Here is a 576,716-nt window from a genome sequence, read left to right on the forward strand (position 1 = left end):
CTCTGAGCGCCCTGGGCTTTTTTTGTGTCCTTTATCCTCTCATAAACGGACTCCAATAAAAGAATTGAAGCCTACCTTGAATGGAATGGGTCACATCTCAATTGAAATAACCTAACCAAAATGTCCCACCCACAATAGGTCTGCACCCAAAGGAATGGATTAAAATAACATGACCTTTTCTGGGGGCAAATAACAGCTTCGAACCAGCACATTCCACCCTCTGAACCCCCAAAACCATGTTCTTTCCATATGCAAAATACATTCGTTCCATCACAATTTAACAAAAGCTTTAATCATTTCAGAAGCAAAATTAAGTACAAAGTCTCATCAAAATCAATTTCAGGCATGGTCTATCGTAAGGATAAACTCTCTTCTGGCTGTGAAACTGTGACACTTAGAACAAGTTATCTGCTTCCAATATACAAAGGAGGGACAGTCATAAGATAAATGTTTCCATTTCTATAGGGAGAAACTGGAAGGAAAACGGGTCAAAGGTCCCAAACCATTCTGAAAACCTGGAGGGCAAACTTCATTGGATTTCCAGGTCTGAAAGTCATCTACAGAATGATGTTTTGTCCTTGGGGCTTGGTAGAGTGGCAGCCCCACCCTTCCAAAGGCTTTATGCAGGGGCCCTGCTCTCTCCAAACACCGGGGTGAGGGATCCAATATCTCCAAGCATTGGGGAGATGGCAAAGTTCTTGGCTCCACACTTTTCAAGCATCACCATGGCAGCCGGACTCTTTGCCATCTCCAGGGCACAAAGTCAAACCCCTCAGAACACTGGAGTAGTGGCCAGACTTTCCCCAATTTCCAGGGAATGTGCTCCACCTTCTCTGAAGCCTGGGGCAGCAGCACTCTTCCTGAACAACAGGCAGGAAGGCCCACCCTCTGCAAACTCTGGGGCAAACTCACCCTCTCCACATACACAGATGGGTCCGCTCTCCTGGACCAAGGCATCTCTGCTCCAGACCTCAGCTTCCATGGTTTTGCCTTTGAAGTCATTTTTCCTTCAATCTGTCCCTTTTAGTCCAGACTGATAGTGGTTCTGTTTATACAGATCCCACAACAAACTTGTCAGGTTTCAATGCAGCACACAGGGGTCCCAACTTCAGATAACAGGACTTTCCACACATCCTTTCTGGATAACTCCATCTCCAATCCTGACTCACACTGCAATGGTTCAGTTATATCCTCACATGGGGCCCTTATTCTCTGGGGACTCACTTTCCAGAAACAAAATTTTTCAAACCATCAATTTCTGGTTTCTTTGTATCCAAGAGTTCAGTTCTCAGCTTATCCCTTTCCTCTCACATATTACTATAAGCTGCAAGTAGAAGCCAGGCCATACTTTCCACATTTAATTTGGAAATTTCTTCAGCTAAGTATCCAAACTCGTCACTTTCAAATTCTGCCTTCCATGTGACACCAGGACTCCATTTTGCCAAGCTCTCTGCCACTTTAAAGCAAAGATTGCCTTTCTTCCAGTTTGCAACAACACATTCATCATTTCTTTGTAAGGCCTCCTTGGAAGTACCTTTAGTGTCCATATTTCTGCCAACAGTCTCTTCGGAGCAATCTAGGCCTTTTCTATCAAGCATCTAATAATTCTTCCAGAATCTTTCCCGTATCTACTTCTAAAGCCATTCCAGCATTTCTGGTATTTGTAAATCACAGCACCCCACTTCTCAGTACCAAAATCTGTTCGGTTTGCTAAAGCTGCCAAAATGCAATATACCAGAAATAGGTTGGCTTTTTCAAGGGGGGTTATTAGCTTACAAATTTAGAGTTCTAAGGCCATGAAAATGTCCAAATTAAGGCATCAACAGGATGATACCTTCTCTGAAGAAAGGCTGCCGGCATCTGGGACACCTCTATCACATGGGAAGGCAGATGGCCAGCATTTGCCATGCCATACTGACTCTCCCTTCAAACTCTCTCTCCAAATCCATTACCTTTTTCATCTTTACAGCCTGTTTCAGTTTGCTAAAGCTGCCAAAATGCAATATACCAGAAACAGACTGGCTTTTAACAATGGGGATTTATTAGCTTACAAGCTACAATTTTAAGGCCATGAAAATGTCCAAATTAAGGCATCAACTGGAGAATAACTTCTCTGAAGAAAGGCTGCTGGCATATGGCAGACCTCTGTCACATAGGAAGGCACATGGCCGGCATCTGCTGGTCCTTCTCTCCCAGGTTTCCTTGCTTTCAGCTTCTGGCTTCAGTGGCTCTCTCAGCAACACTGGGGGCTTTTTCTCCAACTGTGCTTCCTTGGTTTCATCTCTCTTATCCTCTCATAAAGGACTCCAGTAAAAGGATTACGACCCACCTTGAATGGGCTGGGTCACATCTCAATTGAAATCACCTAACCAAAAGTTCCCACTCACAAAAGGTCTACACCCACAGGAATGGATTAAAAGAACAAGGCCTTTTCTAGGGTTCCTAACATTTCAAACTGGCACACAAACAAACCACAAACAGGATAAATTCAAAGAGAATCATGCCCAGATACACAGTAAGCAAACTGTCCAATGCCAAGGACAAAAAGAGTTCTGAAAACTGTGACAGAAAAGCAATGAATTAAGTACAAGGAAATCCCAATAAGGTCATATGCCAATTTTTCATCAGAAACCACGGAAGCAAGAATGCAGTGAGACAAAATACTTAAAGTGCTGAAAGAAAATTGCCATGTGGCAATGGTGGTGGGAAAACTGGATTTCCATATGTAAAAGAATGAAGGCAGACCCCTACCTCACACCATATAAAAAGTCAACTCAAAATGGACCAACAACCTAAATAGAAGAACCAGGACTATAAAACTCCTAGATCAAAACAAGGAAGCATCTTGAGGACCTTGTGTTAGACAGTTGTTCTAAGACTACATCAAAAGCCACAAGCAACAAGAAAAATTAGATAAAGGAGATCTTACCCTAATGAAAAACTTCTGTGCATGAAAGGGCTTTATCATGAAAGTAAAAAGACATCCTAAAGAATAGAAGAAACTATTTGGAAACCACATATCCAATAAGGGTTTACTATCCAGAATTTATAAAGAAATCCTACAACTCAACAATAAAAGGGCAAAAAGCCCAATTAAAAAACAGGCAGAAGACTGGAACAGACATTTCTCTAAAGAAGATATACAAATGGCCAATAAGCACATGAAAAGATGTTAAACATCACTGATCATCAGGAAAATGCAAATCAAACAATAACACCTCATACCCAGTGGGATGGCAATTAAAGAAAACAAGCAGCGTTGGCAAGGATGCCAAGAAATTGGAACCCTTCTACATTAATGTTAGAATTGAAAGCAGGGACTCAACCAGATATTTGTACAGCAGTGTTCATAGTAGCATTATTCACAATAGCCAAAAGGTAGAAGCAATGGATAATAAACTGTGCTATATACTATTCAGCTGTAAAAAGGAATGAAGTTGTGATACATGCTACACCATGGATGAAACTTGAAAACAGCTGGTTGAGTGAAATAAGCCAGACACAAAAGGACAAATATTTTGATTTTCCTTATATGAAATACCCAGAGGCAGATAGTAGATTACAGGTTATTGGTGGTCAGGCAGTGAGGGAAATAGGGAGTTATTGCTTAAGAGATGCAGGTATGAAAAAGTTTGGGTAATGGATATTAGTAACAGTAGCACAATATTATGAATGTGATTTTTATACCAGTGAGTTGTACACTTGAAAATGGCTAAAATAGGAAAATTTGAGTGTTATATATATAGATCTGTATGTATACATATTATCTACAATAAAAAAAAAAATTTTTTTAAATCACCATATCAGAAAATCCTTCCCTGAGCACATTCTCCACATCCTTACCCTCCCCTCTCTTTCTTCAGTGCAATGAATTACTTTACAAATCCATTTGTTTCAGTGGTCTATCTCCCTGGTGAAAATGTGAGCTCCACTCGGGCAGAGATCTTTATTTTGCTCACTGAGTTTCCAGGGTCCAGGATACTTCCTGGCACACAGAAGGCGCTGCTGCAGAAGCAGCCTCCCCTGGGGCTTTTCAGCTGCCTCCCCCATTGTGATTGGGCCCAGAAGGTTCTGACCTCCCTGAAGGGCCCCTATCCCACCCTAACTCTCTGAACACTCGCATGGCTTTTGTTGCTATCAGTTTGTCAGATTCCAAGTTGTCCTCCCGGCCTGAGCTCCAAACCCATGTCTGTCCCCAACTGCCCCACTTGATCTGGATGTCCCACAGCCCAGCGGTCCCCAGGTCCTGTCCAAGATACCTCTCTGCTCTCTCAATCCACACAGTTCCCCTCAGCAGAGGACAAGGGCCTCACCTTTCATCCTAAATCTACCTCCTACCTCAGCCCCCAGCAGCCCTTATCCATCCTTCATTTTGTAGCTAAAGTCATCTTCCTAAAACATATATGACCAAGTCAAGCCCCTGCCCACAGCCCCCCTGCCATGCTGGTAGCTCCAGCGCTGTGATACAGCCACCCGCACCCACACTGCTGCCAGCAGCCCAGGTCCGGGGAGGCTCCCCGGCTCTCACTGTGAGCCCATCACCGAGCCCGGTCTTGCTTCAGACACTTGCCTGCCTGTCATCACCTTTGCCGTATCCTCATACTGACCTCAATACTATTATCTACCAAAAAGGACTAACTTGTTTAATGTAGCCTTCTCCTGAGCAATATCTGTGAAATCGTTTGATGTGCTAATTGCATTTTGTCTAATATACATGAAAATAACATCTTAATACTGTTCATTCATGTATCACCTAAATCATCCCTCCTACCACATTGGGAAACACTAGGCCACACCCGTCCCTTGCTCCAACGTCTCAGCGAGGATGTCACTCTTTACCTCTGCTTCAGATTCAGTCCTGTCTACCCTGCCTGCACTGCCCCGTGGTCCTTCAGGAAGCCGTGCTGGGCTTGCTCAGCCCCATCATCCAGCAGAGGGCCCGGTGCATGCTGGGTAATACTTGTTGAACCATGCAAACCCCTATTGATTTAAGCCAATCTATCAAAAAATATTGGAAGCAGGAAGCAAGCAGCTGTGGAGGCACCAGAGGCCTGGAGAGTCTACGAACAAGGCAGTCCTGAAATTCTCATTCTGCCTCCTCAGAGACTATGATCTAAAGCAGCCCAGCCTGGGCTGAGCAGAAGAGGAGATGACTCGCTGGGTCTGGGCCTGGCCTGCAGGCTCTTATGGGCACGCACTCCTGCCTTTTGCCAGTCCACCAAAAGAACTGCCTTCCTTGTGCATCCTGAAGCTTCTCACTTCTCAGGCAGGACAGACTGACCCCTGCTCTGAGCAGGCTCGGGGACATGCCTCTCAGGGTGGGGGAGAGCACAGTCCCAGCTCCCTCCACTCTCAGGCGTATCAGCAGCCTGGTGCCCAGACCTGCACACCGGGACTCAGAGCTGGCAGCGCCCCCCTTCCCTCCAGCCCTTGCTGGCAGTGCCGCACCTCCTTGAGGATGCTTGGCCCTTGTCCCTGCTAGGCCCTGCAGTGTCTCCCCATGGCTCAGACAGACTCTTCAAAGGTTCCAACTCACCTCTCCAGCCAGAATACTCACTGTCCATCCAAGCTGGGTCACCTACCCACCGAAGGAAAAGAAAACAAGCTGCCATGTGCTGGGCACTCCCAGAGCCCATTCAAGACCCCATTGCATTTTCACAACCAACTGGTGAGGTGTTGCTGCTGTTACCGCCACTACCTGGCAACTGAGGAAACTGACCCAGCCACAACTAGCCAGTGGCCCAGCCCTACCAGTCCGCTTCCAGATCCACTCCCTCAAAGCCCCCTGGTTCTGGCTACTCTTTTGGGCACCATGGAACAGAGCAGGGGCTGGCTGAGGCTGCAGGGTGGCCTGCGGGCCTTGCTCCCTCTACTTCCTCCCAAGGAGGCTCCCTCGAGGAGGAGTAGTCGGCCGGGGACGCCCTCATGCTCTCACCCACCACACCTGCCCCATCCCTGGGTCTGCAACTCGGGACTTGGCTTTCTGTTAGGACGGAGGAACTGTCTAGGCCCCTGGCTAAGGCCACCCTCCTGGCCCACTCAAGGACTTTGCCTTCCAATATTCCCCTCTATTTGCTGCCCCATCAAATACTCCCTCCTGCAGGATCTTTCTCATCAGTATACAAAACATATTTTATATCCCCAGTATTCAAACAACAAAAACAGACAGACAATCCAAAAAACCTCCAGTGAGTCCCTTTCTCCCGTCCCTTCCACAGCACTCCTCAGATGGGCTTTCAAACTCAGTGTCTCCACTTCCCCCAGCTCACACCATCACGTCCCAGGCCTCCCTTGACCCTCTCAGCAGCGCATGATGCCGGTGGCCAATCCCCATCACATCCCTAGATTTCCATGGTTCCCTACCGTTGCTGCTCCTCATCTCCTTTGCTGGCTTTTCCCCTTCTTGACCTGATGTTCAGGGTTCAGCCCTTGCCCCTCTGCTCTTCTCTGTCTACGCCCACCCTGTCAGCCTCGAGGCCAGTGACTCCCAAGCAATAGCATGATGGTAAAAATTAAATAACTGGCTCTCTCGGGTGGGGACAGGGGTGAGGAGGGTGTGTGTGTGTGTACACACATTTGCTTATTATAAAGTTTACTGCTATAAAGGAATGTAGCACACAATTTACAAACAGTAATAATACTGTATTCTTTACTACGCTCTTAACTATCAATTCCACACAGTCAATTGATTCTCACAGAAGGGCTTCACTGATTTTTGCTGAACTCTTGAACCCATAGCCAACCTACAGTTGCAATTGTCAAACAAGTGTAGTTCTGACATGAATGTTGGTTGATATTTTTGTTTACCTTCTGGAGTAAGATTAAAATGAAACAACAAAAACATGTTGGAATTTCACTTGTTTGCTGAATCAGATAATGTTTGTTGAATACTGTAAGACAATTTCTTCAGTCATATGTGCTAGTCACAATATAGCTGCTATAGACATAACATGCTTTCAAGTTTAATCAGAATTATTAACATCTTCTCCATCACTTTAAATCTAGATAATCAACAAAACAATATGTAAAGCCTTGATTTGTAGTATTTCCCAATTTCCATGGTGTAAATATTCCCACCACATCAGATTTCAAGCTACCAACTTGCTGTTCTGGAATGTGTAGTTGGGAGGCAAAGAGCAGGAGCACACCATTGTCACATTTCCACCATCTAGATACAATAGATGTAAATAACCTTAAGAGCATGGATAATAGTAAAATGTGGTAAATTAACTGGAAAGAGATGAGTTTTGAGTATTTATTACCTTTTTAAAATTTTAGTTTTAAATTTACATACAGCAAAATTCACTCTTCTTGGTGTGCAATTCTAAGAGTTTCCACAAATGCGTAGACTCGTGTGACCACAATCAAGTTACAGAACAGTTCTTCCCCCCCTCCAAAGACTCCCTTGAGCTGCCCCATAGGGGTCAATCCATTCCTACCCTTAACTCCCGGTAACTCTCTTTCCCTGTAGTTTTGTCCTTTTTCCAGAATGTCATATAAATGGAATCACACAACATGTAGCCTTTTGAGTCTGGCTTCTTTCATTCAACATAACACATCTGAGATGCATGTATGTTGTTTTGTGTATCAATAGTTCACTCCTTTTTTATTGCCGAGTTATAGTCCATTGTATGGACATACCATAGTTTGTTTATCCACTCACCACATGAGGGACATTTGAGTTGTTTCTAGTTTTTGGAAATTACACATAAAGTGATATAAGTATTTCTGTATGGGTTTTTGAGCAAGCATAGGTTTTCATTTCTCTGGGGTAAATACCTAGAAGCATGACTGCTGTGTTGCAATGGTAAGTATATGTTTAACTTGACAAGAAATTATCAAACTATTTTCCATAGTGACTATATCATTCTGCATTCCCACCAACAATACATGAGAGTTCCAGTTGGCCTGTCTCACCAGAAGATGGAATTCAGGTGTTTGTTTTGTTTTGTTTTGTTTTTATTTTTGCCATTCTAATGGATGTGTAGTAGTAGCTTACTGTGGTTTTAACTAATGATGTTGAGCATCTTCTCATGTATTCATCTGCCATCTGTGTATCTTTTTTGGTGAAGTGTCTTTTCAAATCTTTATTGGGTGGTTTTCCTACTGTTGAGTTTCGAGAATTCTTTATAAATTCTGAATCCCAGTCCTTTGTCAGATTTGTAATTTGCAAATATTTTCTGCCTGTTTCTTGTCTTTTCATTCTCTTAATGTCTTTCATGGAGCAAAAATTTTAAATTTTGATTTAGTTCAATTTATCAAATTTTTATTTTATGGATTGTGCTCTTGGTATGGCATCTAAGAACTCTGCCGAACCAAGGCCACAAAAATTTCTCTATTTTCTTCTAAAAATTTTATAATTTTACATTTTACATTTAGGTCTATGATCAATTTTAAGTTAAATGTTGTATAAGACATGAAGTAAAGATCAAGGTTTTGTTTTTGTTTTTTTTTAAATATGGATGTCCAATTGTTGCAGCACCATTTACTGAAGACTATCCTTTCTCCTTTAAATTCCCATCAGTTCACTATGTGGTCTCTTTCTGAACTCTCTATTGTAACTCACAGATCTACATGCCTGTCCTTTCCTCAGTGCCATCTTTTTTTGAGTACTATACCTTTACAGCAAGTCTTAAAATCAGGTAGTGAGTTCTCCAATTTTGTTCCTCTTTTTTAAAAATTGTTTGAGCTATTCTAGTTCCATTATCAATAAATTTTAGAATTGGATTCTCAATATACAACCATTCCTGCTGAGATTTTGATAGGGATTGCATGGAATCAATGTACAGATCAATTTTGGGGGGGGGCTGACATCTGAACAATATTGAGTTTTCTGATCCATGAATTCAGTGTATCTCTCCATTTACTGAGGTCTTGATTTCTTTTATCAATGTTTTTTAGTTTTCAGCATACAAATCCTGTACATATTTTGTTAAATTTACATGTATTTCATTTTTCAATGCTATTGTAAATGGTATTGTTTTTTAAATTTTAATTTCCAATTGTTTATTGCTAGTATATAGAAATACAATTGAGTTTTGTACATTGAGTGTATCTCATTTATCACTTCTGGGGACTTCTTTGTAGCTTCCACATGATTTTCTACATTGATAATCACATGATTTGTGAATAGAGGTAGTTTTTATTTCCTCATTTCCAATTTGTATGCCTTTGTATTTCATTTTCTTGTCTTATTGAACTGCCTAGGACTTCCATTAAAGTGTTGAATTATTCCCAATCTTAGGAAGAAAGAATTCACCATGAAGTTTGATGCTAGTTGTAGGTTTCTATGAGGCTGCCTTTTATCAGGTTAAGGACGTACCCCTCTGTTCTAGTTTGCTAATGCTGTGGAATGCAAAACACCAGAGATGGATCAGCTTTTATAAAAGGGGGTTTATTTGGTTACACAGTTACAGTCTTAAGGCCATAAACTGTCCAAGGTAACACATCAGCAATTGGGTACCTTCACTGGAGGATGGCCAATGGTGTCTGGAAAACCTCTGTTAGCTGGGAAGGCATGTGGCTGGCGTCTGCTCCAAAGTTCTGGTTTCAAAATGGCTTTCTCCCAGGATGTTCCTCTCTAGGCTGCAGCTCCTCAAAAATGTCACTCTTAGTTGCACTTGGGATATTTGTCCTCTCTCAGCTTCTGCGGAGCAAGAGTCTGCTTCCTACGGCTGTCATCAAACTGCAGTTCCTCTCTCAGCTTCTGGGCATTCTTCAGTGTCCTTCTTAGCTGTAGCTCCTCTTCAAAATGTCACTCACAGCTGCACTGAGTTCCATCTGTTTGCCAGCTCATTTATATGGCTCCACTGATGAAGGCCCACCCTGAATGGGTGGGGCCACGCCTCCATGGAAATATATCATCAGAGTTATCACCTACAGTTGGGTGGGGCACATTTCCATGCAAACAACCTAATCCAAATGTTCCAACTTAATCCCCACTAATATGTCTGCCCCACAAGATTGCATCAAAGATAATAGCATTTGGCAGACATAATACTTTCAAACTGGCACACCCTCTATTCCTAATTTGCTGGGGGTTTTTATCATGAATGGGTGTTGGATTTTGTCAAATACTTTTTCTGCACTATTGAAATAATCAGCTTTTTTCCTTCTTCTTTAGTCTCTTAATATGGTTAATTGTGTTGATCACTTTTCAAATGTTGAACTAGCTTTGCATTAGCAGGATCAACCCCATTTGGTCATGATGTATCATCCTTTAATATACTGCTATATTCAATTTGCTAATATTTTGATCAGGATTTTTACATTGAGGATTTTGGTAGGGACTTCAAGAAAACCTAAAGTCCTTACCACAGCCTCCAAGATTTTCCCTCCCCATTACCTCCCTGACCTCATTGCTTATGAGGGATTATTGGTCTGTAGGTTTTTTACCTTGTACTGGATTTATCTGGTTTTGGTATAAGATTAATTCTGGCCTCATGAAATGAGTATGGAAGGTACTCTTCTATTTTCTGCAAGAGATTGTGTAGAATTATTATTAATTGGTTGGACTTGCTAGTGAAACCATTTGGGTCTGGAGTTTTCTTTGTAAGATTTTTAACTATGAGTTCAATTTCTTTAATAGATACAGAATTATACAGGTTTTTTAAATTTCTTCTTGAGTTTTGGTAGTTTGTTATTGTGATAGGCAGAATAATGTGGCCCCTGCCCCCCCCCCCCAAGATGTCCACTTTCCTAATCCCTGGAACCTGTGGATATGTTAAGTTACAGGGCAAAGGGGCATTGAGGTTACAGATAGAGTTAAGGTTACTAATTGGTTGATTTTTAAATAGGGAGAGTATCCTGGATTACCCAGGTGGGCCCAGGGTAATCACAAGGGTCCTTAAAAAATGGAAGATGGAGGCAGAAGAGGCGTTAGAATGATGCGGTATGAGGAGGCTGACTCAATTTGTATTTTCCAGAAGATGGAGGAAGCAGGCCATGAACCAAGTAGTGTGGGCAGTTTCTAGAGGTTGGAAAAGGCAAGGAAATGGATTTTACCCAGAGCCTACAGAAAGGATCATGGCCTTAACTTTTGCCCCATGAGACCTGTGTCAGACTTCTGACTTACTGTTAGACAAATCTGTGTTGTTTTAAGGCACTAGGTTTGTAATAATTAATTAAAGCAGCAATAGAAAACTAATCTTTTTTTTTTTCCAAGGAATTTGTCCATTATTTCTTTTAAGCTGTCAAATGTATGGGCATAGTGTTGTCTGTAGCATTCTCGTATTATCCTTTCAATGCGTGTTGGGTCTGTAGTGATATTCCTCTTTCATTACTAATATTGGTAATTTCTTTTTTTAAAAGAACCAACTTTTAATTCCACAGATTTTTTCTTTAGTTTTTCTGCTTTCAATTTTATTGGTTTCTGCTCTTAGCTTTATTATTTCCTTTTTCCTCGTCTTTCTTTGGGTTTAATTTGCTCTCCTTTTACTAGTTTTAAAAAAATCACCTTTGTGTTTTAAATATGCTACAGTTGTAACTTTATATAATTTAATTTTTAATAATGGCTGTATTTAACAACCAGCTTGCGATGTTTTGTAAGACTCACAAGCTGGTATGCTTTGACTCTGTACACATTGCTCCCAAGTCTCTCTTTTCAGATGTGACCCCTTCTCTAGGCTCCCCACTCTATCTCCAGCTGCCTCAACATCCCCATTTGAATATCCAGTTAATATCTCAATATAAACACATCCAAAACCAATGTCCACCAAAGCCCCAGTCTTTTATCCCCACTCTTCCCTCTATCTGCCTCACTTTTGTAAATGGCACCGCCACACACCAATTTGCTCAAGACCCAAAGTGAGACTTCATCTTGATTCTTCTTTCCTCATTCCTCACATCCAATCAGTCAGCAAATCCTCTCAGCTCTATCTTTAAAACATCTGGAGTCTGACCACATACAATCAGTCAGCAAATCCTCTCAGCTCTATCTTCAAAACAGCTGGAGTCTGACCACTTTTCAACACCTCCTCCATGGCCACCCTAGTTCAAGCCATGTTGACTCTCACCTGGATTCTGCAATAGGCTCCTTGCTTTTTCCATTCTGTCCGTGTAGTCTATTCTCAACACAGTAACAAGAGTGATCCTGTGAAATCAAAGTCACATCAGGTCTCTCCTCTGCTCAAAACCTTCCAGAGAATACTCTGGTTTCTCTTCAGGTTGTATAAATCTTTCACCTTTTACTCAAGATTTCCATGGAGAGAAACAATTCTGAGTTTATACCCAATTTCTTAAAGCCGTGAGTCTGTAGGGCTAATAAGAAAGTATAAAGACAGATTGTTTAAAAAAAAAAAAAACCTCTCTCCAGAGGCTCCCATCTCAAAGAAAAATCTACAGTCCTCACCCCAGCCTCCAAGACTTCCCTCCCCATGACTTCCCCAGCATCACTGCTCACTCTTCTCCCTCAAAGTGACCCTGCTCCGGGCTTTCATTGCTTTTCTTGATACACCCAAGTCATGTTCCTGCCTGAGGTCCTTTGCCTGTGCTATTCCCTTGGCCTACAAAGCACTTCCCAGGTACAAGCAGGGCTCACTGCCGCACTCCTGCACAATGCTCCTCCTCAGAGCAGCCTTCTCTGATCACTCAGTCTAAAATAGCATCCCCTGACACTCTTTATGCCCTTACAGTGGCAACCTAGGACCACTAGCCCACTCCCTATCCCTGCTGTCCTCTCACATGGAGGGCCAGGGCCAGCCCAGTCGAGAAGCAGGGAACCCACAATTAGCTGTGGCACTCACAGCTCTTGTCTTAGTCCCCTCCATAAGACTGAGAGCCCAGTAGCTCCACCATATGACAGAGGTTGAAGTAAGAGGAAAGCATCTTCTAGACCCTGGCAGGACAAGATGTCATCACCCCAAGTTCTGGTTACTAAGATCCTCCTACCCCCCCATGAACTTTCTCTGCCAAACTTCAAGCCTGGGTCATGCCCCTTGGCCACAGCTCAGAAGATGGTGCCCAAAGAGAAGGAAAAGACAGGGTTCCTTCCAACCCTGGAGACAACAGTCAATGATGAACTGGGCAGTGGAAACAGAACCCATACCCAGTAAATCTGGGCTGGAGTCCTGGGTCATCCCTGTCTCCTAGGAAGATCTGTCTCAGGGCCCAGGACCAGGAAGTCAGAGGTCCAGGAGAAAACTCAATGAGACGAGTGAGAAAAGAGTCTGTAGACCAGATGTTGGCCTGGGGTCTGAGCACAACTTCACCTTCCCCAATGCATATGGAGTGGGGAAGAAAGCACAGTCTCACCTGGCCCGTGGGCTCACATCCAAACATTGGTCCAGTCTCCACACTAGTGACCCCCAGCCCCACACACAAACACTCTCCTTGGCTCCCAGGGCCTTCCCTAGAGCTTGTGGCCAAAGGTCAAAGTTTTCCATCTGCTTTGACCATATGCAACACATGTGGGGGCAGAGGCGACAATGAGACCTCAGTTAGGGCTCTGCTGGTGTCTCTCCTCCCATGGGGAGGGACTCTTACCACACCCTAGATTGGACCTCAGTGGTCATAGAGACCTAAAGGTCCCTGGGTATTCTCAGCCCCAGCCTCATCCTGATACTGCCCCAAAGTCCTCACTTGGCCTCCATCCGCAGCTCCCTCACATGCTTACCTGCCCTTTCTCAAGGACTGCACCTGCTCCCACAATCTCAGTGTTCACCTCTGCAAGGACAAGGCCCAGACCAGACTTGTCCCCAAGCCCAACCTCAAGCCTCCTCTCTCCCAGTGTGTGCCCAGAGCAGACCCACACCCCCAAGCCGCACCTTCCCCCTTTTTCCAATCCATCTGCAGGGTCTACTGACACTATCTCAAAAGTCTCTTGACCTTGGCCTTAGCCAGGCCCTGGCACCTCCTTCCTGAACCCCATCCTGCTCTGCTGTGGCCACAGCTGCTCTGACATCTCTCCCTGGGCCCAACAGATCTAGGATCCCACCCCACTAGTTGTCAAATTAAACTTCCCTCTTCTCAGCTGTACACTCAAGGTCTTCCACATCATGGTCAAAATCCAGCTCTGCTATCCACAAGCTGTGTGACCTCAGGCAGCCCTTTAGCCTCTCTGAGCCTTTATTTCCTCACCTGTAACTCAGGCTATTGAGTTAAAAATAAAGACAATGAGGCAGGAGGTACCACAAACTTCTCTGGTCCCTACTGTGTCCTAGCTTTTGAGGCTTCCTAACCTGGAGAAACAGTTACTTCAAAGTGTTAGCCTGAGAGTCTTGCTTCCCTCCTCCCTCCAGGGAGGGGCTTTGTGCAGGCAACAGGTATTCTCCAAAAGCCTCCTGGGTGTTGGGGCATGAGGTGGGCAGGAGAGAGGCTGAAGCTAAGAAGAAGGTGACTGTGCTAAGGGACTGGAGGGAAGAAGGCCACCTGCTTCCCCCATGTTTCTCTGGGCCTCAGCTTCTCAGCTCAGTGAAGCTGGAATTTCTATATCCTCAGCCAGAGCTGGGGAGAGGAGGGGCCTCCCCCAGCACTGACCTTCCCGACTTTACCTCCTGATAGCTGGGAGAGGCTGCCTGAGCCAGCAGGAGCGAGCCTCTGGTACGCTGGGAAAGGCTGAAAAACAAACGCACCAGAATCCAAATCAGGAAAGAGCAGAGCTGGGGTTGCCGTGGCAACCTGCAGCAGGCCCCCAGCCTGGTGCTCAGCCTCTCCGGGGTGGGGGCCAAGACGTGCCAAGCTTGGCTACCCCCATCTCCACCTCCGGAGCTTCCTCCTCCAGCCTGGCCTAGCTCCAGCACCAGCACGGGGCAGGGGCAAGGGCACAGAGAAGCACCTCTGCCAGTCTGGTGGGCCGGGCAGGCCTGAGTCTGCCAAGCCCCCCAGGGCTTGCTTCGGCAAGATCATTCCTCTCCCAGGGTGAGGCCCCCACCCAAAGGCCTCCAGGGTCTGGCAAACTGCCCATCCCCAGCTCCAGTCACTCCCATGGCTGAGCCAGTCCGCTGCCTGGGCTGATGCAGCAGCCCTTGTGTGGAGGTGCCCTCAAGCTTCTGCCAGTGCCAGCAGCCTCAAAGCTGTTACCTGGGCACAGGGTGGAGGGAGGCAGTGAGATGATCTCCCCAACCTTCCCTCACGGCCAGGTGAGGAAGGAACCAGCATGGTGCCAGATGCAGGGATAGAGCTTTATGTACTGCCCTTTGACAGATAAGGAAACAGGCTCCAAGAAGTTACGTGACTTCCCAAGGTCATACAGCTACTGGGTGAAGAAGAGGGAGGCCTGAGCCAGGCATTTCCAACTGCTGAGCCCAGACCCTTCCCATGGGGCCTGTTACTGGGTGCTCTAGCTGGACATCCAGAGTGTCACCGGGGCCCTGAGGGTCTCATCATCGAATGGCTCACCCAACTACCCCCAGGCAGCTCCCCCCTGCTCTGCCCCAGAGTCCCCCAACCTCAGTGCAGTGCCCAGTCTGCACTGACTAAGAGACAGGCACACAACAGGCAGAAAGAAAAGGACCTTTATGTCTCCATTTAATGGCCAAGCCAGCTCTTCCCAGAGGACCCCCATGCCCTAGGAGGGCAGTCTTCTCTCCTGCCTGGTGGCCCCTGTAGAGTCCCACCCAAGCTGATGCCCCTCAGCCTCACTAGCAGCACCCCAGTGCAGTCTGGTGTCAGTGGGGCAGCCTCATCTCAGCTCCTGCAGCAAGCTGTTGATGGAGCCCAGCAGCTCCTGGAAGTAGCCCTCGTCCTCGCCATCTTGGAGCTCCAGGGCAGCCAGTGCCTGGTACTCAGCCTGCAGGCTGGCCAGTGTCCTGCCGAGCTGGGAATTCTGACGGTAGTGGTCCCTGCAGGTGACCAGGAAGGCATCCAGCGTCTGCAGCACCTTCTCACGGGCATTGTGCTCGGGCAGGGCAAGGAGGTTGGCTGTGATCTCACACCAGCCCTGTTCCCGTAGACCTGGCAGGAGGTGCACCTGGCGATACTGCTGCAGCTTCTCAGGGGATGTATCATGAGTCAGCACAGCCTCTTCCTCAGCAAACATCTGCCATCCGCACAGTGGGCACCGGGGTGGGGGTGGGGGGAGAACACAGAGAGAGTGGTCAACTCACCAATGTCAGCTCTGCCCTGAAGATATGAAGGCGTGTGCTGACCCACAAGTCCCCACCCACTCCTTCTGTCCCCTTGACCCTCAAAGGATCTACATGGGAGAAGGCCAACTGGGTTCATGGCTCCACACATGCTCGCCCACATCCACATGTTAATCCATCCATCCACTCATTGAAAACAACTGAGCACAGTGCCCGAAGATGGAGAAACCAAGATGAAGACATGGTTTCTGCCCTCTAGATGCTCAGGGTCTAGCAGAACCAAAAAAATTAACTGAGTAATTCTTAAATAGCGTGGTAAATTTAATCTGTGTAGTGTGGGGACAGACAGTCTGGGTCCAATTCCTGCTTTACCACAGACTAGCTGAGTGACCTTGGGCTGGTCACTTAACCTCCCTAAGAGCCAAAGTCAACATTTCTTAACTGAAGATAATAGAACCCCTCCAGGTCTGTTGGGAGGACTTGAAGAAATAATCAATATGCATCCAGTGCCCAGCATATAGTGCACACCCAACAAACATCACCAAAAGAATAAATATCATTATATCATATATCAACAAATGTTGGCTATATCATCATCAATGTCATCATCATTGTCATTATCACAGTCATTGTGACTATTACAAACACACTCCCTCAGAGGAGGGAGTGACTGCTGCTGTCAGGGGGAAGGGGTTGGAGGGAGAGTATTATTTCCTCAAGTCTTGAGGGGTAAATGGGGAGGTGTCCAAATGGACAAGGGTGGAGGGCCAGGGCCATACACAAGGAGTATTGCAATGATGGGCCTGGGCCGCCTCCTGTTTGAGGAACGGCAGGTTGTTCTGGTTGGTGGAGCAGGGTGCCTGAGGGCCAGGCCGGGGCCAGAATGCAAAAAGCCCTGGGTGCCCCTCCAAGGAGGGTGCTCTTTGTGCCGAGGGCCTGGGATGTTGAGGAAGGTTCAGGCAGGGGAGTCACTTGCTCGGCCTGTATCTGTACAGGGCAGAAAACCAGCTCCAAACAGCACACTATGGTAGGAACCAATTCTTCCAGGCTGCCACAGGCAGGAAAGGAAATACCTAAAACCTGACAAGTAACCAGTTTCTTTTAAATGTCACAGAGGCTATGCAGAGGTTAAGCATGGGAGGTGCCCCGTATCAGCTGTACTAAATGTACCTGTGGGAAGAAAGGAAGAAGGAATCACTGCCCTAACCGCAGGAGAGAAGGACCTGCAGAGGACCAGGAAGGCAAGAGGGAAGCCCAGGCGATCAGGGCTCACAGTGGACAACCTAATAAAGCCTCCTGGCCACAGGAAGTGGGGCTCAGGGCTGATTGCAACTGGCAGATGAAGCAGGAGAGGGGTAGGGTTCCACATCCTGGGACAAGAAAGACTGAGAGGGACCCTGTGGTCCCTTCCCTTCCTTACCTCTAAGTTCTGCCAGCTCCACCCCAAGCATCCTGATCCTTCCAGCTCTGCCTTTGTACCACACGTCCCTCCCTCGCTGGACAACTTTAGCCTATGGCCTCCCGCTCCCGCCCTGCCTCCCCGTCCTCCATGACTTAGCACTTCTGATGATGATTAAATCCCTTCCACGGGACTTCAAGGTTCACTGGGATCTGGCCACATGCCCCCAACACCAAACACTCTGCACCTGTCATGTTTACTCTCCCCCAGGGCCTTGGCACATACAGTTCCCACTTCCAGGGGCACCCCCACCCCACCCTCATCCACAGTTAACTCCTGCCCTGCAGGTCTCAGGGACATGGGACCCACTTTCCCTGACACCCAGAAGAGGTCAGGGTCCTCATCACAGGCCTGGCCTACATGCTCGGGGTGAGAGTCTGATCAGTGCCTGTGGGACAGCGCCAGGAAGGCAGGGGCCACCAACTACTTACCCAGCACCGAGCACAGCATCTGTCAGGGCAGACGCCCAGGGAATGCCTGTGGGAGGCCTGCCAGCAGGTGGGGTCTCCCAGGTGGCCCTCCAGCTCTGCAGAGCCACAAGGCGAGCAGGTACTCACACTCACAGCACAGCAGCCGACCTCTGCAGGGCCCACAGACTGTGGGGCGCAGTCTCTCAGTGGAAGCCTTGCTATAGGCCAAGGGCTTAGCAGACCACGGAAAGGGCAAACCAGGGACCCCAGCAACCTAAGAGGTGAGTCCACACTCTCCACGTGGAATTCTTCAGTTCAGCTGCCATCTCCCCACACCAACCATGCCCTTATGTGTGTGCTGCCCCAGAAGGCACCCCAACCTGCTTCTACCCGCAAACAGCTCTGGACTCGCCCCAGTGCAGCTCATTCTTTGTTCTTTCTTAGGAAAACCACAAGAATCGAGAAGCCCCAGCTGCCTTGGCCTTAGAATACAACCTAATGTCTGCCCTTAGCCTCTGGCTGAAACTCGTCCACTGTCCCCTCCCTGAATCAGGGTGGCCATCTCTGTACTACCATGGAGAGACACCAGCCCCCCTGTCATGACAGCCCCCAAAGGCTCTAGCAGTGGGCTCCTGAGGCAGCTGACGGGCAGCCTTGCTGAGACTGGTGGTGGTGGCACTTAGCAGTGGACCAAGGCCATCGTGCCTGTGACGCCAGGGCCAGGAACAGCAAACCCAAGATGCCAGGGGAAAGAGATGAGTTTCTCCTGGGAAATGCCAAGCCAATGTACATGTCCTTCTCCAGGCTCACTGGCCCACCCCCAGGATGTCAACTGTGCTCAGGCTGTATTAATTGGATCTGAGCACCACATGGCTGCCTGCTGTTCTGAGAAAGTGGGTTTCTGCAGCTTGGATTTGGGGGGTGGGGGCAGACTGAAAGACAAGACAGGCTGAGAGACAGAGAAAAGAGAAGGGCAGAGAGGAAAAGAGGAAGAGAAAGAAAGGGAGTGACTGACAGAGACAACCCTGACCCTCTGCTCCAGGACGGACAGGCATGGGGGAGGGGTGCGCAGAGCAGGCGGGAGGGCCCCTCCGCTCCCCACTTCAGCAGCAGTTGCAGCACTGCCCAGCCCTGCTCTGCCAATCACAGCTTGCTGTTCTGTGGAGCGTGTGGCCCCAGAGAGGCAACCGAGAGAGCCCTGCCAAAGCTCTCTGCAGCAGCTGAATTAAGAATCCAGGCCTGGCCAGTTTTACTCTTTCCTCCTTAATTAAGACACTTCTCAGGCTTACAAAGACCAAAGTGGGCTGGGCGCCAAGTCTCCTGCCAGGCGTCAAGCAACTGAAGGCCCTGGGGTTCGAAGGGCAGCCGTCCTGAGCCTCTGCCTAGAGCTAAAGCTCCCAGGAGGCACCTCCAGGTTCTAGAATCATACCACTCAGCACCCTTCCAGCCTGGGTCTCTTGGGCTCCTGGATGCTACAATGGCCTAAAGCCCTTAAGTGGCTGCCAGGCTCAGCTGATCCATCTCACCTGCTCCTCACCAGCCCACACTATGCTTCAGTCAAATGGCCTTTCACTTCCACGAAAGGTCTGACCCTGGTTATTTCTGGCCTTCAATCATGCTGCCCCCTTTGCCTGAACACTGCCTTGCCCAATCCCCCACCCCCCGTCTGTCCTCTTCTCCTGACCGGCCATCAGGTTTCAGCTTAGCAGTCACTTCTCACAGGACATCTTGGGTTAAGGGCCCCAAGGAGGACTCCCACAGCACCCATCTGCCCAGCCCAGGACCGGCCCATCTGCTCAGGAACACTCAGTTCTGAAGGATGGCTGGCTGGCTGGCTGGCTGGCTGGCTGGATGGATGGATGGACAGACAGACAAGAAAAGATTTGGGAAGGGGCCAGGGTCAAATGGCCAGAAGCAAACACAAAGCAAAGCGAGGGAGAGGAGGGCAGGCCTGGGCACTCACCTTCTCAGTGACCAGGTCATAGAGCAGGGTGACCACACGCACAGCCAGCACCTCCATGCCCTTCTTCTGCACCAGGCTCCTCAGGACCTGCAGCCCCCCCAGCTTCAGGAACTGCTGCTGGGCATAGGGGAAGTGCCGAAGCAGGGAGCAGAGTGCAAACAGGACCTGGGGAGGCAGAGAATGAGTGACCCCAAGTCCCTGGACCCCTGCCCCCATGCTGCCATGTGGCCTTAGTTGAGTCTGCCTTCTCCCCCCACAGCACCTAGCAGAGGACCACTCAGGCCCCATGGGGCCATGCACAGCTTTGGAAAGGGATCTTTTCCTTTTCATGCTCCACAGGCTTGCTGGGAGCTGGGCAGGAGGAAGTGGAGAGAAACATACCTTCTTCTTCACGGTGAGAGGCTGCTCTGTGGCCAGGATGACCAGCAGCTTCTGCAGGGCTCCCCCCTCAATGGCCTCCACCTGGACCTTTGGGTTACTGGAGGAGGAAGCACAGGAAAGTGTGATCCTGCATCTGCTCACCGACTTGGGGGCACTCGACTCTGGCCAGCCTGGGTTCCAGGCACTTAGTGAGCTGACACCATACCAGCCATCTCTGGGCGAACAACAAAGGGCAGGAGGGCAGGTTCCTACCGCAGAAAAGCTAGAACGTAGCTGGGAAAACAAAGAAACAAAGACTAATTGATGTGGACCCAGCCAGGTGCCACAGCCTATGGAATGGATGACAGGGCCGAGGGCCCCAGGCCAGAATCCCGACCTCCTGCAGCCAATGCACTGGGGCTGATCCGAGGAGGTGAGTCAGCTCTACCACTCTAAGATCCTTCCAGGACCAAAGGTCCCCTTCAGTGACCCTCCTGTGCGACGACACCTTCCCCAACACTCCCCAAGCTGGTGTCGGTGTCAGAGGCTCACTCTTCCAGGATTGCAGGCACATCATACCCTGGGGGGCCGTTCCTCCACCCCCAGGACCCCTCCCGGATCTAGCACACAGACAGTACTCAGTAAACACTTGTGGAAGGAGGGCAGGAAGAAAGAGCAAGGTCCAGGGGCCCTCTGAACATCCGAGTAGACCCTACAACAGGACCAACCCATCGGTCTCCCACTGGACTATCCACTCCATGAGAGTGGCTTCTGTGATGCTCCCTGTCCTTGTATTCTCAGAGCCTGGCACAGAGCTGGCTTTGTCATAGGGCCTTGGACAATAGAGGGTGAATAGATAAATACATGTACACAATCACAAAAGTTCCAACAAACAGGCAACAATGAAACACTCAAAACCCAGAGCTGTCTCTTGAAGTCCTTCCCCATTCCAGGTTGGAGAAACAGTGACGCAATTAAAACAAACATTTCAGGCCCTGCCCTTGAAATGACAGGAGACCTGGAGGGTGAGACCTGCATTAGGACAGGGTGTCAGGCAGGGGACATGGCTGGGAACCCAAGCAGGAGGCCCCTTTTGCTGGCTTCTTGCTTCCTAAGATCGTATAAGCAATCAATTAAGGAGCAAGGTTATGCACAGGGACCTGGGGGACCTCGGCAAGTTCCCTTCCTGCCCCCTACTGCCCACTAAAGAGGCCCCAGAGAAGGTAGGCCTGCAAAAGCCTGCACCCAGAGGTTGGGGAGGGGCCAGGTGAGGGGTGGGGTGGGGGGGAGGCACAGAATTCAGTGACTACCACACCCACCCAGACAGCCCCAAGGCACCCAGGTCTCCACCGGCTCTGGCTTCATTTCCAGAGCATGACCACAAACTCCCCAGAAACAAAAACAAAAACAAAAACAAAAAAACACCTGTTCTTCCTGACCCCTGACCTTGGCAGGACGCCCTCACAGCACCCTGGAGAGCAAGGCCGGGGGTGGGGAACAAAGACAAATCAGAGGGAATGGGCTCCTGGTGAGAAACCCAGGAAAAGGGGAGGCAACCAGAGAGATGGCCACTGCGCTGCTGTCTGCAGCAGAGGAGAGGATCTGGCACAGACCAGGCGCTCCATAAATGACCAGATGGAAGGGTTAGGGAGCCTGCGGCAGTCCCACAAGATGACCCACCCATTCTATCCCTACCAGGGACTAGCTTCCAGGTTCAGAGCAGGCTCATCCCTCTAAGCCCATTTTCCTGCTGCAAGATGGGAGGCTCTTTCGTCCCTCTGCATCCTCTCTGCCAGGAAGTTAGTACAGGGTGGGGCCTGTCCCACTGCGACCCCATCCTGTGCCTCAGGAGCAGCCTGGAGATAGGCCAGGGCCCCTGGGGAAGGACGCTGATAGCTCCTTTCCAGACAGAGACAGGCAAGTGCCAATGCAGGGGGCCTGAAAGCCCAGCCTCTCCCCTGCCACCCCATCCCACCAAGATGAGGAAAGCAGCTGTTTCATCAAAGTGGGAACTAATTAGGCTGTCTTTGCCACCATGTGCCTGCAGAACACTCACCCAAGACAGGCAGGGTCTAGGAAAAGAAGACAAACACGTTGGGAAATTCACACAAGCATCAAGGGCTGCCTCTCAAAGAAGGTGGGCAGCGAGGCCCAATGTCACATCAGCCTCGGGGAGCACCACTGAGGAACCCAACACTCAAGGGCCTGACAAGTTGCAGAGAGAAGGCCTCCAGGGACAGCACACAAAGCTCCACTTGTGTCTACAGAGCTGCTGAGAACAGGATCTAGAGAGGAGAAAATCACCCAGTCAACCCTGGAACACAAGATCAGAGCACAGGAATGGAGGATGTGTCCAAGGAGACACCTGTCCTGAGCATGCTGGGCCCAGGGCCTTACCTTCAGGCCTCCTGGGGCACTTCCTGGGGCAGTAGCCCTGTCACCAACCCAGAGGTGGGGGGAGCAGAGACAACATGCAGAAGACCTAGACTCTGCTCACTGAGGTCTGCCCTTGTAGAAGGGGAGAGAAAACGCAAACTCCTGAGGGAAGCAAGGCACAAGCAACAAGAAAGGAACAAACAGGGACAGAAGAGGATGGTATGCACTAGGTAGGCAAATCCCTGGGACTCTCCAGAAGAAGAATGAGTCAATGAGGAGTAAAGAAACGATGCCCAAAGCTTTCTAGAGATGTGGTGAGTGGCTTCCTGATATTTCTTGCCCATGGGAGCCCCAGTAAAGGGTTAGAGAGGGCTACCTGCCCAGGCAGCTGCTCAGGGAAGCCCCACAAGGCAGGGCAGATCCTTGGGGAAGCTCAGAGCCTGATCTCTGCCAGTCAACACTGAACAAGATGTGATCCATACGTGTGCAACCAACCACACCGCAAGATTCTAATTACAGGTTTCAGAGTGAACGGATGAATGAATGGCTACATAACTACAGGCCAGACCAGGTGGCTTTGAACCTAATGTTAGTGGGGGTTCAAAGAAAGAAGAGGAAAGTCTGGGCTGGAAGAACCAGGACGGCTGGGTGAGAGGGGGAGACAGCAGGAAATCTGGAGGGCAGGCAAGGATAGCCTGGGAGGGGCAAGAAGGAAGGGCAGGCATGAGCACATGCAGAGGGGAAAGGAGACCACTTGGCAGGAGACTGCCCTGGGGAGTCGTGGAGATGAGGCCGAGAGGCACAGCTCTTGGCTAGACACCAGGACAGGTCAGGAGGCCAGACTGGGCACAGTGCAAGGAGATCTGCTGGTTGGGACTGAAAAGGGGCAATGCAGGACCAGACCCTGTCCCTAAGCTGACAGGCTGCTCCTTATTCTTCCTCATTCTACACCCAGGCAAAGTGGGGAGTGGAAACAAGAGCCCCGAAGGCACAAAGATACCAGAGAGGGCCCAGTAGCAGGACCATGCCTCAGAACAGCAACTCTGGGGCAAGAGATGAGCTGGGGACACTCTGAGCTAGGCAGAGCCCCCTACCCAGGTCAGCCTAGCATCCCTTCTTCCCTACCTCCCAATATTGACACCCCTTTCCTCTCTTCCTTTGAGAAATGACACCTTCTCCCACTCCTTGGGGTGCTGATGGGGCTGATCCCAATCCCCTGGCTACAGGGGAGGGCACAAAGCTGGCCCATCAGAGCCCGCCATCACCATGGCCACAGTGAATGACCCAGGGCTAGCCCTTTCCATTGTCTACACTGGAAGCAGGACACAGAGAAGTTGCCTTCTCCAGAAGGCAGGATGGTGTAAGCCAGGAGCTAGCTACAACCATGCCAACAACAACAGATCCCACCCCTACTCCCCCAGGCACTCTCCCACCCCACCCTCAGGTAGGGAAGCCCATTGAGAATAGGAGAAAACAAAGCTCACAGAGAGACAGAGAGACAGGCTGATGCCCTTTTTTAAGTTGCTGGAGTCACTTTTTCAAGGCAATAGATCCACTTTTTCACCTGCAGAAGAGAGTACTGAAGAATCTGGATGTATAGAGCAGGACCACGGCCAAACATGGGCCTGTGGCAGAGCACGGCCTTGGCAGCCCTGGGCTTGCACCCAATCTGCCCCGTCTCAGCGCTGGCTTAAAGGAGGGTGCCCAACCCAGGGCTCTCATGGCCTCAGGGCTCCTCAGACACGTTGCTCTTATAAAAACACCCTTCTGCACTCTGGCCTTTTAGTGCTGCCGAGCAGGATCTGCAGAAACATGGAAGGGGAAGGGTGGGGAAAGCCGGGACTGGGCAAACGCTGAGGAACCAGGCATTTCCTGAGGTCTGCTGGGCACCCTGCAGGGCAGACACCAACCTGCTCTGAGAAACAAGACCCGCACTGTGCAGGCAGCTCAGCCGTGGGTTCTGGATGCTCATCCCTGTGTGCTTTGGGGCAAATGACCAAAACAGCTCAGAGGGAGGCCAGGACGGAGGCTGCCTGGTGTGAAGCCTGAGAACAATGGTTGGTGACCTTGGACAAGTCCCTTCACAGCAGTCCCCCGATCTGTGAGGCAGGGCTAAAAATACCTGGTGATAAGGATAGAATGCTAATGAATGCCAAAATGCTGGCTAATGGGTTATGGCTGAAAGATTATAATTATAGTGGGTTTGCTACACAAAGAGGCCAGACCACATCCTTCAGAACACAAGTTTATTCGGCCAGCTGTCTCGAGCACACACATGCTGGCCCCGTGCCTTCCTGACCGACTCTAGACCAGGGCTGCTGCCCACACCTGGAGGGGCCAGTCGTGCTGGCTGGTAGGTGGGGGTCCTGACAGTTGGGGACTCGAGCGGGTTGAAAGGGCTGGGGACTGGTCTGCCTCTCAGTGACCTCAGGGGGGCTGGTGTGCTCAAAGTCAACAGAAGGATATTACGGACATAGCTCGTCTCCGAGGTAATAGATGAGGATAAACCTTGTTCAGAGCTGAGCCGGCTGGACTGAATAAATACCATTAGCACTTGGATTACTGGGATATTCACAATCAGCAGGCAAGTCAGCTGTCTGGGTGGAGAGGGATGGCAGCAGCTGCTATTCTGTAAATGTTGTGGGCTGGGGGAGAGACTGCAGAAATGGAAGTGATTGCATTTGCAGAAACCAAACAGTTTGGGTCAGGGTGACAGCAATGTGGGCAATCTGCCAAGATTAGAGGGCAGAATTTAGCTGAGGCTGAGCAAGTGTCTGGGGTGGGGATGGGGGTGTGGGGGGTGGCTAGGGCTTAGTGGTACAGCTGATCTCAGGGTGAGCAGCCAAGCCTGACCAGGGACCCCACGAGAATGCTGCCCACTACAGACCCAGGAGCTGCCCTTTTCCATTCCTGGCACCCAAGAATGGCTACATAAGTTGTGGGACCAGTGCAAAATGAAAATGTGGGGCACCTTGTTCAAAAATTATTATGAATTTCAAGACAGCAAGAGCAGAGCATTAGACAAAGCATGGGGCTCTTCTGAGTGTGGCTTGCCCGGCCACGAGGCCAGCCCTGCTGGCGCCAAGGGTGTGTGCAAAGCATGTGGGTGTGCACAGAGACCCTGCTCAGGGGTGAATGAGAAAACAAGGGCTGAAAAGGGAATTTGAATTGGTGGAAAAGGAGATAAACTGGAAAAGGCAGACGACAGAGATAGAAAATAAGGATTAGGTTGACCAGTTAGATGCCCAGTCCAGAACAGGACTGAGGCCTGTTCACGGGACAATCAAGACTCTCGCATGAGTCCTCACAATATTTCTAAGTATAGGGCAATTTCTTTTATCATTCTCTTAATAACAGAAAACGGAGAAAACTGTGCCATCATTCTTACAAAATGCCCTGAGAAGATGCTGTGCAGATGGGGGAGAGGTCTTAGGGACATCTGGGGTCAGCTGCATCTCCACAGTCCTGTCGGAAGAAGCCGTACATGCTCACGCCACCTTGCCCAGAGAGAGATTCCTTCCGTAATGGCCCCTCCTCGTCTGTGCCCTGGTGAGTGGCCTTTCTCACGAGTGATCCTAAAATAGGTAGATTCACTAGGGATCAACATTAGCCTGCCATCTAAGGATTAATGGGGTTAGACAATCAACCAATCACTGGAAATATGGACAATTACCAACTTGACTAAATATGAAATAGGTTAACCAGAAAATAAATGCTACATGCAACTCACCCACATGAAAGTGAAGTTCCCAAGAGAAATAAAACAACCAGCCTGTACCACGGCCGCAAACCGTATGCCTGTAGTGGGAACAGCACTGGGCCCCTCAGAAATTCCATCTGGACACTGGGGAGAGGTGGGGGTCTCACCTGACCTACTCACGTACAATCCCCAAGTAGAAGCCAATCAAATCAGCAAGTGTGGGAAGCCCACTGCAGTAGTTTGGCTCTGTTACGTACCCCAGAAAAAGCCATGTTCTTTTATCCATTCCTGTGGGTGGGACCTTTTGGTTAGGTTATTTCAATTGAGATGTGACCCAGCTCATTCAACGTAGATCTTAATCTTCTTACTGGAGTCCTTTATGAGGATGAAAGATAGAAAAAGCCCGGAAAGATTAGGGAGAAAAGCCTTGGAGAAGCTAAGAGAGGACCCACAGGGCACAGAGAGGAAGCCACTGGAAACAGAAGCTGAAAGCAATGAAACCTGGGAGCGAAGGAAATAGCAGACACCAGCCATGTGCCTTCCCATGTGACAGAGGTGTCTCAGATGCTGGCAGCCTTTTTTCAGAGTCCAGGTATCATCCTGTTAATTCCTTGATTTAGACATTTTCATGGCCTCAGAACTATAAAACTGTAAGTTAATACATTCCCATTGCAAAATCCAGCCCATTTCTGGTATAGTGCAATCCAGGAAATTTAGCAAACCGTAACAGCCATAATTCACCGCGATGACAACGCTCACAAGCAGGTCTCTGGGACCACTTTCAGCCACATGTGGTGATAATCCGTCTACTTCTGGGGAGAGAAGGGGAGGTCTCAGAGGGAGAGACAGCAAAGAATTTTCCTAACGGACATCTGGTGGCTGTCAAACATAGATAGGTCTGTATCACAATCATCTAGGTCACTTATTTAAAAAAAAGAATCATTTTAGATTGAGAACTTAAACTACAGAAAAGTAATTAGATAGAAAGATAACTTATAGAAAAGTTGCAAGAATACTAAAAGAACTCCCATGTGATTCACCAATTGTTAACATTTTATCACCTTTGCCTTTTCATTTTCTCTCTCTATATATACACATACGTATTTTCTGAAACAAGAGTAAGTTACTAATGTGATGCTCCTTTACCATGTATCAGTGTATATTTCCTAAGAACATAACCAGAGTACAACTATCAAAATCAGGAAATTAACACTGACACAATTATCTATAGATAATCTAATCAGATTTTGCCAATTGTCCTATATCTTTTTCAGAAACATAATTTTGGCCCAACATGCGTGGAATTTTGGGTGCACCTAGCAGCGTGTACCTTGAGTCTCCTTTATAATCTGGAACTCTTCCTTTCTTCACCTGTCTCTGTCTTTCATGACACTGCCATTTTTGAAGAGCACAGGTCAATTATATTGTAGAATGCCCCTCAGTTTGGATTTGTCTGATGTTTCCTCATGAAAAGACTAAGGTTATTTATTTTGGCAGGAGTAATGCAAAAGTGGTGTTGTGACCCTCTCATCACATCATTTCTGGAGGTACATGATATTGCTTAGTACCATGACTGTCATATTCATTTGGATTACCTGGTAATGGTGTTTTTTGCCAGATTTCCCCACTGTAAAGACACGATTATCTGTCCCTTTGAAATTAATAAACATTTTGTGAAGGGATACTCTGAAACTATGAAGTCAGTCTATTCCTCATCAAACTTTCACCAACTATTCTTGCTTAAATTATTACTACGATCTTTGTCAAAACATGATGATTTTCTAACACCATCAATGCTTCCATATTTATTTGTTGGCAGTCTACGTGAAAAGAGATTTTTCCTTCTTCCTTGAATTCATTCATTCATTCACTCATATCAGTATGGATTCATGGATTTTTGCTGAATCTATGGCTCACAATCCATCTCCAGCATTATTTATTTTGATGCTCAAATTATCCCTGATTAACTGTCAGAGCCTTTTCATGCTGGCTCCTGTGTCTTTGTGATGTTTCCATCATTCTTTGAGTACTTCCTTACTTGCTGGCACGAGATGTTCTAGTACAAGATCTTGTACCTTTCCTGCCCCAGCCTTGGAATCAGCCATTTTTCCAAGGAGCACAGGGAACACTTTTTAAAATAGTAATTCTAAGTCCAAGTCTACATGTACAGAATCAGAATGACAGTGGATAGGACTCAAAAATCTAATTTTTTCATAAATTCCCACATGATTCTTATCAGTAGTCCTGGAACTCTTCTCAGGATGAGCATTTGGGATATCTGGACCCAATGCCCAACATTTTATCCAGTATAACATCCCTGACCATTGGCTGCCAAATACTTGAAAACTAGAGCAGTAAGGAGCTGTCAAACAAGGCAGTCTTGCGCTAATTTTAAACTACTCCAACTGTCAGAAAAAATCTTCTGATACCATGAAATATACCCATTGGTCCCTAGTCTACCCTTTCAAAGTAGAAAGGATCAGCCTGCTCCTGCTGTGAGAGGTCAGCTCTTCCGAAGCTTAGGAGCAGCCACATAGGCCACCCCCCCCACAGCTCTCCTCTCACAATCTGGCATCATGGGATCCTGCACTTATTCACATGACTCTTACAAGCTTTAACTTTCCTGACAACTGTCTATGGGCCACAGATCCATGTACTTATGAATCCCTGCAGAGGTGGTACCCAACCTATCCCCAGACCTCCAGCCAGGACACCACCATCAGAGTCCATTAGGTCCCGCCTACTCTGTCCAGAGCCACTCTGCTCTAAATGCCTGTACCAGTTTGGATGTATTATGTCCCCCAAAATGCCATGTTCTTTAAAGCAATCCTGTGGGGCAGATGTATTAGTGTTGATTAAGTTGGAACCCTTTGATTGTTTCCATGGAGATGTGACCCACCCAACTGTGAGTGACACCTTTGATTAGGGTGTGACCTGTTAATTAGATTGTTTCCATGGAGGTGTGGCCCCACCCATTCAGCGTGGGTCTTTATTATTAGTTTACTGGAGTCCTATAAGCTCAGACAGAAGAAGCTCAGTGCTGCACCTGAGAGAGACATTTGGAGATGGCTGCTGAAAGCAGACATTTGCTTGCCGAGAGTTTTCTCAGGAGAAGCTAAAAGAGATGAAGCACAGAGTTTACCCCAGGATATGCTAAGACAGGACCTCCAGGTGCTTAGAGAGAACAATCCTGGGAGAAAGAATCAAGAATGCACAGGAGCTGAGAGAGGAGCTGGAACATGTCCTGGGATCAGCAGATGCCAGCCCATGTCCCTTCTCAGCTAAAAGAAGTTTTCTGGAGGCCATCAGTCATCCTTCAGCTAAGGTAATCTACTGTTGATGCCTTACCTTGGAGACTTTATGGCCTTAAGACAATAACTTTTTAACCAAACAAACCCCCTTTATAAAAGCCAATCCATTTCTGGTATTTTGAATTTCGGCAGCAGTAGCAAACCAGAACAATGTCTCAGGTCACTTTTCCTTTTTTTTAATTCAGTTTTATTGAAATATATTCACATACCATACAATCATCCATGGTATACAATCAACTGTTCACAGTACGATCATATAGTTATGCATTCATCACCACAATCTATTTCTGAACATTTTCCTTACATCAGAAAGAATCAGAATAAGAATAAAAAATAAAAGTAAAAAAAGAACACCCAAACCATCCCCCCCATCCCACCCTATTTGTCATTTAGTTTTTATTCCCACTTTTCTACCCATTCATCCACACACTAGACAAAGAGAGTGTGATCAGCAAGGCCTTCACAATCACACTGTCACCCCTTGTAATCTACATTATTATACAATCATCTTTAGGAGTCCAGACTACTGGGTTGGAGTTTGGTAGTTTCAGGTATTTACTTCTAGCTATTCCTATACATTAAAACCTAGAAAATGTTATCTACATAGTGCATAACAATGTCCACCAGAGTGACCTCTCGACTTCACTTGAAATCGCTCAGCCATGGAAAGTATTTCGTCTCATTTCACATCCCCCGTTTGGTCAAGAAGATATTCTCAATCCCACGATGCCAGGTCCAGATTCATCCCGGGAGTCATATCCTGTGTTGCCAGCGAGATTTACAGCCCTGGGAGTCGGGTCCCACATAGGGGGAGGGCAGTGAGTTCACCTGCTGAGGTGGCTCAGTTAGACAGAGAGAGGGCCACATCTGAGCAACAAAGAGGTACTCAGGGGGAGACTTGTAGGCACAATTACATGCAAGTTTAGCCTCTCCTTTGCAGTAACGAGCCCCACAAGGGCAAGTCTCATGACAGAGGGCTCGGCACATCAAACCGCCAGTCCCAGTGTTTGTGACAATGTCAACACCAGTCCAGGTGAGGAAGTCCACTTCTGCACCTTCCCCCAGCTCCTCGGGGTGGGGGGTGGGGGGTGGTGGTGGCTGTAAATACATTTTTTATTCTCTGCCCAAATTACTTTGGGACGTGTCACAATTTCACTCTAACCTATACCAACCCACCATATCTCACTTCCTATTCAAAGCTCCATGCAATCGTGGTGTTTGAACAAATCAGGTCACTTTTAGCCTTTTGGAAGTAGCATCACAGAACTGACTCACACTGGGCCTGCTGAAGTCAACTCCGTGGAAACTGTTCACATGCTCCTTTGATGAACCACAAGTTCTACAACATGGCCCTGAACCCTAGTATAGGACTTAACATAAAAATGTCAGCTTGAATCCTGGGCCCTTCATCCTAGCTTGTCAATATTCTTTTGGATTCTTATTCTGTCATGTATCTAACATGTTGGTTATCCCTTCTGGATCTGTGTCATCTGTCCCCCATGTCTTCAGATAAGAACTAGAATGGAGGTTGGACAGGACAGAGTCTCACATGGAGCCTTTTGGCACATCATGATGGCGAGGGCTCTATTAACACTAAAACGTCAAAAATGAGGGAGAGTTTAAAATATTCACAGATAAACAGAAACTGAGGGAGTTCATCAACAAAAGACCTTCCCTGCAAGAATTACTAAAGGGAGTTCTGCAGGTGGAAAGGAAAAGACAGGAAACAGGCTTTGAGTAGAGTGAAGAAATGAACATCTTCAGTAAGGGCAACCAAAAGGGTAAATGCAAAACCCAATAGCACTGTATCCTCAATATACAAATCTACTCTTTAATTCCCATAAGAGTTGGAATATAGTTGAATAAGAAAAAAAGGCATATTTCCTGATAATGGACATGCAAAACAAAAAGAGTTAAAGTGGGACAAAAATAATATAAAGAGGGGAAACAGGGTTTTGGGAGCAAAGAACATGTATGTTATTAAAGCTAAGTCAGTATCCTTTCAACTTAGTAGGTTAAGATGTAGGTTGTGTAATATAAACCCCAGGATAACCACAAAGAAAGTATTTTTAAAATATTCAGAAACAGAAATGAGAAAGGGATCAGATACATCAGAAAAGATCAACCATACATAAAAGGAGACTGCAATAAAGACAGAGATTAAAAAAAAAAAAAGATATGACATATAAAAACCAAAGGACAAAATGGCTGAAGAAATTACTGCCTTTATAGTAATAACACTGAATGTTAATGGATTAAACTCTCCAATCAAAAGATACAGATTGACAGAATGGATTAAAGAAGCATGACTTTAAAAACATTTAAAAAAAAACAATATGTTGTTTACAAGAGATTCACCTTAAACCAAAAGACACAGATAGGCTGAAAGTGAAGGATAGTAAAAGATATTCCTTGCAAATAGTAGCCCAAAAAGAGCTGAGATCGCCATACTAATATAGGACAACACAGACTTCAAGTCAAAAGCTGTTTTAAGAGAAAAGAATGACACTAAATAATAGGGACAAACCACCAAGAAGAAATAACAATCATAAAGATTTATGCATCTAACCACAATGCCCCAAAACATATGAGGCAAACACTGGCAAAACTGAGGAGAGAAACAACCTCTACAAATAATAGTTGGAGACTTCAATATACCACTCTTAACAACAGTCAGAACATCAAGACAGAAGATCAATAAGGGAACAGAGAACTTAAATAATATGATATGTGAACTGAACCTAACAGATATACATGAAACATAGCACCCAAAACAGAAGGATATACATTCTTCTCCAGGACAGACCACATGTTGGGTCGCAAAACAAGTTTCAATAAATTTAAAAAGACTGAAATTATACAAAGTATCTTCTCTGACCACAATGTAATGAAGCTGGAAATAATAAAAGGCAGAGAACTGGAAAATACACAAATACATGGAAGTTAAATAACATACTCCTTAAAAATCAGTGGGTAAAGAAGAATTGCAAGGGCAATCAGTAAATATCTTGAAACAAAGGAACGTAAGAACACAACATATCAAAACTTACGGGAGGCAGTGAAGGCAGTGCTAAGAGGGAAATGTATAGCCCTAGACATTTACATTAAAAAAGAAGAAAGAGCTAAAATCAAAGACCAAATTGCACACCTGGAGGAACTGGAAAAAGAACAGTAAACTAAACCCAGGCAAGAAGAAGGAAAGAAATAACAAAGATCAGAGCAGAAATAAATGAAACTGAGAATAAAAAAAAACAAAAAACAAAACACAAAAGCATTAGCAAAAGCTGGTTCTTCAAAAAGATCAATAAAATTGACAATCCATTAGCTAGACTAACAAAGAAAAAAAGAGAATACACAAATAAATAAAATCAGAAATGAGAAGGGGAACATTACTACTGGCCCCACAGAAATGAAAAGAAGCATAAGAGGATACTATGAACAACTGTATGCCAACAAATTAGATTAACAGATGAAATGGGCAAATTCCTAGAAACACACAAACAACCCACACCGACTCTAGAAGAAACAGAAGATCTCAACAGACCAATTACAAGTAAAGAGATTTAATCAGTCATCAAAAATCTCTCAACAAACAAAAGCCCAGGACCAGGTGGCTTCACAGGTGAATCTACCAATCATTCTAAGAAGAATTAGTACCAATCCTGCTCAAACTCTCCCCCAAAACAGAAGACAACGGAGCACTACCTAATTCATTCTATGAGGCCAACATCACCCTAATACCAAAGCCAGATAATGACTCTATACGAAACAAAAATCACAGACCAATTTCTCTTACGAATATAGAGGCAAAAGTCCTCACCAAAATACTTGCAAACTGAATCCAACAGTACATTAAAAGGATTATACACCATGATCAAGTGTGTTTTTAACCCAGGTATGCAAGGGTGGCTCAACATAAAAAAATTAACTAATGTAATATGCCACATTAACAAAATGAAGCAGAAAAAAACACATGATCATCTCAATTCATGCAGAAAAGACATTTGACAAAATACAGCATCCTTAATTGGAAAACAACAACAACAACAACAACAACAAAAACCTTAGGACACTAAGAATAGACAGAAATTTCCTCAGATTTGTTCAGTAGGATAAGGGCATATATAAAAAACTCACAGCTAACATAATAACTCAACACTGAAAAACTGAAAGCTTTCCCTCTAAGGTATGGAACAAGACAAGAATGACCACTATCAATCACCACTGTTACTCAACATTGTACTGGAAGTTCTAGCCAGAGCAGTTTGGCAAGAAAAAAATGTAAGGCATCCAAATTGAAAAGGAGGAAGTAAAACTTTCACTATTTTCAGATGACATGATCCTATATATAGAAAGTACCGAAAAATCTACAATAAAGCTTACTAGGGCTCATAAATTCAGCAAAGTGCCACGGTACATGATCAACATGCAAAACTCCGTAGTGTTTCTACACACAAGTAATGAGAAACCTGAGGAGGAAATCAAGAAAAAAATTCCACTTACAATTGCAACTAAAATAATCAAACATCTAGGAATAAATTTAACCAAGGATGTAAAGGATTTGTACACAGAAAACTACAAAACATTGCTAAAATAAATCAAAGGAGACCTAAATAAATCAAAGGACATTCTGTGTTCATGGATCGGAAGACTAAATATAATTAAGATGTCAATTCCACCTTAAATGATTTACAGATTCAACACAATCCCAATCCAAATTCCAACAGCCTACTTTGCAGAAATGGAAAAGTAGATTATCAAATTCATTTGGAAGGTTAAAGGTCCCCGAATAGCCAAAAATATCTTGAAAAAGAAGAATAAAGTTGGAAGACTCATACTTCCTGACTTTAAGGCATATTACAAAGCTACAGTGGTCAAAACAGCTTGGCACTGGCACAAGGATAGATATATTGACCAATGGAATAGAACTGAGAGTTCAGAAACAGACCCTCACACCTATGGCCAATTGATTTTTTTTTTTAATTCAGTTTTATCGAGATGTATTCACATACCATACAAACATCCATAATGTACAATCAACTGTTCATAGTACCATCATACAGCTGTGCATTCATCACCCCAATCCATTTTTGGATTTTTTTGTTTTTGTTTTTCATTTTTTATAATTTATCAAAAAATCAAAAACAAAACAATTCAAACAAAAGAATAAGAAAAATAAATAACCTAAAATAACTACATTGCTCCCAACATGTTCCTACCACACCCCAAGAAAATTAACAAATCAAAGTCATTGCTGAGCACTCCCATTTCATTAAGATTATTCTCAATATCTTATCTGTTCTTATTAGATTATTGTTCCCCCTTCACTAGTTGCTATCTATCTCTAGGTCCCCTACATTCTACAATATAAAATATTTTACATTTTTTCGAGTTCACATTAGTGGTAACATACAATATCTGTCTTTTTATGCCTGGCTTATTTCACTCAGCATTATGTCTTCAAGGTTCATTCATGCTGTCATATGTTTCATGACCTCATTCCTTCTCACTGCTGCGTAGTATTCCATCGTGTGTATGTACTGCATTTTGTTTATCCACTCATCTGCTGAAGGACATTTGGATTGTTTCCATCTCTTGGCAATTGTGAATGCCACTATGAAAACTGGTGTGCAAATATCTGTTCGTATCACTGCTTTCATATGTTCTGAGTATATACCAAGAAGTGAAATTGCTGGATCGAAGGGTAATTCTAGTTTTCTGAGGAACCGCCAGACTGTCCTCCAGAGAGGCTGTACCATTATACAGTCCCGCAACAATGAATAAGAGTTCCAATTTCTCCACATCCTTTCTAGCATTTGGAGTTTCCTGTTTGTTTAATGGCAGCCATTCTAATTGGTGTGAGATGATATCTCATTGTAATCTTAATTTGCATCTCCCTAATAGCTAGTGAAGATGACACTTTTTTGTGTGTTTTTTAGCCATTTGTATTTCTTCTTCAGAGAAATGTCTTTTCATATCTTTTGCCCATTTTATAATTGGGCTGTTTGTACTGTCATTGAGTTGTAGGATTTCTTTATATACCCAAGATATCAGTCTTTCAGCAGATACATGGTTTCCAAATATTTTTTCCCATTGAGTTGGCTGCCTCTTCACCTTTTTGACAAATTCCTTTGAGGTGCAGAAGCTTTTAATTTTGAGGAATTCCCTTTTTTCTATTTTTTCTTTTGTTGCAGTCATGATTTTTTTTAAATGCAATTTTATTGAGATATATTCACACAGCATACAATCCTTCAAAGTATATAATCAGTTGTTCACAGTATCATCATATAGTTGTGCACTCATCACCACAATCAATCTTTGAATATTTTCATTACTCCAAAAGATAGAAGTTAAAATAAAAAAGAACATCCAAAACATTCCATTGCCCTCCTCCCCCCATTGTTAATTTACTTTATTTTTAATTAAATTCAGTTTTATTGAGAAATATTCACATACCATACAATCATCTATGGTGCACAATTAACTGTTCACAGTACGATCATATAGTTATGCCTTCATCACCCCAATCTATTTTTGACCACTTTCCTTACATCAGAAAGAATCAGAATAAGAATAAGAAATAAAAGTAAAAAAGAACACCCAAATCATCCCCCGCAGCCCACCCTATTTTTCATTTAGTTTTTGTCCCCATTTTTCTACTCATCCATGCATACACTGGATAAAGGGAGTGCAATCCACAAGGGTTTCACAATCACTCTGTCACCCCTTGTAATCTATGTTGTTATACAATAGTCTTCAAGAATCAAGGCTACTGGGTTGGAGTTTGGTAGTTTCAGGTATTCACTTCTAGCTATTCCTATACATTAAAACCTAAAAGGTGCTATCTATATGGTACGTAAGAATGTTCATCCAAGTTACCTCTTGACTCCATTTGAAATCTCTCAGCCCACCGAAGCTTTATGTCGTTTCATTTCGCATCCCCATTTTGGTCAAGGAGATGTTCTCAATCCCACTATGCCGGGTTCAGACTCATCCCAGGGAGTCATATCCTGCGTTGCCAGGGAGATTTACACCCCTGAGAGTCAGGCACCAAGTAGGGGGGAGGGCAGTGAGATCACCTGCCAAGGTTGGCCAATTGATTTTTGACAAAACTGCCAAATCCACTCAACTGGCAAGCAACAGTAATACTCTCTTCAACAAATGGTGCTGGGAGAACTGGATCTCCATTTGCAAAAGAATGAAAGAGGACTCCTATTCATACCATGTACAAAAATTAAGTAAAACTGATCAAAGACTTAAATATAAGAGGCAGGACTATAAAACTCCTAGAAGAAAATGTAGGGAAGCATCTTTAGGATCTTGTGTTAGGCAATGGTTTCTTAGACTTTATACCCAAAGCAGAATCAATGAAAGAAAAATAGATAAATGGGACCTCAACAAAATTAAAAACTTTTGGGCATCAAAGCAATTTATTGTGAAAGTGAAAAGACAACTTACTCAATGGGAGAGCAAATATTTAGAAACCACATATCTGATATGGGTTTGATATCCAGAATATATAAAGAAATCCAACAATTTTTTTTCTAGAGTAATGAAAATGTTCTAAATTTGATCTTGGGGATGTATGCACAACTATGTTATGATACCATAAGCCAGTGATTGTATACTTCATAGACTGTATCTATGGTGTGTGAATATATATCAATAACATTGCATTAAAAAAAAAAAAACAGAAAATAAGTGTTGGAGAAGATGCAGAGAAATAGGAACACTCATTCACTGCTGGTGGCAATATAAAATGGTGCAGACGCTGTGGAAGATAGTTTGGTGGTTCCTCTGAAAGTTAAGTATATACCCCAAAGAATTGAAAGCTGGGACTCGAACAGATATTTGCCCATCGATGTTCATAGTGGTATTATTCACAGTTGCCAAAAGATGGAAGCAACCCAAGAGTCCTTCAACCGATGAATGCATAAATATAATGTGGTATATACATACAACGGAATAACACCGAGCCATACAAAGTAACGAAGCCCTGATACATGCGAAAACATGGATGAGCCTTGAAGACATCATGTTCAGTGAAATAAGCCAGACACAAAAGGACAAATATTTTATGATTTGTTTGTAAACCTACCACTTCTCTAATTAAAAATTAAAAAAATAAAAAAAGATAAATCAAGAAAAAAACATTGGAAAGAAGGAAAGGAGGGAGCAAGAGAAAGAAGGAAGAAGGGAAGGAAAAATTAAGCTAGTCTGGCAAGACCTGCTCTGACGGAAACTATGCTAGCTCCGAGTGATCACCTCTTCTCTTCAGAAATGCTCACAAATTACAGATTTCAAAAACTTGCCCTATGGGTATGTGGACAGTTGGTGATGCGCTGTGGATGGTTGTATGGTGTATGGATGTATCTCAATGGAAATGAATTTTTTTTTAAATTTCCCTGTCATTTTGAAACCAAAACAGTTACCCATTCTGTCTACTGTCCCTTTCTTAACCCCACAATGCCACAGTGTCATGATAATGTCTGTAAATTTTCATCTGACATTTGATTCTGCAGACGCTAATTTAGAGAAGCCAGTTGCTCTTTTACTCCTTCCTCACACTCTTGGGCTCAAATTCCTCTTACCTATATTTGTTTCAATCTTTCAAGCAGGAAAGCCATTCTCCTTGAAAGAGAAGGCAGAGGCAAAATAGAAATAGAAGAGAGAGGGGAGATACCCTTTTCATCATCAGCTACATTGAATCTTCTGACTGAAGCTGGTGGCCCAAAGCCTATCCTGCCTGTCCTCCCACTCTGACCACTAACTGCTTCTCTTCTGTTCTTGGTTATAGACCCTCTTTCATCTCTTAGTTAAAATCACAACTCTTAACTGCTCCCCATGCTGCTATGTCAGTCTCTTTAGACAACTGCTTTCTCATGCCTTGCAGCAATCACTGCTGACTCTATTAAACATATTTCAATTCTCAGACTATAAACCATCCTTTCTTTAAAAATTCCCACCCAGAGGTCATAGCTACTTTTTCAAGGCCTTCTGAAATCTGCTATCCCAGCAACTCAGAGTCAGAGTTTCACATTCCCACTTCTCCAAACACGGTCACTTTCTGTTGCAGTTACCAACACGTTCACTTCACCAAACAAACCCTTCTCTCAGTGAGTCCCTTCTTTAGGGCCTCTTTAACCTTCTGGGAGAGGAAACTGCCAGAAAAGTGATTTGGAATTAAAGTCAGTCAAGAATTTATCCGATTCTTGTTTGCTGCGGAAAGAGATTTCTAGCCGCTCAGATACATAAAGACCCATATAGTGCCAGACCTGCTTGCTTTTGCGCCAGTTTTATAATCTCAGAAAGGCTCTTCCACAATGAGAGTAAACAGATGACTTCTTTTTTTTTTTTTTTTTTTGGTAGGCCAATGATCTGGACTTTTTTTTTCACCAAAAATCTCAAATTTAGTAAGAAAACTAGTGAGTAACAGCTGTCCTGGGGTCAAAAAGTCCTAATTCCAGTGCTTTCATGCTATGTGACTGGGATAAGTTACTAAACCTCTTTGGACCTGAGTTTATTAATCTGTAACATGGGGATAAATAATAATATTTTTCTCATGGGATTATTGTAGGGATGAAATGCAATAATACAATAAAGAGATTAGCATGGTTCCTGGCAAATATCAAGCATTCAAACAATAGTTGTTTTATTATAGTATATTATACTATTTAACAAAAAATTATCATTTTTTCTTTTCTGTTAAAAAAGGCAGAATGCCTGGGTTTTCAGGCTCTTCAGAAGGTAGCTTCTTCCTCTCCACCACCAGAGCTTCTAGCCCACACAGCCAGAATAGGGCCCAGAGAGAGGAACAGTCCAACCTCTGTACAAGAGTGGGGGGCATGGCTCTACAGGCTGTCCAGTTGTAGAGCTCAGAAGTGAGGGTGAGTTGACAGCAGTCCTCAGGCTGCCCCACAACACAGAAGAAAGCGCGTCCTCATCCCCTCAGTCACAGCCAATAGAACCAAGCAAGGCCCACTCTCAGCAACCTGGTGGAACTTGTTTTACCAAAGGCCTTCGCTACAGATTCTCTTACAACTTTCTGTCCTGTGGTGGGGGACAAAGAAAAACCAACCACCTTCCACTGAGTAGCTCTAAATTCTCATTCTCAGCTCTCGGACTGGATAGACAAAGACAAAACAGAAAGAATTCATGGGGGAGAAATGTAATTAACAAGCTAGTGAGAGATTAGGAGGCAGGATCAAAGGAGCTAATTAGAACTGGCTAAAGGGAGATCACAGGGTGGGGACCATGGAAGAGAGAGGGCTAACGAGAAATTATCTGTGGCCTACAATTATTCAAAGAATGTTCTCTGAGTAATTGTCTCAGGCAGTCTGAGGGAGGCAAGGTAGAAGTAACAAGGTTAAGCAGAAGGAAATTTAGGCTAAAACTTATGGGAGATTTTTCTCACAGCAAGATTTATCAGGTTTATCAGAGAACACAGAGAGAGTGTTATTTTGGGTCACCCATACCAGGTGGTGGTATAACTAACCCATAGGTGCTGGTGGCTAGGAGAGAGCAGAGTAGGCCAGATCCTGCAGGGTAACAGAGGCTCCACGTAAATCGCCCAGCCAATCCAAGCAACACACCTTCTAACAGGAAATTGGCAGCCCAGGAAGGAGCTATCTCACACAGATCTTGCCTTCACGAGTTCTGAGGTATATGCTGGGAAATCAGTCATCTTCTCCCTCCCACCTTCTCACCCCCCTCATTCACAGCCACTGGAATCAAGCAGGGCCCATTTGGCTTTTTTTTTTTCTAATTTATTGAGATTGTTCACATACCAGACAATTATCCAAAGATCCAAAGTGTACAATCAATTGCTCCTGACCATCATACAATTGTGCATCCATCACCACAATTAATTTTTTTTTCAATTTTTAGAACATTTTCATTGTTCCAGAAAAGAAATAAAGACAAAAAAAGGAAACTCAAATCCTCCCATACCCCTAACCCCCCCCCCACTCCATTGCTGACTCATAGTATTGGTATAGAACATTTGTTACTGTTGATGACAGAACGTTAAAATACTACTAACGTTAAAATACTAACTGTACTAACTGTAGTATACAGTTTGCATTAGGCATATTTTTTCCCTATATGCCCCTCTACTTTTATTTTCTATTTATAGAGTCATACATTTGTTTTGATTCATGAAAAATATTTCTAATATTTGTACAGTTAATCATGGACATTGTCCACCACAGGGTTCACTGTTTTATACATTCTCATCTTTTAACCTCCAACTTTCCCTCTGGTGACATACATGACTCTGAGCTTCCCCTTTCCACCACATTCATGCACCATTCAGCACTGTTAGTTATTCTTACAACATGCTACTGTCACCTCTGTCCACTTCCAAACACTTAAGTTCAACCTAGTTGAACATTCTGCTTATAGTAAGAAACCACTCCCATGCTTTAGCCTCGTTATATATCCTGGTAACTTATATTTCATGTCTATGAGTTTACGTATTATAATTAGTTCCTATCAGTGAGACCCTGCAATATTTGTCCTTACGTGTCTGACTTACTTCACTCAATATAGTGTCCTCAAGGTTTCTTCATCAACCCATTTTTTTAAGACAGTTTTGTTCACACACCATACATTCCATCCTAAGTAAACAATTGATGGTTCCCTGCATAGTCACATATTATGTATTCACCATCACCACTATCTATATAAGGACATCTCCATTTCTTCCACAAAGCAGGAGGAAGAGTCAAAGAAGGTAGAGAGACAAAAGAAAAAGAAAAAAGAAAGAAAAAAACAAGCAACAACAAAACAAAACAAAACAAAACAAAAGAAAAAACCCCAAACGTGACAGCTAGGAAGCACCAGAAGGATAGACAGCACTAAACTAAAGTACAATAAAGAGTCAGGTAACATCACCAATGCCAAGAGTCCCATACCCCTCCCCCTCTTATATGCATTTAGCTTTGGTATATTGCCTTTGTTACATTAAAGGAAGCATAATACAATGTTTCTGTTAATTATAGCCTCTAGTTTGCACTGATTGTATTTTTTCTCCCAATACCTCCCTATTTTTAACACCTTGAAAGGTTGGCATTCATTTGTTCTCCCTCATGAAAAAACATATTTGTACCTTTTATCACAATTGTTGAGTACTTTAGGTTTCACTGAGTTATACAGTCCCTGTCTTTATCTTTCCTCTTTCCTTCTGGTGTCCCACATGCTCCTAACCTTCCAGAGATAGCACCTGGACCTCTGGGCTCCCCCTCCTGAGACAGAGAAGTCCCCTGGCTCTTTAAGGTGAGCTGTCACTAAAAGCCTTTGTCTGCTCATTGGGGATTTGCAGCTTGCATTGAGCAGTCCACGTTTGCCAATTAAAACCCCAGCTGGAGCTGGACTAAGGTATATTCATTTGTTCAGAGAGAGCTGCTCTCCATCACAGTGAGGCTTTGCTGTTCGACCTGCTGTGGGAGAAGGGGGTTCCCAGCTTGGATCTATAGTTTCTACTCATAGATTCCACTCTGCAATCTCAGGTATTTCTCCTAGTTCAGGTTGATGTACGATGTGTGGACAGTCACGGTCGTCCTCCAGCAGTTATTTCAGATCATTTACTAGTTGTTCCTGGTTGTTTATTAGCTGATCTGAGGGGACTAACTAACTTCCACTCTTGTCTATGCCGCCATCCTCTTCCTCCTCCCTATTCTGCTTATGCCATGCAACTGTCAAAATGTTTTTGAGTGAGCCATTTCTCAATAGCCAAAGAAAAGGCAATGATTGTGGGATGGTCTATAGCTGAAAATGACAACACTGAAATGCTTCGTTTGCAGGATTTGGAAGTCATATAGACTACAGATCTCTCTGCGTGTAACATACATAACAAGTCCCCAAAATATCCTTTGTTTGCTGAGGTTTTGCTCAGATATTTCAGGTTTCTGACAGTTTAAATATGGTGAACAATATGGTGAACCATTCAAATATTTTGCATTAATGATATTTGGAAAGATCTTAATGTACAGTTAGTTCTAGTTCTAAGAGGCATGTGTGGCACAGAGGCAGTGTGGTTTCCATGGGAGCAGATCAACATGGCCTTCTAGGACAGCTCCATTTCCTGTGGATAGGCTCACGACTCCAGCTAGCTCAGGGTTCCTGCCCCCAGCCACTAGCGTTACAGAGGAGAAAACTAGGTGAAACGGCTCTGCTGACTTCCCAGCCCAGCTCAGCGTTTGCTCAGACAGGATTTTCTTCCAGGTTAAGATGGAGATAGTGCTTCCCTTGATGCAGGGATAAAACCCGGAGGTCTGACCTTGCCCATGGCCCTTTGGCCTGACTCACCAAATGCTGGAATGGGGCCTAAAATGAAAGCAAAGTCCTCTCATTCTGTAGGGATCTTTAAAAACCGGAGAAAAAAACCAATTACTTACAGCTTCTGGAGACTGAATGATGGATGGTTTCGTTGGTGAACATGCTATTTGTCTGAGGCTCTTTGTCTAGTCAGCTGGTTGACAAATACCGATGGGGCCCAAAGTACATGGGTCCTGAGCTAAGCATCTTGGAGCCAGAGCAAAGAATGAAAATAGTTCCTGCCCCTATCAAACAAAATTAACAGCCAAAAGAGGTATGCAGAGAGGTTCTCTAAAAGACAAGCCGCTGTGTGAGAGGAGTGAGTTAAATATTAGGTGTATGTGGAAGCTGCAGGGCTTGACCAGGAAGGCTTCCTGAAAGAATGACATCAGCAAGATCAAATGTCATTACAATGGGAGGAGAAAGGCTAAAATTCTCTAAATATTACCCAATCAAAGTCAGATAAAAATCCACATTTTGTTTTTCAATGAAAATGTGAAGAATCACCTTTGAAAGACCCTTTTTAACTTTTTCTGATTAATCATTAAAAGGCCTTCTGCTAGAATCAATCTAATGCCAAAGAAAAAGTTACATTCATAAAATAGTTAACATCAAAATGTAAATGGTTTGTTTAAGATTCAGCAATTTGCTGAATCAAACACAAAATCTCTATGGCTTGAACAGCAAGGGGAACAAAAGGCTTGACAATTTAGTGCTCGTTAAAGCCTGTCTGGCTGAATTTTCGACTGCAACTTAAAAGAAAAACATTAAAACAGTTCAAGTGTGAACTGACATATGCACAACAGTTCCCAGCTGCCTGCAAATGGGGCAAGGACACAGCCTGGAATGCAGCCTGCTCCCGCCATGCTGAGGGTTGGCCTGAGTTGAGAAGCCAACACAGACCCATGTCTAGGGAATCTGGGCAGGGCCTGAGGTAAGCAGAACCTGGGTGTAAAAGCCCTGGGAAGCTGAGCCCAGGGGATCCCCAAAGGTTGAAGGCAGACTTCAGCACTGTGGAGAGAGCTCATCTTTCCATCTGGGAAAGGAGTAAGGGCTGGAGGATAGTCAAATGCTAGACAGGAGCTCATTCCTGCCAGCAGGAATGTGGGGAAGCTTCTTTCACCCCTTCCCCTTTTCTGGCCTTGCTTGCCAGACACTTCTGGAAAGCCACAGTGGAACTCCTGCCCCAATGAATCTGAATACAGGTCTGATGGCCCCCACAGCCCTTATGTCTGGTCTTAGAAATAGTCCTTTGCAGCAGGTTATGGGGTGCTGAGCAGAACCTTTGTCACAATTCTCTTGTCTATTAAAGTGCTTAAAACTTCACCATTGGTGATTTAACTCTTTGATAATCTGTTGGGAGTTCCAGCCATGCAAAAGTAAGATCTAAGTTGGGACACTTTTTGTCCAAACTGGGACACTTTTAAAAGTGAAAGGCATACTATTAATTACTGCACTGGGACAAGAGGCATGAATGGAACATATGGTCACCCTCTGTATAAGGATTTATGTTAGGTTCCGTAGAAAACACAAAGGTGAATAAAGCATTTTAATAGTCCCCCAGACCCTGAGCACTGAGCTGAGGGGCAGGGGATCCTGGGAAGGGGCAGGGTAGGCATCCATGTGAAGAAGAGGCACCCCAGAGGGAAACACCATGATCGAGTCCCAGGAGACAGCCAAGTAGTGGTAAAGAACGTGGGCTCTGCTGGACCCAGCACTGTGAGATCAAGAGGATCTTCTTGACCATAAAGGGGAAGAGGGATGAACCAAAATAAGGTTCCAGTGGCTGAGAGATTTCAAATGGAGCCAAGAGGTCACTCCAGAGGGTATTCTTATGCACTATATAGATATCCCTTTTTAGTTTTTAGTGTGTTGGAATGGCTAGAGGGAAATACCTGAAGCTGTCAAAACTGCAACCCAGTGACCTTGATTCTTGAAGACGACTGTATAACTTTGTAGCTTGCACGGTGTGATTGTGTGACTGTGAAAACCTTGTGGCTTAGAAGATGCCAGCATAGAGAGAAATGGAAGCTAGTTAGTCCCCCCAGAACAACTAATAAACAACCAGGAACAACTAGTAAATAATCCAGAATAACTGCAGGGGGAAAATGTGACTGTCCACTCATCATACACCAATCTGAATGGGGAGGAATGCCTGAGATCACACCATAAAATCTGTAAGTAAAAACTGCAGACCCAAGCCGAGAGCCCCCTCCCCCACGACAAACTGCAAAGCCTCCCTATGCTAGAGCGCAGCACTCTCCAAGCAAGCAAATATAGCTTAGCTGAGCTCCAAATGGGGTTTTAATTAACAAACATGTACTGCTCAATACAAGCTACAAATCCCCAACAAGCAGACAGAAGCTTTTGGTGACGACTGACCTTGGAGAGCCGGAGGACCTCTCTGGGAGGGTGGGAGAGCCCAGAGGACCGGGTGCTGTTTCTGGCTGATGGGTTAAACTGAGGGTGGCCACAAACTGGCCCTGAAGGGGGGATTTCTGTCCCTTTTTCGGCTCAGTGGAAAAAGCCTCAGTCATTTTCAGTTCCCAGTGCTCTGACCCAGACAAGGGTGGAGATAGCACAGTCAGAGAGACTATTCAAATGCATGACCTCTCCCTAGGGGGTGTATCTTCCCTAAGAGGAAAGTACTGGTGCCAAGTTCTACTATCCGCCTTCCATTCAGAACCAGACCCCAGAGCCTGGGGGAAAACAGCCACGAGCCACACCTCCTTATACCAGTCTGGAGCTACAGGCTGACAGGTGCCACCTGCTGGGCAGAAAAGCACAGTGACTTGAGGACTCACAGGGTGTATCAATCTTCTAAGACACCCTAAGGGAAAATGGATATTGTTGCCTCCTTCTAGACCTGACCCCATTCTGGTCTGGGAAAATGTGAGTGGGGTAGCACATTGTGAGAATAACTAACAGTGCTGATTGGTGTGTGAAAGCTCAGAGTCACGTATGTCACCAGAAGGAATGATGGAGGTTAAAAGATGGGAATGTATAGAACAGTGAATCTTGTGGTGGACAATGTCTGTGATTAACTGTACAAATATTAGAAATCTCTCTCATGAACTAGAAAAAAGTATGACACTATAACTAGAATAATAGAGGAGCATATAGGAAAAAATATACCTATTGCAAACTATATACTACAGTTAGTAGTATTTTAACATTCTTTTATCAACAGTAACAAATGTATTGTACTAATACTATGAATCAATAACGGAAGGGGGGTGGTTAGGGGTATGGGAGGATTTGAGTTTCCTTTTTTTGTCTTTATTTCTTTTTTGGAGTAATGAAAATGTTCTAAAAATTGAAAAAAAATTGTGGTGATGGATGCACAACTGTATGATGGTACCATGGGTAATTGATCATACACTTTGGATCTTTGGATAATTGTATGGTATGTGAACAATCTCAATTAAAAAAAATGCTGGGGGAAAAAAAAAACTTTCCAAAAGGTTTTATTCTTTTAGCATGACTCAAGGGCACATGAAAAACAAAACAAAACAAAACAAAACAAAAAAACCTTGTGGCTCATACTCCCCTTATCCAGTGTATGGACAGATGAGTGGGAAAATGGGGACAAAAAAATTAGATGAAGAAAAAGGTGGGATGGAAGGGGTGGAAAGATTTAGATGTTCTTTTTCGCTTTTATTTTTATTTTGTAGTAAGTAAAAGGTTCAAAAATTGATTCTGGTGATGAACACACAACCGTATGATGGTGCTGTGAATAACTGTATACTATGGATGACTGTAAGGTGTGTGAATATATCTCAATTAAACTGTATTAAAAAAAGTAAATGAACAATGGGGGGAGGAGGGGAATGGGATGTTTTGGATTTTCTTTTTTAATTTCTGCTTTATTTTTTGGAGTAATGAAAATGTTCAAAGTTTGATTGTAGTGATGAAAGCACAACTATATGACGATACTATGAACAACTGTACACTTTGAAGGATTGTATGTTATGTGATTGTATCTCAATAAAATTGCATTAAAAAAAAAAAAAAAAACAGGGAAAAAAAAAAAGAACATGGACTCTGGAGCCAGACAGGTCTGAGTCTGAATCCCAGACTGCTTTTTTGCGTAATCTGGAGAAAGTTCAATGATCTGTCTTTGCCCAAGCTACCTTGTCTGCAAAATAAAGGCTATCTCGTAATGTTGTTGTAAGGATTAAATAAGTTATCACATACAACAGTGCCTGGCACACAGTCAGTATTCAATAAATTCTATATTACTAGCATTATCAGGACTGGCCTAGAACTCAAAATCCCAGTTACTTCTACAAAGGCCCCTGAGTCAGTAGGTAGAGAGAAAAACATCAATAGGGCCAACTTAGTCTCTCATTCTTCCAAACTAACTCCTGAGGGCCAATCCAGGGCTGAGCCACAGAAGAGTCTGGATGGCAGCAGCTCCCAAGGGAGTAGACCAGACAACCCTGGGAACTTACTCTCCTGGAGGCTCCCTGCTGGTCTTAGACTTCACAGTCTGATCCAGACTATAAGTGACAGCTCCATCTTGAATTCCTAGAGACATCTATCTGGCTTTCTCTGCTCCACTTCCTGCACTGCTCTGGGTGGACCAAAGACAGAAGCATTTTGCTAAAGTGACTGAGCCCCATCCTGCTGGGCCCCAGATCATGCTGTCTGGTGAGAGGTGGTCATTTTTCTGGGCCTCTTTGACACAGAAATGCAAAAATAAGGCCAGCCCCTCCTGGAAGCTAAGAGTACGGTCTTGGAATTGCCACCACTCAAGAGCTCATAAATGCTTTGCAAATATTAATTCATGCACTCCTCAGGACATTCCGAGAAGGAACATACAATTATTAACTCCATTTTACTAATCAAGAAACTGAGTCACGGACAGCTAAACAATTCGGCCAAAAGTAACCAAACCAGTAAGTGGCAAGTCATGAAAGCTCTACAATGGGAGTTCGAGGACCTTGGACTCCAGACAGGGCAACATCACAAATTCTAGCTAAGATGGCCAGGAAGGAGCCCTTATCTGAACTTTACTATCTATTATTTGTCAAGAAAGCTGTGCTACTGAATCAATGGATCTGCTATGAGGATCAAATAAGATAGGTAAAGTGAAACCGCCATGAAGATATTAAACATTAAGGTGTCACTACCAGAACCTCTGTCACAGAGTTTTGGTGAGCTGGGAGCGTTCTTGGACCTAGTATGGAGAAGAAGGAACCTGGTCCCTTCTATTCTCTCCTCCTCAGAGCCCTGGACACTTTGGTCAAGATGAAGGAGGAATTACACTAGAGCAGCTGTTTTCAGAGTGTGGTCCCCGGAGTAGCACCACCAGCAGCACCCAGGAGTTAGTTAGAAATACAAATTGTTGAGCTCTCACCCAGACTTGCTGAATCAGAAACTCATGTGTGTGCATGCACATGTGTGCGTGCCGGGGGTGGGGGATGGGGGGTGGGGGGGGTGGAGGGATGCTGGTGATCTATATTTTAACAAACCTTCCAGGTGCTTCTGATGCATGTTAAAACAGGAGAACCACTGGCCTGGAATATCCTTGGACAGATAACAAACGGGGCTCTCTCTCGCCCTGGCCTGGAAAGCCCTGCTCCAGGGGCCTGAGTCAGAGTCCAGCTTTTGCAAGAAGACCCAGGCCCTGAGGGCCACTGCCCAAAAGATGAAACGCTCACAATGAAACCCAGAGCCACATGGCTACACTGATCAAAATACAATAAAGAAGAAAGTGAAAAATCTGAAAAAAAGGAAAATGCAGCTTAAGTGGGGGACAAAATACAACAATCTTCTGTGGGAGATCAGAAGCATAAAAGGGACGTTAGATGTTCAAAGAACCAAATGTCAAAACGACATAAAAATACAAGAATAAAGACAAAGTGTGGACATCAATGCCACAAGAGCCTCAGTCTAATGATGGCAATAGCAGGGAACAGCAGCTCACCCCCCCGCCCCAAGATTAAAATCCACTTCCCCCACCCCCAGCATGACAAGCTATATAAATAGAGTCTTGAGAAAAAAATACCAGCAATTAGTCACTGAATCCTGCTTGTTGGAATGAGAGGAAACTTGTGGAAAGTCACCAGTCACTATGGTGGGGGAAAGCTCGGCTAAGAAGGCTGTGCAGACTGAGAGGGTGGGAGCAAGCTCATTAAGGGAGAAGGCCTGTGGGTGTTCCTGGGAGTCTTTGATGACTGCCAAGTCTTAACCTAGAAGGGAAAACAGAGGGCCTGGCCACAGGGTTATACTGAGCCCTGGCCTGGGCCCACATCCAAGGCAGTGTAGGAGGAAGGGGAGGAGGGGAGGAGGGGAGGCTGAGCTAGCCCATTGTAGCAGACACTGCCCCAGGCTGTGGACACCTTAGGGAGTGAGGAAACAGAACACAGAGTCTCTGACCAAAATGTCTCCACCACACAAAGCCTACTGGCTGCACACGGGTCCTCCCTGGGCCTCTCAGGTATGCATGTGTTGGAAGATGTCACAGCAGCAGCCTCAGTGCTTCCAATCAGGAATCAGAGCCAAAGGTTACAATAAGGGAGAACCTCCCACTCCCCCACCCTACACCACCCCTGGAATTTCTCATATGTGCTGTGCTCTCTACCACCTCAGCCCTCCCTACCCACCCTTGCTCTTCATTAGTTCCCCCTCCTCCCAGCCTCACTCTAAACATCACTTCCTTAGACAAACATTTGTTGACTACCTGGCCAGCATAGGGGCCCTGCCATGCCCCTCTGGGGCCCTCTTTCTCTTTAGTACTCTCAATAGACTTGGTCAAAGTCTGTTTCCCCTGCTAAACCATAAACTCCTTCAAGGACATGGATAGGGCCTTGTAATTTCACTCTCCAGATGGTCTAGCCCAGTGCCCAGCACCTGGTAGGCACTCAATTAACAGGAGCTGCCTGAAGAGACAAGGCTGGCTCCAAGCCCCTTTCCTAGCTCAGCTCACCCTTCCCTGCTGGGATGGACTTCCTCTGTCTATGGCTAGCTATGTGGGTGGGTTGCACACACGTCCCCTCTACCCATCTAAGCAACTCACCCACTCCAATGCCCTGAATTTTGCTTTCTCTTCCCCTCTCCCTCTAGTTTGATTCCTTTGTTCAACTCTCTCTTGTGTCTCTATTCTCACCACCCCCTGCCTCCTTGAGAGAAGGGATACAGCCTAGGTGTTCAATGACCCCATGGGGTACTCTTTCTGGGACTAGCTGCATTTGCCCACAAAGACAGTTGCCACAGGGCCTAACCCATAATAAGCGCTCAATAAACGTCTGGTGAAGGAAAAAAAAAAAAGACAAGTATCAGATGCATAAAACCAAATAATTAATTTCCAATAGTATTTAGAATTTTAGGAAGCAGCAGAAAAAAGAGACTTGGGGATCAAGGACCTACATGTGGTCCCTGACATCACTTCCACCAGGTAACTCCTGCTTCTACCAGTGTCTAAGATCAGCCCTGACTCACTTGTAAGGTAGGGCATCAACTTCCTAGCTGTGGCGGGGCAGATCCATAGACATGTCCACAGGGGGCCACTGTCATTTCCTTTCAACTCACCTTACCTGGCTGTCCTTCTTGAAAAAGCTCTCACGCTGATGGCCAGGAACCCTAGGCCAAAACTTCGGTTTTCTTTCCTGGCACTCCAATAAGAACGCAACTTTCCAGGCTCATGTCAGGTTGGCACCACATCAGGGATGGCTTCTTGGCCATTCTCCTCTTCCTACAATACTCCAGGCTCCAACAACCTCTGCTCCATCTCAGAGCCACCTGCAGGGCCCTGGTGACCCTGACTGACTGGTGCTGGGGATCCTGGAGGAGGTGGCACACAGCCATGCAGAAAAGCAAGAACACTGAAGAGGGCAAGGTCAAGCTGACAAATATCATACAATGAGAAAGAATTATATGAACTGCAGTGGCATAATGTAGCATAACAGATGGATAATTAGATTTATTCCAAGAGCTGTAAAAGTAAGTAATTAAATACAAATATGGAACAATGAATCTGCCAAAGAGAGACACCTAACAGCCTCACGAGGGCCCTGCAGCTGGCACAAGCAGCCTGGGAAAGAAGCAGTGGGCAAGGAACCTCTAACACTACCCTGATGTTTTCGGAACAATAAATTCAATGCCAGTCCAAGCCGGGCACCAGGGGACAGCCTGATTCCAGAGGGGGATAATCAGACCTGTGGCTGCAACAGTGTTGAGCCATGGGGGGAAGGACGCCTGCCTGAATCTGGAAGACAGCAGCCTGAGGTACACGGATAAACTCTCCACCACTGGCATGTTTGGCAAGGCCCCTGCAAAGTGAGACTGACAGACTGTATTTATCTCTGTGCAAGAAAGCATCTACTGACACCAGCAGAGGCAGGCTGGGGGATCCAAGCTCACCTCCACTCTCCTCCCAAAGGTGGTGGCAGATGGTGAGGCAGATGGTGAGGGTACAGGTACTCACATAGGAGGTGAGCACCCAATGTGTATGAAACACAAAGTTAGGCACAAACTTTCACGAAGGAAGCAGCTTCCCTGGACATGACATTAGCTATCTGGTAGCTTATCAGAGCTAACAGATCAGCTGGGAGCTGTTTTGTATTAGGGTTCTGGTTTTAAGTGATCAAAACTGAATTCAAACTCTTTAAAGAAAGTCTGTTAGGTCCCTAAAGGAAGTCGGTTAGGTCCCGTCATGAAGAAGCATGAGAAAGGTAAAAGCACAGCTGGGTCCAGAGGTTCATGCAATATCAGGCTTTGCTTCCCTATCCGGGTGAGGCTGCTTTCTCCAGGGAGGGAGGGGTCTGATGACCGCTGGCAGCCTCCCTGAACACAGCAACCCAGCAAGCCCAACCTATAAAGAGATTCTTACTCCCAGTTGGTATACAATTCCAGGGAGGGACTCCAGCTGGTCCTGCGTGGGCCACACTATGAGTGGCTTTCTAGTCATATGATCAACCCCAATCAGGAAGGTAACAGGCAAGACATAAAGGCTAATAGTATCACTTGAAAAAAAGGTACTAGTGCAGAAATTCACCAAGGAAAGGAAGTATTGTTTTCAAAAAGAAGATAGAAGAAAGTGTTGGGAGACCAAAAACAACACAAAACAAAAGCCTTCACAATTCACTAAATTGTTTTACCACCTCAAGCCAAGTTATTGAATGATAATTGGCTGTTTGGGGCTAGATTGAGAGGCCACGTATCTGATGGTCTGGCTGGGGCTCTGCTTGCCGAGATCTAGTTTGATCTTACTAACTTTAAATGCCCCAAAGGTCCTGCTGCTTGTCACTTTAACAGCAGCCCAACCTTTCAGACCTGTTGCCAAGGCCCAATTACGGCTGGACACCAAGCAACGCCATACTTAGGAAGCCAATACCGTATGAAGCCCAGGGAGGAGCGCCCAGGCAGCCAAACCTCTAGAGACTCTCAGTGATGCCCAGCAGCTGCATCACTAGGATTCAGTTCCTGAGCATGGCACATTTTTAAGTGATTCCAGCAACTTCACCACTGATCCGGGGCCTGGCCTAAGCAGTGGTGCTGGCCAACAGGTGGTTCCAAGTTCTTTCTGCCAACATTACCTGCCCACTGAGGCCTTTCCTAAAAATGCAGGAAAATGAAGCTCTCCTCCCATGTGGTGCAGCTAAATGCTCTGGCTATGCCTGGTACTCCAGAGCCATGTTTGAAGGTCTGGTTCAGTGCAGCCATGCTGAGCCCAGATGTAAGAACATGGAGCCAGGCTGAAAAGCAGCTTGCTCATGGATCGGCCCTCTGGCCCAGAGCTCTTTGAGCTGGCTCTGCTCCTGCTCCACACACACCACAGTTTATTGCTACTGTCAAGCTCCAGAGACAAGAAAGCTCTCACCTCATGCTTTTTCCTGCCCTTAGTGAGCACAAGCCAGAACCAATCAACAGCCAAAACCTAGAATGAACCTCAGATAACGGTGAACCCCAAACTGAGCTCAAACATTTTCTTGAGCCACAAACTAAATGAAAGTAGTGTTTGTGTGTGTGTATGTGTTTTTAAAGTCAATTTTATTGAGATATATTCACATACCATAAAATCATCCAAAGGGTACCATCAGTTGTTCACAGCATCATCATACTTACGCATTCATCACAATTTTTTGAACATTTTCATTACTCCAAGAAATAAAAAATAAAAATAAAAGTAAAAAAGAACACCCAAAACATCTCATACTCCCCCCCACCCATTAGTCATTTACTTTTTGTCCCCCTTTTTTCTACTCATCTGTTCATATACTAGAGAAAGGGCCACAAGGTTTTCACAATCACAAACGATCATCCTGTATAAGCTCTACAGTTACCATCTTCAAGAATCAAGGATATTGGATTGCCCTTCAGCAGTTTCAGGTATTTCCTTCTAGCTATTCTAATACACTAAAAACTAAAAAAGATATCTAAATAATGCATAAGAATAACCTTCAGAACGACCTCTCAACTCCATTTGAAATCTCCCAGCCACTGAAACGTTATTTTCTTTCATTTCTCTTCCCCCTTTTGGTCAAAAAGGCTTTCTCAATCCCATGATGCTGGATCCAGGCTCATCCCTGGGAATCATGTCTCATGTTGCCAGGGAGGTTTATACCCCTGGGAGTCATGTCTCACATATGGGGAAGGGCAGTGAGTTTACCTGCAGTGTTGGCTTAGAGAGAGAGGCCACATCTGAGTAATAAAAGAGGTTCTCTGGGGGTGATTTTTAGGCACAATTATAAGTAGGCTTAGCCTCTCCTTTGCAGTAACAAGCTTCATAAGGGCAAGCCCCAAGGTTGAGGGATTGGCCTACTACAATGGTAGTCCCCAGTGCTTGTGAGAATATCATTAATTTCCCAGCGTTAATATTTCCAATTTTTCTCTAGTCCCTCAAGGGTGCTTGGCAAATACTTTTTAATCTCTGCCCAAATTACTCTGCGATTTATCAGGGTTTCATGCTAACCTGTACAAACTGACCAAATCTCACCCCCTATTCAAGGTTCCATGTAATTATGGTGTTAGAGTAAACTGACCACACAAGTTACATTATATAGCATGCTACAGAAAATATAGATTTTCCACCAAATAAACATCTCTTCCTTTGGTCTCACACAGAAGTCGAAGTTTTAAAACACAGTCAATATCATTCTTTTCCCTTTAGTCTGGTTTATCTTAGTCCTAACCAAGTCCATTTTGTTCATATCTCTAATTAACGTCTGATCTCTTTTTCAGCTTCTTTAGCATTTGTTGTATGGGGTAATGCTGACATTCATAGCTACTGAACTCTGGCTCTGAGTCTCAGGTGTCACGCAGATACCCAAAGTTCCAGGGACTGACCAGGTTATACACAAACAGCTCATCATCTCAGAATTTAGAGATAACCATTACAACTCATGAACAGAGGTGACTGCTGTAAGGGCTTACAATCCAGGAACCTTTACCATAAGCCTTCCCGATAACCTGTGCTCTCAGATTCAATTCTCAGAGTTTGCACATTATAGTTAGTACATATTAGTGAGGCGTTAAAATGTTTGCCTTTTCGATTCTGGCTTATTTCACTCAACATACTGTCCTCAAGGTCCAGTCACCTTGTGTGTGTGTTTTAAAAACCCAAAGAATCAGTTAAATAGCAACCCAACCTTTTCTCCTCTTCCAAACTATTGAACTTGTCCTAAATTGCATACATCAAATAGTATCTGAGTCAAGAGTTTAATCCTTCTCCTCAGAGACAAAGAGGACCATGCTGATAACTTCAGAGTAATCTTCAGCCCAGCAAACCCAGGAAAGATGGTTCCTGGCTTCTCAGGGAAGGAGAGAGAAGGGTAATAAGAGCAGACGGGATGATGGCAACCTCAGAGCCTGTTGACTCAGGGATAGAGAAGTGCTTGGGAAGCCCCAAGAAAGGAGAATATGACCCTGGGATGGGCCTAGGGTGACGGTATTCATGAGGAACAACCTGATCAGCCACCTGGCTAAAGGAATCTGGGGAAAGCTCAAGCCAATTAAAGGGTGTGGTAAGGTTAAAGGGGCCCAGAGAGTGGTGACCAGAGTTGTAACACAGAGTACAAAGGGCTGAGGTCAGAAAATCCAACAACAACTTCTCTGTATTAACTTCATTATTTTTGTTTCTTTTAATTAGAAAATAATAAAAGTTTATGGTAAAAAAATTCAAAGCAGCACAGAAGGGCGCAAAATGTAACAGAAAGTCCCTCTTCTTCATAACCCCATTCTTCATATCCTCAGAAGTAAGAATTGGTGTATGTGTGTGGATATGCATGTACATAATATATTTTATAGTATAAGATATATATATGAATCTCTGCCTACTTATTTTTTTATCTGAATAGATCATTTCAACACATGTGATTTTCAATGTAGAGGCCCTACTGAACACAAAGGAGAATCAGATCTGGGCAGTCCCCTGAAGACAAATAGAGCAGAAATTTACAAGGAGAAGGAGGGATGGTCAATCATATTTTAAAAACCTCCACAAAGGTCTAACAATCCAGGATCAAATTCAGATCCAAAAAGCTCCTTACAGGGGCATGGCCCTTGGCTCTGAGAGGTCCTCTCAAGCTGCTCAGGGGAGAGGGAAGGCAGACTTTGTAAACTGTCTCTCCCTGGTCCTCCTGTTCTGCAGCTGGCAGCTTTGCCTTTCCCCACTTGTCAAGTTCAGAAGCCCTCGTCATTTACCTTTGTGCCTGTCACCGCCTCTGTCTCCCCAACCCCCTAGGACCTGGCTCTTCAGCCTCCATGTTCCTCTGAAGCATCACCACTGGCAGGGCTGAACAACTGAGAACAACAGGAAATGACCTTGCAGCCTTCACATTCTAATGCCAGCTCACAATTACTCGTACTGTTGAACAATTGAAAGAGGAGAATAATCCATTCAGCTGATTTGGGAAGGAAGCCAGGCACACAGATTATCTCAAAGTGAATTATTCACACTAGAGATAACTGAGAGTTGCCCAAACTTCTATTTGTAGTTCTGTCATCGTGTGGAAGAAAATCCAAGATGGAAAGTAAGAATACTAGAAGAGGGAAGGAGACCTCACTCCCAGACCCAGATTCCCTTTGGGTTACTTGGCAAGTCACTGCCTCTCGTTCAGTTCCTTTGGAGCCAACGAGCATAACGATGATGGTGATGATGATGATGATGATGGTGGTGGTGGTGGTGATGATGATGATGATGGTGGTGGTGGTGATGGTGATGGTGGTGATGGTGGTGATGGTGGTGATGGTGGTGATGATGGTGGTGATTGTACCAGTTTGTATATATTATGTCTCCCAGAAAAAGCCATGTTCTTTGACGCAATCTTGTGGGGGCAGATGTATTAGTGCTGATTAAGTTGGAGCATCTGGATTAGGTTGTTCCATGGAGATGTGCCCCATCCAACTGTGGGTGATAACTCTGGATAATTTCCATTCAGCATGGGCCTTGATTAGTTTACTACAACACTATATAAGCTCAGACAGAAGGAGTGAGCTTGCTACAGCCAAGAGGGACACTTGGAAGAATGTACAGGAGCTGAGAGAGGAGCTGCAGATGAGAGACAGTTTGAAGATGGCCACTGAAAGCAGACTTTTGCTCTGGAGAAATTAAGAAACGAAAAACACCCCAAGAACAACTAGGAGTGACATTTTTGAGGAACTACAGCCTAGAGAGGAACACCCTGGGAGAAGGCCGTTTTGAAAGCTGAACTCCGGAGCAGATGCCAGCCACATGCCTTCCCAGCTAACAGAGGTTTTCCGATGAAGGTTCCCGATTGTTGATGATTTACCTTGGGCACTTTATGGCCTTAAGACTGTAACTGTGTAACCAAATAAACTCCCTTTATAAAAGCCAATCCATTTCTGGTGTTTTGTGAAAGGTAGCATTAGCAAACTGGAACAAAGATTATGATGACGACGACATTGACAATAATATCATTAGTGGCAGCTCTCATTACATTTCCTTACCATTTGCTGTGCTTTCTGCTAGGAGCTTTGTATATACTATCCAAATATTAACTTGTTTAATCCTCACAATGAGTGTGTTAAACACTATTGTCCTCTCCATTTCTTAGTTGAGGAAGCTGAGGCTTAGGGAGACTTAGGGAGGTTAAGTAACTTGACCAAGGATGCACAATGGTAAGTGGCAGAGTCAGAAGTCAAGCTGTCTGTCTGTCCACAGCCCAGACTCTTCCTCAAGAAGCTCTCTGCCACTCAATTCTTACTTTTTCCGCTTTGGAAGGAAGGGTCTTCCTTATAGAACAGATGAAACTGTGAGCAATAAAAACAGCCCCTTTTCTAGGATAATATCATCCATATGCATCTTGAAATGACTGGATTTCAAGGTTCCAAAAATGAACCCCTCCACTGAACAGTCAGCAAGAAGCCTGTAGGAAGAGGTCGGTCAGTTGGCAAGTCCACTATACGAAATCCAGAATGTGGATGCATAGGCCATTGGCTGACTTCCAAGAGAGTACATCTTCTATCACTCACTTCATCTATCATCATGACCAAGACTCAAAAAAAGAAATCACTGTCCTCCCACTGACATGCCAACCTTTCAGCCCATGGGCAGTTATTGAGCTGTGCAGCTCATCATGTGTGGTAGAAATATGGGGGAGGCTCTGCAAGCCACTATGAGCACTGGTCCCCTCCCACAGTGCCTAGGACAGAGGTCATGGATACTAGGTATGTAGCCAGTCTCCAAAATGCCCCCAATGATCTTCATCATCTGGTATTTATGCCTTTGCATAGCTCCCTCCCACACTGAATCATGGCTGGCCTGTGATGGTGTTGCCTTCTGAGACTAGGTCATAAAAGGTAAGTTTCTGCCTTGCCCTGTTACATCATTCACTCTAAAGGAAGTTAACCACCATGTCATGGGGATACTTGAGCAGCCCTATGGAAAGGCCCATGTGGAGAGGAACAGAGGCCTGTCACCAACAACCAGCACCAATTGCCAGTCACGTGAGCTGAAACCAAATCTTCTCGCCCCAATCCCAGCAAGCATCTTGACTGCAACCTCATGAAAGATTTGAAGCCAGAACCACCTAGACAAGCCACATTCAAATTTCTGACCAACAGAAGGTGTGAGCAATAATAAATGATTACTGCTGTTTTAACCCACTAAATTTAGGGATAAGTTGTTACGCAGCAATAGATAGCCAACAAAATTGAAAAGGAAGGAAAGGAGAGAGATGTTTCACAGCATTCTGTTTATAGCAAGTGACACATCAGTGGAAGAACTGGGTCTGCTGGCAGGCCACAGGCCCCCAAAAGCCCCGACTAATCAGTCAATGACCCTCCTGACTCGCCAGTCAAAAAACTCTTGCAGAAAATGCACTGCCCATGCTTCTGCCTCCAGTCAGGATGATGATAACCACAATAATATAAGTTACCATTACTGAGTACTTACTGGGGGCCTGGCTTGATACTCTTCATACATTATTTCTCCACAATCAGTGAGGTAGCACATAGTAAGCACTCAATAAATATTTTTGCATAACTGAATTCTACCATAGGCAGTTCTTCTTGCAACTGATTATATCCTTTTAATTATTTCAAATTTCTACATTACATATTACTTTAATGTTTGAAAAGCTTACACTGAGCATGTATTACTCTCATAGTCAGAGGAAACAATACATACGAAAATTTAAAATAATATTTGCAGAGCAAGCAAAGCTCTAATGACTAGTGCCATCCAATGCCTTTCCCAAAGCACACCACGGTCCTGAGCTAACTCTATGAGAAAACATTTGGGTGAACAAAAGATAATAATAGCAGTTAACAATCTACAGGCACTCTCCTAAATGCTTTACATTATTAACACATTTAATCCTCCACAACAACCAGCCATAGGTAGGTGCTGTTATCACCCCCCCTTTACAGATGAGGAAAGTACTTGAGAGATTAAACAACTTGTCCAAGGTTACACAGCAAATGAGTGACAGAGTCAGGATTCAAATCCAGGCAGTCTGGCCCCTGCTTTATGTTTAATTCACAGTATCACCCAGCCTCTCAAGAGCCACCTGGAGCCAGAAAAGCTCATTTCAAACCTGCACTAGGTTGTGAGACTTTTACACAGCACCCTGTGCTCCTACCCTGCAGATTGGCTTCAATCTCAGGGAAAGGAGGCGGGCACACTGCTGGATGGTGGGAGGAGGCGGGCACACTGCTGGATGGTGGGAGAAGCAGGATCTCCCTACTCAAGCTAGGACCAGGGTACCATGGCCAGAGCCCTGGCATCAGAAAGCCAGTTAGATACCTCAGTCCTGAGCGTGGATCGTCACAAGCTCAAGACAGAAGCAGCCACATCCATGGAGAAACACGGAAGCTTCCTTACTCCATTTCCTCATCTGGAGAACAGTAATCTTCCTTGATATGAAGGGCTATCATGGCCATTAGGTTTAACACCCAGAATCCTGAGTGGTAGGGATGAATTACACTAGAGCCAAGAAGAACTTTCTAACAAGAAAGCTGTCAGATGACAGCTTCATGACATTCATCATGAAGTTCCCTTCCATAAAGCAACCAGGGGGATCACTTTAAAAATGTAAACTGGATGTTGTACTCCCCTGATTAAAAGCTACCAGTGACTTCTCATTGCCCTTTAAATAAAATCCAAGTCTATCATACCTTGCCCTCCAAGCCCTTTTAGGCACACTGCCAACTTTCCCAGCCTTGCCTCTTCTTTGTCTCCTACTAACTCACCCCATTCTGGCACAATGGACTCCTGGCTGCTCTGCCAAATGGCCACGCTTGTCCCTGCCTCAGGTTCCTTGCACTGGCTATTCTCTCTGCCAGGAAAACTCTTACCCTAATTTGTGCATGGTGACTCCATTTGACAGTTGCACAAGGCCAGAATGACAACTCCTCAGAAAGCCTTCTCTAACTACCCCATTAAAGTACCACTACATAATACAATTTTGATTTTTTTTTTGAATAGCATCTATTGCTGGCTATCTTTTAAAAACAATTTTATTAGGATATAATTCACACACCATACAATTCACCCATTTAAAATGTACAATTCTGTATCTTTTAGTACATTCACAGAGTTGTGCAACCATGACCATAATGAATCCTAGAACATTTTCATCATTCTGTCCGAAAAGCACACACCTCTTACCTGTCCCACCCTACCCCCCAACACCCCTCCACCTCTGCACCAACCCAGGCAACTATGAATCTACTTTCTGTCTCTCTAGATTCTGGAAATTTCATATAAATGGAATCATACAATATGTGGTCCTTTGTGACAGGGTACTTTTACTTGGCATAAAGTTTTAAGGTTCATCCACATTGCAGCATGTATCAATCCTTTATTCTTTATTGATGAATAATATTTCATTGCATGTATATACCACATTTCATTCGTCCATTCATCGGATGACAGACATGTGGGTTGTATCCACCTTTGGTTATTATGAATAATGCTGCTATGAACATTTGTGTGCAAGTTTTCTTGTGGACAAATGTTTTCATTCCTCTTGGGTATATACCTATGTGCTAGTTTGGAGCTTTTATGTACCCCACAAAAGGCCATGTTCTTGTAATCCATTCTTGTAAGGGCAGACCTATTGAGGACTTAATTTGGACATTTTTACAGCCTTAGAATTGTAATATGTAACTGATTAAGTCCTCATTGTTAAAAGCCAACCCACTTCTGGTATATTGCATTCTGGCAGCTTTAGTAAACTGAAACAACCTACAAGTGGAATTTCTGGCTCAAATGGTAACTTTACATTTAACCATTTGACGAACTACCAGATTGTTTTCCAAAGTGGAGGTACCATTTTACAATCACAGTCCAATTTCTCCACATCCTTGCCAACACTTGTTATTATCTGTTTCTTTAAAAAGTCAGCCAGTAATAAAATGTTATGAAAACAATAAAAGGCCATCTTAGTGGGGGTGTGAAGTGGTATCTAATTGTGCTTTTAGTTTGCATTTCCCTGATATCAAATGACTGGCCATCTTTTCATGTGCTCATTTGCCATTTGCAAATTTTCTTTGGAGAACTGTCTAGCAGATCATTTGCCCATTTTTAAATTGAGTAACTTGTGTTTTATTATTAAGTTATAAAAGCTCTTTATATTCTATATACAAGTCCCTTATCAGATATATGATATGCAAATATTTTCTTCCATTCTGCAGACTATCTTTTTACTTTCTTGATGGTATCCTTTGAAGCACAAAAATTTTCCATTTTAATGAGGCACTGATTTTTAAAATTAGTTTATTGTCTATCTTCCCTGACTAAAAGGAAAGCTATGTAAGAAGAGAGGCCTGTCTTGTTCACCATTGTATCCCCTGTCTAGCAAAGTGCCTGACACTTAGTAGACACTCATTTTTTGATTCAATGAACTTTTAAGGCCAGAAGAGCTGTGTCTTAGGCTGGGCTATGAGAGAGGGCTTCCCTGCCAGGAGGTGGCATGAACAAGATGCCATCTGGAATCATTCTGGCCTAGAGAATTTATTAAGAGGGAGGGACTGTGATCATCCATGTAGTCTAGGGAAGAGCACATCAAGGGGTGATTAGATGCAAAGTGCCTGAGAAGTGGACATTATCATCAATAATAAATTCCCTCATTTAAATGCTTAGGCCATTATCCTGTCTTTTCAGCCACCCTGGAGAGCAAAACACAGAACAAGGGCTCAGGGATGGGGACACCCCAGGCAGAGGGCCCCAGTTACAAGGAGGACATCCTCAGCTCAGAGCAACATCCCTGAGGCAAGCTCCAGGCTTCTCTAATTTTTGAAACTGCTAAGACTCATGTGCCAGTGTAGCTGACAAGCAGAGGTTTTACTGGGAAAACAAGAGATGAAAGCTGGCTCCCCATTCCCCTCACCTAGCCTTCACCAAGAACAAAAAAAAAATCTTAAGAGCTGAATGTCCAAGCCGGGGTGCCTTATCAAACCTGCTCAAGGATCCTAGACTTGACTGCTGACAGGAGGCATTTCACCAGCCAGGCAAAGAGGTTGGACCAATGGTATGAGGGCTCAAGTTTGGCTGAATTCTGAAAGAGGTAGACAGTTTGGACAACCGATCTCCACAAGTTCCAAAGCAGGGAGGAGGAGGAATCTTGCAAACAAGGGGTCTGGAATAGAAGTGTGAGAACTCACCAGTTTCAGGATCCAAGAAGGGGGTTTAAAGACAAGGGCCCCTGACTTTCCATTCCCTGCCTTCCACTAGGTCACCTTCTATGATAGAAAAGGAAGGAGGGGCAGAGTGAATTTGAGAGACACACACACACAGGCACACACACATACACATACATATATGGAGTTGCCTCTGGAAAGGCAAATAAATATTCACGAACAGTTCAATGTGTGAAAAGTAAGGACACAGGATGACAAATGGTGCCAATTAGAAAGAAAGGGTGGTATCTATTTTTAAAGTGGCTGAATAAACGACAAAGGATTGCTTGCTTAAAATAGTGTGCTTGACCCTCTCCCCAAAGGCAGGGACCCTCTCCTGTGCTTGGTGACAACAGACAAACTCTCTCCCCAGGGTGGTGGGCCCAATACTGCCCTGATAGCCTCACATGTACATTAGAGGCTCACCCTTGGTACCTGTCTCTTGTAATAAGATGATTCTTTTGAGAAGTATTCTGGGCCCAGGACCACAAGCTGAGATGAGCCTTGCTCAGACAGTACCCATGTTCTCTCAGTGATCCCCAAAAATGCCCTCAATGAGGAAGGGGCAAGTGAATGGAAGACCCCACTGAAGAATTCAACCTCAGAGGCACCAGAACCCAATGTATCAAAAACGGAGGGAAGCAGCCCATACTACCATCCCCAGGAAACAATCACAGGAGTGTTTGATGGCAATCATTTCACAGGATTGATAAGCAATAGAAATCAATACCCTGGGATTTTTCTCCTGGGGTTGGGGCTGACCTATAGCACATGGAAATAAAGACAAGAAATAGAGGCTGATAATCATTCACGGGCAGACCAGATTACATATGGGCCAGTGGTCAGCTGGGGCTGTGGTTCCCATCTTGTCCCAAACACCCAGACTCTCTCCCAAGTCACTGCCGAGGGAAAGGAGCTCCCTTGCCTCTGGGGATTCTTCCTCAGAGCACGCATTGCCTCTCAGCATGGCACAGTGCTTAAGAGCTGCTGGTCCAGTCACGCTCCCCGGGTTCCCACCTCGGCTCCAATCACAGCCTAGCTGTGTGACCCTGGGCAAGTATTTGACCCTCCTAAGCCTCACTTTCCTCCTGGGAAATAATAATTGCACTCACTTGGCCAGATTCAATGAGAAAATGTATGTAAACCTACCAGCTCAGCACCTGGCATATTGTAGGTACTCTATGGTTATTTCTAAACATTCTTCATGTCTTGGTCTAGACTCAACATTTTGAGGGTGATAACTATGTCAACTTAGCACAAAGTTGAAATTCAGTAAACATTTGTCAAATGGTGAGCTGGCCCCTGATTCTGCTTGCCACAGGCAACAAGCATGGCCACCAAATACACCTGCATGGTTCACAGGCCCCATCTGTGCTCGCTGCACTGTGGTTAACCCTCACAGCCACCAGGGAGGTGTGCAGGGTGTGCAATGTCTGCCCCTCCTTCATTAGGAAAAGGTGAGAAGAATTGGAAGGCAAGCAGGCGTGGGCAGTATTTGCAGCTCCTCAGAGCAATGCCCTATCGATTTCCAAGTGTCACGATTAATAACAACAACTGGCAGAGACACAACATTTTTCTTCCAAGACAATCAGAGCATTTTATAGGGACAATCTCATCTATCTCTCCATGGCCCAAGAGGTATGGGAGAATATTCCCCACCTGCAAGGAAGGGCAGCAAGAGGCCAAGAGATTTGACTGAGGTCAATGTGGGACCTCTGGGTCCTTCTGAATTGCTGCATGGCACTGACATCTCTGATTTCTGTAGGGCTTCTCCAGTATGGTTCTTTGGGAATATTTAATAGACAGTCATCTCTTAACAACAAACCCATTGGGAATGGGGGTGGAGGTGGGGGCTGGCATCAAAAGTGTCTTTCTGGGTGGGGGACGTCCTTAGTCTACCGCTACCTGGCCTGGTTCTCCCCGCTCCACTTCCTGCTTGTCATCAAGGGTCACATTTGCCTAATAGTCCAGAGGCTGGGTTGCCACAAAGTGGGGAGCGGGGCAAGGACGGATCCTTCTCACACCATGACATATACAGGAAATGCATGGTTAAGTAGATTCCTGTCCCACCACCACCCTCTCTACCCTAATGGGTCTCCCACACTCCAGTCCTCCCCAACAGAGCTTGCCTATCCACTAGTCACAACAGAGAATCCTCAAGAGGAGAAGAGACAGGGAGGCCTGGCAGAAACGGTGAATGTGAGTAATACTGATATCCAATCAGGCAGGGATGGCTTCTGTGAGATGTAAGACTAGTTGGCATCACTCCACCTAGAGACCAGAGACAGATTCTAACCACCCCCGGACAAGAGCTTCCTCCTCTGGAAACAGCTCATCCAGCTGTCTCCCAGATATATACTATGCCCACAGCTCTGGGCATTGGAGAGAGAGATGGGATGGGCAGAGGCCAAAATAAAAGCTTCCCACCATACTGGGCTACATCAGGGGATTAGCTAAGGTGGCTAAAATGCTCCCTGGCCCAGAGGATGAGTTCCACAAGCACAGCTGCCTTTTAACCAACCAAGCCCTGGAGAACAGAAGGCTGAGAAAGACACTGCCAAGTTCCTCCTCCAGCTTATATAGCTAGCAAGGCTAAACATCTAGTCTGTCCTCTTGTCATTGAATAGAGCAGCTGCATTTCTAGGACTCCAGGAGAAACAGCACTTTAGCTGGATGGGAGCTAAGATCCACGCTCAAGCACAGAAGACAAATGAGTTCCTCAGACCCTGGATAACAAGGACGACTTAGTCCCAAGCAAGAATGATATTGCCCAGCCAGCTCCTCCCTCTCCCATGCAAGTTCAAAGCCTTTCAGCGCCAGGGGATCAGGCATCGCCCAAGCAGGACCGCCACCCTGGACCCCATCCCCACATGTCCACGCAAAAGCAGGAATGAAAATCTACCCTTGGGGGCCTGAGCTGGGTGTGGGCAAAGGGTCCATCTGAGGCTAAGGTGGAAAGGGAGGAGATGCCTCTGAGCAGAACAAAGGCTGCATCAGACACAGGGGGATTAGTGCTTCTCGGGCTTTATTTTTTACAAAGGAAACACCAACAGAACAGGCAAATTAGACTCCTTTGTGCCCAACACAATGGCAGTGGAAGCTACAACCAGAGCAGCCGGCAGGGCCAAGGCAACGGCAGGACAGGCAGCAGGGAAATGGTGAGAAGAGAAGCAAGGCCAGTTCTATCTCTCCAGTGGCCTGAGGTTGTGTCTGAGCCTTGGTTTCTCCATTCCTGATGTGGAGCCAAAAAGCCTTACCTCCATCCCTTGGGGATACTGCCTTTTAGGTATATTTAATTTGGAGAATGCCAAAGTTGAGAAATGTCATCAAGAGAGGATTTTTTTTTTTTTTTTTTTAACACTCTGTCGTACTTGTTTCCATCTAGGGGTGAATGAGATCCCTTATGATTCCCTCTGACCTGTCTGGTTAGCAATTCAACAGGAAAACACCTCCCACGGCAAAATGAAAGTAGACTTCAAGCCGTTTTCCTTCTGGCTGACTCCCATGTAAATGAGCTATCTGCAGACTGACTCATAAGAGTTCAACATGGGAAAATGAAAAGAAAAAAAGAAAAAAAGCATAGTTCAAAGGTAAGGGTGAGGTTTGCCTACAGATGGGGTTTCCATGGGCCTTTCATCCTAAAACTACATACAGCATGCTGCCAGGGACCTGACATGGGCAACAGCACCTGGAAGACAGAGCAGGAAGGAAAGGGACAGTGTCACACTTCTCAAGCCAGAAAGAACCCCAGATATCTAGCCCTCTTGTTTCTATAAGGAGGGATCTAAAACTCTACACAAGTAAACTGATTACTCAAAGTCAAACAGTTAGCTGGCTATAGACCTGGGATTGTGACCCATGTGTCCAGACTCCTGAGTTCAGGACTAGATCAGTCACGTTCGGGATCAGGGCTGCATGGACCACGTCCCGCCCCATGACCATGGTCAGAGCTGGTGGGTGGGCAGGGAGGGACTTGGGATTCCTCCCGAAGCTTAGCCCAGATGTCTAGACTTTCAACAAGGGCAAATCTTGAGCTCTCTGGCTCCAAACATGATGTTCTCTACCAAAAGCCACCCTGGCAAGGCACCAGGGCACCCACCATCCTAATGGACTTGGTGGTGAACATGGCTTCAGCCCCCACAGTACCAGGCCTTCTCCCTCCCTACTACCTGGATTGCAGGACCTCCATGGGCAGCAGCTACCTGAGGTGACCGTTTGATCTAAACATTAAAAAAACACATCCGTCTATTCACTATGGAGAAGAGGCAGTCATTTCAAACCTATACATTATGCATCCCTGCTAGAAAGAAAAAAGAGCAAAATTAAATTAAAATCTCTCTGTTAGACTTCTGTCTGAAAAGTCAGAAAAGCACTCAAGCACTCTGGAGTTGGAGCTGTCACTAGTTACCAACCCCAAGCAGCTCTGGGTGCAACCCCTTCCCTGCTCTTCCCCTCCTGCTGGACAGCTCCAGATGTGCCTCTGAGTTTCACTGATTCACTCTAATGATAACGTACCCTTACAACAAATCACGGACTCTGATTGATTTAGGAGGCAACTTGCACAAATACCTGTAATCTAGTTCTAATCTTGTTTGTTTCCATTCCAATTACCCTGCATCAATGGTTTAAAAATGGGAACTGTCTGGTGTGTACATCTAATCCATTTTAATAGAAGATAAATCTGGGTTATTGTGACCCTTTCTTCTCCCAGGCTTGGGAGAGCACCAGCCATATCAAGGCGCTGACTGGGCCAAATCAGCTCTAACTCTATTCAACTCTTCAAGGATTCAAGCCAATTCCATTCTGGGCTCCATCTGTCTTGCCTCCTTCGGGGACTAATAATCACTCACTGTGTGTTTTTACACACTAGTTGAACTGAAATTATGACTGATCTCATCATGGAGCGCTTAAGAAGAAAATGCATTTCATAGAGAAAAATTTCAGAACTATTCTAATGTTCAGTTTGGATAAAGATACTATTACATAAACAAAAGAACATTTAAAAAAAAAAAAACCTCAGAATTCTTGAGATTGTAAAATAATCCTGCCACAGGAATCCTAAGAAGAGAGTAGCTCCTCAAGAGAACCAGAAACTCCCAATGCTGAATCACCCAACAGATAGACTCAACTTGTCCTTGGGCATCAGCAATGAAAAGGTTCATTTCAAAAAATGTGAGAAAAAATTTGAGACAATTTGATATTAGATAAATGATTTTTTTTAAAAATCTAAGTAGTCATTGTTGAACTAGTGGACTTGACTTAAAAATTCAACTTCTTTTTATTTTGAATTACCTATCTGTATAAGGAGGAAGTCAACAGGCACCATAGCCTTTTCAGTGTTCAGGACCTCTGGAGACGGTAAGCTGATCCTGAGGATACTAAGCCCTCACACACCCCTCTACAGGGCAGGACATGTGGCTTCTGTCTTCTGTAAATAACCTTAACGTCCAAGAAGCATTAAAGTTGCTGCCCTGGAAAGCATTCCCCCCAACCCATCAGCATTCCTAACTTGTCAGCAGGTTTCAGGCGGGAAAATGCAAATAGCCAAGCTTTTAATTTTTATTTTTCTCAGTTGCAAAGACAAAGCATATGGGCCTCTCCAGAGAGTCCAAAGCTCCTAGGGGCCATGGTACACCTACCATAGCCCCCCACCCCCCACACCTGGTTGTTAAAACATGGTCCAAACTCAGTAGAGGAGAGACACTGCAGCCAAGGAGACCCAGTGTGAGGCTTCTTTATTGCCTCAACCAGTTTTAAGTTAAAATTGCAAATTACACAGAACTTGCCATAGAACTAATGACATATTCATTCCATACTTAACATGAAAGATGCTTTATGAGTCATGCTGGCTCTAAAAAGCCATCAGTAATCATTTCTTAGGCACAACAATCAAACACCTCCTTCATTTAAACAATAAATTTTGCCTAGTAATAAGTCTAATTAATTGGAGCACTCTATTATTTTTAAACATGGGTCAGTGCACGTGTTTTCCCAAAAGCTTCTACCTGAGTCATTCTACATTCATTTAAAAACAAAAGCCACCTTATCAAAATTTATAGATAAAAAAAAAAAAAACAAAAGCCACCTCCTAAGAAGCACTTTATGTACTGATAAAGAACGATATCCAAGATATCTTGTTAAATGAAAAAAGCAAATTGTAGAACCATGTATATATATAGTAAACTACCTCTTATGTAAGAACACAAAACAACACTGTATTTGCTATAACTATCTACAGAAGAAACTAGAAGGGAAATTGGGCAGCACAGGGACAGGGTAGGAGAAAGTGTTTTCACCATGACCTTTTGTGCCCTTTGAACTTTGGACCATGTGAATATATTACCAAATCAAAATTGAAGACATAAAATTTAAATAGGTCCCCTCACAGATATTAATATGGACATTTACCAAAATACTACAGTGAAGTCTAACAATGTTCTATGGGGAACACAAGAGTCTTACATGTATCTTAGCCATACAGTTTTAGTGAATCTCCAGGTACAGACTTCCAGACTGTCAGGCCAAGACGTGGGGACCCAAAGGTCACTATGCATACCTGAAGACAGGCGGTAGCAGCAAAGGAGGGAGGAGAAAATGAAGGCAGGAGGGAAAGGTGGGAAGGTGGGAAGGAGGGAAGGAGGGAAGGAAGGAGGGAGGGAGGGAAGGTCGGTCTGGGAATGAAGACTGGACTCCTTTGTATAAGACATACTTTGCCCCATGAGGCACCATCTGGCTTAACAAGCCCCCAACAGTTTCTCATCTGCAAGAAGGGAAACTGTCACTCATTAAGGTAAAGTTAACAGTGAGTTACAAAGCTGATGAGGGGGGCTTTGTCTAAATCTTGAAGGCAACATCATTTCAGATCCCTGGGCAGGAAATATCACCTGAAGGCCACATTTTTGCCTGAAAAATCAGATTCTTGGCTAATCTCATCCTGGCTGCCAGCTGGCTGTACAGTCTTGAACAATTTCAACAGAGGCAATGAGTGAGATTCGAGGCCCCTCCATTCAGCCACTGATCACTGTCTGCAGCTCCTTGGCCAGGGCATCTCTGAGCAGGGATATCATGTGAAATGCCACCGAATGGTATGCATCAGGGCTTGCCTGTTCTGTCCTCACTTCCTGGTTAAGAACTGCCCATAAAGTTTATTGCTGTACTCACTTTCTGTTTGACTGTTGCATCTCTTTGAATCTTAGTACCAATCCCAACGTGGCACCCCAAGAAAATGAAGGTTAAAGAAAGACACTTGAATGGAATGAAGGTACCTGAGTGACCACTGTTAAGGAAAGCCCCTCCAGGATGTCCCACCTGCCCCCAAAACTCCCAGTCTAATGCCAAACAGAGACCCTAGGGGCAGCCTTCAACCTCAACTCCTTGCTGTGAGAACCTAACTGACAGGTAACCCCCACAAAAAAGGAACTTGGGGAGGACTCTAGGCATTGAACAAGTGGCTTGGATTTTATTTTTCACACACCTTCCAATTGGCTTTTTTCAGTTCCCTTTATTCTTTCCATTTTCTGGGTGCTATGCAAAGGGAAGTTTCCATGACAGGAGATTCTACAGCCTAATCTACCTTGCGCTTGCCAGTCAGAGAGAGTAGGAAGGCCTCTGAGACATTCTACTTCTAACATTGGCCAGATGCTCTGGATAGAGGCTGGGCACCTGGGCAGCTATAATCCTTTCCCATTAGCCTGGCTGAAGTGGTAGTGGGATGACGCAACTGATTAAACATAGTATAAAGGCTGAAGAAAATGGGATAGAAATACATTAGCTTTAAACCTCAAGGTTGTATGCACAAGTGAAATGCAGTGCGGGCTGGGAGGCAGCCTGGGAAGCAAGTCTTAGAGATTTCCCTGAAACAAAAGGATTACCGGTCGCCCAATACAAGGAAATCCTTCTGTTCCACAGCCACATGGCAGCCTCTTTTACTCAGTGCTATTCATTAAATGCTTGGCACCATTCTGAGCTAATGGGATGCAGCCAACTTTCTAAAAAAGCCCGGAGACTCCCCGCCAGGTCTTCGACCCAGGCAACATAGAGCTGCAAAGTATGGCTGTCGTCATCGGGGACAGAGTCAATCATTTCCTGCCTTCTTTCAATAACTGCCCTCTCCTCCCTTTTATGGATTCTCCTCTTTAAATAATGGATTACTGTTACCAGCATGAGAGAGACTGGGAGAGAAAACTTCTAACAGATCAGAATTCAATAAACAAAACATTCCAATGTGCCTGACAGGAGGGAGAAAAGAAAGGAGGTAAGATGGGAGAAGGTTCCCCATCTATGAGCATGTGATTTAAATCTCATAGAGAAACCACTTAGAAAGGGTTTGCTTGTTCAGGAAAATGAATTAGAACAACAGAGTTTGGAAACATGGTTGCCCCAGATTGACCAGGCCTATTTCTGGAAAGGTTGGACAGAGATGTTTTCAGGGTTCACTGGCAATGGGCAAAAGTTAACAGGCATGAGATTCCCCATGACACATAATCCAGTCAGTGCCCACTGGACACCCTTTACACGTATAAGAGGACCCTGGAAGAAAAGGAAGGTACAGAACAGCTTTTATCAAGCTGATTCATACACAAGTACAGATGGCCAATAAAGAGAGGAAAAGATATTTACCTTGACAAATAAATGAAAGTAAAAAATCATGGAATATAATTCTTCACATTTCTGATTGGCAAGGATAAAACTCGTTTGGAAAAAAGTCAGTGGTGGTTGAAGGTACAGGAACAGAGCACCTCTATTACTGATATCAGGGTAAAGTGGTAGGAGAGGTTGGCAGTATGATTCAAAATGAAAATGTGACTACGTAACATTTAATACACAACATAACATACTAATACACAACGTACTAATACACTATGTAACATACTAATACATAAAACATGAATGAATCTCAGAAACACAACATGATCCCATTTATATGAGATCTAGAATAGGCAAAACTAATCTATAGTAGGAAAAAAATCCAAAAAGTGGTTGCCTCTTGGCGCATGGGAGCAGGAATCAACTGTGAAGGGGTATGAGGGAAATTTCTGAGGTAATGGTTATGTTCTTGATAGAGGTTTGGGTTACATAGGAGTGTGCAACTGTCAACACCCAGTAAATGCAAAATTAAGATTTGTGAATTTCACTGTACGTAAATTATATACCTAAAGAAAAAAAAACTATAAACAAATATGCAATTCTAATTAATGATTTGCTGCTCAAGTATCTAGGGTGAAGTTTACTGATAGCTACAATTTACTCTGAAATGCATCCAAAAAAAAAAAATAAGATGGACTGATGGATTGGTATTTGATAAAGCAGGTATAGTAAAATATCTCTGGTACAATCTAGGTGATGGTTATATGAGTAACCAGTGTCAAATTCTTTCACATTGCTATATGTTGAAAATTTTTCCTAACAAACTGTTGGAAAAATGTAAAGTGTACATATCCTTTAATAAAGTAATTCTACTTCCAGAAACTTATACTAAGGAGATAATCACCCAAGCAGGAAAAAATGTATGCAAAAGATATAAGAATAAGTGTTTGTAATAAGGAAAAAATTGCAGTGACCTAATATTTACCAATAGGGAAATGACAAAGTATGGTGCAGACAGCCAAGAGGACCGTTATGTAACATTAATAATGAAAATGGCAATCTATATTGATATATGAAGACATTACTGACATTGCTAGGTGAGTAGTTGTTTATGAACAACAGGTATAGTATGTAAAATTTTGCACACATGTGGTATGTATGCAGAAAGAAATATCTAGGAAGATGTTTATTATCTAAATTAACTTGTACCTATTGCCAAGTGATGGGATTAATTTTCACTTTATTCACTGTGCTTTTCTATATCATTTAAATGTTTTACAATGAGCAAGGATATTCTCCACAAAACTAATAAAACTTTAAAAAATAAAACAGAGAGAGGGAGAAACTGAGGCCTGGTAGGAAGGAAGAAGAAAGGAGAAACGAAACAGTAAAGCCCATGCTAGCTACCTATCTACCAGATTTGGTAGTTTTCTCTTTGCTCAAAGAGATGAATTATTCTCTTTCCAATAACCTCAGCCCATGAACAGGCACTTTAATGAGAATCTTGGCAGACCCGAAGTACCTACAAGTTTGGGGAACTTCGTGGATTCTTCCTTAAATCCAGATGTCTAACAGGGTGCACATGGAGCCAGGAGAGAAATCACAGGCAAGGGAGACACGGTGGCAACTACTGTCTAGTTCTGACAAAGGTGCACACCAGAGCCTAGTTCCCATGCCAAGCAACTGGCTAAAAACACCAAGGGTAAAACTTTTTTCCCTCTTCTCACCAAGTACCAAGACTGGTACTTTGTAGCTAATCTGGTTTTTCTCTGGCTGTTTTTATGATCCTATCTAGGGATTCAAGGGGTTTCCTGAATCAGAATTTATGTCTTTCATCAATTCTGGAAAAGTTTCAGCCAAACCTCTGTAAATATAGTCTATTACACATTCTCTTTGTTTTAGCCATCTGGAACTCTCATTAAAATCTTAGACCCTCTCATTCTATCCTTCCATGTCTCAATCTCTTTTTTGTTTTTCATTTTTTCCATTTCTGTCTCTCTGTTGCACTCTGGATAATTTCTTCAATTCTACAGCCCACATTGCTAAATTACTCTTTAACTGTGCCTGATCAGCTGTTTACCTTGTTTACTGAATTTCGAACTGTAATTATTATATTTTCCATTTATGGAAGTTCTATTTGAGCTTTTAAAAATCTGTCTGGTCATTGTAATTTTGATAGTCTATTGTTCTTTGCTCATACTTTTGATAAAATCTTTTATCTCTTTAAACATACTAAATTAATTACTTTATATTCTGCACCCTCAGAATTTTACTGCCTCTAGTTTTTGCAGGTCTAATTATCATGTTTCTGCTGACTTTCATTCACAGTACCTTATTTCTTTGTGTGTTTTGTGATGTTTGTCTGTGAGCTCATGATCAATGGAATTTTTTTGGGGGGGGTGGGGTTTGAGGCATGGCTCTAAGATGTGTTCCTTCAAGAAGGATTTGTATACACTTCTGCTAGCAACCTGAAAACACCACCAACTGGAACTGTATTTTAAAACCAATTCATTGCAGAGGTGTTGGACTTCCTCACCTAGATTGTTGTTGCTGTTCTCACAAACATTGGGGACTGACAACATGGGGGACTGACAGCTTGATGTGCTGAGCCCTCTGTCTTGGGGCTGGCCCCTATGAAGCTTGTTGCTGCAAGGAGAGGCTAAACCTGCTTATAGTTGTGCCTAAGAGTCTCCCCGAGTGCCTCTCTGTTGCTTAGATGTGGCCCTCTCTCTCTAACTAAGCTACCTTGGCAGGTGATCATGCTGCCCTCCCCTCTACGTGGGACCCGACTCCCAGGGGTGTAAATCTCCCTGGCAACGCAGGACATGACTCCCAGGGTTGAATCTGGACCCGGCATTACGGGATTGAGAACATCTTCTTGACGAAAAGTGGGATGCAAAATGAAATGAAATAAAGCTTCGGTGGCTGAGAGATTTCAAATGGAGTAGAGAGGTCACTCTGGTGGACATTCTTACGCACCATATAGATAACACTTTTTAGATTTTAATATATTGGAATAGCTAGAAGTAAATACCTGAAACTACCAAACTCCAACACAGTAGCCTTGACTCTTGAAGACGACTGTATAACATGTAGCTTACAAGGGGTGACAGTGTGATTGTGAAAATCCTGTGAATCGCACTCCCTTTATCCAGTGTATGGATGGATGAGTAGAAAAATGGGGACAACACCTAAATGAAAAATAGGGTGGGATGGGAACATGATCTGGGTGTTCTTTTTTTCTTTTTCTTTTTTATTCTGATTCTGATTCTTTCTGGTGTGAGGAAAATGTTCAAAAAAATAGTGGGGTGATGAATGCACAACTATAAGATGGTACTGTGAACAGTTGATTGTACACCATGGATGACTGTATGGTATGTGAATATTTCTCAATAAAACTGAATTTAAAAAAAAAAACAACTCATTATGGACATTTCAGCTAAATATACAAGAATAATATAATATAATATAATAATCCTCTATGGACAAGTAAGAATAATATAACATAAATATACAAGTAAGAATAATATAATATAATGTAATAATCCCCCATGGACCCTTCACCCAGCTTCAAAATGTATGAAGTCATGGCCAATCTTATTTCATCTTTTTACTCACCTCCTCACATGGCCTCCTCCAGATAATTAAAAAGCAAAAATTTTTATTAATAAAAATTTAAAACATAATAATCCTATTGTCACCCTAAAATTTTTAATAAGAACTCTCCAATATTATCAAATACTTAATATGTACTTACGTGTTTAAAATTCCCTATTATCTCATATTTGTGTGTGTATATACATATACATATATATAGATTGCTGTTTTGATCAGAATTCAAATACATTGTAACTGGTAGCTATTTATCTTAAAGATTTTTTAATGTAGGGGTTTCATTCCTTCTATTTTTTCTTGTAACTTATTTGTTGCAAAACTCAAGTAGTTTGTCCTACAGTTTCCTACAGTTTGGATTTCACTGATGGCTTGTCTACTACATTGTCTAACTTATTTCCTATCTCCAATATTTTCTTCTAATTGCCAATCATATCTAGAAGCTTGATCACATTTATATTTGATTTTTCTATCAAGACTACTTCATGGTTGATGGTGTGTTATGTACCTCTATCAGGAGGAATGTCAGAGTCAGATTCTCTGGGAAGCAGCAGGCTTAACGGGAAGTGCTCTTGGGAACAGTATCTGTGAAGGATGTAGAAAGCAGGATCAGGCAGTTGCAACAGAGGTCTCAACTGATCCCACAGGGAGCTCTGGAGCTGAGATAGTTCTTCAGAGTTGTCTCCCTTGAGGCAAGAGTGGAAGCCCTCTGAACTGCTGCACTGCATTACAGTATACAGGCTGCCCCAAGGAATGGGGCATAACCTTGGGCAAGGCAGCCTTCTTCTGGATTAACTGGAGGAACTTAGCCATGAATCTTGAGTAACCAGACCTGGAGAAATAAATACCTTGGTCCTAAATGATATCTGGATGTGCACCACATCATCCACTACAGGCACATAATGTTTTGTTGCCTTTCTTTTTTTAATCTTAGAAGCCACTGGTGATCAATGTCTAGATTCACAAACTCATTAGGGAAATGGTTATATTCTAATAATTTCACTCTTTTTAGAAGGAATATATCAATAAACATAAGCTTTTTTTTTTTTTTTTTTTTTTTTTTTTTTTTTTTTTTGCTTTTAAAAAACTAAACTTTTTTATTTTGAAAATATTTAAAAATAGCACAGACGTTACAAAAATATTATACTGACCTCCCCCAGTAATGAATAACTTAGATTTATTCATTAGTAATATTTTGTCACATTTTCTTTATCTCTCTCCATATATGTAAAATTATATAAAATAAAGATACACATTTTTGTTATTTTGAATCACTTGAGAGTAAGTTGCAGAGACCCCTAAATACTTCAGTGTGTATCTCCTGAGTAAGGATGTTCTCTTACATAATCACAAGTGCAATGATCAAATTCAATAAATTTATCAAGGCATTATTAATATCTAATATGCAGCCCATATTCAAATTTTGATGATTTTCCTATTTTGTCCTTAAAGGCTACAAAAGCTTCTTCTCTCCCCTCCCGTCAGTGCCCAATCCAGGATCCTGTCTAGATCACATATTGCATTTAATTGTCATGTCTCCTTAGTCTCCTTTAATCTGGAATAGTTTCTTGGCCTTTCTTTTGTATACAAGACAGAGGTATACCCTCGATTTGGGTTTTTCTGATTGTTCTCTCATAATCTGATTCAGGTTATGCATCTTTGGCAGGAATAGATATAAATGATATCTTTTCTTTTCTTGATACCACAATAGGTAATTAATGGGTAATCTGCGGGGAAATACTTTGAGGCTGTGTAATTATCATGTTCCCCAAACACTTTCACCCAATAGTTTTAGGATTCATTGATGACCCTTGCCTGAATCTGTTATTACTATGACAGTTGCAAAATGGTGATTTAAAACAAAATCTCTATCATTTTGCTTACATTTTTACTTGGCATCTTATTGTAAAATAAAAAGAAAGCTTTCCCTTCCCACCCCATTTATTTGTTCGTTCACTTTTTAGTATCAGTATGAACTCATGGATTCTTTTTTTTATACCATACATTATAATCCATTATTATAATTTTTTAATTATTATTATTTTGAAGCTCATACTGTCCCAGGTTTGGCCAGACTTACTTCTGTGTCAATTTTTTTTTTTTTTTTTTTTAAATCATCATTTTATTGAGATATATTCACATACCACGCAGTCATACAAAACAAATTGTACTTTCGATTGTTTACAGTACCATTACATAGTTGTACATTCATCACCTAAATCAATCCCTGACACCTTCATTAGCACACACACAAAAATAACAAGAATAATAATTAGAGTGAAAAAGAGCAATTGAAGTAAAAAAGAACACTGGGTACCTTTGTCTGTTTGTTTCCTTCCCCTACTTTTCTACACATCCATCCATAAACTAGACAAAGTGGTGTTTGGTCCTTATGGCTTTCCCAATCCCATTGTCACCCCTCATAAGCTACATTTTTATACAACTGTCTTCGAGATTCATGGGTTCTGGGTTGTAGTTTGATAGTTTCAGGTATCCACCACCAGCTACCCCAATTCTTTAGAACCTAAAAAGGGTTGTCTAAAGTGTGCATAAGAGTGCCCACCAGAGTGACCTCTCGGCTCCTTTTGGAATCTCTCTGCCACTGAAGCTTATTTCATTTCCTTTCACATCCCCCTTTTGGTCAAGAAGATGTTCTCCGTCCCACGGTGCCAGGTCTACATTCCTCCCTGGGAGTCATATTCCACGTTGCCAGGGAGATTCACTTCCCTGGGTGTCTGATCCCACGTAGGGGGGAGGGCAGTGATTTCACCTTTCAAGTTGGCTTAGCCAGAGAGAGAGGGCCACATCTGAGCAACAAAGAGGCATTCAGGAGGAGACTCTTAGGCACAAATACCGGGAGGCCTAGCCTCTCCTTTGCAGCAACCGTCTTCCCAAGGGTAAAACTTATGGTAGAGGGCTCAACCCATCAAACCACCAGTCCCCTATGTCTGTGGTCATGTTAGCAACCATGGAGGTGGGGTAGGCGAATACCCCTGCATTCTCCACAGGCTCCTCAAGGGGGCACTACATCTTTTTTTTTTTTTTTTCCCCTTGTTTGTCTTTTTTTTTTTTTTTTTTTTTTTAAATTTCCATTATATTTTAAAATAACATGTATGAGAAAAAAAGTTAAAAATAAAACAAACATACAATAAAAGAGCATTTCAAAGAGACCATAGCAAGGGAGTAAGAAAAAGACAACTAACCTAAGATAACTGCTTAACTTCCAACATGTTCCTACTTTACCCCAAGAAAGTTACATAATATAGCAACATTTCAGTGAACTTGTTCCTACTACAACCATCAGAAATTAACAGACCATAGTCATTTCTGGGCATCCCCAGAACGTTAAATAGCTTATCTGTTCTTCCTGGATTATTGTTCCCCCTTCCTTAATTGCTCTCTACTGCTAGTTCCCCTACATTCTACATTATAAACCATTTGTTTTACATTTTTCAAAGTTCACATTAGTGGTAGCATATAATATTTCTCTTTTTGTGCCTGGCTTATTTCGCTCAGCATTATGTCTTCAAGGTTCATCCATGTTGTCATATGTTTCACCAGATCGTTCCTTCTTACTGCCGCGTAGTATTCCATCGTGTGTATATACCACATTTTATTTATCCACTCATCTGTTGAAGGACATTTGGGTTGTTTCCATCTCTTGGCAATTGTGAATAATGCTGCTATGAACATTGGCGTGCAGATATCTGTTCGTGTCACTGCTTTCCGATCTTCCGGGTATATACCGAGGAGTGCAATCGCTGGATTGAATGGTAGCTCTATATCTAGTTTTCTAAGGAACTGCCAGACTGACTTCCAGAGTGGCTGAACCATTATACAGTCCCACCAACAATGAATAAGAGTTCCAATTTCTCCACATCCCCTCCAGCATTTGTAGTTTCCTGTTTGTTTAATGGCAGCCATTCTAACCGGTGTTAGATGGTATCTCATTGTGGTCTTAATTTGCATCTCTCTAATAGCTAGTGAAGCTGAACATTTTTTCATGTGTTTCTTGGTCATTTGTATTTCCTCTTCAGAGAACTGTCTTTTCATATCTTTTGCCCATTTTATAATTGGGCTGTCTGTACTATTGTCATTGAGTTGTAGGATTTCTTTGTATATGCAAGATATCAGTCTTTTGTCAGATACATGGTTTCCAAAAATTTTTTCCCATTGAGTTGGCTGCCTCTTTACCTTTTTGAGAAATTCCTTTGAGGTGCAGAAACTTCTAAGCTTGAGGAGTTCCCATTTATCTATTTTCTCTTTTGTTGCTTGTGCTTTGGGTGTAAAGTCTAGGAAGTGGCCGCCTAATACAAGGTCTTGAAGATGTTTTCCTACATTATCTTCTAGGAGTTTTATGGTACTTTCTTTTATATTGAGATCTTTGGTCCATTTTGAGTTAATTTTTGTGTAGGGGGTGAGGTAGGGGTCCTCTTTCATTCTTTTGGATATGGATATCCAACTCTCCCAGCCCCATTTGTTGAAAAGACCATTATGGCTCAGTTCGGTGACTTTGGGGGCCTTATCAAAGATCAGTCGGCCATAGATCTGAGGGTCTATCTCTGAATTCTCAATTCGATTCCATTGATCTATATGTCTATCTTTGTGCCAGTACCATGCTGTCTTGGCAACTGTGGCTTTATAATAAGCTTCAAAGTCAGGGAGTGTAAGTCCTCCCACTTCGTTTTTCTTTTTTAGAGTGTCTTTAGCAATTCGAGGCATCTTCCCTTTCCAAATAAATTTGATAACTAGCTTTTCCAAGTCTGCAAAGTAGGTTGTTGGAATTTTGATTGGGATTGCATTGAATCTGTAGATGAGTTTGGGTAGAATTGACATCTTAATGACATTTAGCCTTCCTATCCATGAACATGGAATATTTTTCCATCTTTTAAGGTCCCCTTCTATTTCTTTTAGTAGAGTTATGTAGTTTTCTTTGTATAGGTCTTTTACATCTTTGGTTAAGTTGATTCCTAGGTACTTGATTTTTTTAGTTGCTATTGAAAATGGTATCTTTTTCTTGAGTGTCTCTTCAGTTTGTTCATTTCTAGCATATAGAAACATTACTGACTTATGTGCATTAATCTTGTATCCCGCTACTTTGCTAAATTTGTTTATTAGCTCTAGTAGGTGTATCGTTGATTTCTCAGGGTTTTCTAGATATAAGATCATATCATCTGCAAACAATGACAGTTTTACTTCTTCTTTTCCAATTTGGATGCCTTTTATTTCTTTGTCTTGCCGGATTGCCCTGGCTAGCACTTCCAGCACAATGTTGAATAACAGTGGTGACAGCGGGCATCCTTGTCTTGTTCCTGATCTTAGAGGGAAGGCTTTCAGTCTCTCACCATTGAGTACTATGCTGGCTGTGGGTTTTTCATATATGCTCTTTATCATGTTGAGGAAGTTTCCTTCAATTCCTACCTTTTGAAGTGTTTTTATCAAAAAGGGATGTTGGATTTTGTCAAATGCTTTTTCAGCATCTATTGAGATGATCAATTGATTTTTCCCTTTTGAGTTTTTAATGTGTTGTAATACATTGATTGTTTTTCTGATGTTGAACCATCCTTGCATGCCTGGAATGAACCCCACTTGGTCATGGTGTATGATTTTTTTAATGTGTCTTTGGATTCGATTTGCAGGTATTTTGTTGAGGATTTTTGCATCTATATTCATTAGGGAGATTGGCCGGTAGTTTTCCTTTTTTGTAGCATCTTTGCCTGGTTTTGGTATTAGATTGATGTTAGCTTCATAAAATGAGTTAGGTAGTGTTCCATTTTTTTCAATGTTTTGAAAGAGTTTGAGTAAGATTGGTGTCAGTTCTTTCTGGAAAGTTTGGTAGAATTCCCCTGTGAAGCCATCTGGCCCTGGGCATTTATTTGTGGGAAGATTTTTGATGACTGATTGGATCTCTTTGCTTGTGATGGGTTGGTTGAGGTCTTCTATTTCTTCTCTGGTCAGTCTAGGTTGTTCATATGTTTCCAGGAAATTGTCCATTTCTTCTACATTATCCAGTTTGTTGCCATACAGTTGTTCATAATATCCTCTTATAATTTTTTTAATTTCTTCAGGATCTGCAGTTATGTCACCTTTTTCATTCATTATTTTGTTTATATGGGTCTTCTCTCTTTTTGATTTTGTCAGTCTAGCTAGGGGCTTGTCAATCTTGTTGATCTTCTCAAAGAACCAACTTTTGGTGATATTTATCCTTTCTATTGTTTTTTTGTTCTCTATGTCATTTATTTCTGCTTTAATCCTTGTTATTTCTTTTCTTCTACTTGGTTTAGGATTGGTTTGCTGTTCATTTTCTAGCTTCTTCAGTTGATCCATTAGTTCTTTGATTTTGGCTCTTTCTTCCTTTTTAATATATGCGTTTAGTGCTATAAATTTCCCCCTTAGCACTGCTTTTGCTGCATCCCATAGGTTTTGGTATGTTGTGTTCTCATTTTCATTCGTCTCTATATATTTAGCAATTTCTCTTGCTATTTCTTCTTTAAAACCCACTGATTGTTTAGGAGTGTGTTGTTTAACCTCCAGGTATTTGTGAATTTTCTAAGTCTCTGGTGGTTATTGACTTCTAATTGTATTCCATTGTGGTCAGAGAATGTGCTTTGAATGATTTCAATCTTTTTAAATTTATTGAGGCTTGTTTTATGTCCCAGCATATGATCTATTCTGGAGAAAGTTCCATGAGCACTAGAAAAGTATGTGTATCCTGGTGATTTGGGATGTAATGTCCTGTAGATGTCTGTTAAATCTAATTCATTTATCAGATTGTTTAGGTTTTCAATTTCCTTATTGGTCTTCTGTCTGGTTGATCTATCTATAGGAGAGAGTGATGTGTTGAAGTCTCCCACAATTATTGTGGAAACATCAATTGCTTCCTTTAGTTTTGCCAATGTTTCTCTCATGTATTTTGTGGCACCTTGATTGGGTGCATAGACATTTACGATTGTTATTTCTTCTTGCTGAATTGCCCCTTTTATTAGTATGTAGTGGCCTTCTTTGTCTCTCAAAACATCCCTGCATTTGAAGTCTATTTTATCTGAGATTAATATTGCTACACCTGCTTTCTTTTGGCTGTAGCTTGCATGAAATATTTTTTTCCATCCTTTCACTTTCAATTTCTTTGTGTCCCTGTGTCTAAGATGAGTCTCTTGTATGCAACATATTGATGGTTCATTTTTTTTGATCCATTCTGCGAATCTATATCTTTTAATTGGGGAGTTTAATCCATTTACATTCAACGTTAAAACCGTGAAGGCATTTCTTGAATCGGCCATCTTATCCTTTGGATTATGTTTGCCATATTTTTCCCTCTCTCTATTAATATCCTTTATTGTACCCATACCGAATCTCTTTAGTACTGAACCTTTCTCCAAGTCTCTCTGTCCTGTCTTTGTTTCTCTGTCTGTAGGGCTCCCTTTAGTATCTCCAGTAGGGCAGGTCTCTTGTTAGCAAATTCTCTCAGCATTTCTTTGTCTGTGAAAAATTTAAGCTCTCCCTCAAATTTGAAGGAGAGCTTTGCTGGATAAAGTATTCTTGGCTGGAAATTCCTCTCTCTCAGAATTTTAAATATATCGTGCCATTGCCTTCTCGCCTCCATGGTGGCTGCTGAGTAGTCACTACTTAGTCTTATGCTGTTTCCTTTGTATGTGGTGAATTGCTTTTCTCTTGCTGCTTTCAGAACTTGCTCCTTCTCTTCTATGTTTGACAGTGTGATCAGTATATGTCTCGGAGTGGGTTTCTTTGGATTTATTCTATTTGGAGTTCGCTGAGCATTTATGATTTGTGTATTTATGTTGTTTAGAAGATTTGGGAAGTTTTCCCCAACAATTTCTTTGAATACTCTTCCTAGACCTTTACCCTTTTCTTCCCCTTCTGGGACACCAATGAGTCTTATATTCGGACGCTTCATATTATCTATCATATCCCTGAGGTCCATTTCGAGTTTTTCAATTTTTTTCCCCATTCTTTCTTTTATGCTTTCATTTTCCATTCTGTCATCTTCCAGGTCACTGATTCGTTGTTCAACTTCCTCTAGTCTTGTACTATGAGTGTCCAGAATCTTTTTAATTTGGTCAACAGTTTCTTTAATTTCCATAAGATCATCCATTTTTTTATTTAGTCTTGCAATGTCTTCTTTATGCTCTTCTAGGGTCTTCTTGATTTCCTTCATATCCCGTACTAGGGTCTCATTGTTCATCTTTAGTTCTTTGAGTAGCTGCTCTAGGTGTGTCTCTTCTGGTCTTTTGATTTGGGTGCTTGGGCTTGGGTTATCCATATCGTCTGGTTTTTTCATATGCTTTATAATTTTCTGTTGTTTTTGGCCTCGTGGCATTTGCTGTCCTTGATAGGGTTCTTTTAGGGTTTGTAGACCAGTTGAAGTCCTTATCTCTAATTTATCAGATCTACAGCTTCGTGGAGTACACTTTCTCTAACTAACCAGCAGGTGGCGTCCACGAGCCACCTGTTCTCCACAAGCCAGATCTCCCCTGCTTAGCCTTTTTGGTGAGTGGGGGAGTGAGTCTTGTGGGGCCCAATTGGTGTCCCAAGCTTGCGTGTGTAGTTGGTGTTGCCTGCCCTGTATGTGGGGCGTGTTTCTGGGCAGTCGGGGAGGGGGGGTGGCCCTAACAATCAAATCTCCCTGATGATCCTAGAGTTTTAAAGCTCCTGCAATAGTCTAATCCTTCAGTTCAGTCCTGCCACAGTTTGTCTCTGCCACTGACCCACAAGTCTTTGGTATTGGCGTATGGCTCCTGAGACTTGCAAGTGGGCCCCTCTTCCAGGCTGTGCACCCCGGGTCCTCTGTTGAGGGATGACTGTGCTATGTCACAGGTGAGTGCCGTCCCCCCAGGGCAGTTCTGGGCTGCTGGGCTGTGTTGGGAGGCTCCCAGTCTGCTCAAATGATGGCTGAATGGGGCTCTGTTAATTCACACTGCTCCCCCTTCCCAGCTCTGGGACATTCAGCTGAGGTTGCAGGGAAGGCTAATGTCCACGCCCAGTTTTGTGGTGTGTGCCTGTTATTTGAAGCACTTCCGTCACACTGGGTTGTCTGGGGCAGCTCTGGGCTATGGGGCTGGCGATGGGCAGGAGTGTTTCCTGTCCACCAGGATGGTGGCTGTGAGCGGACACCCCCCTTTTCTTGGGAAGTTGTGTTGTTTAGTGAATTTTCTCAGCCACTGGATTATTGCCTTTTGTCTCAGAGCTCTCTTATTTCTGCTCTTGACTTGACGTGCCCAAATTTCAATTCTTTGAAGCTTTCTGTATTGAGCTTCTTAGAGTAATTGTTTTAGAAAAAGCAAAAAGGATTTAAAAAAAAAAAAAAAAAAAACGGCCCTCCTCAGAGATCTAATGGGTTATTGAAATGCTAATAGACAAAGCAACCAGGGCCATTAAGGAAAGGTGCCCTGGGCGGAGAGATCAGCCTTGCTTCGGGATTTGCATATGCGCCTCAAGGCCTGATCTCCGCCCTTCCCCTTTCTGTGTTCACCAGAACTCCAAAAATCCTCTGCTTTTACTTTGGAGCTTCTCGTGTTGTTTTCCTTCTATGCCCGTCTCCTCTCTGCTGGGCTGGCTGCTCTCAGAGTCTCTGGTGTCTGGCCTCAGTCTATCTATGGTTGGAGTTTGAATCAGTAGAATGAGTTTCCGATGAGAGCAGCCACTGCAATTCTCCCTTCTCCTTCCTGGAGCTGACAGCCCCTCCTCCCCCGGGACTGAGCCTGGCAGGGAGGGGCGCGGGTCCCCTGGCCGCAAAAACTTACAGATTTCGGTGATCTCAGCAGTTCCACGTTTTCATGAGTGTTGTATGAAGTATGCCCAAAGACAGATTGCTCTGTGGTGTCCAGTCCACGCAGTTCCTGGCTTTTTACCTACTTTCCTGGAGGAGTAACTAAAACATACAGCTCACCAGTCTGCCATCTTGCCCCGCCTCTGCCAATGTATTTTATAGTTAGAATCCTAGATAAGGGAATACTATTTCAAAGGTTAAATATGTAGCTATTTTTGCCAAATTTCCTTCCATAAGGGCTGTACCATTTTATAGTTCTATCAACAATGTTTAACAGCCTGTTTTCCCACAGGCTGACCAACAGAATATGCTGTCAACTTTTGGAATTCTGCCAATCTGATAGGTGAGAAATAGTATCTCAGTGTAGTTTTAATTGGTCTTTCTCATCTTATGAGGGCAGTTGACCATCTTTTCATATAGTTAAGCCATGTGCAATTCTTTCCTTCTGTGAGCCATTTTTCTACAAGGCTGTAACAGTGTTTAGTCTCTATTTTTAGGTGTTCTTTCTTTATGTTAGGAATATCAATGTTCTGTAATATAAGTTGTAATTTTTTTCCAGTTTACTATTTGTTGAGACCATTTTAAACTAAATTCTCAGCTTGAACATTTTCAGGCCACAAAAGGAGTATGATTTCTAGCCCATATGCACTTGAGGGCTTGCTTAGGTGAAGAATGTTCTGGGAAATCTCTCCCTTCAATTAAAAGCCAAGTTTTCTTACTATCTCCTTTTGAGGGGCAGAATTTCATCTTTCTAATTCCCTCCTTCACAAGCCCTAGACTTTGCCTCCTGTACCCCAACTTATGAGGCCTGCTGATATCAAAAGCTCTTGGCCACTAGAGAATGGCAAATGTCCCCAGGGTAGCTGTCAGTTTCAGTATTCTGTATCTCTTAGGATTTGTGCTTTCCATTGTATTTGGCTTCAGGATTTCCCTCACATTCTTGCAGGGCCACCACCTAAAGAATATGGTATTATTAACCCCTCCTGGAGTTACGCAAAGCAGTGGTGTGCTAGTTTCTTGCCAGCAAAATTGAGTATTTAAGGAAAGTTTAAATATATAATCCAGCCTCTTCAGATATTCTGAACCAAGAGGGTGTCTTTGGAAATGTAAACCAAAATATGCTAGAATCAAAGGTCTCTCTGCTCTGTCTTTAAGTTGTTACCTATTGTTTAAATTTTAAAACCACAAAAACCATACATACTCACTGGAAGAAAAATCAAACAAAATAGAAGTATAGAAAATAAAAAGCTTCCTTGCTCTTACCGGCTTCCTTCCTCCCAAAGAGTTTTGATGATTTCAACTGCTGTGTTAGACCATTCAGTTTGTACTGTGAAATGTGCAAAGCAGTTCTATGAAATCTATTCTCTATAAAGTGCTGTGTTTACCACAGACTTGGACGCCAATTTTCACTCTCAAGAAGTTTCCAATTTTGTTAGGGACACAAAGGAAGGAACTGAAGTACAACAGAGACGTAGGTGTAATAAAGAGTCAGTTTAGGAGTCCAGATAACAAATGTTAATAAAGTTAAAGATAAAGGAAACAACTCTGTGGGCTGGAGTTACGCAAGAAAGAAATAAGAAGGAGGTAGTCAACAGAGAGAAAAATCCACAGACAACCACACAGGGGATGTGGAGGAAGCAAGTGCATGTCACAGAGATAGATTCAAAAGAAATGCTGAAGGAACAAGTTCATTAAGCAAAGTGGTGCCTTCCTCCACAGACGAAGTCTTGGTTCCTGCAGTACTCAGGGTGGCTGGTCATGCCTAGAGCTCATTTTCTATTTGTCATTAATTGTCATTTGAAAAAAGTAATCAGACTTTGAATGCAGCTTAAGAGTTGTGGCTATCCAAGTGCCTGGGCCAGACTTGGTTAATATGCTTATCAATTTATCAGATGGAAAATGGTTTGAAAATCTCCTCTGTCACTAGGGGAGAATAGAAAAATCAGCTAATTGCATCAGGAGGTCACAACTAGTCCTAGGGGTAACATTTGAACTTGTATTCAAATGCTGGTATCTCCAATGTCTGACCTCATCCTAATCTCTAATCTATTTTCTGGGCCATCATGGGGCTACAAACTCATGTCCATCACCTCAGATTTTAAAGGGTCAAGGTGCAGTATCTGAATCATCCACTATTACATCATTAATAATAAAGAAAGCACTCTCTAATCAGCCTCCACATGCTATCAGAAAAACATTTCATTTCCTAGCGATCAGTTTATCCCTCGTTTCTTCATTTATTTATTCAATAATTATTTCCTGAACATCTACTCACTACGGGTTCTGTGTTATATACCAGGGAGACAGCAAGATTAACAGAGAGAAAGGATCCTGTCCTCCTAGCATTATAAGGGGATATCAACAGTAAACAAGTAATAAAATAAATATATAATCACAAATTGAGATGAATGCTTTGAAGAAAGGGGAACGTAAAAGGAATTTAAAAGATCCCAGAGAGATTTTGGAGATTTTATCTACACGGATGTGTTTACAGTTACAAGTAACAGAATAATGACTAACACTGGCCTAAAGAAAACAAAATCATTTCATTATCTCTCACAACAAGAATTCTGGAAGTAGACTGTTCCAGAATCATTACAATGGCTAAACTACATCATAAAGTGCCCAGAATCCTTGTGTCTTTCCCCTCTATTATGCTTGCCAGTTGGTTGGCTTTTTGTACTTGGGCTTCTCACCACACTGGTTCAAGACAGGGGCTACAGCTCCGTGACAACAGCAAGCAAGGCAGGAAGAAATGAGCAGGGTATCACTGCAATCTCTCTTCTTAAAAGGGAGCAAAATAATTCCCAGAAGCCCTCTCAGCAAGCATCCCTATGTCTCATTGGTCACAACTGGGTCACAAGCCCATTTCTAAACCAATCTCTAGCCACGGAGAATGGGATTATCATGCTTGGTTTACACTAATCATGACTCATTTCCTAGAACTCTCCCTGAACATTTTGGTGCCCTCAAACTATCAAGGTTCATTAAAGTAGAGAATAAACGGGGAATGGTTGTTTAGTAGACAGCAACAGTAGGGTAAGAAATCAACAAGACTCTTTCACCAACTGAATGAGAAACTGAAGGGAGAAAGAAGGCTTAAATATCACACAAAATTTCAAGTTTATGTGACTAAAACAGTCATAATGCCAAAACAGATAAAAATAGAATGTGGAGAGTGGGGACCTAGTTTGCTAGACAGACAAAAATCAGTTCCTTTTTCTTCTTCTTGAGTTTGAGGTACAATTGGAAAGTCTGGTAGAAATGGACCTCAAGAGAAAGGCTGGGCATCTGGATGGCAGACTGGTGAGCTGTAAGTTTTAGTTACTCCTCCAGGAAAGTAGGTAAAAAGCCAGGAACTGCGTGGACTGGACACCACAGAGCAATCTGACTTTGGGCATACCTCATACAACACTCATGAAAATGTCGAACTGCTGAGATCAGCGAAATCTGTAAGTTTCTGCGGCCAGGGGACCCGCGCCCCTCCCTGCCACGCTCAGTCCCGTGGGAGGAGGGGCTGCCAGCTCCGGGAAGGAGAAGGGAGAACTGCAGTGGTAGCCCTTCTCAGAAACTCATTCTACTGATTCATACTCCAACCATAGATAGACTGAGACCAGACACCAGAGAATCTGAGAACTGCCAGCCCAGCAGAGAGGAGACAGGCATAGAAAAAAAAAATAACGCGAAAAACTCCAAAATAAAAGCAGAGGATTTTTGGAGTTCTGGTGAACACAGAAAGGGGAAGGGCGGAGCTCAGGCCTTGAGGCGCATATGCAAATCCCGAAGAAAAGCTGATCTCTCTGCCCTGTGGACCTTTCCTTAATGGCCCTGGTTGCTTTGTCTATTAGCATTTCAATAACCCATTAGATCTCTGAGGAAGGCCCTGTTTTTTTTTTTTTGTTTTTTTTTTTTTAATCCTTTTTTCTTTTTCTAAAACAATTACTCTAAGAAGCCCAATACAGAAAGCTTCAAAGAATTGCAATTTGGGCACATCAAGTCAAGAGCAGAACTAAGAGAGCTCTGAGACAAAAGGCAATAATCCAGTGGCTGAGAAAATTCACTAAACACCACAACTTCCCAAGAAAAGGGGGGTGTCTGCTCACAGCCACCATCCTGGTGGACAGGAAACACTCCTGCCCATCGCCAGCCCCATAGCCCAGAGCTGCCCCAGACAACCCAGTGTGACGGAAGGGCTTCAAATAACAGGCACACACCACAAAACTGGGCGTGGACATTAGCCTTCCCTGCAACCTCAGCTGATTGTCCCAGAGCTGGGAAGGTGGAGCAGTATGAATTAACAAAGCCCCATTCAGCCATCATTTGAGCAGACTGGGAGCCTCCCTACACAGCCCAGAAGCCCAGAACTGCCCTGGGGGGACGGCACTCACCTGTGACATAGCACAGTCATCCCTCAACAGAGGACCCGGGGTGCACAGCCTGGAAGAGGGGCCCACTTGCAAGTCTCAGGAGCCATACGCCAATAGCAAAGACTTGTGGGTCAGTGGCAGAGACAAACTGTGGCAGGACTGAACTGAAGGATTAGACTATTGCAGCAGCTTTAAAACTCTAGGATCATCAGGGAGATTTGATTGTTAGGGCCACCCCCCCTCCCCGACTGCCCAGAAACACGCCCCACATACAGGGCAGGCAACACCAACTACACACGCAAGCTTGGTACACCAATTGAGCCCCACAAGACTCACTCCCCCACTCACCAAAAAGGCTAAGCAGGGGAGAACTGGCTTGTGGAGAACAGGTGGATCATGGACGCCACCTGCTGGTTAGTTAGAGAAAGTACTCCACGAAGCTGTAGATCTGATAAATTAGAGATAAGGACTTCAATAGGTCTACAAACCCTAAAAGAACCCTATCAAGTTCAGCAAATGCCACGAGGCCAAAAACAACAGAAAATTATAAAGCATATGAAAAAACCAGACGATATGGATAACCCAAGCCCAAGCACCCAAATCAAAAGACCAGAAGAGACACAGCACCTAGAGCAGCTATTCAAAGAACTAAAGATGAACAATGAGACCATAGTACGGGATATGAAGGAAATCAAGAAGACTCTAGAAGAGCATAAAGAAGACATTGCAAGACTAAATTAAAAAATGGATGATCTTATGGAAATTAAAGAAACTGTTGACCAAATTAAAAAGATTCTGGACACTCATAGTACAAGACTAGAGGAAGTTGAACAACGAATCAGTGACCTGGAAGATGACAGAATGGAAAATGAAAGCATAAAAGAATGGGGAAAAAAATTGAAAAAATCGAAATGGACCTCAGGGATATGATAGATAATATGAAATGTCCAAATATAAGACTCATTGGTGTCCCTGAAGGGGAAGAAAAGGGTAAAGGTCTAGGAAGAGTATTCAAAGAAATTGTTGGGGAAAACTTCCCAAATCTTCAAAACAACATAAATACAAAAATCATAAATGCTCAGCGAACCCGAAATAGAATAAATCCAAATAAACCCACTCCGAGACATATACTGATCACACTGTCAAACACAGAAGAGAAGGAGCAAGTTCTGAAAGCAGCAAGAGAAAAGCAATTCACCACATACAAAGGAAACAGCATAAGACTAAGTAGTGACTACTCAGCAGCCACCATGGAGGCAAGAATGCAGTGGCACGATATACTTAAATTCTGAGTGAGAAAAATTTCCAGCCAAGAATACTTTATCCAGCAAAGCTCTCCTTCAAATTTGAGGGAGAGCTTAAATTTTTCACAGACAAACAAATGCTGAGAGAATTTGCTAACAAGAGACCTGCCCTACTGGAGATACTACAGGGAGCCCTACAGGCAGAGAAACAAAGACAGGACAGAGAGACTTGGAGAAAGGTTCAGTACTAAAGAGATTCGGTATGGGTACAATAAAGGATATTAATAGAGAGAGGGGAAAAATATGGCAAACATAAACCAAAGGATAAGATGGCCGATTCAAGAAATGCCTTCATGGTTTTAACATTGAATGTAAATGGATTAAACTCCCCAATTAAAAGATATAGATTCGCAGAATGGATCAAAAAAAATGAACCATCAATATGTTGCATACAAGAGACTCATCTTAGACACAGGGACACAAAGAAACTGAAAGTGAAAGGATGGAAAAAAATATTTCATGCAAGCTACAGCCAAAAGAAAGCAGGTGTAGCAATATTAATCTCAGATAAAATAGACTTCAAATGCAGGGATGTTTTGAGAGACAAACAAGGCCACTACATACTAATAAAAGGGGCAATTCAGCAAGAAGAAATAACAATCGCAAATGTCTATGCACCCAATCAAGGTGCCACAAAATACATGAGAGAAACACTGGCAAAACTAAAGGAAGCAATTGATGTTTCCACAATAATTGTGGGAGACTTCAACACATCACTCTATCCTATAGATAGATCAACCAGACAGAAGACCAATAAGGAAATTGAAAACCTAAACAATCTGATAAATGAATTAGATTTAACAGACATATACAGGACGTTACATCCCAAATCACCAGGATACACATACTTTTCTAGTGCTCATGGAACTTTCTCCAGAATAGATCATATGCTGGGACATAAAACAAGCCTCAATAAATTTAAAAAGATTGAAATTATTCAAAGCACATTCTCTGACCACAATGGAATACAATTAGAAGTCAATAACCATCAGAGACTTAGAAAATTCACAAATACCTGGAGGTTAAACAACACACTCCTAAACAATCAGTGGGTTAAAGAAGAAATAGCAAGAGAAATTGCTAAATATATAGAGACAAATGAAAATGAGAATACAACATACCAAAACCTATGGGATGCAGCAAAAGCAGTGCTAAGGAGGAAATTTATAGCACTAAACGCATATATTAAAAAGGAAGAAAGAGCCAAAATCAAAGAACTAATGGATCAACTGAAAAAGCTAGAAAATGAACAGCAAACCAATCCTAAACCAAGTAGAAGAAAAGAAATAACAAGGATTAAAGCAGAAATAAATGACATAGAGAACAAAAAAACAATAGAGAGGATAAATATCACCAAAAGTTGGTTCTTTGAGAAGATCAACAAGATTGACAAGCCCCTCACTAGACTGACAAAATCAAAAAGAGAGAAGACCCATATAAACAAAATAATGAATGAAAAAGGTGACATAACTGCAGATCCTGAAGAAATTAAAAAAAATTATAAGAGGATACTATGAACAACTGCATGGCAACAAACTGGATAATGTACAGGAAATGGACAATTTCCTGGAAACATGTGAACAACCTAGACTGACCAGAGAAGAAATAGAAGACCTCAGCCAACCCATCACAAGCAAAGAGATCCAATCAGTCATCAAAAATCTTCCCACAAATAAATGCCCAGGGCCAGATGGCTTCACAGGGGAATTCTACCAAACTTTCCAAAAAGAACTGATACCAATCTTACTTAAACTCTTTCAAAACATTGAAGAAAATGGAACACTACCTAACTCATTTTATGAAGCTAACATTAATCTAATACCAAAACCAGGCAAAGATGCTAAAAGAAAGGAAAACTAACAGCCAATCTGCCTAATGAATAGAGATGCAAAAATCCTCAACAAAATACTTGCAAATCGAATCCAAAGACACATTAAAAAAATCATACACCACGACAAGTGGGGTTCATTCCAGGCATGCAAGGATGGTTCAACATAAGAAAAACAATCAATGTATTACAACACATTAAAAACTCGAAAGGGAAAAATCAATTGATCATCTCAATAGATGCTGAAAAAGCATTTGACAAAATCCAATATCCCTTTTTGATAAAAACACTTCAAAAGGTAGGAATTGAAGGAAACTTCCTCAACATGATAAAGAGCATATATGAAAAACCCACAGCCAGCATAGTACTCAATGGTGAGAGACTGAAAGCCTTCCCTCTAAGATCAGGAACAAGACAAGGATGCCCGCTGTCACCACTGTTATTCAACATTGTGCTGGAAGTGCTAGCCAGGGCAATCCGGCAAGAAAAAGAAATAAAAGGCATCCAAATTGGAAAAGAAGAAGTAAAACTGTCATTGTTTGCAGATGATATGATCTTATATCTGGAAAACCCTGAGAAATCGACGATACAGCTACTAGAGCTAATAAACAAATTTAGCAAAGTAGCGGGATACAAGATTAATGCACATAAGTCAGTAATGTTTCTATATGCTAGAAATGAACAAACTGAAGAGACACTCAAGAAAAAGATACCGTTTTCAATAGCAACTAAAAAAATCAAGTACCTAGGAATAAACTTAACCAAAGATGTAAAGACCTATACAAAGAAAACTACATAACTCTACTAAAAGAAATAGAAGGGGACCTTAAAAGATGGAAAAATATTCCATGTTCATGGATAGGAAGGCTAAATGTCATTAAGATGTCAATTCTACCCAAACTCATCTACAGATTCAATGCAATCCCAATCAAAATTCCAACAACCTACTTTGCAGACTTGGAAAAGCTAGTTATCAAATTTATTTGGAAAGGGAAGATGCCTCGAATTGCCAAAGACACTCTAAAAAAAGAAAAACGAAGTGGGAGGACTTACACTCCCTGACTTTGAAGCTTATTATAAAGCCACAGTTGCCAAAACAGCATGGTACTGGCACAAACATAGACATATAGATCAATGGAATCGAATTGAGAATTCAGAGATAGACCCTCAGATCTATGGCCAACTGATCTTTGATAAGGCCCCCAAAGTCACTGAACTGAGCCATAATGGTCTTTTCAACAAATGGGGATGGGAGAGTTGGATATCCATATCCAAAAGAATGAAAGAGGACCCCTACCTCACCCCCTACACAAAAATTAACTCAAAATGGACCAAAGATCTCAATATAAAAGAAAGTACCATAAAACTCCTAGAAGATAATGTAGGAAAACATCTTCAAGACCTTGTATTAGGCGGCCACTTCCTAGACTTTACACCCAAAGCACAAGCAACAAAAGAGAAAATAGATAAATGGGAACTCCTCAAGCTTAGAAGTTTCTGCACCTCAAAGGAATTTCTCAAAAAGGTAAAGAGGCAGCCAACTCAATGGGAAAAAATTTTTGGAAACCATGTATCTGACAAAAGACTGATATCTTGCATATACAAAGAAATCCTACAACTCAATGACAATAGTACAGACAGCCCAATTATAAAATGGGCAAAAGATATGAAAAGACAGTTCTCTGAAGAGGAAATACAAATGGCCAAGAAACACATGAAAAAATGTTCAGCTTCACTAGCTATTAGAGAGATGCAAATTAAACCACAATGAGGATACCATCTAACACCGGTTAGAATGGCTGCCATTAAACAAACAGGAAACTACAAATGCTGGAGGGGATGTGGAGAAATTGGAACTCTTATTCATTGTTGGTGGGACTGTATAATGGTTCAGCCACTCTGGAAGTCAGTCTGGCAGTTCCTTAGAAAACTAGATATAGAGCTACCATTCGATCCAGCGATTGCACTTCTCGGTATATACCCGGAAGATCGGAAAGCAGTGACACGAACAGATATCTGCACGCCAATGTTCATAGCAGCATTATTCACAATTGCCAAGAGATGGAAACAACCCAAATGTCCTTCAACAGATGAGTGGATAAATAAAACGTGGTATATACACACGATGGAATACTACGCGGCAGTAAGAAGGAACGATCTCGTGAAACATATGACAACATGGATGAACCTTGAAGACATAATGCTGAGCGAAATAAGCCAGGAACAAAAAGAGAAATATTATATGCTACCACTAATGTGAACTTTGAAAAATGTAAACAAATGGTTTATAATGTAGAATGTAGGGGAACTAGCAATAGAGAGCAATTAAGGAAGGGGGAACAATAATCCAAGAAGAACAGATAAGCTATTTAACGTTCTGGGGATGCCCAGAAATGACTATGGTCTGTTAATTTCTGATGGATATAGTAGGAACAAGTTCACAGAAATGTTGCTATATTAGGTAACTTTCTTGGGGTAAAGTAGGAACATGTTGGAAGTTAAGCAGTTATCTTAGGTTAGTTGTCGTTTTCTTATCCCCTTGTTATGGTCTCTTTGAAATGTTCTTTTATTGTATGTTTGTTTTCTTTTTAAACTTTTTTTTTCATACAGGTTGATTTAAAAAAGAAGGGAAAGTTAAAAAAAAAAAAAAAAGAAAAAGAAAAACAAGGAAAAAAAAAAAAAAGATGTAGTACCCCCCTTGAGGAGCCTGTGGAGAATGCAGGGGTATTCGCCTACCCCACCTCCATGGTTGCTAACATGACCACAGACATAGGGGACTGGTGGTTTGATGGGTTGAGCCCTCTACCATAAGTTTTACCCTTGGGAAGACGGTTGCTGCAAAGGAGAGGCTAGGCCTCCTATATTTGTGCCTAAGAGCCTCCTCCCGAATGCCTCTTTGTTGCTCAGATGTGGCCCTCTCTCTCTGGCTAAGCCAACTTGAAAGGTGAAATCACTGCCCTCCCCCCCTATGTGGGATCAGACACCCAGGGGAGTGAATCTCCCTGGCAACGTGGAATATGACTCCCGGGGAGGAATGTAGACCCGGCATCGTGGGACGGAGAACATCTTCTTGACCAAAAGGGGGATGTGAAAGGAAATGAAATAAGTTTCAGTGGCAGAGAGATTCCAAAACGAGCCGAGAGATCACTCTGGTGGCACTCTTACGCACACTTTAGACAACCCTTTTTAGGTTCTAAAGAATTGGGGTAGCTGGTGGTGGATACCTGAAACTATCAAACTACAACCCAGAACCCATGAATCTCGAAGACAGTTGTATAAAAATGTAGCTTATGAGGGGTGACAATGGGATTGGGAAAGCCATAAGGACCACACTCCACTTTGTCTAGTTTATGGATGGATGTGTAGAAAAGTAGGGGAAGGAAACAAACAGACAAAGGTACCCAGTGTTCTTTTTTACTTCAATTGCTCTTTTTCACTCTAATTATTATTCTTGTTATTTTTGTGTGTGTGCTAATGAAGGTGTCAGGGATTGATTTAGGTGATGAATGTACAACTATGTAATGGTACTGTAAACAATCGAAAGTACGATTTGTTTTGTATGACTGCGTGGTATGTGAATATATCTCAATAAAATGATGATAAAAAAAAAAAAAAGAGAAAGGCTGAACTTAAATATAGATATGGGAGTCATCCATAATGAGGTAATATTTGAAACCACAGGAACAGACAGGACCTTTGGGGGGTAGTGAGAAGAGAGATGATGAACAAGGCGAGAAGAATTTTGGTGAATAGCTGCAATTAGGAGATAGTAAGAAGATTATATTGCCATAAAAGGAAAAAGAGAGTAGTCAATTACAGATAGCCAAGAAGAACCAAGAGACTATAATAACAAGGCAGCCAAGAAGTAAGTTTCCAAAGGGAAGGAACAATAAACATTGTTGACTGCTACAGAGATGTCAGTGATGCCAAAGAAATCTTGAAAAATTTCAGGAATGGTAGGGACAGAAACCAGATTAGAGGAATAGTGGTTGTGAGAACATTAACATAATGGTCATGTGCAATCATTTGTATCCCACCACCCCACCCCTTTTTTATACTCTTTCAAGGAGTCTGGAAGCAAAGGGAAACATAGATTGCCAGGTTGAAGCCAATGGATAAGTTGGTGGTGTGACCGAGTTCAATGACTGGGTAACCTGAATACATCTCTAAGCACAGAGGAGGGAACCTAGAGAGAGAACAGATGATGATGGGAAAATGGGAAGGTTTGCATGGACTGAAGGTCACCATAAGGTCAAAAAGCATGTTCAATAGGAAAGATGAGCATGTGAAGATATAATGAAGGTGTTCAGAGAATATGAGATCTTGGAAAAAATGGAGAATAGTTTTGAGGTATCCAGTGTATGGCAGAAATAGATAAAGGTGACTGTAGTTGAGAATATTGGGTCCCAGCAAGCTCACAAAGGCCATCAGGAAAATTAGAGGTAAGAAGACGCAGATGAGCACCAAAATTCACTGAGGACAGCAGGAAAGTATCCTGGAAATTGGAGGCCATCAGACAGAGATGGGACATGGTGATATGACACTGGTCAAATGTTTAAAAATGAATTGGTAGACCAGCAAGATGGCAGCATAGAGAGGTGTGGAGTTTAGTTAGTCCCCTGGAGCAACTAATAAACAACTAGTAACAACTAGAAAATAATCTGGAACAACTGCTAAGGGACAACCATGACTGTCTACACATCGTACACTAACCTAAATTGGGTGGAATGGCTGAGATCTCAGCAGAGAATCTGTAAGTAAAAACTGCAGAACTGCACCAGGAGCCCCGTCCCCCCCATGGCAGGCTGAGCCGCAAGACCTCACTGGAGGAGAAAGCAGCATTCCCAGAGCCAGTGAATATAGCTCAGCCTAGCTCCACTGGGGTTTTAATTAACAAATGTGGACTGCTGAATACAAGCTACAAACACAGACAAACCCCTAACAAGCAGCAAAGTATCCTGAAGTTGCTCCAAGTGGAAAGGAGGCGGGGCTGACAGAGAGAAAAAAATAATTAAAAAAAAAAAAAAAATACAGAGACTTTTAGAGACAGACCTTAGAGAGCCAGAAGTTGCCTGTGTCCCAGGAAAGGGAGCCCAGAAGAATGGATGCTCTCTAAGGCCGACGGGCGAAACTGGGAGGCTGTGGACTGGCTCTGAAAAGGGGCTTTCTTTCCCTTTTTCTTTCTCACAACCTGAGTGGCTCAGTGAAGAAAGCTTCAGCCATTTTCAGTGCACAGGGCTCTGACCCAGACAGGGGTGGAGTTAACAGAGTCATAGCAACAAAGGAGCAATTCAAATACAGAAGATAAGTCCCTAGAGGGTGTATCTTCCCTAAAAGGAAGGAGATGGAGCTCAGCCCAAGTGCCCACTCTCCCTTCAGAACTCAGACCCCAGGGCCTGGGGGAAAGCAATCAATCCAGATACAACTTAACCTGAAAAGTAAAGGGGCCACACCTCTTTACACCAGTGGGGAGTGACAGGCTGACAGGTGCCACCTGCTGGGCAGGTTAGGAAAAGCACAGTGGCTAGATGCCTCAATCTTCTAAGACACATCTTAAGGGAAACTTGATACTGAATAGCTCCCCTTTCTGAGACCTGAGCCCGTTCTGGTCATGGAAAATCTGATTAGGGTAATCAAGGAAACCAGATGCCTAGACAACAGAAAACCACAAATCACACTAGGAAAAACAAAGATATGGCCCAGTCAAAGGAACAAACTTACACTTCAACTGAGATACAGGAATTGAAACAACTAATACTAAATCAATTCAACAAGTTTAGGGAAGATATGGCAAAAGAGATAAAGGCTATAAAGAAAACACTGGGCAAACATAAGTTAGAAATCGAAAGTTTGAAAAAACAACTGGCAGACTCTATGGAAATGAAAGGCACAACACAAGAGATGAAAAACACAATGGAAACATACAACAGCAAATCTCAAGAGGCAGAAGAAAACACTCAGGAACTGGAGAATAAGGCACCTGAAATCCTACACACAAAAGAACAGATAGGGAAAAGAATGGAAAAACATGAGTAATGTCTCAGGGAAATGAATAACAACATGAAATGCTTGAATGTACATGTCATGGGTGTCCCAGAAGGAGAAGAGAGGGAAAAAGGGCAGAAGCAATAATAGAGGAAATAATCAATGAAAATTTCCCATCTCTTATGAAAGACTTAAAATTACAGATCCAAGAAGCACAGCATACCCCAGAGTAGATCTGAGTATACCTATGCCAAGACACTTAATAATCACATTATCAAACATCAAAGACAGAGAATCCTGAAAGCTAAGCAAGAGAAAAGCGATCCATCACATACAAAGGAAGCTTGATAAGACTATGTATGGATTTCTCAGTAGAAACCTTGGAGGCAAGAAGAGAGTGGTGTGATATATTTAATATACTGAAAGAGAAAAACCGCCAACCAAGAATCCTATATCTTGCAAAATGGTCCTTCAAATATGACAGAGAGTTTAAAATATTCTCTGACAAACAGACAATGAAAGAGTTTGTGAACAAGATACCTGCTCTCCAGGAAATACTAAAGGAGCACTACAGACAGATGGGAAAAGACAGAGTGAGAGGTTTGGAACACAATTTTGGATGATGGTAGCCAGCAATGTAAGTACACTGAACAAAGATGACAGTGAGTATGGCTGAAAGAGGAAGGTTAAGGGCATGTGGACACCAGAAGAAAAGAAGGAGAATAAAGACTGGGACTGTATAACTTAGTGAAACCTAGAGTACTCAACAATTGTGATAAAATGTACAAATATGTTTTTATATGAGGAAGAACAAATGAACGCCAACCTTTCAAGGTATTGGGGAAAAATACAGTCAATGCAAACTAGAGACTATAGTTAACAGAAACATTATTTTATGCTCCCTTTAATGTAACAAAGGCAAGATACCAAAGCTAAATGCCTATAAGAGGGGGATATAAGAGAGGGGTATGGGACTCTTAGCATTGGTGATGTTGTATGACTCTTTTAGTGTACTTTATTTTAATTCTCTCTCTCTTTTGCTGCTTTTAGCTATTATTTTTTTTCTTTCCCTTTCTTTTTCTTTTGTCTCTCTACCTTCTTTGACTCTTCCTCCTTCTTTGTGGAAGAAATGGAGATGTCCTTATATAGATAGTGGTAATGGTAGTGAATGCATAAATACATGACTATACAAGGAACCACTGACTGTTTACTGAGGAAGGAATGCATGGTGTGTGAACAAAACCATTTTAAAAAAAACGGGTTGATGAAGAAAACTTGGGGGCACTATATTGAGTGAAATAAGTCAGACACAAAAGGACAAATATTGTATGGTCTCACTGATATGAACTAATTATAATATGTAAACTCACAGACATGAAATATAGGTTACCAGGATATAGAACAAGGCTCAAGAATGGGGAGCAGTTGCTTATTATGAACAGAATGTTTAACTAGGTTGAACTTAAGTGTTTGGAAAGGGACAGAGGTAAAGGTAGCAATTATTGTGAGAATAACTAACAGTGCTGAATGGTGTGTGAATGTGGCGGCAAGGGGAAGCTTAGAGTCATGTATGTCACCAGAAGAAAGGTTGGAGGTTAAAAGATGGGAATGTATAAAACAGTGAATCTTGTGGTGGACAATGTCCGTGATTAACTGCACAAATTTAGAAGTCTCTTTCATGAACCAGAACAAATGTATGACACTATAACTAGAAGTTAATAATAGAGGGGTATATAGGGGAAAAGTATATCTATTGCAACTATGTACTACAGTTAGTAGTGTTTTAACATTGTTTCATCAACAGTAACAAATGTACTATACCAATAGCATAAGTCAATAATGGAGGGGGAGGGGCTTGGGGTATGGGAGGATTTGAGCTTTCTTTTTTGTTTGTATGTCTTTTCTGGAGTAATGAAAATGTTCTAAAAATTGGAAAAAACATTAATTGTGGTGATAGATGCACAGCTGTGTTATGGTACCATGGGCAACTGATTGTGCACTTTGGATGACTGTATGGTATGTGAACAATCTCAATAAAATTGAATTTTAAAAAAAAAATGAATTGGTAAAACCTCAATGGGGAGAGCACAACAGAGGAGACTAGAGAGCCAAGAAAGCATGGGGAAAGGGCATAGGAATGGGAACATTCATTTTACAAAGGGATGTATGTAAGCCAAAATCTTCCAAGGAGATGGAGAAGGATGCCAAGGAGAGAGAGAGGGTAAAATCAAATCCTGTCCCAAGGATCCATCATAATAGAGCATAATTTCACCATGACTGATGGCCTGTGTACATCCCTTGCTATACAGGGTTCAGTTTGATGACATCCTGCAAACCATGAACTGGTTCAAGCAAAAGCACTGCATGCAATGAACACTTCAAGCCCATGTCATTGAAGAATAATTCATGTATGTGCAGATGAAAATATGAATTATCCAAGAAGGATGGAGGAGACCAAAAGTGACTAGGGAAGAGACATAAGAATAGCAAAAGCCAGTGCGACCTAAGGTGGGCAAACCAGTTTCTTGATATTTTAACTCCTAACAGTGAAAAGGTAAAGGCTATGTACAGGGAGATAAAAGAGGAAAACAAAAACAGGCTATCAGCCTGCTGAAAGGAAAACCAAAACCAGATTACAGTAGGCTGCATGGCCTCTGAAATTCACACAACCTTGCTGAGACTGCCCTTATTAAAAAAAAAAAAAAAAAAAAAAAAAAAATGACTTATCTGGGACTCCAGAGACTCCTGGTAGGGCAGAGTGCAGACAGACACAGACAGGTACCACTGTGGAGATGAAATTGGGTCATAGAAAGGCCAACGAAAATAACTGATTTGAAAAAGGAGAAAGAGGTTTAAAAAAATAAATGACACCATGAGAAGATGAAGCTACCAAAAGCATCAGCACCCACCCCGCAAATCCTCTTATTCAAGGGCTTCATCTGCCTTGTATATGGGCAAAAAATTGCAGAAAATGAGTGTGTGTGACCTATGAATAAGTGTGAATAATATTCAAATAAAGAAACAAACTTTATTTCAGTGGCCATGTAACATTCAGTGGCCATGTCAGTTACAGTTATGTCAACTCCCTCTTCTTAATCTTAGAATAATTGCTTCATATTTGACACCGGGGAAAAATCTCTTCATCTTCAGAAATGGGTGTGGAGGCCTTATTAAGCAATTAACCTAGGAAGGCAAACAAACACCCACATGAAATAGCACGATTAGCACCAAGAAACGTGGTAGAACAAAAAGCACCTTAGCAGAAGAGAAGATGAGGATAAAAATTTACAGTGTAGAAATAACTTAGGTTCAACCTAAGAATTCCCCTACAGTGAAAACTCTTAGTAAAAAGGACACATCATGATGATGTCATGCCATCTTATAGCTGGCAGGTGCTTTATAACCTTTTCCACAGGACTACTGCATATCATGTTATTTGATGCTTACTCAATCTTATGAAATGATGGGACACTTATTGTTCCCAGTTAACAAATGAAAAGGCTGAGGCTTAGAAAGATGAAATCACTTGCCCATGGGCACACAGCCAGGAAAAGGTAAGATGTAAACCAGATTTTCTGACTCCAGGTTTCGCACAGTCCTCCTAAATACTTAAAACATCTGGTTAGATTGGGCAGTATTCTTTTCCTATCAGGAAGAAATAGAAGGAAGGACCTCTATCACCCCAGCACTGGGATTCACTGAGTCCACGGTGCTCACTATCCCTTGAATGCCCTCTTGACAAAGAGCCAGCTCATACAACCACTGTGTAATGTGTGCAAGCATGTCGGGTATGTGGGCACATGCATCTGTTAGGGGCAGGTAGGGAGGCACAGAGCCAATACTTAGGGAATCAAGAGTAAATAATGAATATAAGACTGGAGCACTGAAACCTGCCTCTGCATAGAAATATTCTTATCTTGCATCAAGTCCCTCTTTGCATAAAACCTTGACATTTTCATGATGTTCAGAGCCTGCTGTTGGCTTCTAAAAGCTCTGGCGCCATACCATGCTGTCACTGTAACAGCCCTCCAGTGAGCCATCAAAAGCCCAGCTAGAACATTTTGAATACAGCAGTATGCTTGCCATGAAAATACTAAATTGCAATATTTTATATTTATCCCTATTTAAATTTTAGTGATGCTGCATAAATGTTAACATGGTCTTATGCTAATACAACCACAAAAAAGTCTTTACAATGCCATACATTGGCGCAGCCCCTGGGCAAGTTATGGCCTACTAAGCAGGCCCAATGTGTACACATCAAGTCATCTAGTTACTCCCCATTAACTAGGATGTGATATCAAGATGTGACACCATTTCCCCTGAGAAATGTATTTCCAGAAGCAATGGTAAGGGACAAGTAGGATAATTTGTTCAGAATGAAGGCAGAAAGAAGATACCTGTAATTATGGAAAAACTTTACAGAAGGGTCTAAAGAGAAGTTAATAATGTTTGATTTAGTTCTTTTCTGGCTTAAGAAAAAGTGAGCCTCAGTAAGTTCTCAAGCCTCTAAAGCCTCAAGAGGATAAAACCCTGGACTTCCCCAGGGCTGGAACCACAGCCATCAATGACAAACTCACACATTCTCTACCTTTCAAATAGCTGCAGAGGAGGAGATTTCCCTGAACTCCCTAAGCAATGCTCTGGCCCCAAAAGGTGAGAACAAGGGAGGTGGACTCACCCAGAGGCCCCATCCTTCTCTGTCAACAACACAACTGCAAGACAACCAAGGCTTGAAGATCGAGGTAGGGTATTGATAAGGGAAACAAGCAAAGAAGAGAAAGGCCTGCAGTGCCCTTAGCCTTGCCTCATGGAACAACTTCTGGGCTTCCCAGCTCTGTCCCTCAATTTACTAAAAAAAGATGCTGGAGCCTTTCAGAATAAGAGGACATCAGAGCTTCTGATAAAATAAAGATGAGCGTGGATAAAAGGCAAAGGGAATCTTTTCCAAACAAAGCCTACAACGGTAAACATTTAGAATAGCCTTTCTCCTGCAACATCACACTCCCTGCAGCCAAGCAGGACAATTCCTAATAGCTATCACCATGTCTTTGCAGCAGGAATCAGAGTATTGGTTCCCATTTTAGAGGCACAAATGGTCTACAGAGCAAATTCGTTTTTTAACTGGGTGAATTACAGCTCCAATGGACCAACTGCAGCATGAAGACATCCTGACCTTTTTAATCTGAGTATAATGATAAGGGTCCCACATATTTTCTGCATCTACTCTTTGGAGATGCTATCTCCCTACTCCCCTTGCCCAATCAATCTTCAGCACAAACCATACTAAATGAAATTCTAAATAACTCCCAGCCCAGATGGTGTGATAACCAGACTGCGTGTTGACTGGCTCCAGACAACTAGGAGAAAACAGAGTCCCGACAATAGGCCTTACTTGGTCAGGTCTATCACTTATTCACCAACAGATGAAGCCTCACTGTCACAAAGATCAACTCCTGGAGTTTAGTTCCCTCCTTCCCTGCTATCCATGGCTGGTCTATTTTATCAGCTTTGAATAAAACAGACTGTAACCTAAAATGCTATTAAGTGTCCATATATATCAGCTGGAGGTAACAAAAGCACAGATGATAATAACATGGGTAAAAAGCTTATATACAGTTAGAATAAACAGAACAAAATTCTTACTCTAGTTCTCTTAGGATTACACCGAAATGTGGGTAGAGGTATGCCAGAGTTCAACCGTAACCAACTTCCCAGCCAATCAGGCCAAGAGTGGAGCTCGATTTCAACAGAAGGACCCAAACCATACTGGCCAATGGAACACCCATCTATGCTGCTCACCTGGAAAAGGCAGCCCCCAGCACGAATGCTGCATACTCCTTCACCAGGGGCTCTGTGCCGTTCAGTCCATTGATCACCACTTGAAGGCCACCAAAGGAAAGCAGGTCCTGTGCATTATCCATCTGCAACAAAATTAGTACAATATAACCATGAAGGAAAGGAGAGCTTGTCTTACACACTTTCTTTGGGTGATTGCCAAAAAAACAAATTAAAAAGAAAAGTAAAAAGCAGTGGTAGAATCTCTGACTAACTAGGAAAAAGGATGCAAAAACAAACTAAATTTTTAAATAAGCTTTAATTTTAAAGCTTCTAATTCACCTAATGCGATGTATGAGCACCTGTGTGGGAATCAATGGAAATGGCATCTAGCTATTGCTGATGCTAAACACATTCTGGAAAATTCCAATACCATAATGAGTCACAAAGCTTAAAAAATACAAGCTGTTAATACAAAGACACTGGCCTCATCAGCACCACTAAATGGTGTCATGCTTCCTGTCAATGTCCAGCCCCGAAGGGGGCAGAAGAGGTAGCAGAAACTTAAAAAGAAAAAAAAAAGCTAATTTTAAAATTAAAAGCCAGGAACTATAAAAAGGGCCCTGTTGTAGGGGGCTGGAAGAGTATTGTGAGAGGAATAACAAAAGTACCCTTTCTTCCCTCTTCCTCACCTCATATATTTTCAGGATGGCTGAATTTGAAGACATTCATGACCAAGATTTGAAGAAAAGCCTTTTTCTCAAAGGCTTTAGTCTAGGCTAGTGGGTAGTGGTTACTGTAATGGACAGTGCCAACATCACAGAAAGTTATACTGCACAGCAGTGGTCTAAGCTATCATTTAAGGTCCAAAGTCCTGAGTCCAGACTCTCTCTTTGGAGATGGCATTTCCCAAGCTTCATTAGTATCCCGGAACAACAAGTCTTAACTTCCTCAGAAAGGTCACTGAATTCGGTTTTATCCACATAGTAAACACAGGCTCCCTTGAAAATACCTTTGTTGCTACAAAGGTGGCCTCTTGCCAGCATGCTGATCCACTCTACAAATCAACAGGATAACTCCAGAAGCTAGATCCAGTAACAATGTGACTTCTACCCACCTTTTCCCTGCAAATTCCACAGGGCAGTTTCCTATCAGACTGTGTCCTTGCCTATGCATCCAAACTGGAAGAGGCCTCTGACAGAGAAATCGAGTTTGAGATGACAGCATTGTATATTACTACTGATATATTTGGGTGGGCTTAGCCTATTTTTACCATTTGGAAAACATTTTTATACATTTTGATATAATCTCCATAAGGCAGGGGTTTTGGTCTATCTGTCCACTGCTGTAGCCCAGTGACTAGAATAGTGCTGGGCACATATTTAAGTGCTCAACAAATAGTCACTGAATTAATGAATGAATTTGATCAGAAAAACTATTCCTGAAATAAACTCCACTGTGAGTCAAAAAGGTGGTCTGGGTTGCTTCCGCCAACAAAATGGAGGGGGCCCTGGCACCACAGACCTGTTGAGATGGTCAATCCAGGTTTGTGAAGGAAGAATGGAGTCTGCCAGGCCATGGGGCCTCAGACAAAGTCTGAGAATTTTCTGCCCTAATCTGTCTATAAGAAGAATGATAATCAGGCCACAGCCCAGCTAACCAGGGAGATTCCAAGTTGGCTGCTTTGCTGACTATAATCACAAATAATACTTACAGAGCCTTTCTTCCTCACATGCTCCAATTTTAAAATCTAAGGATTCACTGGCTTTCCCTTGATAGTCTTCCTCTAGATTTTACAACTACAAAACCATGGCTGAGAATGCTGCCATTCCATGCCTGGGACAGCCACTGATCAAAGCTGGTATGAATTCCTAGCAGAGCAGTTGCCAATGTGTCAGCCCCAAAGCAACACAGGCCAGAGTCACTGTGATTCTATTCTAGACTTAGTTTATTACTACAACAATAATTCAGTGCAATATAAATGCTGACATTTATATAAGCACTTCAGGCTTTTCAAGATGTTTTCTCATTTTTTATTTGACTAGAGGTGAGGAAGAAAAGAGTCCTTCTGTCCACTGCACAGACCAAGCTTCAAAAACTGGGCCCTGCCCGGTGTCACACAGGAGAAAACATGAGCAGAAGCAGGTCCAGGTCCAAAGCAATCCATCTGAGTCTGGGGCCAGAACTGTTCCCAGTCACCTTCAAGCAGACAGAGGGGAATTCAAGGCAAAGGGAGACAGCACTTTAGGAAGGGGACAGAAAGAGGCCTGTGCCAACACACATGAGGAAAGGAAAGAACCAGAGCACCAAAAAGACAGTCAAAGCACAGGAAACAGAAAGGAGAAATGGTGCTAAATAATTGAAAAGTCAGGGTGAGGGAAAGCAAATATACCGCCCCAGGGTGGATCGGGCAAACTGAGGCCACTCCTCATAAATAACTCACAAATTGTTTTCCATACACAAGGCTTTGCTTTTCATAAAACTTGTTTAATAATTCAAATACATCTGTGAGGAATCCTGGGGCAGACCTAGTTCTGGTCCTTGAAACCCATGGCTCCTCAAAACTTCCATTCAGTCTCAATAGGAGCAGACAGGCAAAGCTACTGGCTAGAAAAGCCCTATCTTCCTCAAAACCAGTACTACATCACCCCAATTCCGCATCATAACTGGAACTCAAGGCCGAGCTGTGTCTTCTTCCATCACCCTATGAAATCACAATTTAACACTGCTGCCTGGCAGCCTGATAGACAAGCCAAAGCCAAGGACCTTACAATTCCAATCAAGAGGCCAATGATGGGGGAAAAGAAACATAACAAAAGAAGGTTTCAGTGGCTAAGAGATTTCAAATAGAGTCAAGAGGTCATTCTGGAGGTTATTCTTATGCAAGCTTCAGCCAGATATTGCAAATTGCCATGGTATGCCAAGCCCCAACCAACAGTATTCCTGCAAACCCTAAAGAAAATCCAGGGCTCTATCTAAGACTCTATAAAAGTTTTACTTATTAAGTTTATTTTTCAGAAGCTTAAAACCTCCAGATTATTCCTATGCCAAATAAGCCCTGAAACTTAAAAGGTACCAGTCTCTTCTAAAACATCAACCAGTTGCATTCCCCTACACCATAATGTCAACACATCTTTTCAACATGAAGAAGTTAGAATGGTCATTGCTGAAATATCCCTAAATATTGAGAGAATGATCAAATGAGAGGGAGGAGTTTAAGTTAGAATTTAACAAATAATTATGACTACTGAATCATTAAATATTTATTTTTAGTTTCTAGTGTATTAGAATAGACAAAAGGAAATACCTGAAATTGTGGAACTGTAACCCATACTCTACTTTGAAATTTGCTCTACAACTACTTGTTAAACTGTACTTTGAAATTTATCACTTTTCTGCACATTATATTTTACAATAAAAAAATGTTAAAAAAAAAAAAAGAAAAAAAAAAAGGACAATGACCCAGAATATTTATGACCCATCTACCAACAGAGCAAGCTTGGCCTCTACCAGGGTACTGGCTCCTGGGCTGACCTCAGGCTGAGTCTGGCTATCCAAGAAACAGTTTACCCCACCCTGTGACCTGTGAAAGCAGAATGGGATGTCACACTAGGAATAACATTGCTAGATGACCAGAGGGCATGCAGGGGAAAAAACTTACTTTGTTGGGGACACTTCTAGCCTAAGTCTCCTGTGTACTCACTTCCTTCTGGGTATGATAGACTCTTCGGTTATCTTGGCCTTTCATGTTGCAACTAAAGCAAGAACCTATAGAAACCTGATACCTAAAGAGCCATCCAAGTATGTTAATATGGGAAAAAATAAAAGCTGTTAAGATTAGAGTGGGACTCAGCTGGCCAATAACCACTAGGATCCTTAATTCTTTAAATACCTAGAAGGGAAAAGCATTTGGAGTTTTCCTTTTTACCATGGAGAGAAAGACTGGAAAAGGAACAAGAACTTAGATCCAATTTTTCCCTTAAAGGATCACAGTCCTGCTATTCGAGTCTGAGCAAGAGTTATAAGCAGAGAGAGAAGATGAAGAGGCTGCCCCATAATTCCTGCAGATACAGTAAACACTCATCCTCTCTCACAACAAAGGCTGGCAAAATTCTAAAGAAAGAAAGGCTGTTTTTTAGCCTCGTTTATAGAGAACAAGGACGCTGTTGTGCATGGGAGGACATTGAAAATACATATGTCCTGATGAGGATCTCAAACAAGCCTTTGATTATGATTACATAGCCTTCCTGGGCTGCCATCATCCCTAGTCTTGATTACTGAAATAGCCTCCTATCTGGTCTCTCTGTTTCTACCATGACCACTGCCCCCAGTTTAATTCTCAGCACAGCAGTCAGATGGATCCTTTTAAAAGTTAAGTCAGATCACATCATTCTTCTGCTCAACACACTCCAGTAATATCCAATTTCACTCTTCCATGTCATACAAGGCCCTCCATGATCTTCCCCTATTATCTCTCTGAGCTTCATCTATTTCTTCTCTCCTCCTTCCCTCAGCTCCAACACTGACTTCCCTGGAGTTCTTCAAACACACTAGATATAGTTCCATCTTCAGGCTTTTGTATTTGCTCTTCCTCCTCCTCTCCAAGATCGCCAACATTTTCCCTGCTCAAATACTATCTTGTTTTTCCATAGTACTTAGCACCTTCACCTAAATATAATTTACTTATTTGTTACGTTCATTGTCTGTCTGCCTCTGCTAGCACGTAAGCTCCAATTCGATTCATAGACGTATCTCAAGAGCCTGAAACACCGCCACCAAGAAGACACTCCTGCTTGGCACCATCAAGATGGCGACACTGAACCTCTTGCAAATTGTGAGCAAACAGCTGAAGGAATTGACTACATGTCCTTGGAAGACATGCACAAACAGCTGGACATCTTCCAGCAGTTTATCCAAGACCTGTCAGACATCTTGTCAGAGGTAAAGAAGGAAATCCAGGTTCAAGGAGGCAGCCATGCGTCCAGAATGTTCTGAGACAGAGACAGGAAAACTTCCCAGTGAGCTTCCAGTCCAGGCCACTAAGGACCCCCATGTCTTTCTGCTGGCAAACACCCCATCATTTTCCCCTCAGGCATCAGGCCATCTCGGTGCTGAAAACATTAAATTTAATAAGAAGTTTGTTAAAAAAAAAAAAAAATATGAGACTCAGCAAGCACTGAATAAATTTATTTATCGACTAAATAAATGGCTTCACTTGGCAACTTCTGCTTAGCTCCACCTATTCCCCTTAGAGCTTCATTTGAAAGGTACCAGAGTTCTGGCCAAATGGTAAGAGCATAGGGTTTAGGGTCAGACAGACCATGTTGTATATCTTAGCTCTACCACTCACTAGACTGGGTAACCTTGGGCAGTTATATAACCTCTCTGTGCCTCATTTTCCTCAGTTATAAAATGGGATTAATAGTAGAGCCTACTGATAGAGGAGTTGTATAAGTCAATGAGATAATGTGTACAAAGTACTTGCAACAGTGCCTGGTACATGACAATGCTCAATAAATATGAGCTATTAAAATTATATCACACATCAGATCAGTCGCTTCCCTACTTCCAACACTCCAACAATTCTTAGGATCAAGGCTGAAATCACAAACAGCATGATCTCCCCCATCCCACATCTCTAACTCTCTTTTCTTTTCTCTTTATCCATGCTATCCCACCCCAGTGCTCTAGTCACTTCAATCTGTACCAGGTCTTCCATCTCACCAAGCTCTTTTCTGCCTCAGAATCTTTGCACATGCTGTTTCCTCTGCCTAGACTGCTCTAATCCAAGGGTTGGTAAACTTTTTCTAAAGGGCCTGATACTAGAATTTTTTTGGCTTTCTGAGCTATATGGTCTGTGTCACAACTACTCAATGCTGCCATTATTGCAGCATGAAAAGACCCATAAAGTATATGTGAACAAACAAGCATGGCTGTGTTCCAAAAAAACTTTATTTATGAAAGCAGGCAGTGGGCCACATCTGGCCCACAGACCATAGTTTGCCATCCCCTGCTCTAACCCTCCCTCTTCACCCAGTCAATCCCTAATTCTCCATTAATGCTCAGTCTAAATGTCACATCCTCAGAGAAGCCTTTCCTAATGCCCCTGACTAGGCTATGTTCCCTTCTTATATATTCCTACTTCACTGTCTAAAGCACTTATCACCATCTTAAATGATCTCATAACACAATTATTCATTTGTCTGTTCCTCCTTCCAGACTATAAGCGCTGTTGTATCTGCAGCGTTGAAAAAATAAAGGAGGTAACACTCCAAACACAAAAGGGGTTGGCTCTGGCCTCTAAGAATGTATCTTACTACAACAGACATTTACCTAAACTAATGATACTATATGTTCTGGAAAAGAAGTAAATATGCTCATGTTCTTTTCTTAGGGCTTGAGGCAGGGCGATATATTTTTGGAACTGTCAAATATAAGTCAGAGTGATGAACAAAGAAATACAGTACCTGATGGACATAATATTCAAGATCAAAGAGTGCAGCAATCTTTTCTTCCAGGCTGGAAGTGGAACTATTGAACTTGTTGATCAGCCGTACCATAATCTGCATGTCAGTTTCAATGACGACATTCAGCTCATCAAAGTCCTTCTTCAGCTCCTCAATGGGCCGGAAGAGGCGCTTTACCTCCGCCTGCCTTGCCTAAGGACAGCAATAGAGATGATTAATTAAATCAGTTGGAGACATCTCTCCAAGACTTCTGTGGTCTACCATGGGTACCCATCCTCAAAGAACTACTGCTCCCAGACGTACAACCTTCTTTAGTCTGTGCTATCAAAAATCCTGATACCTTCTAAAATGCCCAAAGAGGAGAAGTCTGACTTCCCATATTCAGGAAGAATGGAAAGCATTCTTGTTGCAAGCACTGAGGACAGGAAAAGTAACGCAAACCCACCTTCAATCCCAAATCTCACATGGGACAGCTGGGGTCTGAGGTGCAATAAGCCACATACCAGTTTCCTATCTTCCACAATCATAGATTATCTTGACCTTGCCCTGTCCAATCCAGTAAAACTTTAGTGAAACCAAGACATAGGAAACTGAGGGTAAACAGCTATCAGACAGGGAGCAAACTGCCGACAAAAATTAATTCACTGCTATTACTGTCAATCTAACCACAGGTGTATAATTTGTACAACTCTATGAAATGGCTAAATTACTGTATGCACTATACTTAAAACTCAAACAATTTCCTCTGAATCCCTCCTTATACATATAAAGATTTTTAAAACAAAGTTATGTTGGAGGTGAGTAAAGGGCTTTAACTGAATATATTATACATGTGACATTGTTTTCTTCCCAACTTTAGAGGATAGTACTTAAAAAGAGTTTGAAAGGTCACAGAGGTTTATGTCTCTATCTTTTAAAAGGGACAAATATTTATAAAAAGCAGGATGATAAACAGATGTCAGCTGCCAACTGCTCACCTACTACCTATGGATTTCCATCCACAGTTCCAAGCACTCCATAAAAACACCAACCAAAGAAATGAATCAGCCTCTTTCTAAAAGACCAAGCTCCATATTAGAGTAGAGATAAGTAAAAGAGAATAAAAAACCATTCAAGAGAATCAACAAAACCAAAAGTTGGTTCTTTGAAAAGATCAATAAAATTAACAAAACTTTAGCTACACTGACAAAGAAAAAGAGAGGACACAAATAATAAAACCAGAAATGAAAAGGAGGATATTATTACCAACTCCACTGAAATAAAAAAGACTATAAGAGGATACTATAAATAATGGTATGCCAATAACTTAGATAACTAGGTGAAATGGACAAATTCCTAGATACACATAAACTACACATACTGACTCAAGAAGTAAACGATCTCAACAGACCAATAACTAGTAAAGAGACTGAACAGTAATCAAAAACCTCTCAACAAAGAAAAGCCAGGACCAGATGGTTTCACAGGGGGAATTCTATTGAACATTCCAAGAAAAATTAACACTGATCCTGGTAAAAGTCTTCCAAAAAATTGAAGGAGAGGGAACACTCCCTAACTCATTCTAGGAGATCAACACCACCATCATACCAAAGTCAGATAAAGATACCACAAGAAAACTACAGTATTCCTTATGAATACAGAGGCAAGAATGTCCAACAAAATACTAGCAAACCAAATCCAACAACACATCAAAAGAATTACACATCATGATCAAGTGGGATTTATCCCAGGTACGCAAGGGTGGCTTAACATAAGAAAATCAATTAATGTAATACAACACATTAACAGAACAAAGTGGAAAAAAAACACATGACCACCTCAGTTGACACAGAAAAGGCATTTGATAAAATCCAGCACCCTTCTTGATAAAAGCACTTAGAAAACTAGGAACAGAAGGAAACTTCCTCAGCATGATAAAGGGTATGATCTTTTAACCCAATCTTGTGGGATATTTGGATTAGGTTGTTTCCATGGAAGTGTGACTCCCCCAACTGTAGGTGATAACTCTGATTGAAATATTGCCATGGAGGTGTGGCCCCACCCATTTAGCATGGGTCTTGATTAGTTTATTGGAGTCCTTTAAAAAGAGCCACACAGGCCAAGATGCTTGCTGATGCTGATGCTTAGATGCTTGGAGATGCAGACAGAAGGATATTTGGGAATGCTTAGCTAAGAGATGCTAGCCCCGAGTTTACTCCGGAGAAGCTAAGAGAGACAAGCCCAGAGACATTTTGGAGAAAGCCATCTTGAAAGCAGAACCCCAGAGAGAAGAAGCCACAGATACCAGTCATGTGCCTTCCCAGCAAACAGAGGTTTCCCAGATGCCATAGGCCATTTTCAGTGAAGGTATACTCCTGTTCATGCCTTAATTTGGACATTTTCATGACTTTCAGACTATAAATTTGTACACAAACTCCCTTTATAAAAGTCAATCCATTTCTGGTATTCTGCATAATAGCAGCATTAGCAAACCAGAACAGGTATATATGGAAAACGTACAGCTAACAGCACAGTAAACGGGAAAGAATGAAAGTTTTCCTTCTAAGATCAGGAGCAACACAAAGATGCCCACTGGCCCCACTGTTATTCAACACTGTAGTGGAAGATCTAGCTAGAGGAAATTAGAAAAAAGAAAGAAAGAAAAGGCATCCAAGTTGAAAAGGCAGAAGTAAAACTTTCCCTATTTGCAGATGACATGATCCTATATACAGAAAATCCTAAAAAAATCCACAACAAAGCTCCTAGAGCTAATAATCAAGTTCAGCAAAGTGGTAGGCTACCAGATCAACACCCAAAAATAAGTAGTGCTTCTAAACACTAGTAAATTAATAATCAGGAGAAGAAATAACCCCAAAAAAATTCCATTTAAAAAAGCAACTAAAAGAATCAAATATCCAGGAATAAACCTAACCAAGGAGATAAAGAACTTGTACACAGAAAACTACAAAACATTGTTAAAAGAAATCAAAGAAGACCTAAATGGAAGGATATTTGGTGTTCATGGACTGGAAGACTACATAGCATTACGATATCAGTTTTATCCAAAGGAATTTACAGATTTAACACAATCCCAATCAATTTCCAAGTCTTCTTTGCAGAAATGGAAAAGTCAATTATCAAATTTATAGGGAAGGGCAAAGGACCCTGAATATCCAAAACCATCTTGAAAAAGAAAACAAAGTTGGAGTACTCACATCCCCCAATCTTAAAACTTATTACAAAGCCATGGTAATCAAAACAGCATGGTACTGGTACAAGGACAGACATATAGACCAATGGAATAGAAGTAAAAGCTCAGAAATCAACCCTCACATTTATGGCCAACTGATTTTTTTTTATAATTAAATTCAGTTTTATTGAGATATATTCTCATACCATACAATCATCTATGGTGTACAATCAACTATTTATAGTACCAATATATAGTTGTGCATTCATTACCCCAATCTATTTTTGAACATTTTCCTTACACCAGAAGGAATAAGTGTAAAAAAAAAGTAAAAAAGAACACCCAAATCATCCCCCCCATCCCACATGTTCTAATTTGCTAATGCAGCCGGAATGCAAAACACCAGAAATGGACTGGCTTTTATAAAAGGGGTTTATTTGGTTACAGTTACAGTCTTAAGGCCATAAAGTGTCCAAGGTAATACATCAACAATCGGGTACCTTCACTGGGGGATGGCCAATGGCATCCGGAAAACACTCTGTTAGCTGGGAAGGCACATGGCTGGCGTCTGCTCCAAGTTCGGGTTTCAAAATGGCTTTCTCCCAGGACGTTCCTCTCTAGGCTGCAGCTCCTCTTCAAAATGTCACTCTCAGTTGCTCTTGGGGCATTTGTCCTCTCTTAGCTTCTCTGAGCAAGAGTCTGCTTTCAACGGTCGTCTTCAACTGTCTCTCATCTGCAGCCACTCTCTCAGCTTTCTGTGCATTCTTCAAAGTGTCTCTCTTGGCTGTAGCTCCTCTTCAAAACGTCACTCTCAGCTGCACTGAGTTCCCTCCGCCCATCAGCTCATTTATATAGCACCACTGATCAAGGCCCACCCTGAATGGGTGGGAGCCATGCCTCCATGGGAATATCTCATCAGAGTTATCACCTACAGTTGGATGGGGCGCATTTCCATGCAAACAACCTAATCCAAATGTTCCAACTTAATTCCCACTAATATGTCTGCCCCACAAGATTGCATCAAAGAATATGGCTTTTTCTGGGGTACATAATACATTCAAACCAGCACACCACCCTATTTTTCTACTCATCCATCCACACACTGAATAAAGGGAGTGCAATCCACAAGGCTTTCACAGTCACACTGTCACCCCTTGTGAGCTATATTGTTATACAATCGTCTTCAAGAGTCAAGGCTACTGGGTTGGATTTTGATAGTTTCAGGTCTTTACTCCTCGATGTTCCAATACATTAAAACCTAAAAAGCATTATCTATATAGTATGTAAGTGTTCTGGTTTGCTAATACTGCCATTATGCAAAATACCAGAAATGGATTAGCTTTTATAAAGGGGGTTTATTTGGTTATACAGTTACACTCTTAAGGCCATAAAGCATCCAAGGTAAGGCATCAGTAGGGTACCTTCACTGAAGGATGGCCATTGGTGTCCAGAAAACCTCTGTCAGCTGGGAAGGCACATTGGCTGGCATCTGTTTGCTCCCAGGTTGCATTTCAAAATGGTGTTCTCCAAAATGTTGCTCTTAGGTCATTTCATCCTCTCTTAGCTGCAGTTCCTCTTCAAACTGTCACTCTCAGTTGCTCTCCAAAATGTCACTCACAGCTGCTCTGAGTTCCTTCTGTCTGTGAACTCCTTTATATGATTCCAGTGATCCAATTAACATCCACCCTGAATGGGTGAGGTTATCACCTCCATGGAAATTATCCAATCAAACATTTCACTCACAGATGGCTGAGTCACATCTCCATGGAAACACTCAAAAAATTCCAATCTAATCAACACCAATACATTTGCCCCCACAAGATTGCATCAAAGAACATGGCGTTTTGAGGGACATAATACATCCAAACTGGCACAGTAAGAATGTTCACCCGAGTGATGTCTTGACTCCATTTGACGTCTCTCAGTCAGTGAAACTTTATTTCATTTCACTTCACATTCCCCTTTTGGTCAAGATGATGTTCTCAATTCCATGATGCTGGGTCCAGATTCATCCCCAGGAGTCATATCCTATGTTGCCTGGTCCCATGTGGAGGGGGTCGGGGCAGTGAGTTCACATGCTGAGCTGATGTCCAACTGATTTTTGACAAAGGTGCAAAAACCACTCAACTGGTAAAGAATAGTCTAATCAACAAATGGAGCAGGGAAAATTTGGTCTCCATTCGCAAAAGAATGAAGGTGGACCCCACCTCACAACTTACATAAAATTCAATACAAAATGGATCAAAGACCTAGATATAAGAACCAGAACTATAAAACTACTAGAAGAAAACATAGAGAAGCATCTTCAGGATCTTGAGTTATACAATAGTTTCTTAGATTTTACACCCAAAGCACAATCAACAAAAGAAAAAATAGACAAATGAGACTGAATCAAAATTAAAACTTTAGTTTTGTTTTGTTTAATAAAGGTTTAATATCCAGAATATATAAAGAAATCTTACAACTTATCAATAAAAATAGAAACAACCCAATTTAAAAATGGGCAAAAGACTTAAAGAGACATTTCTCCAAAGAATATATACAAATGGCCAAAAAGCACATGAAAAGATTCTCAACATCATTAGCTATTAGGGAAATGCAAACCAAAGCCCAATGAGATACTATTTCACACCCACTGGAATGGTTACTATTAAAAAAATAAAACAAAATTACAAGTGTTAGAAAGGATGTAGAGAAATAGGCACCCTCATTCATTGCTAGTGGCAGTATAAAATGGTGTAGCCACTACGGAAGACAGTTTGGTGGTTCCTCAGAAAATTAAGTACAGATTACCATATAACCTGGCAATCCCAATATATAGCCAAAAGAATTGAAAGCAAGATCTCAAACGGATATTGTGGTGTGTGTGTGTGTCTTCTAATAAAACTTTATTTACAAAAACAGGCACTGGCCTGGATTTGGCTGATGGGCTGTAGCTTGCTGACCCCTGCTATAGATGGACAGTCTGTGGATAAGAATGTGTACAGGAAGTTATGTTTTAAATATCACATTGGCAGCATTATTGACAACAGTTTAGTTGGGAGGAAACTAGTTAGGATTTTATTTTTTTAATTCGGTTTTATTGAGATATATTCACATACTATACAGTCATACACGGTGTACAATCAACTGTTCACAGTACCATCATATAGTTATGCACTCATCACCACAATCAATTTCTGAACATTTTCCTTACTCCAAAAAGAATAAAATTAAGAAAAAAACAAAAGTAAAAAAGCACACCCAAAGCAATCCATCCCCCTATCCCACCCTATTTTTCATTTAGTTTTCGTCCTCATTTTTCTACTCATCTGTCCATACACTGGATGGACAATCCTTTAGGGAGTGTGAGCCACAAGGTTTTCACAATCACAGAGTCACACCATATAAGCTACATAGTTATGCAATCATCTTCAAGAGTCAAGGCTACTGGGTTGCAGCTTGACGGTTTTGGGTATTCCCTTCTAGCTAATCCAATACATTAAAAATTAAAAAGGGATATCTATATAGCACATAAGAATGTCCTCCAGAGTGACCTCTCAACTCCATTTGAAATCTCTGAGCCACTGAAACTTTATTTTGTTTCACTTAGTTTCCCCCTTTCAGTCAGGAAGATTTTCTCAATCCCACAATGCCGGGTCCAGGCTCATCCCCAGGAGTCATGTCACACGTAAGGGGGAGGGCAGTGAGTCTACCTGCTGAGTGGGCTAGAGAGAGAAACCACATCTGAGCAACAAAGAGGTTCTCTGTGGGAGACTCTTAGGCACAATTATAAGCACGTTTAGCCTCTCTCCTTTGCAATAACAAGCCTCATAAGGGCAAGCCCCAAGATGGAGGGCTCTGCCTACTAAATTGTTAGTCCTCAATGTTTGTGATAATATCAATAATAACCCAGACAGGGAAGTCCAATGTTTCCACATTTCCCACCAGTTCCTCAGGGGTCCCTGCAAATATATTTTTATTCTCCACCCAAATTACTTTGGGATGTATCGGGATTTCCCATTAACCTGTTCAAACCTACCAGATCTCACTTCCTATTCAAAGATCCACGTAATTATAGTGTTTGAATAAACTGACAGTACAAGTTAAAGTACTTAGTGTGCTACAGGAAATATAGATCCTGCGTCAAATAAACATCTCTTCCCTTGGTCTCACATAGACGTCAAAGTTTTAAAACACAGTCAATATCGTCCTTTACCCTTTGGCCTGATTTGCCTTAGTCCTAACTAGGTCTGCTTCATTCATATCTCTAATTGAAGTCTGAACTCTTTTTCACCTTTTTTAACAGTTGCTGTATGAGGTAATACTGACATTCATAGCTGCCGAGCTCTAGTTCTGAGTCTCAGGTGTCACATGGATACCCAAAGTTCTGGAGACTAACCAGGTTATACACAAAGAGCTCACTATCTCAGATTTCGGAGAATACCATTACAACTCAGGAACAGATGTGACTGTTCTAAGAGCTTACAATCTAGGGACCACTACAATAAGCATTCCCCTGATAAGCTGTGCTCTAAGATTCAATTCTCAGAGCTTATGTATTATAGTTAGCTCATATTAGTGAGGCATTATAATGTTTATCTTTTTGTTTCTGGGGTACTTCACTCAAAATGCTGTCCTCAAGATCCATTCACCTTGTTGCATGTCTCACAGCTTCATTCTTTCTTGCAGATACTCAATATTCTACTGTATGCATACACCACAGTTGACCATTCTGTTCATCAATCAATATACCCTTAGGCCACCTCCATCAATTTCAAATTGTGAATGCTGCTGCCATAAACACTAGTGTGCAAAGGTCCATTTGTGTCCCTACTCTGAGATCTGCCAAGAACATACCCCATAATGAGGTTGCAGGACTTTATGGTATCCACATACTTAGTTAGCTTCTTGTAAAACCACCACAATGTCCTCTAGATAGGCTACTCCATTCTACTTCCCCACCAACATAAATAGGTACATCCCTCTCTCCATGTTTTCTCCAGCACTTGCATCCCTCTGTTCATATTTTTCCCTGCAATTTTTATTCACATACCATATAATCATCCATAGTGTACAATCAATTGTTCACACTATCATCATACAGTTATATATCCATCACCACAATCAGCACTTGAACATATTCATTAGGGATTTTGCTGTGACCTCAGCTGTTCTACCTGTTCCAGACCGGTGTACAACGTGTGACCAGCAACAGATTCCCCAAAACAGCTGTTCCATACAGTCCCTGGCTATCTACCAGCTGCCCTAGAGTAGTAAATTCCACACCTCACCACTCTGCCATCTTCTCTTCTAATCCCTAGACATTTGCACACTGATTTTCATAGCAGCATTAGTCACAATTGCCAAAAGATGGAAGTAACCCAAATGTCCATCAGCCAATGAATGGATAAATAAAAAGTGGTATATACACACAATGGAATAGTATTCAGCCCAGAAGAATGACATTCTGATATGTGTGACAACATGGATGAACCCCAAAGACATAATGTTGAATGAAATAAGCCAGGCACAAAAGAACAAATATTGTATTATCTCACTGATACGAAATCATTACAATAAGCCAAATTCATCGAGTCAGAATCTAGAATACAGGTTACCTGGGGACAGGGTGGGGATAGGGAATAGAGCGTTAAGGCTTAAAATATATAGAGTTTCTATTTGGGACAATGGAAAAGTTTTGGAACTGGATGGCAATGATGGTAGCACAACATTGTGAACATAATTAACAGCACTGAATTATATACTGCATGTAGTTAAAGGGGAAAATTTTAAATTATATGTATAATACTAGAAAAAAAACTTTTTAAAAAATTCATAGAAGTGCACCACACAGTGAGCCCTGTTAAGCCATGTATTATAGCTAATAGTACAATCATAAAAATGTGCTTTCATCAATTATAACAATGTACCACACCAATAGAAGGTTTAATAATATGGTGATATATGGGAATCCCATATTTTATTCATGATTGTTCTGTAAGCTCACAACTTCTCATAGAAAAATAGGAAAAAAAATACAATTATAAAAACGTTCTTCATCAAATTTAACAAATGTGCCACACTATTTGCAAGGTGTTAATAATTGGGTGGTATATGGAAACACTACATTATGTATGATTTATCTGTAAACCTACAATTTTCCTAATAATAAAATAAACATTTTTTTTTTTTTAAAGACCAAGCTCCTAGCAGAGCAATCACATCTATGCGGAGCCACATTCTGCTTCTTGGAGCTAAAACCAGAGTGAAATGCTCTAGTGAAATTCAAATTGAACATGAAGTTATAGGAAAAAGAGCTGACCATGAAAATGTTGACACAGTTGCCATTTGATATATTCTAGATAATGCAGCCAGAAGAACTTAGTGAAGGCAAACTTATCAATATACACTAGGAAAGTGATGAAAATGGTGAAGTGACACCAGCAAAAAACTTCACTTAAAAGAACTCTCAGCATATGCTCTCTCCATATCATAAACCACATGATAAGAAGGCAAGCACGATTCAAACTCAGTAATTTTTTGCAAAGAAATAAAACACTTTAATTGTCAAGGTTTCTAATGTTTTAAATTAGAGTGGACCAAATATTAGTATTACTAATTTCCTCATACATTTATAACTGACAGTAATGTTTTGACGAAAAATTTTAAAGATCGTGGTATAATCACAATTTTTCCCATTGATTATTAAGATTGCTTTGCACAGTTTCAGCCTACAGAGTCATTTTTCCTGTCTCACATATCTTGTAAAGGGAACACTGCAGGTATATAATTAGCAAATATTTTATCCCAGTTTACAGCTTATCATTTCATCTTCTTCACAGGTCTTTTACAGAGAAAAAGTTTCAATTTTGATTAAATTCAATTCATAATTTTTCTCTTTTATGGATTGTGCACTTGGTATCATGTCTTAAGAACTCTTTACCTAGCCCTAGTTCCTTATGCTTTCTTTAAAAGTTTTTTTAGTTTTATATTTTACATTTAAATCTATGATCCATTTTGAATTAATCTGTAATAAGGTGTGAGGTATAGAGTGGGTTTATTTTTTGCCTATATGCCCAGTTGTTCAGCAGTATTTGTTGAAAAGATTATCTTTTGTTAAATTATTTTTGCACCTCTGTCAAAAATCAGTCAGGTGTGTTGGTGCAGGTCTATTTCAGCTATTTCTATTCTGTTCCATTGATCTGTGTGTCCTTCTCTTTACTAGCACCACACTGTTCTGGTTTGCTAATGCTGCCATTATGCAAAACACCAGAAATGGATTGGCTTTTATAAAGGGAGTTTATTTAGTCACAAAGTTACAGTATTAAGGCCATGAAAGTTTCCAAATGAAGGCATCAACAAAAGTATACCTTCACCGAAGGAAGGCCAATGGCATCAGGAAAACCTCTGTTAGCTGGGAAGGCACGTGGCTGGCGTCTGCTGATCTCCACTCTCAGCTCCTATGCTTTCTTCAAAGTGTCTCTCTTGGCTGCAGAACCTCCTTCTGTCTGTGATCACTTTTATAGGACTCCAGTGATTCAATTAAGACCCGCCCTGAGTGGGTGGGGTAACACCTCCATGGAAATTATCCAATCAAAGATCTTGCCCATAGCTGATTGAGTCACATCTCCATGGAAACATTGAATCAAAGGATTCCAAGCTAATCAACACTAATATGTCCACCCCCACAAAACTGCATCAAATAACACGGCGATCTGGGGGACATAAAACATCCAAACAAGTACGCATACTGTCTTGATTACTGAAGTAAGTCTTAAAATCAGTTTGAGTGATTTTGCCCACTTTATTCTTTTTCAAAATTGTTTTAGCTATTCTAGTTGCTTTACCTTTTCATATAAATTTTAAAATAAACTTATCTATAGCTACAAAATTTTGCTGGGATTTTGATAAGAATTGCATTAAACCTACAGATCTATTTGGGAAGCACTGACTTTGTACTATGCTGATTCTTCCAATCCATGAACATGGCATATCCTCCATTTACCTAAATCTTCCTTGACTTCTTTCATCAACATTTTGTAATTTTCAACATGCAGATCCTGTACATTTTATTAGATTTATTCCTAAGTATTTCATTATTTGAGGAGCAATTATAAATGGTATTGGGTTTTTAATTTCAATTTCCACATGTTTGTTGCTAGTACACAGAGATACAATGTAACCCTGCTGAACTCACTTATGAATTACAGGAGGGTTTCTTGGCAGGTTCTTTGGGATTTCCACATAGACAATCATATCATCTGGAAATAGAGAGAGATTAATTTCTTCCTTTCCAATCTGTATGCATCTTATTTCCTTTTCTTACCTGATTGTATGGTTAAGACTATTCTGAAGAAGACTGATGAGAGTGGACATCCTTGTCTTACTCCTGATCTTAATGGCACAGCATTCTGTGTTTCGCTATTAAGTATGATGTTGAACATAAGTCTATTGTAAACGCTCTTCATCAAGATGGGGAAGGTCCCCTCTATTCCTAGGTTTCTGAGCTTTTATGATGAATGGATGCTGAATTTCATCAAAATTTTTTCTCTATCAATTGATCACATCTTGTGATTTTTCCTCTTCAGCCTGCAATATGGTGGGTTATACTGATTTTTGTACAGTGAACCAACCTTGGTTGTGCTGTATAATTCTTTGTTACTTTTAGTAGATTTAATTTGTTAATATTTTGTTGAGGATTTTTGCATCTATGTTTATGAAGGATATTGGATATGGATATTTCTTTTGGGGGAGGTTTTCCACTACAAATTAAATTTATTTAATAGATACAGGACTATTCAGATTATCTATTTCATATTGAGTATGACTGGGCAATACATGTTTTTAAGAGAATTGGTCTATTTCACCTAAGTTGTCAAATTTATGTACATAGAGTTGATCATAGTATTCTCTTATTAACTTTCTAATGTCTGCAGGATCTGTAATGCACAATTTTCCATTATCTGACAGTATTTTATCTTTCAGTCTTGGAGGCTATTTCCAATGGCTACAGAATTCTGAGTGGACAGTTCAGTTTTTTCAGCACTTGAAAAATGTTGTGCCACATCTTTCTGGCCTCCATAGTTTCAGATGAGAAATTTACTGTCATTCACTCATTGTTCCCATATAATCTCTACGGTTGTTTTCAAGACTTTTTTCCTCTCTTTAGGGTTCAGAAGTTTGATTCTGATGTATCTTGGTGTTGTTTTCTTCATGTTTATCCTGTTTGGGGTACAAGCAGCTTCCTCAATCTGTACATCAAATTAGGGAATTTTTACCTGTTATTTATTTGAATACTTTTTCAGTCCCATACCTTTTTTTATCCTCTCTTCCTGGGACTCCAATGAACAATGGTCTTTTCTTATAATCCCATAGTTCTCTGAGGCTATGTTCATCTTTTCCTCAGTTTTCTCTCTGTTGCTCAGGTTGTATTAATTTTTATTTACCTATCTTCAAGTTCACTGATGCTTCCCTCTGTCATCTCTATTCTGTTATCAAGCCTATTATAGTGATTTGAAGCTGTGCGTACCACAGAAAATTACGTTCTTGGGTTTAATTCATTTCTGTGGGTGTGGACCCATTGTAGGTGGGACCTTTTAATGGGGCTACTTCAGTTAAGGTGTAACCCACCTCAGTCTGAATGGGTCTCAATACTTTTACTGGAGAGTCCTTTATACAAGAATGAAGTTTAGATAGTGAGAGAAAGCCGCAGGTAGTAACAAATTTGTTTGAGTTCAACAAAACCCAAAAGATAAGGGAGAGACCAGAAGACACAGCCATGTGGCAGAGGTGCCAAGGATCACCAGCAGCCAGTCTTCAGAAAGAAGCATTGCCTTGATATGCCTTCATTTGAACATTTTCTTGACCTCAAAACAGTCAAGAAATTGTTTAAGGCAACCTACTTAGTGGTATTTGCTTTGGGCAGCCTAAGAAACTAAAACACCTATCCAGTGAGTTTACTTTTTCAATTCTATAATTTCTACTTGGTTGTTTTTTATGTCTTCTATTTCTTTGCTGAGGTTATCATTTGTTTCAAGAGTGTTCATAATTGCTTTTGAAGTATTTTATGATGGCTGTTTTAAAATCCTTGTTAGATCATTCTAATTTCTGAGTCATGTTGGCATCTGTAAATTATCTTTTCTAATTCAAGCTGTGATGTCCCTGAGTTTGGGTATGATTAGTAATTTTCTATTATATCCTAGACATTTTGGGTATTAAGTTTTGAGTCTTTGGGTCCTATTTAACCTTCTTTTTAAATATACAGTCACTCCTTTTGGGTTTAGCATGCGGGTTCTGGCCTATTTTTTTTTTTTTTAATCTTCATTTTATTGAGATATATTCACATACCACGCAGTCATACAAAACAAATCGTACTTTCGATTGTTTACAGTACCATTACATAGTGGTACATTCATCACCCAAATCAATCCCTGACACCTTCATTAGCACACACACAAAAATAACAATAATAATTAGAGTGAAAAAGAGCAATTGAAGTAAAAAAGAACACTGGGTACCTTTGTCTGTTTGTTTCCTTCCCCTATTTTTCTACTCATCCATCCATAAACTAGACAAAGTGGAGTGTGGTCCTTATGGCTTTCCCAATCCCATTGTCACCCCTCATAAGCTACATTTTTATACAACTGTCTTCGAGATTCATGGGTTCTGGGTTGTAGTTTGATAGTTTCAGGTATCCACCACCAGCTACCCCAATTCTTTAGAACCTAAAAAGGGTTGTCTAAAGTGTGCATAAGAGTGCCCACCAGAGTGACCTCTCAGCTCCTTTTGGAATCTCTCTGCCACTGAAGCTTATTTCATTTCCTTTCACATCCCCCTTTTGGTCAAGAAGATGTTCTCCGTCCCACGATGCCAGGTCTACATTCCTCCCCAGGAGTCGTATTCCACGTTGCCAGGGAGATTCACTCCCCTGGGTGTCTGATCCCACGTAGGGGGGAGGGCAGTGATTTCACCTTTCAAGTTGGCTTAGCTAGAGAGACAGGCTAGCCTATTTTTGTGGGCTATGACAGCAATAACTGTTTTTCAGAGACTTTGCTATTTTGGTCTGCTTCCTTTGTGTGCTACTCAGAGGCCAATCTGAAAACCTGGGCAATATTCCACACTGTAGTTCAGTTGTTGGTTACTGTGTTAATTCAGGTCAGTTTCTTACGTGGGTCACTAGAGATTCTGCCCAGGACTTCATATTCAACATTTATTTCTCTATCTCCCTCATCTCTAAAATTCTCCTCCCATTCTGTAGTTGAAAGAGGAAAGAACATCACCTGTCTCCATAGGCAATGGGAATGAAAATCCAGGCTCCTTTCTTGGGATCCACTAACACCACTTTGGTGGTGGAAGTACTGCCTCACTGCCACCAATATGGGAGTAGAAGCACAGAATCCTCACTGACCCCTACTGATATTATACCAATGGGGAAGACGGAGTGCTGCCTCACACCACCTTGTTGCCAGTACACAGGAAGTAAAAGGACAGGCTTACTATTCACCTCCATTTACATCACTTCAGCAGGAGGTGGTACCCTTTTTAGGTTTTAATGCATTGGAATAGCTAGAAGTAAATACCTGAACTATCAAACTGCAACCCCATAGCCTTGACTCTTGAAGATGATTGTAGCTTACAAGGGGTGACAGTGTGATTGTGAAAGCCTTGTGGATCACACTCCCTTTATCCAGTGTATGGATGGATGAGTATAAAAATGGGACAAAAAACTAAATGAAAAATAGGGTGGGATGGGGGGGTGATTTGGGTGTTCTTTTTTACTTTTATTTTTTATGCTTATTTTCACTTTTTCTGGTACAAGGAAAATGTTCAAAAACCAGATTGGGGTGATGAATGCACAACAATACGATGGCACTGTGAACAACTGATTGTACACTTTGGATGACTGTATGGTATGTGAATATATCTCAATAAAATTGAATTAAAAAAAAAACACTACCTTGGTGCTTCAAGGTAGGGGATAAAAGTTCAAGTTCCCTGCTTTGCCTCCGCTGACACCACCCTAAGTGGGTAAAGCAGCTTGCCACCACAGGTGGGGAAGTGGAAATCCAGGCTCCACCATCAGTCTCTGCTACCACCCCCCCAGTGAGGGAAGCCTAGACTAGGCTCTTACCAATGGGCAGGTGATGGAGGTGTAGGCTCTCCCATTTGAAACCTACCACTTAGGCAGGAGGTGGAAATTCAAGCCACCTGCTTGTCACTCACTGACATCACCTTGGTTGAGAAAGCAGAACACTGCCTGTTCTGGTTTGCTAATGCTGCCAGTATGCAAAATACCAGAAATGGGTTAGCTTTTATAAAGGGGTTTATTTGGTTACAAAGTTACAGTCTTAAGGCCATAAAGTGTCCAAGGTAAGGCATCAACAATAGGCTACCTTCACTGGATAAAGGCCATTGGTGTCCAGAAAACCTCTGTTAGCTCAGAAGGCATGTGGCTGGCATCTGCTTGCTCCCAGGGTGCATTTCAAAATGGCATTCTCCAAAATGTCAGCATCAGCTTCCAACGGCCATCTTCAAAATGTCTCTCAGCTGCAGCTGCTCTGAGTTCCTTCTGTTTGTCAGCTCTTTCATATGGCTCCAGTAATTTAATTAAGACCCACTCTGAATGGGTAGGGTACACCTCCATGAAAATTATCCAAAGGTCTTGCCCACAGTTGACTGAATCACATCTCCATGGAAACACTCAATCAATAGGCTCCAACCTAATCAACATTAATAAGTCTGCCCCCACAAGATTTAATTAAAGAACATGGCACTTTGGGGGACATAATACATCTAAACCGGCACACTGCCTAACACCACTAAGTTGTCACTGGGAGGTGGTACAAATGTAGGCTCACCACCTGGCTTCTGCTGACACTACCCTGGTGGAGGAATACACTTTTTATTGCCAGGAGGGAGACTGAAGTCCAGACTCCCCACTCAACTTCCACTGGCACTATGGGTGGAGGGAGTGAGGTTCCCATGGTCTTTGACTCAAGTAGGGTGAGTATTATCAAAAAGGTTTCTGTCTGTTAGGCCATACTTTTCCTGGTCCTTTGTCTAGAAAGACCAGGATTTTGTTAGGGTTTTTGTTCGTTTATTTGTTTGTTTGCTTGTTTAATTGCACCTGTTGGCATTACCAGGTTACAGGCTTCTCCAGTGCCTAGTCTGGAATACATAGAGGGCAGAAAGAAAACCAAGGAAACTCACTGCCACATCATTCCCCAAGTCTCAAGATTCCTAGCCAGTCTGTCTTCCTTCCACCTTTCAGAGTCTTTCTAGTTGTTTTTTGTATTACATCCAGGGTTTTTAGTAGTACTTTGCAGGAGAAATAAGGAGAAATGAGTCTATCCCAATCTGTCCAGAATTAGCAGCTCAGGAAGGCCATATTTTTAAATGGAGCAATTTGTAAGATACAGGTAAACAATAGCTGACAATAAAAAATAAAGCACCAAGCAATCTGTATGGCAACAGAGGGATAAATGGATCAGACCCAACAATTAAAGCCAAATCCGCTGGGGAATACAGGGCTTTTCCCAAGAAGCAAGGGGCTCTGGGAAGATACTAAGGTACCACTGGATACAACAGAATTGATGCTCTTCTAGAAAAAAAGACACATCCAGAAAAACCCCAATTGACAGGATACGGCACAATATTTATCAGTATTGTCTTTATAAACAGCAAAAGCACTATTCCTGTACTTGTAAGCCACTATACAAGCTGGGTTTAAAGACTGATAAACAAAAGTATGATGGCATCTGTGGCAAGGAGCTCCAGACTTGTAAGAAACTACCCAGCCTACTTCAAGTCCATTGAATTGCCATTCCGAGAGCCAGCTCTGAAAGCACACTGACACTGAGCTGGGTCAGCCTGGATGAACTTCAAATCAAGGCAGGAGAAGTATCACAAGACCCAGTACTGAATGAAGGAGCTAACAATCTAAGCATTAGGGAAATAAAGAAAGAGGGTACACAGCCACACCTCAAAAGTGGGCAGCTGACTCAAATGAGCTGCTACAGGCATCTTGCATTTGGGTATTGGTACTGAGATCTCCCTTTGCAAGGGGAAGTTATTTTTAATTGCCAAAAAAAAAAAAAAAAAAAGGAAAAAAAAACAGCAACCAAAAACTTTAAAATAATCTCTTGCTTTTTCATTTTTTAAATCTTTTGATAACTGTTCATTCTTTTCTACACTAACTGAATAATGGGGAAAAAATAAACAAAAATATCATTCTTTATACTTATTTTAACGGTCCCTAGATTGTTACAGCAGTCAAATCTATTCCTGAATTGTAATGGCTATCTCCAGATTCTGAGATGCTGATCCATGTGTGTATAACCTGATCAATCCCTGGAACTTTGGGTATCTGTGTGACACCTGAAACTCTGAGCTAGAACTCGGCAGATATGAATGTCTGTATTAGCACATACAGCAACTGTTAAAAAAGCTGAAAAGGATTCCAGACTTCAACTAGAGATACAAATGAAGCAGATGTGGTTAGGACTAGGACAAATAGGGTCAAAGGGTAAAGGACAATACTGACTGCGTTTTAAAACTTCAAATTCCATGTGAGAACACGGGGAAGACATATTTAGTACAGTTTGTTCAAATACCATAATTACACGGAACTTTGACTAGGAAGTGAGATCTGGTAGGTTTGCATAGGTTAGTGTGAAATAGCGACACATCCCAAAATAATTTGGACAGAGAAACATATATATGCGGGGCCCCCCTGAGGAGCTGGCAGAAAATGCAGGTGTTGGACTTCCTCACCTGGATTGTTGCTGATGGTCTCACAAACATTGAGGACTGGCGGTTTGATGTGCCGAGCCCTCTATCACGGGACTTGCCCTTATGAAGCTCGTCGCTGCAAAGGAGAGGCTAAACATGCTTATAATTGTGTCTAAGAGTCTCTCCCTGAGTACCTCCTTGTTGCTCAGATGTGGCCCTCTCTAGCTAAGCCAACTCGGCAGGTAAACTCATTGCCCTCCCCACTATGTGGGACCTGACTCCCAGGGGTGTAAATCTCCCTGGCAACACAGGATATGACTCCCAGGGATGAATCTGGACCCAGCATCATGGGATTGAGAACATCTTCTTGACCAAAAGGGGGATGTGAAATGAAACAAAATAAAGTTTCAGTGGCTGAGAGATTCCAAATGGAGTTGAGAGGTCACTCTGGTGGGCACTCTTACACACTATATAGATAAGCCTTTTTAGGTTTTAAGGTATTGGAACAGCTAGAAGTGAATACCTGAAACTACCAAACTCCAACACAGTAGCCCTGACTCTTGAAGACAATTGTATAACAATGTAGCTTACAAGGGGTGACAGTGTGATTGTGAAAGCTTTGTGGATCGCACTACCTTTATCCAGTGTATGGATGGATGAGCATAAAAATGGGGACAAAAACTAAATGAAAAATAGGGTAGGAGGGAAAGATGATTTGGGTGTTCTTTTTTACTTTTATTTTTTATTCTTATTTTCATTTTTTCTGGTACAAGGAAAATGTTCAAAAAATAGATTAGGGTGATGAATGCACAACTATATGATGATACTGTGAACAACTGATTGTACACTTTGGATGACTGTACGGTATGTGGATATATCTCAATAAAATTGAATTTAAAAAAAAATGTCATTCCCTGAGGAAAGAAAATCCAATTAAGCTCCCAAAAAGAGAGCAAAGAGAAGGGGTAGAGTAGGCCTTCCATCTCCAGAGAAGATACAGGACAGGGGCTGATTTTTATTTTCCCATCAGCACCATGGAGCCCATGGTGAGGGGAAAGTGAAGGGTTAGTAAGTGGGAATGAGCCCAACCCCTGGCCAGAGGAACACCAATCTCTGCCCCAGGCATCTAGGCATGTGCTGTGCTGTGCTGTGCTGCTCTGCTCTGCTCTCCTCTCCTTCACCAGGTAGAGGATTTGCTTTTCCTCAGCCCCCTCAGCTAATGCACCATTGGCAGTATGGACTTTAGAGCATCATCTTCCTTCTTCCATTGCTATCTCCCTTCCCACACTACATACACTCTCCATGCCAGCAGGTGTTAATTTGGTAAGATGAGTAAAGACATGGAGACTTGGCTTATTTATTAACACATCTTAATTAGGTCAACAGCAGCCTCTAAAGCAAAAAAGGTTCATTTGTTTCAGAAATACTTAGCTCTGAATTATTTGAAGGACCTAAGGTTTCCTCGACTAACACACAAACTATAAAGACCTGATGCTGCCCCTCCAAGATAGTGCTAGAATTTTGGGGCAAGTTAGAGAGGTAAACAAAGACCAAGGGGACTATGAGGAGGAGAAGGGGAAGCAACTCAGAGGGAAAGGTCTCCAAGGTGGCTACTGGAAACGGTTCTTTCAAAGACTGACAGGAGTCAATTGGAAATGCAAACGAATTATTTGTGACATTCTCTGCCCATTACATGAACTCATCCTCCACCTAAGAGTAAGATTTTCTTTTCTGTTATGCGTCTGTACCAATGAGCCCTCCCAGACCATAGGAACATTGCCAAGGGGTTATAAACCCTCTGCCTGCTGTGATCCTGCCCCTTTTCCCTTTCCATTCTCTAGGCTTGCAGAGAAGTTTAGAGCTAAAAGAAACCTCAGCCATCCTCTCGTCTCAACCCCACGTTCTAAATTCCAGTAACCAAAGGCTCAGAAAAAGGAATTAATTTGCTTCCGGTTCAAAGGCAAGGACAAGCACCAAGGCATCTCCCTTCCTGGCCAAGTAATCCTGTCCTTTTGGAATGAGCCTGTCTAATCTGACAAAAATGAGGAGATATGAGTTTTAATCCCTATTCTTCCCCTCATGTCTATTCCACCTCTGCTCTGTACCTCAATTTCCCCAAACATGTAATGGAAAGTTAGAGTCTAACCTTAACTATGACAGAAATGCCCCCAGCATTATTTTTTTTTTTTTTTAAGGCTATTTGTGGTCTTTATTTTTCTCACTCTGTGTGAATATTCATGTTTTGCTGCAGAAATAATGATATGTTCAATAGAGGGTGCCCTGCCAAGGGTGTGGTATAGAATACAGCATGTGCATCACACTACCTTTGTGAAATCCGAAACATCTTGAGGTCTGGCCTGAGGGTTTCAGATCAGGGAACTGGGTCTGTGTATTGAAGAGTTGGGGAAGGCATTCCAGGTGCAGGGAGTGGCTTGAGCATAGGTTGCGAGGCTTGAACAGAGGCGGGAGGCAGGCAAATGCAGGTCCTCAGGGGACGAGGACGAGAAGCCTGCACTCCAGGGCAGGTACGGGTGGGAGCAGAGGCTGGACAGCAGCGTGGGACTGATGACAGGCTGTGCTGAATGTCTCACTGGCCCTCCCATCTCAAGAGTCATCACTTTCATTGGAGGTGGCTCAAGACAGGCTCTATTCTCCTTTCCTCCCAGGGCAACAGGAGCTGGGCCTTGTGGCTTTACTGTTCATTGCTGCCTTGGAAGCACTGAGAGCACTGGTTCTGGAGTCCCAGATCCTGAGTTTGTAACCTGCTGCTCCTGATTCTGCCCTGGGTGTGTGAACTTAGACAGGCCTCAGCTTCCCCATCTGCAAAATGTGATCGGGGCCTCCAAGGCACCTCTGAGCCCTCGCATTCTGTAGTCTGGAGGGCTTTAAAAGAGGAGTCGTTCCCCATGCTTGTTCACAGTACTGAGTAGCTGCAGGTATAATTCACCCCTTCTCGGTAGTTGGACCTGGAGAGCACAAGCCCTGTCCAGGGGCACTGGGCCTCGGCGTTTGCAGTGGGCCGTCGTCTTTGGCAGAGCCCGGGGCCTCTCACCTGCCCCTCTCTTTCCCACAGTGGCGGCTGGACCTCGTGGAAGCCCCTGTGGATGGGCGGCTATGTCCCAGCATTATTTTTTTATTTTTTTTATTATTATTTTTTTTTCTTATCTTCATTTTATTGAGATATATTCACATATCACGCAATCGTACAAAACAAATTGTACTTTCGATTGTTCACAGTACCATTACATAGTTGTACATTCATCACCTAAATCAATCCCTGACACCTTCATTAGCACACACACAAAAATAACAAGAATAATAATTAGAGTGAAAAAGAGCAATTGAAGTAAAAAAGAACACTGGGTGCCTTTGTCTGTTTGTTTCCTTCCCCTATTTTTCTACTCATCCATCCATAAACTAGACAAAGCGGAGTGTGGTCCTTATGGCTTTCCCAATCCCATTATCACCCCTCATAAGCTACATTTTTATACAACTGTCTTCGAGATTCATGGGTTCTGGGTTGTAGTTTGATAGTTTCAAGTATCCACCACCAGCTACCTCAATTCTTTAGAACCTAAAAAGGGTTGTCTATATTGTGTGTAAGAGTGCCCACCAGAGTGACCTCTCGGCTCCTTTTGGAATCTCTCTGCTACTGAAGCTTATTTCATTTCCTTTCACATCCCCCTTTTGGTCAAGAAGATGTTCTCTGTCCCACGATGCCAGGTCTACATTCCTTCCCAGGAGTCATATTCTATGTTGCCGGGGAGATTCACTCCCCTAGATGTCTGATCCCACGTAGGGGGGAGGGCAGTGATTTCACCTTTCAAGTTGGCTTAGCTAGAGAGACAGGGCCACATCTGAGCAACAAAGAGGCATTCGGGAGGAGGCTCTTAGGCACAATTATAGGGAGGCCTAGCCTCTCCTTTACAGCAACCGTCTTCCCAAGGGTAAAACCTATGGTAGAGGGCTCAACCCATCAAACCACCAGTCCCCTATGTCTGTGGTCATGTTAGCAACCATCCAGGTGGGGTAGGTGAATACCCCTGCATTCTCCACCAGCTCCTCAAGGGGGCACTACATCTTTTTTTCCTTGTTACTCTTTTTTTTTTTTTACCTTTCCCTTCTTTTTTAAATCAACTGTATGAAAAAAAAGTTAAAAAGAAAACAAACATACAATAAAAAGAACATTTCAAAGAGACCACAACAAATGAGTAAGAAAAAGACAACTAACCTAAGGTAACTGCTTAACTTCCAACATGTTCCTACTTTACCCCAAGAAAGTTACATAATATAGCAACATTTCTGTGAACTTGCTCCTACTATATCCATCAGAAATTAACAGACCATAGTCATTCCTGGGCATCCCCAGAACGTTATATGGCTTATCTGCTCTTCTTGGATTATTGTTTCCCCTTCCTTAATTGCTCTCTATCGCTAGTTCCCCTACATTTGACATTATAAACCATTTGTTTTACATTTTCAAAGTTCACATTAGTAGTAGCATATAATATTTCTCTTTTTGTGCCTGGCTTATTTCGCTCAGCATTATGTCTTCAAGGTTCATCCATGTTGTCATATGTTTCACGAGATCGTTCCTTCTTACTGCCGTGTAGTATTCCATCGTGTGTATATACCACGTTTTATTTATCCACTCATCTGTTGAAGGACATTTGGGTTGTTTCCATCTCTTGGCAATTGTGAATAATGCTGCTATGAACATTGGCGTGCAGATATCTGTTCATGTCACTCCTTTCCGATCTTCTGGGTATATACCGAGAAGTGCAATCGCTGTATCGAATGGTAACTTTATATCTAGTTTTCTAAGGAACTGCCAGACTGACTTCCAGAGTGGCTGAACCATTATACAGTCCCACCAACAATGAATAAGAGTTCCAATTTCTCCACACCCCTCCAGCATTTGTAGTTTCCTGTTTGTTTAATGGCAGCCATTCTAATCAGTGTTAGATGGTATCTCATTGTGGTCTTAATTTGCATCTCTCTAATAGCTAGTGAAGCTGAACATTTTTTCATGTGTTTCTTGGCCATTTGTATTTCCTCTTCAGAGAACTGTCTTTTCATATCTTTTGCCCATTTTATAATTGGTCTGCCTGTACTATTGTCATTGAGTTGCAGGATTTCTTTATATATGCAAGATATCAGTCTTTTGTCAGATACATGGCTTCCAAAAATTTTTTCCCATTGAGTTGGCTGCCTCTTTACCTTTTTGAGAAATTTCTTTGAGGTGCAGAAACTTCTAAGCTTGAGGAGTTCCCATTTATCTATTTTTTCTTTTGTTGCTTGTGCTTCGGGTGTAAAGTCTAGGAAATGGTCGCCTAATACAAGGTCTTGAAGATGTTTTCCTACATTATCTTCTAGGAGTTTTATGATACTTTCTTTTATATTGAGATCTTTCGTCCATTTTGAGTTAATTTTTGTGTAGGGGGTGAGGTAGGGGTCCTCTTTCATTCTTTTGGATATGGATATCCAACTCTCCCAGCCCCATTTGTTGAAAAGACCATTATGACTCAGTTCAGTGACTTTGGGGGCCTTATCAAAGATCACTCGGCCATAGATCTGAGGGTCTATCTCTGAATTCTCAATTCGATTCCATTGATCTATATGTCTATGTTTGTGCCAGTACCATGCTGTTTTGGCAACTGTGGCTTTATAATAAGCTTCAAAGTCAGGGAGTGTAAGTCCTCCCACTTCGTTTTTTCTTTTTTAGAGTATTTTTAACAATACGAGGCATCTTCACTTTCCAAATAAATTTGATAACAAGCTTTTCCGAGTCTGCAAAGTAGGTTGTTGGAATTTTGATTGGGATTGCATTGAATCTGTAGATGAGTTTGGGTAGAATTGACATCTCAATGACATTTAGCCTTCATATCCATGAACATGGAATATTTTTCCATCTTTTAAGGTCCCCTTCTATTTCTTTTAGTAGAGTTATGTAGTTTTCTTTGTATAGGTCTTTTACATCTTTGGTTAAGTTTATTCCTAGGTACTTGATTTTTTTAGTCGCTATTGAAAACGGTATCTTTTTCTTGAGTGTCTCTTCAGTTTGTTCATTTCTAGCATATAGAAACATTACTGACTTATGTGCATTAATCTTGTATCCCGCTACTTTGCTAAATTTGTTTATTAGCTCTAGTAGCTGTATCGTCGATTTCTCAGGGTTTTCTAGATACAAGATCATATCGTCTGCAAACAATGACAGTTTTAGTTCTTCTTTTCCAATTTGGATGCCTTTTATTTCTTTGTCTTGCCGGATTGCCCTGGCTAGCACTTCCAGCACAATGTTGAATAACAGTGGTGACAGCGGGCATCTTTGTCTTGTTCCTGATCTTAGAGGGAAGGCTTTCAGTCTCTCACCATTGAGTACTATGCTGGCTGTGGGTTTTTCATATATGCTCTTTATTATGTTGAGGAAGTTTCCTTCAATTCCTACCTTTTGAAGTGTTTTTATCAAAAAGAGATGTTGGATTTTGTCAAATGCTTTTTCAGCATCTATTGAGATGATCATTTGATTTTTCCCTTTTGACTTGTTAATGTGTTGTAATACATTGATTGATTTTCTTATGTTGAACCATCCTTCCATGCCTGCAATGAACCCCACTTGGTTATGGTGTACGATTTTTTTAATGTGTCTTTGGATTCGATTTGCAAGTATTTTGTTGAGGATTTTTGCATCTATATTCATTAGGGAGATTGGCCAGTAGTTTTTCTTTTTTGTAGCATCTTTCCCTGGTTTTGGTATTAGATTGATGTTAGCTTCATAAAATGAGTTAGGCAGTGTTCCATTTTCTTCAATGTTTTGAAAGAGTTTGAGTAAGACTGGTGTCAGTTCTTTCTAGAAAGTTTGGTAGAATTCCCCTGTGAAGCCATCTGGCCCTGGGCATTTATTTGTGGGAAGATTTTTGATGACTGATTGGATCTCTTTGCTTGTGATGGGTTGGTTGAGGTTTTCTATTTCTTCTCTGGTCAGTCTAGGTTGTTCATATGTTTCTAGGAAATTGTCTATTTCTTCTACATTATCCAGTTTGTTGCCATACGGTTGTTCATAATATCCTCTTATAATTTTTTTAATTTCTTCAGGATCTGCAGTTATGTCACCTTTTTCATTCATTATTTTGTTTATATGGGTCTTCTCTCTTTTTGATTTTGTCAGTCTAGCTAGGGGCTTGTCAATCTTGTTGATCTTCTGAAAGAACCAACTTTTGGTGATATTTATCCTCTCTATTGTTTTTTTGTTCTCTATGTCATTGATTTCTGCTTTAATCCTTGTTATTTCTTTTCTTCTACTTGGCTTAGGATTGGTTTGCTGTTCATTTTCTAGCTTCTTCAGTTGATCCATTAGTTCTTTGATTTTGGCTCTTTCTTCCTTTTTAATATATGCGTTTAGTGCTATAAATTTCCCCCTCAGCACTGCTTTTGCTGCATCCCATAGGTTTTGGTATGTTGTGTTCTCATTTTCATTCATCTCTACATATTTAGCAATTTCTCTTGCTATTTCTTGTTTAACTCACTGATTGTTTAGTAGTGTGTTGTTTAACCTCCAGGTATTTGTGAATTTTCTAAGTCTCTGATGGTTATTGACTTCTAATTCTATTCCATTGCGGTCAGAGAATGTGCTTTGAATAATTTCAATCTTTTTAAATTTATTGAGGCTTGTTTTATGTCCCAGCATATGATCTATTCTGGAGAAAGTTCCATGAGCACTAGAAAAGTATGTGTATCCTGGTGATTTGGGATGTAACGTCCTGTATATGTCTGTTAAATCTAATTCATTTATCAGATTGTTTAGGTTTTCAATTTCCTTATTGGTCTTCTGTCTGGTTGATCTATCTATAGGAGAGAGTGATGTGTTGAAGTCTCCCACAATTATTGTGGAAACATCAATTGCTTCCTTTAGTTTTGCCAGCGTTTCTCTCATGTATTTTGTGGCACCTTGATTGGGTGCATAGACATTTGCGATTGTTATTTCTTCTTGCTGAATTGCCCCTTTTATTACTATGTAGTGGCCTTCTTTGTCTCTCAAAACATCCCTGCATTTGAAGTCTATTTTATCTGAGATTAATATTGCTACACCTGCTTTCTTTTGGCTGTAGCTTGCATGAAATATTTTTTTCCATCCTTTCACTTTCAGTTTCTTTGTGTCCCTGTGTCTAAGATGAGTCTCTTGTATGCAACATATTGATGGTTCATTTTTTTTGATCCATTGTGCGAATCTATATCTTTTAATTGGGGAGTTTAATCCATTTACATTCAACGTTATAACCGTGAAGGCATTTCTTGAATCAGCCATCTTATCCTTTGGTTTATGTTTGTCATATTTTTCCCCTTTCTCTATTAATATCCTTTATTGTACCCATACCGAATCTCTTTAGTACTGAACCTTTCTCCAAGTCTCTCTGTCCTTTCTTTGTTTCTCTGCCTGTAGGGCTCTCTTTAGTATCTCCAGTAGGGCAGGTCTCTTGTTAGCAAATTCTCTCAGCATTTGTTTCTCTGTGAAAAATTTAAGCTCTCCCTCAAATTTGAAGGAGAGCTTTCCTGGATAAAGTATTCTTGGCTGGAAATTTTTCTCACTCAGAATTTTAAATATATCATGCCAATGCCTTCTCGCCTCCATGGTGGCTGCTGAGAAGTCACTACTTAGTCTTATGCTGTTTCCTTTGTATGTGGTGAATTGCTTTTCTCTTGCTGCTTTCACAACTTGCTCCTTCTCTTCCGTGTTTGACAGTGTGATCAGAATATGTCTCAGAGTGGGTTTATTTGGATTTATTCTATTTGGAGTTCGCTGAGCATTTATGATTTGTGTATTTATGTTGTTTAGAAGATTTGGGAAGTTTTCCCCAACAATTTCTTTGAATACTCTTCCTAGACCTTTACCCTTTTCTTCCCCTTCTGGAACACCAATGAGTCTTATATTCGGACGTTTCATATTATCTATCATATCCCTGAGGTCCATTTCGATTTTTTCAATTTTTTTCCCCATTCTTTCTTTTATGCTTTCATTTTCCATTCTGTCACCTTCCAGGTCACTGATTCGTTGTTCAACTTCCTCTAGTCTTGTACTATGAGTGTCCAGAATCTTTTTAATTTGGTCAACAGTTTCTTTAATTTCCATAAGATCATCCATTTTTTTATTTAGTCTTGCAATGTCTTCTTTATGCTCTTCTAGGGTCTTCTTGATTTCCTTTGTATCCCGTACTATGGTCTCATTGTTCATCTTTAGTTCTTTGAGTAGCTGCTCTAGGTGCTGTGTCTCTTCTGATCTTTTGATTTGGGTGCTTGGGCTTGGGTTATCCATATCGTCTGGTTTTTTCATATGCTTTAGAATTTTCTGTTGTTTTTGGCCTCTTGGCATTTGCTTAACTTGTTACGGTTCTTTTAGGATTTGTAAACCAATTGAAGTCCTTATCTCTAATTTATCAGATCTACAGCTTCGTGGAGTACACTTTCTCTAACTAACCAGCAGGTGGCGTCCACGAGCCCCCTGTTCTCCACAAGCAAGTTCTCCCCTGCTTAGCCTTTTTGGTGAGTGGGGGAGTGAGTCTTGTGGGGTCCAATTGGTGTACCAAGCTTCTGTGTGTAGTTGGTGTTGCCTGCCCTGTATATGGGGTGTTTTTCTGAGCAGTCAGGGAGGGGGGGTGGCTCTAACAATCAAATCTCCCTGGTGATCCTAGAGTTTTAAAGCTGCTGCAATAGTCTAAACCTTCAGTTCAGTCCTGCCACAGTTTGTCTCTGGCACTGACCCACAAGTCCTTGGTATTGGTGTATGGCTCCTGAGACCTGCGAGTGGGCCCCTCTTCCAGGCTGTGCACCGCGGAACCTCTGTTGAGGGATGACTGTGCTATGTCACAGGTGCGTACCGTCCCCCCAGGACAGTTCTGGGCTGCTGGGCTGTGTAGGGAGGCTCCCAGTCTGCTGAAATGATGACTGAATGCGGCTTTGTTAATTCACACTGCTACACCTTCCCAACTCTGGGACAATCAGCTGAGGTTGCAGGGAAGGCTAATGTCCAAGCCCAGTTTTGTGGTGTGTGCCTGTTATTTGAAGCACTTCCGTCACACTGGGTTGTGTGGGGCAGCTCTGGGCTATGGGGCTGGCGATGGGCAGGACTGTTTCCTGTCTACCAGGATGATGGCTGTGAGTGGACACCCCCTTGTCTTGGGAAGTTGTGGAGTTCAGTGAATTTTCTCAGCCACTGAATTATTGCCTTTTGTCTCAGAGCTGTCTTAGTTCTGCTCTTGACTTGACCTGCCCAAATTGCAAGTCTTTGAAGCTTTCTGTATTGGGCTTCTTAGAGTAATTGTTTTAGAAAAAGAAAAAAGGATTAAAAAAAAAAAAAAGGACCCTCCTCAGAGATCTAATGGGTTATTGAAATGCTAAGAGACAAAGTAATTACGGCCATTAAGGAAAGGTCCACAGGGCAGAGAGATCAGCTTTTCTTCGGGATTTGCATATGAGCCTCAGGGCCTGAGCTCTGCCCTTCCCCTTTCTATGTTCACCAGAACTCCAAAAATCCTCCACTTTTTTTTTTTTAATCATCATTTTATTGAGATATATTCACATACCACGCAGTCATACAAAACAAATCGTACTTTCGATTGTTTACAGTACCATTACATAGTTGTACCTTCATCACCTAAATCAATCCCTGACACCTTCATTAGCACACACACAAAAATAACAAGAATAATAATTAGAGTGAAAAAGAGCAATTGAAGTAAAAAAGAACACTGGGTACCTTTGTTTGTTTCCTTCCCCTATTTTTCTACTCATCCATCCATAAACTAGACAAAGTGGAGTGTGGTCCGTATGGCTTTCCCAATCCCATTGACACCCCTCATAAGCTACATTTTTATACAACTGTCTTCGAGATTCATGGGTTCTGGGTTGTAGTTTGATAGTTTCAGGTATCCACCACCAGCTACCCCAATTCTTTACAATCTAAAAAGGGTTGTCTAAAGTGTGCGTAAGAGTGCCCACCAGAGTGACCTCTCGGCTCGTTTTGGAATCTCTCTGCCACTGAAGCTTATTTCATTTCCTTTCACATCCCCCTTTTGGTCAAGAAGATGTTCTCCGTCCCACGATGCCGGGTCTACATTCCTCCCCGGGAGTCATATTCCACGTTGCCAGGGAGATTCACTCCCCTGGGTGTCTGATCCCACGTAGGGGGGAGAGCAGTGATTTCACCTTTCAAGTTGGCTTAGCTAGAGAGACAGGGCCACATCTGAGCAACAAAGAGGCATTCGGGAGGAGGCTCTTAGGCACAACCACAGGGAGGCCTAGCCTCTCCTTTGCAGCAACCGTCTTCCCAAGGGTTAAACTTATGGTAGAGGGCTCAACCCATCAAACCACCAGTCCCCTGCATTCTCCACAGGCTCCTCAAGGGGGCACTACATCATTTTTTTTCCTTGTTTTTCTTTCTTTTTTTTTTTTTTAACTTTCCCTTCTTTTTTAAATCAACTGTATGAAAAAAAAAGTTAAAAAGAAAACAAACATACAATAAAAGAACATTTCAAAGAGACCATAACAAGGGGGTAAGAAAAAGACAACTAACCTAAGATATCTGCTTAACTTCCACCATGTTCCTACTTTTCCCCAAGAAAGTTACATAATATAGCAACCTTTCTGTGAACTTGTTCCTACTATATCCATCAGAAATTAACAGATAATAGTCATTTCTGGGCATACCCAGAACATTAAATAGCTTATCTGTTCTTCTTGGAATATTGTTCCCCCTTCCTTAATTGCTCTCTACTGCTAGGTTCCCCTACATTCTACATTATAAACCATTTGTTTTACATTTTTCAAAGTTCACATTAGTGGTAGCATATAATATTTCTCTTTTTGTGCCTGGCTTATTTCACTCAGCATTATGTCTTCAAGGTTCATCCATGTTGTCATATGTTCACGAGATCGTTCCTTCTTACTGACGCGTAGTATTCCGTCGTGTGTATATACCACATTTTATTTATCCACTCATCTGTTGAAGGACATTTGGGTTGTTTCCATCTCTTGGCAATTGTGAATAATGCTGCTATGAACACTGGCGTGCAGATATCTGTTCGTGTCACTGCTTTCCGATCTTCCGGGTATATACCGAGAAGTGCAATCGCTGGATCGAATGGTAGCTCTATATCTAGTTTTCTAAGGAACTGCCAGACTGACTTCCAGAGTGGCTGAACCATTATACAGTCCCACCAACAATGAATAAGAGTTCCAATTTCTCCACATCCCCTCCAGCATTTGTAGTTTCCTGTTTGTTTAATGGCAGCCATTCTAACCGGTGTTAGATGGTATCTCATTGTGGTCTTAATTTGCATCTCTCTAATAGCTAGTGAAGCTGAACATTTTTTCATGTGTTTCTTGGCCATTTGTATTTCCTCTTCAGAGAACTGTCTTTTCATATCTTTTGCCCATTTTATAATTGGGCCGACTGTACTATTGTCATTGAGTTGTAGGATTTCTTTATATATGCAAGATATCAGTCTTTTGTCAGATACATGGTTTCCAAAAATTTTTTCCCATTGAGTTGGCTGCCTCTTTACCTTTTTGAGAAATTCCTTTGAGGTGCAGAAACTTCTAAGCTTGAGGAGTTCCCATTTATCTATTTTCTCTTTTGTTGCTTGTGCTTTGGGTGTAAAGTCTAGGAAGTGGCCTCCTAATACAAGGTCTTGAAGATGTTTTCCTACATTATCTTCTAGGAGTTTTATGGTACTTTCTTTTATATTGAGATCTTTGGTCCATTTTGAGTTAATTTTTGTGTAGGGGGTGAGGTAGGGGTCCTCTTTCATTCTTTTGGATATGGATATCCAACTCTCCCAGCCCCATTTGTTGAAAAGACCATTATGGCTCAGTTCGGTGACTTTGGGGGCCTTATCAAAGATCAGTCGGCCATAGATCTGAGGGTCTATCTCTGAATTCTCAATTCGATTCCATTGATCTATATGTCTATCTTTGTGCCAGTACCATGCTGTTTTGGCAACTGTGGCTTCATAATATGCTTCAAAGTCAGGGAGTGTAAGTCCTCCCACTTCGTTTTTCTTTTTTAGAGTGTCTTTAGCAATTCGAGGCATCTTCACTTTCCAAATAAATTTGATAACTAGCTTTTCCAAGTCTGCAAAGTAGGTTGTTGGAATTTCGATTGGGAATGCATTGAATCTGTAGATGAGTTTGGGTAGAATTGACATCTTAATGACATCTTAATGACATTTAGCCTTCCTATCCATGAACATGGAATATTTTTCCATCTTTTAAGGTCCCCTTCTATTTCTTTTAGTAAAGTTATGTAGTTTTCTTTGTATAGGTCTTTTACATCTTTGGTTAAGTTTATTCCTAGGTACTTGATTTTTTTAGTTGCTATTGAAAATGGTATCTTTTTCTTGAGTGTCTCTTCAGTTTGTTCATTTCTAGCATATAGAAACATTACTGACTTATGTGCATTAATCTTGTATCCCGCTACTTTGCTAAATTTGTTTATTAGCTCTAGTAGCTGTATCGTCGATTTCTCAGAGAATGTGCTTTGAGTAATTTCAATCTTTTTAAATTTATTGAGGCTTGTTTTATGTCCCAGCATATGATCTATTCTGGAGAAAGTTCCGTGAGCACTAGAAAAGTATGTGTATCCTGGTGATTTGGGATGTAATGTCCTGTAGATGTCTGTTAAATCTAATTCATTTATCAGATTGTTTAGGTTTTCAATTTCCTTATTGGTCTTCTGTCTGGTTGATCTATCTATAGGAGAGAGTGATGTGTTGAAGTCTCCCACAATTATTGTGGAAACATCAATTGCTTCCTTTACTTTTGCCAGTGTTTCTCTCATGTATTTTGTGGCACCTTGATTGGGTGCATAGACATTTGCGATTGTTATTTCTTCTTGCTGAATTGCCCCTTTTATTAGTATGTAGTGGCCTTCTTTCTCTCTCAAAACATCCCTGCATTTGAAGTCTATTTTATCTGAGATTAATATTGCTACACCTGCTTTCTTTTGGCTGTAGCTTGCATGAAATATTTTTTTCCATCCTTTCACTTTCAGTTTCTTTGTGTCCCTGTGTCTAAGATGAGTCTCTTGTATGCAACATATTGATGGTTCATTTTTTTTGATCCATTCTGCGAATCTATATCTTTTAATTGGGGAGTTTAATCCATTTACATTCAACGTTAAAACCATGAAGGCATTTCTTGAATCGGCCATCTTATCCTTTGGTTTATGTTTGCCATATTTTTCCCCTCTCTCTATTAATATCCTTTATTGTACCCATACCGAATCTCTTTAGTACTGAACCTTTCTCCAAGTCTCTCTGTCCTGTCTTTGTTTCTCTGTCTGTAGGGCTCCCTTTAGTATCTCCAGTAGGGCAGGTCTCTTGTTAGCAAATTCTCTCAGCATCTGTTTGTCTGTGAAAAATTTAAGCTCTCCCTCAAATTTGAAGGAGAGCTTTGCTGGATAAAGTATTCTTGGCTGGAAATTTTTCTCACTCAGAATTTTAAATATATCGTGCCACTGCCTTCTTGCCTCCATGGTGGCTGCTGAGTAGTCACTACTTAGTCTTATGCTGTTTCCTTTGTATGTGGTGAATTGCTTTTCTCTTGCTGCTTTCAGAACTTGCTCCTTCTCTTCTGTGTTTGACAGTGTGATCAGTATATGTCTCGGAGTGGTTTTAAAAAATCCTCCACTTTTATTTTGGAGTTTTTCGTGTTGTTTTTTTTCTATGCCTGTCTCCTCTCTGCTGGGCTGGCTGCTGTCAGATTCTCTGGTGTCTGGTCTCAGTCTATCTATGGTTGGAGTCTGGATCAGTAGAATGAGTTTCGGATAAGGGCTGCCACTGCAGTGCTCCCTTCTCGTTCCCGGAGCTGACAGCCCCTCCTCCCACGGGACTGAGTCCGGCAGGGAGGGGTGCGGGTCCCCTGGCCACAAAAACTTACAGATTTCGCTGATCTCAGCAGTTCCATGTTTTCATGAGTGCTGTATAAAGTATGCCCAAAGTCAGATTGCTCTGTGGTGTCCAGTCCATGCAGTTCCTGGCTTTCTACCTACTTTCCTGGAGGAGTAACTAAAACATACAGCTCACCAGTCCGCCACCTTGCCCCGCCTCTGGTGGGCACTCTCAGCAGCATTATTTTTAAAAGGAGTCTATAAAGGGCTTCTTATTTGATATTAACTGTTCTTTAAATTATCGCCCATTAATATTGTTATTATTATACCATGTTTATTACAAAAGCTTCAGGAAAAAGTGATTACCTTTTCTGCAAAAACAACAAGGCCATCTTACAGGTTTATATTAACTCCCTGAAAAGAACATAACACACCTTGTCTTCCTTTGAACTCTCCATCACTGCTCCCTCCTTGAATTTTGCCAGTGCACTCTTGAGGTCCTGAGATGTATAAGTGTTGCTCTTGATGTCCAGCCTGTCAAAAGAGAAGCTGAGAGTCAGGAGGGAGGCAGTATCTTCCCCAAAGAAGAAAAGACCCTGGGTGACTGGCACCCTAAGAGGAGCTAGGCCAGGCAGCTTTAACCCTGAGTACACTACCTGGCTTTAGCCTTTGTTTAGAGAGAAGTCCAACAGGGTGCCCTTAACTTGAAGTTGGGGGAGGAAAGACACAATTAAAGATGGAGTCATTTCATGAGAAAGGAAGAAAAGGCTTGGGTCAGACAGAAGCCTACCATGAACAGAGAGCTCTCAGCCAGTCACTCAGGCAGAAACAAGCCTGGAATGTCCATGCAATGCTGCTGCCTCAGCACAAGCTAGGGCAGGACTTTGGGGAGGGCAGTGGGCACAGACACATGGAGTAACACACACCTTATTTAAATATTCTTCTAGAAAGGGAACAGCAGGGTCCTTAAGTGCCCCAATGTGTGCCTCAGGCCTAGACTCAAAGCCAGACACTTCTCACAGCCAACTTCCAAGGGGAGAATGGATAGGAAAGGAAGTGACATGTTGGTAATCTCAGGAACCTGCCAAAGACTAAAAAACAGTATCCCCACAAAGACTCCTGGAGCTAATCCAAGCCAAAGCTATTCATCTTGACTGGCGAGAAGGCATCCATCAGGGGCCAGGTTTTGCCGCCAGTACTCATTTCAATTCAGTTACAGAGTTAAGAACGAGGATGATGCAGACAAAGGGAAGTGTGGAGTATGGACTGTGTGTGCTTTGCAAGACTTTCCACCTATGAAGGAACTAAGGATAACCCAGGAGATTTCAGAGGTGGGGAAGGAAGGAGCTACTGGCCTACTCTACTTCAGGCAGGATGAGCATAAGTCTGATAATCGAAACCCTAGGACGCCTCAACTCTCAAGAGGGAATAACTCTCCAGGCTTTTCTTACTTAGTCACTGACTAGAGACCCTTTAGGACCCTGGGGAAAGAGTGTCTTCTCTAAACTTCAGTCCTCCTAATCTAATTATTAATAGATAAACACTCCCATTTATTGAACACTTAACCACGTGTCGGGCTCTGTGTTAATTCTTTAAAAGTAATATTTCGGGAGGCGGGGCAAGATGGCAGACTGGTGAGGTGTATGTTTTAGTTACTCCTCCAGGAAAGTAGGTAGAAAGCCAGGAACTGCGTGGACTGGACACCACAGAGCAATCTGACTTTGCGCATACTTCATACAACACTCATGAAAATGTCGAACTGCTGAGATCAGCAAAATCTGTAAGTTTTTGCGGCCAGGGGACCCGCGCCCCTCCCTGCCAGGCTCAGTCCTGTGGGAGGAGGGGCTGTCAGCTCCGGGAAAGAGAAGGGAGAACTGCAGTGGCAGCCCTTATCGGAAACTCATTCTATTGATTCAAACTCCAACCATAGACAGACTGAGAACAGACACCAGAGAATCTGAGAGCAGCCAGCCCAGCAGAGAGGAGACAGACATAGAAAAAAAACAGCATGAAAAACTCCAAAACAAAAGCGGAGGATTTTTGGAGTTATGGTGAACATAGAAAGGGGAAGGGCAGAGCTGAGGCCTTGAGGCTCATATGCAAATCCCAAAGAAAAGCTGATTTCTCTGTCCTGTGGACCTTTCCTTAATGGCCCTAATTGCTTTTTCTCTTAGCATTTCAATAACCCATTAGATCTGTGAGGAGGGCCCTTTTTCTTTAATCCTTTTTTCTTTTTCTAAAACAATTACTCTAAGAAGTCCAATACAGAAAGCTTCAAAGACTTGCAATCTGGGCAGGTCAAGACACGAGCAGAACTAAGAGAGCTCTGAGACAAAAGGCAATAATCCAGTGGCAGAGAAAATTCACTAAACACCACAACTTCCCAAGAAAAGGGGGGTGTCTGCTCACAGCCATCATCCTGGTGGACAGGAAACACTCCTGCCCATCGCCAGCCCCATAGCCCAGAGCTGCCCCACACAACCCAGTGTGACGGAAGTGCTTCAAATAACAGGCACACACCACAAAACTGGGCGTGGACATTAGCCTTTCCTGCAACCTCAGCTGATTGTCCCAGAGTTGGGAAGGTGGAGCAGTGTGAATTCACAAAGCCCCATTCAGACATCATTTCAGCAGACCGGGAGCCTCCCTACACAGACCAGCAGCCCAGAACCGCCCTGGGGGGACGGTACTCACCTGTGACATAGCACAGTCATCCCTCAACAGAGGACCAGGGGGTGCACGGCCTGGAAGAGGGACCCACTCGCAGTTTCAGGAGCCATACACCAATAACAAGGACTTGTGGGTCAGTGGCAGAGACAAACTGTGGCAGGACTGAACTGAAGGATTAGACTATTGCAGCAGCTTTAAAACTCCAGGATCACCAGTGAGATATGATTGTTAGAGCCACCCCTCCCTCCCTGACTGCCCAGAAACACGCCCCATATACAGGGCGGGCAACACCAACTACACACAGAAGCTTGGTACACCAATTGGACCCCACAAGACTCACTCCCCCACTCACCACAAAGGCAAAGCAGGGGAGAACTTGCTTGTGGAGAACAGGGGGCTCGTGGACGCCACCTGCTGGTTAGTTAGAGAAAGTGTACTCCATGAAGCTGTAGATCTGATAAATTAGAGATAAGGACTTCAATTGGTCTACAAATCCTAAAAGAACCCTAACAAGTTAAGCAAATGCCAAGAGGCCAAAAACAACAGAAAATTCTAAAGCATATGAAAAAAACAGACGATATGGATAACCCAAGCCCAAGCACCCAAATCAAAAGACCAGAAGAGACACACCTAGAGCAGCTACTCAAAGAACTAAAGATGAACAATGAGACCCTAGTACGGGATACAAAGGATATCAAGAAGACCCTAGAAGAGCATAAAGAAGACATTGGAAGACTAAATAAAAAATAGATGATCTTAAAGAAATTAAAGAAACTGTTGACCAAATTAAAAAGATTCTGGACACTCATAGTACAAGACTAGAGGATGTTGAACAACGAATCAGTGACTTGGAAGATGACAGAATGGAAAATGAAAGCATAAAAGAAATAATGGGGAAAAAAACTGAAAAAATTGACACAGACCTCAGGTATATGATAGATAATATAAAACGTCCAAATATAAGACTCACTGGTGTTCCAGAAGGTGAAGAAAAGGGTAAAGGTCTAGGAAGAGTATTCAAAGAAATTGTTGGGGAAAACTTCCCAAATCTTCTAAACAACATAAATACACAAATCATAAACGCTCAGCGAACTCCAAATAGAATAAATCCAAATAAACCCACTCCGAGACATATTCTGATCATGCTGTCAAACACAGAAGAGGAACAAGTTCTGAAAGCAGCAAGAGAAAAGCAATTCACCACATACAAAGGAAACAGCATAAGACTAAGTAGTGACTACTCAGCAGCCACCATGGAGGCGACAAGGCAGTGGCATGATATATTTAAAATTCTGAGTGAGAAAAATTTCCAGCCAAGAATACTTTACCCAGGAAAGCTCTCCTTCAAATTTGAGGGAGAGCTTAAATTTTTCACACACAAACAAATGCTGAGAGAATTTGCTAACAAGAGACCTGCCCTACTGGAGATACTAAAGGGAGCCCTACAGGCAGAGAAACAAAGAAAGGACAGAGAGAGACTTGGAGAAAGGTTCAGTACTAAAGAGATTCAGTATGGGTACAATAAAGGATATTAAGAGAGAGAGGGGAAAAATATATATGACAAACATAAACCAAAGGAAGATGGCTGATTCAAGAAATGCCTTCACGGTTATAACGTTGAATGGAAATGGATTAAACTCCCCAATTAAAAGATACAGATTCGCAGAATGGATCAAAAAAAAATGAACCATCAATATGTTGCATACAAGAGACTCATCTTAGACACAGAGACACAAAGAAATTGAAAGTGAAAGGATGGAAAAAAATATTTCATGCAAGCTACAGCCAAAAGAAAGCAGGTGTAGCAATATTAATCTCAGATAAAATAGACTTTAAATGCAGGGATTCTTTGAGAGACAAAGAACGCCACTACATACTAATAAAAGGGGCAATTCAACAAGAAGAAATAACAATCGTAATCTCTATGCACCCAATCAAGGTGCCACAAATTACATGAGAGAAACACTGGCAAAACTAAAGGAAGTAATTGATGATTCCACAATAATTGTGGGAGACTTCAACACATCACTCTCTCCTATAGATAGATCAACCAGACAGAAGACCAATAAGGAAATTGAAAACCTAAACAATCTGATAAATGAATTAGATTTAACAGACATATACAGGACATTACATCCCAAATCACCAGGATACACATACTTTTCTAGTGCTCACAGAACTTTCTCCAGAATAGATCATATGCTGGGACATAAAACAAGACTCAATAAAATTAAAAAAAATTGAAATTATTCAAAGCACATTCTCTGACCACAACCTACTTTGCAGACTTGGAATAGCTAGTTATCAAATTTATTTGGAAAGGGAAGATGCCTCGAATTGCTAAAGACACTCTAAAAAAGAAAAAAAAAGTGGGAGGACTTACACTCCCTGACTTTGAAGCTTATTATAAAGCCACAGTTGCCAAAACAGCATGGTACTGGCACAAAGATAGACATATAGATCAATGGAATCGAATTGAGAATTCAGAGATAGACCCTCAGATCTATGGCCGACTGATCTTTGATAAGGCCCCCAATGTCACTGAACTGAGTCATAATGGCCTTTTCAACAAATGGGGCTGGGAGAGTTGGATATCCATATCCAAAAGAATGAAAGAGGACCCCTACCTCACCCCCTACACAAAAATTAACTCAAAACGGACCAAAGATCTCAATATAAAAGAAAGTACCATAAAACTCCTAGAAGATAATGTAGGAAAACATCTTCAAGACCTTGTATTAGGCAGCCACTTCCTAGACTTTACACCCAAAACACAAGCAACAAAAGAAAAAAATAGATAAATGGGAACTCCTCAAGCTTAGAAGTTTCTGCACCTCAAAGGAATTTCTCAAGAAGGTAAAGAGGCAGCCAACTCAATGGGAAAAAATTTTTGGAAACCATGTATCTGACAAAAGACTGATATCTTGCATATATAAAGAAATCCTACAACTCAATGACAATAGTACAGACAGCCCAATTATAAAATGGGCAAAAGATATGAAAAGACAGTTCTCTGAAGAGGAAATACAAATGGCCAAGAAACACATGAAAAAATGTTCAGCTTCACTAGCTATTAGAGAGATGCAAATTAAGACCACAATGAGATACCGTCTAACACCGATTAGAATGGCTGCCATTAAACAAACAGGAAACTACAAATGCTGGAGGGGATGTGGAGAAATTGGAACTCTTATTCATTGCTGGTGGGACTGTACAATGGTTCAGCCACTCTGGAAGTCAGTCTGGCAGTTCCTTAGAAAACTAGATATAGAGTTACCATTCGATCCAGCGATTGTACTTCTCGGTATATACCCGGAAGATAGGAAAGCAGTGACACGAACAGATATCTGCACACCAATGTTCATAGCAGCATTATTCACAATTGCCAAGAGATGGAAACAACCCAAATGTCCTTCAACAGATGAGTGGATAAATAAAACGTGGTATATACACACGATGGAATACTACGCGGCAGTAAGAAGGAACGATCTCGTGAAACATGACAACATGGATGAACCTTGAAGACATAATGCTGAGCGAAATAAGCCAGGCACAAAAAGAGAAATATTATATGCTACCACTAATGTGAACTTTGAAAAATGTAAAACAAATGGTTTATAATGTAGAATGTAGGGGAACTAGCGATAGAGAGCAATTAAGGAAGGGGGAACAATCATTCAAGAAGAACAGATAAGCTATTTAATGTTCTGGGCATGCCCAGGAATGACTATGGTCTGTTAATTTCTGATGGATGTAGTAGGAGCAAGTTCACAGAAATGTTGCTATATTAGGTAACTTTCTTGGGGTAAAGTAGGAACATGTTGGAAGTAAAGCAGTTATCTTAGGTTAGTTGTCTTTTTCTTACTCCCTTGTTATGGTCTCTCTGAAATGTTCTTTTATTGTATGTTGGTTTTTTTTCTTTTAATTTTTTTTTTCAGACAGTTGATTAAAAAAAAAAAAAAAAACAAGGAAAAAAAATATGTAGAGCCCCCTTGAGGAGCCTGTGGAGAATGCAGGGGTATTGGCCTACCCCACCTGGATGGTTGCTAACATGACCACAGACATAGGGTACTGGTGGTTTGATGGGTTGAGCCCTCTACCATAGGTTTTACCCTTGGGAAGACGGTTGCTGTAAAGGAGAGGCTAGGCCTCCCTATAATTGTGCCTAAGAGCCTCCTCCCAAATGCCTCTTTGTTGCTCAGATGTGGCCCTCTCTCTTTAGCTAAGCCAACTGGAAAGGTGAAATCACTGCCCTCCCCTCTACGTGGGATCAGACACCCAGGGGAGTGAATCTCCCTGGCAACGTGGAATATGACTCCCGGGGAGGAACGCAGACCTGGCATCGTGGGACGGAGAACATCTTCTTGACCAAAAGGGGGATGTGAAAGGAAATGAAATAAGCTTCAGTAGCAGAGAGATTCCAAAAGGAGCTGAGAGGTCACTCTGGTGGGCACTCTAACGCACCATTTAGACAACCCTTTTTAGGTTCTAAAGAATTGGGGTAGCTGGTGGTGGATACCTGAAACTATCAAACTACAACCCAGAACCCATGAATCTCGAAGACAATTGTATAAAAATGTAGCTTATAAGGGGTGACAATGGGATTGGGAAAGCCATAAGAACCACACTCCACTGTATCTAGTTTATGGATGGATCAGTAGAAAAACAGGGGAAGGAAACAAACAAACAGACAAAGGTACCCAGTGTTCTTTTTTACTTCAATTGCTCTTTTTCACTTTAATTATTATTCTTGTTATTTTTGTGTGTGTGCTAATGAAGGCGTCAGGGATTGATTTAGGTGATGAATGTACAACTATGTAATGGTACTGTGAACAATCGAATGTACGATTTGTTTTGTATGACTGTGTGGTATGTGAATATATCTCAATAAAATGAAGATTAAAAAAAAAGTAACATTTCATTCAAATTATCACCACAATCCTACAAAGCAGGAGACAGAAAATCCCTTTCCTTGGAGAGCATCATCTACTGCAAGCTGTGTAAAGATGCCACTGCCCAACCCCTACTCCTAGCAGGCAGCTAAGTAATCAGGGCCATACCTGGAACAGGTTATCTCCTCCCACATTAAAAAAAGAAATCACAGACCTAACCCTAAAACCGGAAAACAGGAGAAAGATCAAACTAAACCCAAAGTGAGCAGTAGGAAGGAAATGACAAAGATTAGAGTGGAGAAAAATGAAACAGATATTTAAAAAACAAGAGAAAAAGGACAATAAGAGGATAATATGAACTGTACGCTAAAAACTAGATAACCTAGATGAAATAGGCAAATTCCTAGAAACACACAAACTACACATACTGACTCAAAAAACAGGACCCATCTATATGCTGTCTACAAGAAACTCACTTTAGACACAAGGACAAAATAGACTGAAAGCGAAAGGTTGGAAAAAGATATTTCACGCATAGAACAACCAGAAAAAAGGGGGAGTAGCTATATTAATATCAAATTAGACTTCAAAGGTAAAAAATTAAAAGAGACAAAGGAAGACACTATATATTAATAAAAGGGTCAATTCATCAAGAAAACATAATAATCATAAATATTTATGCACCAAGCCAGAATGCCCCAAAATTCATGAGGCAAACACTGCGATCACTGAAAGGAGAAATAGATACCTCTACAATAATAGCTGGAGACTTCAATACACCACTCTCATCAATGGATAGAACATCTAGACAGAGGATCAATAAATAAACAGAGATGTTGAATTGTATGAGAAATGAACTAGACTTCACAGACATTTATAGAACACTACATCCAACAACAGCAGGATACACTTTTTTCTCAAGTGCTCATGGAACATTCTCTAGGATAGACCACATGTTGGGTCACAAAGCAAGTTCTCAACAAATTTAAAAATATTGATATTATACAAAACACTTTCTCAGACCACAATGGAATGAAGTTGGAAATAAATAAAAGGCAGAAGGTCATAAAATTCACAAACATATGGAGGCTAAACAACACCCTCTTAAAAAACCAGTGGGTAAAGGAAGAAATTACAAGAGAAATTAGTAAATACCTCGAGGCAAATGACAATGAAAACACAACATATCAAAACTTATGGGATGCAGCAAAGGCGGTGCTGAGAGGGAAATTTATTGCCCTAAATGCCTATATTAAAAGAGAAGAGAGAGCAAAAATTGAAGAGTTAACTGTTCACCTGGAGGAATTAGAGAAAGAACAGCAAACTAACACGAAAGCAAGCAGAAGGGAAGAAATAACAAAGATGAGAGCAGAAATAAATGCAACTGAGAATAGGAAAACAATAGAGAGAATCAACAAAACCAGAAGTTGGTTCTTTGAGAAAACCAATAAAATCTATGGACCGCTGGCTAGGCTAACAAAAAAAAAAGAGAGAGCAGATGCAAATAAATGCAATCAGAAATGGGAAAGGAAATATAACTACTGACCCTGCAGAAATTAAGGAGATAATGAGATGATACTATGAGCAACTATATGCTAATAAACTAGACAACTTAGATGAAATGGACAACTTCCTAGAAAAGCATAAACAACCAACATTAACTCAAGAAGAAATAGATGACCTCAACAAACCAATCACAAGTAAAGAGATTGAGTCAGTCATCAAAAAGCTGCCAAAAAGGAAAAGCCCAGGACCAGGTGGTTTCACATGTGAATTCTACCAAGCATTCAAGAACGAATTAGTACCAATCCTGCTCAAACTCTTCAAAAAAATTGAAGAAGAGGGAAAGCTATCTAACTCTTTCTATGAAGCCAACATCACCCTAATACCAAAGCCAGACAAAGATACTACAAAAAAAGAAAATTATAGACCAATTTATTTAATAAATATAGATGCAAAAATCCTCAACAAAACACTCACAAATCGAATCCAGCAACACATTAAAAGAATTATACACCACGACCAAGTGGGGTTTATTCCAGGTATGCAAGGCTGGTTCAACACAAGAAAATCAGTTAATGTAATACACCACATCAATAAATCAAAGCAGAAGAACCACATTATCATCTCGATCAATGCAGAAAAGGCATTTGACAAAATTCAACATCCTTTCCTGATGAAAACACTTCAAAGGATAGGGATAGAAGGGAACTTTTCAATACAATAAAGGCAATATATGAAAAACCCACAGCTAACATCATACTCAATGGGGAGAGACTGAAAGCTTTTCCTCTAAGATCAGGAACAAGACAGGGATGCCCACTATCACCATTGTTATTCAGCATTGTGCTGGAAGTTCTAGCTAGAGCAATTAGGCAAGAAAAAGGAATAAAAGCATCCAAATTGGAGAGGAAGAAGTAAAACTTTCACTATTTGCAGATGACATGATTCTGTATGTAGGAAATCCAGAAAAATCTACAGCAAAGCTACTAGAACTAGTCAATGAATACAGCAAAGTAGCAGGCTACAAGATCAACACGCAAAAATCTGTAGTGTTCCTATACACAAGTATGTGCAACAAGAGAAGGAAATCAAGAAAAAAATCCCATTTACAGTAGCAACCAAAAGAATCAAATATTTAGGAATAAACTTAACCAAGGACACAAAAGACCTCTACATAGAAAACTATAAGAAACTGCTAAAAGAGACTGAACAAGACCTAAAAATATGGAAGAACATACTATGTTCATGGACTGATAGACTACAAATAGTTAAGATGGCAATTTTACCTAAACTGATTTACAGATTCAATGCAATACCAATTCAAATCCCAACAACTTACTTTACAGAAATAGAAAAACCAATAACTAAATTTATTTGGAAGGGTAAGGTGCCCCGAATAGCCAAAAATATCTTGAGAAAGAGGAATGAAATGGAAGGTCTCCCATTACCTGACTTTGAAGCATATTACAAAGCTACAGTGCTCAAAACAGCATGGTACTGGCATAAGGACAGATATACTGACCAATGGAATCGAAGTGAGTGTTCAGAAGTAGACCCTCGCATCTATGGACAACTGATCTTTGATAAGGCAGTGAAGCCAAAGCAACTGGGAAACAGCAGCCTGTTCAATAAATGGTGTTTGGAGAACTGGATATCCATTTCCAAAAGAATGAAAGAGGATGCTTATCTCACACCTTATACAAAAATTAACTCAAAATGGATCAAAGACCTAAACATTAGCACCAAGACCATAAAACTCTTAGAAGAAAATGTAGGGCAATATCTTAAAGATCTTGCAATAGGAGGTGGTTTCTTAGACCTCACACCCAAGGCTTGAGCAACCAAAGAACAAATAGACAAATGGGATCTCCTCAAAATTAAACACTTTTGTACATCAAAGGACTTTGTCAGAAAAGTAAAAAGGCAACCTACACATTGGGAGATGACATTTGAAAACCACATATCAGATAAGGGTTTAATATCTCAAATATATAAAGGAATCCTGCATCTCAATAACAGAAAGACAAACAATCCAATTAAAAAATGGGCAAAAGACATGGACAGACATTTTTCTGAAGAGGAAATACAGATGGCTCAAAAACATATGAAAAAATGCTCAACTTCACTGGCTATTAAGGAAATGGAAATCAAAACCACAATGAGATATCATCTCACACCTACCAGAATAGCCGTTATCCAAAAAACAGAAAATGACAAGTGCTGGAGAGGGTGTGGAGAAAGAGGCACACTTTTTTCATTGTTGGTGGGAATGTAGAATGATGCAACCACTCTAGAAGACAGTGTGGAGGTTCCTTGGGAAGCTAAATATAGATTTGCCGTATGACCCAGCTATTCCATTGCTAGGTATATACTCAGAGGAACTGAAACTTAAGACACAAACAGACATTTGTAAACCGATGTTTACTGCAGCATTATTCACAATTGCCAAGAGATGGAAACAGCCCAAATGTCCATCAATGGACAAGTGGATAAACAAACTGTGGTATATACATATGATGGAATATTATGCAGCTATAAGACAGAACAAAGACATGGATCATATAATAATGTGGATGAACCTTGAGGACATTAGGTTGAGTGAAGTTAGCCAGAAACAAAAGGACAGATTCTGTATAGTCTCACTAATATGAACAGACTTTAATGAACAAACTTTGGGAGTTAAAAGCTGACAACACAGTTGACCAGGAGACAGAAAAGAGGGCAGAGACCAGCCACTTGATGCTGAAGGACTACAGAATGTTTAGGATTGATTGCATAGATCCAGAAATAGATAGCATAATACTGTGTGATGGTAGCACAGTATTGTAAGTACACTGAACAAAGATGTCTGTGAGTAAAGCTGAAAGAGATGGGATAGGAGAATGTATGACACCAGAGGTAAAGACAGATGATAAAGACTGGGACTGTATAACGTGGCAAAAACTGGAGTGGCCAATGACTATTACCAAATATACAAATATAAAAATGTTTTTGCATGGGGGAAAGCAAATGAATGTCAACCATGCGGAGAGTTGAAAAAGGGATGGTATTCGGGAAAAAACATAATCAAAGCAAACTGGAGTCTATGGTCAACAGTAACATTGTAATATACCTCCATTAAATGTAACAAAGGCAATATGCCAATGCTAAATGTATATGAGAGGGGGATATAGGGGAGGAATATGGGATTCTTGGTAGTGGTGTTATTTGCTGTCCTTACTAGTATATTGTATTGTAAGACACGTTATTTTTCTTTTTATCATTTTTTTTTATTATTGCTAAAAAAAACAAAAACAATTTTTCTTGTAGTAATCAATATGTTCAAGTGCTGATTGCGGTGATAAATGTACAACTTTATGATGAGACCACGAACAACTGATTGTACACTGTGGATAAAAGTATGGTATGTGAATATAACTCTATAAAATTGTAGGAAAATATATATATAGGAGTAAAAGTGTTGGAGAAAACATGGTGAGAGGGATGTACCTATCTACTGTTGATGAGCAGGTAGAATGATGCAGTCTTTCTGAAGGTCGGTGTGGTTGTTCCACAAAAAGTTAAGTATGTGGGGACCATAAGGTCCTGCAGCCTCATTATGGGGTATGTCATTTGAAGATATGAGAGCAGAGACATGAATGGATATTTACAAACTGTTGTTCATGGAGGCAGTAATCATGATTCGCAAAGGGTGGAGGTGACCTAAGGGTACATCGACTGAAGAACGGAATGGTGTACTGTGGTATACACGTACAGCGGAACATTGAGCAACTACAAGAAGGAGTGAAGCTGTGAGACACACAACGAGGTGAATGGATCCTGTACACGGTATCTGAGTGAAGTACACCAGAAATAAAGGCAAACACTTTAATGCCTCACCAATATGGACTAACTATAATGTGTAAACTCAGAATTGAATCTTAGAACATAGCCTAACGTGGACATAATTATTGTAATAGTCCCTAGATTGTAAGCTCTTACAGCAGTTAACTCTATTCCTGAATTATAATGCCTGTCTCTGAACTTTGAGATGCTGATCCCTTAGCGTATAACCTGATTGGTCTCTGGAACAATGCGTATCTCTGAGACACCTGAAACTCAGAGCTAGAGCTCGGCAGATATGAATGTCAGTATTACTGCATACAGCCACTGTTAAAAAAAAGCTGAAAAAGAAAAAAAAAAAAAAAAAGAAATAGAATATCTCAACAAACCAATAATTAATAAAGAGATTAAATCAGTAATCCAAAACCTCTGAACAAAGAAAAGCCAGGGCTAGATAGCTTCACAGGGCAATTTTACCAAACATTCCAAGAAGAATTAACACCTATCCTGCTCAAAGTTTTCCAAAAAATTTAAGAGGAGGGAATACCCCCAAGCTCATTCTATGAGGTGAACATCACCCTCATACCAAAGCCTGATAAAGATACCACAAGAAAAGAAAACTACAATATTCCTTACAAATATAGATTCAAGAATCCCCAACAAAATGCTAGCAAACCAAATCCAACAACACAACAAAATAATTATACACCATGATCAAAGGGAATTTATTTCAAGTAGGCAAGGGTAGCTCAAAACAAGAAAATCAACTAATATAATATACCACATTAACAGAAGGGAAAAAACACCCACATAATGATCAACCATATTGATCATCTCAATTGACAAAGAAAAGGCATTGTACAAAATTCAGCACCCCTTATTGATAAAAACACTTAGAACACTAGGAATAGGAGGAAATTTCCTCAACATGATAAAGGATACCTATGATAAACCCACAGCTAACATCACAGTGTATGATGAAACACTGAAAGCTTACTCTCTAAGGTTAGGATCAAGACAAGGATGCCCACTCTCACAACTCTTATTCAACATTATACTGAAAGATCTAGTCAGAGAAAATAGAAGAAAAAGAAATAGAAGGCATCCTAATTGGAAAGGAAGATGTGAAACATTCCCTACTTGCAGATGACATGATCCTATACATGGAAAATCCTAAAAAATCCACAACAAAGTACCTGAAGCTAATAAATGAATTCAGCAAACAGTTGGAGTAAAAGATCATTTTGCAAAAATCAACAGTATTCCTAAACACTAATAATGAACTGGGATTACAATCCATGAAAAAAATTCCATTTACAAATATCTAGGAATAAACTGAACCAAGGAGATAAAGAATTTATACACAGAAAACTACAAAATACTACTAAAACAAATTAAAGAAGACCTAATAGATGGAAGGATATTCTGTGTTCATGGACTAGAAGACTAAATATCATTACGATTTCAACTTCAACAAAGGCAATTTACAGATTCAACACAATCCCAATCAAATACCAACAGCATTCTTTACAGAAATGGAAAACCAATCATCAAATGTATATGGAACAGTAAAGGACCCTGAATAGCCAAAACCATCCTGAAAAAGAAAAACAAAGTTGCAGTACTCACACCTCCCAATCTTAAAATTTATAACAGAGCCACAGCAATCAAAACATCATGGTAGTGGCATAAGGACAGACATATAGACCAATGGAATAGAAGTGAAAGCTCAAAAAGCAACCCTCATATTTTTGGCCAACTGATTTTTGACAAGGGTGCAAAGACCACTCAACTGGGAAAGAATAGTCTCTTCAACAAATAATGCTGAGAAAACTGGATCTCCATTTACAAAAGAATGAAGGTGGACCCCTACCTCACACCTTATACAAAAATCATCTGAAAATGGATCAAAGACCTAAATATAAGAACCAGAACTATCAAACTCCTAGAAAAAAAAACATAGGGAAACATCTTCAGGACCTTGTTTAGGCAAAGGTTTCTTAGATCTTACACCCAAAGCACAAGCAACAACAACAAACAACAAAAAGAAGATAACTATGACCACATAAAAATTAAAAACTTTTGTGTATCAAATAACTTTACTATGAAAGTAAAAGAATAAACTATTGAATGGGAGAAAATATTTGGAAATCACATATTTATAATGGTTTATTATTCAGAATATATAAAGAAATCCTACTACTCAATAATAAAAAGACAAACAACCCAATCCAAAAATGGGCAAAAGAAAAGAAGAGACATTTCTCCAAAGTACATATACAAATGGCCAAAAGGCAAATGAAAAGATTCTCAATATCATTAGCTATTACAGAAATGCAAACCAAAGCCACAAGATACCATTTCTCACACTGAATGGATACTACTAAAAAAACAGGAGGGATTTCCAGGAAGATAGTGGATTAGGAGAAGCAGAGCAAAATTCTCCTCTTTGATAAACGCTAGATAAAGGACAGAAAGCACTCCAGAACAGCAGTTCCAAGGTACCATCAGCCAAGCAGAGACTTCTACACCACATAATGAGGACGTAGCTGGAGAGACGTAACTGTGTTTAAGAACAGTGAGTGTTAGGCCCAAAATGCCACTGGGAATGGGTGCTTGGAGCCGGCTGACAAGTGCAGAAGGGAGCAGCCTTCCATATCTCGTGCACCCTTCTCAGCAGTTGGTTGAGGTGATAACCCTTTGCAGCCCCATGGCTGAGAGTTCCCATGCCAGGCACTGGCAGTTGGAGCAGAAGATGAGTGCAGAAGGGAACAGCTTTCCATGCCCCGTCCACAGTCCAACGGCCAAGAGCTCCTGTGAGGGATCTCAGAATTGGAAGTCTTGTGACCACAACCACTCTTCCTCTATAGAAGCCCATGGTGTGTAGAGTCAAGAGGCAAGGGCACTACAAGAAAGTGCCAAGAGCCCCTCCACAACCCCAGGGACTCACAGGTTCACAGGTTCACAGCAGACAGGGACGGCAGAGCATTTGAGCTGGAAGGTGAGACGCACAGCTCCGCAGCCCCAGAGTAGTCCACTCATAGCCCTGGGAATTGCTGGGACCACTGTGCCCTGGAGCAGACTCCCTGCCAAATTGCACAGGACTCGCTTCCCTCCCACCCGGCCAGCAGTCCCCAGTGCGCATGTAAAACTGGCGCACTGAATGATTTCCCCCCAGTTTAGACCCTGCCCGGCACACATACGAAGTTGTGGGAGACCTGGCTTGAGGGTATGAGGTGGCTCAAGAGCACCATCTGCTGGTAGGACAGGGAAAAGGGCACCCCCCCCCAAGGTGTAGCTGTGCCAAATTACAGATAAATGTTCAAATAATCCTTCATATCCTAAAATAACCTTCCCAAGATAAGCAAATGCCACAAGGCCAACAACAGAAAATTATAAAGCATAAGAAGAAACCGGAAGATATGGACAACCCAAATGACCAAATTAAAAAGCTGGAGGAGAAACAGAACTTGGAGCAATTAGCCAAAGACGTACACACATATCTCCAAAACAACTTCAATGACATGGTTAAGGACATAAAGGACATCAGTAACACCCTAGAAGAGCATAAAGAAAAAATTTTAAAGAGTAAACAAAAAAAGATCTTATAAAATAAAAGAGATTGTTGATCAAATTAAAATATTCTTGAGACACACAACAGCAGATTTGAAGAGGGAGAGGAACGAATTAGCAAACTAGACGACAAAGCGATGGAATGCGAAACCCAAAAGAACAAATGGTGAAAAAAATTTTTAAAGTTGAAATGGATCTCAGGGAAATGATAAACAACATGAAGCACACAAATGTAAGAATCATTGGTGTTCCAGAAGGTGAAGAGAAAAGGGCTAGACAGAGTATGTGAAGACATTGTCGGGGAAAACTTTCCAACCCTTTTAAATGGTATAAATAGGCAAATAAAAGATCCCCAATGAACTCCAAATAGAATAAATCCAAACAAGCCCACTCTGGGACATACTCTGATCAGATTGTCAAACACTGAAAACAAGGAGAAAGTTCTGAAAGCAGTAAGAGAGAAACAATTCATCACATACAAGAGAAACAACATAAGACTAAATATTGACAACTCAGTGGGTAACATGGAGGCGAGAAGGCAGTGGTATGACATATTTAAAATTCTGAAAGAGAAAAATTGCCAGCCAAGAATTCTTTATCTAGCAATGCTCTCCTTCAAAATTGAGGGAGAGTTTAAAATTTTCACAAACAAATGTTGAGAGAATTTGTTAACAAGAGACCTGCCCTGCAAGAAATATTAAAGGGAGCTCTACCGGCTGGCAAGAAAAGAAAGGAGAGAGAGGCCTGGAGAAGGGCACAGAATTGAAGAGTATTAGTAAGGGTAACTTAAAGGAAATAGAGAGAGGGAAAAAATAGATCTGACAGCTAAAAAACAAAATATGGCTGATTCAAGAACTGCCTTCAGAGTAATAACATTGAATCTACAGATACAATGCAATTCCAATCAAAATTCCAACAACCTACTTTGCAGACTTGGAAAAGCTAGTTATCAAATTTATTTGGAAGGGAAAGGAGCTTCAAATTTCTAAAAACATTCTAAAAAAGCAAAACAGACTGAGAGAACTTATACTTCCTGACTTTGAAGCCACAGTAGTCAAAACAGCATAGTAATGGCACAAAGGTAAGACATATTGATCAATGGAATTGAATCGAGAGTTCAGAAACAGACCCCCAGATCTACAGTCAACTGATTTTTGATAAGGCCCCAAAGTCTACCAAACTGGGACAGAACAGTTTCTTCAACAAATAGGGCTGAGAGAACTGGATAGCCATATCCAAAAGAATGAAAGAGGACCCCTACCTCACATCCTATACAAAAATTAACTGAAAATGGATCAAAGACCTCAATATAAGAGACAGTACTATAAAACTCCTAGAAGATAATGTAGGAAAACATCTTCAAGGCCTAGAATAAGGAGGTAGCTTCTTGGACCTTATATCCAAAGCACAAGCAGCGAAAGAAAAAAATAGATAAATGGGAAGTCCTCAAAATCAAAAGATTCTGTACCTCAAAGGAATTTGTAAAAAAAAAAAAAAAAAGTGAAGCAGTAGCCAACACAACGGGAAAAAATAGTCAAAAACAATGTATCTGATAAGAGACTGGTATCTTACATATATAACAAAATCCTACAACTCAACGACAACAGTACAAACAGCCCTATTATAAAATGGGCAAGAGATACGAAAAGATATTTCTATGAAGAGGAAATACAAATGGCTAAAAAACAGATGAAAACTGTTCATATTCACTAGCTATTAGGGAGATGCAAATTAAGACCACAATGAGATATCATCCCACACCAATAAGAATGGCTGCCATTAAACAAACAGGAAACTACAAATGCTGGAGAGGATGTGGAGAAACTGAAAATCTTATTCATTGCTGGTGGGCCTGTAAAATGGTGCAGCCATGGTGGAAGACAGTTTGACAGTTCCTCAGAAAATCAGATATTGAGTTATCCTACGATCTGGCAATTTCACTTCTGAAAACAGTGACATGAACAGACATTTGCACATTGATGTTCATAACGGCATTGTTTACAATTGCCAAGAGATAGAAACAATCCAAGTTCCTTCAACAGATGACTGGATAAACAAAATGTGATATATACACACAATGGAATACTACACAGCAGTAAGAAGGAACGAGGTTTTGAAACATGAAAACATGGATGAATCTTGAAGACAAAATGCTGAGTAAAATAAGCCAGAAACAAAAGGAGAGATACTGCGTGTTATCAGTAATGTGAACTCCACGAACAATGTAAAATCAGTGTCTTATAACGTAGAATATAGGGGACCTAGAGATAAACAGAAGCTAGTGAAGCAGGAATCACAATCTATTATCTACAGACATGATAATGAGGGTGAACTTAACGGTATGGGAATGGACAGGTGCGATTATAGTTCAGTAATGGGACTTTAAGTATCAGTGCCGTATTCAAGGTGAACAGATTCGAAAGTGATTGTTTAAAGGCATGTAACCCACAGAGTAGCACTACAAACATAAATAAGTGTTAACATGATATAAGGTATGACACTAGGACAAAGAGCTGACAACAGACTGGTATATGGAAAAACTACCCATTACATATTATAGACTATATTTAATAGGAATATCTTACCAGCACTAGACTGATACTAGGGATGAATAATTAGCAGCTAAGAGCTCTCAGATGTTCCAAGTTGTGAAAATTGTTTAAAATTGAGAGTGATGATAACTGTACAACTAAGTGAAGATAATGTGAGGAACTGTTTATCTTGGGACAGAATATATGTTATGTGAAATTAGGAACCACTACTTAATAAATCAGGCCCTAGATCTTGAGGTTTGCTCTTGTAAAACTTAGGGCTCTAAACGGGAGGCTAAGCTTTCCTATAATTATACCTAAGAGGCACCTCCAGAGAATCTCTTTTGTTGCTCAGATGTGGCCTTTCTCTCTCTAAGCCCAACTTGGCATATGAATTCATTAACCCCCCCCCCAATGTGGGATATGACTCCCAGGGGAATGAATCTCCCTGGTGACATGGGACATGTCTCCAAGGAATGAGCCTGGCCCTGGCAGTGAGGGATTGAAAATGCCTACTTGACCAAAAGGGGAAAAAGAAAGGTAACAAAATAAGGTTACAGTGGCTGAGAGATCTCAAATAGAGTCAAGATGCTATCCTGGAAGTTTCTCTAAGCAAACTCCAGCTAGACATCCCAAATGGCCACAATATGCCATGCCCTTACCAACAGTAGTCCCAGAATACCTAGGTCCCTATCTGAGATTCTATATATGATTCACTCATTAAATTTTATCTCTCAGAAACTTAAATCCGCCAGTATTCCTACGCCAGACAAGTCTGAAAACCCAGAGGCAAAAGCCTCTTTAAGAACAACAATCAGAAGCAGCCCCCTTCCCCATAATGTTGACACCCCCTTTCAATATGAACAAGTTAGGCTGGTCACTGCCTAGACACCCCTGAAGATAGAGAAAAGGATTAAACAAGAGGAATGGGTAGCAACAGATAAGACAGGATTTAACAAAGGATTGTGAATATTGAAACTTTATATAAATATATATGTATATAATTTTAGATGCTAGGGTATTAGAATAGCTGGAAGGAAATAACTGAAATGGTGGAACTGTAACCTATAGCATTCTTTTGAAATCTGTTCTATAACTATTAGTTGAATTGTGCTTTGAAAGTTATCACCTTTCTGTATATATCCTGTATTTCACAATAAGGAAAGAACACAAACTGTGGAACTGTAACCCATTACATTTTTTGAAATTATCTATTTAACTGCTTGTAGAGCTGTACTTTGAAAGTTAACACTTTTCTGTATATGTTATATTTTACAATAATGGAAATAACTGAAATTGTAGAACTGTAACCCGTAACATTCTTTGAAATTTGCTAACTACTTGTTAAATTGTACTTTAAAAGTTATCACTGTTATGTATATACATTAAAGTTCACAATAAAAAATGCATAAAATTAAAAAAAAGGAAAAAAACAGGAAATTAAAAGTATGGGAGAGGATGTGGAGAAATAGGAACACTCAATCATTGCTGGTGCAATGTAAAATGGAGCAGCCTTTATAGAAAAGAGTTCAGCAGTTCCTTATAAAGTTAAATATAGAATTACCATATGACCCTGCAATCCCCCCTTTAGACACAAACTAAAAAGAATTGAAAGCAGGGACTCAAACAGGTATTTTCACACCAATGCTCATGGTGGCATTATTCACAATTGCTCATAGATGGAAACAATCCATGTGTCTATCACCTGATGAATGGATAAATAAAATGTGGTATACACATACAACAGAATATTATTCAGTCATAAAAAGAATGAAGTTCTGACACGTGGCAATATGAACCTAGAAGACATCATGTTGAGTGAAATAAATCAGACACAAAAGGACAAATATTATATGATCTCACTGATATGAATTACAATAAGCAAATTCATAGAGTCAGAATCTAGAATACAGGTTACAACAGATGGGGTGAGGGAAGGAAATAGGGAAGATAAGGCTTAAAATATACAGAGTTTCTATTTGGGACAATGGAAAAGTTTTGGTAATGGATGGTGGTGATGGTAGCATAACATTGTGAACCAAATTAACAGCATTGAATTACATATTGGCATGAAGTTAAAAGGGAGAAATTTTAGATTATACATATGGTACCAGAATAAAAAATTATTTAAAAAATCCATGGAACTGCACAACACAGTGAACTCTAAAGTTAAGCTAAAGTTATTATTAAGTTAAAGGTAATTGCTTTCAATTGTAATAAATGTACCACACCAATGGAAGGTGTTAATAATAGGCTGATATATGGGAATCCTGTATTTTATTTTTGATTGTCCTATAAACCTACTTCTCTAATTTAAAAATGAAATAAAAATATTAAATGAAGAATGCTCAACACATTCTTCAAAACTCCATTAAATCTGGCCCCTGCCTACATCTGCACCCTCATTTTCTATCAGTCTTATTCCTTCTCCCTACTCTCTATTCACCCTGATCATTTTTCTGTTTCTCAAACTTGACAAAGGCTTTTCCTCAACAAAGCCAGGGTCTCTTCTTGTTGTTCCCTCTTCTTAAAATGCTCTAACTCCAAACCAATAAGCCCACTTCTTTGCATGGCTATATCCTCCTCATTCTTCTGGTCTCAGCTCAAATAACATCTTGATGAAGTCCTCCAGAACCATCCTATCCTAAAACGGACTCGTCACCTTGCTTATTTCTTCCCTAGCACTTATAATAATCTATAATTAACTTATTTGTGTTTATTTACCTGTTTTCTGCCTGCCAGCTTCCATGAGGCTGGTATCTTGTCTGTTTGTTTAGTACTATATCCCCAGTATCTGGAACACAGGCACTTAGTAAGTGTCTTGTGAAATGGACAAACGGAGCGAATCAGTGGCCCTGTCCTTAGCCCACCCCATTAACCACTATACCATTCTGTACATTGGTAAGTGATCAACCCAAGATGGGACACTTTGGGCATAGTTTATTCCTCAGATCCCTAAGCACAGGGGGATAGTTCAAAGAAGCTGGTTGTTCAAGAGGAGAAAGAGAGATGTGCTGGAGAGATGATGACAAGGATATTTAAACACCAGTACTATGTACTAAAACCCATAGAGATGGCACTCAAAGCATAAATAGCAAGTGGGAAACCTGCTGCTAAGAGGCAATCATGCATTGACATCAGACAGTGCCAGGAAGACTCTGGGACAAGCCAGAGTCAAGGGCCCTGTTTCAGGCATTAGAGCTCATAGGCATTATAGCTCTGGGCACCAGAATGGCCAGCCATACACCTAGCAGGAATAGTGGAGAGGCTGGAATAGATTAGGCTTTAATGGACCATCCTCATTTCTCTCTAGGGCAGTGGTTCTTACCAGGGTAGGATCACCGGCTTCCTTGACAATCTGATGCAATCTGTGGATCTTGTCCCCCAAAACAAAATAAACAAGTAAGCAAAATACTTTAACAATTTCAGGGGCTTGGCCTCACCCTTAAGCCTCTGTTCCCATTCCAGTGCTGAAGAGTTGGGAAGACAATGTCAAGTGGAATTGGGTGAGCACAAGATGAGGTCCACCCCAGGAGGAAGAAGTCATTGCCAAAGGCAGTGGGAGACTCACTAAGCTCACGGCACTGAACACCGAAGCCACTTTGTCCATGGCTTTGGGATTCTGTTCAGACAGGTTTGACACTAGCTAAAAACAATGAAAAAGCAGAGAACTTGTCCAGCACATCCCAGAGGCTATGCCAGTGCCCAGCCCTGAGAAAAATCCCAAAGCAGAAAAGAGGCAGGAGTGGAGACAAACATCTCTTCCTTAGGCCATGTCTTCTACAGATCAAATAGATGGCTCAGCTTTCTAATCTAAAAAGAGATGAGCAACAGACAAAACACTAAGAGCTTCTGATGCTCTATAGGCAGGTATTGGAGAAGTAACTGCATGGAATAGAAACCAACAAACAAAAAACTCTAAATTCATCAAGTTTCTAACTCACCGTTCTTAAAATAGGCTTTTTCTTTAGAAAGGAAGAGTTGGCTTAGATTTGAGAACAGACTACCTGAAAGTAGTCTGAGACACTGAAAGACATCTGTATATGTGTGCTGGAGATGGAGGGAAGTTGGTAGAGGCCACAACAATGACATATGATTCTTCCTTAGATGGTATGAGAAAAGAATAATCCTGTTTCCTGGGCCACTCAAAATACAGGCAAATCTGGACACACGGAAGCAGATGAAAGATCCTTCCCAGTTTGGGGTGACTGTAAAGAGTCCAACTGCCTCAATTTCAATATAAAGTAGAATTTTCTACCAGTGAAAACTGCCCAAATCTGAACAGGCTTCTCTGTGAGGTTATATGTGTCACTGACTGAAGGTGCAAATGGGCAGACTGAGTGGCCTTCTGTCAGGTATATAACGGAAAAGACTCAGGTTAAAATTGAGTCTCTAAGGTCCCTTTCTAATTTTAGGATGCCTCATAAATAACTGCAAAGTGTTGTTAAAATAATACAAATCAAAGGACTGAGTAACATTAACCCACTCAATCCACGACTGATTCCCATTACTTTCATGTATTAGAACAGGAGTTGACAAAACATCGGTTAAGAGCCAGGTAATATTTTAGCTTTGTGGAACTTGTGGTCTCAAGCCAAACTACTCAGCTCTGCCATTGTAGCAAGAACCACAGACAATACATAATTGAATGAGCATGGCTATTCTCCAATAAAACTTTATTTATGGGCTTTGATATCTGAAACTTCATATAATTTTTATAAGTCATGAAATATTTATTCTTCTTTTGATTTTTTCCAACCATTAAAAAATGAAAAACCAACTTAGCTTTGCAGGCCATACAAAAAAAGGCAGCAGTTCCAATCTAGCCCACAGGCCATAGTTTCCTGGCCCCACTGTTAGAAACCTCATGGCAGGTTTATCGATCTTTCCAATTGCACAAGTCCAGCAGCCCCCAAAACCCGCTAAGTCAACCTCCTTCCTCCTCATGCAGGAAATATGAAGCAGAGAAAATGTTTTAATTCAAGGTGAAGAATAGAAAAATAGAGAATTCTCCAACGTCAACTAATCCAAACTTAGTTATTACAAAATAAGGGAACCTCTAACCATTGGATAACTGCAGTTGCTTCTACTTTTATATCATAAGAAAGCCTGTTTTAATATGGACTAACAAGAGGAAAAGTTAGTCTAAATTAAAGACTTTAAAATGCAGTTTTATTGTTCACCGAGGAAGTATTACTGCAAAGCGGAAGGCCTAACAGGCCTGTTTTAATGAACAGATGACTCATCTGTAATCAGCACATTAATTGCTGGGATTCAAATGGGTGCTCTTAAAGTACTGGGAAAATAGCTGCATTTTTAAAGCAGGTTAAGCATTCCCCCTACAGCCTTCTTTAAAGTATCAATTTGCTTTGCAAACTGTTTCTTTCCAAAGACTGTAGAAGTAAACTTTCATGAAACCCTGACAGATTTATCACAAATTCTAGGCGATTAAATTAAAAAAAAAAAAAAAAAAAAAAAAGCCGCATGAATTTAGGTAAGAATCATCACATTGTCATTACTTTCAGTATTACAAAATCAATGCCTTTACTTAGTCTCCCAGCCCCTAGGGTTGACCATATACCTTTTGCCTTTTTTCACCTCTTTCAAATTATTTTGGAATTTATCCTCATTTTGAAGTTTCACTTCTCTTGCCCCAGTCTGGAGATGCAGCCGCACATGGGATCCTGCAGGAACTGCTTGACCTAAAAGCCAAGAAAAGAGAAGGTTCATGGTATGGGGTCCTTGGAGGGATACAGGGATGGAAGGGGTGGCTCATGAGCCAACAGAACTTATTAGTTTGGGAAGCACAGACTCTGCTGTACCCAGTTCCCTCCTCAATCTATCCATCTCTCCCTCTAACACACACACACACATAAAACTCATATATACTCATTATCTAATCCATATCTAGTAAGGGAATTAGGCAAGGTGGGCAATGGAATCCACAGCTGAATCCAGAAACCAACATCCCCCCCATCAGAACTTGAACATAGCCACACTATGGTTTCTTTAAATTGAATTAATAAGCCTTTCTGTTATGTGCGTACTGCACCAGGTGAATACCTACTTATCCCTTAGTAGTTACTGCCTCCTCCATGACCTCCTTCCTCTTCTCTCCTGGGTCCCAGAGAACCCCAAAGAGCCTGCCAACCCAGCATGCTAATGCCTCACCATTCCCATCTGTTTAATGAGGCTCCTTCTATGAGGCTTCCTCCTCCCAGGGACTGTGTCTTCTCCCTTTTTATTTCCCCAGCCCCTAGGACAGAGCCCGGCACATAAAATTTGTGGCACTTAACATTTATGAGAAGCGAAAAGGAAGAGACTGGAAGGCAGGAGGACATAGCAAGCCAAGGGGGCAGGAAATAGATCCAACAGAAACTAAAAACCCACACACACCTGCCTCAGAGGAGCTAATCCAATAGCTAGGAAAGCAAGTGTTATGAATCAATGGGATATTCATATACATTGCACGAGGTTACCCAAGGATAGTTAAAAAGCAACTGTGCAAGATTACATACTACAAATGGAATGTTATACTCATTCATTCATTCATTCAAGCAATTGATATTCGCCAAGCAACTGCTATAAACAAGCCACCGCGGCAGGCACTAGGAATAGAGAAGAATTTCAATAGCTTCTGGGATATAGAATTTCATGGAAAAAGAATGTTCAGGAGATTAGAAATCTAGAAGCAGAGATTCTGCTCTGATCCCTGGGTGCTGACTCTGCTTTCTCCCTCCAAAGGATTACAGTGCCTTGCTGAGTTTGATTCAAGAACCCAAAAAAAGCTGACAATCTGAAAAACAAATTCTTCTAGGGAAGCACATAGCATAAGCTCTCTCAGAATGATCAGGTATACCCTGAATATAAAAAGGTAATTGTATAGCAAGAATTCAACAGTTTTCTCAATTCTGGCAGGACCCTACTCGACTCCAAGTTTTACCTGCCTCTGTGAACCAAGGAATTTGGGGAGTACCATGCCAAAACATGCTGCTTCTGTTCCTGCTGCCTGCTTCAAGGGGAGTTTTTGTATCCTTGACTACATAAAATGGGAGCTTACAGTACAAAACCAGTCCAAAATGCTGCAAGAATAAAAAAGAAAAAGAAAAATTTTTATTCAAAATAGAGTGGAGAAATCCTTCTCTGGGGAGGATTCCTAAATAAGGTGAGTTGGGGGTTAATTGAGGCAAAAAGTGAGATCTAGCCCAGGAAAAAAGGGAATCCCAAATAGAGGGAGCCCACATGCAAAGGCTGACAAGAAACTGACAAGCCACATTCAAGAGGCAATGAGCAGAAGAGGCTAGCGGAACAGGAGGTACTGGGGGAAAGCTGCTAGGGTAGCAGCCATCAGGAGTGCCAGGCTGGGCTTGCAAAATAATGCTAATTATTAGTTGCTAATGACTGAGGAAGATGGTCCTGGGAGGAGATGAGGCTAAACACTGACCAGTAAGGATAACAACGAATTGGCAACTGCTATCCTGTTACACTCATCTCTGAATGTGTGAAGAGGAGAGATTGCCTCACTTGGAGAGACCCAAAATCGAATAAACAACATAGTCTCTTCCTGGCTGAATTCTAAGCAGGTAGTCCTTGATTTTTCTCCTCTCCTACACCCCCTCCCCACATACCCAATATATCTTTAAAACCTGTCGATTTTTCCTGCTCCACATCGCTTGAATACATACCTTTCTCTCCATCTTTCCCACCACTTCTGTTGTTCAGGCCATCACCATGTCTCTTCCAGACACTGCAGTAGCCCCCTGCCTGGCCTCCCCATACACTCTTTTTTTTTTTTTTTTTTTTTTTTTTTCTTTTGAAAGATAGTCTTTATTGACACAGCTTTATGGGAAACATTTTTTGGTGCTGAAGCACTTTTTCTTGCTTTTATTTAATTTTCTGACTATTTTAAATGGAAGCCCACCCTCACCCCAAATACTGTCAGAGAATGACTCTGTCTGCCTATGTGTGGTATTGTTTTTTGAAATTTATAGTTTTTTTAAAATACCGTTTTATTGAGATATAGTCACATACCCTACAATCATCCACTGTATGCAATCAATTTTTCACAGTACCATCATATAGTTGTGCATTCACCACAATCAATTTTTGAACATTTTCCTTACTCAAAAAAAAAGTAAAGAAGAACTCTAAAACATTCCATCCCCCCATCCCACACTGTTTCTCATTTAATTTTTGTCCCCGTTTTTCTTTTTTTTTTTTTCTTTTTTTTTTTTATCATCATTTTATTGAGATATATTCACATACCACGCAGTCATACAACACAAATTGTACTTTCGATTGTTTACAGTACCATTACATAGTTGTACATTCATCACCTAAATCAATCCCTGACACCTTCATTAGCACACACACAAAAATAACAAGAATAATAATTAGAGTGAAAAAGAGCAATTGAAGTAAAAAAGAACACTAGGTACCTTTGTCTGTTTGTTTGCTTCCCCTACTTTTCTACACATCCATCCATAAACTAGACAAAGTGGAGTTTGGTCCTTATGGCATTCCCAATCCCACTGTCACCCCTCATAAGCTACATTTTTATACAACTGTCTTCGAGATTCATGGGTTCTGGGTTGTAGTTTAATAGTTTCAGGTATCCACCACCAGCTACCCCAATTCTTTAGAACCTAAAAAAGGTTGTCTAAAGTGTGCGTAAGAGTGCCCACCAGAGTGATCTCTCGGCTCGTTTTGGAATCTCTCTGCCACTGAAGCTTATTTCATTTCCTTTCACATCCCCCTTTTGGTCAAGAAGATGTTCTCCATCCCACGATGCCGGGTCTACATTCCTCCCCGGGAGTCATATTCCACATTGCCAGGGAGATTCACTTCCCTGGGTGTCTGATCCCACGTAGGGGGGAGGGCAGTGATTTCACCTTTCAAGTTGGCTTAGCCAGAGAGAGAGGGCCACATCTGAGCAACAAAGAGGCATTCAGGAGGAGACTCTTAGGCACAAATACAGGGAGGCCTAGCCTCTCCTTTGCAGCAACCGTCTTCCCAAGGGTAAAACTTATGGTAGAGGGCTCAACCCATCAAACCACCAGTCCCCTATGTCTGTGGTCATGTTAGCAACCATGGAGGTGGGGTAGGCGAATACCCCTGCATTCTCCACAGGCTCCTCAAGGGGGCACTACATCTTTTTTTTTTTTTTTTTCCTTGTTTCTCTTTTTTCTTTTTTTTTTTTTTTTAACTTTCCCTTCTTTTTTCAAATCAACTGTATGAAAAAAAAAAGTTAAAAAGAAAACAAACATACAATAAAAGAACATTTCAAAGAGACCATAGCAAGGGAGTAAGAAAAAGACAACTAACCTAAGATAACTGCTTAACTTCCAACATGTTCCTACTTTACCCCAAGAAAGTTACATAATATAGCAACATTTCAGTGAACTTGTTCCTACTACATCCATCAGAAATTAACAGATCATAGTCATTTCTGGGCATCCCCAGAACGTTAAATAGCTTATCTGTTCTTCTTGGATTATTGTTCCCCCTTCCTTAATTGCTCTCTACTGCTAGTTCCCCTACATTCTACATTATAAACCATTTGTTTTACATTTTTCAAAGTTCACATTAGTGGTAGCATATAATATTTCTCTTTTTGTGCCTGGCTTATTTCGCTCAGCATTATGTCTTCAAGGTTCATCCATGTTGTCATATGTTTCACCAGATCGTTCCTTCTTACTGCCGTGTAGTATTCCATCGTGTGTATATACCACATTTTATTTATCCACTCATCTGTTGAAGGACATTTGGGTTGTTTCCATCTCTTGGCAATTGTGAATAATGCTGCTATGAACATTGGCGTGCAGATATCTGTTCGTGTCACTGCTTTCCGATCTTCCGGGTATATACCGAGAAGTGCAATCGCTGGATCGAATGGTAGCTCTATATCTAGTTTTCTAAGGAACTGCCAGACTGACTTCCAGAGTGGCTGAACCATTATACAGTCCCACCAACAATGAATAAGAGTTCCAATTTCTCCACATCCCCTCCAGCATTTGTAGTTTCCTGTTTGTTTAATGGCAGCCATTCTAACCGGTGTTAGATGGTATCTCTTTGTGGTCTTAATTTGCATCTCTCTAATAGCTAGTGAAGCTGAACATTTTTTCATGTGTTTCTTGGCCATTTGTATTTCCTCTTCAGAGAACTGTCTTTTCATATCTTTTGCCCATTTTATAATTGGGTTGTCTGTACTATTGTCATTGAGTTGTAGGATTTCTTTGTATATGCAAGATATCAGTCTTTTGTCAGATACATGGTTTCCAAAAATTTTTTCCCATTGAGTTGGCTGCCTCTTTACCTTTTTGAGAAATTCCTTTGAGGTGCAGAAACTTCTAAGCTTGAGGAGTTCCCATTTATCTATTTTCTCTTTTGTTGCTTGTGCTTTGGGTGTAAAGTCTAGGAAGTGGCCTCCTAATACAAGGTCTTGAAGATGTTTTCCTACATTATCTTCTAGGAGTTTTATGGTACTTTCTTTTATATTGAGATCTTTGGTCCATTTTGAGTTAATTTTTGTGTAGGGGGTGAGGTAGGGGTCCTCTTTCATTCTTTTGGATATGGATATCCAACTCTCCCAGCCCCATTTGTTGAAAAGACCATTATGGCTCAGTTCGGTGACTTTGGGGGCCTTATCAAAGATCAGTCGGCCATAGATCTGAGGGTCTATCTCTGAATTCTCAATTCGATTCCATTGATCTATATGTCTATCTTTGTGCCAGTACCATGCTGTTTTGGCAACTGTGGCTTTATAATAAGCTTCAAAGTCAGGGAGTGTAAGTCCTCCCACTTCGTTTTTCTTTTTTAGAGTGTCTTTAGCAATTCGAGGCATCTTCCCTTTCCAAATAAATTTGATAACTAGCTTTTCCAAGTCTGCAAAGTAGGTTGTTGGAATTTTGATTGGGATTGCATTGAATCTGTAGATGAGTTTGGGTAGAATTGACATCTTAATGACATTTAGCCTTCCTATCCATGAACATGGAATATTTTTCCATCTTTTAAGGTCCCCTTCTATTTCTTTTAGTAGAGTTATGTAGTTTTCTTTGAATAGGTCTTTTACATTTTTGGTTAAGTTTATTCCTAGGTACTTGATTTTTTTAGTTGCTATTGAAAATGGTATCTTTTTCTTGAGTGTCTCTTCAGTTTGTTCATTTCTAGCATATAGAAACATTACTGACTTATGTGCATTAACCTTGTATCCCGCTACTTTGCTAAATTTGTTTATTAGCTCTAGTAGGTGTATCGTTGATTTCTCAGGGTTTTCTAGATATAAGATCATATCATCTGCAAACAATGACAGTTTTACTTCTTCTTTTCCAATTTGGATGCCTTTTATTTCTTTGTCTTGCCGGATTGCCCTGGCTAGCACTTCCAGCACAATGTTGAATAACAGTGGTGACAGCGGGCATCCTTGTCTTGTTCCTGATCTTAGAGGGAAGGCTTTCAGTCTCTCACCATTGAGTACTATGCTGGCTGTGGGTTTTTCATATATGCTCTTTATCATGCTGAGGAAGTTTCCTTCAATTCCTACCTTTTGAAGTGTTTTTATCAAAAAGGGATGTTGGATTTTGTCAAATGCTTTTTCAGCATCTATTGAGATGATCAATTGATTTTTCCCTTTCGAGTTTTTAATGTGTTGTAATACATTGATTGTTTTTCTTATGTTGAACCATCCTTGCATGCCTGGAATGAACCCCACTTGGTCATGGTGTATGATTTTTTTAATGTGTCTTTGGATTCGATTTGCAAGTATTTTGTTGAGGATTTTTGCATCTATATTCATTAGGGAGATTGGCCGGTAGTTTTCCTTTTTTGTAGCATCTTTGCCTGGTTTTGGTATTAGATTGATGTTAGCTTCATAAAATGAGTTAGGTAGTGTTCCATTTTTTTTCAATGTTTTGAAAGAGTTTGAGTAAGATTGGTGTCAGTTCTTTCTGGAAAGTTTGGTAGAATTCCCCTGTGAAGCCATCTGGCCCTGGGCATTTATTTGTGGGAAGATTTTTGATGACTGATTGGATCTCTTTGCTTGTGATGGGTTGGTTGAGGTCTTCTATTTCTTCTCTGGTCAGTCTAGGTTGTTCGTATGTTTCCAGGAAATTGTCCATTTCTTCTACATTATCCAGTTTCTTGCCATACAGTTGTTCATAATATCCTCTTATAATTTTTTTAATTTCTTCAGGATCTGCAGTTATGTCACCTTTTTCATTCATTATTTTGTTTATATGGGTCTTCTCTCTTTTTGATTTTGTCAGTCTAGCTAGGGGCTTGTCAATCTTGTTGATCTTCTCAAAGAACCAACTTTTGGTGATATTTATCCTTTCTATTGTTTTTTTGTTCTCTATGTTATTTATTTCTGCTTTAATCCTTGTTATTTCTTTTCTTGTACTTGGTTTAGGATTGGTTTGCTGTTCATTTTCTAGCTTCTTCAGTTGATCCATTAGTTCTTTGATTTTGGCTCTTTCTTCCTTTTTAATATATGCGTTTAGTGCTATAAATTTCCCCCTTAGCACTGCTTTTGCTGCATCCCATAGGTTTTGGTATGTTGTGTTCTCATTTTCATTCGTCTCTATATATTTAGCAATTTCTCTTGCTATTTCTTCTTTAACCCACTGATTGTTTAGGAGTGTGTTGTTTAACCTCCAGGTATTTGTGTATTTTCTAAGTCTCTGATGGTTATTGACTTCTAATTGTATTCCATTGTGGTCAGAGAATGTGCTTTGAGTAATTTCAATCTTTTTAAATTTATTGAGGCTTGTTTTATGTCCCAGCATATGATCTATTCTGGAGAAAGTTCCGTGAGCACTAGAAAAGTATGTGTATCCTGGTGATTTGGGATGTAATGTCCTGTAGATGTCTGTTAAATCTAATTCATTTATCAGATTGTTTAGGTTTTCAATTTCCTTATTGGTCTTCTGTCTGGTTGATCTATCTATAGGAGAGAGTGATGTGTTGAAGTCTCCCACAATTATTGTGGAAACATCAATTGCTTCCTTTAGTTTTGCCAATGTTTCTCTCATGTATTTTGTGGCACCTTGATTGGGTGCATAGACATTTACGATTGTTATTTCTTCTTGCTGAATTGCCCCTTTTATTAGTATGTAGTGGCCTTCTTTGTCTCTCAAAACATCCCTGCATTTGAAGTCTATTTTATCTGAGATTAATATTGCTACACCTGCTTTCTTTTGGCTGTAGCTTGCATGAAATATTTTTTTCCATCCTTTCACTTTCAGTTTCTTTGTGTCCCTGTGTCTAAGATGAGTCTCTTGTATGCAACATATTGATGGTTCATTTTTTTTGATCCATTCTGCGAATCTATATCTTTTAATTGGGGAGTTTAATCCATTTACATTCAACGTTAAAACCGTGAAGGCATTTCTTGAATCGGCCATCTTATCCTTTGGATTATGTTTGCCATATTTTTCCCTCTCTCTATTAATATCCTTTATTGTACCCATACCGAATCTCTTTAGTACTGAACCTTTCTCCAAGTCTCTCTGTCCTGTCTTTGTTTCTCTGTCTGTAGGGCTCCCTTGAGTATCTCCAGTAGGGCAGGTCTCTTGTTAGTAAATTCTCTCAGCATTTCTTTGTCTGTGAAAAATTTAAGCTCTCCCTCAAATTTGAAGGAGAGCTTTGCTGGATAAAGTATTCTTGGCTGGAAATTCCTCTCTCTCAGAATTTTAAATATATCGTGCCACTGCCTTCTCGCCTCCATGGTGGCTGCTGAGTAGTCACTACTTAGTCTTATGCTGTTTCCTTTGTATGTGGTGAATTGCTTTTCTCTTGCTGCTTTCAGAACTTGCTCCTTCTCTTCTATGCTTGACAGTGTGATCAGTATATGTCTCGGAGTGGGTTTTTTTGGATTTATTCTATTTGGAGTTCGCTGAGCATTTATGATTTGTGTATTTATGTTGTTTAGAAGATTTGGGAAGTTTTCCCCAACAATTTCTTTGAATACTCTTCCTAGACCTTTACCCTTTTCTTCCCCTTCTGGGACACCAATGAGTCTTATATTCGGACGTTTCATATTATCTATCATATCCCTGAGGTCCATTTCGAGTTTTTCAATTTTTTTCCCCATTCTTTCTTTTATGCTTTCATTTTCCATTCTGTCATCTTCCAGGTCACTGATTCGTTGTTCAACTTCCTCTAGTCTTGTACTATGAGTGTCCAGAATCTTTTTAATTTGGTCAACAGTTTCTTTAATTTCCATAAGATCATCCATTTTTTTATTTAGTCTTGCAATGTCTTCTTTATGCTCTTCTAGGGTCTTCTTGATTTCCTTCATATCCCGTACTAGGGTCTCATTGTTCATCTTTAGTTCTTTGAGTAGCTGCTCTAGGTGTGTCTCTTCTGGTCTTTTGATTTGGGTGCTTGGGCTTGGGTTATCCATATCGTCTGGTTTTTTCATATGCTTTATAATTTTCTGTTGTTTTTGGCCTCGTGGCATTTGCTGAACTTGATAGGGTTCTTTTAGGGTTTGTAGACCAGTTGAAGTCCTTATCTCTAATTTATCAGATCTACAGCTTCGTGGAGTACACTTTCTCTAACTAACCAGCAGGTGGCGTCCACGAGCCACCTGTTCTCCACAAGCCAGATCTCCCCTGCTTAGCCTTTTTGGTGAGTGGGGGAGTGAGTCTTGTGGGGCCCAATTGGTGTACCAAGCTTGCGTGTGTAGTTGGTGTTGCCTGCCCTGTATGTGGGGCGTGTTTCTGGGCAGTCGGGGAGGGGGGGTGGCCCTAACAATCAAATCTCCCTGATGATCCTAGAGTTTTAAAGCTACTGCAATAGTCTAATCCTTCAGTTCAGTCCTGCCACGGTTTGTCTCTGCCACTGACCCACAAGTCTTTGGTATTGGCGTATGGCTCCTGAGACTTGCAAGTGGGCCCCTCTTCCAGGCTGTGCACCCCGGGTCCTCTGTTGAGGGATGACTGTGCTATGTCACAGGTGAGTGCCGTCCCCCCAGGGCAGTTCTGGGCTGCTGGGCTGTGTTGGGAGGCTCCCAGTCTGCTCAAATGATGGCTGAATGGGGCTCTGTTAATTCACACTGCTCCCCCTTCCCAGCTCTGGGACATTCAGCTGAGGTTGCAGGGAAGGCTAATGTCCACGCCCAGTTTTGTGGTGTGTGCCTGTTATTTGAAGCACTTCCGTCACACTGGGTTGTCTGGGGCAGCTCTGGGCTCTGGGGCTGGCGATGGGCAGGAGTGTTTCCTGTCCACCAGGATGGTGGCTGTGAGCGGACACCCCCCTTTTCTTGGGAAGTTGTGTTGTTTAGTGAATTTTCTCAGCCACTGGATTATTGCCTTTTGTCTCAGAGCTCTCTTAGTTCTGCTCTTGACTTGACGTGCCCAAATTGCAATTCTTTGAAGCTTTCTGTATTGAGCTTCTTAGAGTAATTGTTTTAGAAAAAGCAAAAAGGATTTAAAAAAAAAAACAAAAAAACAAAAACGGCCCTCCTCAGAGATCTAATGGGTTATTGAAATGCTAATAGACAAAGCAACCAGGGCCATTAAGGAAAGGTGCACAGGGCAGAGAGATCAGCCTTGCTTCGGGATTTGCATATGCGCCTCAAGGCCTGATCTCCGCCCTTCCCCTTTCTGTGTTCACCAGAACTCGAAAAATCCTCTGCTTTTATTTTGGAGTTTTTCGTGTTGTTTTTTTTCTATGCCTGTCTCCTCTCTGTTGGGCTGGCTGCTCTCAGAGTCTCTGGTGTCTGGTCTCAGTGTATCTATGGTTGGAGTTTGAATCAGTAGAATGAGTTTCCGATAAGAGCAGCCACTGCAATTCTCCCTTCTCCTTCCTGGAGCTGACAGCCCCTCCTCCCCCGGGACTGAGCCTGGCAGGGAGGGGCGCGGGTCCCCTGGCCGCAAAAACTTACAGATTTCGCTGATCTCAGCAGTTCCACGTTTTCATGAGTGTTGTATGAAGTATGCCCAAAGACAGATTGCTCTGTGGTGTCCAGTCCACGCAGTTCCTGGCTTTTTACCTACTTTCCTGGAGGAGTAACTAAAACATACAGCTCACCAGTCTGCCATCTTGCCCCGCCTCTCCCCCATACACTCTTAACTCCCAATCCTACTGTTCTTTAAAACTAATGAATTTTTTTCTCCAAAACACAAACCTCACCATGTTACTCTCCTGCTTCAAACCTTTTAGTGGTTTCCTACTGTTCTTAGGATAAAGAACACTGGGGTCAGTATGGCCCTCCAGTATCCAGTCCCTGCTTGCTTCTCCAGCCTTGTGTACCTTTCATTCCCCACACACTAGGCCACACTGGAAAAAAAAAAAACAATGCTCCCTCCTACCATGGGGTCATTTTACCTGCTGTTCTCTTTGTCTGGATCACTCTTTGCAGTCCCTGTCTCCATCTCAACTTCTACTCCCAGCTTAGAGTCACCTCCTCTGAGAGACAAACTCTGCTCCCCCTGACCAGATCCAGTTGCCCTCTAAAGGTTTTTCCAAAACTTTTCTTCACAGCTGTTCTAGTTTGCTAATGCTGCCAGAATGCAAAACACCAGTAATGGACTGGCTTTTATAAAAGGGGGTTTATTTTGTTTCACAGTTGCAGTTTTAAGGCCATAAGGTGTCCAAGTAATGCATCAACAGTCAGGTACCTTCACTGGAGGATGGCCAATGGCATCTGGAAAACCTCTGTTAGCTGGGAAGGCACGTGGCCAGCATCTGCTGTAAGTGCTGGTTTCAAAATGGCTTTCTCCCAGGACATTCCTCTCTAGGCTTCAGCTCCTCAAAAATGTCACTCTTAGTTGCTCTTGGGGCGTTTGTCTTCTCTTAGCTTCTCTGCAGCAAAAGTCTGCTTTCAAAGGCCGTCTCCAAAATGTCTCTGTAAGCTGAAGCTCCTCCCTCAGTTCCAGTGAGTTTTTCAAAGTGTCCCTCTTGGCTGTAGCAAGCTTGCGCCTTCTGTCTGAGCTTATATAGTACTCCAGTAATTTAATTCAGACCCACCCTGAATGGGCGGGCCAACACCTCCAAGGAAATTATCCAATCAGAGTCATCACCCACAGTTGGGTGGGGCACATCTCCATGGAAACAGAGAATTACAATCTAATTAACACTGATAGGTCTACCCACACAAGATTACATCAAAGATAATGGCGTTTGGGGGGACATAATACATTCAAACTGGCACAATAGCCCTTACCACAAATGGTAGTCACATTTTAGTTATTGTATTTATGTGGTTAACGTAAATGCTCACCATTTTATCCTGAGGGCCTAGCAAATATTAAACCCTAGATAATTATTTACTGAGTGAAAAAGTGAAAATGAGAGAAAATCCTAGCTGATCTAAGGGTGTAGGGAGAGGACAACAAAGATTTTTCACTAGGGCAGGTAGATTTATAATAATTAGCAGTCATGATAATAGTTATTTTTAGTAATGAAATACTTATAGTAGTAATAATAATACTGTCCTGATTTTTCTGACTTTTTTTCAAAGGAAGAGATTAAAAGAAGAAAGCACATGAGTTTATAAGCTTCAGAAACCAACAGGTTAGACTGCATTAAATGGGCCAAGGAAGAGACTAGGATCTTTTGGGAATCAATTAATTTCATTTGAGGAAAATTACAAAATTACTCCCTTCACATAAGCCTCCACAGGGGGCAAGAGCAACCACAATAGCATTAACTTAAAATACAGGTTATGCTCACTTAAAATACACAAATCAGCCGTGGCAGCAGCAATGGCAGAAGCAGCAGAAAATACAGTATTTCAAATGTCTCCACCCAATTGGGAAAAGGGCCAAGTTAGAGAGAGTGTATGATCCGACCTGTGTTCTTCTAGGGCCTCTGTGAACACTGGGGAAGAGAAGTGGCAGAGAGGAGTCACAAGATACATGCAGCTAAAGGTAAAAAGTTAAGGATTGAAGAGTGGGGAGCAAGGGCAAAGCCAGAAAACAAGATAGGGTCCCGGAAAGACAAAGAGGCCTGCAAAGCCTGTACTATCAGTCTCCTTCCCCACCCCTGGATCCCTGGGGGCTGAACCCAAGGTGGAGTACCCCAGCACGAGGTACTGTACATATTATCTAATACCGATTAGGACATTCTGTCACTGACTTTAGTCACAGCCAAAGACCCAGGTAACAACCTTCTGCTCTTCCCAAGAAAATCTGTGGTAGGTCTCATCATTGTTACCAATTTTCTTCCTCATCTCTACACACTTTGCCAAGAGACTTTGCAGTTCCTTCCACTAGAGGTGGTGTCTACTTTCTCACCCTTTGACTTTGGACTTTGGACGTGACTTGTGACATGCTTTGAACAATAGAATGTTTGCAAATATGACACAAGCAGAGATCTAAAACACGCTTGCCTGACTGGCATGTGTCTTGGGCTTCTGCGATCGCCATAAGAAGAACATTCTACAGTTAGCCTTCTGATCCAAGATGGGTGAGAGATTCACACAGCAGACCTAGACCCAAATCACAGATCAGAGCCAAGGCCAGCTGAACCTAGCCATGTTCATCCAAGCCCAGCTGATTTGCAGACATGTGAATGAGAACAAATAACTGTGTTTTTAAGTTTTTACTTTGAACTACCTTTAAATTTACACAAAAGTTGCAAAAAAAGTAGTTTCCATATATCCCTCATACAGTCTTCTCCAATGTTAACATCTTACATAATCATAGTACAATTATCAAAACAGGGAAATTAACAATACCATTAACCAAACTAAAGATCCTTTTCAAACCCTACCAGTGCCAACTAATGCTTTTTTTTTTTTTTTTTTTTTTGTCCCAGGATCCCACATGGCCTTTGAGTGTTATTTCTCCCTAGTCTCCTGGTCTGCAACAGTTCTTCAGTCTTTCCTTATCTTTCATGGCCTTGACACACCAAATAAATACTGATCAGTTCTTTGAGCCTTTTTGATATATTCTCATGATTAGATGAGGTCATGCTTCCCTGTCAGAAGCAACACAGAAACAATGCCATGCCCCTCTTAGTGCATCATATCACAGAAGCGCTGGTTCATGACGTCAGTATGGCTTGTAACTGGTGATACTGGCATTGATCAATTAAAGGTAGCCTCCACTGAGCTTTTTTACTGTAGTAAACAAAAATCTTGGAAGAAGCCACCGCTGAAACCAGTTTGGTAGTTTCTCAGAAGTTAAACATGGTTACCATATGATCCAGCAATTCCCCTCCTAGGTATACACCCAAGAGAACTAAAAATACATGTTCACAACAAAACTTGTACATGAATATTCATAGAAGCATTATTTATAATAACCAACATATAGAAACAATCCAAATGCCCATCAACTCACAAATGAATAAATAAAATGTGGTATATCCATACCATGTAATATTATTCAGCCATAAAAAGGAATGATGTTCTGACACATGCTACAATGTGGATGAACCTTAACACTGTATGAAAGCACCCAGTCACAAAGGACCATATATTATATGACTCTGTTTATATGAAATGTTCAGAATAGGCAAATCCATAGAGATAGAAAACAAATGAGTGGCTATCAGGGAAGGTAGGGAGGATGGGAATAGGGACTGACTGCTAATGGGTACAAGATTTCCTTTTGGGGTGGTAAAATGTTTTGGAATTAGATAGTGGTGATGGTTGCACAATCTTATGAATATACTATAAATTATTACGAGCTGTAAAAAAAAAATTACAGGGGAAATACTTTGATATTATGCAAATCCCTTTTCTCCTCAAAGCTTTGCTCACCATCAGAGGAATCCATTTGCAAACTTATCACTGTGGTATTTGCTTAATAGTCATTGTATATTTCTGTCCTTCCTTCCACAATTTATTAATTGGAATTTCACTGCAAGGAAAAATGATCACTTCTCCAACCATCTATGTAATTATTCATTTATAGCAATATGGACTCATGGATACTTATTTTATTCTATGGGTTATAATCCAGTACTATCACTATTTATTTTGTTGTTCAAATTGTTTGGGCATTAGGAGCACCTTCAGGTTGGCTCTTGTGTTCTTGTGACAAGCCCTTTCTTGCACTGTCCTTGCCCCACTCCTGGAATCAACCACTTCTCAAGGAGGTGTAGTTCGTTTTATTAGAGAACAGTATTTAGAAGCTGAGACCTGGGTACTTAGTGTGCTCATTACTACTGCAGTGTCATTGCTTCTAGGCCATCTTAGTGGGCAGAGTTAGAAAGTTTATATATGTGTACTATCTCACCCACATACACACATCTAAATTTCTTTATCTATTTATCTGTTTAATAGTAGAAACTACAAGTTTATACAGATAGCTTAGATTCCAATCTAACAGCACAGGGTTCGTTTTAGTCACCCTTCATCCCTTATTTGTACCTTCTTTCTCCAACAGTGAAAAACCAGGCTGTCATTATCTATAACGTATTTACTTATTGTTCAAATTTAGTTTAAAAATGAAGTCGTTTCAGAATTGCTAACTCATACCCCTATGAGAAACACTTTTACCAACTAGATTTCAGCATTTATGTACAGTTCTTTCGTATTTAGCCTTACACTATCCAGCCAAGACACAGTTTTTCAGAGTTACTTAATTCTTTTCTTCTCTACCCTCTTTAGCATGATTATGTTATTTGTAATGAAGTCAGGCTCATTTGTTTGTGTTTGTATTCCATTTTGTGGTCTCTTCCCCAACCCCATCTTGCTTGGTTTAATTGTTTCTTTGGGGGCATATGAAGGGTATGTAAACTATTACTATGGTTCTAAGAGTCAGAGCTATACAAAAAGAAATGACTGTTGTTTTAAGCCACAGAGCTTTGAGGTGCTTTGTTTATTGTGGCAATCTATTCCAACTGGTCCCAAAACAAGAAGGTAATAGTATCCAATATAAATAACTTATTTTTTCTGAAATTACATAGCTTCTATCTTTTTAGTGTTAAAATTTCCTTTTATAAAATGAGATAATTATGGTGATGGATGGTAGTAGGTTGTTTCCATGATAAAGCCCTTAAATCAGCAAACTAAAAACCTGACCTTTTGTCTCTCATCTTTTCTTTTGAAGCTTTTCTGGTCCATGAAACACCATATTCTAGAAACCACTTGTCTATTCTACTAACCCTCCCTAGGATGCTTGATAATTTGTCCTATGGTACACTTAAAATGAATGAATTTTATGATATATAAATTATATCTCAAGAAAGTGGTTTTTAAAAAATTCCATCCTTTATTATAAAGCAGTACCCTTCCCCCTTTTGAATCCCTGAAAAGCTATTTGTTTATCAAATACAGTTTGATGTAACAGCTAGTATTGCTAGGGGCCAAGACAGAGAGCTAAGTTCAGAGCCTGGACACAGTCCCAGGAGGACAGCTCTGGGTAGGGTAGGAAGAGGAAAAGAGGCCTAGGAAGCTTCAGGCTATGAAGCACCTGGGCAAAAGGAGCTCTGGTAGGAAAGCAGGTAAGAAATAGAGACCCGAGAGGAAGGAACCAACTCAAATGCCCGTGGGAGGCAGGTAGGTAAGAGAGGTGAGTGAGGAGGGCTATCTGTAAGACAAGAGGGACTGGTGAGGGCTGTGAACAATGCCCCTTCTAAAAGCATCCAAATGAAAAAATGTAAAAGTTAAACAAACATATCTATAAATGAAAGTCACCTCACACACAGCTAATCTGTAACTGCTGGAAAAGCTTAGTTTCACCTATTAATAAGCTCAGTCTTTGTCCCAACCCATCCCAGTACCCAAAAGTGAGTAGAAACTTGCCCTGCTAGACCTGCAGTGATGGGGCCCTCCTTGATCAAGCCTGCAAGCGAGGCTGCTAGGCAGCCTGGTGCCCTGCCTCAGTGGAAAAAGGGACAACTGAGATGCCTCAATTTTCTGCCTGTATGCCTTAGCATCAGAAGGCTCAGTATTGGCTTTGGCTGGGTGAGATGTATGGGGTGTGGTTTATGGACTCCTGCCTGGAAACCTCCCACTTCAGGGATTTCCAGGATCCTTCGAGTCATTCCTGTTTTCAGTGGCAGAAAATCAAGGGCTGCCTCAGCATGGTCTGCACAGATCAGAGCTGGCCCTGTCACCATTAGCCCTGGGACTCTGCTACCCACTCAGCTCTGTCTTTAATGGATGAATTTAGCCAAATCCCTTCATCTTCCTGAATCTTAATGCCTTTATGTGTCAAACGAGAAGAAACTGTAATATCTGCCTTCCTTTATGTGTTAGATTGTTGTAAGAACAAATGAGAAAACAAATGTCAGTGCTCAGAAGGAGTTAAAAGTGCTTCGGGGAGGAGAGAACCTAAGACGGCGGCTAGGCGAGACAGGGCAAAAAAACACCTCCATGAAAAATACTACATAAAAACCAGAAGGTGACCCAGAATACTGGTTTCAGCGATGCACCCGCTGGACAAGGTCTGCTAGAACCACAGGGGCCATATACTTGGTGAAACCGGGAGTCTGCATTCTGAAACAAGTGAGTAAGCCAGCTGAAAGACCCGCGACCACGCTGTGGTGTGGGGAAGCCAGGGGTTGGCGTTTGGAGATGGACTGGTTCTTTTTAAAAAAAAAAAAAAAGAAAGGGAAAAACGCAGGAGCAGCTGCAGTTGCGACGGTGGGAACCACGCAGGGAAGCACGGCAGGAGCGGGCAGAGCCAGCCTCTCGGTGTCTGGCATGGAGGATAGCACGCTGCAGATTCCCCCAGGGCCAGAGGAGCGGAGGGGAGAGCCAGAAGGAGAAAGAAACCCCGCTGCTTGCAGCTGGCTCCCCGGCGGGCTAGAGACACTCCTGCCCGGGGCCGTGCCAAAAGCCCAGAGCTGCGCCAGTTGTCCTGGAGCTGGGAAGGAGGAACTGTGTGTGTGTGTGGGGGGGGGGGGGTTGAGACGCCCCGTTCAGCCATCTTTGCATCAGGCTGAGAGCGCCCCTGCATGGCCCGGTGGCCTGGGGCTTCCCTTGAGGGATGGTGCACACTTGTGACGTAGCACAGCCTTCCCTCAGCAGAGGTCCTGGAAGATCACAGCTGAGAAGGGGGGCCCTCTCGGAAAACCCAGGGACGCTACGTCAATGCCGGTGGTTTGTGGGTCAGCGACATAGAGGGTCTGGGGCAGAACTGAAATGAAGGCTTAGAATCTTGCAGCAGCCTTGAATGTCCGGGAACAACTGGGGGGTTTGAATATAAAAGCTGCCCTGCCTCCCCAGCCACCTGGACACACACCCCACATTCAGGGCGGACGGCTCCAGCAACACACCCAAACTGAGTTCACCAACTGAACTCCACAAGAATCATTTCCCCACACACCACAAGGACAAAGTTGAGGAGAACTGACTTGAGGGGAATAGGTGACTCGCAGACGCCATCTGCTGGTTAGTTAGAGAAAGTGTACACCACCAACTTGTATTTCTGAAAAATTAAGATTAGTATTTTTTTTTACAACTTGAAAGAACCCTATGAAGCAAAGCAAATGCCAAGAGGCCAAAAACAACAGAAAATCTTAATGCATATGATAAAATCAGACAATACGGAGAACCCAATCCCGAACACCCAAATCAAAATATCAGAAGAGACACAGTACTTGGCACAATTAATCAAAGAACTACAATCGAGGAACGAAAACATGGCAAAGGATATAAAGGACATGAAGAAGACCATGGCACAGGATATAAGGGACATAAAGAAGACCCTATAAGAGCATAAAGAAGACATTGCAAGAGTAAATAAAAAAATAGAAGATCTTATGGAAATAAAAGAAACTGTTGGCCAAATTAAAAAGACTGGATACTCATTATACAAGATAAAAGGAAGGTGAACAATGACTCAGTGTCCTAGAAGTCTACAGAACAGAAAATGAAAGAACAAAAGAAAGAATGGAGAAAAAAATCAAAAAAATCAAAACAGATCTCAGGGATATGACAGATAAAATAAAATGTCCAAACTTAAGACTCATTGGTGTCCCAGAAGGGGAAGAGAAGGGTAAAGGTCGAGAAAGAGTATTCAAAGAAATTGTTGGGGAAAACTTCCCAAACCTTATACACAATATAAATACACAAAGCATAAATGCCCAGTGAACTCCAAATAGAATAAATCCAAATAAACACACTCCAAGACATATTCTGATCAGACTCTCAAATACTGAAGAGAAGGAGCAAGTTCTGAAAGCAGCAAGAGAAAAGCAATTCACCACATACAAAGGAAACAACATAAGACTAAGTTGTGACTACTCAGCGGCCACCATGGAGGAGAGAAGGCAGTGGCATGACATTTTTAAAATTCTGAAAGAAAAAAATTTCCAACCAAGAATACTTTATCCAGCAAAACTCTCCTTCAAATTTGAGGGAGAGCTTCAATTTTTCACAGACAAACAAATGCTAAGAGAGTTTGCCAATAAAAGACCTGCCCTACTTCAGATACTAAAGGGAGCCCTACCGACAGAGAAACAAAGAAAGGAGAAAGAGATATAGAGAATTTTAACAGACATGTATAGAACCTTACATCCCAAATCACCAGGACACTCATGTCTCTCTAGTGATCACGGATCTCTCTCCAGAATGGACCATATGCCGGGACATAAAACAAGCCTCAATAAATTAAAAAAAAAAAATTGAATATATTCAAAGCACATTCTCTGACCACAATGGAATACAAATAGAAGTCAATAATTTTTGAACTGTAACTCCACTATTTACTTCCTACATGATATAAAATACCCAAACTAATAACAAATCAGTGGTTTTGAACTCAACGTAAAATATGTAATTTTACACAACTATATAAAGGTGGGGGAATGGAGGAGTATAGGAACATAGTTTATGTGTCCTATTGAAATGAAGGTGGTATCAAAGAAAAACAAGATTGTTATGGATTTAAGAGGTTAATTTTAAGCCCCACAGTAAACACAAACAAATTATCAGAGAATATAACCATAGAGTTGAAAAGTAGAGTATGGGTAAAGGAAATGGGGGAAGGGGCAATGGGGAGTTAAGAAATGAGTGTAGGGTTGCTGTTTGAGGTGAAGGGAAATTTCTAGTAATGGATGGTGGGAAAGAGACAGCATTACAACATTCTAAATGTGACTAATTCCACTAATGGAATGCTAGGGAGGGGGTGGAATGGGAAGATTTAGGCTGTATGTTTCCACAATTGAGGGAAAAAAAAAAAAAAAAAGGACAGTCTAAATAAATGACAATTGAATGCCAAGGATGACCCTGGATGGGATCTGAGGATGGAGGACAGGAGGCTCAAAGGGACACAGTTGAGACATAAGGGGAAAAAAAAAAAAAGGAAATATAGAATGTAAGCTTTGTATCAATGTTGAATCTCTTGTACATCTTAGCTGCATTTAATGGGATTGCATAAAAGAATGTTCTTGTTCATGGGAAATGTATATGTGAATTATAGTGTTTGTTCAAGGATGTGTGCAGCTTCTCTCATATGTTCAGAAGACAGAGCAATAGATGACAGATGATAGGGAGGGAGGGAGGGAAAGAAGTAGCAGTGTGACAGCATGTTAAAGTTGGTGGATTGGGGTATCAGGGGAGGGGGGTCAGGGTAAGCTGGAGTTCTGTGTATGGGGTTTGTATTGTTTTTGCAACTGTTCCTATAATTTTGAATTTATTTCAAAATAAAATTAAAATTAAAAAAAAAAAGCACTTCAGGGAAACACAGCCCCAAAGAGGTAAATGTCAAAAGGATGAAACAAAGACATTTTGTTTATCAAGTCCTATAGGTTTGTGTTAACAAAAGTAAAAATATCTCATTATGCTGAGTTTCTGAAGGGCAGGGATCACAGCTTGGGCCAGTTTGGATGTATTATGTCCCCCAAAATGACATTACCTTGGATGTAATTTTGTGGGGGCAGATGTATTAGCGTTGATTAGGTTGGAACCTACTGATTGAGTGTTTCCATGGAGATGTGACTCAAGCAACTGTGGGCAAGACCTTTGAGTGGATAATTTGCATGCAGGTGTTACTCCACCCATTCAGGGTGGTTCTGAATTAAATCACTGGAGCCGTATAAAGAGTTCACAAACAGAGGGACCTCAGAGCAACTGAGACTGACATTTTGATGAGGAGCTGCAGCTAAGAGAGGACAAAACGCCCCAAGAGAAACATTTTGGAGAACACCATCTTAAAAAACAACCTGGGAGCAAGCAACGCCAGCCATGTGCCTTCCCAGCTAACAAGAGGTTTTCTGGATGCCAATGGCCATCCTTCAGTGAGAGTACTCAATTGTTGATGGCCTACCTTGGACACTTTATGGCCTTCAGACTGTAACTTTGTAACCAAATAACCCCCCTTTTATAAAGGCCAATCCATTTCTGGTGTTTTGTCTAACAGAAGCATCAGCAAACCAGAACATAGCTCAAGCTCAGTTCCAGGCACAGAGTAGGCCTTCAAAAAGGTCATCTTGAATGCCAAACCACCACCACCCTCCTACCACCCCAGACCAGAAGGAATAGGAGGAATATCGAGCAGGAAGGAAAGCCACTCACCTCACTGGGGCCTCTAAGCTCCTAACCAGGGCAGTTCAGAGCCAAGGCTTTACAGACCAGGTTGTCATGACTACCACAGCTCTCTCCTCCTGCTTTTTTATTCAAAAAAAGTCCTGGCAAAATCCTACCCTCTACACAAATGATCACCAATCTTGTCTGCATGGCAGGGATTTGAACCAAACCAGTAACAAGAAAATGTGCACAAACCTCTCCAGGGTGCTGAATCTTGAACTAATGCTTCACATGAGTTTTTTAAGGGAACCACAAAAGAACACCTTTTTTTAAAAAACAGCAAGAGATACAGTGGTCCAGTCCAAATTGTAACTATATCTATGCATTCTCTAAAAGGACTAAACAATGACAAAATAAGAAAAACAAAAATATTCTCCAAATTTATTTTTTACTCCATTTGTCATAGAATACAGAATTTGGGCAGGGCCTTAGAAGACTTCTTGGTATAACTTCTGATCAAGGGCAGAAATACCTTCCCTACATTAAAGCCCCTCAGAATAGGAAATTTAATAATTTCTCTCAGGGAACAATTACCCTGACAGTTCCCATCAATCCCCAGAATCATCCCCCAAAATCTCATCTGGTGTGCCCTATTCAATGTCTCTTTCACAGTCCTCAAGGAGGAAATACAACAGGTGGTCAACAGCCTCTATCCACAGAATTCACAGGAGCAATGCTTTCCAAGGACAAGAACTATAGATGCTACTTAAAAGATTTCCTGTGTTACAGTGGGAGGGCTACCCTCCACAGCCATTAGGACAAGGGCTCAAAGTACCATATCTACGATGCAGTATCTACAATGCAGTGAGCCTCCTTCCACTGGTTGCTCAGAGGCCATTTACTGAGGACTGGGCAGGAATCTGTTTTTTATTAGGCATTCCTTATACCACAGCTTATTGTGCACTCTCTGTGTTGAACAATGGCAAGGATACCACTATGAAAAAGATTAATCCCTGCCTTTGAGAAGGGCAGGGGTCCAGAGAACAGATTTCAGGCAAGCAAAGAAGTGGGCATGTTGTCCAGGAGGCCATCTGAAGCACTGAGAGCTCAGGGATGTAAGAAGGAGGCCAACTGGAAAGCTGTTATAATTTTCATAATTGGACATAAGAAAGTCTGAACTAGGAGAATGGGTAGAGACTGTAACACTGAGACAACAGTAAGGGATGACAGTATTTTGGCCAGAAAAACTAGGAATCCTATCATTGTTCTGTCAGCACTCTTTCACCCCAAAGCACCAGACTTCAACTGTGTACATGACTCCTCTAACCAGCCCAGGGATCCCATCAGGGTCCCAAAATAAAATAAACCCAGGAGTGGAGTAAAGAAGAGCACATGAGAAGGGGGCTAAAGCTGCTTTCACACATCCATGATGGGCTTCCTGTGCCTGCTTCCAGGCCTGTCAATTCCTTTGCTCCCCTTCTATTTCTAACCACAACGTGTCTCACTTTCCTCTTTAGCAGAGAAGACCTACCCAGTGAGACTAACAGGTGTAGCAGAGCCTCTTAAGCAGAGCACTTGGGCTCTTACAACTATGTGGGGAATCTGGTTTTCAATAACCCTGACAACTGTGTTCCACTAGTACCAGCTATTTCTCTTTTATTAAGATACACTCCCTCCCCTCCACTGTCTCACCCCTATAAAATCTTGAACATGTTTAGATTTCACTATACTTTCAATTGTGTATGCATGCATGTGTGTGTTGGGGGTGGGGAGACTGAGAAAAGGCTCAAGAAAACTAGAAGAAGGGACTCACCAAGAGACCAAAGGCTAAGCAGTTGGAAATAAACCACAGCACAGCTAGAGTTCTTACAGCTCTCAAAACCTACTTAGGAATTGTTGAGCCAAATAAAATTGCATTTTTAAAATTCTCACTATCTTTGAAGTTAACTGTGAGAAGTTAACAATCAGCTTCACTTCATAATGAGGAGAGAAAAAAAAAATCAGCACATTGGAAGTGAAGCAGTTAAAGTGCCTGTTTCCATGGGTCAAGGGCCTTAGCTGCACTCCTGCTCATTTCCTGCAGAAGACTCTTTTGAGGATTCTAGTGTGCCTGCCTATCCCACCCAGGCACAATTTCATTAGCAGCTCATTAGCAGGAGTGGTACAACCATTTCTGACTCTTGTTTTTCATAATATTTATTGGTTAATTGCCATGTTGAACACAGGTCAACTAAGAACAAAATGAAAGTGCTAAAACCATTCATTAGAGAGGGGCAGGGCAAGATGGCAGAGTGGTGAGGTGTAGGTTTTAGTTACTCCTCCAGGGCAGTAGGTAGAAAGCCAGGAACTGTGGGGACCGGACACCGGAGAGCAATTTGACTTTGGGTATACTTCATACAGCACTCACAAATGCGTGGAACAGCTGAGATCAGCGAAATCTGTAAGTTCTCACAGCCAGGGGACCCGTGCTCTTCCCTGCCAGGCTCAGTCCCATGGGAGGAGGGGCTGTCGGTGCTAGGAATGAGGAGAGAGAACTGAAGTTGCGTCTCTCATTGAAAACTCAAGACTGCTGATCCATACTCAGACTGAGACCAGACACCAAAGAATCTGGGAACAGTCAGCCCGGCAGAAAGGAGACAGGGCTAGCAAAAACAGCAAAAAAATAAATAAATAAAAATAAAAAATAAAAAGAGACTTTTTGGAGTTCTGGTGAACACAGAACTGAGAAGGGCAGGACTCAAACAGTCAGGCTCATATGCAAATCCAGAGCACAAGTTTCCTTGTCTGAAGAGCCAGTTTCTCTGTTTTCTTGATTGTTCCTTAATGGCCCTAATCTTCTTGTCTTTTAGCATTTCAATAGCCCATTAGATCTGCAAGGAGGGCCCTTCTTTTTTTTTCCTCTCTTTTTCTAAAACAATTACTCTAAGAAGCCCATTACAGAAAGCCTCAAAGACTTGCAATTTGGGCCCAGACAAGAGCAGAGCTAAGAGAGCTCTGAGACACAAAGCAATAAGTCCAGTGGCTGAGAAAATACACTAAACACCACAACTTCCCAAGAAAAGGGGGGCGTCCCCTTACAGCCATCTTCCCAGTGGGCTGGGAACACTCCTGCCTGGTGCCAACACCACAGCCCAGAAATGCCCCAAACAACCCAGTGTGACGGGAAGTGTTTCCAACAACACACGTACACACCACAATATCAGGCACGGCCAATAGCCTTTCCCGCACCCTCAGCTAATTGCCGCGGAACTGTATGCAAAGGGGGAAATTAACACACCCCATTCAGCCATCCTTTCAGCAGACTGGGAATGTCCCTAGATAGCCCTGCAGCCTAGAACCTCCCATGGGGGACAGCGCTCACTTGTAACATTGCAGACATCCCTCAGCAGAGGACCTACGAGTGCACAGCTTGGAAGAGGGACCCACTCGTAAGTCCCTGGGACCATACGCCAATAGCAAGGACTTGTGGGTCAGTGGCAGAGACAAACTGTGGCAAGACTGAACTGAAGGATTAGACTATTGCAACAGCTTTAAATCTCCAGGAACACCTGGGAGATTTGATTATTAAAGCCGCCCCCCTCCCTAACCAGTCAGACACATGCCCCATATGCAGGGCGGGCAACACTAACTACACATACAAAGGAAACAAGCTTCGTGCACCAGTTGGACCCCACAAGATTCACACCCCCACTCACAATAAAGACAAAGTGGGGGAGAACTGGCTTGAGGGAAATAGGTGGCTCGCAGACGCCACCTGCTGGTTAGTTAGAGAAAGTGTACTCCATGAATCTGTAGATCTGACAAATTAGAGATAAGGGTTTGAATCAGTCTACATATCCTAAAAGAACCCTATCAAGTTAAGCAAATGCTAAGAGGCCAAAAACAACAGAAAATTTTAAAGCATATGAAAAAACCAGATGATATGGATAACCCAAGCCCAAACACCCAAAACAAAAGATCAGAGGAAACACAGTACTTGGAGCAAATAATCAAAGAACTAAAGACAAACAACAAGAGCACGGCACAGGATATAAAGGACACGAAGAAGACCCTAGAAGAGCACAAAGAAGAAATTGCAAGGGTAAATAACAAAATAGATGATCTTATGGAAATAAAAGAAACTGTTGACCAAATTAAAGAGATTCTGGATACTCATAGTACAACACTAGAGGACACTGAACAGCGAATCAGTGACCTAAAGGATGATGAAATGGAAAATGAAAGAACAAAAGAAAGAATGGGGAAAATAACTGAAAAAATGGAAATGGACCTCAGGGATATGACAGATAATGTAAAATGTCCAAATATAAGACTCATTGGTGTTCCAGAAGGGGAAGAGAAGGGTAAAGGTCTAGGAAGAGTATTCAAAGAAATTGTTGGGGAAAACTTCCCAAACCTTCTGCATAATATAAATACACAAAGCATAAATGCCCAGCGAACTCCAAATAGAATAAATCCAAATAAACACACTCCGAGACATATTCTGATCACACTGTCAAATACTGAAGAGAAGGAGCAAGTTCTGAAAGCAGCAAGAGGAAAGGAATTCACCACATACAAAGGAAACAGCAGCCACCATGGAGGCGAGAAGGCAGTGACATGACATATTTAAAATTCTGAGAGAGAAAAATTGCTAACCAAGAATTCTTTATTTAGCAAAGCTCTCCTTCAAATTTGAGGGAGAGCTTAAATTTTTCACACACAAACAAATGCTGAGAGAATTTGCTAACAAGAGACCTGCCCTACTTGAGATACTACCAACAGAGAAACAAAGAAAGGAGAGAAACAGATGGAGAAAGGTTCAGTACTAAAGAGATCCAGTGTGGGTACATTAAAGGACATTAAGAGAGAGAGAGGGAAAAAATATATATGACAAAAATAAACCAAAGGATAAGATGGCTGATTCAAGAAATGCCTTCACAGTAATAATGTTGAATGTAAATGGATTAACCTCTCCAATCAAAAGATATAGATTGGCAGAATGGATTTAAAAAAAATGAACCATCAATATGTTCCATACAAGAGACTCATCTTAGACAGAGGGACACAAAGAAATTGAAAGTGAAAGGATGGAAAAAAATATTTCATGCAAGCTACAGCCAAAAGAAAGCAGGTGTAGCAATATGAATCTCAGATAAAATAGACTTTAAATGCAAAGATGTTATGAGTGACAAAGAAGGCCACTACATACTAATAAAAGGGGCAATTCAACAAGAAGAAATAACAATCATAAAAGTTTATACACCCAATCATGGTGCCACAAAGTACATGAGACAAGCACTGGCAAAACTAAAGGAAGCAATGGATGTTCCCACAATAATTGTGGGAGACTTCAACACATCACTCTCTCCTATAGATAGATCAACCAGACAGAAGACCAATAAGGAAACTGAAAACCTAAACAATCTGATAAATGAATTGGATTTAACAGACATATATAGAACATTACATCCCAAATCACCAGGATACACATTCTTCTCTAGTGCTCATGGAACTTTCTCCAGAATAGATCATATGCTGGGATATAAAACAAGCCTCAATAAATTTAAAAAAATTGAAATTATTCAAAGCACATTCTCTGACCACAATGGAATACAATTAGAAGTCAACAACCATCAGAGACTTAGAAAATTCACAAATACCTGGAGGTTAAACAACATGCTCCTAAACAATCAGTGAGTTAAAGAAGAAATAGCAAGAGAAATTTCTAAATATATAGAGATGAATGAAAATGAGAACACAACATACCAAAACCTATGGGATGCAGCAAAAGCGGTACTGAGGGGGAAATTTATAGCACTAAACACATACATTAAAAAGGAAGAGCGAGCTAAAATCAAGGAACTAATGGATCAACTGAAGAAGCTAGAAAATGAACAGCAAACCAATCCTAAACCAAGCAGAAGAAAAGAAATAACAAGGATTAAAGCAGAAATAAATGACACAGAGAACAAAAAAAAACAATAGAGAGAATAAATAACACCAAAAGTTGGTTCTTTGAGAAGATCAACAAGATTGACAAGCCCCTAGCTAGACTGACAAAATCAAAAAGTGAGAAGACCCAGAAAAACAAAATAATGAATGAGAAAGGTGACACTACTGAGGATCCCGAAGAAATTTAAAAAATCATAAGAAGATACTATGAACAACTGTGTGCCAACAAACCGGATAATGTAGAGGAAACTGACAATTTCCTGGAAACATATGAACAACCTGGACTGATCAGAGAAGAAACAGAAGATCTCAACCAACCAATCACAAGCAAAGAGATCCAATCAGTCATCAAAAAGCTTCCCACAAATAAATGCCCAGGGCCAGATGGCTGCTCAGGGGAATTCTACCAAACTTTCCAAAAGAACTGACTTAAACTCTTTCAAAACATCAAAGAAAATGGAACACTACCTAACTCATTTTATGAAGCTAACATCCATCTAATACCAAAACCAGGGAAAGATGCTACAAAAAAGGAAAACTACAGGCCAATGAATCTCCCTAATGAATACAGATGCAAAAAAATTCTCAACAAAATACTTGCAAAATGAATCCAAAGGCACATTTAAAAAATCATACACCAAGACCAAGTGAGGTTCATTCCAGGTATGCAAGGATGGTTCAACATGAGAAAATCAATGATTACAACACATTAACAAATCAAAAGGGAAAAATCAAATGATCATCTCAATAGGATGCTGAAAAAGCATTTGACAAAACCCAACATCCCTTTTTGATAAAAACACTTCAAAAGGTAGGAATTGAAGGAAACTTCCTCAACATGATAAAGAGCATATATGAAAAACCCACAGCCAGCATAGTACTCAATGGTGGGAGACTGAAAGCCTTCCCTCTGAGATCAGGAACAAGACAAGGATGCCCGCTGTCAGCACAGTTATTCAACACTGTGCTGGAAGTGCTAGCCAGGGCAATCTGGCAAGACAAAGAAATAAAAGGCATCCAAATTGGAAAGGAAGAAGTAAAACTGTCATTGTTTGCAGATGATATGATCTTATATCTGGAAAACCCTGAGAAATCGACAATATAGCTGCTTGAGCTAATAAACAAATTTAGCAAAGTAGTGGGATACAAGTTTAATGCACATAAGTCAGTAATGTTTCTATATGCTAGAAATGAACAAACTGAAGAGACACTCAAGAAAAAGATACCATTTTCAATAGCAACTAAAAAAATCAAGTACCTAGGAATAAATTTAACCAAAGATGTAAAAGACCTATACAAAGAAAACTACATAATTCTACTAAAAGAAATAGAAGGGGACCTTTAAAGATGGAAAAATATTCCATATTCATGGATAGGAAGGCTAGATGTCATTAATACGTCAATTCTACCCAAACTCATCTCCAGATTCAATGTAATCCCAATCAAAATTCCAACAACCTACTTTGCAGACTTGGAAAAGCTGGTTATCAAATTTATTTGGAAAGGGAAGATGCCTCGAATTGCTAAAAACACTCTAAAAAAGAAAAACAAAGTGGGAGGACTTATACTCCCTGCCTTTGAAGCTTATTATAAAGCCACAGTTGTCAAAACAGCATGGTACTGGCACAAAGATAGACATATTGATCAATGGAATTGAACTGAGAATTCAGAGATAGACCCCCAGATCTACAGCCGACTGATTTTTGATAAGGCCCCTAAAACCGTTCATTAGTTAAATTTAAAACACAAAGATTGTACTCTAAACATACCCTTTGTTCTCATTTATTTTCCTCAAACAGAAGTCATAATTTAACAAGAGGGTTAAAAAAGCAAACTGCCAAGATATTGTGCTTTAATTTGTAATCCTTTTTTTTTCCCCACCCCATCAGTCTCCAGGGATCCTAACATCATAATTGGTTCCATTTTTCTCTTTTACAGCCTCTGTTACCTCCAAAGCCAAACAGAGGACTCTGAATTATTTCAAAAACAGCATCAGCTACTCTGGAACCCTACAACTTCCCTAGTGCCTGTCACAAAAGCCCCTTGGCTGGGATGCTCCCTGTAGTGGGAAGAGAGGAAATCCACAGGTATCACTACAACCAAATTCCTAGGGCAAAATTCCTCTCTGGACCAGCTCTAAAGGATGGGGCCCTGCAATCTCTTTTGGGGAGCTTTTTGGGGATGAGCAGACAGAATGCAAATCAGAGTGGGCAGAGGAGGCAGTCAGAGCAACAGATATAATGTAAGGAAAGCAGTCATAGAAACAACTTGCACCAAGTCCTTGCCCAACTCCCTATTGTGGGAGGGTTCTTGAACGACAAAACAGAGGTTAGTCACGAGAGCCATCTTTCATCTGTCAAAGTGTGATGATCCCAACTTGCTGCCTCATAGCTTAAAGTTTGGGGTCATGTGTAATAAGAAACATACTAAGTAGTGTTGTGCTTTGCTCTCCTTACCTGCACTGCTCGTTTCACCAGAAGGAGCTGCAGCCTCTAGCATTTGGGTAACCCAGGTAGATTCAGCCCAGTGGTGGACACAGGTTCAGGAAGACCCAGGTTCCAGGCTCAGTTCCACTGCTTAATAGTTCTGAGATTTTGGACAAATAACCTCTGTGACCCTCATCTTCAGAACAGGGCTCACAGTACCCACTTCACAGAGTCCATAAAATTCATTTTGAGAAGACATGCAAGATGCTTAGAGCTGACATCAGAGAGCTCTCAACAATGGTGTTTGCCTGGGTCTTTTTTCCCTGTGACTTGCTCAGTTTTCCATGCCAGGTGGTCAAACTCGGTGTTAATAGGCTCTCAACACATACCAGGTTGAGTTATGCAGAGGACAGGTGAATATATGATATGCTTTTTGTAGAATTTTCACGTCAGACTGCCTTATTAAGGCTGCAAAATGTTCAGTAACAATGAAGGCTGAAGAGCATCTACACTGAGAGGGCAGCAAATGAGTTAAACCAGGCCTGCACCACACTGAAAACACCCACTATGGCCTTCTCTTGGCTCAGGCCATCTGCAGGCTAACCAAATCCATTTAAGATGGGGCAGTCTCTGTCCGACTCCCCCAATATCAGATCAGAAATCAAAGAGGCTGTATCTAGCAGCACTGCTTAGACAAATATGCAGAGGATTTAAATGAGAACAACTGCCAACCAGCAACAAGGGAGAAAGGTTTCAGGTTTCCAGATAAACTTAGCTTCAGCATAGGCTTAAGCCAGTTTTGCAACAATTAACCAAAGAGCTTATAAAAGCAGCTGCCCTGCTCTGGCTTTCTGCTCCTCAGGGGGCTGTACTAGCAGGTGTCCACCCAAGCATGGGTGAGAAGGCCTGGATGTTGTGGGCCACCAAGCACAAGGTTGGTGTTCCAGGAAACATGCTGATGTGTATATTTCCAACAAGCAGCCTGCTCCAGACCTCCACCCAGCCTTTTCAACAGCTAATGCCACCCTAAGCTGCATATTCCCCCAACAAACACAATCCTGAGCACCTAATGTGAACTCAGCAAATTTCACTTAATTATATACACTTCTACCCGCACTCTCAAGTCCTCTACAGGTGCTCAGGCAGTGCTTGGAAGCTCAGGCATTGGTGCTCCCTCTCACTCATAAATGGATTCAGATCCTACCTAGTATTTCTGGTCTGGATCCCTTTTAATCGAAGTCAACTCCCAATGAGCCATCTTCATGACACCCTCTTCCTACTTCCCATCTCAAATTTATGAAAAAGAAGGCAAGTCCTTCAGAATTCCAGGGACCCGAGCATCCTGAGCTAGAAAGAACTTAAGAGATCATGGAAAACACACATGCACGCATGCACACACACACACGCACACACAGGAAAGATAAAAGTTCCCTTCCTGTGCCAATACATACAACTGAAGCCAAGGGCAGCCCTGTTGGCACCTCCCTTCTTAAAGACCTTCATTAGATCCTTGCTGCCCTCCAAAAGTAGAAAAATCCCCAGTAGTGTTCAAGGCCTACCAAACCCAGTAAGATCCCTTCCTGATACTCTCTGCCTTATCTCCCCTTATCCACAGGTACTCCATGCTCTGGCCAAACCCATCACCATGCTTTCCTTGGTTCTTGATAATACCATTTTCCTTGCTTTTAGCCTGTCAAATTCAACCAATTTTTAATGTCCTAGCTCAAGCACCAACCATACAATGCAGCTTAACACACTGTGTTCCCTTCTTTCTAGTTCCCAGTGTATCATACACATTCCTCTTTAATGGCACTTCCTCTATTCATTTTCTCTTAGTTATTTGGGTTCTTGTTACTCATTAAATAGACATTTACTGAGCACTTACTATGTGCCAAGTTTTGTGGAAATCAAGTACAAGACACAACCTCGTTATTCTTTTTTTTTAAACTCTAAATTTTTAAATAATTTCAAACTTACAAGACAGTTGTAAAAATAATATATAACTGATAAAGAGAACTCCAACATACCTACCACACAGATACCCAGATCCACCAATTTTTAACATTTTTCAACATTTGCCCTATCACCTTATCTATCTATCCATCTCTATTAGGGTTTTCCAGAGAAACAGAACTGACAAGATTTGGAGATATATGTATATATGTATGTAAGTATATTTATATACATGTATGCATTTATATGTATATATATGTATATTATGTATGTAAGTAAATATTAAGAGATTTATTACAGGAATTGGCTCACGTGACTGAAGGGATTGCTAAGTCTGAATTCCATAGAGCAGGCCACAAATTGGGAACTCTGATGAAGGTTTCGATGAATTCCCCAACAGAATTCCTGGCTGAAGGAGAGAGAGAAATTCTTCTTTCTGACTGCTGAAATATCAGTTTACCCTTTAAAGCCTTCAACTTACTGAATGAGACTTCTCTCATTGCTGACCGCACTCTCCTTTGCTGATAATAAATGTAGTCAGCCATAGATGCAATCAACTGATGATTTAAATCCATGAAATACCCTCACAGTAATAATCAGGCCAATGCTTGTTTGACCAAACAAGTAGACACCACAACCTGGCCAAGTTGACACATGAACTTAACCATCGTACCACCTATCTATCCATCTGTCCGTCCGTCCATCCATCCATCCATCCAATATATCTAATCTACCTATCTATCTATCCAGTCATCCATCCATCCATCCATACATACATCTTCTAAACCTTTGAGAATAGATTGTATACATTGTGCTCCTTTAATATTTAATACTTCAATGCACATTTCCTAAGAACAAGGATATTCACTTATGTAACCACCTTAAGTACAGTTCAGTTATCAAGTTCAAGAAACTTTATGTAGATATAAAGCTTACAGTCTATAGTCCAATTTTTTCATATGTCCCAATAACATCCTTTTGAGCATTTATTCCTCCATTTTTAGATTCAATCCAGGATCATGTATTTCATTTCTCTTTAGTCACTCTTTTTAATTGTGGAAACATAAATACAACATAAACTTTCCCAACTCAATCACTCTCAACCCTACTTTCAGTGGGATTAATAACATTCACAATGTTGCACTACCCTCCCCACTATCCTTACCAGAACTTTCCCATCACCCCAAAAGAAACCTTATACCTATTATGCATTAATTCCCCATCGCCCTCCACCACCCTGCCCCCAGTAACCTGTACTCTACTTTTAAAATAGCATATTGTCACTATTTTATATAAGTGGGATCATAAAATATCTGCCCTTTTGTATCTGACTTATTTCATTCAACATGATGTCTTCAAGGCTCATTCGTGCAGTGGCATGTATCAGAACTTCATTCTTTTTTTAAGGCTGAGAATATTCCATTGTATGTATATACCACATTCTGTTTATCCATCTGCTGACGCACTTGGGTGCTTCTACCTTTTGCCTTTTGTGAATAATGCTGCTACGAACATTGGTGTATAAATATATTTTGTAATCCCTGCTTTTAAGTCTTTGGGTTATATACCTAGAAGTAGAATTGCCGGGTCATATGGTAGTTGTATGTTTAACTTTTTGAGGAACTACCATTTTCCACAGCAGCTGTACCATTTTACATTCCCACCAACAATGTACTAAGATTTCTATTCTTCTGCATCCTTACCAGCACTCATTTTCCATTTTTAAAATAAGAGCTATTTTAGTGGGTAGCTCTCTACTACTCTTAGGGAGATCATCAGTCTAGTGAGATAAATAAATCTATAAAAATTATACTTGTCAAATTTCCCCCACTAAGTCAGAATATCTTTATATTCCTAACATCGCTAAACAGTGTGTCAGGTACACAGTAAAGATCTATTGTGTATATGTTCCAAAGTAAACACAAGTGAGCTTTATGGGGAAAAAAAGCAGTTTCCTCTTTCTGAAATGTGGGGTAGCAGGATGTTTTGTTACAAAGACTGAAACAGTTTCTAACTTGAGGCCAGGGTAAACTAAAACTTAACATACTAAATGCAACATATTTTTACATGTATTTTAATTCCACATTATCACTTCTCTCCTCATGTAGAGGGAATGGGGAGAGAGGTACAAAGACTGAGACCTGCACAGTTAGAAACAGAGAGTAAGAGATTAAAATAGAAGAGACCAGTCAATGTGGCTTAGTTCTTTTTTTTTTTCCCCCAATTCATAAATTTGGCTATTTAATTAACATTACTTTTGGCTGCTTTGCTACTGGAATCCTGTGAAAGTATGGTTAAGATTAGTGTAAGCCCCAGTGGGAATGGGGAATTTTTGCATGATAGATATGACTATCATTTGAACATCCAGCCTTTGGTTGGGCACTGCCATTGATGAGAAAAACTCATTGCAAAACAATTCACTCCATAGCTGTCATTATCACTCATCAATTCCTATTGATTCTACCTCATCAACATTGCATTAATCTGTTTTTTCCACTCCATCCCCTGTAGTTAACAACTTAGTCCAAGTTTTCAGTCTCTCACCTGGACTGTCGTAACTGCTGCCAGACTGAACTCCTATCAAGTCTCTCATTCCTTCATGTATTTTTATTGATACCAGAATGCTATCTAAAATGCAAACATGATCATGTCACTTCTCTTCTTAAAATCCCAGAATGATCTCACTGACCCTAGAGAAAGGCCTTGTAAGAACCTTGACCATTTGGCCCTCACTTGTCCTTCTAGCTTTATTTCTGATTGAGATCCCCTTGAACCATAAATTTCAGTAATTTTAACCTGCTTCTAAACAATTAAAATGCATTTGGTTCCATAATGGTCTTTTCTTACACACCTTTCTCTCGAAGATCCTACCTAGCAAACACATTGGGGAGGCAAGACAGAGAAGTGGTAAAAAATGCAGGCTCCTTGGATTGGATTCCACTTGCTACGTGACATTCTGCAAACTTATTATCTCTGGGCGTCAGTTTTAACAGTCTGTAAAATGGGGTAAACAAAAGTACCTATTGCATAGGGTTATTAGGTGATCTAAATGAGATAATTCAAGTAAAAGTATTTAGAACAGCCATTGGTACTTAGTAAGTGCCCTTCAAGCCTTAGCAGTTGTTGTTAACAACCACCTTGCAAGAGTTCAGTTCAAAGATCACCTTTTAAATGCAATCTTAGTTGACTTCTCCCTTCTCCCAGTTACCATTAACCATTCTCTTTATTGGGCAGTGGTGACTTGAACCCAGTACTTATTTCTCACAGCACTCCCTACATTTATCGCAGTATTGTTTTACTTCTAATTCCCTAGCAAACTAGCTTCTTGAGGGAAAGGGCCAAGCCTTACTTATTTTTCTGTCTCCAGCATCTAGCACAGAACTTGCACATAAAGGGTGCTTAATGTTGGCTGAAAAATAAAAAGAATCATATAATGGCCAGAAATCAGGCTTTTTTTTAGAAAAAAAAAAAAGTCTTCTTATTGTTCATAAGTCTGCCTGACGGTGAAAAAATGTAGTATTTCTTTCACTGGACAGCCTTTTAATTATTCCAAAGCAGTGTCCTGTTTCTCCTGAGTCTTCAGTAAGCTAAGCATTCTCATCTACTTTAATCTTTCATTTAACACAATTCAGGTCTCTCTACATCTCTGTTTTTCGCAGACAGACTCCATATCTGTCAGGGAACCTCTTGGCTGAGAACCAAATTTGAACACAGAACTTGAGGACTGCTGGCTGTCACAGCATGGTTTAGTTCTTAACGTTAGTAAAATACATCATCAGACTTAGAGTATTATCACCTCTGATCACAGCCTTTGGTGGACAGACTATTGTTCATAACTCTGTAACTGTTCTTTATCCTTAAACTTTCAAGTGTTCCCAAGTATACTAAGCAGAAGCAAGAGAGAGCTGTTAAGAGGGAAACAACAGGAGTGCTGTTACCTGAGAGCCCATGGGTGAAGCTTCTAAAATTGTATGTGAAAATTTTAAGTATGCAGTTACATTTTTAGAGGGCGAAGGTCCATAACTTTCACCAGATTCCTAAAGGAGACTGTAAATCACTCTCCATACACACATACACACAAACACACAAAGCTGAAAGCTTTTGGATCAGTTTTGCAAGGCTATGCAGCAACACGCATTCAAATACACTATAGGAAGGGCATAAATTAGTTCAATGCTTTAGGGCACCCAGCAGTAGCTATTAAAACTATAAATGTTCATTCCATTTGACCAAGCAGATTCCACTCCTAGAAATTTATCCAACAGAAACATTCACAGAGGTGCACAATGACATATGGATAGAATGTTCACAACAGTATTTTAATAGTTGTTTAAAAATGAGAAACAAAACAACTGTCTATAATTAGGGACTCTGTTATCCTTTCAATGTAATAAAAAAAAAAAAACACTCAATGAAAAAGTAGACTTGTATTGACATAAAAAGATGACAAGGACAGATTAAGCAAAAAGAATAAGTTGCAAACTTATCATCTCTCTTTTCAAAGAATATACATGTTGATGTGGCAGCAGCATGGTGCTTGAATCTACCCAAATGCCCACATAAAAATGGACACAGCAACTAGACAGCAATACCAAAATGACAGACATTTCCAACAAAACCAAGAGAAAAGGTATCCACGAACCCCCAAATATTAGCAGGTTTGTAAAAATCATGAAATGATATCAGATCTGCCTGGTACCAGCCTCTGTCCAGGAAGAAGAGGAGGAAAGCAACAAGGCATGTGACAGAGCAGAGACAACCAGGGCTCCCTTCCAGAACAGGACTCCACACTAAGAAGACATCACAAAAAATGGAATAAAAATTCAGCAGAACTGGGAAAACAGAAGTAAAGGAAAGAGAAGGTCAGAAAAAGATTGGAGGGGGGGCACAGAGCCAGGAAACCTCATAATACAAGCTGCCATGATTTTGAACACTGCAGGAAAACAACAGAAGAGGGAGCTCTGTGAAACTAGAAAAGCTAATTAAAACCATACTTCTTTCTAAAAGTTCAAGAAATTTAATTTCACATAAAAAAGAACAATAGAAAAAAGTATTGAGGTCAAATCTTGGACAAAATTATAAGAAAAAAAGAGAATATAGAAAAAAAAAAAAAAAAAAATCCCTACAATGAAAGCAAGCCAGAAAGAGATGGCCACAAAAGAGATCAAAACTGTAACTTAATATTTCAAAATGAGCCAAAGACATTTTAAAAAGATACAAAGCATGAAAGAACATAAATCAGAAATGAGGCACCAGAACTCAATACAGAATTAGAAATAAAAAGAACTCAATACAGAATTAAGAATAAAAGGAAAAAATACTTTCTGAAATAATACTAGACCAGAAGGAAACCGAGAACAAATAATCACCACTGAAAATGTCTGGAGATAAACGGAAGGTAAAAAGGAGATAGTCTGAAAAACCAAAAAGAAATGAAGAAAAAAAAAAAAAAAAGATTTGCAAGAAACTGACAAACACTGAAAATAGACCAAGAAGCTCCAGCATATGGAAAAAGAAGAAATACAGACAAGGCAACAAAACAAATGCCAAAAACTGTAATTCAAGAAAAACTTCCTAAAACTAAAAAAAAAAAAAAAAGTTTTAACTATGCATTAAAAAAGTACACTGCATACCTGAGGATACTGACCAGGAATGACCAACAACAAGACATATTCTACTAAAATTACTGGATGTTAAAGAAAAAGATCATTTGGACATTTAAGCAAAAACAAGAAGTGACTCAAAAGGGAAAAACTTTGTCGCCAATATTTTTGACAGCAAAGCTTGCTGCCAGAAGATAAATATATTTAAAATACTCAAGGAAAGATGTGAGCAAAGGATTCTGTTTCTTACCAAACTGCCTTTCAGGCATAAAGACCACAAATTGTTATCAATATGCAAGAACTCAGAGAATAATGTTTCAATGAGCCCTCCTGAAAAACCTAGAGGAAACGCATTCCAGACAACAAAAATATCTACTGAGGCACTGTCATAAGGATTTGTGGCAAATATTAAATATATAGTTACTAGTCGAAATAAAATTAAATAAAGAGCAAAAGGAAAAAAATATATTAAGCAATGACTGTGTGCTCTGACATTGTAGATATAGTACAATGGTTTTAAAAATAGGGGGAGAATGATAAAGAGTACACACACAAAAATGTTTAAATTGCTTTAAGTAACTATATTTGCAGTGGTAACACTGCCATTCTGACACTGCTAAATGTATAATGTAAGACTGAACAAATGAGTAATTATGAGATTTTCTAATTCTATCATCCCTTGTTCAAGAACCAGGATTCTCAGTGTAGAAGAGAGATACAGATGTAACATCAAACAGGTTAAATTAAAAATCCTAAAATACAAAGATGGATAGATAGATGGATTGATAGACTGATAAAGCAAATGTTAAATGTTGGTAGATGTGGGTATCCAGGTGGGGGTATATACTGGAGTTCTCTGTATGGGGTTTGGATTATTTTTACAACTGTCCTTTAAGTGTGAAATTATATAAAAACAAAAACCTTTTAAAAATCCTGTAGTCCTGAATATGAATAGGAAGTATCCATTTGAACTCATGAGTTGTATTATCATATACATTTCCTAGCTCTTGTCCATGGAAAATGCCTAGAAATAATGAGCAGTAGCAATGAGCATCCTTAAAGGACAGAATGCAGTCTTAACATACCATTTCCTACTAAAATAAACTAAAATGGATGATTACAGTTCTGGATCAGGAAATCTACAAAATGAGCCTAAAATGCCTTGTCACAACAAATAGCAAGAAAGCTATCAGAGAATACTAGGGTAACATCAAAAGAGGTTTACTTGCAGAACCTTTAATTGACCAAAGATGGGACAATTTGAGCTTCAATAAAGATAATAAATGCAATGGATTGAAGCCCTTCAAAGATGCTTAAATCTATGAGTTCATAAAGGAAAAAAGAACTTAACTGGTCACCTTCAGAGGATGACTGGGAACCAACTCATTATCTTCAACATTGGTAAATAAAGGAAAAGAAACTTTATGAATTATATGGCTAAGTTACCAAATAGTATATGAAGAGAAGTGTCTCTTTATGAAAATAACACAGCTAAAAATTAAAAGAAATGAAAGAGGCAATCTGACATTACAGACTTTCTAATGAAAGAACACACCACCACCATCAGTCTTGACAAAGGGAAGGAACCGGAGTCTGATCAAGCCTCTGGATCCAGCTGACAATGTGCAAGAAATATAATGTAAGAGACATGTTGAACTGCACCATGAATGGGAAATCAGCAAAACTTAGTCTGGGAAATGGCCTCAGCTCTTCAACAGGTAAATTACAAAGGAAAAAAAAGAGATGGATTCAAAGAGACTTAAAAGACTATAAATATAAAAAAAGATTTAACGGACATTAAACTATAGAATCCAGGGTGCACAGTTGGGTGACAGAACTATTTTAAAATGCAAAGAAGCAATTACTGTAAAAATCAGTTTAGTGGTTACATTTATTATTGGGATGGGGCCTAGGAGGGGCTTCTGAGGAGGGTGGCAAAGTTTTATTTCTTGATCTGGCTGTAATTTCAAGGGTATTCACCTTATAATAATTCATTAAATTATAAATTCTTTGTGTAATTTTCTGTAACTGTGTTTAGTTTTTCAATAAAAAGGGTTAGATGGAGGATTGTAAGAAGATGGTAGAGTAGGAAGCTCCAGGAATTGGTCCCGCCACCAAAACAATAATTGAACTGGCAGGAACTAAGTGAATCAGGCTATTCTGGAACTCTAGAGTCTAGTGGAACACTTGCAGCATCCAGGGAATAGTTGTAGCAAATATTGGTGAATTTCACCTTCCACGTAGCTGCTACCATCCCCCTTCTCACAGCCCTGTGGCAGGCAGCTGTGGGGACTCCAGTCCCCATACCTGGTGCTGCTTGCTCGTGCCCAAGTGGGCAATAAGGATCCTGTCAACAAAAACTGATGGTTTGCAGTATGATTGCTGCTTTTGATCACTGCTTTTAAAAAGGCTGACTCCTTCTCCCACCCCTACATGGAGGGCAACCACTGTTCCAACCCCTTGCAGGCAGAGCAGCAGAGAGTCTTAAATAGACATTTCCTTTTTTCCTCTTTCCTTTCCCTGTCTGGGAGCAAAAACTATTGTGGAGAGTCACAAACTAATGGCTCCAGCCCTGAAAGAGAAAACCAGCAATCCCAGAGGAGAGAGAAAATTTGATTTCCAAAGTTACAACAACCTAATATTCAGAATGCCCACATGCAAAAAAAAAAAAAAAAGACACAGAAAAGTATGGCTCATTCTCAGAGAGAGAAGCCATCCCTGAGGAAGCTCACACATTGGAACTATTAGTAAAAGATATTATATCAACTGTCCTAAATATGTTCAATAAGCTAAAGGAAACCATGGACAAAGATTTAAAGGAAATTAGGAAACCACTGTCTGGACAAAATAGATAGAAATTATAAAAAGGAACCAAACAAATTCTGGAGCTAAAAGGTATAATAATTGGAATGAAAAATTTATTAGAGGGCAATAAGCGAAGAAAGGAACAACAAACTTGAAGGTAACTGAAATTAACCGGTGTGAGGCACAGAAAGAAAGAAGAATGAAGAAGAATGAACATAGCCTAAAGGACTGAGGGACATCATCAAGCATACCAACATACACATCATAGGAGTACCAGAAGGCAAGAGAAAGAGAAAGAGACAGAAAAGGAATGTGAAGAAATAATGGCCAAAACCTTCCCAAATCTGATAAAAGACACAAATATACACATCCAGGAATCTCAATGAACTCTAAGCAGGACAAACTCAAAAGAGATCCAGACAAAAACATATTATAGTGAAACTGTCAAAATCCAAAGATAAAAAGAGACGTTTGAAAGCAGCAAAGGAGAAATTATTTGTCACATACAAGGGATCCTCAATAAGATAAAGAGTGGATTTCTCATCAGAAACCATGGAGGCCAGAAGGCAGTGCAATGACATTTTTAAAATCCTTAAAGAAAAAAATCTATATTTTTATAGATTTTATAACCAGCAAATTTATCCCTCAATAACAGAGGAGAAATTAATACATTTACAGATAAACAAAAGCTGAAGGAGTTCATTACCAGAAGACCAGCCCTAGAGGAAAAGCTAAAGAGAGTCCTTCAGGCCAAATTAAAAAGGCACTAGATAGTAACTTGAAGGCATAAGAAGAAATAAAGAACACTGATAAAGGGAACTATGTAGGTAAATATAAAATCCTGTATTATTTACTTTGGGTTTGTAACTGCTTTTTCACCTTATCTGACTTAGGTTAATTTATAAAACAATAATTAAAGTATATATTAATATGCATGCAATGCCTATAGATGCCATCTGAGCCAATACCATTATAAAAGGGGAGAGATGGAAATATGTAAGAGTAGAGCATTTGTATACTACTGAAACTAAGTTGGTACTAATAAGACTAGACTGTTGTTAATTCAAGATGTTCACTATAATCACAAGGTAACCACTAAGAAAAAAAAAATTTTAATATAGAGAAAAGGAAAGAAGGGAATCAAAATCATACCCTATAAAAAAATTAAATATAAAAAGGCAATAATGGAGTAATCAAGGAACAAAAAATATATAAAAAGACATTTGAAAACAAATAGCTAAGTGGCAGAATTAAACCCTTTCTTATCAGTTATTACCTTAAATGTAAATGCATTAAACTTTCCTGTAAAAAGGCATAGATTGGCAGACTGGATGAACAAACATGAACCATCCATAAGCTGCTACATGAGACTCACTTTAGATACAAAGACACAAAAAGGTTGAAGGTAAAAGGATTGAAAAAGATATTCTGTGATAATAGTAACTAAAAAAGAGCCAGAGTGACTCCCAGGGGTGTAAATCTCCCTGGCAATGAAGGACATGACTCCCAAGGATAAAACTGGACCTGGCATCGTGGGATTGAGAACATCTTCTTGACCAAAAGGAGGATGCAAAATGACACAAAGTTTTGGTGGCTGAGAGATTTCAAATGGAGTCGAGAGGTCACTCTGGTGGACATTCTTACACACTATATAGATAACCCTTTTTAGGTTTTGATGTATTGGAATAGCTAGAAGTAAATGCTGAAACTATCAAACTCCAACCCAGTAGCCTTGACTCTTGAAGATAATTGTATAACAATGTAGTTTACAAGGGGTGACCGTGTGATTGTGAAAACCTTGTGGATCACACTCCCTTTATCCAGTGTATGGATGGATGAGTAGAAAAATGGGGGCAAAAACTAAATGAAAAACGGGGTGGGATGGGGGGAATGATTTGAGTGTTCTTTTTTACTTTTATTTTTTATTCTTATTTTTCTTCTTTCTGGTATAAGGAAAAAGTTCAAAAACAGATTGGGGTGATGAATGCACAGCTATATGATGGTACTGTGAACCACTGATTGTACACCATGTATGACTGTATGATATGTGACTATATGTCAATAAAACTGAATCAAAAATAAAAATAATAATAATAATGCTTATCTCCTTACTAGACTGCAAGCTCCATAAAGGTAGAGGCTTATTCAGATAGCTTATTTTCCTCAACATGGTAACTCTAGTGGCTAGTGAAAGGCTTGTCATATAGCATGCACCTAATAAATGTCTCTTGAGTAAAAGTGCAAATGAAAGGATAACCGAGTCAAATTTACTCCTAATTTTATGGACAGGGAGCAACAATGCATTAAATTAAAAATAAAATAACAACATGCCCTCAGAACACAGCACAAATTACCAATCAGCCTGAGCCAACAAATCTTTAGATGTATTTAATACTCTGTTAGAACACTATTATATCTGCTATGTAGAAACAACACCGACAGCTATAATAAGGATAATTAGGATAAGAGGGTATAGGTAAACCTTTTAGACTGGGGACTGACTACTGCTTATATTAATAATAGGAGGGTATATGGGAACTTTGTTTTCTGTAAACCTACACATTTTCTAATTAAAAAAAAAAAGTTAAATTTTTTATCTTCGAAAACATTCAGTGATGTATCCAGAGATGACAGAGTATGTGCTGAATGAATAAATGTTAATACTTTAAAAAAAAAAGAGCCAGAGTGACTATATTGTCAGACTAAATAAGCTTTGAGAAAAAAAGGTTACAAAAGACAAAGAAGGATACTATATATTGATAAAAGGTTCAATTCCACAAGAAGATACAACAGTTATAAATGTATATGTACCTAACCATAGAGCCCAAAAATACATGAAGCAAAATTTGAAAGAACTGAAGAGAGAAATAATTCTACAATAACTAATAATATTATTAACAGCTGGGGACTTCAGTACACCACTTTCAATAACTGATAGAACAACTAAAAAGAAGATCGACTAACTCTATGTCTTTTTTTTTTTTATCATTTTATTGAGATATATTCACATACCACACAGTCATACAAAACAAATCGTACTTTCGATTGTTTACAGTACCATTACATAGTTGTACATTCATCACCTAAATCAATCCCTGACACCTTCATTAGCACACACACAAAAATAACAAGAATAATAATTAGAGTGAAAAAGAGCAATTGAAGTAAAAAAGAACACTGGGTACCTTTGTCTGTTTGTTTCCTTCCCCTATTTTTCTACTCATCCATCCATAAACTAGACAAAGTGGAGTGTGGTCCTTATGGCTTTCCCAATCCCATTGTCACCCCTCATAAGCTACATTTTTATACAACTGTCTTCCAGATTCATGGGTTCTGGGTTGTAGTTTGATAGTTTCAGGTATCCACCACCAGCTACCCCAATACTTTAGAACCTAAAAAGGGTTGTCTAAACTGTGCGTAAGAGTGTCCACCAGAGTAATCTCTCGGCTCCTTTTGGAATCTCTCTGCCACTGAAGCTTATTTCATTTCCTTTCACATCCCCCTTTTGGTCAAGAAGATGTTCTCCGTCCCACGATGCCGGGTCTACATTCCTCGCCGGGAGTCATATCCCACGTTGCCGGGGAGATTCACTCCCCTGGGTGTCTGATCCCACGTAGGGGGGAGGGCAGTGATTTCATCTTTCAAGTTGGCTTAGCCAGAGAGAGAGGGCCACATCTGAGCAACAGAGAGGCATTCAGGAGGAGACTCTTAGGCACAAATATAGGGAGGCCTAGCCTCTCCTTTGCAGCAACCGTCTTCCCAAGGGTAAAACCTATGGTAGAGGGCTCAACCCATCAAACCACCAGTCCCCTATGTCTGTGGTCATGTTAGCAACCATGGAGGTGGGGTAGGCGAATACCCCTGCATTCTCCACAGGCTCCTCAAGGGGGCACTACATCATTTTTTTTTCCTTGTTTTTCTTTCTTTCTTTTTTTTTTTTTTAACTTTCCCTTCTTTTTTAAATCAACTGTATGAAAAAAAAGTTAAAAAGAAAACAAACATACAATAAAAGAACATTTCAAAGAGACCATAACAAGGGAGTAAGAAAAAGACAACTAACCTAAGATAACTGCTTAACTTCCAACATGTTCCTACTTTACCCCAAGAAAGTTACATAATATAGCACCCTTTCTGTGAACTTGTTCCTACTATATCCATCAGAAATTAACAGACCATAGTCATTCCTGGGCATCCCCAGAACGTTAAATAGCTTATCTGTTCTTCTTGGATTATTGTTCCCCCTTCCTTAATTACTCTCTACTGCTAGTTCCCCTACATTCTACATTATGAACCATTTGTTTTATATTTTTGAAAGTTCACATTAGTGGTAGCATATAATATTTCTCTTTTTGTGCCTGGCTTATTTCACTCAGCATTATGTCTTCAAGGTTCATCCATGTTGTCATATGTTTCACGAGCTCGTTCCTTCTTACTGCCGCGTAGTATTCCATCGTGTGTATATACCACATTTTATTTATCCACTCATCTGTTGAAGGACATTTGGGTTGTTTCCATCTCTTGGCAATTGTGAATAATGCTGCTATGAACATTGGCGTGCAGATATCTGTTCGTGTCACTGCTTTCCGATTTCCAGGTATATACCGAGAAGTGCAATCGCCAGATCGAATGGTAGCTCTATATCTAGTTTTCTAAGGAACTGCCAGACTGACTTCCAGAGTGGCTGAACCATTATACAGTCCCACCAACAATGAATAAGAGTTCCAATTTCTCCACATCCCCTCCAGCATTTGTAGTTTCCTGTTTGTTTAATGGCAGCCATTCTAACCGGTGTTAGATGGTATCTCATTGTGGTTTTAATTTGCATCTCTCTAATAGCTAGTGAAGCTGAACATTTTTTCATGTGTTTCTTGGCCATTTGTATTTCCTCTTCAGAGAACTGTCTTTTCATATCTTTTGCCCATTTTATAATTGGGCTGGCTGTACTATTGTCATTGAGTTGTAGGATTTCTTTGTATATGCAAGATATCAGCCTTTTGTCAGATACATGGTTTCCAAAAATTTTTTCCCATTGAGTTGGCTGCCTCTTTACCTTTTTGAGAAATTCCTTTGAGGTGCAGAAACTTCTAAGCTTGAGGAGTTCCCATTTATCTATTTTCTCTTTTGTTGCTTGTGCTTTGGGTGTAAAGTCTAGGAATTGGCCGCCTAATACAAGGTCTTGAAGATGTTTTCCTACATTATCTTCTAGGAGTTTTATGGTACTTTCTTTTATATTGAGATCTTTGGTCCATTTTGAGTTAATTTTTGTGTAGGGGGTGAGGTAGGGGTCCTCTTTCATTCTTTTGGATATGGATATCCAACTCTCCCAGCCCCATTTGTTGAAAAGGCCATTATGACTCAGTTCAGTGACTTTGGGGGCCTTATCAAAGATCAGTCGGCCATAGATCTGAGGGTCTATCTCTGAATTCTCAATTCGATTCCATTGATCTATATGTCTATCGTTGTGCCAGTACCATGCTGTTTTGGCAACTGTGGCTTTATAATATGCTTCAAAGTCAGGGAGTGTAAGTCCTCCCACTTCGTTTTTCTTTTTTAGAGTGTCTTTAGCAATTCGAGGCACCTTCCCTTTCCAAATAAATTTGATAACTAGCTTTTCCAAGTCTGCAAAGTAGGTTGTTGGAATTTTGATTGGGATTGCATTGAATCTGTAGATGAGTTTGGGTAGAATTGACATCTTAATGACATTTAGCCTTCCTATCCATGAACATGGAATATTTTTCCATCTTTTAAGGTCCCCTTCTATTTCTTTTAGTAGAGTTATGTAGTTTTCTTTGTATAGGTCTTTTACATCTTTGGTTAAGTTTATTCCTAGGTACTTGATTTTTTTAGTTGCTATTGAAAATGGTATCTTTTTCTTGAGTGTCTCTTCAGTTTGTTCATTTCTAGCATATAGAAACATTACTGACTTATGTGCATTAATCTTGTATCCCGCTACTTTGCTAAATTTGTTTATTAGCTCTAGTAGCTGTATCGTCGATTTCTCAGGGTTTTCTAGATATAAGATCATATCGTCTGCAAACAATGACAGTTTTACTTCTTCTTTTCCAATTTGGATGCCTTTTATTTCTTTGTCTTGCCGGATTGCCCTGGCTAACACTTCCAGCACAATGTTGAATAACAGTGGTGACAGCGGGCATCCTTGTCATGTTCCTGATCTTAGAGGGAAGGCTTTCAGTCTCTCACCATTGAGTACTATGCTGGCTGTGGGTTTTTCATATATGCTCTTTATCATGTTGAGGAAGTTTCCTTCAATTCCTACCTTTTGAAGTGTTTTTATCAAAAACGGATGTTGGATTTTGTCAAATGCTTTTTCAGCATCTATTGAGATGATCAATTGATTTTTCCCTTTCGAGTTTTTAATGTGTTGTAATACATTGATTGTTTTTCTTATGTTGAACCATCCTTGCATGCCTGGAATGAACCCCACTTGGTCATGGTGTATGATTTTTTTAATGTGTCTTTGGATTCGAATTGCAAGTATTTTGTTGAGGATTTTTGCATCTATATTCATTAGGGAGATTGGCCGGTAGTTTTCCTTTTTTGTAGCATCTTTCCCTGGTTTTGGTATTAGATTGATGTTAGCTTCATAAAATGAGTTAGGTAGTGTTCCATTTTCTTCAATGTTTTGAAAGAGTTTGAGTAAGATTGGTGTCAGTTCTTTCTGGAAAGTTTGGTAGAATTCCCCTGTGAAGCCATCTGGCCCTGGGCATTTATTTGTGGGAAGATTTTTGATGACTGATTGGATCTCTCTGCTTGTGATGGGTTGGTTGAGTTCTTCTATTTCCTCTCTGGTCAGTCTAGGTTGTTCATATGTTTCCAGGAAATTGTCCATTTCTTCTACATTGTCCAGTTTATTGCCATACAGTTGTTCATAATATCCTCTTATAATTTTTTTAATTTCTTCAGGATCTGCAGTTATGTCACCTTTTTCATTCATTATTTTGTTTATATGGGTCTTCTCTCTTTTTGATTTTGTCAGTCTGGCTAGGGGCTTGTCAATCTTGTTGATCTTCTCAAAGAACCAACTTTTGGTGATATTTATCCTCTCTATTGTTTTTTTGTTCTCTATGTCATTTATTTCTGCTTTAATCCTTGTTATTTCTTTTCTTGTACTTGGTTTAGGATTGGTTTGCTGTTCATTTTCTAGCTTCTTCAGTTGATCCATTAGTTCTTTGATTTTGGCTCTTTCTTCCTTTTTAATATATGCATTTAGTGCTATAAATTTCCCCCTCAGCACTGCTTTTGCTGCATCCCATAGGTTTTGGTATGTTGTGTTCTCATTTTCGTTCATCTCTATATATTTAGCAATTTCTCTTGCTATTTCTTCTTTAACCCACTGATTGTTTAGGAGTGTGTTGTTTAACCTCCAGGTATTTGTGAATTTTCTAAGTCTCTGATGGTTATTGACTTCTAATTGTATTCCATTGTGGTCAGAGAATGTGCTTTGAATAATTTCAATCTTTTTAAATTTATTGAGGCTTGTTTTATGTCCCAGCATATGATCTATTCTGGAGAAAGTTCCGTGAGCACTAGAAAAGTATGTGTATCCTGGTGATTTGGGATGTAATGTCCTGTATATGTCTGTTAAATCTAATTCATTTATCAGATTGTTTAGGTTTTCAGTTTCCTTATTGGTCTTCTGTCTGGTTGATCTATCTACAGGAGAGAGTGATGTGTTGAAGTCTCCCACAATTATTGTGGAAACATCAATTGCTTCCTTTAGTTTTGCCAGTGTTTCTCTCATGTATTTTGTGGCACCTTGATTGGGTGCATAGACATTTACGATTGTTATTTCTTCTTGCTGAATTGCCCCTTTTATTAGTATGTAGTGGCCTTCTTTGTCTCTCAAAACATCCCTGCATTTGAAGTCTATTTTATCTGAGATTAATATTGCTACACCTGCTTTCTTTTGGCTGTAGCTTGCATGAAATATTTTTTCCATCCTTTCACTTTCAGTTTCTTTGTGTCCCTGTGTCTAAGATGAGTCTCTTGTATGCAACATATTGATGGTTCATTTTTTTTGATCCATTCTGTGAATCTATATCTTTTAATTGGGGCGTTTAATCCATTTACATTCAACATTATAACTGTGAAGGCATTTCTTGAATCAGCCATCTTATCCTTTGGTTTATGTTTGCCATATTTTTCCCCTCTCTCTATTAATATCCTTTATTGTACCCATACCGAATCTCTTTAGTACTGAACCTTTCTCCAAGTCTCTCTGTCCTGTCTTTGTTTCTCTGTCTGTAGGGCTCCCTTTATTATCTCCAGTAGGGCAGGTCTCTTGTTAGCAAATTCTGTCAGCATTTGTTTGCCTGTGAAAAATTTAAGCTCTCCCTCAAATTTGAAGGAGAGCTTTGCTGGATAAAGTATTCTTGGCTGGAAATTTTTCTCACTCAGAATTTTAAATATATCGTGCCACTGCCTTCTCACCTCCATGGTGGCTGCTGAGTAGTCACTACTTAGTCTTATGCTGTTTCCTTTGTATGTGGTGAATTGCTTTTCTCTTGCTGCTTTCAGAACTTGCTCCTTCTCTTCTGTGTTTGACAGTGTGATCAGTATATGTCTTGGAGTGGGTTTATTTGGATTTATTCTATTTGGAGTTCGCTGAGCATTTATGATTTGTGTATTTATGTTGTTTAGAAGATTTGGGAAGTTTTCCCCAACAATTTCTTTGAATACTCTTCCTAGACCTTTACCCTTTTCTTCCCCTTCTGGGACACCAATGAGTCTTATATTTGGACGTTTCATATTATCTATCATATCCCTGAGGTCCATTTCGATTTTTTCAATTTTTTTCCCCATTCTTTCTTTTATGCTTTCATTTTCCATTCTGTCATCTTCCAGGTCACTGATTCGTTGTTCAACTTCCTCTAGTCTTGTACTATGAGTGTCCAGAATCTTTTTAATTTGGTCAACAGTTTCTTTAATTTCCATAAGATCATCCATTTTTTTATTTAGTCTTGCAATGTCTTCTTTATGCTCTTCTAGAGTCTTCTTGATTTCCTTCATATCCCGTACTATGGTCTCATTGTTCATCTTTAGTTCTTTGAGTAGCTGCTCTAGGTGCTGTGTCTCTTCTGGTCTTTTGATTTGGGTGCTTGGGCTTGGGTTATCCATATCGTCTGTTTTTTTCATATGCTTTATAATTTTCTGTTGTTTTTGGCCTCGTGGCATTTGCTGAACTTGATAGGGTTCTTTTAGGGTTTGTAGACCTATTGAAGTCCTTATCTCTAATTTATCAGATCTACAGCTTCGTGGAGTACACTTTCTCTAACTAACCAGCAGGTGGCGTCCACGAGCCACCTGTTCTCCACAAGCCAGTTCTCCCCTGCTTAGCCTTTTTGGTGAGTGGGGGAGTGAGTCTTGTGGGGCCCAATTGGTGTACCAAGCTTGCGTGTGTAGTTGGTGTTGCCTGCCCTGTATGTGGGGCGTGTTTCTGGGCAGTCGGGGAGGGGGGTGGCCCTAACAATCAAATCTCCCTGGTGATCCTAGAGTTTTAAAGCTGGTGCAATAGTCTAATCCTTCAGTTCAGTCCTGCCACAGTTTGTCTCTGCCACTGACCCACAAGTCCTTGGTATTGGCGTATGGCTCCTGAGACTTGCAAGTGGGCCCCTCTTCCAGGCCGTGCACCCCGGGTCCTCTGTTCAGGGATGACTGTGCTATGTCACAGGTGAGTGCCGTCCCCTCAGGGCAGTTCTGGGCTGCTGGGCTGTGTAGGGAGGCTCCCAGTCTGCTCAAATGATGGCTGAATGGGGCTTTGTTAATTCACACTGCTCCACCTTCCCAACTCTGGGACAATCAGCTGAGGTTGCAGGGAAGGCTAATGTCCACGCCCAGTTTTGTGGTGTGTGCCTGTTATTTGAAGCCCTTCCGTCACACTGGGTTGTCTGGGGCAGCTCTGGGCTATGGGGCTGGCGATGGGCAGGAGTGTTTCCTGTCCACCAGGATGGTGGCTGTGAGCGGACACCCCCCTTTTCTTGGGAAGTTGTGGTGTTTAGTGAATTTTCTCAGCCACTGGATTATTGCCTTTTGTCTCAGAGCTCTCTTAGTTCTGCTCTTGACTTGACGTGCCCAAATTGAAAGTCTTTGAAGCTTTCTGTATTGGGCTTCTTAGAGTAATTGGTTTAGAAAAAGAAAAAAGGATTAAAAAAAAAAAAAAAAAAAAAGGGTCCTCCTCAGAGATCTAATGGGTTATTGAAATGCTAAGAGACAAAGCAACCAGGGCCATTAAGGAAAGGTCCACAGGGCAGCGAGATAGGCTTTTCTTCGGGATTTGCATATGCGCCTTAGGGCCTGAGCTCCGCCCTTCCCCTTTCTGTGTTCACCAGAACTCTAAAAATCCTCTGCTTTTATTTTGGAGTTTTTCGTGTTGTTTTTTTTTTTCTATGCCTGTCTCCTCTCTGCTGGGCTGGCTGCTCACAGATTCTCTGGTGTCTGGTCTCTGTCTATCTATGGTTGGAGTCTGGATCAGTAGAATGAGTTTCCGATAAGAGCAGCCACTTCAGTTCTCCCTTCTCCTTCCCGGAGCTGACAGCCCCTCCTCCCACGGGACTGAGCCTGGCAGGGAGGGGTGCGGGTCCCCTGGCCGCAAAAACTTACAGATTTCGCTGATCTCAGCAGTTCGACATTTTCATGAGTGTTGTATGAAGTATGCCCAAAGACAGATTGCTCTGTGGTGTCCAGTCCACGCAGTTCCTGGCTTTCTACCTACTTTCCTGGAGGAGTAACTTAAACATACAGCTCACCAGTCTTCCATCTTGCCCCGCCTCTCTGTAATATTTTTATATCAAAGAGAGCAGGCTCCAGGCACAGACCTGGAAGCTGCGTCCTACTGATCCTGGGATCTGTTGCACGTTCCTGACTCCAGCCGCCTCTACTCCCTGAAAGCAACTTCCTTCCAGAAACCGCACACAAAGTGGATCCTCTTTCCCGGCGAGAGTGCGCAGGCCGCTCTTCCGCGCGCGCCTCTCCCGGGATCGGCGTGAGGACCTCTATGTCTTCTTTTATGTGAAACATTTAGAATAAGCAAATCCATAGAGGCAGAAAGCAGAATAGTGGTTTCCAGGGACTGGGGAAATGGGGAATTATTGCTTAAAGGATAATAAACCACACTGTTATCATAAACTATCTGGCATGATCCAAGTTTTCAGGTATGTAAAAACACTTTTATCAGGCAGGATATTCCAAGCGCTCAAAGGTTATCTCCCAGGAGCCAGGTCAAGGACCCATCCTTTCCTTGGAATGTACAGGGTTTAAGCTTCCTAAATCTGTTGAGTCAACCCTTTACTGCACACTTTATTAGAGAATTAAATAAAGGTATATATTTTTAAAAGGAAAAAAAAGGGAGGGGGGACCAACCAACAGTTTGGAGTCTCCTACTATAGGATGGGCTCATTCGGGCTGCCTTAAAATACACTGTTACAATTTTGGGTTTCTCTGGAAATTTATATACCTATAACATATACACAATTCTAAAATCAGAAATAAAGAATCAGAATACCACAGTTATAATCAACATATACTACTTAAGACACATTCTGACACATTCTACTAAGCAGCAATGAACTATGCTGGGGTTATTGGTTTTATAAGAAGATGGTCCAGAAACCGGGGACAAGGAGCTTGCTCACACACAACCTGACAAGTTGCTAGCTTCAACCTCAATGCTTTTACTCCAAATGACCTTAAATAGAACCTTTATCCAAACAGCCAATCTACCTCTCAAGGCTTATGCAGAGAAGCCACAGAGGGGAAGAGGATGGGCATTTGAGGGGGATTTGTACCCCTACTTCATTGGTGGGTGAGGTAGGAGTGGAGGAGATTAAAGAATTTTTAAAATAAGAATCATTTCTTGCCTCCAGAGGCTCTTGCCTCCAAAGCTAAGTATCTCTAAGTTATGTTTAATGCTAATTGTCCATAATGACTGACAAACACAAATCACCAACCAGAGTCTGCAAGCATTAGAGCATTATCCACAGAAACCTCTGAAAAGCAGGTGTCCTGACCAACATAAACTGAGTTCAGGGCAGTTCTGCCTTAAGGCAGATGGACAGAAAAGCATGACTTTTTAAAAATTTCCATATCCTAGAATGTTATTTTTCCTTTGCAGCAAGAGACATCTCTAAACAAGGACATCAGTTCAAACTGCTCTATAGAGGAAAAGCAATACTCCAAGGATTTTTCTGTGTAAGGCAACTACTGAGAGGCATGAAAATGATACATGCACTTAGAGTTTTTATGTCCATTCCTACAAACTATGCAAAACTGAAACTTGTTCCCTAAAACCAACTGCTGCCGGATGCCCTAAGCAGTTCCTGCTGCATTCCCTGGCTCTGCAGTCATTAACAACAGAGCATGTCACAGGGCATAAAACACAACCACAAGATAGTGCTACATATGGGAAATAAATGTCAAGATAAAGCAGGAATATTTATTTTCAATGTGGGAGATGGTGATCTTGTATGTCAATGCCCCATATGCTAAAATGATTTCAGTTTTGCCAAATCACTAAATTATTTCACAATCATCATTTTAGATGGCTATGGCTGTCACAGTGACAGAACCTGTAATGACCTTCCACAAGGTCTAGTTTCCAGAGACTTGGACTTCACAATTTCCTCCATCCTAAGGTTCCATTTACCCAGGACAGAGAGACGAAAAGTAGAGCGTAGAAAATTGACAAGCTGTGATTCCCATTAGGACTTCCACAGGTAGGCCCATCTACTCTCTTGGCCTTTTCTCATTCCAAAGAAGCTGGACGTCAAGTCCTTTCCAGAACCTGAAAGTCCTGTCATTTAGTCCCTTTGAAAAGTTGCTTAAAATGGCATAAAGGAAACAGCTAATTTACAGCCCTATTCTTTTAATCTTGGTCAGCCAGATTTTCACAGACATCAGTTTATTTCGCCCTATAATATATTAAACAAAACAACAGCACCAAAGTCAGCTCCAAGGTAGCAACTCACTTTCCGGGGTTCTGCTGACATTTAGAAACTGATCTTACTTCTCTCTTGTGTTTTACGTTATCAGCTAAACTTGTCAACTTAAATTACTGCCTTGTAACCAAATCAGAGTTATCTATTACTTTGGATTGTGTACATTTCTGAAGCTTTGTACCTATATCAAGTTTTGCAAGGGTAGAAAACAAGACTATAAATAAACAAATGGAAAACAGAATATGTTACCATCACTTTAGCAACAGAAGCTAAAAGTCAAATGCATTACATGGAAAGCCACTAAAATGGCTAAATATATAGACCTTGGGAATAGCAAAAGCTTGATACTAATACAGTCATCTGTGCATTGCCCCATCCTGCAATCAGTCTCTGGGCTGCAGTGCCTCAGGGTTTCTCCGTTTAGAAGAGCAAATGATTATACCAGTTTCCCTTCAACTGGTATAGCGCTAATGGTCACTCTTGTTCAAAGACCACTGCAATCCAAACTGAGCAAAAGAGCCACCTGAAAAAATATTTTTAAAAAGCTATTCGTCCAGAGCATGGCAAATTCTGGTTCTTTAACCATCTCCTCCCCCATATTCAATCTCGAAACAAGGTGTTTCCCAAATTTTTCTGGGATTTCATGTTTCTAAATACATGATAATTTTAGGTATAAAACATATTACACATAATTCCTTCCTTGGTTATAAAATGAACAAAAATTACTTCCAAACTATAATAGTATAAAACTGTGAAATATATTAAATTTCCCCCAAATTTCTATTACCCAATCCCCATGATTCTTCTTTATTTCACATTTTTAGATATTTTACCTATCTAGTCACAGGCACCAGTTAAATGTTCTCCATGAGTTTTAATTACAAGCTCACAGTGGCCAGAGACAGTTATTTTTTCAACTACAATTTCTGTACAGTTTCCAGCATAGCAGAATGTCCCCAGAAAGGACAGCTGCTGACTATAGGCTCAGTGGAATGGAGGGGACATTCTATGATCTATAGAGAGATACTAAGGCTTACAAGAAAAATGATTATTTGACAGACCACCCGTCAAGTGGGACTGGTGCTTCACTGGGCTCTCATCAGCTTTTCACAACTAAAATTCCAGTAGGTCCAACTCCAGGAAAAGGAGGTCAGGGTCCCAACCTACAACAAAACTCCATCTCACCTAACTGTTCCTGCCTGGGCTGTCATTCCAATCTAGCAACCTTTTAAATTCTCTCTGGAGATTTATTGTTTAATGCCCCCATAGCTTTTCCTAATAGCTACCACCATACCTCCTGAGCCCAGACACTGAGGCCTCACTACACAGAAGAATTTTCCCCAAAGCCTCCTCTCTGAATAAACCTGCAATCAGCCTAAATGACAGAGCAGTAGGGACAGTCCCATCAAGAGGCAACAAAACAGTCTCCTGCCTTTGCTTGAGTCAAATGTATGAGTTGAAAAGCAGACAGGAAACTCATGCACAAACAAGCTGAGTAGGTAAGTGGTCATCTGATGTTCTGGGCTTTGAGATGTATCAGCAAAACGCTCCAACCCCTAAGCTCCCCATCCCCCAAATCCAACTAATCAAATCTCATTGTTAAAGAGTAATCCCTTTGGATTAAATTTTCAGCTTATCCTAGGACAAATCATATTCTTTAGCGGACCTTGGAAAAGAGGATGATAGGGTAGAAGGAATGCTATGTATGGTGTGCTTCCCCTTTGTCCTCGTTCCTTCTAAGGCACCCCACGCAAACCAAAGCACAGAGCAAGGAGGTACATATCTAGAGGAGACCGTGGGAGAGGGAAAGATTTGGTATGAGCCCAGGGAACTCCCATGTAGCAAAGATGTCCCTCCAGGGCCACTTGTGCAACGTGGCTATATTTTTCCACATAAAATCTTGCATTCACACTTCTGGGTACCGAAACCAACAATATTTGGTTTCTATACACACTTGAATCTCTAATTGGTGAACCCTACCTTGCCCGAAAAAAATTACAAAAGAAGTTATAATTGCCCAGAAAGCTTCCCAATCGCTCATTGAAGTTTCTAGGAAATAAATAATTCCCTTCATATCTAGAATCATCTTAACTCTCCTGGAACCCTTTAGTCCTAATTTTCACAATCTAGGTCCTGAAATCCAAGCACCTTCCCAGCTGAGCCTCCAGATTTCATCAGACGTATTTTCTCACTACCTCCTTGTCCGGGAAAGTCAGGGTAGCAGGACAAGGCAGCAAGACCCAACTGGCAGAGGCCAATCATGTGGTCAGGGACCACTTCTCTGCTAAAAAGCTCAGCCTCACAAGCAGCCATGTCAACTCCTCACCATTCCAAGCAGCCACATGATACACATATAAAATGCCAGGCAACAAGAGGCAGAGGACCTAAGCACTGAAAATACATAGTATTTTTCACTTGATGACTTTAAATTAATAAAACAGCAAAATAATAATAATGATCACTAAGCAGCTGTTTAAGAGATAGTGTAGGAAAGAAGGTGGTCTTTCCACATCAGCAGCCAATCAAGGTAGACTAGCATCAGCCACCCACTTTCCGGACCAGTGCTGTGCAACAGAATTTTCTGATGATAGAAATGGTCTATAGATGCACTTCTAGTACAGTATTCCCTGGTCACATGTAGCTAGTAAAACTAAGGAACTGAATTTTTAAATTTTATTTAATTTTAATTAATTTAATTTAAATAGTTGCATGTAGCTAGTGATTATCATATTATCTGTACACAGCACAGAAGCAGACTTCCATTCCACAAATGAATGGCACATCCATGGAGTACTTTGAGGGCCCAGTGAAACATCAGATGGAAACGTGCTTGGAGAAGAATGATGGTAGCACAAACATAAGCTGGAATCATGAGGCCTTGCAGCAAAGGCCCCTCTGGGGGACTCAAATCTAGTTTACAACACTGAACACCTCCTGCCAGGTCCAATTCAGGAGACCCTGAGCCAAGGAGTAAACAAGAGCAGTGGCTCTCCAGAGGAGCCAGACAGGAGGCTAGGGATCCATTAGTACTACATTTTCTTATGAGGACAAGAATTATGGGTAATTCCCCTCACTCCAGAGCTAATTGTTATAACCCACACCTACTCCCTGAAACAAAAATGCTCAAGGGCCATCTCCATAATTGAAAGGAAGTCTGAATATAATTGAATGCAAATATAAATAATGGATTTTTAAAAGTACAGAATGCCCTGCCCTTCCAAACAATTCACTTAATACTTTCTGAGATGGAGGGGGACAGAATAAGAAATAGCCTACCAACGAGATGCAAAGGTATAATGGCTTGCCCTGGATTTCTTTATATAGCTCAAGTGATGGCAAGATGAATTAATTGGAAAATTAAAGTCCACTGAATAGCTTCTTATGACACTATCTGAAACCAAAAGGTTCCACAAAGCAAGAAAATCACTTTATCACTTTATTCATATACAGGCTTTTGGTTTTCCCTCATTTCTGAGGACTGAAGAAATTGTCTCCATTAGGAAATGTGCAGTGGACACACCAACATTTTCCAATGACACTTTTCTTCCCCACCTCCAACTTCAAAGTCCCAAGAAGAGAAAACCAAAAGAACAGATAGGAAAACCTAGGATTTCTACTTTCTCTCATATAGCCACAACTAACATCTCTCAGCAAGTCTCCAATGCCTATATTTACACTTCTGATGTCAAAGAAAAGAATTTCTTATGTAACTGAAGGCTACCATCTTCAGTGAGGTGGTTGGACATGTTATCGCACTTGGAAGAAGATTATAAATGAATGTATTCTTCTCCAAATAAATCTATGTACAAACACAAAACTTGCTGGATATTGATTTATCACCCATTCATTAGGTTTAAAAGAAATTCAACATGTATCCATTCATTTGCACATTGCCACAGTGCATACAATTGAACACAGATGGGTCATTCCAGATAAGGAGCAGTGAACTAAGTTTGTTCAGAAAAATGATACAGTGGCTAGCTGGACTGTGCCAAATCTAGCTAGATAGTTTAATCTTAATCTGACTCTTCAGCTCTGCCAAAAACAAACCTGGCAGAGCAGATATTTGAGGAAAGCAGTCTAAAGTACAGGCTCTCAATCCCTTCTGCTAAGTGCGGGGTCTATGTTATATCTCTGTATCAAGTTAAAACAGAAACATGATTGGATTCATCCCCTAAAAAACAAACTTATTGGACCCTGCTTTCTTATACATTCCCAGATTTTGTTCAGGGTTTATATAAGGAATAGACTGCAAAAAACATTTCTGTTTTTCTGAAAAAAAACTTATTAAAGACATTGTCCAGTAAATGGTTTAATGTCAACTATAAAAATGCTTTTAAAGTTTGAAATTATTTCAAAATGAAAAGTTAAAAAAAATACTTTTAGATGAATTCTTACTAGTACCAGGAAAAAGCTCCTTCCTCAGCAGACAAATTATGTAATTACTGGCTTTTTTATTAGATGATATTATGTAATTCATCATCTTATTTCCTTTCTTCTTTTGGATGCCAGGACATTCAGAACTACATTTAATGTTCAGATCCTGTAACCAAAGTAGACAAGGTAACCACCATCACACCCACAGTTTATTATTTTTTTGAAAAGCAATTATTTTCCATTTACATGTTTTATTTTGTATCCCATTCAGACTCCTCACATGTAATTTTCAAGATTAAGGAATTTGGGGATTTGTTTTAACTAATTACATGTTAAATGAAGTACAGAAGAGTAAAGTACAGTATCCTACTAGAAACTCAAACTCACACGTGTATAATCAGTAAAGACGACAATCATAGAGCTTCTGCTTTTGCCAGGTTTCCACAGAGAAAGAAATAAGAAGAGAATCTATTTTTCTGTTTAAATTTCAGCATTACTGTCAACTTAGTACCATGCTTTGTGTTTTAAATAAGTGCTCCAATAATTCCCAAGTTTCTGCATCCAAAGGAGTAAAAACCGAGGTGTCTGAACACAGTAACTTTCTTGGGCTGCTCCGCTGAAGCGATGTGGAGGGATAAATAACTGTGCTCCATGACTTCTGTCACAGCCTAAACTGGAGCAGCTTGGGTGGATGCGGGCCACCTGGAGATTGCATTGAATTCCTGTGCAGTGCAGGGACTGCGTGACCCTATGTGGGGTATTAACATGTTGCAGCAACATGAGGGGGAGGGCTAATTTCCCCCCAACTCCACTCTCCCAGATATGAAAGGCTCTTGGTGGCTCGGTCTTTGCATCCCTGCTGGGCACAGAGAGGTCGATGTGTGGCCTCCAAAAGCCAGCAGCACACCTCAATGCCACGCAGAATCAAAACTCGGCAGGTAATTGCACTGCGGTTCTGAACACTCAGTGCCCCACAGGAGGGCAAGCCACTCTGAGTACTCTGGTGGTGCTCACACAAATGTGGCCCTTGCAGCTCCCAACCAACTCAACATGGCAGGGTCTGTGCTGGCCAGAGCCTACGACCATGACACCCAGGGACCCGAAACCCACCCCAAGTGGGCCAGCCCTGGGGCCTCCCACAGGGGGCCAGTTTAAATTATTTTTAATTTATATTTAAGCAATCTTCTATATACAAGTCTTTTAATAAAAGCTACTTAAAATCCTTTTTATTAGCAGACAGCCTCATAGAAGACATGGATGACCACACTATAAGGGGAGATTTTACCACTGTTACCACAATATGGTATCAGCGATGGCTTATTCAATCAACTCCTGTCCTAAGATAATCAAGGGAAGTGTACAGGCAGGGCAATGGGAAGGGAACTATACTACAAGGATACAGCATCCTGGGTGAGGGAGAGGGCTCTCAGAAAGAAGGATATTTGAACTGCAATATAAATTTGAGACAGAGAGAATATTACTCTTTTAGAGATAAGAAAAATAGATGACAAAGAGCTCAAATAACCTGCCCTAGTCCTGAGTTCTCTCCACAGTATCACACTGCTGTGCCCTGAGCCACCGCTGTGAACAGAGCCTCCTGTAGACCATGTGGATGGCTACAAGGACCACAGAAGACAACCCTAGTGGGGGAGAAAGGCCACACCTGCTAAAAAATGAGATCGGCTCAAGCCATTCTTATTGCAGCCTAGTAAATACTTACATAGTAGGTCATATAACTCCCAACCTTTAAGGATGGAAGGGGAAAGGGGGCAGAAAAAGGAAACAAGCAGGTACCAATTACCTCTTAGTGCTAGGCACAAGAAGAGCTGCTATACACGTTACCTTATTTAATCTTCAGAATAATCTGGGGTGGGGGGGGTGGCTATTCTCATTTTATGTTGCGAATACTTTAGTTACAGGTTTTTAGATCCTACAACCCACAGTGGTCCCTGCCTAGGGTAGCCTTCAGGCTGGTGGCAGAAGTGGCTCTTCCAACCCAGATTTGTCTGACTTCAAAAAGCATACAACATAACATTCTCTGAAATTTGCTCCCTAACTACTTGTTAAACCATACTCTGAAAGTTATCACTGTTCTATATATTATATGTTATATTTCACAATAAAAAAATGTGTTTTTTTAAAAAAAGCAGTTCTTCTACCACCTGACACTGTCTTCCTCAGCATCTGAGCCAGGCTGAGGACATGCCAAGCCAGACAGCCCTTTAGAAAAAATCAAATCCTAACTAGCTGTCAACACCACCCCTGCCCACCTCAAGAAAAATGACTGAGGCCAAAGAGAAAAGTCTCTCACTATGTGCTTAAGTCCTTTGATGCAAAGACCAAAAACTATGCTCCAATCTGAGAGAGATCAGTGGGCTGGTAGAATAATGGATTCTCTGGGGGCTGGACAGCTCATCCCCTTTGGCCAAATACCCTTCCATTATTTCTTCCTGGCAGGCATTAATCCACACTTCAATTACTTTGTATCATGATGGATTGCAGAACTGAATTTTTCTAATGCTAGGTTAGGGCCTAGGTTGCTATGCAGGAATGGATTCCTCTAGGGATCAGTAGGAACACAGATGATATTTCCAATCACATCCTTATCAATCATAACCAGTAGGACACTAGTCAGGAAGCTGCTAATGAATTAAAAACCAATCAATCAGCCTCATGAATCACTGAGCTCCTGCTGCAGAAGAAGCAGGGCCCTCAATCCCTCCTGAGCCACACAAGCACTAAGGCTCCAGGATGCCCAGAGATGCCTGGGGTGTGGCAACCCAGCTCAGCAAACACTGATGGAGCAGCCACTGAGCATGGGCACTGGGCCAAAACACTCAGAGGCTCAAGGATTCGATGATATCAACTGCTCCTGATTCATGAGCAAGAAGGGGACCGTTTTGGTTTGCTAAAGCTGTAGAAATGCAATAAACCAGAAATTGCCTGACTTTGAACAATGGGGATTTATTAGCTTCCAAGTTACAATTCTAAGGCCATGAAAATTTCCAAATTAAGGCATCAACAGAGGGATATCTTTTCTGAAGAAAGGCTGCTAGCATCCGGGACAACTATGTCACGTGGGAAAGCACATGGCTGGCATCTGCTGGTCCCTCTCTCCTGGATTTCACCGCTTTCAGCTTCTGGCTTCAGCGGCTCTCTCAACTTCTGTGGGTCCTTGCTTGCTTCTCTGGGGCTTTTTCTCTCTGTAAACTGTCTCAGCCTTTTCTGTCCTTTATCCGCTCATAAAGGATTTCAGTAAAAGAATTAAGTCCCTTGAATGGGGTGGGTCTCATCTCAAATTGAAATAACCTAACCAAAAGGTCCCACCCACAACAGGTCTGCGCTCAACAGAAATGGATTAAAAGAACACGGCGGCAGAGATACTAAGATGGCGGCTAGGTGAGACAGGGCAAAAAAACACCTCCATGAAAAACACTAGATAAAAACCAGAAAGTGACCCAGAATACTGGTTACATCAATGTGCCAGCTGTACGAGGTCTGCTAGTTCCACAGGGGCCATATACTTGGGGAAACCAGGAGCCTGCATTCTGAAACGAGTGAGTAAGCTGGCTGGAAGACATGCAGCCGTGCGGCGGTCTGGGGAAGCCAGGGGTTGGTGTTTGGAGATTGGCTGGCTCTTAAAAAAAAGAAAAAAACAAAAAAAGGGAAAAACCCAGGAGCGGCTGCAGTTGCGATAGTGGGAACCACGCAGTAAAACACAGCAGGAGGGGGCTGGGCCAGCCTCTCGGTGTCTGGCCTGGAAGACAGCCCACTGCAGATACCTTTGGGACCGGGGGAACGGAGAGGAGAGCCAGAAGCACAAGGAAATCCCGCGGCTAGCAGCTGGCTCCCCGGAGGGCCGGATAAACTCCTGCCCGGGGCCATGCCCACAGCCCAAAGCCCCACTAGCTGTCCCGGAGCTGGGAAGGAGGAACTGTGTGAGGAGGGGGTGGCTGAGATGCCCCGTTCGGCCATCTCTGCATCAGGCTGAGAGCGCCCCTGCACGGCCCGGCGGCCCGGGGCTTTCCTTGAGGGACGGTGCGCACTGGTGACGTAGCACGGCATTCCCACGGCAGAGATCCTGGAGGATCGCGGCTGGGAGGGGGGACCCGCTCGGAGAACCCAGGGACACTACACCAAGTACAGTGGTTTGTGGGACAGCGAGAGAGAAGGTCTGGAACTGAAATGAAATGAAGGCTTAGACTCTTGCGGCGGCCTTGAATCTCCGGGAACCTGGGGGATTTGAATATTAAAGCTGCCCTTCCTCCCTGGCCACCTGGACACACGCCCCACATTCAGGGTGGACAGCTCCAGCAACACACCCAAACTGAGTTCTCCAACTGAACCCCACAAGAATCATTACCCCACACACTGAGGGGACAAGGTGGAGAACTGACTTGAGGGATATAGGTGACTCACAGACGCCATCTGCTGGTTAGTTAGAGAAAGTGTAAGCCACCAAACTGGGTTCCTGAAAAATTAGATTGGCATCTTTTTTTGACAACTTGAAAGAACCCTATCAAGCAAAGCAAATGCCAAGAGACCAAAAACAACAGAAAATCTTAATGCATATGATAAAACCAGATGATAAGGAGAATCCAATGCCAAACACACAAATCAAGATTTCAGAAGAGACACAGTACCTGGCACAATTAATCAAAGAACTACAATCAAGGAACAAAAACATGGCAAAGGATTTAAAGGACATCAAGAAGACCATGGCACAGGATATAAGCGACATAAAGAAGACCCTAGAAAGGCATAAAGAAGACATTGCAAGAGTAAATAAAAAAATAGAAGATCTTATGGAAATAAAAGAAACTGTTGGCCAAATCAGAAAGACTCTGGATATTCACAATACAAGATTAGAGGAAGCTGAACAACGTCTCAGTGTCCTAGAAGTCCACAGAACAGAAAATGAAAGAACAAAAGAAAGAATGGAGAAAAAAATTGAAAAAATCGAAACGGCTCTCAGGGATACGATAGATAAAATAAAATGTCCAAACTTAAGACTCATTGGTGTCCCAGAAGGGGAAGAGAAGGGTAAAGGTCGAGAAAGAGTATTCAAAGAAATTGTTGGGGAAAACTTCCCAAACCTTATATACAACATAAATACACAAAGCATAAATGCCCAGTGAACTCCAAATAGAATAAATCCAAATAAACACACTCCAAGACATATTCTGATCAGACTCAAATACTGAAGAGAAGGAGCAAGTTCTGAAAGCAGCAAGAGAAAAGCAATTCACCACATACAAAGGAAACAACATAAGACTAAGTTGTGACTACTCAGCGGCCACCATGGAGGAGAGAAGGCAGTGGCATGACATATTTAAAATTCTGAAAGAAAAAAATTTCCAACCAAGAATACTTTATCCAGCAAAACTCTCCTTCAAATTTGAGGGAGAGCTTCAATTTTTCACAGACAAACAAATGCTAAGAGAGTTTGCCAATAAAAGACCTGCCCTACTTCAGATACTAAAGGAGTCCTACTGACAGAGAAACAAAGAAAGGAGAAAGAGATATAGAGAATTTTAACAGACATATATAGTACCTTATACCCCAAAACACCAGGACACTCATTTTTCTCTAGTGGTCACGGATCTTCCTTCAGAAGGGACCATAAGCTGGGACATAAAACAAGCCTCAATAAATAACATAAAATAAAAAATTGGAATGTACTCAAAGCACATTCTCCAACCAGAATGGAATACAAATAGAAGTCAATAATTTTTGAACTGTAACTCCACTATTTACTTCCTACATGATATAAAATACCCAAACTAATAACAAATCAGTGGTTTTGAACTCAACGTAAAATATGTAATTTTACACAACTATATAAAGGTGGGGGAATGGAGGAGTATAGGAACATAGTTTATGTGTCCTATTGAAATGAAGGTGGTATCAAAGAAAAACAAGATTGTTATGGATTTAAGAGGTTAATTTTAAGCCCCACAGTAAACACAAAGAAATTATCAGAGAATATAACCACAGAGATGAAAAGTAGAGTATGGGTTAAGAGAAATGGGGGAAGGGGCAATGGGGAGTTAAGAAATGAGTGTAGGGTTGCTGTTTGAGGTGAAGGGAAATTTCTAGTAATGGATGATGGGGAAGAGCATTACAACATTCTAAATGTGATTAATCCCACTAATGGAAGGCTAGGGAGGGGGTGGAATGGGAAGATTTAGGCTGTATATATCTTTCCACAACTGAAAAAAAAAAAAAAAAGGACAGTCTAAACAGATGACAACTGAATGCCAAGGATGAACTTGGATGGGATTGGAGGATGGAGGACAGGAGGCTCAAAGGGACACAGCTGAGACATAAGGAAAAGGAAATATAGTATGTAAGCTCTGTATCATTGTTGAATCTCTTGTACTTCTTAGCTGCGCTTAATGGGGTTGCATAAAAGAATGTTCTTGTTCACGGGAAGTGTATATGTGAATTATAGTGTTTGTTCAAGGATGTGTGCAGCTAGCTCTCATATGTTCAGAAGACAGAGCAATAGATGATGGATGATAGACAGAGAGGGAGGGAGGGAGGGAAAGAAATAGCGATGTGACAGCATGTTAAAGTTGGTGGATTGGGCTATCGGGGGAGAGGGGTCAGAGTATGATGGAATTCTGTGTATGCGGTTAGTATTGTTTTTGCAACTGTTCCTATAACTTTGAATCTATTTCAAAATAAAAATTTAAAAAAATAATAAAAAAAAGAACATGGCCTTTTCTGTGATACATAACAGCTTCAAACCAGCACAGGGAGAATAAGACAAATCTATAAATTACTGTAACAAGAGGCTTGATGTGAGCATCATGTGATAGAGGTGTGGGGGGAGGGGAGGATATGAGTAAAAACAGCACCTGCTACTGGAAGAAACTAGGGAGGAAAAAGTTCAGATGAACTTTGATGGTTAGGGAGAACATTTTTCCCCATTTTTTGTTCTTACTTCATGTTTTCTGACTACTACTATAGAAATATTCAGCCATTACTTCTTTTTAAATCAAACATTACAGGAATATAATTACTTTATTTTTTCACCAATTTTTCTCTCTTTGCATTCATTTAAATTTATTACCAACAATAATTTTGTGAAAAGTGGGATCATACATATTGCTTTTTATCTAACAGTATGCCTTGAATATCATTCCATGTCAACACATGTACATTTACCTCATTTCTCAACAGCGTCATAATATTCTATTACAATGGATATAAACTGATATGATTTTAACAGCTAGAAATTCTGTAAGCTAGGGAGGCAAGAGTTGAGTGAAGAAGCTGCAAGATAAAAAGTAGCATGAACAAAGACAAGAAGAAGGAAGGTCCAGAGCACAGTCAGTGAAATAATCAGTCTCATGGCTATAAAGTGTGTGAGTGTGTGTGTGTGTGTGTGTGTGTGTGTGTGTGTGTGTGTGTGTCAGTGGAGGTGGGGCATAGTAGGAGATAAGGAGGAAAATGAGAGAGAGGTTGTGGAGCCTTACATTCCAGGTTGAGAAGTCAGACCTTAACTCTGTAGGCAGTGGAGAAGTGTTTTCAGTTTCTTCAGGGAAAAAAATATCATGTCACAATAAGAACAGTGGCTTAGAAAGATTTACGTAGTGGCTGCTGTGTGTAGGATGCACCTGGAGGTAGGGAAACTGGGCAAGGAGCTATTGCCATAACTCAGCAAGAAGTCACAGGATGGGAACAAGAGAAGGGGGGTGGGGTTGGAAATAAGTAATGGGATACAGCAAAGAAAGTTGACTGATGAAACTGGGCTGGTACAGGGAAGGGGGGTGTGCCAAGGTTCAAGGTGAAGTAACTGGGAAAATGATGATTAAAGAGGAAGAAGAATGGGTTTGGGGAGAAACTGTAATGTTTGGTTTAAAACAGTGTATAGCACCAATGGGACATGTTGATATGTATCAAGCGACTGAAAATATTGGGTTGGGGCTCAGGGGAAGAGGCTGAGGTAGGAAACACAGACTTGGAAGTCATCTACACAGCAATGAAGGCTGAAGCCAGAAATCTCTGAGGCAGAAAGCAAAGAGAGAAGAAACGATGTTTATGACAGCCTTGATATATGGCTACACCTGAAAAGTAAAAGGGAGAAAAGGTGTCAGGAAAGAGATGAGAATGGACCCTGGTGAAATAAAAGATATAGAAGCAATTTGTAGAATTTAACAAAAACATAAATGAGTTATTAAAATAATAAATTGTTGCAGAGGGAGACTTTGTTCCCTTTCCCCTCTCCTACCTCCACTCCACTCCCAGGGATAACAAAGAGACATCAACACCAGTTCAGACCCAGGATTCTAACTTCCACCCAACAGTCATTTCTCCATTGCTAACCGGACATTCATCTACAGGTCCACCTTTTTTCCCACCTGACAAAAAGATGAGGGAATCAAGGGTGCTAGCAACAGTGTCTTGGAAATGACAGGTACCATGAGGTTTATACCTTGCAGGAAAGAGTGAAGCCACAAGGACACTAAAAAAATATAAGATCCAAGGTGGGGAATGATGGGCTACAGATCTGGCTCTCCGAGGTGAAACAATAGCGTTATGGGTATTGGGGAACAATCCACGGACCAGAGTGGGGATAGCAGTCATAACGTTTTAAGCTCTATGGGAGGAAGCTGATAGAAACAGGGGAAGGACAGAGGAGGAGAAGTGGGTATGGACCTTGAAGTTTCTCAGGATACAGGAAGAACCGAGCTAAAAAGAAAGATCTTCCCCTCTCTGCCCAGTTCTTAAACAATGGGGAAAGGAAAAGGTTACCAAACCACACCCCTCTATTTCCCAAGTGGCTAACCTTGGCATGCATCCAGCCAGCCGTCCTCTGACTGGCAACTACTCTCTCCTCCCACAGGCCAGCTGAAGCAGTTGGCATCCTCATCTCCTATAACTTGCGTACCTCCCCCTTCCACCCCGGAACACTGCCCCTACTCTGGGCTCTATCCTTCTCTCTCTCTCTTTCCACATTAAACTATTAAGCCTATTGAGCCTCTACCTCTGCAGCCCAGACCCTTCTGAAAAGATGGCGCAGAACTCTGACCCTCTGCTTCCTGATTCTGCTCAGCCCACATTGGTCCCTTCATTCACTAATTCAGCAAACATTTGCTGACTGTTGACTAGATGACCTTTCCTTTTCGTCAAAGAATAGTGAAGTCAAAAACATCTTGAAAGGTTTGCGAAATCCAAATCATTCCTGGTCAGTTCATTGGCTGAGAATAAAGCCTTTCTAATAAGCAAGATTTCACTCCCCATAGGTACACATGCCCCTGTCCTCAAATGCCAGGGTTCATCTCACTCAACCTGAGAAGCACAGTGTAACTTCTGGCACTAGTTTTACCAGCCCACCCAGTTGCTGTCCATCAGCTCAGTTTCTAGGAACAATTTCCAGGAAAATGATGGAAGTATCCTTCTGAAGAAGCCCACTTCCCACATGCCTAAATCCAAGCTGTTCCAGACTGCCTATAATGGGGCAGATATGCCCAGATCCCCCTTCAAGGGGAAACGTCCTTCAGTCAACAGAAAATCTAGTCAGTTCCTTTAAGATCTGCCTCTACTGCACAGAGCCCTTTGCTTGATATTGTTACCTTCCAGGGCAGCCTGCATTTGGTGACTGGGCAAGGCACAGATATAAAAACCTAACCATTTAGGCAGGACAAAAGGAAGGACAACATTCACTGGGGCGGGGGGGGGGGGGGTGCCTTTTGCCAGCTTTACCTGGCAACTTGACTTCTTCCTATGCCCTATCCTACTTGCTCCCCTTTCTTTCACAGGTGTTGATACCTAATAAAACATAATTCACCCTAACCTCTATCTACTTCAGGAAAATCCGAGCAGCAATACTTATAAAAGCTTTTCAAATTTGTGAAGCTTCTATACTTTGTGAGTCCCATTGTGACAGAACCCCAAGCACTAGCGTGGCTAGAACACAGTCTTGAAAGTAGGTGGCAGAAAACATTAAACACTCCTTCTATGACTATACAACATTCAGAGGACTGCCTAAAAGACCTTTTGTGAACTGAAATAAACAGTGGGCAAAACTTTAAAATGCCTACCACTATGCACCAATCATAACCACATTTTTCTAGTTAGCAGACTTCCCTCTTCTACTCAAATGTTAGTTCAGATAGTATCCATCCCTTCAACCTCTGACTCCCCACTCTCAGTGGAGGCCTGGCCATCTATATGAGAGAGCAAACAAAAGCTATCAAACAGGTTCTCCCCAACTTCCCACTTACAAATGGACTGAGTATACCTTTTCAAGAACCCTACCTCTTACCCACCCCCTTCCACCTATCTCTGTATATTGGAGCCTTTCCATCAGCATTTATACATGCTCTAGTTCCTTTGTTAAAAAAGACATAAAGAGAGATCCAAGATGACGAATTAGGAGAGACAGAGCAAAATTCTCCTCAGTGAAAAACACTAGATAAAAGATAGAAAGTGCTCCAGAATAGCAGTTCCAAGGTTCCACTGGCTGGGCAGGGACTTATATATCCATAGTGAATGACCACTTGGAGAAACCGAAAGACTGCGTTCAGAGTCATGTAAGTGATTGATCTGGAGAGCTGCTGGGAAAATGGGAGCTGGACTTGCTCTGCGATGGGGAGAAACCAAGACTGGGTTTGGAGGTGAGTTAAGAGAAAGATCCGGAAAATGGCCAGGGAGCTAGCAGCGAAAACTGCAGTTGATCACCATGGGGAGTACCACGCCCCAGGCACCAACCTCAGTATCTGGCATGAGTGAAAGCCCTTTGCACACCCGCAGCTAAAAGTCCCCAAGTCAGGGACAAGTCACTGCAGCAGGCGGACTAACCACAGAAGTGGGCAGTTTCCATGCCCCGTGCAGCCATCTTTCAGCAGGATGGGAGACACCCCTTCACAGCACCGCGGAGGAATGCTTCCTTAAGCAAATTCGGGATTCAGCTGGCTTCTGACGGTGCACACTCCTCTTCCGCAGAAGCCTGCAGAGTGCACAGCCTAGAGGCAGGGGTGCCACACGGAAGTGCCAGGAGCCCTACACCAAGCCCAGGGACTTGTGGGCCCATGGCAGAGAGGGACTGTGGGGAATCTGAGCTGAAGGGTGATACACATGCCTCTGCCCCAGGGTATTCCAGCCGCAGCCCCACGAATGGCTGGGAGTACTGGGTCCTGAAGCCCTCTTTCCTTCCAAACTGCACAGGGCACGTCTCCCACCCACAGGGCTGGCGGTCCCCAATGCACACGGAACATTGCTGCACTGATTGGACATCCACATGGTTTGAACCCCCACTCACTACATAAATGAAGTTGGGGAGAAGTGGATTGAGGGTAAGAGGTGGCTCAGGAGCACAATCTGCTGGTAGGTCAGGCAAACTGCACTGCACCAAGCTGTAGCTCTGTCAAATTACAGATAAATGTTTAAATAAGCCTGCATATCCTAAAAGAACTCTATCAAGATAAGCAAATGCCAAAAGAGCAAAAACAACAGAGAATTATAAAGCATATGAAGAAACCAGAAGAGATGGATAACCCAAATGCCCAAATTTAAAAACCAGAGGAGATACAGAACTTGGAGAAATTAATCAAAGAAGTAATCACAAACACCAATACCATGGCTCTGGATATAAAGGACGTCAAGAAGACCCTAGAAGAGCATAAGAAGGAATTTACAAGAGTAGGTTAAAAAAATAGAGGATCTTATGGAAATAAAAGAAACTGTTGATCAAATTAAAAAGATTATTGATACACATAGCATCAAACTAGAGGAAGCAGAGGAACGAATAAGCGAACTTAAAGAAAACAGGTTGGAAAGTGAAAGCACGAAAGAACAAATGGTGAAAAAAATAAAGTTTGAAATGGATCTCAGGGATATGAAGAGGAAGGGATATCAAGAGGAAGCGTACAAACATGAGAATCACTGGTGTTCCAGAAGGGGAAGAGAAGGGTAAAGAGAAGGGTAAAGAGAAGGGTAAAGGACTAGGAAGAGTACTCACAGACATTGTTGGGGAGAACTTCTGAACCCTTCTAAAAGACATAAATATGCAAATCATAGATGCCCAATGAACTAGAAACGAGTAAATACAAATAAACCCACTCCAAGACATATTCTGATCAGACTGTCAAATGCTGAAGAGAAGGAGCAAGTTCTGAAAGCAGCAAGAGAGAAACAATTCACCACATACAAGGGAAACAACATAAGACTAATTAGTGACTACGCAGCTGCCACCATCGAGGCAAGAGGGCAGTGGTATGATTTATTTAAAATGCTGAAATAGAAAAACTGCCAACCAAGAATACTTTACCCAGAAAAGCTCTCCTTCAAATTTGAAGGAGAGCTTAAAGTTTTCACAGACAAACAAATGCTGAGAGAATTTGCTAACAAGAGACCTGCCCTACAAGACATACTAAAGGGAGCCCTACCGGCTAAGAAAAAAAAGAAAGGAGAGAGAAGTCTGGAGAAGGGCACAGAACTAAAGAGTTTCAGTAAGAGTACATTAAAGGAAATAAAGATAGAGGAGGAAATATATCTGACAAATAAAAACCAAAGGATATGATGGCTGATTCAAGAACTGCCTTCACAGTAATAACATTGAATGTGAATGGATTAAACTCCCCAATTAAAACATACAGATTGGCAGAATGGATTAAAAAACATGAAACATCAATATGTTGCTTAAAAGAGACTTAGGACCCAGCAACACAAAGAAATGGAAAGTGAAAGAATGGAAAAAAATATTCCATGCAAGCTAGAGCCAAAAGAAAGCAGGATTATCAATATTAATCTCAGTTAAAATAGACTTTAAATGCAAGGATGTCACAAGAGACAAAAAAGGACACTAAATACTAACAAAAGGGACAATTCAACAAGAAGAAATAACAATCGCAAATGACTATGCACCCAATCAAGATACCTCAAAGTACATGAGACAAACATTGGCAAAACTGAAGGTAGCAATAGATGTTTCCACAATAATTGTGGGAAGACTTCAATACATCACTCTCTCCTATAGATAGATCAACCAACCAGACAGAGGACTAAGAAGGAAATTGAAAACCTGAACAATGTGATAAGTGAATTCGACTTAACATATATAGAGAGAGCATTACATCCCAAATCACCAAGATATACATTCTTCTCTAGTGCCCAGAATAGATCATATGCTGGGCCATAAAACAAGCCTCAGTAAATTTAAGAAGATTGAAATTATTCAAAGCACATTCGCTGATCACAACAGAATACAACTAGAAGTCCACAACCATCAAATATTTAGAACATTCACAAAACATCTGGAGGTTAAACAACACACTCTTAAACAATCAGTGGGTTAAAGAAGAAACAGCAAGAGAAATTGCTAAATATCTAGAGATGAATGAAAACGAGAGCACAACAGCACAACATATCAGAACTTACGGGATGCAGCAAAGACAGAATTGAGGGGGGAATTTATAGCTCTAAGTGTATTCAGTGAACAACTGAAGAAGCTAGAAAAGAAACAGCAAACTAATCCTAATCCAAGCAGAAGAAAAAAAAAATAACAAGGATTAAAGCAGAAATAAATGGCATAGAGAACAAAAAAAAAAAAAAAAGAATAAAACCAAAAGTTGGTTCATTCTTTGAGAAGATTGACAAGATTGACAAGCCCTTAGCTAGACTGACAAAATCAAAAAGAGAGAAGACCCAAATAAACAAAATAATAAGTGAGAGAGGCAACATTACTGCAGATCTCGAAGAAATTTAAAAAATCATAAGAGGACACTATGAACAACTGTACACCAACAAAATAGATAATGTAAAGGAAATGGAAAATTTCCTGGAAACACATGAACACCAAGACTGACCAGAGAAGAAATAAAAGACCTCAACAAACCAATTACAAGCAAAGAGATCTAATCAGTCATCAAAAAGCTTCCCACAAATAAATGCCCAGGATCAGATGGCTTCACAGGGGAAGTACAAACTTTCCAAAAAGAACTGATACCAATTTTACTTAAACTCGTGCAAAAGATTGAAGAAAGTGGAACACTACTTAACTCATTTTATGAAGCTAACATCACTCTAATACCAAACCAGGCAAAGATGCTACAAGAAAGGAAAAAGTTACAGGCCAATCTCCCTCATGAACATAGCAGCAAAAATTCTCAACAAAATGCTTGAAAATTGAATCCAAAGATACATTTAAAAAATCATACACCATGACCAAGTGGGATTCATTCCAGGCATGCAAGGACTGTTCAACATAAGAAAATCAATCAATGTAATATATTAACAAATCAAAAGGGATAAATCAAATGATCATCACGATAGATGCTGAAAAAGTATTCGACAAAATCCAGCATCCTTTTTTGATAAAAACACATCAAAAGGTAGGAATCAAAGGAAATTTCCTCAATATGATAAAGGGCATATATGAAAGACTCACGGCCAGCATAGTACTCAATGGCAAGAGACTGAAAAAGCCTTCCCTCTAAGATCAGGAATGAGACAAGGATGCCCGCCATCACCACTGTTATTCAACATTGTGCTAGAAGTGCTAGCCACCGCAATTGGGCAAGACAAAGAAATAAAAGGCAACCAAACTGGAAAGGAAGAAGTAAACTGTCATTATTTGCAGATGATATGCTCTTATATCTGGAAAACGCCAAGAAATCAACAACACAGCTGCTTGAGCTAACAAATTTAGCAAAAAAGTAGCAGAATACAAGATTAATGCACATAAATCAGTAACGTTCCTATACACTAGAAATGACCTAACTGAAGACACCCTCAAGAAAAAGATTCTATTCTCAATAGCAACTAAAAAAAACAAATACCTAGGAATAAACTTAACCAAGGAGGTAAAAGACCTATACATAGAAAACTACATAACTTTACTAAAAGAAATAGAAGGGGACCTAAAAAGATGGAAAAATATTCCATGTTCATGGATAGGAAGGCTAAATGTCATTAAGATGTCAATTCTACCCAAACTCATCTACAGAGTCAATGCAATTCCAATCAAAATTCCAACAACCTACTCTGCAGACTTGGAAAAGCTAGTTATCAAATTTATTTGGAAGGGAAAGATGCCTCAAATTGCTAAAAACATTCTAAAAAAGGAAAATGAAGTGGAAGGACTTACACTTCCTGACTTTGAACCTTACTATAAAGTCACAGTAGTCAAAACAGCATGGTACTGTCACAAAGATAGACATATTGATCAATGGAGTCAAACTGAGAATTTGGAGATAGACTCCCAGATCTATGGTCAACTGATCTTTGATAAGGCCCCCAAAGCCAGTGAACTGGGACATAACAGTCTCTTCAACAAATGGGGCTGAGAGAGCTGGATATCCATATCCAAAAAATGAAAAAGGATCCCTACCTCACACCCTACACAAAAATTAACTCAAAATAGATTAAAGATCTCAATATAAGAGATAGTACCATAAAACTCCTAGAAGATAATGTAGGGAAACATCTTCAAGACCTTGTATTAGGAGGTTGCTTCTTAGACCTTACACCCAAAGCACAAGCAATGAAAGAAAAAATAGATAAATGGGAACTCCTCAAACATAAAAGCTTCTGTGCCTCAAAGCAATTTGCCAAAAAGGTGAGGAGGCAGCCAACTCAACGGGAAAAAAATATTTGGAAACCATGTATCTGACAAAAGACTGATATCTCACATATGTAAAAAAAAATCCTACAACTCAAATAGTACAAACAGCCCTATTATAAAATGGGCAAAAGATATGAAAAGACATTTCTATAAAGATGAAATACAAATGGCTAAAAAACACATGAAAAAATGTTCATCTTCCCTAGCTATTGGGGAGATGCAAATTAAGACTACAATGAGAGATCATCTCACACCAATTAGAATGGCTGCCATTAAACAAACAGAAAAATCCCAAATACTGGAGAGGACATAGAGAAATTGGAAGTATTATTCATTAATGGTGGGACTGTATAATGGTACAGCCACTCTGGAAGACAGTCTGGCTGTTCCTTAGAAAACTAGATATCGAGTTTACCCTTCGATCCAGCAATTTCACTTCTCGGTATATATCCAGAAAATCTGAAAGCAGTGACACAAACAGATATTTGCACACCGAATGTTCACAGCGGCATTATTCACAATTGCCAAGACATGGAAACAACCCAAATGTCCTTCAACAGATAAGTAGATAAACAAAATGTGGTATATACACACGACAGAATACTATGCGGCATTAAGAAGGAACAAGGTCGTGAAACATGACAACATGGATGAACCTTGAAGACAATGCTGAGTGAAATAAGCCAGACACAAAAAGAGAGATACTGTATGTTACCACTAATGTTAACTCTGAAAAACACAAACTAAATATTTTATATTGTAGAATGTAGGGGACCTAGAGATAGACAGCAATTAGTGAAGACGGAACAATAATCTAATAAGAACAGATAAGCTATTGAAGGTGATCTCAATGCTATGGGAATGCTCAGGAATGATTATGGTTTGTAAATTTTCTTGGGTATTGTAGGAACATGTTTGAAGCAATGTGGTTATTTTAGGTTGTTTCTCTTATTCCTTTGTTTTGTTAGGGTTTGTTAATTTTCTTGGGGTATGGAGGGACATGTTGGAAGCATTGTAGTTATTTTAGGTTATTTGTTTTTCTTACACCTTTGTTTTGTTTTTAATTTTTTTTTTAATTTTTTGATAAAGTAAAAAAATCTATTGCATTTAAAAAAATTAGCTTCAATGTAGTTATTTCAGATTATTTGTTTTTCTTATTCCTTTATTTTGTTTTGTTTGAAATGTGTTTTTTGGTTTGTTTTTTAATTTTTCGATAAAGTTTATTTTAAAAAAAGACATAAAGAGTCCACCATAGAACGAATAAATGGATAAACTAATTGTGGTACATACATACAATGGAATATTCACTCATAAAAAGGAATAAAGTACTGACACATGCTACAACATGGATGAATCTGGAAAATGTTATGCTAAGTGATATGATTCCATCTATACAAACTATCTAGAATAGTTAAATCTTTTGTGACAGAAAGCAGATTAGTGGTTACCAGGGGCTGAGAAGAGTGGGAAATGGGGAATAAACTACTTACCTGGTAAGAATAAACTACTTACCAGGTTCTAAAAGTTCCTTTTAGAGTGAAGAAAATGTTTTAGAAGTAGTAGTAGTTGTATAACACTGTGCATGTACTAAATACCATCGAATTGTTCACTTCAAAATATTTAATTTTATGTTATGAAAATTTCATCTCAATAGTTTGAAAAAAAAAAAAGGACATAATGAAAAGAAAAAAGAAAAACCTTCTTAGATCCCACATTCCTTTCTGGGTACCACCATCTCTCATTTCCTCTTATTTCCATTAACTGACAAACTCCTCAAGGGTGGTATATACCCCCTAATCATTCCACAGCCAAATACACTCTACTCCCATCCAGTGACAACCACTGAATCTTCTTACTCCTCATTTCACAGGATCTCTTGGCAGCCCAGGTACAGACCAGAGTCTCAATTTTTTTTTTAATTCTTATGTAGAATATACCTAACATAAAAATAATTTTAACCATTTTAAGTAGACAATTATTTAACATTAAGTACACTGACAATACTACGTAACTTTCACCATTATTTCAAGACTATTCTCATCATCCCAAACCAAAACTCATACTTATTTAGCAATAACTCACCATTCCCCCCTCCTCCATTCACACCTGGTAATCACTACTCTGCTTTCTGTCTTTATGAATTTGATTAAAGTATTTCATATAAGAAAGAATACAATATTTATAGTATTGTGTCTGGTTTATTTCATTCAACACGATCTCTTCAAGGTTTATCCATGCTGTAGCATATACACTACTTCATTTCTTTTTGCAGCTGAACAATATTCCATTATGTGGACATACCACATTTTATTTATCCATTCATCTCATGATAAACACTTGGGTTGCTTCCACCTTTTGGCTATTGTAAATGATGCTGCAATGAACATCAGTGTAAAAATATCTGTTTGAGTTCAGCATTCAACTAATTTGTGTATATACTGAGGAATAGATTGCCCAAATAGTAATTCCAGGTTTAACATTCTGAGAAACCACCAAATTGTTACCCACAGTGGCTGCACCATTTTCTGTTCTCACCAATGATGTATGAGGATTCCTTTTTCTCCACTTCCTCACCAACACTTGTTATTTTCAGATTTTTTAATAGTATCTATCCTACTGGGTATGAAGTGGTATCTCATTGTAGTTGTAATTTGCATTTCTTTAATGGCTAATGATGTTGAGCATGTTTTCATATATTTATTGACCATTTAAATATCTTCTTTGGCAAAATGTCTATTCAGATCCTTGGCCCATTTTCTAAATTGGTTTGTCTTTTTGTTTTTGAGTTGTAGAAGCTCTTTATATATTCTGGATATTAAACCCTTCTCAAACATGATTTTTGAAATATTTTCTCCCATTCTCTAGGTTGTCATTTCACTTTCTTGATAATATCCTTTGATGCAAAAAAAAGTTTCAAATTTTGATTTAGTCCATTTTACCTACTTTTTCTTTTGTCGCTTGTGCTTTGGGTGTAAAATCTAAAAATCCATTGCCTAAAACTGAAGAGAGTAATAGACATCTCTACAATAAAAGTGGGAAGCTTCAACACACCACTCTCTTCAATAGATGGAACATCTAAACAGAGGATCCATAAGGAAACAGAGAACCTAAATAATATGATAAATGAACTAGACCTTACAGACATATTTAGAATACTGCACCTCAAAATAGCAGGATATGCATTCTTCTCAAGTACTCATGGAACATTCTCCAGGATAGACCACATGCTGGGGCACAAAACAGGTCTTAATAAATTTAAGAAGACTGAAATTATACAAAGCACTTTCTCTGATCATAATGGAATGAAGCTCAAAAGCTGGAGAACTGGAAAATTCACAAATTATGGAAGTTAAACAACACTTTCTTAAACAGTATGTCAAAGAAGAAATTGCAAGAGAAATCAGTAAGTATCTCAGGACAAATGAAAATGAGTACACAACATATCAAAACATATGGGATGCAGCAAAGGCAGTACTGAGTGGGAAATTTATAGCCCTAAATGCCTACATTAAAAAGGAAGAAAGAGCTAAAACCAAAGACCTAACTGAATACCTGGGGAAAGTACAGCAAACTAATCTCAAAGCAAGAAGGAGGAAAGAAATAACAAGTATTAGGGAAGAAATAATGAAGTTGAGAGCATAAAAACAATAGAGAAAATCAATAAAACAAAAAGTTGGTTCTTTGAGATCAATAAAATTGACAAACTCTTAGCTAGACTGACAAAGACAAAAAGACAGAAGACGCAAGTTCCAGTTTTCTAATGCTGCCATTATGCAAAATACCAGAACTGGACTGGCTTTTATAAAGGGGGTTTATTTGGTTACCAAGTTACAGTCCTAAGGCCATAAAAGTGTCCAAACTAAGGCATCAACAATAGGATACCTTCACTGAAGAGATGGCCAATGGCAGCTGGAACACCTCTGTCAGCTAGGAAGGCATGTGGCTGGCATCTGCTTGTCCTTTGCTCCTGGGTTGTGTTTTAAAATGGCTTTCTCCAAAATGTTTCTGGACTTGTCTCTCTTAGCCTCTTCAGCTCCTGTGCATCTAAGTGTTGGAGTCCTCTCTTAGCTTCTCTGGAGCAAACTCTGGGCTAGCATCTCTAAATGTCTCCAAGCATCTCAAAGCATCAGCAAGCATCTCTCCAAATACCTCTCTCAGCTACTCTCAAAATATCTCTCTCACTGTGGCTGCAAAGGAGAGGCTAGACCTCCTTATAATTGTGCCCAAGAGCCTCCTCCCAAGTGCCTCTTGTTATTCAGATGTGGCCCTCTCTCTCTAGCTAAGCCAACTTGGCAGCTGAAATCACTGCCCTCCCCCCTTCATGGGATCAGACACCCAGGGGAGTGAATCTCCCTGGCAACGTGGAATATGACTCCCGGGGAGAAACCTAGGCCTGGCATCGTGGGACAGAGAACATCTTCTTGACCAAAAGGGGGATGTGAAAGGAAATGAAATAAGCTTCAGTGGCAGAGAGATTCCAAAAGGAGCCGAGAGGCCACTCTGGTGGGAATTCTTATGCACAATATAGACAACCCTTTTTAGGTTCTAATGAATTGGGGTAGCTGGCAGTAGATACCTGAAACTATCAAATTACAACCCAGAACCCATGACTCTTGAAGATGATTGTATAAAAATGTAGCTTATGAGGGGTGACAATGTGATTGGGAAAGCCATAAGGACCACACTCCCCTTTGTATATTTTTGGAAGGATGAGTAGAAAAATGGGGGAAGGGGAAAAAAAAAAAAAGCACCCAATGTTCTTTTTTACTTTAACTGTTCTTTTTCATTTTAATTTTTATTCTTATTATTTTTGTGTGTGTGGTAATGAAAATGTCAAAAATTAATTGTGGTGATGGATGCAAAACTATATAATGGTACTGTAAACAACTGAATGTAAGCTTTGTTTTGTATGACTGCATGGTATGTGAATATATCTCAATAAAATGAAGAAAAAAAAATGTCCCTCTCAGCTGTTGCTCCCTTCCTTCTATCTGTGAGCTCTCTTATAGGACTCCAGTGATTTAATTAAGACCCATCCTGAATGGGCAGGGTCATACCTCCACGGAAACATTCAATCAAGAGGTCACACCCTAATCAAAAAGATACATCAATCTGCCCCCACAACATTGCATTAACGAATATGGCTTTTTCTGGAAGACATGATATATAAAAATCAGCAAAATGCAAAATAAATAAAATCAGAAATAAGAGGGGGGTGATTACCATGGGCCCCATAAAAATAAAAAAGATCCTAAAAGGATACAATGAACAACTGTAGAAAAACAAACTAGACAACTTCCAGGAAATGCACAACGTACACTGACTCGAGAAGAAACAGAAGACCTCAACAAACCAATCACAAGTAAAGAGATGGAATCAGTCATCACTAACCTCCCAACAAAGAAAAGCCCAGAACCAGATGGTTTCACAGGCAAATTTTAACAAGCATTCCAAGAATTAACACCAATACTGATCAAACTCTTCCAAAATACTGAAGAAGAGGAAACACTGCCTCACTGATTCTATGTAGCCAACATCACCCAAATACCAAAGCCTGATAAAGATACTAAAAGAAAATAAAACTAAAGATAAAGCTCTCTAACAAATATAGATGCAAAAATCCTCAACAAAATACTTGCAAATTGAATCCAACAACACTTAACAGAACTATATACCATGACTTAGTAAGTTTTATTTCAGGTATGCAAAGGTGGTTCAACACAAGAAAAGCAATCAATGTAATACACACCACATTAACAAATCAAAAGGGGAAAACCACATGATCATCTCAATTGATACAGAAAAGGCATTTGACAAAATCCAGTGTCCTTTCATGATAAAAACACTTCGAAAGGTAGGAATCGAAGGAAACTTCCTCAACATCATAAACGACATATATGGAAAACCCACAGCTAACATTGTGCTCAACAATGAAAGATTGAAGGCCTTCCCCTCTAAGATTGGGAACAAAACAAGGATGCCCATTGTCATCACTATTATTCAATATTTGTGCTAGAAGTTCCAGAGGGAGCAATTAGGCAAGAAAAGGCAATAAAAGGCATCCAAATAGGAAAAGAAGAAGTAAAACTTTCACTATTTGTAGACTACATGATCCCATATTTAGGAAGTCCCGAAAAAACTATGACAAAGCTATTAGAGCTAACAAGTTCAGCAAAGTGGTGAGATACAAGATCAACACACAAAAATCAGTAGTGTTTCTATACACCTGTAATGAGCTGAGGAAGAAATTAAGAAAAAAAAGTCCCATTTAAAATAGCAACTGAAAGAATTAAATATCTAGGAATAAACGTAACCAAGGATATAAAGGACTTGCATACAGAAAACTACACAACATTGCTAAAAGAGATCAAAGAAGACCTAAATAAATGGAAGGACATTCTATGTTCACAGATTGGAAAGCATTAAATGTCGTTTGTTGTCTTTTTGACTAAAAGTCTATTTTGTCTAACAATAGTATAAGCCACTCCAGGCTTCCTGTGATTACTGTTTGCATGCAATATCTTTTTCTACCCCTTCACTTTCAACCTCTTTGTGTCTTTGAATCTAAAACGTGTCTCTTCTAGATAGGCATATAGATGGATCACGCTTTTTTCATCCAATCTGCCAATCTCTGCCTTTTAATATGGGAGTTTAGTCCATTGACATTAAAGGTAATAACCGAGAAAGACTTACTTTTGTCATTTAGCTGTTCTCTGTATATCGTATATTTGTTCCTCAATTACTCCATTACTACCTTTTTTAGTTGCCTTGTTGTAGTGTACCATTTTTATTCCTTCCTTCTTTCCTTTTCTCTACATTTTTTAGTTATTTTCTTAGTGGTTACCTTTGTAATTACAATGAACATCTTGGACTAATAATAACCTAGTTAAACTAGTACCAACCTAGTTTCAGTGGTACACAAAATCTCCACTCATATATATGTCTGTCCCTCCCCCTTTATATTGTTATCGTCTGAGATTACATCTTAAACACTGTATGCCCATTAACATAGATTTTAAATATTATTTTACACATTTGCCTAATAAGTTATCTGGGGAGGGGGGGGAATCAGTTACAAACCAAAAGTACAATACAGGATTTTATAGTTACCTATGTTATTACCTTTACCACATTCTCTATTTCTTCCTAAGGCTTTGAGTTACTGTCTAGTGTCCTTTTATTTTAGCCTGAAGAACTCCCTTTAACATTTCTTGTAAGGCAGGTTTTCTGATAATGAATGCTTACAGTTTTTCCCTAACTGTGAATGTCTTCAGTCCTCCCACATTTTTTCTTAAATTCAGTTTTACTGAGATATAATCACATACCATACAGTCATCCATGGTGTACAATCAACTGTTCACAGTACCATCATATAGCTGTGCATTCATCACCCTAATCTATTTTTGAACATTTTCCTTACACCAGAAAGAATCAGAATAAGAATAAAAAATAAAAATAAAAAAGAACACCCAAATCATTCCCCCATCCCACCCTATTTTTCATTTAGATTTTGTCCCCATTTTTCTACTCATCCATCTATACACTGGATAAAGGGAGTGTGATCCACAAGGTTTTCACAATCATACTGTCATCCCTTATAAGCTACACTGTTATACAATTGTCTTCCAGAGTCAAGGCTACTGGGTTGGAGTTTGGTAGTTTCAGGTATTTACTTCTAGCTATTCCAATACATTAAAACCTAAAAAGCGTTACCTATATAGTGTGTAAGAATGTCCACCAGAGTGACCTCTCAACTCTGTTTGAAATCTTTCAACCACTGAAACTTTTCTTGGTTTCATTTTGCATCCCCCTTTTGGTCAAGCAGATGTTCTCAATCCCATGATGCTGGGTCCAGATTCATCCCCGGGAGTCATACCCTGTGTTGCCAGGGAGATTTACACCCCGGGGAGTTAGGTCCCACGTAGGGGGGAGGGCAGCGAGATCACCCACTAAGGTGACTTAGTTAGACAGAGAGGTCGACATCTGAGCAACAAAGAGGGGGAGACTCTTAGGCACAATTATAAGCAGATTTAGCCTCTCCTTGCAGCAACCAGCTTCATAGGGGCCAGCCCCAAGACAGAGAGCTCAGCACATCAAGCCATCAGTCCCCAACATTTGTGAGAACATCAGCAACAATACAGATGAGGAAATCCAACACCTCTGCATCCTCCCCCAGCTCTTCAGGGAGGCCCCGAATATATATTTTTATTCTCCACCCAAATTACTTTAGGATCCTCCCACATTTTTAAAGGACAATTCTGACAGACGTAGAATTCATGGTTGAGAGGCTTTTTTTGTTTTGTTTTGTTTTTTTCTTTAAGGACTTCAAATATGTCATCCACTATCTTCTGGCCTCCAGGGTTTCTCATGAGAAATAAGATTAACAGTATTGAGGATCCCTTGTAGGTGACAGTCACTTCTCTCTTGCTGCTTTCAATATCGTCCCTTTGTCTTTGGATTTTGATAATTTCACTATAATGTGTCTTGGTTCACATCTCCTAGAGTCTATCCTGCTTGGAGTTCATTGAGCTTCCTTCATGTCTTTCATCAGATGTGGGAAAGTTTGGTGCCATTATTTGTTAAAATACCTTTTCTGCCATTTTCTCTCTCTCTTGTCCTTCCGGGTCTCCAATGATGCATGCTTGATGTCCCAAAGGTCTCTCAAATTCTGTTAACTTTTCTTCATTATTTTTTTCTTCTGCTCCTCACACTAGAGAATTTAATTATCTTGTCTTCAAGTTTGCTGATCCTTTCTTCTGCCAGTTCAAATCTCCTATCAAATCTGTCTAGTGAGCCCTTCATTTCAATTACTATTCTTCACAGCTCCAAAATTTCTGTTTCACACCTTTTTAAATTTCCATCTCTTTATTTTGTTCAGACATTTTCCTCATTTCCTTTAGTTCCTTATATATGGATTCCTAAAGACCACTGAAGATATTTAAGACCACTGACTGAAAGATAGTTGACTAATAGTTCCAATGTATGAACTTCCTCAGAAATGGTTTCTGACCAATTATTTTTTTCCTGTGAATGGGCCATACTTTCTGTTTCTTCGTGTTTTGTAATATTTTTGCAGAGAACTGGCCATTCTGAGTATTACACTTTTAGAACTCTGAAAATCTCCTTCTCCCCTTCCTCTGGAATTGCTAATGTTTTTTATTATTATTATTAATGTCTTTGTTGACAAAACTGTTGTCAACCATTTTTGCACCCAAATGGGGAACAAAAAGAGAAAAGAGAAAGAAAAAAACCCAAAAGGTACCGCCTCTTTAAGTCTCCTCTGCCACTTTTGCCAAAAAGGGGTTGGAACAATGGCTGGCCTCCCAGCCAGTCCCCCAGCAATCTGAAGTAGCTGACTGAAAGCAGTGCTCATTGATCAGACTGCACACACCCTGGATTTTGGAGGCTTATGTTCATATAGCCCACTCTGGCACCAGCTAGCTGCACCAGAACCCAGGCTGCAGTCCCCATTGCTGCCTGCCACACAATTGAGGAATGGTGGGTAGTAGCCACTTCAGGGAGGGTGAAATTCACTGATATTTCCTGCAGTTTACCAGACTCTTCATCCAGCTCTTCACTGTGTGCTACATAGTGTTCTACTAGCTTCCAGAGTTCTAAAATAGCTGATTCAGACAGCACCTGTCAGTTCATTAGTTGTTCTGGTGGAAGGACTGATTCCTGGACTGTCCTGCTCCATCATTTTCCCACAGTCCTCTCCCAGTACCTCAATCTTAAGGTACTCTGCCCTGACTTCCTTGAAACTGAACTCCTCTGATCCTCTCCTATCTCTAGAGTGTCTCCTTCCCCAGGTTCCTTTGCCAACTTACTGTTTTCTATCTGACTTTAAATATTCAGTCTTTGGCTCTCTGCTGGGGCTCATTTGTACCCATGAATCTAACTGCTATTACACAGCCACACACAGGAACACACAGAAATAAAACTAGAAAGACCAGATAATAAAACATATTGCAAAGCTGCTGTAATTAAAATGGCTTGGTACTGGTACATAAATACACAGACTGGAACCAAAAAGAAAATTCAGAAATAAACCCAATTGCATATAGAAATTTAGTATTCAATAGGGTGGTATCTCAAATCTATAGGAAAAGGATAGACTTCTTAATAAGTGGTGCTAGGAGAACCTAACAGACATATAGAAAAAGATAAAATTAAATCGATTACTTATGCCTACATATCAGGATAAACTCCAAACAAATCAGATATTTAAATGTAAAAAATACAACCATGCGATTCCAGAAGAAAATATGGGAATGTTTTCCCTCTATAGCCTGGGAATAATGAATACTTTCCTAATTATGACTCAAAATAGCAGTAACAAAAATATTAATAAATTTGATTATGTAAAAAAATAATTTCATAAAAATGTAAAATGCATGAAAAATATCATAAGCAAAGCAAAGTAAGAAAGATAAATGGCAAACTGGGAAATATAGTTGTAACTTATATTATAGAAAAATGGTTAATATCCCTAAAACATAAAGAGCTTTTAAAAATGAAGAAAAAGATCAACAACTCAACAGGGAAAAGAGCTAGAAATAATGAACAGGCAATTCACAGAATAAGAAATGCAGTACTCCTTAATCATATGAAAAGATGAACTTTAGTCATAATATGAGAAAGGTAAAATAAAACTGCAGTAGGATACCATTTCTCATCTATCAGACTGGCAAGTATATACTCTGCAGGTGAGACTGCAGGGAAGCACACTTGGAAACACTGCTGTTGGGAATGCAAAATGGTACAACCAAGTTAATCTGTGCCCTTTCATCTGACCTGTATCAACAATGAGATAATAAAAGGGTGTTGTTTTAAGCCACTAAATTTGTGGTAATTTGTTACACAGCAGTAGACTACTAACAGCCCTGCAGATGTAGATGAAAACAGGTCAGCCATATGAGACCTCGGGCCATCCAGGTTGGCTACAACAGCAGGTAGGCAAAGCTGGGCACCTAGAACAGCTCAGATTCTTGAGGCCAGCTTTCCTGGCCTGGCCATCCAAAAGCGGGATGGTACAGGGTGACAGAAGATAGGGAAGAAGGCCAGGGAGGGAATCCTCTGGCAGGCTACAATCATTGAAACTTCAGAAAATCTAAGTACTTTGGTTTCTTTTCCTTTCTTTCCTTTAAAAAAAAAAAAAATCTTTCCTAAACAGACTTTAAACTAAATGGCCTCAAAAAAAAAAAGAAAAAATATATATTTAACAAAAATGTACCCCATTATTTGTTACAAATTTCTTCTTTGAATGTTTTTCCTTTTATATAAGGCTATTTCTGCAAACGATTGAACCCAACTGTGATATCTGAATAGTTTAAGAAAGTACACTCTGTTCTACTTGCAAAGGGAAAGGAGGACCCTTGGCCTCTTCCTTAAGACAGGCAAAATGGAAGGGATGCAAAATGCCCTGCTTATTTCTCTCTAAAAGGAATCTAGCCCCAGGCCCAGGCTCAATTCCTGTACCAGCATGGCACAGGTCTTTGTTCAGGAAGCACCACAGGTGTGATGAGCACAGCACCAAAACCAGAAAGCAAAACTGCCACAGTCTTTGGGCTCAAGACAAGCAGAACTTGAAAACAACAGGAGATGAAGAGTGTCGAACACAAGAGAAATATCTTTGATCTTAGAGTTTTGTTGTTCCTGATGACTAAAGGCCTCAAATCAGTGTGACTCCATTCTTTGGGAAGTATGTGGTATGGAGGTTTTAAAATATATTATGAGACGACTCAAGTTCCAAAGCAGGAAAAAACAGGTTCTACTGGACAGGTGTTGCCCATAATCCTCCAGAGCTCAGTCAGCCCCATCTCTCTTCCAATTCTCCTCTACTTCTTGCAGCTGAAAAAAATGCCAACAATACAATGTCTAGGAAACAACACTTCCATAAAAGTATCAGTGGAACTCACAGGGCATCCAACCCAGGCACCCTGGCACAAAGCACAGGTGTGCAGGAGATTGGTATTTTTCCACGATGTTCAATGAAGTTCTTCAAAACTATCTTTCTGGCCTTCAGGGCCCATTACACCAGTATCATCCATGCATTTTTCTAAAGTTTTTTTAATCCATTTTCCAACTCATGTATTTATGATTCATTATGTGAGGTAGATTTTTCTTTAGATTATCCTAAATTTAGTACCCTTGGGGCCAAGGAGTATTGTCAAGTTTACTGACCAGGATTTGTTTAACTGATTCACATTCCCACTATCTTCACTGTACAAGTTTTCAGTGTTTGGCATAGGGAAACTCAACACATATTTGTCATTAAAGGAGTTTTCCTTCTCTGACTTTACTTTTTCAAATCAAAGAGTCCCATGTTTCTCCTCTGTCCTCACATCCACAACATTCCAAACTGTCGTGACTGGGAACCAGACTCAGAGAAATTATTTCTCTTCTCACAAACTCAGTCTTCAACCACAGGTATAAGAAGGTGGGACAGATCTCATAAACTCACCCTCACCTTCAGAAGGAACAATTTCTGCCATGAGAATAATAAACGAAGCTATTTACTTACTCTTCCTGCCAGTGGGGTGAACATACTAGAAACATTTCTGTACAGCCCACATCCAGCATGACCCTCATTTCCATGCTGAGCAAAAGCAGAAAAGAAACAACAGGGATCATTTCCCCCATTGGAATGGGAAACCACTGGAAACCTCGAAAGAGAAAGGAAGGTCCAAACACAAAACCGTCATGCTACTTAAGGATAAAAGGGTGATAGAGAGGAATTCATTCTTCCATTAACAAACATATATTGAATATCTGCTATGAGCCAAGCACAGTTCTGGGCCCTGAAGATCTAGACATGAACAACAGAGACCAAAATCCTTAACCTCTCAGAGTTTACATTCTAGTGTGGAAACAGACAATAAACAACATAAGTAAACATATAGTATGTTAGATAATGATAAGGGCTAAGGAATAAAATAATGCAGGGAAAAAGCATATGAAATGTATAGGAGGCATAAATCTTTTTTGAGAAGATAACCAAGGAAGGCCTGGTTGAAAAGTCACTTTATTAAAAAAAGTTTTAATTTTTTTAATAATTTCAGATTTACAGAAAAGTCACAATGGTATAGACAGCTCTTGTTACTCTTCTTACCTAGTTTCAATTTCCTTAATGTTATCATCTTACATTACCATTGTACATTTGCCAAAACTAAGAAACCAACTTTGGCACATTACTATTAACTAAATTTCAGACTCCATTCGAGTTTCACTAATTATTAAATTAATATCATCCTTCTGTTCCAGCATCTATTACAGGTACCTCGTTGCATTTAGATGTCATATCTTCTCCGGTTTGTGAGTTTCTTGGTCTTTATTTATCATGACCCTGACAGTTTGAGGAGTACTGGTCAGTACTGTAGAATGTCCCTCAAGTTGGGTTTGTCTGATGTTTTTCTCATTATTAAACAGGAGTTATTGGTTTTGAGGAAGAATATCACACAAGTAAAGCTATCTTCTCATCATTACATCATATTAGGAGTATAGCATATCCACACAACAGTACAGTTAATATTACCCTTGATCACAAGGTAGTGCTTGCCAGGTTTCTCCACTGTAAAGTTACTTTTTTTCCCTTCCCATAGTCTATCCTTTGGAAGCAAGTCACTAAGTCCACTCCTCACTCAAGAGGGATGGGGAGGTGGCCTGAGGCCCACCTTCTTGAGGGGAAAATATCCACATATTCTGTAAAAAAATATTTGTCTTTACTCCCCTATTTATTTATTCAAGGAAAGTGAAGGAATTTCAGCCATACGATATCTAGGAGAACATTCTACATCCCAAAGTATGATAGGCCTGGCATGTTCAGGGGACATGAGGTCAGGGAAGCTGGAGCAGAGAGAACACAAGGGAGAGGTGTGGGAGATGAAATGACAGAAGCAATGATGGTCTATATCACACAGGACTGTGTAGGTCATGGAGACATTAGGCCTCTTTATGTGAGAAGAAAAGCCAAAGGATATTTTTGAACACAGAAAGACATGATAAAAGGATCACCCTGCTGTACTGAAAACTGACTACAGGAAAAAGGAGGGAGGCCAATGAGGAGCCCTACAACAATAATCCAGGTGAGATGATGGTAGCAGTGAATAGCAGCAGGGGTGATGAAAAGTGTTCAAATTCTGGATACATTTTGAAGGTAGAGCTGTTAGGATTTGCTGTCAGATAGAATGTGGAGGTGTAAGAGAAAGAAAGGAGTCAAGAAAGGCTGCAAGGATTTTGCCCTGAGTAATTAGAAAGACAGAAGTGTCATTAATAGAGGTGGGGAAGGTTACAGGAGCTCAGTTTTGCACACGTGAAGTTTGAGATGGCAATTAAATACCCAAGAAGATGTCTAGTAGGCAAATGGATTCATGGGTCTGGAGATCAGAAAAGAAATCTGGTCTGGAGAAATAAATCTGGGAGTCATCAATATACAGATGAATTGTAAAGCCATTAAGCTAGATGAGATCACCTAGAGCATAAGTACAGAAAGAGAAGAGAAGAGATCCAAGGACTGAGCCTGGGGGCACTCTGGCACTGAGAGAAATTAAGACCTTCTTGCCTACCCCTTCATAAGAGACAAATACAACACGTTGTTCCTTACCGTCTACTGTTACACCTAGTACTTCACTGGATCCCTTAACTTCCAGGACTCTCAGTTGCATCCTTAACTCTCACTCCCCTCTCGGCAATTCCCTACCCCTAACCTGTTCCTGCAATTGTGCTGTACTGGTCTCCAACATAACACAATCATTATTGCCACTACCCCTTTGTGAGCTGTACTTATCACCTGGAAAACCCTTCCCAATCCATCTCATGAAATGCCAGCTCTTCTTCAAGTCCAACTAATGTCTTATCCCCTCTGAGCTTTATCTGACTACTTTGACTCATAATGAATGGCATTCCTCTCCAAAGCAGCCCAGGCACTCCAATGTCTACCAACCTTGAGCCTCTATAATGCTCACTGTCTATATGACTGGATATTTATCACTTATCGACCTGTGTGACTAACTTTCCCTATACATCTTCTTACTTATATGTACTATAGCATCCTTTAAGAAGGTGTATTAGCCAGGATTCTCTAGGGAAACAGAACCAACAGGAGATATTTGTGACTATGAGATTTTATAAAAGTGTCTCATGCAACTATGGGGATGTACAAGTCCAAATTCCATAGCGCAGGCCGCAACTTTGATGAAGGTCTTCAACGAACTCCTCATGAGACGCTGGCTGGCTGAACAAGAGAAATTCCGTAGTGTAGACTGGAGCTGGCAGTCTAACGAGGGTCTTCAACGAATTCCCCAGGAGAGCCTGGCTGACTGAAGAAGTGAAAGTTTCTTTTCTTCTCCTTTAAAAGACTTCAACTATAGGATTAAATCCAGCTGATTGAATTCTCTCATTGGGGAATACACACCCTTCACTGATGCAGTCATTCACAAACGCAATCAATTGACTGATGATTTAATGAAAGAACCTTCTGGTCTATTAACCAGCCACAAATGTCCTTGCACTAACGATTAAGCCAGTGCTTGCTTGACTACACAACTGGGCACCATCACCTGGCCAAGTTAACACATAAATCTAACCATCACAGAAGGAGAATAGCATCTCAAGTCTTTTCTGATCCCTCCACAATAACCTGGCACAAGCACTTACCATATAGCAGGTGCTCAATAAATATGTGTGGATTGTTTCATGTCAATTCTGTTATCTAATCACTCAGTAAGCTCCCTGAGGGAAGGGACTTGTTTTGTATCTCTCCTCCATCTGGTACAGGGCAGCACTCAATAACTGCTTACTATCAAAGAGGTTAAAAACCACCCTTTCCCTGGGAATCTTACAGTCTTGGCACAAAACAATGAGCAAGTATGTGTTCTGTGCTTGCTGCCCTGACTCATCTGAAGCCAGCTATTAGAATTTCCTGGTCAAGAGAGAAGTACCAGGTACCCCATGGAGAGAAAATCCCAGGGCATCTAATGTGTGATGCAGATCAACAATGAGAGATACTCAAAACTACGGTGTTATCCAAACAGCCCAGACATGACGTTGTCCCAGCTGAGGTGCTGGGCAAAAGAATAAGACAAGACAAACACTTCTACTTCGGAGAATCTAGCCCTTCTAAGACCAGTCAGAGAACAGATACAAATATAAATGAGGCTATTGTATTATTTATAACAGTGAAAAATTGGAAACCTCGTAAATGCCCAACAATAATAATCAAGTATAATTTGGTATAGTCATACACTTGGACATATTAAAGACCAGTATTTGGAAAACGTTCACTGTGTGCCTAATTATGTATTAGAGACTGTAACTTTCAAAACTCTCCACAATTTAGCTCCCTATTTCTGCATGGAACATATCAGTCTCAAAATAGTATATACAATATGACAGCATTTTTGTAAAAGCACCTGGAAGGACACAAGCTATGGTGTTAACTTTTTATCAGATAGTAAGATTTGGGCAACTTTTTTGTTGGTGTTTTTTCCCTTTGTGCTTTTCTATGCTTTTCAAGTTTTCTGTTTGAAAACACCTATTACTTTGTCAGTAAGCAAAAAAAAAAAAAAAAAAAAAAAAAGCCATTTTGAAAACAAACATGAGAGTCAAATTCTCAACTATCTAAGCATCGGAAAGCAGAATGCAAGAAGCTCCTACTTCCAACATAACATGTAAGAATCCCAAGGTTCAACCTTCCCACTCTCACATATACCTACAAAAGAGGGAAGACCAGTATAACTACTAGACAAAGAGCTTCTTGACGGAAAAATCCTGTCTTGATCTCTGGTCTCCCACCCATGAATCCTCAGCACCGTTAGGCATTTGGGTACATTTAGGAGCTCAGTAAACACAAAAGGGAAAAGGGGAGGTGGGATGAACTTATAAAGCACAGACACTACTAATGCAATGACACCGCCCCACCCCATGCCATCCCCTCTACCTCTGATAGGTCTTCCTCACCTACCTCTGGGTAGCGCAGGCCCGCCATGTAGCTATTAGAACAGACAAACTGCTGACTCTTTGTGACACAGCATTTTGCTTTTTTATTTTTTCTCTTTCTCTCATTTTTTAAAAGGTGATCTTGACTTTCAGATAGTATAATGCACCACAGTGAACTAGCATGCCAGTCAGTCTGCAGAGAATCATTGAGAGAATGAATTTGAATAATAAAAGCCAGAACAAGGCGATACCTTGGAGAGAGACTTGGTATAGTATCTTCAATTTAGAACCTCATTTCAGTGGCTAATGCAGTCGTTGGAGACATTAGCCTGATTTTTGCCAGGAGAGTCCAGCAACATAGGGGCACTAAACAGGGGCTCAGAGGACCCCGCTCATCTCAGAGACAGACTGCAGAGAATGAAATTAGAGGCACTGCACTTCTGGTGCTAAAGAAAGCAAATCCCCATTCTCTCCTCCTGATTCTTCACCAACCATGTTTAAAATGAAAAACACAGGAATGCATGTGGGAGTTGGCACAAACATGAAATTTATGGGAAGCCAAGACCTCTGAAGAGGCCCCCTTGAGGCACTCATGGACTACAGAAAAGTTAATCTCAAAGGATGTCCAATAAAAGCAGCCCCACAATACAGACATCTTGTCATTGCTGAGCCCTATAAGCTGCAGGCCTGGGAAGTCTCTAGAAACTGCTAGCAGGTCGGTGTGTTGAAGCCAGAAATGAACAGAAGAGCCCACAAAAGTCAGGCTGGAAGGGAGAGGCTCAACTCCAGACACATCTACACAGACTTACGGTGGGGGTTTGGGGATGGTGCTTCCTAGAACAAGAGCTCCCCACTGGCTGCACTAAAACGAAGCCACATTATCTGGTCTGATCCAGACTTGCCCTCAGTGCCTCCCCTATGTGGTAAGTCTCCTTGCTGTAGGAGACAAGGAACTCAGGCCTCTTTGCTTACTAAGCTGTGTGGCTATGTGGTGAGGGGAGCATGAGGCTCAAAGGCAGTGATAACTATCCCAAGAGAACAGACTTTGTAGGGGCCTCAGGCTCCCTCCTAGACCAGCCTGGCTGAGGAAGGAACTCCTTTCTCTTGTCCTAGTAGGTTCGTGAGCCAGCAGCTCTCTCTCTCTCTCTGCTCTCCCCACAGGTTTCTTGTTGCCTCTGCCTAAGACTCATTCTGCCCCCCACTCTGTTATCACGGATTCTTTCAATTTATCTAGGGAAGAATGAGAAGACAAAGTTTAACCAAGTCTCCATAGCCAAGGAAGATTTTCTAGAACCTAATGCTCCTTTTCCTTCAGAAGGTAAAGGAGAACTCAGTGTCAATAGCAACTCACCTTCAACAGTATCATGGCCTCACCAGCACTAGCCTGGAAGCCTCAATGACCTTGAGACGTCAACATTGTAATGGCAGACACAAAGATACCTGCATATCCAGACCCATCGAGTAGAGGGGTGGGACTGCCAACCTCCTAGTCTGAATGTATTCCCATTCATTCAGGCCAAGGCAATCTGCTATGCCCTCACTGTACCTAACACAGTGGTAGCCACAGAGCAAGCACTCAAAGGCATCAGGGTTGAACTCTTCCCATAGGTCTTTCCACAAAGTCTCTGGGACATAGAAACTGTTTCCTGTACCTTGTAGATACTAAAGGAGAAGCAAGATTTGCTTGGGAGGAAAAATAGAAGAAATGGGAGGCTGGACAACCTAGACTCCACCCAAGAGGCATAGCAATGAGGGGGGCAGTGCAGGGATGGGGAAGCAGGACCAGCTCTCCATTCTCAACGCCTGTCTGCCAAAACTTACTGGATGGCAGGAATCCTAGATCTGTGGGCGAGGATTGAGCCACGTTATGAATCTCCTTTTTCCAACCAGCATGTGCAAAAACTTCTTCATCTCAGGAAGGGAAGGTGGGGAGGAGGGGTCGTCACATGATGTGCAGGGAAGGTAGCGGTCTGCAGTTGGCAGTCCAGCAGAACACAAATTTCCTTCCAATGCTAGAGCAGCCTCCTTAAATTACAAGGGCCCGTTTTGAAAAAGGCTAAGCCAGTTTGGGGGTGGGGGATGGGGGGAAGCTAGGCTGTAGCTTTGGATGAAGTCAAAATACCACTGCCATGAAACTATATCAACACAGTGTTGATAATTTCCCTATAAGAAGCAAATCTTCCCGTAACCATAAATCAGTCATTCACTGCAATTTTAGAAATCTATCCCCCCCACCCCAAAAAAAAAGCTGCTATTACCAGAAACTCTTAAATGCTTTGTACTAGAAGCTGAGCTCCGGCATAATTAGGAGAGATTCCGAACAGTGCCCTGAGGCAGGCCATACAAAAAAGAACAGGGTAGAAAGGAATTATATACACATAGAAAGCTCATTTAGGGAATGAGCTGTGCATAATGCATGCAGGCCCAGAAGTGCAGACACTCCCTCCCAGCGGCCTGCTCAGAGGCAAGCTTCAAGCCAAGGCATTAGCAGATGGCTGCCCCGGTGGCAATCATGCACGCTCCAACAGCCACCTCCTACAGTCCTCCCTTGAGCACAGATTTATGCTCCCATGAGGGGTGGGGAGCACCAGCAGACACTACCCTCAAAGAACAGTATCTTTCCCTAGGGAAGGTAAACATTTCCATCAGAAGACAGAAGTCGGCACAAGACAATTTCTCTGTGCAGGGAAAAGTGAGCCGCAAGCATCAAGTTGCTCATTCAAAAGAGACAGATGATCTCCGTGAGCCAAGCAGTGTCAAACTGTCTGTAAAGGGTTTGCACATCCATCAGCACAAGTGGCTGTGGGGGGGAGGGGAGCACAGAGGGCCCACTCAGGGGGGGCAGGATTCTCTGGCTCTGGCCACTAGTCATTTTTCTGCTGGGCTCTAGTCTGAGCAAAGGTGTGGCAAAAGGTTTGATTTTGAGCAGATTCTCTCTCCTCTATCCCAGGCACTTCCAGTCCTCCCAATCCACACCCAAGGTCTGTCCTCTGCATTCAAGCCTCTGCATTCGTAAGCTTTCAGGATTGGTTTACTGTTCAATCTCGAGCCAGACACTTCTCCCTCCAACCACCATCAACCATCTTTTTTTTTTTTTTAGCCACATGCAAATAAAAGAGATACGATAGTTCACTAGTCCTATGCCTAAAAAAACCTATACAGAAATATGGTTTTTGAAATCCCCCATAATACAAAACATAATTCAGAGCTCAGCCATTTGTCACACTAATGAATAATCTACACGCATCCCAAGGGCCTGACAATAAAATTTGTAAATCAATAGCAAAAAGCAGTACACTTCAGCCACTGAGTTAAGATACAAAGAACATTTTTTAGCATTGATTTTTTTTTTAACTTAGAAAATACGAGCTTTCAAGGGTAAATACTTATGAGGGAATTGTGTGCTGGAATGGAAGACTATACTTTCCAGACCCCCCTGACAGCTGACTTCATTGCAAAACTAAGAATGGTAAGACTCACATTCTCCCAATGATAATAATGGCCTTCTTCTACAAACCCTGCTATTAGCATGGCAGGGATGGCCACATCAGTCATAAGAAAAGCACATGTACCTTTTGTGCTCAAGAAAAGCAAGCAAAATACCTGGCTTTGTGCAAGAGCCAGGCACTTAAAACAGGAAAGAAAATAATAAATTATTACAACACAAACCAGTACCCCTACCTCCTCTTTAGCATTAGCTCTTTGAACTTATTTTTCTTTCTTCTGAATGATCAGTGAGTGTAGGGGTAGGCACTGCGATTTGCAAACAGACTGCCATAGTGATTGGTGCTTAGATGGAGGGATAAAATGGGCAGAATTTAATTTATATTCCAAGGAGCAGAGACAAGGGCCCTCATCACTCAGCCCTGCAGCCAGTCCTAATACCAAATGAGTGGCTTTCTCCCCAGTCTCTCTGTGGCTGCCTGCAGAATCAGACCTGAGGGTGTGCATCTGTATTGTTATCTGACCAATTAACTGCCTACGGCAGACTTCTCCTCGGGATGCAGCAGGTGTGCCTGGGCTAAAGAGGCAGATGTTGCTCTGACATGGGCAGTGAGGCTGTGTCAGGGGCACCTGCTGCGCTGGAGGCATGGCTCCACCCTGGTCAGTTTCTCCTGCACCTAGCAGGTAACTTGGACATTCACTTATTTTAACTTTTTATTTTAAAATAATTTTAGACTTGTATAAAAGTTGCAAAAAGAGTATAGAGTTCTCCTATGCCCTTAATCAGCTTTTCCTAATATTATCATGCATACCATACAGTACAATTACCAAAACTGAGAAATTAACATTGCTACAATACTATTAACCAAACTACAGGCTTTATTTGAATTTCACCAGTTTTTCTACTAGCATCCTTTCTGTGTTCCAGCATCTAATCTAGGATACTAATTCCACACTGTATTTAGTTGTCACATCTCCTTAGTCTCCTCCAATTTGTGACAGTTCCTCAGTCTTTCCCTATCTAAAACAACCCTCAGAAGTAGGTATTACCATCCCCATTTTACCAATAGGGATATTTCATTAAACCTTAATGGAATTAAGTAATTTGCCCAGGGATGTCCAGCTGTAAAAGGCAGAGCTGAGGTATGAACCCAGGCAGACTGGCTCTACACACTACTGTCTGCTACATTCAAAGCACTGCAACAACAATCAGCCTGAGCTCCGCCCTCCGACCCTTCCCTCTCTGAAGAAATTATCTCTTTGAAGGAAAGACATTCTAGGTTTTTGCCTTTTCTCCAAAGGAGACAAACTACCCTATTTAAATTTCTAAGCTCTTCCCATACCACCAGATTTCTTTCTCTTGACAAGAAGCATCTTCCTGGCATAAGAAAAGAGAAGGCCATAGATCTGAAACCTCACTCTGGGATGGGGTCAAGGCAGAGGGGAAATACATGAGCATGTAGATGTGCCTACTACAGGAGAACTCTCTTCCCAGTGCCTTTGCAAGTGCATGGAAACACAGAAGTCACAAAGTAAAATAAAAATTGCTCTGGGATTGCTTCTTTCCCATGTCATGCCCAGAAATATCCAATGATGGGCAACATAAACCAGTACCCCTACCTCCTCTTTAGCATTAGCTCTTTGGAAAATCGGAGGTGCAAACCATTCATGAAGCACAGGTGTGTGAGTCAAGGGACAGAACTGTGGGAGAGAAGCTGGGAAGAATTCCAGCTATTGAACTCCAAGATTTGTTTTTAATGCTTATGACTTTAGATTACTCAGTTCCACAGGCTTGATTTTTCCCAAATTCCCTCTCTGGTGATGCTAATGTGCTTCTCCTCTCATTCTGACTGATTAGCAGAATACGTGGCTGGATTGGCTTGGAAGTCATTTCTTTGATGCTGGCAGAATTGAGAAAACATTCCCCCAACTACACATACCCATACCTATCCATCCCTGCCACTCAACTGCAGGTACAGGGCATTACAGCAAGGGAGGAAAGGGGGCAGAAAGGGAAGGCAGTGAGGAAGGGAGAGGGACTGGGAACATGAAAACAAGGAAGAGAGAAAAAGAGAATACTTTGTTCAAATGAAAAACAGAACCTAAACTTTCACTGATATACATAATAAGCAGGGATGACAAATAGATGAAAGAGATTCAGTTTTACTTTGACTTGTCATCTCCTTACTCCTCTCAACTTCCCTTCACACCCAAAGGTGTTTCCCCCAACTCCATCATTAAGATGGACTCCTGTAAATCAAACATTTCATCTGGCTATGCCTATTACTGACAGCTTTGTGCAAGAAAGAGCCCCTCTACCTTGCAGTCTACCATTTTATTCCTAACTCCAAGGTATCAACTACCTATTTTGATCAAATACTGCAAGTTGAAATGCTAAAGGTCTTTTGAGAACAATTCCTCTAGCCTCTCCAACTGCTATCGAACCCAGTGAGAATATAAAGCCAGCTAATAGTCCTGAAATCATGCTGCACAGGGGGCCACTTACTCCACTGTGTTTAGGGGCATCTGGATCTGCCCCTAAGATCCATAAAATCTCACCTAGGAAACCAAGATAAGGCAGCAATAAGCTGTGTCCTCCTGAATAATTACCCCCTCTCAATGTCAGTGGCCTCCAAGATTCACATTATAGATTAAAAAGTCCATTTTGTTCCCACATAAACTTCAAATAGTACTGCTTTCAGGCAATGGACCCACAGTTTCTACCTTCAGAAGAAATAAAGGAAAACCTGGAAAAAGCAATGGGATCGGAAGCTCCTTCACAGACTGACTATGGGCTCCAAAAGGGACTAAGAAAATGTAACCATTCCCTTATTGGGTACCTTGAGGACTCCCTGAAATAACGTACAAAAGCATTTAGCACTAGAGGGTTTCGGGAAAATGTTAGGTTTCTTCCCTTCCCCCAACATCTAGACTAGAATTTCTGGATTCTATTCCTCCTCAGTCATCCTTGGCCATGAGACTCTAGACAACCTCGTCATCCTCTCTTCAAAAGCCTGACTCGGCACAAGCAGAGTGATGGAATGGAAATTAATAAGATGATGTCTGTGCAACATTTGAGGTGCTGTTGGAGTAGGGGGCAGGAGTGGTTCTCTCTCTCTTTTTTTTTCCCAAGGCAAAAATAACTTGACAAATAACACCATTATTACTATTCCATAAAAACTCACCTCTGCCAAGATACACTAATTATGGCCACAGGAAATAAAATCTGCAAACTTTTTAATTTATTCTACTAGCATACATACAATTTAAACTTTCCCCTTCTAACCCCATTCAAATATTTAATTCAGTGGTGGAAATTACATGCACAATGGTGTCCTACCATTACCACCATCCATTACCAAAACTCTTTCATCATCCCAAACAGAAATTCTGTACCAATTAAGCATTAATTCCCCGCTCCCTACCACCACCCTGGCCCCTGGTAACCTGTATTCTAGTTTCTCACTCCATGAATTTACTTACAATTATGTCATATAAGTGGGATTATTTTATATTTGTCTTTTTATGTGTGGCTTAATTCACCCAACATGATGTCTTCAAGGTTTATCCATGTTGTCATATGTATCAGAACTTCATTCTTTTACAGCTGTATAATACTCAATTGTACACATATGCCATTTTGTTTATCCATTCATTTGTTGACGGACACTTAGTTTCCATCTTTTGGCCATTGTGAATAATGCTGCCATGAACATTGGTGTACCAGTATCTATTCAAGTCCCTGTTTTCAATTCTTTTGGGAATTTACAGGCTGTACTGGTTTGAATGTATTATGTCCCCCAGAAAAAGCCATATTCTTTGATGCAGTCGTTTGGGGCAGACGTTTTGGTGCTGATTAGATTTGCAGGGAAATGCGCCCCACCCAACTGTAGGTGATAACTCTGATGAGATATTTCCATGGAGGCATGGCCCCACCCATTCAGGGTGGGCCTTGATCAGTGGAGCCACATAAATGAGCTGATGGGCAGAGGGAACTCAGTGCAGCTGTGAGTGACGTTTTGAAGAGGAGCTACAGCCAAGAGGGACACTTTGAAGAAAGCACAGGAGCTGCAGATAAGAGACATTTTGAAGACGGCCGTTGGAAGCAGACTCTTGCTCTGGAGAAGCTAAGAGAGGACAAATACCCCAAGTGCAACTAACAGTGACATTTTTGAGGAGCTGCAGCCTAGAGAGGAACATCCTGGGAGAAAGCCACTTTGAAACCAGAATTTTGGAGCAGACACCAACCACATGCCTTTCAAGCTAACAGAGGTTTTCCAGACACCACTGGCCATCCTCTAGTGAAGGTACCCAATTGCTGAAGTGTTACCCTGGACACTAATGGCCTTAAGACTGTAACTGTGTAACCAAATAACCCCCCTTTTATAAAAGCCAATCCATTTCTGGTGTTTTGCATTCCAGCAGCATTAGCAAACTAGAACACAGGCATACATCATTTTATTGCATTTCACTTTACTGCACTTCACAGATATTATGTTTTATAAATTGAAAGTGTATGGCAATACTGCATCGAGCAAGTCTATCGGCACCATTTTTCAAACAGCATGTGCTCACTTCATGTCTCTGTCACATTATAAAATTTCTCACAATATTTCAAACTTTCTCATTATTATTATATCTGTTATGGTGATCAGTGATCTTTGATATTGCTATTTTAAGTGTCTGGGGCACCATAAACCATAACCACATAAGACAGAGAACTTAATCAATATATGTGTCTGTTCTGACAGCTCCATCAACCAGCTGTTTCCTGTCTCCCTCTTCTCCGGCTTTCCTATTCCCTGAGATACAACAATATTGAAATTAGGCCAATTAATAACCCTACAAAGGCCTCTAAGTGTTCAAGTAAAAGGGAGACTCGCACATCTCTCATTTAAAATCAAAAGCTAGTAATGATTAACTTTAGAGAGGAAGGCATGTCAAAAGTCGAGACAGGTCAATCCAGAAGATGGTGGCACAGAGAGGAGTGGAAGTTAGTTAGTCGCCCTGGAAAAACTAATAAACAGCCAGGAACAACTAGAAAATAATCTAGAATAACTGCAGGGAGACAAACGTGACCATCCACTCATCATACACCAACCTGAATTGGGAGGAATGCACGAGATTACAGCATAAAATCTGTAAGTAAAAACTGCGGACCCAAGATGAGAGCTCCCTCCCCCCACTGCCCGAACTGCAAGGCCTCGTGGTGCTAGAGAGCGGCACTCTCCCAGCAAGCTAATATAGCTCAACCCAGCTCCAACTGGGGTGTTAATTAGCACATGCTCAATACAAGCTACGAATCCCCAACAAGCAGACAGAGGCTTTTGACGACTGACCTTGGAGAGCTGGAGGACCTCTCTGGGAGGGAGGGAGAGCCCAGAGGACCAGGTGCTATCTCTGGGCGACGGGTGAAACAGAGGGGGGCCACAGACCAACCCAGAAGAACGGCTTCCTGTACCTTTTTCGGCTCAGTGGAGAGAACCTCAGCCATTTTCAATTCCCAGTGCTCTGACCCAGCAAAGGGTGGAGATAGCAGAGTCAGAGTCTATTCAAATGCTAATGACCTCTGTCCAGGGGATATATCTTCCCTAAGAGGAAAGAGGCAGTGCCAAGCTCCATTACCCACCTTCCATTCAGAACCAGACCCCAGAGCCTGGGGGAAAACAGCCAGGGGCCACACCTGTTACACCAGTCTGGAGCTACAGGCTGACAGGCACCACCTGCTGGGCACAAAAGCACAGGGACTTGAGTCCTCACAGGGTGCATCAATCTTCTAAGACACCCTCAGGGAGACCTCAAAGTATTGCCTCCTTCCAAGACGAGAGCCCATTCTGGTCTGGGAAAATCTGACTGGGGTAACCAAGGAGGCCAGATGCCTAGACAACAAAAAACTACAATCTACAGTAGGAGGGGCGAAGTCATGGCCCAGTCAAAGGAACAAACTTACACTTCAACTGAGATACAGGAATTGAAACAGCTAGTGCTAGATCAATTCAACAAGTTTAGGGAAGACATGGCAAAAAGAGATGACGCATATAATGAAAACACTGGGTATACATAAGGTAGAAATTGAAAGTTCAAAAAAAAACTGACAGAATGTATAGAAATGAAAGGCACAACACATGAAATGAAAGACACAATGGAGACATACAACAACAGATCTCAAGAGGCAGAGGAAAACACTCAGGAACTGGAGAACAGGCACCTGAAAGTCTACACACAAAAGAACAGATAGAGAAAAGAATGGAAAAATATAAGCAACGTCTCAGGAAATTGAATGGCAACATGAAGTACACGAATGTACATGTCATGGGTGTCCCAGAAGGAGAAGAGAAGGGAAAAGGGGCAGAAGCAATACAGGAAATAATCAATGAAAATTTCCCATCTCTTATGAAAGACATAAAATTATGGATCCAAGAAGCACAGCATACCCCAAACAGAATAGAGCTGAATAGGCCTATGCCAAGACACTTAATAATCAGATTATAAAACATCAAAGATAAAAAGAGAATCCTGAAAGCAGCAAGAGAAAAGCAATCCATCACATACAAAGGAAGCTTGATAAGACTATGTGCAGATTTCTCAATAGAAACCATGGAGGCAAGAAGGAAGTAGGGTGGTATATTTGAGATACTGAAAGAGAAAAACCACCAACAAAGAATCCTATATCTGGCAAAACTGTCCTTCAAATATGAGGGAAAGCTTAAAATATTCTCTGACAAACGGCAATGACAGAATTTGTGAACAAGATACCTGCTCTACAGGAAACACTAAAGGAAGCACTGCAGACAGAAAGGAAAATACAGGAGTAAGAGGTTTGGAACATAATTTGGGGAGATAGTAACACAGCAATGTAAGTACAGTGAACAAAGATGTCTGTGAGTATGGTTGAAAGAGAAAGGTTAGGAACATGTGGGACACCAGAAGGAAAGAAGAAAGATAAAGACTGGGACTGTAAAACTCAGTGAAACCTAGGGTTCTCAATGATTGTGACAAAAGGTACAAATATGTTTTTACATGAGGTAGAACAAATGAATGTCAACATTGCAAGGTGTTAAAAATGGGGTGGGACTGGGGGAGAAATACAATCAATGCAAACTAGAGACTGTAATTAACAGAAACATTGTATTATGCTTTCTTTAATGTAACAAAGGCAATATACCAAAGCCAAATGCCTATGGGGGGGCACAGGGGAGGAGTATGGAACTCTTGGCATTGGTGATGTTGTCTGACTCTTTATTCTACTTCAGTTTAATGCTATCTTTCCTTTTGTTGCTTCCTAGCTGTCATGTTTTGTTTTCTTTTCTTTTTTTCCTCTCTCTCTTCTTTTCTTTTTCTCCTGTCTCTCTACCATCTTTGACTCTTCCTCCTCCTTTGTGGAAGAAATGGAGATTTCCTTATATAGATAGTGGCAATGGTGGTGAATACATAAATACATGACTATACAGGGAACCATCGATTGTTTACTTAGGATAGAATGTTTGGTAAGTAAACAAAACCGTCTTAAAAAAAAGTGTTGATGAAGAAACCCTGAGGGCACTATATTGAGTGAAATAAGACAGACACAAAAGGACAAATATTGCACGGTCTCACTGATATGAACTAATTATAATACGTAAAGCCATAGACATGAAACGTAAGTTATCAGGATATAGAATGAGGCTAAAGAATGGGGAGTGGTTGCTTATTATGAGCAGAATGTTCAACTAGGGTGAACTTAAACATTTGGAAATGGACAGAGGTGATGGTAGCATGTTGTGAGAATAACTAACAGTGCTGAATGGTGTGCGAAGGTGGTGGAAAGGGGAAGCTCAGAGTCACATATGTCATCAGAAGGAAAGTTGGAGGTTAAAAGATGATAATGTATAAAACAGTGAATCTTGTGGTGCATAGTGTCTGTGATTAATTGTACAAATATTAGAAATCTCTCTCACTAACTAGAACAAATGTATGACACTATAACTAGAAGCTAATCATAGAGTGGCATATAGGAAAAAAATATATACCTATTGCAAACTATATACTACAGTTAGTAGTATTTTAACATTCTTTCATCAACAGTAACAAATGTACTATACCAATACTATGAATCAATTAATGGAGGGGGCAGTGGTTAGGGGTATGGGAAGATTTGAGTTTCCTTTTTTGTGTGTGTCTTTATTTCTTTTCTGGAGTAATGAAAATGTTCTAAAAATTGAAAAAAAAAATTGTTGTGATGGATGCACAGCTGTATGATGGTACCATGGCCAAGTGATTTTACACTTTGGATCTTTGGATAATTGTATGGTATGTGAACAATCTCAACAAAAAAAATAAATTTAAAAAAACACTTCTGTGGGGGAATAGCATCTTGGAGCATCTTACACCACCACCCTGATCAACTAGAACTCCCTTGATTTCTGTAAATTTTTTAATCCAAAGAAACAGCTCTCTCCTTTCAAACAACTGCATTATGCAAACCCTTAAACAGACTGTTCTGGGAACTAAAGAAATTAAAATACAACTCAATCTTTGTTTGCTGAAATCAACATATTATGAGAAATAAGGCAATACTAACAACATACTGGTTTATGAACAATAACAAAATAAATCCACTAACATGAACAGAAATACAATCAGCCTGATTAGAGTGCAAGCAAGGCTTCCAGAGCCCCCTTCACGTGAAGTACTGCTCCATTCAGGTACTTTTCAGACCTGCATTGATCAGTTGCTAGCTGGGCCCCACCCTGACCTTGGACATTGCCAGGAGCCTTAAAGAGTCCTGATGCTCACTGTCTTCCAAAGAGGGAAGGTTGGAGCAGGTTCAGAGGCACTTCCAAGAAACTTTTCCAGCTTGCCAGAACCCCCACTCTTCTTCCTCTCAAAGCTCTATATGCCAGATAGAAGACAACGGTCTCCCTCACTAACCCCATAGGCAACCCAACAGTCCCCTGAATCATCAGTTCATCATTCGTTACATAGCAGCTGTCCTAGTGTCCACCTACCTACTGTCCAGGGTTCAGGTTGCTCAAGAAAGTTACTAAACCCACCAGTCCTGGCCCACCACAAAGCCAAGTTATCAGATGTCAACTGGGCCCTTCCTGATGCTAGATGATGCTTATTTCTGTCCTCTTGAGTGTCCAGGCATATTCTTCACAATGAATCTTCCTGAACTTCTCTCCATTCTTCAATCACTCAATCGGGTCCTTCTGTTTCATCACCCAAGATAGAAGCCCCATTGTTATATGTTGAATTGTGTCCACAAAAAAGACATGTTGAAGTCTATGCTGGTTTGAATGTATTATGTCCCTCAGAAAAAGCCATATTCTTTGATGCAATCTTGTGGGGCAGACGTATTAGTGGGGATTAAGTTGGAACGTTTGGATTAGGTTGTTTGCATGGAAATGTGCCCCACCCAACTGTAGGTGATAACACTGATGAGATAATTTCCATGGAGGCGTGGCCCCACCCATTCAGGGTGGGCCTTGATCAGTGGAGCCATATAAATGAGCTGACAAACAGAAGGAACTCAGTGCAGCTGTGAATGACATTTTGAACAGGAGCTACAGCCAAGAGGGACACTTTGAAGAACACACTGGAACTTAGAGGAGAGACATTTTGGAGACAGCCTTTGAAAGTTGACTTTTGCTCCAGAGAAACTAAGAGAGGACAAATGCCCCAAGAGCAACTGAGAGTGACATTTTAGAGAGAAGCTGAAGCCTAGAGAGGAACATCCTGGGAGAAAGCCGTTTTGAAAGCAAAACCAGAACCCTGGAGCAGAGGCCAGCCACATGCCTTCCCAGCTAACAAGAGGTTTTCTGGACACTATTGGCCATCCTCCAGTGAAGGTACCCGATTGTTGATGCATTACCTTGGACACTTTATGGCCTTAAGACTGTAACTGTGTAACCAAATAAACCCCCTTTTATAAAAGCCAATCCATTTCTGGTGTTTTGCATTCTGGCAGCATTAGCAAACTAGCCCCCAGTACTTCGAATGTGACCTTATTTGAAAATAAGGTAGTTGCAGATATAATTAGTTAAGATGAGCTCATATTAGAGTAGGATGGGCCCATAATCCAATGACTGGTGTCTTTAAAAAAAGTAGAGAGGAAATATGGAAGAAGACAAAGGGAGAGGACAGCCATGTGATAACAGAGGCACAGGTTGGAATGACAAATCTATGAGCCAAGGAATGCTGAGGATTGCCAGCAAACACCAGTAGGTAGGAGGCGAGGAGTCTCCCCCACAGGTTTCAGAGGGAGCATGGCTCTGCTAACACCTTGATTTCAGACATCTAATCTCCAGAACTGAAAGACAATAAGTTTCTTTTGTTTTAAGACACCCAGTTTTTTTTGTTTTTTTGTTTTTTTTTATCATTTTATTGAGATATATTCACATACCACGCAGTCATACAAAACAAATCGTACTTTCGATTGTTTACAGTACCATTACATAGTTGTACATTCATCACCTAAATCAATCCCTGACACCTTCATTAGCACACACACAAAAATAACAAGAATAATAATTAGAGTGAAAAAGAGCAATTGAAGTAAAAAAGAACACTGGGTACCTTTGTCTGTTTGTTTCCTTCCCCTATTTTTCTACTCATCCATCCATAAACTAGACAAAGTAGAGTGTGGTCCTTATGGCTTTCCCAATCCCATTGTCACCCCTCATAAGCTACATTTTTATACATCTGTCTTCGAGATTCATGGGTTCTGGGTTGTAGTTTGATAGTTTCAGGTATCCACCACCAGCTACCCCAATTCTTTAGAACCTAAAAAGGGTTGTCTAAAGTGTGCTTAAGAGTGCCCACCAGAGTGACCTCTCGGCTCCTTTTGGAATCTCTCTGCCACTGAAGCTTATTTCATTTCCTTTCACATCCCCCTTTTGGTCAAGAAGATGTTCTCCGTCCCACGATGCCGGGTCTACATTCCTCCCCGGGAGTCATATTCCACGTTGCCAGGGAGATTCACTCCCCTGGGTAAGACACCCAGTTTTATAGTACTTTGTTACAGCACCTTAAGAAAGCAACACCCCCATCCTCAACTGGCTGAGAAAACTTAAGATTTCTAATGAAAGCATCCTCAATTTTCCTATACATTGCTCCCACCTTTCTAATCTCTACTCTTTTCCAAGGTTCCTTACATTCTTGAGGCAATGATTTTCCATCTTCCACCTACATGACTTTGCCCCATGAATGATGTCCCCTCTGGGATTTTAAATCGCTCTGTTAACGCTGGTTCCTTTCCCCTCTGCTTTCTAACATGCACAAAAGGTCTCTCTACCCAGCTTCAGAGACTCTGCCTCTGGGATGCCTTTCTTTTAGTACTCACAGAGCTATATAGTCTCTTCCTGGTACCTGTTTAGGGGTCCTATACCATAGGCCCAGGCAGGCAAGCCTCTGTCATACCCACCATGGTATCCCCAGCATGAAATAAACCAGTTTTTTCATCTGCCTATCTCTGAAATTACCTTTTTAATTCTCTTTCACTCACTCCTAAACAACTCAAACCCAGGAGTTTACATCATCTTTCTTCATTTCCTCATCTCCTATGCATAGCACAGCCCTTGATTGGCCTCAACTACACACACATAGGTTACACTTCCTTTTTTTTCCCTCTGTTAGAGAAATTGTGGGCTTACAGAACAATCATGTATTCAATACAGGATTCCCACATACCACCCTCTTATTAACACCTTGCCTTGGTGTGGAACATTTGGTACAACTGATGATAGCACATTTTTACTATAGCCCATGGTTAAACTTAGGGTTTGCATAGCATAATTCCATGGATTTTTTAAAAATTTTTATTCTGTTACCATATTACAACCTAACATTTCCCCTTTTAATCACATTCAGATATATGTCTCAATGCTGTTAATACATTCACAATGTTGTGCCACCATCACCACCATCCATTGCCAAAACATTTCCATCATTCCAAACAGGAACCCTGTACATTTTAAGCCTTGACTTCCCATTCCCTATTCCCACTCCTTCCCCTGGAAACCTATTCTGACTCTATGAATTTGCTGATTCTAATTATTTCAAATCAGTGAGATCATACTTTATTCGTATTTTTGTGCCTGGCTTATTTCACTGAACATGATACCTTCAAGGTTCATCCATGTTGTCACATGTATCAAGAATTCATGCCTTTTTATGGCTGAATAATATTCTGTTGTATGTATATACCACACCTCATTTATCCACTCTTCAGTTAACGGGTTGCTTCCATCTTTTGGCAATTGTGAATAATACCACTATGAACATCGATGTGCAAATATCTGTTAAAGTCCTTACTTTCAATTCTTTTAGGAATATACCTAGTAGTGGAATTGCCAGGGCATAAGTTAGTTCTATAACTTAGCTTTCTGAAGAAACACCAAAGTGTCTTACACAGCAGCTGAACAATTTTACATTGCCACCAGCAATGAATGAGTGTTCCTATTTATCCACATCCGCTCCAATACTTGGTATTTTCTGTTTTTGTTTAATAGCAGTCATTCTAATGGGTGTGAAATGGTATCTCATCATGGATTTGATTTGCATTTCCCTCATGGCTAATGATGTTGAGCATCTTTGCATGTGCTTTCAGATCACTTACTTTTATATCTTTAAACCTACTGACCTTAGTCATTTTTCCTCCCCTCCCCCCCATACCTCCTCCCCATCAATCTCCCACAGAGAGGATGCTGCTCACCACCACATCCCATTATTCCTCTACACGTACCAGCCTCCTCAGCCAGGCAGATATCCTGTTCATGTCATCTCCCCTTCCACTCTCATGCTTCCTACCTTGTCCTCTTCTCTGTCTCAGCAAATATTATCTCCCTTCGAGATACAGATCAATCCCTACCTCCAGCATTGTGACAAAACTAAGACTATAACAAGTCCAGAAAAGGGCCTCTTGTTCCAGTTCCTGGACAGCTCGAGAGCTTTTCTCACCCCTGGTTAATCCTAACCTTGGACATGCCTACAGGTCTCAGGCAGCAGAGTGAGGCCAGTATGAGAGGAAGAAGGGAGTCAGAATAACACAGGTTCCCTGAACTAAAGCCAAGCTCTTGGCATAGGGCTGGGACTGGTTTTGGCAGCTAGTTTTCCATCATCGCTACCCCAGTCTTTTCCATGCCAGCCAGTTTGGGGGTCCAGGACTTGGAAAGCTGAGGCTGTGCCCCTGTGCTAAGCACTCTTGATTAAACCTCAGAGAGAACAGGTGGTTGGAAGCAGAGGAAGGGGAGGAGAAGGGCCCACGATGCTTGTTAGAAAGAGGATGGCCAACAGCTGCTCTCCATCATCACCCAAGTCCACAGATTGCAAACTGAACTCTGGCCTACCCCATCTAGGTAATGAAGGCCAAAACCCAGGCAGAGAGCTATGGTGCCAGCAGGAAGCTTGGCCAGTGGCCTCAAAGTGGCCTCTGTCCTGGCAGTGGCTGCCAGCGAGGCCACAGGTCTTCCTGCCCTGGCCTCCACTTGCTCCTTCAGGGGGCTGTAGGATTTGGCTGCTGAGGGGCTTGGCCAGCCATCCTAGGAGGCTAGAAGGAGACCTCCACACATGGGAAATGAGGTCTTCCTGAGAAGAAGAGATCTAAATTGGTCTCATAATGCTTTTTGGGGCCTTTATACATTCCAGCCCATCATCCTTTTCTCTCCCAGTACAAAGTAGTTTGAAGCCTCAGAAACTGTTCTCATAGGCCTCAAAAGACCTGGCATACTGCCATCCCCCCAAGTGCTTCTGCCTGACAAACTTGTATTTCCAAAGAGCAAAGGAGTGGGGAATGCTTAACAAAGGCTGCATAACAGGGGGAGATAGGCTAGAAGCACAGGGAAAAGAACAAATGAAGTTCTCAGGGAATCCCCAGGAGACTTGAAAAGGCTCAAAGTGGGAAGAAAAAGCACTGCAGAAGGAGACAGCCAGCAGTACCAACGATAAGCTCTGGTGAGCACCTCACCTTGAAATGAACAGTGGTTGCTGCCGGAGACAGCAACTTGTGTCCAAGAGAGGAGACAATCTGGCCCAAAACCCACACAACCACCTCACTATTTCCTCTGTCCAGCCCCTGCTCCACCTTTATAGCACTCTGCTTGAGCTAGAGTGGAAGACCATTCAACAGGGACCCAGGCTATACCCCTCCCCAAGTCATTACATCCTGGTGGCTGCCAAGAATCCACACGGCCTGGCTTCAATGAGACACAGGGGCTTAGGTATGAACTGCCCTCAATTAAGCCTCCCCGGCTGCACACAGGGTGTGTATGCATGTCTGTCTGTGAAGGATGGGACAGAAGCAGGTCATACTCTTGGGGGCCATCCTGGAAAATGAGATGACCCATAAGGGAGATCCCTCCAGGCTGAGAAGAGGAGGCTAGGGGAGGGAGTGAGAGTCACCTGCCTCAAAGCAATAGAGCTAAGCAGAAGGCACTGGGAGCTTTGCCCCTTGGTCCCACCTTAATTGCAGCCCGTTCTGAGCTGCAAAGGGCCAAAGCCCAGAGAGACAATTCTGCAATCACCCAGACCAGGGTCAGGTGCTCCTTCAGACAGATTTCCAGGGCAGGAAATCAGACTCATCCCTTAAATACTTGAAACCAAAGTAGTTGGTCTACTATAAATGAGGTTTTTAAAATTCAATTCCCTCCTATTGCTTGTACAGATCTGAAATGATCTGACCAGATGGCTGGTGCTCTATAATTCTTGGATTGCTCTCATCAGTTGTTGATTATTTGGATTTTTTTTTCCTTTTCCTTTTTTTTCCTCCTCACATGAACGTGTCCCTGCACGGGCTTCCTGCGTGCTCCCATCAAGTGGGCTCTTTGTGCTAATGCCAGTATTTCAGAGACTCTCACAGTTGCCTGCTTGGAAGTCAGCTCAGGCCAATAAGGAACCCCAAGTTTGTGCCTGGCTACACTACCCTGGGCCCATATGGGGCCAGCATGCAGGCACTGGCTAACAGGCAGGACAAGGGGGCCCTCTGCCCTGGATGCCTTTTCACCCATACTTCTCCTTCAGGTCCCTAAGGATAGGGAGACAAGTCACTTCAGAGGCTAAGGCATATTTTTTTAAATGACAACTACAGCCACTTATTGACTATTTCCTATGCGCCAGGCCCTGTGAAAAACATTTTACATGTTAATCTTGTTTAATTCTTATACCATCTCTGTGAAATAGGTATCTTCATCCCTATTTTCAGATGCTAAAACTAAAGTTCAGAGATTCTAAACAACCTGACCAAAACCACATAGCTCAAATGGAACTGAAGGTGGATTGAAGGTTCAGTGTCAGTAAAATAAAATTTGACTAACCCCCCACCTGTGCAAAATCTTAGGGGTAGAGAAAGAAGGTCCTGGCCTTCCAACACCCTCCTTTGTGCCTTCACCGAGCCCAAGACACTTCCACCCGAGCATCTCTAATACTTTGGTAACTTTTTCATTCTTTCTATCTTCTGTGAGACTGTAAGCTGCTGGAGGACAGGCATCATGTCCTATTTGCTACCCAGAGATAGTATGGCACTGTCTGTACTTAGGCTCTCAGGCCTTAGATCCAGACAAAGCTAGGTCTGAATCACAGTTCTACCACTTACTGGTTGTTTGGCTAAGTCACTTCTTTCTGAGACTCAGTTTTGTCTATAAAAATCAGGAGAGTTAAAGCAGCTGCCCTCAAAGGATGCCTGGTAGAGTCAATGTTCAGTAAATTATCTGGATGTCTGGTTACAAGGGCAGTGCCTGGCACTAAGTAAGATCTCAGAAAATGCCCAGGGAGCAGGGGCCCCACCAAATTTGGCCATGACCAGCTTTCTGTGAAGACAAGTGCAAAGGCACGAAGTCCTGGTCTGCAGGGGTCCTTAGCCCTAGGACAAATGCCTGAGTGCCTGGCCCAAAACCCACAGGACTGCCAACAAACAGCTTTCCTCTGCTTGCTTGTGAACAGCTGACACTGAATCCACATGCACGTGCTTGCTGTGCCTCCATAAGGTGAGGAAGATCCCAAAATAAACCAGAAGAAAGAGAGACAGGGAAATCACTTCCAGGAACAAGCAGCTCACAGTGAGGATGCTGACAGTAATGAGAGAGGCAGGCAGACTTCAGGAGAGTGACCTGTAGCCCACCATGAATCACAGGTTGATCCTCTGGTATTCCAGGCCACAACAGGCAGTCTGGAAATCTACCTGCAAATGAACTCAGCCCACAACCAAAACAGCCCATGTACCCCACTACCCCCTCTTTGGAGGCCTGAGGGCGACAGAGCTGTGGCTCCCTCCAGAGACTTGAGAGGAAAGAAGGTACTAAACTGGGGTCAGTAACTGTCAACATAAACAGCCAATTTGCCATTTTCTTAAAAGTCCCCAAAAGAGACTTCACATCCTCCTATGTCATGTCCTGACTGTCAGGCAGGAAATGCTGGGCTAACCCCTTCTCCTTGGGCTTAACCTTACTCCCTCACCATAATCTCTGTGGAGGGAGAGAGGGAAGACAACACTTCATAACCATGCAAGTCTCTCCTTCACATTATAAGTTCCCTTCTCTATCTAAAAACTGGGGAGGACATGAATGCTACACACTCACATACATTCACTGGCAGCCAATTCCATGATTGAGCCGAAGGGTTAATACAAGAATGTACAATTTAAAATCAGAACTGCTGTAGACTGAGTAATGTCTTCACACCAGGAGTTGGGCAGGGGGCTTCACAGCCACCACCTCACCCTACATTACCAATGGGGAAACAATACAGCAGTAGGATTCAGTGACTTTCCCAAGATCCCCTAAGGAACAAAGCTAGGATTTAAAACCAGGACTGGCTGAGTCTGAAGTCTGTCCTCTTTACCACTAAATTATACTACCTCCCCATTTACCTATTCATCAAAGAAATCCCCAGGACAGGCTATGTTCCTTTTTACCTTTAAAGGTTAGTGCTAGAAGCTTATCGACAGCATTCGAAGTGTAGTAAGTTAAATATTATACACTGGCTGAAGGCAAAGCACCAGCCATCCACACAGATCACTGAGAGGTCGATTTCCTAACAATACACATACAACATACATAAAAAACCTTCTCAATGTACATCTCAAACCTGAACCAGGACCTAAGAGCGTCTTGTCTGCCTCCACTGGTCTGACTGATTCAATGGTGCCAAACTCTCAATCACCCCACATCAGACACTAAGGCCAGAACAAGCCTCCCACCTGCCCTCTCTCACCAGCCCTGCTTTGGGGATGAGGGGTAAATGAAGAACCTTCTTGGGGTAGGGAAGGAACCAGAGCTGCTTCACCCTCTGAGCTTCAGGGCCTGAATGTCTGTGCTCAAATGCAACACACCAGGTGTTGGGGTAGCTTCAAGGGAAATTCAGGCAGATGAGTTTACAAGGGGCTCTTGAGAAACTAGAAGGGAGAAAGTATGATGCCAATGGGGTATCAGGCCCCAGATTATATGTAAAATATCAGTGCTCTACTCCAATTCTGCAGGTGGCTCTAACAGTCCACAGCTTGCCGTGTCACACAAGACTCTGGCTCCCTTTCCCCAAGGATACAGAGAAGGGCTTTTTGCTTAGCCATTAACAGCAGCCCTACTGCCCAGAGGACTGGGCAAAGACCGAATCACACCCTTCAGCCTTGTTCTGCAGTGTGGACCCAGGGCATTGAAGGATGCTACTGACTCAGCCACAGAAACAAATGGAATTTGAGTGGGGGCCACAGTGCAACACTGACCTCCAACTGCCCCAGGCACTCACTTTAGTCAAAGTGGTACAAGCTACATCACGTAAAACCAGGGATACAGCCCACATTTTCTCTTCCCCAATCCTAAAAGCCCCTCTGGTTTCAGTCTTCAAGTTACAGGGGTTCAGTTCACAAGGAAACTGGGGGAGGACAATCAGGAGTTGGATCTGCTGAACCTAGTACCTCTGCTCCTAACACCTCCGTCTGCCCAACGCCATCAACTCCCACGTGGCTTCCTTGGTGCTTCATCACGCCTCTATGGCAGCAACTACCTGTATGCAAGCCCAGCAGGAGGAACAGCGCTACCAGAAAGTTGGCTGGCACAGAAATAGCGCCCTTGCCAGCTGCACAGCAACAGGGGCAGCGAGGACATGGCGATGAGTATCAGCAGAGATGACGAAACTATACTGTGGCAGCTGCCAGGACTTGCCATCCACCTTGCCACAGTGCAGAATGCAAACAGCCTACTTCTGAAAACAGGTCCAGGTCTCGGCCTAGTAGGACTCCAAGCCAAGGACAGCTGTGACTGGAAGGGGAAGTGGGAGGAGGGTGACTCCAGGCTCTGAAGTCAAACTATGTGGGTGGCTGAAAGACATAGGACAAGTTATCTAACCAGTCTGAGCTTCAATGCTTTCATTTGAAAATAAAGATAATAGTAGTTCCTATTATCATAAGGATTGAACATTATGCACATCAAGCACCTAACACAGGCCCTGTACATGGTGAACACTCCATAACTGCTGGCCATTTTCATTATTATTTTAAGCCCTGGACCCAGGCTCATGAAAGGGTTAGAAAGAATTTCCTTCTGAGGATGCCCCATTTTAAAACCAGGCCAGGGCCAGCCCCTGTTCCTTGGCACAGGCTCCTTTAACAACAGAACACTCCTACCCTGCGCCGGTGCTCAGGACTCTCTCGTGAACAATATTTCAGCAGCACTGAGCTGAGCAGCAGAGACCAAAATAGCATTTGCAGAGTGAGGCACATGTCATTGCCTCTCCTGTGCTTCAGAAATGCAGGAAAGAAAGTTTTCAATCACTTGCTCAGGAAGCACAGCCACCCACCACCTGCCTTCCTTCCAGGGCACTCAGATGGAGCAATCTCTGCTCTGCTGGAAAATGAAGGTTCCTAAACCCTGCAGTGGTAGCAGCCACTGCTCTGATGGACCATACTGTTCTCCTCCAGCAGGCCAGAGAGTGGCTGCTTCTTCAAAGTAGCCCTGTGGGGACAAAGGACATATGCAGTTTGAATTCAGAATGTGTTTGTGGGGACAGGGCTGAGGGTACCTGGCCGAAGGGCCTGCCACTCATGAGTTGGGTGAAACACTTCTAAGACCTCGGTGTCCAGCTCCTCCTCTGCTTTGGTTTCCTTTCTCTCTGTTTCTTTGGTGCTGCTCTCCTCTGGGTTGGTCAGCGCAAATTCCTTGAGAAAAGAAAACACAGGGCCTGACCAACCAGGAAGTAAAAAGAAGTGGCCTGGCGGTACACTCTCCCCTAGCCCACCCCTTGCCCTTCTTCCCCTTCTCAAATGTATTTTGGAAACATGCAATTCCTTTCACAAGGTTAAACTCAGAACCAACATATGGGTTTATTTAACCAGCACATGGTTAAATAAACATAGCATAGCACACTGTTATATGTATATGGTGCTTTCGTATATGCACGAGGAACAAGTTCCTAAGGTTCCATGGTATCCTGAGAAGTTCAAAGGAACATTCTGGAGAGGGGTGACAAGGGGACCTTTTACTTTTTACCTGATATGCTACTAGACTGATGTTTAAAACTCATATGTATTACCTCTACAATAAAGAAAGATACTTATAAAAGAAAAAACACATATGAAAGGAAGAGTAAGATCTCAAATGGACACCACAGCTGTGCAAAAGCTGGCAGCAGAGGCCCATCTGATTCCCAAGCAGCCCAACAGGAAAGTAAGGGCCCAGGCAATTCCCTGGGGTGCCTATGGGTCAAAGTGACTTCTTGGGACATTCCAGTCCTTGGAGGAAGGGGTACATGTGGGAAGGTGGGAGCCCAGCTGGGTTGAGGGAGAAAACTGCTTCCCAAAACCTATTTCCTTCCATGCCATAGAGAGCGTGGAGGATTAATGAGATGGTGTCTTTAGAGCATTTTGAACTCAGGAGACAGAAATGCAAGATAAATATACAGTATTATTCATTTTACTCCTTCCCAGCCTCCCATCCTTCCTGTCCAATTTTTAAACCTTATCTCACATAAAAGCAGTAAAGCCTTCCTTAGGAAATTGGGACCAGAGAGTTCCAAAGCTCTGGAAATTACATTTTGGAGAGAAAGGAGAAACCCGCACTAGCATACCAGGAGATTATTTCAGCCCTACTACCTCCCATGTTAACACTTCTCCTCCACCTCCCAATTCCTTCCCTAATAATAATAGGCATATTTCTTGAATTCCTAATTTGAGCCCGAACGTGTGCTAGGTACTCTACATAGATTCATTCTGTTCTCCCAACAACCCTAATCCTGCATGGGAGGTAACAATGCATCTCATTTGAGCAGTGCCTCCATTCCAGGCAGGTTCACCCACCTGCCCACATTCCCCAGAGTCTGATCTTTAATTAGCTGTCAGAGGGAAGGTTAAGATATTAAGGTTTTGGTGATGACACTGTGAAGCCCCTCCAAGGATTTCTGCCTTTTGACAAGAAACAAAGGCATGAAATTCAGATGACAGAATTTCTGACCTTGTTAAAGACCAGTAAGGAAAATATCCTGGGCAAGAAGTGGCCCTAAAATCACTTCACATGTAATGAGAGACACTGACTAAGGCACAGTGATTAAGAACTCAATTCTGCATCAGATAACCACAAGTCTGAATCCCAGTTTCTGAGACTCTGAGAAAACTATTTATCTTTCTAAGCCTCAGTTTCCTCATTTGTAGGGGAGAAGTAATAACAGGATCTAGCTTGTACATTAGATGAGGTACTATCTGTAAAACACTAACCCTGGGTACCGAGTAGCCACTGCTATTATTACTCGTAAAGTCAGTTATAGGTTCTAGGTCGATGAGTCTGTGACATCCAACAGTGACTGCACAATGGCATCATTCAGGCCCCTCAGGTTGTGGAAGTGGTTACCTGTGCAGCTTAACCTTCAAATCCCTCCTGCACCTTTAACTTGAAGTTTGCACAAATCTGAGCTCAAAAGAAAACAAGGAATAGAAAAGTCGTTGTGCTTGTAGGATTAAAGAGAAGACAGACCGGCAGGAGACATCCTACATCCTGAGGACATGGATGTCAAGGACTTCCAACATCTGAGTTCCCCTGGGGGCAGACAGTACATCAGTCTCTTTCATCACTGTATTCCCCATGCCTAGACAGGGCTTTTACAATGGCTGAAAGAAAAAAAAAAATGAATGAATGACCCCTCCCTGCATCCCAAGCCTTAACAGGCACTACCACAGAGAGAAGTGTCTTTTGGGTACCTTAGAATGAGGAAGCCCTTGAACAAGGTCCCTGAGTCAGCTGAAAGCCAGGCATGAGCCCCACATCCCAGCTCAAGGCCCACCTTGTCAGATAAGTATCCAGAACTTCTATACTCCAGGGCCCAGCCATGCTGGTCAGCCCTGCTTGAAGCACAATACACTAGACCATGGAACCATGAGAAGGTTAATAAAATTTACCTCAGAGGTGTGTCGATCAAATGCCTCCAGGAGCCAGACAGAGAAGGATGTAAATGAGAAAAGTGGGCCAGGTGTAAAGCAACAGGGAGTGGTGGGACTGTGGGACCGAGCCCTCCTGCCTTGACTAAGAGAAACAGCTGCTATTCAGCTGACCCACCACTGCCACAGAGGCATTCAAATTTAAGAGAAAACAGAAATCCAGATTCTTATAGGAAATTTTATTTTTAGAACATTCTGAGGGCCAAACTAAATATATCTAAGCTCCAATTTGCAAATCTTGCTTTAGGGTATCTATTAGCCGGGTAACTCTTGGTAGGTGTGGCTTTAAGCAAGCACTCGAATTCACATCATCAAGAGAAGCAGAAAGAGACAAGGGGAAAAGTGGTGATAAAAAGCACCAGAGATCATTTTGATGACAGGGATGGGGGACAGGAAAGCCTTTCTTCCTAGATTTCTTTAACAAGGTTAACAGAGTAGGTTCAAGAAGAAGGATTAGAACAAGGAGACTGATGAGCCACCGAGGCACATGCTTCCAGCTCTAGGGAGGCCAAACCCTTTTGCAAAAATCCTGTTGCTGCTCAAAATGTTTGAACCAGAATCTGTTGAATCAGAATCAGAATCTTTGAACCAGATTTTAACACACAAAGAAGTAAAGTCCTTGTTTTATAGTATACTCAGTTTTTAGTGGAGATGATATAAAATCAGTGCTCTCCTGTCTGGTCAGCCCACCCTGTTCACTAGATCCGGCCCCGGGTGATTTTAGACTGTTTCCCCAAATAACACCTGGCCATCCTCAAAGGCCAAGGACTCAGAAGCACTGACGTTCAGTCAGATGGACATACCACAAGTTGGACAGTTAGTTCAAAAGACGTTCCAAAAAAGGTTTTGAGGAAAAGCAGCATCATTGGAATGAGGATGTAATAATAACAGCAGCTACCATTTATTGAGCCCTTATCATATGCCAGGCACTGGCTGAAGTGCTGCCCATGCCTTAACTGATCCAAGTCTGACCTGAGCAGTATTTATTCTTATTATTCCCATTTTACAGATGACGATGGATATGAGTCTGCTCAAAATGACACTGCTAAGGAGAGCAGAGATTTAAGTTTAGGTCTGCTTGCCTCCAAAGCCCATGCATGAATTCTGACTTACTTTTGTGTTTCTGTTCTTGGTTATGTGCACTAATGGTTGTGCTCTGGATGCTGAAGAAATGAAACTGGGGCCATGAGATCACTTTAGCAGACCTAGCATCATATCTCCCTTTGCAAGCAAAGGTTTATTTGGGTCAGGTAAGAAACTACAGTCCCAGAGAAAGGACAAGCAAGACTAGCCTCTCTCTGCCTGGGAAGGGTCCTTAACAGGAGGGGAAAAACAAGAGGTGAGAGAGGCAGGCCAGCCCTCGCTCAGCTCTAAAGTAAAACTCCATGCTCTGTGCCTTCCCAGCTGGCTTCTTAGGACTCCCTTCCTGGAGCCCCAGCACCCTCTTCTCCCTACCACCATCACTCCAAGTACCAATTTCTACTTAGCTTACTGGCAAGAAGTCTCAGCTAAGGTGTTAGCTGACAACAGCTTACCATGTCACACTTCCTTGCGCTTCTATCTGAATAAGAGATTCTTAAAGACCAAAGCCTTTAAGCTCCAGTAAATGAATGAATCTCTAATGGTGGGCTGACAGACACTGTGACACAGATGGACTACCAGGGTAACATTTGGGAGCAGGAGTCTGACACTGCCTCCAAATTAAACCACAGAAGCAGCCACCTCCTCTATAAAAATAGCAGCTGACATTTATTGACCATCCATTGACCATATCGTGCTAGATGCTCTCTATATCTAAATACAGTGTATATTTAATATACACTAAAACTTAAAGAGGAAGGTACAACCCTGTTTTACAGATAAAGAAACAAAATCTCAGAAATGGCCAACAACAAGCCAAAGGAGGTGGTAACACCTTGTTTACCAAGGTTTGTGCTCCTCCCTCTGGACTCCACTACCTCCCTCCTCACTCAACGTGTCTTTTAAGGCCAGTACCACACAATCAAGCCCTGCAGGGAACACACTCCTCCTAAAATATGGCATCCCAGGAAAGTGCCACAGCAGGAGTACCCTGGTAAGCACAGCCAACCTTTCCTGGGTGGCCCTCAACCTACATAGACAGGCAACTTCAGGTCTCCAGGACCACTTGCCTGGGCTTCAGGCTCTGAAGAACAGACTAGACCTCCCACTCCCACCCCAATTTTTGCTACTGTTAAGGTGGCTGGCTGCATAATTTCAATTTTAAATGCCATCAGGGCAGCAATTTTTATGGCATGAGAAAAAAGATGCTTCAACTCCTACTTGTGCTTAGCACATGATGAAAGATTATCACAAATGGATACAGCTTAGGAACAGACATAAGGATAAAAGCAGCTTCTGTTGATGAAAGTCAGTATTAACATTTTTCTGAGACTAGACTCAATAAAGCTAATATAAACGGGCCAGAATAATTATGGCTCTGAAAGCTCATCTATTTGGTTGGACTATTATCCAAAAGGGACTTACTAACACACAGTCCTTAAGTAAATTTATCAGCATGCTTTTGTTAACTGTGCATCTGCTAAAGCTCACGATGGGGAGCACAGGGATCCTCATGAGCCGGAGGCTGGGGAGAGGAAAGAGCCCTGATCCTCCCTCAAGATTCCTGGGTGTTTTTCTTGGCCATTCCACAGCCAGTCCATGCCAGAGACAGCCCCAACCTCATGCTGCTGCCAGTCCCAACCACAGGGTCCGCTGGGATCCCATTCTCACTGCCCTTGAAGAAGGCAAAAAAAAAAAAAAAAAAAAAGCACCAACGAGATCTTAGAGAACATTAAAAGCTCAAAAGCATTCGTGACTCCTTATCGTATGTTCTCTCCTGCTCCACAAAGTGGGGAGAAAGGCAGAGAGAAAACAAATGACTTCAGAGGGAAGGTGGAAGCTTGCCAAGAGACAGAGGTGAATCTCAGCTGAGCTGGATTGTTACTAAATTCATCACAATTGTCATTTGCACTTCAAGGGCTTCCCGCTCCAAAGCCTCCAGCACTTTACCCAACATTTACAGGGAGCCCTGGGGGGTTGGAGAAGGTGGCCAGGGGAGGATAAGACAGTGAGGGAGCTGACAGTGACGGCTTCTTAAGGGAGAGAAAAGGGAGGGCATTGGGAGCTGGTCAAGGGCAGGCTGTTGCTGGGGTAGGCTGGGGAAACAGGTCCAGAAGCCTCAGCGTGCTACAGCCAAGCCAAGCTCAGGGCCTTCTCCAGCATTCTGCTCCTGCCTGTGGCAGTGAAAGAAGCCCTGAGCAATGGGGTCTGGGTTAATGAAAAGAAGCATGGAAAGAACTGGGAGAAAAGGACAGAGGGAGGGAGGAGACAGATACAGACAGACAGAGAAAGCTCAGTAGAAGGAGAGCAGAGGAAGAAGCAGAGGAAGAAGCCATCTTGCTCAGGACTGATGCTCACCCCACAGGCACCCAGCTCCCTGCAGAGAATCCTAACCTTATCAGCTCTGCCCAAACTGACTGTGTGACTTTGGCCAAGTTACTTAATGTCTCTGAGCCTTAGTCTCCTCTTTTTCAAAATAAGGATAATAATTGCAGTTGTCTACATCACAGGGTTATTGGGAGGATTACATAAGAATACATATGTACCAGTTTGGATATATTATGTCCCCCAGAAAAAGCCATGATCTTTTAATCTAATCTTGTGGGGGCAGATGTATTAGTGTTGATTAGGTTGGAACCTTTGGATTAGGTTGTTTCCATAGAGATGTGACCCACCCAGTTGTAGGTGATAACTCTGATAAGATAATTTCCATGGAACTATGGCCCCGCCCAGTCATCATGGGCCTTGATTAGTTTACTAGAGCCCTATATAAGAGCTCAGACAGAAGGAGCTTGTTGCTGCAGCCACGAGGAACACTTTGAAGAGAGCACAGGAGCTGAGAGAGGAGCTGAAACACAACCTAGGAGCAAGCAGATGCCAGCCATGTCCCTTCCCAGATAACAGCAGTTTTTCAGATGCCAAGAGCCTTTCTCCAGTGAAGGTACCCTATTACTGATGCCTTACGTTGGATACTTAGCGGCCTTAAGACTGTAACTTTGTAACCAAATAAACCTCCTTTATAAAAGCCAATCCATTTCTGGTATTTTGCATAAACAGCAGCATTAGCAAACCAGAACAATATATAAAGCACTTAATACAGTGCTTGGTACATGGTAAGCTGCAGCAGCAGTAGTGGTATATGGTGTCTTAGTTTCCTAATGCTGCAGAATGCAAAACACCAGAGACGGATAGGCTTTTATAAAACGGGGGTTTATTTCGCTACACAGTTACAGTCTTAAGGCCACGAAACGTCCAAGGTAACACATCAGCAATTGGGTACCTTCACTGGAGGATGGCCAATGGCGTCCAGAAAACCTCTGCTAGCTAGGAAGGCAGCCGGCGTCTGCTCCAAAGCTCTGGCCTCAAAATGGCTTTCTCCCAGGACGTTCCTCTCTAGCAAGCTTGCTTCTCTTCAAAACATCACTCACAGATGCACTCACTGAGTTCCCTCTCTCTGAGTCAGCTCATTTATATGGCTCCACTGATCAAGGCCCACCCCGAATGGGCGGGGCCACGCCTCCGTGGGAACATCCCATCAAAATCATCTCCCACAGCTGGGTGGGGCACTTTCCAAGCAAATCTAACCAGCACAAAATCGTCTGCCCCACAAGACTACAAAGATAATGGCATTTGGGGAACACAATACATTCAAACCGGCACATTTGATAAGCTTCTGCTGCTGCAGAAGGGGAACCAGGGGAAACCAGGTTCAAGCTTTAAACCGAGGCCAGAGGACTCAGGGATGAGGAGGAATAAGTATACATACATACTCCATGATTCAGCGCTGGTCACCATCACATACGAAAGAAAAAAGCCCACCCCACTGTCACAGCAGCCCTGGTGACGCCAAGCCCCAGAGATCCCCATTAGGGATCCCTCCCAGTTGCAATAAGACACTTACCAGGTTCTGATGGCTGAGACAGAAGGTAAAGCAGGAGGCCATTAGCAGTATAAGCAGCATGTCCAGAGGAGCCATCCTTGATGGGGGCAGGCCCTGGGTAGCCATAATTGGAGACCTGAGGAGTGCAAACCCAGAAAACAGAAGATCAATGGGAGGCTAGTATCTGGTTCCCCAGTATCACGATTCTCGTGATGTCACTTTTTAAAAGATGTCAGACATTTCTTCCATGGAAGTATCACAGGTCTTCTACTACAGGAGTAGATAAACCTGAAGTAAGTCTCCATATTCTATAAGGAGTCAAGCCACCCAGAAGGAGACATGTCCTGACTGGAACTGCATGGCCAACTAGGACCTTTGTGTGAGCTATAATAGCCCCAGCCCCTTCCTTCCTCATCATCAACTTGTTATCAGGTTATAGATGGTGGTGTTGGCTCTGGTGGGGAGAGAGGAAAATTGACCACTTGATCTGTGTGTGAACTGACATGGGCCCAATTCCACATAAGTCTTTATAACCATCCACTTCTGAGCCTGACAACACAAGCCACCAACATGCCCTAAGCCAGCAAAGTTCAATATTCCCAAACCACAAAGCCTTTCACATCACCTTTTAATCTGCCCCATATATCTGAAACCATGCCAGAAGTTTCTTGGAGGGGAGACAATTTTAGTAATCATTCTAAGACATGATGCATTCTAAGAGTGATGCCAGATCTTGGGTCCAGTAAAGACTCTACTTGCCCTAGTTGCTTTGAAAACCAAAGTGCAAGACCTAATAGCTGTTAAAATTAAAATGAGACAAGGATGCTCTGTTTAGCATCATTAAAGCAACTGCAAAGACTCAAACCACTAAGTTTAAGTTTGCTCTGAGCATTAGCATCTATGCTAAAGATCACATGCTATTCATCATTTATTTGGGACCTTACAGAGACCTGAATTGTAACACTCGTCAGACCTGGGAACCTGAATGTGCAGGTGAGTTTAGGACAGGAAAGGATAGACACAAGGGGAGGAAGCAGAATGGTATAATGGAAGTCACCTAAAACAGGAGTTAGGACACCTGATGTGTGGTTCCAACTTTTCCAGTGACCTATGGTATGACCTTGGCCTGGGCGTATCATAACTCCGAAGAGCAGTCACAGCAACATGTTTCAGAGAATGGGCTTCATAGTCAGACAGACTTACATTTGAGACCCAGTTCCACCAATGTCGAGATGAGTGGCTTTGAGCAAGTTACTGAACCTATGTCTATTTCTTACTCTGTTTAAAAAATAAGGGGAGTGGTAATCTCTTTCACAGGGTAATAAGGATTACATGATAATGTTTATGAAGTCCCGTACCATGTATAGAATAATATCTACCACTTACTGATGGCTCTTATCATGTCCACAATTTCATCATCCATAAAATGTAGAGTTCAATACCTAAAGAGCTATTGTCAAGAGCAAACATGACCACTCGAGCCAACCAAAAGCACAAAACCCTACACTAGAGACAGGTTATTATTGGTAGCTATTAACTGAAGATGAGAGTTTGGCCCTATCCACATTCCACCTCCTATATTTCCCAAAGAGCAGAATTCTCAACAGAATGAGAAAACATAGGAAACACTAACCCAGAGCAAAAACAAACGACCATCTCCAGGATTCTCCAGATCAGAAAGGAAAAGGAATGGCCCCTGCCCCTACAGGATGCCCCCACATATGAGGAAGTCCAAGCAAGTTCAAGTTCAGCCCAAAATGCCTAGGAAATAACAAAAGCTGGGAGTGGAGGGGGTGGCCTATGCCAAACCAAGAGAGTGGGCACAGCAAAACAATCCAGTTTTCTAGCCTCCATGTACAGTCCACTTTGCCTCAGCTCAATTCTAGTCTCCTTGGGCAGATCCAACCAGAGGGTGCCTCCTCAGGAGATGCATTCTCATTCCTAGGAGAGCCAATTCCCCCTGGGGCTGCAGCAACCACCATATTCACCTCAATTAATCTGTCATCTTCAATGTATGGTCACTGAGCATCTACTGTGGTTAGACACTAGGTGAACAAAACCGACACAGACCTAGCCATCATGGGGCTCACAGTCTGGCAGGGAGACAAACAACTAACCACACAGAATACAGAAATCATAGTCAAGGGAAGGAACAAGGTACAGGGAGAGAGAATCAGGGTATGTGGGGTAGGGGAAGAGCCCACTGACATGTTGGATGCTCAGGGAAGGCCACTGAGGAGATGAGTTTGGACTGAAACCTGAAGGTTGAGAAGGGCCAACCATAAGAAAAGCAGGGAAAAATGTGGCCCATACATTGTCCCATACAGGGAACAACACATTGGAAAGGAAGGATGAAGCATGAAATTTTTGAGGAATTGGAAAAATAAAATTAAATTAAAAGACCTGCAGTGAAATGAGATAAGGTTGGAAGAATAAGAATGGGCCTTGTAGGGCTTGGAAAGGAATTTGCATTTTTATTCACAAAGCCACAGGAAGCCAATGGAAGATGTTAAGCATATGAGTCCTATATTAACTTGGGTTCCTCAAAGAGGGCCTCCCTTCCCACCCATGAGAAATCAGACACCCCTGTCCTGGCCCCTAAGTCACACTACACCTCTCTCCGCTTACCCAATCTGGAGCTACTCTTTAGCCAGACTGTACCCCAAAACTGATGCTCTGTGTTTGGTCATTAAACTGGAGTGGAAGTCAAGAGAACTTAATCCAAATTATCAAATGATCCAGGAAAGAAAGGCAGAAAGAAAAACAAAATAAAACAAACAAAAAAAAAAAACTTAGAAAAATGCAGATCATGTGAGTATTAGTACAGACCCTTATAAAAAGGTTTGCATGTTTATCCTTCAGCCCCAATACACCTCGTTAGGGCAGTATACTTAATAGAGGCTTAACTGAGTTAATTATGGGGGAACATTTCTGAAGCGTATATTTACATTTTCTCTCTCCCATCCCAGCCACATCCTCTCTGTTCCACCTCAAGATTTTGGTCCTGTGACATGACTGCAGTGCAACCCAAAGCCCTGCCAAACCCACTCTCAGATGGCAACCCTCTGCCCCGCCCACCCCTCAGGTGCAAACAAAAACTTTCCCTAAGGACATCTGCAGCCATAGAGGAAAACAGCCCTGCTGGACCAGCACTGAGCTAAAAACACACAGCCAAATGGAAAAGCAAAGGCTTGGAAGCTAAAAATAGCTGCTACACTCACCCAGCAGCAAAAGCCTTTGCTTTCTGCCAGTTTTCCCCTCTTTTTCTGTCGACAAAATGGAATGACTGAGCGCCACATGAGCTTCCCCCAGCAACCTGGCTCCCTGGGGCCCCAATCACACTGACAGACAAAGAGTGAGTTCACAGCCCCACTCCAGGTTCTGGACAGTGCATGAGCATGTCTGGGTGTGAAAGGGAGAGGGGCCAGGCTGGGTGAGGACGAACAAGGGGTAGGGGCAGTCACATTAGGAAGAGAAGAGAAAGGGGTCCCAACAGGGACAGCCCTAGAGCTTCCTACAATACACCATACCTTTCTTTAACCTTGCAGCCCTAGCTGTGGGGAAAAAGGGAATAAAGGAAGGAAGGAAGGGCTCACAGCATTATCAGGACAGAAAATAATAAGACAGAACAAAGATTTCCCGAAAGCCACAGATATCCCTTCACTTACATGAGAGTGTTCACGTGTACACACACGTACACATACACAGAGTTAGCTGCTCCCTTCTTCAGGGATAAATGCTGAAACTTGTGCTGGGAAAAAGACAAGGAGGAAGAAATAAATGAGCAGGAAGAAGTCAAGGACAAAGAAGACAAATGAGCAGGAGGAAGAGGAGGAGGCCTGGGATGGACTGAGGAAGAAGAGGTGGGGGGCAGCTGATGCACAAACAGCAGCTTCCCCAGCCAACTAGAGTGGGAAGGGGTAGAGCAGGGGGCAAGAGAAATGGCAGTTCACCAGGGCTCCCAGCAGCCTCCATCTCCTGCACACACACTAACACTCTCAGAAGCACTGCTGCCAATACTCAGGATGAGAGACTGATTCGCAAGTGGATCCTTCATCTTCCCCCAATAATTCCACATGGATTAGACCTATTTACTGCCTCTATATATTTCCCCACAAAACAGAGAAGAAGGGGGGGGGGAGAGAAGGTGGAGGGGTAGTAGAGACCTAGGAGAGACCTGGAAGAGGTGAGGCTGGGAAAAAGGTGTGAGATGGTTTCCCAGGCCTGGCTAGGGCATCCAGAGAGCAGGCACAAATTTGTGGCATGCAGGCATGGATAACAGTGTCCTCTTCAGTTCTGGCCTGCCGCCACATCACCCGGTCTCGATCTTTTTACTCAGGCAGTGGGTGGAGAGAAAACAGGCAGTTTTCCCTGGGCTTCATGCTGAAGCTAAGGAAATAAACGGGAGAAAAGGGGACAGAGGAAGTGGCGCACAGCTATGTCCTGCTAGGATGGCCCACCATCACAGGCAGAGGACCTAAGCAGAAGTAGCAACAGCAGTAAAAGGGAACCTCAGTCCCTGACATAAGCAAAGCCAAAGTTAAGGTGTCTCATTGAATCAGTTTGGAACCCTTAGCCAGAAAATAGTGCCCTCCCCAAACCACTTGCCACCCACTAACCCTGGGTTCACATAATCACCTGCCCCCGCATGCCCTGTAGTACAAACTTTCCATCATCCTTGGCCCTCAACAGAAGATAGACCTACATCTTTACATTTATGGCCTTCTTCCGACTTAAAACACCATCACTCAGTATGGGAAAGGAAAATGTATTTCAATGGTCCACCAGTTAGTCTTTCCTTAAGTATCCTTGGGCTTCAGGACAAAAGAGATAAGGTAGTTGAGAGGCTCATTTTTCTATCAAAACTCGTCATTTGTAGGCTGTACCTCTATTTAAAAAGAGGCTGAAAGCTCTCAGCAATCTGTATTGCCAGTTCACTGCAGCCTGGAACAGATGCTCAGGGAGCGGATGGGAGGAGGCCCTTGGACTCTCTAGCCTTCACCTCCCCTGGTACCTTGTGTCCTCCTCCTAATTCAGACAAAATTGGGGGAGGGGACCCGTCCCTGTTTAAATAAGACACATCCCCCCATAACTTTCTTCTCTCAAGGCAGAAAAACAGAAGAATCGGATGAGGATGGCAAGATGCCAACAGATGAAGGTGGAGTAGGGCTGCTGGGGCACCAGCAGCATCTGACATGGCCGGCGGGCACCACAGACAGTGGCTGCCCTGGTCGCAGGCCCAGAGCACAGGGAGGACAAGACAAGGTCCCAAGTGTCCTGGGCAAGCAGAGCCACTGCAGCAGCCTGCCTCAGAGTCCTTGGAGCTCCATCTTATAAAATGCTCCTATTCTAATCTACAGTGCACATTTATGGATTTGTCTTCCCTAATCTTCTGGGAAAAAGTGAAAGGGCAATAATTCCTGCCTCCATTTTATAAGAAGGAAGCTGAGATAAAGAGATAAAAACATTAGGTAGAAGTATAGGACATGAATTTAGAGTCAGACAGATCTAGGGTCAATTCTTGGCTCTGCCAATTCCTCACTATGTGATCTTGTATACAATTTCACTGGGCCTCAATGTCTTCATCTATAAAGTTAATAAAAATTAATAAAAGTTAATAAAAACTATAAAATAATAAAATAATAATAAAAGTTCTGTGCCAGTCTGAATGTATTATGTTCCCCCAAACACCATTACCTTTGATGCAATCTTGTGGGGCAGACATTTTAGTGCTCATTAGATTGGAATTCTTTGAGTGTTTACATGGAAATGCGCCCCATCCAACCGTAGGTGATAACTCTGATGAGATAATTTCCATGGAGGCGTGGCCCCACTGCTGCACTAAGTTCCTTCTATTTGCCAGCTCACTTATATGGCTCATTTATATGGAGCTGCAGATGAGAGGCAATTTGAAGATGGCCATTGAAAGCAGACTCTTGCTCTGGAGAAGCTGAGAGAGGACAAATACCCAAAGTGCAACTAAGAGTGACATTTTTGAGGAACTGCAGCCTAGAGAGGAACGTCCTGGGAGAAAGCAATTTTGAAACCAGAATTTTGGAGCAGACACCAGCCACATGCCTTCCCAGCTAACAGGTTTTCTGGACACCATTGGTCACCTCCAGTGAAGGTACACAATTGCTGATGCGTTACCTTGGACAATTTATGGCCTTCAGACTGTAACTCTGTAACCAAATAAACCCCCTTTTATAAAAGCTAATCCATCTCTGGTGTTTTGCATTCCGGCAGCATTAGCAAACTAGAACAAGTTCCTACTTCAAAAGATGGTAATGAGGATTAAATATAACAATGCATGGGACAGGCTTGGTACAGCACCTGGCATCATTGAAGCTGGGAAGATGACTGGTGCTCCTGTACCCACAGCCAGCCAGACAAGGCCGGGCACACTGGGACCACCATCCAGAGTGTCTGCCTCCTGTTCTGACCCTCCAGCTGACCCCACTCCTCAAACTTTACAGCCAAAGTCTTTTATTGGATAGCTACTCCCAGGAGGTGAGGTAAAAGATGTTTAAAGGAAGACTCTCTCTCCTAGCCCCACCCAGCAGCTAAAAAAGCAGAGATCCAAGCCCATTTTCTGTTGCACCCTGAAGCAGACCCAGACCTTTCAGTGTTTTTTCCCAATGTTCTTGTGTTCAGAGAGCCAGGCCACCACAGAACTACCAGCCACAAAAACAGCTGTAAGACAATAACCTGCTTTACAAACTGAAGGTTAGGGGATGAACTCTTCCCACAGACACACGTTCATTACTATTTACGGGCTGCACAAACTCATATACACACACACAGTCACTCACCTCTTCACAAACAGAAGCTCACCAGCTAATTTGAGCAAATATGAAGCTGAAGAAACAATGCGAAGAGGACACTGAAAGGACAGCCCTGACAAAAGAGAACATTGTGCACAGACATAAGAAAAGAAATGGATTTTTAAAGAATAATCTGAAGGACAAAAGAAACAAGTTTGGAGTTGTTGGGCAAACAAGTTTTTTCTCTTAAGACATAAACTAAACAGTCAAGTGGTGAACAGCAATTAAACCCCTGAATTGCAAAGGAAATGCAGTTTTGAACCCTAGTCCCACTCCTAACTGGCTAGAAGGCTGGGTTTGGAACACTCCCAAACATGGCCATTTGGGCAATGGGGACAGTATCTGTCCTGAATACTGAAATCAGACCTAGGGCCAAGCAAATGGGGACTGCTCTCAACAAACCTAAGATACCCTAAAAAGAAAAGTGATTAGAAGAAGCTGTTAGAGGACAGAAGGTTCATGATGCATGCAATCCTCTCCCTGGCCTGAGAGCTACAAGACCAAAATACACACAGGCCTCATGCTGTCTGCAAGGGAGAGCCCAAGAGAGGTCTTTCCAGTGGCAGTACAGGGACAGCTGTTGGCTCCATCTGAAAGCACGTGGAGCCAAGAAGGGATCCACTGGCCTAGAAAGACAGTTAAAGGGCAATCCTGGTCCTTTCTCTATACCCTGAACTCCAAGAGGTGAGGGGCATAACCAACCTCCTCTGTCCAAGTAGAGAAGAGAACAGATCTTCAAGAAGGTAGCCAAGCACATTAGCAAACACTTAAAACTCAGGGACAAAAGCTAGTGGCTCCATCTAAAAGAAATCAAGTGACAAGCAGAGTGACTAAATAAAAGGGAGCCCAATCTGGCTCTCTCCAGACCTCTTCTACTAAGCAACAGCCTTCAGAGAATCTATGCTGAAAGGGAGCTTAAGACTCAATCCTCATTTGAGCTGCCAAGGACCCAGAAGACATGGTAGGCACTCAAAACCTGAATATGGAATAATCAGAGTTCAGTATCATTAGGCACAAAGTTTCTTCATGGATCTAAGAAGGCTCTGGTAATGTTATATCCATTGAAGACAAAGCAGCAGAGAGGGCAGGGGCACAGGAAAAGTTTTGGTCCCGCCAGCAGAAGTGATAACCAAAGCAGTAAGAGTAGAGTCCTGGTCTTAGAGAAAGAGCATAGAAAGAAAGGAACAATAGGCCAACAATAGAGCATTCAACTCATGGCTGGAGGTTAGGAAGTGAAAGAGAAGCAATCAAGGAAATCAGAGGAAGAAAGCTCCGGGGTGTAAGAGCAACAAGAATAATGCAGAATCACACAGAATCACAGAGGAGAGAATCCTGAGAAAATCAAGTTGTGGGCAACAAACAATGTCAAGAGATCAGTAAGAAGACAGATGAGAAAATCCACTGGATTTGGCAATGAGGCAGACGGATATCTCTTCAAAAGAGAGTCCACATGTGAAGAAATGGAGGCATGAAAGTAGGACCCTATGAAAAGTTGAATTGCTCCACTGAAAGTTGGAGATTTCAGGCCACTTCTCTAAATGCAAGTTTTTAACATTTTCACTACAGTCTTCAAGGGTACAGAAAAAACTCACTCCAATGGTACCACAGAGGGATTCTTTATGCATACAATAGGTTCCTATCATGGTGGAGAGCTACCTTACTCTCCATATATGCATCTTGGAGAAAGTGAAGTGAACAGTCACACCAGCAGAGCGAGGGAGCAGCAGGCAAACTCCCCAAGAAGAAACACCCATCAGACACAACTCTCCCTTCTCTGCACTCTCAGCCATGCCTCAGACGCCTCAGTAGCTTTAGACTTTACACTCTGTAAAGCTGTAATAATCGTACTTATAGCACTTGGGGTGGGGGAGGGAGAGAAATACCCCTGCAACACTCCTTCCCCTAGTATTCAAATGCAATATCTGAGCATCTCAGAGGAAAATAAATTATGTCAAATAATAATGAAAGTCAACATTTTTGGAGCACTTTCTATGTGCCAAGCATAGTACTAAGCTCATTTACTCTTCACAACAACCCCCTGAGGTGGTTCTAATATTCTGCTCATTTTACCCAAGAGGAGACTAAAATTTAGAGGGGTTAAATAACTTGCCAGAGTTCACGCAGTCAGAGAGTGGTAGAGTAAGGATTCAAAGCCAGTTTGGCCCCAGAACCTGTGCTCTTTTCACAGGCCATGCTGCCTCTCCAGAGGTCTACGAAATCAGCCACAGAAACCAGACAAATCATTTTATTTGTTCTGCAACAGAATAAAAAGATACACATTTTGTGTCCGGACAGGACATTTTAAATGAGCTACTGGGGCCCTCGTGTGGAAAGATCCACATCAACCATGTGCAAGTTGTCTGCATATCTCACACACTCTCTCTCTCTCTCACACACACACACACACACTCTCCCTCTCTCTCTCTCTCTCTCTCTCTCTCTCTCTCTCTCTCTCTCTAATTATTGAATGCCCTTGGCAGAGTCTGGCCCACAGCAGAGGCACAGACATCCAGAAAGAAGAAAGACCTCAACTCAGATTGTAGCCAGGTCACTTGCACACTGGGTAGCTTGAGGAGTGCTCTTAAACACACACCATTCAAGCCTCCCACTATAGAAAGCAAAATGTCCCTGATCCCCATCACAGAGCCCAGCACCAAGCACTCCCCTCACATATACCCAAGAGAGCTCAGCAAAGGGGAAGGGAGACCAATACTGGGTAAAAGTTGTTCCAAGAAAATATCTAAGCTGATTTCCAACTAGTCTATGATCCTCACACCCCACTCCCCATCCAGGAAATACATAGGACAGGATTGTTCCACATGGCAGATGAAGAAAATGGAACCCAAGAAAGTGAAGGGGCTTGCCTAAGCACACCAGCAAGGGACCAGGTGAATGAAAAACTATGCCAGACTTGGTCAGTGAGCCTTCCACAAGGTCCTAGACTGTAAGTCTTGGTGAAGAGGGGACGAGGGGAACTACTCCTTACACTTGCTCGCTGACCCTGCCTGAAGTCTTCAGAGTGATCACTCTGACTGATCCGGCTCCACTTCCATGGAATAGAAAGAGTGTGGGCTTTGGAGCTCTACACCCAGGTCCCCCTGACTAGCTGTATGACTTTGGCCTAAATGCTTAACCTTCCTAAGTTTCAATTTCTTCATCTGTAGAAGGCACATAATAGTAACTATTTTGTAGGACCGTTGTCAGGATTAAATGAGATGATATAAATGAAGCATATAGTACAGTGTCTGGCACAGGGAGGGCTCAAGAAGCACATAGCTTTCACTACTAACTATTGTTCAAGAAAAATCTGAGCAAAGAACAAGAGAGGCAAAAGCACTGAGCCCTTCACCCCATATAGAAGAGTCTTCTGTTCTGACAACCAAGTCTCTCCTTGGAGCCCAGCTTCCCTGAGCTGCAGGTCTATCCACATATCCAGAATGCACTCTGGGTGGCTACAGAAGCATTCCCATTGGAAGCTTTAAGAGATGCTGCATGGCTCCACATCAGTGCCACAGAAGGGATGACTGAGCACAACCACTTCAGAGCCCAGTTACCCAATGACTCAGGTCCATCTCCAAATTCCTGCTGCTGCTCTCCTGTCTCTAAGGGGAAGTCAGTGAGGACAGGAGCACCAGGGCAAATCCTGCAGACCCAGACTGCTGGGACCACCCTAGACAGGATCAGCTGGCATCCAGGGAGTAAGAACCCCAGGGCCTCCTCCTTCCCTTTCCTTTGAAAATAAAAACTGGATCTCCTGTCAGTAGGCACAATGGACTTTCTCTACAGTCACACACTCATCTTCACACCACAGCTTGAGGCTGGAGAGGGATCAGAGTTCATCTTCTTTTTCCCCTGCTCTCTCCAACCTTCCAGAGAGGGTCAGGGCTTCCAGTTCATTGCTACAAACTGACTGTCTGCAAATCAGTCAGCATACCAGCCTTTATTCTGTATCAGCTGCTCTGGCACTTTGGGTTATAAGCATTCAATATTCACACACGAGAAACAGGTACTACACAAAGATATGTTAGCATTAGCCTCAGTCCCCAGCGCACACTGGGCACCATACCCTGAAACAGAACATACAAAGGATACCCTCACTGCCCTCAAGTGGTGATGTCCTGTCAATCAGTGGATGGGGTGCCTTCATGCCTGAGTCTCAGAACAGTACTCCTGCTAAAGGGAAACCCCTATTAAAGGAATACGCAACGAACAAAATGGCTACTGTCTGGGCAACTCAAGACACAAATTACAACTTTGAAATGATGACAGAGGCAACAATAAAGGTGCTCCTCAAACTAATTCAGGAGCCTCATTAAAACAGCATTTACTCACAGAAACACTTAGTCGCAGCATGAGGACGGGTCACCAATCCAGGAACTTGCTACTACCATGCTGGCACAGACTATGTCTTCCAGGTAAGTCAGCAACTGAAACATTGTATTTTATTTTTAACCTGCCTGAGAGCCCAAGACTATTTATAAAATCAGAATCTTAAAAACTTGAAAGGGAAATGAATTTTAAAATACACACATTTACATACGTGGGCAGAAACAAAAAATTCAGATGCCTCTAAACCCAGCTCAGGGAGCCATAACTCACGGCTTTCACAATCCTACCCAATGCTCAGAGAAAATCCGGGCGCCTTCAGAAAGAGATGGTGGGAGGCTGGGTAGGTAGCCAAGAAACAAAGAAAACTAAACTCAGCACTTGGCAGGACAATTAAGGAGCAAAGGATTTTAAATGCATTGTTTCTGACTCTAAATATGTCTACATTTATTACCAATTTGGGATCAGAAACCACATTTAGTTCTGACATGACCACACACTAAAAATATTAAGCAGAGTATTGCCTAGGAAACAGCAGTTCTCCCTGCTACAGCAGCCCTATTTCAGAGCTGCCTCTGCCATGGTCCCAGGGCTCCCCATCCTGGGCTTTGCTGAGAGCCAAGCTATGAGCAGAACTGCCACTGTCCTGCAAAGGCCTTGCTTGCATTTTCGAAGGCAGCACTTGGAGCCAGGGCTCGGAATGCACAACCTCCTCATCCTCTCCAGGTGGTCAGTGAAGTTTCAGTGCAAGGGCCTGTAACAATTAGAACCCACCCGACTGAAAGCTCCATAAGGGGTGGGACAAATGTCTGCCTAACCCCACTGCTCTATCCTCATTGGCCAGCACTGTGCCTAGCACTCAAAAAATTTCTATTGGTTAAACAAAATCAACATTCTAAAAGAGGGGTCATCTGGAAGAGCACAGTGGAAAATGATACTGCCATTAAAATGGGCAAAAACATGGACTATGGTGATACATGAGAACAGGTATATAAAATACTGATGAGTGGAAGCAGCAGAACATGATAGCATGTGTATATGAATTACTTCTTTGAAGAAAAGTGTGTGTGGCCACCTCTATGCTCAGATGTAAACTTAGAATTGTGGAAAGCTGTGCTCAATGGATTCTTCCTGAAATATTATATATATATGAAAACATGTAAAAGATGTTATTTTCAACACAGAACCCACGCCCTTGTCAGCTGACTTGATCTAGTCCTGGAATGGCTCAAAGTCTCCCTCTTGTTCCCCAGACCATCTATCCATCAGCCCAAGAAAACACAGAGCTCATGGGGTAAAACCTGAAGTCTAAAAGTCCAGCTTATCAATTTGACCCTGTTTGCCAGGGCAGCTTCCAGTCTGCATCATCAATCAGCTTCCAGTCTGATTGGCTTCCTAGACAGGTGGCCAAGATGGAGATGCCCGAACAAGTAAGTGTGGAAAAGTTGACCTAGCCCAGTTTCAAGGCCAAAGCCCCAAAAAGGTATGCCTGGGCCTGACAGCCCAGGGCCTGCTGGCCAGCAAAGTGTGTGTTAGGAAGAACAGCAGTGGAAAAACCTCAAATCATGTAAAAGGTATACTAGGGCCCCCACTCCAGTTTGACTGCCCTCGGCCAGGCATCTGGTGTCCTCTAACTAACACGGGCCTTTGACAGCTCTAGTGCAATTACGTAAGGCTTCCCATCCCTGGAAAGTAGCCCCAAGCTCGAGACCAGAAGCAGCAGTGCCTGGCAACTTGTTAGAAATGCAAATTTGGGGCCTCACTCCAGATATACCAAATCAGAAACTTAGAGGTAGGAGACCGCAACCTGTTTTAACAAGCCCAGTGGATGACTCTAATGAATGCTAAAGTCTGAAAAGCACAGCTCATCTTCCCTCCTCAAAACTAGTTTTTTTTGCTGGAGGACAGCTGGTACTCTAAGTCAATCCACCTGCACAGGTTCAGGCAGCGAACCTTTCCCAGTTAACAAAAAGATTCCTTCTGCAGGCCAAGCTTTCCCAATCCTCATCATCCTGGCTCTTCTGGTCCTCTGACCACAGTTATCTTCCTTATGGACTCTTCTTCCTCCAGCTGCCATTTATTAAATGCAGAGGCTCCCATGGGGTTCCCCTCAGTCTACTACTCTTCTCCCTCTTTGCCCTTGGGTGATCCCATCCTCTCTCATGGTTGCAATTACAGTCTCTATGCTGATGACTCTCAGATATCTATTTCCAGCCAGACCTCTCCCTTAAATTCCAATGTAGCCCATTCTACTCACTCCCCTCCTGTGTGTGCAAACCTGCCTGTTTTCACCACCTCATGCCAGCCCCTGCAGGTCAGTTTACAAAGTGATTCCAACCTGTTTCGCCACCTAATGCAGTGCTTCTCAAACATTAATGTGCACATGAATCACCATGGGATATTGTTAAAATGTTTATTTTAGGAAAAAAAATTCCAGAATGGTGGTGTAAGGACCTCTGAAAATCTTCCATAAAAGCAATGAAAACAAAAATTGTGACAATCAAGTTTTTCAGAATTCTGGAAATTAACCAAAGGCTTGCAATTATCCAAGGAACATTCATTCAAGAGAAACAGCTGAATTCTGGTAAAAACAGTGAGCTTTGTGTCATTTTAACTTCCCCTATTCCCATCCCTCTCTCCCCATCCCCACACTAAGCCTTGAAAACTAACAGCCTTGCAACTACAGTACCATGAAAACCAGCATCTTCTCAGCAGAGATTGGCAAACTGGATTTTTAGAAAATGGTCCAACTATATGGTATCTGCAAGAGACGCATTTTACATTCAAAGACACAAATAAGTTGAAAGTAATAGGGTAGAAGATGATATACCACATAAAAAGTAACCAAAAGAGAGCCTGGAGTGCTTTTACTGGTAACAAATGAAATAGACTTCAAGACAAAAATTATTACTAGAAGCAAAGAAGCACATTCTATAATGATAAAGAGGTGAATCCATCAGTAGATATAACAATAACAAACATATATATATAAAATAAGAGTGCCAGAATACATGAAGGAAAGACTGACAGAATTGAAGAATGAAATGGATATTTCAACAGTAATAGTTGGAGACTTCAATACCCTACTTTCAATAATGCCTAGAACAACTAGGGAGATTAACAAGGAAATAGAAGACTTGAGCAACACTATAAACCAAACAGTCATCTATAGAAATAGAACAGTCTACCCAACAACAACAGTATACACATTCTTCTCAAGTGCAGATGGTACATTCTCCAGGATGTATGTTAGACCATAACACAAACCTCAATAAATTTAAAGAGACTGAAATCATACAAAGTATGTTCTCCAACCACAATGGAATTTTTAAATCAGTAATAAAAAAATTTGGAAAACTGACAAACATGTGGAAACTAAACAACAAACTCATAAATAACAAATGGGTCCAAGAAGAAATCACATGAGGAATTAGAAAATGCATCGAGATGAATGAAAACAAAACACAACATACCAAAACTTATAAGATGACGCTAAAGCAGTGCTTCGAGAAAAATTTATAGCTGTAAAGGCCTATATTAAAAAAGATCATCTTATATCAATAACCTAATCTTTCATCTTAAACTATGAAAAAAGAGCAGACTAAACCCAAAGTAAGAGAAGGAAAGAAATAAAGACTAGAGCAGAAATAAATGAAAAAGAGAATGGACAAACAATAGGGGGAAAAAAAATCATGAAAACCAAAAATTAGTTCATTGTAAAGATCAATAAAACTGACAAACCTTTAGCTGGACTGACCAAGAAAAAAGAGAGAGGACTAAAATTACTGAAATTAGAAACAAAAGAGGGAACATCATTACTGACTTGATAAAAATTAAAAGGATTATAAGAAAACACTATGAACAATTGTATGTCAACAAATAACCTAGATGAAGACAAAACGGACAAATTCCTGGAAAGACACAAACTACAAAAGTGACTCAAGGAAAAACAGAAAATCCAAATAGATCTACAAGTAAAAAGACTGACTTGGTAATCAAAAATTTCCCACATAGAAAAGCCTAGGCCCCAGTTGCATCACTGGTGAATTCTACCAAACATATGAAGAATTAACAACAATCCCTCAAAAACTATTCCAAAATAGAGAGGCGGAGAGAATACTTCCCAACTTATTCTAGGCCGCTATAACTTGGACGCCAAAACCAGAGAAGAACATCATCTGAAAAGAAAACTACAAACCAATACTCTGTATGAATATAGAGGTAAAAATCCTCAACAAAATATTATCAAACCAAATCTAGCAACATATAAAAAGGATTATACAACATGACCAAGTGGGATTTATCCAAGGATTTATCCAAGGTTGGTTTAATTAACCGAGGTTGATTTAATGCACAAACATCAATCACTGTAATATGCCATATTAATAAAGGACAAAACCACATCATCTCAATAGACACAGAAAAAACATTTGACAATCCAATATCCTTTCATGATTAAAAAAAAAACACCGAACAAACTAGGAATTAAAGAAAACTTTCTCAATCTAATAAAGAACATCTATGAAAAACCCACAGGTAACATCATACTAAATGGTAAAAGATTGGATGCTGTCCCCCTAGGATCAGGAACAAGACCAGAATGCTGCTCTCGCCATTTCTCTTTCAAAAGGAATAAATACTGATACAAGCTACACATGATGAACCTTGAAAACACTGTAAGTGAATGAAGTCAGTCGCAAAAGGCCACATATTGAATGATTCTGTTTATATGAAACACAATAGGCAAATCTATAGAGACAGAAAGTAGATTAGTGGTTGCCAAGGACTAGGGGGAGTAGGAATGGAGCAGGATTGCTAATGGATAGAGGGGAAGGTGAGAGATTAAAATGTTGTAAGATTAGATAGTGGTGATGGTGGTACAATTCTGCAAATACTAACAATCCACTAAATTGTAGAATATAAATGGGTAACTATTATGGTAGGTGAATTAAATCTCAGTAGAGTTAGTTGTCTGTTTAATTATACATCCTAATTTGGTAGGTCTGGGTTGTGGCCTCAGATTGATTCTGCATTTCCAACAAGCTCCCACGTGATGCTGGTGCTGCGGATCCATGGACCATACTAGAGAACAAGGTTCTAGAGATTACTCTTGAGGCCATGCTCCTTAAAACAGCTCTCCAGCTTCCCACTAGACACCACTAACTGGATAGCCCACATTCAACATATCTCACACTAAACTCACTATCTTCTCCCCCTGCAATCATTTTACATAACATCTGACACATAAGAATATAAGATTACTCATGAGTTGGTAATGCTGAAGCTGGGTAATGGGTACATTATTCTCTTTTCTTAAAATTTAAGAAAATAAATAAATAAATAAATAAACGGCGTTTTCTGTAGTTTTTTGGTAGATATTCTTTGTCAAGTTGAAGAAGTCCCCTCCTATTTCCAAACTGCTAAGAGGTATTGTCATGAATGGGTGTTAAATTTTATCAAGTATGTTTTCTACATCTACTAAGATAATCATATAGTTTCTCCTTTAACCTATTAAGGTGGCAAATTACATGTGTAGATTCTCTAATGTCAAACCACCCTTGCATTCTTGACATAAGCCCAACTTGGTCATAATTTTATGTCCCACTGGATTTGACTTGCCATGTTTTGTTAGTCCTCCATGTGCTCTCATAATTCTCTGTGTAGCTATCATAAGATCCACAAACTGTACTGTAAACATGAACTCCCTGAGGGTAAGAACCCTTTCTCATCCACTGTTCTATCTCTAGCTAGTGCAGGATCTAACACACAGGAGGCACTCAATCAAAGTATGGCTGATGAACAAGAAAGTGAATGAATGAATGGGTGGAGAGATGCACCGATGAGCAGATGAACACCTTAATCCAGAATAGTGACATTCACCTGGCAGGCGTGTAGAGGGCTCACCAGCTACTCTATACAGGTGTCTGCTCTGTCTTTAGGCAACTCAGTTTGTGGACAGCTCTGTAAACTGAATCCTACCCCTGGACTCTCATCTCCCCACTTTCCTTCAATGCAGTCAACAACATAACACAGATCTGGGCCTGCCTTTACTCAGAAGTATGCAGCCCTCTTATCACAGTCTATCCCAAAGCTTACATCCTGTGCTGGGGTTGAGGGGGAATATAGTATTAGTTTCAAACTTAAAGTGTTCCTCCCAATCTCAGAGTTCATTCCCAACAATCAAAATGGCTGCATCCCAACCCCCATTGGCACAAGAGCCCATCTCATTAACAATTCACTGCATCAGCAGCACAAAGGATGAGAGCAATCAGCAAGGGAAAAAGCTGAGTTATTTCAGCAGCTGTAAATTATGTGTTCTCTCTTTCCCTCCTCTTCCAAGTCCATGTTCTACTGTGCCCTACACCTCCACACTGAACTTGGATTTAAGTATCTATGTCAACTGCAGTAACCAAAGTTGAGTTCAAGAAACAATATTAAAAAGCACTAATTAACTGATATTTAAATAACTGTGTTTAATGTCAACAAAACCACATTTTAACTTTAAACGTCCCTTAGTCTATCAGTTGCTTAATTAAATTCGTTAAGAGTCTTGGACATTGGCACAGAGCACACTGCCCTGGGGAGCCATCCCAGCTCTGGCCATGGCAGGCTGTGGAAGGGGAGGGGCCCATATTCCTGAGGACGTCCCAGGAGAGCCCCAGATTTCTTCTAATGAGGTGGTTTCTCTTCACAGTTCTGATCTCCATAGGGCAGTAAGAACATGACAAACACATTTGGAGCTTGGAAACTTGCCAAACCAGGCTACAATTTATTTTTTTAAGTGCTTTAAAAAAAAAAAAAAAAAAAAAAAAGCACACATAAACCCAAGAGAGATTTCCCATCTGGTATCTATTCTTCTTAAGAGTGGTATATCACAAAACATTCAGGTATGGGCTCAAGGGGACCACAGTAGGATCTGTGACAGCAGGTGGGGTCAGGGAGCCCTGCAAGATGCCACCAACCAAATCCCAGCCTGCCAGGAGTCATCAGCCTGCAACTGACAAGGGTACAGCCCAGCCAACAGCAGTGTCCTAGACTGAAACCCTCAAAGGGACTCTGGGTTCCAGTGAGTGAGCTTGTGATAGGCATGCCAGCAGGGTGCCAGGGAGTCTCTCCTGCCACAGCAGGCTCCATGGGGAATGCTTGCCAGCTAGCCTTCTCACCACCCCCAGATATGCTGAAAAGGGATGACATGCCAGCTACCTACCCAGGTGAAAATGTCCAGGAAACAGTCTATCTCCCTAACTACCTCCAGGCAGAGCACATTCGGCCAAGGATCAGTAAGCATTTGGAGCCTACATTTTGGGCAACGGATGCCAATCCCATTGGGTCATAAGTAAAACAACATCATTTGAAGAACATCAAGGGTGTAAGAAATGCCAAGTGGCCCTCCCATGCCTCACCATTAGAGCAGGATTCCCAGCTATTTTTAGTTCCCTTACAGAATCACCTCATTACCACTTGGTTGGCATTACTTTTTGTCTCTGTCACTCAGCCCCTCCCTACCCCTTCCCTTTTGCCTAAAACAGCCTGCCCTCCCCACAAAGTAGGAGGCAATCCTTTCCAATTATTTCATCCTGTATTTCACTGCTCAGTGACTCCTCTTGTGGCAATTCTCCTTAAAACAGCTACTGCAGCGCCTGATAATGCCAGTAGGAAACACTGTATAGAAAAAGCTTGATTAATGTTATAGACTCTATTCTGAAAGGCAACCACTCCCATAGACAACTAGGCACAAGCCCTGGCTTCAGAGAAGCCAGATGTTTGGGCTGTAGCTTAGAAAAACATGGAAAGCATCCAGAAAAACACAAGAGCACTATGCCCACGCAGCCCAGACACACTGCTCACTTACTACCTGCAGTTCCACACCCACACCAAAGCCATTTCAACCTCAGATGAGAGTTAACAGCCACACCAATCCAGAAAAAATTTTTTGTAAAGACCTTGCTAGCTCTCCCATTTGTTTGCACACTATGAAACCCCTTACTGCCTACAGGGTACATCCAACCACCACCACCTCCAACACATCCATCCAGCAGATTATTCACCCTTTAATACATTTATTTATTGAGTCCTGCTGCATCACAGGCACATGCCAGATGCTGGGCATACAAAGACTAGGCAAATAGGGGTCCTGACTTCCAGGAGCTTCCAGTTGGGCAATGGAAACAGGCAGTAAATCAGCAGTTACAGTAAGTCTCGGGTTTTAAGAATCATCACAGAAATGGCTCAGAGGACCTTGAAGCAGGAGATAACAGTCATCTCTATCAGGAGAGGGGGGTAAGGGAGGACTTTCTGGAAGAGGTGAACTTTAAAGATAAAAAGAAGAAAAGAAGTCAGGCAAACGACGACACCGAGAAAGGCATCTCAGGCAGAAGTGAGGATATTATTTGAAGACCTGGAGGTATGAAACTAGGAACAGTTTGCCAAACAGATAAGATAGGTTTCCAAACAGATCAGATAGGTTTCAAACATATGGCTCATTGTGCTGTCTTAGCAAACCTCCGGAATCTCTCTCCTTTTAAGAACTTCTCCATGACGAAAGGGGGATGAGGGAGGAGAGAAGGAAACATGCCATATGCCTCTTAACTGGATAAGAGAGTCACCATTGTTGGTGAACTCTTCTTATGAACTCGTTCCTCTGCCTTGCAGTTTAGGGGGTTGTTAGCTCTTGCAAGTTCTCAACATTAATAGAAGGAGCCAGTAAACAGAGTCTGGAATTGGCCTAAAACCCCAGTGGATCATTTGAACAGGAGAGCAGCCTGAGATTCTGGGCACAGTCTTCATGTCACCTCTCTGGAGGATATACCTGCTCTGTTCTCCTTTCTTATGTTTCACACTTACATCCAAAGATGAGTTCATGCTCTTCCTTCCACAAGCCTGATCCTCCTCTAGAGCAGCCCTCCTCCACTACTCAAGCCAGGAACCCAGGAGTTCTCCTCAACATCTCCCTCTCCCTCCCATGTCTATCCATAATCAGGTACAATCAGTTTTATCTGTTAAATACCTTCCCTCCCCCCACACTTCTGTTCACGTGCCCAAATTGCTAAAGCAAGCCCCAACTCTTAGGTGGGGGCAACTCAAGCAGGGTTTGAATGAGGCCAGAACCAAGCAGAACAGCCCAATGAGGAAACATAAAACACACAGCTTTAATGAATCTCTTATTTGCTCGCTCAGGGTTTCTGGAATACCCAACATCCAGTCTCCTGAGCCCCTTTGTGAGGCACTCAATCAAAGTCACATTCCTCCTCAGATGAAGAGAAACCCTCAGGAAACCCATTCAATCACAGTAGCAAGCTGAAACATGGGCTGGGATTTGCCTTATGCAAATCCTCTAGAGATGCCAATGCCTTGGGAGCCCACAGCCCAAAACCAGACCCATGATTACAGGAATCAAATTTCAGGAAAGGCAAGCTCAGCTCAGCACAGTCCCACCCCTCCCAGCCCATATAAGCTTCCTAGTCTTCATCCCTCTTCCATCCCTCACCACATCCTTCTCCATAAGGGAAACCATTTAGAGGAAACATTTGCTTCCATCAAAGCAGGAAGACTATTTATTGAATTCTTATTCTGTACTGAGAATTATGCTAGAATACTTTGCTTACATAATCTCACTTAATTCTCATAATTAGTCTACAAAGTTGGTTCTATTATTTTTTTCTCACCTCACAGATGAAGGACCTGAAGTTTTGAGATGGTATGTTTGGCCATGAGGAGAGGCCAGTATTCAAACCAAGATCCATGTGATCATTGTGCTGAACTGCCTTGAAGGACCTTCATTCTTTGGCAAATTCTCACAGCATTTCAACTATTTTTATTGTCCCTTTTAAATTTCTACCTGGTATTACTTAATTTCTTGTACTATTCAATTTCTACCATGTATTATTTATACATTTCTTATTGTTTCTGAATTTATACCTATAAACTCCTTGAAGGAGGAAATTCATTTTTCCCATAAAAGCAAGCACAGTATCTTGAATATAGCAGGTTATATTATTTTAAATTTTGTTAAGTAAAAGAAAAAAAAATGCAAGAGGAAGAAGGCAATTTTCTGGAGGGTGAGGTGGGTGGCAGTAATAGTAGCATGAAAGCCAATTTCCTAAAACAAAGGACAAAATCAATACAGAGGAGCAAGGAGCGATGTGGCCATGCCTCTCAGCCTCAACTCACTGGTAACCTTCCCTTCACCCCATCCCTTACCATCGGCCCTCACCACCCAGGAAGAACAGATGTTGGTTGGATGAGTGAACAAATGAACGAAGAACTAAACAAACAGCAGGTTGAAGTGCTGGAGAAAAGGGACAACAGAAAAGAAAGAACGCCCTGCTCAAAACCATCCTTTCTTTGAATCAGATGTCTCAAAGCACCTATTATGTACAAGTACCTGTGCAAGGGGCTGGGAAAACAAAGGCATGCACAAACTATGAAAGAGAATTAGGACAGAGAGAGAAGCATTCTCCTTCATTTCCCTGGCAAAGCATCTTTCCAAATAACTTTAACAACACTTCCTGTTTTCTTGACATTAAAGCCATGCCTAATAGCACGTATGCAAATAAAAACTTCACTTTTTATCAAATCCAATAGTTTGGAAACCTTGTGGTTTCTTCTAAGATAAAAAAACATCATTCATCTACTTGATTAAAAAGTGATTTAATTTGGACTTCATTAGGTAAGTACAATGGGAAAACATTTACAGAGATAACTAGCCGGCAACAGGACAGTGATGAGCTCCAACAACTGCACAGTTGAGTCCCAAACCACTGCCAACGAAAAGAATATTTAAAAGCTCACAATGTGGAGCTTAAGCTCCAGCCAAAATGAATTATTTTCCTACAAGCGCATCTGTCAGATTTTTGGTTAATGGAAAAAACTTTCAAAAGGGAAGGAAAGGAAAGCGCAAGGATATTTAACATATAACGTAAACTTCTAGATTTTTCAAATTCCCTTGCAGGGAGAAAAGGCAAAGAGATTTATTTCTCAATCTTACTTTTCAAAACTTTCTCCATTGATATGACATTGTCATAAAATTTTTCAATTTGTAGAGAATGTGGAGCAGATGAAAGTACAGTGGCTGAGAAATTTTAAGCTGCAGTGAAGGGGCTTTATACTGAGAGCGGGAAGAGTTGCAGAAGGGACGGGAGTTGCAGTCCTGAACCCCACATGCTCATCAACTCGGCTTTGGGCTCTGGCAAATGGGCAGACTTTGCTGCAGTATCAAAGGATATTGGGGTAAGAGATCAGCAAATAACAAGACTAAATGTTATAGAAATTATTTTATAGCTAGAACATGAAGTTGATCTTATCCTCCCCTGCTTGAAACTATTAAATGGTTTTCCAGGGCCATCAGAATAAAGGCCAAATTTCATACCCAGCCCCACCAACCATGCCCAGCTATGTCTCCAGCTTCATCTCTTTCTACTGCCTGTCTACAGTCGGCCTTGTGGAACTGATGTTCCAAGACATCTTGTCTCCCATCTCCAGGCCTGTGCACATGTCATTCCCTTTGCTTAGAATGCATTTCCTCTCGTTTTTATCCGGCAAATTTCTACTCATCCTAAAGGTTTCAGCTTAAAAGACACTTTCTCTAGGAGGCTCTCTCCAACCCTCCCCACTGGACCAGAATAAATGCTGCCACAGCACCCTGTACTTCCCTGAACATAGGGCTCATTATGCTTTCTTATATAGTTTGTCCTTCTCCCTTGCTAGACCTTAAACATCATAAGGACAAGGACCGTGACTATTCTGCCCAGATAGCTCAATGCCTGACACAGAAGAGATGGTAAGTAAATTCTTGAGGGATGATTTAGAGTCAGCTTCAATTCTCAGTTCTATCCTAACTCACCCCCTAAGCCAGTTCTGTGCTCTGCCCCCAACAAGCCCTTACAGTTCTTCTGGATGCTGCTGTGCAGCACCTGCCATGTGATGGGCCTGGTATCAAATAACCAAGATTAGAGGGATGGCCAAGCCCTGTCTCCTGCCTTCTAGAAAAGAAAAGGGCATATAAATGTTTGTTACAATTGATGAAAGAATTGTATATAATTTTGCTTTAACTTTACTATTAACTATGGTCCATGGTTTACCTTAAGGAGGGCATATAAACAATCACCACATGGTATGAAAAATGTCATAGTGGAAGGACACACAGGATAGGATGGGGCAAAGAAAGGAGCCTCAGAATAAAGCCATTCTTCCCAGTCTCCCTTCCCTAGTATCCCAAAGCCAACTGCTCAATGTCCCACTTCATTCTCACAGACAGAAATATCTCCAGTGCTCTTTCCCTGGGTGTCTAGCCCAGATCAGATGTATCTCAGCTGGGTTCCCATTCTGTCCTAGAGTAATTCAAATCCTTTCTGGTTTCTGCTTTCTCACCTTCTTCAGTTCTTTTCCCAGACATCTCACACACATGCATGTCTGCCTCTGCCCTATCCTGAGCCAACTTGTACAAACCACTATTTTTCCATCTCCTCCTGAACTGTCTTAAATAATTACATTTATAAAACATCTGCATTTACACCAAACATGCCTAACAGTCCCTGGCTACAATAAAAAGAAGAGATTACTCACGAGGCAAATTGTTAAAAGTTGTATCCGGGTGGGGGTATTTTGGAGTTCTCTGTGTTATTTTTGCAACTTTCCCATAGATTTTTAATTATTTCAAAATAAAAAGGTTTAAAATAAAAAATAAACCATCATTAACACAGCCCCCTCCTCCCCTACTGCTTTCTCTTGTAGATTAGAGTGCTATGGAATCATGGCCCTCAAGAGGTTGCTCCCAATTCTGTTATGTTTCCAGAGAGGTTACAATGCCCCTCATCACTAGCCCCCAGGCATCAGCCCACTGGCCGGCTCCCTCAGTCTCGCTGGATGCTAAGCCAGTCCATCCAGCCACACATTCATTTAACCAACATGTACTGAGCATCCCTGTGAGCCAAGAACTACGTCCTCCTTGATATACTGGTGCACAATGTCCTGTACATAGGCCCGAAGCAGTCTGATTGAATCACTGATAAGAAGGAAACCACATGAGCCTCTCCTGTTCCTTGCCCAGAAATACCCCAGTGCAAAACATATCTACAAGGCAGCCTGAGGACAGAGCCCCCCACCCCCACCCCTGCCCCAAGCCTCTTATTCATCTGAGCCTAGACCAGGGATACCTTCACCCCAGCTAAGGAGATGCTGATACAACCCTCCCATCACTGTGCCAAGGGAGCCAGGAAAACCAGTCTTGTAAAATACTCTTTTAATCAACTCACTTGTCTTCCTTTAGTGTAGATATAAGGAAAAATTTTCTCAAGGAACCAGTAATAAATGGAGAGGAAGAAAAGAACAGAAATTAATGAACATGGTAATTATCCCCTAAAGTTGCAAATCAGAACAATTCCTCACTTGAAGACAAGTATGAAAAACAAGATTAAAATGCCTCAGGGATACGTTCATGGAAACAGCAGATAATAGAATAGATAAAATGTATTTGCAGTATCTCACTAGGGACACATACCTTTTGGCTAACAGCTATCAGATACTAAATACCACTGTAAAAATAATATTCTTCCATGCTTCATTATGGAGTTACAATAATCCATGGGGAAGCAGCAACACAGCAAGGTGCCTTACATGGTAATTGGGAAAATTCCAGAATCCAAGCCTCTTCCTAAGTGTCAGGGAAAAAAGTGGGCATGAGTTAACTTATACTCTCTAAAGGGCAAGAACTGTTCCCAAAGACCAGCTCATGTACTGAAAAAGGAAAAAGGAGGACTGGGTAAGAGGGTGGCCCTGGGGACACCTGCCGACCATGAGGGGCATGACCATAGAATCCAGGGCTAAAGGGGGGAGGAGAGACTGTCCCAAGTCAAACTCTTAAGGAACTATTTCCCTCCATTTCACAGAAAATGGCTAAATAATTAAAAAACAGCAATGTATAAAATATACATACAAAAATAATAATAGGTACTATGCACCAGTTATATGCCTGGTGCTCTGCCAAGTGTTTTCCATGCAAGATTTCATTTAAGCCTCCTGGCAATTCAGTGCAAAAGATGTGGTTAATATTTTTATTTTACAGATAAGGAAACAAGCTAAGATTAGTGAAAGTCACTTGTTCAAGGTCGCCCAGTGTGGTAGGCAATATAAGGGCCTCCCAAAGATATCGTCAGGTCCTAATCCCGAGAATGTGTAAATGTTACCTTATAAAGAAAAATGGTCTTTGCAGATGTGATTAAGTTAAGGATTTTGAGATGATTACTCTGGATTATCCAGTGGGCCCTAAATCCAATCACAAGTATCCTCATAAGAGAGAGGCTGAATTATTCAGCCATAATAAGGAATGAAGTTCTGACGGATGCTACAACATAGATGAGCCTTGAAGACATAAGGCTAAGTGAAGTAAGTCAGATATAAAAGAACAAATGTAAGATTCCACTTACATGAAGTATCTAGAATAAGCAAATTGATAGAGAGAGAAAGTATATTAGAGGTTACGAGGGGCTGGGGGGAGAGGGAATGCAGCCCAGTGGCTACAGAGCTTCTGTTTGGGAAGAGGAAAAAGTTCTGGAAATAGATTGTGGTAATAGTTATACAACATTTTGAATGTACTTAATGCCACTGAATTGTATCCTTAAAATGGTTAAAACGGTAAATTTTATGTTGCATATATTTTACCCAAAAAAATGAAAGGGAGGAGCAGAGGGAGATTTGACACAGACATGGAAAGGAGGCAATATAAAGACAGAACAGAGGAGATTTGAAGGTTGGAGTGGTGCAGCCACAAGTCAAGGAATACCAGCAGCCACCAGAAGACGCAACAAGGAACAGATTCTCCCCTAGAGCCTCTGGAGGGAGCATGGCTCTGCCAAGACTTTGATTTCAACCCAATGATACTGATTTTGCCCTTCTGACCCCCAGAAGTATAAAAGAATAAATTTCTGATGTTTTAAAGCCACTAGGCCTATGTTAATTTGATCCAGCAACGACAGGAAACTAACATACCCAACTAGTAGTAACAAAGTCAGACTTCAAACCTAGGTCCTTGTAACTCCATGCATGAGCTCCTGAGCCCTGAACCACACTCCTTTCTGGTACACAGTCTCCCAAGGCCAGACCCACCCACTACTTGACAGGTGACCCAGCCAAGACTTGACCCATTCAACACCAGACAGCTTTCCTGCTGCAGTGCCCCAAGACGAGCTCTCCTTTCTTCCACCAACATCACAGCAAAGGCTTCTTGGAGACTGGACCAACATCTTAGTGTTCTAATAATTAGGCATGGAGAGAAACAGCCCAGAGTCCAACATCTTCATGAGAAAGCAAAACAGTCTAACAAAGGTTTTCATCTAATTTGTTTGCACTTAACTGATTTCCAGGACTTCAAGAGGCTCCTAACCTTTGCTACTCTAGTCCATCCAGCCCAGAATTTATTCTTTCCCACACAGACATGTTTGGGGAGGAGTCTTAGCCTCCAACTCCCTTACCTGCACAGCACTTCAGTTGCTCCTCTGTCCTTCAAGAAGGGCTGCTGTTCACCACTGGATGACTTCCCAGGAACACTGACAGAAGGAGCGAGCCACACTGGGCCCCTGTCTCAAAGCCTGTGGGAAGAGTGTTGGTGTGAACAGGCTCCGGCAGAGGTGCCTTGGGTTATCCAACCCTGGAATTAGCAACCAATCTAACAAACACATTGTTAGGGCAAAAGGGATAGCATCCCAAAATGTACTTTTTGAACCTACTCTGCCAAGTACAGTTCAGCTTTAATTGTTTATTTATAACACTTTAAAGTGCAGGCGGTGAAGCACAGCAGTATGCTTTACTAAAATAATGATGTTTTGGTAACTGAGGACATTGAGGCTGCTGTGACTATTAAATCTTTGCTCAGGAACCAGCTTAGGTTTCCTGGGAGAGTAGTCATCTCAGTGGATTACCAAAGTGGAAGACTTGGAACTTTTTAACGTAGTAAAAACAAGAGGTAACACACTAGAGTACCCAGAGTTCTCCTACTTTTCATTTTGTTAGATTCTTTTTTCTCTCTCAATTCCGTATTTTCCTTCAAGATCCTTCTAGTAATTTCCTTCTTTTTTCTTGCCAAGAACATTCAATCTGATTTTCTATCACTATCCCAAAATAACAATTATAGCTAACATTTAGAGAGTATTTACCCACCAGGTATGTATAGGGCTTACAACAACCCTATATCATAGATACCATTATTATACTCCTATTACAGATGAAGGTGAGACACAGCCAAGGCACTTTCCCAAGGTCACACAGCAAGCTGTTGGCAGAGCCAGAATCAGAAAGCCAGTCTGACTGCAAAGTCCGAGCTCTTACTACAATAGTAAACTGCTTGACCCCAAGGTGAACTGGAGGACCCCACTACCATCACCTAGAGAAGACCTTAAAGAGAAAAATCCATATTTCTTTGGCTTGAACCTCTTAAGTGCCAGGAAAGACTAGCAAATATGCTCTTACAATTGTCTGGAGAATTTCTTCCCTTCCAATTTCCTCAGAGAGAATCATCAGGATAACACAGTCAGTCTCTAAGAATCCTGGGGGATATAAATGGATGGAAAACTGAAAGCAAGTCTACCCTTTTCCCAGATGAACCAATACGTGGATTTAGCAATACCTGAAGTCAGCCCACCCCTGCACCCTCCACCTGCCCGAATCTCAGCAGGTTGTCACCAGTAAGAACCTTATACCAGCAACCTAATTATCTAAGAGCTAAAACCATAAAAACTCTTAGAAGAAAACATGGGGAAATATCTTTAGGATCTTGTATTGGACCATGAATTCTTAGAATTTACACCAAACTACAAGCAACAAAAGAAAAAACATATAAATTGAAATTCTTAGAAATTAAAACCTTTTGCACAAGACATTATCAAGAAAGTGAAAAGACAACCTATAGATTGGGAGAAAATATTTGGAACTCATTTATATGATAAGGACTTAATATCCAGAATATATAAAGAACTCCCACAATTCAACTACAAAATGACAAACAACCCAATTTTTAAAATGGACAAAGAACTTGGACAGACATTTTTCCAAAGAAGATATACAAATGGTCAATAGAACTTGAAAAGATGCTCAATATCATTAGCCATTAGGGAAATGCAAATCAAAACCACAATGAGATACTATTTCATACCCACTAGAAAGGCTATTATTTAAAAAACAGAAAATAAAAGTTAGCAAGAATGCAGAGAAATTGAAACCCTGGTACATCGTTGGCAGAAACGTAAAATGTTGCAGTCACTGTGGAAAACAGTTTGGCAGCTCCTCAAAGTTAAATATAGAATCACCACATGATTCCACAATCCTGCTTCTAGGTACATACACAAAAGAACTGAAAGCAGGGACTTGAACAGATATTTGTACACCAATGTTCACAGCAGCATTACTCACAATAGCCAAAAGCTGGAAACAACCCAAGTGTCCATCAACAGATGAACGGATAAACAAAATGTGGTATATGTATATAATATGGAATATTATTCAGCCATAGAAAAGAAAGAAGTTTTGATACATGCAACAACATACATGAACCTTGAAGACATCTACTGAGTGAAATAAGCCACACACAAAAGGATAAATGTATGATTTCAACTACATGAAATAACTAGAATAAGCAAATTCATAGGGACAAAAGTAAAGTTCAGGTTATCAGGGGAAGGGGTAAGGGAAGGGGAAATGGAGAATTAATGTATAATGAGTTGAGACTTTCTGTTTGGGATAATGGAGATGTTTTGGTAATGGACAGAGCTGATGGTAGCATAACATTGCCAAGGTAATTAATACCACAGAATTACATACTTGAAAGTTATTAAAATAGGAAATTTTATATTGCATATATGTTACCACAATAAAAATTAAATAAAAATAACCCATAGTGAAACCTAAAGTAAACCAAGAACTTTAGTTAGTATTATAATTCTATTAATATTGGGTCACCAATTGTACAAATGAACCACACTAATGCAAAATGTTAATAATAGGGAAAACTGTATGTGGGGAGGGGAGTACCTTCTAGAAACCTACAAATACCCTAGAATATAAATTCTATTCTATATATATATATCTATATAGATAGATAGATAGATAGATAGATAGATAGATAGATAGATAGATATCTCCATCCTTATTTCACCATCAGGGGAAAAAATAATGGTGAGTCCCCAAGTCTGAGAGAAAAAAATAATAATAATGCAAAAGGGAGAAGGGAAAGTGAGAAAAGAACTGTGCCAGTTTGGATGTTTTATGTCCCCCAAAACACCATTATCACTGATGCAATTTTCTGTAGGCAGACATATCAGTGTTGATTAGATTGTAATTCTTTGATTGAGTCTTTCCATGAAGATGTGACCCACCAACTGTAGGTGATAACTCTGATTAGATAATTTTCATGGAAGCGTGGCCCTGCCCACTCTGTGTGGGCCTTGATTAGTTTACTAGAGCACTATATAAGCTCAGACAGAAGGAGCGAGCTTGCTACAGCCAAGAGGGACACTTTGAAGAACACACAGGAGCAGAGAGAGGAGCTTCAGCTTACAGAGACATTTTGGAGACGAACTTTGGAAGCAGACTTTTGCTCCAGAGAAGCTAAGAGAGGACAAACACCCCAAGAGCAACTAAGAGTGACATTTTTGAGGAGCTGAAGCCTAGGGAGGAACATCCTGGGAGAAAACCATTTTGAAACCAGAACTCTGCAGCAGACGCCAGCCACGTGCCTTCCCAGCTAACAGAGGTTTTCCAGACACCACTGGCCATCCTCCAGTGAAGGTACCTGATTGTTGATGCATTACCTTGGACACTTTATGGCCTTAAGACTCTCTGTAACCAAAGAAACTCCCTTTATAAAAGCCAATCCATTTCTGTTGTTTTGCATCCCAGCAGCATCAGCAAACTAGAACAAGAACAAAGCTCAAACTCCTATTTATTACGTTTCAGCAGTTCTAAATTTTTAAGTTTCTTATTAAAATATTCTGGTTCCAAATTAGTTTTCTTTGCTTAGTTCTAATTACTGCTTTAGCTTTCTTCAAATGAGCCCCCAAAGATCTTGAAAAAATATAACTGAAAGGTCATCTCGTTCCACAGGAACTGCAGAAAGATTCTCTGACATCTTGCTTTGAAATGCTATTTTGTAACTTCATAGGATAATATCCCAGAATTAATCATGGTAAAGAATTCTCTATTTCCCCCAGCAACAAAGCTCACTGCGGGTGGGGGCTGACAGGCAAGGAGAAGAAAGATTATACCAAGAAGAGAAAAAAAAATCTCCACCTCCTGATCTAGGAGTACATGCACAAAACAGGCTCCAAAATTCTCTCCACATCACTAGAGTAATCGTGACACCACCAAATTTCAAAGCTACATGTCACTCCAGGTGTCAGTGTCCATTCTAATAGGGGTGAGGCCAGCTGGATACTGGGAGATGAGAAACTGGGGCAACAAAGAGAAGGAATGGAAAAGCAATGTAAGCCATAAATTAGGGCCAGAAGCCCTGCTGCTTCTCCTGCCATGAGCCAGCAAGGAAAGCCTGAACTGACTTTATAGAAAGGTAAGACCATGAAAGGGGATGTTAAAATAAATTGAGAGGAAAAAAAAAAAAAAAAAAACAGAAAAAGATCTGAGGAGAGAAGGAGAGTCTTACTGTACCAGGTTTGCAATTTGTCTGCTTTCATAGCTGAAGCTCTGAGCACCAGATTTTTTCAGGTTTATTTTAAGAGCTTTGAGAACTCTTAGAAAAAGAAGGGGGGGAAAAAACTCACTAATTCTACCTCTTTCAATATCTCCCAAATTTTGCTGCAATGAAGGTCATATGCATGAAATAGGATGAATTCCTATTAAAGCAGTGCTCATTCCTTAAAACAATGCTGTGTGTGCATGTACATGTATGTGCATGCCTGTGTGTCTAATGGAAGAGAAACATTTGAGATCTGTTTCCATAGCAGGCTATTATTCTATCACATGAACAGGTGAAGAATATGGGGAGAGGGCTGGAAGGCCTGCACCTCCAAAAGCTGGTGAACACAGAGGCTGGCAACTAGTTTTGAAGAAGTACTTGCTCAGGTTTAAGAAAGAAGAAATCAATGGAAATCAAAATTTTAAAAAGATTTAAGTTTGTTAACTTTCTAACAAAAAATAAAGTCTAAAAAACAAACAAACAAATGGGTAGCCTGATAAGGCTTCACAGAAACTTGGGCCCTCAACCACCCCTGAAATCAGGAGTATCTCCCAATTTTTCAACTCTTTGGCTGATCTACATTTAAATGAAACAGAACCATTGAAGGCAGTCAAATTGAGGTGGGAGAGTGTAACAATGCATTTTAAAACCCATCCCAACCACATTTCTAAGTGCACAAAAAGGCACGTTATAGACTGGGGGCGGGAGTGGGGTAGATGTAGAAAATGGAGACTAACACATTACCTGCAACCCTGCCAGAGCAGACAGTTGTAAAGAACTCTGAAAGAAAATACTCCTTTGAAGAGAAATTGCAGAAACAACACATGGGCAAGAAACAGGGCACATGAGAAAAGATTAAAGGAATAGGGATCATCATTTAGCTCAGAAAATTCTAAAGAGGGGAAGCAAAATAAGTGAGAGGCTCAATAATGACTTTTGAGCCCAGAAAAAGTTGCTTGAAAGAGCCACTGACTGTTCTACTAAAAAGGTAGTTCTGGCTCCAGAAACTTCAAATACCTGTCTTGTTGGCTTATAGCTAAAATTCCTGTATTTAAAAAAAAAAAATTTACCCTTATATCCACAGCCAATTGATATTTGACAAGGGTACCAAGTCCACTGAATGGGGAAAGAATAATCTCTTCAAATGGTAATAGAAAAACTGTATATCCACATGCAAAAGAATGAAAGTGGACCTCAAACTCACATCATATAAAAAATTAACTCAAAATGAATCAATGACCTGAATATAAGAACTAAAATTGTAAAACTCTTAGAAAAAAACATGGAGAAATATTTTCAGGACCTTGTACTAGGCAATGAATTCTTAGACTTTACACCAAAGCACAAACAACAAAAGAAAAATGCATAAATTAGAATTCTTAGAAATTAAAACCTTTTGTGCAAAGGACATTATCAAGAAAGTGAAGACAACCTCCAGGTTGGGAGAAAATATCTGGAGCTCATTTACATGATAAGAGCTTAAAATACAGAATATATAAAGAACTCCCACAATTCAACTACAAAATGACAAACAACCCAATTTTTAAAATGGGCAAAGAACTTGGACAGACATATACAAATGGTCAATAGAACTTGAAAAGATGCTCAACATCATTAGCCATTAGGGAAATGCAAATCAAAACCACAATGAGATGCTATTTCATACCCACTAGAAACGTTATTATTTAAAAAACAGAAAATAAAAGTTAGCAAGAATGCAGAGAAATTGAAACCCTAGTACATCGTTGGCAGAAACGTAAAATGTTGCAGTCACTGTGGAAAACAGTTTGGCAGCTCCTCAGAAAGTTAAATATAGAATCACCACATGACTCCACAATCCTGCTTCTAGGTACATACCCAAAAGAACTGAAAGCAGGGACTCGAACAGATATTTGTACACCAATGTTCATAGCAGCATTACTCACAATAGCCAAAAGTTGGAAACAACCCAAGTGTCCATCAACAGATGAATGGATAAACAAAATGTGGTAAATGTTATACCATGGAATATTATTCGGCCATAAAAAGGAAAGAAGTTTTGATATACGCGACATGAATGAAGGTCAAAGACATCTATTAAGTGAAATAAGCTCAACACAAAAGGGTATGATATCACCTATACGAAATAACTAGAATAAGCAAATTCATAAGGGCAAAAAGTAGAGTTAGGGTACCAGGGGCAGAGGTGGGGAATGGGGAGTTAATGCTTAATTTGTACAGAATTTCCATTTGGGGAATGGAAAAGGTTTGGTAATGGATGGCTTTGAAAGTTCGTTAATGGTAGCACAACACTGAGAGTATAATTAATACCATGGAATTTGTATACTTGAAAGTGGTTAAAATGGAAAATTTTATGTTGTATATATGTTACAACAATAAATTTTTTTTGAATGCCTTCATTAAAAACAGACTTCTACATAAGTTTAAACATAAGTTAAAGAAAATCCCAGAGGAATAGAAGATAGCTAGTAACAATAGCAAGTTAAGACACTGGCTTGAAGTAGTAGCAAGAGCAACCAAGCACCCTAAGTTAGCCACAAGGCTAAGCCCTTCCAAGGAAAATAAGCAGAAGCTGACAAGGAGGCTGCCAATGTCCTGCGTTTCAGAGTTGTATACTGAAGAGTCAACAACACTGAAGGTTAAGGTAACCATGTGCTTAGAAGGAAGGAAAAGGAGTAAGCAGCTTTGGGTAGGACAAAGGGCATCCTAGGAACCAATGGAGATCAGTACCTGTCCTCAATAAACACAGCACCTTTTTAGAAATACAAAGCCATATCTCTGTTGGCTAACCCTGCTCTAGATGCCCTCTCCTTTTCATATTCATTCCCAAGATTTTATAGTCTAAATCCAGGTCCAGGACTCAGGACACAAACATTTGCAAAGGTGACTGGAGTCCCATCTCCTCCTTAATTCCAGGGAGCTTGGAGCACTTCCCTAGCAAAGCAAAGGTCTTGCCAGGTGGGCACACCAGCACTGAGCAGTCCTGCTACAGTCTCTGCAGCTCTCCAAGTTACAGGCCCAAGCCCTCACTCCTCCCTCCCACCAACATTTGCCCTGAAAACGTGGCCACTGCCAGAAAGAGCAGCACAGTCTCCTCTGACCTCTCATGTCTCGTGTTGCTACCCACTCACATTCTGTGAATCTGTTTCTATCTGGCCATAGTCAATTCGTGTCTAAAGCCCTTGTCTAAGAACTTATACAATACTGAAAAAAGTGCCGGTAGAAAATCAGAGTGAGATAAATTTGCCATGTCCTATGAGTGTCCTCAGAGTGAGATAAATATGCCATGTCCTATGAGCTTTTATGTTTGTTTTATGCCAAGCAAATGCACTAAAGCTTGATTCTTTATAAGCCCAGCAACCACAAACTCCTTTTCCAATAACAAAATGTCAGGAAAAAAGAAACTGACATAAAATGAAACAAGGGAAAACAATCTCTCCTCAGAAGGTTCCACCTAATGGGGGTGGGGGCTTAATAAGGAATGACAAGAAAAAATTACCTTGATTTCTTTTATTTCGGAAATGAAAAACAGTAGGAACATGATCACCTATGTATCTGGGTTCTCAGAGAGAAGAAAAGAGAATACATTTTCATTCACAAGTTCATTCAACAAATGTTTGATCATGTATATGTGCCTGGCACTGGGAAAATGGTTGTGAACAGGACAGACATGGTCCCTACCCTCTCATTGAACTTACATTCTGATGGAGGGAAAATAGAGAGTCAACAAGAAGACAACAAGAAAAATATCAGATGGCTACATTATGGTGACATCAGTAGTTACTTTACACCAGAGAAAAGGAAGGGCTTCTTGCCGAAGTAACAGCAGAGCTGAGATCTGAATGACAAGAAGTCAATCAAGGAAAGATGAGGAAAGACTATTCCAGGCAGAGATACAGTTGGAACAAAGGCCCTCTGTTTGTAGAATAGAAAGAAGGCCACTGTGGCCAGAACATAGAAACCAAAGGGGAGAGTATAGGAAATGAGACTGCCCAAGGCCAGGCAAGCAGGAATCAGATCATGAAAGGCCCTGTAACCAGAGTAAGGAGTTTGGACTTTATTCTAAGTATGGTAAGCCATCAGAGGGTGTGAGGCAGGGGAGTGATGTGCTTCTTAGGAATTTATTGAGGGAAATTGGTAACTGACTCTAAAATGTAGACAAACTCTTCAAAAACTTTCTCTGGCCACAGAGATTCTGAACAGTTTATTTTCTCAAGAGAAATGCTTAATTCCTTTTTAATATACCAGTTACTGAATACATACTATGTGAAGGGCACAGTACTAATTACAAATGAGGTAGTCAGGGTGGAGAGAAGAGGTGAAGTGACTTGCCCAAGGTCACACAGCAAGAACATGGCCAAGCCAGAGCTGGAACTCAGGATCTGAGTCAAGAGCGCTGGAGCTCCCAACCACTTTTTGCTCTAAAGACTACATCTACTTCCCTGATGGGGGAAGAAAGACAATAATTATTTGGGGTTACCACTCAAGGCTTCTTCCCATTGCTTTCCCTCTACTTGATGCAGTCAGTGAGGGACATAGATTTTTGGAGTTTGACTTCAAACCCCTTCCCCAAGAAACCTTCTCTAACTTGCAAACCCAATTTCACTCTCCCCTGTCCTCAACCCACCTCTCTCAGCACCTATCGTCCCATACAGGGCTTTTCTCTCTGATGCGGTTTGAGTTCTTTGAGGACATTATAATCCTCTCCATTCACTGAGAACCCACCATCTGCCAGACCCATCAAGGCACATGACATGCAGTATCTCATTTCATCCTAAGTGCCCCAGGAGGTGGGTATCAATACACCTTTATTCAGATGAGGAAACTGAGTCATAGAAGTAATCAGCACAAGGCCACAAAGCTAATAAGTAGCAGAAGTGGAATTATATCTCTTCCTACAGAATGCAGTGAACACAGCTTAATAAATGGTGAGTGAGTGAAGGGACACACAAACTCATCATGGCACCCCTAAATCCCCATGAATGAGGAAGAGAACACCAGTACACCCAGCTCTAAACAAGCACATCCTCTCATCTTCTCAGCCAGTATGGGCTCCAATTTGGAGGATGTGAGCAGCTTTGTTTTCCCCCTGACAAAGGAATCAAATATAATCAAATTAACCTTCCCCAATACCTCCACCAAATGCAATCCCATTACAAAGGTCATTTCCCCCCTGGGACCACTGGGAAGCATTGTATTTCAATAACTCAGTACTGAACAAACCTTTATGGAAAATACAACCCAGCTTATTTTTCAGAGTCTCATGTATGCCAACTGTCTTACATAGTATTTTACAAAGGAAAATTAACAGCAACAATAGAGAGTCTTAAGGAACAGAGAAGGGGGGGGCCAGTGATGTTCACAACAAGAAATGGAGACTCATGAGTTAGCAAAAAGAGAAGGCTGCTCCAGATGGTGCAGCCCTAGCGGGAAGTGGGCCACCACACCAAGAGCTCAGCACCCCATCCACAAGCAGGGAACAAATAAGAATCAAGGAATGTTGGAGGCTAGGGGCCAGAAAAGGAGAGAAAGCCTGGAGGAGAAGCTGGAACAGTTTCACCAAAGATAGTGTCACCCAAGAGGGCATCTGGTTTGGATCCCTTCTAGGATACTCCCTAGGGGAGCTCCTTGGGTTGCTGAAGCATGACCATACAGGACAAGATGAGCAGCAGGAGAGGTAACTACAAAACTAAACACACCAAAGCCAGAACCACATTTTTTTTTTAATTTATGGTAGCATATATACAACATACAATGTTTCATTTTAACCATTTTCAAGCGTACAATTCAGTGGTTAAATTCATAATGTTATGCTACCATCACCACCACCCATTACTTAAACTTTTCCATCACCCCAAACAGACAATCTGAACCCAATAAGCATTGACTCCATTCCCCTTCCCCACCACCCTGTAACCTGTAATCTACTTTTTGTCTCTATGGACTTATTCTTGTTATTTCAAATAAGTGAAACCATACAATATCTGCAGGAACTTATCTTTATACCTCTGTTTCCCCAGCACCCTACATGAAGCCTGGCACATAGCAGAAGAGCAGACATGTTTTTAAAAAAAAAAAAATGTTGGCCAAATAACGTTAACAGCAATCATTAGCACCTTTTATTCAGCATTTATCCTGTGCAGAAATTCTGCTAAGCACCTTTCACATATTCTCATGTATACTTCACAATAGCTCTGTGAGGTAGATACTATTATTATTCCCCATTTAGAGCTTAGAAAACTAAGGGTCAGGGAAGTGAAGTAACTTGTCCAAGGCTCCACAACTCGTAAGTGGTGAAGCTGAGATTCTAATGTCTGTCTGAATCCAAAGACCATGCTCCTAACCACTGTAAGCATGGCCTTCAGATGCATAATTGAAAGAAGCTGTAGGCAAGGCAACAGTAACACTGAGGAAGGGTTCTGGTCTCAGGTCTAGAATTGCCCCCCATGCATGCAACATTTGGTCTGATGACATTCAACTCTGACCCGGCTTCTTTATACCATGGGACCCTCCTTCCCTCAGTCTTCATAGCTACAGAATGGGAAGAGTAACTCCAGCCCCTTTCCTGCCCTCCAGACACTGAATTGGGGCCAAAAGGGAACACATGCACACCTCCATCAACTAGAGCTGAATGTTTCACAAACCGCAGGTGTTGGCATTGCTAACTTGGCACATTACATTTCAGGGAGTGCCAGACTCAGTGGCTTAAGTGGTCTAAGGTGAAAGGGGTGGCCCCCGCAGTGGCTACCAATAGAGGGCCAGTGAGACAGTAAGTTACAAGAGGGTCTGTAGCTGTCAAATATTAACAAGTGACAGGCCTGAAACCTCCAGGCCTTTGTCAGGCCAGGTGCAAAGATGCCAAATGCCAGCACCCTGAGCCACAACATCCGCCAAGGGGCCAGGTGGCCCGAGCAACACACTAACTAGGGGACTTGAATCAGAAGGATTCAGGATTACCACCTAGCTAAACTGAAGGGAAACAGGCAACCTATCACAGCCATGTTCCTTTTCTGATTTTCATCTGTGCCAATTTGAATGTATTATGTTCCCCAAAACGCCATTATCTTTGATGCAATCTTGTGTGGGCAAACATATTAGTGTTGATTAGATTGTAATTCCTTGATTGAGTGTTTCCATGGAGATGTAACCCACCCAATTGTAGGTGATAACTCTGATTAGATAATTTCCATGGAGGTGTGGCCCTCCCCATTCAGCATTGGCCTTGATTAGTTTACTAGAGCAATATATAAGCTCAAACAGAAGGAGCAAGCTTGCTACAGCCAAGAGGGATACTTTGAAGAACACACAGGAGCTGAGAGAGGATCTGCAGCTTACAGAGACATTTTGCAGACCACCTTTGAAAGCAGTCTTTTGCTCCTGAAAAGCTAAGAGAGGACAGACACCCCAAAAGCAACTGAGAGTGACATTTTGAAGAGGAGCTGCAGCCTAGAGAGGAACATCCTGGGAGAAAGCCATTTTGAAACTAGAACTCCGGAGCAGATGCCAGCCATGTGCCTTCCCAGCTAACAGAGGTTTTCCGAATGCCACTGACCATTCTCCAGTGAAGGTACATGATTGTTGATGGACTACCTTGGACGCTTTATGGCCTTAAGACTCTAACTCTGTAACCAAATAAACTCCCTTTATAAAAGTCAATCAATTTCTGGTATTCTGCATAATGCAGCATTGGCAAACTGGAACATCATCCTCACCACCTTACCAAAACCCATCTAATGTACTGTCCGACAGAGATCTGTTCAAAATGCAAATCCAATCATTTCACCACCACAACCACTACTCACCACCTTCCAAAGGTTTCCCACTGCTCTCCAGGTAAACATAAAATTCCTTAACAGGGACTTCAGAACCACACAGTCTTCCTTACCAATCCCTCCAGCTTCATCTTGTACCTCCTCACTTCCTGTGCTCTAGGCACACTTTCTTTCACTTCCTCATAGAGGTCATTCTTCTGAAATGCTCTTCTACCTCATCTTGTTTTTGCTTAGTAAATACCTGTTTGTTCTTCACAATTTAATTCAAACATCACTTCCTCAGGGAAGCCTTCCCTGGCACACTCTGTTCACTCCAGCACCCAATCAAATTTTCTCATGGTACCACACTCCTTTCTTTCAATACACTTATTACAACTGCAATTATTTTTACGTGTATGACTATAATGTGATTGATCTTTATTTATCAATACACTCTAAGCAGGAACTCAATCTGACTTGGTCACAACTGTATCCCAAGGCCTACCCTAGTGTCTACAATAATGTTTGTTGACTGAAAGAACAAAATTTCCACAGAGAAGAGAAATGAAGCTTCTCTGTTGTACTTAGAGAAGCTGTTCTTCCCATGTGACCTGAAGCCAAACTATTCTTTCTCCACCCCTCTACCTCTTTACCGAATTTCTTACAGAAGTTACTTTCTATGTCCTGCCATTCTTCAGACTGGTGGTAGCCATAGTGATCAGCTGGCCTATAGCCAAAAATAGTCTCAAAAGATATCTATTTGTTTGAGTGCTCCAGGCCTCCAAAATAAAAGTCCTTCAGAGAAGGCTTAGGCAAACAGAAACACAAAAACCTTTACCTGGTAAAGTCACTGATCCAAACAGCCAGCAGCCTCTGCAAGAAACAAATGTTTCCCAGGGGAGGCGGTACAACCCATGGAAAAAGGGGAGAGGGGCAAGGCCACAGGGGCTGAGGAAGGAATTTAAATTCTATCTTTTACTCCTTGGATAAAGCAGAGATGTGCCTAAACATTCAATACCAAAGTCTCCCCTGATGAGGCAGCTTGAGAGGAGGTCTGTAATTGTAGCTTCAAGAAGCAATATCAGCACCTAAAGAAGCTCCCACGAAGCTCTAGTTGAAACCCAAATCCCTCCCCTCCCCCCACAGAAGCAGCAGGGTATGCTCCCCACCCTTCTACCCTTTGGGGCGGGTGAGGAGAGGAAGAGGAGAGGCAGAAGGCTTTCCTGGGTACTGCTTTGGGCCAGTGAACTTCAGACAGGGCTATTAATGAAAAACAAATGAGCAACAGATGAGTAGATACACAGATGGGTAGCCGATGCTCAGAGGGACTGAGAGACTTGCCCAACAGCCAATGAGTGGCAAGGTCAAGAGCCAAACCCAGGTCTGTGTGACTGTGGGGACTGTTCCATCTACTCCAGTGCTGCCTATGTGGGTCATCTATGAGCCCAGTCCAGCTACTCACCCTTCACCATGGTCTTCCTAACCAGAGTGGGAATGCAGCCCCTGGCAAGCTCCTGGGAACAGAAAGCCTGTCTGACATTAGCACAGCCCACCACAACTGGTATGTGCACAATTGAGATTTACCACCCTCACACCAGGTATGGAGCACAGTTCACTGTAGGGAGTGAGTGAGATCATCTCCAGCAATGGGAATGAGGTTGGATTTTCTGAAAATCCCAAACAAGCAAACGGGGATGATGTGTGTGCCTTTCCCTGCACCCCCTGGGACTGGAGGTTGGAATGGTGATAATGCAGCCCAGAGTACCTTAAACCAAAGGACAGTGTGCTCCATTCACACCATGAGGAACTCAACCTCAGCTGAAGCCTCCACAGTTCCCTGGCTATGCAGAGAGCGGAGCAAGCAACTCCACACCTAAATCATTCGCAATCACAGGGCATTTCCTACAAGGGTAAGCACCCATTCACTGCGCTGGATAACTCTTACGCCTGCACTCATTTTCAGGATCCGCCGCTTATCAAAAGCTATGCCAGCTGATTATTATAGTGATAACTATTATGCCATTATAATAACATTATTGCACTTTTTTCCTGCACTTGATATCTGTTGGCTGATAGGTATATAAGCAATAATTATGCAGTGCTCTCTCCTTTCCAACCAAGCATCTGTTGTGACTTAAAGCAAAATCCAACTGCAGCAAATGCCCAGCCCCAGGAGCAGTGAGAAACATGGCTCATCTGGGCTCACCCACCTTACCTCCAGTGGTCACAGTGCCAGAAACAGAGGCTCAACTAGCACCTTAATTGTTGACACCCCCGCCCGCCTGCCTCGGAAGATGATGGATTGGAGGGAAACACCACCCACCAAGGAATTTACTGTTGAAAACCCCAACAGGGCTGGAGGAGTCGTACATGGGCCTTGGTATTGCAGAGGGACAAGCAGTTCCAAATCACAATGCTGCCGTGCCACAGCAAGAGAAGGAGTAGAGGAAAATGCATTTCTCTGCTGGGTGTTCTTAAATAAATAGTTCCCAGTGAGCCATTCTGCCTGCTTCCCCACACACACTTCTTGGCAACTGCTGGTAAAAGTGGCAGCAGGGAGAGGTGGAGGGAGCAAAGAGCCATCTTCAAGCCCCTATTCTGAAGCTGAAAAATCCATCTAAACCACTAGGCATTCCTTACCAGGGCCCACTGGGGGCCAGGATGGAATCTGGAGCTCAGAGCAGAGAAGCGAGTCCTACTTCCTGTCAGCCAAAGCCCCCGAATCCACCTGTCACACTATTTATGACAAACAAGGTAGAGAAAGATGTGAGATTCAGTGACTGAAGAATATCAATATGCCTGAATTACACATTAATCCTATTAAAGCAAAAGCAACCCATAGAGAGGCTACATAAAAAACACACGATAAAACAAACCCTGCCAGGAGACCAGTGCTGGCCTGCTTTGTTCTCTACCCTGTAATACACAGGGCTTTTTTTTTAAAAAAAAAAAAAAGCAGCAAGGGGGCGGAAGGGTACCTGAATTTAAATTACCAGTGAACACTATAATCTGTTTACAAGGAGAAAAGGAACATTCAGGAGTGCCAAGCACAGGCTCTCCAGACATGTGTGGCCGAGGGAGCAGTGGCCCGCGGGGCTTTCTCCTTCAGTCTCAGCACGCTGCTCTCATCACTTGGGAGTGGGCAAGCCAGCAGGCAAGGCCCAAGCAACACAAAGAAGCACTGTCCCCCAGGTCTAGAGAAAAGATTGCCCTCTCAAATGGAAATTAATATGAAGTGACACAGAAAGAACAAGATCAGTCACCCAAGAAAGAAATCCACCCAAGGAGAGGGTATGGAAAGGTATTACTGAGGGCAGAGACCATGTCTATCTTGTTCCCACAATATTCCCAGGACTGAGCAGTACCTGGCATGCAGTGACTGCTCAGCAAATAATTGTGAACTGAATGGTGACCAGAAAGAATACCTGGGTTTGAAATGACAGATGAGGACTAGAATCTAGTTGTTCCTACTGTAACCTGCGGAAGCAGAAGGACCATGGTCTGCAAAACGTACATAAAAGGGCACCTAGAGAATAAAAAGGAGTATATCTCCAATATAATCCAGGGTGCCCTAACAGACTCACAGGTGTATTTTGGTCACACTATAGACACAGAAGGATGGTGTGGGCAGGGGAGGAAAAGAGGGAAGGAGAGAGGAGAACAAGTAAGAAAAAACATTTACTGAGTGTGCTTTCCATGTGCATGTATGAAAACCCCAGGAAGTTCTACAGATGAGGAAATAGGATCAGCAAGGTTAAATATTTCATCTGAAGTCTCACAGTTAGTACTTGGTTTAATTTGGGTGTATCTGATGCTACGGCCCAGGAGTTTTCCCTCATACTTCGCTTTAATTTCTCCAAGTGTGACCTGGCTCCCCAGTTAATCTTTCTTATAAAGGAGAGAGTGTATTCTTATCTGTTCACACAAAACTTTTAGTAGTCAGGTTTCTCAGAGTTAATTAATTAACTGCATCTATGGCTTGTTGGTCTTATGAATTTTACGTGCCTGAGATAGCCCCCTGGAACTTGAGCAAACCTGGATGAATTATGAAAGCTAAGTTTCTGGTCCTGCAAAGCTGCTCACCAGTGAGGTCCTGACTTAGCCATCAGCTGGAAGCTTTCTCTAGGACAACTCTCCTTGCACAGCACAAATCAAGGCTGGATGAAGAAAAGACAATACAAGCATGATCTCAACATGTCCCCAGTGAGTGCTCTTCAGAGACTGCAAAGGACTTAGCAGGAGCCTCCCCACTCCAAGCTGTGTCGGTAATGTACAGAATTCTCTTTGGAGGTAATCTAATTCTGACTTAAGTAGGAAGTAGCCATGATAAAAATCCAAGGATTTCTGCTTGGTCTTTAGAAGCAAGTGAGCCTTCCCTGCATGGTGCTCACTGCCTCCCTGTAGCTTCCAGAGACTTTCCACACCCATTGACATCAAGGGCACCAGACTAGAAAGGGTAAGGTGATTTCAGTGACATATTCTGAAGGGCCTGGTGGTGAGGATCAGCCAGTGTTTTTAACAGGAGTGAATACACTGGACAAACCGAGAGCAAGCTAAGTCGTACTAAATCACACTGTCTCTTAGATTTGTCTGTTTATTTTGCCTCCTGTGTGAGGGCTTTCACCATTTAAAATTGTTTTTTTTAAAGCTTAGGGAAGCTGATGGTTCACCCAGGTGCACAACAGCTGCTGGGAAGACCTGCCGGAAGGGGCCACGCAGCAAAGACAGGCTGTGTATGGTGAGGAGGGTCTCCAAGGAATGCCCTACATGCCACGCCATATGTTGTCAGGATATTAATCCAAACCCATCTTGCACACTTTACAATGTTTACTCTCTCTGGAATGTGGAGCATTAAATTATATCCAAGGACTACATGAAGGCTTCCAATTCTATTCCACACTTACTTCTTTGCTAAAAAGATTTGTAACCTGGAAACAAAGCCTTCTGCTTAATAGCAGCAATAATACTCAGCAAAGAATAGGAAACCAGCCTTTCAATTTGAAGTTCCCTATATCACCATGATGGAGCCTTAGTTTACACCATTTAGAAAATGGAGAAACCTACTACTGACCTTTTTATTCCAGAGAAGACTGAGCGTCCTGAAGAAAAAGGCAAGAGGGAGCACCACAGCAACACTACTGCCCTAACTGAAACAGCTCCAGAAACCCATTAGGGAATTCAAAAGAGAGAGGACTCTGTCACTGTCAAATGAACTAAGGGCAAGGGGTATGAATGAGGTAAGGCTAACTAGCTGCCCTGACTGGCTGTATAACTCCAGGTAAATCATTTAGACTCCCCAAACCTAAATTTCTTCCCTCCATAAAATGGGGATGTTGTAAAGATCCAATAAAATAATATATTTGAAAGTCCTTTTATGTTGAACATACACTAGGCCTGATTGTTATTCCAAAGACCCTTGGATAAGAACCCTAAGACACTTCTGGAGAGCAGAGAGGCAAGGCTGTCACTTCCAACAGGCAGTTTACAGTCATTCTTCTTTTGTAGAGAAACCCCACACTTCAGGAGTAAAGTGAAGACAGAGCGGAATTTGAAGGGCAGACCATACATACGCTTGGGGTCTGCTCAGGTACACTGAAGAAAAAAGAAAAAAACAATACATGCACATGGTTCAAATTTGAAAAGGCACACAAAAGTATATAGTGAAAAGTAATTGTCCCTCCTCCCCTATTCTGTAGCCACCCAGGGCCCCTCACCAGAAGCAACCACTGTTTTCAGTTTCTCATATACCCTTCCAAAGACATTCCAATCAGCTACATTCAGCCACAAATGGGGATACCATTGATGGCAGCATTCTCAGATCCAGAAGGTAAAGCCAAGTAAATAAGCACTGCCAGGGGCACTCAGGGACTGTGAAAAGAATGAGACAGCCAGGGTATATTACCCTGTTAAAAGTTTGCACAGGTGCTGATTTCCCTCTGGCTATTACATTGCTTTGCCTCCTGGCTGACCACATTTAGGCAATGATTTTGTACACTATATCTCCCTTTCTGTTATGTTTGTTCACCCCAGCACCCCTTCTCAGAGATATCATTAACACAAGTGGTCTCTGGAGCCAAGCCTGGCCCTAAAACCTCATGTTGTACCACCTGGTCCTTTAAGTAGCCAGCAGCAGGGACAATCACAAAAACCTATCTCAGCAGAGGCTTGGCAAAAATCACAGAAGTCCCTGGATCGCCATCTTTCTAGGGACAAAATTGGCTTTTCATAGCCCAAAGAAATTGGAATACAAGGGAGGAAGAAGCCCAAAACCATAGATGATGCTCTGTGAGACCTAGGCTTAAGAGACTAAATTACTCCCATAGGAAATCAAAGAACACTCTAAAAGCTAGGCTTTCACCAAAACTCGCTCAAAAGCTTTCATGTTATACCCTCTCCTCCATTTCTTTCTCCACAATAACTTAAATGTATGAAATTCCAGCCTTTACCCAAAACTAATAAATAGGTAAAATCTGGACCATATATGTGCTTTGACAGTCCCTGGGGATTTCACATAAAAATGTGGATTTCTGGCTTCTCTTGTAATATTAGATTATCAAGTGACAGTTGAGCCACTCACACATGACAACAATGGGTTGAGAAGCAGCTGTCCCTCCAAAAACAGTATGAGCTCTCCAGTTTGACACAGGCCTATCATTCCATTGCCTCACACTGACTTTCCCTGCCTATTCCTGAAAACATCTGAGTTGGGGACCCCCTGGCCAACAAGTGACAGAAGAGGCTGATCAACTGCCAGGCACATCAGGTGACCAAAGAGCAGGACTCGTGCATTCACAAGCATTTATTGAATATCCTCTATGTGCCAGGAACTCTTCTGGGGGCTAGAAACACAAAGAGGAATGAGGAATGCAGTCTCTTCCCTCTAGGAATTTATAATCCAGTTGGGAGATAACACTCTAAGGAATCAGACTGGTTCAGACGCAAAGGGCTCTGGAAGTTGAACATGCTGAACTCCCTATGGCTGGGAGCAATCAAGGAATGCTTCAGGGAAGAAGAGGGAATTGAGCAGGATTGCTATTTCTCAGGCTTTCATTAATTCATTCATTCAATAAGCATTTATGATGTCCAGCATTATACTGGGGACAGCAAACAAAGGATAGCCCACGTCCTTGGGAAGCTCATATAATGAGAGAAAAACAACTAACCAGGATAATCAAGATATTGCTATTGGGATACAGAAGAGGAGGTATCAGGCAAGGCTCACTGAAGGTGGTTCTGAAGCATGAAGTAAGGAGAGGGTATTCTGGGCAAAAGGAACTTGCAGAGGCACAAACATGAGGCGTGCTTAGAGGACCACATGGACCAGTTTATCAGCAGCAAAAGATACATGTGGGTGACAATAGACGATACAATTAAAGCAGCAGTACAGTAATACATTGTGATAGGCTTGGAACACCAGGACAGCTAATAAATTTGGAATTTATTCAGCAGTCAGTGAGCTCAGATCAGCATTGTGTACAGGAAGATCAACATGACAGTAGTATACAATGACATGACAGAAGCTGAAACCAGAGGCTATAGGAGGCCCCTGTAATAACTTGGAAGAACAGTAATAGAAAATAGGGGAAGCAATAAGACTAGGTGAGAAAGATAACTGCAGAGGCTCCACCAAAAATCCAAGATACGGGCATTTCCCTGAAAGACTCTTTAATTCCCCTTTCCCCTTTTTTTTTTTTTTTAAACCAATTGGCGTTTCTCGAAAGCAGTGAGATTTTACTCTATTTGCTTCATTCAGAGAAGGCACAGGCTATGGTAATGGTGCTTGGATTTTTTTTAAATTCAGCTTGAGATCAATATAATGGTGGTGGCTTCAGGGGCTCTTTCCCCACCCGCACCCTCACTCCCATTGCTACACTGAACCAGCTGTAAATCTCAAAGGCAAAGAGCATCAACTTTAGCACAAAATCCCAGTCACTGTATTTGCCTGTGCCTCCCTGACCTTGCACAAAGACCAAAAATGGGCACACAAATCAGAGGAAAGCCATGACAGAAGTCAAAGTTCCCTTAATGAGCTAATTGCTTCATGTCTGGCTAAAGAGCATAAAGCAAGAGACAAGGAGAGTGCACTCCCAGAGGACCCCAGGCAAGCTCTGGACCAGCCAGTCCTGCTCCAATAAAATCCCCATGTCAGACACTGCCCAGGAAACAGGTCCCACTGGCTCAGGCTCCCATTTAGAATGAACCTCCTCGAAAGATGAGAACTGCACAGAGACAGTGAGCAGGGAGGCTGTGAAATTCCCTGCTCTCACAACTTTTAGTTAACCAACATGAACTAGCTATAACTGCTAACAGGAATAATAAACCAATCAACAAAGAAGACAGACAATGCAATGGTTAAGATAAAACTTACTTGGCCAGCATAATTTAGCCTCAAACCAAGTCTTGGGTCAAGAAATAGAATCTGCTGGTGTTACACTGTTGATGATAATAATATAGAACACTCCAACTATGCCAGAGGAAGCACTTTCCATATATTCTCTTAATTAATTCTCAAGACAGCTACAAAAGTAACGGTTATCATTTCCATTTTACACATCAGGAAACCAAGGCTTAGAGAAAAGGAGTAACTTGCCCCAGATCTGACAGCTAGTAAGTAGAGAGCAGAAAATCAATCTGAATCAGTTTCACTCCAAAGTGTTTTTAAAGCATTCTGACGTACTGTCCATTCCTTTTTCTATCTCTCTTTTTCTTTTAGAGAGGTATTAAAGGTTGGCTTAGGTCACCATATATGGTGCACTGGTACATCCAGCCCCATTCTTTACAGAAAACACAGCAGTCTAGCCTGAGCGTTATTTCTGTGCTCCTAATACAGGGGAAAAAGTCAATCTTTTTCCTCTGAGGTAGGAACAAGAGGAAACACACTTCGACATGAGTAGGAGAAAAACCAGCATGACAGCCAAAACCCATCTACAGTGAGGGCTGTAAGATAATGCACAAGAAAAGTCAGTGGAGGTGGGGTCTTCTTTCCTGGAGATTTTTAACTACAATAGCATCTTGCATCTTTATAACACCTTCAACAGTTCTAGTAACTTCTATGGCCTGCTGCTGTAAAGCCCCTGGCTTGGGTCCCAGCTCTGAGGCTCATATACTGATGGCCCTAAAAAAGGTATGTGGCCTACTTCACTTCTCTGGGACTCCGTATTGTCACCAGTAAAATAAGAACCCATCAAATGCTAAGCTATTTTACAAAACAGAGCCATCGGGCAGTGGCAGCAGCAGAACTATAACAATGGTACTTGAGTCTTCAGGATCATGGTGGGGGTAGCGGGCATGAAATTGACTTCAAACACCTTGCTTAGGAGCTGGCCCCTTGTTTCCAATGCCTGCTACCCACTGGACTCAAAGAGTGACTGATCAATGTTGTCTATATCGATTGTCCTACTTTATGCTACTTCCACTGGACTGAAGTCTGCTAGTTTTCTAAAGGTTGGTCAGATGGCCACTGCCCCCTTGGGAGTCTCACAGAAATGAGAGGCATGTAAGCATGAGATTATTCCCAGAGGTAAAAATAATGTCCATTGATGACTCCATAGGCATTAGCCTTCCTTACCACCCCTTTGGGAGCCATCTCAGATTCTTCTTCCAGTTTCCAGAACTCCTATGCCTCAAAACACAGAAGGGACAGAATACTTGCAAAGAGATAAGTGACTAGAGTGGTTATCAGTTCACTGATAGTTGGGATGTTCCCCTGCCTGTGATGATAATAAGTGGTGACAAAAACACATAACCAAGAACTTCCTCAGTTCTTGACACAGCCAGACCTCAGAAACATACCTTCCCCGATCTCTCTGTGGATGTGAAAGTATGACACGGGCTAAACATCAGACACTACACAAAGGCTCCAGCACCCAGTATGGGAACACCAGAGCCAACACAGCAGACTCAACTCCAAAAAGGGAAGGTCCAGTACATACCAGAGAAGCAGATGGTAAATGGAACACCTCAAAAGTCCAAGATTTGGAAGAAAATAAAACAATAAAGAATAAACTCAATTCCAGCCTCTTTGTTAAAGGCATCCCTCCCACACCCACCTCCACCCTCATTCCATTTCTTCTCTGATTCTCTTAACAGAATTAGGCTTTAAGACAGACAGTCTACAATAACTTCAGAAAGGGACAACTTCTGCTCTGAATTATTAGGAATATCAATAAGCAAAGCAGAAATGTGGCTGTTACTAATTCTCATGCTCACAAACATTTTACAGCAAAGTTTACCAGACCTGCTACACCATTTTGGTTAAACTCTGAGGGCAACATGCTCAGCTGATTAAGAACAGCTCAGCTGGTTGGAAAATGGAACTAGTAAGGACAAATTCACAGCTTTGACCCTCCTAAAGGCTAAGCAGCTTAATTCTTTCCATGACAGCCTTTAGCTACCGCCAGCCAATTCACAAGGGGCCTAACCAGGAGGAGGCAAGGGCACTGGCCCTAAGGCATTCCCACCCTGGAAAAACAACTCGGTGAGCGCCGTGGCAGCAGGAACTGTCTTTTTCACTTTAACGTCCACAATGTCTTACACGGGGCCTACCACCTGGAAGGGTCTCCAGAAAAGGAAGCTGAGTGGTTGAATATCCTGCTGACGACTACAGACTCATCAGGGAGGCAGCATAGTTCAACATAAAGAGCTCTGGGGTTAACTCAGAACAAAAGAGCTTTGGAGTCGGATAGAGCTGGATTTAAATACAAGAGCACCAAACTTAACCTCAATGAGCTCAGTTTCTTCATCTATAAAATGAGGATAATACCAGCAACCTTCCAGCGTTGAAGTGAGGAATGAATGAGATAATATTCCTCTGCTTTTACTTGTCTGGTATTTAAGGCATTGAAAAAGTTTGTGGTAAAAATTGCATCTTCTAGATAGAAAACAAGCCTTGATGATCCTAACAGAGAAAGAATATAGAATTATATTATGTATTCTCATTGTGGAAATATTGCCCCCAGGGGAGTGAAACTTGATTGAAATTGATATGAAAAAAAAACTTTAGCTATTACAATGGTTTGTGGCCTACCAAAGGGTCATGTTACATAAATAGATACATAGAATATCTGTGGAATTAAAATTTCGGGAAGAGGGGGCAATTAGGAAAAAAAAAAATGTCTCAACTGAAGATAATGAACAAAAGATTGAGAAACACTTTATTAAATGAACCAAAGGGCTCACCCAAATTCCATAAGGACAGCAAATTCATTAATTTGCATAATGTGCATGGATGACCTGTTTGGGTCCAGTTTATCCCAGACTTCTTGGCTTCAGCACTGAAGGTCCCACATCTAGGAAACCAGGATGACTCTTCCCCCTTCTCCTAGAAGAGATCATTAAAGGCATCCCCATTACACAGATGAGGTGAAACCAAGAAACATGGTGGCTGTCATGAAGGCTTCATAGCACATCAGCAGTGTTCCTGAAACCAGACTGCCATTTGCCATTGCCCAACCCTGGGCTCAGATCTCTCTGCCCTGACCTCCATCAAGGCCTTGCATAGAATGTTACACATGCATTGTCTATGCCACTTCCTTCTCAATGCCTCAAACACCAAAGCCAAGGGCAGTGTTACCAGGATGAGAGGGCAGACACAATAAGCCAGCATAACCACAGCCTTGTTACAACCCCCCACATCCAGCTGCCTGTTGCAATATAAAGGAATTATAGGACTAGGCTGAACACAATTCTGTTGCTAGTAGATTCTCACTGTCTCCAGAGTAAGGAATTGCACAAGTGAGGATGCCAGGTTGAACTATTCACAAGCCAAGTATTTTTCAGGAATATTCCATGAGGTTCTCCACATATGTCCTCACCAGCTTGAACCTTTTACAGGAAGTTTTTGTCCCAAAGACAAACATAGTTTTTGTTGATGCTAGGAATCAGGGATTACCCAAAGTCCCAACTGAATGGGAACAGACTATTCTCCTCCTCCCCTACTCAGCAGTAATGCCTTTGGCGAAAGCAAATGAAGAAAAAAAAAAAAAGGCAGGATATTCCCTCTCTAGACCACATATGATTAAAATATGAAGTTCTCTGCTGTGGAACCTAAGGCTTTCGGTTTAAGGCAGACTCAGAAAGGATAAACTATTTATCCTTGCTCAGAAAGAGAAAAGATTAGCTCCACAAGGATAGGTAGCCAAATTGACACCAAATCCAGGAGTTAGAGATGCCTGTGCTACAGAGCGTGATCTAAGCACCAGCTGGGGCCCCAGAGAAAAATCCCCAGGAGTACACAACCAAGGGGCTGGCCTCGTAAGAATGTTCAGATTAGCTCTCCTGAAAAAGAGGCTTACTCCAAGAGACTGGCAGACAGCCTTTGGCAGCACAGCTTCACTTAGGCAAGAATGGAAAATTAATGAAGAAAAACACAGGTGGCAGGTCAGCATATGAATCTACAAACATACTGATATAAAGGGGCAGAGAATTGGAAGGCATCCATCTATTTGGAAAAAGGTACAATTACCTTTAGGGCTGGTCATGTTGTTTTGCACATTCTCATTAATAATAAAATTTTGTTCTTTGAGTGAAAACAAACATTTAGCATTCCTATTATGTCCCAAGAGCTTCAGTGGATATTACCTCATTTACCCACTCTTCAAAGTATTGTTCACATTTTTATGGAGTGGAAAACGGAATCTAAGAAGTGAACTAACTTGTCTAAGGTCATATAGTTAATAAGTGGTAAACTCAAAATAAAAACTGATGCTCGCCCAACTCCAAAAGCCTGTTACGTCCATTACCAAAAGACTGTTAACTCATCTGAAAACAAGCCATCTGGAGTAATACACACACATAGACCACACAAAGTATGGTACCATGTATTAACAAGAAGTATATGGCTCAAAAATGTCTCCGAAGACAATTCCAGGGGCGGATTTTCAAAACTGCTTTGGATGATGACCATATCTCTTAGGTGATGCCACACTCAAGCCCCACTCCCACACTCACATACACCATTCTAAAGGAGAGCAAAACTCACTGGAAAATTAAGTTCTGGCATGTTCATTATTTTAATATTATTTTGTTACTTTTCAGTTTCACTCAATTAGCCTTTTTTTTTTTCCTACCAGTGAAGGATATCAGGGCTCAAAATTGGCCTCGGCAAAAAAACAAAATAGTTGGCCTACAGAAGACAGCAGGAAAGGGGAAGAGAATAGAAATCAAAGTGCCAGGCAAATTTTGATTCTTAGGCTGCCACACCCCAACTAACATGATATTCCCCATTCCCATGAGCTATAAAATGGGGGCTGTACATCTTCACAGCCAATTTCATCAGAACAGCATATGTAATAATCAACAGATTAAATACATTAAACACTCTAAAGAAAGACTAAAATAAATCTGGTGCTGCAACAGCATATTAAGAACCCAAAAGCCATCTCAACTGAAGCCACAAACCAAGTCCTGACCCGTGTTATACAAACATCAATCCTAATATCATGCCCCAAGTCTCATCAAAATCCTATTATACTTTTATCAGGAAAAAAAAAAGCTTGGTTTGGGTGTGAACAAAACACACACATACACACAAACCAACAACAACAAAACATCTTTCATGCTGTCAAAACAAACACTGTTAAGTGTTTATAAACACATTGGTTTCTTCTTTTAGCAAACATGGAGGCTTCATTCTCCTCAGGATCTGCCTTCCTAGTCTGGGTTAATCTAGTCGGCTCCATTCTCCACAGCAGTTTGTGATTTTTGTTTTTATTGAAGCAAGAAAGCCAACTGGGCTTGAATCAAAGCCAGGCATCTAAAAATATTTATTGGCAAACTGACCTTACATATCCGTTGTCAATATACTCTTTTTTTTTTTTTTTTTTTTTTTTTTTTAAGGCATCTGACTGGCCCACTAACTACAGGGCAAAGACCACTGGCCTCTCGTGTTAGATATTTTCTGATTCCTGGGCTTTCCCACCTGGGGCCCCTTCCCAGCGGCTCATATGTCAGGTCATTCTTTCCTAACACCTGAAGCAGATTCTCCAAGAGGATTCTGGGACCACCTGAATCAGAATCACCTGCGGGCACTGCAGATTCTCATGTCCCACCTTATTGAAATCCCTATGGGTGAAACCCAGGGCAGTGTACAAACTCCCTAGGTGATTTGAAGCACACAGTCTGTAACCCCTACTGTTAAGGCAAGTCTCCCACGTACCAGGACAAAGGAAAACACGAACAGGAGTGGAAATACCAATGGAGGGGGAAGAGGATGCAATTCCATATGGTGAAGAAGAGACACCGAGTGTCAGCAGAGAACCAGAATGCCAACATTGGAGGGGTCTCAGGGAGTACCTAATCTATCCCTTCTTTGGACAGTTGCGGAAACTGAAACGGGGAAAAGGGAGCAGGGAAGGAAACTAGAACAGAAGCCAGAACCTGCCCCCCCCCGCCCCCCCATCCCATTCCCAACGCTGGCTTATTTCCTAACGCTGAAGAAGGGTACTGGAGACGCTCTAAGTGAGAAATGTAGCGATGGCGGCCCTTGACCCTTAGGCTGAGGGGCCAGGTCTGCGGATCCTACTGAAGAGCCCAGGGTTCACCTGTACGTCCCACTTTGGAGAAACTAGCGGGAGCGGGTGGGGGGGGGGGTGGCGGCGGGGAATGTGTGGGGTCCCCGGGACACTGCTGGGAAGGCGCCGGGGCCGCTGACCGGAGGAGGTCCGGGCAGCGCCCTGAGACCCCCGCCCAGTTTCAGGGTCGGGTAGCCCTCACGCCCCTACCTTCGGCTTCCCGCACGGCAGCCGAGGGACAGACACAAGCCCCACAATTCCAAGCGGCCTCACCAACAACCAGCTCCTCTGTGCGCAGACGCAGCGGCGACCCTCTAGACCCGTGAGCGCGCGGCTATTACGTCTCTCGCAACCTCGCCCAATTGCAGCCTACCAGAACCGAAGGCAGCCTCCTCACCCCCTTTCCCGTACTCGGAGTTATTAGTAGGCCTCTCTCCTTGAGTCCCACCCCCTGCGAAGTCCCGCCCCCTGCCATTTTTAACCGGTGTCCTCCCGCCGAAGCTAGAGCTGAGAGAAGAATTGCTGGCGGGCCAGCTTTTAGTTCAAAGCTAGACCAAAATGGAGTTTCCAAGTTTCTTCTCTGATTTCCCAACAGCCTAATTTCTTGGTAGCAGAAGGATCCTCAAAAGAAACCAGAAGGGGTGGGAGGTAAAAATAAATAAAGCTGTTGTGACTTAGACTGAGAAGCAGAGTTCAAGAAACCGTCCTATGAAAATTCGTGCAAAATAAGCCACCTGCAAGCCACCCACTTCATATATTTGTACGGTGTGAATTTTTGACAACGATCAGTTATTTTAAAAATAAAGTCACTTGCAGTTCCAATTCTGCTCTATCATTGAATATTTATGTATGCTAGAGGCTGCATATACATTACATCTGTTTCATAACAACTTACTAAAATCAGAACTGTCATCCCCTTCTTATAGATAGGGAAGATGAGGCTCAAAGAAGTTAAAGGACTTATACAAGGTCATACATTAGGAAGTGGTGGAAGGAAATTCAAGCCAGATTTGGGTGTCTCCAAAGTCCTATTCTCTTTGCACTCTCCCAGTCTGCTAGACCTTCCCCTTGACCAGACATGTAAAATGACCTGACCAGTAAATGGGGTGTTCCCTAAGGCCCTCAGTGCCCTGTCACAGATGATTCCTGGCCATTTATGAGTGGAGAAAAGAATAATCCAAACAAGCAATGATCTCCCCCAAATGGCAGATATTCCCCAAGAGCAAACAATCAAACCTTCTCTGGAGTTCTTTCCCTTTTAGATATGAGCATCTAGCAGTCAATTTACCTTTTGATTATGTATACTTCGATCAGGTGGAAAATTGATTTCACAGTCCCTGAGCAAACCTTGATTGGTGGCTTGGGGAGGGAGAGCAGGGCTCAGGACAAGCACCTGGGCAGTAGTTGAGTGGAGAGTGTCTGTTTATGAGAAAGGTCTAGGTAGGACACTTCTGGGGCCTAGATAGAAACGGATGGAAAACAGCTCACTTTCTCCTGGAACATCCAGGAAAGCAGGGAGTGTAACTAGGACCAGTAATAATTCAAATTTGTGCCACTGCCTAGTACCATGAGGACAGATAATAAATGCTCAGCAAATGTCTATTGCCTGAGTGATAAATTTCAGAAGGAACATATAAATTACAATCGAGCCTGGCACATTGCTATAATAAAGATATTAATAGAGTGCTACAGGAATAAGATGCTTAAAATAGAATAAGTTCAAATCTTATGATGAGTGAATAAATGAATGCCTGTACCAAGAGAAGAGTCCAGCTGGACACTGAGCTGCCGGAACTCACAAGGGCCTGGCTTCCTCCTTGGGAGAGATTAACCAGCTCAAGTGGGTAGAAAGGGATATCCTGTGCCCCCCAGGTCCCAAACCTTGGAAAACTCTGACTGAAAACAACTTTCTCAGAGCAACTAGCTCTGAGCTCAAGCCTCCTGAGCTGCTGAAGCCAGTATTGGGGCCAGAATAAGCAGGCAGCCTCTACTTACATGGCCGTCAAGCCAGGAGGACAACTAAAAAGACAGGAAGTTTGAAGTCCAGAGATCAAACTGGGTGGTGGGATCATAGGAGCTTGTAGTCTCCTCTCTTTGTTTCTCTGTATTACTCTTGTATTAGAGCAAAAATAAATTTTAAATTTCCTTTTAAATAAGTAAACAACAACCAATACATAATTTCTCCCTTGAAGCCCTGTTGCAGCTTCAAGCTTCCCTTTTCTATTCCCCAGAAAAGCAGAAGCCTGGAAGGGTAGAGAGCCCAAGGAATCACCTTCAACCTGGCCACCGTCAATCAAATCAGAGGAACCACAGCACCCACCCCCAGAGCCCTGGCTAGGCAGAGATTTAAATGATCAATCTGACCTTTCTCAACAAGCAGAATGTGCTGAGTAGATCACTTTTCTTCTGATCAGCTTCTTAATTCATCTCCCACAGGCCTGATATTACAATGTATGGAAGCATTCCCTACATCAGTAATTGGCTCCCTGGTCTATATAGATGGGCTTGGAATATTGAGTATGGAGAGCAGAAGGCCCAGCTGCGTCTTGCCACCATGTTGTCCTGCCTCCTCTTCTCTGCCTACTCAGCTTTCACCATCCAGCTCAAATCCCGCTACCATGAATCTCTTCTGGATTCCAGACATTTCATTCACTTGAACAGAAGCCTCCAGCTACATGCCATCCTTTGGCTGTGGGGATACAACTGTGAAAGAGTCCTACCAAGTTTCTTCAAAAAGTTCAGGATCAAATGAGAGAACAGAATGTAAATAGATTAAATCAAAACAGCCCAGCAAAGACCATTAACAGAAATATTAACAAAGAGCTGTAAGAATAAGCTCACTCAGCACTGCTGGCTTTCCTGCCAGATCCCATTTGTGAGTAGAGTCCTTTCACATTTGTCATCTCATTTGCTCTGGACAATCCTGTGAAGTAGGTAGAGCAGATTTTATCCTATTTTTCAGATAAAACAAATTCTTCTCTTTGAAATCTTCAGGATTGTGATGTCCAATACGGTAGCCGTGCCAGTCTGAATGTATTATGTCCCCCAAACGCCATTATCTTTGATGTGATCTTGTGTGGGCAGACCTATCAGTGTTAATTGGATTGTAATTCTTTGAGTGTTTCCATGGAATGTGCCCCACCCACCTGTGGGTGATAACTCTGATGAGATAAATTCCATGGAGGCGTGGCCCCACCCATTCAGGGTGGTCCTTGATCAGTGGAGCCATATAAATGAGCTGACCGGCAGAGGGAACTCAGTGCAGCTGTGAGTGATGTTTTGAAGAGGAGCTACAGCCAAGAGGGACACTTTGAAGAAAGCACAGAAGCTGCGGATGAGAGCCACTTGAGGATGGCCGTTGAAAGCAGGCTTTTGCTCCGGAGAAGCTGAGAGGACAAATACCTTAAGTGCAACTAAGAGTGACATTTTTGAGGAGCTGAAGCCTAGAGAGGAACGTCCTGGGAAAAAGCCATTTTGAAACCAGAACTTTGGAACAGACGCCAGCCACGTGCCTTTCCAGCTAACAGAGGTTTTCCAGACACCAATGGCCATCCTCCAGTGAAGGTACCCAATTGCTGATGTGTTACCTTGGACACTTTATAGCCTTAAGACAGTAACTGTGTAACCAAATAAACCCCCTTTTATAAAAGCCAATCCGTTTCTGGTGTTTTGCGTTCTGGCAGCATTAGCAAACTAGAACAGTAGCCAATAGCCACATGTAGCTATTTAAATTTAAATTAATATTAAATAAAAGTTAAAATTCAATTCCTTTCTTGCACTAGCCACACATCTAGTTCAAGTGCTCAGTTAGATTATAAGATTATTGGATTTCCATCATTGCAGAAAAATCTGTGGGACAACAATGCTTAAGAGGTGCTGAGAGGCAGGGCAAGGGCAGGAGTGTGAAGCCAGAGCCCTCAGTGTTCCCAGAAAAAGCCAAGTCCAGCTGCCAACATGGAAGAAGCTGTAAGCCAAGGGTTGCTACAGGGAAGACCAACTGTGCATCCTCAGAACCAGGAGCCTCCACTTTCTGGGCTGCCCTCAGGTGGAATGGGCTGCAGCAGGAAAGGCAGGGTGGAAACCAGAGATCTCTACCCTGGGATCTGGTTATGGGTGAGACTTTATCAGCCAGCAGCTTCTTGGTAGCAGTCAAGAATTCTAGGCCTCTCTACCCTCAAGAGATCTCAAGGATCCTAGTGGCTGTACTCTGCTGTGTCTCTGAGTCAATTCTAAAGACCTCAACAAAAGAAAACAAAAAAGAGAAAAACAGCATTTCCAGTACCTGCAAGGGCTCTAGGTGACAGCTTCCCACCTGCTGGAGGATCTTTTCAACTCCAGGAGGCTTGGGCCAGGTGCAGGTCAGCAAATGGCTACATTGCTCTCAGATAAACAGACCTTTCTGGTTCAAAGGAAAAACACATAAAAGAAGAGACCCAGAAGGCAGACAGGATTTCAAAGTGTTCTCACCAAACAGCATCCCACTGAGGCCAAAGCAGAGCTCTAAGAACCCGTGATTCTGTTTCCAGAAGCACCTTCGACCTCATACCTACTCGTGTGCAGAGACATCTGACACAAATGCACTGCCTGCCACAGGTACCCACACAACCACAGAGACACTGAACCACATGAATACACAAAGAACAGACAGCTACATACCTGCTCTGGTTATCTACTACTGCATAGCAAGGCATCCCAAAACTTAGTGGCTTAAAACAGCAATCATTTAGCAATTTGGGCAGGTTTGGCAGGAAAGAATCTGCTCTGCTCCATGCATCTCCAGGCAAGATGATCACTCACATAGCTGGCAGTTGATGCTAGCTGTTGTTTGGGCCCTCAGTTGGTGCTGTCAGCCAGGACACAGACAAGTGTCCTCTCAAAGTAGCTGTTTGGCCTCTTCACAGCTTGGTGACTGGTTTCCCAGTGTGAACATCCCAAGAGACAAGGCATAAAAGTTCATGGCATTTTTATGACCTAGTGTCATAAGTCACATAGGCCTCACTTCTGCCATACTCTGTTATTTGAGAACTTAACAAAAATCTGCCCACATTCAGGGGGAGGGAAAGAGATCCCACCTCTTGAGGGGAGGAGTGTCAAAATCACATTGTGAAAAGAACATGTGGGATGGAATGTACTGTGGCAGCCACCTCTGGGAAATATTAATCTGTCCCTAGCCCCATACATAGTATACACATCTTGACACAAACACCTACACTCGTGCACACAGCTTATACACTCAGACTCATACATACAGCACACAGACATGTTTACATGTGCTGATAAGTTGAAACAGTCTGCATCCAAGTACATGAACACTGTCACACAGCCACATGCACATTCCCACAGATGTATTACTTACACAGATATATTACTTGCACAACTAAACATAGTCATGCATGCAAACATACACATATAGAGTAAGTAGCCTTGTAAACCCATCAGAGACCCTAAAGAAACTGATTGAGGACCAATGGAGTATAACCCAGTTGTCAGCTGTCCTTTCACCTTCCTCTACTTCCCACCAAAAATCCAGGCCCACAAAAGCATCGGTGTGAAATGCAGAATTTACTGAGGTTATTGTAGGGATGATGGAGGAGAAAATTAACACCACAGACCCCACAGCAGACAATTTGAAAGTCTATTTAAGCAAGTCCCTCTTCTATGTCCCTCCATGGGTCACTTTTTATCTTTTTTTTCCCCTTGTACAGCACCCAGTCAGCCAGCTCACATCTCTCTCTCCTGGATTTTCCTCAAGCTTCCAAATTCGTCACCTCTTTGTCATATAGAGCAGTTCAGGTGTGCCTAAACCCATCCTAAAAGGCTGATGGAAAGACAGACAAGCATTGCTGGACATGGTAAATATGGCAAAGTGTTAAAAGGTGGTAGATAGATCTGGGTATCTGGGTAGAGGGAATGCTAGAATTTTCTATATGGGTTTTATATTATGTTTTGCAACTGTCCTATAAATTTGAAATTATTTCAAACTTAAAAGTTAAAAAAAAAAAAAGATAGACAAGCAGAAACTGGAGCTAGAACCAATTCCCTTTGAAGATGGGCTACTCTCTCATCTCTCCTTTCCACAATTCTTAGCATCCTCATCATTACATGAATCTGACTGGCCGAAACCCTTTTAATCTATAGTCCAGCTTTGAGCAAGCCAGGTTGACTGGATAGCTCATTGCAATCTCTATCCCCTTACCTGGAAGAGTCCTTAGAATCAGGTCACTGAAGGGCTGTTGCAGGGCAACCTATGCCCCACCCCTGCTCCACCCCCATGCAAGGGCCATATAGGGAAGTGCAGAAGGGATGGTATCCACTGCAAGGGACTTCTGGGCATGGTGGATATAATAACGGGCCACACTAGCACAGTGGGTCAGCCAGCCAACCCTAATAAAGGTTCCCAAGTGCCTAAGCTTTGGGTGACCACGTGTGGAGAAGAAGGTTGCTATGTGGCGTATCTCAAAGCATTAGATCATTAAACTCAATATCATTGTCAGAAGACAGCCTGGATTTGGGTTGTGGAGCAGTTAAGAACAGGCTTTAAAACCATTCAGGCCTGAGTTCAAGCCTCAGTTTGATCCTCATTAGCTAAGCAAGTCACTTTAACCCTAACCAGTCTTACAGAAGAGTTTCCTTACCCTTAAAGTGAAATGATATTAATGCTGACCTCAACAACTATTAGGAAGATTAAATGAGATAATAAGTATAAAATGTTCAGCCCAGAGCCTGGCACACGGTAAGTGCTGAATATATCTTAGCTATTGGTATTATTCTTTTTCATGCCTGTTGACTACCCAGACATTGTGCTAGAGGCTGGGCCAAGTTAAAGCTCACACAAATACACCGGTGAGTATTTACAAACTCACAGAGGAGGCTCCATTTTCTGTCCCTGTTAACATTCTCCAGTAATTATCCCTCTCCCAGACCTACATAGATAAAACACACATTATACATCATGCCCATGCTACATGGGGGCTTTTATGGAAAAGTTGGAAGAAGTATTAGCCAGGCAGACAAACCAGGAAAGGAGAGGTATGGCAGGATCTCTGGGACACAGGGTTTCAGGGGCTTTTCTGAGCTGGTTGAGGATGACAAGTTGGACATTGTTTTTCTCAGCTGTGTCTTTATTACTCCATATGTTGGAACACAAAATAGGCCAGCTTGGGCAGCAAGGGGCTGGCCACGTGCAACCAATCATTCTTATTTGTTTAGCTAGTGTGGCTTCCCATCTCCCCAAGGCCTCTGCAGAGACATCCAGGGCGGGAAGCATTGGCACCAAGATCATTATGGAATTATGAGACCCATTGAGCCATCATTAGAGACACCATGAGGAAATAAATCTTCCCTGGCTGGGCCTGGATTGCACATCTCCTTAAGAACTAGCAGGGTTGAGAGATGGAGAGTAGGGTAAGGTTGAGGGGCCCTTCACCATGGTAGCAGTCTAGGGGTTCTGGCCTTGTCCACTCCCCACCCTGGCCAATAATGACAGCAATAATAATAACCTAACATTAAACTTTACTGTTTGTAAAGCTTTCTCATGTTTACTATATCATTTAAATCTCACAGGAATCCTGTGAGATGCAGGTTTTATTGCCCCTCATTAACCATAGAGGAAACTGAAGTTCAAAAGCAGTAAGAGATGCAGCACAGTGCTAAGCATATGGCAGCCCCGAATGGACCATGTGGAATGGAATGTTCCTAAGGGTCCAAGTAGACCTCAGCTTTGATTGAGCTCCAAATATAAAACTTTTTATATTACAAATAGGGCAGATTCTACATACCTGAGTGTGTCAGTTAAGACATATGTTGAGTTCATGTGCCAGGGGCTGAGCTAAGAACTGGTGATACAGTAATACCACAGATGTAATCCTGAGGCAGATTAAAGATGGCCCAAATTCTTTTCCACTTAGCATAGTGTTTTCAAGGTTCATCATGGTATAGCATGAATCAGCACTCCATTCCCTTTTATGTCTGAATAATATTCTATTTTATGGATAAACCACTTTTTATTTATCCATTTATCACCTGATATACATTTAGACTATTTCCATTTTGGGGCAGTTATGAATAATGTTGCTATGACCATTCATGTACAAGTTTTTGTGTGAACATGTTTTCAGTTCTCTTGAGTACATACCAAGAAGTGGAATTGCTGGGTTCTACAGTAAGGATACGTGTGCCCATTCTTGAACCAATCTCTGTGCTCTGGAGGATGGGATGGTCTGATTGGTTTAAACCTAAGTCATGTACTGTCTTCCTGGTGCTGAGGATGTAGTCAGCTTCACCAAAACAATATGAACTGAGGAAAGGATGATGGTTCACCAAAAGGAAATGGGGCAAAATACACAAGGGGGAGGGGGTGGACATTAGGTGACAAATCCACAGCTACCTTTATTGAATGCTTACTATGAGCCAGGCACTGTGCTGAGCACATGAGTTATCTCATTTAACTCTCACGGCAACCTCGAGAGGATTCTATTTTACAGATGAGGAAACTGAACCTTAGAGGGGTTGAATAAGTTGCCCAAGTTTATAAAGCTGGGAAATGGGCATTTGAACCCAGGTCTGATTGCATCGGAAAGTGTCAGAGGAAAAAAAAAAAAAAACAGATTTTGAGTTATATTTAAAATATATCTGCTAGAGACATTTTAATTTCATTTGTCCAATATTTTTGTAATCACTGAGGAGAAAGTCTGTGTAAGCAAAAATTTCCTTTCACACCAAAGACAGAACAGGTTTTTATAATGAAAAGAGTCACAGTTAACACTTTTTTCCTTTCGGTTTCCAAGTAAGCTTCCAATTTTGTCAGATACTGCATCACTGGTATTGAGATTAAGCAGCTATTTTTCTCAGAAAGGCCCCATGCTTCTTATAACCATCATCTTTTTCTAACAGGTCTAGCAGAAATTCAGCTAAATTCTGCTTGTCATGAGATTAGGAAATGCAGAACTCCACACCATGCTCTTAACCTCCTCCATATATGATTTGCAAGAGCTCTTAATTAGGGCTCTTCCATGGTCGTTACAGTGAGGATCTGGGGTCAGGGATCTCTGACTTCCTACTTTGTACTCCAGTGGGTAGACCACAGCCACGATGGTGTGAGATGAGTGAGAAAGATGATAGGAGATGGCCAAAGAGTTGAGGGGGCATAGGGAGTTGAATTTTATCACCCTCCCCACAACCGGCCCCAATTCCCAAAGGCCACCCCTTGGAATAGCATAGTAGTATATATTCATATATATGCAAAACTGCCGGCCTGCAGCTCCACATTGGCTCCTTCTTGAGAAACCTTTCCGGCCACCCCTCCTCCCCAGTACACACATTCCCACCAAAGCAACTTGCATCCTAAACCTTTGAAAGATTTACTGCCAGAACTGCAGACAAATTAGTGAAAACCCTGGCAGTTGATTCCAAAGACAGGATGCTTATTTGCATGAGGAGTTGCTTGTCATTTGCATTGTATTTGCAAGTCAATTGCATATCTTGTCTGCCCTGTCAAAATGCACATAAATCCTTTATACTTTCACTTTTTTTATTTTCCAAAGAGGTCTACACCCCCACATCCTGTCCAGACAGTCTGGTAAAATTACTGATTGAGTATTCCCAGCTAATAACGGTTGTGAAGTGCCTCATTTGCCATGCTGAGGAGCCTCAAACTGTAGAAGATCTCTAAGGATCTGTCCACAGAACTCAGTTTGAGAAACATCATTCATTCACTCATTCAGCAAATCTTTTTTTTTTTTCAGCAAATCTTTACTGAATGTCTACAATGTGCTAGGCTCTGTTCTAGGTGCTGCGGATATATCCATGGACAGTGAGATAAAAAATAATTACAGTATTAAAAGTTAAATGCTGTCATTTCAGTACATTTCTTGGCGCCAACCCAACTGATAAATACAAGTGCAAATCAAGGTGCTAAAATCTCCAGAAGTGTTTATTTATAAAGTATGGTCACCTGGGTATTACACACTAGGCTTACATTATTATTAATTTTTAAGATTAATCCTGAAATCAAAACAAATAATAAAGAAACTTATTGAAGGGTTCTCAAGACTCCTGAGAGTGTGTCCCCGGAGATCCAAGAACCCCCAGTTTGATAAGCACTGACTGGGAAAACATTAAAGGACATGAACAGGGAAATGACTTGGGTTTATGTCTCAGAAAGATCACTCTGGCAGCCATGTGAAGGGGGTATGGGAAGGGGCACAAGGCTGGAGGCAGAGAGATAAGTAAGTGGCTTCAATAGTCGGGGTGTGACTCAGATGTGGAGCTGTCCACACTGCCAGCCATATAAAACCTGTGGTCCTCTCACTAGTGTCCATGGAAAGTCGAGTCACACAACATGCTTTCAGACACTCGTGGGTCTCATCCAAATTCTCTTATGTAGCCATAAGTGGTGGGTCCTCAGCTCTTCCATCACCCAGCTCTCAACTGACTCTAGGCTTTCTCTTCTTGATCTTTTAAGCTCTGGGACTTCAAATCCATCATCTCTTTATTATGCAGAGCAATTCAGCTTCTACTCTGAAATCCCAGGGTGTGTGGGAAAATAAAGGGTTTTTCGTTCCAGTATCCACCCTATAGGAAGTTATAAATAGCTTTTTAAAAAATCTGTACTTAAGAAAAGGCTGGTGAGAACCTTATCAGGAACAACAGCTGTGTAATGTAGAGGCGCAGCAGAGACATGGCTGAGATAGAATCAGGACTGTAGTGGGAGAAAGAAGCTGATGGCCAAACACAAGGGCCTAAGGGATAGGCCACACAAATGGCTCTCATTAGGTCTTGGTCACATGGCTAGGGTGGATTACCTGGTTTAAATGCTCAGAGCTGCCCAGACAGGATCTGGTTCAAAACCCAGCATGATACCAAAATATAAAGAGAAGAGTAGTGGAAGGGAGCTCGAGAAGGCTGAAAGTGATCAGAGAGGTAAAGAGAATGCATAAGCAGAAACCAAGAGAGGAGTTTCAAGAAAGAGGGAGCCAGCAATGTTAAACACCACAGAGAGTTCAAGTACAAGAAAAACCAGAGAGTAGGAGACATTGGCTCTAGCAATTAAGGGAGGTTCCTGGCGACCTTCTAAAAGCAGTTTCAATGAGGTCATGAGGGAGATACTTTTGAATATCTACCCAAAAGTCATTTTCCCATCCTTCTTCCCTTACTGGCAGGGACTATCTCCCACTATAGTAGTTCAAAAATGCCAGATACTCCTTAAATCTAGGCGTGGCCAGGGACCCAGTTCTGGACAATGAGACTTGGGAGGAAGTCTTCTTGACGCTTCTGGAGATTTTCCTCCCTAATACAACAGATATGTTCAGGAGGAAATCCTCAATCTCTTTCCTACCTGCCTCGGAAGTTTTCAGGAACACTATGCTGTTCAGAGCTGTGGCAGCCCTCTTGGGACTATGAGGGGACAAGACCAGGAATGGAGCAAATACCCTGAGGATGGCAAAGGAGCAAATGAGGAAAACCTGGATCCTTGATTACATTACTGAGTAGCTGAATTAACCAAACCTGGAGCCACCTACCTCTGAATTTCTTGTTATCTGAGATAAGTAAATGTTCTTACTACTTAAATCACTGTTAGTCAACTATTCCTTTATATGCAACCAAGCTACATGGTGGACATGGAAGTCAGAATTACAGCTATTGATGAGGGAATGAAAAATGACAAAGCAAAGATACCAATTCTAGCCCAGTGGTCTACAAATGCCAATCAATGAACCATCTGCATCAAAATTACATGAAGCGCTTTTTAAAAAGACAGCTTTCTGGCCTTTATCCCCAAAATATTCTGATTCAGTAAATCCACCATAAGGCCCAGGGATCTTTCTTTTTAGAAAAAGAAAAAAAGTCATACAATCATTTTAGAAAATTGTTTGGCACTTTCTTATCAAGGTAAATGTATACCTTCCTATGAACTTCAATTTCACAGATACTTACCCAAGAGAAAGAAAAACATGTGTCTGCACAAGACAAGAATGTTCATAGCAACTTTATTCATAATAGCTAAAACTGGAAAAAATTTCCAAGTTCCTATAATAGGAGAATGAGAGAGACTGGGGACTGGAAGCAATGATAAGGATTGCTAAGGGGCATTGAAGGCCCAATCATGACTGGAATCAGACATTGGAACCAGTGAGGACGGTTCTGTGGTTTTCTCTAGCAGCCTGGAGGCAGGCACAGAGAATATGAACTTTGTCTGATCTATGTGTTAGTATTGGAGTTTGAGGAACAAAGTGACAGGAGGGAAAGGAACTGTAGCTAGTGGTGAGAATGGAGGTAAAATGTTCTTATTCTGATTTCCTTATTCTCCCCCTTTTAGCTCCTGTGCTTCCATGTTTCATGCCTCCTCCTCGTCCTTGGAGTCAAAGGTAGGAAAATCAGCCAACCCCCTTTGCATACAGGGCTTGAGGCCTCAAGGAGGGAAGATGGGAGAAATTGCAGTGAGTGGTGAAGGGAAACTCAACAGCAGCTCCAGGGCAAGGCAAGGGTGCCCCCAAGATGTTCATCTAACCCGCAGACCCCAGGAAGGGCAGGGAAAATCCAGAGTTTGTGTGGCTACAAGGAGGATGACCCTGTTCTCACAGAGAGTCTGAGAAGCTGTCGTCTGTGAGATGTGGTAACTTGTAGCCTGAAAAATTAATTGGGCTGTTCCAGATGGGAGATAAAATGAAAATTCTGTCCAAGCAGGTGTCACGGAACTCAGCAGGAGACTGGGTGCTAATTTGCATGTGCCAACATGCTCTTCCCTACCCTCCCCCCACTCCCTCAGACACAGCTGGTTTCAAGTTGCTCCCTGGGGAGGAGATTCAGAGACGTGCAGCCGTGCAGGGAGGAGAAGGAAGCTATCTAAGAAGAGAGGAAGTCCAGAAAAGGAGAGCAGAGAGGACTAACAGCAGCCAGCCAAGCTCTAACTTTGTTTCCTCTCTGTCCCCGCAGGCTCAGTGGAAGGGAAATAAACTCATCAAGACCAACTTTGTGCCCATCCCTGTGCTGGAGGCTTTCACATTAACCCTCCCAACAACCTGCAAATCCAAGATCACCCCCATTTTTACAAGTAAGGAAAGTGGAGCCAAGCTAAGGCCCCAGCACAGATCAGTTCAACTCAAATCCTGAGTTTTTCTACTATAATGAGACAAGTGGTGCTTTCTCTGTGTGTCAAAGATTAATCGGCCCTATGGTCAGTGTGGACAATGATCTATAGAACACTGAACTGTGGGAGAGGAGGACTCAATTCCCCCGGTTCCTGGGGCACTCGATGACAGGCAGAGAAACCACTGAAACTGTCTTCGGCCAACAACAGCAATAACGAAACCTCCGTTTCTCAAGAGCTTACTGAGTGCTAAGCACTGTTTTAAGTGTTTAATGTGTATTATCTAATGTTTATACTCACACTAACACTATGAGGCAGCCAACAATTATCTTTTCAAGCACCTGTGGAATGTCTACAAAAACTGATCACATTATGTTGTATATCTATTCCCACAATTAAAAGAAAAGACAGAAAGAAAGAGTAATTCTAGAGACAATGACAATTAAATGCAATACATGATCTTGGATGGGATCTAGCAAGGGAGGAGAAAAGTCTCAAAGGAGCATTACTGGAACATATAAAAAACTGGAATATAGACTGTAAGCCTTATATCAATGTTAAATTTCTTGAACTTGATGACTGCCCTTAGGTGGATACATAAGCAAATATCCTTGATCTTGGGAGATGTACATGGCTGTATTAAATGTTCAAGGAGAACCCAGAACCCATGAATCTCGAAGACAATTGTATAAAAATGTAGCTTATGAGGGGTGACAATGGGATTGGGAAAGCCATTAGGACCACACTCCACTTTGTCTAGTTTATGGATGGATGAGTAGAAAAATAGGGGAAGGAAACAAACAAACAAACAGACAAAGGTACCCAGTGTTCTTTTTTACTTCAATTGCTCTTTTTCACTTTAATTATTATTCTTGTTATTTTTGTGTGTGTGCTAAGGAAGGTGTCAGGGATTGATTTAGGTAATGAATGTACAACTATGTAATGGTACTGTGAACAATCGAATGTACGATTTGTTTTGTATGACTGCGTGGTATGTGAATATATCTCAATAAAATGAAGATTAAAAAAAGGAACAAGGATGAAAAATAAATAAATAAATAAATGTTCAAGGAGCATGTTGTATACAACCTACATTCAAGTGTTCAGAAAATAAATGGATAAGTAGACAGACATGATAGATAAATAGATAGATAAAAGAGAGACAGAAAAAGAAAAAAGAAGGAAGGAAGGAAGGAAGGAAGGAAGGGCAAATGTAACAAAATGTTAAAATTGGTAGTTTTGGGTATCTGGGTGAGCAGGAAGTAGGAGTATGTTAGAGTTTTCTGTATAGGGTTTGTATTATTTTTGTAACTGTTCTGTAAGTTTGGAAGTATTTCAAAATTGAAAGTTTAAAAACAAACAAAAAGCTAATCACATATTAGGCCAGAGAGTGCATCTCATCCGATATCAAAAAATCAATAGAACATTTTCTCAAATCAGAATAAACACAACAGAAAGATAACAAGGGCTCCATGTATTTGGAAACACTTCTAAATTCATGGAACAAAAACGAATCAAAATGGAGATGGTTTTTAAAGGGAAATGTATGGATTTAAATGCTTATATAAGAAAAAAAGTTGAAAACAGCATCCAACTCAAGAAATTTAAAACAGAACAAAACAAAACAAAAAACAGACTAATCCAAAAGAGAGTACAAGGAAGAAATCATAAGCCAAAGGCAGAAATTAACAAATTTAGAAAATAGAGCTACTATAGAGGATCAACAAAAATTTGACAAGCTTGGTCAAGGAATAAATAAATATCAAAAATTTTAAAGGGACATAACTGCAACTATAGTAGAAAATTTTAAGTCATAAGAAAATATTGTAAAGAATTTTAAATAAATAGATTTGAAATTTTTAATAAAAAGGATAATTTCCTTTAAAAAAAATCCTATAATCAAGATATTATTATTATTAGTTTTTTGTTTGTTTGCTTTCCACAGATGAGGAACTGAGGCACAGCACTAAATTGTCCAGATTCCCACAGCTACTAAGAGATAGAGTAGGGAATTAAGGCCCCAGGCAGAGAACCTCTAATTTATCCTTCCTTCTCCTTTTCCACAAACATTTACTGAGCACCTACTAGGCACCAGTCATTGTGTTAGAGATTACATGTGTAGAGGGCAAAGTTCTTGTCCTCAGGAAGCTCCCAATCTAGCAGAAGATTCCTAGGGCCAATACTACAGAAAGGCAAAGGAGAAAATATTGTAAAGAACTTTTAAGTAAATAAATTTTAAATTTTTAATGAAAAATTTTATTATTCGTTTTTTGTTTGCTTTCTACAGATGAGGAACTGAGGCACAGCACTAACTTGTTCAGAGCACAAAATTTAGGGATGTACTTTCACTTGCAAAACTCTCCTTAAATTTTGCATCTTAGTCTTGGTCCTGCTAATAAGCATAACTACAATCGCAAAAGTACATTCTTTCAACAACTTAAAACAGACAAGAATTCTGAGCTATGGTGGTGAGGAAAGGGCTTTCCAGATAACATGACAAGTATGAGCAAAGGACAGGGGGAAGCAGCATGACCATGGTGGGAAATACAAGCAGTTTGGTATTTCTGAGGCATATAATTAGTGCAAGGTAGAGAGTGACAGAAGGAAAGGCTAGAGAGATATCTAAGATCCAGTTCATCATGAGTGCTTTATTCCATGCTAAGTTGTATAGACTTAATCTAAGGGTTTAAGCAGGGCAGTGGTACTGGCATAGCTGTATTTTAGAAGGATCCCTCTGGCAGAAATATGGATGTTGGTGAGGGTGGAGACAAGGCTGATGGCAGGGAGATGAGTTAGCCTGTAGCAGCATCCAGGGAAGGAATAAAGAGAGCCTGCAGTACGGCACTAGCAGTCAAAATGAAGAACAGTGAATGGATTGGAGAAATAATTGAGATGTAAAATTGGCAGTTCTTGGTGTTTGGTTGAATGTGGGAGGTGAAAGTGTAGAAGGAATCAAGAATGAGGCCCCTCCCCACCCAGTTTCTCTCTTGAGCAACTGGAGTGGATAGTGGTGGCACCAATTTCCAACCATCTGTTCCTCGATTCATTCATACTTCTAATAATCTATCCATCTGTTAAGACATTCATCCATTCATCTGTCTATCCATACATCCATGTAACCACACCTGCATATATCTGTCCTTCCATCGAATTCTCATGAATGTCAAAGCACCATGAGGAATGCACATACAAAAAGGCACAAACTTTGGTCTTATTCATTTATTCATTCATTTACTAAACTTTTATTTATTTCCTCCTATATGCCAGATAGTGTTTCAAGTAATGAAGATATAGCAGTGAACAAGCTGAAAAGGCCCAATTTTAAGGACCTAATGTTCTAGTGGGTAATAGAGATAAAAAATAATAATATAATTTCACTAGTGAAAATTCTTTGAAATAGAAGGTACAAGAGTTCCTTGGAGAAGTACTGATTCTAGGGCTGAGGCAGGAAAGATATATAAGATGAGTCTGGAGCATCTTTCAGTGCCAGAAAGTAAGGAAGTGCTCAAACAAAAACAATGATAGGGTAAGTCAAGGGGACACAGGAAACAACTGAAAGAGCTTTCAGTGACCAAAACTGGAACATTTTGAGCAACAAATAAATAAAATAGTATTAGACTATAACCTAAAGTATAAAATAAATGTTCATGAGTCCATACTGATATAAATAAATTGATTGAATAAATAAAAAAGAAGAGACAAAGCTCCCTTGCAGAATCCCAAACAAGTTATGTAGATACTCCATTCTCAAGGAGGTTTAACACAACTCATTGCTCTTTAAGTGTGAGATGAGCATAGTAACTTTATCCCAAAGAGTAATGTGATGGTTTGGGCTATTATGTACTCTAGAAAAGATCATTTTCTTGGAGCTAATCCATTCCTGTGGGTGTAAACCTATTGTGCATGGGACGTTTTGATTTGATTATTTCAGCTGAGGCATGCCCAGGTAGGTCTTAATCCTCTTACTGGAGTACTTTATGAAAGGATAAAAGACAGAGAGAAGACACAGAAAAATGCCCCAGAGAAGACAGAGAGGAAAAAAGCTGCAGAAGCTGGAAGAGAAGGATTCACACAGAAGCTCAGAAAGGAAGCCCCAGACAGAGCAGCCAGAAGCTGAAAGCAACAGAACCCTGGACAGAAGGACTAGCAAACACTGGCCATGTGCCTTATGTGACAGAGGAGTCCAGATATCATCTGATGATGCCTTGATTTGGACATTTTCATGGTCTCAAAACTGTAAAATTGTAAGTTAATAAATCCCATTGTAAAAGCTAACCTATTTCTGGTATATTGCATTTCATCATCTTTTTTTTTCAATTCAGTTTTATTGATATATATGCACATATCATACAATCATACATGGTGTACAATCAACTGTTCACAGCACCATCATATAGTTGTGCATTCACAACCTCAGTCAGTTGATCAAGGTTAGCATCAACAGTGATAAGTCATGTTGATAGCATGTACCCTTGATATGATGTGATGAGAAAGGCACCTTACATCTGCTGGTCTTCCTCCCCAAACCCCTTTTTCCCAGCCTAATCATGAGAAAAGCTCAGACAGATGCCAATCAGGGGACATTCCACAAAATACCTGACCACTTCTCCTCAGAACTGTCCAGGTCATCAAAAACAAGGCACAGCTGAGAAACTGCCACAGCCAAGAGGAGCCTAAGGAGATATGATGACTAAGTGTAATGCGGTGTCCTAGGTGTGACCTTGGAACAGAAAAAGGACTTTAGAAGAAAACTAAGGAAATCAATATTGGCTCATTAATTGTGACAGAAATACCATATTAATATAAGATATTATACTGCACATGGGAATTCTCTACCGTTTGCATCTTTACTGTAAATAGAAAACTATCCTAAAATTAAAAGTTTATTTTTTTGAAAAAGAGCTTTGAAGAAAAATAAAGCAGAATACAGGATAGCAAATGATGGAAGGGTGATTATTTTAGAGCTGTTGGTCAAGGAAGGCCTCTCTAAGGAGTTATTAGTATAGAATCTAAATGAAATAAATGAGTGACCATGCAGCTATTAGAGGAAAGAGCTGACCAGGCAGAGGGAAGGGCAGGTGCAAAGACCTGGATATTAGTGCATGTTTGGTGTGCTCAAGGTACAGCAAAAGATCAGAGTGCCTGGAGCAAAGTGAGTGACAGGGAGACTTAAAAGAGGTATACAGGGGTCAGCTCATGTAGAACCTTTAAGCCATGGTAAGTATGCTAGGGCTGCCATAATAAATTAGCAAGACCTTGGTGGCTTAAAACAACATAAATTTTAGTTTACTTAAAACAACATCAGTTTTACTCAGCTAAAATCAAAATATCTAAGAAGGCCCTAGGAAAGAATCCATTCCTTGCCTCTTTCAGCCTCTGTTGGCTGCCGACATTCCTAGACCTGTGGCTGCATCATTCCAATCTCTGCCTCCATGGCCACATTTCCTCCTCCACTTCTGTATGTGTCAAATTTCCCTCTGCAAGAAAAGAGTCAGTGAGCTTGAATATGTCAATAGAATTTTCATGAAATGAAGGAATAAATGAAAGGAAGAAATGAATGAAATAACAGGAGAGAACATCCAAAGAGTGTGGAACAATATCAAATGAGAAAATATAGCCATGATTTGAATATCACAAGTAAGAAAGAGTTGAAGGAATAAAAGAAATATTATGTAATAATATCAAAGAACTTTCCAAAATTAATGACAGGCAACAGAACACAGTACCAGGAAGCTCAGAGAAGTGCAGGGAGAATAAATAACAAAATTATCTGTTTTAGTATATTATACTCAAACTTCAGCAAACCAAAGAGTATACCTGGAAAAAAGCCAGAAAAAAAAAAACCACTTTACCAGCAGAAGAATAAAGATAAAACAAAACAAAAAACAAACAAAAACAAAAAGCAAAAACAAAACTCCCTCTGCTTCTCTTAAAAGGGCACTTGTGGTTGGATTTAGCACCCACCCAGATAATCTAGAGTAATCTCCCCAATGTCAAGATCCTTAATTTAATCACCTCTACAAAAACCTTTTTTCCTTATAAGGTAACACATACAGGTTCCAGGCTTAGAACATATCTTTGGGTGCCCATTACTCAACCTACTATGGTAAGGATTTGAGATATCAATCTAAGTGCAATAAGGAGTCTTTAGAAATACATATATATTTTTTCTCAGTTGAAAAATGGCACACATAAAATACATAAAGTACTCTAATCTTAAATGTAGAGTTCAATGATTTTCTTCACGTGTATATACCCAAGTAACCATCCTCATTTCAAGATATGAAACATTTGCGGCACACTCATGAGGTTCCCTCATGCCGCATATTGGTCTATAGTCCCCCCAGAGGTAATCACTATTCAGACTTGTATCATCATCAGTTTTCCTTGATCTTGAACTACATATAAATTGAGTCATAAATCATATTTATTTTTTGTTCTGGCTTCTTTAATTCATGTCATATATATTCATAGCCCATTTATTTTTCATTACTGTGTAGTATTCCATTGAATGAATATACTATCATTTATTTTTCCATTCTCCTGCTGGTATACATTTGGGTTGTTTCCAGTTTGGAGCTATTATAAATAAAGTTGCTATGAACATTCTTGTACATGTCTTTTTGTGGACTTATGCACTAGTTTTTCTTGGTACATACCTACGAGTGGACTTGTTGGATAACAGGGAATGTATACATTTAGCTTTAATAGAAACTCACTTTTTCTAAGTGATTTTACCAGTTTACATGCCCACAAGCAGTGAATGAGAGTCCTAGTTGCTCCCCGTCCTCACCTACACTTTGCATTATCAGAAAGTTGGCCATTCTGGAGGGTAATTTGGTATTAATTTACCTGATGAATAATAATGTCAAGCACCTTTTCGCTGGACAACTTTGAGCAGAAGAAAGGCATAATTTGACTTAACATTCTTGAAAGATCACTCTGAATGTTGGGTTGAAAATGGACTTTAAGGTCAGGAGCAAGAGTGGAAGTGACAAGTTAAGAAGTTGTTACACTAATCTGGTAAAAGACAATGATGGCTTGGACCAGGACGGTAATGATAAAGTTGGCGTGACGTGGTAAAATGCAGAATATATCTTGAAAATATAGCTTACAGGGTTCACTGATAGATTGAATATGGGGGTTGAGGGAAAGAGAGGAGTAAAGAGAGACCCCTAGGTATTTTTTATTATTATTATTCATTTTATTGAGATATATTCACATACCATGCAGTCATACAAAATAAATCGCACATTTGATTGTTCACAGTACCATTACGTAGTTGTACATTCATTACCAAAATCAATCCCCAACACCCTCATTACCACACACACAAAAATAACCAGAATAATAATTAAAGTGAAAAGGAGCAACTAAAGTAAAAAAGAACACTGGGCGCCCTTGTCTGTTTGTTTGTTTGTTTCCTTCCCCCACCTTTCCACTCATCCATCTACAAACTAGACAAAGGGGAGTGTGATCCCTATGGCCCCCCAATCCTACTGTCCCCCCTCATAAGCCACATTTTTATACAATTGTCTTCAAGATTCATGGGTTCTGGGTTGTAGTTTGATAGTTTCAGGTATCCACCACCAGCTACCCCAATTCATTAGAACCTAAAAAGGGTTGTCTATATTGTGCATAAGAGTGCCCACCAGAGTCACCTCCCGGCTCCTTTTGGCCTAGGTATTTGACTTGAGCAACCAGGTAAATGGAGATATTCATAAAAGCATTATTCACAATAGCAAAAGGTGGAGGCAACCTAAGTGTCCAACCCAGATAAATGGATAAATAAAATGTGGTATATATAATATGCAATGGAGTATTATTCAGCCATAAAAAGGAATGAAGTTCTAAAACATGCTGTACCATGCATGAACCTCGAAGATATCATATTGCATGAGATAAGCCAGACATAAAGGAATAAATACTATCTGATGTCATGAAATAACTGGAATATGCAAATTCATAGAGATAGAAAGTATAGTATAAGTTGTGGGGAGGAGGAAAGGGGAATAGGGAGTCAATAATTAATTGGTGCAGAATTTCTGTTTGGGGTAATGGAAAAGTTTGTGTAAAGGATGGTGGTGATGGTAGCACAATGTTGTGAACATAATTAATTCCACTAAATTATATGCTTGATAATTATTTAAAATGGGAAATTTTATGTTGTATACATGTTAACACAATTTTTTAAAATCCACAAATTAAAAAAAAGGAAGTGTGTGATCAACTGGATCAGATGCTGCTGAGACACTGAATAAATTAAAACTGAAAATTGACAAGTGGATCTGGCAAGTGGCTTCAAGTTGTTTCTTATCCAACGGAAGAGGTAAGAAAGTGAGAAAGGACAGGGCTACCTGAGTTGCTCTGGAAAAAGCCAGAATATCATCTTTAACCAGGCTATCTGGGGATGGAGGATGGGGAGGGGAGTTGAGAAAGAGAGATGAATTCCTCTAGATTGTTCAACATCAAATATTTGTGCCTCAGGCCACCAGCCCAAACAGGGCAATTACTGAATTTTCATGCTAGAAGGATCATTACAAAACACAAAAATAGCTCCTCCTCTCTCAGGGAATTACACCTAAGCTAACCAGAGGTCTAAAAAGCCTATCTTTTAGTCTCCAGCATTTACTCTCTTCAGATTCTACCAAGGCTCACCTAGGGGTAGAGTTGGGGGGGGGACTTGCAAAGAGAAGGGCTTGCAGCTGCCTGAAGGCACATCCGAAGATTCTATTCCTTCATTCATCAGGTATCTATGGAGCCTCTGCTATGTGCCAGGTGTTGTTAGGCACAATAGAAACAGCAGAGAACTCAGACAAAACCCCTGCCCTCGGAGAGCTGATATTCTCCTTTGTCTTTGTACATCCCTCTAGCCTCATCCTCTTCCTTCCATGCCCAGAGGTCCAGAGGCTACTGAGCAGAACTGGGCAGGTCCACCCGTCATCCCCTGAGCTCTGGGTAGACATACAGAACTCTCCTTTTCAGAGATCAGCATCCCCTGGACAGAGGGTGAATTTTCCCCAGGGTCAAACCCAGGCTAGGAGCAGAGGCTCCACATCTGGAGTGCAATTGTTTGGATATCACTGCAATTATCACGCTGGCACCAGACAAAGCCAAGTCACAATTGAGGACAGGATTTTAAATCACGACTTTCCAGAGTCTCATCAGGTAATTGATGCTGATCACATTGCTTAATGGGGACTCATAAAATGATTACTATTTATATTACAATGGGCTGAGAAAAGGCCCAACTAACCAGAAAATTGACAGATGATTTCAGGGACTTGAGTGAAGCAATGGGAAGAGACAGAGAGACCTGGTGAAGTTTGCCTCCTGTCGACTTTTAGTTTTTTAGTGGTGATGATTGTTTGACCAGATTCAGATGAAATTGTACCCTGGTCTTCACAAAGCCCAGAACTGCTCTTCCCAGGAACCAGGCACTGAGATAAGAATTGTCATTTAATAGGATTTTCTACAACTGGCTAAACCGGTTGCCAAATGAGCAATTTCAATCAGCCCTTCTCCATCCTCTTGAGGGAGTTAAGCTCACCTCTCCTCCAGTCTGTTCCCCCATCTCTCACATCCTGTTCCCTCACCAGGTCTTAGCCAGGAAGATGGTCTGGATGAGATACAGAAGGTACAGATTATAGCAAGATACTTTGGGCCCAGTTGAGTTCACTGGATCATGAGGCTGTCAGAGAGTCACAGGCTCACTGCTCACCCCAAAGCACCCTCTGAGACCCATGTACACCCTCCATATTCCAGTCTCCCCAGAATAGAGTCCCCAAGGCAGGCCAAGTTTCCTATCCTCATCAAGAAGAGGCTGTACACTTTCCACTGTGGAAAGACGGTAGGGATAAGATTTATTTGTCTCCATTATTGAGACATGGGACTTTTCAACAGGGGGCTTTCATTAAATCCTACAAATCTAGATATATAAAGCATCCCCATAATCTTCAGGTATTTGGAAGAGATCCTGGGGAAAAGTGGAGAACGATCTTGGTGGGGAAGGAGACATTCCATCTATCCACACATAAGTTGAAAGTGGAAATAAGGGAAGATATGTTAGGTGCAGCAGAATTCTGTATTCCCAAAATTCTGCCTCTTGATTGGTCTGGGATTTCCCCATGCCTGAATTCACTTCTTCTTGTTCCATACTGATGACTGCCCTTCTTCCTTTATTGTCCTCCTTCTCCTTCTCCTTCTCCTTCTGCTTCTCTCCCTCTCCCTCTCCCTCTCGTCTCCCTCTCTCTCTCTCCTCTTGTATACTCTTCACTTCTCTTTTTCACTGGGATTGTTAAAAGGTATGGTGTCCTGGATAAGAACTAGGGTTTCCTCCCCAAATTGACCTACAGATTCAACATAATCCCTATGAAAATCCTAGCTGACTTATTTACAGAAATTAACAAGCTAAAATTCATATGGAAACTCAAGGTAACTAGAAGAGCCAAAATAATCTTGAAAAAGAAGAAAGTTGGAAGATTCAGACTTATCAATTTCAAAACTTGCCACGAAGCAATGGTAAGCAAGACAGTGTGATACTGGCATCAGGACAAACATACAGATCAGTGGAATAGATATGAGACTCTGCAAATAAACCCTCACATTTATGGTCAATTGATTTTCAACATGGTGCCAAGACAATTCAGTGGAGAAAAACAGTCTTTTCGACAAACGGTACTGGGAAAACCAGCTATCTGCATGCAAAAGAATAAAGTAACTCAAAATTTATCATAGACTTAAATGTGAGAGTGGGAACTATAATACTTATAAGAAAATGTTGGCGTCTTTGTTATTGTTAATTAGGCAATGCCTTCTTAGATGTGATACTAAAAGCACAGTGACAAAAAAAAAAAGAAAAGTTAAGATAGATTACATCAAAGTTAAAATATTTTGTTCTCCAAAGGATACCATCAAAAAAGTGAAAGATAACCCACAGAATGGGAGAAATTATTTGCAAGTCATATATCTGATAAGGGACTAGAATATATAAAAAATTAATACAACTCAATAATAAAAAGACAAATAACCTAATTAAAAATGGAAAAGGATCTCTACATTTCTCCAAAGTATGCAAATGGCCAATAAATACATGGAAAGATGCACAATATCATTAATCATCAGAAAAATGCAAACCAAAACCACAATGAGATACCACTTCGTACTACTAGGATGGTTATAATTAAAAAGGTAATAACAAATGTTGATAAGGATGTGAAGAAATTGGAAACCTTATACACTGCTGGTGGGAATGTAAAATAGTGCAGCCACTTTGGAAAATAGTCTGGCAGTTCCTCAAAAGGTTAAACATAGAGTTACCACACAACCCAGCAATTCCACTCCTAGGATTACTGAAAATATATGCCCCTACAAAAACTTGTATATACATGTTCATAGCAGCATTATTCCTAATAGCCAAAAGGTGGAAACAACCCAAATATCCATCAACTGATGAATGGCTAAATAAAAAGTGGTATAGCTACACAGTGGAATATTATTCAGCAATAAAAAAGAATGAAGTATTGATACATGCTACAACATGGATGAACCTTGAAAGTACCATACTAAATGAAAAAAGCCAATAGCAGAAGACCACAGATTGTACTATTTTATTGACATGAAATGTCCAGAGTAGGCAAATACAGAGAAACAGAAAGTAAGATTAGTAGTTGCCTAGTGCTGGGGAAGTTGGAGGGAAATGGGGAGTGATTGCTAACGGATACAATGTTTCTTCATGGGGTGATGAAAATGTTCTAGGATTGATTGTGGTGATAGTTGCACAACTCTATGAATATACTAAAAACCATCACATTGTATAATTTAAATGGGTGAATTGTAGGGTATATGGATTATATTTGTTTTAGTTTCCTAGCTGCTAATACAAATACCATACAATGGGTTGGCTTAATGACAGAAATTTACTGGCTCATATTTTCAGAGGCTAGAAGGCTTGCTTCCTCCTGGAGTTGGTATCTTCTGGCTGGCTGACAACCTTTGAGGTTGCTTGGGTTTTCTATCACATGGCAATGCACATGGCCATGTCTTCTCCTTTCTCCGTTGACTTCTGTCTTCTGGCTGCTCCCTGTGGCTCCTCTCTCTGTCTGACTTTCACTCTGCTTAGTGATCTGGATTAACCCAACCTGACTCAGTTGGTCCACACCTTAACTGAAGAAACATCTTGAAGAAATCTTATTTACAGCGGGTCCACACCCCATGAGAATGTGGATCAAGACCAAGAACATGTCCAAACCAGGGTACACAATTCAATCCATTACAATCTCAATAAAGCTGAATATATATATGTATACACACACACACACACACACACACACACACACACATATATATATAAATATAATCACCAATGATAGAGGTTAATAATGGGGGGAATAAGGAGATAAGGAGTATGGGATGTTTTTTGAGGTTTTTTGTTCGTTTGCTTTGTTTTAATGAAAATGTTCTAAAATTGATTGTGGTAATGAATGCACAACTATGTGATGATACTGTGAGCCACTGATTGTATACTGGTATACTGTGGATGGACTGTATGGTGTGTGAACACATCTCAGTAAAATTGCATTTAAAAAAAGACACCTAGCACATAGTAGGAGCTCATCAGATGGGAACTATAAAGAAGAGTCAGGAAATGGCAGTAAGAGGAGAGAGGAAGAAAAAGCAGTATTTGTGGCCAAGGCCACCTTCATATTTTATGCTTGACCTTTGGCTGGGCTCTAGGGACACAAAGAAGGCTGGAAATTGGACGTGACCTAGATGGCTGAGGGATCAGTCATTCCTAAAAAAAAAGAGCCCAAGTGCTGCAACAGAATCATGGGCAGGTTGCTCAGGGGTGGAAAGAAAGGCTTTTAAAGAGTAGGAGAACTTTAAGGATTGGTCAGGTGGAAAAGGGATGAGGTTCCCCTCATCCCCACCCTCATTCTGGTGACCAGAAGGATGTGAAGCACCCTCCTCTGGAAAAAAACTGGATAAAGCCTACAGGCTGGCAGGCTGGCCCAGAGCTGGCAGAGTCAGAAGGCAATCAATTGTGGATTAATTACTCATGGCCAGGAAGGGCAATGAAACTGGCACAGAAGATACAGGATGCGGCCTGCCTCCCTGGCCTTGTGATAGGTGAGCTGAGCCTGAGGAGCTCCTCCTCTCTCCCCTTGTTTCTAGCTCCTTTCTGCCCCAGAGTTCTGGATCTTCTGCCACCTCCCACCAATCAGCTTCTGGGGAGCAGAGCCCGTTGCTCTGTGGGCAGAGAGTGACGCCTCCCCCACTCCTCCCTCCGCTGATTCATTCCCAAGACTGGGGGTGGCAGGAAGTGCCAGGGCCCCAGAGCTGTAGCCCCATCCGGATTCTGGCAGCTTAGAAACATCCTATCCTCTTCCCTCCACCCTCCACCCCCGCTACCTCCCTCATTTCCAGCTCTGACTCTTGACATTTCTATGCAGGAGACACCCACCTCCCCCCAAATTCTTCTTTCCTCCTCCAGTCCCTCAGCTCCAGCCCCTAGGGACTGCTGAGTTGAAACGGCCTGACCTCAAGAGAAGCAAGAGGCCCTTTCCTGGGAGAGGAGGTCCAGGCAAGATCTGAATTCCCATGGCCAGGTCTTTGAGGGGCAGGACCCACAATCTAGAAAGCACTCTGATCAACACTTGATTGTTTTACTATATACTAAGTGCTTTATCTCATGTATTTCTCACAATAATTCTATGAGGCAGATACTATTATCACTGCTATTTTGCCAATGAGAAAAGTGAGGGGGAATTAACTTGAAAGGTAGCAGAGCTGGGGCTTAAACCCAGGACTCACATCCTGGCCTCTTAACCACCAGGCTGTCCTGCCTGCCTTGAGAACAAAGGACAATGCAAGGCTCTTTGAGCATGGCCCCTGAGTAATCTAGGTTGGTAAAGACAGCACATGCAATCCTGAGGCCCTTGTTACAGCTGCCCTGAGGTTGAGCTGGGGCTAAGAGCTTCCACCTCAGCCTCCCTCCTAGTTTCCCATCACTGGTGGACCCGCCCCACCATTCGCTCCTGTGGGGTAGAAATGTGAAGGGCTACTCAGAGGCTTCTGTTCCTCTCAAGAACTCATCTTCCTATCAAACTTCTAGGACATCAATGTGATTCCGAGGTGCCCAAGGCCTACCTAGTAAGAGGGACAAGAGGGGGCACTGCTTACAGGTACAGCTAGGCGGGAGGAAGCTGCAGACACCCAAGCTTGGGGTTAGTCCAGGCTTGCAGACAGAGCAGTCATCTGTCAAACTGAAGAGGCCCAGAGACAGCCCACATGACAATAGAAATAATAATACTCTTGAATTATGTAGCACTTTATAATTTCTCAGGCACTTTACAAACATTTGATCCTCCAAGTCACCTCCCAGGGCCCAAGGAGGCAGGAAGTAACATTAATAAGCTGTCACTACCTGTCAAGTTTTCCCCCTAGAGGGAGTGAGGTAGGAGGGAGGCAAGGCAATGAGTGAGTTTACCAAACCCAAGCCCCCATGGGTAATTGATAGTTTTTATGGTGACTTTATCCTCAGACTCCTCAGATATCATATTTCCACTGGATTACCATATTTACATAACAGTACAGGGCGAGAGACCCTGATAAATCTTCTCTGCATGGGAATGAATACAGTGGAAATGTACTTCTGTTGACAGCAATTTGTTTTACTACACTATTGTCCTTCAGTTTAAGGAGGAAAGAGCAAAGTTATTGCTTTGTGAAGGGAGGGAAGGAAAGAAGGAAAGAAGGAGAAGGGGAGGGAAGAAGATCAGAGATCTGGAAAGACAGGAATGAATGGGAGGCGATGAGACAGGGAGAAAAGAAGAGCTTTAGGCAAGTGGGCAAAAGGAAGAGATAGAAAGAAGAAAAGAAGGAAAGCTGTCTCAGTAGTCAAGGGTTTAGCAGTGAGAAGGAATGGGAATGATTCTGCAGAAAGGGTGGCTGGCTGCTGGGGAGCAGCCCACAGCAGCAGGGGAGACAATTCAGGGGTCATTTGGGTGGATGCCAGGCTCTCGCTTTTGTAGTTGGTGGGGAGAGGTTGGACAAATAAGAGAGTCACAGGATACAGGACACGGCTGCTTTGAAGTCTACTTAAAGGTGACATCAAAGGCCACTAGAGACCTCTTCTCATCACATCCCACCGCTCTCCATCTGCCTTTACCCAGAGAACAGGTGGACTCTAGGGGCATCAGGACTGAGCTCTAAGAATTCTTGGGCCTGAAGTCCTTCTGATCCAGAGCTTTGGGGTCCAGTCCCTGCTCGGCCATTAACTTAGCTGGGTGGCTTTGGACAAAGCCCCTAAAATCTCTCATCCCTGTTTGTTTACTGTTAACATGGGAATTTTATTCATTCACTCATCCAACAAATATTTGCTGATTGTATGCCAGGGATTGTATAAAATAAGTTAGATACTAGTCCTTGTCTTCAAAGGGCACACAATCCAATGAATATAACACAACTGTGCTGGTTTGAATGTATTGTGTCCCCCAAATGCCATTATCTTTGTAGTTTTGTGGGGCAGACGTTTGGGTGCTGGTTAGATTTGCTTGGAATGTGCCCCACCCAGCTGTGGGTGATGATTCTGATGAGAAGTTCCCATGGAGGCGTGGCCCCGCCTATTCAGGGTGGGCCTTGTTCAGTGGAGCTATGTAAATGAGCTGACTCGAGGGGAGGAAAGGGGTGCAGCTGGGAGTGATGTTTTCAAGAGGAGCAAGCTTGCTGGAGAGGAACGTCCTGGGAGAAAGCCGTTTTGAGGCTGGAGCTTTGGAGCAGACGCCGACTGCCTTCCCAGCTAGCAGAGGTTTTCCGGACGCCATTGGCCATCCTCTGGTGAAGGTGCCCGGTTGCTGATGTGTTGCCTTGGACACTTTATGGCCTTGAGACTGTAACTGTGTAGTGAAATAGACCCCCATTTTATAAAAGCCAATCCATCTCTGACGTTTTGCATTCTGCAGCATTAGCAAACTAGAACAACTTCGTTAGAGAAGCAGGTCCTGACCACACCAGGATAATAGTAATGAGAGCTCACCCCAAGCCAGGCTGGGCTAATCACTTACTTGGGTGAACTCCCATCATCCTCACAGCAAGCCAGTGAGGACGGTCCTGTTATTCTCTCCACTGGACACATGAGGACACTCTTGCTGGAGCGGGTCCTCCTCAAACCCCATCCAATGACCCTGTTTTATTTTCTTCATAGCACATGCTGCTCTCTAAAGTGGTCTTACTGCTTTGTTCACAAGCTATGGGACCAGCACCTTGAACAGTTTCTGACTCATACTAGAGTCTTAATAAATATTTGCTGTGTGAATGAAGGAATGAGATGCTCAAGGGAAGTGAAGACTGGTCCTGCCTCCCACGTAGGATGATGGTGAAGGTGAACTGAGGGGGCAGGCTCTGAAGGTGCTGTATCACTCCATACAACTGGAGGAGACTATTACCAGCTGACATTTATTTAGTGAAAAAAAAAAGTGCATTTTCTCCTCCCTCTTCTTCAGCTGTTCTATTTTTTTTAACTTCCCTCAGACATTCTGCCCTTTCCTTTCTCATGATTAATCCTGCATCCTCTAATTGTGCCCACCTCAATTTCTGCCATACTCTCCTCATTCTTTTGGCTTCCCTGCTTCTTTCTTTATTTCTCTTTTCTGTGACTCCCCAAGAGAAAGCTCACCTGGCTGAATTGCAAATGGTGATTTCAGAGGCCAAATGGAAGTTCAGAGTCATGCCAAAGACTTCTCCCCACATGCGGCACTTTTCCCCATCTGTAAAACGGGCAGAGCACTCCCCATCCAGCCCTCCTACAGGATTTCTTTTGTGTGTGGTAACATATCTATAATATAAAACTTCCCGAGTTAACCATTTTAAAGTGTGCCATTCAGTGGCATTAATTACATTTACAATATTGTGCTACCATCACCACCATCCATTATCAAAACTTTTCCATCAACCCAAACAAACTGCACCCAATAATCCTGCAGGTTTTTTTTCAACAGTTGGTGACAGGCCTGGGAAAGGAGAGGGTTTCAGGGCCATAGCATAGATCTTTCCACATGCTCATCCAGAGAAGCCTCATCAAAGCCTTGGCCACAGGAGTCCCACACCCTGACAGAGAGGGATTTTCTCTCCCTCTGTAGGTGCTATTTAATGTTACTTACTGTAAATATAAATCAGGAGATAATAAGCCTGGCCTTCCCTTTTTCTTTTGGGCTTTGAAAACAGAAGCACAGCAGGGTCTGCTGAAGGTATAACTGGAAAGTTCACGGGTTAAGTGCAGGTGTACCATGTCACCACAGAGCTGGCAGTATGACAGCATGGTTAGGAACAGGAGTCTCGCCATTTGGACAGCTCTGAGTTTGAAGCCTGACTCAACCCCCTTTTCCACGCTGGGAGGATGATTGGTATAAAAGTGGGCACAGAAACACACTGCCCTTCTTGGGACCTCTGGTCCCTGGCACATGCTGTTCTTTCTGCACAGAGATCTCTTTCCATCTTCTCCATCTAGTTAAAAATCTCCTCTTTGGTCCTTTCCCCAATTCCCAGATTCGGGCATTCCTCTCAGGACCTTCAGGGCCAATGGGTTGCGGCAGTACTTGTCCAGTTATGTTGGGATTCTTTTTTGTGGGAATGCCCAACCCAAGCCACTCTGAGCTCCTCGTGTCAAGAACTGAGTTTTCTCTTCTTTGTATCCCCAGAACCAGTCCACATACTGGGCATAAAACAAGAACATTGTTCAGACACACCAATACTCATTTTCTTCCTCTAGACATGCTGCTCCCTGAGACTTCACTATGCTGAGCACCTACTGTGTGCCAGGCCCCCTAAATGAGTTCTCTATTTAAGCCTCACAATGGCCCTTGAGGTAGGGGTTAAATGAGACAATGAGCATTATCTCTCACCTGGGCTATGAAAAGAGCCTCCTTCTGGAAGAGCACTGAGTTCTTCCTCATCTGACACCCAACTTCCACCCTTACCTCCTGTAGTCTAGTCACACAGCAGCCAGAGTGATCTTTAAAAAAAAAAAAAACAATTTCTCTGCTTAAAACCCTTCAATGACTCCCCATTTCACTCAGTAATGAAATCCAAAATCCAAAATCCCTACCATGGCCTACAAGGCCGTACGTTACCTCTTCTAATATGCAATGATTCTAAGGATGGGCTGGGAGAAGGGAAACAAGGAGAACTCAGTTCTGGAGATGGGGGAAAGATGGGGTGAAGAAGATACTTCTCTCTTTGCCAGGACCAGGCAGAACGGCCTTCATTCATGCTGGTATCCATTATCTCTTTTGCCTCACTCCACAAAGCCTTCCCAGGCTGCTCTGGGCAGGGTTAGCTACACCCTCCTCCAGGCTCCCTTAGTCCTCTGCACTTGTCTTTATAAGGCACTTCCCACATTGTATTATAATTGGATCTTTGTATCGCGGCCTTAGCTGAGGCTCCTAAGAGGAACAAGTGAGTGCCCCAGCAACACTCCCAGGCTTGTAATTCATTCTCAGAAGATTTGAACCCTGAAGGAAAGAAGGAGATACAGAACAGTGGGGAGGGTGGAGGACTAGGGATACAATGAGGCTTCCGGACACTTTTCCTCTTTCCTTCCTTCCTCTCCTCTAGTCTTAGCCTCATTGTCAAGGAAAGCATGCCCATTGGCCTTCCTGCCCCTCAGGCTCACCTAAGCACTCTTGCCAAATGTCACTTACTTGGGCCATATTAACTTTCCCCTGCTCCCCTGTCTCATTAGCACCCCTTCCTCCTCCCCAGTACGTACCTTCTGTGTCTCTTCCCCACACCTACTCCAGGTCTCTGAAAGCTTCCTGGCATTTGGTATGAAGATAGGTTTGAGGAGCCATTTTCTCTCTAGAACAGCTTATGGCAAAGACTTGAAGAACCTGGCATGTTCGGGGAAGTGGTGGTGTTTAGTCTGTAAAGTGAGGTGTGGGGGCAGTGGGGAATGAGGCAAGATGGGCAGGCCTTGGTGGAGGATTTTGTCCCACAGGTCACAGAAGTCAGTGAAGAACTCTGAACAGGTTGAAACTCAGTTCTCTCTCATTCAATCCTCCTGTCTTACATCCCTTCTGTCTCTTTCTGCTTCCCCCACCCCATTCCCAGCTGCCCCTTGCTCCAATTGGCTCATACCAAAATCTTTAACAGTAATACCAAAGATTTATTGGGAAACTTTACTGTACTTTCTGTGCACATTACCTCATTTCAACCTTGCAGCACCTGTGAGGTAGGCACTTAGTATCTCCATTTCACAGGGGAAGAAACTGGCTGCCATATTTGCCCTAAGTCACAAATGAAGGAAGAAACAGAGCATGATTTCTTAACCAACACTCTAATTGGTCCATGCTCTCTAACCTTTTCCAAATCTCTTCTCTGGTGGAAAAAAATTGGAGTTGTCTCTATGAGGCCCTTGAGGTCTGGAAGCAGATCACAGAAGAGTGAGTCTGGGGCTGGACAATTCTGAAAGAGGGGTTCCCAGGTGCTAACAGGGCCAAACCCACCAAGCCTTGCTCACCTCCCTGTGCTTGACAGTCAGCCCTCTCTTCCCACCCCCTTTTTGGCCCACCTGCTTACTCTAATTCCCACTTCCTCCTTCTCCTGCTTGGAAACTGTTTGCCCCTGTCTTCTGGGTCCTGGGTGATGTGTTTGTTATGCAAATGCCTTGGGTTGACCAGGACCAGGTATCTGGAGAGAATGGCCTACCTCTGCTTTTATCCCCCAGTTCTAACAAAAGGGTCTGGTGTTACCTTGGACTTCCAAGTCTTTTCAGCAAAAGTTAGCGCCTCCCTCCCTCCCTCATTTCCCTACCCCTGCTCTACTTCACAGGCTAAAAATACATAACCACACACGCTTTCCCGGAACATGCCAGGCTCTTAAAACCTTTGAATGTGCATTTTCTCTCTCTGGAAGCCAGCATCCTCCCTATTCCAAGTTTTTCACCAGGAAAATTCCTAATCATCTTATCTGGACTTAAATGTTAATAACCTCTACCCCGACTGACATCATCAACATTCAGGCCATCATTTCTTTCCTGGACTACTCCCTAAGTGGTCTCTAGAATGCCACTCGGACTCCACCACATCTGTTTGCAACACTGTATTCAGAGTAATGGGTCTAATAGGAAAACTTGATCTTATCACTTCCCTTCTTAAAACTCTTAAGTGGTTTCCATGCCCTCAAGGTAAATTGAAACCCCTTAACCCATTGCCCTCCCCACCCCCAAACCCCCACCCCCACCCCCACCCAACCCCTAACCCCGCTCCTACTCACTTAAGTCTCTTGCATACTCCAGCCAGAGTCCTGAGACATTTGTTCAGTTATTTGAGCCTTGCCTGTTCCTTTTGCGCCACATGATGTTCCCTTGGCCTGGAATTCTCTTTCCCTCCACTTTCCTCAGCTAACCTTTACTGATTCTTCAAGCAGGTCTCAGCCTGAACTCACTTCATCAGGACGCCTTCTAGAGCCCTCCAGATCGGAAAGCTGACTCTGCTTTTCTGCTCCCACTGCCCAGCCTTCCCCATTACAGGACTTGCCCTATTTTGTTACTACCGATTTATTCACTCATACATCTCCCACACCCAACTGGGAGCTCCCTGAGGGCAAGGACCTACTTTATTCCCTGCTGTAGCCCAGAGTCTAGTACTGGTAGGCTCTCCACGAATAATGTTGAATTGCTGAATGAATAAAGACTTCTCTGTCTTCCAAAAGCAGATGGAGGCACCAGCTGCAGCTTCTAACACCACCATCCTCCTAGTTACCACTCTGGATTACAGGTGAATGCTTATCTAGGTATTCCTCTCTCTTTATGGACTAGGATGGCACCTATAATGTTTGCACCATGTTCCGGTTTGCTATTGCTGCTGTTATGCCAAATACCAGAAATGGATTGGCTTTTATAAAGGGGGTTTATTTGGTTACAAAGTTACAGTCTTAAGGCCATAAAGTGTCCAAGGTAAGGCAGTAACAACAGGTACTTTCACTGGAGAAAGGCCACTGGCATCTGGACAACCTCTGTTAGCTGGGAAGGTACACGGCTGGCATTTGCTTGCTCCCAGGTTGCATTTCAAAATGCCATTCTCCAAATGTTGCTCTTGGGGCATTTTGTCCTTTCTTAGCTGCAGCTCTTCCAAAATGTCACTCTCAGTTGCCTGAGGTCCTTCTGTCTGTGAACTCCTTTATACAACTCTAGTGATCCAATTAATCACCCACCCTGACTTGGCAGGGTAACACCCATGGAAATTATCCAATCTAATCAGCACTAATATATCTGCCCCCACAAGATTGCATTAAAGAATATGGCTTTTTCTGGGGAACATAAGATATACAAACCAGCACACACCCCCAGTGCCTAATATAGAGTTTAGCATTCATCCGTCCATCCATTCGCTCAATATTTTTAACAAATTGTTACAAGTAACTACTTTGTGCTAGATGTGAGGATACAGCCATGAATAAGGCAGACAGGGCTCTGTACTCAAGCTCACATTCCAGTGGCATGTAATGGGTACTCAGTGAACAGGAGAATCAGTGGATCTTAGTCCTCCTGTGAAGCCCTTGGGGGCTTTTCTCTCTAGATTTACAGAGCAGGGAGCACAGGCTCTGGAGGTGGAGCAAATTCCAGAGCTAAATGTCCCTGAGTAAATTCTCTTAGTGGCCTCTGGACCTCTCTTTGTCCACATGCCCTTGGAACTCGCCATCAAGCAGCAGTAAGGAGGGAGGAAGGGACAGAGAAGAGGGAGGGAGGGAGTGGAGAGGGTCCAAGTCCCTAAAGACAGGCAATGGTAAGGCAGCCACAGTGCTCACCACCACTTTGCCAAAACAGTTTGATAACTGGTTTTCTTCTCTACCCTGGAGCAGAGGAAAGAAATAGATCCACTGAAGAAAAGAAATAAAGGGATGAAGATGTCAGAGGAAAAAGGAAGGAGAGAAAAAATGGACCAGAGAGGAGGAAGAAGAGTCAGAAAAAAGAAAGAGAGGGAGACTGAGGTACAGACAGAAAGCCCCCAGGACTGTCCCTGCCTGCATTGCTGGAGGGCAGCTCTGGGGTGTATCTCCTCATTTGAGTCATTGGAGGGAAATAAAGGAGATTCTATTTAAAACCCCTGGGACTCCCTAGATGCTTTCCAGAGCCAACTGACCCCTCAAGCTGTGTCAGGCCCTGTCTGCCCATCCCAGGGGCCTTCTGCCAGGGATCTGCCAGCCCTCAAACCAAGATATACTCCATGCAAAACCTCACAAGTAAAAGACAGGCAGTGACAGAAAAAAACATAGTTGCTCTGGGAATAGTAACCCCTGATTTTCTTCTTTCTCAGAAAAGACACAGGAAAGACCCCATTTTCACCCTCTGTTTTCTAACTGGGGGCTCCAGGCTCAGTTCTCTGAGATAACTTCCCAAGAGCATCCTAATATCTGGGATCAGAGCAGATACTTCCCTGAGCCAGGAGCTGAGGGGGCAGAAGCTGTGTCCCAGCAGCCCCTGATACCACGTCAGGAGCTTGAGTTCCTTATAGTGCCGTTGCTCCTGCCAGCTGCCTCAGCTGCTCGCTCCTGAGCCTGTGATGCCATCTGCTGCTCGGCGTAGGAAACTGGCAGAATCTGGCTGCAACACCAAGGCCAAGCCTGGCCAGGGCTGGACAGAAGGCCTGCCCTGGGTCCCAGGAAAGCCATGTCTTTGTCTCTGGACAAAACCAGTACTGGCCCTCAGGAATGGAGCCAGCATCGTACTCCCTGTTGCCATCCTTCTCGGTCTCGGCAGGATGCCTCTCTTCCACAGGAAGGTCCCTAGGGGTTCTGGGGGGATGGGTGGATCAGCTATGCCCTTCATAAAAATCCAGTGTCATCTCAAGGTCAAATTACCTTTGGAGTTCTACAGCTCTGCTCTAAGCAATTTTTTTTCTTTGCAGGTTTAACTAAAATTATTCCAAGTCCTGTTAACTGGGTGAATGAAATAATGAGGCCAGGCCTGGAGGAAGTAGGATTTTGAAGAAACAAACATGTTCATGCAGTATTGAAATAAAACCTTCAGACTCTCAGTAGGTTTCTGAAGCTCCTGCTCTCTGTGTTGTATGTGTTTGTTCAGGCCTCTACCTGGATAGGATTGTGAGCTCCAGGCTTTTAAGGGCCACACTCCATAAATCTTTGCTTCCTACCCCAACACCTGGCACAGAGTTAGTACTCGATATTTGTTTGAAAAAAGGATGGTATTTGGGAAAAAACATAATCAAAGCAAACTGGAGTCTATGGTCAAAAGTAACATTGTAATATGCTTCCATTAAATATAACAAAGTCAATATACCAAAGCTCGTGTATGAGAGGGGGACAAAAGGGAGGGATATGGGATTCTTGGTAGTGGTGCTATTTTCTGCCTTACTATTATATTGTATTGTATAATATTTTATTTTTCTTTTCATTATCTTCTTTATTATTTGCTAAAAAAACAACTTTTTTTGTAGTAATCAATATGTTCAAGTGCTGATTGTGATGATAAATGTACAACTTTATGATGATACCATGAACAACTGACTGTACACTGTGGACAAATGTATGGTATGTGAATATATCTCTATAGAATTGTAGAAAAAATTTAAATAGGTGTAAAATTGTTGGAGAAAACATGGAGAGAGGGATGTACCTATCTACTGTTGATGAGGAGGCAGAATGGTGTAACCTTTCTGGAGGTCAGTGTGGTGGTTCCACAAAAAGCTAAGTATGTGGGGGCCACAAGGTCCTGCAACCTCATTATGGGGTGTGTAATTGGAAGATTTGAGAGATATGAATGGATATTTGCATACTGGTGTTTATGGAGGCAGTATTCATGATTTGCAATGGGTGGAGGTGGTGTAAGGGTACATGGACTAAGGAACAGAATGGTGAACTGTGGTGTATGCATACAATGGAATATTGAGCAACTACAAGAAGGAGTGAAGCTGTGAGACATGCAACGAGGTGAATGGATCCTGTAGACAGCATTTTGAGTGAAGTACGCCAGAAATAAAGGCAAACACTATAATGCCTCACCAATATGGACTAACTACAATGTGTAAACTCAGGATTGAATCTTAGAACACAACCTAACAAGGGAACGATTATTGTAATGTTCCCTAGATCGTAAGCTCTTACAGCAGTCAAATCTATTCCTAAATTGTAATGGCCATCTCCAAACTCTGAGATGCTGATCCTTTGTGTATAACCTGATTGGTCTCTGGAACACTGGGTATCTTTGTGACACCTGAAACTCAGAGCTAGAGCTCAGCAGACACGAATGTCAGTATTAGCACATGTAGCAACTGTTAAAAAAAAAAAAAAAAAAAAGCTGAAAAAGAGCCCTGACTTCAATTAGAGATATGAATGAAGCAGATCTGGCTAAGACTAGGGCAAATCGGGCCAAAGGTTGAAGGTTGAAACTGACTGTGTGCTAAAACTTCAACTTCCATGTGAGACCAAGGGAAGAGATGTTTATTTGGTGTAGGATCTGTATTTTCTAAACGGTACAACGCCTACAGTCAGTTTGTTCAAACACCACAATTACATGAAACTTCGAATAGGAAGTGAAATATGGTAGGTTTGTATAGGTTAGAGTGAAATAGTTACACATCCCAAAGTAATTTGGGCAGAGAATAAAAATATATATGCAGGGCCTCCCTGAAGAGCTGGGGAAAAATGCAGAAGTGTTGGACTTCCTCACCTGGACTGTTGCTGATGTTCTCACAGACACTGAGGACTGGCGATCTGATGTGCTGAGCCCTCTGTCATGGTACTTGCTGTTATGAAGCTCATTATTGCAAAGGGGAGGCTAAACCTGCATATAATTGTGCCTAAGAGTCTCCCCCTGAGTACCTCTTTGTTGCTCAGATGTGGCCCTCTCTCTCTCTAGCTAAGCCATCTCGGCAGGTGAACTCACTGCCCTCCCGCCTATGTGGGACCTGACTCCCAGAGGTGTAAATCTCCCTGGCAATGCAGGATATGATTCTCGGGGATGAATCTGGACACAGCATCATGGGATTGAGAACATCTTCTTGACAAAAGGGGGATGCAAAATGAAACGAAATAAAGTTTCAGTGGCTGAGAGATTCCAAATGGAGTTGAGAGTTCGCTCTGGTGAGCATTCTTATGCACTATATAGATAACACTTTTTTAGGATTTAATGTATTGGAATAGCTAGAAGTAAATACCTGAAACTGTCAAACTCCAACCCAGTAGCCTGGACTCTTGAAGACAATTGTGTAACAATGTAGCTTACAAGGGGTGACAGTGTGATTGTGAAAACCTTGTGGATCACACTCCCTTTATCTAGTGTAAGGATGAATGAGTTAAAAAATGGGGACAAATACTAAAAGAAAAATAGGGTGGGATGGGGGGATGATTTGGGTGTTCTTTTTTACTTTTATTTTTTATTCTTATTCTGATTTTTTCTGACACAAGGAAAATGTTCAAAAATAGATTGGGGTGTTGAATGTATAACTATATGATGGTACTGTGAACAGTTGATTGTACACCATAGATGATTGTATGGTATGTGAATATATTTCAGTAAAACTGAATTTAATTAAAAAAAAAAGTTTTGTGGTAATTTATTATGCAGCAACATAATACAGCAGTCCTCCTTGACCTTCCCACTCTTTAAACTGCAGCTCCCATATACTTCCTATCCCTTTTCCAGCTTATTTTTTTTAGCACTTATAATTATAAGGCATATACAACAAAATATATTTTACATGTTTATCTTAGAATTTCTTTCTCCCCCATTAGAATGTAAGCTCCATGAAGGAAGGAATTTGTAAGCGTTTTTGTCTGTTTCAGTCACCACTCTATCCTCAGCACCTGGAATAATGACTAATACATGGTAGATGACACACAATATATATTTAGTTGAATTGGAAAAAAAATGAATGCCATAATTTATCAGTTACAGTGTATCTTCTCCTAGATTCCATATTATTATCACATGTCATTATTATGCTACGTCATATATGTTATATTTAAATGCAGTGTGAGACAGTGCAGAGAGACAAAATCAGAAGACCCTGTTTTGTTGTTCACTGGCTAACTACGTGACTATGTGCCAGGCAGTAACCTCTCTGAGCCTCAGTTTGACTCATCTGTAAAGTGAGGCTATAATAACTTCCCTCTCTTATCATAGGGTGGGTATAAAATCGCATGAGACAATGAATGTTACAGCATTTTAAAAATCCAACATGTTATAAGTTTTTCTGAAATGTGTTTCATAAAACACCTGTCTCAGGATATGCTTGCTGGAGAGGGGAGGAAGAAGGTTCCCTGATCAAAGAGGTTTGGGAAATGTGGCCTCCAACATTCCTCTCCAGTAGATTCACAATTCACGTTAATATATGAAAGGCTCTGAAAGTCCTGCTCTGAAAGTTCTTCCTTCCACACCACTGACCACAGTCTGGGAAACCCTGCTCTAAACAAGCAGAGCATTACCTTTGTTGGTATTTGTATTTGATAGAATTGTTGCTTTAGGTCAAGGAGGAATTATAAAATTCTTGAACAGGGGTGGGCAATAAGATCCAACAGCTGAAATGGAGATTGGGAGGAGTGAGGAGAAAAAGAAAAGGAGATACAAAAGAAGAGGGAAGGAAAGTAGAACAAGGAGAAGGAGGAAGAGGAAGAAAGAAAAATGGTAGTGAGGGGAAAAAAAGAACAACTAAACTAATTCTCTTTGAAAAGGAATCTGCAGAACAAAGGCAACCTGAAATTTTATATGGATGGGGCAATCCTAGGGCTGCCCTTTGAGTCCCAAATGTTCCTTTGAGTTTTGCCTCTGCCAGTTTCCACAGTTGGAGCCCAGGCTTCTTTTCGAGGAAGCAGCAGCTTCAAGCAACATCCAAAGAGATTTCTTCTTTATCAGGGAGGCAGAATCAGGTAAAGCAAATCAGCAGCTTCTTAATTTAGTGTATTTATTAAGTGCCTGAAATGGCAGCCGCTATTTTTTCCTTTCCTTGTGAACAATAAGCCTTCCTTAGCAGCATTTATCTCCCAGAGCATGCCTGGCTTGGGAAAAGAAGAGAAAGCACTTCCTCCTGCAAGAATTCCTTTGGTTAAATGTGACATGAAGGGGTCAGCAGGTTCATTGTCTACCTGAAGGGAGACCTTCCCCAGGCCCAATTCAAACCAATTCTCTTAGAAAAGGAGAGCCTCTCCCAGGCATCCACTTGTATTTCCAGCCCTCACAGTGAGAAAGTCCTTTGTTATCTCACTTCAGTTCATGTCAGTCTTTTTCCTATGATTCCGTTTTTACTGCCTTTCCTTTACCCCAGAAGGGAGTGAATGACCTTACTGCCAAAAGCACCATGTATAGTGCAACTTATAGAAGCCAATATAGTAACAACCCATCTCTCTGGGCCTATGATTGGTAAGTACTATTCGAGGAACCTCATTTCCAACCAATTAGGAGATGAGGCATTGACTTTTTGTGTTTTGTTTTGTTTTTAATTGTGGGTTTCAAGGGTGGGATAAGAAGGGAATGGAAAAGAAGCAGCGTATATCACCTGGTCCCTTATATATAATATCTCATTCACTCCTGACAACAACCCTAAAATGTGGAGATTACTATTCCCATTTTATAGGTAAACGAACTGAGTCCCAGAGGTTAAATCAAATCACATAGCTAATATGTAGGTGGTGGAGTCAGAATCAGATCTATATCTGACTCCCAAATTCATGCTGTCTCTCCCCAAAGGGCTTGTATATATCACACAGATAACTGTGTCTTTGATTTCCTTGCATTCCTTGTGACATATTTGGTTTATTCTCGAACCCAGTGTTTTAGTTTCCTAGGCTGCTCAAGCAAATACCATGAAATGGTTTGGCTTAAACAATGGGAATTTGTTCACTCATGATTTTAGGGACAGGAAAACTTACAAATCAAGGCATCATCAAAGCGAGGCTTTCTCCCCAAAAACTGTGGAGTTTTGGGACTAGCAATCTTTGGTTCCTCTGTCACATGGCAAGGCACACGGTGGCATCTCCTGGTCTCTCCCTTCTCTTCTGGGTTCCCTTGATTTCCAGCTTCTGGCTGTTTCCTCTATGGCTTTCTCTCTCTGACTGAATGTCATTCTCTTATAAAGGACTTCAGAAATAGGATTAAGACCCATCCTTATTGAGGTGGGACACCTACTAACAATGGGTTTACACCCACAGAATGGAATAAATTTAAGAACTCATTTTTCTGGTCTACACATAGTTTCAAACTATCACACCCACCAAATATGCTGGGATTCTGGTTAAATTTACTAAAGGGTAAACTTCACATCAGAAATGTGCAAGCAAGTCCCTCAAGGCTTCCTTGTGACCAATCTGAACTCACTCTACAGAATATCTATCTCCCTCATTAGACTGTAAACTCCATGATTCTGAGGCCTATATCTGTCACTCATAATTCTCTCCCTCCTAGTGCCTAGCACAGGTCTAGTTACATGGTAGATACTCAGTATTTGTTGAATGAATGAATGACAAAGACAGAAGATAAGAGATGAAGATTAAAGAGGCCAACATTTAGTTTAAAGAGCAAAGAAGGAGAGAGGTAGCTGAGAAGAGAATGAGAGGCAGCAAGATAAGAAAACTCAGCACAAACAAGCAAGACAAAAATAGCTTCTCACCACTGTCCTTTTAAAATTACTTTCTATATTTGAGCCTAAGTGACAAGTGAAATCTCTCTGTAATTTCCCATGTGTTTAACTTAATGAATTTCCGGTAAATGGTTTCAGTATTGGAGGGCCAATTTGGACATTGTAGGGGTAAGGGTGGTGAGCAACTGAGGGGTATGAAAATAGACTGAGTCTAGAAACCAAACGAAGGGAGGGAGTTGGAGGCATATGAGGAGGGTGTCAAATCCTGGAACGTGCTCAGTCTCCAAGAAGGACTTGGGAATTGGGCTTGCTCTGGCTGATGTCACCATGTTTCCCAAGATGCTGTAGAGGGAGCCCAGAATCCCAGGCTGCCTTGCTTCTTTGTTCTTTGTACCACATTGCCTATTGTCTAAAGAACTTTGTTTATACAGAGGGCATTATATTAATAATTTAATTTCAACCATTGGAGAGGATAAAGATCCTACATGCTTCCTACATGGTAGGTACACAAATGTTGAATGGAATCATTATGAGGGAGTCAAGTTAGGGAGGGGGAAGCAGGGAGTACAACCCCTTTGCATTTGTTTGTGCTGCCCACCCAAATGCCCTAAGTTTTTCTATAGACTGAGGAAGGAACTCTGAGAGCACCCAGGATTAAAAACTCTTTCTAGTCTTTACACTTGGCACTGACCATGCAGCCCATAATTATAAGCAGAATTGTAGATCTTTCAGGCCCCCAACTATGCTTTTGAGAATTAAATAACAAGGACAACTGCAGGGCACCCACTCTAACTTGGGCAACTCTAAATTACATAGCAGCAGCAAGATGAGTGTTGGGATGGAGGAGGGGTCCCTCCTCCACACTAAGCCCTTAAGATCAGCCAGAGAGAATGTAGCTATTTCTCGTGCTCTCCCTGACCTGCCAGGCTAAGTTAGCTGCCCCCTTTACAAGGGCCCAAGGATACCTGTAGTACTTGTCTTTTCTCCCCATTAGACTGTAAGCTTCAAGCAAGCCCCACATCTATTGCTTGTACTTTAACTGCAGCACCCAAGAGGATGTGGCACAAAGGAGCTGCTAAATAAATGTTGACTGACTGAACAAGATGATTAAATACCTCTCTACTGGAGGTTCCTGACCAGGGAGGAGAGGAAACGGGCAGACTTGGGGGTAAAAGGCATCAAGAAGGGGAGGTTAGATGGAGGAGAAACAGAAAGGAAGGTAGGAAGCTTGGGGACCTGGTGTAACTTGGGGCCAGCTTTTCAGTTATGAGGATAATTTCAGAACTAAAGGACCTGCCCTTAAACCTTTGTTTTTCTCCTGGCTGTATTCTCTTTTTTCCCCCTAGATATTTTCCCTTTTCTTTTTCATTATTATCCTTGACAGTTTTGTCTTGTAAGAATAAGAAATAAACCAAAAAGTAGAAAAGTAGTTGATATCACAGGTAAAAGACAACATAAATCAACCCACCAAAATGTATACAGAATTTAAAAGGATGGAGGTTCAAGAAGGCTGGATATGCAGGATTTTTTTTTCTTTTAGCTAGGAAAGAAGAAATCATAATCCAGGTTTTCCTCCAAAGAACACTGAATGGCCTCTACCTAACAAAGGTAGCTGCATTTTCAATAAGACATGAGACTACAGCCCACTGCACAGACTTATTCATAACGGCTGTCCTTCCTTCCTCACAAATCCCGTCCTCTACCTGGACTCATCAGTGAATTGTCGCCAGGTCATTGGTCCCTCTCTCTCCAAAGGCCCTAATATCTCCCTATCCTCAATTACTTCCTTTCTCTTCTCTGAAAGCACACATGCACATGATACACACACAGACCTTATTTTTCCTTTTCATGAATCCTCAGGGTAGCTCTGCCTTCTACAATCTGTGAGTTTGGAAGGAAAGAAAGCAAAATATACGAGATGCCAGTTCAATTTCTCCTTTAGCATAGCTCCGCAGGACAATTATCCACCCAATCTGCCCAGTTTTATAGCTCTCATAACCCTCCTTTATGAACACGCTGTGACAGCCGGATGCAGGCATTGATTATGGCAGCAATTCTCAGCCACATTCCTGTTTAACTGCCAAGCAGAGCTCTGCCTACCAGCCCAGTACTGGTCATGTGACTTTTTAAATTACTGTATTTATGTAAGCCTTTTCCAACCAGAGCTTGTGTCCAATTCCATCAAAACTGGAGAGGATTTGTGCTTGCCCCTTTGCCTCCAGTGGCCCCCTTGACCCCAGAGCCTAGGGTCTCTTGTTAGAATCAGTTTAGGACTCCAGGCTTTCTCAGGATTGAGATGCACAAGAAGGACATTTTTTCCTTTATGAAAGGGCTGGAAAATAGATAATGAAACATGCTGGCAGATGCCAATGGCAGGCTGATTCCCAGGGGCTCGCTTGACAGTGGTGCCAGGTGTAAAGGATCAGCAGAGCCAGTAGGATGCTGGGGGTTGGAGGGCCTCAGAGGGTCGGGAAGGGAGAGTCTCTAGAATTTGGAGAATTATGGGAATGGATTTAGGAATTACTGTTGCCGGGCCTTGCCCCACTGGGCACCAACTTCACCATCAGCCCAGCAGAAGAGAATCAAACTGACTCCAGTCAGAGGGAGAAGGAAGTTCTTACGTTCAAAAGAAATGCTGGGTACCTGGTGGGCAGTCTGTCCAGATCAAGGTTGTGACTTTCTAGCTAATTGTGCCAACTTGCAAGGCAAATCTGACAGAGAAAATCAGTGTTCGTTAGCTTCTGCAGCTCAGCTAAAGATCCCTCTGCAGGGAACCAGGGATGGCATCCCGCAAGGTCGATCGGTAGGAGTGACGGACATAATCATCCGAAAACCTCCCCGAGGCCCGAGCAAGGTGACCTGTATGGATGGGCGATCTATTAACTGAATTTCAAAGCTGCTGCAGAAAACCTGGAAGAGGTTCTGCGTGGGAAGTGAAAAAGATTGGGCTAGGCCTGTAGAAACCGAAAGGCGCCACACACACGTGAGAGAGGCCGGCGTCCCTGGGGCTCTGGGTACGCACAGGCTGAAAGCTTGGCCCCATAGGATACACCAAGTTCCCTCTTCAGCAACTCCAAACCCAGCGGCCCTACAACCCGCAAGGAAGAAATGGGACTGGACTCAAGAATATGTAATCACTTTCTTCTGGGGTCTCGCCTTAAAAGGAGGACGTCTGCCTCCACCACTGCACTTGCATTTTTTAAAAAGAGGCTTTTCCTGGGCGGGTCTCTAGGACCCCGCCCACCAAAGCCCCTCCCAGCAGTGGCTCCGGGGCGGGGCTCTCCTCCGCTCTCGGCTACCCTTTCCCCTGCGGTCTCTGCCCAGGCGGGATCCCCCCGGCAGAGCTCCGGACACGTGCGGTGAGTAAGGAGCACATGGGCAGAGAGACCTTAGAAATTATCAGCCCGAAGCTAGAGGCAGCCGTGGGGAGGTTCTGCGGGGGCGCGGAACAAAATTGGGATTCGTTCCCACGAGGTCCCAGGCTTGGAGGGTCTTTTGAAGAGACGCTGGGAGACCATGGCTCTAGAGTCGCTCCCCCACCCCCCCACCATTTTCTATTATGCCTCCTGACTCCCGAGAGTCAACTGGAACCGGGCTCCTGAGAGCCTCGCTCCCCAGGCGCCAGGGCCAGGGACTTAGGAAGGTTTGTGAGGAACACGTGTCCGGGTAGTTGGGTCAGGTCCTTTAACCCAAGTTTCTGAAAAAGAGCAGGCTATTTTTAGGATCGTTCTTATACCCGGGCAAGGATGTACCTGTCTATTCAATTTCCTCTTCCTCCGAAGCATTTGGGGGGCAATTAGGGGATGGCTGGAAAAAGGCATGGTCTTCCATACCCTAACCCTAAATAAGTAGGGTTAATTATAGGGATGGGGGAGCTGGCAGGAATCTTTATTAAAATTCTTGCAGCATTTTGATTGTTGCTTTCAACCCATAGTTGAGGTTCTTAACAGAAATGGCCACCTAGTTGCCTTCAGTTCCTCTCACACCCATTACTGCATCCAGTTATTTTTCTAAAGTGCTGCTTTTATTGTGCTTCTCGAGAGGTCCCACTCAGGGGCCTCCTCAATCTAGTTTAAACCAGCCTTCCCAGTTTCACTCCCTGTTGCTCTCCCAGGGTAACTTTCCTACTCAGCCAGATTGATCATCTTGCCTGGAATGTAGCTCCTGTCAAGTACTAAGGGCCCACACTACACCAGATAACCTATGGGTTTTACTTGTATTACATTTAAGGCTTCCAACCATCCTATGTAGACAGTACTATTATTAATACTCACATTTTACAAATGGGAAAATGGAGGTACAGACTTAAGTTACTTGCGCAGTATTACTTGACTGATAAGTGATGGAGTCAAATGTCCTAATACTTGTGGACTAGACCATTAATTTGCGACAGTTGAGCCACTGTGGTACATAAATAACAAATCAGACATGTGAAAACAAAGCTAACCAAGGGTAAGCTAGTTGTTTTATCGTCGGCTGTTATTTCTTTTGGCTCACTAAGTTATGGGCTTTTGAAGGCAGGGCACCTGAACTACACGCATGTGTTCACTGTTATATGATTCTAACCTGGAATGTTTTGATTGCAGAGGGACCAGCTATGGATTTCAGGCAGATGTATTCCCTGGTGAGTGCAGCCACCGCAGCCCACTTTGGCTCCAGCTGTAGGCAGCTGCCTAGGTTGCCTTGTACCTAGGCAAGTGTTACACTGCTGGGAGAACAGCAGCCCATAGCTGGTTGGCATTCTGGGCTTGGTTTATGCCAACTCTGTGTTAACTATACCAGGATGCCAGCATAGTTTCTTATCCATTAAGGTTAAACATAAAAGAGCATGACTTGTAGGGAGAAGCCTAAAAATCCAGATTTTCCTCAGTGGTTCTGGTCCAACAGGTTTGTCTAGTATGAAATCACTTGAATCACACTTTGGAAAATGAACAAAGGTAAATCAAGCCAGAGAGGGATGTACTAGTAGAGGGGGAAAGTCAGGCTTTTATCTCCAACAGCAGTTTTTTTTTGTTTGAGCAAGTACTCAAAAAGGAGCCTGATGCAGGGAGGAAGTCTGTGGGGGGAGGCCAGGTTTGCTAATTTCACTGAAATCAAAGTATGTGGTTCTCAGTCCATACAAAGCCAGTCACCACCACCATTTGTGTAAGGGTTTCATATCTAGTTACCTGTGAGAATGCCGTATTCAGGAAATGTTGTTTTTGCTTTAAAAGTATGATCAGTCTTCTCTGGGTCTTTCATAAAATATAAAAATAGGATTGATTGAGGGATTATAGAAAGGTACTAGGCCTAACTACAACCTTACTGGTTGTATATACCTCATTGATTTGGTCTGAGAGTATATTTGTTTTGGCTTCTTACTGATTTCTCACTGATTTTAGTGAGTTGTTGCCTGTTTAGGGCAGTGAGTATTGAGTCCCCTTTGTAATGATTTTGTTTGGGAATGCTAATTTTCTGAGAAGAGATGACTCTCAGTTCTAGGCAAACATCACTTAGGCTGATGCTGGAGCTTGTCCAGTAGGGCTGACTTAGTTGCTGCTTCCGCAAAAAGCTACATCCTAGTTTCCAAAGGAGGAACTGGTATGGATGGTAGGGGGTGGATTATTTATCAAAGGATGCTCTGTTCCATCAATTGGCTTTCCCTTAAAAGGATTCTCTTAGCCAAATGTTAAGTTCTTTGTGTGAATGCCTCAAATGTTCATTGTGAATAGCCTATTATGTAGAGGTTTTAAGACTAGTGATATCTAGAGGGATAGGGAGATGGTTGGCTTTAGCATACCCATCTCATAGGTAGGAAAACGGCAAAAAATAGAAAATAAAATAATTACTGAGGATATAGAAATTGTGGTAATGTATAAGTGACAGGCAGCATTCTGTTTCCATTTCTACAGAAAGACAGCCTTAGAAGGTGCTGAACAGTGAAATCCATGGGAAATTTATCACTTCTGCTTATCTCTTTTCAGGATGATTTGAAAGGAAGGCATCCTTGGCCTCCTGAAGAAAGGAAGTAGTGGCTGGCAGGCAGGTAGTCTTTGCCTGGAATTTTCAGGTAAATATCCCTTTTCTTCAAACATTTGACTACCTCCTATGTGCCAGGCCTGTTGGCTGTTTGGAGTCCCTCTGGAAACAACTGGAGGGCAAAATAACTTATTTATTCCCAACAAATCCAGCCTCTGGGTAGGATTTTGGTGGTTATGGACTGAAGTCATGTAGTATCTCTTCAAGTATTTGCAGCATTCAGTCTTAGGAATTTGTAGGGAGAGAGGAAAGGCCTTACTTGAATAATGCATACTGCCAGAATCTGCTAGCAACTGGACTTTGGTTTGAAGCTACAGTTGTGTTTTTGGCAGTTCCACGAGGGAAAAGATAGTGTATCTTGTCTTGCTCACTTCTAGACCCCAAGCACAGTGCCTGGCACATGGCAGGAACTCCCTGAATGTTGAATGAAATGGCTGAAGTAATTGGAAAAAGATTGTGCTTTTTTCTATCTATTTAAAGGATTTGGCAGTTTGTTTAGGAACCAGTGCTTCCATGTCCCTTTTCTTTTACAGTAACATTAAATTCATAGTGATACCTTTAGCCAATCTTCTGTCTGGGGTGCCTGGGTATCTGAAACAAATAGAATGGGAAAGCTGTTTCAGGAATTATCCAGCAGTTGTCAGCTATCCAGGCCAGTGTGATGTCTGTGATGGTGTTACACTGTTGGAAGAGGAAGCACTGCCTTTATCGAGGTCTGGCCCCAAGCACTGTTTTGGTGTTGAGGGTAAGTACCCGGGGGCAGCGTTTTGCACCTCTGAGAGTGGAGTGGCTCCTCTTATGGGGTTGGTCCTAGTCTGGGTGCAAACAATTTTTTTTTTCGTGACGTGTTAGAAAAGGACTTGTCTGGGGATGGACGGACTGTCATTCCTTTCCTCCTTGAATACCAGGTGCCCTGACCTGAGTGAGAAATCTGCCTCCATCAGAATCTCAGATGTCTGGATCTGTGTGACACCAAGATAAGTAAAGTATGTAGTCCTTTTGTTATAGGCCCTAACTTGCTTCAACCCAGATGGGTGGAAAAAATTATGTTTTACCAAAATTATGTAAATTATCAATTTTGAGACTTAAGATTCTGAAGACAAACCAACCTCATTTTCTAGAGCTTCACTGTGCAATAGGTTTAAGCTACATGTGGCTATTTAAGTTGATTCAAATTAAATAAAAATGGTAAAAATGCAGTTTCTCTCCAAATCTTATATAGACTAGTGGATTATACTAAACAGCTCACAGACCTTTATGTTGCTGCAAAAAGCTTTATATGGCATTGTTCTAGAGCATGGATCCATAAGTTTTCTGTAGAGTCAGAACATGAATATTTTAGGCCATATGGTCTCTGTTGCAACTACTCCACTCTGTTTTATTGGAACACAGCCATAGACGATATGTCAACAAATGAGCATGGCTGTGTTCCAATAAAACTTTATTTATGGTCACTGAAATTAGAATTTCATAAAATTTTCAGTGCCACAAAATACTCTTTTCATTTTTATTTTTCCCAGCTGTTTAAAAATGTAAAAAACATTCATAGCTTGAGGGATGATCAAAAACAGGTGGTAGGCTGGAATTGCCCTGTGGTCCATAGTTGGCCAGTCCCTGTTCTAGAGAATATAAATCCAGGCTTTGAGTTTTCACCTGCTCATTAGAATCAAATTCAGCACTAGATAACTTCTTGCAATACCAACATGTCACCTGAAAATTTCCATGTTATTAACAATGCCATTGCGTTATAGTTTTAAACCCTTTTCATCTTTTTTGAGGACTTACTAAATTATGCAGTAGTAGAATAGTCTTTATTGGCTTGTGGGGTTTATTTGTGTGTACTTTTGCATAGCGATTCTCCATTTTTTTCCTGTGCACCTAAGGAGGAGGTAAAAAGGAAAAAGTTTTTAGCAGAGCCTCAGTCCTAGATAGTGAAACAGAAGTGTCTCCTAAGAGGGAATTTTTATGTATCATGAATAAAGGTTTAAAATCTCAGGTGTCACATTCCTCTGAGTATACAAATTGCCTTCTTGACCATAGGATTACCTGTGTGCAGAGGGACTCCTACTTTGCTATTTGAAATGGGGTAATTCATTTGCTGTGTGCCAGTATTTAGTGCCCGAAGAGGTTTCCATGGCTTAATCATGCAATTAAAATAATTTTAATGTAATTTCCTACTTGGTAAGTGAAGTTAGTCACCTACTTATCCCTGTTGGTTTTTTTTTTTTTTTTTTAAGTAAATTAATTTATTTCTTAGTGAGTCTAAAGTAGACGTGAAGTAAAACATTTCAGGGTACTTTTTTATTCATTCCTTCCCTTTCTCAACCTTTTTCACTCTGTAATGGAAGCTGGGTTTTGATGGCTGGGTTACTGGTCTGTAAATATCCAAGATGCTTCCTCCTGCCATAAGTATCAGTAAACACAAGTGCCTCTAAAGTGTTTTGGCCAATTTCAGGTTCCTAGGCCTGTACCATATTAAAAGTAAAAAAATTTTAAAGGAGGGCACGGGACCCCAGTTATTGAAAGCTATTCTTAGCACCTGTCATTATTTACTTTCTTTGTATGTTGAGGGGCATTTTGCATTGGAATTTGGGAATGTCTCAAATTTTAATTGGGAAAACAAAACCCAGAGGAATAAATTCTGCAGGCCTCAAGGTAACATAAAAAGGTAGCTAAGTACCTAGGAATTCACACAAAGGAAAACAGCCTGCTAAGAGGAACTAATTAAGAACTAAAAGAGTGACAATAATTCTTCTGAATCTTACTGCTTAATTAGGGCTTTATGAACAGCTCCAGTTAATGGACCTGTCAGTATTCACTTGGAAAACAGTTTTACTGAATTAACAAATAAACGGTAAAGTCGAGAATCTCTGCTTTGTACCATCTTTCCCTGTACTGGTATTTAGGAACACCTTTAATGGGCTAACTTGTTGGTTCATGTCATTTGTCATTTGTCAATTTAATAATCTAAGGCCAGCTTTAAAGGAGCCCCCATTACTTGCTTGGCCTTCCCTGTCCTCTAGTAAAGGCACTTTAGGGTAGTGGGAAGGCTCTGCTGCTTACTACCACCTGGGAAAGGTATAATAAAATAGAACATGTTTCTTTATTTTTTGTTTTAAATAAACTTTTTTGGGAATAGTTTCAGATTTACAGAAAAGTTGTGAAGATAGTATACTGGGTTCTCATCTATATAATATTTTACATTGGTACGTTACATTGTTCATAATAAATGAGCTAATACTGATTAATATTCCTTAATTTTTCCTTTCTCTATTCCAGGATACGATGTTACATTTATTTGTACTGTCTCTTTGTGCTCCTCTTGGCTATGAAAGTTTCCAGAAGTAGTGGTCAAGTACTTTGTATAATGTCTCTCATTAGGGATCTGTTTTTCTCACTAGACTGGCGTTATGGGTTTGCTGGAAGACCAACAGATGTACAGTGCTGTTCTCATCACATATCAAGGGTTTGTTGATGTTAACCTTGATTAACCTGCTGAGGTCATATTTGCCAGATTTCACCACTGAAAGTTGCTATCTTCCACTCCCCTTCTACGTTTAACTCTTGAGTGTGGGGGGTTAGGTCTTATTGAAGATAGAGTATCTACATAAATTATTTGGAATTTTTCTGCACAGATTTGTCTCTTCCCCATTCTTTTTATTTATTTGCTTATTTCTATGAGTATGGACTCATGGATATTTATTTTATACTTGGGGTTATAATCTCATACTATATTTTGTTGCCCAAATTGTTCAGTTTGGGCCATTGGAAGCTCTTTGACGTGGCTCTTTTGCCCCTCTGACATACCCCATCATTATGTTTGTTTTTTTTTTTTTTTAAGCACTTCGTTACTTTATGAAACTACAGGATACCCCAGGCTCACCTTTCCATTTTCTATGCCAGGCCCAGAATCAGCCATTTCTTCAAGAAGCCCCTATTTCCTTTTATTGTAGAAAAGGATAGGAAATCAATACCATTATATTTTCTGTCCCTTATGCCTTCTGGTGTCATCTCCTAGTTCACCATTCTGCTAATCAACCCTTCCTCACTGCGTCTTTTATTTCAATTATGTTTTTTTATTTCTTTAATTTTTTTTGCTTATTTTTCCAATAGCTTTCCTCATCTTTTTGAGGATATTTAATATGGATGTTTAAGATTTTATTCTGTGGGTTTTGTTTATTCTGTTTTATCTAGAAATGGTGGTTGAAACTATTGGCTTTTATAGTGAGTACTGTATTTCTCAGATGGCTGATTATTTCTACCCTATGAGCACAAAGGATAGGGATTTTTTTTTTTTTTTCAGTACAAAAGCAGTTTAATTCAACAGCATTGTAATTGCAAATGAAATAACTATGAAGTGGGAGGTAGTCTAAACTATTAATACATATTAATTTTTAATTTCACATTTTTAAGATAAAAATATCACTGTTTTATTATTCTAAGAAAACATTTGCCGAATTGTCTTCTTACATTATTCTTAGACTAAGATGAGAAGAGATTATTATTCAGTGAGACCACACATGCATTTTAATCTGTAGAAAGACCTTACACATAATTTAAAACAAATATTAGATGCCTTTCAGGATTTTCCAAACTAATATCGAAAACTTAATTGGGAGATTAAGAAATAGCATTTATTCCAAAGAAATCCATTTATCTTCTATTTATATTTTCATTGCAAAAATTTCATGCCTTTAAATTTACCTTCTCAACAATTGCTTTTTTTTTATTAAATTCAGTTTTATTGAAATACATTCACACACCATACAATCATCGATGGTATGCAATCCACTGTCCACAGTATGATAACAGTTATGTGTTCATCACCACAATCTATCTCTGAACACTTTCCTTACATCAGAAAGAACCAGAACAAGAATAAAAAATAAAAGTGAAAAAAGAACACCCAAATCATCTCCCCATCCCACCCCATTTGTCCTTTAGTTTTTATCCCCATTTTTCTAATCATCCATACACTAGATAAAGGGGGTGTGATCCACAGGGTCTTCACAATCACACTGTCACCGAGGATGAGGATTTTGTATCCGCTGCTGCTAGAAGGGAGGAGCCAAAGCCCAGGCCCTAGCTTGTACACATTTGAGTTGGAGAGTGGACATGCCCCTTAAGGCAGGGAGCCTGTGAGTTGGAATCTGTGCTATACAAGAGTGGTAGGTGGTAGAATATCCCCTCCTTTCCTTCAGCTCACTGTGTAAGAACTCCCAGGGGCCAGGTAATGCTGCCTAAACCTGTTGTAACATTCCGGCCACCCCAGCCAGTAATGAGTCAGACCTAGTGCAATGAAGAGGAGAATAAAAGGACAGACAGGAATTTTGTGTCCTAGCCTATAGTACCTCTCCTCCCATGGCACTCTATCCTTTTCTACAATGGCCTTCTATCTCTTACCCCTCAAGACATGATCTGTCCTTCCAGGGGTTCTCAAATTTCCTAGCTCCAGGGCTGAGATTGAAGAAGAGCCAACAACCTATGTGAATTACTTGTCATAACTCATTCCCTATTTTATTGGTTTATGGCTTTCATTAACAATTCTGTTAGCCATTGGGATGAGTGGTGAACTGGATACACTCCCTGCTAATCTTAACCTGGCCTGTCAGGCTCTTTCACAGTCACCTCCTCATCTTTACTACTTTCAGATTCTCTTCTGGCCACAGAGTTTGGTTCCCACCCTCTCAGTCCTGAATCAGTGCCTTTTGCCACTAGGTCTCTGCACATGTTTTGTCTTGTGGTTCAAATCTCTGTTTTCCACTTAATTGTCTACTTTGAGACCTCGGCTCAGAACTTCTGCGGAAGAGTTCTTGCCTGTGTCAGTACCACATACCTGTCTATCGCATTTACCACAGAGCCCGACAGTCGGATGCCATGTAAGAGTGCTTTGAAAAGGTATTATTCACCAGCTTCTGTGTGTTTACCTCACTTCCCAGCACCAGGCAGCCTTAATTCTACTGACAGCTGACTAAAGAGCCTCAGCTGGTGAATATTAATATCTGTGTGTCATAATGTACCCAAAATAAAGTAAGGTCATAAAAATACTGTTCTTTTCAATAATAGCCCAGTAAGTGAGGATAACAAATGTGCTGGGTTGGGTTTTTTTTCCTCCTATTTTTGGGACATAAAGGGTTTAAGATTTCCAAATCGTTTGCTAGGGGACCCTAAATATATAACCTTGGACACAACTATTCAAATCTAAGTTTAGCTTCAGAAAGTATTAAATGAAAATAATAGATTAGCTGTTCAGATTTGAGACATCTGTTAACTAAAATGTGTGGGCTTTTCCTTTTTTATAATCTGTAAATATCTTCAGCTTAAAAAATTTGTGACATCTTTGTGTAAATTTTAACTTGCAGAACCTCTTACTAAAAGGCCTAGCACTGGCAGGTAGGTGCCAGGATAAAGCTTATGTTAGAGGCATATTCTAAAAGGTAATTTTAACATTTTTATTGTGGGGCTGTATAAAAATGAATAATCCTTTAATCTGTGATTTTGTCGTTTTAGGGTATTCATGTAAAAATACCACAGGAATCGTGGTGCTGTAGAATATTGGCGACATTTACAGCATGTTGACCATGTGCCAGATCTGTGCTAAATCTTTACATTAATCCTCTAATCAGCCCTACAAGTGAAAAGCTATTTCTTGCCTGAGGTCACACAGCCAGTGTTTGGTTTGGGAGCTTTCAGTGTATAGTGCCTCCAAATTTTTCTAACATTTTCATAAACATCCACTTGTCTCCTTTGATGAAAAGCTTTGTTCAGACTAACATCGTGAAGGAGCTACTGAAATGCAGTTCTATTAAACCTATTCCAAATGATGAAATACCTTGATTCGGGCCATCAGCATCTTAGCTACTCTTGGTGCAGCACCTTGAACTGGTCTTAATTTATTGTTTTTCCCTTGCTCCTAACATACAGACATATCTTTCAGATTTGCTTTCGAGGAGATCCTATCAACGTCGCCATTCTCCCTCTCACATCACTCATGGGCCATACACTTAGCCATTCTGTCTTTCAGTTTCTTTAAAAAGAAACTTGGAACACCATTCCTATTTGGAATATTCCCTGCAACACCTTTGGTTGACTTTCTTTGGATTTCTAACTATGTTTCTGTACCTCTGAACCTCCAGTGCCCCTTTACTTATGTTGTCATAAATTACAGTTTTATACATTGTGTGCCCATCACCATAGATTTAGCATTTTGGCAAATGCAAAAAAAGTGGAGTTACAAGCCAAAAATATAGCAGTACTGGCATTTCTGTTAAATGTGTAGTTACCTTTACTAGAGGTTTTTTTTATTTCAAGCAGCTTCTTTGGCCAGCAACGAGGCCACAAGGTTTACCTATTTTTTTTTGAAGTTGCCTTTTTCCAGATTTGATACCCAGTTACTGCAACCCTATAACTGTTATCCAGAGCTCTGAGGAAGATGGCTCTGCCAGTTTTTGCTTGTTCAAGAAATTTGGGGGGGGGGGGGATTGGAACACCAGAGTGTCTCATTCCACTATCTTGATGATGTTGCTCATGACTTACTCACTTGGGCTGGTTGTCACCCAGGAGCTCAGATGGGGATGTTGACTGGAAAAAGAGCACCTTGGCCTCTTCATATAGCTTGAGATTTCCACAGGACAGCAGCTGGGTTCCAAGTGGGTAAAAGCAGATCTTAAAACATTATTAACCAGTGTCAAATCTTACTCTCTTGGTCAAAGCCAGGCTCAGGATCCTCCCAGATGCAAGGAGAAGGGAAATAGATTTCACTCTTCTGTGAGAGGAGTGGCAAAGAATTTGGCCATCTTTAATTCACAAGTATATATATACATAAATATAAACATGTCAATGTTTATATGTGTATAGGAAATCCTTAGAATATGTAAGAAACAGTTGACAGTGATTAAATTTAGTTTCCTAGGCTGCTCCAGCAAATAGCATGAAATGGGTTGGTTTAAACCATGGGAATTGATTAGCTTACAGTTTTGAGGCTGGAAAAATGTCCAAATCAAGGCGATGCTTTCTTCCTGAAGACAATCTCCCTGTGGTCCTTGGCTCCTTTGCCACATAGCAAGACACATGTCTCTGTCTGTTGGTCTCTTCCTTCTCTTCTAGGTTTCCTTGATTTTGATCTTCTTGCTTCCATGGCTTTCTCTGTCTGAATTTCATTCTTTTATAAAGGACTCCCATAATAGGAGTAAGACCTGTCTTGATTGAGGTGGGACACACCTTAACTAAGGTAACCTCATTAAAAGGTCCTACTTAAAATGGACTCACACCCACAGGAATAAGATTATATTCAAGAACATGTTTTTCTGGGGTACATATGACTTCAAACTACCACAGGAGTTATCTGTTCTAAACCTTAGCTACCCTACTCCACCTTTCCAGTGCTGAATCACTGTCCAAAAGCTCTGGGTTGCAGCCCTGACTTGGGCACTAGTTAGTGACAAATTTTTTAATCTCATGTAAAACAGGGATAATAACCTCAAGCTTATCCTAATTTTAATGTATTAACTGTTTAGTATAGTACATAAATATTGGTCAATTCTGGCAGACCCCTGGGTTTCATGGGAGCCAGATATCCTTTATTTTGTTCATTATTGTGTAATAGCACATGCCTGGAACATAGTAGGCTCTCAAATACTGGCTGCTGAATGTTTTTTTACTAAGTCTTTTACCTTTGTCAAATTTAATTTTTTCATTCTCCCAGTAAAAGTATTAATGGTATGATTTCCCATATTCACATAGTTAATCTGTTTTAATGGGTTGGGTGGTGTCAAACATATGCCCTCAATCTTTTGACTCCTGCTCAAAACCATGAACGGTCCCCATTATTGGCATAAGGCATTTAAAGCCTACCATCTAGCAGTACCTAATCAATTATACCCGTCTCAACAGCAATTTTTTGAGATCTCATTCTTTACCATCACTGGTGCACACCACACCCATTCTCAAGTCACCAAAATGTTACAGGGTTCTTGATCTTGGGGTCACCTTGAGACCAGTCTTTGATGTTTCTTTGTCCATCTCCCTTATCAGAACAAGATTCTTAATGGCTGGTATCATTGTATCCCTACTCTCCAGTGCAGTGTCCTGCATGGAATAGGCCTTTAATGTGTGAATGAAATCTTTTATTCAGATTTCTCGTGTCCTCTTCATTGATGAACCAAACCTCTAAGAATCTGTAATATTTCTTTTGAACCTCCACAACATCATTAAGCAGACCCTCAATAAAAGATTACTCTATTCTATTGAAAAAGTTTGACTTCTCCATGTGATCACCAGATGGCATTACAGACTTATACAAAAGTATGGGTAGGTACGTATCTGAACTGAGATTTGATATGCAGGCATGTTTCTGGCCTCCAGAAGGCCTGAGTCTTGTTTCAACTAAGAATTGGTGACAACAGAAGGGGGAGTCAGTCTAGATCAGTTGGAATCGATGAAGCAAAGAGGAGGACACATCAAGATTTGAGTGGAAAGAAGACTGAAGACCCAAGATTCCCTGAAGAATTGGGATCCTGATTTTTTGAAAGCTATACACTGGTTTTAAACATTACTTCAGGGGATCCCCAACCCTTAATCCTACCAAATGCCTTCTCCAAGTTTAGAATATCATACAACATGACAAATTACTTTAAATAGAAATTCCTTGATCACTAAATTCATGTGGGTTCTAAACCTGCAGTCCCACTTTTTGTACAGCTATTTCAGAATAGCCCCTCTTCAACTCCAGCCCTTTCAATAAATGAGGTCTTCACATTCTAAAGATTATAATGCCCATATCTTCCAACATGCCTCCTCCAGATCCTATTCTCTCTTTTTAGGAACCTCCACTATGGATTATCCTTTGACTTCCCTATCTTCAACCACCCTATTTCTATGCCATTCTTCCCAAGTCAACATTTTGTGTTCAAGTCTCCCATATTAAAAACCTTCCTCAACCTAATTTCCTTCAGTATTTCTAGGCAGGATTTTTCTGCATTTGTTAGTTTCCATTTGCCTACTTATTGTACACTTAGACTTGCCACTTACTGTACACTCTCTACCCACATTACTGGAAGGATCTTGATAAAGATTTCCAAGTTCCTAAATATGTTAGGTATTTTGGTTCTCATCTTGGTAGCATTTCACTCTTGCTTGAAATACTTTGGCTATCCGAACACAGTTTCTGAACCTCTTTCCCTATACTTTTTTTTCCTTAATCTTTGTCCACTCCGTCCCATGTCCCAAACTGAACTTGCCCTCCTGCCTCCCCAGCTGATCCTTTAAAATGCTCCATTGTCCTCCTGCCTCCCCAGCTGATCCTTTAAAATGCTCCATATCTTAATGAATAGTACTGTCAACTATTAAATTGTCATTCTTCCGTGACAGCTCTCCCTCATCTCTCATATCCAATCAAATTAATAAAATGACTTTTCTTCCTAAACAGCTCTTGAATTTGTCTACTGTTCTTGTATATCTTTGGCCTCCCCTTTGTCTTCACGGGAGTCAGAGTGATTTTTCAAAAATTCAAATCTGATCCTGCACTATTAGTCAAAGGAGAGTTTGTTGGGCTTTTGCTAACTGGCCAAGACAATGCTTAACGCTTTTAAAATACAAGCAGGGCTTGTACTCACCAGTTTACCTCAGACTTCAGGTGCCTGCCTATCCTGGATTTGAATTTGTAACTGTGATAGGGCAGTTTCTGACATCTGCAGCCTTATCTAGCAACTTCCCAAAGCCTACTTTTGGGATTTCACACATGCAGATACTTCTGCTGGTATGGACTTCTTCCCCTTCACCTACCTATCCCCTACTCATCACATATTAACTCAAACTTAAGTTCTTTAGGAAATGCATGAAGGCAAAGATTGCCATTGGCTAGTTGACTCTATTTCCCTGAGACCAAACTCTGATCTAACCTGGTGCTCCAGAAATACTTGAATCATTGATTAGATTGACGTAAAGCAATATTGTGAACCAGAGGCTTACATATTTGGATCTAGTTGAAGCACCTGAGCTGAGTCGCTAACTTCACTTTCACAGATATCCTTCTTAAGGTTTTAAGAAGTCAGACCTACTGGTCATGTCACGTTCATTAAATTTTATAACCTTTCTGTGCCTGTTTTTATCATCCATCAAATGGGATGAAAAGAACACCTTTCAGGGTTACTGTAAGCCTGTGTGTAGAATGCTTTTTCCGTTGCCCAGTCTGTAGTAAGCACTCCGTAAGTGTCTTATTGCTAACCATCACTAATTGTGCTAGAAAATTCCCTACCGTCCAGGCGCTGTCTTCTATAGTATATGGGGGAGGGGAAGTGAGGAGGGTGGTGCACCCGTACAAGCAAATCCTTTTCCACTTAAAGAGATTAGGTCGGGCCGGGAGCAGTCCTGGGAGATCGGTGGTGTCGCCAGCCTCAATTCACTTAAGCTTTTCCTTTGCTCAACTGAAAACGGGAACGCGAATCCCCACACGGGAATCGCGAAGGCTGGACGAAGTACCTCAGTCCGAAGGGTGTTCTGCAGTCATTCCAAGTTCACCAAATGGCGGTGGTGGTCATTTCGAGGGGTGTGGGCTTTCTGTCTTCCGCTCCACTGATCTCCTGCACTGAATTTCGGTGATTACAAAACGGCCAAAATGGTCTTGTTTCCCTCAGTGGCCCCATTCCTAGGCGCTTCTTGTCATTAACTCGGCAAGTAATAAGAATAATCATGAGCATAGAAATCGGATATAAGCCAGGGACTTTTGGGATTCGCTTCTAAAGCATACTCTATTTAGTTGCATTCTACTTTATGTAGAGTGCAATTCAGGTGTTGAAAAACAACCTTTTCGGGGGACGGGACTCGAACTCGCGTGCTGTGGCTCTTTTTCCCGCCGGCTGAGGAAAAGGCGGGCTCCACCCTGGAGAGAAAAACTATCAGCGCAGTGCGCGTGCGAGATGTGCGCGCCGAGACGGGGGAGGGGTCTGGCGGGCGCTGAAACGGGGCGTGAGGGGGTGGGGGAAAGGAATCTCGCGAGAGTGGGTTTGTTCTTTGGCTGTTGTTGCCGCCACCTCCTGCCAGCGATCTTGGTGCGGAGGATTGTGGGATCCTCCGCGTCCCGCTCTCTGGGAGAGAGGTGCCTCTCCTTTTCCCTCTCCCTTTCCTTAAGGTAGGCGTAAAGCGGGTAAGAGTCGGGGTGGGTGGCTGGGGGCTTTCCGCGTCCCCCGGGATGGGGCAGCAACGTCGACCGGGACCGCGGGCAGCCGGCGGCGCGCTTTTTTTGCTCGCTCCCGCTCTCCCGTTTTGCCTCCCTCCGCGCTGCGTATGTAAGCCGCCTGATCGGCGGCCGCCATGTTAGGATCTCAGTGGCGGCGCAGTCAACCTCTTCGGGCGGCCGAGGTGAGCGGTCCGAGAGGGTTACATACAGCCAGTCGAGGGCCGGGGGTGCGGCGGTAAAGTCGGGGTGCGCCAAGGGTTGACGAGCAGCCGAACTTCCCGCGTTCTGGGCTTGCTGTGGGCGGGGGCGGGACAACGAGCCCGTTACATGCGGGCCGCAGCGCTGTGGTGGAGGGAGGAGCGCACGAGACCTGAGGGACGGAGTGTCCATGGGGGGCGGGGGGGATTGTTGCCGTTTGGGAAGGTTAGTTAAGAAAGCGAAGTCCTTGGATAGCGCGAGATCCAGTTACGGGGATTCAAAAAGTTTGCGTTTTTCTCTGTGCCTCAAAATGTTCCCCAAAATGGAGGCTTTCGCAGGCTCTGAATAGGTTAGCCCTTTGAGCAACGTTTCTTTCTTTCCCTCGTTTCACGGCCTTAGCGCGGCTGCTAGCCCATACGGTCATAGCGCCCTCTGAGACTCTCCCGTCCACCGCCTCTTTCCACACGCGATTTTAGCCATACCTCAGAAACAATTCATCCCCACCCCACATCGCGTTAAAAATGGCCGAAAAATGAAACGTTAAAATGCTCGTTTGTCTTGGCGTCGTGGATAAAGCCTTCTGCAGTACGCAGGGAGGGAGGAGATTTGCTCTTATTTAGAGCCTCACCTCATCCCTTTTCTCTTTATCAAAATACTATTAGTCTGGGTTCCTTCAGTGAGGATCGTGTGGTGTGGGACCTTCCGGTTTCCAGACAAAGGGTTTGGAGTACCGTGGTGTAGTTGCGGCATCGTTGTTCTTTTCATTGCTAGCGTTGTGCCATGTTCGGTGTTCTACAGGGATCTCCTATTTCAGCCTTTACCGTGGATGAATATTTCCCTAGGTGTTTGCCCTGTTTTCGGGCACTATTGTATGGAATATTCCTATTGGATCAGTTACAGTTCTTCAGAGTTAGCCAGACATTTCTAGAACGGTTATGGCGATTGAGAATTTTCTAGTTTTTCAAGAGCGCTGGGAAAATGTGAGAGTCGTTGATTTTATAAATATTCAGTTATAAACTTTTTAAACCTCATTAACGGTTCAGTTATCTACACAGTCGACAAAATTTTTCAACGTTAGTAATGTTTTAGAAATCAGGAAGGGTGGGGGAGAGATTTATGTTGTAAAAACCCTTCGGATTTTCCTTTTCCACTTGACAAGAATGTTTTTACAAACTTAGAATTGAACACAGTAGAAATACATGAAGATTCTTCTGGTTATGTAAGATGTGAAAAAGAATGTTTAGCCAGAAGATACTTGTGTTGAAGTTCTTTAAATCTACATTTCTTTCTTTGCACGTAACGTCATATTCTTTTAACATTAGTTGTTGTAATAGTTTATACACTGAGGGGTTTATACCCCATTTTTATATATCTTTATATATCCCTCTCTTCAGCTGTGTGTGTACCAGAGTTGTTTTTATGTAGCATTTTGGACTAATCCAGGAGAATTTAGCCACCCTTCATCATCTAACAGTTGTATTTTTGGAGTTTTTAGGCATTCTAATTTTATTAGTAGTGCTTTTGAGGAAGTGTAACAAGTTAGTTGATGATAACCAAATTTTAATCACCGAGGAATGCAACGATAAAGTCCGTTATATAATTTTAGAACTATCACGTGGGTCAAATTCCTAATTTTATAGAAGAGAAGATAAAAGCCCAAGGAGGTGATGGTTATATATTTAACCAGTGGCACTGATGCCCGTCTGGTCAAGAACCCTTGGATCTTGATTCAGTCCAGCGCTCTTCATAGTGTAATAACTAAGCTTAGTAATGGAAGGACTTAACTTACAGGTTAAGTTAAAAATCCAAAAGATAACAACAGTTGGAGAGCTGTTAATTGCACAGTGTAGCCATCAAACGGAAATCTATACAGTGATTTAAAGCATTTTAGGAGAGTGACGATGGGAAAGTGATAATGCGATGTGGCATTACCTAGAAAGAAAAGTATGTAATAAAATTATGCTGATAGGGAATTTGATTTTTGTTTTTTAACAGAACCTGTAAACAGTAGTAAATGACGGGAAATACCCCAAAATTTTGGGTTGTTACCTCTGAAAATTTCGACTTTATGGGTGATTTATATTGCCTTTCTCGTATTTTTCTGAAATGTTGACAAGAAATTGCATTTACTTTCGTAATAAGAAAGAAAAACATTTTTCGTTTTTAGACTCATCTTTTGTTTCTAAGGGGAATTGAGATAGAAATGGGATAGCTTCATGAAGTCTGAGATGCAGTGTGTTCAAAGATGACAAAAACTAATGCTTGTGGTGAAAGATATTTGGTTACTGTATACAGCAAGCAGAAATCTGAAAACATTCCTATGTTAAAATATGATATTGGCTATATGATTGTTGAGAGTAATTCTAGTTAGGTTAAAATATGAACTGAAGCCGTTTACTATTTAAAGAAAGATCAAAACTATTTTGATGGCTGGAATTGGATAATGGTTTGTGTTCTTCATTGTTTTTCTTTCTCCCTCTTAGGATTACATTAAAGCTGTTCCACACTTGTGGCAACAGGTTGTAAGATAAGATAACTAACATTTGGGGTGGGTGAAACTAGGTTTTTGGGGGTGAGATGGAAGGTGTTGCGGGGAGGGAGTGTAGTTTTGCAAATTTTGGCATACAGTCATTCCAGGGTTAATAGTGTGTAATAATCAGGAAATAAAGCACTGTAATTCATAATTCTTAACTTGTAGATCATTAATATCAAGGGCTTTGAAATTCTTGATAAAAAGGTTTTTTATGTAGAAAAGGGGAGAATAAAAGTAGGGCAGAGAGGAAATAAGCCTCTGGATTGAGAGAAAATTTTAGATAATGTAGCCTTTAGAAAGGTTTTCACAAGTGATTTTTTAAAAATTAGGACTAGCTTTTGATTTATTGGCTCGTTTCTTTTATAAGCTTAAATATAAACTTGTTATATCATCAAAGTTGTAAAGTGCTGTAGTATCCCTCCTGACTGGATTGTGTATTTATTACTGTGGCAGGTCTGGGTGGGATGGACTGCCTTTGATGAGATGTGGCTTACACAGAATTTTGTTGTAGATCAAGCCCTAATATTCTCTGTATAAATACTGTCTAAGGGTCATTGAAATTAAATACAATCTCCATGAAGTAGCAATGAAATCTTAGGCTTTAAAAAATTTTTAAGGTATTCAAATGGTTTAAAGGAATAATTGATACAAAAGACTTGCTTTTTCTCTGGAAATATTTTTTTTTTAATGCGTATCTGACATTCTCCAATAGCCTGTGGTGCTTGATGCCTATCCCTACTAAGACAGAAGTGGTTTAATGGAAGGGGGTGAGAGGGTGCTCATGGCAGGGAGTTCTTTGGGCTGCTGCTGCTGCTGCTGCTGCTGCTGCTGGGTAAGGGCCAAGAGGGGGGAAAAATGTCTGTAGTAGGGTGTTGTAGTGATAGTAAGCCGGCAGTAAATCAAGTGAGTATGCAAATTAATATTTTAATTAATTTACATAAAAGTGTATGTATATTATTGAAACATATTCACTTGGTATAGTAACTCATAGAAGAACCCATACCATATGTGAAAATTTCAAAGTCACGTATTTGAGTACTTGACAACAGGCAGTAGGGAAGGAAATATAATAAAGGAATACAAATATTTGTGCTTAAAATATTCTTGCTATGAGAAGATGTGAAACAATGGGCTAGTTTTAATGCTTATGCTTAACTGATTGATCTGAGGGCTGTGGTATCCTGGAAAAACACTATGGAATAGGGAGTTTTTACACTTAAGCATTAGGAGACACACACATAAAAAATAATTAGCAATATTCTAGGTAATAAAAGAAGCCAGAAATAGCCGAATGTCTGTCATCTGCAGAATACCATAATATATCTCTTCTGCAGTGAAAATGTCTGCCTAAGTCTTTATGTACAAATGTGGATAAAAATTTGAAAAGGCAAGGAAGAAAATAACGTATTTTCAGTTTATGTAAAAAGTTCAAAAAAGGCAGAATTAAGCAAAACATTTTTGTGTGTGTATACTGTAGTATGCATAATGTGTTAAATTATTAAAGGGGGTTGGGACTTAAGAGAATTGCTTAAATGAGGAGAGGAGAGACAAACTCCAGCTATTTATATTTATATAAGCACCGAGCAGTCTTTGTGAATGGAATAGCAAGCAGATCTTTTTCACATGATTTTGGGTTATGGTAGGAACTAGGTTTAAAGAAGTAGGATGGGACCAGTGTATGAAAAAGCATCAACAACCATAGTGTGAACTTCATGGTGTGTAGTTGGGAGCCATTGTAGGTGTTTGAGCAAGACAGTGAAGTAGTAATACATGTTTCAGGAGGTTTATATTGGAAAGTGATGAGCTGTGAGCATGGATGCAAGGAGGCCAGCTGAAAGTCACGAGGATTAAGGATCTCAAGATTGCAGCAGGGGGATAAAGGTGCTAGGGCTTCATTCTGAAGGATAAGATACTTGAAAGATAGATTGGCAATAGAGAATGAAGAAGGAAGATATTTAATTTGTCCACTTTGACCAGAAACCAGCTTTCCTTCCTCAGTCTTAATTTGTGAAGGTTACTACCTGTCTTTTAAATCTGGTGTCCAAAGCTGGTTTCTGGTGAGAGGTGACAGTTAGAATTCAAATCCAGCTCTGAATAGAAAGGACATTAAAGTTGATATATGAAATAGGAAATGTAGTACAAGTGAAAGGTTTTATAAGTTCATGTATCTCTGAATCAATCCTTTTACCTCTAAAGTTTTTCTAATCTAAAAATAAAGAAAAATAAGTTTTGCTTTTTCTCAAGGTTGTGAGGATCAAGTTAGATAAATAGAAGATAATTACCACGGTGCTTATTGCGTTATCAGACACTATTTTTACTGTTTTATGTAGACTAATTTATTTATCCTTAACCTATAGCCTTAGGAAGTATTGTTTCTATTCCAGTTTCACATATGAGGAAAAGTAAGTTCCTTAGGATCACATAGCTATTATGTAGTAGAACCAGGATTTAAATCAAGATATTTGGGCTCCAAAAATCCCTGTTTATACCAAATCAAAAAGTTGTACAAATGTTTTTGGAAGCCAAATAGTAAAACATTGAGTGGAGGGAAAAATCTTTTAGGGTGCAAAATGGAGCCTTGAGGAATTTTAAGTACAGAATAAGTCAAGTTTGTGTCATAGATGAAACAAAGCGTCAACAGTGTCAGGCAAATGGGATAACTTTCTGTCTTGTACCGTGGGTTGGTTTACTAAACCAGTTTCCTGTGTATTTTGAGGTAATCTGAAAATAGAAGTTGAAGCCAGGCCTGTCAGATGGATTAAGAGCAAGTCTTAAAGCACTTGGAAATACTAGTATTTGTTTTTTATCTTTCCTGGCACTAGGGTTTGTAGTGTTTTATCTTTCTGTTGTGTGGTGATATACATATTGCTTTATACAAAACTGAAATTGATGGAGCTGGGACTTTATTTCCTATGGAGTTTACAAGTTTTAATTTTTTAGTAATTTATTTTATTAAAAACTCTGTCATCCAGAGGTAAATAAAATGAGATGATGGCACTCAAGAACACAAAGCATAATAAGCTCAAACTCTAGGAAGAACTTGAGAAGTTCCTCAGATATTGTGATCGCTTCTAAAAACCCTTAAAAGTCATAGAAATTAAAATAAATTGAAAAAAGATACAGTGACTCAAACTAGAACATTAACGTGAAACATTTCTAACACATAAAATGGAAACTTGGTAAATTCTTTATAAATCTATTCTGAAATTAATGTATAAGAATAAGATTGGTGAAAAGTTAAGACAGTAATCTGGGGGAAGAAGGAAAGAATAATTAACCTAACCTAGTTACTTTAATTAAAAATAAGTCAGGTGTTTGGTTTAAAAGTCCTGACCACAGGAACCTTGACTCTATAATCAGTATTTTTGTGTGTGTGTGATTGATGGCTAAAATCAAGCAGCTACCCTTCCAAATTATGTTTCTTTGAAATTACTGATAGTGAATTGTCCCTGTTATTATAATCTGTGGCATGGTTAGGGCATTTTTAATCTACCATTGTATTGGTATTGTTGGTTGCTAAATAACCCTCTGGAAGAATGACTGATAGATACACTTTATTTTACATATGAGGATCTAGATTCAGAATGACCGTTTGCTTCGGTTCTCCATGAATTTTCTGGTGTTCTGAAGTATTTTAGTATTCCACTACGTTTAATTGGAAAAGAAGAGCAATCCGATAAGGAGTATCAGGTTGCTATTCATGGAATGGAGGGAGGGCAAAATATTATTAACTGATTTATTTATTTCCTAACCATACATAAAATAGACGTTTTCTCAGTTGTTGAACAAGAGGCTAATGTTTTTAGGACAGTTTAAAATTGTGTCATAAAATATGTTTAAGTTCCAGGTTAATTATTTTCTAACAGCCATTACATTTTCTATGGAATTGTCTATACAAATGAGTTTTAGGCCTTATGTTAAAAATTGGAACGTCAGATTGTGATAAACTGCATTTGTGAAGCCAGATTGTGCGTACTGGTGGTAGTGTTTGAAAATATTTCTTGGTTTGGGGGCAGACGTACTTTTATTTTTTAGAAAGATTTTGCATTGATGATCATTTAGAATTTATTATACAAAGTTTTTAAATGAGTAAATTGTATTTTGACATTACATTCTAGATGAGTTCTCTCGAAGGAACTATTTTCAAAGTGATACTGATTTCTAGTATTTACTATGTAAAAGTACATTTTATGGATAAAAACACAGAAGCAGCAGCAAATCTTTAGTGGTTTAGTAAATGTCTCAGTACTGTGATCACTTTACTAATAGGTCCTATTTAAGTGAGCCTTTGAAAATATCCTGCACGTATATCTTATGTTCAACCTTACCAAAAAATAAAGCATTTTCATAAGTGCTTTTTCAACAGTGCTTTATTGTCTCTTTCTCGCAATTTCTTAGTTTTAATAAAAGTTTCTAAGAATTTAGTTTGATTATTTGTGTTTTGATCAAAAGTCCTACAGCAAGACTTTAAATTCCTTTTTAATAGTGTAACTGTCTTGTTCCTGTGTGGGGCTGTTTTAAGTTGACTCTCTTAAGAATTAAGGCTGTTCTCATGGAATTACAAGTTGTCATGGGATTTACATTGTCTCACCCTTTTTCTGAGTTTTTCTGGCATTCATTTTCTGTTTTGTCTTAAGATTATCATTTTTTATCTTTTAATTTTTCCTTTTGTAGATCCACCATTTTTATGAGAGATTACAAATAAAATAATTGAGATCTCTAATCTAAGACTCATATTCCCTTAAAATATTGTCAAATTTTAAATTTTACACTGATCATTCATTATACCATTAGATGATTTCCCTGAGGGAAAAAAAGAATTCTTTCAAAAGACTGGATTTCCAGTAAAACAAAGCTTTAGCTATTGCATGAGGTCAGATCTGCAGTTAATAATAACCTTGATACTTCTGTTTTCAAAAACCCTGTAAAGGTTAAGATTTTTTAAAATAAAGTATATATGATAATTTAGAGGGTCCTACCAATGTATACACAGTGATTTCAACTGCCATTCTTGTGGCATTTGTAAGATTGTATCAAAGAAACTTTCATCCAAAGAACTCTCCTTACTCTTGTCTTTTAAAATCTTATTTTAAAGCTTAAGCAGTTTACACAGTGGATCTCATCTAGCACTAATTTCTTTAGTGTCTTTTCTCAAATTCATCTTTCTTGGTGTACAAAAACATTTCTGTAACTCCAGCCACCTGGTAGTATTTCTGTGTCTTTTTAACTTTGCAACTTCTTTTTAAAAAATCTAACCTAAATCTTTCTCACCTGTAACTTTTTTTTTTAACTACTTCTTCCACTATATTTGTCCAGTTTATCCTTCCTTTAATCTATCATTGGTGGAATTGGTCCCATAATAGACTTGTAACTATTGAATATTGCCTTGTTTTTGTTGTAATGAAGTTTAATATATCAATTACCAGTGTTTAGGTGTATGGGTGATCAGATGTATAAAACTTATCTGAGCAGTGCCTTTTAATAGAATTCTATGACAGGCATAACTTAAGGCTTTATATAGTTAAAATCATAAAATTGTTTCATTGAAGATGTTTATTATGTATATCTCTTAACTGGTATTTTATGAGAAACATACATAAATGCTATGCAAAGTTTTGTGTGACTGAAACAATTTCTGAGGTAAAATGATAAGCAAAGGAAAAAAAATGAAACTAATTTCATCCAAGAAAGACAACTTAGAGATCATATTTAGAATTTAAAGTTTTCAGGTGATTGGCCTATTCTTGTGGAAAGTTTATAGAAACCTGTAACTAAGATCTCATTTTCATTTTTGTCTGTTTTGAGCTCTGGAGGTGGTATAACCCTGAGCGTTAAACGAGCATCATTAGATGCTAACTTGGGAGAGTGTCATTTCTTTAAATTACCTGTACTTCCTGTACCTGGGTTTTTCTTGGGAGGTTTCCTATTCATGTACTGACCAGACTTAGTTTTCCTTACCTTGTACAAGATTAGATATGTAATAAGCACTGCCTGGTGTTAGGATGGCAGTAAGGCAGTTGATTGTATGATTTAAATGTGGATAGAAATCCTTAAACTGTAGGAAGTGACTTATTTTTCTTACATCTGTCTTCACCTCAAATTTATTTTGTTGCATTAAGTTCTCAACAGTTGTGTTTGTTCTTAGATCTTATAGTAGGTACTTGACACCTAAGCTTCATTTACTTGTGATTTTACTTGGTTCTTTCTGATAGCCATGAGAGATCTCATTTTCCAAATCAGAGTACAACTGATTCATCTTTGACTTGCTGACCTTGATTTTTTTTTGTTCTGTTTTTTTTTTGTTTGTTTGTTTTTAGTCTTCTCCTGGAACTTAAGCATCATACTATAGGGTGTATTTTTATTCTTCTAAAAGAAGAGATCGATCTATATTTTTATTGAAATTCTGATGTACTTAGACATCTAACCTTCTATTTTAATGTTTTTAAACTCAGTGTGACATTCCCTTTAGTAAATTTTAGCACAAAAGACCACTTTAAAAATATCTACATGCAGGCTCTGCATACATCTGGAATCTGTTTAAGATATGTAATAAATTCCTTGTAAGTTTGAGATCTTTAATGGTTTTTTTAACCAACATGATGCATAAGTTTTTTTTGGTTTGTTTTTTGTTTTTTGTTTTTTCTTAAAAAAAAAAAAACAGCATCTACTTAAAGGGATTTATGACTAAAATTGCTTATTTTTCTACAGAGTTGTCCGCTGGTTCTCAGCTTGAAGAAGATTCTACAGTCCTTATTGATCCTTTTTCTTGGCGTTACCATTTTTTTGAAGCAAAGTTAACCTAGCTTTCTAGTGTGAGCTTTCTTTTTGGCCATCTTAAAATAATTTTTTTAAAATCTATAAACTAGACAAGAGATAGTTCTACAATGTCCAAGTCATTCCAACAGTCATCTCTCGGTAGGGACTCGCAGGGTCATGGGCGTGACCTGTCTGCAGCAGGAATAGGCCTTCTTGCTGCTGCTACCCAGTCTTTAAGTATGCCAGCATCTCTTGGAAGGATGAACCAGGGTACTGCACGCCTTGCTAGTTTAATGAATCTTGGAATGAGTTCTTCATTGAATCAACAAGGAGCTCATAGTGCACTGTCTTCTGCTAGTACTTCTTCCCATAATTTGCAGTCTATATTTAACATTGGAAGTAGAGGTCCACTCCCTTTGTCTTCTCAACACCGTGGAGATGCAGACCAGGCCAGTAACATTTTGGCCAGCTTTGGTCTGTCTGCTAGAGACTTAGATGAACTGAGTCGTTATCCAGAGGACAAGATTACTCCTGAGAATTTGCCCCAAATCCTTCTACAGCTTAAAAGGAGGAGAACTGAAGAAGGCCCTACATTGAGTTATGGTAGAGATGGCAGATCTGCTACACGGGAGCCACCATACAGAGTACCTAGGGATGATTGGGAAGAAAAAAGGCACTTTAGAAGAGATAGTTTTGATGATCGTGGTCCTAGTCTCAACCCAGTGCTTGATTATGACCATGGAAGTCGTTCTCAAGAATCTGGTTATTATGACAGAATGGATTATGAAGATGACAGATTAAGAGATGGAGAAAGGTGTAGGGATGATTCTTTTTTTGGTGAGACTTCACATAACTATCATAAATTTGACAGTGAGTATGAGAGAATGGGACGTGGTCCTGGCCCCTTACAAGAGAGATCTCTCTTTGAGAAAAAGAGAGGCGCTCCTCCAAGTAGCAATATTGAAGACTTCCATGGACTCTTACCGAAGGGTTATCCCCATCTGTGCTCTATATGTGATTTGCCAGTTCATTCTAATAAGGTGAGTTAATGCAACAGATACTTCTAATTTCTTTTACATTGTAGTGCCTATTCTGTTTTTACCTATATCTTTTACTCTGTTTCTGTAGTCTGACACTGAGTTGATCAAGAATTTTTATACTTTTGAGAATACTTTATTTGGAAGGTAACTGGTTTTTAGCATTTTAAACCAGGGCTTTACATTAATACAGTCTGCCTACTTTACATCTGGCCACAAAGCTGTCATCCACTGAGATTATCTTGTTGGTTTTGGCATCAGTATGTTCTTCTTAATCATATATTTAAGCAGGGTTTTTTGTTTTGTTTTGTTTTTTTAGTGGTTTTTTTTTTTTTTAGTGGGATTTTTTTTTTTTAGTTTGTAGTTTTTTGTGGTTTTTTTGTCTGCTTTGTTGAATTGTTTTAAGTAATTTTTTTGCAGTCAATGTACTCTGCCATTCAGGATGCTGGATTTCAATTCTCCATCTGTCTTGATTGCTGATTTGTATGTAGTAAAGATGTATTCTTGAACAAGTCTCTTTTTTTCCTTATTTGTGGCTACAGGGAAAGAGTTAATGTAGAGCCCTGGTATTTATTTGACTGTTTCCTATTTTAGACTAGTTCATTCTTCCTTTTTTAATTTCCCTTTAACACAAACTCTCATACTATGACTGAAATTTTTCATCATTTTTTTTCTCCTTTTCCACAACTTTCTTAAAACATACTTCGAAACTCACTTTTTATTACCCATATGCATCTGTCCCATTAAAGACTTGGAAAATCAACTACTGCAGTATTCTGCTCTGTGTTCCTCGTAAGCATATTCTTTTTCTGACTTAGGTTGAGATTTCTGGTATAGTCATTTGAACAAAACTAATTCTCCTTTGCTTTAATTATATCACATCTGGCAAAATGGGAACTTTTTCAACGTGCCAATTTATATATATTGTCCTTTCTCTTTCACCTTTTTCAATGTTATCCATTCTCACTGATTTTTTTCAGTATACCGTGCAGTTGACTTAAAGTCAACTTTATAGCACTCCACTAGCTTGATCTGTAATCTGTGACCATCCATTTTTTCTGGTGTGTTATACAGTTACTCTGCTTAACTGGAATGTGTTGCTGCCATGAAATTGATTTGATGGTTACTATTACAGGGTTTTTCTTTACAGTAACATCCGAGTCATTTTCTTTTCCTATCTATTCCTTTGAAATTCATTTTTTAGTGAGTATTGATTTTTAAGTAGTCTAAATCATGTTGTTTTTAGAATTCTACTAAAGTAATATCAGTCATCCCCTTTCTTGTGTTTGTCTCTTAGATAATTGAGATTTCTCTTTGATTGAAGTTACGGAGTATTTTGGAAATGTCTTTTAAAATAATTATTAGTTTAAATATATGTATGTATTTCTATAATGCAAAAATCTTTTGAATTACTTTAAGCACACAAATATTTTAATCTTTAATCCCTATCCAAATGAATTAACAAATGCTAAGTTTAGGTCAGGGGTTTATTTTCATTTAAGAAGTAGAACCCAAACTCACATCAACATATTTTATCTGATAGATGCTTTTGGTGTTATCTTTTTTTCAAATTTGTTGGTTATACTTAGCATATTCTGGAATTTAATTTAGTCTTTGTTCAAAACTAAATTTTAAGTTTAAGGTCTGGTGTGAGTTGCCATAATGAAACAATCCATTGAACTGTGGTGACTCCCATTTTATCATAGCAGAAATGGTGATATGACCAATGTTCTCAAAAAAGGTCTCTAAATTTAAAGGGAAATTGTATATTCCAGTGTCTGAAATGAAATAAATTTTGGGGCACTTAAAATCTTGGCTACTGGATTCATCATAGATCACTGCAAAGCTGTTGGTGGAAGCCTCCTCATCTTGATCTTTAATTTAGCTTTGCTGATTGCACAAAGAAAAGTATAGTGCTGTATTGGAACACAAAGGAAACCATAACAGAACTTTAATCAGAGAAAAGGATTCTATTTTTATATATGATTATTATTTTGTCTCCAAGTTTTGCTGCCTTCTAGTTCCTGAAGAAGACTGACTTAAGTGGGTCTAAATTAACCAAAAAGCTGTTTAAAAATATTGGGGGAAAATTTGAATTCGAAAGTAAGGTACCTTAACCTAGTGCAGGGAGGTACAAATGCGAAAATGCTTAGGCCCTAGCTAGCTTTGTTATTCTGTCAAAATATTGGGTACCTCAAAATGTTGAAGCCTTTTGTTTGGCTTACAAAATTTATGATATTTATAAATTTGACCAATTTTAAGAAACTTAAACACCTGGGTTCTCTTAGTGTTTTCTAGTTTCCTTGATGTAGCTGATATTGATGGAACAAATATGTACCTTAGTAGTGGACCCCACTCATTTTATAGCTGGTGTAGGAACAGTGAATTTAGAGGAAATTGTTATGGTAGGAGAAGACAACAAAAAAAATTTAAAACGTTTCATCCTGCTCTCTGGTATTGCTGCATAACTTGGAAAATCTGTTCTTTTCACTTAGTGGAAATAATAGCCTACATGATCAAAAGTTCTTACTATGAAATAAGAGATTTTTTTGGTGAAAAGTGTTATCTAATTGATCATCATGGGAGTGTCTTTTTTTTTAAGTAACTTTTCAGTGCCGGTATTGCTTTTATTTCTCTGTAGGTTATTTTAGAACAGCAAGTCTGTTTTCTAGAAAACCTTGAACTTCCCTCAAATGCTTTTCATTTAAAGAAAACTGTCCACTACAGCTCTTTTGCTGTCTTGTCACTTGAGTTCCTATTTTTTCTTTTAGTAATCTAGAAATAAGCCCATAAGTGGTTCTATTTTCTGCCACTCTGGAAATGCTTGTCCACCTTATCCTTTCCTTATATAACTTTTGGTATCTCAAAAGACCTCAAGGTGAATGTAGTTTTCCTTCAGGAACTTTTGAATTAAAAAACTGAATCCTTATTCTTTATTAATTTGATGTGCGAGTTATTCCAAGGATAAGAGTCAACCCTTTTGACTCTTAGCCTTTACCTTAAACCAAGCAGTGAGAGATGAGGTATAATAGTTAATAGTACAGCTTAATAATGGGTGTGTTTCAGAGGTACGTATATAATGTTGTGATCATGGCCTTCCTTCTGTCAGTACACTTTAACCCAAAGTTTGAACCTTTAAAGAGCATGGGGGATTGGCTATAAATAATTTATCTTCAGCTATATACCCTTTCCATTTCCTTTGAATTAGAAGCATGCCTAACAGGGTAACTTACTCCTCTCCCAAAATACCACTAATCAAGGATATTTTAAATAAAATCTGAAGATTTTTAGTCAAGGAAAGTCTAAATTAAGGTATTTGTTTAATCTCTCTTCTGACTTTTGTAAACTTTATCTTTAATGCCATCTTGCTTACAGCCATTTAAAAAGCAACCTCCAATAACCCAAGTTCTGTTGCTTTGCAAGTAGAAACTTTTTGTATCCCAGGTATCTGATTGTAGAGCCACCTGGAGAGAGTTGTTTGCCATTATTTTTGAAACACAATCTAGCTTTGAAATTCATGATAGTAGCTGGTGGCTAACCAAATTTCTGAGGAAGAACCATTATGTCTGGGTGTATTTCATTTTAGTCCTTCCACAGGGTTTTAGTCCATTCTAATAAGGCATAGGAATATATGTAAGCTGTTGTAATATAAATCAGTTTTTAAAAATTAGGATTCTGTTTACAGAGTGCCATTCTGAAGCTTTCCAGAAAGGTATCATTATTTGGTGCCTTATCTTAGCTCAATTCTTAGATCCCTTTATACCAAGCATTGCCTAACCATGTTTTCCATTCCAAATATAATTGTTTCAGGTAATGTGTGGGTGTTGGAGAAGTCTCAATTTGTGGAAATTTGTGAAACAAAATAGTTGTAAAGCAAGATGGCTTTATAAGCAATGTGATAATAGTTTACATTTTTGAGCACTTCCTACATGTCTGGCAAGATACTCATAAGCAGTTTACATTTGTTAACTTGATTTTCACAACAACCTGTGACAATATGAAGTCACAGTAAATGTAAGTAACTTGTACCAAGCAAACTTGTTCGAAAGCAAATGGCAGCTTTGGGAATAGAACCTAGGCAATCTGATACCAGAGCCCAATTTTCCAAACTACTCTTTCTTAGATTGCCTAAAATGTTAATTCATTTGTATATCGATTCTCTTCAAAAGAAAGGGAAATTTATTTGAATAAAATAGGAAAAAAGTTGGCTCCTTCTAAAATTTAAAATAAACCACAAAGGGGCAAATATTGACAGAATGTCATACGTTTTCCCTCTTAAAATTTGGGAATAGGTATTTCTGAAATTTGCTGCTTTATATTTGGGGAATATAATGGGAGACTAGTTTTTTGATGAGTGAGGAGCATTTTCTAGAAAAGTCATTCCTTTTCAATCCGCTCAGCTTTCTATGGCAATGCTACTCTGTGCACAAAGGTGCATTTTTCACTACATATTAAATAAGGAAGTATTCTTGGTATATGGATAAATTGATTCTTTTTTTGACAAATTATGAATATTTAAAGCATGTATATTCTAGAAAAATAGATCTAAACATGATTATCATAATTAGAGCATTGACGAACTAGTTATAATAACAAAACATAAATACTTCAGTTTGGTCTACAGCAGAAATTAATTTGCCTGGCTGATCTAAAGGTCAGTTATTACTCTTGATTTCTTGCACTCTGTACCTTTTCCCTGTCAGGTCTGTTAGTATGTTGACTCAAGTTACTCAGTTTTTCCAAGAATGTGCATCGTGTATTTGAGGGCAGGATCAAGCTACACCAATTCAGAGAAGTGGTTTCAAATTAAATCCGTGTGATTTAATGAATTGGGCAGGTGTTTGTACGGTCTATAATACTGCATAGAGATTAACATTCTAGAGTTTGAATGGTTCACATAAATATATTTTAGCTTTCTTTTTGTTAATTCTACTGATTTACTTTGCTGCAGGAGTGGAGTCAACATATCAATGGAGCAAGTCACAGTCGTCGATGCCAGCTTCTTCTTGAAATGTAGGAGTTTGAAATACCTTTAAAGCATCCTTATCATGAATCAGAAACAGCCATTGATTTCTTTGGGGGAGTTCATCATTTACTTCTTACCCACAATGTTATTACCACATACTTGATATTGTCCAGGCAGTACTAACTACAAATAAATTGTTTACATCTGGGCTGTGATACGGAATACTAGATGAAGGGGATAGTGATACCTTGTTTAATATTTTTAAGATAGATAAACCTTGACCCCCTTTTTAATTGAAAGAATTTTTAATAGATTTAAAAGACATACCCTTTGATATGTAGAATGTAAAAGATGTAGAAAACATAGTGGGGAAAGGTCGTTCAAGTTAGAAATCAGTTTCAAGCAAAATCTTTCATGATACAGTTTTTGACTCTTGAGATACCTTTTCTTCTTCTGAGTTTAAGCTGCTAGAATGGAATTGAATTCTTAAAGGAACACTCTGCCTCAGCAGCACACAATGCCCATTGTTCACTGGAGTGGCGATTTTCACATGTGCCTAGCTCTTCAGGGCTCTCTTTTCTGGTGCCACAACTCAGCTCTGTTCTTGATATTTCATATTGGTTAAGGAAGACCTGTGGTCTGTTCTTGTTTCCCTATGTAACCCACATTTTCAGTTCTTCATACAGCATCTTTCTCCTTATGATAGGGGAAAAAAAATTAATTTCTATGCACATTATCTACATTTTCAGGCATATCAAACAAGTTTATTCTCATTCATTTGGATTATTTTGAAATTCTGAAATTTTTTCTTATCTTCGGAAATATTTATGATATGTTTTAAAAACTAATTATTTCTAACACTTAGTTCAGATAACTTTACTAATAAAATAATCTCTGTTTTAGAGGCCAAAACGAGGCTACTTTGTGAAAAGGACAGTTTTATTTTAAAGTTAATTTTCTGGTCTTTTTAAAGCTACCCAGAATGGAATCCTGACAATGATACAGGACACACAATGTAAGTTAAAAATTTTTAAGCTGTTGTTTGTAAAGGAGATCAATGTAAGGAATTCAGATTTAACTTTCAGCATTTCATAAACAGAAATATTTTAAGAATTTCTTTACTGAAAATGAGTTTGGTAAAAGTTACTGTGGTGGAAAAAAATTTTTTAAATATTTTTTGTAGTAATTTTTATTTTATTGCAATTTTAGTAGCATTTCTTCACACATAAATTGTCCCCAAGATTGAAGTCATAGTCATACAAAGGTGCTTTAATGATAAATCTTAATTATTTCTGGTGGTTCCCTTTATGATGCTTTATTTTATATCTTCACAATCCCAGGGGCGATCCGTTCATGTTGCAACAATCTACAAACCCAGCACCAGGAATTCTGGGACCTCCACCTCCCTCATTTCATCTTGGGGGACCAGCAGTTGGACCAAGAGGAAATCTGGGTGATTATATAAAAAAAGTGCATGTTAACCTTTATCTAAGAGTTTAATCATAGAAATTAAATACTGAAGCTTCAGGCGAAAGACTAATTGAAATGTAATTCAGAAATAACATAGTATGATAAGACAAAATAATGATACTTACATTTTTTCATTTGTTTTGGAAAAGTCTCCATGTTTTAATTAAAATAGCCTGTTATAGCAAGTTTATTTTACAAAACTAACAACAACAAGAAAAAACAAACACTTTCCCCTTCCCCCTCCGAAGGTGCTGGAAATGGAAACCTCCAAGGACCAAGACACATGCAAAAAGGCCGAGTGGTCAGTAATACGGCTCTTGCTTTTACTATATTTACTGTTTGGGGGAATGTGATTTGACTTAAAGTCTTTCTGAATGAATGTGTATCGTGGTCCTTACTGTAGGAAGACTGCTATTTGAAAACCATCAGGCTTTGATAATAGTTAAAACTTCACTGTCACAATGCCTATAGTGAGGAGATCTCACCTTAATTCAAGCGTTTTAAGAACTTTGTTATCCAGGCACTTACATGCTCTTTGATTTTAAAAATCAGTGCAGAGACTGTTTTCTGAAACTGAGAAAGTATAAACTTTTTGATTGTAGTCAGAAAGAAATTTACTGCAGTGACACTTGATTTGGTGTAAAGTTGTAAGATTCTCTAGGACGTTAAAAGTTAATTGTTCTACTCTGTTCTGGTTAATTTTTAAAAAATCTTATATATAATTAGCATCTTGTTGCATTTAAAGAAACTTACTGACTTGGTTTTTTCCCTGTCTTTTAGGAAACTAGCAGAGTTGTTCACATCATGGATTTTCAGCGAGGGAAAAACTTGAGGTACCAACTGTTACAGCTGGTGGAACCATTTGGAGTTATTTCAAATCATCTGATTCTAAACAAAATTAATGAGGTATGAGTTGAAATAAGCATTTTATTTTTTCATACCACTAATATATTTCCTTAAAGGGACTAAATGATTTTATGTTTATTAAGAAAGGTGCTGAATGTTAGTTAATCTTTCAAAATCATCAATAAGGAAATGTAAGAGAGGAAAAACCAATAGCTGAAGTATAGTCGGCAATACTAATTTGTAGTGCTAATGGATTATGAGTAACTATATAAAGTATGATCCTTAAGCTGCAATTGTCTTTATTGGTATACTGCTTATAATCACTATAAAAGGAAAATTGTTTGTAGAGCCATTTCATACTTCTGCTAAAGTAATGCCAATACATAATTTCAAATCCAATGCATATAGTAAATGATAAAATAGCTTAGTAGAATGAAAGACTTTGGGTAATGTTCTTTTTTTTTTTTTTTTTTTTTTAAAGAAATAATTTTTTTGTGTAATTTCAGGCATTTATTGAAATGGCAACCACAGAAGATGCTCAGGCTGCAGTTGATTATTATACAACCACACCAGCATTAGTATTTGGCAAGCCAGTGAGAGTTCATTTGTCCCAGAAGTATAAAAGAATAAAGGTAATTTGAATATCAATGTTTTTCCATGTTGTGTATAACCCACTATTTTGATATATAATTTTAATGTTTTAACTTCGGCTATTTAAAACTGTTGCTAATAAATAACACGTTCTTATTTATTGACTTCTTTTTATAGCAGATATGCCAACATTTAACCTTTTTTTTTTTTTTCTATTTAAAATAAAGAAACCTGAAGGGAAGCCAGATCAGAAGTTTGATCAAAAGCAAGAGCTTGGACGTGTGATACATCTCAGCAATTTACCCCATTCTGGCTACTCTGACAGTGCTGTCCTCAAACTTGCTGAGCCCTATGGGAAAATAAAGAATTACATACTGATGAGGATGAAAAGTCAGGTAATATATATATGTGTGGAGGTGTTGAAAAAGATTATTTCTGAAAGTGCTTTAAGATTTTTCAGTATATCATATTTTAGTGTAGAAAGGAACAGGGAGATTTTCCATGCAGTGATGAATGTTGACTTTTTTAAAAGTGCTAGTTAATGCTCATGGTGAAGCATTCACTATATACTGAAAAGTATAAAGTGGAAAAGATCTCTTTTGCCCAGCCTAGTAAAAATGCTATTTGCTTTTTGGGTTTGCTTCCAAAATCTTTGTTTGTATTTATCGTGTTTTTTTCTTCCTTCCTTGGAGATAATTTTATACCAGTAGCTCTTCCACTTTGTATGTGATTCCATTGAATAAATTACAATGTTTTAATGTCCTGGGCTGATGGTTATTTATAATTGCTAGGTTTTTGGCTTTACCTTTAGTGCTACTATGGACTTAGCAGCTTGTGGATCTTTGCATATTTGTATGCATATAGGATAAAATTTCATAATTGCACTTCTGGATCTGAATATTTGCATTCTTTCGTATTGCCAAATTACTCTTCAGATAGTAAGTTTATTATGCCATCATTGTTTAAGAGTGCTTTACAATCAGTGGACAGTACAGATTTCAAATTCTGTGAATGAGTTAACTAAAATACTTTCATTTTAAAATTCAAAGTGAGGCAATCCCTTCTCCTTAAATGTTTCTTTTTCTATGAAACTCCTTTTTGTAACTGAGCCTTCCAAGTTTGTGTCCTTCTAGATTTTTCTTTTTCTTGCAGTATTTTGATTAATAACTTTTAAGGTTATTGCTTAAATTACTTTTTTGCAGAAAGACTGAAGATGAGTAGTGGTATATTCAGTGCTACAGGAATTTTGTGAATCTGACAGTTGTCCATATTAAATTCAGTGGCTTGACTCTTACCTACATCTCTGTGCCAAAGATTACAGTTTCCTAGCAAGATGGAAGTAATAATAGAACTCTAGAATCCTGTAAAAATCTGTGAGACATAATGTCCTTCCTGATTTGTTTTAGGCCTTTATTGAGATGGAGACCAGAGAAGATGCAATGGCAATGGTTGATCATTGTTTGAAAAAGGCCCTTTGGTTTCAGGGGAGATGTGTGAAGGTTGATCTGTCTGAGAAATATAAAAAACTGGTACTGAGGGTATGTAGTCATTGATTTGTATTCATTAAAGTTGTTTGTTTTTGTTTTGTTTTTTAGCATATTTTAAGCCTCCCCAACATTCTTATAAAAATTTTTTTGTTTTGTTGTTTTGTAAAATACAGATTTTGGTTATCAAGTGAGAGCGACCTTTCTTTTTCTGGTTTTCTCCAGTAGCAGAAGTGTTTTAACTGATACTCTGTAAATTGTACCTTCATTGTTTTTACCTATTTGAATTTTTTATTTGAACAGAGTTCTAACCATAAATGTTGTAAACCACTGTTCTCTTGGAATGATTATTGTGATAAACTGTTCACTGTAGGCTTGAATACTTGGATATGGTTATAAGGCTGAGATGATTATAGTTTGCTGTTTCCCAGTAGTTACTGACTGAAAAACTGGCTAATCAGCAATTAAACTCTGTCATTTTTATGGAAATGAATATTATTTTTAAAAGACTGATTCCCTTAAATGCAGAGTAGTCCTTTCTTTATGCTTGCCTAATTGTGTATCTTAAGTTTTCCATACCAAAAGTTTTTTGCTTCTTAGATTCTAAGTTCCTCTACATTTGCACCTTTAAGGGACAGTCACTAATTTTTAGTTAATCTGATCATTGTATAATCTGGAGATGATAATATTTTAATCATATAACTTCTGCAAAACTTTTATCTTCTAGATTCCCAACAGAGGCATTGACTTACTGAAAAAAGATAAATCCCGGTAATTTCATTCTGTTTGCATGCATCTAGTATATTAAATTTTTTTTCTTTTTCCCAACTCAGAGAAATTAATTGATTTGTATTTTTGATTTCAGGAAAAGATCTTATTCTCCAGATGGCAAAGAATCTCCAAGTGATAAGAAATCCAAAACTGATGGTTCCCAGAAGACTGAAAGTACAGGTGAAGGAAAAGAACAAGAAGAGAAGTCAGGTGAAGATGGAGAGAAAGATATGAAAGATGACCAGACAGAACAGGAGCCTAACATGCTTCTTGAATCTGAAGATGAGCTACTTGTAGATGAAGAAGAGGCAGCGGCACTGCTTGAAAGTGGGAGTTCAGTGGGAGATGAGACCGATCTTGCAAATTTAGGTGATGTGTCTTCTGAAGGGAAAAAGGAGCCTTCAGACAAAGCTGTGAAAAAAGATGCAAATGCAAGTTCTTCAGCAGCAGCAAAGAAAAAGCTTAAAAAGGTAAAGAAAGATTTTATATTGACCAGTTTTAATAGAAAACTAGATTAGATAAATGTTTCAAATTATTTACCCTAGCAGGATCAAATTAAGGAAAATTAAGCCATTTATATCAGAAAGAAACTCAGATTGTTAATAAACCATAGGATAAACATTTGAATATGAACTCTGCAATATATAGATTAATTAGGACTTTTTATTACTGTTTCAAAAATTTCAGCTTGGAAGGAGAACTTTTTAGTAGTGAGGGAGAAAGATGTAAAACTTCCGAAGTTTAGTGGTGGTGGTGAACTAGTTACCCTTTTGTAGTACAGCTTGTTTTTAAAAAGATGGGTTATGATTTTTTGATAAATTAACTGACCCAGAATACTAAAACAGTTTGCCACTCCTAAAAACTTGTTGAACTTAAAGAATCTTCCAATTTGATAAAATTAAGCTTCATTAAATGCTTTCATAGCTTTTTTACTTCAATTGCTCTTTTTCACTCTAATTATTATTCTTGTTATTTTTGTGTGTGTGCTAATGAAGGTGTCAGGGATTGATTTGGGTGATGAATGTACGGCTGTGTAATGGTACTGTAAACAATCGAAAGTACAATTTGTTTTGTATGACTGCGTGGTATGTGAATATATCTCAATAAAATGATGATTAAAAAAAAAAACCATTAGAAAATATGTCACATAAGTGCATATAGGGTGAATATCAATATAAAAATACACACATGTATATACATGAGGTATAAAGAGTAAACAAATGATCCATGTACTGACTACCTACCTTAAGGATTATAATATTCAAATGGCTCTTGAAATGTAGAAGGAAATGAGATTTTTGTCATCCTATCCCATCAGTTCCTTCTAAGGAACATTCACCTATTAGAAAAAATTATTATTAAGTCTTAAGGTTATTCTGCTGACTGGAGTGAATGATTGTTATGATAAATTTGCACACTTAAGAGCTGGCAATTTTTGATCATTTATTTATATGCTGTGAGTTTTTCTAAGCTCTTTATGTATAGTTAGTAATGAACTTTATCCTCACAATAGCCATATGTGATAGGTGTCATTGTTACCTTCCGTTTGAAAATGAGGAATTTGAGGCATAGAGAATTTCAGTAACTTGTCCTAGTTCTTACTGCTAGCAAGTGACAGAGCTGTAATTTTGAACCTGGACAGGTTCCAGAGCTTGATTTCTGAGCCATTACACTATTTTAGATTGTGTTCTCTAAATGAATTATGATCTCATTATAAGGTACTGTCTTACAAAGGATACCAGTGAACTACTTTTATCAATACAGTTCTTTGACACATTCTCTAGCAGCATAATCTTAGAAAGTGTAGATCTGCTCTTTGTGGTGCAGGTCTTCCATTATTTACTTTTAAAACAAGCTAAATTGTTAAAAGAATCATCAGTGTGATCTGGGGGGAGAAAGGAAAAAAGTCATTTTTTTTTTCAGAGAGTTAGTAAAGAAAAAGACGCTATCCTTTTCCCTTCGAGTAAAGCAAATGGAAGGGATGCTGCAGGATAATTGTTGCAGAGTAAATTTGTCTTTCTTAACAGCGTCGTTTCCCAGGGAGTATGGAAGGTTTTGTCACTCTAGATGAGGTTGGTGATGAGGAAGATTCGGAACTACAGAAACTTCGTAAATCGGGCATGGCATTTAAATCTGGTGACAAAAATGATGATGGTTTGGTTGAAATTAAGGTGGACAAGATGGAGGAACTTGATCAAGAAAACGAAGCAGCGTTGGAAAATGGAATTAAAAATGAGGAAAATACAGAACCAGGCGCTGAATCTGCAGAGAATGCTGATGATCCCAACAAAGATCCAAGTGAAAATGCAGATGGCCAAAGTGATGAAAACAAGGAGGACTATACAATCCCAGATGAGTATAGAATTGGACCGTATCAGCCCAATGTTCCTGTTGGTGAGACTTAAGGCTTTGTTCTTCCACTTCTTTCTTCCCTTCAAACACACCCCCATTAAAATAAGATTTGAAAATTTGTCTTACAAGTTCTGGTAGCATTTTAAATTAGTTTTATTTCTGTGCACAACTATTTGTAAACCTTAAATCATATTTTCTTTCCCTCATACATGTCTCCTGACCTTGTATTATGTTACCATGCCACAATATGTTCTCTTTTCTCATAAAGGTTTCTGAAAATTTAGCATTGCTTTTTTTTTTTTTTTTACTTTGTCTTTTTAAGAGTATATTTAGGTGGGTACAAACTCAACAATAGTGTCATAGTGTCGTGGTTTTGGTTTTTTTTTTGTTGTTTAGCTTGACCCACATTGGACTTCACAACTGTATCATTTCATTCAAATTATATTGACAGGAAAAAAGATTTGAGAATACTAATTAAAATCTTGAGTTTACTTAATTTGTAAGAATATATGTTTGTGTTTTTAGGTATAGACTATGTGATACCTAAAACAGGGTTTTACTGTAAGCTGTGTTCACTCTTTTATACAAATGAAGAAGTTGCAAAGAATACTCATTGCAGCAGCCTTCCTCATTATCAGAAATTGAAGGTAAGGCTGACTCTAAAAGACAGAGAGTTCTTTTGTTAAAACTAACAAATCATAAAAGTTACAAAAATAAGTGAAATATATAAGTAAAATGTGTATAGTACCTTCTGTGGATCCAGCACAGTGCTTTGTCCTGGAGATCACATTTTTCCTTCTTTGGTGGGCCTTAGGCAGTTTAATCAATTTTCGAAACATCTATTGAGCCTCTTCTCACACTTTAATTAAATGATGATAATTTGATAATTTATAGCCATTTTAATAAATTCCATGATAATTCTTATAATTGAAGTCATTCACATATTCTAAAATGGGTGATAGACCTGTATATGTAATTTGGAAGATAGAGGCATGAAAGCCAAGTGGAATAATCAGAAGCTTTATTAGCTTTGTGAAGTGTCATGTCCCTTCATTTTTAATATTTTTACATTGACTTTAAATTATTTGTTACTTAAAAAGATAGGTGAATAAAACAGACAGATAAAAGCACAGCATAATTTAAAAAATAAATTCCTTTTTGGATATTTTGAAATTTATTTTTTAGTAGCCTCTTGAAAGGACCAAATATGCAAATAGATAATGGGGGAAAACTTGAAATTTGGACTTATGAAGAACTCATACTGTAGATAAATGGATTTTTCATCCTGCTTTTATAATACAAAGCTAGTATAGTATACAGTCATCAGACATGTTCTTCTGTGTTGACTAGATGGATAAATATGGGTCTAAATTTCTGAAATTACTCCAGTTACTGACTGTATCACTTTTGTTTCTTTTAAATGTAAATATTCTTTGCTACTACCTGTCTAACCATTATGAATATTAAAAAAGGGTGGTTCTTTTGAACAAAAAGCGATTTAGTGTAATTTTATCTGCTCTGACATTAAGCTGTTTGGGGACAGAAATTATATGTACTCAAATACTGGAACAGTGTGAAAGAGATCTCTATATCCTTGGAACTTGTAAATGTTGTGCTTTGGAATTAGATATTGGGTCTGTTGGAGGTAGCTTGCGTTATTTCCTTCTGTTCTGAAGGAACTTGTGTCAAGCTGATTAAGAACTTAAGTTTATATGTCTTACTAATCAATGACTTGATACTTTTTTTCAGAAAGTATTGAGTTGTAACTTTCTCATCAATTTGCAGTAGCTACAGAGTTGATAGAGTCCAACCAGAAGAAAAGGAACTTCTAATATTTTAGATTAGATTTTAGACTTATCTTTTGTATTTCCATTGGTGACTTAAGTGATCACCTGGTATCTAACTAATGGAAGGATCAGCAGCCTATTCCTGCAGTGGATGTGCTTTTGTAAACTTTTATTGGAACACAGCCACAGTCATTCCTTTTTAAGTATTGTATATGGCTGCTTTAGTGCTGTAACAGTATGATTCAGTAGTTACATCAGAGACCAAATAAGCCTAAAATATTATTACCACACCTTTAGTTAGCCAAACCCTGTGGTAATGGATGGAACATTGAAAGAATGCATACCATTTTAACAGTTCGTGTTCTTGGAGTGGCACCAGTTCTTCTGTGTGACCGTAGTCTTCATTTTCTCATCTCTAAAAGATTATGGTTATTCTCACATTGAAATATCAGTTTTCATCTTGTCATTTTTTCTTGCCTTTTTGTTGTGTCCTCTGAACCACTTCAGTTTTGTACACTGACTGAGTTAACTCATTCTCGAAAAGTATTGATAAGGTTATATTTTAAATCACATGCAATTCCCTAAACTTGGATTTTATTTTGGAATTTAGTTTCTTACATCCATTTATATTTCTCTTAGGTAACTTAATCCCTATAATTCTTTTTCTCTTTAGAAATTTCTGAATAAATTGGCAGAAGAACGCAGGCAGAAGAAGGAAGCTTAAGATATTCAAGAAGCTTAATGATTTCAAAAGAAAATAATGGTTCTTTGTTTTTAATGTTAACCTTTTTTAAATACAGTACTGATAGTTAGAAAAATATTGTACTCTTTTGTTTTAGTGGAAAAAAATAATAGATGTCTGTTCATGTGTTTAAGTGTTATAGCAAAAATACAGATACAGTTAATGAATAGTTTTTGTTCTATCAGAATGGCAACAGACAGAAGTACTTTGTAGAGACTGACTCCATAACTTAAGATAACTTGCACCACTAAGAAAAATACATAGAAACATTCAGAGAAATTAAATTTAGTAGTTCCAGGTTTCAAAGAAATGTCAACTTTGGATTCCATTCAATAAAGAACAAAACCAGTTGTATTTTTATTACTTTCATCTGAAACATTCCACATTTTAATCTGAGCCTTGCAGACTTTATTTGGAGTTTGAAGTTTTTTGGTTGCATTTCATTTTTGGAGAATGTCATTAATGTGAGATTGGCATTAAGATGTAGGTGCAGTTTTCTTTTAATGTCATGCTGTTGTTTAGGTAATGAGAAAAACTTAAGTAATTGGCTTTAGATTTTGTAACTTTTTTTCCTAATTTCCTGCTAGATTTCGTATTCTAGTAGTCAATGTATTTTCAGTGAAATGTAAAAAATATTCCCGTTCTCTTTGACCAGTATTAATTTCTTGAGATCTTATTGCTTGTCACTTGAATCCTGTAGCGGTCATACATCTCGGGTATAAGCAACATTTGAGTTCTGAAGTGTGTAAACCATCTCTTCATATTTTCAAGATGTAGTTTTACATTTTTGCATTTTAAAATGTTTGGCCATGATTCTAGACGCACGCTTCTTCTAATACGTGTACCTGCACATGTGATCTTTGTGAAAAGAAATTTGCATGTATAATCTGTGTTTACTTGTAACTTTCTGCTTATATTCTGCTTATATCTGTGGATTCAAGTTACTGAAGTGAATACCAATAAAGAAATCCTAGGCCATGTTCTTTGGTTATACATGTTTGGAATGATAACCAATACATTTGTCACTTGTGGTTTTTATTCATTGTTACACGTATGTGCATGCTTTAACAAATTACTTTTAATCTAGATTGAGTGTGCTAGACTGCTACTAAAGATCTGAATTTTAAACTTTCTGCTGCTGGTGGATTTCTTGTTCCTGTTACATAACTGAAAATGAGACTAGTTATGGGTTTTGAAAACCTTGTGAGTTTAAAATGCTAAGGGTGAAATAATAGCAAAGGACTGTGTTTAGACATGTCTAAGCATTTAATAATAAAATTGGAAATTAACATGGTTAATAGTGATTGAAAAGCTAGTTCTGCTAATAAAATGTTTAATTTTTATAAGAATGATAGGGATTCTCATTCAAACTTTTATGCCACAGTATTAAAGGATATTTCAAGTAGTTGGATAAAATTTTATGGTGTCTACACTATAGGCCAGATGAAAGTATTTTAACGTTAACATGCGCAAAAAATCCTTGCCAGTTCTCTTCTGCAATTTTATTATAGCCTTTACTGATTACGCACTTCAGTTTCAATTTTTAACTAACAGCAGCTTCAGAAAGTATTATGTGCACAATAGAATCCTTAATTGCTTGTTGTAAATGATAGCTTTTTTTATTTGATGTTCCAAGTTGAAGAAAGGAAGACTTGGTTTAGTTTTAATAACTTCATATGGTGCATAAATCCATAAAAACTATTTCAAAGATTAAAAGAAGCCTCTTTTTACACTTAAAGTAGGAATGTTTTCAGTTAATGCCACTGTAAGGTTTAAAAGTACATTTTCTACAATCTTGAGCCTTTACTTTGGTCTTAAATTTATTCTGTAAGTTGGAGGAAAATTTCAGAAACACCTTGACTTTGTTTTGCAGTTACTTTTAAAAAACTTTCTAGTTGCAAATTTCGGGCTCCGAGAGTGTCCCTGGTAAGGCTTAAGTTTGGTAGCTATAACATGGCTTTGAGTATCTTAAGATACTTAAATTTTATTTCTGAGGAAAATGAATTTTTTGCTAGAATACACCGTTTCCTCTAGAGATTTTGGTTGGTAAAATAAGATAAAGTCTAATAAACTTTTTACGGTCATATCCATTCTGAATTCTGAAGGGACACTGCAAAAATTTAAAACAATAGAAAAGTGTTAAGAGTCTGTAGTTTATTTAAGATAATTTGCACTAGAATTAGGATCAGCTCTGGATATTTCCACTTATCATAGAATATGACTTAGTATACTTGAAATCTCAAGTATTCAATGGTTATGAGTTTAATGTTATATTCCCTGAGTTCATTTTTGAGCTGAGGTTAAAAAAAAAAAAATCCTTTAAAAGGTAAGCTGAGAACACTTTCTGCAAAACTCCATCTATTCTGATGGAAGTTTGGCCAAGTTTCTTGAAATCAACATTAATGTGTGGATTCTTTTCCTTTTAAACCAATGGTTCTTAAATGTTAGCATGCATGATTTACTAGGTTTGGGGTGTGTCCTGAGAATTTGCATTAAGTTCCCAGTTCGGAGGCAAGAGACCACACTCTTGGGAACCATTGCTTTAGCTAAACTGTTCTAGTATTAGTTGTAACAAGATGCTTGATTTAGTACTATTGCCTGAAGTACTTCAGTTTTGCAAGTCTTTTACTCTTCTTGCATGCCTAAAACTAAGAAAAACACTGGGAAAATAATTGTCAACATCATTTGAGGGTTCACCCTGTGCAAAGCCCCCCATCTTTTTTAATTATTAATGGGTGATGTCTTATTTCAGAACCCTTAGATACTGCTTTCACTTACAATTCACTGTCCTTTTCAGGCTCATCCATTTTCTTTGGCTAGGAACAGAAAAGTCCAAGTTTTCTGGGGACCTAGTACAATCATACCTTTCAAGGAAGGTTAGTGAAGTGCGAATCAGCTATTTTGCCTGACCCAGTTGTTTCTTTCCCTTTTTGTTTTGCCTTTTCTACTGAAGACTTACCAATCAAAACAGGAACTTGATTGAAAAGGTTTGATATTAGGAATTTGAAGTTTCAAGTGAATGGCAAAATGGAAATGACCGTCCCTCATTCATTGCTCAAGTGCATGTGAGCTGATGTACTTTGTAATTGAGACTAGCTTAAAACTCAGTTGAAGCATTAGGAATTTAGTAAAAGTTTGAAAGTAGTACTTAGTGGAGATAAGAGTTTTTAAATTCCAGGTGAGAGGACTGTGGTTAATTTTTTTTTAGTATACTATACTTAATAAAGGATTTACCTTAATGATTTTTAGCCTTGTTTCTTGAACTTGTAATTTTAGCCCTATTAGAAAGTTGTGTAATTTTTTTTTTATACTCTCAAAGTTCTTCAAAGTACAGTTATGTAAACTTAAAAGGAGGCAACCTATTGAGTGTAGTAGATAAATATCGATGAACATAAGCCTTCCTACCCCACACAAGTAGTCATGTACACTTAACAAACTTGGCATGGTAGTTAGTTGCAGTTGTATTAGGTACAGTTTCAGTGACCTTTTTCTGGTCTCTGATGTCATTGTGCTTCATATATGGTACCATTGATGAGGTTATGTTGTTTCTAAGGTCCTAATTCAAATGGGGACATACCAAGGACAGCACTATTTGGCATTAGGATAAGTTGTGTGCTACGAGTTTCACTCTGCCCCTGACCATCAAAAGCAGGAACATCATTCCTGGTTGCTCAACTTTTGCCATGGTTGGCTGTTCACTGACTGTTCAGCTCGAAAGAAAATTTTTCCACAAAAAAGAATTGGTTACAAATGTCAAAAGGCTTTATCAGTTTTATTAGATCCTAGTCTGCCCTTGCTGTGTGGAACTTTTTTTTTCTATGTGTAAGGACAACCCCAAGTTAGTTTATTCCCTTTTTGCGTGCTTATTTCATGGTATTTTGAAAGCCTGTGAAAAATCTCAGTTTAAATGGTCATTGGCATAATGGTTGGTGGGACTTGAATGATACCTCCTAATTAATTTTCTGGCTTTTGGCTTCTGAAGCACCAGTGTGTCTCTGACCCAGCTCAGCCTAAATCCAGCTCAGCTTATCTACTCAACCCGTACGAATTCTACCTTTTTTGTTTTTAACGTTTTGGGTCAGCCTCACTAGAACACTCCATTTTTCTAAGAAAACTGGCAATTACTGCCTTGAGGTGTATCCTTGGTACCTAGAACAGTGCTGCCACACATAGACATTCTGTTGAGTAATTTTCACCAGAATCATAAATTTGTTGAGGACAGGGACCTCTGTTTAACCCTACAGTGATAAGTCCTTACTCTTAAGTAATACTGGGGTCCTGCCCAGCTTTCCCATGATATGAATGAGCATAGGGACAAAGCCATTGCCAAACTACTGTAGGAACCTATGTTAAATTTTAATGGAGTGTGGGGTTTTATTTATAAATTAAAACTTCATAACGAGTTGAACAATACAGAAAATAGAAGTAAAAGTTCCTTCAGAATATGACCACTTAGAGCTTATTGCCCTTAATGTTGATACCATTTTTTCAGATATTTGCGTTTACATCCATGCATTCCTATTTTTAAATATACAATTTTAGAAGACTATACACATTTGGCAGCCTGCTTTATTATAATATATTGTGGGCATCATTCTAATACCATACTTCATTTCCCCATTGATGGGTGCCTTCACATATACCCAGTATCTTTGGGTAGATTCCTGTGAAGTGTTTGGATCACAAGATACAACTTATATTTTTATGAAAACTAGAGCTCTAGGAAAGTGGTAGGAGTTTGGAGTGAAGATTACTCAGCCATCATGGGCCTTTTTGACCTTCCTCTCCTGATTCCTGCATCAACCTCCACCTCAAAAAAAGGACTGTTAACGTTTAAATCAAACAGGTTGAATTTCTGCAGTTTTAACCTGTGGATCTTGTCTGATGCTGTTGCAGTGCCAGTTTTCTCCATGGGCAAATTGTCTGTTTCACTCTTCTGACAGTTCTCCATTCATGGACCATCACCACCAGCATCCATGCATAGCATGGGTATTATGAGCTCCATTTTGCAAGTGTGCAGACGATCCTTGTGTCCAAAGGATACCAAGGAAGAACCCTAAGCCCATTAAGCTTTCTCAACCACAATAGTGAACTCTTTCACTATGGGTTGGGAATTAAGAACTTATCTCCTTTGGGAAAAACAGCATATGTCTTTGAGATGTTCAGATTAAAATAGGATTTATCAAAATTTTTTTTTCCGATTAGATGGTTTGTGTTATTAAGTAACAAGTTCGCTTCATCTTATGATTAGCTTTTAAGGGTGTCTGGGTCGATTACAGGTAACCTAAACACTTATTTTGATTTTGTTCCCACTCCTGTCCATGCATCTTCTAGCCTCTGGGGTTGATAGTTTATCTCTCAGGTTCCTCACCGTGGATGAATTATATACTTCACTGACTAGTAAAACAGCACTATCTCCTTCCCAGAACTGTATGCTCAACAGACAGCAAAGCCAACTTTTCCTCCCAGTTTAGGATACAGATCTGCATATATGACCAAAGTGGTTGACCCAGGGGCTAAGGCAGAGCACTTCTGTTCATTTCTTTGGGGCTTTGGAACTGATCCAAAGCAGGTTGTCAATGAATGAAATGGCCCTCAAGAGGAGTAACCCTATTTCTGGACTCAGGCCTTTCCATGTTAGGAATTTTTGTTTTAACAGATATTACAAGCATGTGGTATAAAAAAGGTTTAAATTTTATGAGTTTACAATAAAGGTAAGTCTCACCCATTTTCCAGTCCATCATTTTCCCTCAAGCAGGAAATTACCAGGTTTTGTGTGTCCTCTTTCAAATATAGCACATACATATTCAAATCTTGTTTCTTCTTTTAACAAATACTGTACACTATTTTGTACTTGGTCTCTTTTCACTTTAAAAAATGTATTTTGAGGCTTGCCAATGATGACAGCAAGAAAAGCATGAATAAGACTTAACAATATGGGTCAGTGCACCAGAATCGTCCTAGATAAATCTAGAGGCTTGAGGTCTCACCCTTCTATTCTGTTTTGTAAATGTCCAGCTTCCAGAGTGTGTGTATGCGTGCATGTGTCCAGTGCAATTGCTTGTGGATCATGGATTAATATGCCTCTGTGAGTTTGAATTAGTATATGTTTATTACGTTTCTGTGCCAGGATCTCTGGATGTGATTAGGTACCTCTCACTGTTAGTGACACTATCACTTTTGGCGTGTGTCTGGGTGTATGAATGAGCTGTATCATTATTTAGATATTCCTATTCGATGTCAAGTGTGTTTGAAGGAAATGGGGTACGTAAGAGTTCACGTCCGGATATCTGAGAGGATCTACTTTTGTCCCCAGATCCCCCATCCTTCCGGAAGAATGAGAGGGTGTGGGAACACTGGCACCGCCCCATTCCCGCCTCACTCCCTCTTTCCAGTGTTCCCCTATAAGGTTCCCAGTATACACCGCGGCCTGCCACCCGGTTGCGTAGAAAAGTCCGTTGCGCGTGCACACGTGTACAGCCTTTGAGACGAAGAGACCTTTGGGATTGCGCGTTCTCTCGCGCGCTCTCTAGTGGCCCTGGAGGCCAGCGTTGAGAGTGGGTGGGCGGGGCCTGCGAGGAGGAAGTGAAGTCACTTCCGGGCTGAGGTGTTTGTTTGGACTGGGGAAGGGAGGCGGCGGGCGAAGCGCACGTCGAGCGGGGGAGCGGCGCTGCCTGTGGAGATCCGCGGAGGCCGACAGGATTCGTTGGCTGCCGTGCCCGCTACCGTGCACTGGGTGAGGGATCCCCTCGGGCGGTGCGGCGAGAAAGGTGCTGCAGCCCCGGCGGTTGGGGACAGCACCTCAGCGACGTTTGAGGGGCCTAGAGGGTCGCCGCGGGTTGTTGGCTGCCGCTGCCCCGTATGGCCTCCCTTGTTCCTTGCCCATTTTCCCTGAGTGTGAGGGACGAGCTTGAACCGACTTCACTTTTTTCTTCTCAGAAATGGCCGTCGCTTTTTTTCTTATTGTCATTATTTATGATTTGGGTCTGGCAGCTCTCTATCCGGGTCCTTGGTGGAGCGCGAGGGTTGCCGGGATAGCACTTTCTCCGGCCCCCCTCCTCTCCAGCCCCTTTCCCCCCCCTTTCCCCTCCCCCTTTCCCCCAGCCCCCCACGCCGCCGCGGCAACAAAGCTCATTGTTTCTACCCACTTCACGCCTGCGCGTCGCCGCGCGCACCCCTTACTCGCTGCGCTTGCGCCTTCCCGCCGAGTTGGGGGTGGGGGTTAGGGAGAGAAGGGGTTAGAGGGACTAGCTGGCAGGCGTGTGTTCTAGTGGAGTTCTCTGGAACCGTTTGCGGTCCTGTTCTCTTCTGAACCCCTTTCTGCCATTTATTCGCCTTTCCTGTCCCTTATTTTTAGTTATATCGTATCCCTTGCTCTGGATAGTAGGACCTTTGTCTTTTGTACCCCTACTCCATCAGGACTTTGAGCTTGAACTTTAAGGGCCCATCCAGTTCACTGTCTTGGATTCTGGTCCTTTTACCTTTTAATTCCTCTCTAGTACTCTGTGTTTACTCTTCTGTCCCTCTCTCTCGATAGGACTTGTGGTGAAGTTTTGTTTTCAAAACGTTTGTTGAAGTAGCCAGCAGTGGTATTTTCTAATGACTCATAGAAAGAGCCGTTTCTGCTTCTTTTTGCTGTCTTACTTTCCCTGATTTTGCAGCCCCATCACCTCACAGAAATCCCAAACTCTAGAAAGAATTTAGTTTCCAGTTTGCCATGGGAAAAGGTTTAGCATAGCTGACCATCTTTAATGTTTATTTCAACAGAAGACAGATATTTTCGTTTTGTAAGTGCGGCTAATCTTGTCTTTACCCTGATAGCATTATTTTTCACAAATTGCATTTGAGCAGTTGATTAGGTGTTGGTTTGCATTTTTATTAAATAGCCTTGGAAATTATCTGCTGCAGTTTGTGTTTGCAAATAGGAAAAGGGTCTCAAGATTTTTAGTGAGAATCCCAGTGCTTGCCATTTTGTAATTCTGTTCCCGGCTTGTGAAAGATAGGGTATTTAGGGCAAATAAGTCTGTTTATGCTGCTTGTTGATTGTGAACTTCAGCAAAACTTCACTGATCCTCACAGTTAAGTATCTGTCACAAATAAAGATAGATACTTAGCAAAATTATATCCTGTTGCTGTTTCTTAAGGAACAGGGGTTGGTTAGGGAATGGGGACTCACTGTAATGATTAAAATCTTGGGAGCATTTTTATTATAGTATTATTGCTCCTTAAGAACTCAAATTGAAGTAATTTCTACTCTCTTTGGTACACAGTTGGCTTATAGCAGACCTTTCCTTGAATAAGCACCCTGCATCTTATTCAAGTTCATCCGTTTATGACTCTTGGAGTGTGATGCTCCTGTTTTGATGAAAATATAAACATTTATAAAATGTTCACTTACTACAGCAGTATTAATGGATATTGTGGAAGATTAAAGAAGGTAGAAAATAAGGTCCCTGTCCCCTTCCTTGCAGTCTGGTGACCTTTTATGCTCTTACCTCTAGTTACCAAATATTTTCATATTATCACAACAATCTCTGAAGTAGGCAGAGCAAGTTTATCCTCCCTATATTGAAATTGAGGAAATAGATTTATTTATATTTTATTTAGCAAATACTTACATAATGCTTAGTAATACCAGACATCGTTTTAGTTCTGTTTCAAGTATTAACTAATTTAATGATCTTAACATCTCTAGGAGGTAGATACTACTATAAAATGAAGATAACACTCAAGAGACGTTAATTCACCCACTGTTTAAGCTAGTAAGTGCTGGAATTCAAGTAAGAGTGTGGGCTCTTAACCATTATACCGTGATACCTGTGACTCAGTGACATATCCAGGGTCCTGAAGGTGGCATAGTTAGTGGCATATCTGGGATTTGAACCTAGTTCTTCTGACTGGTCCAACATTAAAGTTGTTCAAGTTACCACCTTTGTGATCTGGACCACCTTGTTGCACAGGTGCATTAATAATTTGCATTTGATGCAGCCTAGGGTTCAGATCCAGTAATTCATTCTTTTTATCTTAACATCATTGTAGAGAGCAATAAGCCAGCTACTAACTACATGCAGCTATTGTGCACTTGAAATGTGGCTAGTGCAGCTGAAGAACTAAACTTTTAATTGTTTTTAATTTTAATTAATTTAAACTTAGCCACATGTGGCTAGTGGCAAACCATATTAGATAGTATGGGTTTAGAGGGTGTGAATTGCCTCTGCTTAGTTTTTTTTGCATCAGTTTTTACAAATAAGGATGGGATTTCTGATGGTGATTAAGTTTTTAATAATAGTGATGATAGGCAGTGCTGAGCCATTCTTACTCTCCCCTGATCACCCTTCTTACCCTACAGTTGAGATTAGGGTTATAGCCTTGGATTGGCATGTTTTCATGACATTTTTTTCTCTCCTATAGGTTTAGGAACTGTGATTTCTGCTTTGTACCTTGTTCTAATAACGTTTACCTGCTCTAAATGTGTAATAAGCATCAAGACAGATAATACTGTTTTGTTGTGTGCCAGGCTCTGTGATTCTTACCCATTTTACAGAAGAGGAAACTGAGAGACAGACGTTAAGTAATTTGTCTATGGTCACAAGGCTGAAAGGCAGCCTGATTTCATAGCCCATGCTTTTTAATCATTATTTTATACTGTTTATACTGCCTGCCAAACGTTAGAACAAAAAAATCAGTACTTTTAACACACATCGGAGTGCAAAAATTTCTAGATTCTCTCTCACTGAAGAGACTACTAGTTTAATAAAGGCTTGAGTTTGTAGATTGAAAGGGTTTGCTGACTGCCAGGCAACATTAATAGGACAAAATTACTCTCATCTAACCAAAATCTGGTGGAATTTCTGAATTTAAATGTAAGACACCTTACACTCTCAGCTGAAACAAGATATTAATAAAGGAAAGAAAATACTTTTTTTTTTTACAAGGGCAAAAGCTGGAATACCTGTAGATTATTGACAGAAAGGGCAGAAATTTAAGAATCTTATCCCAACTAATATTTTTATTCAAATATGAAGACAAAAGACATTTTTGGTCATGCAGTAGCTTAGAAATATATATCCCTAGGTACCCTTTTGAGGAAGTACTTTAGCTAAATTAAAACTAAGCCATAACAAGTTAGTGGAAGATCATGAATACAAGAAACAATGATGAGCAATGAATCTAGTAAAATATAAAATACAAGGTGTAACGTGAATTGTGGTTAAACATTCTTTAGAAAGATACATACTGTAAGGTAAAACCTAATGTGGATCTAATAGTGCTAAATTATTTCCACGAAACTTAGGAGATGGGGGAGGAAAGAAGTAGGAGAAACTATTTCATAGAACTTACTGAGAAACTATAAGAAAAATAAACATGAAATTATGACAAGATATAAAGCCAAATGTCATTTATCAAAAATGTTAATTCCTTGTGAAAGACGTAGATTGTTAGACTAGGTCAAATAATCCAACTCTTGTAATGGTTGAGTTGAATATAACACTCTCAGAATTTAACAGATCAAGTAAAAAACAAAGAATATAGAAGATCAGCCCTAGTACCTATACATAATTTTTATTCCTTAGACATAGAAATCACACATTCTTCTGTTGAGGCCCAGGGAACATTTTGCAAAAATCGAACATAGTTGTTTACAAAAAAACTGTAATAATTTCCAAAAAGCAAAACATTTTTCTGGCTACATTTTATAACCATAATAAAATAAAACCAGAATTAGGGCATCAAAAGGTAATCAAAAGAACCATAACTACTTGGATATTAAGAAAATTATTCTTCTGAATATTCTATGGCTCATTATAAATTAAATAATTTATAATTATCTAATATGAATACTATTTTATGTCAAGACGTCTGGGGAAAACTTACAGATATAAAAATCTTACCAAGTAAAAGGTTAAAAATAAACACGTTTGTCACTTGAGAAACAGCAATAGTCTGAAATTAAATAGAGAAGGGAAAATAAAGTGAAAAAAGCCAAAATTAATAAAATTAGAAAACAAAAATATGTAGAAAAGATCAATAAAACCAAAACCAGAGATTATTAAAGTTTAATTTTTAATAGATAGTCCATTCAAAATTCAAAAGATACAGCAAAAATATCTCTACTCACCTAGTTCCCAACTCTAGAGGCAACTATTATTCTGTTTTTGAAAACAGCTTTATGGAAATATAATTCACATAACAGTCCATTCACCCATTTAAAGTGTACACTTCAGTGGCTTTTAATATATTCACAGTTTTGTATTCATAACTACAACCAATTTTGGAACATTTTTGTTAGCCCAAAAAGAAACCTTGTACTCCTAAGTCATCACCATCTCTTGCTCCCCACTCACCAAAACTAGGCAGCTCCTCATCTACTTTCTGCCTATAGATTTACCTTTTCTGGATATTTCAGATAAATGTAATCATACAATATGTGGTCCTTTCTGGTGGGTTTCTTTCATTTGGCATAATGTTCATACACATTGTAGCATGTATCAATTACTTAATTTATTCTCGTAGACATATAATACTCCACTGTGTAGCTATACCATATTTTGTTTATCCATTCATCAGTTAATATACATTTGGATTATTTCTACTTTTGGGCTATTATGAATAATGGTGCTATGAATATTCATGTACAAGTTTTTGTGTGGGCATATATTTTCATTTCTCCTGGGTATATACCTAGGAGTGAAACTGCTGGGTCATATGTATGGTAACTGTGTTTAACCTTTTGAGAAACTGCCAGATTGTTTTCCAAAGAATGTACCATTTTACATTGCCACCAGCAGTGATTGAAAATTCCCATTTTCTACTTCCTAGCCATTATTTGTTATCTTTTAAAAATTATTATCTCTCTTTTTTGTTATTATCCTGGTGGATGTGAAGTGGTATCTCATGGTTTTAATTTGCATTTGCCTGCTGGTTTAATGACACGGACCATCTTTTCATCTGCTGCTCTTTGGAGAAATGTCTATTGAGATTATTTGCCCATTTTAAAATCAGGTTATTTGTCTTGTAATAGTTCTTTATATATTCTAGATACAAGTCCCTTATCAGATATGATTTGCTTCTCAATTCCTTTTATATATATATATCTCCTCCTAGAGATTATGCATTTAAAAACAATGAATGCACACACATTTTCTTCTTATATAAATAAAGAATATACTATACTCACTGTTCTATACATTACAAAATGTGGAGTATATATTTTTAAAGATAAATCCCTGGTAGGCCTTATTAGGGAAAAGAACATGTAATCAAATTAGCTATGATACAGAAGAAATTCGAAGAGTTATGTTGAAATTACCAAAATTAACCAAAGTGGTAGACAACCTGAATAGAACAATCATAACATCCAGGGGAAAAAATTAAAGGTTGTTAAAGATGTGCAATTTTAAATACTACCAAGCTCACTTAATTTTATAATCATTTGTCTTCAGGGGTCACATAATCCTTGTTATTCAAACTATCCCCAAACAAAAGGGTGGAAAATTTTTCCAATTCATTTATGTTTGAAAGCTGTTAATTAATATTCTATTAGTAATGCTTCTGTTAATATTGTTGAGAAGCGGCTGATTTGTTCTGACCTTCTGTTAAAAATGTGACTTCTGTTTCTCCTTTTAAGAATTCTTGGCTGTTCTGCAGTTTGACTATAGCATATCTTGGTATGTATCTGCTTATCTTAGTTTGAGATTCTTGCACTTTTTAAATAAAAAGATTGATGTTCATCATCAAATCTGGAATAATTCAGATCTTGCCTCTGCCCCATTTTTTCCTCTCTTTTTCTGGAACTTGATTGTTCTTACTCTTTCCTTTGCATAGCGTGACACTGCTTCCATGTTTTCTTTTTGTCTTTTTGCTGCTTTCATGATAGTTTCTTCTATCGTCCCGTTCTCCTATTATATCTTATTGTCTGTCAAACCTATTGAGTTTTTATATATCTACAAGTCTTTGGTTCCTTTCCAAATCTGCTATGTACTTTTTACACTTTGTTGTTCCTTAAAGATATTTTCAAGCTTGATATGTATTAAATATTTATTTTTTTAAATCTATACTATATAATTACAATGTTTGAAGTCTGGTGTGTCTGTTTTCTGTTAATGGTGCTGGCTCTTTCTCATTGTACCGTTTTTTCCTATGGCTTTGGTTATCTTTGTGAGCTTTTTGTTGCCCTTGAAAAATTATTTATGGGGGTCACTAGAGCCCAGGATGAAGCTGATTTTCTCTGGAGAGGTTTTACGTTTTTCTTTTTGCCAGGCACTGGCAACCAGTGTAGGACTACCTCCTTCTCAATTCATGGCTTGAGATGTTCTGGACCTCCAAGGGAATGGAAACTTCTTCTGCCCATCCACAGGACCAGCCATGGTCACAGTGTCTCAGGGTTCCCTCAAATCTTTTTTTCTTGGTCTGCTAGTGCCAAGGCAACTTTGTGGGGGGGGGGGGCAGTGAGTGGGGAGCTTACTTCTGGTTTACCCTTATCCTGAGCGAATATCCCTTTGGGATCCATGTTTAATGTGGGGTGGGTCTCTTATTAGGTTTCCTTCTTTACTTCTGTCCCTCTTCTCCCCACGGGCAGCTAGGGAGACAACCCATACAGATCTGTTGGGTGAAAGCCCTCAGGGCAAAAGCAGCTATTGGGTTTAAAATTAAGCTGCACTTAGCTGTCTGCATCCCCACTTTCTTTTAGGGTTTGGCCTAGTAGTTTCTTACTATCTTGTCAACACTTTAGTGCTTTTAATATGTTATCTAACACTTCTAGTTTTCAGTGGAAAAGCTGATCCAGATAATCTAGCCCAGCATTATTGGAAAAATAATTCCCCAATTCATTTATCTTTTAAGGACTTAAGCAAGATGTGAATAAATAGACATACCATCCATATTGCTGACTAGAAGGCTTAATACAAAAATATTAATCCTCAAATTGTAAAATGGAATGAAATGCCAGTCAAACTCCCTCTCAGTGAGAGGTTTTCTTGGGAACTGGACATGATTCTAAAGTTCATGTGAAGAATTAAGAAATTCATATAAAGATTTTCCCCTAAAACTTGAATGACTGGGAGGGGGTTGTGCTGCTATATATTAAAACTTAGTAAAATTCTACTGTAATCAAAACAGTAAGCTATAATGCTGAAATAATTATAGTGTTAAAACAACTGTGATAAAAATGTAATATTTGATGAAACTGGGTGAAAACTACAAGTGTTCATTGTACTATTATCGTGATGCTCTGTAGGTTTAGTATTCTTCACAATATAGTATGTTCCATGACTCCCAGGGGTGTAAATCTCCCTGGCAGTGTGGGACATGACTCCTGGGGATGAGCCTGGACCTGGCATTGTGGGATTGGGAAACCTTCTTGACCAAAAGGGGGAAGCTAAGTGAAACAAAGTTTCAGTGGCTGAGAGATTTCAAATGGAGTTGAGAGGTCACTCTGGAGGGCATTCTTATGAGCTGTATAGATATCCCTTTTTAGTTTTTAATGTATTGGAATAGCTAGAAGGAAATACCTGAAACTGTTGAACTGCATCCTAGTAGCCTTGATCCTTGAAGATGATTGTATAACTATGTAGCTTATGTGGTGTGGCAGTGTGATTGTGAAAACCTTGTGGCTTTCATTCCCTTTATCTAGTGTATGGATGGATGAGTAGAAAAATGTGACAAAAACTAAATGAAAAATAGGGTGGGATGGGGGATGGGATGATTTGGGTGTTCTTTTTTACTTTTATTTTTTATTCTTATTTTCATTCTTTTTGGAGTAAGGAAAATATTCAAAACCTGATTGGGGTGATGAATGTATAACTGCATGATGGTACTGTGAACAGTTGATTATATACCATGGATGATTGTATGGTGTGTGAATATATCAGTAAAACTGAATAAAATATATGGTATTTTCCAGTATGGTGTTATTCTATAAATATACAATAAAAGAATAAAGAATCTAGGAACAAATACAGTTTAAGTGAGAATTTAATTAGGATAAAGATGTAGAATAGCTTTCATTAAATAGTGGTGTTATTCATATGGAAAAATATAGATCCTCTGATCAAGATGGCATGAATGAGATGATTCAGGGCTCTGTCTTCCCACAGAAGCTTTGAACAACCATCAAAAACAAGAAGAAGCATCTTTCTCAAAGCTACAGAAAACTGAAAGAACTACAGTAACAGAGAAACACTGAATCAAGAAAAAGTCTGCATAAAAGCAGTAGGATCTTGTCCTTCCCTGGGCTGGTCCTTCCCCAAGACCTCACCAGCTTGGTGCAGAGCTGATCTGCGCTCCCAGTGCAGATCCCTGGTCCCAGTTTTGAAGGGAACAGAGTAAACCTTGTGCACGTACTGGGAGTTTGTGTGTCTGACTCAGTTTATCTGGTGTTGGCCTGAGGGACTGAAGCAGAACATTTGGCACACAGTCGCCATCTCAGAACTTGTCCTACACGTAGAAGGCAGTTCACAGAGTGCTCTTACAGAATGCTGTGGAAGAGCATTTAAGTGGCTGCCTGGGCATGGAATTGCTGGCTGTAGAACATACAGTGCTGTGCCTGGGACAATGAGAAAACTGTGTCCTAGGGCAGAGGGAATATTCATATGCATATAAACAGGGGAATTCCTACGGCCACATGCACATGCCTAAGACAAGGCATATGTACTTTTTAGAAAGGATGGGGCAGCCCCTACACTTTGGTCTCAAGCTATTCTTTAAACTCATTGTTTGAATAAGCTCTGAAAGAGAGCGCTTTGCCAGTCAGACTTCAAAGACTGGAAAAGTTTTGTTTGTTTGTTTGTTTTTTTGTTAGCTCTTGGCATTCAAGGAAAGCTCTGTCATAATACTAACTAGATACAAGCTTAAGGAACAGATGCCTCAGAGACTAAAATTCCAGCAATAGCATGTTAAAATATTAAAATGTCCAGGTTTCATAAAAAGATTACAAAATATTGAAAGAAACACAAAATGATAAGCCCAAGGAAGGAGAAGATTAAAGCATTAGAAACTATCAGTGAGGAAGACCATACCTGGGACATATCAGACAAAGATTTTTTTTTAAAAATGGTCCTAAATATACTCAAAGAGCTAAAGGAAAACATGGACAAAGAACTAAAGGAAATCAGGAAAACAGTGAATGAACACACACACACACAAATATCAATAGGGAGATAGAAATTATGGAAAGGAGCCAAATGTAGCGGAGGAACACAGTAACTAATAGAGTAAAAATTCCCTAGGGGGTTTCAACAGCCGATTGGAGGTTACAGAAGAGTCGGTGAACTTGAAGATAAAATAACTGAAATCATCCAGTCTGAGAAGCAGGAAGACTGAAGAAGAGTGAACAAAGCCTGAGGAACCTGTGGGACCCCATCAAGCATGCCAAAATACACATTGTGGGAATCCCAGAAAGATAAGAAAGAGAAAGAAAGGGACAGAGAATAGTCATAGAAACTTCCTAAATTTAACAAAAGGCATAAACATACACATTGAAGACACTGAATGAACTCCAAACAGGATAAACTCAAATAGACCCACACTGCAACATATTTTAAACAAACTGTCGAAGGCCAGAGATAAAGAGAATTCTAAAAGTTGTAAGAGTGAAGCAACATGTCACTTACAAGGGAGCCTTGATAAGATTGAGTGCCAGTTTCTTATCAGAAATCATGGAGGCAAGACAGCAATGAGATGACATATTTAAAGTGCTGAAAGCCAAAAAAAAAAAAAAAAAAAAAAATTGCCAACCAGGAATTCTATATTTGGCAAAACTGTCTTTGAAAAATAAGAGAATAAGACATTCCCAGATAATCAAAAACTAAAGGAGTTCGTCACCACTAGATCAGCCCTATAAGAGATGCTAAAGAGAGCTCTGCAGGTTGAAAGGAAAGGACCCTAGACAATAGTTCAAAGCCTCATAAAGAATAAGGATCTCCATTAAGGGTAATGCCATGGGAAAATATTAATGCCAGTACTATTGTATTCTGGTTTATAACTCCACTTTTACTTTCTAAAGGATCTAAAGGATCTAAAATGTAATGATAAATCAGTAGTTTTGGATTCATAATGTATATGTAGGTAGTTTGTGATAATAACTACATAAAGGAGGGGTGTCGGATATACACATGGTTTGTGTGTATCATTGACGTTAATTTGGTGTCAAAGCAAACGAGAGTGTTACAATTTAGGGTGTTAAACTTAATTTGTGGTAGCTACAAAGAAAATATCAGAATTTCAAGCTCTCGTAGAGACAAATTAGAGCACAGGTTGTCAGGGACATGGGGAATGGGGAGTGCATGCATAGTAAGCATAGGGTTTCTGTTTAGGGTGATGGGAAGGTTTTAGTAATAGAAAGTGATGAGAGCACCACATTGGTGGTGAGAGTACTGCACTGTAAATATGAGTAATCCCACACAATGGTATGTTTGGGAATTGTTGAGATGGGAAAGTTTATGTCACATATATGCTCCCACAATTTTTTAAAAAATGAGGAATTAAAGAGACAGTGGCACTTAAATGTAATACAGGATCTAATAACGGGGGGAGAAAAGACTGAAAGGAACATTATTGGGACATATGAAAAAGTTGGAACATAGACTATAAACTTTATATCATTGTTAAATTTCTTGAACTTGACAACTGTATTGAGGTGGTTACATAAATGAATATCCTTGTTCTTAGGAAATGTAAATGGCAGTATTAAGTGTTCACGAAGCATGATGCATGTAACCTACACTCAAGTGTAGAAATGGATTAATAAATAGAATAGATAGGTGGGTGGGTAGGCAGATGTATGGATATGTTGATAGAATGATACAGCAAATGTGGTAAAATGTTAAAATTGGTGGATCTATCTTGGAACTTTGGGTTATCTGTGTGACACCTGAAACTCAGAGCTAGAGCTCAGCAGATAGGCGTGTCAGTATTAGCTCATACGGCAACTGTTTAAAAAGCTGAAAAAGAGTCCAGACTTCAGTTAGAGTCTATGAATTCATATATTAGAGATATGAATGAAGCAGATCTAGTTAGGACTAGGGCAAATCAGGCCAAAGGGTAAAGGACGATCCTGACTATGTTTTAAAACTTCAACTTCCGTATGATACCAAGGGAAGAGGTGTTTATTTGGTGCAGGATCTATATTTCCTAAACAATTTAACTTGTACAGTATGTTCAGATACCTTTGAATAGGAAGTGAGACCTGGTAAGTTTGTACAGGTTGGTGTGAAATAGCAACACATCCCAAAGTAATTTGGGCAGAGAATAAAAATATATATGCAGGGCCCCCTTGAGGATCCGGGGGAAATGCAAAAGTGTTGGACTTCCTTGCCTGGATTGTTGCTGATGTTCTCACAAAGTTTGAGGACAGGTGGTTTGGTATACTGAGCCCTCTATCTTGGCACTTGCCCTTATGGAACTCGTTACTGCAAAGGAGAGGTTGAATCTGCCTATAATTGTGCCTTAGTCTCCCCCTGAGGACCTCTTTGTTGCTCAAAAGTGGCCCTCTCTCTCTAGCTAACCCAACTCAGCACGTGAACTCACTGCCCTCCTCCCTACGTGGAACCTGACTCCCAGGAGTGTAAATCTCCCTGGCAACACAGGATATGACTTCCAAGGATGAATCTGGACCTGACATGGTGGGACTGAGAACATCTTCTTGACCAAAAGGGGGATGCGAAATGAAACAAAGAAAAGTTTCAGTGGCTGAGAGATTCCAAACAGAGTCAAGAGGTCACTCTGGTGGACATTCTTACGCACCATATAGATAACACTTTTTAGGCTTTAATGTATTGGAATAGCTAGAAGTAAATACCTGAAACTACCAAACTCCAACCCAGTAGCCTTGACTCTTGAAGACGATTGTATAACAATGTAACTTATAATAGGTGACAGTGTGATTGTGAAAACCTTGTGGATCGCACTCCCTTTATCCAGTGTATGGATGGATGAGTAGAAAAATGGGGAGAAAAGCTAAATGGAAAATAGGGTGGGAAGGAAGGATGATTTGGGTGTTCTTTTTTACTTTTATTTTTTATTCTTATTTTTACTCTTTCTGGTATAAGGAAAATGTTCAAAAAATAGATTGAGGTGATGAATGCACAACTGTATGATGGTGCTGTGAACAGTTGATTGTACACCACGGATGATTGTATGAAATGTGAATTTATCTCAATAAAACTGAATTTTTTAAAAATTGGTGGATCTAGGTATGGGGGGGCGGATAAGGCTTTGTTGGAGTTCTCTGTATGGGAACTGTCCTGTAAGTTTGAAAGTATTTTGAAATTAAAAATTTTATTTTTTTTTTAAAAAAAGGTCCTCACTGTATTCAAAGATAAAAAACACATGAATTAAAGATATAAATATAAGAAATGGAGCAATAAAAATATTGAGAGGAAATAAAGGAAATTTAACCTCAAGGTAGGAAAGGACTTCCTAAGCAAGAATATCCCAGAAGCTATAAAGAAAAACAATGAGGTTCCATATTTAGCCCATCAGATTGCTAAAATAAAAGATATTGATAAAATCCTGGACCATTGAGGATGCACAGAAATGGGTCCACTCAAACACTGTAATAGGAATGTTACATTACCACAATATTCTTAGCGAATAAACATTCATCATTTGAAATTGTAAATGCACACGTTTCAGGTCAGCAGTTCCACTTACAGGATTGTAGCCTACAGAAAGCACAAGTAGAAAAAGGTATGTGTGTACAAGGATGATCATAGCAAGATTGTAATGATAAAATCTGGAAATATAAATGTGCATCAGAGAGGGAATGGTGAAATAAATTGTGCTGCATCCATTAAAAAAATGAAGTATATCTTTATTGACTAATATTTACTGCAAAATATTTAGTATACTTCTATTAAAATATAGAAACTATGCATGTTTCTGTAAGTCCAAGATGCATGAGAGGATACATACAAAGCTATTATTGATTACTTAAGGGTAGGATTAGAGGTGGAGAAGAAAAAATTTAAATTTACTTTGGACCCTAATTTGTGCAACTAACTTGTTCTTTTTCTTTGGTAGTGTATACTTTGTACATACATTTCTTTTGCTTTAGTGCTTCTTGTTAAAGTAAAATTTATCCAAAGAATGTACAAAGACTAGCTGCCTTCAGATTTTCTAATGATTATCAAAAGCATATTACCATTTTGTAATTTTCATTTGGGAAATCTTATTGCTTGTATTTTACAAGCTGTGTTAGACATACGCCACTATCTTTCTAAGTTAGTATTTCTGTGTTACCAAAAAAAAAAAAATCCTTTGAAATTAATGCTTCCTGAAAAATGATGACTTTTGAATTATATTTTCTGGTAATTTTAGGATTTTAAAGGATAGTATACATGCCTGGAAGCAAATAGTGAACAGGAAAAAGAAATTGAAAAAAAAATTAGTGCCTTTCTCATTTCAATCCTGGCAGTTTTAAAGTGAGCCAGATCAAAATGTGAGCAAAGATGCCAACTGATTGGTATAACTGAATTCTGAAGTTTTCGTGGGTTTTTGTTTTATTTTGTTGTGTGTGTGTGTGTGTGTGTTTTGTTTTGTTTTTAGAGCAGTTGTACATTTACAGAAACATCATGTAGAAAGTACAGTGTTCCCATGCGACCCCCCTACACATGTGGTTTTCCCTATTAACGTTTTTCATTAGTGTGGTACCTTTGTCACAATTCATGAAACAATATAAATATGTTATTAACTTTATCCCACTTTTTACATCAGGGTTCATTCTTTGTTGTACAGTTCTGTGGATGTGTGTCTCTGTCAGTCTGACTGGTAATTTATTTGCAACCTAAAGTTTCCCTTTTTATCCTTTTTTGAATATACAGTTCAGTGGTGGTAATTACATACGCAAAGTTGTGCCTCTATCACCATCATCCATTGCCAAAACTTTTCCATCACCCCAAACAGAAACTCCATGCCAATTAAACATTAACTCTCCATTCTCTGCCCACAGGGTTGTTTTTCACTATATTTGTAAAGTTATTATCTTATTTGAGTCCTCATACATCACTCAGTCAAATTATGTGCTTCATTTGTGTTTCCAGTCTTTTCTGTAAGTTACTATTGTTGTTTTGGAGAAAAACTTTCTCCCAGCAAAGGAAGGCCAAGGTTTGAGCTCATTGACTCTTTGTGTCTTGAACCTGCTGCTTTCTGGCTACCTCTGAAAGGGATGGTGTATTCCAGCAATACACATTTGGAGATTACAATTAACATCCTAATTTACAACAATCTAGTTCAAATTAATACCAATTTAGTTGTAATAGTATACATAAAGTCAGCTCCTACATAGCTTCATTTTCCCCTTTATGTTGTTACAATCACAAATTACATCTTTATACATTATGTACCTATTAATATAGATTTATAATTAATGCTTTATGCATTTGTGTTTTAAACTGTATAGGAAAAAAGAGGAGTAATAAACCCCCCAAAATACATTAATACTTATGTCATTACCTTAACAGTGTTCTTTATTTCTTCAAGTGGATTCGAATTACTATTTTTCATGTCAGCCAGAAGTCTTTTATTTCAGCCTGAAGAACTTCTTTTAGCATTTCTTGTAGGTCAGATATACTAGCAACAAACTCTTTCAGTTTTTTTTAATCTGGGAATGTCTTGATTTTACCTTCATTTTTGAAGGATAGTTTTTCTGTATGTAGAATAATTGGTTGATAGTTTTTTTTTTTCTTTCAGTGTTTTAAATCTGTCATTCCACCACTTTCTGCCTTCATGGTTTCTGATGAGAAATCAGCTGCTAATCTTACCGAGGATCCATTGTACAGGAGGAGTTGCTTCTCTTTCAGCTTCCAGGATTCTCTCTTTGTATCTGTCTTTTGACAGTTTAATTATAACGTGTCTCAGTATGTGGATCACTGCTTGGTGGAGCTTCTTGGATGTGTAGATTTGTATCTTTCACTAACTTAGGAAATTTTTCAATCATTGTTTCTCCAAATATTCTTTCTAACTCTTTCTTTTCTTGCCCCTGGAACTTTCATTATGCAAATGTTGGTATGCTTGATGGTGTCCCACAGGTTTCTTGGGCTCTGTTTGTTTTTCCTCATTCTTTTCTCTTTCTGCTCAGACCGGTTTCTTTCCATTGACCTATCTTCACATTTGCTGATTTCATTCTTCTCCCTGCTCAAGTCTGCTGTTGAACCCTCTAGTGAAATTTTCATTTCAGTTACGATCTTTTCAACTCCAGAATTTCTGTGTGGTTCCTTTTTCATCTGTCTCTATTGATATGCTTTGTTTGGTAAGACATCATTCTCTTGGTTTCCTTAAGTTCTTTCAGCGTATTTAAAATAGTTGATTTAAAGTATATCTGGGCTTCTTCAAGGACAGTTTCTTTTTCTATTAATTTCTTTTTTTTCTTGTATATTAACAATATCTTTTGTTTCTTTGGATGCCTCGTAGCATTTTATTGAAATTTGGATATTTTGAGTATTATAATGCAACAATTCTGGAAATAGATTTTTCCCCCTTCCTTGGTGTTTATGGTTGCTCCTCGCTGTAGTGGTTCTTTGTTGGTTTAGTGATTTTCCTGAATTTTGTAAAGTTTTCATTATTTGTCATGTGTGGCCACCGAAGTTTCTGTTATCTTAGCTTAGTGGTCAGCTAGTGATTTGACAGAGAATTCTTTAAGTGCCTGGAACAAAAACAACAGCAAAACTTTCCCACTGTTTGCAGATGAATCTTGTGTATATATGTTGAGACATGTCTTCAAAACCCAGCGAGATAGTTTACAACTCTGCTTTAGCCTTCATTTCCTGTTTTCATGGTGCCTGAAGGTCAGCCAGAGGAGAGAGCTTAGGGCCTTCTCAGGTCTTTCTAGGCATTCACCCAGCGCTGGGCATGCGTGAGGTCTTCTAGTTTCCCCTTTGAAAGCTGTTATTCTCTAAAGCATCTCCTTCGCCCAACCTCTTCTCCCAGGCTTTTTGGTTTGTCTATTGTTTGTCCCACCTGTTATCCCTTGCCCTCAAGCAGCAACTGTTTCTACCTTTGCCTTTAAATACTTTCGAAAAAGGATAGTCACCTCAGTCCTTGAGCTTATCCTTCAGGGAGCCACAAGACAGGTCAAGACAACCACAATTCTTTGAGGATAAGGTTCCTATTGCTTCCTTAGGTACTAATAACCTGTACCAAGAATGTGCGCTGTTTTCTTCATGGCCGCTGGGGAAGGGAGGGTATAGGTAGGGTTAAGTTAAAATGCCACAAAATTCTCTTATCAAAATTCAACCTTTTTTTCTTTAAGCATTTCCTTGGCTATTGTAAGCTTTGAATTCGATTCCAGAGTTTTGAAAGGTGGTTCTACTTTTGTGGCATTTTAGATGTTAGGGGTTCCCTACTCTGGCATTTTTGCTGATGTCATATTTGAAAAGGGCCTCCTTAAGGTTTACGTAAATCCCTTGGTGATTATGCAGATGCAGATTTTCAGAATACACAGTCATTTTGTGTTAATTTAACTCTGAAAATAAAACTTGAGGCCCTATTATCTTTTAATCTCTTTGAATAAATTAAACTAAGGATTTGAAAATCTGTCAACTCACAGATAACTTTTTTCTTTATTTTAAAAAATACTAGTAGCTTGTGTTGGCCATCTATGTTCTTTTATTTTGGAGAACTTCTGACATCTTCCCAAGTTTTATATCAGTGTTTTGTATATAGTAAATATTGCAGATTTACTGCTCCAAGAAGCTGCAGATTAGTTGAATTTAATATTATAAAGAAAAATAACTTCAACTGCCATGATATGTAAAATTTTTTAGTAGCATTGATACCAGGTGCATGCTTTAGAGTCAGACTGGTGGGCTTAAATTTCACCTCCACCACTTATTAGATGTGTAACCTGGAACAAGTTCCTTAAGGCTTAGTTTCCTCATCACCAAAATGAGTTTGATCATAGCAGTGCATCCATAAGGTTGTTGTAAGTATTAAAGGTGTGGGGAATTAAAGCCCTTAAATGGAGTACTTAACTACCATTACCGCATAATCGTATACATTTTTGGGAAAAATACATAAGAAATTATTGGCATTGGCTAATGTTTGGGAAAAGGATTTGGGTTGAAGAGTGTGTTTGGGGGTAGGGAATGAGTCAGCCATATTTTCACCACTCAGTCAAAGCCAAAAATGTATAACTGAGAAGCTAGTACTGAACAAAAAACAGTTTGACAGTTCCTCATAAAGTTAGACGTAGAATTAATATGATCCAGCAATTCTACTTCTAGATATATACCTTAAAGAATTGAAAATAGACTCAAACAGAGCTTGTACAGAGTGTTTGTTTGGGTAATGAAAAAGAATTGGTCATGCGGTTGCTGCAAAGGAGAGGCTAGGCCTCCCTATGGTTGTGCCTAAGAGCCTCCTCCCGAATGCCTCTTTGTTGCTCAGATGTGGCCCTCTCTCTCTAGCTAAGCCAACTTGAAAGGTGAAATCACTGGCCTCCCCCCTACGTGGGATCAGACACCCAGGGGAGTGAATCTCCCTGGCAACATGGAATATGACTCCCGGGGAGGAATGTAGACCCGGCATCGTGGGACGGAGAACATCTTCTTGACCAAAAGGGGGATGTGAAAGGAAATGAAATAAGCTTCAGTGGCAGAGAGATTCCAAAAGGAGCCGAGAGGTCACTCTGGTGGGCACTCTTACGCACAATTTAGACAACCCTTTTTAGGTTCTAAAGAATTGGGGTAGCTGGTGGTAGATACCTGAAACTATCAAACTACAACCCAGAACCCATGAATCTCGAAGACAATTGTATAAAAATGTAGCTTATGAGGGGTGACAGTGGGATTGGGAAAACCATAAGGACCACACTCCCCTTTGTCTAGTTTATGGCTGGATGAGTAGAAAAATAGGGGAAGGAAACAAACAAACAAACAGACAAAGGTACCCAGTGTTCTTTTTTACTTCAATTGCTCTTTTTTACTTTAATTATTATTCTTGTTATTTTTGTGTGTGTGCTAATGAAGGTGTCAGGGATTGATTTAGGTGATGAATGTACAACTACGTAATGGTACTGTGAACAATCGAATGTACGATTTGTTTTGTATGACTGCATGGTATGTGAATATAGCTCAATAAAATGAAGATTAAAAAAAAAAAAAGAATTGGTCATGGATGGTAGTGATAATAACACAACATTATGAATGTAATTAATACCATTGAAGTGTACAGTTGTATACAAATGTTCATAGCAGCATTATTCCTAATAGCCCCAAAGTGGAAATAACACAAATGTCCATCAACTGATAAGTAGATAAACAAAGTATATCTATACAATGGAATATTATTTGGTCATAAAGAGGAATGAAGTACTGATACATGTTACAACATTAGGTGAACCTTGAAAACACAGTGTTTGATGAAAGAAGCCAGAAACAAAAGGTCACTTATTGTATGACTCCATTTATATGAAATGTCCAGAATAGACAAAACTATAGAGACAGAAGTAGATAAGTGATTATTATCAGGGACAGGGGAGGAGGGAATGGGAGTGACTGCTAATGGATACAGTTTCTTTTTGATGTGATGAACTAATGTTCTGGAATTTCTAAGATAGTAGTGATAGTGGTACAATCTTGTGACTATACGCAAAACTTCTGAATTATATATTTTTAAAGTGTGAATTTTATAGTATGTGAATTATATCTATTTTTAAAAATAGTATAACACAGACACACAAACGACATCATGTAAAGTATATAGTCCTAGAATGGTTAAGAACAGGTTCTAATAGAAGAAAGAAAAGTAAAAATCCAGTAATTTACCTATATTAGTACACCTTGATGCTCAGTGATTTTGGGTTTGTCAGCATTCTGGAAGTAGATGATCCTTTACCCTTCTGGCTTTTGCTTGCCTGACTATAGCCAGAAATCTGGTCAGCAATTGTTCTTTCCCTCAGGTATCTAAGGTATAAGATTACTTACCAGGTTCCAATTTGTTTTCAATATTTGTTTCCCAAATATTGCTTGACTGAAAGTAATTTCATTTACTGTCTTTCATAGACTCTTGCACTGGGAACTGTACCAAAGCCACAGGTTGTTTGATGAGGTGATAATGGGCAAAAAGCTGACCTAGGCCCTGTCAAATGCAGATATTGGGCCCTGTTTGCTAAGCACTGTTTGTTTATATTTTATTTATTAACTGGCATCAAACAAGGAGAAAGGGAGTCGCCTAGTGATTCCCATAGAATTTTCATTGTTAGCACAGGCTTGTGCTCATAAAATGTGTGTAAAACACTTTTAAAAAGCAAGATTGCATTTATCTATAGATACATTTTAATCAATTGAAGCATATTTAAAAAGAAATTAGAAGTTTTTCTGGATGGATATGTTTCATATATAGTTGTTATTTAGTTATTCAATTCCAGTTGAATGTTGAATATTCTATACTCTATTAAACATGAGGTTTTTTTGCTCTTTTTAACTAAACATATAAGTGACGTGTTTCCTGTTGTTTGTTAATGTTGTGGTCTTCTGAAAGGTAAGACAATAAATATTATTTGCAGAAGACTGTAGGACATAAACTGGGAAAATAATAATGAAAAGCTGTTATAAATTGAGGTATATTTGAACACAGCTTACTGATAGGTTCATACATAGATTAGGCAAAATTCCACCCAGTTGCAAGGCAGGATTGACCCCTCTGTTCATAATATTAAATTCCACCCAGTTGCAAGGCAGGATTGACCCCTCTGTTCATAATATTAAATTCCACCCAGTTGCAAGGCAGGATTGACCCCTCTGTTCATAATATTTAAGGCAAACCTCAAATATATTTCATTTAAGGATGAACATATGAATATTTGACTTATAAAAATGAGTACTTTTCTTTAGAAGAGCTGATTGCTATTTAGTCAAAACTTGTTATCAAAATAAAGGGTTTTTTATTTCATCTAAGTTTAATGATGAATAAAAATAGCAAAGATACCATTGTCTGCTTTCTGCCTTGTTAGCATTCCCAGTGTCTCGGTTTCCTAACCCAACTCATGTTTTCTTCCTACTGACGTTACCTAACTTTCAGTCTGTCTTGGCCTCTCATACACATACACACCACAACAGTTAGGGCAAAAGTTCCCAATAATATTTACTTGAGGTCCTCTTAAAATTTTTAATTAAAAATTTCTCCCCCATGATGCTGTCATTAGTATTCAGGATTTGAGAAAAGACTTATGTGTGTAGGTATAGGGCTTCCCTGTCCCTGCCTCTTCAGGTTAGATACTAAACAGCTATGGGTTTTTATCATATTTATATCCTTTTAAGGATGCATCCATAGACTGAATTTAAAGTGCCATTCAACACATACAGAGCAAGTCTCTCTCTTCTGAACCTTACCCTAAGGAAAAACATATTTCTAGTAGGAAATTTTGTTTTTGCATGTTAACTTTATTATGATAACTTGAGAGTAAACAGGCCTTTTTGAAATCTGCCCACATGTTAGCTATGCCGTTTCCTTCCTGTGGCACACTACTGCTTGAATTTAAGTACAGGTGATTCTCGTTTTATGTAAACCCATTTTTGGCAATTTCACACTTAATGAGTTAATAGAATATTGTAGAATCTGAATCCTCATGCTTGGAAGTTTTCGTCTGCAATGTGTCAATTAGGTTAGATCCTGGTATCAACTTGCAAGTGAATCGAAAGACACCAGACCTATCATATTAGATACTCCTTTTACTCAGATAAAAAGAGATGCCTGAAACTCATTGTATAGTGGGGAAATCTAGACATGGGGGGATTTGATGGATCCAAAGAAAAGGCATATAGAGAATGGGCTATGAAGGGAGGATCAAGAGGTATACTGCAGTCGTCGTTGATTTGTCTGGGGGGGGGGGCGGCCGGTTGCTGAACCCTCGGCTCTCGGCGTTGCTCAGAGGGTACCGGCGGCGGGGGCTCTTTCCCGGAGGCGAGGGCGAGGCGGGGGACTGGGCCCTAGTCCCCGGCGGAGGCGTGCAAGGAGGGCGGCGAGAAGCAGCAGGCGGGACACAGTTCTTTGAGGGATGATGAAACCAAGGGAGGTTTATTAGGGGAGAGCACCAGCTTATATTGGGCGCTTAGGGGGCGGGGTAGCTGTAGAGGTCAAAGGCTTGGATTGGTTCAGAGAGGGCGCGGAGGTTGATAGACAAGGGGCGGGAGTAGTTCCGGTGACTGTGCATGCGCACTGGCGGTGGGGGAGTTGCTCTGGCAACGGGGAGTGTCCAGGCGAGATAAGGGGGTGGGGAAAAGGCGGTTCCCTCCGGCAAGCCTCTCCCAACAGTAGTATTTTGGGTGAGGAAATGGGGCCTGCCTCCGGCCTCACTTTCCCAGGCCCGGGGGGCTGTGGAGGGCGCTGTCGCCCGTGCCCACCACCCTCCCCAGGGGCTGATCAGGTCCCCCAGCCCAGGCCCGCCAAGTCAAAGCACGTAATCAGTGTCCCGCATTTCCCCCTTCTTTTCAAATTAAAGGAAGAAGCTTACCGGAGAGGTCCGCTAAGGGATGAGGGAAGGGGAAGGTTGGGGAGGGGAAAAAGGGTTGACGGTGGCTCAGCGAGGCTGGAGCTCAGCGTTGGTGTGGCGCCCGGGCGCTCGACAGGGGCCTTGCTGCTAGCGGGATGGGCGAAGGTGGGAGGTTTAAAGTTGAAGGTTCAGAAAAGCTGGAGCTCGAGGTTGGTATGAGGTTCAGGCAATTGAGAAGGGCCTCGTGGTCGGCGGGTTGACCGGTGGCGGCGAGGTCGCGGAGGGTTGGTTGTCATCTTGGAGTAGGGAGCGTCAGAGGTGGCGAGTCGCTGGTACTGGACTTGCACGAACGAGGAAAAAATAGCATCCATTTGTTTCCTTACAAGCTGGACAATTCTGCGGATAATGCAGGGTCCTAAAGTGAGAGCTAGAATAATCATTAGTAGGGGGCCGAGGAGAGGGAGAAGGTAAGGAAGGAGGGGAGTAAAGATGTGGGACCAATAGCTGGTGGCTTCACGGTCTCTTCTACGTTGCTCCAGTCCCTCTCGGACCTTTTTTAGGCTGTCTTCCGCGAGACCTGTGGAATTGGCATAAACACAACACTCTTCTCCTAGGGCGGCGCAGAGGCCTCCTTCTTTGAGGAGGAGAAGGTCGAGACCTCGGCGGTTTTGGAGCACTACCTCAGAGAGGGAATTGACAGAATTTTTAAGATGGGAAATAGCGTCTTGTAGGTGACGAATGTCCTCGTCAACAGCCGCCCGGAGGTGAGTTAGGGCAGAGCTTTGACTGGCTAATGCAGCGATTCCGGTGCCAGCGCCTGCAAGACCTAGGAGGGAGGCAATTGTGAGGGCGGTGATGGGCTCTTGCTTTTGTAGAAGGGCAGGATCTGCAGTTCTTTCCAGGCGGAGGAAGAAGTCTTCCTCGCTGTGGTATAAGACCCTAGGGATGAGGACAATTAGGAGGCAAGTTTCATTAGTTGTCTTGAGGGTTTGTACATTAAGGCAGGGGGTAAGTCCTGTAGAGGAGCAGAGCCATTGGGAGGAGTTGTGGGGAATAAGAAACTTGGCAGAGCTGCTGGGAGAGGAGTAGTTGGCACAAGCTGTGAGGCTGGGAGAGTTACTCGAGCGAGGGCGGATGCACTTTCCTGTAAAGGAGACTGAATGAAAGGTTAAGGGGACGGCAGAGGTATTCCAATTGCATTCCGAAGGGCTGTCCTCTGTGTTTTCTGAAAAAGAGAGGTTGGAGGCGACTGGCTCATACAGGGGGGAGGAAGTGGAGAGGCAAAGCCAACAAGAGGAGGTAAGATTGGGGTTGGAGGAATTCACTGAGGTGAAGGCCGCTTGGATAAGGTCGAGGAGGGGAGAGGAGTAACGAGAGGGGGGTAGGAAAGGTTGGGGTGGTGGTGTTGGCGATGCGCTGTTTGTAGCTGAGGTGCGGTTTCCGGATGCGCTGCTTGTACTTGAGGTGCGGCTGGAGGGTCGGGCTGGGGTCCAGGCTCAGGTGTACTGTTGTCATCTGGTGCACCAGGCTGCGGAGACGACGGCGTTCTCGTCTCGTTAGACGCTTGGTTGCTGGTGGCGGGCCGGATTGCCCTTCCTGGGATCCAGATTGGTTGTGCTGCATCATCTGGGAAAACACAAGCAAACCCGCGCCCCTGGGCGAGGAGTGGGGAGGGACCCTTCCAGGCATTATTCTCTGGGTCCTTCCAGTAGACCATCGGGGCCTGGGTGGGCCTATACGAGGGCCCCCAATGTTTATGTAGGGGCGAAAGCCCTTCTTTATTGAATGTGAGTAGATTAAGGTGAATAAGGGCTGCTATGATAAGGTCCCCTGGAGTTGCCTGGGGGAGCATTGCCCTTTCTTTTTCAATTTGTGTTTTTAAGCGGCGATGGATTGCTTCCACAATGGCTTGCCCCTGTGGATTATAGGGGATGCCAAAATGATGGGTGATGTTATATAACTGAAGAAAGGCTGCAAAGGAGGCACTGCGATAGGCAGGCCCATTGTCTGTTTTTAGGTCCCAGGGGACTCCCATGAAGAGAATTGCTTGTTTTAGGGCCTTGATACAGTGTTTGGCCGTTTCCCCGGCAAGGGGGACTGCATAACACATAGTGGAGAAGGTGTTAATTATTACATGTACATACTTGAGGTGTCTAAAGGACAGAACGTGAGTTACGTCCATTTGCCATTTAGAATTGGGTTTTAGGCCTTATGGGTTGACTCCCTGAGGTTGCAGGGGGCCAAGCGGCGCGAAGGGCGCACAAGTTGTACAATTGCGGACAAGATGTTTACAGGTATCTAGGGGGAGGTCACATAAATGATGCAATGACGTAGCCGAAAAGTGAAACCTGGAATGCAATAACTTGGCCTGGTTAACAGCATCCCCCGGAGGGGCTGCCGTGTGGGTTAGCATAGCTTGGGTATTCTGAGCTGAGACCGCTTGGTCTACTATACTATTGCCATTAGCCAGGGGCCCCGGAAGGCCTGAGTGACTACGAATGTGGCTAATGAACCAAGGATCCTGTCGATGCTCCAGGATGCTTCTGAGGTCAGAAAGTGCTTTATCAATGGCCGAGTCTCCCGGGAAAAAGGTGGAAAACGCAAGGACTCGGCAGACCTGATACGTGTAGAGGCTATCTGTGAAAATGTTTACTGGGTGGTTGCAGTGGGCGTTTAGCGCGTATGACACCGCCAGAATTTCCCCCACTTGAACTGAATGAAGGTTGACATAACTGAATAGGCGGGGTTCCGGGTGGTCCTGAGAATAAGAGAGGAAGGCAAAACGGGTTTTGGAGGCGTCAGTGAAGACAGTAGTGGCACCCGGGATGGGTGCAGAGGAGGGGAAAAGATGGAAGGGGCTGCGGAAGGGAAGCTTGGCGAGCCCCTGTAACAGTCGATGGCTAGGATAGTGGCAGCTGAATTCCCCCTGAAATCCTTCTAAGAGGATTTGCATGTCACGTATAAGCAGGCGGGTTTGGCCTGCGTCCAGGGGCCAAACAATTCTTTCCGGCGGTGCTCCAAATACATGAACAGCCAGGGTGACTAGATCTGAAGCTAGGCTGATTCAGAGCCACACTGCGGGGCAAATTTTCCTAAGCTGGCTTTTAGCAGGGTGCACCCAAAGCAAAGGGCCTGGCACGGGAGTGGGGGCAGGGGCAGCGCTGTCCTAAGGGTTGCCTTGAGGTGTAGAAGGTAGCCAGGGGTTGTTAGTCGGCAGGGTGGGAGGGGCGGCGGCAGCTGCCGGCAGCGGCTCTGAGGGGGAGCTTGTCGAAGGGGGAGGTGGAAGTGGGAGGCCCCAAGCGTCGCAAGATGGTGGCGCAGTAGGCGTGGCTAAGACACAAGATGGCGGACTAGCTCCGCCCTGTGAAAGGGCGGGGTCTAAGGCATAAGATGGCGGACTAACTCCGCCCTGTGAAAGGGCGGGGCCTAAGGCATAAGATGGCGGACTAGCTCCACCCTGTGAAAGGGCGGGGTCTAAGGCATAAGATGGCGGACTAGCTCCGCCCTGTGAAAGGGCAGGGCCTAAGGCATAAGATGGCAGACTAGCTCCGCCCTGTGAAAGGGCGGGGTAAAGCGCATGCGGTTTCCGGCCCGGCTTAGGGCTGACGTCATCACTAGAGCACTTCCTCCCCTCAGTAGAAGAAGAAGGAGGAAGTTCGCCATTTTGGAGCAGTCTGGGGGGGCGGTTGCAAAGAGGCACAGGGCGCCAAACAAAGAGAGAAAGACACAAAGGAGGACAGCAAAGTAATGGAGGGGAAGAGGGAGAGCGTTAGGAAGAATGGGGGTCATAGAAGAAAAGAAGGAGAGGCAGCCGGGATAATTGGGGAAGGGAGGAGCGGCTCCGGAGCAGCGAGGGAGAGGCGGCACCTAACGCGGAGCGGCGAGGGAGAGGCGGCCCCTAATGCGGAGCGGCGAGGGAGAAGCGGCTCCTAACGCGGAGCGGCGAGGGAGAGGCGGCCCCTAACGCGGAGCGGCGAGGGAGAAGCGGCTCCGGGAGCGGCGAAGGAGAGGCGGCCCTTACCTTGCAGGCGAGGAGAAGGGGAGCTGGAGAGGCGTCCGGGCGAGCGGGTGGTGTACTGGATTGCTGCGTGGAGAGGTCGCGCCCCACGTTGGGCGCCAGTTGCAGTCGTCGTTGATTTGTCTGAGGGGGGGGGGGGGGCGGCTGGTTGCTGAACCCTCGGCTCTCGGCGTTGCTCAGAGGGTACCGGCGGCGGGGGCTCTTTCCCGGAGGCGAGGGCGAGGCGGGGGACTGGGCCCTAGTCCCCGGCGGAGGCGTGCAAGGAGGGCGGCGAGAAGGAGCAGGCGGGACACGGTTCTTTGAGGGATGATGAAACCAAGGGAGGTTTATTAGGGGAGAGCACCAGCTTATATTGGGCGCTTAGGGGGCGGGGTAGCTGTAGAGGTCAAAGGCTTGGATTGGTTCAGAGAGGGCGCGGAGGTTGATAGACAAGGGGCGGGAGTAGTTCCAGTGACTGTGCATGCGCACTGGCGGTGGGGGAGTTGCTCTGGCAACCGGGAGTGTCCAGGCGAGATAAGGGGGTGGGGAAAAGGCGGTTCCCTCCGGCAAGCCTCTCCCAACAGTAGTATTTTGGGTGAGGAAATGGGGCCTGCCTCCGGCCTCACTTTCCCAGGCCCGGGGGGCTGTGGAGGGCGCTGTCGCCCGTGCCCACCACCCTCCCCAGGGGCTGATCAGGTCCCCCAGCCCAGGCCCGCCAAGTCAAAGCACGTAATCAGTGTCCCGCAGTATACCCTGGGACTGAGAAACCAAAAATTATTAAAAGTTTGTTAGTTTTCACTTGGAATCAGTTTAAAGTAGAATTTGCATTTCATAAAGTCAATCAATGACCAAGTCTTCCAGACCATGCTTTTTTATAAAGCGGAGATATTTAATATAAAATAAATTGGATGGTCTGGAGATTCCATTTAAGCATATGATTACCTTAATTTACTGTTACCAGAAAACACCAGATGAATCTAGACTGTTCTCAGCTATTTTTTATCTTTTTTTAAATTGTAGAACATAACATATATACATAGAAGTGAGAACTGTCCAAGTGCAGTTTAGTAAGTAGAGAGTAAATGTCAAAGAATATTATAGATTACAGTTCCACAGTTTCAGTATTTCCTTATTGTGAAATACAACATATATACAAAAAGGTAATATCTTTCAAAGCCTGATTTAACAAGTAGTTATATAGGAAATTTCCAAAGTTGTTATGAGTTATAGTACCTTAGTTTGAAAAAAATTATTTGAAGCTTTCCATCTGCTCACCTCATGTGCACTTAATATTTCACGTACGTCACCTAATCATGATGTCTGGTAATAGTTGACATGCACCAAGAACTCAAAGAATGACTGACAGTAGATTAACTGTATTATTACTCTTAAAAGGTTAAAAACGACAAGTAACGCTAACCATGAAAGATCCAAGTCGCAGCAGTACTAGCCCAAGCATCATCAATGAAGATGTGATTATTAACGGTCATTCTCATGAAGATGACAATCCATTTGCAGAGTACATGTGGATGGAAAATGAAGAAGAATTCAACAGACAGGTTAGTTTTGTGTGCAAACTTGTTCTTTCTCATAGCCCACTTTAACCTTCAAATAATGACTCCTTGTCCCTGAAGTGTATTTTTTCTCTGATCCCTTACATGTGATATGTATGGATTTACATGTCACCACTTATATTTTTATTTGGGTGCTGAGATAGTCTAGTTACCAGTTTACCACCATGCTTAATTGCTTGTTGAAATAACGTGGGGAACTTGTTTCAGGGTCCCACCCCTGGCAATTCTGATTTAGGAGGACCAGGGTGGAACCTTGGAAATGTGTATTTTAAAGCTCCCAGATAGTTCCAGTAAACACTCTGGTCTGGGAACCACTGTCTTAGACCAATTGGATTGCTGTGTTGCAGTTAAAGTCAAGAGGATTCAGGAATTGGAACAGATGTGCACAGGCACTGGGGTGCAGAATTATGTTGTTTTTCACCTGAGGTTCTCAATCTGCTCAGCCTGAAAAATCGGGCACCAGTATTCTCTTTAGAGAACTTTTATACATTGATAAACATTATCTGATAAACGTTATCTTTTATTCCCATATTTCTGGCACTTCTTTCTAGTTCCTTCCCTGATAAGGCTTTGATAATGATGGAGGAGTTAACTTCTCCAGTTTCGATAAGGAATGTTCAAGAGTAAACCAATTTGTTTAGTCGTATTTCGGTGAGAATCACCTGGGGTTGTTTTTGTTTGTTTTTTATATTACCCATATCCTGACCCTACCTCCTTAGAGATTGTTTCAGTCATTTTGGGGTGGGGTTGGGGTATTTATATAGCTTTAAAAGTATCATCGATAATTCTGATGTGCATTCCTCAGGGGGAGCCATTTCTTTTTTTGGTATTTCTTCCTTGCCACCCTCAGTGGAAAAAATAATATTCTGCTAATGCAAGTAAAGACATAGCAAAACCTTAAATAGATCTTTCCAGGTCTTTATGTTGAGATTTTTTTTTTCCCTTAGCACAGAAGCAAAGGAGGAAGTACAATATCGTGTTTTTAAATGGCTTGATTCAAGACATTTTAAGCCATTCATAGTAGTGTCTTAAAAAGTACACTATAAATTATTCTTTATTTATTATAAATCCAGATAGAAGAGGAGTTATGGGAAGAAGAATTTATTGAACGCTGTTTCCAAGAAATGCTGGAAGAGGAAGAAGAACATGAGTGGTTTATTCCAGCTCGAGATCTCCCACAAACTATGGACCAAATCCAGGACCAATTTAATGACCTTGTTATCAGTGATGGCTCTTCTCTGGAAGATCTTGTGGTAAAAAGTTATTTTTCATCTTTTAAAAATCTAGCTCATCTTTCCCATAAGTGGAAAAGCGAGCCACTGTCTGTTTAAGAAGAGTTCTGCAAGTCTTCCCCTTCAGAAATTGTGCTGCTTCTTACAGTGGAAGCAGAGTCCTGTTCAGTCTCACTCATGACCTACAGTGACTTCCGGCAACACTCTGGAGCTACTCTTAGACCAAGTAGACTTCTTGCCACTGCTTTTAGACTTAATAACTGTTCAGAAGAATTTCACAAATTTCACCAAATGTTTAGGGCAAGATTAAAAAGCAGTGATTTCCTAACCTGGCTGTACATAATAATTACCTATGAAGCATTAAAAAAAATAATATTAAAAAATCAGTTCCTAGGCTGTACCTGCAGACTCAATCTCCTAGGCATGTTAATTTTTTAAAAGCACTCCCAGAGGATACAAACCAGCCTGGCCCAATCAGGCATTTGAAAACCATTCTTCTAAAGGGCTATATAGAGAACACTGAAATTTATATTGTGACTTAGCCTTTGTTGCATTAACCCAGTTGAACAGCTGTGTGATCTGAATATTCCATTGGGATATACTTGCTTATGGCTACGTTAGTCACTCCACAAATAACCAAGGTGGCCCTGATGAACAAAGCCTTTTGCTGGGCATAATGTATATATAACATTAATCTGGATCCAGTATAAGTCCATGGTATAGAAACTGGTTTGTTCCACTGAAGTCTTTTTGAGATTATTTTAATTTATTCTTATTCTTCTGTAGCTGCCAAAAGGCTGCACATTCAAGAACACTGCTTTTTTATTTAAACCTCACACTTAAAATTTAACCTACGTTTTGAGGGAAAGCTAATCTGTCACGTCCAAGGAAATGGTTTTATATCAATTATGAAACTAAAATTAAACTATTGCTCCAGTATGTTAATATTATATTTTGGTCTTGAAGTAGTGACATAGGATAGGGGTCAGATTGAATTTTAAAGCCTGCCAGCATGCCTGCATTTCAGGCCCTGGAGTCTATCCTGGTTTCTTTTCTTCTTTATCAACTTGGAATCCATGATGTGGTAGAGTAGAATTTCCAGCCATTCTTCCCTATACTCTTAACACATCCACTTAGGAAAATAAAGATTTAGAGACTAGAAGGGTCTGTGGCTATTAGAAAATATTGGCTTGTCCCAGTTTCCCACCCCGACCCACCCCCGAGCTTTTTCGTTTAACTGATAACGAAAACTGAGTCCCAGGGAGGGGACTTATCCAAGGTTATATAGGAAGTTAGGCATAGAGCTGGGATTCGGACTTTAGTCTTCTGATTCCCCATGAAGTCTTCTCTCCCATTTATGTTCTCTGCTTCCTGTGGGAATTAGGAAACAGCAGTTGGCGAAAGACAACTCCATATTTTCAGTGAATAATCCATAAACAATCCATAAACAATTCACCCAATCACTTTAATCATAATTGCGACAGTTATTTAACATGTTTTATGGTGTGAAAGTATTTAAAGAGTCATGTATGATAGTTAACATAATTCCTTGTTGAATGCCATTTCTTTTGTTTATGTGAAGTTAGTGGGTTTCTGGCTACACTTAAGCAAGCTTACTTCATTTCCTACTTTCTTTTTCAAAAGGTTGGAATAATTTGATGTAATTTTATACATAACTCACATCTGGTTCCTTCTTTTCCTGCCACAAATTTTGGGTTAAGTTGAACCATACAATCTTCGTTCTTGCTTTTGTCTCATACTTTTTGGAAGATGTTTTTGCATGTGGATCTGGGTTGAATGCTTCTGAGTATCTGGAGCTGTCTGTTAATGAACTTGCTTTTTTATGTACTTATTTTTCAGGTGAAGAGCAATCTGAATCCAAATGCAAAGGAGTTTGTTCCTGGGGTGAAGTACTAAAATATTTGAGTAGACGGGGCCCTCTTTTGGTGGATGTAGCACAATTTCCACACTGTGAAGGCAGTATTAGAAGACTTAATTGTAAAAGCTCTCTCTTGTCACTGTGTTACACTTATGCATTGCCAAAGTTTTGTTAGTCTTGCATGCTTAATAAAAGTGCTGAGACTGTTATTAAGTAAAAAAATGTCAAGCATTTACTGAAAATAAAATTGGCCCCATGGCTTATTGTGAAGACAGTGAGGAAAGAAGCACCAGTCAAGTTATGACAAAGCACCAAATTAATGACCTCTAAATCTTAACTAAATCTTCCTTGAGGCTAAACTGCTTCCTTAGGGTTAACTAACTCTTGTTAATATCTAAACTTTTTTTAAATGAGTAAATTTAAGTTCTAATTGTTGAGCATATTTCTCAGTTCAGACTTCAGTTTGTTTTTGTCCCTATCAAAAAGAATCGCCTTTTTCTGAAGAAGACCTGTTAGTTAATTTGAAGTAATTTGTTATAGACCAGAATGAACTTTGGTTACTGAGGTTCCAAGATAGTGACAGATGAGAACTACTCCTGATTTTTATGGTATGTTATCATGTTAGAAATGTTGAATTCTGCTCCTAATGTTATATATGAGGAAGTATGTGATTTGAGAAGTTCATTTTTTTTAAGACAGTCCACTGCATCACAGCTATACCTGTGTGAAGTCTAACATTTGAAGAATCCATAAACCAAGTGAACAAAGAAATTGTAACATTATGATTTGAGTGGTGCTTTTCCTTGCTTTGTTAACCATCACGACAATAGTCTACAGCACAAGTTTTCTTTTAACAAAGCTAGAACAGTTTTGGCTTCTTAAACTTCATATTTGGGTAGGTTAAGCTGCCATACGTGTTCAGTGTGAATAGTGTTTAAGTTGAAAATATTGTAAAAAAATTATATTTTTTCAAAAATATTTAAAAAAATAAATAATAGTAGAACTGAGCTGGTGGTTGTGTTTATTGGATACTGGAATGCAGACTCTCCAGTGATGATACCCACTTTAGCATGGGTTCCATATCTCAGGACAACCTTGCTGGCAAGATATGCAGAGAGCACACTTTATTAGATTCTGCAGGAGCAAGTATGCTGCTATACAAGTGTCTGATTGAAATACAGCAGTAAAGTAAATCCCATTGCCATTTCCTTAACCCACCTTGATCTCAGGCTATGGTATTGGGGAAGTCACAAATAGCCATACTAAGAAATTCTTTGACCAACATAGTGGTAATCTCCAATGTAGTTTCTGATTTTCACAAGTCATATCAGGTCTAATAAGGCTGGTATACAATCTTGATTCACCTTGACACCCCACCCCCACCACAAGCTTATTTATGTGTTTGTGGCTAATCTTTATTTGGGCTAGACTGTCAACCAGCTAGTAATTTCCTGGTTCCACACACAATTCTGCCTCATGTTTCCACTCAGCTCTTGATAATGTCCTCTGTACTTTCCTTGAGCTTGTTGGGCTCGAGATTTTTGATGTTTGTAATTGAAACTTGTATGTGTGATTAGCCTGAAACAAGTTATTTCCATAATGCTGGCAATTATGAACCAGGATGGCCAGGGGTTCCTTGGCATTTCTCAGTAATAAGAAAAGCCCCATGGGAGGGTTCTCAGAAAGATAAAGAAGGGCATGTAGTCATTTCTGGCTTACAGTCTCCGTAGGGGTCCTCTTGTGTGAATATTTATTTCCAAATGTTCTGTAATAGCTGCCTTAACAAGCTAATATATAGGTGGGTTTTTAAAGAAACTCTGAATCAGAGACCGTCATACTTGATTCTTGTTCTTTTTGGAGCCATGATACAAACCAGTTCCCCTCTGTTCTCAAACAGCTCAGTACCATCAGTGATAGAGCAGGCTGCCAAATATGATGCTTGTAGAATCCTTCTCTGAGCTCAGGGGCAAATGGGTTTATTTCCATATACTGCCATATTGTCATAGTGTGGTGAAATTGGAGATTATAAACTGGAATTAAAGAGGCATTATAACCAATGATTCAGAGCAGACTTTGGCCAGACTTTCTGGGTGTGACTCCTATTATCATGGGCAAGTGATGTAATCTTTCTGTGCCTCAGTTTCCACATCTGTAAAATGGCAATAACAGTATCTGCCTCAGGATTGAGTTAATAGACATTAAGCACTTACGATAATACCTGGCATATAGAAAGTTCTGTTCAAGTGATTGCTCTTATTACTATAAAACAGTGATCTAAGCTAAGTTGTCATTTTGTTGGAACTTTTCCTGTCTCTCTGAGGAAAAAATGCAAATTGAAAGTACTATGTTGTTTCAATGTTTCAACTTTGGAGAACCAGGCTTCTGCATTACAGACAGAAATGGAAGGTTTCAGAGCATCAGCTTCAGTGTTGAAGCCCTTGGAACAAGTAATCACACCATCAGGACTTGTACTGGCATAGTTTTAGGGTAACTGAAGTCATCCCGTTTCAGAGGATTTTAAATTTTTGACCACTGTTGAAACAAGGCAGTTTATATGAGAGGATTTTTCGTACTCTTACATGTGTCTGTGTTTCCGACCTTTTCCTTGTTGTAAAGTGATATTTGTTTAGCATGTTGGAGACCGTGGCTGTGGATTACTGGCTGATGGATTCCAGTTGGTCTATATTCTGCTCGGGTACCCAGAAGGCTGGAGGGATCAATATATTTCAGCATACCTGTAACCTCATTGTGGCCCACACCAGTTGGGAAGTTCTGCTCTATATCACTGTAAAATGGATAAGGAGTTCCACTCAGAATCCATATATTGACTTTTTACTGCCTTGAGGATACTCAAATAGGTCACAAAAATAGGAACTGACTAGTTTGATTTTTCTTTGGCTAAAGCACAAAAATGTTTTGATTATTTAATCCTCCCACAAAAGCGATAGACTAACACATATCCTACCTTACCTGGAAGTAATTTTTCAGACCTTGGTGCACACGGACCCGGTTTCTGTATTTTCTGGAGTGTCTTCTGGAACTGCAAGCTGGTCTTTTAACCTTGAAGAAAATCCTTTGAAGACTGGGCAGATGGGAATGTATTTCAGAAAGGCGATCCTTTTTACCATGCCCATCCCAATGGGGAAGTCGTAGCTTTTGAGGGTGGAGGACGTCTCACTATTGGCATGGGCGCCGGCTTTCCACTGTATTAGACCTCGTTCCTCTGGGCTCCCTGGAGGAGGAGGACAGTGGCATCCCTTACCAGGGCCAGCAACCCTCTCCTACGTCCCCTTCTCATGACCTAGTCCTGACACAGACTTCTGGAATCAAGTGTCTTTCTCTAGTATCTTCTAGTCCTAAAAAGTTTTTGAACCCATGATTTCTGAGCTCCTAACTTGGCCTGAGCACAAGGAAACCCTATAGGATACTGGTAGTGATTAGTATTTATTGAGAATTTTATCAGTGTGCCAGGCCCTGTGCTTTAATTTCATTATGTCATTTCTTCAGTATACCCCTGGGAGGTGTATAGGCACTATTTTACAAAATGTTATGATGAAAAAACAGGCAGAAAGATTAATTGGTGATCAAGACCTGTGAGTATGTGGCTAGTATGTGCTGGGCCCGGGAATGGGGCGTGAGGATAAACTGCCCAGACTATGCTCCAGGAGCAGGGAGGTATAGTTTGAAATACTGTATTCAGTATTATACTCAATATTACTATTTTGTATTTGGAAAAGAAACTCTTGTTTTTATACAAGCCTCAGAAAGTCAAGCTACATAAAATCTTTTTTGGTAGTAGGGATACACAAAAGATTTTTTACAACTAGGAATTCTCCTCTAGGAGGTGGGGGAGGGGTGTGTGAGATGTCTGAGGCTTTGACAAGAGGGCTGGGGTTGGCAAAGGCTGTGAAACACTGCAAATGTAGCAGAAGGAGTGAGAGATTTGTATGTGCCCCGTTAATGAAAGTAAGGAAATGAGACACAAAGCTGGGAGCTCAGGCTGCGACTGCCATGAAAAGTGCACACCAAATGTGCCCACAAATCTCACGGGGTCCTGAGGGGGGCTGTGGAAGTAATGTGTGAGCTGGGCCTGGTTGCTTGAAGCACACAGGTGGGCAGAGGGAGAGGAGCCGTAGATGTGGCACAGAATTGATGTATCTTTACCCCACTGCCCACTGCCAGCGCATGCAACTGCTGGCCCAGAGCTCCCTCTCTCAGACAGACCAATCTGCATGCCCTCCATATCCCTTCCGGTTGTGCCCTCCCTGCTTCTCCAAGTTCCCTCCATTTTCTCAGACCCCACTCAGTTGCCCTGATCCAGGCAGTCCTCCAGATGACTCCAGCCCAGCCTCAATGACCTTAGTGCTCATTTAAACCAGCTTTACTTCCTGTCTTGTGCTAAGAAGTAAAACTTTTTTAGCCCCTTTCTAACGCAGGAACAAGCTGGCAAGCTCCACTGGCATTTGCTGAACTGAATCGACAGCTTCTCTAAGGTCGGGCTGTGGATAGGTAAAGAGAAGCCAAGGCAAAGTGGCCCACTAACAAATTTAAGGGCTGCAGAAAGAGTGATTCCATCCGTGGTTAAGAGTCTGGGTTCTGTGCAAGCCAGACCTGGGTTTAAGTCCATGTGTGTGACCTTAAGCAGTGACTTAACCACTCTGAGCTTCATTCCTCATCAGTGCACAGTGAAGAACTGTTGGTTATGTAACATAAAGCATATAATGATCCTTGGCAGGGATGGCTGCTAATGCTCAGTTGGATTGAAGGATCAGGGTGTCAGGACCTTAGCCAGGTGGTTCCGAGGCTGCTGTTAATAATACCTAGGTAGCCAAATACAGCCACCCAAATCACAAAGAAAACTCTCGGTCTACTGGGCAGTTAAGTATGGGGCTGCCCACCCAGATGCCTTCCACCTCCCTAGACTTCCTAGGTAGGCACTAAGGCTGCAATTCATCTCTGCCACTGCATTCCTCTAAATGAGGAGGGATGGTACTGTGGTCAGGTACCCATCTATCCAAGGGTCAACTGCTGTCAGGAGCTCTGTCATCATCTAGTGCTGCCTAAAACCCCTCAGGGAGCCCTGGCCTATCCCTGTCCACCCTCTATTCCACCGACTATTTATAGACAGCTTTTGACTCCTATACTCTGTGAAACGGACACTTGGATCTTCAGATAGGGAAGCTTGTGGAGCCGAGACTGTCTTCAGGCTGGTAAATGGTTGGGGATGAAGGGTCATTATCCTGCTACTCCCATCCCTCACTCATCTCCCTATCTGTCTCCGTGGAACCATCCCCAACCCTTCAGCCCAGGTGCCCTGCAATCCTCCAGCAGAAGCAGTGTGGTGCAGTGGCTGGGATACAGACCGTGCTCTACATCAGGTGGACTTTGTTAAAATCCCAGATTTGCAACATCATAGCTTTGTGACCTTAGATGAGTCACAACCTCTTAATTCTGTTTCCTCGTCTATAAAACTGTTAGCCTCTGCCTCACAGGATGGTTTTTTGAGGATGAAATGAGACACTTAGCACCTTGCCTGGCCCATAACAGGTGTTCAATAAATGTTAACAATGCTTGTTATTGGAACACCTTATGACATTTAGTTTTATGTACATTTACTGGGCACATGAACGTGGGCCAGGAGAGTTCTCGGGAATCCCTGGAATTATCCCATGATGCCTGCAAAAAACTCATGGTACCAAAGGAAATGTCCGGGGCTCTTCTAGTAGTTAGCACATCAACTGCTTGCATTTTTGGAATGGATTTTACCAGCAGACTGATGCTGCATTTGTGCCTGTTATATAATGAGAAAGCAAATGTACGCAAAGGCACCCCTCTGCCTAGTGGCCATCAAAAAATGAACGGCAGTGACCTACCAGGTCCAGGAATGACTCTCCCAGTCCATCCTCTTTGAGACCTGCAAGGTATGTCTGCCCCATGGTCTCTAATTTCAACTAGCACAGGCCCCTCCAGCCCATCTGTTCCTCTTCTTCCTGCAGGGCCTGCATCATACCTGGCTCCAGGTCTGGCTCGGGTCATCTGCTGGAGTGCAGATGGGTCCAGCCTAGTTCTGCATCCCCCTGCCAGAGCTGACTCATACCTGGCACTGTGTTGTCCAGTATGAAAGCAAGGCACCCACCCACGAACATCTCGGTGGTCAGTAGCACCGTCAGGATCTGGTCCACTTCGGCGATGCCTGTGGAATAAGCCAAGGGCCAATGGGCATCATGGCCCATCTGGAGGGTGGAACTTAGGGGCTTTCTCCTGCCTCCCTTGAGTAGGTACGGAGATGGAATCCTACAGATCTCTGTCTTTGGAGCCTATCTGTACCTTTGTGTCCCAACCCTGGGTTCAAATCCCAGTTCTCCCAGTTGCTTGTTGTTGCCCTGGGATAAATCAACCTCTCTGAGCTTCACTTTCCTCATCTGTCAAATGGATAAAATGGAGATGACAATTGTATCTGTCTCATGAAGCCATTGTGAAAATCAAATGAACACATGTAAAACTCAATTCCTGGCCACGGAAAGTGTCTTAGTAAAGGACAGCTGCTAATTATCCTCTCAGCTGCTGATTAACATTCAGAGTTGGGCAGGATTTGTGGCTGTAGCTGTGTGGAGCCTTTGAGGGAAGGGGCTGGGCTCAGAGTCATGCCCCACACACACACTCACACAGACACACGCTCGGGCACACATGCAGACAGGCAGGGAGGGGAAAGGGCACCTGTGTTGATGGCGCCGGGGTTGGACTCCAGATAATTGGGCAGCGTGAGCCCAAAGAACATGGAAAAGCCGAGCACGAAAAGGTTGCGGGAGGAATTCATATCCACGAACTGCAGGTTGGACAGCCCCACGGCCGTAATCATGCCTAAGGACGCAGAGGAACCGCTGGAGGCTCTGCGCAAGTGAGACTCGCCACTCGGCGACTCGAGCCGCGCTCCCGCCCTCGCTCTCGGGCGCGGGCCCTGCACTCACCGAAGAGGGTGCAGAACATGCCCCCCAGGATAGGGTCAGGGAGCGAGGCGAAGAGGGCCGTGAACTTGCCGATGGTGCCCAGGACCAGCATGATGCCCGCCCCGTACTGCACCACGCGCCGGCTGCCCACCTGCGGGAGTAGCCAGGGGAGCCAGAGGAGCCAGGGGGCGGGGTTAGCTTGCGGGGCGGGCGGGGCGAGTGGGCGGGGCTTGGTGTCCGCGCAGGAATAAGCCAAAGTGAGAGCGGGATAGAGCCGCGGCCTGCACTTGGGAAGGGGGCGGAACTTGGTGCTGCTCAGGCTTGTCCCAGGGGATCCGCACCTTGGTAATCCCCAAGACGCCGATGTTGGGGCTGGACGAGGTGGACCCGTTGCCCGTGCCCAACAGTCCTGCGATAATGCAGCAGATACCTTCGGTGAAGATGCCCCTGGAAGAAGAGGGCAAGTGAGAGGCTTGGTCCATCATCCTGGCCGGCTGCCCTCCCTTTCAGGGGCTGTGCGGGCTTCAACTATCTGACTGTAATACTCCCCACTCCAGGCCACAGGGAGATCTGGGAACCAGGAGCTGAGGTATGAGCGCTAGTCCAGGGCACCAGCACTTACTCCCTTGTGCAAATCTGGGTTTCATCTGTAAAATGCGGATAATAACGGTTCTGCCTCACAGAGTCATAAGCAGAATAGATAAAATAATGCCCGTGGAGGGCAAGGCACAGGAAAGGTGGTCAAGGACTGTGGTTTCTCTCTAACTCCATTGCATCCTCAGCCATTCCCAACAATTCCCTTGCCAGCGATGAGAGCATCCCCATTTCATACACAAGGAAGGTGAGACTGGGAGAGTGTTGCTTCTTGGGTGGCCTCTGAGGAGCTCAGATACTGGGGGTAGGGCAAGTGGCATACCTGTTGATAGCATGTACTGGGGGGGGTGGCGCACCAGCCAGGCGGGCACAAGCATAGTAATCTCCGATGGACTCAATAATGCCCGCCAATGTGGCACTGAACATGCCCAGAACAGCAGCCGCGGTCACCGTGGGCAGGCCCCACTGACCTGCAGGAAGAGGCAGGAGGATGGACACAGTGAGGAGACTGTGGTGGGTTGGAGAACAGATGGGGCAGGACTTGTGTGGGGGTGGGGGAGAGGGTAATGGAATATCAAGCTGGGATGGGAGCTGTACAGTTGTGGGAGCTTGTTTGGGGTCACACAAAGTCAGGAAGCTGGAGTGCAGCTGTGTCTGAATACAACACCATTCTGCCTGGCACACAGGAAATGTGCTAGTTGTGTTGCCAGCTAGTTTGGGGTCACCGGGAGCCTTGTAAGTGGTGTCATTGGTGGCAGAGGGCTCTTGGGCCCAGGTGGGGTCGCTTACAGGGGTAGGGAATGCGGATCCAAGGTGCAATAGCCATGATGTCCCCACGGGCGTCTGTTCGTGCCTGGAAGCCATAGGCTGCTGGGTCTTTGGGCAGCACATCCGTCAGGGTCAGGATGTAGCACAGCAACCACACAGTCATGATGGCCAGCACGATCTGAAGCAGCGTCAGGCAGGGGGTTGTGCTGAGGGCACTGGCAGGTCTCTGTCCAGGCTAACAGCTCCTACTTCATTCAGCCCCAGCCCCAGCCTTTGCTCCAGCCCTGGCTCAGACCCCAGCCCAGTACCTGCTCCAGCCCCTGGCTGGGACCTCATCTCTGCTCTGGCTCCAGCTCCCATGCTATCCCTGCCCTTGCTCCCACCTCAACCCCAGGTGGAGGTCCGGCCCCAAGTGGAGTCCAGCCCCTGCCCTAGCCCCTTCCCTAGTCCCATTCCCAGCCGCCTGCTGGCTCCTCACGGGAAACATCTTGAAGATCTGGATTCGGAAGAGAGTGAGGCCTTTGCCCCGGCGGTAGACAGGCAGCAGGAAGGCGAAGTTGCGTAGGTACTGGGAGAAGAGGACGATCAGGAGGATGGAGCTGAGGGCAGAGGCACAAGAAGGAGGTGGCTGGTAGGCTGGGCTGGGGCCAGGAGCCAGGAGTGCGGGGACTGGGCAGGGATCAGGGCTGACACCTGCTCACCAAGCTGAGATGCCCCAGTGGGAGCCAGCTCGGTCACCAGCAGCTTGGAAGACTGAGAGACCAATGAGGGAGACAGTGGGGGTGACTGTGAGAGGCCCAATGTAGCTGAGCAGGGCCCCAGGCAGCCCCATCAGCCCAATCACCACCTCTACCATGCTGGACACCATGATTGCACCCTGGACCTAGAAAGGACAAAGATCAGCTATCACTCAACATGTAGAGGCCATGACCTGGCCACTGGCAGGACAAAAGCTCCTGGCCCAACTCCTCACATCCCCCAACTCAGCAGTGACCCAAACTCTGATCTAGCCCCCTCCTCAGGTCCAGGCCTATTCTGCCACATGTGCAAACCCACCTCTCGTATCCTTGGGTGCCAGATATGAGAGGTGTTCAGGGGCAGACTCCAGTTACCGTAGATCTCCTCTGAGGGCAGAAACAGGGACACACTGAAGCACACACACAGAACACAAACACACAGGGAACCAGGGAAGAGAGGGAGGGAAGATGCTGCAGTGAGTGTGCCCTGAGGACTGGACTCAGGACAGTCACCAAGGCCCTCCAGTGCAGACCCCAGGGATGCACTCACCTTCCGGGGGGCATTTCCATCTCTCCAGGGCCAGAATGGCTTTGGCAGGGACCAGAAATGCAAAGGCGCTGGCCTGGAACAGTGGCAGCCTGTGGCACAGAGCCGGGGGCAGGCGGGTTTGCAGAGACAAGGGAGACAGGGAGACAGGGAGAGAGAGAAGCAGAGACACAGAGGGACAAGGATAGGGGCAGGGCAGAGGCCCCGGGCAGGCCTGTCCCTAACATTTTGGGGACCCAAGGAAGAGAGCAAATGGAGGCCCCTCTTCCCTTCTCAACACCAGCTCCTGACTGTGAGGGGCCCCAGGCATGGATGTGGCCAGCTCAGCTCTTACATCCAAGCGCCATTCACAGCCTCAGCCCACCCCACCCAAACAACCATCCTGTGACCTCCCGGGCCTAGGCTGCGTGGCAGCACCCAGGAGGTGGGACATCCAGAGGGCCCTTATAGGCCCTGGAAGCAGGTTCAGGTCCATTTGTGGGGGGAGAGGGTCCATGGTTCTGAGTACCCGGAGTATGGCTTAGGAGGGGGAGAGACCAGCTAGGGTTGGTCCCCTTTAACACCCAGACTTCTCATCCTGTGGGGAGCACCAGGTCAGGCCCTCTAAACTGAGGGGCCCAGGGCAGGGCCCCAGCTGGGAGGGAGCACTTCCTCCCGCTGTGTGGAGCACGGTGTGTGTTTGCGTCGGGGCGGGGGCGAGGCAGCTCACCGGATGCCCAGTGTGGTCTGGATGAGGGTGGTGACGCCCACGCATGTGAAGATGGTGCCGATGAGCTGGCTGACCATGTGCTGGTCCCGGCCCACGCACAGTGCCTCGGCCAGGAGGAAGGGCACGGCAATGGTGCCGCTAAAGCACGTCAGGTAATGCTGGGGGAAGAGGGGACGGGGCACGAGGCAGGACATGGACCTCACAGGGAAACACGGGCACCCTCATGGTCCTCCTGCCTGCCTCAGTGGCCCCAGCCCTGCTGCCGTTGGCAGTGCCCCACCCAGGACTGACTCTCCCACGAGGGAGTCCCTGGAGAGCTGCTACCCACCTCCCTGGGGGTTGCTCAGAGCCCTCTGTAGTTCTGTGGAGTGGGCTCTCCTCCCTGTCACCGACACTCTGCCTGGCAGGTGACTCATGCTCCACTGAGCCTCTTCCCACCCCTTCTGGGTGACAGTCACTGTGGTGACTTTAGCATTCTCTTCCTGGTGCCCAAGGTAACCCTGTTGGCCAGGGAGGGCCTGGGATCAGACACCGGGGAAGAGTCCAGAGCGACGGGGTGGGCACTGAGTTGGGGGAGCCCACCTGGAAGCCCAGCAGGATGCACAGGTACCAAGGTGGCACGTCCTCGATCTTGTACAACATGTCAAACTTGGGCTCTGTGGCCAGGGACGTCGGGGGGTCCCTGGCGGCTGCTGAGCCCCAGGACTCAAGCTGGGGTCAGCAGAGAGAAGTAGCTCAGGATGGGGGGAGTGATGGAGGACAGGCAAAGTCCATTCCACCCCACAATCTATCAGGTAGGTAGCTCAAGACGTCATCCGCTCTTCAGAGTGGGGTCCAGGCCTGGGGCCCCAGCCTCCCCCACAGCCCATCCACCTGTTGCCACTTGGGCTGGCCACACCTGGCTCCCACCTCACGTTGCGTGGTGCAGGAACGAGTCCACTGTGCTGGCTGCTGGAGCCATTGGCCCTGGGTGTCCTAGCGATGGGAATGGGTACCTAAGACAGGTGGCCTGGGGTCGGCCAGGAGAGGGGGCAGAGAGGGCCTGGGACTGGGACAGGCCCTCCCTGGGCTAGGCCTCACTCCAGTTTCACCTCTACCCCTGGAAGTCCTTAGGGTGTCACTGGGGGTGGTCGGACTTCCTGGGTGGGAGTCAAGCCCATCCCAAAGCTGAGGATCCCTTCACCCCTCCCATCCCCCAGTTCCCACCTTCAGCCCGGGACAGCCAAGATCAAGCTCATCAGCAGCTTTGTCTCTGCCTAGCACAGGCCTTCAGGGGGAACCCCCACCCCCACCCACCCCTGCCCAGCTCCCACCCATTTCCCAGCACCTGCGTCCGGCTCTCGGGGTCCTCCTGGGCCCTCATCTTTGGGGCTCAGGTGTGAGCAGTTCCTGAGGAGAAGAAAGGTCAGGAAGGACTTTACTCCACACATCAGACACTGTTCGAAGTCAATCTGTAACCAGATCCCCAGCTCCGGATTGTGAAAGGGGAGTCTGGCAGAGGTAATGTATTAACTCCGGCCAAGCGATAAAGGCCACCTAGCCTCTACCACGCTTGCCTCCCGAGCACTGACTTCCCTGCCCACACCTGGACCTGGGCACAGGCCCTGCTCTTGTTTGCCGAGAGAGGCCCGGAGCAGGGAGGCGGGCGGGATGCACCTTGGAATCTTACCAGGCCCTGGGAGAGGCGAAGGGAAAGGGAGGGGACATGGACATTTATGTGCCGCTCCCAAGTCCCTTCCCCATTGATTAATAGCAAATTAATCATTCTCATCACCGTGATAACCACCCTCGGTGTTGAGAAACAAATATGCGCCAAGCAACGTATATGCACCGTGGTGTTTAAGCCATGGTGCTGGGTAGTAGGGTCCCCTTTTACAGCTGGCCATGGTCACGCAGATAACAAAATTTTGGAACCATTCCAAAAAGTCAGTCTCTGCTGTCGTCCTGCCCTCCGTGGGTAATTGGTGATGAGGTGCTGCTCCCCACACCCACGGCTAGGGTCCCTGTGGCCCACAGCAGGGGCGTCCCTGGAGAAGGAGCTTCCCTGGGTGGGCCTGGCCTTCCCTGTGCCCTGCGTCAGGCCAAGGATTCCCTTCAACCCAGCCAGCACCGCTGCCGTAATGTGGTGCAAAATGAAAATGCAGGGCTCCTTGCTCAAAAAATTAAGACTTTTAGGACAGCCACAGCAGAGCATTAAGGCAAACGTGGGGCCTTTCTGAGTGCTGGGCCTGACGTCACTGCACAGTTCTGCTCCCAGCCCATCAACCCTCCTGGCAGGCCCAGCCCAGCCTGGCCCTGGGGCTTGAGGACCGGCTGAGGGGGAGACGGGGAAGGCCTGGAGGGACTTGAGGCTCCTCAGCTGCTGGGGGCTGGGACTGGGTGCCTGGTTTGCCCCTCTCTGTGCTGCCCAGTCCCTGTGTCCCTGGGGCCCACCTCCATCTGGGTTGCTGTGCCCACAGCAAGGCCCTGCCACAAAGGCCATGGGCAGCACTGCTCTCCAACTGGGCAGCAGCATCAGGCTGCAGTCCTGAGTCCATCTGCCTATCTGGACTCCGGCCTGTTCTGTCCATCTGTCATCCCCCCTCCCTGCTTGTCTCCCTCTCCGGGGTCCCCAAAGTTGTCTGACCAGTTGGAAGCCTTGCTCTTCAGCATTTTCTCCCCACTGCCTCCTCCCCAGGGCTCCCCCACTCCCTACACTGCCAGCCTGACACTCAATTCAACCCAGACCACATGACAACAAACAGAGAGACAAGGCCCAGAGGCTGAACAGTCCCAGAGACACAGATCCATAAATGGACCCACAACACCCACACACTGATCCCAAGAGTCTCTCCGAGTCCCTCCACACATGCAGGGTCACACAGGTCCATGCATGGGCTCCACGCCCAATACCACTGACAGCTCAGCCATCTTCCATGGGCCTGGCTCTGCTCCTGGTTCCTGGAAGCTCTTTCCTGGAGTAACGGCCAGGGCCAGAGGGTCCTCGGGCTGATCCTGGAACAGGTGTTGGGATAGGGGTGGGGTGGGGCTGCAATGTAGCCCGCAGGGAAGCCGGGGTGGTCAGGTTGACCTGGGGCACCCCCATCCTTGCAGCAGCTGACCTTCCCCCACACCACAAATCTAAATCTTCTTCCCGGCCTTGCCGAGCCTCAGCCTGGGACTCGGGCCTGAGCGTCTTCCATTGTCCAAGCTTTGGTTTCTGCATCTGTCAAATGGGGCTTAGAGGGTCTGTTATGGCCCCTCCCAGGGCCCGGTGAGATCAGACAGATGCTCACAAATGAAACTGCAAGTGGCAGCCCCACCTGACCCCAGGCTCCCAGTCCCAGGTGATGGAGCCAGGATTCATTCTAAGGAAGGGGCCTCAGGCCAGAAGAGTGACTGGGGAGAGCAGGACTTGAAGCCAAGATGCTGAAACCAGCTGGTTCCGGGAACCCTGCCCTGCCCTGTCCCAGGCGGGCACCCAAGTTCCAGCCATGCCAGTGGGGGTCAGAGGCAGAGTCTCGAAAGTGAGCCGCCCCAGGACGTGGGAGTGAGAGAAGAGCATTCTGGGAGGGGCACAGGTAGCTTGGAGAGAGCACAGTATGTGTGTCCACACGGTGGCCTACCTCATTTTCTTTGTTTTTTTCTTTCGTGATAATCTGAGGGCCTGGGGTTTTACTTTGCATATAACTGGTTCTGTGTGCCTTTGACGGCTCGCTCACACTTCCAACCATGACAGATCTCTCTTACTGCCAGGAAATTGCAGGGGCAAGTATTTGGCCCAATGTAGGAGGGACATAAGCAGAAGCACCAAATATCTGTCCTACCAGTACCCACCTCACCCCACCCCCCAGTGCAGAGAGAAGGAGTCGAGATCACTGGGTTTTATTAGTTTTTATTTAGAATCCAGAGGGGAAGAACTTGGTCCCCACCTAGGCCCCAAAGCTGGAGAAGGGAGGGAGAGTGGCAGAGAAAGGCAAGGCCTCCCCGCCCTCCGGGGTCAACCTACAAGAAGGAATGGGGACAATCCAGAGGAAGCCCCAGCTTTCTCCTGGAGGGCTGATGACACCGGGAAGGAGGAGTCAAACTAGAGCTCTTCTCTTGTGACTGGAGCCTCCTCCAAGCAGGCCCCCCGGGCACCCCCACACAGCAACGCCTCCACAGCCCCTTGGCCTTGCCGGTGGACTTCGTAGATCTGGTCTTCTCCGAACTCCCCCAGGTAGTGCAGACATGTCCTGGAAAGCCTAGGGGAGCCCAGCAGGGGCCTCAGACTCTGCCCAGTCCACAGGGGTGGACAAACCAAGGCTTTCGGGGCTCCGTTCCATCCCCCCATCCTCCTGTCCTCACCTGACGGGCCAGGGGCCCCCTGTGATCATCACACTGATGGTTGGCTGTGGCCCTTGGCTAAGCCCTGGGCCTATGAGATGTTTCTCCTGGTTCACTTCTCGGACCCCGTATCTGGTGGCAGCGGGGAGCAGAGCAGGGCAGCGTTAGTGGAAGCCCAGTCAGGGTGGGGCCTGTCTTCTCATGAAGCGGGGCACACTATGACACTTCATGAGCATTTGTTGAGCTCAGTGCCTAGACTCTGATTCTCTCTGATAGAAAACTGAGACCCAGAGGGAGAAACCCCCGACCCCAGGTCCCATAGGGAGCCAGTGAGACCGCTCTCCCTCTTTGGGCCACCCAGACATCACCCCACCCAGTCCCAACCACAGGCCAGAGCCCTGGGGGAGTGTGCATGTGGTGTGAGTGGGAGAGTGGGGCTCCCCAGCCACCAGCCTCATCCCTAGAGGAGGCGGGGCCGATTGGTGACTCACTCCTGCCAGCTCTGGGAGCAGCTCTGGTCCAGGACGTCTGTATACACGGACTCACTCAGCTCCGGCCTCCCCCCAGAGTCTGGGGTGTGAAGCTTGGCCTCGGCCTCTGACAGATATCGCCACATCTGGAATAAGGAGGAACTGGGAGCCAGGGCTGCAGGTGGGCCTGCACAGGGGCAGAGGGCAGGAGCCCAGGGGTGGGGTCTCTGGGGAGCCTGGGGTGACAAGGGAGCCGTTTGGGCAGGAAGCACCTGCAAGGCAAGTTGCGCGGTGGCTCCTCCCCGAGTCCTGCAAGTTGGGACGGGATCTACTTCCCTGGAATGGGGTGGGGGTGGGAAACGCTGAGATGGAAGGGGAGGCCTGGGCACTGGGGCTCCTCTCCCGGGGCACTTGTGCTCTGAAACCTCCACCCATTAGCACATGCTATTTTAAACCATGGGCACAAGAAATAAAACAACAGACACACACTCACAGGACATGTGCTCACGCAGAGGCAGTGGCATGGACCTGCTCCACAGGTGTATGTGTGAACTGAGACACACCTGTGCTCACGTATGCATGCACTCGAAATACATACATCCAAGTAGACATATACAGATGCACCCCCAGTCATGTATTAGGAGGAAATCCAGATGTGAAGATGGCCCTGAAAAGGGAGATGTCTGAGAGGATAAGCAGGTGATTTCCTGGGATCCCAAGACACTTTGGGGTGCCCCAGAATGTCTGTTCTCTTTTGATCATACAGATGGGTAAACTGAGGCATGAAGGTTTGTATGAGGTGTGAATGCCAATACCATGGAAGGCTGGCCCGGGGCTTGTTTCCCAGGGGGTCAAAGATGGGTGTTCAAAGGCCAGGGGTGGAATCTGAGACAGATGGAGGGGTCGGGCTTGAGGAGGGGACTTGGAAGGGGTGCGTGGACTGGGGGCCGAGGGGTTGGCTCACCTGGTAGGCCACTGCCCTGCAGGCGTCACAGCGCAGGTGGGCAGGCATGTGAGCCGAGTATATCTCCTCATCGTCCAGCTTAGGCGCCGTGGCCGTGAGTGGGGCCCTGTCCCCAGAGCTCTCTGGGATGGCCCAAGCCCCCTGAAGCAGCAGGAGCAGTGGTAGTGACAGCCTCATGGTCTCTGGAGGCGGCTCAGAGAGCGTGGACTCTGGTTGGGGTGCAGCTGTGCGTGTGCATGTGTGTGGTGGGGCTGCCCCGAACACCTGGGACTGACCAATGGGGAACCAACACCTCACACTTCCCATCCTGCCCCTCCCCCAGGGCCCTGGAGATGCCACGTGTGCATCTTCTCTGGCGGGGCCGCCTGGCTCCAGCCATCTCAGCCCCATTTCACAGAAGGGAACAATGAGGCAAGGAGTGGGGTGGAGCCTGGGCAAGAAGGTTTGGAAGCCAGTACCTCCCACATTCTGGATCTGGATATGGGCCAGACCCTGCGCTGAGCACCTTGTGTGTGTGTGTGTTGGGGGTGGGGGGAGGTTACTTTTTTTTTTTTTTTTTTTCTGCTGAGGACTCCAAAGCTCAGACAGAAGTGACAAACCCAAGGCCACACAAGACTGATCAACCCCAAAGCCCACTGACAACTCAGCTACGAGGAGGAATGAATCCACAGGTTTGGTTGCCAGCCCAGGTTCGCCTTCCTGTGAGATATGTTAAGCTCACTGAGGGTGTGAAAGACACAGATAGTGTCCTTCCCTGGGCACCCTCCACCCAGGCCATACCCAGGCACTGGAGGGCACTGTGGCGGTGGCGGGTGGGGAGGGGCAGCCATTAATGGGCTGCGGCAGGAAATCAGGCACCTCACACAAGTTGTTTCAGCCACCACGTCTCAATAGATCAGCGATTTATTGCACACACAGGATGAGGGGAGGAGCCTAGGGGTGGCCCAGGGCCCTCCGTGTCATCCAGACCAGTGTCACTGGCCAAGGGGAGGTGTCCAGGCCATCCTGACCCATATTTCTCCCAGTCAGCTTCCAGTCCAGGTCAGGGTGGCAGGGACTCCTAGAGTTCTGAGCCCCCCAGAGGCCCAGAGCTTAGGAGCGGCAACGTGACCCCTGGCACTGTCTTCTCCAAACTCATCACATCACACACCAAGCCAGCAAAGGCCAGCCATTTCAGGTTAAGAACTAGTCATACTCCCACTCAGACCATCTACCACTCCACGCAGGTCCCTCCTCATCTCCCTCAGCCCCTAGGGCAAGGCCCACCATAGGCTCCTGCTGGGTCCTGGGTCCTGTCCCTGTCGTGTCTGTTACTGAGGGGATGGAACCAGGTGGCTCTAGGTCTCTCTGCCCTGCCCAGGGGCATCGCTTCTGCTGCCAGACCTAACCCACCCTCCACCCCACCAGAGGGGTCCAGAGTCTCTTCTGGGATAACAGGCCAACAATCCTCTCTGCTTGTAAGACCTTCCTGATGACTCATTTCACTTGCCCCCACTTTTGTTGGGAATGGCTGAAGCCCCACCCCTGGCCCCAGGATGAGCCAGCTCAGTCCTGAGGGCTTGGAAGAGAAGCCAAGTTAGAGAGTGGGGTTGTGGGGAGGAGTGAGGGGTGGGGCTCTCAGCTGGGGACTCCAGCCACCTCTGCCCACCTCTCCCCTAGTCACTCCACCCCCAATCCCCAATCCCAGGCCTCCACAGCCCCTCTCCATGTTACTTCCCTGCTCCAATTCCACCTACTGTCCCCGCAGCTCTTTTTCTCAGACCCAGCCTGGCTTGGGGCTGCACCAGCCACTTTCCCCCATACCCTTTCAGGCCAAGGCTCAGATCCTCTTCCAAAGAGTGGCAGATTTGATAGCCAAAGTCCTTCCCCCTCCATCCCACCAGTGCTGGTTGACCTGCTCCAACTCAGGTGGGCCACATTCAGGGAGGGTCAGACAGCACACTACCTATAGGGGCAGCCCTGTCCCCTAATGCTCCCATTCCCTGCTGCCTCCCCACCCCCCTCACTCATTTGATCCCAAGCTCAAACCCTCCTCAGGCCTGCTCCTGGGGACAAGCTCTGGGGCTCCTCACTTTTACTTTTTTTTTTTTTTTTTTTTGCTTGCTTGCATATACACACACACAAACACATCACACCCTGGGTATGCTAGGAAAGAGGGATGTACAATTTTGCTGGGGGGGTGGTAGGCACCCACTCCCTGAGCTCCAGCCCAATCGACCCAAGGGCCAGAAAGATTCTCTAGGTAACTTCCAGTCTGAAGACCAGATGGGATGGGTCAGGAAAAGAGGTGATGGAAGGAAGGGAGGGCAGGGGGCTGGATGCCAGAATCTCCCAGGCTATCAGCAGGCCCCAACACTATGAAGATCAGGTAGGTACTGGGGCCTCACACGGTAAATAAGGAGCCCTTGCCGGCCTGGGAGGGATCTGAGCTGGAGGGCGGAGCACAGAGAAGCAGAGGAGGTGCGGGGCTGGGGGTCCCGCTCACCGGCAGGTAGTACATCCCGTCCAGGGTCCCTGACTCAGAGGCCCAGGGTAGGTGGGGATTGCTGAGGGCCGGCGGGCCCGGGGACGGCGGCAGTGAGAGGCCAGGGATAGGCCCATAGGAGGGCGGGTAGAGACCTGGCCCTAGAGCCAGAGGGGTGTACACGCGGCGGGGCGGCCCCGGGGGCGAGGGTGGCAGCAGCACCTCCACGTACTGCCCGGTCTCCGGGTCGAACAGCAGCCGCAGTCGAGGCTGCCGCGGCACCTCCACAAAATAGTAGCGGCCACTCTCGGGGTCCACCAGGACCTTCCCTGGATGCGCAGCCCCGGGTGGCCTGCGAGACCCCTGGGAAGGGCCTTCGCGGGGCCGGTCCATGGGGGGCGCCGAAGCAGCGCGGGGCTGGGGCGGAGCGGTTCTGCCAGCCGACGCCTCGGTCTCCCTCACGAGGGGCGGCGGGACGGCAGTCGCGGGCTCATGGACCGCAGAGGGTGCCTCCAGTTTGGGGGATATCCCAGAGCTCGAGCTGGGAAGCGCCAGAGGGGAGCTGGGAAGGGGTGGTCGAGGTGGTTGGGCCCCCACTGTCCCTTTGGGGGACCGCTGCGGAGAGGTGCGAGCGCCGCCTAACGGGCTGGTCCGACCTTCTCCCTCGGGAACGAGGCGCTGGGCCTCCGCATCCCTGTTCTTTCCTCCGGGACCGCACGCTCGGACTACCCGGGTTCCCTCGGGCCGGCGGCCCAAGGCCAGGGCACCAGGCAGGCGGATCTCCGTGCGCGCGAAGGGTTTCGCGGTGCTGTTTTCTGCTCTCCGCCGTGGGACCCCGCTGGGCTGCGCAGCGTCCCGGGAGAGAGTGTCGGGGCTGGGGGTCGACTCTGAGAGCTCATAGGGGTGTGGCACGACCGGCAAGAAGTCCTTGAGAAAAATGGAAGTGTAGTGACCCGGAGCGGGAGACCCCAGCGCCTGGAACTCTTGCACCTGGGACGAGCCTCCCTCCTCTCCGCAGAGGTCGGCAGGAGGTGCAGGCAGCCCTGAGCCTGGGGTTCCCGCCGGGAAGGTTGGGGCGTACGTGGTCTTCACCATCTTACGCACGTCGCAGGGCCGTGGAATGGCCGCGCGCGGGCGTCCTGAGGCCACTTCTCCAGGGCCCAAAGCTTCCGGACGCACGTCGGTGTCCAGGGCGCCCGCGAGTTGACTGCGGGGCGGCTCTGGTGCAGCCACCTCTGGCGACCGCTGACTGCCTCGAAAGGCAAGATCTGGGGTCTCCCGGGTGGAAGGACTCTGTGCCACTGTTAGCTCCGGGGTCCCTGGTGTAGATGGCGTAGACGCTGCCTGCTCTTCCTGGGCTAAACCATTCAGACCTTGTGTAGATACTATCGATGAACCTTGCACGGTGGGTTCCCACGTCTTTTGAGGTGATGAGCGACACGGCCCCCCAACAGGACGGTCTGGAACCTCCCATGGGGACAAGGCCGGCGGGGACGCGCTCCTCCTCTCCTCTACCGTATCCCCAACTGCCGGATGCGCAATCTCCCACAGGGAAGGAGCTTCGGGGGACAGACGTCTTGTCCTGGCGACACCCTGATTCCACTGGGTAAGGGTCGCAGGGGAAGGGCTCCTTCTGCTGACAGTTTCCTCGACAGCCGGATTCCGATTTTCCCGTGCAGAGGAAGTTTCGGGGAACGACGGGTTCCTCGCCCTCCCGACAGCCCACGGGGACAGAGACTGTGGGGACGGCTGGCGAGGACCCCTCACGGTCCCATTCGGAGCCTCTCGCGGCGGGGACGGACTTCTTGGCCTCACAGCTCTATTCGAAACCAACCAGGGAGCCCTAGTCTCGAAGGGCGGGCTCCGTGCCCTCGGGACGGTTCGATCCGGGGCGATCTCCGGCGGGAACCGAGTCTTGAGTTCCCGGTTGCGCACCTCCTGGGTCTTCTCCCCTGACTGTAAGAAGATGCTGGAGCTGACAGGGCCCAGCGGCTCAGTACCCGGCGCGGGCTTGTCGCGCCGAATTGCGCGCTCGCGGAGGCTTGGCCACGGCCGTGGGGCTCTGGCAGAGACCGAACTATCGTGCACGCGGGGTGGCCGAGACCTGGTCTGTTCTGGGACGACTCGGGCGCTACGGGCCGTTTCCCGGGTCGCAGGCTCCGGCCGCCCCGTGGGCCCGGAGGTGGAGCTGTTCGGGGTGGGGACCGCCGGGCTCAGTTTTCTGGCCAGCGCCGTCTGCACGAGGCCCGCGGCGGCCTGCAGGCGGCCGAGAGATTCGTCCAGGGAGCCGGTGCGCAGGAGCAGCCGGGGGCGCTGCGGACCGGCCGCCCGCGGAGGACTCAGGGGCCGGGGTCTCAGCTCGATCTGACGCTTGGGCACAGTCCGAGGCCTGGCGGGCGCGGCGCGCTCCTCCAGCGCCACCTCTACACACTCAAAGTGTGCGGGGGCGGCGGGACTCGGCCCTTGGGGACGCAGCTCCAGGTAGGTGGCCCAGCGGGAGCCACTGTCGGGGTCCTGGGAGTGTGGTGGGGCGGGAGCTGTAGTCGCCGGCCCAGGCGGCGAGAGGCTGCGGAAGGTCCGCGCGGTGAGCTGTTGCACTTCGCGATCTGTTGCGTCCGACCGGCTGAACAGGGGCCCGGCGCCGAAGATGACTTCCATCTCCCCCGACGGCAGCATGCGCAGCTGGGGCTGGGGTGGCGGCGGGCCCGAGCCGGGGCCTCGCGGGAAACCCGAGCTGGGCCCAGGCCGCTGGGGGCTATTCTGGGCGCTGACGGACAGGAGAGGCTGCGCGCCCGCCCCCTGCGCTGGGGCCACCCAGGGCCAACTCGCTCGGGCCTCCGCGTCCGGCCCCACGTCCGGAGGCTCTGGAGAGCCCGGAGCTGTGTAGTAGGAGCCTGACGAACCGGAGGAGTCCTGGCGCTGCGCGGAGGCCGCGGGCAGTCGCCCCAAGAGGCCCGGCAGGGCTGGCGGGGCAAGCGCGGTCAGCATGGTGGGGCCGGACGCCGCGCACTACCTCCCTCGCGTTCGCCTACGCTAGCACCGCCGCCGCCCGCACTGTCCCCGCCCCGCCCGCGGATGTCGTGGGGTCACCGCGCCTTAAAGCGGCCGCGTCCACTCCTGAGCCAGCGGCATCGGCCGCGGGAGAGACCTGCCCTCCCCCCTCGGCCGAGACATCCTTTCTTTTCCCTGGAGCTGGACAGGGCACCTAGGGTGGGACTCCAGGCTTTGGCTGACGCGCAGGTGAGGGGAAGGGAGGTGTCCAACTTAGAGCGACGGGCTAGGCCCTTCGCCACAGGTTACAGGTGAGGAAACAGGCCGAGCAGGGAACTGCCTGAGGCCAAGCACCATGGTATGCGGATCCTGATTTTAGCTTCGGAGACTAGCCTAGCAGGCCAGGCTACTCTGGTCTTACCAGCAATTTCATCTTCTTCTCAGCCCCCAGCATCTTCCCATTATTGCAGGGCACTCCCTGCTCCCTGGCCCTCTCACCCACTACCCAAGCTAGAGCATCTTCTTTGATTCCAGTCATCCTCCAACTTTGGATAGAATGAAGAACATCAATGGAGGGAACTGCAACCCCCAAAATAAAAAGCTGTGCTGGAGGCCTCAGGAGGGTTCTGTCCCTGGCTGGACTCATTGCCCCCTGCCTTTATTGGGAACCCATTGGAAGGGGATGGAGTGGACTGCTATAGCTCTGACAGCCTGTCTTGCCACCCAGAACAAGCCCTTGTTGCTAATGTGGAGTACTTTGAGAACCTTTGGGGTGGCTTGTGGTCTCCTCTCTAGTCCTTCCGAAGCAGGAGCAGACGCTCATAGGCCTTCATTCCAGCCCCCAGCCCAGAACCTGCAGTGGGGATAGTGGTTGTGGGGGAGCAGCCACCACCTGCCATTGTCGTATTAACACTGGGCACCACTTGCCCTTAAACTTCTGGTCTCAAGGTCCTGCTATGACTCAGGCTCCAGGCAGCCCTGGAGTGAAGTGCTGGAGCTTCCTGTGCTATCACCTTCACACCAATCCAGGAGAGGCAAGACTTGACAAATCTGACTCAGCCTCGTCTGAAGTGGGACTTGAGGTGGGATGTGTCCCATCCTTGCCTAGGGTGCCTTTAGTGATGGCCTCTGAGAGGACAAGCCTGTCCACCATATCCAGCCCTGCCTGTGCAAGCTGAGCAAATCACGGCCCCTTCCGAGACTGTTTCCCCAACTAAAAAATAGACATAGCGTTTTCCTTTTCCCTTCCTCCCAGTTGTGGAGACTGATGAGCTTCTGTTTGGGGTGGTATAAGAAGGTGCAAATGTTAGACTAGGCTATAATATTACTCTTGTTATGTGATGGAAACAGATTTCCCAAATTCATTGTCCTGGAACTTTGAAGTCTCTGGTCTAGTGTGACTACACAAACACACACACACACACACACAACACAGCCCTTCTTGCTGAGAGAGTTAAATTTACCAGGGTACTGGGAGTAGGGTGGGATGCTACTGGGATTACCAGGGCTGTTTGTTTAGGGAGGAATTAAATTCCAAGTGTAAGAGGTAATGCCTCCTAAACAACAAAGACTCAGCTCCTTCCCCAAGGTCATGACTCTACAACTCCATGGCCCCCACTCCTACTCAAGGGAGGGAGAGAAGACACGGGCTGGAATTTTGAGCAGCATTCGCTTCTGAGCCCAGGCGTGGCCAGCAGGAGGTGGTCCACTTAGGTCACACAGACCCAGAAGGCAGGCAGGGAGGAAGGCAGGAGAGTGCCCACTGTCTCTTCCTCACCCCTACCATGGCCTGGGAAGGAGGACCCACAAGATGGGAAGGGCAGGTTTGGGGACCCCCAGAGCAGAGAATGCAGAGGTCGGGTACTAGAGCCAGAGAACAAGAAGGCGACGATAATTTTATTTTTCTCTGGGACGCTGGTGGCTCCGGGCCTGACACATCCCTGAGGACTTCTTATGCTTCCGGTCCAGCACCTGGGCCATGTAGTTCTCCTGCTGCTTCTGGATCCGGAAGTCAGACATGTGATTCCTGCAACGGAGCCAGCTGGGCGTGGGCTGGGGACAGCCAGGGTAGGGGCCAGAGGTCTGGCTCCCCACTTCAGTCACAACCCCCAGCCTGGCCCGGAACCCTCACCTGAAGATCTGTTTCTGCTGGCTGATAACTTGCTGCAACTCCTTAATCTCATTCTCTTTGCCATTAAGAATATCTTCTTGCTTTATAATGTGAGACTCAATCTCTGCGGGGGAAAGAGGCAGGGAGGAGGGGTGGTTCCCATCCGATGGGCCCCTTTCTGAGATAAAGGATTCCCTCTTAGGTCTTTTCAGAACTTGGATCTGCCCCTCCCACAGACGCTCCACAAGTAGTTGCTAACACTTTAGTATGAATGAATTTATTATGGAGTCTTGACAGCGTGGGGTGGAAGGGTGTGTGTGTGTGCGTGATGATTGTGTCAGTGACTCCACAACTCTATTCTGGACCAGGTGACCAGAGGGCAGGTAAAGGCCCTTGGAGAGAGGCTGCCCAAAGGAGGAAAGATGAATGGCTCCTGCCCTCAACTCCTGCAGGTCTTTACAGATGTCACCTCCTTGGTGAGACCTTCCCTGGTCTAAAATTACAACCTTGGCCCATACCTCCTATCCCTTCTCCTGCTTTATTTTTCTTCTTAGCACTTATATCTAATATACTATATATTTTATTCATTTGTCTTATTCCCTACTAGGATGTAAACTCCATGAGGACAAAGATCTTTGTTTTATTCTCTGCTATATCCCTAGAGCCTAAAACAGTACCTGGCCCACAGGAGGTGCCCGGTAAATTTATTTGCGGAATGAAGGAACGAAATGTCCTCTGGGGGTTTAGGACTTAGAAATATCACATGGTTCAGTCACCTCAGTCCAACCAGACCTACTGAGGCCAGTTGAAGGCTGGGGCTTCGGGGATGGCGGGAGAAGACAGGGATCCTGCCTTCAAGGAGGCAGCTCCTGAAAGAAAAGTGTAAGACTCAGGAACTGATTGGTCAGTGGAACAAGCTACGTTTCCATGAAGTGAATACTGATGAGACAGCATGACCACCTTGGGCAAGGTGCTTCCCTTTTCTGACAAAGACAGTCCCTGTCTGTATTCCACAGTGGGGGGGAGTGAGGCAGTCATGGCAAAGCCCGCCCCCAGGTGAAGTGCTCTTTATATGTAAGAATGATTTCTGTGTCTTGGTTCAAAATCCAAGGGGATACAGGGACCTGGGGGGGATGCTTCGTTTATATAACTTGCCCATCATGGAGCCCTAGAAAGTTCCGATCCTCACGGGAAGAAAATCCCACTGTCTTTAAAGGTTGGACAAAGAAGAACTAACTAGAACACAAGCTCTGAAAATGCAGAAATGCTGAAGCATTGGAGATTCCAGAAGAGAAGATCTAGTAAAAAGTGAAGGCACAGAAGAGAAAGAGGAAAGAGACATGGGTGAAGGGAAGAGAATGAAAACCCATGTTCCCGGGGTCATGAGACCAGAATTATTGGGCATCCCTTCCCACAGTCAGCCAGCTAATCTAGTTTAACTGCTTGTGGAATTCTTTTAGGAAAAAGAATCAGAAATCTGTGTGAATCTTTTAAAGCAAAAGCTTGGGGCACCCAAATGAGAAATGGTCAGAAAAATCCCTTTGAGAAAAACAAAGAACTATGTAAGTGTAAAAATCACCACCTCAAAAAAAAAAAAAAAAATCAAACTCAAACCACACAAGGCGGGGTTGGAGGGGCCCACGGGCCAGCATGAGACTCAGGGTCACCAGATCTGCTCCTGTGAGGTGAAGGCTTGGGCCCCACAGGAGAGGTTCCAGACATTCTGAGGAGACGCAGCCAGGCCCTAGAGAGAAGATGTCTCCCACTCTATCAGGAAAGAACCTCAGGTTCCTTTTAGGGAGGTAGGGGATGCCCAGTGAGAGGGAAAGGACTAGGGAACCAGACGAGGGGCCTTGGGTATGAAGGCAGTGACTGCCTGCTGGGCTCCAGGAGACCCTAGCTAGAGCCCTGGGTCAGCTGTGGGGACTGTGGGGCCTGGCAGCTCAATGGCCAGATCGAAACTGTCTGCTGGCCTCTTACCAGTGAGTGTTTACCAAGGGAGCGAGAAAGAGGGCTAAGTGAGCAGGTGGGAGTGAGGGTGCCCAAGGAGGTGGGCACCCCACCAGGAGGGGCCTAAACTTCCCTTTGGCTTGGGCTCTGGTCTCTGGCCTACTTATGATCTGCTGCAGTTAATGAAGCAGATATTGCATATGGAATTCATATTCTACTTCTAAAACTGGGTATTCGGAGTTCAGCATTTGGAAAAATGAAAGAGTTTCCTGAGGTCTAGAGATCCTGAGTAGCTGACTCTGAAAGTGCCCCACAACTCAGGGCACCAACTAAGCCAACAAGTGGGCCGCAGGGAACTGCACAGAGCAGAGGTGAGAACTGGTGGCCTATAGACATGTTCTATTTGGCCTTCACAATGCTTTAAAAAATTTTAAATCAGTTGTCAACACCAAAAAATCAATGAAGTTGCCATTAAAACCTGGTTTCCAGTTTCTTTTTCAGAGACACTGGGCCCACATTCCTGCAGCAAAGGGGCCAAGCCCTTGAGAGAGCACATGGCTCTCCACATCTCCACAGTCCCCACTCCCTTTTGGGTCTCCAACACTGAGGTTAAGGGTCTGTGTGCTGGCCCTGTTGTTCCTCGTATAACAGCTGTAAGAAAAGTACACTATTTCTAATACCGATCAAAAGTGGGAAAACAAAAGGTGGACTAAGAAGGTCATATGTTTCAAGAAAAATGGGAGCGAGCCCGTTCCTTTATGGCCGTGAAGAATATTGTACACCGACTGCTTCCCTCATTTTCGGAGCCTCCCTGGCCCCTGAAGGCCTTTGCGAAGGTGTGGCCCGCCTGGGCCTGCCTGTATCCTCAGCTGGGTACAGAAGTTGGGGTGAAACCCTGCCCTGGACACAGGCACTGGGCTGTTAGGGAAGAGCCCATGCATGCAAGTGTGGGGGGGAGCATGGATCTCCCGCCTACCATTGCACTTGGTGATGAGCTGGTCCTTCTTGCAGGACTCCTGCAGGGCTTTGCTCTTGACATTGGAGAGTCTGGGTGGAGAAGATAAGATGGGAGGGTGAGCAGGTTGGCAGGCTTTCAGGAGTTCCAAACTGACACCCCCCTCTCCCCACCGACGCCCACTCACGCTTTTTCAAAGGCCAGCTTCTCTTTCTCCAGCTGTTTGGTCAGCACCTCTACTTCTCCGAGCGCAAACTGCAGCTTCTCCTCTTCCTTGGCCAGGAGGACCTTGGTCTTGGCATGGGCAGCTTTCTCTTCCTGTAGGGGCAACAGCAGTGATCTCGTTACTCCAAGCCCTCTTGGGTCTCCGGGGCTCCTTTTATCAGCCCCTTTCTCAAAGAGTTTGGTAAGGCCTCATTAATGGGGCTGGAGGCTCTCAGAGGCCAAAACTCAGTGACTCTCCCCAACCACAGGGGCCCTGGGAAATGGGGGAGGCTTAGGAGCCTGCATAGGCCATTACTTACCACCAGCTTCTTCTCCACTGCCTGGAACTCTTCTTTACTGACAAAATTTTCATCCTGGAGAGCCATCTGCAACAGAGCCTGGCTCAGGGAGGGCCTGGGACTAGGGTGGGTAGGGTGCCTTCTAGGGACCAGGACCAAGGTTGGAGAATGCAATGATCCAGAGCACCTAGGATGGTACCCTGGGGCCTGGGAAGTAGGATTCAGTTCCCAAGATTCACTGAGCATCAACTCTGAGTTCTGTCCTCAAGGAGCAAGCAGGCTCATAGAAGAGAGAGCTTACAACCAGGCACTTCTAACATGGTGTGTGCTGGGATGGGGACACAGAGGGCTTGGTGCCCAGAAGAGGCACCTGACTCAGCCTGGGAAGTGGTGACATCAAAGCTGAGATCAGATTACTGAGTAGCAGTGGGCCAAAAGAAGAGAGGTAGAAGAGTGTTCCAGACAGTGGGAACACACGTGCAAAGTCCTGCTGCCAAGAAAAGATTTGGGTATCTTTAGGGAACTGAAAGTAATTCAGAGGCTAGAGATGGATGATACATTTTGTGGAATCAGGGCATTAGAGTGTAAACAGGGTCTGTCTCTCCTTGCCCCAGTCCCCTCCAACTTCCCAGAAGGGAAAACTGTTTCTAAGTTAGAACCATTAGAATGAGGAATATATATATGTGAAGTTCGTGTTATTTCTGAGATGGGGGATACATCCTAACCTTATCAAGTTAGAAAACAAAAACAGAAAATCTCCAGCTGGCCAGGATTTTACTATGGCCTGTTCAGGTAATCTGTGGCTCCCATGCTTTGCTCCCAGGAACTGGGTTTAGACCAACAATGCAAAAGCAAAGGGACATAAAGGGTTAACATGTGCAAGGGCCAACTCTGTGCTTACTCCACTCAGCAGGATACTGCATTTGACCTTGGGGAGGAGGTATACATATTAGAAGGCATGTGTAGTTTCCATGCCTTGGGAAGTCAGTGAAGTCATCTCCCACTTAAGAAAGGGGAAACTGAGTCTCAGTGAATGGATGGGAACATATCTACCAAGCCCTGCAACAAACAAGCAGGGAGAAGAGAGCGATACTTGACGTTAATTAAAACTCTCCCGTAGCTTTTCATGAAGTCTCCGCCCTTCTTTTGGCTCCTCTCCCACCAGCCAGAACTCATCTAGGCCCCTCCTCTTGATGACGCCATTAGAAATGGGCTCTAGCCACGCTTCTTGCATGGGACAGGGTCTGGCCCTGCCCCCACCAGTAAGGCGTCTAGTCCGGGCTCTCCCCCAGCTCTTCTGGCTGCGTACCACGTTCCTCAGCTGGTGGATCAGTTCCTCCTGAGATTCAATCACGTCCCGCAGTTGATCGAAGGCGAGACACACCGATCTTGACCCCCCCTGCGACCACCCAACGGGTGTCGCCATCTTTCGCCCCCTCCAGCTCGTTGGAAATGGCCTCCGCTGGGCGCCTCACCGCCGTCGCCCACCAATGAGAACATGACGCCACAGAGCACCCTGGAAACAGGGGGCGGGAACTTCCTCTCTTAGTAGGGTGGGGCCCGCCTCTTAAAGGAGCCGCCTGGGGCTAGGGGAGCCTCAAGGGATACTTTGGAATTTAAGTTTATAGGGAATTTGCACATTCTTTATATCTTGTGTTTCTCACTCAGGCTTGAGGAGCACGCAGGGCTCAGCTTAGACACCAGCCTTCAGCCTTCTCCCTGGGCCTGTTAAACCTCAAGAACCAGAAGGCAACCCCCAGCATCTTTAGCTTCACCTGCCCCTCATCTGCACCCTGATCTCCAAATTTGCTCCAGCTTCCTGTGATCCCCCTTTCTCTCAGGAATACACTTAGTACTTAAGGAACCCCCAAGATAACAGAGTCTTCAAACTCTGAGAGCAGGTCTGGACAGCCGCACCAAAGCCTTGCGCCTGCCTTGTCAGGGTGCCCGGGAGGGTGCTGAAGACCCTGAAGAGGGCTGAAGTGGGGCATGAAGGAGAGTTCTAAATTAAGGTAGGGAAGGATAAGATGATCACACATGTTCACCAATTCTCCTCACCCCCATCCCCACCCCCACTGCCCCCCACTCCCCCACCCCACAGGAGGGAAAACTGGGAACTTTTTTTGAAACCATGTAAGAATAAGCTTGGAGAAAATCAGACCTGATGTTTGTTGAGTGTTCACCATTTCAGGACACCGTTATTATATGTTATGATCATTATTTCATACCTTCCTCATAACAACGCTGCTGAAGTAGGTTCTATTATCCCCATATTGCAGAGGAGGAAACGCAGGCTCTGTGAGAAAGAATAACTTGCTCAAAGTCACCCAAGCTGGGAAGCAGTGGAGCAGGGTTCTGAGCTGGGCAGTGTGATGCCAGAGTCCATGTTCTTAACCCTGATGCTTGGTTGCATTTTTTGGTTGAACATTAAGGGATAACAAAGTTGTGGAATTTGACACCCCCAAGTAGGAAATGACTCTGTTAAGAACAGGTTTGGAATAAATGTTATCAGTGACTAGGAAGGGAAGCTGAAAGTTTAGGTAAGCCTCGCAAGCTGCTCCCTGACTCTCCCTAGGGGCTTTTTCTGAAATGGATGCTGTGGCCTGACAAACTTGGCCACTCTTGTGGTTCTCTCACTGGGAGCCTTGTTTTGTCTTTCCTTGTTTTTTGCATCTGTTTTCATGTCCTTGAGGGCAAGACTGCCTTTCTTCTTCTCTGTTGACCTCTCTTAAAGGGCCTAAAGCAGTACAGTCCTGTAGAACTTTGTGATGGAAATGTTCTCGATCTGCCCTATCCAATATGGCAGCCACCTGTGGCTACTGAGCATGTAAAATGTGGCTAATGCAACTGAGGAATTGATTTTTTTAATTTTTTAAAAATTTAGTTAACATTTACATTTAAATAACCATGTATGGCTAGTGGCTACCATATTGGGCAGTGCAGACCCAGAGGGTGCTGTGTAGTTGTGTGCCTCAGCACGAGCTCTCTCAGAATTTTGTCTGCCACATGTGAATGTTCACTGGAATCACCCTGGATGAAGCTGCACGTCCTCTGGGCTTCTGATCCCTGAGTCTTCCCCATGAACTGTATCCCCTCCTTAGGGCCTTTCATGAGCTGATGCTCAACAACTCTTACCACTCAGTATTCAGTTCTACCAGCTAGAACAGGTTGCCTTCCACCTATCTGGGGCAGAATGCTGGGGAGCAGTAGGCCCCAGCAGCCATAGTTCCCTGGTGAGGAGAGTTATGAGCAGGGGAGAACCCTGGATCCAGGTTCTCATCCTGCACACCAGATGGACGTGAGGGGTAGATACCCTGGTAGGGGACTGCCACAGACTCCCACTCTGTATGGCAACAAACACGCTGGGCCCCTGGCTCAGGATTGCGTGACATCACAAACAGCTCTGTGATCCTGCCCCGAGATTGGGGTGGGAGGAGACTGCCTTTCTACACAGGGTTGCCATCTTGGTTGGTGTTCCAATTATCTATTGCTACATAGCAACCCACCCCAAAATGAAGAGTTTACAATAAATGACCCAGTCATTTCTTTTGCTCATGAATTTGCAATTTGGGCAGGGTACGGTTGGGAAAAGCTTGCCTCTGCCCCAGGCAGTGTCAGCTAAGGGCTACGAGTTTCACTTCCAAGATGGCACACATGATTGGCAAGTTGGAGCTGTCAGCTGGAAAGCTCAGCCAAGGCCGAGGGTCAAAGGTCTTTGTCCCTCTCCATGGGCTGCTGGGGCTTTCTAATAGCATAGTGACTGGGTTCAAGGGCAAGCAACCTAAATAACAGGAAATGGAAGCCATCCATTTCTCAAGGCCTGGGCCTGAAAACTGGCATAGAGTCATTTCTGCTGTATCCTGTTAAGGAGTCACGAAGTCCAGATTCAAGGGGAGGGGATGTAGACCCCAGCTTTCGATGGGAGTAGTGTCAAAGAATCTGGGCTGTGCTGCTAGAGCAAGTCTTTTTAACAGATGGGCATGCCATTGCCTTCAAGTTTCAACTCAAAACCATATTGCAAATTAGATTAGTGGGGAGACAAATAGGCAGCATTTAATTATAATTATTATTATATATAATAAATAATCAAATAAACACCCAAATAAATTCCAAATTATGCCATTATTCAAATAACATTGTAGGTATGATGGATGTTAAGGAAGAGAGGAAAGAGTAATTTGGCTTAGTCTTGGGTGTTAGGGAGGACTTCTGTGAGGTGATGATGGTAAGTCTGAAGAATAACTAGGAACCACTCAGCATAGAGGGTAAGGGCAGGTGAGTGTGAAAGGGTTTCAGAAAGAGAGAACAGTAAGTGCAGGGTTCTGAGGGCAAAAGGGGTTGGCAGAATGTAGTAACTGAAAGGCAAATATGGCAGAAAGGAAAAAGATGCCTAAGGCAGGAGGGCAGTTGGGCAGTGGGTAGAGGTCGGGAACTTGACAGAGCCTTGTTTTTATCCTAGAAGCAATAGAAAGCCACTGAAAAATTTTAAGCAAGAGGGTTACATGATCCAGTTTACTCTTTGATTAGATCTCTCTGGCACAGTGAGCTGTATAGATTGGAGGGGGCCCTGTGTAGCTGCACACTACACAGAGACTAGTTAAGGGGCTGCAGAAGTAGTTTTTATGTCAGTGAAAGTGGATGGTACTTTGGGAGTCAGGTGGTATCAGAGGAGACTAAGAGTGGATGAATTTCAGTTGTTTTAGAGGGAAAATTGATAGGATTTAATGTTAGAGGGGACATAGGAAAAGGGAGGCCAAGGTATTTTGGTTACCTACTGTTGTGAACAAACTGTCATTAAATGTAATGGCTTAAAACAGCAACTATTTTATTATTATGCTCACAACTGAGCAGGGCTTGGTGGAGCAGCTCATCTCTATTCTGCCCAGCAACTGGGGTGGTATAAACGGTTCGACATGGGTTATATATCTGGGACCTCAGTTCTTGCTGTCAGCTTGGTTCCTCCATTCTTCTCTGATGACTTCTCCATGTGATTAACCCAGTGGTCTCAGGGTTGTCGGACTTCTTACATGGCGACTGGCTTCCCCCAAGCGCAAAAACAGAAGTAGACAGTTTTCGCCACATTCTATTGGTTAGAGTAGATCAAAGGCCAGCCCAGAGTAGAAAGGGGACTACACAGGGCATCAATATGTGGTTCACCGAGGGACACCAAATTAACAATCTACCAGTTTCCTGGTTTTCTGATTTTTGTACCTGGTAGTGTTCATAAAAATAGGGGGAGCACTGGACGTTTCTACTTCCATGCTATCTACATTAAAAAAAAATAATAATAAATAACTGCATCCTGTGAGAAGGGTGATTATATTTCAAGTCTCTCTTCTTCAGACAGGGTAAAATCCCTTTGTTATAGAATCCTGTGGTCCCCTGGGTTTCTCCTTTGACAGTCATCCCACTGGGGAGCTTTCCCACTAAGTGGTGAGCCCCAGGAGCCTTGGTGCTGCTGCCCTCCATCCCAAAAGTTCAGCCCACTTGGCACACAGTAGATTCTGACTGCCGAATTGAATCTCATCTCAGTTTTCCTTCAAATGAGAGGTACCATAACCACTTGGGCTCTTTACAGCATCATGTGCTGTATGCTTAAACCAAGACTTTCCTAAATATGGGCCATTGGGACCAAGCTCAGCAAAGAACTGGGATGACCCCTGATTTTCTGATGCTAAGTATAGTTTTGATCTTCACATTGGCTATAATATGCTGCAGCTGCTATCTGATAGAAAGTAAGATAGAACAATGCTATCTATCATTCTAAACCTGAATAATTCCACTGATGGGTGAAGGAAGACTGAAGCAGAGGTCAACAGCTTCTCTAGTCCTGAGTGGCTCCAAGGGAGTCAAGCAATGTGCAGTGCCCAAGGATGCCATGGGGCAAAGGTAAAAGAACAAAGGAAAAATATAGAGCCAGTCTTTTTGTATAAAGTCATTTAATTTTTTTCTCTGTTAAAATATACTCAATCCAGATGCAGTGGATCAAGTGATCAGATTTTTCATGATTCTTACTCCACCAGGAGCTGATTCTATGTGTCAGCTCCAGCTCTACTCATGGAACATTCACATCTTTAATTCCAAATACTGGGTGTGATGCAAAAGATGCAATCAATATCTAACACATGGGCATATAATTACTCAGTGGTCACTGCAAGAGGTATCAACAATGCAGGCTCAAAAAATAAGATGTAGAGTAAATTGGCCCTCTTTGAAAATAAATATATTAGGACACTAAGCTTACACCTTAAATGAATCCAAAATAAATCCAAATTAAGTGCTAGCTCCTATGAGGAGTAGTGCATGCAGAAGACAATGAACTTGCATGTGTGGCCAGTTCTAACAGAAAGCTGCTGGAATCCCAACAGGGCCTCCTCACAAAGCCAGTCCTGAGTGTGTGGATGAAAATGAGAATAACATATAGCCTGGCCAGGCTGCTGGCTCCCATATGCTTGTGGGTTTGGGATTCAGTGTAATTCCCAATAGTCTGCAACAGAAAGCAAACCAGTGTTCCTCCTGGTCACTTCTCCCAATCCGTGAGGCCTGCTGCTGATCAAGAGGAAGCTAAGACGTTTTCCGGTTAGAGCAGATGAACCCCAGGGTTTCTAATCTGGGGCCATGGATTTCTTCAAACTGCAATGTTCTTTGTGATATGAGAAGGATTTTCATCCTCTCCTCCTCACTGCTGATCACGTGGTGCAGAGAGAGCCCCTTCTCTTACGAATGAGAGCTTCAGTTTCTTCTTGAGCCTCAAACTTTATTTCCAATCCCCACTTTCTTCATACAGGTCTCCAATCTGCAGTAATGCTCAGAGAAACAGTCAAGTGCTGAGTATCAGTTCTGATGGCAAGAATCAGTCTTACCTAAAGAGTTTATATATGATCAAGAAATCTTCTAATGGATATAGGCAAGAGGAAAAAGCTTATTTTACAACCACACAGGCAACTTATCTAAAATATAAACTGGAAACTGCAGTTTAACAGTACTCTGGATAGTACCAAATAGATTAAACTGTCCTTTAATCAAAAGCAAATACCATTCCCTTGAGAAAAGCCAGATGTGACTGTTTTGGTCTATTAGGTAATAAATAAAACCGTACCATCAGCACAACAATAACAGACAATGGACCTGAAATTGAGTGGAGTGAGTTAGTATTGCCACCATTTAGTATCATCACAGATAACTCTTCTCTGTCATGAAATCCATAAAATGTTGTGACTACACTATTCATGGGTATCTAGAGCAGGGTCTTTTAACCTGTCAAGTTAGTTGAATTATGGCCCATTCTCTAGCAGAGGTTAGGGTTGAGAGAGAAGAGCTTAGGTTTGGCGGTGTATACATGACTTTCCATAAGCCTTTTTGGCTCAGTGGCACATTTTACAGTGTAAATTCCTAGTCACTCAGAGGGGGTCAAGGAGGTCCCCCCAAACCAGGAGGATGTACCTAGTTGGGCAGGAAAATCTGGCTATCTTTGGAACTATTCACCCTCCCACAGCTGAGCAGCTGTCCCCTACCAGCTGCCAAAGCCCCACTCTTTATCTGTGGACCCTGTGGAATGCCACATGTTGACCCATGCTGGCTACTTCTAAAACCATGGCTGTTTGAATCTGAAAGGGGAAGTTGTACTTTGGAAACCAGTTTTAGTATATACTCTCCTTCCAACAGGAACTTGTCTTCCGTCCTGGAGAAAACATGGAGTGTAGACTGCAGTCACCTACTGGATCATTTCAAGTTCTTGATAATCTGGGCAGCTCAATCCAGATAGTTCACTTCAGCAGGAAGGCCCAGAATGACCTAACCCAAACAATAACCTGCCTCTTCCTTGTCACCAGTGGCAGGAGCTGCCTGCCTTTGAGGGACCTCTTATTTTGTATATGGAATTTGTGTAAAGAGGATCCTGTTTTCTAAAAACCAGTTAGGAATGGGTCCTGAGTGGATGCAGAGTTGCCATAGAAGGGATGCAGGGTCCCAGGGTGGGGGTGGTAGGGACAAGGGCACCCTTGGGAAAGACTCTGCTTTACTAATCTGGCTAGAATCACCTGAGTGATGGGGATGATTTCATACTTTCCACGTGACAATCAGCCTACCATCTAGCTCTGCCACTACCAGTTGTGTGACCCAGGGCAAACCATTCATCCTCTCTGGACTAGCGTTCTATCACTTTGCAGAGTTGTGAAGAGACTTAAGTAAAAAAAAAAATATATGTGTGTGTACACACACACACACACACGAGAGACCCTCCCCAACAGTAGGCACTCACTAAATGTGGAATGAGTACAAAAGCAGCTCAAATAAAACTATAGGTACTGGGTTAAATAAAGTGGCTGCTAAAGCCAATGCAGATTACCCCCATACCCATGGAGAGAAGATCTTTCCCCTCTATCTCTAAGCTTGAGCAATCAGCCTGGCTGGCTAGCAATGCCTCCTCTTGGGTCTGACTACTCTACCTCTGTGGGGTATAGAGACTCAGCTCAAATGTGATGCCATAAGGAGAAATGACAAAAAGAATAGTCTCTGGGTTCTACGATGGAATAGGGAACCTGCAATGAAGAGCTAAGAGACTTAGCCTTGCATTTTACCTCCACTCCCAGCCTCCTGCTTCCCGCCGCTGAGTTGTCTGTTTCATACCTCAATAGTTTTTAATTTTTAGACCCTCTACAAGAGGGAGGGTTGAGGAAACAAAAGAATCTTAAATCAGGCAGTTTGCTAATGTTGGTACCTCTAGACAGAGATTGGGGAAATAGAAGACTATTTGCTACAATGAGTTTATATTTCTCCATATATTTCATTTGACCACACTTCCCTTAGAAAATGGAAAATTGACTAGGAGCATGTTCCAAAGGCTGAATCTTGGATGAAATGAGGCTCTAATGAAGGGAGAGATATAATTCTTCATACGCATGTAAATAATTAATATTAAATTGCTTTGGCTAAGCCTAGGACTGCCTGGGTATTAAGACCTGCCTGAAGAAGGGAAGAAGGAAGAAAATGTGGATTTGCTCCGAGATGCTCTGAACTAAATTCATGGAGGCAGGGTAGGCGTAGAGTTGGGGGCTGAATCAAATGCTGTGCCATTAATTCAATTTAGATGAACTGTTCCTGGCCCTTGGAGCCAATCCCCAGGAAGAATTCTGTGATGATAAGTCTGGCTTCATGCTCAAGCTCCTTCAACTCTGCCCACCAAAGCTAGCAAATAGTAAAATGTAAATTTCCTAATTTTGTATTATAAAATGGAGTTAGGAATGTAAATAGTAACAAGTAGCCAAACCCTGACTCTGCATAGGACTACCATCCTCTCAGCCACCTCTTCGTAGGCCAATGAGTTTGGAAAGTTTTTCACAGTTTTCAAGTTTCAGTGACTCTGCTTTCTGTTTCAATCGTTCATCTCTGTATAATCCTGCCAAATTTGTCAACTCCGACTCTGAAAGATAAAAGAGGTAGCCAGTTCATCAAGAGAGTTGAGACCTTCTGTTTCATTTCAGTATTTTCACAATCAAAGCTCTTCTTTACTTTATTTAAGTGCTTAATCTTTCAATTAAATTTAAGAAACTTTTACTCATTTATTCAAGAAATGCAGGCAGCCACACTCCGCCAGGTGCTAAGGATTAAAGGACACCTGTGTTTCTGGAGCCCGAAGGTATTGGTGCTCTTTTGTAAAAGCACGGGACTTAGCTTTTATCAATAAAACAGTTGGCACCAGACTTAGGAAGCCTGCATGTGTGCAGTAAGACGAGACTGTTTCACAGCCTTCCCACCAATGGTATTCAGAGGGCAGTTGGGGAGGAGTCCAATCCTCTATTCCTGTCATCTGAAACAAAGACAGCTGCTTCATTCTTTCCCCTGCGATGCTGGATCATAACTCACACATGCTAAGAGACGCAGAGCCTACCTCTGGTGGGTGTGCCTTCCACAGAAGGCCAGGTTGCTGGTGGCTTTCTTCATTTCCTCACCACATGTGGGGTCCACAACTCAAAGGCCAAGAACAGCTGGACTCTTAAAAGTGAAATCATCTGAATCCAGTGAACTTCGTCTCTTTGACTAAATGAATTTCATTTTCTCTACATGGTAGAGACGGTCATTCTATTTTTAAATACAAATAAACTCTGCTCTCTTCCTGACCCAATGGTGCCTCTAATTTTGGCTGCCTTTATTTTATTCTTTTGGAAGTTTTCAGAGACATTCTTAGGAAGGAATGCCCGAAAAGCACCTCCAGAGATGTGTTTGTAGTAACAAACAGAACGGCATGCTTAGATGGGGTGTGTGGCTTACGAAAGCCTTCAACAGAAGGCAGCTACTCAGCACTTAAAGGATCATACTTTAATAGCACTTGAAAATGCTATTTTAATCATTTTGAAATATGCCTATCCATTCTTACTCATCTGACGGGCAGATTTTGTTTCTCCTGGTGAAATGAGAGGCACCTGTCTGATTAATCAGCAAACTGCTTGGAAACAGGAATTAATACTTAGTCAGGGTGAACAATGGGCATTGATTTCTATCAACACAAAACACTGTCTGGCATTCCTGTTCACAATGATTCTGTTTACACCAAAGAAGGCCCAAAGTGCAGATTAAGTGCAGGACTCCAGGGTGAGGGGTGGCTATGCATGAATACACTCCCTCCACAAAGGGGGCGGCAGAGCCTGGGCTCTAGCCCAGCAGTTGCTTGGCAAGCAGCAAGTCTCCCAGGCTCCAGAACAAAGTGCTCCCACCCCTTGGCGTGGGCGCCTGCAGTGCCCATTAGCTAGAGTTTGCCTTGGCACAGTCACCCTTGCAGGTGATGGGGCTTCGTGGAAGATCATGTATTGCACCCAAATGAAAGCCCTGTGTTCCTACGTCCTGCTCCCAACTCGGCACTGACTCCATTTCTCTGGCTCCTCTGGCATGTGAGAAACTGGTTCAGGAGGCCCCCATGCGAAGACTATGCCTTTGGTCCTCTAGAGTTATAGTTATACCAATATATGGAACAGATTTTGTGCTTTGCTTTTCCTTGAAATTATTTCCTTAGGTTTTTTTGTTTATTGAGTTTTTCTAATGCCTCATTGCCTAAAATCTCATTCCAGGCAACATCAAGGGCTAGTGAATCTTAATATTTTCTGGACTGAAGATAATTATATGAAGCTGATGAAAGATATCCCTCTCTTCCAATAACTGCACAAATATGAATGATTTTCTCAGAACATCACATTGCTTTTCATTGAAACCAGTTCACAGATCCCTGCTCCTGAGCAATGCCCCTGCACACACAAGGTCAATGTTTCAAGGAACCATGTCTCCCACTCCCACTACCATGCTTAGAGAATTCTCTCCAAACTGCCAATGAATCCTTTCACCCTTCAATGAAAGAAAGGTCAACTCAAAGAATATGCTACTTTTGACAAGTTCTGTTGATGTTCAGTAACTTCTAAGTAACTTAAAAAAATCTATGGGAGGGGCAGGATCAAGAGAACACCTTTAATTCTTATCAAAATGTTCACATAAAGTAACCCCTTTAGGCTCCCATGCCCTGAATGCCAGTATAACAGATGGACAGAGCACTGAGCCTTAAAGGCAAACTGCCAAGAGAAGCAAGTCCCAGAGCCTCTCCCAAGCACACACTGCACAAGAGCCCACCCAGATCACAGGCATGACAGCTGGAAGACCCCAACAGGTCCCAACAGTTCTCATGATCCAACCCCATGAGACTGGGCTGGCAGGGAACCCATATCCAGTCTACATGAAAAGCCAGGCAAGGCCTGGACTCCACCAGGAACCAGGCACTTACAATGAGCCATATTCTGTGCTAAGAGTTATACCCACACCATCTTGTAGAATCTACACAACCTCCATAGGAGGAAGTTAATTTTATCCCCATTTCAAAGCCTAAGATTCTACCCACTCTACTACCCTGCTCAAGGACATGGAAAGAAGTGCCCCTCTGCAGTCAGGGTGAGTTGTTCAGCTCAGCTCGGCTAGGCCAGGAGGCAGTTCTGCCTGTTACTTTTATCCAGCCCAGCCCAGAGCATGGCCACTTCCCCTGGCATCAGGTTTATTATCCTGAAGCAGCTGTGAAGGAGTAAACAGATCAGTTAGTGCTTACAGTAAGGGGCTACTCATAAACATTCACCCAGATCAAACATTCTAAGGAAAAGCAGAGGGGGAAAAATGAACAAAGGATCCAAAAAGACAATGGCTAATTTTGCTAAAAACCGTTTCCATTTGGTATTTTGCCAAGAGTGAACTATTCTCAAGTACATTTATTTTTACAATCTCTAAGAGCTAAATTTAACCTCGTTGGCTGCACTTGTCCCGGGATCCAGAGGGCAGATGCTACTTGTTCTCAAATAGCACTTGGGTTGTGTGGAGGTTCCAGAGAGCCACCATACATAAATGCCAGAAATAGATTTTTAAGGCGTGTGTGCTGATAACCCCTCATTAGGAACTTGTGGGTATGCAGATGGTGCTTAACCACTGTATTTTTATTTGGACCTAGAGAGTGCCAAAGCCCTGAAACTAGGCCTCATGGGGATGGGGCTGAAAGCCTAGGATCCACTTTAAGTGCAATCCCTGCAGGGAGCTCTCTGCGTAGTTCTAGCATCTTGTTGCCACAGAAGAGGATGTGGTGTGTGTATCTATCTGCATTTGAAGAATGTGAAATGCAGATTTTCATCCAGTGCTTGAATTCAAAACCCTCCTAGGGCCCAAAACAATGGAGACTTTCAGGACATACACTATGGCTTTCATTGCATTTGGATCCATGTATGCACTGCTTTTTAGTCCAAGGCCTTTATTTTGCCCCCAAATTCTTTGATTTTTGAAACCTGCAAGGTCTGGTTTAACAGTGGGGTAGAGTACTACTTCCTGACCCTTCTGATAGTTTTTTTTTTTTTTTAAAATAAAAAAAGCAACTTTTTCTTCCTGCTGAATTCCCCTTATATCCCAGAGCCACCCATCTCCTAATATGCCTTGAGAGTTCAGCTGGGCTTTGCCCTACAAAAACAGAGGGCAGAGGGTTAAGGTTAGTGACCTAACCCTGCTCTGTTATTCATAATCCTCAGCATTTTCATTGTTTGCCATTTCTGAGCTTCTCTTTGAAAGACATTTGCTAAGCAGCTGTTCTGAAACACGGAATGTGCCAGGGGCCTACGATGCAGAATCAGTAAGACATGGTTCTTGTTCTCAGAGAGCCCACATTCCAGCGGTGGAGACCATCATGTACCTAGGAACACTGACTTTGTGTGATCAGCACTACATCAGCAGGATGAACAAGGTGCTTTAAGAACATGGAGGAAGGAGACATTAATTTGGGGGTGGGGTTGGGAGAGCATGATGGGTCAGCAGGGCTTAGGAGCACTGTGACTGAAGAGCTAATTTTATCAGACACTGTTAGATGTTTAATAAAATCCAGTAATAAGGTTTTAAAAATGAGTCTGAGTTTGCTTTTTAAAACTTGATTAGAGGATTGTGAGAAGATGGCAGAGTAGGAAACTCCAGGAATCAGATCAGTCCCTACTCCAAAACAACTATTGAACTGACTGGAACAGGCTGATTCAACAATTTTGATACTCTGGAGCCTAGGGGGAACTCTGTGCTGCATCCAGAAAAGAGATGGAGGAAGAGTTTGGTAAATATCTGAATTTCACCCTCCGTGAAGAGGCTACCATCCCACATCCCCTGACTGTGTGGCAGGCAGCAGTGGGGACTGCAGCCTGGGTTCTGGTGCAACTTGCTGGTGCCAGGGTGGGCTATAAGGATCCAAAATCAGGGGGTGGGGGTGGGGGGTGGGTTCTGATGGCTGATAACTGCTTTTGATCAGCTACTTCAGATCCCTGGGGGGGCAGCTCTGAAGTTAGCTACTATTTCAACTTCTCTAGGGCAAAAAGCAGCAGAGGAGTCTTAAAGAGGCAGTCCCCCCCCCACCCCCCCACACTTCTCTTTCTGTTTCCCATTTGGGAGCAAAATTAGTTTGAAAAATCACAGATTGACAGCTCCAGCCCTCAACAACAACAGCAACAACAAAAATACCTAGCAATCCCAGAGGAATTTCCAGAATTATAACATCATAACACTCAGAATGTCCAGTTCTTAACAAAAAATTACAAAACATACCAAGAAATTGGGAAGTATGGCCCATTCAGAGGAAAAAAAGAATTTGCCAAAAACCATTCCTGAGGAAGCTCACATGTTGAAACTATTAGTCAGGAACTTTAAATCAACTGTCTTAAATTTGTCCAATGACCTAAAGGAGTCCATATACAAAGAATTAAAGGAAATTAGGAAAATGCTGCCTGAACAAAATAAACAGATGGAAATTATAAAAAGGAACTAAACAAATTTTGGAGTTGCAAAGTACAGAATTTGAAATGAAAAACTCATTTGATGGATTCATAGCAGATTTGATTTGGCAGAAGAAAGGATCAGTGAACTTGAAGACAATTTAAATTATCCAATGTGAGGAGCAGAAGGAAAAAAATAATGAAGAAAAATGAACAGTCTGAGGGATGGGTGAAACATCAAGTGCATTGAGTCCCAGAAACACAAGAGAGAGAGAAAGAAGCAGAAGTATTTGAAGAAACAATGGCCAAAAACTTCCCAAATCTGATGGAAGACATGAATATATACATCCAGGAAGCTCAGCAAACTCCAAGTAGGATAGACTCTAAGAGATCTACACTAAGATACATTATAGCAAGATTGTCAAAATCCAAAGATAGAGGATTTTGAAAGCAGCAAGAGAGAAGCCACAACATACAAGGGGTCCCCAATTAGATTAACAACATATTTCTCATCAGAAACCAGAAATCATGGAGTTCAGAAGACATTAGGATGGTATATTTAAAGTCCTTAAGAAAAAAAATTGTCAGTCAAGAATTCTGTATCCAGAAAAATTATCTTTCAAAAATGAAGGAGAAATTAAGACATTTACAAATAAATAAAAGCTGAAAGAATTCATTACCAGAAGATGTACCCTACAAGAAATGCCAAAAGGAACACTTCATGCTCAAATAAAAGGATACTACATAGTCACTTGAAGCCATAAGAGAGAAAAAAAAAAAATTGAAAAAAATTGAAAAAGGTAACTACATAGGTAAATATAAAATCCTGTATTATTGTACTTTTGGTTTTTAACTTCTTCGCTTCCCCAAATGACTTAACAGGCAAATGCATAAAATAACATTTTAAATCTATGTTCATGAGTGTGCTGGTTTGAATCTGTTATGTACCCTATAAAAGACTATGTTCTTTTAATCTACTCTTGGTTGGGACCTTTTGATTAGATTATTTCCATGGAGATGTGACCCTGCCCATTCAAGAAGGGTCTTAATTAGTTTACTGGAGTCCTTAAGAGAGCTGAGAGATGCTTAGAGAGAAAAAGGCCAGAGACAGTTTGGAGAAAGCCATTTTGAAACAGGAGCCTGGGAGAGAAGGACCAGCAGACATCGCCATGTGCCTTCCCATGTGACAGAGGAACCTCAGATGCCATCAGCCTTTCTTCAGTGAAGTTATCCTCTTGTTGATGCCTTAGTTTGGACACTTTTATAACTGCAAATTTATAACCTAATAAACCCCTTTTATAAAAGCCAATCCATTTCTGGTATTTTGCGTTCCAGTAGCTTTAGCAAACCATAACAATGGGCACACAATGTATAAAGATGTAATCTGGACCAATACCAATATCAAGTGGAAGAAACAGAGATATATAAGTGTTTGTATACTACTGAAACTAGGTTGGTACTAATTAAACTAGGTTGTTAGTAGTTTAAGACTTGATAAACTTATATCTGATATGAATTTAATATCCAGAATATATAAAGAAATACTACAACTCAACAACAAAAAGAAAAACAATCCAATTAAAAATGGGCTAACGATTTGAATAGACATTTCTCTAAAGGAAATATTCAAATGGCAGATAAGTACATGAAAACATGCTCAACATCATTAGCCATTAAAAAGCAAATTAAAACTACAATGAGATACCCCTTCATACCCACTAGGATGGTGGTTATTTAAAAAAAAAACTGAAACAAGTGCTGGCAAGGTTGAAGAGAAATAGGAATAGTACATTGTTCCTGGGAATGTAAAATAGTGCAGCCACTGTGGAAAACAGTGTGGCAGTTCCTTAGAAAGTCAAACATAGAATTACTACATGACCCGGGAATTCCACTCCTGGGTATTGAAAAGAATTGAAAGTAGGGACTCGGACAGATATACCGATATGATTGTTCACTGCAGCATTATCCAGAAAAGCCAAAAAGTAGAAGCAATTCAAAGGTCCATCAACAGATGAATGGATAAATAAAATGTGGTTATCCATTCAATGGAATATAATTCAGCTGTAAAAAGAAGTGCTGCTACCACAGGACTTGCCCTTGAGAAGACTGTTGCTGCAAAGGAGAGGCTAGGCCTCCCTATAATTGGGCCTAAGAGCCTCCTCCCGAAGGCCTCTCTGTTGCTCAGATGTGGCCCTCTCTCTCTAGCTAAGCCAACTTGGCAGCTGAAATCACTGCCCTCTCCCCTATGTGGGATCTGACACCCAGGGGAGGGAATCTCCCTGGCAACATGGAATATGACTCCCAGGGAGGAATCTAGACCCGGCATCATGGAAAGGAGAACATCTTCTTGACCAAAAGGGGGACATGAAAGGAAATGAAATAAGCTTCAGTGGCAGAGAGATTCCAACAGGAGCCGAAAGGTCACTCTGGTGGGCACTCTTATGCACAATATAGACAACCCTTTTTAGGTTCTAATGAATTGGAATAGCTAGCAGTAAATGCCTGAAATTATCAAATTACAACCTAGAACCCATGAATCTTGAAGACAATGGTATAAAAATGTAGCTTATGAGGGGTGACAATGTGATTGGGAAAGCCATATGGACCACACTCCCCTTTGTCTAGTTTATGGATGGATGAGTAGAAAAATAGAAAAATGAGGTAAGAAAAAAAAAAAAAGCACCCAGTGTTCTTTTTTTTACTTTAATTGTTCTTTTTCACTTCAATTTTTATTCTTATTATTTTTGTGTGTGTGGTAATGAAAATGTCAAAAATTAATTTTGGTGATGAATGCACAACTATATAATGGTACTGTAAACAATTGAATGTACGCTTTGTTTTGTATGACTGCATGGTATGTGAATATATCTCAATTAAAAAAAAAAAAGAAGTGCTGGTACATGCTACAACATGGATGAAACTTCAAGACATCATGTTCAGTAAAATAAGCCAGACACAAAAGGACAAGTATTATATGATTTCTCCTATATGAAATATTTAGAATAAGCCAATTTTAGAGGCAGAAAGCAGAATAGTGGTTACCAGGGATAGAGGGAGGGAGGAATGGGAAGTTATTGCTAAATGAATACGAGTTTTGGTTTGGCATGATGAAAATCATCTGGAAATATATATGGTAAAAGTTAACACAGTATTATTAACATAGTTACTGTCAAATAATTGTCCACTTAAAATGGTTAAAATTATTTTTATGTTATATATATTTTATCATAATTAAAAATAAATTATTTTAGAAAAAGATTTTTTTAAAACCCATAGAAAAGTACAACAGAAACTATGAACCCTAATGCAAACTCTGGGCTTTAGTTAATAAGACTATATAAATACTGTCTCATAATTTGTAACAAAAATACCAAACTAATGCAAGATTCTAATAATAGGGGAATCTATGGGTGAAGAGAGGGAGCATATGAGAACTCTTTCTCCCTAATTTTTCTGTAAACCTAAAACTGTTCTAAAAGTAAAGTCTATTAATTAAAAAAAAAGTACCTAAACCCAAGTCTCATAAGATAGGGTTATTAATAATATGTGTGGGGGGAATTCAAGGGAGATAAAAAGTGAACCTGTAGCCTTAGAGACAGGTCTACCCTTGCCACCGGCACTCCCAGTCACACTCACTGGACCGTAAATTAAGTGGTAGACACTGTCACCCCCACTGTCTCCAGAGAGAGAAAGAGAGTGGAAGGCCTGTCCACATCCACCCTACTGAAGATCCAGGGAGTCCCTTTTGTTCTGGCCACAGCTGACTGGATATTGGGGGCAGTGCACTACTCAAACCTTTGACCTGACTCAAAAAGTTAGGCAGGATCAATCAGATTTCCCTCTAGAGAATGTGAAATTAGGAAACTAGGACCAAACCAGTTAGCAAGGAAAACTGAAAGAGAAAGTTTGTGATGTAGAAACGGGCCAATGACTGGTAGGGCTAGGCAAGTTGGGAGAGCGACTAGGAGGTAGCATACAATAAACCACAGCCAAACAAGGTTATGAAAGAGTAAAGCATGAAGAAGCAAAGGAAGACAGTTGACGGAGAGAGGGCAGATGGCCAGAGAGAGGCAGAGATCCAGAGAAAAACAGATAAACACAGACAGGCTCCTTGTACCACGTAAGTTCCTAAGGTGTCCAAGTCCTGGCTACACTTACGCTGTCAATTTTTCTTTTCTTTTTTTGTATTATCCTGAATGGGCCTCTGTCCTCTGTTCACACAAACATGTATGACCCAAACAAGGAGAGAGGAGCCATCAGGAAGCTGGGGAAGCCTCAGGTAAGAATCATGGCCATCTTGTAAGGCTGGTCTTAGAGCATCTTACTTTGTTGTTTCTCCTTCCAACAACTCGTCTGGATGTAATCGATGTAATCTTTCTCTATGGTCTTCTCTAGGTCATGCAGAGATGCTCCTCTATAGGCCTTGTCAAAGTTTTTATCCACGAAGTAAGGCACCTGCAGGTTCTGGGTCTCTCTTGAAATGGTGTACCCCATGGTCCTGAGACAAGGACAGAGAGGTTCAGGTCAGCTTGTTATATTTGACAATATTACTCTTAGCATTGGTCTCACAGATATCATAATCACCTCTTCTAGGGCAGATGCACATAACATTTTCTAATATACCCAAATTTTACTATTTCCCTAGCAAAGCAATAAGTATAATGCATCATTACTGATATTATGTAAGCATGTTCATACTGTGAATTTAGCCTCAGCATGCATGCATGCATACACAGACACACACACACACATATATATAAAACTACATACATATATACATATAATTCCCTTAAAGGATTCACCTCTCTTATACTACTATATGCTGAAAGTAGGATGTTGAATGCTTAAAAAAATAATTTGTATACTGTGTAGGGTACCTGGCACAGAGTAGGCTATTGGTAAATGCTGGTTGAATGAAGTGATTAATGTTGCAGTAAATTATTTACAAATAACCAGATTGCTCACACCAATGTAGTACCAATTTTTAGGGCATGATAAAATGTACTTCACAATAGTTGCAAGTGAGAACTGCAAAAACCCCAGACAAAAATTTCAGCGATGCAGTCTGGGCTAACTCTCTTTGGTGTAAGATACCCAATGGTATCTGGTGCTCAGAAACATTAAGAGGTCTGGCTTAACCAAATTCTAACCATAAGAGAGTGCAGAAAGGAGCCCAAATTCAAGTTAAAACAAGGTAATAGGTTTGCAAAATTCAAGGTGCTTTTGTTCAAACTGGACAAATTCCTCCTTAAAAGAGCTATAATTGGCCTTTCCCCCAGCCTTCTCCTTTGATATTTCCACTTAGGGATCTTGCCAAATGTCTAAAAGCTCAGGCCATGATGGCTCCCACCTTACTGTGAGAAGTATTAGCAGAGCAAGTTCCTGCCTGCCCCACTGGCCTGACAGAAAGGAGGTAGGAGTACCACATGGAGAAACATGGGAAATTGGGAAATAGAGGGAACTAGGCCAGTGTGGACTGGTGGTGGTCCTTCTCTCTAGGTATCAACTTTCTTCTCTGTAAAAGGAAGATATTGACCTAGAGTGATCGTCTTCAGTCTACAGTGATCAACAAAGACTCTTCCTGTTATGTATCACCCCATGGAACCCACATTTTGTAAGGATTTTGTCCACTAAACTACAATAATGAGTAGTAACTCATTATCCACTGTTAATCAAAGAAATAATTAATCCACTGATCCTAAAACTTTAATGTGCACCAGAATTATTTGAAAGGCTGGTTCCCACCCCCACAGTTTCTGATTCAATAGATGTGGATTGGGTCCCAAGAATTTGCGTTTCTAACAAGAGGCCAATGAAGCTGGTCCAGGGACCAAACTTTGAGAACCAACTGAAATAATTAATTGAAGATATAAAAAATTTCATATCACAGGTTATAATCTGCATGTAATAACCAACATTATAATGAATTTCTATATTTTCAGTAAAAGCAAAGAAATGTGATACTATAGTTGGACTATGTAGCCTTACTGTCAATAAATGTTCTGCAACTTTTTAAACTGAAAATAATCACTGGGCTCCCAGTGCTATGTTCCCAGACTCACGGGGGTCCAGTGATCCTTTCACAAGCTCAATAGGTTCCTTTTCAACTCTACATCATGTGGTAAGGATTTAATTTGAAGCTCAAACTATTCTATGGATCCTTTAAGAAACCAGTTATTGCTGTTCTGCAGCTGACCAGATGATGTCACTGTAGAACAAAACAATGCACCTTCTGAGGGACGCATGAGACTGTCTACAGTTCTTTTGAGTCTGTATACTATTACTATCCAGCTGTTTCTTTAAACATAAAATCAGTGTTTTTCTATAGCGGAGGGTGAAATGAAATGTTAGTAATGTATCAAAAAACCTTCTAGTCTTGCACATTCTGGATTGTTGTTAAGAAAGATTTATAAATATCTCACTTACGATTTGTAGAATAGGCTATAAGGGGGATTAGCAGCCAGCAGCTGTGTAATGACAGATATAATCACAATCACAAGAACTGGAAGTAACTGAATAAATGCAGAATATGTAGTCTGAAAAAGAAAAAAAAATATTTTGTGCAAATGTTATTCTTCAACATAAAGCTTATTGAAAAATAGGATAATTTTTCCAAGAAAAATAGGAATTGCCAATTCATTGCACAGAAGGGTCCCTGCAGCCCAAGACTCTTCTGGGAAGGCTGTACTTGCTGCTAAATGGACAAAATAACCCTGGTTCTGTCTGCTGAGAAGGCTGAAGGAAGCCCACACACAACTTGGATTGACATCTAGTTACCTTCCACCACCTCCTTTTCTTAAGACCAATGAAGCAGACACCCCTGGAGGAGTCTGTCCAGACTGTGACCCTCACAGGCTGGGCCTCTGGGAGCAACATTAGTGTCAAGCAACTCTGTTGCCTTGGCAAAGCTGATTGGACTAGAGGGACATCTAACCCTGGCAAGGGAAATCACATTTTCCCTCTTGAATTTGAGATTGAGATTCATCAGCTGTCCCTACCAGGCAGTCACTTGAAGAAAGAACTCATACTCTCAGGCACTCTGGACTGGCCATTTGTAAGGGGAAGTGGAACAAGCCAGGTTGCTTAGAGAGAACAAAGCAGATACACAGAGATGTGGGAAAACTGGAGACAATCTGGCCCCAAAGAGTCAGGGAGAACATGGGTGCTGCCCAGGTGTCTGATAGCACCCTAGTTCCTGGTTCCCATCTGCCATGAGGTCCAGCTAGGCATCCTGTCCTTGAGCTTACAAAACTCCCTGGTCCCTTACCCTAAATCCTCTATAGCTCTGAATATTTTGAAGGAAGTTCCTATTTTCTGCAGTAAAGAAAACTTCGGTCAAGACAACCTGAGAGGAGAAATGAGATCCAGGGAGAGCCACCAAAGAATTCAGAAGTACTATTCTGGCTTATTTGGGCCAATTATTCAGCTCTCACCATTGTCTCTGCTTTCCTAAAACATATTTTAGCTACATTTCTCAAGTTTAACTTCTAAATCCTGACCATACACCAAAAAGGTCAGCTCAGTACATCTGTCTATGGGCAGCAGCTCTCTTCTCCTCCCTAGGCACCTGAGGTTTATCTTCTTCTTCCTTCCGTGTCTGCATCCTCTCATGTCGGTGCCGCCGGTGGTAATAGTGGGTGTCATCTGTCACATTTGAAAACATATGAATATTTCCTGGTTAAAAGAAAGAAAACCAAATACTCCATATGAGCCATGGCAAACACTCCTTCCTTGCCATTTTCAGGGTGCTTGCCTCAGACTAAGCTCTTTCATTGAGGGTAAAGAATTGTTTCATTTGATCCAGTAGAAAAATAAGACAGTAGGAAACCAAATGAACCAGCTGTAAATGGAATATGCTTAGCCTTCCTGCCTTTATTTAAACAGTCCCTTGTAATTTGTGAGTGAAGGAAGCCCGAGGGGCTAATAAAGAGAGAGCATTTGGGCCATGAATCCTGTCTGGCATGTCCAATATCAGATTGTGTCACCTGTATCTTCAATAGCAACTCATAAAATTCAGTTTACTTCCCAGGTATTTAATTATCCCAACTTCCAACTCTCTGAGGATACTTTCCTAACTTGTATCTTTATATAGCTGCTATTTTGCAATAATGATAATAGGTATTTTGCTACTTATATATAAAGCACTTAAAAATATATAATCCCCATGGCAACCTTATGAAGTAGGTATTATCAGCCACACTTTGCAGGTGAGAAAACTGAGGGTTAGAAAGACTAAGTAATTTGGTCAAAATCATGCACAGCTGGAGGCTGGAGATGCCTCAAATCCCAGATCATCTGATTGCAAATCCTTGCTGTTTCTACTATAACACTGCCCCTCTATTCAGGAGCTTTTTGAGAGCCACAAATATATATATATATATTTATATATATTTTTATATAATATGTATTTATATAAAATATATAATATATATTTTTATGTCATATATATTTTTATATATATATAAATTACTTTGGGATACTAACCTGTAGGAAAATGTCCTCCAAAGAAGACATTGAATAGCTCTTCCGGAGTGATGCCAGCTTCAAAGTCCCTGTAATAATTATGAGGTCTAGCTCGAGGGGCAGTGAAAGTCACCTGTTCATCTCCATATTCATCATAGCGGAGTCTCTTGTCAGGATTGCTCAGTACTGCAAAGGCATTTCCTATTGCTGCAACCCAAAACAGAAAGCAAGTGAGCACACCTTCTTTGCTATAGCTGTGGGTGATCACAGTAAAAGAGGCCTAATGGGAGGTGCTTGGACCTAGAAAGTTCACCAAAGTTCTTGTCCTTGAAATTTTCCATGATCTTTCCATGTCTTGAAAAGCCAGAAACAGCAACACTGGAATAAATCAAACTAAGCACTTCTGCTAAAGTGAGTAACTCCTAATCAATAGTCTGTGAGTCATCTCGGCAAACCTAGAAGTTAGGAACCCCACATTCCAGGTTGTCAGTCATTGCAAATTCCAGACACATTGGGGAAATGCCCACCAACTGGCTAGCACTCTCAGTCACCAAAATTGGGTTCTTTATTTTACTTAAAAGCAATAATTTATGATTGGAAACAGTACCCATATAAATAGTAGTATTCTATCTTGAAATCAGAAATGATCTCCTAAAAAATCCTCCTTCTTGGCTAAAAGAAAAGTCTTTGTTATAGTCTTATTTCAGCTTGCTTTTTAAAATGGTCTTTTGAAGTTAAGAAAATTATCTCCAATGTCTTAATGAGGGATCAAGGCTGACCAGGGTACATATGCTTACCAACCATCTCTCCTCCCTATGCACAAATATGTAAACTTTGTCCAATTTCACTTAAACATGTATGATCAGTACCACTGAGCAACAGAAACCTCAAAGAAATATTTTAGGACATCTCAACCTACCATCCACTCTAATTCAGTCAATACTATCAGAAACACAATCAGGAAGAACATTTCTTCATGATTCTTCTAGCTAGGTGTTCTAGTTTGCTAATGCTGCCGGAATGCAAAACACCAGAGATGGATTGGCTTTTATAAAAGGGGGTTTATTTGGTTACAAAGTTACAGTCTTAAGGCCACAAAGTGTCCAAGGTAAATCATCTACAATTGGGTACCTTCATTGGACAATGGCCAAAGGTGTCCGGAAAACTTCTGTTAGCTGGGAAGGCACGTGGCTGGCGTCTGCTCCAAAGTTCTGGTTTCAAAATGGCTTTCTCCCAGGATGTTCCTCTCTAGGCTGCAGTTCCTCAAAAATGTCACTCTTAGTTGCACTTGGGGTATTTGTCCTCTCTCAGCTTCTCTGGAGCAAGAGTCTGCTTTCAACAGCTGTCTTCAAACCTGTCTCTCATCTGCAGCTCCTGTGCTTTCTTCAAAGTGTCCCTCCTGGCTGTAACTCCTCTTCAAAACATCACTCACAGCTGCACTGAGTTCCTTTTGTTTGTCAGCTCATTTACATGGCTCCACTGATCAAGGCCCACCCTGAATGGGTGGGGCCACACCTCCATGGAAATATCTCATCAGAGTTATCACCTACAGTTGGGTGGGGTGCATTTCCATGCAAACAACCTAATCCAAACATTCCAACTTAATCCCCACTAATATATCTGCCCCACAAGATTGCATCAAAGAATATGGTTTTCTCTGGGGGACATAATACATTCAAACCAGCACACTAGGGAAATGTGTTAAAGGCTTAAGCAATAAAGAAGCAAAGCAAGGAGGACTGTGGGAATATGGTGGAGTAGGGTGCTCCATGACTCAGTCCTTCCACCAAAACAACTATTAAGCAGACAGGAACTGTCTGAAACAATTATTTTGAAACTCCAGAGGCCAGAAGAACACTGTGCAAAATCCAGGGTAGAGTGGGAGGGAGAGGCTGATAGAGTAAAGAAGAGTAAATTACTCTGTCTGCGCAGCACCTCCCGGTGCCAATCCCCCACTTTCACGGCAGGCTTCCAGCCCCTGGCTAGCTCACTGGTGACAGAGAGGGACATAAAAATCCTCTTCCCCAAGACCACTGGTGGGCACGGCCAATCTGATCAGCTTTTGATTAGTGAATTCAGATCACTGGGGGCCCGCTTTGAGGACAGTCATTGTTTCAACCCTCCCTGGACAGGGGTGGCAGTGGTGGAGACTTAGAGAGGGTGTACTTCCTCAGGGCTGTGGGGGGTACAGTTAGTTGAAGGGCTGCATTTTCTGGGCAGGCCAGGAAAGCTCAGCTTTGGGGAGCTGTCAAAGAAGCTCTTGGCACCCTTCCTGATCCCCTCCCCAGGGTACTTTGGAGCTGTGGTCTGCACCCTCTTGATGGGTCCCTGGCCCTGTTTTGGCTGGCAAAGACTGACTTGGGAAAGTCCTCTCTGAGGCACTCCTCCTCCCAGAATTTGCCTTCTAGGCAAAAGCAGCTTGAGACAATGAAGGGAGTGTAAGAAACTATAGAGGCTGGTAGTCTTGGGCAAAGGCTTGGAGGCTTCAGTCACCTGGGAGAGAAAGGTCTGTCTCTGGGAAAACAAAGGGGACAACCAAAATCCTGTAAACAGGGGAACTCCAAAACAAATAATAAGCAAAAGCCCCCGATAAGACAGAGACCCAAAAGGACAGGGAAAACCCTGCACACTGCACTCACCTTGGGCAGACCTTCCTCTTAGGAGGGCTGAACCTCAAGAAAATCTCTGTCTTATCACCAGCTGGTTACAAAACCAAGAAACAGACATCTCAAGGAATAAATCCCAGAGTTAATATTTTGAAATATTAAAATGTACAGTGTGCAATAAAAGAGTACAAGACAAAGAAACAGGAAATGATGGCCCATACAAAGGAAGAGGATAAAAATCCAGAAAACACCAATGAAGAAGACAAGAATGTGGACATACCAAACAAGGCCTTTAAAAAAAATGATCTTAAAAGTGCTCCCTAGGAGGGGCAAGATGGTAGCATAGAAAGGTGTGGAATTTAGTTAGTCCCCTGGAGACACTACTAAACAACCAGGAAAAACTAGGAAATAATCTGGAACAACTGCTGGGGGACAACCATGACTCTCCACACATCATACACCAACCTGGACTGGGTGGAATGGCTGAGATCGCAGCATAAAAGCTGGAAGTAAAAACTGCGGAACTGCGCTGGGAGCCCCCTCCCCTATGGCAGGCTGCGCTGCAAAACTTCACTGTGGGAGAAAGCAGCATTCCTGGAGCAAGTGAATTTGGCTCAGCCTAGCTCTAACTGGAGTTTTAATTAACAAATATGGACTGGTGAATACAAGTTACAAACATAGACAAACCCCTAACAAGCAGCAAAGTACCCTGAGGTCACTCCCATTTGAAAAATTAAAATGTACAGTGTGCAATAAAAGAGTACAAGACAAAGAAACAGGAAATGATGGCCCATACAAAGGAAGAGGATAAAAATCCAGAAAACACCAACAAAGAAGACAAGAATGTGGACAGACAGGAAAAAAATAATTAAAAAAAAAGAAGGAAAAATACAGAGGCTTTTAGAGAGGACTGACCTTAACCAGAAAACGCCTGTGCCCCGGTAAGGGAGCCCAGAAGACCAGGAGCTCTCTCTGGCCGACGGGAGAAACCAGGGGGCTATGGACTGGCTCTGAAAGGGGACTTTCTTTCCCTTTTTCTCTCTCAGCTTAGGTGGCTCAGTGGAGAGAGCCTCAACCATTTTCAGTTTGCAGTGCTCTGACCCAGACAGGGATGGATTCAACAGTCAGACAGACAAAGGAGTACTTCAAATGCAGAAGGTACTCCCTTGGGGGTGTATCTTCCCTAAAAGGAAGGAGGTGGGGCCCAGCTCTAGGGCCAGCCCTCCCTTCAAAACTCAGACCCCAGGGCCTGGGGGGAAACAGTCAAAACAGAAACAACTTAAGCAGAGAATTAAAGGGGCCACACCTCCTTACAGCAGTCGGGAGTGACTGGCTGACAGGCATCTCCTGCTGGGCAGGTTAGGAAAAGCACAGCAGCTAGAGACCTCACAGGAAAGTCTGTCAATCTTCTAAGACACATCCTCAGGGAAACTTGACACTGAATATAGCCCCACTCTGAACCGGTTCTGGTCTGGGAAAATCTGATTGGGGTAGACAATCAGAAAACCACAAAAAATTACACTAGAAAAAACAAATATATGGCCCATTTAAAGGAACAAACTTAACACCTCAATTAAGATACAGTTGAAATACTGTTTCACTTTAATGAAACAGTCAATTAAAGATTTTCAAAGAAATATGCTAAATTAATTAAAAAACCAAGTCAACGAGTTCAGGGAAGAAATGGAAAAAGAGATGAAGGACATAAAGAAAACACTGGATGAACATAAGGTAGAAATTGATAGTTTGGAAAAAAACTGGCAGAATCTACGGAAATGAAAGGCACAACACAAGAGATGAAAAACACAATGGAGACCTCAGGGTACTTTGCTGGTTGATAGGGGTTTGTTTATGTTTGGAATGTCTATTTAGCAGTCCACATTTGTTAATTAAAATCCCAGTTGGAGCTAGGCTGAGTTATATTCGCTTGCTCTGGGAATGCTGCTTTCTCCTACAGCAAGGTTTTGCAGCTCAGCCTGCCATGGGGGGCAGATGAAAAACACAACAGCAGATCTAAAGAGGCAGAAGAAAACATTCAGGAACTGGAGAACAAGACACCTGAAATCCTACACACAAAAGAACAGATAGGGAAAAGAATGGAAAAATATGAGCGATGTCTCAGGGAATTGAATGACAATATGAAGTAAATGAATGTACATGTCATGGGTGTCCCAGAAGGAGAAGAGAAGGAAAACGGGGTAGGAGCAATAATAGAGGAAATAATCAATAAAAATTTCCCATTTCTTATGAAAGACATAAAATTACAGATCTAAGAAGCACAGCGTACCCCAAACAGAATAGATCTGAATAGACCTACACCAAGACTGTTAGTAATCAGATTATCAAACATCAAAGACAAAGAGAGAATCCTGAAAGCAGTAAGAGAAAAGCAATCTATCACATACAAAGGAAGCTTGATAAGACTATGCAGATTTCTCAGTAGAAACCATGGAGGCAAGAAGAAAGTGGTGTGATATATTTAAGATACTGAAAGGGAAAAACCGCCAACCAGAATCCTATATCTGGCAAAACTGTCCTTCAAATATGAGGGAGAGTTTAAAATATTCTCTGACTGACAATGAGACAGTTTGTGAACAAGATACTTGCTCTATGGGAATATTAAATGGAGCACTACAGACAGATAGGAAAAGACAGGAATGAGAGGTTTAGAACACAATTTTGGGTGATGGTAGCACAACAATGTAAGTACACTGAACAAAGATGCCTGTATGTTGTATGGTTGAGAGAGGAAGGTTAGGAGCATGTGGGACACCAGAAGGAAAGAGGAAAGATAAAGACTAGGACTGTATAACTCAATGAAACCTAGAGTGCTCAACAATTGTGATAAAAATGTACAAGTATGTTTTTACATGAGGGAGAACAAATGAATGTCAACCTTGCAAGGTGTTAAAAATGGGGTAGTATTGGGGAAAAAAATACAATCAATGCAAACTAGAGACTATAGTTAACAAAAACAGTGTATTATGTTTCCTTTAATTTAACAAAGACAATATAGCAAAGCTAAATGCCTGTAAGAGGGGGATATAAGGGAGGGGTATGGGTCTTGGTATTGGTGATGTTGTCTGACTCTTTCATTGTATTTAGTTTAATTCTGTCTTTCCTTTTGTTGCTTTTTAGCTGCCATTTTTTTTCTTTCTTTTTCTTTTTCTTTTATCTCTCCACTTTCTTTGACTCTTCCTCCAACTTTGTGGAGGAAATGGAGATGTCCTTATATAGACAGCGGTGATGGTGGTGAATGCATAAATACCTGATTATACAGGAAACCATTGATTGTTCACTTGGGACAGAATGTATGGTGGATGAACAAAACTGTCTTAAAAAAAACACGGGTTGATGAAGAAACCTTGAGGGCACTATATTGAGTGAAATAAGTCAAACACAAAAAGACAAATATTGTATTGTCTCACTAATATCAACTAATTATAATCTGTAAACTCATAGACATGAAATGTAAGTTACCAGGACATAGAATGAGGCTAAAGAATGGGGAGTGGTTGCTTATTATGAGCAGAATGTTTAACTAGGTTGAATTTAAGAGTTTGGAAATGGACAGAGTTGATGGTAGCACATTATTGTGAAAATAACTAACAGTGCTGAATGTTGTGTGAATGTGGTGGAAAGAGGAAGCTTAGAGTCACATATGTCACCAGAAGGAAAGTTGGAAGTTAAAATATGGGAATGTATAAAACAGTGAATCTTGTTGTGGACAATGTCCATGATTAACTCTACAAATATTAGAAATCTCTTTCATGAACTAGAATAAATGTATGGCACTATAACTAGAAGTTAATAATAGAGGTGTATATAGGGAAAAAATATACCTATTGCAAACTATGAACTACAGTTCGTAGTATTTTTTTTTCATTTTTATTGAGATTGTTCAGATACCATACAATTATCCAAAGATCCAAAGTGTACAATCACTTGCCCCTGGGTACCCTCATACAGCTGTGCATCCATCACACTTAATTTTTGTTCAATTTTTAGAAACTTTTCATTACTCCAGACAAGAAATAAAGTGAAAGATGAAAAGAGAAAAAAAGAAAAGGAAACTCTAATCCTCCCCTATCCCTAACCAACCCCCCTCAATTGTTGACTCGTAGTATTGATATAGTACATTTGTTGCTGTTTATGAAAAAATGTTGAAATACTACTAACTGTAGTATATAGTTTGTAATAGATATATAGTTCTTCCCTATATGCCCCTCTATTATTAACTTCTAATTGTACTGTCATACATTTGTTCTGGTTCATGGAAGCAATTTCTAGTATTTGTACAGCTGATCATGGACATTGCCCACCATAGGATTCAGTTTTCCCATCTTTTGACCTCCAACTTTCCTTCTGGTGACATATATGACTCTGAGCTTCCCCTTTCCACCTCATTCACACACCATTCGGCGCTGTTAGTTATTCTCACATCATGCTACCAACACCCCTGTTCATTTCCAAACATTTAAGTTCATCCTAATTGAATATTCTGCTTATACTAAGCAACCACTCCCCATTCTTAAGCCTCGTCCTATATCTTGGTACCTTATATTTCATGTCTATGAGTTTACATATTATAATTAATTCCTATCAGTGAGACCCTGCAATAATTGTCCTTATGTGTCTGGCTTATTTCACTCAGTATATTGCCCTCGAGGTTTTGTCATCAACCCATTTTTTTTTTTTAATATGGTTTTGTTCACTCACCATACATTCCATCCCAAGTAAATAACTGATGGTTCTCTGCATGGTCGTACATTTACGTGTTCACAACCTTCACCACTATCTATATAAGGGCATCTACATTTCTTCCACAAGGCAGGAGGGAGAGTCAAAGAAGGTAGAGAGGCAAAAGAAAGAGGAAAAAAAAAATGACAGCTAGGAAGCAGCAAAAGGAAAAATAACCTTAAAGTAGAATAAAGAATCAGACAATACCACCAATGTCAAGTGTCTAACATGCCTCCCCTATCCCCTCCTCTTATCTGCATTTACCTTGGTATATCACCTTTGTTACATTAAACGAAGCATAATACAATGATTCTATTAGTTACAGTCTCTAGTTTATGCTGATTGCATCCCTCCCCCAATGCCTCCCCATTTTTAACACCTTGCAAGGTTGACATTTGCTTGTTCTTTGTAAAAGAACATATTTGTACATTTTATCACAATTGTTGAATACTCTAGATTTCACCAAGTTACACAGTCCCAGTCTTTATCTTTCCTCCTTTCTTGTGGTGTCTCACATGCTCCCCACCTTCCTCTCTCAACCGTATTCACAGTTACCTTTGTTCAGTGTACTTACATTGTTGTGCTACCATCTCCCAAAATTGTGTTCCAAACCACTCACTCCTGTCTTCTATCACCATGTAGTGCTTCCTTCAGTATTTCCTGTAGGGCAGGTGTCTTGTTCACAAAGTCTCTCATTGTCTGTTTGTCAGAAAATATTTTGAGCTCTCCCTCATATTTGAAGGACAGCTTTGCTGGATATAGGATTCTTGGTTGGCAGTTTTTCTCTTTCAGTATCTTAAATATATCACACCACTTCTTTCTTGCCTCCATGGTTTCCGCTGAGAGATCCACACATAGTCTTATTAAGCTTCCTTTGTAGGTAATGGATCGCTTTTCTCTTGCTGCTTTCAGGTTTCTCTCTTTGTCTTTGACATTTGATAATCTGATTATTAAGTGTCTTGGCATAGGCCTATTAATATCTCTTCTGTTTGGAGTATGCTGTGCTTCTTGGATCTGTAATTTTATGTCTTTCATAAGAGATGGGAAATTTTCATTAATTATTTCCTCTATTATTGCTTATGCCCCCTTTCCCTTCTCTTCTCCTTCTGGGACACCAATGATACGTACATTATTGTACTTTGTTTCATCCTTGAGTTCCCGGAGACGTTGCTCATATTTTTTCATTCTTTTCTCCATCTGCTCCTTTGCGTGTAGGCTTTCAGGTGTTTTGTTCTCCAGTTCCTGAGTGTTTTCTTCTGCCTCTTGAGATCTGCTGTTGTATGTTTCCATTGTGTCTTTCATCTCTTGTGTTGTGCCTTTCATTTCCATAGATTCTACTAGTTGTTTTTTTGAACTTTTGATTTCTGCCATACATATGCCCAGTGTTTCCTTTACAGCCTCTATCTCTTTTGCAATATCTTCTCTAAACCTTTTGATTTGATTTAGCATTAGTTGTTTAAATTCCTGTATCACAGTTGAAGTGTATGTTTGTTCCTTTGACTGGGCCATAACTTTGTTTTTCTTGGTTGTAATTTTCTGTTGTCTAGGCATGGTTTCTTTGGTTATCCAAATCAGGTTTTCCCAGACCAGAACAGGCTCAGGTCCCAGAGGGAAGAAATATTTAGTATCTGGTTTCTCTGTGGGTGTGTCTTAGAAAATTGCTCCACCTTTTGATGCCTCAGGTCACTGTGCTTTTCTGCCCAGCAGGTGATGCCTATTAGCCTATAATTCTTGACTGGTGTGAGGAGGTATGGCCATGTTCCCCCAGGCTCTGGGGTCTGGTTCTGAATGGAAAGGGCCCCACCCCTTTCCTCTTAGAGAAGATAGATCCCCTAGGGGGAGGTCATTAGCATTTCAATGGTCTCGCTCTCTGCTTGTGCTGTCTCCACCCTTCCCCAAGTCACAGCCCTGGAAACTGAAAATGACTGGGGCTTTCTCCACTGAGCCGAAAAAGAAACAGATAGTCCCCTTCAGACCCAGTCCAAGGCGACCCTCCGGCTCTCCAAGGTCAGTCGTCACCCAAAGCCTCTGTCTGTTTTTTGGGGATGCGTACCTGTAGTGAGCAGTTCACACTCGCTACTTAAAACCCCAGTTGGAGCTCAGCTGAGCTATATTCGCTTGCTGGGAGAGAGCTTCTCTCTGGCACCACGAGGCTTTGCAGCTCAGGCTATGGGGGAGGGGTCTCACGACTTGGATCCACAGGTTTTACTTACAGATTTTATGCTGTGTTCTCGGGCATTCCTCCCAATTCAGGTTGGTGTATGACGAGTGGATGGTCTCGTTTGTCCCCCTGCAGTTATTCTGGATTATTTACTAGTTGTTTCTGGTTTTTTGTAGTTGTTCCAGGGGGACTACTTAGCTTCCACTCCTCTCTATGCCTCCATCTTGCCCCAAGTCCAGTTCGTAGTATTTTAACATTCTTTCATCAACAGTAACAAATGTACTATACCAATACTATGAGTCAATAATGGAGGGGGGTGGTTAGGGGTATGGGAGGATTTGAGTTTTCTTTTTTGTTTTTATTTACTTCATGGAATAATAAAAATGTTTTAAAAATTGAAAAAAAAAGTTAATCGTGATAATGGATGCATAGCTGTTTGATGGTACTGTGGGCAACTGACTGCATACTTTGGATGATTGTATGGTATGTGAACAATCTCAATAAAATTGAATTAAAAAAATAAAGTACTCTCAAGGAGAGATTTCAAATAGTTGAGAGGTCATTCTGGAGGTTACTTTTATGCATTATATAGATATCCCTTTTTAGTTTTTTGTGTATTGGAATAGCTAGAAGAAAATACCTGAAACTGTTGAACTGCAACCCAGTAGCCTTTATTCTTGAAGACGATTGTATAACTACATAGCTTATACTGTGTGACCACGTGACTGTGAAAACCTTGTGTCTCCCACTCCCTCTATCCAGTTTATGGACAGATGAACAGAAAAGTGAGGACAAAAATTAAATGAAAAATAAGGTGGGATGGGGGGATGGGATGTTTTAGGTGCTCTTTTTTACTTTTATTTTTATTCTTATTTTTTTAGGGGGGTATTGAAAATGTTCAAAAATTGATTGTGGTGATGAATGCACAACTATATGATGGTACTGTGAACAACTGATTGTAAACTGTGGATTACTGTATGGTATGTGACTATATCTCAATAAAACTGAATTAAAAAAAAACAGCTAGGAGAGACAAAGATGGTCATTATGTAATATAAAGGGGGCAGTTCAACAAGATGTAACGTATTATAAATATATATGCACCTAACAACAGAAACCCAAAATATATAAAGCAAATAATGACATATTTGAAGGGAGAAATTGATAATTATATATTAGTACCGGAAGACTTTAATATACCACTCTCAATAATGGATAGAACATCTAGTCAGAAGATCAATAAGGAAAAAGAAAAGCAAGCAACTAAAGATACAATGACAACTGAATGCAATAATTGATCCCAGATAGGATCTAACAAGGTCAGAGAAAAGGCTTTAAAGGACATTATTGGGAGATACGGAAAAATTGGAATATAGACTATAAACTTTATATCAATGTTAAATATCCTGAACTTGATCACTACACTTATGGTGGTTACTTAGATGAATATCCTTGTTCTTAGGAAATGCACATAGCAATAGTACATGTTCAAGGAGCATGATGTATATAACCTACACTCAGATGTTCAAAAAATGCATTGATAGATAGAAATACAGATAGACAGACGGATGGACATACAGACAGACAGATAGATGACGGATGGATAGATGGATGATTGAAAGATAGATAGACAATAGACAGAATGATATAGCAAATGTGGCAAAATGTTGAATTGGTGAATCTGGGTAAAGAAGGATAGGAATATGTTGAAGTTCCCCAGTTGGGGTTTGTATTGTTTTTGTAACTGTCCAGTAGGCTTGGAAGTATTTCAAAATAAAAAGTTAAAAAAAAAAAAAAAGGGAAAGCAGTAAAAAAACAAAAACAAAAAAAATGTTAAACAGAGTTGCTTAAACATTCAAGTTCCTTGAAATCTAGTAGATTCTTCAAAGAAATGGCATTAGTCTGAAAAATACCTTACATGAAAGTGTTAAGAGAAGGTGGGCTATTTGTTTCCTTGTAAAAATTGTGGGGAGAACTAGATTTTCAATGCATATTAATAATGGCAGATTGTCTTCTGAGGTAAATGTTGACACTTTTTTATTTCTCAGGTCTGTCTTACTTTTTGACTTTTTTTCTTTTGACAATTTTCAAACTATAGAGAAGTTGAAAAAAAAGTACAATCAACACATGTATAACCTTCACCTTGATTCACCAATTGTTAGCATTCTGTTACATTGCTTTCCCTCCTTCTTCTCTCTACTCTCTATAGATACATGTATATTATTATAATATATGTGTATATATATGATGTATAAACTTCTTTTGCTGAAGCATTTGAAAGTAGGCTGCAGATACTATGACTCTTTTCCCCAAGTCTATTCTTCTAAGAAGAAAGACATTCTCTTACACAACCACAATACCATTAACACACCTAAAAATATAAATATCAATATCATCCAATGGATTCATTTTCATCTATTACATTTGGTTTTATGTCTTTTTACTTTCTTTTAGTCTACCAAAGTCTCCCCACCTTTATTGGTTTTCATTATATTGATTTTTTTTTAAGAGTACAAGTCATTGTTCTTTTAGAATGTTCCATATTCTGACTGTTGCCCCATTATTAGGTTCAGGGCAAACATTTTGGCAAGAATACCATATAGGTTCTGTTCTGTATCACATCAAGAGACACATAATGTTATGTTGTCCCACTTGGTTAAAGTGATGACAGCCAGCTATCTCCACTGCAAAGGAAGTTTTCCCCTTTATAATCAGTAAGTATTCTATGGGGTGTTACTCTGAGATCATGTGAATATCCTGTTCACCAACTACCTTTCACCCAATGGTTTTAGAATCCATAGATGATCCTTGACTGAATCAATGACTTCTATGGAAGTGAAGCCCTTAAACAAATTTTTATTTATGTGTTGAGTCCAAAATATTTTTTGAGAGTATATCTCTGAAATTATTATGGAGGTCAATGGAAGAAAGATTTGATCTATAACTGTTTATATTATTTTCTACGCACTAGCTTTTTCATATGAATGTGTTAATTATAGGTCAAAGAAGTTTGGGAATGCTGTTTAGGCCCTACTTGCAAGCTACCACCAGCCTGTAAGTTCCACAAGAGGAATCACGACTGTTTTATTCATTCTGGCACATGGCACAAGGATGGTCCCCAATAAATATTTGCTGAATTAATGAATGAATGGCTCCAATAGGTATTACAAGACACCAAATATTTTTTCTAAAAGTAAGGTAAGTGAACGTGGTAGCTTGGAGTTAGGTACTCCAGAAAAACATGTTCTTGATTCACTCCTGTGGTTGTGAACCCATTGTAAACAGAACCTTTGGAAGATGTTCTTTTAGTTAAGGTGTGGACAACTGACTCAGAAGGGGTCTTAATCCTATTACTTGAGGTCTTAAGGGGAAGGCCACATGGAAAAAGCCACAGGAAAAGAAGCTGGAAATCAACAGAACCCAAAAGAGAAAAGAGAAGATGCCACCATGTGCATTGCCATGGGACAGAAAGGCCAAGGACCCAAGGATCACTGGCAGCCAGCTGCAGAATGCCACATTCTTCAGGGAGAAAATAACACCTTGCTGATGCCTGATTTTTGGACTTTTCCTATCCTCCAGACCATAAGCCAGTAAATTCCTGTTGTTAAGCCAACCCATTGTATGGTATTTGTTTTAGCAGCTAGGAAACTAAAGAGTGAATGAAAGCAGGAGGGAGCTATGCTGAAAATCATATTTAAGAAGTATTAGGAAAAAAGAAAACCTGTTTATGACCTTATAAAAAAATTACAGGGACTCCCTGGCAACGCAGGATATGACTCCCAGGGATGAATCTGGACCCAGCTTCGTGGGACTGAGAATATCTTCTTGACCAAAAGGGGGATGCAAAATGAAAAGAAATAAAGTTTCAGTGGCTGAGAGATATCAAATGGAGTCGAGAGGTCACTCTGGTGGACATTCTTATGCACTATATAGACAACACCTCTTAGGTTTTAATGTATTGGAATGGCTAGAAGTAAATACCTGAAACTATTGAACTCCAACCCAGCAGTCTGGACTCTTGAAGATGATTGTATAACAATGTAGCTTACAAGGGGTGACAGCGTGATTGTGAAAACCTTGTGGATACACTCCCTTTATCTAGTGTATGGATGGATGAGTAGAAAAATAGGGACAAAAACTGAATGAAAAATAGGGTGGGATGGGGGATGATTTGGGTGTTCTTTTTAACTTTTATCTTTTATTCTTATTCCGATTCTTTCTGATGTAAGGAAAATGTTCACAAATAGATTTGGGTGATGAATGCATGACTATATGATGGTACTGTGAACAGCTGATTGTACACCATGGATGATTATATGGTATGTAAATATATTTCAATAAAACTGAATTTAATTAAAAATGAATTACAGGGAAAGCTGAAAACAATTTGCCATGATCGACCATCACATGAGCCTCCAGAAGGACAGAATTAATTATTAGTTCAGGATCAGACCTTTGAAAGCATCTGTTGCTCCAGGAGCACAGTTCTTGTCAGGGTGAAATTTCAGAGCGAGTTTTCGATAAGCTTTCTTAAGCTCTTCATCACTGGCATTTCGTGAAATTCCCAGAATTTCATAGTAATTTCTGCATTTCTTGATCCTAAAAAAATCAGAAATATGTAGGTCTATAAAGGCTCCTTTTGTACAACTAACTGCAAAAGGTACGTCAGTCCTCCCTCCATTCTGTGAGCCCCAAAACAAAGTTAAAAGAAAATTGGTGAACACCTCAATGACAATTCATTATCAATATTCATTACTGTTAATGAATTGTCATTAACACTATTCCCCCACCCTGAGCTTAATGCCTTTCAAAGTACTTTCACATCTATTGTTTTATTCTTTCTACGTCCCTGCAAGTGGGTATAAATATGCTAAATCTCTACAAGGTGCAGTCTAAGGTCCTGAGGGATGAACCAAAGTATAGCAAAGTCAGAGAAAACATCTAGTCATCTTATAGATCTTCTTTCTCTTTTTTCCTTATGGGCATCTTTTTAAACTATGTTTTAAAAAGTTAATATATACACAGGGTAGAAAAAAACATCCAACAGTACTGAAGTGCATACACCGAAACATGTTCTGCATTCTCTGTCCCCATATCTCCACCCTTAAGAACAACTACTATCAGAAGTTTCCTGTGAACCCTAAATACAGAGAAAATATATACCTTACACCGTTTATGAAAATTAATTCAAAATGGTTCAAAGACATAAATATAAAAACCAAGACTATAAAACTCCTGGAAGAAAACAAAGGTTTAAATCCTTATGATCCAGGATTAGAAATGGTTTCTTAGATACAAAAAAGCACAAACAAAACATAGATAAACTGGACTTCAACAAAATTTAAAAGTTTTGCACTTCAAAATATACATCAAGAAAGTGAAAATACAACCTACAGAATGGGAGAAAATAAATTTTAAGAGTGTAAACGTTCTATGAAATCAAAAAGTTCAGGAACTTCTGTTCTAGTCTAAACCTTTATCCTCTACTTCTCATCTCTATATATTATGGCTCAATCTCCAAGACATATTGTTAGTTAAAAAAAATGTAGAAAGGTGTCTATAAAATGCTTCCATTTAGGTATTAAAAAATGGTGAGGTCTCTATAGATATATTTTCTCTGTTCATTGCTAATGTATAGAAATAGAATTGATTTTTGTATATTGATCTTGCATCTTGCAAGCTTGCTGAACTTATCTATTAGTCTTACAGGTTTGTGTGTGTGTGTGTGTGTATTCCTATGTACAAGATCATGTCACCTGTGAGTAGAGGTAGTTTTACTTCTTTTCAATCTGGTTGACTTTTATTTCTTTTTCTTGCCTAATTGCCTTAGCTAGAACTTCTAGTACAATATCAAATAGAAGTGGTGAGAACAGATATCCTCGTCTTGTTTCTGATCTTAGTGGAAAAGCATCCAGTCGTTCACCATTAATGTGACGTTAGTTATAGGGTTTTCTCCCCCAGTGTTCATAGTTTATTTGGTGATTTATTTAGTATAACACTTAGATAGTTTGTTGCATTGTTTATATGTAGATCTTCCTTTTTACACTATATGGCAATGTACACTACTCTGATACATATAGTACAAAAAATAAGATCCTCTAGAACAGTTATGCAGAAGACATGAAAAATAGGATTTACACATTGGAGCCCAGGATAAGACTGGGGAGAAAAAGACTAGGCATGTTAAATGAAAGAACCAGAAGTTATATAACACACAGTAAACCTACATTCTTCTGGTATGAAGGGCAACTGCAGCCTAATCAACATTGGCAGGAGTGGCAAATGGCAAAACCATTCTATCCTAGCCATTTTAGGGTAGTAAAATTATTTTATATAATCAGTTTAGGACTACACAAGATAAGTATCATCAAGCATCAGGATAAAGTGGTAGGGTTTTATGAAAAATTCTTATTTCTAACTTTAGGAAACTGATGTTTTTCTAGGTTATCTTAACATTACTGCATTATAATTATAGATCAGATAAAAAAAGGACAATAAGCACAACCCCCAACTAATATCCTGCTGTACCCTAGAGAGTGAAGTGATACAACATTAGAAGACTTTACAATTGAAGTTCTTTTTGGATCCCCTAAAGTATTTCTGTGCTCTTCTTCAAACAGGCCTCAGGAGTTAGAGTCATCTTTACAATATCTGAGATTCCATTTTGTCCCAAGATGCAAGGTACCTAAAGGAAGATGTCACCTTTTATTCCATAGAGATCCTTAATCATTATACTTCCTGCTCTATCAGCCAATGGCCCAGGAGGTATAGCCTCTTTGTTTGATCACCCATAAGCACTATAAACCACCTGTCTGTGAACCTTTCCATTTTTTCTAATTTTCATCAGTACCTAAATCAGGGTGCAGATTTTTCAGGAAGACAGCAGCAATGTGTATTCCACTACATACCATCACACCAGAGTCTCCATGCTCCCCAAGGACCCACCCATGCCAGCTTAATGGATGAACTCCGAGCCTCTCTCCCATTAGGTAATGGAACCAGGCTGAATTTAGACTGCAACCGCTTCCAATCACATGTTTTTTTTGGGAAAGCCACTTATTTTCCAAGCCATGTAGGTCAATATATCCACTGGATTGGAAACAACAAGCAACCTGCAGTGTAGGCTTATTACAACATTAGGAATGATGAATTTAAAGATGTTCATGCTATGGTGGATAAATTAAGACAGCTTTCTCTCTCTTGCTGATGTGTCCCAGCTGTAATAATAACCAGCTTGGAGTTTGCAACTGTATTAGTCTTTGCTAATTCTAAGGAAAAGGCTGCCCTGTTGAGGATACATCATCTCACCCTTCACATTGTCTTCAATGACGTCAACAAGAGCAAGTCCATCTGCCAAGTCCTTCATTAAGATACTGATGTCATGGGCCATGCCAACAGCACCCAACCCCAACAACTGTAATCTTATTCTGAGGGAGCTGTTCTTCCTTAAGAAGATTCTGAACCAGCTGATCTTCAGAGTTGCCTCAATGGACTTGGAACAGAAAGGAACCAGGATTTCAGACCTGAGCAGTATGAGCCCCAGTGGAATCTGGATTGGCAGCAAGTCTGACTAACTGTGCGTTTTTGATAGCTAGCCTTTATCAAATTGAGAAGGTTCCCTTTTATTCCTAGTTTGTTGAATGTTTTTATCATGAAAGGGTATTGGATTTTGTCAAATGCTTTTTCTGCTTCTATTGAGATGATCACATGGGGTTTTTTATTAATATGGTATATCACACTGATTTTCATGTTAAACCAACTTTACATTCCTTGGATAAATCCTACTTGGTCATGGTGTATGTTATAGATTTAATCATGTCCCCTGCAAAGACATGTTCATGCCCTAACCCCTGGTCCTGTGGATGTGAATTCATCTGTAAGTAGGACCTTTGAAGATGCTATTGGATGAGGCCAAACTAAATGAAGGTGGGCCTTCATCCAATATCCTGGAAGTCCTTATAAGCAGAGGAAACGTGGATACAGTCAATTTAGGAGAAGCTAGAGAAGGAGAGAGAGAGAGAGATCACCATGTGACAGAGACAGAGATGCACCTCAAGGATAGCCTGTAAGCCAGCACCAGAACATGTTTCTCTGGGAGAAAACATGGTCTGTGGATACCTTGATGTTGGACTTCTAGCCTCTGAACTGTGAGCCAACAAATTCCTGTTGTTTAAGCCAACTAGTGTGTGGTATTTGCCATAGCAACCCTGACAGTGTATAATCCTTTTTATATGTTGCTGGATTCAGTTCACCAGTATTTTGTTGAGGAGGATTTTAGCATGTATATTCATAAGAAGTATTGGTCTGTTGTTTACTTTCCTTGTGATATCTTTGGGTGTCTTTGGCATTAGGGTAAAATTGGCCTCATAGGATAGGTTGGAAAGTGTTCCTTTCTCTTCTATTTTTGGAAATGTCTGTGAAGGATTGGCATTAGTTCTTCTTCAAATATTTGGTAGAATTCACCAGTGAAGTCATCCTTTTGAGAGAAGTTTTAGTTTTGTTATTTTTTCCTTTTGAATTTTAATGACACTTACAGTTTTATTTAACAAATACTAAATGACTACTATATGCAAAGCACTATGCTAGGTACCATAAAAAATACAAAGATGAAGAAAGACACAGTCTCTGCCCACAAGGAGCATATAATCTAGTGAGGAAGACAAACAGATAAATATACAAATAACTAGAATACAAGGCAATAAACAAAAGTTTGGACAAGTGCTGAGTGTGGCCTCAGTTTAGTACTATGTAGTCTCAAGGTTCCAATTTGAAACACAGGTGATGTAGTGTTGGCTGCTTTGAAAATCCCATCTCAAGATGGGAAATTTCATCTTGACACTGGCATAACTGAAGTTTAAATTGTGGGAAGTTGTTTGATTACTAATTCAATCTTTTTAGTTGTAGGTCCATTCAGACTTTCTATTTTTTTTAATTCATTTTTATTGAGATATATTCATACACCATGCAGTCATACAAAGTGTACATTCAGTTGTTCACAGTACCATTATATAGTTGTGCGTTCATCACCAAAATTAATTTTTGAACATTTTCATTACCACATACACACAAATAATAAGAATAAAAATTAAAGTGAAGAAGAACACGGGGTGCCTTCCCCCTCCCCCCCATTTTTCTACTCATCCATCTATACACTGGACAGAGGGAGTGTGGTCCATATGGCTTTCCCAATCACATTGTCACCCCTCATAAGCTACATTGTTATACAATTGTCTTCAAGATTCATGGGTTCTGGGTTGTAGTTTGATAGTTTCAGGTATTTACTGCTAGCTATTCCAATTCATTAGAAAGTAAAAAGGGCTGTCTGTATTGTGCGTAAGAGTGCCCACCAGAGTGACCTCTCGGCTCCTTTTAGAATCTCTCAGCCACTGAAGCTTATTTCATTTCCTTTCACATCCCTCTTTTGGTCAAGAAGATGTTCTCCATCCCATGATGCCGGGTCTAGATTCCTCCCCGGGAGTCATATTCCATGTTGCCAGGGAGATTTACTCCCCTGGGTGTCAGATCCCACGTAGAGGGAAGGGCAGTGATTTCACCTGCCAAGTTGGCTTAGCTAGAGGGGAGGGCCACATCTGAGCAATAAAGAGGCATTCGGGAGGAGGCTCTTAGGCACAATTATAGGCAGGCCTAGCCTCTCCTTTGCAGCCACAGTCTTGCCAAGGGCAAGTCCTGTGGTAGAGGGCTCAGCCCATCAAACCACCAGTCTGCTATGTCTGTGAGCACATCAGCAACCATCGAGGTAGGGAAGCCCAACACCCCTGCATTCTCCATCAGCTCCTCAAGGGGGCTCTGCATATTTTTTTCTTTTTTTTTTTTTAAATTAACTCTTTTTTTAAACTATATAAAAAAAATTAAAAAAAAAATACAATAAAAAAACATTTCAAACAAACCACAACAAGGGAGTGAGAAAAAGACAACTAATCTAAAATAACTATTTTACTTTCAACATGTTCCTACTCTGCCCCAAGAAAATAACCTAATATAGCAACATTTCTGTGAACTTATTTCTTGAGTCAGTTTCAGTGGTTTGTGAATTTGTCCATTTCATCTAGGTTATCTAATTTTGGCATATAATTGTTCATAGTATTCTCTTATAATTTTTTTATTTCTGTAAGATCAGTAGGTGATGTTCCCTCTTTCATTCTTAATTTTACTAATTTGAGTCCTCTCTCTTCTTGGTCAGTTTAGCTAATGTTTGTCAATTTTGTTGATCTTTCAAAGAACCCACTTTTGGTTTCATTATTTTCTCCATTGTTTTTCTATTCTCTTTTTCATTGAGTTCCATTCTATAGTATTTCCTTCATTCCACTTGCTTTGGGTTTGGTTTGTTCCTCTTTTTCTAGTTTCTTAAAGTTGAAGATTAGGTTATTGATTTGAGATCTTTCTTCCTTTTTTTAATATAGACATTTACAGCTAAAAATTTCTCTCTAAGCACTGATTTAGCTGCATCCCATAAGTTTTAGTATGTTTTCATTTTCATTCATCTAATCTCCCTTGTGATTTCTTCTTTGACCCATTTGTTATTTAGAAGTCTGTTATTTAATTTCCGCATATTTGTGAATTTCCCATATTCCCTTTGTTACTGACTTCAGAGAACATATTTTATATGGTTTCAATCCTTTTAAATTTATTGAGGTTTGTTTTATGGCCCAACATAGGGTCTTTCCTGGAGAATGTTTCATGTGTACTTGAGAAGAATGCGTATTCTGTTGTTGTGTGCTCTATAGACATCTGTTAGGTCTAATTGGTTTTCCCTGCCTGTCAAAGTGGAAGCAGGGGGATTAGCTCAGATTGCACCATAATACTCCATTTCCACCCAGTCTTCTCTTTGAAGTCCAGGCACTATTGTGCTTTAATAATAATAATAATAATAATAGCAGCCAATACTTAAACAACACATCCTCTGTACCAGGTATTGTTCTAAGTACTTTACATAAAATCACTCATTTAATCTTAACACAGGCTTACCTTTGTACCCCAAGCAGCTGCTCCTCGGTGTAGGTGGCACTTCCTTCACCCTGCCGGGTCTGATACCATTCATTCTCAGACTTCTTTTCCTTCTGTGCCTTCATGCAGTTATAGCAGCCACAGGAGTCATGACTCTCAGGAGGTCTGTCTTCTGGGTATTTGTTTCTTCTAACTGCATCAAAGTAAGCTGCAAAGCAATAATAGCCCCTCCATTAGGCCTCACTCTGACCCTGTAAATCAGCTTTGGAAGACTGCTGTAGGCATCAACAGGTGAATATGAGGGTCAGGCTATGGGACATCGTACTGACTTTTAAGCATCCATATAAAGCTGAATAAGACATCTTCCCTGAAAACACAATACAGGAAATATGGTAGGCAACCAAGAAAAATGTATAAATGCCAGAAATAAGAAGCATAATAATATCCACCAAACCTACAGTGGCCAGTCAGCAAATAATCTTGAATCAGACCATATAAGGGGCTCAAGATGCATCTCTCTCCAATACCCTGCCTTTAGTGTAGGGCAAGGGGAAGCCTATTTCTTCTCTGTGGTTCATGGTCAGAAGTGCAATTGCTCATAAAATAATTTTGTTGCTGTTGCAATGCCTCCCACCACAAAGATTTAAAGTAGAGATGAATTCAGTTCTTTTAAATTAACAGTTATGGAACTAATATGTATGGAACACTTGGACAGACAGATCAATGGGGATATATGGGTAAGAGCTAATCCTGATGACAAAGAGGTTATAATCTAATGGAGAAGATTTAATTAATCACAATGCCCACAGAATGTAAAGAGGGCCACAAACATTGAAGTCAGAAAGGGCAGAGGACTCAAGTCTTGTCTGGAGGTCCTGGGAAAAGCTTTAAAAGCATGATCAGAGTTTGCGGAGGCGGGGCAAGATGGCGGACTGGTGAGCTGTATGTTTTAGTTACTCCTCCAGGAAAGTAGGTAGAAAGCCAAGAACTGCGTGGACTGGACACCACAGAGCAATCTGACTTTGGGCATACTTCATACAACACTCATGAAAACGTGGAACTGCTGAGATCAGCGAAATCTGTAAGTTTTTGCGGCCAGGGGACCCGCGCCCCTCCCTGCCAGGCTCAGTCCCATGGGAGGAGGGGCTGTCAGCTCCGGGAAGGAGAAGGGAGAACTGCAGTGGCAGCCCTTATCGGAAACTCATTCTACTGATCCAAACTCCAACAATAGATAGACTGAGACCAGACACCAGAGAATCTGAGAGCAGCCAGCCCAGCAGAGAGGAGACAGGCATAGAAAAGAAACAACACGAAAAACTCCAAAATAAAAGCGGAGGATTTTTGGAGTTCTGGTGAACATAGAAAGGGGAAGGGCAGAGCTCAGGCCCTGAGGCGCATATGCAAATCCTGAAGAAAAGCTGATCTCTCTGCCCTGTGGACCTTTCCTTAATGGCCCTGGTTGCTTTGACTCTTAGTATTTCAATAACCCATTAGATCTCTGAGGAGGGCCCCCTTTTTTTTTTTTAATCCTTTTTTCTTTTTCTAAAACAATTACTCTAAGAAGCCCAATACAGAAAGCTTCAAAGACTTGCAATTTGGGCAGGTCAAGTCAAGAGCAGAACTAAGAGAGCTCTGAGACAAAAGGCTGAGAAAATTCACTAAACACCATAACTTCCCAAGAAAAGGGGGGTGTCTGCTCACAGCCATCATCCTGGTGGACAGGAAACACTCCTGCCCATCGCCAGCCCCATAGCCCAGAGCTGCCCCAGACAACCCAGTGTGACGGAAGTGCTTCAAATAACAGGCACACACCACAAAACTGGGCGTGGACATTAGCCTTCCCTGCAACCTCAGCTGATTGTCCCAGAGTTGGGAAGGTGGAGCAGTGTGAATTAACAAAGCCCCATTCAGCCATCATTTCAGCAGACTGGGAGCCTCCCTACACAGCCCAGCAGCCCAGAACTGCCCTGGGGGGACGGCACTCACCTGTGACATAGCACAGTCATCCCTCAACAGAGGACCCGGGGTGCACAGCCTGGAAGAGGGGCCCACTTGCAAGTCTCAGGAGCCATACTCCAATACCAAGGACTTGTGGGTCAGTGGCAGAGACAAACTGTGGCAGGACTGAACTGAAGGATCAGACTATTGCAGCAGCTTTAAAACTCTAGGATCACCAGGGAGATTTGATTGTTAGGGCCACACCCCCTCCCTGACTGCCCAGAAACACGCCCTATATACAGGGCAGGCAACACCAACTACACACGCAAGCTTGGTACACCAATTGGACCCCACAAGACTCACTCCCCCACTCACCAAAAAGGCTAAGCAGGGGAGAACTGGCTTGTGGAGAACAGGTGGCTCGTGGACGCCACCTGCTGGTTAGTTAGAGAAAGTGTACTCCACGAAGCTGTAGATCTGATAAATTAGAGATAAGGACTTCAATTGGTCTACAAATCCTAAAAGAACCCTATCAAGTTCAGCAAATGCCACGAGGCCAAAAACAACAGAAAATTATAAAGCATATGAAAAAAACAGACGATATGGATAACCCAAGCCCAAGCACCCAAATCAAAAGACCAGAAGAGACACAGCACCTAGAGCAGCTACTCAAAGAACTAAAGATGAACAATGAGACCATAGTACGGGATACAAAGGAAATCAAGAAGACCCTAGAAGAGCATAAAGAAGACATTGCAAGACTAAATAAAAAAATGGATGATCTTATGGAAATTAAAGAAACTGTTGACCAAATTAAAAAGATTCTGGACACTCATAGTACAAGACTAGAGGAAGTTGAACAACGAGTCAGTGACCTGGAAGATGACAGAATGGAAAATGAAAGCATAAAAGAAAGAATGGGGAAAAAAATTGAAAAAATCGAAATGGATCTCAGGGATATGATAGATAATATGAAACGTCCAAATATAAGACTCATTGGTGTCCCAGAAGGGGAAGAAAAGGGTAAAGGTCTAGGAAGAGTATTCAAAGAAATTGTTGGGGAAAAATTCCCAAATCTTCTAAACAACATAAATACACAAATCATAAATGCTCAGCGAACTCCAAATAGAATAAATTCAAATAAACCCACTCCGAGACATATACTGATCACACTGTCAAACACAGAAGAGAAGGAGCAAGTTCTGAAAGCAGCAAGAGAAAAGCAATTCACCACATACAAAGGAAACAGCATAAGACTAAGTAGTGACTACTCAGCAGCCACCATGGAGGCAAGAAGGCAGTGGCACCATATATTTAAAATTCTGAGTGAGAAAAATTTCCAGCCAAGAATACTTTATCCAGCAAAGCTCTCCTTCAAATTTGAGGGAGAGCTTAAATTTTTCACAGACAAACAAATGCTGAGAGAATTTGCTAACAAGAGACCTGCCATACTGGAGATACTAAAGGGAGCCCTACAGACAGAGAAACAAAGAAAGGACAGAGAGACTTGGAGAAAGGTTCAGTACTAAAGAGATTCGGTATGGGTACAATAAAGGATATTAATAGACAGAGGGGAAAAATATGACAAACATAAACCAAAGGATAAGATGGCTGATTCAAGAAATGCCTTCACGGTTATAACGTTGAATGTCAATGGATTAAACTCCCCAATTCAAAGATATAGATTCGCAGAATGGATCAAAAAAAATGAACCATCAATATGTTGCATACAAGAGACTCATCTTAGACACAGGGACACAAAGAAACTGAAAGTGAAAGGATGGAAAAAAATATTTCATGCAAGCTACAGCCAAAAGAAAGCAGGTGTAGCAATATGAATCTCAGATAAAATAGACTTCAAATGCAGGGATGTTTTGAGAGACAAAGAAGGCCACTACATACTAATAAAAGGGGCAATTCAGCAAGAAGAAATAACAATCGTAAATGTCTATGCACCCAACCAAGGTGCCACAAAATACATGAGAGAAACACTGGCAAAACTAAAGGAAGCAATTGATGTTTCCACAATAATTGTGGGAGACTTCAACACATCACTCTCTCCTATAGATAGATCAACCAGACAGAAGACCAATAAGGAAATTGAAAACCTAAACAATCTGATAAATGAATTAGATTTAACAGACATATACAGGACATTACATCCCAAATCACCAGGATACACATACTTTTCTAGTGCTCACGGAACTTTCTCCAGGATAGATCATATGCTGGGACATAAAACAAGCCTCAATAAATTTAAAAAGATTGAAATTATTCAAAGCACATTCTCTGACCACAATGGAATACAATTAGAAGTCAATAACCATCAGAGACTTAGAAAATTCACAAATACCTGGAGGTTAAACAACACACTCCTAAACAATCAGTGGGTTAAAGAAGAAATAGCAAGAGAAATTGCTAAATATATAGAGACGAATGAAAATGAGAACACAACATACCAAAACCTATGGGATGCAGCAAAAGCAGTGCTAAGGGGGAAATTTATAGCACTAAACGCATATATTAAAAAGGAAGAAAGAGCCAAAATCAAAGAACTAATGGATCAACTGAAGAAGCTAGAAAATGAACAGCAAACCAATCCTAAACCAAGTAGAAGAAAAGAAATAACAAGGATTAAAGCAGAAATCAATGACATAGAGAACAAAAAAACAATAGAGAGGATAAATATCACCAAAAGTTGGTTCTTTGAGAAGATCAACAAGAGTGACAAGCCCCTAGCTAGACTGACAAAATAAAAAAGAGAGAAGACCCATATAAACAAAATAATGAATGAAAAAGGTGACATAACTGCAGATCCTGAAGAAATTAAAAAAATTATAAGAGGATATTATGAACAACTGTATGGCAACAAACTGGATAATGTAGAAGAAATGGACAATTTCCTGGAAACATATGAACAACCTAGACTGACCAGAGAAGAAATAGAAGACCTCAACCAACCCATCACAAGCAAAGAGATCCAATCAGTCATCAAAAATTTCCCACAAATAAATGCCCAGGGCCAGATGGCTTCACAGGGGAATTCTACCAAACTTTCCAGAAAGAACTGACACCAAACTTACTCAAACTTTCAAAACATTGAAGAAAATGGAACACTACCTAACTCATTTTATGAAGCTAACATCAATCTAATACCAAAACCAGGCAAAGATGCTACAAAAAAGGAAAACTACCGGCCAATCTCCCTAATGAATATAGATGCAAAAATCCTCAACAAAATACTTGCAAATCGAATCCAAAGACACATTAAAAAAATCATACACCATGACCAAGTGGGGTTCATTCCAGGCATGCAAGGATGGTTCAACATAAGAAAATCAATCAATGTATTACAACACATTAACAAGTCAAAAGGGAAAAATCAATTGATCATCTCAATAGACGCTGAAAAAGCATTTGACAAAATCCAACATCCGTTTTTGATAAAAACACTTCAAAAGGTAGGAATTGAAGGAAACTTCCTCAACATGATAAAGAGCATATATGAAAAACCCACAGCCAGCATAGTACTCAATGGTGAGAGACTGAAAGCCTTCCCTCTAAGATCAGGAACAAGACAAGGATGCCCGCTGTCACCACTGTTATTCAACATTGTGCTGGAAGTGCTAGCCAGGGCAATCCGGCAAGACAAAGAAATAAAAGGCATCCAAATTGGAAAAGAAGTAAAACTGTCATTGTTTGCAGATGATATGATCTTATATCTAGAAAACCCTGAGAAATCGACGATACAGCTACTAGAGCTAATAAACAAATTTAGCAAAGTAGCGGGATACAAGATTAATGCACATAAGTCAGTAATGTTTCTATATGCTAGAAATGAACAAACTGAAGAGACACTCAAGAAAAAGATACCATTTTCAATAGCAACTAAAAAAATCAAGTACCTAGGAATAAACTTAACCAAAGATGTAAAAGACCTATACAAAGAAAACTACACAACTCTACTAAAAAAAATAGAAGGGGACCTTAAAAGATGTAAAAATATTCCATGTTCATGGATAGGAAGGCTAAATGTCATTAAGATGTCAATTCTACCCAAACTCATCTACAGATTCAATGCAATCCCAATCAAAATTTCAACAACCTACTTTGCAGACTTGGAAAAGCTAGTTATCAAATTTATTTGGAAAGGGAAGATGCCTCGAATTGCTAAAGACACTCTAAAAAAGAAAAACGAAGTGGGAGGACTTACACTCCCTGACTTTGAAGCTTATTATAAAGCCACAGTTGCCAAAACAGCATGGTACTGGCACAAAGATAGACATATAGATCAATGGAATCGAATTGAGAATTCAGAGATAGACCCTCAGATCTATGGCCGACTGATCTTTGATAAGGCCCCCAAAGTCACTGAACTGAGTCATAATGGTCTTTTCAACAAATGGGGCTGGGAGAGTTGGATATCCATATCCAAAAGAATGAAAGAGGACCCCTACCTCACACCCTACACAAAAATTAACTCAAAATGGACCAAAGATCTCAATATAAAAGAAAGTACCATAAAACTCCTAGAAGATAACGTAGGAAAACATCTTCAAGACCTTGTATTAGGTGGCCACTTCCTAGACTTTACACCCAAAGCACAAGCAACAAAAGAGAAAATAGATAAATGGGAACTCCTCAAGCTTAGAAGTTTCTGCACCTCAAAGGAATTTCTCAAAAAGGTAAAGAGGCAGCCAACTCAATGGGAAAAAATTTTTGGAAACCATGTATCTGACAAAAGACTGATATCTTGCATATATAAAGAAATCCTACAACTCAATGACAATAGTACAGATAGCCCAATTATAAAATGGGCAAAAGATATGAAAAGACAGTTCTCTGAAGAGGAAATACAAATGGCCAAGAAACACATGAAAAAATGTTCAGCTTCACTAGCTGTTAGAGAGATGCAAATTAAGACCACAATGAGATACCATCTAACACCGGTTAGAATGGCTGCCATTAAACAAACAGGAAACTACAAATGCTGGAGGGGATGTGGAGAAATTGGAACTCTTATTCATTGTTGGTGGGACTGTATAATGGTTCAGCCACTCTGGAAGTCAGTCTGGCAGTTCCTTAGAAAACTAGATATAGAGTTACCATTCGATCCAGCGATTGCACTTCTCGGTATATACCCGGAAGGTCGGAAAGCAGTGACATGAACAGATATCTGCACGCCAATGTTCATAGCAGCATTATTCACAATTGCCAAGAGATGGAAACAACCCAAATGTCCTTCAACAGATGAGTGGATAAATAAAATGTGGTATATACACATGATGGAATACTACGCGGCAATAAGAAGGAACGATCTCATGAAACATATGACAACATGGATGAACCTTGAAGACATAATGCTGAGCCAAATAAGCCAGGCACAAAAAGAGAAATATTATATGCTACCACTAATGTGAACTTTGAAAAATGTAAAACAAATGGTTTATAATGTAGAATGTAGGGGAACTAGCAATAGAGAGCAATTAAGGAAGGGGGAACAATAATCCAAGAAGAACAGATAAGCTATTTAACGTTCTGGGGATGCCCAGGAATGACTATGGTCTGTTAATTTCTGATGGATATAGTAGGAACAAGTTCACAGAAATGTTGCTATATTATGTAACTTTCTTGGGGTAAAGTAGGAACATGTTGGAAGTTAAGCAATTATCTTAGGTTAGTTGTCTTTTTCTTACTCCCTTGTTATGGTCTCTTTGAAATGTTCTTTTATTGTATGTTTGTTTTCTTTTTAACTTTTTTTCATACAGTTGATTTAAAAAAGAAGGGAAAGTTAAAAAAAAAAAAAAAAGAAAAACAAGGAAAAAAAAAGATGTAGTGCCCCCTTGAGGAGCCTGTGGAGAATGCAGGGGTATTGGCCTACCCCACCTCCATGGTTGCTAACATGACCACAGACATAGGGGACTGGTGGTTTGATGGGTTGAGCCCTCTACCATAAGTTTTACCCTTGGGAAGACGGTTGCTGCAAAGGAGAGGCTAGGCCTCCCTATGGTTGTGCCTAAGAGCCTCCTCCCGAATGCCTCTTTGTTGCTCAGATGTGGCCCTCTCTCTCTGGCTAAGCCAACTTGAAAGGTGAAATCACTGCCCTCCCCTCTACGTGGGATCAGACACCCAGGGGAGTGAATCTCCCTGGCAACGTGGAATACGACTCCCGGGGAGGAATTTAGACCCGGCATCGTGGGACGGAGAACATCTTCTTGACCAAAAGGGGGATGTGAAAGGAAATGAAATAAGCTTCAGTGGCAGAGAGATTCCAAAAGGAGCCGAGAGGTCACTCTGGTGGGCACTCTTACGCACACTTTAGACAACCCTTTTTAGGTTCTAAAGAATTGGGGTAGCTGGTGGTGGATACCTGAAACTATCAAACTACCACCCAGAACCCATGAATCTCGAAGACAGTTGTATAAAAGTGTAGCTTATGAGGGGTGACAATGGGATTGGGAAAGCCATAAGGACCACACTCCCCTTTGTCTAGTTTATGGATGGATGAGTAGAAAAATAGGGGAAGGAAACAAACAGACAAAGGTACCCAGTGTTCTTTTTTACTTCAATTGCTCTTTTTCATTCTAATTATTATTCTTGTTATTTTTGTGTGTGTGCTAATGAAGGTGTCAGGGATTGATTTAGGTGATGAATGTACAACTATGTAATGGTACTGTAAACAATCGAAAGTACGATTTGTTTTGTACGACTGTGTGGTATGTGAATATATCTCAATAAAATGAAGATAAAAAATAAATAAATAAAAGCATGATCAAACAACCACATTCTTCTTCTGCTTAATATTCCTCAGTGACTAACCACTACCCCTTGTCCAAACTTTATGGGTCCTTGCCTTCCTCTCTAGCTTCGTATCTCCCCAAATGCACCTTGGCAGTCTATGCTTTGCCCCACCAAGCACCTTTCACCTCAGCAATATTTTATTTTTTCTCTGTGCCTTTGTATATGCTGTTCCCTCTGCCTGGAACATTCTTCCTCTCAGTCGGCCTGGCTAATTCCAATGTTTCATTCATGACGTCATATGTGACACTTCCTCCATAAGACCTCCTCTGGCATCCAATTGTTAGGTGCCTTAGCAGTGTGCTACCAAACCCCCTGACCTTGCTGTGTATCCCAGGACTTATCAGCCCTGCTTTATAATTGCCTATTTATCCATTAAACTCCCTTAGTGGATTGAGAGTTCTGTGACCTCAGAGGCCCTTATCTGCCAAATCTCTGCTGCACCTCCAGACTCCACATAGTATAGGGCACATAATAGGTGTTGGATAATATTTTTTTACCTGACTGTAGGAATGGGGCAGGAATCAATGGCCTTTCCAGAATAGAAAAGACTGGCTTATCCATCCTGATGCAGGCGGGGGAGACAAGACCACCTAAGGGCTGAGGGTCAGGTGGCCCAGTTTGCTGGGTAAGGAAGCTGCAGCAGATGGCAGCACCCAACTGGTCTCTAATCACCCCACCCCTGTGCGACAGAGGCCGAACACCGCGGGATCTGGGCGGGGTACGGAGGGGCGGGGCTGGGGGCCGCAGGCAACAAGTCGTCTCTGGTGACTCTGGACTCCAGCCGGCCCCCAGTTCGGGCTAAAGCTCCTGGACTTCCGGGCCAGGACCCCTGCCCTAGACAGGCCCCCATCCTATTCGGAACCCTTCTCAGGCTCAGCATCTTCTCACAGGCCTCCATCTCTCATCTCAGGCCCAGGAGTTCAGGCTTTATGCGCTTTCAAGAGCCCCATCCCTGATCTCTCCCGAACCCCGGCCCTCTCCCACCCTCCGACCAGGACGGTACCTTCGGTCCAGCGCTCCCCGTTGCCCAGAGTCGCCGACATATCGGTTCCCTGTCAGCAGGTCTGCCAGGCCACCCCGGTGCCCGAGGCTGAAAGGAAAGGGGGCGCGGAGCGCGGGGCATGCTGGGCATTGTAGTCCGGCCCGTACAGACTGGGGGACGCGCAAGGGCACGGACTACAACTCCCAGCAGGCACCGCGCGAGGGGCCTTGGGAGATGCAGAAGTGTAAATCGGTACGACCCTGGGGTGGGCGTGAAGGTGGGGGTCGGGGGCTGTGGAGGTGAGTTGCTGCTAACTGACTGCTGTTCGGCTACTGGCTCACGATAGGAAACTGTGGTAACTGCAGACCGCGCTTTTCTCCATCTGTATAGTGAGGAGCGTGGCTTAAGACCCTCCTACCCGTGGGGACGTTCAAGGAGGTGCACCCGATGTCCTGCCTGAAAAAGACTTCGCAAATTACAGGCTAAAGGGTGACAGTATGACTAATATTCTTTTCAGGGATGCCTTTTTGAAAAATATTCTAAAGCCTGTTCTGTGCAGTCTGTGCAAGGCTCTGGAAATTGAGATGGTATGGGGGTTGGCAACCCAGCCCCGGGAGCTTAAGGGTTAAGAAAATCAGGAAAGTGTGGTAGATTTAAGGGGTTAAGTGGGCAGCCTGGGCACAGACTCCAGTCACAGACAGTGTCCTTAGAGGGGCTGTGAGGGGTGAAGTAGAGAAAGAAGAAAAAGGCTAGTCTTGTGTCGGGCATTAGAGTCCCCTCTGCTTTTCTTATCCTTCTTTCCCATCCTGCTCTGAAGCCCAAATGAACCTTTTCCCGTTTCTTCCAGACCCGTCCTTCTCTTAACCCATTCCCTTTCTGTCTGAAGGACCAGGCTTTAGGGGATTAGTGAAAAGGAAATATTCTTGTAGATTCCCACCCAGGTTTGCATGGAGGCAGAGTACTATGGAGTAAGTGTGTTAGAGCACTGTAGAGGGTAACTGAATTAAGAAAGAGTACAATGAATAATAGCGCTGCTTAGAAGCAGAGTCCAGGTTCAAGGATTCTAGGCAAGATTTGGGAAGCTGGGGCCTCTTGCAGTCTCTGGGACCTCAGCATCCTCTCCTCTCCTCATCCTCTGAAACCTCACCCCCTTCTTTTCTAGAATTTATTCATTTAATTCTAGGTCAGCAAAAAAGTGGTTCAACATTGCCACCTTCTCAGATACTGCCATGCAAAGGTACCCTTCATTTGCACCTAAATTAATACTCTGGATGAAGTTTTCTGTGACTGTAGCACCAGGACTAATGTAGAATCCCAAACTCAACATCTAGAACACTTCTGTGCCAGTTTTTGCTTGAGCTCACAAACCACTCAACAAAAGCTATTTCCACTGTCCAATTCAGACTCTCTGTTCTGTAGAAGAGGAAACTGTGGGCTCAAAGGGTGCTGGGGGATGGTAACCAATGGGTAGAATGAAAGAGTTACTGGGCAGGAGATAAGGGAAGAGAAATTAGGATCTTGGAGGTAGTTCTCAAAGAGAAGGAGATAGGTATAGAAAGAAGTTCTGAGAGGATAGAAAGGAGAGGATCCGTAGACCTAGGGGGAGAGTGTGAGCCACATAATGTTCTGCTAGCAGATTCAAATAGAATTTATTAGTGTTAGCCTGGTTTTGGGAAATTGTGTGTAAGAATAAATGTGTCCTGCAGTGATCCTTCATCTGCTAAATCATTTTATCTAGGGACAGCCTCAGGTTTCTATCAGTATTCCATACTTACTTTTAAAAATATTGGTTGAACCGTAGTGAGTTTTTGCTGACGATACTGAGGTTTGCCGTGTGCCCTATGTGATTGAAATGTTGAACCTGCCCCATCCAGCCCTGGAAGAAAGATAGTGAGTAAGTTATCCGCCTATCTGACTGGGCCTGTGTGCCTGAGCTGGTTTGTTGGTTGCCCTCCCACAGGACAGGGTAAGAAATGAGAGAAGAACCCTCTTCAAAGCCACCCCACCCCCATCACCCCTTCCTGCTTTAGGACCATGCAGTCGAAGGAAGCTGTCTTATAAATGGCCACCATCCTGTTGTCTAGACATCAAGGAAGGGACATGGTCTCATGGAAGCTGCAGGGCTGCAGAAGGCTGCACTCAGATTTCCTGTCAGAGCTGGGGTCTTGTATTTGCATAAATTATAGGCTCCCTCAGCAGCATAATTCAGCCTTGAGTTTACCCTGGACCCCTTCCCAAAGGATAGAGTCACATCGCAAAAGGACCTCAACATGGCTAATGTCAGGGTAAAAATTCTTTAGTCTCGAACATATTAATACCAGTTCATCCCCTCTCCTCACTCCCCCAACCCCCACCACGTAAATAAATACCTTGTGACTAGCAGCTCATATTTGCACGACATTGTCAGAAGTCAGGGGAAAGTTTGTGGCTTTAGAATGGAGACCTCAATTGAGTTACTTAGAGTGAAACTCATGTCCTTAAACTGATTATCCAGTATGATAAGCAGCTCAACTAAGTACCCATGGCAGTCAGAATAACATTAAGAATTCAAACAGAATCCAGTACTTGTAGACATTGTTGTGTCATCTAGAGAGTTCTATCCCAGTGACTGATTTTTGTACTAGAATTGTGATGTGGTTTAAGTCAAATATACCTGAGTTTGTTTGTTTGTTTTAATACTGTAATATTGCTATTGTAGGTTAGGTATTCCAGGAAGTAGAGTCTGAGACCCTGTGATTTGCATGCCAAGGGTTTATTGTTCATGGGAACAGCTGTGAGGGGTGAGGGATGCAGGATTGAGCATAGGAAGAAATTGAAGGGGTCGAGGTCTTTAGCTCCATCCCATCCCCCAGCAAATTAGACACAGGCTGTCTGGGGTGGGGAGGGTGCATAACCTTGGGGGAGACAACTGCCTTCAGCAGGTGTCCTCAGCAGCCAACATTCCCAGCAGCTGGAGGAATAAGTGCCTCGATCCTGAAGTGGGATCTGGAGGGTGATGTCCACCTTGCTATGATTGCCAACTTTTATTTCTTGAGCATTCCCACATTTATTATTCCATTTCACCTACCTGGTATCCTCCTGTGAGGTAGTATGGAGCCAGACCTGTGTATTCTACTATTAATACATGGGGAAAATGGAAGACCCGAGAATGTCAAAGACTTGGTCTGAGTCACATGACACTTGCCTCTGGCACCCACCCAGGGTGTTTCTACTCAACGGATCTTGTTTGATTTTTTCTACGTGTGGAGTTTATGGAACTATGGAATAGAAGAACTAGAAAAAGTAGTGAAGGCCAAGTATTTCAGGCTCCTCACTTTAAAAGTAAGAAAACAGGCTTGGAGAAGGGAGGTGATTTGGCTAGAATCAAGCTGCAAGTTTGTGATAGAGGCCAGCTTCTGTCACCCAAGAGTCATTTTTGTTTACCTTCAATGTTCTAGGCACAGTGCTACCACTTAGGAGCCACATACATGAGGTAACAGGCCCTGCCCTAGAGACTTTTAGAATCAAGTAGACTTCTTCAGTCTCCCTTCAATAGTTTGATGAGCCCAAGAGTGTCTGGATTGAATTGTTTTCCCTGAAAAGACATGTTCAAGTCCTAACCTCTGGTCTCATGAACATGACCCTATTTGGAAATAGGATCTTTAAAGATGTTATTAGTTAAGAGGAGGCCAAACTGGGTGGGTAGGCCCAAATACAATATGACTGGTATCCTTATAAGGAGAAGAAACCTGGATACAGACAGACAGACAGACAGAGCAGCCATCGTGTCAGAGGCAGAAATTGAGTTATGCCCCAAGCCAAAGAACTCCATCGATTGACAGCAAGCCACTGCCAGAACCTTACAGACCTCAGAGGAAGCACAGCCCTGCCAACACCTTGATATGGACTTCTAGCCTCCAGAACCGTGAGACAATAAATTTGTCATTTTAAACCACTTTGTTTGTGGTACTTTGTTACTGCAGCACTAGGAAACTAAGAGGGAGAATGATGCTTTTTGTTCTATGTTTTCTCTCCTATCAACTTGTGAAGTCCAAATCCAAAGAAAATAACATATTGTTGCTTAGGAATGGGTAATCTCAGAGGGCAGGATATGTGTTCTAAACTGCTGACTGGTAAATGCTTGTAAATTTAAACAATCTATGCAGACATGCACAGATAACTCTTCCGTTGATTCTCCTCAACAAAGATTCATTTTGAAACCACTAGCATGGCACAGATGCTTATTACTAAGAAAACAGATACCTCCTTTCTTTTCTTCCTTCTCTTTAAATGACTTTACACCATTCCGGCAGGTTCTTTATTCTAATTCTAGCACACAAAGATAACAGCTGTATGGGGCAAAGTGGTGGGTTTTCTTTTTATGGAGTCACAGACATAACCTCACTCCAGACCTTCCCAGTTTCTTCCCATGGCTAGGACGAACATGACACACGTCTACCCTGGGGCAGGCAGAGGACAGCTGCTCTCATATTATTCAGCTCCCACTATTGGAGTTGCCTTGTTAGAATGCTTTGTGCTTCCCACGTTCTCTCTCTTCACTTTGAAACTTCTTTACTGGTGATGATTGGTCACCGATAACAGCCCTTTTCTCTCTCCTCTTTTGGGATGGTTGGTCAGTCATCTCAACCCTACTTAATAAAACAGGTGACCTGAGACAGACCTGACAAAAAGTTCTCACCACCTCCTAGGTTCCTCAGTGAGCCCCCCACTAGGGGCAGAAACTTGCACACCTGCCTGGCCTAGAAAAGGAGGTGCCAAAGCAGCTAGAACACTCCGCAAAGGAAGGTGCATGGGAACCTAGACCGTAAAAGAAATTAGACCGCAGGCCACAAAATAATTTTAATGGAAAGTAGAAATGACCAATCCACCTCACCCTTGTCCTTGCCCTTGCGTATAGACTCCTCTTTCCTACGACGAAGAAGATGGGAGGAGCAGGCTGTTTCCAGAGTGGCTGTTCACAAGGGAAAGAGTCTCTTGTATTGGTAATTTAGCTCCCAGATCTGGAGGAATGCTACTGTCCTTTATATCTGGGAGTAGATGCGAAACAAAATAATTTATATGTGGTTCACTGCCCCCAACAGTCCCAGGGCTTCCTCCTCACAGTCACGGGGCAGCTGTATCAGCCACAGGGCGCCAGGCTGCCTTTAAAGAACCTGCAAAAGAAACACAGAATGAGGGAGGGTGGACTTCTTGGGAGTGGCAGGTAGGAAAAAGGAGAGAAGAGCTTGAATGTTGGAAAGTATCTACTTTCTGGCTCAGGAAAAAAGGGAAGGAAAAATGCACCTTCGCTGCTGAGGGGCATCCTCTGCTGTTATTCATGTTGATATTCTTCATGGAGATGAGGGTGATGCTGTCTTTCTCTCCGTTGGCTGCAGAACAGCTAGGGATAGGGAGGGAGTCTGGGTTATAAAGAGGAGGAGAAGGAGGGAGTCAAGGAACTGGGGGTTGGTTTGGGGTGATTGAATCTTAAACCTTTCTTCTGAAAAATCTATGTTTTTGTTGGTGGGCATAATGAAATGAGAATGTGCTTTGAAGCCTTAAGATCTGAATTTAACCTTCAGTTTTACTATTTACTGCTTGTATAATCTTGACCATGTTACCACCTCTCTTAAGCCTCAGTTTTTCATGTGGAAAATGAAGTAATGTGTACCTTGCAGAATTGCTGAGAGAATCTGAGATACTACTACAAAGTATCTACCCTAGTGCTTGGTTCCTAAGTATAGATGGGGTGTCTTCTTCTTTAGGAGGTATATTTGAACCTGAGTTCGTACACTTTTCATGAGGGGGTTACAGAGGCTTAGCTCTGTAGCTGAAGGTTTCAGTCCATCTCCAGGCACCTGATTATTGCCTTTCAGTCTGGCGCCCCCAGCTCTGTCCTGCCCACCCTAGCTCTGTCCTCAGTAGAGGCCTTTATTTATGTGTGGAGCAGGCAGCCAAGTGTTGCTTCCTCTTAGAGTGAGGAGTGAGAGGTCAGATAGATGAGTCCTCCCTTACACCTCTGACAGTCTTACCTTTCAGATATCCCTGAACTCCCTGGTTTCTGGGGATCTGTAAAAACCCAAAGGCACAGATTAAATGTCACATGCTGAAACTCAGGAGCCCAGCCTGCCTCTCAAAGTCCACCCAGGTGTCCCCTCTCAATTCTCATGTGGCACAGATGTGCTAATCCTTTCCTCAACTCCAGACTCAGTCTGAACTATGGAACCCAGCTCTGGATCCCCCAGAAAAGAGGAGCAAAAGGGGTAACCCTAAAGGGTCAGGGCATTTACCTTCAGACTCCTTATTCTTCCGACACTTAAATCTTAGACTGACCACAAGGACAAGGATGATCACCACAACCACCAGGATGACAATGAAGCTGATAACACCTGAACAGGAAAAAGAATGAGGTGAAGGGGAGGTTTCGAGGGGATAAATGGGAACAACAGCAGTTCAGAATTCTCTTCCTAGCTAAGAACTGTGTAGACAGGCTCTGGAAGCAAAGCCAGTTCCATTTCTCTGCTGAACAAGTGCGGTCTTGGCCTGCTGCCCCTAGCCAGAGTGGGCTCCACAGCCCTGCTCCATCCTCCCATTGAACGTGGCGCCCAGCAGAGCCAAGAAGAGCCAATGGCAGGGCCAGGGCCTTCCCCATCAGCCAAATTCTCCTGGAACAAAGGGGGTGAGAGTTGAACTTGTGTTTTCAGACCCAGCATCTAAGTCAATTCTGGGGGCAGGTTCCCCTCCCACATCCCACCTTCTCCCACTCACCAAATGCAGCCACAGTGAGCACCGTCTCTGATGTGGGGCTAGGGAGGATGGCAACGTCTTCCCTTGGCTTCAGACTTATGGTGGTTGATATGGGAGTAACATTTTGGGATGTGTCTAAGATGAAATGGGGATGTATGCATTAGTGAAGGGGACTGACACAGCCTATTAGGGATAGTTTCCCTAACCCCTTCTCCCAGGTAAGAGACTGCAAAGGGAACTCATGCCTTCCAAGAAAGACTCCCACCCTGCTACCTCCACCCAGATCCAATGAGGAAAGAGGTCACAGACAGGGTGATGTGGGGTCATGTGAATGGCATTACTAGTTGCTCATGTTGCTGGTTCCAGAGGGTTCCAGGAAGTTCAGGCTCCTCGTTATGCTCTTCCTACCACCCCATGAGGCCCAGAGGAAAGGGATTTATGCCAGATTAGGAAAGGGAGAGCCATCTATGTTTTGCCATGGTTTCAACTGGGAGGAAAGAAGGGCACAGGATGTTTATCTTCAGGAACTGATCTAACAAGTCAGGCTGCAAGTTAAGAAGCACAAGTTTCTGGCCCTCTTAAAAAGTTGTATGGCCACCCCTCTCATCCCCTCTCATCCCCTCTGTACTTTAGGCCTGATTAATGTTCCATTTCCTTCTCTCCCCAGAAACCCCCTCCTAAATAAGTCTGGGGATGTAAGAAAGAACCCAGAGCCAAGGGATAGGATGAAAGAAAGGAGGGAGAAGAGATCCTACTGGATCCTTTTCACTGCATACAGAGACAGGACATACCTCTGCTTGAGCTGCCATTACTCTGCCACTGCTGTCTGGAGCACCTGTGCCTGCCCCGGGAAACAGGGTGGCCACGACAGAGGGCACCTCCCTCGTCCCCCTGCTGCTGCCACCGAACCCTTCTGACACATTGCTGGGTGAGGACCAGGCTGCCCTGAGAGGAGGGTAGCCCTTTCCCAGCTTTATCTGCCTCTTTCCCATATTTCTCCTACCCCTCTCTCTTCCCCTCTACTCCTTTATCAGCCCCAAATCGAGGCTTCTTTTACCTTCATCCTGACCAGGCCCAAGTTCCTGCCTCTACTCCCTCCCAAACCTTTCCCACTGTCCCCCAAACCAGGGTGTTGCTGATGTGGATATTGGCCTTGAGACCCCCCTGAAGTGAGGAAGAAGGAACCCACCCAGACATAAGCCAGTGTCCTTCGCCCCCACCCTGCCCTGGCCCTGGGTGCTCACTGAGTCCTGATGTTTGCTTCTGTGGCTGGGATTGAGCCAGGTCCAGGGAGGACGGCAAGTGACCATCCACTGTGCTTGACCTTGACGTGGCAGGTTTACTCACTACCTTGGGGACCTGTGAGGTTTTCTTTGGAGCTGCTGTGGACAAGGAAGATGCCGTGAGTCTGCTTAGGGCCTCAGCCAGCACAGGGAGGGCTCTTTAGTCCAAAATCCTCCTTTTCTTCACTGCTTTCAATTCCAAGAGAAGGGGTCCTTCTCTCTTTCACCCCTGGGCCTTTATTTGTGCAGCTCCCTCTGTCTGGAATATGCCCTACCACCCTCCACCCCCACCCCACAATCTCCATCTGGTTAGCTCCTCCTCAGGCCTCAGCTTCAGCGGTCATTTGCTATGGGATGTGGCCCACTAAGTCTGAAGTGGCTGACATTTTCCTGGGTTCCCACAGCATCTCCCGCTTATGCCCATCACAACTTTCTCACCCTGCTTTGTAATTGTCAATCTGGGCTTCTGTTTACTTATCTGTTCCCCACTAATCTGTGTTCTCTATTTGAGCAGAAACTGTATCTGCTTCCTCACTAGGCTTTGCCCGGATGGGATTTGTCATCTGAAGGGCAGGGTACCTGGAGACAGAGGGCTTGTGCTGTAAAGCTCTGAGGAAGGGATGGAAACAGATGTGGGGTTGGAGATGGAGCAGGTGTGGTGACACCACCCTCCCTCGCCCATCCTAGAACCCTTGGGCTCCAAGCAGGGCTGAGTGGCCGGGGAGTGTGGCTGAGGGTTGGCACCTTGGCAACCACATTCACCCACCTGTGTTGGGAGAAGTTGTCTCTGTGGTCAGACTTAGATGGCTGAAGTCTCCTGAAACACATCATCTGAGGCTGCCTATTGCTCTGCCTCCTTCTCTTCTTCCCTATGTCTGGTGTTTTCTAGACTTTCTCCCTACTTCCCCCAATCCCCCCCCCCCGCCTATCCCTACTATCCATATCTCTCTTCTTTCAAGGCATGTGAGCCTCGGCCAGGCTGAAAAAAATAATCCCTAGATGAGCTCAGCTTTGGGTGTCCTGAGAGCTCTGACCCCAGCCCCCATCACCTAGCTGTAGAACTAGCCTACAATTCCTCTCACCTTTCCTAAGCTCCCAGGCCTAAATGCCAGAGTAGGCCCTTGGGGTTTGGTCTTACCCTGAGGGCTAGAGGTTGGGGTTGTCATGGGCTGGGAGTTGTGGCCTGCAAGAGAAAGCAAAACACGGGGGTTAGCTTGGTAAGTCTCCCGCCCAGGACAGAGCCCAGAGAGGAACCCATGCCTTTTGGCTTTCTTGGCCTCCCCTGCTGGAAGACACACTTGAGAGAGGCTGAAGGATGCAGGCAATGACTCAATAGCACATTCACTACCTCATGGTTCAGAGTCCCAAAGTCATTTCCTGTCTCTTCAATCCCATATGAGTCTTACACCAACCTGACACAAGATCAGGGGAAGGTTATTTTAAATAAGTGTCATGTCCAAGGAGAAAGGGCCAGTGACCTGCACACCTAAACAAGCACCCAGGACTCCAGGTACTGAGGCTGACATTCTTGCCACTCCACCACTGGGCCGTTCACTTTCCTCTGTGGAGATTGTTATCCTGGCTACACCCCAAGAGAAGGGGATGGGGAGATATGGTGAATAAAGGTGAGGTTAGACAGCATCGTGGGATTGAGAAAGTCTTCTTGACCAAAAGAGGGAGAGAGATGGAAAAAAATAAAGTTTCAGTGGCTGAGAGATTTCAAATGGAGTTGAGAGGTCATTCTGGAGGTTATTCTTATGCATTATATAGATATCCCTTTTTAGTTTTTAGTGTATTAGAAGGAAATACCTGAAACTAGAAGGAATACCACCTGGTAGCCTTGTTTCTTGAAGATTGTATGGCTATATAGCTTACATGGTGTGACCATGTGATTTTGAAAACCTTGTTGCTCCCTTTATCCAGTGTATGGACACATGAGCAGAAAAATGGAAACAAAAATTGAATGAATAATAGGGGAATGGGGGGATGGAATGTTTTGGGTGTTCTTTACCTGTATTTTTATTTTTATCCTTATGTTTTCTTTGGAGTAATGAAAATGTTCAAAAATTGATTTTGGTGTTGAGTGCCTAATTATATGATGGTGCTGTGAACAATCAGTTGTACACTATGGATGACTGTAGGGTATGTGAATATATCTCAATAAAACTGAGTAGGAAAAAGAAAAAGACGTGATTAGGGTTTGTATGGACTATCTCTCTGCCTTCCCGCAGCCGGAAGTAGGGGCCTGCACAGGAAGCAAGTTCTGAGGTATATACAGGAGGCAGTTTGCTCTAGAACAAGCAACCAGTTTACTCGCACAGGAAATTTACTCTCACAGGCAGGGGCAACTTCGGAAATAGTTGTTGCCAAACCCAGAGAGGAGTCAGTTTCCAGGAGTCCCCAGTCAGAAGCCCTCATTAGTTTTTTTGCACATACACGTGTATATCTGTGAGCCTCTAGACAGATGTGTTTGCGTGCGTGTGTGCCCATCCATGTGTCCCGTTATGTGTGTGGGACCTGAAAGGTCAGGTTGTGTTTGCTCACTTTCCACAATGAAATCATTCTAGAAACCTGTGAACAATGTGGAAGGAAAACAACGTGGGGAAGTGGAGCCGCCCAGCTGGGTTCCCGTCCTCCGCTTGGCCTGGGACTGCAGCCCCTGTCCTGGCCCTCTCGCTCCCTGGGCCTCTCAACGTCAGGGAAGCCCTAAGGCCAGGCCAGGGTGGACAGAGGCGGCTGGGTGCCAGGGACCTGCCCCTGCCTGTGGCAGCCTGCTGCTCTGTTTATTTTCTTTAAACCACTGTCTTCCTCCATGGGGCTACCACTTGGAAGTGTGGCATTAATTATTTCCAAGCACAAGCTGCCCAAATTCTGGGTCCTGTTTTTCCAGGTCACCATCTCTGTTAGCTCCATTGCCCTGTTGGGTGGGAGAGGGGGTGGGGTAAAGAGGGTACTTGAAACTTGTAGGAAGCCCAGGCTAGAAAGAACCCTTCCTACCTGGGGCAGGGATAGGTGGAGTAGATGGAAGGACCCTGGGAGAATGTTTTCAATCAAGATACATCCTAAAAACATCTATTATCAGTTATTGATCAAGCGTATATGATGTAACATCTAGGGTTACAACTTTTTTTTTTAGTGAGAAGGCACAATGCACTGCCTTCCCAAATTACTCCAGAAAGAAAACTAGTGTCTTGAAAAGAGTTCCAAAGTCATAAGCATCAGGTCCCAGGTTATCTGCTGTCTTATTGTCTCCTTGCCACTCCCCTTCTCCAAATATTTTTTGTCACCAATAAGGATCCCTCTGTGAGTAGATGAGGGATTTAGGGATCTTCTACCTCTGACCACTGGGCCTGTAGGTGCTGGAAGAAGGCTGGCCCCACAGATCTCCCCAATACCAGCCTGCTTCATTCTCTTTCAGCCCCTCTCCCTCCACCCTTCTTCCCTGCCGTTTTCCTCAGCAAACAAAGTTTAGTAGTTAAAATCTTGGATTTTGGGGTCTCACAGGTTGGAGTTCAAGTCCTGGCTCTGTCAGTTAACTTTGTAAACTGGGCCTCAGTTTTCTCATCTTTAAAATTCAAGTAATGTTAGTAGCTGCCTCACAGGTTATTATGAGGATGAGTGAATGCATCTAAAGTACTTCACATAGTCCTGGTAGGTAGTTCATGCTCAATAAATACTAGACATTTTAATTTTTTTCCCCATTCTCTCAAATCCTCCAAATCTCAGGCCTGTCTTGACTCTGAATCCTCAGTTACACCCCTTTTGGGCCTGAATATTCTCAAAAAGATGCCTCAGTCCATCAAAATGGAGACAGTAAATGTTCTGAATGTTAGGGATGAGAAGTTAGGAAACTTAAGGGATAATAGTAGCTTAGGTGGACTTTATACAGTAGCCTTGGCACTTGCCTGGGCCAGGACGGTGGGTAGGGAACCTGAGGGAAGCCTAGATCCATGAAAATGCTGCCTCAGAGTCTCATCATTTAATCCCTTCCTCTGCCATCTCTGCACAGTTTCCACAACAGACTAGCCCCTAGCCCCAGATCCAATCTGAGACTCTTTCCTCCAGGGGAGTGATCAGAGTTTTACCCCATGCCTGGCCTCTCCAAGAGGCAGAGTGTTCTCTCTCTACCACCAAGAAAGGGCCAGCCGGATAGATCTGCCATCACCCCTCCCCATCCAGCACTCTCGCGCTCTTTCTGCTGCTTCTAGCACAGCCTCATAAATTTTCCCCAGAGGACTTGTTAGGGGTGAGGTGAGGGTGGGGAAAGGATGACGGAAGGGAAGTTGCTGCCCTGTGAGTCACAATCTTCTGGCCTTTTTATGGTTCCCAGCAACTGCTCCCTAATGAGAGGACCCTATGAGCTGCTTCCCGAGTCATCAGCAGGCACAGCCCTGTCTGAGAGGTGTTTCAGTGTAGTCTCCCCTGGAGGCTGTCTCATCTAGCCCCCTGGGTGAGGATGTTGGGTACATCCTCCTTGGCAAATAGTTCTTCCTGTCTAACTGGAGTCCCTCTTGCCGTGATTTGAGCTTAAAGTCAACTTTTGGGATTTCCAGGTTGTTACTCTTCATAAGAAAGAAGAAAAAAGATGACCTGTAAATCCCAAGGTGAAGTCAATTTTGTTCCGGGACAGTCGGCAGAGAGGCTGTTAGTTGGCACCCAGACCAGAAGGTGAGGCTTCATGGGGCAGCTGGGATTCTCCAGCCACGCACACAATAGAAAAAGCTTTCCTCCTCCCACATTTCAGGAGGCCAGCCTCTATGGGGAAAATTTCCCACCAAAGAGTTTAACCGTATCTCTATTTTACCACTGCCTGGTAGTGACCACCCACCCCCTAATCTAACTGATCCCCTCCTGAAAAGGCTCTGGAATTTCCCTTGGGGAAAGCGCTGGATGCAGAGCATGTAATATGGGTCCTGAAGGAGAGGCTAGCGCCCAGGACTGCCAGCTTTGGGAGAGGAATTGCTGGAGGCAGGTGGAAGGTGGCTCTTACCTTGGAGTAGGAAGAAACCCAGGATGGCCCAGCACAGCCGCGTTGTTCCTGCGGTCCCCATGCCAGCTGGGTATGTGGCGGGCAGGCAGCCGCTCGGTGAAGGCTCTGTCCATAGTGGAAAAGAGAGAGGGAGTGCTGGGGTGGGGGTGGGGGGGTGGGGGTTGGCTCTCCTGGAGCTTCCTGTCAAAGAATAGAAGGAAACAGATTGGGACTGGCTCCAGGGGCTCAGCCCAGCCTTCCAGATGAGGATGTGAAGCTGAAGCAGCAGTGGCTGCACCCGGGACCCTGCCTGGCTTAGACCAGGGCCGCTTTGGGTATCCCCCCGGGAACCGCGCGGTGACCAGTGCCGGCAAACTGGCCCGCTTTCCCCGTCTCCTCCCCTCTGAGGAACCCATCAGGTCCCTCCACACATCACCTGGAGGCCTTCCTGGAGTCTAACTTGTTTCAGGCCAGTTCCTCCTCCCCCAGGGTTGAGCCCAGAAGATCAGCCTAATAGCCATCCATGCTCTGTAGACTGAATTCTCCACATTCCTCTCCCTCCTCAGGGCTTCCAATGCAGCCGGGACACCCACATCTTTCAGGGAGGCCTTACAAACATTACTGTTATTCTTCATAGAAAAGCAAGAGTGCATTCCAAGCATCCCTCCCACTGGGAGCTCCCCCACTTTGGGGTTAGGTGTTCCCTTGTGCCCCACCTTTAGGACTCAATTATCCTGGAAATGAAAGGAAGGGTAAGGAAGAGGAAGTGGAAATGCTTACCTTATCTTCAAAGCATAAGCATTTATTCTGGCTCCCTGTCTTCTAGTCATCATTTTTAACGGCAGCTTATTTACCATTCTGTGGTCTGTTGGATCATCTCTGTGTTTTTGAACATTTAAGCTGCTTCCAGTTTTTCCTTTCATGACTGACAGTACCATGAATAGCTACAGGTCTAAAGCTTTTTTGTTATTGTTGTTTTAGCCTTTCTAATAGGTGTGAGGTATGTATTGGTATGTCATTGTGGGATTTTTTTAAATAGATTTATTCAGATGTAATTCATCTACCATACATTTTACCCATTTAAACTGTACAATTCAGTGGCTTTAGTATATTCAGAGAATTATACAACCATCACCAAAATCAATTTTAGAACATTTTCATTTCTCCAAAAAGAAACCTCGCACCCCTGAAAGCCTAGAGCTTTTTACAAGAAGGCTAGAAACAGGGTATGGCTGAGGTGAGCAGCCCTTGCTCCTGGCCTACCCCAGTAGGCTAAACTTAAGATGAGCCCAGAGAGTCAACTAGCTCTTATAGTCCCCCTGCATCTACCTTGGCAACCCTCCTCTGGCCTGCTCAGGATGTCCCCACAAGTCCCTCTTCTTCAGCTGCCTCCACAGACCCCTAACCCTCCTTCCTTCCGTGGGGGCAGGGTGAGGGAAGAAGGGCTGCCTCTTGCTTTCCACAGTGCAACAGACCCACTTCCATCCTCCCTTGGGGAGTTGGGAAGAGAGGTGACCCTGGTGTACAGAACTGAGGAAGGGGCTTCCAAATGGGGGTAGAGTAGAGGACTCTGGGGTCTCTTCATCCTTAGTTCCAAGACTTGAAAGAGCTTTTCTTCTTTGTAAAATAAGAGCAGATTCTTGATCATTTTAGCTCCCTGAACCCATCCTAAGAGGCTTTCTGACAGCAAAAAGCCAGGGAACAAGTGAATCAAGGAACACTCTGTCGTGGCTCCCATGGCCCCTCCCCTCAGGAGAAAGGTGCTCTCCGTGAGCCTCCAGGATAAGGGCAGGGTCCCGAGTGACACCTGCTGTGTGCTTCCAGATGCCAGATGCTGTGATGGACGCTGGAATGCAGAAGAATGAGTCATGGTTCCTGCGCCATAGTGTTTACAGACTAAAAGGGGATAAATGAGCCCCCCACACTTGTCCAAGTGTGACAAACATGGGGAGCAAGGCAAGAAAGACTGCTATAGGGTTCAAGGAAAAGACAACTACTCAAGTGTAGTAGGCTGAAGAATACATTCCTGGAAGAGGTGACACTTGAACTAAGCCATAAGGGATGGTTTTGACAGTGGGGATGGGGGACAAGGAGCACACAACAGTGGGAGCAAAGACATAGATGGAAAAGTGATGGAGAAGGCTGGGGCAAAGGTCTGATCTGAGAAATTCCACCCCCTTAGCCTTTCTGAACTTATCCTTCCAGGGCATAGGTCCAGGATTGGTGAGGGAGAGACAAGGAGGAATTAGCCACCAGAAGGATCAGAAATTGGGCTGTTGGACTAAGGGATTTGGAGCCCCAATTTTGGTGCCTCTGAGAGCAAGGGGGCATGTATTTTGAGGAGGCAGGAGGCAAACAGCAGTGGCTGAAGCCCTGGCTTTATGGCAGAGTCCAGGCTGCCTCTGGCTGAAGTCCAAGTGGACCAAGGTGGGAGGCAGAAGACAACCATAGCCTTTGACTGCATTGGGAGGGGGTCAGCCGAGGGACATCAAGGCCAGCCAGCCACTGGTGTCAGAAAGTATGTCCCCTGCCTTGGCACAGGAACAATTTGGGCAGGGGTCTCTGGCTCCTGCTTCATCGGCTTGGCCCCCATTGGGCACTTTCTTCCCTCTTTCGTCCTCCATTCTCCCTCCTTCTCTCTTTGCCCTGGGTCTGGCCCACTGCCCTGGAGCAACTTGGCCAAGAGACAAGGAACCAGGAAGTTACATCCTGCCTCCTTAGATCAAGCCGTTGGGTGAAGGGAATTCCCAGGAGAGTCTCCTGGTCTCCTGGCTAGAATGGGGGCAGAGCATGGGACCAAAATTATCTTTTTTAAAATTTTAATTAAATTCAGTTTTATTGAGATATATTCACATACCATACAATCATCCATGCTGTACAAGCAACTGTTTATAGTACCATCATACAGTTATGCATTCATCACTAGGGTTTTCTTGTTTTTTTTAATATAATTTTTTTTTATTGAGATTGTTCAGATACCATACACCTATCCAAAGATCCAAAGTGTACAATCAATTGCCCATGGCACCACCATACAGCTGTGCATCCATCAACACAATTTTTTTTTTCAATTTTTAGAACATTTTCACTACCCCAGAAAAGAAACAAAGACAAAAAAAAAGGAAACTCACATCCTCCCATGCCCCTAACCACTCCCCCTCTCCATTATTGATTCATAGTTTTGGTATAGTACATTTGTTACTGTTGATGAAATAATGTTGAAATACTACTAACTGTAGTATATAGTTTGCAATAGGTATATATTTTTTCCCTATATGCCTCTCTATTATTAACCTCTAGTTATAGTGACATACATTTGTTCTAGTTCATGAGAGAGATTTCTAATATTTGTATAGTTAATCATGGACATTGTCCATCACAAGATTCACTGTTTTATACATTCCTATCTTATAACCTCCAACTTTCCTTCTGGTGACATGTGTGACTCTGAGCTTACCTTTTCCACCACCTTCACACACCTTTTAGCACTGTTAGTTGTTCTCATTACATGCTACCATCACCCCTGTCCATTTCCAAATATTTAAGTTCACCGTAGTTGAACTTTCTGCTCATAATAAGCAACTGCTCCCCATTCTTTAGCCTCATTCTATATCCTGGTAACTTATATTTCATGTCTATGAGTTTACATATTATAATTAGTTCATATCAGTGAGACCCTGCAATATTTGCCTTTATGTGTCTGTCTTATTTCATTTAATATAGTGCCCTCAAGTTTTCTTCATCAATCCATTTCTTTTAAGACGGTTTTGTTCAAACACTATACATTCCATCCTAAGTAAACAATCGTTGGTTCCCTGTATAGTCACATATTTATGTATTGAGCACCATTGCCACTCTTTATAAGGACATTTCTTCCATAAAGATGGAGGAAGAGTCAAAGAAGGCAGAGAGGCAAAAGAAAAAGGCAAGAAAAAGAGAGAAAAACAAAAAAAAACTTGATAGCTAGGGAAGGTGACAAAAGGAAAGATAGCATTAACCTAAAGTAGAATAAAGAGTCAGACAACATCACCAATGCCTGGAGTCCCATACCCTTCCCCTATCCCTGCCCCGCCCCCCATATGCATTTAGCTTTGGTCTATTGCTTTTGTTACATTAAAGGAAGCATAATACAATGTTTCTGTTAATTCTAGCCTCTAGTTTGCATTGATTATATTTTCCCCCAATCCCACCCTATTTTTTTTTTTTTCAAATTGATGTAATTATTTAATGACATGGGAAAATACACATTACGAAATATGTTGGTTATTACAAAGTAATGGGTAGAGGGTAACTTCAGGTTAAAAAAAAAGTTGAAAGTATCAGTATGCCTAGAAAAAACTGTACAGTTAAATACCCAAATATCAACAGTATTTAGTTCTGTTCAATGATTAAATATTTGCCCTTTTGCTTTTGTATCTTCTTTGAAACATGATTATTTCTGAAATAAACAAACAAAACAAGCCACTGGAGGGAAAGTTATTAAAAGCCAGGACCTGGGAGCCCAGCAGCCCGTGTCTGATCCCCAGGAAGACAGGGCCAGGCCCGGCACCCGTGGTCAAGCCCAGATGCGGCACACTGTTCTCTTCCTGTTGGAATGCTATGTGTAAGACTGTGTGCCCTACACCTGTCGTTCTCAGTGTACTTGTTTCATAGGACTCTATGAAACGTAACTTGGCACAATAGCAAAATGACGCTAGCAACTTTTGGTTTTGAATTGCTACAAAATAGAACTACCACAGGACATAAAACTCACCAGAAATCAAGTACTCTTAGAACAGAAAATCCACCTGACTAAACCACTGACTTTGCTGGTTTTTGCTGACCTTCCTTCATTTTTAACATTCATTGCCAATCTATTTTTGTTTCATGGATTCTGGAAAGAGGTAATTTTTCTCACAAAGACACTACCATGAATGTTTGCAGAGCAATGACTATTTGATGGCTTTGCTACGAGTCTACTGATACGCAATCTTGCTGTTTAAATACTCCACAAAGTCAAAAATACCACAATCCAAACTAGCTTGAAATTAACAAATTTGAATGTTAATTTCAAATTATTGTTTTTTAAAAAATGGTCTTGGCAAAGTTACCAAATACAGAACAATACAATACACCTATATTGGTATAAAAGAGGCTCAAAAGGCCAGATTTTCTCTCCCCCGTTGTAAAGACTGCAAGGAGTGCTTTATTCAAATAGCAGCCAGTATATAAAAATGGATACCACCTTTAACCTAAAGTGTTTCCAAGTTATTTCCCAAAGCTCTCTGCCTTTTTATACTGCAGCATTTCCAGAAAGGATCAAGAACTGCTGTGAAAGTCCAAAGAAACAACCAAAACCAAAAACTAAACCAAGACTATCTTCTGCATTACCACCACCTCCCCAGTACACCCTCTCTCACCTGCCTTTTCCAGTGAGTTAGTATAGACATCTTTGCATAAAAATTTTTAGGCACCAGGAAAGAAAGGTACAGAAAAAATTCTATTAACAATGACATGAAATTTGGGGAAAAAAGATTTTAAATTAAAATACTGTATCATTACAACAAAGAATAAAATTTCCCTTGCTTTGCCCTTGTGAAACCAAGAAAAATTGAACTGTTTTCTGCCCCCAAAAAAAGAGATTTGCTGGAAATAAAGAGTGCTCAGTACTTGCAACTGAAGTTAATTAATACTCATATTAGATCAGTACACATCATGGAAGTAAGTTCATTTGCTAGAGCAAGGGAAAATACTCCATTTAAGGACAAAGTTATTCAGGATGAAAGGAAGGTGTGTCTTCAGTGAGAGAACTGCCTTCTGTCAGATGATTTCTTGCTAATGTTTTTGAAGATTTTGGACTTCTCAATTTTCTTGGCTTTCTGGTAGCCGAATCCACCACCTCCTCCTCTCTTTTTCCGTTTGTCGTCGTTGCTGTTCACATTCAGATCAACAAAAGGAGGCACCTTGAAACCGAAAGACAGAGCAACCTGAGGCAAATTTAAGTTATTGACGTTATAGATTTGTTTCAGAGAATGGGAATCATATGCTCGAATGTATGACTTATATGCTTCCTGGGCTGACTTATGAAGGAAGTAGTTCTTTTCAATCAATTTCTCAAGCTGAGACTGGATGTCAGAAATTTTGGACCAAGAAAACTCAAACTCACTTAATGGAACCTTGGACTGCTTCAAGTAACGAAGGAAACCCAATTCCTCTGGGCGCAAAATGAGCAAGGCATGTCCTCTTCCATTTAGGCCTCTGGCTGTTCTACCCACACGATGAATATATTCCTTAGGGTCATCTGGAGGGTCATACTGAACAATCCAGTCAACTTCAGGAATATCCAGCCCTCGAGCTGCCACATCTGTACACTACAGTGTCCCCGAATCTGCATTGCAAAACAGGAAGAAGGTGGTTGTCCGCTTATTTTGCTTCTGCTTTCCATGAATGGCCAAGACAGGCAAATCGATGTAGTTCAGCAACTCGTAGTGGTATTTCACAGACTTACAGGATGAAAAGAATACCATCATTTTCTTCTTTCGGTTCTTCTTAAGGAACGTAAAGAGCAGAAGGAATCTCTTTTCAGAGGGACAAACAACATATCCCTGCTCAAGCCCATCCACTGTTGCATTAGTTTTATCATCATCGACACCAACATACAATGGCTCCTTTTTCAAAGAAATTCTTGCCAGGTCTTCAACTTTTCGAGTTTGTGTGGCAGAAAAGAGCATGGTCTGTCTGCGTACTGGCAGAAGTTTAATAATTTGCTTTAATTCCTCTTCAAACCCAACATCCAAGATACGATCAGCCTCATCAATAACAAGACACTGTAGGTTTTTATACATAAACCCTGGGGTATTCTGCATATGGTCCAGGAGTCGACCCGGCGTGGCCACGGTGATGTTGATCCCATTAACAAGTTTCTGTGCTGCAGCAGATCTGTTACTGCCCCCCATTATCAACCCATATGTGTGGACGTGGTGGGTCATTAGCTCCTTAAGCACACCAAATGTCTGCATGGCCAGCTCCCTAGTAGGTGAGAGAATAAGGACTCCTGTTCCATTCCTGGGCATGAATTTTAACTTAACAATGAGTTCAATAGCAGGGATGAGAAATGCCAGGGTTTTGCCACTGCCTGTCTTCGCAGCTGCTAGAAGATCTCTGCCTTCCAGAAGTGGTCTGACACTTTTATGTTGAATTTCAGTCATGTTCATAAAGCCCATTTCTTTTATCGCCCTTAGAGTGTTTTCATTGACGAGGTTAGTTAGGGATGCAAATGAAGTATCCTCAAAAGCTCCTGTCAGTCCCAGGGGCAACGTGGGCACTTCATTGTCATTGTCATCCTCACCTGGCTGCTTCACGTTATTTTCTGTTTCTTCAGGAGCTCCAGCACCTTCTTCTTTAGACTCCGCTTTATCTTCGGTTTTTGCTTTTTTTGCATCAGGCCCAGCATTTTCTACAATTTTTCTCTTCTTCTTCTTCTTCTTTTTCTTTTTTGATTCTGAATTGGGTGACTGTGTTGCTGCTTCACCATTGGTTAATACAGTAGACTTCTTTGGGGATTTTTTAACTTTAATGTTTTTTACTGTTTCATTAGCCATGTCTCCATTTTGGGCTTCTGACAAGCCCACATTCATAGACTGTTTTAGGGACTTTTTAACTTGTTCAGCTTCCACAATTTCTTCAGACACATCTCCATTTTGGGTCTCTGATAGGCTCACATCTGAGGCCCCCTGTAGTTTTAGGTTTTGCTGCCGCAACTTTAGGTTCCGTTTGCCAATCTTTCTGCGCAGAAGTTTCATCGGTAGGTGAGACATGATGTCGCCGGGGGGCCTTCACCGCAGCGGTGCAGCAGGATTCCGGCACATTCGGGGCTCCCACCCTATTTTTAACACCTTGCAATGTTGACATTCATTTGTTCTACCTCATGTAAAAACATATTTGTACCTTTTATTACAATTGTTGAGCATCCTAGGTTTCCCTGAATTACACAGTCCCAGTCTTTATCGTTCGTCTTTTGTTCTGGTGTCCCACATGATCCCAGCCTTCCTCTTTCAACCATATTCACAATCATCTTTGTTCAGTGTACTTACATTGCTGTGCTACTGTCTCCCAAAATTGTTTTCCAAACCTCTCATTCCTGTCTTTTCCTTCCTGTCTGCAGTGCTTCCTTTAGTGTTTCCTGTAGAACAGGTTTCTTGTTCACAAACTCGGTCATTGTTTGTCAGAGAATATTTTAAACTTTCCCTCATATCTGAAGGATAGTTTTGCCGGATATAGGATTCTTGGTTGGTGGTTTTTCTCTTTCAGTATCTTAAATATATCACCCCACTTCCTTCTTGCCTCCATGGTTTTGAGAAATCCACACATAGTCTTATCAAGCTTCCTTTGTATGTGATAGATCGTTTCTCTCTTGCTGCTTTCAGGATTCTCTCTTTATCTTTGATGTTTGATAATCTGATTATTAAGTATCTTGGCGTAGGCCTATTCAGATCTATTCTGTTTGGGGTAAGCTGCGCTTCTTGGATCTGTAATTTTATGTCTTTCCTAAGAGATGGGAAATTTTCATTGATTATTTCCTCTATTATTGCTTCTGTCCCTTTTTCCTTCTCTTTTCCTTCTGGGACACCAATGACACGTAAATTCTTCCTTTTTGTTTTGTCTTCAAGTTCCCGGAGATGATGCTCGTATTTTTCTGTTCTTTTCTCTATCTGTTCTTTTGTGTGTAGGCTTTCAGGTGCCTTGTTCTCCAGTTCCTGAGTGTTTTCTTCTGCCTCTTGAGATCTGCTGTTGTATGTTTCCAGTATGTCTTTCATCTCTTGTGTTGTGCCTTTCATTTCCATAGATTCCGCCAGTTGGTTTTTTGAACTTTCAATTTCTACCTTATGTATGTCCTGTGTTTTCATTATACGGTTCATCTCTTTTGCCATATCTTCCCTAAACTTTTTGAATGCAGTTATTATCAGTTGTTTCAATTCCTGCGTCACAGTTGAAGTGCAAGTTTGTTCCCCTGACTGGGCCATAACCTCATTTTCCTTGGTGTAGGTTGTAGTTTTCTGTTGTCTAGGCATGGTTTCCTTGGTTACCCCAATCAGGCCTCCCCAGACCAGAATGGGCTGAGGTCCCAGAAGGAAGAAAATTCAGTATCTGGTTTCCCTGAGGGTGTGTCTTAGAAAATTGGTACACCCTCTGATGCGTCCGGTCACTGTGCGTTTCTGCCCAGCAGTTGGCGCCTGTTAACCTGTAATTCTTGACTGGTGTAAGTTCCGAATGAAAGGCAGGTAGTAGAGCTGGGCCCCACCCCTTTCCTCTTAGAGAAGATAGGTGCCCTAGGAGGAGGTCATTAGCATTTCAATTGTCTCTCTCTGCCTGTGCTATACCCTTGTCTGGGTCACAGAACTGGGAACTGAAAATGTCTGAGGCTTTCTCCACTGAGTTGAAAAAGGAACAGAGCTAGTCCAAGGCGACCCTCCAGCTCTCCAAGGTCAGTCATCACCCAAAGCCTCTGTCTACTTGCTGGGGATTCGTACCTCGTAGCGAGCAGTTCCCACTCGCTAATTAAAACCCCAGTTGGATCTCAGCTGAGCCATATTCGCTTGCTGGGAGAAAGCTTCTCTCTGGCACCACGAGGCTTTGTAGCTCGGGCTGTGGGGGAGGAGTCTCACGATATGGATCTGCAGTTTTTACTTACAGATTTTATGCTGTGATCTCAGGCATTCCTCCCAATTCAGGTTGGTGTATGATGAGTGGACAGTCATGCTTTTCTCCCTGCAGTTATTCCGGATTATTTACTAGTTGTTTCTGTTTTTTTTTTTGTTGTTCCAGGGGGATTACTTAGCTTCCACTCCTCTCTATGCCGCCATCTTAGATCCTCACCCCAATCTAGTTTTGAACATTTTCCTTACACCAGAAAGAATAATAATAAAAAATAAAAGTAAAAAAGAACACCTAAATCATTCCCCCCGTACCATCCTATTTCTAATTTTTCTACTCATCCATCCATACACTGGGAAGGGAGTGCGATCCACAAGGTTTTCACAGTCACACTGTCACCCCTTGTAAGCTACATTGTTATACAATCGTCTTCAGGAGTCAAGGCTACTGGGTTGGAGTCTGATAGTTTCGGGTATTTACTTCTAGCTACTCCAATACATTAAAACCTAAAAAGCATTATCTATATAGTTTGTAAGAATGTCCACCAGAGTGACCTCTCTACTCCATTTGAAATCTCTCAGACAGTGAAGCTTATTTCATTTCCTTTCACATCCCCCTTTTGGTCAAGAAGATGTTCTCAATCCCACAATGCCGTGTCCAGGCTCATCCCCAGGAGTCATATCCTGCATTGCCAGGGAGATTTACACCCCTGGGAGTCAGGTCTCACGTAGGGGGGAGGGCAGTGAGTTCACCTGCCAAGTTGACTTAGCTAGAGAGAGAGAGGGCCACACCTGAGCAACAAAGAGGCACTCCGGGGGAGACTCTTAGGCACAATTATAAGCAGGTTTAGCCTCTCCTTTACAGTAACGAGCTTTATAAGGGCAAGCCCCAAGATAGAGGGCTCAGCACACCAAACCTTCAGTCCTCGATGTTTGTGAGAACATCATCCAGGTGAGGAAGTCCAACGCTTTCACATTTTTCCCCAGCTCCTCATATATATTTTATTCTCTGCCCAAATAAAATTATCTTTTAAAAACTATCTCTAGAGAGAGGAGAGACTGGTGGGCACTTTTGTGACTTAGACACTTCAAAACACACAAACTCTCTCTCTCAAATGAAGTTACATTTAGACAAATGCAATGGGATATACATAATTCATATTTGTAAAAAACAAAGGGGAAAATAAAATCCCAAAGGGAAGAGAATGTTTTGTCCAGGGATGCTAAATATCAAATTAAATAAGGTGGTTATCCCAAGGGTAGGAAGAAGGGGTAGGATGGAGAGTAGGGAGGGTTTCCGTTTCATTTGCAATATTGTGGTTCTTCAAAACCTTTGAAATGAATATGGCAAAATGTTAAGAGATGGACAGAGCTGGTGGTTGGACCACAGAGATTTACTGTGCTTTAATCTATACTTTGCAGTGTGTCAGAGATATTTCATTTAAAAAAAGATCAAAGGACAGCGACTCTAGGAAGTTGGTTGGGGTGTAGAGTCAATTTGTCACAGGGTGGGCGTGGGGGCGGGGCCAAACAGGTGTCTGGGATCTGATGGAGGAGGGTGGGCAGTCCCCAGGATCCTGAAGCTGGCAGGGAGCATGAAAGGTGGTGCCAAGGAGTGAGATCCAGGTACTATCAGAGTTGGGGGCTGGGCTCAGAGTAGCCCAGATGTTCACGGAAGTGAAAGCGCAGGAGAGTGTGGTAAGGGTGTGTGTGCAGAGGGTGTGTGCCCTTGGGCCCCGCAGACGTGGCAGTTTTGGGTAGGGGCCGAGCTAGGCAGCCAGCTCTCCTTTCCCTGCTATCTGCCAGTCCTGAGGGAGCCCTCGCTGGTCCCGGACCATGCACCAGGTAGACTCCATGCTCACCCCTTTCTGCCAGGCTGACCTGATCCCTGAAGGGGCCCCAAGCCTTTCATCAGCCTGGGCTTCCCTTTTCTCTCTGTGTTTCTGGAGCTGCTTCCCCACCCCCGCACCCTGAGAGCTCTGTGGCTTGGGTGTGGGGGTGGGGAGAAGGCATTTGGGCTTTCCACATTTCAAGGGACACGTGATGCAGGTGGGACGGGGTGAACAGTGTGACTGAGGGTCGAAAACGGATGGGTTTGTCCTGGACAGCCTCTCCTGGGCTCCAGTTGCCTACCCAGGGGAAGATCCAGGCTGGTGGCTTAGGGGTTGGGGCTCCACCCCATAGGGTCTGCTCCCAGGATAGTCCAAGGGGGAAAGGAGAAGGCTAGGGAGGAAAATTTCTTGAGCCAGCTCTGGAATTTACAGTTTGGAGGGTTTGCCACCTTCACTGCAGTATCCCCCACCCCTACCACCCAACACTCAGTAGGGTGGAGACAGACAGGGGCAGGTATCATGGCCCCCAGCCTTTGACAGAAGAAACCTGGGACTCTGACAGAGGTAGAAGCTAGCCCAGGGTCTCCTCGATACATCCTGGGCACAGCCAGGGATCCACACTGGGCACCCCTCCCTCCCGTGCCCCCTGAACCTGATCCTGAGACCTGGGCAGGGGATACTGGTCTGAAGTGTCCCCCCTGCCTCTCCCCAAGCTTCTGGAGTTCACGTTCTCTCTTCTCCCCTTGCTCCAGGGTACACTTCCTTTCCTGTGCCTCTGCTTCGTCCTGTGCGTTGGGAGTAGAGGGGACTTAGGGTGCAGGACAGTGCTCCCCTTGTCCAGGCCTGTAAGAAGCAGCTGCCCACTGCCCACTGCCCTGGATGTGGGACAACAGCCCATAGTGTGCTAGGATTCCTGACACGGGACACAGGATCTATTTAGGAATTTTTCTGGGGACCTGGGAAGAGGGTACGGAGTGAGGGGACTTGGAAAACCCAACCCTATATGAAGCTATAATGAAACCTCTCTTTGTCCCTTTCTGCATGACTTTGCCTCCTCACCTCCTCATCTCTGCTTCCTTTTTTCTCTGTCTCTCCATATCTCTATTTCTGTCTCTGTCTTTATCTTTTTTTCCCTTTGTGTTTATCTCTCTTTGTATGTCCATCTCTGACTGTCTTTTTCTTTGAGTCTCTCTGTTGCTGTCTATTTCTGTTTCTTTCTATCTCTCTCTGTTCTTCTCTTGCACGTTCTCCATGTCTTGACTCTGTCTCTTTCTCCGTCTTTGTTTCTGTTCCTCTCTGTCTCTGTCTCAGTTCCCTTTGGGTTTCTATTTCTCTCTATTTTGGTTTTTTTCTGTGTATAAGTGCTTATGTCACCTTCTTTCTCTGTCATTTCCTTCCCAGGCTGGCTACTACCCCTGGCCTTCTCCAGCTGTGAATAGCTCAGGGGGGCAGGAGCCCCAGAAGCAACTGTCAGAGGCACTAGGTGGGGCCTGGGGACCCCCTCGAGGGGACGGGCTGCCCCAGCTAGCTGTCATCGTCGCTGTCTTTGTCCTGCTGGCAGTCGGTATTGTGGTGGCAGTCCACTTTGGGCCAAGCCTGCACCAGGGCCGTGCTGCTCTCCCCACAGAGCCACCAGCCCCAAAGCTGGAGGGCGGCATCTACCTCACCCACTGGCGTGTTCTGGGCCCCCAGGATAGTCAGGAAGAAGCCCAGCAGGGACCGACTAACCCTGGCCCCTGCCCTGTACCAGCTGGGCCCAGGTCCAGCATCGAAGAAGTCACAATTCTGTAGGAGGAAGACTTTGGAAAGTTGGCCTGACCTGGTTCAGAACTAGAAACTAGACAGAGAATTTGGACAGAAGCAAACTGGAACCTGGGCATCAAGGCTTCAGGGAGGCACCCATGGACTTCACTGGACTTACCCTCTCAGCAGAATATTTATAGAGAAAGCCCTTGTGTGGACAGAAGAAATAAAAGAAACCTGACAGCCCTGCCGAGAAACATGCTGTTGCAAGTGTCCCCAGTGTTTGAGGTCACCTTTACAAAGATATTCCCTCCTCTTCTGATACCGACAGACCCCTGAACCTCCTTCTCTCAGCCCCTGTTCCCTTCTCACACCCCTGTTCTCCTCTCCTTTGGTGTCAAAGTGTGTCTAGCTTGGAAGATTCTACCACCTACCCTACCCCCATACAGGGATGTCAGAAGCCTGAAGAGGCCCTGTTCCTCAGCCTGGTCCCTTGGGGGCCAGCCAGGGAGAGCCAGGGCAGAGAACCCAGGAGTTCTGCCTTCTCTGAGACTCATTGGGACTCAGGGAAGGAAGGAAAATCTGTTGCCCCTCACTGATTGGGGGGCATGTCTTTTCAAGATCCAGGCCTTGATGACATCCTCCAATGCCCTTGCAAGCCCCGAGTACTTTTTATAGCTCCCCAAGTTAGCTTTGAATAGTCCCCCTGGCTCTGTCTTGTCTCCTTCCTGGGGGTTCATGTGGGGGGAGTGTGTAGAGCTCTTATCGTATCCCCTCTCCACTTTTCTGTGTGCATGGGCCTGTTGGAACCAGCCTAGAATTTATCATGGAACATTTCCCAGATCTAGAACATTCCAACCAGAGAGAAAACAGGAAAGGAAAAGGAGTTCTATGGGGCTTGTTTGGGGAAGGAAGAAGTGGAAAGGGGAATGGGGATGGTCAGCAGGGAAGCTGGGACGATGCAGCAGGTCAAGAAGGCAAAGCTGAGCTTCCCGGTAGTTCTCTGGCATGGCACTCCGTTCCCCGGCACCTCTGAATCCCACTCACCTCCAAGCAGGAGTACACAGGCAGACATTTGTGGAGGGACTTCTGAGTGCTCCATCCTGGAAATTCCTGAGGCATCAGTCAGGCAACAAGGCAAACCCTTGTGAGATCCCAGCATAGTCCAAAAGGCCAGAAAATAACATAAGATGGGGAGAAGGAGAGTTGGGGATGTGGTGTGAGCAGAGGACAGGCTTGACCCTTTGGGGATCGGAGAGAGGTAGCAGCAGCTGGTCCTCCTTGTGGGTACGTGGCTTACTTGTGGATCTACGCGCATTATCCCATTCACTCCTCACAGCAACTTTGGGAGGAGGGGCCATTGTTTTCCCCATTTGGGAAACTGAGGTTTAACAAGACACCTAGATGGACACAGGTACTAATGGTAGAGTCAGGATTTAAAACCTGGAGCCATCAGACTCCACAGCCAGAGCACCAGGCCGGGGGATTGGATGGGTGGGGAAGGTCATGTTTGGGAAGCATCTGATTTGGGCCTGGTTTCTAGGTGCAAGGGTGACTGGGGGATGCCGGAGCATCCTCAGGCCTTGGGGGCAGGACACCTGGGGAGCGGAGGGGACTTTCCCCTCTTTACTCCCTTGCTTCTGCCATCAGCCTTGGGGGCAGTCTGGAAAATGTGTGTGTGGGAGGGGAGAGGTGCATTTCTCCACATGATGCTATACTCAGAAATGTTACTGAGCATGAGTGAGAAAAGCAAAGGTGGGAGGGAGGGAATAAGCACAGCCTGGGTGGAACAGGTGGTACCAGTGGAACCAGTAGAAATGGGCTGCCTTCCCTCTCAGATGGGGGCTATTTTGCCGCCACAGTGTCATCTCAGTGGCTCTGTTCTAACGTTGATGGCATACGATATGGTACAGTGGTTGACTATGTTGTCCCAGGTCCCTTGTGAGATGTCCCATCTCCTCACACAAACCCCTCTTTCCCTTATCCCTTTGCTGGCTCTCTCATCCAGGGACATTTCTGCAGTGGCCCCTGCTCCTCGAGCAGCCTCTCTCCCAGGATGCAGCTGTGCACCCCTCATGACATCTGCTGTGCTGTCAGGCATAGCCCTGGGTCCCTTGCTGCACCCCCCTCCAAGCCCCCCACTGGAGACAAGGACACTGAAAGAGCAGGTGCGGTGGGAGGTGCTACCCAAATCTATGCCCTCATCCAGTGGGTGGCCCTCCGCCCTGTTGTAGGAGGAGGAGGGGGCAAGTGTATTTGGACATTGGGGTAATAAATGCCAATACCTTGTTTTAGTCAGAGTCCAAGCAGGAAAACAATGGCACCCTCAGATTGGGAAATCTGGGCAGCAGTTTTAAAAAGGGACTATTTAGAAAGGGCAGGGCATAGGGAAACCATGAGTGAGAGTGATTTCTCCAGGATGAGCATCATATCAGTGGGGAGCCGATACCACCACCAGGCCTGAAGGGGCAAGTGGAGGAAGAAGTTACTAGAAACTGGAGACAGACAGGGTTAGGGGAGGGGTGCCTGGGAGACGCAGAGAGCCCATGGCAACCTTGATAATGCAGGAGAGGGAACCAAGGGAATAAATACCCCGACTTCACCCTCCTCCCTCCCTCTGTTCTGCTGGTGCTCCCCACCCACCCACCATGAGCAGAAGCCAGAGGACAAAGGAACCTGTTGAGGTCATCCAGACAGGTCATCCCAGGGCAGAGAAGGGTGGAGAGTAGATTTAGAGGGGCAAATGAAAGACACCTGGCACAACCCTTAAGTTTACCTGGCATTTACGATTTATAAAAAATTCCCAGACACTCATAGCCCTCACAACAACCCTGTGAGGTAGGTCAGACAACGATTAAATCCCATTTCATGGATGACTATACTGAGGCTCAGAGAAGTAAACCGACTTGCCTAAGGTCATAGGACTCATCTTTAGATGTCAAGTCTAGGGACCTTATCACCCACACACTCACAGTGGGAGGAGATAGCTCTGCTGAGGACAGTGCCTGATCCAGAGACTTGAGGATCACTGGGGGTTCAGGCAAGGTGACCCTGAACCTCAGAAGATATCTGTGCGGAGTGGGAGAGGCTGTTCCATGCTACTGATGAGGAGCTCAGGCTCTTGGGACAGCACAGAAGAACTGGGCGCCATAGTGGTCCTACTGTCCATAATAACTTCCTCACGATCTTCCTGCCGCAGGTGCCGGAGAACCTCCTGAGACAGAGAGAAGCTGCTTCCCTCTGCAGGCTCTGGGAGGGAGGAGAGGAGGGCGAGGTGAGGACCTCATACATTCCCACTTGACACATCCAGAGGACTTTCTGGGCAGGTCTACCCTCCACCCCACTTCTGGCCATTGGGGCTAGAGTTTCTTGGAATCCAAGAGCTAGAAATGGTTTTAGAGATAATGGAATTCCATCCTCTTGCTTTTAGGGGAGATGCCCAGAGAGGGCAGAGGCCTGCCCAAGGTCATCTAATGAGGGAGTAGCAGAGCTGAGTCTGCAGCCAAGGCCTGTGCTCCATACACCCTGGCCTGGGGTTCTTCCCTAGATGAAGTGAGGGGCCCCTAGAGCACACCTCTTAAGGCTCTACCCAAGGCCCTCAGAAAGCAATGAGGCAGGGGGTAGGGCTGGGAATGAGGAGTTAATGGTTACTGGGTACAGAGGTGTTGTTTGGGTTGATGGAAAAGTTTTGGTAACGGATGGTGGTGATGGTAGCACAACATTGTGAACATAATTAACAGAACTGAATTGTATACTTCAAAGCGGTTAAAATTGGAAATGTTATGTTGTATATATTACCACAATAAAAATTTTAAAAAGAATAAAGCAATCGGTGTTCCAGAGTAGGGAGGTGAGACCTCTTGCAGGGGAGGAAGCAGCGAGGCTTGAATGCCCTGGCCACTTGGGCAGGCCCACGGCATGGTGCGGCCATATCTCCTTCTGATCCCCCGGGGGACCCCTGGGATCCTGGACTCCTCCTACCCTCCAGCCTACCAACCCCTCACCCTGGTAGACAATGAGGCGGCAGTTCTGAGACTCGGGGGTATCCGCCAGGATGTCCTCAAGAGTCCGGCAGAAGAGTTTGGCCTGCTCAAGCCGATCCTCCCGGCTGAAGCCAGCTCGGCCATCCTGTGACATGGTAAACAGTGTCTGCAAGGGGGTGGCATATTCCAGGACACAGGTGCCTGCCTGAAGGGGGTGAGAGGAAGACCAAACTAAGTCGAAGGCCAGGCAGACAGACCCTGGACCCCTGTGCCACGGGCTGGGGCCCCACGCCCTCAGTCTGCAGAGATGGGGTCTGAAGGTGACCACCAGTCCAGGAGAGGGTCTTTGCAGCCTGGTCTGCCTTTGCCTCTGACACCCACAGTTCCAAAAATCAGGGCCAGGTTTGTGTTCATGTAACATGCAATCACATGGATGACTCTTGAAGACATCATGCTGAATGCAATAAGCCAGACACAAAAAAGGAGAAATATTGCATGATCTCACTGATTTGAGATAATTAGTATAAGCAATTTCATAGAGTCAGAAACTAGTATACAGATTCCCAGAGGCCAGAGTGGATATAGAGAATGGGGAATTAGTGCTAAATTGATACAGAATTTCTGTTTGGGGTGACAGAAAAGTTTTGGTAATGGATAGTGGTGATGGTAGCACAACTTTGTGAATGTAATTAACAGCACTGACTTACATAGTTGAATGTTGTTAAAAGGGGAAATTTGAGGTTGTATGTTACTAGAATAAAAATTTTAAAAAAGGACTGTACAACACAGACAGTGACCCCTAATTTAAACTATGAACTCTAGCTAATAGTACAATTATAATAATATTCTTTCATCAAAGTATCACCCTGGTGCAAAGTGAAGTAATAGGGAAAACCATGTATGTGAGGGAAGCAGTATATGGGAACTCTATTTTCTGCATGATTTTTCTGTAAAGCTACAACTTCTCTAATAAAAAAAATTATATATGTTTGTAAATCAGGCCCAGGGATGAACTGAATCTACACTTCACAGATCCTTCTTCCAACATCCCAGAGCAAGGCTGTCAACTGTGCCACTGGAAACGAACGCTCAGCAGAGAGTGAGGGCTGGGTTCCTCCCACACCTGTGAAATCCTTCAGACGTGCTTATCGCCTTCATCTAAGGCAGCTTTATGGCCAACAGCATGGTATCCCTGGGTTGAAATCATCTATTTTCTGGCTGTTTCTCTGCATCTGTTTTCTCACCTGTAAGGTGGGGGGCATAACAGCCCCTACCCCATAAAGCAGTGGTGAGAAGTCAGTGAACTGGTCATATGAAGCACTTAGAATAGAGTCTGGCATACAGCAAGTGCTTAATAAATGTGACTGTGCCAGTTTGAATGTATTATGTCCCCCAGAAAAAGCCATATTCTTTGATGCAATCTTGTGGGGCAGACAGAATAGTGGGGATTAAGTTGGAACGTTTGAATTAGGTTGTTTACATGGAGATGTGCCCCACCCAACTGTAGATGATAACTGATGGGATATTTCAGTGGAGGCATGGCCCCACCCATTCGGGGTGGGCCTTGATCAGTGAAGCCATATAAATGAGCTGCCTCAAGGAGAGGAAATGGAGTGCAGCTGTGAGTGACGTTTTGAAGAGGAGCAAGCTTGCTAGAGAGTAACGTCTGGGAGAAAGCCATTTTGAAACCAGAACTTTGGAGCAGACACCAGCCACCACGTGCCTTCCCAGCTAACAGAGGTTTTCCGGACGCCATTGGCCATCCTCCAGTGAAGGTACCCGATTACTGATGTGTTACCTTGGACACTTTATGGCCTTAAGACTGTAACTGTGTAGCCAAATAAACCCCCTTTTATAAAAGCCAATCCATCTCTGGTGTTTTGCATTCCGCAGCATTAGCAAACTAGGACAGTGACTTATCATCATTCATAGCTGAACCTTGCCAGCCCTGGGACCAATTTGAATTTTCATCCACGATTGGCTGTGACCTAGGGTCCTGACCCTTCCCCAGGGGCTCCCACCCTGCCACACGCTTACCTGCTGCCCGTGCTCCAGAAGCTCATAGACGCTGTTGGTATAGACCCGGCGCTTAATACCAGCACGATCTGCACTCAGCTGGGGCAGCTCATGCAGGAAGTGAATGTTGGGGTCGGCCACACTCAGGTCATCAGGCACCCCACAGTCCAACGGGAAGAGGATGTACAGCCGCTGGCTCCCTGCACCCTGCAGTGTGTTGTTGTGGAGCTTATTGTAAGTTTGGATCCTTGCCTGGAGCCCTGGGGTGGGATGGTCCAAGAAAAAGGGAAGGTCATTTCCACGAACCCTGTATCCCACCTGAGACAAGACAGAAACCCAGGTGATCAGCCCCCACAACATGCAGGTGCAAGGGAACCAAGGGTCTGGTCCAGTCTCATTGTACAGGAGAAGCAGACTATCCACCCACCCTCGCCAGCCCCCCCTACCTACTGCCATCTCCCCTCTCCTGACCAAAGGAGCTCTTCCCTGCTCACATCTCCTTTCCCCAGATTTCTGTGTCAGCTCCACTTCTTCCCACCACAGCCTTCAGGGCTCTGAGAGGCAGACAGAGCCCTGGGAGGTGACATTCCCAGGTGCACAGGCCTTTAGTTCCAGATCCACTTTCTAGTGGAGGCCCAGTGGTCAAGGGAGGACAGCAATGGAAGATAGAAGAGCCATAGCCTGGGCCTGCAAGTCAGAGTTGGTCAAGGCGCCAGGCTCTGGACACACCTGGGTTCAAATCCTGGCTCCTCCTTTCACTAGCTACATGACTTTGGACAAGTTATTTCATCTCTTGGAACCTCAATTTTCTTATCTCTAAAATGGGGGTGATGACCATCCCTTCCTCACAGGGTGTGAATTAAAAGAGAGAATGCACATGCAGGCCACACAGCACACAGTAAATATTTATTAAAGGAATTAGTGGATACACACCAGCCTGTGTGCTATCCATGCCAAACAGGTAATGATTATGCTGAAAGACATCCAGCTAGCACACCAGATACATGGAAGATGTGCTTAAAAATCCACTATGATGGGAAACATTTCATTCTAAAAAAAAAATTTTTTTTTGAACTTCTTCCTGTTATTGGTAGTTTTGAACATTAGATTTTTTTCCATGGGGTCAAAAGGCACCTAAGCACATGATTGTGAATGGAAAAATAGGGGACAAATCAGGTACTGGCAGTTTTTCCATTTTCATTTGTGTGTGCATTTTTAATATAAATGCAGGGACATAAAGCATTAATGTAAGTAAAAATGTTTCAGTGAACAAGTTTTAACAGTCCAACTTTATCACAATTATAAATAAACCTTTAACATTTTTCTGGATAATGCCAGCATTTGGATTTTTTTTTAAACAACTAAATTTCTTATTGATTGCAACTAAATGGTGTTTGTAGCATTTTTATCATATAGTAGATTCCATCCATTCACTATACTTTTCTGAGTTGTCCTACATGAAACTACATGATTTAATGTTGTATGTCTTCTGTGCTGTTCCTGTAACTTTGCTATTAAAATATATTAAATGACAAAAACAAAAAACAAAAAAAAACAAACAAAAAAAAAACATGGGTGACGTTAGGCCAGTCACTTAATGGGTCTGAGCCCCTTATTCCTTACTGAAAACCAGGCATAGTAATGATTTCCTTCATGCTCACAGGGAGGCTCTAGGAGTCAAATGATTTGGTAGACATGAAAATGCTTTGAAAAGTATAGTGAGTTCTGGAAACATAAGAGACTGTGTGTCTTACTGTCTGTCTGGTAGGTCTGGAAATGAAGGAGAAAGGGAAAGGACCACCTGGCAGGATCAGCCGCAGGTACCCGATGTAATACGACCACGCCAGCCCATGGGCCACATTGAAGTTCCTTTTCTCACAGACAGCAGAGACCTCAGCGGGGGTCAGGGCCTGTGGACAGCAGGATGAGGCTGGGTCCCTCACAAAGGACACCCTGAGCCCTCTTCCTCCAAGAAGGCTTCTCAGTCTGCTGCCAACATGGTCCCTTTTCTGCCATCGTTGAACTTGCTGTTCCAGGACAGTATAGGCTCCACACCAAAGACTCCAACCCTAAAACTACTCCCAGAGCTTGCCTGGCTTTACTTCTGGCACTGAGCTCAGAGCAGATCATACAAACCACAGCCTCCCCTTGGCCGGATCCCCCCACCCCCACCTCCCTCCATGTCATACCTGGAAGCCCAAGATGATGGTCAGTGCCTGCGAGAGGCCCAAGAGGGCAAGCGTCCAAACGAGGGGCAGATCAGCCGAGTTTGGGAGAGAGCAGTAGAAATAGCATGACAGCAGCAGCAGGGCCACTCGGCGGATGGGGCATCCCAGGCAGGCCTGCATAGCCCTCCAGTAGCTGCCCTGGTACCTGCAGGTGACAGCCAAGCCCAGGACCCAGCCCAGCTCAGCCAGAGGGGCTAGGGAGTGGCGGGGCTAGAGGTCAAGGGCATGACAATGTGGGGTGCCCACTCGCCACGGGCACTGCAGGGAGTCACCTGGAGTGGATGTGGTACAGTTCCTCGGCCAGACTGCAGATCCCCTTTAACAGTAGTCCCAGCTGCAGGGAGGCTAGGTGGAGCACCAGCCACCGGAGAGTATGGTCTGGTGGCTCCCCCAGCCCCCAAAGGGCCACCAGACAGGTACACAGCAGGACCAAGGCTGCCTTCTGGGCCCTGTGACCCCTGGACCGTGGGATGGATGGATGCAGGCTGGAGTGGGGCATCTGTGGGCACCAAGAGACCCATGGTTGTGCTCCCCTCATCTCCTCCCCTTCAGGGACCAAGGCCCTGGGTGGGCACCTCCT

At 42.1% G+C, this 576,716-nt stretch overlaps 11 protein-coding genes, 2 non-coding genes and 1 pseudogene across 40 annotated transcripts in view; 5 read left to right on the plus strand and 9 right to left on the minus strand.

Moving 5' to 3' along the window:
* Positions 1 to 12,144: 12,144 nt before the first annotated feature.
* LOC119508606 lies at positions 12,145 to 12,260 on the plus strand. The gene has a single exon (XR_005211510.1). It is a non-coding gene; the product is annotated as a U5 spliceosomal RNA (small nuclear RNA).
* Positions 12,261 to 15,436: 3,176 nt separating this feature from the next.
* SIL1 (SIL1 nucleotide exchange factor) lies at positions 15,437 to 339,617 on the minus strand. 4 transcript variants are annotated; one of them, XM_037801498.1, is made up of 11 exons: positions 339,500 to 339,617; positions 312,818 to 312,934; positions 286,222 to 286,336; positions 278,837 to 278,972; positions 167,056 to 167,176; positions 142,918 to 143,017; positions 109,722 to 109,913; positions 103,279 to 103,400; positions 20,236 to 20,332; positions 19,855 to 20,019; positions 15,437 to 15,976 (listed from the first exon to the last, which is right to left on the minus strand). In XM_037801498.1, the coding sequence occupies exons 3-11, from the start codon at positions 286,324 to 286,326 to the stop codon at positions 15,620 to 15,622; spliced, it is 1,395 nt and encodes a 464-aa protein (XP_037657426.1). In that variant the 5' UTR covers positions 286,327 to 286,336; positions 312,818 to 312,934; positions 339,500 to 339,617; the 3' UTR covers positions 15,437 to 15,619. The 4 variants fall into 4 exon arrangements, with proteins under 4 accessions (XP_037657426.1, XP_037657425.1, XP_037657427.1 ...); XM_037801497.1 differs by lacking the exon at positions 312,818 to 312,934 and adding an exon at positions 335,958 to 336,099 and having other exon boundaries at positions 339,500 to 339,544; XM_037801499.1 differs by lacking the exon at positions 312,818 to 312,934 and having other exon boundaries at positions 339,500 to 339,606.
* Positions 339,618 to 385,551: 45,934 nt separating this feature from the next.
* Positions 385,552 to 425,824, plus strand: MATR3 (matrin 3). 5 transcript variants are annotated; one of them, XM_037800864.1, is made up of 17 exons: positions 385,552 to 385,589; positions 386,929 to 387,014; positions 387,892 to 387,969; positions 408,598 to 409,685; positions 414,634 to 414,695; positions 415,622 to 415,663; positions 415,989 to 416,101; positions 416,367 to 416,419; positions 416,899 to 417,024; positions 417,471 to 417,596; positions 417,783 to 417,950; positions 418,962 to 419,093; positions 419,767 to 419,810; positions 419,905 to 420,280; positions 421,838 to 422,204; positions 422,688 to 422,809; positions 424,623 to 425,824. In XM_037800864.1, the coding sequence occupies exons 4-17, from the start codon at positions 408,774 to 408,776 to the stop codon at positions 424,671 to 424,673; spliced, it is 2,694 nt and encodes an 897-aa protein (XP_037656792.1). In that variant the 5' UTR covers positions 385,552 to 385,589; positions 386,929 to 387,014; positions 387,892 to 387,969; positions 408,598 to 408,773; the 3' UTR covers positions 424,674 to 425,824. The 5 variants fall into 5 exon arrangements, with proteins under 5 accessions (XP_037656792.1, XP_037656791.1, XP_037656794.1 ...); XM_037800863.1 differs by lacking the exons at positions 385,552 to 385,589; positions 386,929 to 387,014; positions 387,892 to 387,969 and adding an exon at positions 398,956 to 399,110; XM_037800866.1 differs by lacking the exons at positions 385,552 to 385,589; positions 386,929 to 387,014; positions 387,892 to 387,969 and adding an exon at positions 398,956 to 399,110 and having other exon boundaries at positions 421,982 to 422,204.
* Positions 387,613 to 387,813, plus strand: LOC119508652. The gene has a single exon (XR_005211549.1). It is a non-coding gene; the product is annotated as a small nucleolar RNA SNORA74 (small nucleolar RNA).
* A 5,475-nt stretch (positions 425,825 to 431,299) lies between the features above and the next one.
* PAIP2 (poly(A) binding protein interacting protein 2) lies at positions 431,300 to 462,806 on the plus strand. The gene is made up of 4 exons (XM_037801079.1): positions 431,300 to 431,427; positions 458,510 to 458,673; positions 459,762 to 459,941; positions 461,781 to 462,806. Exons 2-4 carry the CDS (start codon positions 458,536 to 458,538, stop codon positions 461,835 to 461,837), a joined length of 375 nt encoding a protein of 124 aa, XP_037657007.1. The 5' UTR covers positions 431,300 to 431,427; positions 458,510 to 458,535; the 3' UTR covers positions 461,838 to 462,806.
* SLC23A1 (solute carrier family 23 member 1) lies at positions 461,146 to 473,525 on the minus strand. Of its 11 annotated transcripts, none has more exons than XR_005211350.1 (17): positions 473,429 to 473,525; positions 472,975 to 473,076; positions 472,684 to 472,812; positions 472,102 to 472,259; positions 471,396 to 471,484; positions 471,165 to 471,232; positions 470,810 to 470,991; positions 470,587 to 470,707; positions 470,130 to 470,286; positions 469,663 to 469,810; positions 469,088 to 469,193; positions 468,768 to 468,897; positions 468,517 to 468,660; positions 467,897 to 467,992; positions 464,770 to 465,031; positions 464,379 to 464,506; positions 461,146 to 461,291 (listed from the first exon to the last, which is right to left on the minus strand). XR_005211350.1 is itself a non-coding variant. In XM_037801070.1 (16 exons), exons 1-15 carry the CDS (start codon positions 473,462 to 473,464, stop codon positions 464,784 to 464,786), a joined length of 1,878 nt encoding a protein of 625 aa, XP_037656998.1. In that variant the 5' UTR covers positions 473,465 to 473,525; the 3' UTR covers positions 461,146 to 461,291; positions 464,770 to 464,783. The 11 variants fall into 11 exon arrangements, 9 of the variants coding, with proteins under 9 accessions (XP_037656998.1, XP_037656999.1, XP_037656997.1 ...); XR_005211349.1 differs by having other exon boundaries at positions 464,379 to 464,584; XM_037801070.1 differs by lacking the exon at positions 464,379 to 464,506 and having other exon boundaries at positions 473,011 to 473,076.
* Positions 473,526 to 475,955: 2,430 nt separating this feature from the next.
* On the minus strand, positions 475,956 to 478,082 carry MZB1 (marginal zone B and B1 cell specific protein). The gene is made up of 4 exons (XM_037801630.1): positions 477,841 to 478,082; positions 476,898 to 477,022; positions 476,428 to 476,538; positions 475,956 to 476,324 (listed from the first exon to the last, which is right to left on the minus strand). The coding sequence occupies exons 1-4, from the start codon at positions 478,015 to 478,017 to the stop codon at positions 476,168 to 476,170; spliced, it is 570 nt and encodes a 189-aa protein (XP_037657558.1). The 5' UTR covers positions 478,018 to 478,082; the 3' UTR covers positions 475,956 to 476,167.
* Positions 478,083 to 478,711: 629 nt separating this feature from the next.
* Positions 478,712 to 483,327, minus strand: PROB1 (proline rich basic protein 1). Its single transcript, XM_037802105.1, has one exon. It carries the CDS (start codon positions 483,290 to 483,292, stop codon positions 480,224 to 480,226), a length of 3,069 nt encoding a protein of 1,022 aa, XP_037658033.1. The 5' UTR covers positions 483,293 to 483,327; the 3' UTR covers positions 478,712 to 480,223.
* A 1,654-nt stretch (positions 483,328 to 484,981) lies between these two features.
* On the minus strand, positions 484,982 to 490,304 carry SPATA24 (spermatogenesis associated 24). 3 transcript variants are annotated; one of them, XM_037801341.1, is made up of 6 exons: positions 490,123 to 490,304; positions 488,835 to 488,900; positions 488,498 to 488,628; positions 488,332 to 488,402; positions 485,427 to 485,529; positions 485,171 to 485,321 (listed from the first exon to the last, which is right to left on the minus strand). In XM_037801341.1, the coding sequence occupies exons 1-6, from the start codon at positions 490,237 to 490,239 to the stop codon at positions 485,192 to 485,194; spliced, it is 618 nt and encodes a 205-aa protein (XP_037657269.1). In that variant the 5' UTR covers positions 490,240 to 490,304; the 3' UTR covers positions 485,171 to 485,191. The 3 variants fall into 3 exon arrangements, with proteins under 3 accessions (XP_037657268.1, XP_037657269.1, XP_037657270.1); XM_037801340.1 differs by lacking the exon at positions 485,427 to 485,529 and having other exon boundaries at positions 484,982 to 485,321; XM_037801342.1 differs by lacking the exons at positions 485,171 to 485,321; positions 485,427 to 485,529 and adding an exon at positions 487,011 to 488,006.
* Positions 490,305 to 494,735: 4,431 nt separating this feature from the next.
* DNAJC18 (DnaJ heat shock protein family (Hsp40) member C18) lies at positions 494,736 to 541,867 on the minus strand. Of its 2 annotated transcripts, none has more exons than XM_037801423.1 (8): positions 541,746 to 541,867; positions 532,025 to 532,211; positions 525,492 to 525,637; positions 511,553 to 511,738; positions 510,636 to 510,712; positions 509,495 to 509,604; positions 507,394 to 507,566; positions 494,736 to 498,234 (listed from the first exon to the last, which is right to left on the minus strand). In XM_037801423.1, exons 1-8 carry the CDS (start codon positions 541,783 to 541,785, stop codon positions 498,110 to 498,112), a joined length of 1,044 nt encoding a protein of 347 aa, XP_037657351.1. In that variant the 5' UTR covers positions 541,786 to 541,867; the 3' UTR covers positions 494,736 to 498,109. The 2 variants fall into 2 exon arrangements, with proteins under 2 accessions (XP_037657351.1, XP_037657350.1); XM_037801422.1 differs by having other exon boundaries at positions 510,636 to 510,742.
* Positions 541,868 to 546,548: 4,681 nt separating this feature from the next.
* ECSCR (endothelial cell surface expressed chemotaxis and apoptosis regulator) lies at positions 546,549 to 554,850 on the minus strand. Of its 7 annotated transcripts, none has more exons than XM_037801388.1 (9): positions 554,724 to 554,850; positions 550,872 to 550,916; positions 550,500 to 550,550; positions 549,695 to 549,832; positions 548,472 to 548,585; positions 547,994 to 548,092; positions 547,736 to 547,772; positions 547,008 to 547,104; positions 546,549 to 546,877 (listed from the first exon to the last, which is right to left on the minus strand). In XM_037801388.1, exons 1-9 carry the CDS (start codon positions 554,782 to 554,784, stop codon positions 546,869 to 546,871), a joined length of 651 nt encoding a protein of 216 aa, XP_037657316.1. In that variant the 5' UTR covers positions 554,785 to 554,850; the 3' UTR covers positions 546,549 to 546,868. The 7 variants fall into 7 exon arrangements, with proteins under 7 accessions (XP_037657316.1, XP_037657313.1, XP_037657315.1 ...); XM_037801385.1 differs by having other exon boundaries at positions 549,695 to 549,829; positions 554,724 to 554,799; XM_037801387.1 differs by having other exon boundaries at positions 549,701 to 549,832; positions 554,724 to 554,799.
* Positions 554,851 to 560,314: 5,464 nt separating this feature from the next.
* On the minus strand, positions 560,315 to 562,498 carry LOC119508198 (annotated as a pseudogene).
* Positions 562,499 to 566,070: 3,572 nt separating this feature from the next.
* On the plus strand, positions 566,071 to 568,162 carry SMIM33 (small integral membrane protein 33). Its single transcript, XM_037801988.1, has 2 exons — positions 566,071 to 566,179; positions 567,568 to 568,162. Exons 1-2 carry the CDS (start codon positions 566,171 to 566,173, stop codon positions 567,955 to 567,957), a joined length of 399 nt encoding a protein of 132 aa, XP_037657916.1. The 5' UTR covers positions 566,071 to 566,170; the 3' UTR covers positions 567,958 to 568,162.
* A 2,513-nt stretch (positions 568,163 to 570,675) lies between these two features.
* STING1 (stimulator of interferon response cGAMP interactor 1) overlaps positions 570,676 to 576,716 on the minus strand; it is a 6,948-nt gene continuing 907 nt past the window's right edge. The window contains exons 3-8 of one of the 2 annotated variants that reach the window (XM_037801986.1): positions 576,409 to 576,635; positions 576,098 to 576,281; positions 575,710 to 575,818; positions 573,930 to 574,168; positions 571,914 to 572,097; positions 570,676 to 571,158 (exon numbers count right to left, since the gene is read on the minus strand). In XM_037801986.1, the coding sequence (XP_037657914.1) occupies positions 570,968 to 571,158; positions 571,914 to 572,097; positions 573,930 to 574,168; positions 575,710 to 575,818; positions 576,098 to 576,281; positions 576,409 to 576,635 (1,134 nt within the window). In that variant the 3' untranslated portion in view covers positions 570,676 to 570,967. The remainder of the gene's footprint in view (positions 571,159 to 571,913; positions 572,098 to 573,929; positions 574,169 to 575,709; positions 575,819 to 576,097; positions 576,282 to 576,408; positions 576,636 to 576,716) is intronic. The other variant, XM_037801987.1, reaches the window with a different exon arrangement.

This window comes from Choloepus didactylus, chromosome 13, assembly GCF_015220235.1.
Source record: "Choloepus didactylus isolate mChoDid1 chromosome 13, mChoDid1.pri, whole genome shotgun sequence".
Classification (NCBI taxonomy): Eukaryota; Metazoa; Chordata; class Mammalia; order Pilosa; family Megalonychidae; genus Choloepus; species Choloepus didactylus.

Coding starts and splice junctions, on each gene's coding strand:
- SPATA24 (XM_037801340.1), bottom strand. CDS start 490,239: ATGGCGACACCCGTTGGGTGGTCGCAGGGGGGGTCAAGATCGGTGTGT. Junction 488,629..488,834: donor CAGTGGAGAAGAAGCTGGTG/GTAAGTAATGGC, acceptor TTGCCCCTACAG/GAAGAGAAAGCTGCCCATGC. Junction 485,322..488,331: donor GCTCATCACCAAGTGCAATG/GTAGGCGGGAGA, acceptor GCTCCGTTGCAG/GAATCACATGTCTGACTTCC.
- PAIP2 (XM_037801079.1), top strand. CDS start 458,536: ATGAAAGATCCAAGTCGCAGCAGTACTAGCCCAAGCATCATCAATGAA. Junction 458,674..459,761: donor AAGAAGAATTCAACAGACAG/GTTAGTTTTGTG, acceptor TTATAAATCCAG/ATAGAAGAGGAGTTATGGGA. Junction 459,942..461,780: donor CTTCTCTGGAAGATCTTGTG/GTAAAAAGTTAT, acceptor CTTATTTTTCAG/GTGAAGAGCAATCTGAATCC.
- SIL1 (XM_037801497.1), bottom strand. CDS start 336,004: ATGCACATTATGCAAATTAATGAATTTGCTGTCCTTATGGAATTTGG. Junction 278,973..286,221: donor GTCTCAGCCATCAGAACCTG/GTAAGTGTCTTA, acceptor TCTTTTCTCAAG/GAATTTGCGCTGACCAACCC. Junction 15,977..19,854: donor ATGACCTGGTCACTGAGAAG/GTGAGTGCCCAG, acceptor TGCGGATGGCAG/ATGTTTGCTGAGGAAGAGGC.
- MZB1 (XM_037801630.1), bottom strand. CDS start 478,017: ATGAGGCTGTCACTACCACTGCTCCTGCTGCTTCAGGGGGCTTGGGCC. Junction 476,539..476,897: donor TGCTCCCAGAGCTGGCAGGA/GTGAGTCACCAA, acceptor CGCTGCCACCAG/ATACGGGGTCCGAGAAGTGA. Junction 476,325..476,427: donor GGGGGCCCCTGGCCCGTCAG/GTGAGGACAGGA, acceptor GGGCTCCCCTAG/GCTTTCCAGGACATGTCTGC.
- DNAJC18 (XM_037801422.1), bottom strand. CDS start 541,785: ATGTCGGCGACTCTGGGCAACGGGGAGCGCTGGACCGAAG. Junction 509,605..510,635: donor AAGAAGAAGATAAACCTCAG/GTGCCTAGGGAG, acceptor TTTCTTTTTCAG/ACTACATATTCTGCATTTAT. Junction 498,235..507,393: donor TTGGAAGGAGAAACAACAAA/GTAAGATGCTCT, acceptor TTTATCTTTCAG/AGTCGGAGTTGACAAATTTG.
- ECSCR (XM_037801388.1), bottom strand. CDS start 554,784: ATGGGGACCGCAGGAACAACGCGGCTGTGCTGGGCCATCCTGGGTTTC. Junction 548,586..549,694: donor GAAGCAAACATCAGGACTCA/GTGAGCACCCAG, acceptor ATTTCATCTTAG/ACACATCCCAAAATGTTACT. Junction 547,773..547,993: donor GAAGAATAAGGAGTCTGAAG/GTAAATGCCCTG, acceptor GGGTTTTTACAG/ATCCCCAGAAACCAGGGAGT.
- MATR3 (XM_037800864.1), top strand. CDS start 408,774: ATGTCCAAGTCATTCCAACAGTCATCTCTCGGTAGGGACTCGCAGGGT. Junction 414,696..415,621: donor TGCCAGCTTCTTCTTGAAAT/GTAGGAGTTTGA, acceptor GTCTTTTTAAAG/CTACCCAGAATGGAATCCTG. Junction 419,811..419,904: donor CTGAAAAAAGATAAATCCCG/GTAATTTCATTC, acceptor TTTTGATTTCAG/GAAAAGATCTTATTCTCCAG.
- SLC23A1 (XM_037801069.1), bottom strand. CDS start 473,464: ATGAGGGCCCAGGAGGACCCCGAGAGCCGGACGCAG. Junction 471,485..472,101: donor CAGACCACACTGGGCATCCG/GTGAGCTGCCTC, acceptor TCTGTGCCACAG/GCTGCCACTGTTCCAGGCCA. Junction 467,993..468,516: donor CCCCGGCGCCATCAACACAG/GTGCCCTTTCCC, acceptor CTTATTCCACAG/GCATCGCCGAAGTGGACCAG.
- PROB1 (XM_037802105.1), bottom strand. CDS start 483,292: ATGCTGACCGCGCTTGCCCCGCCAGCCCTGCCGGGCCTCTTGGGGCGA.